Source organism: Zalophus californianus, chromosome 7 (genome assembly GCF_009762305.2).
Source record: "Zalophus californianus isolate mZalCal1 chromosome 7, mZalCal1.pri.v2, whole genome shotgun sequence".
Classification (NCBI taxonomy): Eukaryota; Metazoa; Chordata; class Mammalia; order Carnivora; family Otariidae; genus Zalophus; species Zalophus californianus.
In genome coordinates, this window is record NC_045601.1 from 51,449,800 (window position 1) to 52,026,515 (window position 576,716).

General features: G+C 40.7%; 10 protein-coding genes, 2 long non-coding RNA genes and 2 pseudogenes across 47 annotated transcripts; 8 read left to right on the top strand and 6 right to left on the bottom strand.

Moving 5' to 3' along the window:
* The first annotated feature begins 41,726 nt into the window (after window positions 1–41,726).
* Window positions 41,727–47,400, top strand: LOC113927882 (annotated as a pseudogene).
* Window positions 47,401–55,189: 7,789 nt separating this feature from the next.
* Window positions 55,190–184,978, bottom strand: FIG4 (FIG4 phosphoinositide 5-phosphatase). Of its 5 annotated transcripts, XM_027603008.2 has the most exons (24): window positions 184,695–184,978; window positions 169,567–169,665; window positions 167,982–168,105; window positions 160,451–160,607; window positions 156,647–156,697; window positions 151,655–151,803; window positions 148,114–148,242; window positions 145,699–145,799; window positions 144,315–144,477; window positions 143,802–143,899; window positions 139,947–140,080; window positions 138,337–138,453; window positions 136,528–136,573; window positions 135,704–135,852; window positions 134,309–134,475; window positions 120,709–120,847; window positions 112,870–112,928; window positions 111,333–111,480; window positions 108,234–108,317; window positions 105,886–106,081; window positions 103,262–103,344; window positions 97,417–97,503; window positions 91,321–91,360; window positions 55,540–55,658 (listed from the first exon to the last, which is right to left on the bottom strand). In XM_027603008.2, exons 1-23 carry the CDS (start codon window positions 184,758–184,760, stop codon window positions 91,342–91,344), a joined length of 2,565 nt encoding a protein of 854 aa, XP_027458809.2. In that variant the 5' UTR covers window positions 184,761–184,978; the 3' UTR covers window positions 55,540–55,658; window positions 91,321–91,341. The 5 variants fall into 5 exon arrangements, with proteins under 5 accessions (XP_027458808.2, XP_027458811.2, XP_027458810.2 ...); XM_027603007.2 differs by lacking the exon at window positions 91,321–91,360 and having other exon boundaries at window positions 55,190–55,658; XM_027603010.2 differs by lacking the exons at window positions 91,321–91,360; window positions 184,695–184,978 and adding an exon at window positions 180,022–180,206 and having other exon boundaries at window positions 55,190–55,658.
* Window positions 184,979–185,831: 853 nt separating this feature from the next.
* On the top strand, window positions 185,832–321,541 carry AK9 (adenylate kinase 9). 2 transcript variants are annotated; one of them, XM_027604179.2, is made up of 40 exons: window positions 185,832–185,900; window positions 194,317–194,444; window positions 196,380–196,443; window positions 198,032–198,084; window positions 198,182–198,278; window positions 204,698–204,810; window positions 207,275–207,463; window positions 211,934–212,062; window positions 214,709–214,783; window positions 217,324–217,422; window positions 226,032–226,171; window positions 226,252–226,432; window positions 237,251–237,395; window positions 239,741–239,854; window positions 239,941–240,036; window positions 241,766–241,914; window positions 248,763–248,919; window positions 249,752–249,866; window positions 251,613–251,683; window positions 254,624–254,782; window positions 265,990–266,061; window positions 266,541–266,741; window positions 267,286–267,407; window positions 272,148–272,360; window positions 274,060–274,320; window positions 275,232–275,356; window positions 278,522–278,741; window positions 282,440–282,505; window positions 293,597–293,803; window positions 294,153–294,371; window positions 297,625–297,838; window positions 308,625–308,826; window positions 310,800–310,946; window positions 311,051–311,271; window positions 315,231–315,427; window positions 316,493–316,662; window positions 316,884–316,982; window positions 319,040–319,142; window positions 320,314–320,428; window positions 320,843–321,541. In XM_027604179.2, exons 2-40 carry the CDS (start codon window positions 194,328–194,330, stop codon window positions 321,043–321,045), a joined length of 5,640 nt encoding a protein of 1,879 aa, XP_027459980.2. In that variant the 5' UTR covers window positions 185,832–185,900; window positions 194,317–194,327; the 3' UTR covers window positions 321,046–321,541. The 2 variants fall into 2 exon arrangements, with proteins under 2 accessions (XP_027459980.2, XP_027459981.2); XM_027604180.2 differs by having other exon boundaries at window positions 185,892–185,900; window positions 194,320–194,444.
* On the top strand, window positions 304,744–305,567 carry LOC113928075 (annotated as a pseudogene).
* Window positions 321,542–331,982: 10,441 nt separating the features above from the next.
* Window positions 331,983–344,989, top strand: ZBTB24 (zinc finger and BTB domain containing 24). 21 transcript variants are annotated; one of them, XM_027602479.2, is made up of 7 exons: window positions 331,983–332,137; window positions 332,807–333,789; window positions 335,907–336,074; window positions 336,536–336,619; window positions 337,283–337,366; window positions 340,977–341,058; window positions 342,061–344,983. In XM_027602479.2, the coding sequence occupies exons 2-7, from the start codon at window positions 332,835–332,837 to the stop codon at window positions 342,773–342,775; spliced, it is 2,088 nt and encodes a 695-aa protein (XP_027458280.2). In that variant the 5' UTR covers window positions 331,983–332,137; window positions 332,807–332,834; the 3' UTR covers window positions 342,776–344,983. The 21 variants fall into 21 exon arrangements, 11 of the variants coding, with proteins under 11 accessions (XP_027458280.2, XP_027458277.2, XP_027458279.2 ...); XM_027602476.2 differs by lacking the exon at window positions 331,983–332,137 and adding an exon at window positions 332,477–332,634 and having other exon boundaries at window positions 332,807–333,616; window positions 335,848–336,074; window positions 342,061–344,989; XM_027602474.2 differs by lacking the exon at window positions 331,983–332,137 and adding an exon at window positions 332,485–332,634.
* On the bottom strand, window positions 344,945–347,076 carry LOC113926997. Its single transcript, XR_003521478.1, has 3 exons — window positions 345,889–347,076; window positions 345,141–345,207; window positions 344,945–344,992 (listed from the first exon to the last, which is right to left on the bottom strand). It is a non-coding gene; the product is annotated as an uncharacterized LOC113926997 (long non-coding RNA).
* A 3,975-nt stretch (window positions 347,077–351,051) lies between these two features.
* MICAL1 (microtubule associated monooxygenase, calponin and LIM domain containing 1) lies at window positions 351,052–362,191 on the top strand. Of its 4 annotated transcripts, none has more exons than XM_027602895.2 (25): window positions 351,052–351,589; window positions 353,172–353,482; window positions 353,580–353,787; window positions 354,054–354,158; window positions 354,496–354,600; window positions 354,718–354,873; window positions 355,115–355,215; window positions 355,871–356,128; window positions 356,414–356,529; window positions 356,720–356,846; window positions 356,949–357,030; window positions 357,553–357,688; window positions 358,096–358,298; window positions 358,413–358,501; window positions 358,608–358,649; window positions 358,831–358,914; window positions 359,042–359,198; window positions 359,484–359,560; window positions 359,855–360,131; window positions 360,265–360,362; window positions 360,678–360,791; window positions 360,914–361,007; window positions 361,152–361,251; window positions 361,354–361,427; window positions 361,921–362,069. In XM_027602895.2, exons 2-25 carry the CDS (start codon window positions 353,225–353,227, stop codon window positions 362,067–362,069), a joined length of 3,210 nt encoding a protein of 1,069 aa, XP_027458696.1. In that variant the 5' UTR covers window positions 351,052–351,589; window positions 353,172–353,224. The 4 variants fall into 4 exon arrangements, with proteins under 4 accessions (XP_027458696.1, XP_027458698.1, XP_027458695.1 ...); XM_027602897.2 differs by having other exon boundaries at window positions 351,053–351,589; window positions 353,139–353,482; window positions 359,918–360,131; window positions 361,921–362,191; XM_027602894.2 differs by having other exon boundaries at window positions 351,054–351,589; window positions 353,139–353,482; window positions 361,921–362,191.
* Window positions 362,192–362,328: 137 nt separating this feature from the next.
* SMPD2 (sphingomyelin phosphodiesterase 2) lies at window positions 362,329–365,794 on the bottom strand. 3 transcript variants are annotated; one of them, XM_027602900.1, is made up of 12 exons: window positions 365,667–365,794; window positions 365,452–365,514; window positions 365,140–365,357; window positions 364,821–364,917; window positions 364,626–364,702; window positions 364,178–364,271; window positions 363,945–364,034; window positions 363,627–363,709; window positions 363,366–363,498; window positions 363,169–363,273; window positions 362,829–362,982; window positions 362,329–362,734 (listed from the first exon to the last, which is right to left on the bottom strand). In XM_027602900.1, exons 3-12 carry the CDS (start codon window positions 365,187–365,189, stop codon window positions 362,346–362,348), a joined length of 1,272 nt encoding a protein of 423 aa, XP_027458701.1. In that variant the 5' UTR covers window positions 365,190–365,357; window positions 365,452–365,514; window positions 365,667–365,794; the 3' UTR covers window positions 362,329–362,345. The 3 variants fall into 3 exon arrangements, with proteins under 3 accessions (XP_027458701.1, XP_027458700.1, XP_027458702.1); XM_027602899.1 differs by lacking the exons at window positions 365,452–365,514; window positions 365,667–365,794 and having other exon boundaries at window positions 365,140–365,424; XM_027602901.1 differs by lacking the exons at window positions 365,452–365,514; window positions 365,667–365,794 and having other exon boundaries at window positions 363,366–363,437; window positions 363,623–363,709.
* On the top strand, window positions 365,676–399,924 carry PPIL6 (peptidylprolyl isomerase like 6). Of its 5 annotated transcripts, XM_027602902.2 has the most exons (9): window positions 365,676–365,948; window positions 369,375–369,470; window positions 372,512–372,700; window positions 376,018–376,080; window positions 376,207–376,354; window positions 381,478–381,534; window positions 386,558–386,647; window positions 391,780–391,915; window positions 396,909–399,919. In XM_027602902.2, the coding sequence occupies exons 1-9, from the start codon at window positions 365,814–365,816 to the stop codon at window positions 397,018–397,020; spliced, it is 1,026 nt and encodes a 341-aa protein (XP_027458703.1). In that variant the 5' UTR covers window positions 365,676–365,813; the 3' UTR covers window positions 397,021–399,919. The 5 variants fall into 5 exon arrangements, with proteins under 5 accessions (XP_027458703.1, XP_027458705.1, XP_027458704.1 ...); XM_027602904.2 differs by lacking the exon at window positions 369,375–369,470 and having other exon boundaries at window positions 396,909–399,924; XM_027602903.2 differs by lacking the exon at window positions 386,558–386,647 and having other exon boundaries at window positions 396,909–399,916.
* Window positions 365,960–404,587, bottom strand: LOC113927208. Of its 2 annotated transcripts, XR_003521537.1 has the most exons (4): window positions 403,950–404,587; window positions 390,217–390,314; window positions 366,323–366,491; window positions 365,960–366,126 (listed from the first exon to the last, which is right to left on the bottom strand). It is a non-coding gene; the product is annotated as an uncharacterized LOC113927208 (long non-coding RNA). The 2 variants fall into 2 exon arrangements; XR_003521536.1 differs by having other exon boundaries at window positions 365,960–366,491.
* A 131-nt stretch (window positions 404,588–404,718) lies between these two features.
* On the top strand, window positions 404,719–419,086 carry CD164 (CD164 molecule). The gene is made up of 6 exons (XM_027602908.1): window positions 404,719–405,018; window positions 407,827–407,907; window positions 409,524–409,595; window positions 410,945–410,980; window positions 414,625–414,681; window positions 416,531–419,086. Exons 1-6 carry the CDS (start codon window positions 404,835–404,837, stop codon window positions 416,695–416,697), a joined length of 597 nt encoding a protein of 198 aa, XP_027458709.1. The 5' UTR covers window positions 404,719–404,834; the 3' UTR covers window positions 416,698–419,086.
* A 9,630-nt stretch (window positions 419,087–428,716) lies between these two features.
* LOC113926955 (coiled-coil domain-containing protein 162-like) lies at window positions 428,717–474,259 on the bottom strand. The gene is given in 17 exon segments (XM_027602404.2): window positions 428,717–428,827; window positions 430,553–430,680; window positions 432,795–432,915; window positions 436,344–436,553; window positions 437,991–438,143; window positions 438,777–438,917; window positions 438,919–438,978; window positions 439,162–439,314; window positions 441,180–441,347; window positions 442,017–442,070; window positions 442,933–443,042; window positions 443,045–443,081; window positions 451,177–451,286; window positions 460,669–460,789; window positions 462,030–462,168; window positions 463,108–463,337; window positions 474,104–474,259. Coding segments are annotated over 17 exon segments (2,202 nt in total).
* Window positions 446,525–447,044, top strand: LOC113926956 (ubiquitin-60S ribosomal protein L40-like). The gene has a single exon (XM_035728545.1). The coding sequence runs from the start codon at window positions 446,587–446,589 to the stop codon at window positions 446,884–446,886; it is 300 nt and encodes a 99-aa protein (XP_035584438.1). The 5' UTR covers window positions 446,525–446,586; the 3' UTR covers window positions 446,887–447,044.
* A 57,187-nt stretch (window positions 474,260–531,446) lies between the features above and the next one.
* On the bottom strand, window positions 531,447–563,368 carry LOC113927396 (putative uncharacterized protein C6orf183). The gene is made up of 12 exons (XM_027603208.1): window positions 563,338–563,368; window positions 563,061–563,210; window positions 560,154–560,226; window positions 556,332–556,526; window positions 555,076–555,229; window positions 553,894–554,051; window positions 550,689–550,841; window positions 548,847–548,948; window positions 545,232–545,393; window positions 535,564–535,676; window positions 535,046–535,181; window positions 531,447–531,628 (listed from the first exon to the last, which is right to left on the bottom strand). Exons 2-12 carry the CDS (start codon window positions 563,189–563,191, stop codon window positions 531,578–531,580), a joined length of 1,428 nt encoding a protein of 475 aa, XP_027459009.1. The 5' UTR covers window positions 563,192–563,210; window positions 563,338–563,368; the 3' UTR covers window positions 531,447–531,577.
* Window positions 563,369–576,716: the final 13,348 nt, after the last annotated feature.

Sequence of the window (576,716 nt, forward strand, 5' to 3'; positions counted from 1 at the left end):
GAGAGGGAACACAAGCAGGGGGAGTGGGCGAGGGAGAAGCAGGCTTCCCGCCGAGCAGGGAGCCCGATGCGGGGCTCGATCCCAGGGCCCTGGGATCATGACCTGAGCCTAAGGCAGACGCTTAATGACTGAGTCACCCAGGCGCCCCTGTTCCTTTTTTGTATCTCCCATTAATAAAGCCCCACGTGGCTTATTCTCTGCATGGAGTTACATATTATCTAGGAGCCAACAAGAAAAATAAAGGTATTCCAAGATTTAGTCTCATTTCCTGGAGAACACTCAAGAGATTCCAGTCCATGGTCCATTCCAGTCCTTGGCAAATCCCACTTCCTGTCCTCGCCAGTTCCTCTACTACACCAGCATCCCCAGAGCCTCTTCCAAGTGACCCACCACTCCAAATCGCTCCCACATCTGGCATGTAAGTCTTCCCTTCCCCTTCCCTCCCACCCCTGCCTCATTTACAACTTTTGCAACCTCTCCCATACAGTCTCTTTGGACCCAATTCTCCCTCCTGAAAGGTGTAGATCAGAGCTGGTTGGCAGCAGACTGGAGGTTTCCCCAATGAGTAAAAATAGTCACTGGACGTGTATGTCGTACTTTATCATATGCCTTCTAATTTAATTCTGAGTAGATAAAGGCAACATTCTCTTTAATATGCAGGAGGAGAAGACAGGAAAAGTCAGAAATGCCAACAGGTTAATAAATCTTGGCTCCAGGCAATATATGACATGACTGTGGCTTGGGGCCATCATTGATTTGTCTAGGCTTGGGTGTTGGACCTCAGCTGTCTGTCCATCAAGGGCTTTCGTGGGGACACTTGGATTGAAGACCAAGAATGTCTTCAGAAGTCAAAACTGTAGATTGTAAAACTTGGACTTTTTTTATTGAAATCATGCTTTTTCAAATTTATTGGAATCATGTTTGTTTGTTTGTTTGTTTTGTCAAGAAGATAAGCCAGTTTATAGCAAGACATAAGCATGAGGCAGGAGAGAGACAGCAGGTGGGAAGAGCCCTCTTGTCTTCTGGGTCTCCTCCATCCAGGGTTTCCTGAAGCCTTTGGTGATATTCCTGCCTCTTCTTTCCATCATTTCCTCCATCATTCCTCAACACCTTAAGTGGTGTTGAGCTGTGCTTCTGTCCCTTTTAACAGAAAAAGCTATTCCACCACACCCATGATCGAGATGTGGCCTTTAACAGACAGGGGCTGCGACATGCAGGCCTCCCTGTGGGCAAGGTAGAGCTGAAGTGAGGGACAAGAGTGTAGAATGAGGGAAGAAAAAAAAAAAAGGCCTCCAGCTCTCCTGAACATGAGAAGTGGTGGCCCGTAGCTTTATCTGTGGTGCTGGAAAAAGCCAAGTTCGTCTGCAGGCTGGGCAGAAGCCAACAGTGAGTTGTGCACGGGCATGGGGAGGGGCAGGCCTGGCAGGTCAGTGAGAGCACAGGGCCCTTCCGAGCTGAGGCTTGACCATCTCTCCTCCACCCGCCCCAGGCCTGCTTCTGTCTCCACATGATCCTTCTGTGCTCCCCTGCCTACCTCTGCCCAGCCCCTGCTCAGGGGCTGAGAACTCAGGGCAAGAGCTTCCCCTGCCTCAGGCCACTGCCGAAACCCCTTGCCTCCCTCCCCCTCTCAGGTCAAAACCCAACTCCAGGCTTTGCACCCTACCTTTCCCAGCCACTGGGTGATCCCTTGGCATTTGCAGGGGTGTGTAAGGCAGAGGGCCTCATTTTCACCCTAACAGAGCCACCACCGATGTTGTGTCCTACCCTGGCCTGTGTCCTCCTGAGCTTGTCCTCCCTCAGACCCTGGGGCTCTCTAAGAGAACCTGTGCACTCCCTCCTACAGCCATGAGGAGGGACCCTGGATGAAGGGACCCAGAAGACAAGAGGGCTCTTCCCACCTGCTGTCCTATTTGAAAGTGAGATCCAAGCTGTGGTGGGGAGCTCACTTTTAGGGTAGCTTCCAAACGTTGCTATCTCTAATTTGATCTGGGGCGTATTGTGAGTAATAGTCTTTATCCCTGTAGGTGTTACTATTAATTATAAAGTCTGAAGTATAGGGAACATTAGTTGACAATATGATTGTGGTTAAAGATTCAATCAAAATAAATCCGTAAAGATTCAGTCAAAAAATACCGGCCCCACTCTACAACTGAAGTCACCAGTCTGAGTAATAAAAAATTTTTAAATGCTACCAGGCACATGTTTAAACATTATAGTTTAGAGTTGATTTTTTTAGAGTAGTTTTAGGTTCACAGCAAAATTGAGCATAAAGTACAGAGAGTCCTCAACACCCACTAGTAGAGTAGTGGCTTTGTTACAAACAACGAGCCCACGTGCACACATCATAAGCATCCAAAGTACATTGTTTACGTTATGGCTTACTCTTGATGTACATTTATTTTATGGGTTTGAATGAAATGTTTAGTGAAATGTATCTACTATACAGAATAGTCACACTGCCCTGACCCCCTGTGCTCCATCTCTTCTCTGTCCATCTCTCCAAACCCCTGGCAAACACTGCTCTTTTTACCATCTCCATGGTTTTGCCTTTTCCAGAATGTCATATACTTGGAACTAGACAGAATGTAGCTTTTTCAAGTTAGCACTATTTAAGATGTCTCCATGTCTCTCTCTGGCTTGACGGCTCATTTCTTTTTATCACCAAATAGTAGTCTATTGTGTGGATGTACCACAATTTGTTTATCCATTCACCTACTAAAGGACACCTTGGTTGCTCCTGATTTTTGGCAATTATGAATAGAACTGCTATAAATATTTGTGTGCAAGTTTTTATATGGACATAAGGTTTCAGCTGCTTTGGGTAAATACCAAGGAGTGGAATTGGTGAATCAGGTGGTAAGACTATGCTTAGTTTAATAAGTGTTTTTAATACATATTATCTGGTTTTATCTTTAGGGGAAAGCTCTAGAGTCTCTCGGATGAATCTCATATTTCAGTTTAGCAAACTGAGACTCCAAGAAGTGAAGTGACTTCCCCGTGGTCACCAGACTGAACTGTGTACTTCCTGACGGCGAAGAGGAAAACTTCCTCACCACTGCTGAGAGTCACAGCCCCTGCCAGGTTCTGGCCCCTGTCAAAAGGCCCTGTCAGCTGGCACCTTTTCCAACACACCTCTCCCATGCAGTGAACCCCACTGCCCACCTCTGACTCAGGGCTTGCTTGTAGCGACCCTTGCCCCTTGCTCACCTCTTCCTCCCCAACCCACCCCTCACCCCTTTCACCCTTGCCTTTGTAGGAACAAGAGACCATCTTTCTCCTGAAAGCCTTGGGGAAATGCCTGGCACTCCACACATGGGGCAACATTTGTTCAGACCACAGTTATCATGGAGATGGAAAAGCCCTTGTTCAGCAGCACAGTGTCCCGTATGCTGCGCCATTCTGTGGATGCCAGGGTGTTCTCACCAGGTGAGAGCCTGTGTAATACAGGGACGGGGCCTGGGGAAGGCTGAACAGCAGAGAGAGAATAGTGGCTTATGGCCATTGTGCACACTGGTTGGCAATAGAGGGAAGTTTGAACCTTGTTTTCTCCGTGAAGGACAAGCGACCTCTGACAACAGGCAATCATGCATCTTGTGGGTTTCTTCCTTTTTTTTTTTTTTAAAGACTTCCAAGCTCTGTTCTTTTAGCAATTATTTATTTAAAATCGTTTCTTCAGAATTGCCTGTTTATACTCCCCTAAATGTACTACTTTGTGTTTCCTGTACAGTATGTCCTCTTCAGGGGACATAGAGAAACCATGCTAATAAGGACCATGCACATTTTGTTCTCTTAACAATTTGTGTTGTGTGTGTGTGTGTGTGTGTGTGTGTGTGTGTGTGTGTGTGTGTGTGTACAGATCACTCAAAATCTGGAAATTTTCTTTTTGTTAAGATAGATGGGAAATTGCTTGTGGCATGATCAGGATTCTCTTTTCACAACTGTGACTGAAATCAATTTCTCCAGACTGAGTAGCTATAGGAAAATAGGAGGGAGGAGCTGCAGGAAAACACAGCCGCTCATTCCTCCTTCACCTCTTGATTTCTTTTTATTCCATGCAATAAGGAGACAGATACAAAAAAAGGTGACAGAATGGCTTTAAAACACAGACTAAGCATCAGGCACATTCTAATCCACAAGGCAGAAGCTCCTATGCTGGGACCTTCTCACCCCCAGCCCAGACTTGGCCCTGTTCCATTTGGCTCTTGTCTCTTCCACTGGGCTGTTCCTGAGTTGTATCCTTTATAATAAAACTGTAAATGTTGCATGTGTGCATGTGAAATATATGTATTAAGAAAAAACATGAAGCATCAGAATATATTGATCACTAAGATGAGGGTGGTGAGTGTTTGTAATATTCCCTTTGAGGAGCCTTTGCAGGATTTGGAACTCTTAGAAAGCAGCTGGGTAAAACAGGAGGCAAGAACAGGGACAATGAGTGGCCATCCCTGACAATGCTTATCGATCCTCATGGCAAAGCATCCTTCCAGCACATAACCATGGCACTGGGCCTGCACTCAGCAGTAGTGAGCATTGTGTTTCCGGTAAGATGGATTCATTGGGACTGGTGATGTAGGTGTGGGACTTCTGTGTGTCTGTGCTAAGGAGAGCAGGAGAATTAGTGGCTGACTCTTTTCATCCAGGGATCCAGGTGCCCGTTGGACTCAGGGGGCAAAGGTAGGGCTTAGCAGGAGGAGCTGGGAGAGTAGGTCTGGGAGAGCTTCGTGGTGGAAGTGACTTTTCTTGTTAGATTTTAGTGGAGAGAGGTGGTGTGAAGAAGAAGGGAGGGCTTCCTGGCTTGTGCTTAGGCTGCGCGTGCATCACTGGAGGAGGGGAGGGGCAGGCAAAGTGGCTGCGCTGTAGTGTCATCCAAGCTGATGATAGGCTTGGGGAAACAAGTTGTCTTAAATGGAGTTGGATGGCGATGGGGGACAGTGAGAGCCCTGTCATTCATACTGGGTCAACCATGCTTTCCATCTGAGGCCCAGAACCTCCACCAATTGAAAATGATTTGCAAATGGTAAAGCGAAATAATACTAATGCTGTTGCCATTAGCTAAGGTTTTTTTTTTGTTTGTTTTGCTTTGCTTTTTTTGGGGGGGTGTTGTTGTTTTTTCAGAAACACGGAGGGATTTTCTGTCTTTTATTTGTTCCTCCCACTTAATAAGAAAGATGTGTTACATTCAACTGCGGCTAGAAATGGAACTTGCTGAACGGAGAATGCTTGCTCCCTACCTCTGGGAAATTTAAAAATGTTTTTAAGACCTTTAAATATATAAGAATGATTCTATCAGAGACATTTTCAGGATGCTCATATTAATGTGTATTTATTTCAAAAAATATTTATATGAGCTTATTATGCATGAGGTGTACTGCTAGGTGCTGGAAATTTGGTGCACCGAGGGATTCGAGTGGGAGTCAGGACATGCAGCTACCTGCAGCGGGACAGGACCCGACCATAGGGTGTAGACGCCAGACACAGGAGACCCTGACCATGGGGGGAGCCACCTCTGAGCCTCCCCCTCTGCCAATCCTTCTCTGCATCTATAAACACACTCTGGGCTCTCCCTGCAGGAAAGAAACTCCTCCTGGTCCCTCACACGAGACACCACTGGCTCTTTCTTCACCCCTCATCATCTGAAAAGGGAGATAATAATGCCCATCTCACAGAGTTGTGTGAATTGAATAACCGAATACAGGTAAAATAGAACGGTGCCTGGCACATAATAAGCACCCATAAATGTGCGCTATTATTAACTCAGTCTTAGGAAGGAGTGGGAGGCAAATGCATCTACTTAGTCCATCAGTCTGAACCAGAACCTATTCTGTGTCTATTGGCATAGAAATAGTACATATTAAAAAATTTTTAGAGCAGGTTACAAAATAGTTATTACATTATGATTTCCATTTGGGGAGAAAAGTATATTTTTACATAAAGATTAGTAGGCTGGATCGTGTACCCCACCAATTCATATGTTGAAGCCCTAACCCCTAGTACCTCAGAATGTAACTGTATATGGAAATAAGGTCTTTAAAGAAGTAATTAAATTAAAATGAGGTTATTTGGGTGCATCCTAGTCCAATACGACTAATGTTCTCATGAGAAGAGAAAATTCAGACACAGACATGAGCCTACACAGAAGTACGACCATGTGAGGCCCCAGGGAGAAGGCGGCCATCTGCAAGGCATGGAGAGAGGCTTCAGGAGAAACCAAACCTGCCGACACCTTGATCTTGGACTCCTAGCCTCCAGGATTGTGAGGAATAAATTTCTGCTTTCTAAGTCCCCCAGTCCATGGTTCTTTGTTATGGAAGTCCTAGCAAGGTTTGAAGGATACACTTCCAGTGGTTATTCTCAAAGTGAAAGGATTTTCAGCAGGTTTCAGTTTAACTTATTTTCTGATTTTAACACAACCCAGTATTTCTTATCCATGAATTTTCAGAGAGGATGACAAGACAAAGCCATACCTTCGGACTGAGTTCCCTGCGTGGTAAGATTTCAAATCCCTGTTTGCCACCATCCCGTCATTTCCCTTGGTTCTCTGCCACCTGTGGGCAGGGCTGGTTACAGGAGTGACGGGCCTGGGGCCAGCCTGCTGTGGTCCTTCCTCAAACACCATCAGGGGAATAATGAGCATCCAAACTGAAAGGATTTTACTGGGAATTGAGCAGGGCTTCAGAAAATGAGTCCGTTCAAAAGAAAGGAGAGTCTATTTTTACCTAATGAATATTTGAGTCTGGGTCACATACAACATGTTAGCTTTTCCTGCGGGAATTCTTCAATGCCCTTCCAGAGATCCTCCAGAGATGCCACACAGCCTGGTGTGCATCCCTGGGGTTGATTAAGTGCTTGTGCCCACATTGATAGTGGGTTTTCCAATTCCTAACCTGGTGAGGTCATTCCGAATGAAAAGATGTCAGTCTCTGAATACCCTCTGTCCACAAAGTTTCCACATGCTTTTGCCTTTTTCTTGCACAAAACAGCTCAGACCCTTCGCCAAGGCAGCTGGGCTGCAGACAAATGATAGTGGGGATGGGGCAGACAATGGAGGACTGTAGAAGCCTCCTTTCCCAATGTTTTCCTTGATCCCAAGAGAAAAGCCAAAGAGATGAAAGCAAATCTGTAAAGGAAGAGAGCAAGAATGCAGTTTCCCTCAAGGGCCTGGCCTCAGTCTATCACATTAACCCCTCCACAGGGCACACAGAGGAGGGGTGGGCTGACTCCCTCACACCCCCATTTGCCCCCTGCTCGAGCTGCTCCCCTAGCTTGTCAGCAGTGGGAGATGGGGGAGGAGATTCTTCCACCAGGTAGATCTGTGGAGTTTCTGGAAACTGTCAGTTCCTGAGCCATTTGTGAGGACAGGCACTCAGTTTGTAGCCGGTAAGGGGTGTTGGGAGTGCCTGACCCACTCTGCTGCCCTGGCAAGAATAACCCCCATGATGGGGGTTAAAGGAATGATTAGGAAGGCTGCCCCAAGTTGCCTTCTGCCTCAGTGACTGCCCTCTGAGCCAAAGAAAATCAACCATGTCTAGCATTCTCATGGCTGAAATTTGAGGGTTGGCACCCAGCATTCCATTCAAGTTCTGCCCAGAGCCCCGCAGTGAACGCTTCTGAGGGAGAGTGCAGAGTAGCCTCTACGGAGCATCACCTGGTATCAGAGCCCGAGCTGGGAGTTTCCCTCCCACCGTGTCCCATGACACCTGTGCTGGTGCTGCTATCCTGAACTCACAGGCTGTGGGACCGGGACACATGACTCAAGCTTTTGCGGCCATGGGTTCCTCATCTATAAAATGCAAATAAGAATGCACGTACCTCACCAGTTTGTCAGGAGGATGAGCATTCAATAAATGAGCCATGATTAAAAATCCCGAGTCAGAGTAGTATGTATCAATATGGAAATAGCTCTACAACATCTTGTTAAAAAAAAGAAGCGGGCAGGTGGCAGCAGAAAACCAATGCAGTGAGTTCCTGTTTGTGTAAAATAGAAGGTTGGGTAGGGTATGTGCACGCTGTGGGCTGAATGGTAATCTGAGGTTTTAACTTTTTCGTTAAGTTTGTCTTTTTTCTTGTATTTTCTTCCTTTGTCTTGGACCTGCCAGGTGGAAAGAGTCAAGAGGGTGGACTTGGCAAAGGCTCCCCACCAGGAGCTACCTGCCGGGCCCTGGAGCCTGGGGAGAGCCAACGATGACTCTGGAGGCAGCAGCCCCAGCACCCCTTGTTGGGGACCAAGACAGCCATTCCTCAGGCCAGCAACCCGGTGACAGGACTCCTACAACCCAGCTGGGTGCCTGCCCACAGCCCCAGGATGAACCCTGGCTGTACCCCCATAATTTGGTTCCATCTCTGACCAATCTAATGTAATATATATATATCTCCTCCACACCCCTGCAGTGTCCAAGCACAACCAGGGCTAGAGGGTGGGACCTGGATACCGGGGGAGGGACACCAGGACCCTCCTCCCCCAGCTGTGGAAAGACATGAGAGCCTCTCGATCACGGTTCTCTGGAGAAGGGCACTGGGGGAGCTGAGGTGGGTCAGAGACGCCCTATTCAGTCCTCCACTTCCCTTTCCTCTCCTTTGTGGCCCAATTCCTGGGTGTCACCCTCTGCCAGGAGCCTCCCTGGCTTTTGTTCCTTCTTCATGGCTCACATCTGCTCCATCCTGACATAGGTTGAGGGCCCGAGGGTCCCAGGTTTGACTCTCAGCTCTATCACGGTTGTGACCTTGAACAAATTATTTAATCTGTTTCCATTAGCTTCCACATCTATATAATGGCGAGTGTTATAGTACCTACTTTATAGTGGTACTATATTAAGATTAAATAAGATAATGTAAGTAACTGCATTACATGTGGCAGGCACGTAGCGGGCATTTGGTAAACAGTAACCAGATTCACTAAAGAGAAATCTTTAAACCAGTGGGATAATTTAATTATGAGAGCACTCAAAGACAGTGTACAGAGAGGAGAAGAAGACCCCACAGGACACAGGGTTGCTCTCTGGAAGCAAGCAGAGTTTTGTCCTGTCAGAGATTGGTCGAGAAGGAGCTGAGGTGACCTCGGCTCCTGGCTATGCTGAAGGGGAAGGCTGGGCCTAAAGTTTTATTGGATAGTATTGGGAAAATATAAAACAAAATCTCTCCCAACCCAGAAAACCCCTCCACAAGGGGAGTAGAGACCTATACCACAAAGGTAGTTGGATAAGTGTTAAATGAGAATGTGATAGGCATTGAAGGGGTTCAGAGTATGCCACCCCAAAATACGCCATTCTGGCATAATGATTATTTTCAGCTGGAGGCAATTGAGAAAAAGCAAACATAAGAAAAACTCTCAACCCTCCCCTTTCTACCAGGAAGGGCCGGACAATTCTTAATCACTGGAGACAATTTTAGATTCTTACAGCCCAGAGATGGCACCAAAGGATCCACATAACAAACCTTACTAAATAACTTACTTAGTTATTATAAGTATTTACATACATCTGAAAAGGACAGAGAAATAAACAAAACAGTGAGGGAGAGAGAAATCTCTTTCCTTATTTTCAACAGAGAGAATGAAGTCTCTTATTTTTAATTCATACGTACCTGCTCTTGAAATTTATGATAAAAACTACAACAACTATAAAAATTATTAAGAGCTTGCTAAATGACAAATGTTAATTTAATATTCACAGAATCCTATAAGATCCATAAAATTATGGATCTATGTTGCAGAGGAGGAAACTGAGGCACAAGGAGATTATTTTACTTGTCTAAGGTCACTCAGAGGTAGAGCCAAGATTAAATGCAAGCACTGTGGATGAGTGGATTGATGATGAGAGGGACAGATGGTTGGTTGGGACCTGGAAAGGGATGAGGAGTTTTTCAAACTGCAATTGGATTTGGAAGTTGCTGCAGAAGGCTTGTGGGAAGTCTACAAGATACTGCGCTTGTGTGAAGATAAATATTTTCTCTAAGTGCGGCAAGGCAATTCCTTCTTCCTGCCCTTTTCATTCTAGTTTCTGGATTCAGTACTCATCGTGTCCAAAATTCTTCCATCAGTAACCATTTTTGATATGTTTTAGTGGTAAAATTACAAAACCAGACTGATCGTTGATTTTAATCTTTGTACACGTGTCACGTCCTCAGTGATTTGTTTTCCCCAATCTGCAGTTTGGGAGGAAGAAGCTCAGTTGGGTCCCCAGCTGCCAACACACACATTATGAGGCTGCTCTTCACCAGGTTACCCTCTGTTTGCAGGAGAGAGAGGCTGAGGCTTTATTTTTAATGCCCCCTTATCCTTAATTTCCCTTCCCCACCATACAAAACCATGCCAGAGGATTCACTTGGGGGAGGAAATCTCTTCCTTTTCTTTTCTCAGAAATACAGTTCTGCATTTTGGAAATATTACTTTAAAAATGTCTTTAATGCTGGTTTTTTTTTTTCTTAATATTTATCCCAAAGAATGTAAGATTTGCTGAATGGCGTTCTGATATTATGCACTGTAGATTGTGAAATTTAAGATTGCGTCCCATCCTGCCTAGAGGCTGACATTTCCATTCTAACTTACCTGACCAGCGAAGTGTGTTTTAGGGAGATATGTACAAAATACACACGGTCACAACCGAAATGCATTCAGCAGGGCCCCCTGTACGTGAAATACAGCAATTGACTTGATACCGAAAGTTGCTCAGAGTGGTCTCTGCCCTGTCTACTCTCCAGGAGAACCGTGAGGCAGCAGACCGCCTGAGAGCACAAGAGGAAGGACACGAGGAAAAGAAGGGTGAAATGATGGGGCGCCCGGGTGGCTCAGTCCGTTAAGCATCTGCCTTCGGCTCAGGTCGTGATCCCAGGGTCCCGGGGATCGAGCCCCGCGTCTGGCTCCCCGCTCTGCGGGAAGCCTGCTTCTCCCTCTCCCTCTCCCTCTCCCACTCCTCCTGCTTGTGTTCCTTCTCTCGCTGTGTCTCTCTCTGCCAAATAAATAAAATCTTTAAAAAGAAAAAGGGCGAAACGACGAGCCTGTTGTGTTGCTGAGCCGGCCGCAGAGTGTCATCACACGGGGGTTGGCGTAGAAGTCAGCCCAGCCCAGGCGGAGGGATGCGCACTGGCAGGGGGACTGTCGTGAGTTCATTGTGTTCCTACCCCCCCGCTCCCCACCCCCGCCTCCAGAGAAAATATACGGAAGTCCTAACCCAGTACCCGTGAATGTGACCTATTAGGAAATAGGGTCTTTGCTGATACAATCAAGTTAAGATGAAGTGATTAGGCTGGGCTTTAATCCAATATGACTGGTGTCCTTCTAAGAAGAGGGAAATTGGACCCAAACACACAGGGAGCACACCATGTGGAGACACGGAGACATATAGACACAGAGGAAAGACTCCATGTGAGGATGGAGATGGAATGGGGTTTCACTGCCACAGGCCAAGGAACACCTAGGACCACCGGAAGCCAGACAAGGTGAGGAAGGATCCTCCTCTAGGGGCGACCCTGCCAACCCCTCGATTTTGGATGTACTCTGTCATGGCGGCCAAAGGAAACTAACACATGGATTCTGTAGGATAGAAACAAAAACCAACTCTATTTCCTTCCCTCTACTGTCTTTCCACAGCCACACGGTTAGACTATTCATGCCCACCCCTGCATGAAATCTCAGATCCCATAGCTTTTTCTGGTCAGTTTGAGATATGAAAAGTCCCCTTCTGCCTAAAATCAAAATTTCAGTCCTCAACCCATTTAAAAATTCTTCCCTTTCCGATTGTAGGTTTAACTCAAGCTTACAAACCTACAGTGGTAAAAGGCAACATAGTTGGTTTCTCCACTATTTCCCCGCCTGACTGGCTACCTCTTTTTGCCCTCATTCACCGGATTGTGCATGGTTGAAGCAAGGGGGCAGAGGAAGAATGGGGAACAAAAATGTCCTTATTTGATATGTGCATTTATTATCTGATGGTGTATTCTCTAGATAAGACGGACATCCATAGTCTCTTTCTTTTGTGGGGCACAGATTACAGTCTTTTCAAATAGTGGGTCCACCTTGCAGGCCTTATTAACTGGGGCCTTCCTACTTGAGGGGACCCCAGAATGAAAGATGCTCTCTGTGGCAGATCATTTATAACCCACCCCAGTGAAGCACCACTAGCCCCTTTCTGTTATGTTTGCCTCTCTCCTTAGAGGAAGCCACAAAAGACATAATCCTACTTACATGGTCTTACATGGGCAGTTCTCTAAAGAAATAGACCACTAGCTTAACAAGATAGAAAAGGTTGGAGCACCAGGGGGGTGCAGTCTGTTAAGTGTCCCCTCTTGGTTTCAGCTCAGGTCTGATTTCAAGGTTGTGAGATTGAGCCCCATGTAGGGCTCCCTACTCAGTGCAGAGTCTGCTTGAGATTTCCCTCTCCCCGCCCCCCCCCACACACACTCCCTCTCTAAAATAAATAAATAAACCTTTTAAAAAAATGTTTCTTCTTTGAGAAAACACCAAGTGGTGGATGACACCAGTGCTATGGGAGGGCCTGGAGGGCCCAGGGTCCCTGGATGCAAAAAGCCTGAAAAAAAGAAGAAGAAAATTAAAACAAGAAGCCATTTTTTTTCCTGTGTCAATTGACAGAGATTTTAAACTGTTAAACTATTCAGGGTTGGTAAGGATGCCGGTACCCTACATTCTTAGGGTAGGCACGTGAATCATAACAGTGTTTTGGGAAGATAGGTAGAAATACTTATCCGAGTGTTAACCATGCACACCAGGTGGCTGGGGAAAGCTTACATTCCGGAAAGCCTTGCATTCAGGCACAAGCCCTGAATAAGAGTTTTTCTGAAGGACAAAAAGGGGACAAATCTCTGCATCCTGAATGAGCCGCAAAGTCAGGAACATCCTGTGTTTATCAAAATGACCCAGCCATATCCTATCAGAATTGCTGATGCCACACAACTTGAAGTACAAAGTTTTCCCTCTTTGTTCTGGGAGCCAGTTGTTCTGAAAGCGGGACTGTCGGGCATTTGCTTAGTAAAAATTCCACTACGTACTCAAGAAATGATTGGGGTTTTCCTTTTCTTTTGTAAAATGTGTTAGTGTGTTAGTGAGGAAGAAAAGTGGTACTTCAAAATGACAGAAGGAAAAAAGGAGGGGGAGTGTTTCTTGATTAATAGTCAATGGGCAAAAATCTCACCAATAGACGCCTCACCAGAGAAGATATGCAGATGGTACATAAGCACATGATGAGAGGCTCATCTTCATATGTCATTAGGGAATTGTAAATTAGAAAAATCATGAGATACCATTACATACCTATCAGAATGGCTAATATCCCGAACACTGACAACAATGCTGGCAAAGCTGTGGAGCAGCAGTAATTCTCATTTACTGCTGTGGAAATGCAAAATGGCACAGCCACTTTGGAAGATAGTTTGGCGATTTCTTACAAAGCTGAACACACTCTCCTCATACAATCCTGCAATAACGTTCCTTGGTTTTTACACGAAGTTGTTAAAAACTGATGTCCACACAAAAACCTGCACAGACATGTTTATAGCAGCTTTATTCATAACTGCCAAAATTTGGAAGCAACCAAAATGTTCTTTGATAGGTGAATTGATAAATAAATTGTGGTATATCCAGAAAATGCAATATTATTCAGCAATAAAAAGGAATGGGCACGTGAGGGAACGAGCACCGGGTGTTATATAAGACTGATGAATCACTGACATCTGCCTCTGAAACCAATAATACATTATATGTTACTTAATTGAATTTAAATAATGAAAAAATAAATTTCTGTGATTTTATTTTTTATTTTTTTTAAAGATTTTATTTATTTATTTATTTGACAGAGAGAGATATAGCGAGAGAGGGAACACAAACAGGGGGAGTGTGAGAGGGAGAAGCAGGCTTCCCGCCGAGCTGGGAGCCCGAAGCGGGGCTCGAGCCCAGGACCCTGGGATCATGACCTGAGCCGAAGGCAGATGCTTAACCATCTGAGCCACCCCTAAGGCACCACTTAAATGCATATTGTTAAGTGAGAAAAAGTCTGGAAAGGCTCCATAGTGTATGATTCCAACAATATGACATTCTGGGAAAAGCAGAAGTATAGAAACAGTAAAATATCAATAGTTGCCTGGGGTTGGGGAGGGAGGGAGGGAAGAATTGGTAGAGCACAGGGGATGTTTATGGAAATGAAACTATTCTGTATGATACTGTAATGATGGGTACATTTGTCAAATGCATAGAATGTAAAATACAAAGAATTAATTTGAATGTAAACTTCTGTGTATAGAAAGGATATAAGTTTAATGTGGACCTTAATTAGATAATAAAAATTAAAAACAATAATATACAATAAACATAATATTTACATAAATGTAAAATAAACTATAAATTTGCAATATAAACAATGTTTCAATATTGGGCCCATCAACTGTAACAAATGTACCACACTAAAGCAACATGTTAATAATAGGCAAAAATGTGGGTGAGGAAATGAGGGATGGGGTATACGAGAACTCTATTTTCTGCCCAATTTCTCTGTAAACCTAAAAATGCTATAAAAAAATAAAGTCTACTAATTAAAAAAAAAAGTCAAGCCAATTGTTTCTCTGAGCTGGCATCTCAAAAAGTAGACCCAGTTTGACATGGTTTGGGAGTAATGACACTCTGTGGGACATTATTTGTTTTCTAAGACCTTTGACTAACATGATTCCATGTGTTAATTCTGTTGTGAGAATATCCATAAATTTGCTATGGTTCATTGGGAAATGTTCAGGACCTGAAATAGTGAAGAAGTGGTTTCTTTATGAAAGTTTGGTCCCCTTTGTCCCCAGGGCCAAGAGTCTCACCATTTCTGGCTCTTTCCCTGCATACCACCCCCACCCCGGTACAGCCTGCTCCTACTGATGGAAGGGCATTGGCTTTCCCGGTTTGTTCTGAAAACTTGGCTTCTTTGAGCTTTTTCCCCTTTCATATGCGAGAAAAAGAGTGGTACGGCGTTGCTCAGTTCCCATAACACAGTCTGCTCCCACTGTATTGAGCAGCCCAGGAGAACACCCAGGTGAGGGTAAATCAGAGCTCAAGAGTGAACATTTGTATTAATGGCTTCCCAAAAAGCTGTGAGACTGGACCTTGGAGAAGGGCTGGAGAGGGATGTGGCTGTACAACCTGTGTAGACGTATTGGTCCTGGGCTTCCCACCGCATATTCGGACACACCCCCGGCATTAAATATGGGTAGGTCAGCCTGCAGGGAGATCCAAATACCAGGCAGTCCTGACTATGGGAGGAGACAGCAGGAGATGTGTGGCACATTTCTGAAGGTTTCCTTTGAAGGGCACCAAGCCTTTTCCAACCTCTTGGGCTGCTCTCCAAAACTCCCTGGCCAGCCCTGGGTCTCCTACACCAACTCCCTTTAGTTAAGTAGAGCTAGGTAGAAATAAGTTGAACTCTTCTTTAGCTCCTTTGTCTTCTTTTCCTCTTGCCCTTCTATACCTCTTTTCTGTAGCTAATTTAGTAGCTGAAATTATAATCAGGAAAAGGATGTCTAAAAAACATATCTGTCTGAAATTGACGGGTAGACTAGGTCACAAGAGTGATCTCTTGGCAAGCATGTGTTCCCTCAACCAATATGGATCAAAGCCCTCCCACGTGTCAGAGACCGTTCTGGTGCTAAAGATAAAATGAGGCATAGGAAAATGCTGCTCTCCCCCACTTTCAGCTCTAGAAGCTCACAGTCCATGGGAGAGATAGACACTAAAGAGGTAATGACAGTGATAATTCTCCAGAGGCTCAGTTTCCCTTACATGAAATTCTAGCATCTATCTTAGGAATTCCAGTCCTAGTATTTATGCATTGAATCATTCCCATTTGAGGTCATTAGATTGGGGCTGGGGAAGAGGCTAGAGCTTGGGGCGAGAATGGAGAAAGGGGATATTGTGAGTGGCAAGGCTGAAATAGAGACGTTTTCATTGCAACCTTGGAGGAGAGAGCAAGGAAACTGGGAGTCTCCCTCAGGAGGGAAAGAAGTGGAGATGTTACCAGAAAGGCTAACAGAAGGGATGTCCATGAAGTTATCATGGTCAGAGCCAAGGCTGAATGACCTTGTGTAATAGGGGAAAGAGTTGATATACTTCTACGCAGCTAGGCTTACCAATTCTCCAACCTATTTTGAATAAGTGAGAGCTGGATGTCAGGAGCCAACAACTCCAAGATATAAAATCAGAAACACTTTGAACATTTGGGTGGCAAAGTAGGCAGAAAGGCAAACCCTTTTGTTGGGCATACTTATCTATAAATAAGTAAAATTTTTACTTTTAAGCATTCCACTGACACATCGAGGAAGGGAAAGCCTAAAGATTTTTCTCTTAACAAATGGATGTTAATTACACAGTGTACATTACTACTAACGTAGGATGTGTAAATGTTACTAATATTCTCTTTAGCTAGGATGCCATCTTTATTATTTTATTTTAGTGGATGTAATGAAGAGTTTAATAGAGTCACTTAGACCTCTATTTCCCAATGTGTATTTTCATATAAGGTGTTAAGCTCCTAACTATTGGATTCCCTAGGGATTTTCTGATGCCTTTGTTATACGGTTGGAGAGAAATCTTACCATAGATACTATTGGAGAACAAAGAAAAGCAACCCCCTGTTGACTTGGGGCATTCAAAGCTGTCTTCTCAGGGGGTGATTTTTTTTAGGCTGGGTCTTCAAAGATTGAGATGACATCAGCCGGGAGACTAAGAAGGAGACGCAGGTCCTTTTCACACTCACGTTCTTCTCATAGTCTACACAAGACCATTCTGACCTTACCTGGTTGTGTTCTCCATTTAAGAGAGAGCTGAGTGGAGCTCTTGGAGATTAGCAATAATATTAACAAACCACCCCTGCTTACGTAATCTCATGTGAACTTCACAAAAACCCTATGGATAAATGCAAAGAGTTCAATTTATAAATGAGGAAATTGAGGCTCAAAGGAGTTAAACAACTTGCTTAAAATCATGCAGGTGGTAAGTAACGGAGCCAGGATTTCTCCCAGGTCTTCCGATGCTTGGCCATGTATACTATCAATACTGGTTTACTATTACCCTATGCATGTCAGAAGGAATGCACCACATCAGCACGGATGTGTTCTATTGTGACCAGAAGGAGACTGGATAACATTTGGAACTATTTTAGAATGGAAAAATCCATTACTTGAAATCTTAAAAAAAAATACATTTTGACGTAAATGACTCCAATAAATGACAGTAAGCAAGACGAGTTGGGAACGAGGCAGGGCCAAAGCCAGCATTACATATTTAGAGTAATATTAGTCGAGCCAACTTTTACAAGCCAACAAAAAGGAAAAAGTCAAGAGAGCATCAGAAATCGATAACACAATTTTAGTGTTAGCTGCATTTAAGTGAGACAGCGCTGACTCATTCAACATGTGATGTCAGGCCAAGCAGGTTACAAGGGGCAAAAATATATTTTGGGGAAAAGTTGAAAAAGGAATGATAAATATGAATAGACCACATCTTGGTAACGTATCCCTGTGATGGAGAGAAAAGAAATCATGAAGGATCTTCTTGGAACCCTGAGGAATCTGTACTTTTTCTTAAGTCTTCAGGGCAGGACAGAGCTCTCATTGCTCTAGAGGAAGCCGAAGCCATATGCGAATCACTGACAAACAAGTGGAAGGTGAATACTGGGAAGCCAGAAAGGAAGAAAGTTCTAGGGACCAAAACAAGAAGAGTCCTTATAGTCCCAGTGCCTTTAATCTCTGCAGGCAAGGAGGGATCTACGGCAACTTAGAGAAAGAAGTATTTAACTGCCAGGAAAAAAATCTGGTGGGTTTTGGTGGTCCAACCCACAGTTTAAGAATAGTTGCCCTCAGAAGGGGCCTTCTGTCATATTAATTTAATCTCTTGTTTACAATTAATATACAGGTTAAGCACCTGCCTTGTCTGCGGAGTCCCTACTTTTTCTTTTCTCATCTTTTATCTTCTTGAGCAAACATCTATGGCCAGACTCCCTAGGTATTGCTGTTGGGAGACAGGATTGGCATATCACATAATTGATGTTGCTGTTCTACTTTGAGAGGCATAATTTGATTCAGAACTCTCTGGAGCCAGGCAACAGAAGATCAGTGTAGGTTTTGTTTTATTCTATTTGTATTTGTTACCATTTTTGCTGGGAAGGATGCTTCATCCAACAATATTCATGAATTCCTTCCCTAAATTATAAACATCTCCATTATGAATATGACTGCTGACTATCATTTCTCCCTGCAGAATTCCACAGAGCATAGAAAAGATGGTTAAGGTGGCTGGTGAGATTCCAGCAGGCCAGAGGAGATGAGCTCTAGGGCAAAGGATACGTGTGCACTGCTTGGTTTATAGCGAAATTTATAGCAAGTTCTGAGGCTGTGACTTCCAGGGACAGGGAGCCTTGAGCAGGAGGAACTCCAAGAATGGGCCCTTTGCTGCCTCTGAGCGAACCAAGCTTAAGTCATTGCTGGCCCGCAGAGTGCCCTCCAGCTGTAAATCTGCAAAAGGCCGCAGCAACTTAACTGTATCAACTGCCCAGGTTATTGTGCCCTTGAACTCCGCGTCCGGGCAATGCCCCCGGACTGGCAGGTCAGGCCGGCTAGCCACCTTAACTGCAGGCCGTACAACTCTTCACTCTCTGAGCTGCTCAGCTTTCCCATCTCCGACACCTTCGTCTTAGATAACTGGGACCTTTGGGTGTCATGAAATAACCAATGTTCTTTTGAAATTCATTCTTTCTTTTTACCTAGAAAGGGGCAAATCCACCCATGCTCCTGGTGTAGGCTCTCAGGAGCCTGGGAGTGATTCATCTCCACTGTAAAATGAAGTGTTTTACGGGATGTGAAATACTGTTGTTCAACAAGAAAACCCCTACGCTGTTTGTTCTCCTTCACTTTATTGAATTTTTTTTTAATACAAAAGTTGCCCATGCTTGTTATTACAAATCGGACAGGGAGCAAGCTGACATTTGACAGGGGCGCCCCCCCACCCCCCACCCTTCACCCTGCAGGCAAGTGTGTCCTAGCCTAATGTGCATCCTTTCACGCCCTTCTCAAAGACTGTCCACACACATTCCAGCGTTCCCATGCCGGTGCCGCAAAGCTTGAGTTCTGACCTCTTCTGTGGGCCTCTCCCACCTTCTCAGTTGGAAATCAGGCTTTTAACGCTTCCTTCTTCCTAAGTGACATTTCTATTGTGCTCAGCGTTTCTAGAGTAGACGTTACTCAATCTGCTGGGGAAATGGGATGAAGGATGGTGGAGGAGACACAGTCCCGGGGTTGGGCTCCCCGGGGCAGGGCTCTCTGCTTCCTGAAGGGCCAGTGGTCAAATAAATCGAGCCATTGAGTCTCTCTCTGGTCTGAGCTTGTTGAAGGCGTGAGGACTAACACAAATGAGATACTCGTATTGACCCCCATGCAAAAAGCAGACTCTGAAGACATCTAACCAAGCAGGAGAAGTGGGGAGAAGATGGTTGTTCTCCTTTGATAGATGGTTCTGGAATATTCTGCAACACTGAGTGGATTATTCAGGACTCTTACTTCTTCTCCTCAGCTTCCTGCTGAGGACAGTGTCAGGGCTCATTAGCACTTCCACTAGAGGCAAGCCCTTGCTGCGAGAAGAGGTGAGAGCAGTCAATTTTGCCACTCATTAGCAACTCTGGGCAGAGAGTGGTGGGAAGATTGACCCTATTGGCAAAATGAGAGTCTGCTTCTCTGGGGGCATGGTTATCCATCTAGTCCTTTTGCCATCTGCATGTCACCCAGAGTGGACTGTCTGCTGGTCTCACAGAACAATGAGCAACACGGAATTTTTTAAGGTATTAGTTACTTTCTATAATAACTCAGAGAGCCGCCAATGTTGTTACCCTCAGTGTAATGGCAGAAACGACAGGAGGAGGGCTCTCTCATGTAAAACAGACACCACAACCATCCTAGTATGTCATGACTCTAGCTTAAAAGGTAAGACAGTGTGAAACAGTTTGGGCTGTTTCCTGTTTATTCACGTGCCCCACCACAGCCCGGTCTGATCAGCCTGCCAGGATACTTGTATAATATTGTACATTTTGCCTGTCTTTCAATTCTTATAACAACTCTCTTAGGTCATGACTTTTATCTTCATCTCATTGACAACTGAAGCTCATAGCAGTTAACTGAGTTGCCCAAGGTCACAAGTCTGGGGCTCTTTCCCGGACCCCAAAGTACATATATGAGGATATACTGGGGCTTAATAAACAGCGAGAGGAAGGACCTCTCTAACCATTGTTTGATGAAGTGGGGAATGAAAGGGGCACAGAGGAAATTGAAGTGCACCCCCGCACTCTAAAGGTGAGTATCAAACCTCAGTAAGATTGGTCATTGAAGGGGCGCCTGTGTGGCTCAGTCGGTTAAGCATCTGACTTCAGCTCAGGTCATGATCTCGGGGTCCTGGGATCGAGTCCTGCATCAGGGAATCTGCTTGTCCCTCTGCCCCAGCCCGTGTTCATTCTCTCTCTCAAATAAACAAATAAAATCTTGGGAAAAAAAAAAAAGATTGGTCATTGAAGGTGCTGGTGGAGGGTTAGACCTGCTAAATTAGGTGGGAAGGATTTCTTTTTCTTGCCTCGTCATCTTTGGAACGTTGACTTGTTTTCATACAATGTAGCTCCTCACGACACAACATGGATGAGCCTTGAGGACATTTTGCTGAGTGGGATATGCCAGACACGAAAGGACGAGTATTGTCTGATTCCACTTACCTGAGGGATCTGGAGTAGACACATTCACAGAAAGTGAAACTGAGATGACCAGGGGCTGGGGAGGTGGGGGAGGGGAGGAGTTATGGTTTAATGTGTACAGAGTGTCAGTTTGAGGTGGTGACAAAGTCCTGGAAATGGATAACAGTGATGGTTGCACAACATTGTAAATGTAATTAAATGTCATTGAATTGTACATGTAAAAATGGTTACAACATGTTTTTTGTTATGTATATCTTTCCATGATTTTTTTTTAGAAGAACAGACTTTTTAAAAAATGTTCTAGTGCAAAAAGCTTGATCTGAAGGTTCTTCACACAACATATCTGTAGCAATCTGCCATGTTAATAAGTTGAACTACTTCCTTTTCTGGTTGGGCAAACACTTTGATTTTAAAATATTTTCCCTAAGGTTTTTGCCTATTAGCTATTTTGTTTGTTTTCTTCTGTTTCAATTTCTAAGCTCAGACAAAAAGGCTCTTTTGAGTTCATAGAATTATAGAATTTGGTAGTTCCTCTCAAGATAATTATTTCCTCTTTGTTAATTGATCATTTTTTATATTTAAAACAAAAGTTGCTGTTAGAAAATGAATTGAAATTTCCACATGATTAAGAACAAATGTCTCGTTAGGAACTTACTAAGTTTGGGAGACCCTTTAATAAATACCTGAGGACTGCATCACTATATTGTACACCTGACATCAATATAATCCTGCACATGAATTATCCTAGAGTTAAAGAAAAATTAAAAAAAAAAAAACCTGAGGGGAAACTGGAAGGACCACAACTTTTTTTTTCAATGTTAAAATCAAGTTTTATTTCAGTCTGTTAAATTGGAGGCATACAATGACGTAAACACATCCCTTTAAACTCCTTTCCTTAGAAAAAGCAAATGATGGTGTAAAAGGAGTACGTCTGAGGATTGAACAAAGTAACATAGAGCAGAACCTGTGGTAAGAGAACCACAGCCAGCATGGGCCAGAGCTGTGGTGGGGTTTTTTTGTTTGTTCAAAGATTTTATGTATTTATTTGAGAGAGAGAGTGAGAGAGAGCATGCGCATACAAGTGGGGCGGGGAGGGGCACAGGGCAGAGGGGGAAGGGGACTCCTCACTGAGCCCGGACCCGGGACTCAATCTCAGGCCCCTGGGATCATGACCTGAGTAGAAAGCAGATGCTTAACTGACTGAGCCACCCAGGAACCTCCCCCCACCCCGTTTCTTTTTCTTTTTTTATTGTGGTAAAAAATTGCCTTCTTAACAAATTTTTAAGTGTACAGTACACTCTTGTCAACTATATGCTCACTGTATAGCAAATCTACTTTTTCATCTTGCAAGACTGAAATGCAACTCCTCCCTCCAGCCCCTGAAACCACCATTCTGTTCTTGGCTTCTATGAATTCGATTTCTTCAGATACATGTAATTGTTATCATGCAGTATTTGTCCTTCTGTGACTGGCTTATTTACTTAGCAGACTGTCCTCAAGGTTCGTCTGTGTTTCACATGTGACAGGATTTCCTTCTTTTTTGAGGCCGAATAATATCCCATTGTGTGTAGTCATACCACATTTTCTTTACTGTTTCTCTGTTTATGCGCATTTAGGTTGTTTCCACTTCTCGGCTCCTGTGAATAACATTCTTTTTTGAACAGCAAGCTCTTCTTTGGTTGGGGATGCCTTCTGTCTCCAAAGCTATTAACTATAGGATTGGGGGCGGCGATAGTTTTCTTTTCTCCTTCTACTGAGTTTGCTTTTTGCTGTTTACTTATTTTTATTTCTATTTTTCATATGGAAAACTTTCCTCAAATGTCTGAGAATACTTGGGTCACTCACTGAACACTGAAAGGTTGAACTCTGTGGGCTGTGGGGAGGCACCTGTCCATGGATGTGTAGGGTTCAGGGCAAGGATCTACAAGGTGATTCGGGCAAGACTTGGGTTTCTTTCCCCCCTTTTTCCTTTTTTTTTTCCCCTCCAGAAGCCCCAACTCTCATTATCCTTATACCCTTTCTTTGGGACCATTCATTGTCTTCATAGAGAATGTACTAGTCTCCCGCTGGCGGGCTCTATGCCTGGTGTCAGTCTCCTGGGAGTGGGGAACGAAGTGCAAGGCTGAGAGCCTCCTGTTCAGATGTCAGCATTCACTCTCAGAACAGCATTTTGCCCCCCACCTCTCTGCTGTGACTTCAGCCCTCTTGGTTCGGCTCTCCAACAGGAAATCCCCTACTTGAGTGGGGAGGGGAGGCCCCTGCTTGCTGCTCCAGTTGGAGAGCAACCTGGGATCTAATTTCTCCTCAAACAGAATTTCAACCAAACCTCTTGTTTTTCACCTCTTACCCACCCCCGCCTCCCATAGTTCACAACTCCAGAGTGGCGGGCTTTTTTCAATGTTAAATCTGTGGGCACCCTCTGTGGGCACTTGATGGTCAGATTGCTCTGTTCCTCTTTCCTCTATTCTCCGTCCTACCAAATCTGAGGACGTTTCTCATTTGTTGTGGTCTATTTTCCAATTCTCTTTGCCCCTTTTGGTTTGCGCATAGATTTTTTGTCTGTTACTCTCATTTTACTGCATGGGAGCAGAGATACACATACATGTGGAATCCACCCTGTCTCATTGGAAGGTCATTCCATGCCACCTCTTTAGCACGTAGATGCTTCTGCATTACATTCGGGCTCTAATCCGTGGCTGCTTGTGTGCTTTCCCTGTGGACTGTGGTTTTTCTGAGGACAGCGGTCTCCTTGTCTCCCCAACCCCTCCCAGAGAGGACATGCCGTAATGATTTATTCAACCCAATGGAACTTAATTTACATAGTTGGTGTTGCCCATGGGAAAGCTGGAAAATAAAGTAAATGACCACTTAAGGCCTCGCCGTTCTCCCATCCTGTATTAAAGATGGTCCTGGTAAGGGACGTTTTTTAAGATTGAAGCAGAAATAGCAAAATGCTACTCCTGTAGTGCTTTGTTTACAGTATATACAGCTTTTTCTAACTTGTTCAGAGAAGTGCTTATTTTACTTAGAAGTAATTGCTTTTCAAAGACTGGCAGTTCTCATTAGTTACCAGGTGAGTGAATCTAATAAGAAGTCTTCTGACTGAGCTGGGAAAAGCAATGGAACAAAATGTATAGTGGGGATTTTTCCCACCTTGCTAACCAAATAGCTCCTGTGCTACACGTAATTGAAAGAAAATTGACATGTATTATCCAAGAGGCATTTTTCCCATGTGCATAGAGAGAACTGGACACGCAAGGGAGAGACCTTTGAGGTCCAGAAAAGGGCTGTGCTGAGGAGAGCATTTCCCTCTTACAGAGATGTGATGGGGTGTCGTTTCTCTGCTTCTGGGGGAGACCTCTGAAAGGGCTGGTATGCATTTTCTAGGACTGCGGGAACAAATTACCACAGGCTGGGGGGCTTAAAACAACAGGCTTATTCTCTCACAGTTCAGGCCAGAAGTCTGGAATCGGCAGGGTTGGCTCCTTCCAGAGGCTCTGAGGGAGAGTCCATGCCATGCCTCTTTCCTAGCTTCTGGAGGGGGCCGGCAATCCTCGGCGTAGCTTGGCCGGCAGCTGCATCACGCCCATCTCTGCCTCTGCGTGCGGCTCGTGGCCTTCTTCCCACTGTGTGAGTCTCCAACTCTCCCGTCCTTGCAAGAAGATGGGCTTCAGGGCCCCTCCTAATCCAGTATGAGCTCATCTTACCCTGGTTACATCTGCAAAACCCTAACAAGGTCGAATTCTAAGGTTCTAGGTTGACATGAATCTTTTTTTTTTTTAAGATTTTATTTATTTATTTGAGAGAGAGAGCATGAGAGAGAAAGCGAGCACAAGCAGGAGGGAGGAGTAGAGGAAGAAGCAGCGGGGCTCGATCCCAGGACCCTGAGATCGTGACCTGAGCTGAAGGCAGACGCTTAACCGACTGAGCCACCCAGATGCCCAGACTTAAATCTTTTGAGGATACTATTCAATCCGGAAAACACCCTAAAACCCTTATCTTCTTGCTTCCTACTTCTAATTATAATTTTGGAGACTGCATTTGTAATCAAATACTTTCAGACAGTTAATGTAGGAGAAAGACATAGGGGACTCCCAGAGAAGGTGAGGCTCCTGGCCTTGGGCAGGGGTTCTTTACCTGGGCTGCACACCGAACCCACTCTGCTTTTTACTGCTGCCGCCGTGGCATCGGTTGGTTTTAGAGCCTCCCCAGTGGCTCCAGCGTGCAGACCTCAGCTCCAGGCAGTGTCCTGGAAACAGCTGCAGGGAGGCTGCCTTACCAAGCTCCGAGCTCCACGGGTCCCCGTGGAGGCAGGTCCGGCGCATGAGTGCTCTTGCTGACTGCTGAGAAGTTAACACCAGCACGTGTGGGTTTTCTTTCTGTACCTGCATTTGCTTTGAAGGAGAACAGCTTCGTCCGTACTGAAAACTCAAAAGTTAATAAGGAAAGAGAACATTTGGAGGAGGGATGTGGACAAGAGGGGGGTGAACATGTAATTTTATTTTTTCAGAGATAATTTTTGTGCTTATCAAAGGAGCGTGTGCTCATAGAAAAGTGAAAATCCCTCAAAAAGCATAGAGAAGAAAAGAAAATCACCTATAATTCTATCCTGGGAAATTCCTGGGAAAACAATGGTGTGGTGAATGTTCTAATGACTTTTTTTCTATGCATAGATAAATTACATAATGTGTATTTTACAAATATGGAATTATGTGGCTTTGGAGTTCAAGTTCTTCGTTTAGCAATATACCATTAAATAAATGTCAATAAATACATATTGATAATTATTTCCCATTAATTAGCCTTCAGATTATGAATGCCTAATTTTATTCCTTTGTAGAGAACATACCATAATTATTTAACCAACTACTATAAGAGAATTTCAAATGGAATTTTTCCCATTGCCTGAATTTTTTTTTAAAGATTTTATTTATTTGAGAGAGAGAGAATGAAAGACAGAGAGCACAAGAGGAAAGAGGGTCAGGGGGAGAAGCAGACTCCCTGCTGAGCAGGGAGCCTGACATGGGACTCGATCCCGGGACTCCAGGATCATGACCTGAGCCGAAGGCAGTGGCTTAACCAACTGAGCCACCCAGGCACCCTCCCATTGCCTGATTAATGGGGTAAGCCCCAGAGCTGAGAAGCAGATGCCCTATCTCTCCATCCTAGGGAGAGGGAGGGCTCCCAGACCCATCGCCAGTGCTCCACTAACCTCCCTGCCACTCCAGCCTGGTTTCTATAAGCCCAAGGTGTGGAAATTGGAGGAGGCATCAGATAGGGAGTTCCTGACCTAGGGGAGAGTGCTCCCCTGGCCCCCCATCCAGATGGATCATAGCATTTGAGAGCATCTTCGAGGAGAGACAGGCCCCTCACCTCTGAACGTTTGTTTAGAGAGCAGTTGCTGATCTGCATCCTGTGCTGACTGAGCAGGAGAAAGGAACTGGTTAGCCATGGCACTGCAAAGAGGGGGAACAGCCCACCTTGCCCCACCCACCATCTGCAGTGATAAGGAGGCATGAGCTGCCTGTGGCCAAGTGCATGCTGTGGCAGGAAGCCAGGTTTGTGCTGTGTTGCTGGCACCCTGCCCAGAGACGACAACTGGCTGCAGGGAAATGGACCAACAGCAAAAGCCTGCGGGCTTTCCAGTGTGGGCTGGAATTGAGGGGAAAGGATGAGGTTTGAAGCAGGCACATCTCCCACGTGACGGGAAGCGTCCCAAAGACCTCCCAAAGGACTTATCACGTGCCCTACAGGACAGTGGGCACCTGGATGTGCAATAGGGGAAACGCCACCCAAGACAGAACCATACCAGGTACAAAGACTTTGTCCCTTTTCTATCTCTTCCACTCCTCCCCACGCTATGCTCCAGGGGACCTAGAAGCAGTGACTGTAGAGGAGGAAAAAGCAGGAAAGAACAGACCCAGCCCTCTCCCCAGGCAGCTCCCCAAGCCTGGGGGGAGGTAGGGCATTGAGTTGGGGATACGACTCAACGATCTGGTCATGTGGATCAAAAATAACAATAATCAGTAATAAAATATGCATGTCATTTAACCCAGCAGATCCATCTCTAGGAATTTATCTAAGAGAATAATCAAAGATGTGTGGAAAGATTTACGTCGTAAGAGACTTGCCATACACAAAAGGTATTTCCCCACATCCTGAAAAGCCATAATTTTGTATGTTAAAAAAAAACACCTGTTCTTTCAATAACTATCAGGTAACCAAATTCTGATGGCCTAATTTTTATATACACAGCCCTTTTAATAAACAGACTCACTCAGAATAAAGAAAAAGTGTTTTAGGAATCTGGCCATTACACAGTGGCACTGTGTTCCAGGTACTATTGCTGGGAGAATCTACCCCAAACACAGTGGCAGAAACAACAGCTTTTCACAGGGGAAAAAAAATCCTGGATTTTTTTTTTTTTTTAAGATTTTATTTATTTATTTGACAGAGAGAGTGAGAGAGCACAAGCAGGGGGAAGAGTAGAAGAAGAGGGAGAAGCAGGCTTCCCGCGGAGCAGGGAGCCCGATGCGGGGCTCGATCCCAGGAGCCTGGGATCCTGACCTGAGCTGAGGGCAGACGCTTAACCATCTGAGCCACCCAGGTGCCCTACGCTCCTGGATTTTGTGCGTCAGGAATCTGGATAAGATACAGCAGGAATAGCATGTGTCTTCTCCAGGATTCTGGAGTTCTAGCTGGGGAGTTGAGTGCCTGGGGCGCTAGAAATGTGTGGGGCCCTCTTCACTCACATGGCTGGCACTTGGCAGACACTTGACAGCTGGCCTCAGCTGGGACAGTCAACCAGGCACCTTCCTGTGGCTCTACTTGGCAGCTGTGGCTTCTCACGGCGTGGCAGCTGGGTTCCAAAAGGGAACATCCCCAAAGGGAGAATTCTAAGCTAGAACCAGAGGGAAGCTGCATGATCTTTTATGATCTGGCTCTGGAGGTAAATGGTGTCACTTCCACCATACTCTATTGGTTGAAGCAATTGCAAACCTGCCCCTATGCAAGGGAGGGGACATGTCCTCTATCTCTCAATAGAAGGGGTGTCCTGCAATTCAATTCAATTCTGACACTGAGTATCTGGAGTAGCACAGACAGAAGTTGAGGGCTCAGTTCCACAAGTCTGCCCCTCACTTCGGATCCCAGTTGCAACACCAGAGTCCCCAGGCTACCCCTACTCCACCCAACTAGGCTACAAATTTGGGGGTTCCCATACCCCCTTTCAGATTTGATAGTTGGCTAAAATGACTCAGAGACCTTGGAAAAGCACTTTGCTAATGATTTCTGACTTATTATAAAGAATACAATTCAGGAAAAGCCAAATGGAAGAGATGCATAGAGTGGGAGATACAGAGCTTCCATGCCCCCTCTCCATCGCCAGCACATCAACATGTTCACCAACACAAAATTTCCTCCTCCTTGTTTCAGTTTTGATCAAGACTTCATTACCTAGACTTGGCTGATGACATCCTTGACCATTGGTGATTGAACTCAATCTCCAGATTCTCTCCCCTCCATAGGTGTTGGGAGGTGGGGCTGAAAGTCCCAACTCCAATCACATGGTTGGTTTTCTCGCCACCAGCCCCCATCCTGAAGCTATCTAGGCCCCCCATTGAGTCAGGTCATTGGCAGGCAAGACATTCCTATCACTCAGGAAATTCCAAGGGTTTTAGGAACTGTATGCTAAGAACCAGAGACAAAGAACAAATATGTATATTTTTTTACTACAGCACAACATAATACTCGTTATCTATATGCCTAGCACAGGGCTGGGTGCTGGAAATCTAAAAAAAGGAAGAAGGTTCAGTGCTTGCTTTTGAGGACCTCAGGTTCTAATGGAGAGGACAGGAACAAAACAAATTTCAGCAAATGCTGTGAAATATGCTCCTCCTGGACTCAAAGCAAGAGTGACTAACTGCACCCTGGGAAGCAGGTGCTTTTAGAATTGTTTTCCACTAAAGAAGAAAGGATTTACTTGTTAATATTCCCCTGACTCTTCAGAACGCTGTCATAAGATCTTAACACCGACACATTGCTTGTAAAGTGACAGCTTTTCATACAACTGTGAGAGCACAATGATTTCCAAGTCAAATGGTAGACAATCAGTTAGGGAGGACTAGAACACTCAACAACTGGAAATGACCTCTATATACAACGTTCTTCATAATATCCAGTAAAAATGCAGAAAGGCTTTTGACATGAAGAGAGTTAGGTCATGTATTTGATACACGTGGTGCTGTGTGCCCCTGAGCATTGCACACTGAACCTCCACACAGAAGTACAAAGGAAGGCCTGTGCCCCCAAGTCTAATGTTTGAAAAGATATGTCAAGCTAACAGACTTCCCAGTATATGTTCTAGTGTCCTATTTTGACAAATATATCTTCATAATGACTTGGATAGACCAGGTTCAAGTTTAGGATCTCTTTTGTACTTAAGTACAAAAAGTAGAATAGAAATTAGTGGCCCTGCCCTCAGTTTCTCTTTTCTCACTTGCGAGGTGGCCTTCCGAGTAATTGTTCCATATCTTTGTCAGACAGCCTCGCATCTGGCCATTCAATTTGCTCTGAAGATCAGCCAGTGAGAGCCTAGAGACATGGGGAGCTAGGTTATATCCCCTTGGACCAGGAAAGAGGGGCCGACCCTGAGCTCTGAGCTTTAGAGGGCCCAGCTCTGGTCTTTTCCCCATGGGCCAGGCATCTACTGAGTCAAGGAGATGTGCCCCCCCGCCCCCCGAGAGCCTGGGCACCCTCTCCTTCTGGGCCAGGCTCCAGGAATCCAGTACCTGGTATTCCCTATCTGCTGTGGACGGAATGTTTGAGTCCCCCCACCCAGATTCATGTGTCGAAACCCTAGTCCCCAGTATGATAGTATTCAGAGGTAAGGCTTTTGGGAGGTAATTAATTGGTCGTAAGAGGGAGCCCTTATGATGAGCCCTTACATGATCAGTGCTCTTATAAGAGACACGAGGGAGGTGATCTCTGTCTCCACCACGTGAGGACACAGCAAGAATGTTGCCATCTGTAAACCAGGAAGAGACATGAATCAGCTAGCACCTTCTCTTAGAATTCCCAGCCTTCAGAAGTATGAGCAATAAATGTCTGTTGTTTAAGCCCTCCAGTCTATGGTATTCTGTTATAACACCTCAAACAGACTAACTGGGGACCGTCCCAGTGTCCTTGAGCCCCCTGTTGGGTCCCGAGTGGGTCTCTTCCTCAGGCCACCACCATCGCTGACTACTACACTGGGACTTGTATCCCTGGGCCTAAGGGGTAGCCAAGGGTGGCTGTTCACAGGTGTGTGGACATGTAGGCTGGGGTGTCCACTTGTGGGGGACTTGGAGCCAAGCAGGGGACGACCATGATGGCAGGAAGGGGTGGGTGCTGTAGGCCAGCCCTCGCTGTCCCACCACATTCAAAAATCACAAAACCATACTTCATGGCAACATAAAACTGTCCAACAGGGAAAGAAGGAAAAACACCTCTGTGACATAAATAAACCTGGCTCCCGCAGAGGGATCACAGCCCAGATCACTAGTTGAGACAGCGTATTTCCTAAGGGTGCAGACACATGCTTCAGAGTAACCGGACAGAGGGGGAGATCGAAATGCTACACTGACAGACCAATTTTTGGAAAAGAAGAACTTGAAGGGAGCACTGACATTGAAGAATAAACTCTATGAAATAAAGAAATGCAAAGACATTGAAGAATAAACTCTATGAAATAAAGAAATGCAAATTCAGCCAATCTCAGAGACCAACTATTATGAAAAGTTGTCCTGAAAGTGAGGAGTGAATTGCTAAACCAGAACTTTCTAGGAGGTAAGATCTTTTCAGGGGTTAAAAGATCATCCAGAGAAAGCCTGTGGATCAGTCTCTGCCACACGCACATGCTGGGAACAGGTGGGAGCACGGCCCAGGGCAAGTAGCTATAGACACCTGTTTCTCCAGCTGCACTTCTAGAACAACCAGCGGTCCTGCCCTCCCTCGGCCCACATTCCTTGAGGCCTGTTATACATCGGGTATGGGTTAGATACAAAGAAAGAAGGCAAAATCCCACCCTCATGTCTGTAGTCTGATGATCTGTGACAGCAGACCGAAGAACACAGGGCGATACACGAGAGAGCCTGACCTGGCGTTCACACACCCTAACCGTGTGATCTCGAAGTTATGCAGTGTCTCCAGGTCTCAGTGTGCCCATTTATACTTTGAGGGCTTGGGTGGAGAAGAAGCGAGGCTGCTTCCACTCCACTTTTTATATTCATGCCAAGCTTCTTTTCCTGTCACTGTTAGTGAAACTCAGTTTCCTATAAGCACCTGTGCCCTGGAACCTGAAATCCTAGACACAAACTCTATCTCCCTAGTTCTCACTAGGCTTGGGGGCAACACGAACAATTAGAAAGTGAACGTCTTGCTCTTCTCCACCTCCCCACTTGGGGCACCCCTGGATCTCTTCAGGGAAGCCCCTTTTGGGGTATCTCTTAGATTTTGAGGTGGGTCACACATGTGCTCTTGAACCCAGCCCCTGCGCTCACCCAGGCACAAACCCTGTCCTGCCAGAAGGTTTGTTGAGAGACACTACAGTTTGGGCATAGTGGTTAAGAGCTCAGGATCCAGGGCCGAAATGTCTGGTTTAAATCATGGTTCCTCTACTTAGAAGCAAATTACTTCTCTCTGGGCTTCAGTTCCTCTTGCATCAAATGGGATGATAACATTATTTATTTCAAAGGATCGTCATGACAATTAATTGAGATATCACACGTCAAACGTTCGGAACTGCATTGGGCACATAGTAAGTGCTCAATGTATACTTGCATCTGCACATTTACAGATGGCAGATGCTCAGGGACTGAGGAGCTCTCATAAAGGAGGCAGAGAGTGTAAGTCATGTGAGTGAGTCCACGTGTGTAAGTCTCACTCATCTCTGGGCTTTATGCGGCAATACAGACTGAAGAGTTGTCCACCTGCCCATCATTGGACAGTTGGAGTTTTCAGACCCTACTTGCATGTATGGCAAAATGTCACTGCCCTGTTCCCACCCAGGGACATGTCTGCCATCCGGGTGACAAGCTGTGGCTGGCTCCTGAGAATATCAGCACCGAGCCAGGCTCCACAAGAGCCCGCCCCTCTCCCTTTTCTCTCCTCCTCTTGGCTTTCTCTTCCACCGCCTACCAGCTATCACTGTACATCCTTCATTCCCCGTTTCCCTGCTGGGAGCTTGGGTACCAGACCACCCATCTGGAAATACTGCCCTGGATCTAGAAAACAGAGGTATGCTCCCGGGGAGAACCAACTGGCAAATCAGGTGCTTGGGAAGAGCGAGCAGCAATAATCATGTGTGAACGTCATTGTCCCCCATATTCCTTGGTTCCCCAACTGCATCATTCATTGAAAAACATTACAACTTATCATCTTCCCCCAAATGAAGCTACAGACTTTAATTACAAGAATCAGGAAAAGCAATGACATTTTAACTCTAAGAGCTTTTTCTTTTCTTTTCTTTTTTTTAAGATTTTATTTATTTGAGAGAGAGAGAGCGAGCACGAGTAGGGTGAGGGAGAAGCAGACTCCCCGCTGAGCAGGGAGCCCCACAAGGGGCTCAACCCCAGGACCCCGAGATCACGACCTGAGCCAGAGGCAGACAACCAACTGAGCCACCCAGGTGCCCCTCTAATAGTTTTTTCTAAAGGAGTCTTACCTCATTTGATCCAATGCCGTAAAGTAACATTCAAAATTTTCTTTCCCAGTGAAGCTGGAATTGGAAAGTCATTGCACAAAGTCTTAGATGCCCAGGGAGCAGTTTGATGCCACAACCAAACATCAACTTTTTGTGTCACCTTCTACTGTGGTTCTTTTGCTTTGCTTTCTCTTGCTAATGGCTTTTACCAAGTAAAACATTCCCCTCAGCTTTGTCCCAAATGGAACTAGACAATTTCACCAAGTTCATCTCAAAACTGATTCACCCACAATTCCTCTAATCAGGGGAAGATATAATATCACAAGCTGGCTCCCCAAAGACCACCAAAAGACTCTGCTGATTTTCAAATGAAAGATGTAGAGAACCAGACTTGAAGTCTGAGCTTGGTGTACTTTGGTGACATGGGGTAAGGGCTACAAATATTCCCAGTCTCTTTTTTACCTTCCTTTCCACAGAAGAGTCTGTCCAAAAGGCCATGGATACTTGCTTCTTGGTGCAACTTAGTCTGGTATGGGAAGGTCAGGTTTTGCATGATCTGCATTGGTAAAACAGCTATAGATTTTGCAGGAAGGCAGCCTTGCACTGAGGTTCCAGACTTTTCAGATGGTAGTTGTGATGTGGGAAAAACCAGTTGGTACAATGCAGTGCTAGTTGAAAGCAGGATAGATTTCCCTCAAAGGAGCTCTGGAGAAGAGCCAGCTTCATGGGTGTGGGACCTGTGCAAGCACCCAAGGCCTGGCACTTAGAAGGGTCCCATGCTAGGTTTAATGTGCTATTGTCCCTGTCTGGAAATCCTTCATTTTTGGACAAGGGGGTCTGCAGTTTTGTTTTGTACTGGGCAACTTATGGAGCGGAATCTGCTCTGGAATCAGAACTTGTGTGAACTCTGATCCACACTTATTATTATTACTACCACCGTTCTTACTATTTGCGCAACTATTACTACTGCTAGCTATTATTTCCTGGGCTCAGCGGTAGGCGCTGTGCTGGGGGCTTTCCGGCCATCACTGTCTTGAATCCTCACCGCAAGGCTACGCTAGTTACCATTGGTGCGTTCCTTTTACAGATGATAACACTGAGGCACAGAGAAGTTAAGTAACTTTCTAAACTTGTATATGATCCCAAGTAGTTTCACTTCAGAGCCCGTGCTTGTAACCACTGTACTATTAAGCTTTACTTGCTTTGTGACTTTGGGTAAGTTACTTAGCCTCTCTAAACCTAAGGTTTACTATCTGTAAAATGGGTATACTTTGTAGTGGTGAGAACAGAACGATCCACTCCCACACTCAGCCCACACACCCGGAACTGAAACCACCCTTACTGTCTAGTAACATGACTTTGCTGTCTTCATTGGCAATTCTTTAGCATGTCTTCATTAGCCTGACTTGACTTTTCTAGGACCAGGCAAAGTTTGATTGCCCATTGTAGGAACTTCCTATAAGATGCATCAGCTTTTCAGTGGAAAGCGTCAACAGGAAAGATCCTTTGAAGCTTTCCTCTCCAGATCCTCACCTTGCTGTTTCCACCAGTCCTGGGCTGTCATATCATTCTTACCCAGTCCAAATTGTAAGACCCACCTTGAGCCAAACTTCTAATTCTCAATTGATTGTGACCTTCCCCTCCCCAATCTGAGACACCACCAGGGTGGAGTTAGTGTTATCTCCTGCGTTAAAGAATAAATTCAATTTTGTTTTATCAACAGAGTCTGCTGGTGGTCTTTGGGGAGCCAGCTTGTGATAGTTGGTACAAATCTCGGACCACAAACTCAGGTGTGTCTGAAATAGATCTCTTCGCTTCTCTGTAACTCCATTTCTGTATTTGGTCCCCCATCCCCTTAAGTTGTCGGAGGCTGACTTTCTGACACTTTTGTGTTAAAGGGGAGGAAAGGCTTCCTCTACCCTCTTAGGTTCTGTGACTGGACCTAAGAATTAAACTGACAAAAACAGGTTAACAGGAGAAAAGAGCACAAGTTTTATTTCATGTGAATATTTTTATATGTACATGGAGGCCTTCAAGTACTAGAAATGAAGCCCTAAAGAAGTAAGTAGGCCTGAGAGCTTCTATCCCATTTTAACAAAAAACTATGCATTGTGCAGATGACAAGACAAATGAAAAGGGCAGTTGGGCTGGGTCAGGAGACAGGGGGAAAGTGACTTGGAAACATATGGGGGAAATTAATGGAAGATTTTTGTTTATGCAGATTCATCTCTGCTTTGACTCCCCATTTCCAGTAATAAGAATGTTCTCCTCTTCCTGACACCAGGAGGTCATCTTTCTCAGAAAATGTATGCCCTGCTTTTAGGTAGAAATGGGGAGGTCAGAGAGCCATTCCTGCATCCGATGTTCCTTGGTTGTCTTCAGGTCAAAATTATCAGTATGCCAAAGTGGCATATTTTCGGGTGGCATGTCCTGATCTCTTCCAGGGTCCTAGCCCATTCATATTTTCCAGAATTGTGTCCTTGCCCACACGTTACTGGGGAACATACTGGGCAATGTGCTGGGGAAGGTCCTACTAGGTTCTCAATCTACTTGAACATCTGTCAGCCATTAGTGGCCCAAGTCACTTGCTGAGACCCTCCCGTTCCTTTCGGCAAGCTATCCGTACCCATTGGCAGTTTACGGCTTCTAAGTCTCTCTTGACTTCGGACTTGCTAGAACAGAGTTTAGAGTTCAGGGATCTCACTGGGGAAGTTCAAGGCCAATCTGCCTCAGGAGGCCATGTGGCCATTTCCCCTTCCAGGGCTTCTATCAAGGAAACTCTCTGTGGAACCCATCAGCCTTTTCCTTCCAGGTTCTGGTAGCCTACTGCAGGGAAGGAAGTGAGTACCGCACTCCTGTAGATTCAGAATTCCCACCTTTGTTCCTTCTGGTGTCCCAGATAACTTCACTTGAGTGCACCTTAGCCTCCTTGGTATTACCTGTGGGCTCTTTATGGGTATGGCCCATCATGAGACTCTTGGTTTTCCCACAAGCAAAGCCAGAGAAGCATGCTTGCATTGCCTCCAGCTAGGAGCTACCATGTGAGACACATGCCTGCTGGACACTGAAATATGAGATGTTTCTCCCTTTTCTCAGCACACTGGTTCTCTCCTGGGACCAAGATTTTGTCCCTAGTCTATAATCCTGGGAATCCGGAAGGGCTCTGTGCTGTGCTAGCAGCACAGCCACAGATTCTTAGTTGTGTCTCAGTTCTGGGGGGCTCACATGTTGCCAAGCATTCGGTGGGGCTGCAGCAGAGAGTGGCATTTGGTCTTCAGTGCCATCCGGCCACATGGATGTTTTCTGAACTACCCTGTCTGACCCTGGTCACTGCCCTCACAGGTGACCACTTCTCTCCATCCCTTTCCATCTATGCCATGTTCAAGGATAGAGGAATTGTCCTGCTAACTCCAGAGCATGCTAAGTTCTAGAATCTGAGAGGCTGCCCAAAGCCCTGTCTACCACCATGTAGCCATATGTCTCTGAGATCTTACCCCAGAACTTCCAAGAAGCACAGATCCTGAGTTCTGGAATCCTTTAACCCACCAATAGGATCTAAGACTTTCCTCGGCCCTGGAAAAAGAATTCTGGGCCCTGTTCTGGTGACATCTGCATGACAAATTATCCCAAAACTTAGGGCCTTATAGCAACCGTTTTATTATGCTCATGGAATCTATAATATGGGGATACCTTACCTCTCTCTGTTTTGAGGCCTCAGATAGGTACAACTTGATAGCTGGGAGCTGGAATCATCTGGAGGCTTCTTCCTTCACGTGTGTGGTTGTGGATGGCAGTGGGGACCTCAGCTGGGGCTGCTGGCCAGGACACCTCTTTGTGGCCCCTCCATGTGACCTGGGCTCCCTCACAACATGGCTGCTCAGGGCTCCACAGGCGAGTGCCTCAGCTCCCAAGCAGAGCTGCACGGCCTTTTAAGACGACTCTCAGAACCCACATCCTGCTATTGCCACCAGTCCTCCAGCCTTCCTGGACTCAAGGAGAGGGGGCATAGACCCTCCTTTTGAGAAGCCTGCCACAGTCACATTGTAGGGAGAGCATGTGGGATGGGAGACATTGTTGTGACCATCTTTAGAAACTGTAACCAGCCACAGCCCCTCCAGGACTCTCCAAGGTTTATTCTGGTTTCTCCATCATCTTTTCCTAGCGTGGCTGGGTGGGGGGAGGGGTGCAAAAGAGGACTCCTCTTTTATTTTTTAATCCTTGGACATTTTGGTGATTCTTTTTTTTTTAAAGATTTTATTTATTTATTTGAGAGAGAGAGAATGAGAGATAGAGAGCACGAGAGGGAAGAGGGTCAGAGGGAGAAGCAGACTCCCTGCTGAGCAGGGAGCCCGATGCGGGACTCGATCCCGGGACTCCAGGATCATGACCCGAGCCGAAGGCAGTCGCTTAACCAACTGAGCCACCCAGGCGCCCCCATTTTGGTGATTCTAATAGTCCCCTCTTTCTTCCCCATCACTGGTTTGTGGAAACCAAGATAGAAATGCTCCTCTTGGGGCACCTGGGTGGCTCAGTCGGTTAAGTGTCCACCTTCAGCTCAGGTCATGATCCTGGGGTCCTGGGATTGAGTCCTGCATCAGGCTCCCTGCTCTGTGGGGAGTCTGCTTGTTTCTCCCTCTGCTTGTGCTCTCTCTGTCTCTGTCTCTGTGTCAAATAAATAAATAAAATCTATATGGTGTTTTTTTTTTTCAAATAAATAAAATCTAAAAAAAAAAAAAATGCTCCTCTTGTTTCCTTTGCAGTCAATGGCTGCTGTCCTTAAATGGCCTGGTGGGAACCATCAGGGGTATCTCTCCAGATACTCTCCCACCACAAGGAAAATAACAAGGATCCCAGAGACCTGTGAGAATTAAAGTGAGAACATACACAAAAACCCTCGCAACACACTTGAACTTGAACCTGTCTGCCCTTCCTCTGTAGAGACAACCTCATGCAGGGCATAGCCCTTCTGCGGAGTTGCTGTTGCTAAGCAGGGTTGACTTGAGGAGAGTGAATTAATACAAACTTGGACTTGATGGTAGAGATTCGTAAGTAGTCCTTTAAGAGCATCTGGAGAGGGAAATGCTGTTTCCTCAGGCCCTTTACAGCTCTAAACTGCCTCAGAACCATTCCACTCACTGGCCTTGCAGCACCCCAAGAGTCACTCTGGCAGCACCTCATTTCAGACCAGACCATCTGTGTGAACTGCCGAGGAAGCCCGCTCTGGGGGGCATTTGGCTGGGCTTAGGGGTGAGTGGTGCTTTTTCAAATTCAATGTCTGGGTCCCCCAGGAGTGGAGTCTTCAAGCGCTGCAGCCTGTGAAGTGACCACTAAATCCCGCAGCTGAGGACAGAAAGGGTAGGAACATATGTCACCCCTGCTGGCAAGGAGTCACCTGTCCCCTCCTCAGGCAGCCAACCTGCAGGACGTACACAGCCACTGGTGGTGTCCACGCAGGGCTCCTGCCTTGAACAATGTTTTGGATAATCTGTTGCCTGCAGTGACAGAGAATCTGCTACCATCTCCTCTGCCCTTTCTTCAGAAAATGGGAGGAAAGTCAAGTCTCATAATGAAAACAATTTTTCAAGAAAATGTGCGGAGAAATTGCTTTGTCATGTACGGCAAAGGGGAAAGTTTGCCTAAACCCTTTGACTGGTGGTGCGGTTACCCTCTCCGGGCCGGGAAGAGGCTTGCAGTGGGCTCAGACAGGGGAGTTTGTTGTTCATGCTGTTGGAAGCAGGAAAAGTGACACCTTTGCCTCTCTGTGGTTCCGGCTATAATGCGGCAATTCTCAGCCGATGCTTTTGTGATCACAACATTCTTTCTAACACCAAATTCTTTGGCGATCTATGTGAAGCCGTTGAAAGGCGACAATCCATGCAAAACCAGCCAACAGCCTTTGCCCCACAAACCTGACCACCACACAGCACAGTGATTGTCTGACGCTGCCGTCACTGTCTGGGCCGTTTGGGTGTTTGGACAGAGTGGTTGCCGCCTGGGCTGCCTCTCAGGTGCTCTGGGGCCACGTTCTCCCCCAGTCCCATAGGAGGAGTCCTCTCTGTGCAGGGGGCTCCACTGTGTTCCATGCCTCACCTCTTACCTCGGCCGCCATGGTACCCACTCCGCATCACCTGGGTCCGATCGGCCCAGCTCGCCTGCCGTCTGCCCGCATGGCCCTGCTGTGCCAACACTCAGTGGTCGTCAAATGAGTTATATGCACTGAGGACAACCCGTTAGCACGTTTGTGAAGGGATTCCCGCACAAATGGATAATGTGTCCACACGAAGCCTTGTTTGACGTATTAATCTCTACCTAACCAGCAAAATCCCACCGGCCTGGGTGCCCTCCCACATGCTTTCCCCTGATGCCCTGTACTCACCAGATACCACCATGTTTGCCATTATGCAGCCAAAGTACCCTTTCCTCGCCTGTCTTCCCTATCAGACCATAGACTCCCTGAGGAAAGGAATGTTTTGCTTGCCACTGTATTCCCAGTCTCTAGCAAACGGCCTTACACCTAGCAGGTATTCAGGTCTAATCCTGTAATTAATGGTTCTACTGAGCTGCATTTTTCTTTTGGTAACTGGCAGACACACTTGGGGAGACCTGATCCCTAATTCTATAGTCTCTCTATGCTTGTACCGAGTCTAGCACATAGCAGATGCACCAAAAAAAAAAAAAAAAAAGGTTTGGTGAATGAATTAAGCTGGAGGTGTGTTTAAGCCCAAGAGTAAAATGGATGCATTCATTTAGCTCAGCAGCCATCTGCTCATAGTCTTTGGGGATTTCAGTTGGAGGAGGGTGTGGGCCTCTTAAGACAGGAAGAGTCACATAGAAGGCTGGTGGCTATATAGTGGGGGATGGGAAGGGTCAATGCCCAGAAACGTTAGCCTCAGAAGCCCCCAGGAGTGCTCATCTCTGGAAATGTGTCTGGAAGTAGAGATTTGTGGCTCACTACAAAGGCTGAGGAGTTATTCAGGGCTCCAGGTTTGTCTAGTTGGGCTCCCTTCCAGGTACTAGGGCTCCCATCAGCCAGACCTGGGCACCATAGCCCCACCTTCCTGCAGTGTTATCTCCACCCCGTGAGGCCGGGTGGAACTCTCCATTCCATATGGGCCCCAGAGAACACTGTTTTCCAAAAGAGGAAGGAAGCTCTCCTGTAGATTTCTCCACAGCAAATGTCTGCCCCACGGCAAATTCCACATGCTATTTCTTAACATATTTCCCAAAGAAAGAAATAGTTGACATAGGTGGCTCCCGAAGTTGCAAGTAGAAAGCCTTCTCATGTTGAGGAACCACACCTATGTTTTTCAAATATGTAGGCATTTTTAAATTTGAAACTCACCTCAGTGCATTAGCACACACACAGTAACTGCCTCATAAACCAGTTTCATTCAAAACCCATGGCGTTGACATGTACTAAAGGGGAGAGTCAGAAAACCAGGGCAACCAAGAGCCACTCTCTTCAGAACCCCGAGTTGCATATCAGACAGACCAGGATGCTCTGGCTCCTTTAACAATGAGCACTTTCTAGTCAGTGCTGGGCCTCAAACTACGATGTGAGATCTGCCCATCAGCACACGCCCGGCACCCCCTAGGTACACAAAAAAATGTTCGTTGAACTGGAGGTAGATCTTCCCATTCAATCAGATTCCTGTTGCTAAAAAGGGAACCCGCGATATATAATTTTTATTTTTTTTTAAATTTAAATTCAATTAGCCAACATATGGGCCATCGTTAGTTTCAGAGGCAGAGTTCAGTGATTCGTCAGTTGCCTATAACACCCAGGGCTTATCACATCATTTTTAAATGAGCGAAGGATTTTCACATACAGGGTTTTTCATGGTGCCAGATGAGTTTATCCACAACCTTAACAGAATGACTTTTTTTTTTAAATTTTTTTTAAAGATTTTATTTATTTATTTGAGAGAGAGAATGAGAGAGAGCGAGAGAGAGAGAGAGAGAGAGAGAGAGCACATGAGAGAGGGGAGGGCCAGAGGGAGAAGCAGACTCCCCGCCAAGCAGGGAACCCGATGCGGGACTCGATCCTGGGACTCCAGGATCATGACCTGAGCCGAAGGCAGTCGCTTAACCAACTGAGCCACCCAGGCGCCCAACAGAATGACTTTTTAAAATGAAAATGAAATGGTCTCTTTGAAGTGTTAAGGAAAGCATCCCCCGGTGTGGCGTTCTGCTCCTGTCCCTGGCATATGCGACTCTAAGTTCAGCCTGCCATAGGAAGCAACTTGGTCCTGTTGGCCTCCTCCAGTTACTCAGTTCCTGGCTTGCCCTGCCTCACCCCCAATAATGAGAAGCCCCCCTTCTTTCCTAAGTATCTGTCGTCCCCAGGAGTTGGAATCCTGATGTTTGCTGAGGTTAAGGGCTTACCCTACTGTTCCCCTCTATAGAGCAGCTCTTGGTGGAGAGGGCCTGAGAGGTGGACTGCATCCCAAAGACCGGAAAACAGCCTGCCCCATCCTAATCTGCATGCTTTAAGCTGAGGGAAAGTCTTGGGGTCATTTGCTCTGAACTCGGGATCATTGCCCTGAATTCTTGTGGTTCTGGAAGGTGCTACGTGTCTGGTCAGAGAGGCAGTCTCAGCTGTGCTTCATAGCGCTGTGGCCAAGGGGGATGGTCCCAATTGTGCAGTGAGTCTACAGAGAGGCAGGGCTGCCGCCCACCCCCCATCCCCCCGCCCCCGCCCCCAGCACTGTGGAAACAGCAACTGTCCTCAGGTTCTAACCCAAGGCATCCGCCAGCCTTTGGGGCACATGTGTGTAACCCAGATACAACTTGGCGACCAGTCTCAAGGGGTTGTCACGTTTTTTTAAAAGAATTTATTTATTTATTTGTCAGAGAGAGAGAGCACAAGCAGGGGGAGCAGCAGAGGGAGAAGCAGGCTTCCCGCCGAGCAAGGAGCCCGATGTGGGGCTCAATCCCAGGACCCTGGGATCATGATCTGAGCCGAAGGCAGACGCTTACCCAACTGAGCCACCCAGGTGTCTCTCTGTGATGTCACATTACAAAAAGTAGTCCAGATATATATTTTGTAAAATATGTTTATATAAAAAAATACCTATACGAACACACAGCCTAGTGAAATTCCTTCTCAAACTCATTTCTTGACAATCCTTTTAAGACTTTTCTCGGCCTTCCTTCTCTGTACTACATCTCCCAGTGAAGACTTCTCTTGCCATTACGTGCTCCCCGTCTGCTTCCCCACCAGACCTCACTGCTCACGTACTCCGTGCCCCCAGCATGTGTATAATCTTCCTCTGATGACTTTCCTAGTGAGAATTTGCCACTCTGGAACTGGAGTGAGTAAACATGCTCCACTCCGCTATATGCAGATGGATAAAGCCAACCCACCGTGCCCTCCCTGCAAGGGTAGGTTGCCCGCCCATCCAGTTCAGGCTACTCTTCTAAGCCCATAATGTTTGTCCAAAAATCCCAGTCTTGGTGGTTCTGTACACTTCCTTTAGCAAATATTTTCTAATCCAAAAAGGAGCCTGGGACTCTTGCATGGATGAAAGAACCATTCTGGGCCCTGCTTTTCTTGGGTATATATCTCCTTGCTACACAAGAGCACAGCCAGTTGGCAGAAGTTTAGTGACGCCCAAGGGCTAGTGTCTGAGTCAGGACCCCTCCCCAGCACCTCGTGTGTGAATACCGTTGTCAGAAACTTTACTGAGATCAGCTGCTTCACCTCTCACCACCTCCCATTGTATTTCTCATCTTTAAATCAGAGTGGAACTAGGTTCTGAGCTATAGAGGATTGCCTCATCTTTGTAGACTTTTCAAACTTTCAGCAAAGTGTTCCCCAGCTGTAGAATCTCCATGGCCTTGAGTTTCCTAGTAATAATACTAGCGTTTAAAGTGCTTGTTACAGGCCAGGAATTCTTCTAAACTCTTTGAATGAAATGTCTCATGTAATCTTTACAGCAAACCCAATGAGGTTCATACTATTCTAAAAGTCATCCTATGCTATATAATAGAAACAGAAAACAAGGTCCACAGAGGTTGAACATTGCTCAAAGTCCTTGTTCACTAAGTGCAGGACCAGGGATTTGAACCCAGGATCTCTGACTCTAAATCCAATTCTAGGTACACAGTCTCAGAGCAGTAATCACACCTTTTAAAAGTCATCAGCAACCTAATGACTGAGCCTGGGCCAATTTTATACCCTGAAATTATAGCATGCCAGCACCCCTAACTTTCTACATTGTGTTAGAGTTATTTCCTCCTGGTTTTCTTCCCTGCTCAACTAAACCATAAGCTTCTGAGGACAGGGATGTTCCTAGGTCTTACTCCCTGCCTGGATACAGTCACGGGTACTTAATAAATGGTGTAGAACTCTGTTTAGTGGTGACTGTGGTAGCCATGTGGGTACACCTTTCACATCTACCTTCAAGAATCTGCCATCCAGCCGTGAGGAGTGCAGTTGGCTGACAATGCCGAGCTGCAGTTGCATGGTGTTGGAGCTGAGACTGTGCTCTTTGTGGAGAGCCCCCAGCCCATCACTGGGCAGGTGACGGTACTATGGTCTAGTCATCTCTTTTCAAGATGGCGTTCCTTTACCGGGCAATCTTCCCTTAGAGCTCCCTGTCAAGTTGGATGGGACTTTGTCGTACCTGCATCACACTGGGAGGTATCTGCCAAATTCTGCTTCCTTCCCTGTTTCCTCACATGGAGGTCAGACTAACGTTGCGATCTGAAGGCTTTCACTGCCCAGTCTTGCTTTGTCTCCTTCAATCTTTCACAGGCTTGCCCCCAATAAACCTCTTACATTCCTAACTTGGCCTCTGCTGCCTGAAGGACCTGAATCGACAGAGTGACCAATGTGATGCTCTTCAGATCTCCTGCCACGGGGAGCATAGTTGATTGACAGCCTCAGCCTCAGCCTCAGCCACCGTCCCTCTGGGCCCACCACTGCAATCGTGCTGAGGCCACATTCCTTCAGACTGCTCCGAGATATGCAGAGCAAGGTGGGGGAGTGATACAGAACCCCTCTGACGGGTGATTTTGGCTTGAGGACTCCCCGGCAGCCTGGCCAAACCTTCCACGAATGGTGCCAGAGTCTGGGACTCTTCCTCCCCTGTTCTCCTTCCATCCATTCTCCCTTTCACAAGTGTCAGAGACTTGCCTGGGTCCCTCTCCTTTACCCTTCATAGACACGTCCCCAATAAATCTGTCTGCTTCTTGGAGAACCTGAACTAATAGAAGTGGTACTAGGAGTATGGGTGTCAGGTTTAGCAAATAAAAATACAGGATTCCACCAGTCACACTTGAGTTTTAGACTAATAATAAATTTTTAAAGCCTAAGTATATCCCAAATATTGCATGGAATATAGTTATACTAAAAAAATTCATCATTAATCTGAAATTCAAATTTACCTGTTTTGTATTTTATCTGGCAAACTTAGACAGGAGTAATCCAAGAAAATAGGCATTAAGATATATTCATGCACCTCCTGGTGCGCAGAGAAGACACTGTGTTCCACATACCTGAGCAGGGCACAACTGCTAAAGATTTTCTTGGTGGTGAACTGGGAAAATGTCCTGGCAGGAGTGAAGTCTCATATAGGTGTGATGATGTAGGCCCTTGGAAGATGTGGATGGAAGAGTGCCTACAAGGACAGTGGGGATGGCTGGTTACTGCTGGGTTGCACTGACGCTCTGCAAGGGACAATGAGAAATTGAAGGCCAGTAACAACCCCTCTCAAGGGTTACTTGAAAGCCAGAGGACCTCTTGGGTAGCCAAAGAGTGGCCTTTTTTTCCTATAGTGGAAGAGCAAACACAGCCAAGCAGCATCCTGAGGACTAAAGTGTTGAGTCACAGAGCTCCAGAAATGCTTAAATGCTCAGTCCAGGCAGGTTGGTTATGCTGCTTGACTGAGAAAAGTTGGGACTCTGAAATATGGGATAGAAACATCTGGATGGATGCCTCTGGGAGGATACTGGCTCTGCAGACCCCCGGAACTCTCAGGGGTTGCAGAACTCTTGTTAGGAAGAGCTAGCACCTCTCTCATGCCAGAATGTGCTGCTGAGGCCTGTCCCCAACAAGACAACAGGGGACCTCTTCCGAGTTGCCCTTACAGCTTCTGTAATAGGTCACCACGCCTATAACCAGGGTTAAGTCCCAGTATAACCTGGGTGGGGGTGTGCGAGGCAGGTAAAGGAGAAGAGGGATTATACACAAAAGGAGCTATATTAGTCAGCACGGGTGGCAGGAGCCAGGACTAGGCAGTGCCCCAGAACTGGATTTTGATGCCTAAATCGTTGTATCTGCAAGGACACTCGCCTCTTCGCGGGGCTTGATCAAGAAGCCAGAATGAAAGCCTGGGTAAGCAAGAATACACTGACTTGGGGACACTTTCTCAGGAACAGGACTCTGTTTCCTAGCAGGGACCCTATAGGATGAGACAAAGTTGCTGCTGGCGTGGCTCTTAGAAGCCCAGGAAAAGTGATGCTCCATGCTGCGCAAAGTGGAAATGCTTGGATTGCCCTGGCAGGTGTTAGAGGAAGGAATAGAGAGGCTCAAGGAAGTGGGAACCCTGGGTTGGATTTCTTATGTGAGGCCAGAACACAGAGCTTTCAGCAAGGCTGTCAGGAATGGGCTGGTGAGAAGGGTGCTGACATCACCAGGAAGGGCTGCAGCGGCCTCCTCTGGCGGGCCAGGACTAGCGTAGGCAGGAGAAGTGGTCGCAGAGCTGAGCTTGCCCATAACCAGGGGTCGCGGGGGTCTGAAACCGTAGAGGTCAGGTGGTGGCACTTACCTGCCAGAGCCAGGAGGCCACGATTGCTGTTAATGACCAATAAAGTGGGACCAGCAGCTCAGGGGCTTGCCCCACAAGGTGAAAGTGAGAAAGCACGATGTCCCTGGCGGGGGGAGGGGGGTGGATAAATGGGCATCCAGCAAGCATGCTACTTAAAGCAGAGAGAGACTGAAGGAGCAGGAGGCTGAGGATACCCCAATAAAAAAGGCCACAATAAAAATAAAGAGCTACGATGCCTTGCTCAGTTCCCAGACCTGAGCAATTTCAGATGTAGTGCCCACTGACCGAGCAAGGGGCTGTGTTGACAAGTGTCCTCCATGGCCCTTCCTCCTGACTTTCCTCCATGTGACCTATGGCCATTGACCTGAGACCCTGGGGAGAAGAAATGACCCAGACCTTTCAAAGCGTCTTAGACAAGGAGCTGGCTTGACACTGATACCTGGAGAGGCAGAGTGTCATTGTGCTCCACCCCCCGCCCCAGTCAGAGTGAGTGGCCGCTCACAGAGGCCAGGTAATAAATGGAGACCAGGCTATAGTCCAGCTCACCATGGACCCACTGGGTCTGCAGTGGCCACCTCCCCCGGTGTCATTGGAACTGATGTACTTGGCAGTTGGAGTAATCTCCATGCTGGATCCTTGGACTGACTGCGGGTTAAGAATTCTCAGAGTAAGCATGGTTGAGTGGAAACCCTTGAGATGGCTCCCTCCCCATGGACTGAGGTCATGAATCCAAAATACCACACCCCAGGGCATGAAGTGGAGATTAGTGCCACTATTAAAGAATAGTTTCCCATAGTTCTGGATTGATCCTAGCTCCCTGGAGTACATGAAGTCCCTTGGGCAAGTGTGAGTGTGGGACGTTTCCACTGACAGCCAGGTCCAACCCAGATCCAGATGAGCCCTTGGCAGCCCCAGGCTGCCAAACCCTGTAAGTTTTACTTAAAAAAATAATAAACTTGGAGCGTGGCCCTCTCCTCTCCCCGCGATGGCCATGTGCTCATCCATTGATATCTGTGTACTCCGAAAAGGGGGAATCATCTGGCAAAAATGTTACTCTGCCTGCTGTGTTCAAGGCTCCCATTCGACCTGATATCGTGAACTTTGTTCACACCAACTTGCGCAAAACAGACAGCCATATGCTGTCAGTGAATTAGCAGGTCATCAAACCCGTGCTGAGTCTTGGGGTACTGGCAGAGCTGTGGCTCGAATTCCCAGAGTTCAAGGCAGAGGGACCCACCGTTCTGGCCAGGGTGCTTTTGGAAATATGTGTCATGGGGGCCGCGTATTTGCACCAACCAAAACCCGGCGCCGTTGGCATCGCAGAGTGAACACAACACAGAAGCAATATGCCATCTGCTCTGCCCAGGCTGCCTCAGCCTTACCAGCGCTGGTCATGTCTAAAGGTCATCATATTGAGGAAGCTCCTGAACTTCCTTTGGTGGTTGAAGATAAAGTTGAAGGCTATAAGAGGACCAAGGAGGCTGTTTTGCTTCTTAAGAAACTTAAAGCCTGGAATGATATCACAAAGGTCTATGCCTCTCAGCGAATGAGAGCCGGCAAGGGCAGAATGAGAAACTGTTGTCGTATCCAGCGCAGGGGGCCCTGCATCATCTACAGTGAAGACAGCGGTATCATCAAGGCCTTCAGAAACATCCCTGGAATTACCTGACTTAATGTAAGCAAACTGAACATTTTGAAACTTGCTCCTGGTGGGCATGTGGGACGTTTCTGCATTTGGACTGAAAGTGCTTTCTGCAAGTTAGACGATCTGTATGGCACTTGGCGTAAGGCTGCCTCCCTCAAGAGTAACTACAACGTTCCCATATATAAGATGCTTAATATAGACCTTAGCGGAATCTTGAAAAGTTCAGAGATCCAAAGAGTCCTCCGAGCACCACGGAAGAAGATTCATCACAGAGTCCTGAAGAAGAATCCACTGAAGAACCTGAGAATCATGTTGAAGCTAAACCCATATGCAAAGACCATGCGCCGGAATACCATTCTTTGCCAGGCCAAGAATCACAAACTCCAGATGGATAAGGTGGCAGCAGCCTTTGAAGCCAAATCAGATGAGAAGGGGGTTCCAGGCAAGAAGCCTGTGGTAGGGAAGAAAGGAAAGAAGGCTGTTGGTGTGAAGAAGCAGAAGAAACCTGTGGTGGGGAAAAAGGCTGCAGCTACCAAGAAACCAGCAGCTGACAAGCCTGCAGAAAAGAAACCCACTGCGGAGAAGCCTGCTGCCTAAAAACTTACGTTTATTCTAAAAGTCAAATCATTTTGGACAGCTAATTTTTAATAAAGATCTGATCAAAGCCAAAAAAAAAAAAAACTCATCTTCAGAAGCATGTAAAATGGAGATCCTTAATGCAGGTAGTAATTTGAGTTTCCTGAATAGGCCATTTTTTTTTAAATGCAGAGACATTTAATTCTATTATCCCAAAGATTTCATAAGGAAAAGATAAAACAGATTTTTTATACAACCTTCATTAACCTAAAATGATGATTAGAAAGGCCATATATTTCCATTTACTAAATGTTTTCTGTGAACAAGCTGACCTGCAAATTTCTGTCTCTGAAGATATAGACAAAATTAAATGTTTTATTGAACTGAATTAAAGATGACTTCATAATCAGGGAAGAGAGATTCATAAAAGCTTTTATCACACGTGATTTGCCAACATGTGGTATCTTTTCTCAAATTGATTTTTCAGAGGCATTAGACTTTATTGAGGCAATGCCAAACTTAACAGAATTTTTATCCATATCTTTTGGAAAAACCCAGACCTTTATGGTTCAACTGGAAGTGGAAAATTACACTATAATTCTCCATAGTTCAGTAAATAGTTAAAAAAAAAGAAAGCACATTAATACAACCTCTAGTATACCTTCCCCTGCTAAAAAGCCAACAAAAGTAAATACACAAGGTGAAAATATACATAGGTAAGAATTTTCAACTTTGTCAGTACAGTATTTAATGTTACAGTGACCTAATCCGACACAATTAGGATTTGGCACTGGCTGATTCTTTTGGATGTGATAAATAAAAGCAAAATCTATATTCAGATAAATCTCTTTTCTCCAGAAAGACAAGGTTTATAGTCTGTGCGTAGCACGCCCCTGGTGGTAGTAGATAGAGGCATGCAACAGGTTGGGGAGTAGGGGTTAAAGGAAGATGCACTCAAATCTCCCTTGGATGGCTTTGAAAGCGGGAATGAATGAACATTGTTTTAATGGGTTTGACACTCAAAGGCAAGAGGATGATTCAAGCCTCCTGCTGGTCCTGAGCCTCCACAGTGTCATATGGTTGCCAGAGTCGCCCTTGAGCATTCACTCCACAGTGGGTACTGAGGGCCGGCTAGAGGGGCTCTGGGCTGGGAGATGCAGAGGAGGGTGGCTTGGCTCTATGCTCCCAGTGCTCAGTCTTCTTGGGGAGATAGACACCTAACTCACTCCACCAAACAGTGTGGTACATGCTATAAGAAGCCAGGATGCTGTGAGTACCCAGAGGAGAATGTATCCTACTGAGGTACTCTCCTCAAGCCCGTCAGTGGGTCCCACCTGTCCCAAAGTTGATACTCAAAGCCTGTAATCCCTTAGTGTATTAGTCCTCAAAATATGGCTCATGGGTGTATGGGAGCTCCTCAGACTCGTTCAGGGAGTCAGCCAGGTCACGCTATTTTCATAACGACACTAAGATACTCTTTGCTGTTCTCACTGTGTTGACAATGGCACTGAGGGTACAAAAGCAATGGGGAGAAAATTGTTGGAGCCCGAGCACGAATCAAGGCAAGGATACACGGTAGTCTGCTGTGCCTTGCCGCCTTCCACGAACAGCCAGCTTCACTTAAGAATGTCCCTGAGAAAGCAGTAAAAATTTTTATTCAAGCTCCACCCTTGAATATAGTCTTTTGAAATATTGTGTGATGATAGGGGAAGGGCACCTAAGCGGCTGCATACCCAAGTACAGTGACTGCCTTTGAGGAATATTACAATTGTTGAGTTGTGAGCTGAATTAGCCACTCTTTCCAAGGAAGACCATTTTTACCTGAGAAAAGGACTGTCAGACAAATTATTGTTATCAGGCTTGGATATTTGGCAGCCTCTTTTCTTGAAAATGAATAAAATCAGCATGTCTGTCATTATATAGAAAACTGGCTGTATTTGTTGCCAATGATAACATTTGAGCTTTCAAGCAAACATTAGGATTTTGGAAATTCTATGTGCTCGGCAGCTTCTCAATTCTGAAAGTTGGCTATACACGAACGTGGCAACATATGGAAGATCCGCCTATTTCAGCGAACCAGTATTTTCCAAATGACCAATGCGTGATGTTATAAAATCAAGCTTGGGTAAAAGATCCATTCCAAGTATAAGATATACCAGTTTTAATGTCACAGACTATGAAAAGTTCATTGATAATAGTTTTGGATTTCACAATGAAACTAACCTTTAAGAAACTACCACTTACTGAGTTTTGGTATTGTAAAAAAAAAACAAAAAAAATCCACAATAATCCAAAAGAACTATTATTAAAATACGCTTCCATTTCTCAACTTTGTATCTTTGAAGATGGATTTTCTTCAAATGTTTTAACCAAAACAACATATTAAAACAGACTGAAGGAAGAAGATATGAGAACCCAGCTGTCTTCCATTAAGTCAAGCCAGATATTAAACAGATTTGAAAATGTGAAATAATGCCAATCTTCATTAAATTTTTTTTTCAGAAAAGTTACTTTTCATAAAAGATGCTATTTCTGTTGACATGCGATGGGTTTATTATTTTTTGTTTTGGAAAGGTTCTTTTTCATTAAAAATAGGCTGTTAAGGTGGGATGGTTTTATTATTGCTATTTTTAATGAATTAATAAATATGTAAGTGTTACCAGTTTCTGGGGTGCCTGGGTGGTGCAGTTGATTAAGCATCTGACTCTTGGTTTCAGCTCAGGCTGTGATCTTAGAGTGGTGAGATCGAGCCCTAGGTCGGGCTCCACATTCATTGCGAAGTCTGCTTGAGTTTCTCTCTCGCTCTCCCTCTGCCCCTCCTGCTCGTGCTCTCTCTCTCTAAAATAAGTAAATAAATCTTAAAAAAAAAAGAGTTATCAGTTTCCGAATGTGGTCAATACTGATAGATAAGACCCATATAAACAAAAGCTCTTTGGAGGTCTTCAATAATTTTTAAAATTGTAATGGGGTTCTGAGAGGAAAAAGTTTGAGAACCACTGCATTAGCCTATCAGGCCCTTCACAATCTTTCCAACTTTTTTCCTGACCGTTCCCTTTCCATCACCTTCCCCTCCTTCCGCCACCATCCCTCTGTCCAGCAATGCCAAATGCCTTTCTGGCCCCCCAAATAGGCTACACTCTTTTTTCTTACTGTTCTTTTGAATGCCCTCTCTGCTATCCCTCCTTCTCAGGCTTCTATTCATTCTCTTAAAATCAAGTTCAGTAAAAATTTCCCTCATTGTCCTACAGAGCTAGTTACACCCTCCTCGGGCTCCCGGGGGCTTTGTGCAGAGCAGGGATCTTGAGAAATCATTTTGTATGAGATTGTTTACACATCTGTCTTTCCCTCTATGCTGTAGGCTCCTCGGGGCAAGGAACAATCTTCTTCACCCTTAATTCATTAAACTCCAGCAGCTAGCCTGGCTCCAAGCACACTGCTGATGCTCAACAAATTCAAGAAGAAAAGTGGCAGAGGAGAGGAATTTCATCTCACTCTCCTGCCCTGACCTGAGGACTCTGGGGCAGAGACAGGGATCATAGCGGGAGGTGTGGCAGGGCATTCCCCAGAAGAGGGCCTGTGTTACACACACTTGAACCCTAGCTGCCCAGCACACACGCACACCTTCTTCCTTCCCCTAGGTACTTCCAGAAATGTCTTCTAACAGAAGCCAGAGACCCCCCCCACAGATTTAAGCATGCACTCCCGCCCCAGAGGAAATCATCGAGAATCCTATCCTATAGTCACCAGAGATGATGTCATGACACCACTCTTCCCTGACAGCCGGATCTTTGGGATGCACCCGCCTTAGATATTCTGCCACCTTGGGACGAGATGGTCAATTTTATCATCAGCCCAATCACCTCCAAAGTCCAATGATTGAGGGGTGAGGAGAGGGACAAGGGAAGAGAAGAAAACTCTGTATTTAAATTGGAATTCCCATTGCAAAAGGAAAAATGGTGATGATTTGAGGAGTGCTGGAATGAGTTACCTTTCAGCAGCAACGAAAATGCAGATGGTGGCACTTTCTTGTCTCTGTAACTAAGCTTGGGGTGACAGGATTTGTGATCCTCTTCCGGTCAGCCAAGCCATGTTTCTCTTTGGTCAGCATCTTGGCTACTGCCTGGTTTAGCAAATCCTATTTCCCAGTTCTTTTTTTCCTTTTTTCTATAAACTAATACCAGTGGTTTAGTTTTGTGATTTTCTTTATGAAAAGTCTTCTTCAATGATGGAGGCTCTAGTTTGTACTTACCGGTTGGATGGCAATTACACTGGGAGTCCACTCAGATGAATGTACTGAAGAAATGAACCCATAAAATATTGTGTGTGGGGGTAGCAAGAGTTAAATGGTAGCTTACTGTTCTTTATTGTAAATGGCCCTCCAGCTTCTGAAAATGAAAAGGGGACTCAAGAGTCCATTGAAGAAAGCTGCTCATGTGCACGCAGATAGAGAAACCTGACCTTTGCTAGGAGCACGTCAGAACACGTGCAGTTTCCAGAGTAATCTATCATCTCTTCCAAAGGGAGCGAATTAAGTTTCAATACAGAAATAAAATAGATCATTTTTCCTTCAGTAAAGGATTCACTTAGCCAAAATCATCATTAGTTAGCTCTATTGTTTGTCAGGTAGGAGAGATTCTGAGAGGTGGTACAAATCTCAGCAGAACAAATAAAAAACGCCAGGGGTACAAACCAGAAAAAGGGAATGCATCTTTAAACTGATTTTAAAAGAGCAAAACATGATTTGCTAGAAAAGCATGTTTGGGATAATAGCCAGCTTTACCTTCTCTGGCTACTTAAAGCGATTTATTCTGACCAGCCAGCCCCAGTGGCAGGTGTGAGGACAATGGTGAGGCACATCGTTTCCCAAAAGGAGAAAACACTTTTGGACTCAGCAGCTGGTAAATTCTGGGAAGGAGAAAACCCATGGAGTTGGGAAAATAAAGCTTTACTGTGAAACATATAATAAGATACAGGATGATTTTTGAACTCTCTACCTGCAGAAACCCAACAAAGTTGGAATCTCATCTTCAAGTGGCAATTAATTTATTCACATGTAAGAATAAAATCAATTTGAATTCTGACAGGAGTTGTTTCTCTATGGAGAAATGGAATTCACATAAAACAATTTCAATCTGGATCCACAATATCTAAAATTAAACTTTTCTGAGGACAGGTCACAGTCATAGGGATTTTGCCTCACGACCACAGAATGATTTTTCATGCCCGATCATTTGTGCCATAGATGCTTCCAGCCTTCTCAACAGCATGGCGTGTAAGCTGGAAAAGCTCAACCAGGACCAAAGCATCTCTTGGTTTCCCGAAATAAGACATACCTTCTTCTGTTGTAGTGCGTAGATTTATACAAAGTGGCTTTAAGAAAGCATGTCCCCCACCATCACACACACACACTCCTAAGAAGTTCGCACTGAACTGTGATATGAATGTTTTTACTTTGCTCTCAGGTATGATAACGTGGTCAACAGAATTTTATGTCATAGGATGTCATCATCGTTTGCTAATATTTCAATTTATGATCTACCGTGTTTCAAGGTTCTTTCATATTGCTTGATCTAAAGAATTAAAAATCGACAATGCCAAGCTGATGCAGGAAGGCTTCTCTGTTTTCAGTGACAATGGCACGGTGACAATGCAGACAGGGTCTTGCTCTGAGATGATGCTCGGCACCAGGTGAGCAAGTGGTGGTGACTACGTATTATTGGTGATCTTATTGAGCTAACATTTACTGAATATTTGCTACGTGATAGACACCATGCCCGATGCTTTATAGGTATTCTCTTATTTCTTTCAACCACCCTCTATACTAGATGAGAAAATTGGGCTTAGAGATTACTTGTAAGTGACAAGGGTCACAGCTCATGCTCTTAACCAGTATGTGTTTCTTCTCTTTGGCTCTAAAATCTAGAGGAGCCTCTATACTTTCTTTCACATATTAGCTTTTTAGTGTTTTCATATATACATTCACTTCATTTACATGCTCCTTGAGTTCAATAACCTCTTGCTAGAGATTAAATGTTGTATCTACTTTGGCATCAATTTGTAAGGCCTTCCTTGTACAGCTAAAGTGGTAGTTGTCTGAATTAATGGCAAAATTAATAGTTCAGATCCCATCTTTGTTATGTCACGATAATGTTAATTTGTTATGTTGAAAACCATGTTAATCATGTTTAAGCTGCTGCCTTATATTGAGAACACTGTCGGCACCGCCCCCATCACGAGCCATCATCACCACTGCACACGGCAACTATCCATTTTCTGAGCATCATTTTTTTTAATAATTTTTTTTGTTTAAAACAAATAAATGAAATCTTTTAAAAATGCTGTCAATATAGTATCACAATATAGTTCCCCACGCAGAATGTGCCCTCTTTAATACCCATCACCAGACTAACCCATCCCCCCACCCCCTTCTGAGCATCATTTATGTGCCAGGAATCGTGGCTACATGTTTCACACACATTCCCTCTAAACTTCACAACATACCAACAAAGGAGGCATTGTGAGCCTTACTTCACAGCTAAAGAATGTTAAGAAAGAAGACCTAGGTTCTAGATCTTCACAAAGACTTCATTCTCATCATAAAGAGATAGACCTCCCAAAAGGCATGTTAAAAATAAATTTTAAAAATGAAGATCAGTGTTTGATCTATAGCTTGACACTTTCCCAGCAATCTGAGATAGTTTTTTGACTTGGGAAGACTCGGGAGAGATCCCACATGCAGTAAGGCAAGTTACCGCGGTAGGTAACAAAACCACGCCAACACAAATTTTCTCTTGCCTGCTCTCATTCTCTAATCCTGGTTTTATGATGATATTAATAAAAAAAGGTCTGCTAATTAGGGGTTTTTTTACCTGCAGTGTAGAACCTTCCACAGAATTCAAGCTTCTCAGGGTTTAGAGACACCTTAAGGTCATTTAGGCAGTTAGTCAGTTTTCCTTCTCCCATTAGACAACTTGGGTTTCTTCTCTGTTCTATTTGTGAGGAGGGAGAACTGAAACAACTTATTAAAAAAAAAAGCATAGGCATAATGAGATCACATCATTTGTGTCAAACTGTCAGAAAATGCAGGACGTTGTCCATGTTACATATGACTCTACAGAGAGCAAGCCGTGTACATGACGAGTCAACCCTGACTGGATACCAAATGTCTAATCAGGTAACACAACTGCACACCACAGAAGTTATGCAGGGTAACACATTTTTAATGTTTTATTTTGATATAATTTCATATTTATAGAAAAACTGTAAGTATTGTCCAAAAAAACGCCCATTTACTCTTTCCCAGATCTACTGATTATTAGTATTTTGCTCCATTTGTTCTTTTTTCCTGAACCACTGGAGAGCACTCTGTAGACATCTTGTCCCTTTATCCATAAATATTTCAGCGTTTATTTCCCAAGAACAAGGGTTTTCAAAGTAATACATTTTTTTTAATCAAACCACAAAGTTAACATAAAATCAGAATACATTAAAAAAAATACACGAACTACAAAAAAAAATATTCTGACTTCATTTTGCACAAGAGAGGAGTTTCTTGGCCTGTTTTGCTTACTGTGATACTCCCAGACTCTACCATAGTGCTTGTGTACACAGCAGGAGCTTGACAAATACCTGTTAATTTCTTAATTATGGTGTGATACTATATTGACAGCATTTTTTAAAAGATTTCATTTATTTGTTTTAAAGAGACATAGAGAGAGATTGCAAGTGGGGGGGAGGGGCAGAGGGGGAAAGAGAGAGAGAATCTCAAGCAGACTCTGCACTGAGCATAGAGCCCAACATGGGGCTCCATCTCACAACCCTGAGATCATGACCTGAGCTGAAATCAAGAGTCTGACGCTCAAGCGACTGAGCCACCTAGGCGCCCCTATTGACTATATTTCTAAACAAAGTACTTCTAAAATAAAGCAAAGGCAATAACAGCAATATATTCAATCATGTCTTTATTTCCTATAATTTATAGTTCCCCAGTTACAAAAAGGAAAAACTTTTAGATGTTAAGGACTCCTAGGAAATGAACTTTTTAAGATGAGACAAAACAGATTACAGTGTAACCAAATTCATGGGTGGACCTGCTCTCTCTTCACAGGTAGCGGTTCCTGATGTATTCTCGGTACATGGAGGTGTCTTCTTTTCCAAGGGGCTGCATGATACCTTGACTGGCCTGAATGTGGGCTTGGAAGATCTCTGTAGATTTTCTGTCTACTCTTGGAGGCTGAACTTCATAGATGTTGTCTTGCGAGAAAGTGGAGATAGGTGTTCTATAAAAGGGAAGAGAAGACAAGGCTACATTAAAGAAAATAAAGTGAAGGACCCACAGGGAGCTATGGTCTCAAAGCATTTGAGAGCCGCTGACCTTGACCATGTGGACTTAATAGTAATAAGTGATGGTATTGACCTCCCCATCCTCTAAGCTGGCTTCGTCTCCTGCCCAGGGAGTCCTCCCTGAAGCACAGGCTAGGTGGGCACCCCTCCTCTGTTCCTGCAGCCCCAGGCACACCTATGCCTGTGCACCCATGCCTCCCTCACGTGACTGGACTAACTTCAGGTGGGGGCTGTACATTTTCCTCCTTGACACATCATAGGAACTCAATTTTTTTTGTTATAATAATTTTGTAGCCTATAACTTTATTGAATTTGTTTGTTAGTTCTAAGGGTTATCTATAGTTTTTAAAGGAAGATTTAGTAGGAATCCGTGAAGTAAGGGATATGAATTCCTTCCTCACATTGGTAAGAAGAGCAAATGAGTTTATATGTATAAAGTGCTCACTTAGCATAATGCCGGGCACACTGTAAGTGCTCAGTAAATGTGAACTATTATTAATAATTACAGGTGTATAATTCCTTATCTGCAATTCTGAAATCCTAAAAGCTCTAATAACCAAATGTTACTTTGATGGTAAAACCTGACCCATTTGAAATTCATTTGGTGGCATATCCTAACCTGAACCAACAACATTCATCCTACTTTGTGTGAATATTAATGTGTTTAATTAACAGACAAGTCCTCAGATCACACTGGGGATGGACCATCCTGTTATACTAACACCCCCAAAATTGTGAATTCTGAAACACATCTGGCCTCAGGCTTTTGCTGAGGGATTGTAATCTGCAAGAGGCAGCTTCCTTCCTTTCTGGAAGGTATTGAAAAGCACCCAAGAATCTCTTTACTCAAAAATATCCCTCCATTCCCAACCACCCAGCCTAACTTAATGCATGAAATTTCCTTCCACCCACTGGAGAAGGTGCTGTCTCCAGAAAGGCCTTGTCAAAATGCAGTTTGGTGTCTGACACAACCTTTACTCATTGAAGATTGAGCACCTACTAGTTATTCTATCCTTAGCTGAGAGCAGGCCTTTGAGGGATGAGTCGGTCAGCCAAGTCAGGTGTGATGCAGAGTGAGCATGAGTGTAGAGTGTGAATGGAAGGTCAAGAAGGGGCCACTGATGGGGAGGACAATCAATGAAAATGGTGTTGTGAGGGACTGGTGTACAATGACAACACATTCCACCACGTACCCCAGGGCTGGCCCTGGGAGGTAGGCACTTCTTACACCAGGGCACCAAGATAACACAGAGAGAGAAGATCCGAAGAATTTATTCTGCTGAGCTGGACCCTAGCTCTGCTCATCATACCAGAGGTGTCAGGAAGCCATCCTGGATGTGTGGCTATTGGGTTAGCTGGGACCCCTGCGGCTGGGGGAGACTCTCTGCTGTCAGGGGCAGAATTAGGCCTCAGCCCCAGCTAGGTCTGGCCTTGGGATGTCAACAGTTCAAAAGACATCAGGAAATGCAGACACACAGTGGAAGGCAGGAGTTGTACAGTAACTCCCCCATCCTCTTAGGACGCATTACCATCAAATGGGGGTCTTTCTTACCCAGAAAACAGTCAAGGTAGCTCACCGTGCTTTGTCTTTACCTGGAATGCTAACACATCCTGCTACGGCTGGAGATGTACTAAATTACGTTAAAATAAAATATAACTGGAGGTGGAGTATTCTTTCTGCAAGCCAGCCTCAACTGTTTTCACCTCAGGATAGTATATTTCAACTCAAACTTGGTATATAGTTTGTGAAATGCTCCCATTCTTTAAAGCACTTAAATAATTTCACACAGTCTTAGAATGTGACCTTATTTAAGTAAATAAAAACCAAAGGAAAATGATTTACTTAAAGTTAAAAAAAATGAAAGACAAAGGTGAAAGAGTCCTGAGATGTCTGAATCTCAAATCTGTCCTCCAGCCTGGCTGCAGTGCTTTCTTCAAAATACACGAGTTACAGTTATTCTGATGTCTGGGGAGAGCACATTATAATGGTGAACAATTAGGATGATTAATAATATGAACTCTTCTCCTCAATTTTCACAAAAACATAGTAACTCTCCAGTCATTTACATAATTCACATTGAAATGCTAGAATTCTTTAATGACAGATAATATTCAGGATCAAACCTTTTTAACCTGAACCTTTAAAATGAAGATTCCATTATGGTTTTTAGAGATTGTCATCAAAGTACCAGCCACACACAGCAACAAGCCCTGACACCACACCATCTACACCTGTCTAATGTCTTCAACTTCTCAAATCCCTTTTACATATATGATCTTACTTAATTTTCACATTCATCCTGGAGGCAGGAAGCATTGGGATTATACCCTCCATGCCACAGAGGAGATATTTAAAGTCAATTTAAAAATGGAACTAATGGTTTCTGTCCTGTCTTTGAAGCCAGACCTTTGCCCAGGACCCATTGTGCATTAAGGACGACCTCTTTGGCAGAAATCACACCAGACAGTCAACAGATATAGGAAGATACCATCTGGGTACTAAACCTTCCTGGGTTGAGAAAGGGGAAATGCCAAGTGACCAAGGCATTGTTTGATCCTTCAGAGGTCTCCGCTGACTACGCAGGTGGGCCGGCTGCGGAATGTCATAGCGCCTGGGCACAGTGACCGCCCATAGATGTGGGGCCAGGACAACCTTGAATGGGGCCGGAGACCAGTCACTTCCACCCAGGGCCTTTGCTTTCTGACCAGTCCTCACCCTACTTCTTGGTTAACTACCTCACTGCCGCGTGGAGTAATGGAAACCATTACAAACACTAAATATGAAATGCCAGACATCAGCCTGAAATGTCATCAGACTGAGTGGCAGGTGGGTTTAGGGCTCTAGTACCACCTCACTGGGGTTTCAAAACAACGCAGGGAGTCCGAAAATGCTTCAACTGTCCCCTTTGTCCTTTTTATTCTTCTAGATTCGAAGTCTATGTTAAACAACAAAGTTGTAATATCAAAATGGTTATTACTGGATTGGGGCCAGAAAGATGCTTAAGACATACCCAATCTTGTTGGCATAATCAGACAAATGAGGAGGAAGAAACCGATTCACAGATAAACTTTTGTTTCTTCATTTTACTCAGATGTCAAGAAGTCAGTGATGACGAGCTCCCCACGGTCTTAAGGCAGTAGTTCTCCAAGTGTGGTCCCCAGACCAGGAGCATTAGCATCACCCGGGAACTTGTTAGAAATATAAATTCTCAGGTCCTACTCCAGACCTACTGAATCAGAAACTCTGAGGGTGGGGCCCGGCAAAGATGTTTAGCAAGGCCTCCTGGTGATTCTGACACTTGCCAAAGCTTGAGACTCTTTGGTCTAACCAAAATATATCTAAAATGCTAAAGAACATCTTATTTGTGGTCAGTCAGCAGCACTGAACACTGGTAAGCAAGAAATCTCTTTTCAAATGATATGCTACCACTAGCCCTCCATCAAGAATCATAATTTGACATTTAATTGTAAATATACGAGCAGTAATATTAGATGCACCACACATTTCCTAATGAGGAGATACGTCTGATTTCCCCATTAGCTTACACATTTACAAGGTGGGAAAGAAATACAAAAACATCCAAGACCCTCATTAAGGGGCTGCTGGTCAGCACCTTGTCTCTGAGGGTATTGGAGGGAGATGGATAACCCTTCTTTGAAGATGGAACTAGGTTCTGTAGATAAAAATAAATGAGCCTGCACATTTGTAATTATAATATTTTATCTCCAGAATGCTAGAATTCTTTAATGACAGATAATATTCAGGATCAAACCTTTTTAACCTGGACCTTTAAAATGAAGATTGCTTTCAGTACTACACGGAACAGTCTTTTTACTAGCTTAGATGGCATCTGTTTCTAGATAAAAAGACCAGTATTTAAACACTAAATGATGTGGAAATTGTGAAACTGCTTTCTTTTATTCATTCTATTGGGGAAAGCTGGCTTATTACTACACTTTCATGGTGGAAAAAATGGCTCCACTTTTCTCTCCCGACCATAAACAGAGGGGGATTTTGTTTTCAACTTCTCCTCACAGCCCCCAAAGACCTCCTGCCCCTAATCCAAATGCCAGTAGTATTTCTGGAGATAAAATATTATAATTACAAATGTGCAGGCTCATTTCTTTTTATCTACAGAACCTAGTTCCATCTTCAAAGAAGAGTTTTGTATTTCCCCTCAAGGAATGTTACAGTCTTATTTAAAATAATATATTTGCCAATTCATTTATGGGCTGCTTAACTCATACTGCTCAGTGTGCTCAAACACCAAAGACCAATGACACTTGGCCTTCACTGCAGTTCCCATTCACAGAAGAGACACACTTCAGGCAGAAGTTCATAAGGTGCACCACATGTTTTTAAAGAACATACTTACTGATGCCCTTTTATGCTCTTTTTTAAACGTGGTCTTACTCATTTGGTTATAACATGACCATGTCTGATAATAACCTATCTTATCCTTGGATGCAGAACTAATGTTTGAGTCCCTTTTAAAGTTCAGTTCCTACTGAGGCTTATTTCCTAACACACACTGAATACTTAATAAACAGGTTGATCTGACAAGAAAATATTTAATTGGTCAGACTGAAATGTCTTCTGAATTTAGTTATGTCCAGGTAATTTGTGGCTGGTGAAAGAAAAACGGGACAATATTTATATAATTTCAATAATATTATACATGTGATACTTGCGCATCTGTTAAAATCTTCTATTTTTCCTATGATTATCATTTTGGCATACATCAAACCCCATTTGGCATTTCCAGAAAATTTAGTAATGCTTCTGATCACAGAATCTCTTTCCCTTCTGTTGCTATCAGTTTTGCTTCTTTCACAGCACCAAACGATTCTTTGTTGGTCATAACTGATCCTTAGGTCATTTCTTTCATTATTTCCTCTGCTTTCCAAGAGAAAACTATAACAAGGGCAGGTTCAAAATTGATCAGATGCTCTGGTCTCAGTGGAGTAAAACCTCAGCAAATGCCTTAAAAGCACCAGCCCTTGATTATTCGTCTATTTGTCTTTCTGCAGGTTTTATAATTTCTATTAGAAAACAATAGCCCTTATCACCTAACCAGCAGAGGGGTCTATGATACACATCACCATGAAATAAATTTCTCTCTTTCTAGCCTTTACTGCTGCTCAGAGCTTTCAGCCCTCGGTGTGTGGACGCCAATCTAACATTTTTTTTTTGATCATCCATTGCTTGTCTTTAGTTGCCTTATTAGGCTGCTTGTATTCTTCCAATAATGTACTCCTATAGTGAAGCCTAGTCATGAATCTATTTTACCAAGATGATGTGGTGAGAATGTGTTTGCTTTATCATGTTAAAATCTCAAGAGAATGTGGCATATTACTCACATTCTGTGCATAAAGACACCTAAATCCAAAATGTAGCTCTCAAACTGCACTTGTCCAATATGGTAGTCATTAGCCACATGTGGCTATTTAAATTTAATTAAAATTAAATAAAATTTAAAATTAGTTCCTCAGTAGCACTGGTCACATTTCAAGTGTCTGATAGCCACATGCAACTAATGGCCACTGTTGCACACAGTGTAGATATCGAATATTTCCATCATCACAGAAAGATCTATTGGATAGACTGTTTTCGAACCTCTTTCCTATTATTTTTTCCTCACAAATTCTGGGTAATTTTAGGTCTTTCTAAGCCCATTACCCTAATATATCTCTGTATGGCATTTATCACACTCTGATCTTTTATTTGTGTATTTATATGCTTACTAGGAATACGAACTCCATTTTGATCACCTCTTTATCTCCAATGCCCAGAAGAGCATCTGGCATACGGTAAGCGCTCAAAAGTTATTCATTGAATGAATGAATGACCTCTGGTTAAGGAATAAGATTTTATCTTGGGTTTCTAAATTCAGAACCTAAATTCAGTGTGATTTGGATTACTTGAGATGATAAGAAAGCTAGGGTTTCCCATCAGAAGCCTTGCTCTTCAGTTCCTTTCTTCAGATAATCCATAAGTGGACAAGGAAACTGAGTGCCTTCTAGTGGGGTAAAGCTATCAAAGTTGCTCAAAAAACAATGGTGAGGCAGAAGGGGTGGGTCCTTACCCTCTAGAGGTGAGAAAACAGTGACTCAGGCAGATTAACGAAGTTACTAAACGGGCTGAAATCAAGAGGAACGTGTCGATCTTCAAATCACCTCTAATACAACAAAAGACAAAATACACCCCTCTGTTCTGGGATCTGAGAAGGCAGGCACTGCCTCTATTCACTTTTACATACCTTTCATGCCCATTTCGACACCGGAAATATGGGTAAGCCCTCGTTATTTGCTGCCTTGCCCCTCTAGGATACTTTCACATGTCTTTGGGTATATACATGTGATACCATAGAGTAAAGGTGATGGGCTTGAGGGGCAAATGCTTACCCACGTATTGGGAAATTAAGCCATGTAAGTAGCTGCTGGTGACATTCTAAACATTATCAAGGTAAAGAAATTAATTTCCTTTTTATTCCTACTAAAAGACAGCAAGTCTATATTAACACACAAAATGCTATGAATCTAGGGGGCCCATGGGTGGCTCAGTCAGTTAAGCCTTTAAGTCTTGATTTAGGCTCAGATTGTGATCTCAGGCTCATGAGATGGAGCCCTGCATCGGGCTCCACGCTTAGCAGGGAGTCTACTTCTCTTCCTCTCCCTCTGCCCCTCCCCTTGCTTGTGCGCGCACACGCTCTCTCTCAAATAGATCTTTTTAAAAAATGCTACAAATCTAATATATGATCCCTAACAAAGTCCAATTATTTCAGCCTTATTATGCCGCTGAAAGCTAATGAGCATGTCACAGAATAATGAACAAATCTGATTTCTTTATACACAAACATTTTTTAATCCTTTTAATAGCTGCTATTATAACAAGATGATTGGGCTGTCCTCCAGCAGAGACACTGAAAGGGAGGTTGGAAATCTCATAGGCAGGTTAAAATTCATTAAGGAGAAGAGGACAATAATGCCAGTCTTTAAACAATCTACCACAGAAGAAGCAAAAAGTGGTGATGAGAAGGAAATGAAGAATATAATCTGTGATGGTGGAACATAAAATGTATAATCTCACACACTAGAGATGCAGGCTGCTCGGTCTGTATATGAGGCCCTTCAAAGGCTCAGCACTAAGGAACCTTGACTCCACACAGCAGACTAGGTCTTTAAAGATTTTGACAGGACAGGAGTAGGTGGCTTTTTGGTAATGGAGAGAGCACGAAGACAGCAAAACCCTTCTTGGGTGTGTTTCTCAAACACTCATCTGCCTTCAACCTGTCAGGAGCCATGTCAATGACAGGCCACCCAGAAAGCACGGCAGTCTCACAGAAAAGGAAGATTTTATGCCTAAACCTAAGCAACAACACAGAACAATTATTTATAGAACATGATGACCTTAACATGTCTCAAAAAATATATGCATATGTCACATCTAAGGCTGCTAAACTCTATCTTTTGAAGACTCATTTGTCATTTTTCATCAGATCTACTAGATGAAGAAATAGCATATGTTTACACACAAACATGCTACATATATAAAATATTTATATATAATATAGATTGATGCTCATATACACTAAAATACATATTTATGCTTATGTACATTATATATATATGTGTGTATACACACACACACACACACACACACGTATTCTTTCAACACAATGCTGTGGGAAGGGCAATCCATATATTTCATCCCTCCCCACAAAATGATATACTCCAAATGACCCCATGTGAACTCATTTTTACCATGTCCATTTTATGGACATTTACAATGTGCAGATACTGGAACAAAAAGTATAGCTGATGAGCTTCTGGGGTATTGGAGCCAGTAAATTTAGATAACATATTGTAATACTTACTATTTCTTAGATAGAGTTGGAACATCTTGCTCTTAAAATGTGACTTTTTATATTGTTATATATAAAAGAATCAATGTAATACACATAAGGGCCTTAAAGCCTGTTACAGGTGTGTCAGGGTACAGTTTTTGGTGATATTACATCACTGCCTTATATATACGTCAATTAAACATAAAAAATTAACAATGTTTACCCAATACTTACCATGGAAAAACTGTGCTTCAGAATTATCACTGCATTTCACATTGTTATTGCAAAATAAAACACAGATACAGGAAACCACACAAAACAGACACATAGAAATATTATAAGGTGAACACCACCAGGTCAAAAAACAGAAATTTTGGCAGCTAAGCCAAAATTCCATGTGCCCCATTCCCATCAAAACTATAGTAGCCATTATCCTGACTTGTATAGTAATCACTTCCTTGCACTTTTAAAACGACTTTTTCATTTAAATGTGCATCCCTAGATGTTAGTTTAATCTTGCCCATTTCAAAAGTGTGATATGCCTTTTAATCTACAGATTCTCTCTCCTTTCTTTTCCTTACAATTCATCGGTTGAAGAGTCCAGGTTGTAGAGTTTCTCTCAGCCTGGATTTTGCTGACTGCGTATTTATAATGCAGTTCAAAATGTTCCTGTGTCCTTTATATTTCTGCAAGTCAGCAATTGCCTCCAGAAGCTTGGTGAGAATTTGCTTCAATTGCTTTGGCAAGTCTATGGGTGGTGGTATGCTCTTTCATCAGGAGGGCCATACTGTCTAAGTTGTTTATCTCTTTTGATGTTAACAGCCAATAATGCTCAATGCCTACATCTGCTAACACTGGGGACTGCCAATGTTAATTATTTCTTTTTCATTAATTAGTTGAAACACTGTTATGTTTTCTTTTTAAAGATGCTTTCCCTCACCTCTTATTTGGTTATCCAGTGGTGTAATTCATACGATTCAAAGTGTCATATACTTGATTCTTTTTCCCTTTATTTTCCAGTTTTCTGGATAATGAAATGGTTCCCTATATCCTTCCAAAGTGATTAGGATTTTTTTTTTAAATTATAAACTCATGGATTTAAACATATTTGATGAGTTCCATTCCACTGCAACTATTATTACTATTGAAGTTCAAATCATCCTATCTTTGTCCAGGGGGAGCCTCTTCAAGTTCACTCCTGAGTCCTCTTGATATGACCCCAGCAATCTTTAATAACTTTCTTGCTATCTGGATTGACAAGATGTTCCAGGATCCTTTTGTCCATTTCCTGACACTGACCTGGAATCAGCTACTTCACCCAGAGCTCTGGTTCCTTTTAGTGGGGAATTGGTTATTTTAAGGCCACAATGTGGGTACTAGGGATTCTCCTTGTTCCTGGGCCACTGTATGTGTACATGCAGGCACCTACACATATACCTGTGTGTGTTTATGCCATGCTGGAGAGAATCCTGCTTCTCAGGGACAAAGAAGATGACAGAATTAGAACAGCCCGTAATTATTCATTTGATTTATCCCATACTGAACCTCCATCTAAACACTAGAGTAACAATACTGCCACCACCAATATGATTCCTGGAGACACTCTATCTGCCTATGCTCCCCGCAGTACCTCCCCATTTTTTCCACATACTATACTCTCCCCCTTTTAACCTGCATTTTGATTCTATGAGTTTATAATTCACAGTGGTCTTCATGTCACTGCCTCTCTAGTCATTTGGATTGTCTCAAGCTCCTTCTCCTCTACATCGCACAGGAAGGCCTCATGGGAACAATATGCCAAGTTCTTACTTGTAACAGTTTATCGCTGCTTTCATACTTAAAAGATTTGGAAATAATATCCTCAGCTCACATTTCTTTCCCTTGAGAATCCTAAATATATTACTCCATTTTTTTTATATAAAGAGTTACATGTAAAAAATCTGATGATCTAATTTTTTCCCTTAGAAGTCTTTCCTTTGGTTTGATATCTAAAGGATTTTTTTTTCCCTTTAAAGTCTAGTTTACTTACTATACTGTATCATTCTGGGTTACCACTCTCATGTATGTGGTGTGCTCTCTCAATATATAGTTTTAAGTAGTTATTTCAGAAGGGTTTTTTGGCATTACAGTTTTTAGTATTTTTTTGTTGTTGTTCTCTAAGATTTATTTATTTATTTTGAAGACAGAGAAAGTGGGGGGGGGGAGGTGCAGAGGGAGAGGGAGAGACAAGTAGACTCCTTGCTGAGAGCGGAGCCCAGCACAGGGCTCGATCCCATGACCCTGAGAGCATGACGTGAGCCGAAACCAAGAGTTGGACACTTAATGGACTGAACCACCCAGGCGCCCCTAGTATTTTTTTGTTGTTGTTCCTTTGCTTTATTTTTCTTCTTCAAGACTCCTATTATCCATAGTAAATCTTCTTTGCCTATTGCCAGTATCTGACACTTTCTCTTAAAATCTTTTTCTTCCTTTCTTTTTGCATTTTTAAGTTTTGCATTTTAAGCACATTTTGAAACAGCACACTTCAGTTTTGATCTCTTTTACTGATGTCTTCCTGGCATGCTTTCACGGTCTGCAGGGAAACATCCCTGCTCTGTCTTCTTCTGTTCTTCTCATCACTTTATATGATGTTGGATCTTGATACTTTTCTGATGCTCATTATGCAAAATGAGTTTTCCCGAACCTTTAGAAGGTGTGATTCAAGCAAATCTGAGTGACTTGACAGAACTCCCTCTTGGGTTGTTTTTGTGAAGTATTCAAAACCATGGCACACTGCTTTCTGAGATGTCCTGCACCTCTTCCCTTTCTTGGCTTTTCTCTTTCCTTCATATCTACTGTCATTGTCCTGCTCAATTTTGACTCCATGGGGAGTCAGATGGGTCCCCAGGCCTGGAAGGGAGCTTTGGTGGTTTGGTTTCAAACACTGATGTGGCCTAGACTGCCTCAGCTCCTTTCAGAACCCACCCGGAAGCCCCCGCACTCAGCTGGTACTGAATCAGGTAAAAGCCCTCCCCAGTCTCAGCTGCTGTGCTCAAATTGGCCTGTAGTGATCTCCTGCTAGCTATTCACATGTGTCGGATACCCTGTTGTTCCTTCCATGCTCCTTCCTCTTGTATAAACCCTGATAAAATGCAAGTCTGGTGGCTCTTGGTGGTTTACCACCACCGCCTGCTTATATTTAGGGATTTGTGGGGATACCTTATCACATAGTTTTGAGGTAAACGCCTATGGGTATTTGGTTTTGCTACCTGGTTGTTCAGTTTTATGTGAGGATTCAGAGTTTAAAACTATGTTGTTGCTGTCTTCTTCCCAGAACCAACTAGGCATAGCTATATTTTTAGAGGGGAGGGAGGGGCCGAGGGAGAGAGAATATTAAGCAGGCTCCATGCCCAGGGCAGTGGAGTCTGATGCTGGGCTGGATCTCAGGATCCTGAAATCATGACCTGAGCCAAAATCAAGAGTTGGATGCCTAACCAACCGAGCCACCCAGGCGCCCCTAGACATAGCTATTTTTAAAAGAATATTTTTCATCTATCTCTAAAGCTGATGTCTAAATTTGATACGTCACTGCCTGCATGGTTACACTGTCCTTGCTGCCAAGGCAGACACTGCCACGACACCTCTGCTCATCCAGGGCTGCTCTGGGGGCAAGTCTTCTCCAGCCTGATTGCCGCTTCTCCTCGGTCAGGACTTGCTCTCCTCCAAGACAGCAGTATACTCCAGATGTCCAGATGTGGCAGCTATTCAGTGATGCAGAGAGGGGGGAAGTAGGCAGAAGGTGGTGGAGCCCTTCATCTTCTGGTTCACCTGCATCTGGCTAACAAGGCAGCACCTCCCAAGCAGCAGCAGTCCAAGCAGAGTTAGGAAAATCAGTTGTTCTTTTATTGCAGTGGATGGGAGACGGCTAGTATACTGGTTAGATTTGGGTCACGGAGCTTAGTGGACAAGGCAGCCCTCCAGAGGGCTGCCCCAGGACCTCACTCCACTATCTGAGCAGGGTGCCTTCACCATTCTGGCCTGATGGGAGTGAAGGCTGCTAATGCAAATGGCGGCCGTTATGTTTCCTATCTTCTCCCTTTCTGAGAGTTTTTATTTTCCTTTGCAACCATTGTATATTGGGAGCAGACAGGGAGTCTTTTTGTATATAGGTCAGCAGATTACAAGAAGCCTCATCTGAACCTGATAAAGACAGCTGCACAGAACCTCGAGATCGTGGGCGTTGATGGGGGTGCAGTAATGTAGGGGGGAGGAAGTGGGTTGCACAACAGCACAGGAGTATGCATGGATACCTGGGTGGCTGGAGGGGCAGACTGTAACAGATAACAGCATTTACATTCCCTCATATCTACCTGAACTCCCCCCTTCTAGTGTGCAGGAGCTGAAAAGTGGAAAAAAAAAAAATCCCACACTCCCCTGCAATTCGGGTTCAAAATGTGGTTTAGGTTCTACTCACCACTTGTAGTCACAGGAGGCTTTGATTTAGAACTGAGTCATATGGAAAGAAGTGAGCTCTTGGGTATCAGTTCAACAGACTGCGGCAAAGGCAACACATTCTTAAGTTGGCCGCAGCGGTGGTGGCTTCCTGATGAGAGCTGAGGTGGCCGGTGTTGCATCTAGCAGCTACCTGGGATAGTTTCCTGATTAGGGCAAATGCAGAAGCCACTCTGAGGGTTTGCCATATGCTTTGGGGAGTTGTTCCTCAAAGCCTGGTCTAGAGTTTTTTCTTCAGCCCTCCAGTGATTCTGAAAGTCACTTAAAATCTTATAATAAATCACTTCCAGTTTATTCTACCTAGAATGGATTATGTTTTCTGCAACTGATCTCTGACCAACAGAGTCAGCCAATGAACAAAACGCATACAGCTCCGGCTCTCGCTTTCTTTACCAAGGGGCAGGCAGCCAACCTTCCCAGGTGAGCCCTGTTCCTAGATGGTCCTGGCAGGGAGGGGATACTTCCAGCACTTGGGCATGTGTATGCTTGCTGCCTGAGGAGACGGAAGGGACAGCCTACCACAAGCACACTGATGAGCAATGCTGGTACTTTCTATGTTTTGGCCATACCCACTGATATTTTTGTTCAGCCACGTATGGCAGAACGACATTGCACATTCTCTCTGAGAACTGTCAAATAAAAATGTCATTTGTGTTTTTAAAAGAACGTTTGGGTTCAATGAATCATGGAACACTATGTGAAAAACTAATGATGTAATGTATGGTGATTAACATAACATAATAAAATAAAATTTAAAAAAAAAGACCGTTGGGTTTAGAGAAATGAAGAGGGAAGATTTTCAGATCTAAAATATGTAAAAGGCTTCCTCCAATTTAGGATGGAATTTATAAACTGTATGGTTTCCCTCCCATTTGCAGCACACATTATCTTCGTATAAAAAGAAATGCAGGGGCGCCTGGGTGGCTCAGTTGGTTAAGCAACTGCCTTCGGCTCAGGTCATGATCCTGGAGTCCCGGGATCGAGTCCCGCATCGGGCTCCCTGCTCAGTAGGGAGTCTGCTTCTCCCTCTGACCCTCCTCCCTCTCATGCTCTCTCTCTCTCATTCTCTCTCTGTCAAATAAATAAATAAAATCTTAAAAAAAAAAAAAGAAATGCAGTTTTTCCTCTATTTCAGCTATATTTTATTACAAACACCAGAAGAGCAGCGAGCGATATTTGGCTGCATTGTTTTCAGGCTATAACCTGAACATTTCAGCTGGTGTATAATGTGAGCACACTTGGTTTTGAGCCACGGGCAACAGGGGCTGGTTATCCTGCACAGCACCGGGGCTGTCCTGCCAACAAAGGACAGGGTGCACATCAAGCACATAACAGCTGTTCTCAAAGGGCAAAGAACATAACCTCACCTCCCAGAGTCAGCTCTTCCCTGCCTGTATGCAGGCCCGGACTCTCTCTCGGGGCAACCGGTCATCCATCAGACACTACACAGTGACCTCTGGGAACAGTGTGTCCCATCTGTCCTCAAACTTCCCGGAACATCAGCAGCAGTGGCCTGTCACTCCTGAAAACTCAGGCCAATCGGTTACAGTATGGTCATGTGTCTTTTCTCCCTCACAGAGGTGATGACACCCAACTTACATTCTTCATGCCCACTCGGGTATTTTTACCTTGTCGATTTACCAAATGCTACCACTGAGTTTGCTATATCACATCACTGCATCTCTTGTATCCTGCGTCTTTTTTTCTAATAAACTTTTTATTTTAGAACCTCTTGAGACTTGTAGAATCATTGTGCAGAGTACAGAGAGTTCCCACATAGCCACACCCAGTTTCCCCGATTATTCACACCTATGAGTCTGGGACGTCTGTTGCCATTAATGAACTGATATTGACACATTATTATTAGCTAAAGTCCATATGTGTCCTTTTTCTGGTCCATGGTCCCTTCAAGGTCCATTACATTTCGTCATCATGTCACCTTAGTTTTTCTTGGCGGTGACAGTTGATTTTCCTTGTCTTCGATGGCCTTGATAGTTTTGAAGAGTACTTAGCTGGCATCTTTTCAAAATTGTCCTTCACTTTACTAACAAGGAGAATCAGAGAAAATGGTCTTTTGGAAGAAGGTATTAGATGGATCATGAGCCTTCAAAACAAAACCTAACAGTCCTGAGTTTTCAGAAAGACTCCTATGGCTTTATCTCTGTCCATGCTCAGCTGTGATGGAAAGTTGGGTGCGCTGCCCGGTGGATATGTGGACAGCTGCTGAGGGAATGCCTATGGAGCAGGGGCTCCCCAACCTGGCTGATCATTACATTCAAGTGAAGAACTTTATAAAGCACAGATTCCCAGCCCTGGCCCAGGGTACTGAATCAAAATCTCTACCAACAGGGTCTTAAATTCTGTATTTTGTATCTCTTTTAAAAAAATAATAATGTTAATTATGTTTTTGATATAGAAAATTATAAAGCATGGCCCATAGTCTGTTAGTATTATTAATATAAATAAAAGTATGTGTAGAAAATTTAAAGAGTAACCAAAAGTCCAAAATGAAAAGTGAATGCCTCCCTATAATCTATTTAACCATTTTCTAGGGATATTTTGGTTGTTCCATTTCTATTGTTGTCTTTTGTTTGCTCTGGGATTTGTACTCCAACAAGTTTCCCAAGATATTCTGGTGTCATCAGAAATTCGGAACTCAGCACTACAGAAGAAGTCACAATTCAGCTATGGAGGGACAGAATGGCCCTCTCAGAATGACATCCTTTATAAAATCATAAAGCTCTGCTCTTCCCCTGCCTCCCCTGAACAAGTTAGCTCTAAAGCCATTAGATGGGGAAGAGCAAGGAGAGGTGGCCTGTGACAGCCTGTGGGTGTCCAAGCCCAAGTGGGGTGAAGAGGGCATCCCCACCAGGAGGGAAGGCTCAAAGTGGAGAATCAGAGCCCAAGCAGGGGAAGGAGGGTGTCCCTACAGAGGGCAGGTTGAGGGGAGTTAAGGCCTTAGTGGGTGAGGAGAGTATCCACATGTAGGGGCAGCCTGAGGTGCTATGTCAGGGCCTGAGCAGGGAGAGGCAGGTATGGGTATCCATGGGGAGGGGTGGCCTAGGGTCCAAGGGGATGAGGAGGCCATTCAGGAGGGTGGGTACCTTTGCAATAGAAGTCAGAGCCCGAATGGAGGGTGTCCATATGCGGAAAGGGGTAGGTGTAATGGAGTTGGAAGACTGATTATATCAGAGGGGTTAATCAAATAAATAAACATAATAAGGGTAACAGGAGCCAAGTTTCTCACTGTTGACGAAAGGAGCCAGTAATATGGAAAGGGAGAAGGACAGAAACCCTGGATACCCTACAATTAGAGGTATCAATATGAACTTACAGATTTAAATATATGTAATTTAAATTTACTGTATTTATAAATATATACACTTGTATTATGTAATATATAAAAACATACATGTAGTATATACTTGTATATACATATATGTATATTTGTGTATGTGTCTGTATTTATACATATGTCTATGCATATTTACACAGATACATATGCAAATGTGTGTGTGTCTTTTGAGTGGGCTTGGGAGCAGCAACATCCCCCTTAATAGCAACAGACACACCTAGTGCCCAGACCTTGGCTTTTATACCATTTTCCACTAAAAAGAACCAGGGATCCTTGGAGAAATGACCGGGGCAGGCAAAGAACATGATGAGCTTAGAACATCTTGTGCCAGAAATCAAGGGAAGTGTTCAAAGAATGATGAGGACATGTCCAAAGAACATAGGAGCCAGGTTGAAGGGGCTGAGGTGAAACTTGGGACAATTTGAGCATCAAAATAAATCAGGACTGTAACAGATTACATCCCATTTAATAAAATAGAAAGCCAAGACCTCATACTGAGAGAAATAACTAAAAAAGTTGTAAGTTTGATAAAGAACAGGATATTTACATAGTTTCAAAGTATCTCCCACAAAATGTTCATCGATTAAAAGAAAAAAGATCACCTTCATAGGGGAAAAGCCCAGAAGATGCCGCTTTTAACCAAGGTATGGAAATAAAGATCATTAGCAATGGGACAAATTGAAATTGTGTGCCACCTGATAGGACGCAATGGAAAGAACCCACCATCATCACTTCTGTGATATTTCTGCATGTATTCATTTTGTACCCTCAGTCAACAAACATTTTCTGTGTCATAGTTTCTGGGGGTCAGGTGATTGTGGCTGAAGTCAAATAGTTGGCTAGGGTGACAGTCAACTGACAAGGTTTAACCAGGGCTGGAGAATCCACTTCCAAGCTCACTCAACGTTGTTGGCAGGCCTCAGTTTCTCACTGGCTGTTGGCTAGATGCTTCAGTGGCTATGTAGGCCTATGCACAGGGCTGCTCATGACACAGAAGCTTGCTTCACACAGAGCAAGTGATCCAAGAGATTACTTCACAACTTAATCACTTCTGCTACACGCTCTGGGTCACAAAGATCAACTCTGGTATCAGGTGGGAGGAGACTGCATAAAGGTGGGGATAACAGGAGGTGGGCCAATTTGAAGGTTGGCTATCACACTGCTCAAGATTCATAACCTGAAGATAATCATGACAAACCCAAATCCCTGGCTACTCCACAAAATAATTGGCCTGTATCCGTCAAAGTGTCAAGGTCATGCAAATCAAGAAAGAGCGGGGGGGAACTGTTCCAGAGTGAGAGAGACTAAAGCAACCTGACAACTAAATGCAATGTGAGATGCGAAACCAGATCCTTTTGGGATTAAGGATATTACTGGGACAGCTGGCAAAAACTTGGACGGGGTCAGGGGATTAGCTGGTAGCAACGTATTGATGTTCGTTTCCTAATTTTACTAGATTGTAAGTTGTGATTTTGTTGGAGAATGTTCTTATTTATAGGAAATGCCCACTCAACTGCTAGAGAGAGAGAGAGAGAGAGAGAGAGAGAACATCAGGTCTGAAACTTACTCTCAAATGGTTTGGGGAGGGAGATGTTCTTCTGTAATTGCAACTTTTAGGGAAGTTTGAACTTGTTTCCATATTAAAAATGTATATGAATTATAAAGACCTATGACAGAAATTTAAGTGTCTAAGGGAGAAAATCCTAATTCTACTATAGGTAGAATTACATGATAGTAATTTTTTGTAGGTCAAAAGTGTGTGAATATTGGTAATTCCATATGGTTCAACTTAATACAAGAATACCCCAATAAACTAATCAGTATCAAAGATAATGAAATTATGGATTTCAATAAAAAGACAAAACAATTTTGAGGAACTCTCTCCTGCCACCCCCCCACTCTTTGTCTAGCGTCCCTAGCATCCGCCTCTCTGTAGACCCCCTTCCATAAGCACACAGAGAAGCTGCTGGAATAACCTGATCTTAGAAACAATCCCCTGATTTCATAGTCCCGTCCAGGTACGTTCCTATTTCTTTGCACTCCTTCACAGCATTTTTTGAAAGAATGGTTTCTATTCCCCATGTCTTCTCACTCCCCATTTTGCCCTAAACTCACTCTAAATCGGTTTGCAAAGCTACCACCCATAAACGTTTGCGCATCAAGGCCATCAATAACTTTCCTGTTGATTTTTCTGTTCAACACTGCTGCCCACTCCCTCCTTCTTGAGACATTTTCTTTTCTTGGCTTCCGTGAAACCACATTTCTCTTGAGTTTCCTTTTTTCCTCTTTGTTTGTATCCTCGCCCCCTACAACTCACCCTCCAGAAAACATGCACAGTCATTTTGTACAGATGTGAACTGGAGCATGCCACTCTACAGAAAACCCTGCAGTGGCTTCCCACCGGACGGAGGAACACTGAGCTCTCATGGGAGCTCCTGTGAGATCTGGCCCCTGCCCGGGCCCACTCCATCCCATAGGCATCCCCCTGGCCTCTCACTCAGTCTTCTGCCTGCTTCTCAAACCTGCCAAGCTTGTTCCTACCCTGCTCTTCCATGCAGGTCCTCTCTGCTTGAAACATTCTTCCCCAGTCATCGCAGGGCAGATGCCTTGTCTGCATTCCAGTCTCAGCTCATGTGTTAATTCCTCAAAGAGACCTGCCCTCAAAACCTAACCTAAAACAGATCCCCACCCTTGCCTGCCCCAATCCTTCTCTCCCATCATGCTGGCTTGTGTTCTTCAGAGGATATATCCTAATAGGAAATGATCTTATTTATTCATTTATTTGTTCAGTGCTTGTCTGCCTACCCCGGAACACAAGCGCCCTGAGTGTCTTGCCAGTCTTGTTCTTTACTGTATCTCCAGTGTCTGGGACAGTGCCTAACACATAGTAGGTGCTTCATAAATATTTGGTAAGTAAATGAATCACTTGCTTTCTGTTTCAAACTGCTACTGATCTCAAGCCGTCAGAGGTCTCACAGCTATAACTACAGAATCTAAGAGATGACCTTCCTCCCAAGTCACCTTGTCCACACTCAGATCAAATGAAGAACCTCTTCACAACACGGCTGGCAGAAGGTTATCCAGCCTCTGCCTGAGCACTCTCAGTAATGGGAGAACTCACGACTTTTCATAATGGAATATTTCCATGTCATTGCTGAGAGCTCTATGTGTTGGAAAGATTTTCTCTTCAGTGACCCTAGATCTTCTTCCCTCTACATTCCACTTATATTAGTCCCTAAAGCAACTGAAAAAGCCCCACTTCACCTGACAGCGACTCAAATATCACTTGAGGGAGTGATCACATGACTCCGAATTCTCTTCTCCCAGATAAATACTCGCAGCTATCTCAACGCTTTGTGTGACATGAAAAATGAACCAACACAGCGTCTGAGAAAGGCCTGCAAAATTTTAGCAATTTGGTTTAAAACAGTAAAACCTTTCTGACGTCTTATCTGAAAAATAAAACGTAAGAGTGCCCTTCAGTATCCAGAGAACACAGCGTGCTTTCTCACGACTGTCCTGTTCTCTTCATGACTGCTCCCCTGCCTCACAGCCTTCCCGGTACTGAGGGAAGCACAGCAATCACGGGCCCAGGAGTGTCTTCTCTGAGACAAACACCCATCTCTGTCACAATATGATTGTGGCCCTGTGTTCTCAGTTCTGGATAAATTCCACATTTTAATAAGATGAGAGACAACTCTTGTGATGTCACTCTTTGCTAATGAGCTGTGTGGCACAGGCTCTTTGCCAAGGGCATTAAACAATTTATTCTCTGAGAAAAAAAAACCAGTTTGGATCCGACTCCCTTTGGGGCTTTCATTTTGTGTGTAGTGCGGGAGGAAGAACAGATGGTTGTGGTTAAACAGGCAACAGTCTGGTGCATATCTGTACCCAGTGACTTCCATAATAGAGTAAGCACTCTATAAATACTATTGAATGGAAGAGGGAGTGAGTGAATGAAGGAACCAGTGAACCAGAGGGTCTCGGAACTAGTGCTCTAGTCGGAGCTCTCCTTTGACAGATGAGGAAGTCAGGCTGTGACAGGGGACTCAGGGCCCAAAAGTGTCAGATGCGGGACCAGACCCCAGGGCTCCTGGTTCTCAGGCTTAGAACACTTTCCACAGATTCATGCTGCCTCTCTTACTGGGCTTCTGTGCAAATCAATTTCCAGTTAACTGAATAGGCACAAAGGACTTTTTGTTTTGTTTTGTTTTGTTTTGAACAACTAGGTCACTGTAGATGACTTCTTCATATCCGCCTCCCCAAAAATGATTATTTTAACCAACACAGTAAGCCCACAACCCTTGGCAGCGACACAGTTAAGGACTGGATGTGACCCAATCCTGGCCACTGAGGCATGAGGGAAAAATCTGCTAAGCAAATTCGGGAGCTCCCTGCTACTAAGGAGACACAGGGAAAACATCCCTCTTTTCCCTTTGGCACTACCATGTCTGACGGCGGCACGTGGACCTGCTATAGCCATCTTGCTACCACTCTGAGGATGAGGCTACACTGAGGAAGGGAGAGCAGAGAGATGGAAAGAAACTGGCGCTTCGTGATCCCATGAAGCTCCTCAACCAACCAGCTCTGGAGCCTGCCCTATCTGCAATCCTTCAGTGAAGTGAAATTATAAATCATCAGCTGAGTTAGGTGTTCTGTTATTTGGACCTGGAAGTATCCTGAGAGGTTCAAACCATTTTTTGATAGAAACCTTTAAAAAGAAAATATTTGCTTCCTTGAGTTCTTAAACAATAAAAAACCAGAAAATAAACACTTCTTCAACCAATCAGGGATTTCATTCTGCTGGCAAGGACTGAGCAAGGTTGCAATGTAGTAATGCTTTGTTTGCCTTGGCACTGCATGCTGACATACATGGTCAAGCATTCTATGCCATTAAGTTCTCAAACTTTTTAGTCTCAGGACCCCTTTACACTCTTAAAACCATTCCTGAGGACCCCAATAAGCCTTGGTTTATATGGGTTACATCTACTGATATTTATGAGAAATGAAAACTAAGAAATTAAAAAAATATTTATTCATTTAAAATAACAATAGAAAACCTGATAAATGTTAACATAATATGTTTTAATGAAAAATAGCTACATTTTCCAAGACAAAAGAAAATTAGTGACAAAGGAAGTAATGTCTGACATATGCATGATCTCTTTAATGTTTTAATTAAGACATTAAATTCTTAAATCTGCGTCTGAATTCTTAAATCTGCATCTGGCTGAATCTGTCATGATATGTTGTTTTGGTCGAAGTATATGAAGTATACGAAGAAACTCTGACCTCACAGAGATGTGTAGTTAGAAAATGAAGGAGTATTTTAATAATCGTTCCAGATAATTGTGAATACTTTTCTTCGATACTGCACTATAACTTGAAAAGTTTCTTTTTTTTAAGACTTTATTTATTTATTTCAGAGAGACAGTGCATGCGCGTGCGTGAGCACACAAATGGGGGAAAGGGGCAGAGGGAGAGGGAGAAGCAGACCCCCCACTGAGCATGGAACCTGACACGGGGCTCAATCCCTGGGCCCCGGGATTGTGACCTGAGCCCAAGTCAGACGCTTAACCGACTGAGCCACCCAGGTGCCCCTTGACAAGTTTCTTAAAGGCTAGTTGCAATGGAGATGTACAACACAATATCAACATTAACAAATTTTGGAAGAAGCTGATTCCAACCCTCAAGGATGACTCTGAGGGCCTCAGTGGGGGAAATAACTGCAGATGTGGTAGAAATAGCAAGATCCCTAGAATTAGAGGTGGTGACTGAAGATGGGACTGAATTGCTGCAATCTCAGGAGAAAACGTTAATCTCATGAGGAGCTCCATTCCTGAGATGGAATCTACTCCTGGTGAAGATGCTGTGAAGACTGCTGAAATGCCAACAAAGGATTCAGAATATGACATAAACTTAGTTGATAAAGCAGCATCAGGATTTGAGAAGACTGGCTCAAATTTTGAAAGAAGTTCTACTGTGGGTAAAATGCTATCAACAGCATCTCATGCTACAGAGAATCATTCATGAGAGGAAGAGTCCATCAATGTGTCAAAACTTCATTGTTGTCTTATTTTAAGAAATTGCCAGAGCCACCCTAGCCTTCAGCAACCATACCCTGATCAGTCAGCAGCCATCAACATCAAGACAACACCCTCCACCAGCAAAAAGATTATGACTTGTTAAAAGGTTAGCATTTTTTAGCAATAAAGTATTTTTAAGTTAAGGTCTGTACATTGTTTTTGTAGACATGATGCTATTGTACACTTAATAAACTACACTGTAGTGTAAACATAATTTTTATATGCACTAGGAAACAAAAAATTCATTTGAATTGCTTCCTTGCAATATTTACTATTGAAGTGGTCTGAAACCAAACGCATATCTGAGGTATGCTAGCAATTTTATTTAGAGTCCCCAAAAAGATACCTAAAATAACATTTTGCTCTTTTTCTATCTGTTAAACATTTACTGATTCTTCTGAGATTATCAGAATGTTTTTCCTAGCTCTATTCTATTAAAAATAAATGTATCAAGATGGCGGAGGAGTAGGAGACCTGGATTTCATCTGGTCTCAGGAATTCAGCTGAATAGGGATCAAACCATTCTGAACACCTACGAACTCAACAGGAGATAGAAGAGGAGAGTAGCAACAACTCTCTGAACAGAGAAGCGACCACTTACTGGAAGGTAGGAGGAGCGGAGAAGTGAATCCGAGGCGATATTCAAGAGGATAGACGGTGGGGGAGGGAGCCTCCGTCGGCCGCTTCTGGCAAGTGCTAGAGCCGCAGAGCACAAAATCAGACCTTTTAGAAGCCGGCTCCGCGGAGGGACGTCGCTCCAGTGGCTGAGCGGGAGGTGGAACCCTCGCGGGACAGTGTGGTCTCAGGACCCTCGGGGTCACAGAAAGACCGGGGGTGCCTGACTGCGGCAGAGCTCCCAGGTATCGGAGCGGGGAAGCCGGCTGCAGAGACGGAGCCGAGGCGCGGGCTCTCAGCTCGGGGTTGCCATAAACTGTGATCCGCGGCCCAGTCGGGCCACTGCTCCTCCAGCAGGGACCCAACAAGCGGCAGAGCCGGGGAGACTCCCCTTCCTCCCCGGGGAGGAGCGGCGCAGGAGCGCACCGCAGGGATCTGCTGGGTTTGGAGACTCCACACAGGGTCGGGGGCCAGAGATAGAAACGCTCGGTCACAGGCTGGGTGAGCACGGAGTGTGGCTGGAGACCGGGGACACGGGAGTGACTGGCTGCTTTTCTCTGGGGGCACACTGGAGTTCTTGCCTCCTCTGGGGCGGAGATTGGGAGGCCGCCATTTTCACTGTCGTCCTCCAAAGCCCTATGGAAAGCATGCAGGGAACGAAAGCTCCTGAGGGCAAACCCGAGCGGATTGCTTAGCTGGGACCAACAAGGGCGGGGCAATTCCGACTCCGGCAAAGACATTTGGGAACCACGGCAACAGGCCCCTCCCCCAGAAGATCAGCACGAACAGCCAGCAAGCCAAGACCAAGTTTACCGATCAAGGAGAACGGGAGAACTCCAGCACTAGGGGAATACTGCACATAGAATTCATGGCGTTTTTTACCATGATTCATTAGTTTTTCAAAGTTAATTTTTTAACTATTTTTTTAATTTCTCTTCTTCCCTTTTTCAACCAACATCTTATCAATCCCTTTTTTTTAAAAAACATTTATTTTTCATTTTTAGAGTCATATTTTATCCCTTCATAGTAATTACCCTTATTTTTGGCATATATATATAAGCTGTTCTCTCTTTAAAATTTTGAGATACAGTTTCTTCTAACAGATCAAAATATACCCTAAATCACTAGTGTATTTAACAAATACAAATACAAAGTGTATGGCTTTGTTCTAGTCTCCTGCCTGATCACATTCTCTCCCTTTTTTTTTTAAATCTTCTTTCTTTTTTCAAACAACTTCTTATCGTATCAATTCCTTTTATAAAATCTTTTATAATTTTCATCTTTACAGTCATCTTCCATCCCTTCATTGTATCAACCCTTATTTTGTACATATATAAGTCTTTCTTCCTTCAAACTTTTAGGAGGCCCTTTTTTCTAACAGACCAAAATACGCCCAAAATCAAGTGTGTGGCACTGATCTATGCACTAGCCTGATCATATTTGATCATATTCGGTTTATTTGGTATTGTTCTGTTTTTGTTTTTAATCTTTTTCTTTTTTTTTCTTTCTTTCTTTTCTCTTTCTTTTTTCTTTTTTTCCCTTTCTTTCCCCCTGGTTTCAGGTCTTTTCTGATCTGTATAGAGTATATTTGCTGGGGACGTTGTTAACCTGTTAGCATTTTGTTCTCTCATTCATCTATTCTCCTCTGGACAAAATGACAAGACGAAAAAAATCACCTCAGCAAAAAGAACAAGAGGTAGTACCGTCAGCCAGGGACCTACTCAATATGGACATTAGTACGATGTCGGACCTAGAGTTCAGAATCATGATTTTAAAGATACTAGCTGGGCTTGAAAAAAGCATGGAAGTTATTAGAGAAACCTTTCTGGAGAAATAAAAGAACTAAAATCTAACCAAGTTGAAATCAAAAAGGCTATTAATGAGGTGCAATAAAAAATGGGGGCACTAACTGCTAGGATAAATGAGGCAGAAGAGAGAATCAGCGATATAGAAGACCAAATGATGGAAAATAAAGAGGCTGAGAAAAAGAGAGAGAAACAACTACTGGATCACGAGGGCAGAATTCGAGAGAGAGGCGATACGATAAGACGAAACAACATTAGAATAATTGGGATCCCAGAAGAAGAAGAGAGAGTGGAGCAGAAGGTATATTGGAGCAAATAAAAGCAGAGAACTTCCCTAATGTGAGGAAGGAAACAGGCATGAAAATCCAGGAGGCACAGACAACCTCTCTCAAAATCAATAAAAATAGGTCAAAACCCCGACATCTAATAGTAAAACTTACGAGTCTCAGAGACAAAGAGAAAATCCTGAAAGCAGCTCGGGAGAAGAGATATATAACCTACAATGGTAGAAATATTAGATTGGCAACAGAACTATCCACAGAGACCTGGCAGGCCAGAAAGGACTGGCATGATATCTTCAGAGCACTAAACGAGAAAAATATGCAACCAAGAATACTATATCCAGCTAGGCTCTCATTGAAAATTGAAGGAGAGATAAAAAGCTTCCAGGACAAACAAAAACTAAAGGAATTTGCAAACACAAAACCAGCCCTCCAAGAAATATTGAAAGGGGTCCTCTAAGCAAAGAGAGAGACAAAAAGCAGCACAGATCAGAAAGGAACAGAGACAATATACAGTAACAGTCACCTTACAGGCAATACAATGGCACTAAATTCATACCTTTCAATAGTTACCCTGAATGTAAATGGGCTAAATGACCCGATCAAAAGACACAGGCTATTAGACAGGATTAAAAAACAAGACCCACCAATATGCTGTCCACAAGAGACTCATTTTAGACCCAAAGACACCCCCAGATTGAAAGTGAGGGGATGGAAAACCATTTACCATGCTAATGGACACCAAAAGAAAGCTGGGGTGGCAATCCTTATTTCGGAAAAATTAGATTTTAAACCAAAGACTGTAATAAGAGATGAGGAAGGACACTATATCCTACTTAAAGGGTCTATCCAACAAGAAGATCTAACAGTTGTAAATATCTATGCCCCTAACATAGGAGCAGCCAATTATATAAGGCAATTAATAACAAAAGCGAAGAAACACATTGATAGCAATACAATAATAGTGGGGGACTTTAACACCCTCCTGACTGAAATGGACAGATCATCTAAGCAAAAGATCAACAAGGAAATAAAGACTTTAAATGACACACTGGACCAAATGGACTTCACAGACATATTCAGAACATTCCATCCCAAAGCAACAGAATACACATTCTTCTCTAGTGCCCATGGAACATTCTCCAGAATTGATCACATCCTAGGTCACAAATCAGGTCTCAACCAGTACCAAAAGATTGGGATCATTCCCTGCATATTTTCAGACCACAATGCTTTGAAACTAGAACTCAATCACAAGAGGAAAGTTGGAAAGAACTCAAATACATGGAGACTAACGAGCATCCTACTAAGGAATGAATGGGTCAACCAGGAAATTAAAGAAGAATTAAAAAAATTCATGGAAACTAATGAAAATGAAAACACAACTGTTCAAAATCTTTGGGATACAGCAAAGGCAGTCCTGAGAGGAACGTATATAGCAATACAAGACTTTCTCAAGAAACAAGAAAGGTCTCAAATACACAACCTAACCCTACACCTAAAGGAGCTGGAGAAAGAACAGCAAATAAAGCCTAAACCCAGCAGGAGAAGAGAAATAATAAAGATCAGAGCAGAAATCAATGAACTAGAAGCCAAAAGAACAGTAGAACAGATCAACGAAACTAGGAGCTGGTTCTTTGAAAGAATAAACAAGATTGATAAACCCCTGGCCAGACTTATCAAAAAGAAAAATGACCCAAATCAACAAAATCATGAATGAAAGAGGAGAGATCACAACCAACACCAAAGAAATACAAACAATTATAAGAACATATTATGAGCAACTCTATGCCAGCAAATTAGATAACTTGGAAGAAATGGGTGCATTCCTAGAGATGTATCAACTACCAAAATTGAACCAGGAAGAAATAGAAAACCTGAACAGACCTATAACCACTAAGGAAAGCAGTCATCAAAAATCTCTGAACAAACAAAAGCCCAGGGCCAGATGGCTTCCCAGGGGAAGTCTATCAGACATTTAAAGAAGAATTAATACCTATTCTCCTGAAACTGTTCCAAAAAATAGAAATGGAAGGAAAACTTCCAAACTCATTTTATGAGGCCAGCATTACCTTGATCCCAAAACCAGACAAAGACCCCATCAAAAAGGAGAACTACAGACAAATATCCTTGATGAACATGGATGCAAAAATTCTCACCAAAATACTAGCCAACAGGGCCCAACAGTACATTAAAAGGATTATTCACCATGACCAAGTGGGATTTATCCCTGGGCTGCAAGGCTGGTTCAACATCTGCAAATCAATCAACGTGATATAATACATTAACAAAAGAAAGAACAAGAATCATATGATCCTCTCAATAGATGCAGAAAAAGCATTTGACAAAGTACAGCATCCTTTCTTGATCAAAACTCTACAGAGTATAGGGATAGAAGCTATATACCTCAATATCATAAAAGCCATCTATGAAAAACCTACAGCCAATATCATTCTCAATGGGGAAAAGCTGAGAGCTTTTCCCCTAAGGTCAGGAACATGGCAGGGATGTCCATTATCACCACTGCTATTCAACATAGTATTAGAAGTCCTAGTCACAGCAATCAGACAACAAAAAGAAATCAAAGGCATCCAAATCGGCAAAGAGGAAGTCAAACTCTCACTCTTTGCAGATGATATGATATTCTATGTGGAAAACCCAAAAGACTCCACCCCAAAACTGCTAGAACTAATACAGGAATTCAGTCAAGTGGCAGGATATAAAATCAATGCACAGAAATCAGTGACATTCCTATACACCAACAACAAGACAGAAGAGAGAGAAATTAAGGAGTCGATCCCATTTACAATTGCACCCAAAACCATAAGATACCTAGGAATAAATTTAACCAAAGAGGCAAAGGATGTGTACTCAGAAGACTATAAAATACTCATGAAAGAAAATGAAGAAGACACAAAGAAATGGAAAAACATTCCATGCTCATGGATTGGAAGAACAAACATTGTGAAGATGTCAATGCTACCTAGAGCAACCTACACATTCAATGCAATCCCCATCAAAATACCATCCACTTTTTTCAAAGAAATGGAACAAATAATGCTAAAATTTGTATGGAACCAGAAGAGACCCCGAATAGCCAGAGGAATATTGAAAAAGAAAAGCAAAGCTGGCGGCATCACAATTCCGGACTTCCAGCTCTATTATAAAGCTGTCATCATCAAGACAGTATGGTACTGGCACAAAAACAGACACATAGATCAATGGAACAGAATGGAGAGCCCAGAAATGGACCCTCAACTCTATGGTCAACTCCTCTTTGACAAAGCAGGAAAGAATGTCCAATGGAAAAAAAGACAGTCTCTTCAACAAATGGTGTTGGGAAAATTGGACAGCCACATGCAGAAGAATGAAACTGGACCATTTCCTTACACCACACACAAAAATAGACTCCAAACGGTTGAAAGACCTAAACGTGAGACAGGAGTCCATCAAAATCCTAAAGGAGAACACAGGTAGCAACCTCTTCGACCGCAGCTGCAGCAACTTCTTCCTAGAAACATCGCCAAAGGCAAAGGAAGCAAGGGCAAAAATGAACTATTGGGATTTCATCAAGATAAAAAGCTTTTGCACAGCAAAAGAAACAGTCCACAAAACCAAAAGACAACCGACAGAATGGGAGAAAATATTTGCAAATGACACATCCGATAAAGGGCTAGTATCCAAAATCTATAAAGAACTTATCAAACTCAACACCCAGAGAACAAATAATCCAATCAAGAAATGGGTAGAAGACATGAACAGACATTTTTGCAAAGAAGACATCCAAATGGCCAACAGACACACGAAAAAGTGCTCAACATCGCTCGGCATCAGGGAAATCCAAATCAAAACCTCAATGAGATACCACCTCACACCAGTCAGAATGGCTAAAATTAACAAGTCAGGAAACGACAGATGTTGGCGGGGATGTGGAGAAAGGGGAACCCTCCTACACTGTTGGTGGGAATGCAAGCTGGTGCAGCCACTCTGGAAAACAGGATGGAGGTTCCTCAAACAGTTGAAAATAGAGCTACCATACGATCCAGCAATTGCACTACTGGGTATTTACCACAAAGATACAAATGTAGGGATCCGAAGGGGTATGTTCACCCCAATGTTTATAGCAGCAATGTCCACAATAGCCAAACTGTGGAAAGAGCCAAGATGTCCATCGACAGATGAATGGATAAAGAAGAGGTGGTATATATATACAATGGAATATTATGCAGCCATCAAAAGGAATGAGATCTTGCCATTTGCAACGACGTGGAAGGAACTGGAGGGTGTTATGCTGAGTGAAATAAGTCAATCAGAGAACGACCTGTATCATATGACCTCACTGATATGAGGAATTCTTAATCTCAGGAAACAAACTGAGTGTTGCTGAGTGGTGGGGGGTGGGAGGGATGGGGTGGCTGGGTGATAGACATTGGGTAGGGTATGTGCTATGGTGAGCACTGTGAATTGTGCAAGACTGTTGAATCACAGATCTGTACTTCTGAAACAAATAATGCAAGATATGTTAAGAAAAAAGAAATAGAAGATAGCAGGAGGGGAAGAATGAAGGGGAGTAAGTCGGAGGGGGAGAGGAACCATGAGAGACGATGGACTCTTAAAAACAAACTGAGGGTTCTAGAGGGGAGGGGGGTCGGGGGATGGGTCAGCCTGGTGATGGGTATTAAGGAGGGCACGTTCTGCGTGGAGCACTGGGTGTTATGCACAAACAATGAATCATGGAACACTATTATCAAGAACTAATGATGTAATGTATGGTGATTAACGTAACAATAAAAAATTAAAAAAAAATAAAGCAGGGAAGAAGTGGGTGAGACTCAAAAAAAAATAAATGTATCTAACATATTAACTGTAGTCAATTTATTTTTCTGTTTTCTAACCAAATCATAACGGAACTATCAATTTAGCTATTCATCTTTTGAAATAAGCCTAAAAGTTTTATTTTCAAAGAAATATCACTTTGAGGTACAGTGCTGGTTGACTTTAACAGTAAGTAACAAATTCCTAACACAATTATACATAGTAAAACAAAATGGTTAAGAAAGTCAAGATAGTCTCAATCCCTTTTTACTTCTGGAGAAGGACAAGATACATTTTATTCAGATATTCTGGGGCTTAATTAGTGCTTTGGTGACATCACACATACAGAGTAGAAACCATGACCCTCTACTAATGGATATAAACCATCTTAGAGAGCTTTTTTTTTTTTTTACAAACTAATGGAAAGTGTGTTTGAGAGGAAAGATTTTTAAAAATGGAAAAATTTTCATTCTTTTCAACTGAGATCAAACTGCCATAATTTTTTTTAATCATAAGATTCTAAGGGTAAGGTAAATATAAAAACAAAGAAAACTTTTAGAGCTTCATGTATTTGAAAACAACAGGCAAATGGAAATCAGGAAGTCATGGTTCTATTCTAGACATGCTGATCATGGGATTCTAAGAGCTAGTTACATATGGGGAAGGAATTCTTTTGAAGAATTCTTTTGAAGAGCTTCAGCAACTTGGTAGCAGCAGGGAACTGAAAATCAGAAAGTATGGCTCAAGATGGTGACATAGATCATTCCCAACTTCAGTCCCCTTCCCAAGACCGACTGGCAAATATCCATAGACAAGACAGCAATGTGAAAATCTCAGAACCCAGGGATGAGGCTGAAGCACCCCCCTGGAAAACAAAGACTGAGAAGGATGACCTTAGAAAGACTAAGAGGAGTGGCTACACTCTGACTGCATTGCCCCTTCCCAGGCCAGCACAGTGCCATACCCAAGAGGGGCCCCCAGGGGTTTCTACAGTAGGAGGAAAAAAGAGCCCAAAGTAGACATCCAGTTCCCCCAGCACTGCAGGGTCCTTCCCAGGAGGCCCATTTGGATCTTGCCTCACCAGGGTCAAAGGAACTCTGCAGGCCTGGACTACTGAGAATCAGAAGCAGGGAAGGTAGGCAGGGTTTACAGTAACCAGTGCTTAATTTTGGCAGGCCACATTTCTCTTTGCAGCTGTGCCCCAGCAGAAATCCTAGGCAGTGGCTGTGCTTATCTGCATTGCCAAGCTGGTGGCCCTGTCTGGCAAGGGGGCTTGGTGGGCAGTGGAAATAAAAGGATACTAATTAACATCATGAAAACATATGAATGTGTAATACTGGTAATAATATATAATCAAAGTCAGATTCTCTAATACTGTATTGGTAGTGTGTAATTCATTTGCAACTCTAGTTTAAGGTTAAAAAATAAATGTGTCTAAAAAACATAACTACAATAACAGGTTATTGGATATATAATATTAAAAAGATGTAAACCATAACATCGGTAACCTAATAAAATGCAAAGGGGAAGAGATGTTAAAGTATAAAGTTTCTGTATGCTATTGAAGTTGTTGTTATTTAAAAATAGATAACAAAAGGAGTCAAACCATACTACTACAAAAGTCATCAAATCACAAAGGAAGACAGCAAGAGAGGAAGCAAGGAACAAAGAAAGTACAAAACAGAAAGCAATGAACAAAATGGTAACAGTAAGTCTTTACCTATCTTTAATTACTTTAAATAACTGGATTAAATTCTCCCATCAAAAGATATAGAGTGGCTAAATGGATAAAACACAAGATCCAACAATATGCTGTCTACAAGAAAGTCACTTTAGTTTTAAGGACACACACAGACTGAGAGTGAAGGGATGGAAAAAGATATTTCAAGCAACTGATAACCAAAAAGACAGCAGCAACTTTAAGTTAAAAATGGTCAAAAGAGACAAAGAAAGTAATTATATAAAGGTAAAGGGGATCAATCCACCACAAAGATAAAAGAATTGTAAATATTTATGCGCCCAACATTGAAGCACCTAACTATATAAAGCAAATACAGAACTAAAAGGAGAGATAAACAGCAACACAGTAATAGCTGGTTTATTGAGCATATTAAATAATAATAATAATAATAATAATAATAAACAATAAAATGCATAGGAATAAATCTAACCAAGGAAGTAAAAGATCTATACAATGAAAAGTATAAAACACTGGTAAAAGAGATTGATGACAAATAAGTGGGAAGATATCCCATGTTCACGGACTATAAGCTGTTAAAAAGTCCATACTACCCAAAGTAATCTCTAGATTTAATATAATCCCTATCAAAATTCCAATAGCATTTTTTTTTACAGAAATAGAAAAAACCAACCCTAAAAGTTACATGGAACCACAAAAGACCTGAATAGCCAAAGCAATCCTGAGAAAGAAAGGCAAAGCTGAAGGCATCACACTATGATTTCAAACTTTTTTTACAAAGCTACAGTAATCAAAACAGTATGGCATTGGCATAAGAACAGAGAGACCAACAGAATCGTATTGAAAGCCCAGAAATAAACTCATGCATATACAATCAACTAATATATGACAATAGAGCCAAGAATACTCTGGGAAGAAGACAATCTCTTCAATAAGCGTGCTGGGAAAACTGGATATTCACATGCAAAAGAATGAAATTGGACCCCTATCTTACACTGCACACAAAAATGAACTCAAAATGGATTAAAGACTTCAATGTAGACCTGAAACCATAAAACTTCTAGAAGAAAACACAGGAACAAATTTCCTTGACATTGGTCTTGGCAATGATTTTATGGATATGACACCAAAAGCATAAGCAACAAAAGCAAAAATAAACAAAAGCAAAAATAAATACATCAAACTAAAAAGCTTCTATACGGCAAAAGAAATGATCAACAAAATGAAAACGCAACTTACAGAATGGGAGAAAATATTTGCAAACCACACATCCACTAAGGGATTAACATCCAAAATGTACAAAAACTCATATAACACAGAAGTAAAAAACAAAAAAACCTAAACAACCCAATTTAAAAATGGGCAATCGACCTGAACAGACATATTTCCAAAGAAGACATACAAAATGGCCAACAGGAACACAAAAGGACCTTCGGCTCAGGTCATGATCCCAGGGTCCTGGGATCGAGCCCTACATCAGGCTCCCTGCTCAGCAGGAAGCCTGATTCTCCCTCTCCCACTCCCCCTGCTTGTGTTCCCTCTCTCACCGTCTCTCTCTGTCAAATAAATAAATAAAATCTTAAAAAAAAAAAAAAAAAGAAATTTGAGTTGCTACCTCTAAAACTGAAAATAAACTACAGGTGATCCTTGAACAACATGGGTTTGAATGGTACAGGTCCACTTGTAGGCAGTTTTTTTTTTTTTTTTATAAATATAGTATAGTACTATAAATATATTTTCTTTTCCCATGATTTTTTTTTTAAGATTTTATTTATTTGACAGAGAAAGACACAGCGAGAGAGGGAACACAAGCAGGGGGAGTGGGAAAGGGAGAAGCAGGCTTCTGCCAAGCAGGGAACCCGATGCGGGGCTCGATCCCAGGACCCTGGGATCATGACCTGAGCCGAAGGCAGACGCTTAACGACTGAGTCACCCAGGCGCCCCTTCCCATGATTTTCTTAACAATTTATTTTCTTCAGCTTACTTTATTGTAAGAATATAATATATAAAATATAAAACATACAAAATATGTGTTACTCGACTTTAAGTTCTCAGTAAGGCTTCCAGTCAACAGTAGACAATTAGTAGTTAAGCTTTGGGAAAGTCTGCAGATAAAACACAGATTTCAGGTTGTGCAGGACAGGGGGTGTTGAGGCACCCCTAACCCCCATTATGTTCAAGGTTATAGATTCTACCAAAACTTACAAATAGTTGTCATTTATCTTGCCATTTGCTTCATATTGGTTAACCCTGGTACTACTCCCTCAAACTTAATTGTGGCATGATATTCCTAAAAAAGGTAAAACTATTAAATATTGACTAGTACTCATTCATAATTTATTTAATGCTTACTGTGTACCAGGTATCCTCCTAGGGCCTGGGAATTCAAAAGTAGATAAGCACAGCCCTCAAGTAACTCATAGTCTTTTTATTTATTTATTTATTTATTTCTGAATTTTTTTTTTTAAAGATTTTATTTTTAAGCACTCTCTATACCCAACGTGGGCCTTGGACTCACAACCCCAACCCAAGAGTCGAATGCTCCACCAACTGAGCCAGCCAGTCATCCCTAGATTGGTTTTAGATTAAAAATACCACATATTAGGGGTACCTGGGTGGCGCAGTCAGTTAAGCATCCAACTCTTGGTTTCGGCTCAGGTCATGATCTCAGGGTTGTGAGATTGAGCCCTGTGTTGGGCTCCTTGCTCAGAGCAGAGTCTGCTTAGGACCCTCTCTCCCTCTCAAATAAATAAATCTCTTTAAAAAAGACCACATATTGGGTTCTATTTACCAAGGACTTTCTATTCTCATAAAATTGGGAGGGAATGGCTAAAGGATGTTTATAAAATATGAGCAGACTTCTAATTATGAAAACATAATGCAAGTGATTTCCATGGTAGTATTCCTCAGATTTCTTCATAAGACCACAAGGAAAATGAGTGATAATATAAAATGATAAATAAGGAAAATTATTTCTATAACATTAAAAGATGACTGACACCTGTTGGTGAATATTAAAACACGATCAGGACTTAATGGGATTTGCACTTCATTTTTTATATTATGTGTAAAAGCACCAATGGATTCTGAGTAACACATTGGGTAGTACAGCTATGTTTAAATAAGAAATCAGAAGCTTTTTCATCTTTCAACCAAAAATTTATCTCAACTGAAAAGACTTCTCATATATGATCAAAGGAGGCAGGGGCCACGAATGCATCATACCTGGGCACACATTCTCATTGTGCAAAAGGAATGGCTGTGGGGAAGCCACGGTGACACAGCACGAGGCTCAATCATCATCCCATCTGCCCAAAACCATCCCACTCAACTTCCATACAGAAAACTGATGATAACTAGGTAAACTAACAAAATAACAAAAGGTTAAACAGTTACAAAATGTGATTCCTGTATGTAGAGCGAAGAAAACCAATGAGTAATACCCCTCACATGGCCATATCAGATATCCAAATCTGCTCAGGATTAACCAGCTTGTTCGTATACAAAATAAGACAGTGTTTTAAGGGCTAAAAATACACTTAAAACTCTAATGAATTCTTCATCTCTATCAGCAATTGAAGGATTTTTTTGTCCTCTAATCTGAACATGGGTCTCCAGAAAAATGTAAAAGCATGTATAATAATCTATTTAACTTGGAACCCCTTTAGAGAAAGAAATTTAACTTGCTTGTTGTTTAAATCAAGAGCAAACAACAAAACCCGAAACTGAAATTTATCTAATCTCTATAATCTAAAACCTCCTGAGCCCCAGATAAATCATCTTGTAAGTGCTATTACTGTCATAAATGAAATATCTTAGCCCCCAAACTTAAGTCTGTCCTGTATCTCCAATCCCAGTAACCCACTGCCAAATCTAGTCAACCAAACTAGAAAACACCTGGCCTCTCCATGTTCCTCACACCCAATCCACTACACCGAGTCTTACCAAGTCCTACCAAGTCTTATAGATTCTACCTTTGCAAAATAAAGCCCCTTCTTTATTTCAACGGCCAAGAGCAGACTCCAATCCTTTTCTTGTCCTGATGTTTCCGACAGATACGTTGTTTATCTCCCAGCCTCCAATCCATTCTCCACGCTATTTCCAGAGTGACCTTTCTAAAATGCAAATATAAGCCTATCACTCCTCTGATTAAAACCCACTTGTAAGGATAAGGGTCATGCTCTCTCACTTGGCATCTCCGCTTGATCTTGTTCCTACCTACCTGACAATCCCCTTACATTACACATAGAATTATGTATGGATCTCCAAAAGCGGTGCATGGTCTGGAGCCTCTGCCCAGAGCCCTCTTTGTCTTCTTCAACCAAGTAACTCCATCTTTCCTTTAGAATCTAGCCTGAGAATAAAGCCTACCCAGGAATCTGTCTGATTTGGGTTCTTCTCTGCACCCCCAAAGCCTGCTCTGCTAACAGCTTCATAGCACCTCCCCACCACCTAGGAACACTGACCCCATGGGTCAATGCAAACCCTCAGAGGCAGGGACTGTATCCCTTTCAACTGTGCACTGCAAACACACAGTTGTGAGCATGCTTTGAAAATCCGCCATTTAATGCCTTTAATGTTTTATGAGTAAGGTAAGAGCTTACCTTACAGAAGTTAACCTCACGTTACACAAGAGCTATGTTCCTGAAAACAACACAACAACAAAACCCATGTTAAGGGGGTACTTAAGACCTCATGTTAACCTGTGAAAGCTCCCATAAATGGGAGTCACCAAAATAAAATAGGCAATATACATAATTTTAAAAAATATACAATAAAGTCATTTTGATACCTTAAATTAATAACATTAAGTACCTACAATTAAATTTATATTTACTATTCCTTATATGCTAGAAATCTTTCAGGATAGCCCTCCCTGAAAGTTTCACCAAATTCACCTTGTTCCATTAAGTTTATCTTAACATTGTAGGTAGATGCCATTGTAGATAACATTCAAATAAAGAGACATTCACTTTATCTATGTATCTAATGGCTCTTTCATTCTGACTTTCAGCTGCAGCTTCCTGCTACCTCTTCCCTTTTACAGGCCCATCCTAGCTCTTGATTCATTTTACATAATGAGAGTATATTTTTCAAGGCCTCCATTTACTTTACCCACTATGGACGTACCACAGAATAGTCTCTCATCCCTTCCTGACCCCTTTTCTTCCTGACCTCCCTTCTGTTTCTACTTATTCCCAAGAGAAATCACTCACTCTTTCTCTCTCTCACACACACTCTCTCTCTCTCTCTCTCACACACACACACACACACTCTCTCTCTCACACACACACACACCACATTTTCAATCAACAAACATTTATTAAATGCCTGCATGCCAAGAACTGAGCTAAGTTTTTTAATTCATATAGTGCCAGAGAAGGTGCATTCACGTAAATCCAACCTGTGACTATTACCTACAATAAGAAATGCGCTTTGCATAGCAAACCAATATACAGCTGTATTTATGCAGAGAAAGAAAATTCCACTCATCAAGACAACTATACTTTGTGCCATGCACTGGAATTCTCTTTTGGATTCAGTTCAGTTTTATTTTATTTCACCGTGTGGGAGGCCCACTCGAATAATTTCGTGGCCCACTTATGAGTAAGAATTAGTTTGAAAAGCACTGTTCTTTTTTTTTTTTTTTAAGAATTTATTTATGTGTGAGAGAGAGAGTGAGAAAGAACATGAGCGGGTGGGGAGAGGGGGAAGCAGGCTCCCTGCTGAACAAGGAGCTGAACTCGGGGCTTGACCCCAGAATCCTTTGGTCTGGGATCATGGCCTGAGCCAAAGGCAGATGCTTAACCGACTGAGCCACCCAGGCATCCCTGAAAAGCACTGTTGTAAAATACATGAAGGAAACTTGCATTTTGGAGAAGTTACTGTATTAAAAAGAAAAAAAATAGTTAAAACTACCCTGGAGGGATGGAGAGAGGACAGCGAGGGAGAGGAGTGGCCAGAGAGAGGAAGGTAAAAGTAAAAGAAATATAGAAAGGGAGGGAGTGGACAGAATGAGGGCGTTTAGGAACAGAAAAGATAAAAAGGAAAAGCTAAAGAGGGTAAAAAAGAAGAGAGAAAAGTAAAGCCCAGAAGGAAAAAGGGGCAGAGACTGTCGTGGTAACTTCTGGGATGAGGAAGAGGTCACAGACGGGCCTCCTTGTCACCTTTCATCTCCGAAGTGTGGAGGGAATTAGCTGATGAATCACTGACCACTGCCTCCCAACTGCTCTAAATCCTTAAACCTTTAAAGACTGTACTCAGGTGTTTAGGAAAGTGACAAGTGTTACCCATTAAGGTAGAAATACTGCGCCGGCAGCCCAGAGCCCAGAACATTGTCTGCAGGGCACTAGATGAGATCAGTGCAGGGGACCCTAGAGAGTGCCTCGCATATTGGGGATACATTACTGAAAACGACTCATGAAAAGAAAACAAACTTGAGTTCATCACGGCCACTGTGCCACGCTCATCTCATCAGTGTGAAAAGGTGCGCTAATTCTCACTGTGCGAAAGCACTCTGTGATTCATGAAGCGCATCCCCTAACAGAAACCCTTACCTGGGGGCATTCACTGTAAGGTCAGTATATGAAATGCTTCTTACTGTGAAATGGACTTAGGGAATAAATTAACCTGATGGTCCTGAAAGAGTAAACATCCTTATTTACCTTATATTACATTTCAGCTCACCCTGTGTTGGACGAACCCTAAGTTAGATAGTATTTATCCAAACCCTATATATTATATTTTGAACCATTTCTTAGAGGTAGTTTTTAAACGAGTGAGACCTATTCCTGGCTCAGAATAGTAGGCACTAATAATATGTGTGTTCATGTTCTTTTTAACCTACACTGATTGGCATTTGTTGCTCAGTTAAAAACTCGCAGAGAACTGGTAGGAGTGTAAAATGAGAACAGGTTGGTCTTGCATGAATACAGTGAATCACTGCCGGGCCGCACATCACCCTGCCTGCCCTGGCACAGCCAGTCCTTCCACTTGGGGCCTTCTCACTCTGCATTGGGTCACAGGTGCAAGTGGAAACAGGAGAGAGAAAAAAAAAAAGCTAAAAATTTGGTGTGCTTGCTTGCTTTTTTCTTCCATCAGAAGGGAACAAAGAAGTAGGGGAGGGCAGAGGGCTTATGAGCAGGAAACAGAATAAGGGGAAAAACTAAAGAATGTTCAAGGATAGGGGGAGAAAGGAGCCACTGGGAGGGTGGCTGAAAACCAGGGAGATGCTGGTGAGGTGAGCTTCTAGGTAGGGATGCTCAGGGCCTCATACAGACTCTGAGAGTAATGGGGCAGGGGGCGAGGAGACGAGATTCGGGACATTTCAACAAATATTTACTGAGCATTCAATTTAACATATTATTCTGGGGGCAACCCGTACAAAGATGGGCTGCCTTCTAGGAACTTATAACCTAGTGGGATAGCAACCATCATAAATAGCAGTAGCGCTATTCTGATAATGGCTAAATGGCCTCTATACCGAGCTTTACGTCAAGCAAACTACCCTTGCTCAAGAAGCATGTCTACATGGGGGACAATATGCTGGGTGTCTACATGGGGGACAATATGCTGGGTCCTGGGAAAAGAATAAAGGTATATTATATTTAAATATGAAAACAAAATTCAGTATTAACAGAGCAGAAACATTATGTCTGCATGCAGAGATGTCTACAAACCCAGATGAGGTCAGAGGATCAACGTGAGGGCTATTCACACTAATTACTCAGTATTTCTACCACTGTGGTTATAAAAGCAGCTGGTAACATGAGGCATGTATAGTAATGGGGAGCCAGCCCGTCTGGGTTTGAATCCTGGTTCTTCCACTTGCTAGCTGTTTGACTTTGAGCAAACTACACAATTTCTCTATGCTTCAGTTTCCCTATCTGTACAGTGAGGATGATAGGAAGATAATAGGGTTACTATGAGAATTGAGTTAATTCAGGTTAAGGTATTACGTGAGTGTTAGTGAATGTCAGCTGACGTCATTTCTCCCTAGTCGCCACCCATACACTCAAGGAGTGGTAAGAGTCAAAGGGAGAGGCACACTCAAATGAAATACAGCTTTGATATTTGGGCTAACAGTGTAGACACGGACCAGTTTGGATTCAACATCCACTTCTAAGAAATGTCCCCAGAATCTTGGATGAAAAGTGTCCAGCTAGCCCATCCAGGTTTCTGCACCTCCATACGTACTGAGGGCCCCTGCTACACTGGCTTGTCAGTTGTTTACCGCTGATATTTTTACATTTGGTGTTGTATTGACCTCACATTTAGAAAAGGAATATTGGTTTGCCTCAGGATTTTAAGAAAAATTGGTAAGACTGCAAATTATCTAGAGATGAGTAGGCACGTTACTGTTTTAAAATTAGAACCTAAAACATAACAAGATGAGGATTTCAATAATCTCATATAAATCTAATTGCTCTTGGTTTTGGCATAGCTTTCAAAATCTAAAAATGAATAGTTGACATTTTAAGATTCTAGTTAGAGAATTTCAGTTTAAAGCAGGCACCCATGCACATACACAAAGACATCCCCCCCAAAACAACCACAACAACACTCTTGGGCAGTTGCCATGACAACACAATGCTGAACCTACTGGGCTCTGTTACCCTATTGAAGATGCTGTGCAAAAAGACACTCATGTTAGATTCTTTACTAATTAAGTGCAAAGGTTAAAAAAATTCTAGATCCATAAGGTTTTCATAAGGTCTAGGACTCAGAAAAGTAAATACTAAACATTTTAAGAAAAGAATTTAAAAGTAACTACTGCAAGGCCAACTGTGGATCAAAGTAGATGCAATATGGAAGAAAACACAAAATACTTTTATTTTGTATGCTCTGGTCACTTCATCTTTTTCTCCCAAGTTGTGCCATACTATTTTAATGGAATAATCAATTTGTATAATATGATTTAGTTAACAGAGTCTATTTTGTTACTAACACATTTAAATACTTTCCTTTTCTAGCCAATCTATTTCAATTCATTTGGGAGCCCAAACTTCCATTTGCTAATTAGACTTAAAGAAAAAATGGTCTCTAAATTAATAGGAGTTTATATATTTAAAAAAAAGAAAAAAACAGTGACAGGGAGAGAAGGGAGGGATAAGCAGCCCTTCTGGGAGGCTGTGATTAAACACTGTCCCATTCCTTCCCCTTCTTGGATTAGCCATCTCTGCCTTCATTGGGAGTTTCTCTCTCTCTCAGCTGCTAGACTCAGATCCCCTCAAGACTCAGTTGAAGACCTTTTTTCACTCTATTTTCTTTTCTCAGGTGGTCTAATCCCTAGCCAGTGGCTTTAATTATCACCCATAGGCATGCACATCCCCAGAATGAAATGACTATCCCCATTTCTATCCCCAGAACTTCCAGATCAGTTGGCCCAACTGCCTCCTAAACACGGCCACCTGGATGCTACTGTAAATGCAAATTGCATCCTCCCGTAGCACTCCTTACCTCAGTAAATGAAAGCTTGGAATGGTCCTAACACAGATGTACTCAATACCTATCTGCTAAATGAATAAATGTATCAGTCAATCAATCAATCAATGAAACCTGTTACACAAACCAAAAAATCTAAGGGTCATTCTTGATAAGGACTTCTTTCTCTCCCTCCATGATGAATCAGTATCCAGGTCCCATTTCACCTCCTAAATATTCCCCAAATCTATTCCATTTCCTAACTCCTCCTAGCCAGTACTCTCCAAGGCTCCAGTCTTTGCCTGCATTATTATAACCGCCTCTTAACTATCAATCAGGAACATGCAGACGTAGTACACAGAGACGTTAGGCAATCAATATTGATCAAAAATGTATTAAACAATCTGATAAAGTTGCTCTAAGAAAAGGGAAGAGAATATTTGCTAAATGTCAACTATATGCAAGGCACTGATCTAGACACCTCACGTATACTACCTCATTTAATATCCACAGCGACCCATTTTCTAGAAGAAACTCAACTGGGCATATGGCATCAGGAGCCTTTCCTGGTCACAACCTTTGCTTTGTTTGGTCCCAAAAAGCAGAGAATAACGATGAAGATGATGATGATGGTGGTGGTGATTACAATTTACTGAGAACTTTTTCCAGATACTGTTTCTCAGCATTTTGAATGCATTATTGCTTTTAAGGCTACCACCCTCTTACAAAGTAGGTGCTATTACCATCCCATTTTGCAGATGAGGAAATAGCCACATAGACTTAAATTACTTAATCAAGGTTAAAAAAATAAGTAGTAGGGCTGTGATCTAGGATATGAACCCGATTCTGTTTAAAAATTTACTAAACACCTGTTTAACTTACAGCAAGTCATTAGAACCGTGGGGATATACAGCTAGAAGAGACAAATCCATCAGTGCCCTCAAGGGTCTTGTATTGAACCCAAGGATCCTGTCTCCAGGATCAGAGCTATTTCGTCAAACCCATCTCTACCCAGTGGAGAGCCAAGTTTATGGAGGGAAGCCTCCAGCAACTCCAATCCCACCTCCAAAGGGCACATTTCAAGTCAAAGCTGCTGATCTCTTTCCCATCCCCACAGCTACCCAGTTATTCTTGGATAAGACATCAGGAAGAGATGCTTTAGTGCTTATACTAATATGGTGACAAGACTGAATAATTTTCTTTAAAAAGTCTACAAAAAAAAGTACTGTGAATAGCATGAATACAAAGATTTTTGAAAGGTCTCATCCAGTACTTACAGCTTTATAACTCCATCTGGGCACCTGGAACAGAGTTGCTGGCTGCTCTTGTCTTGTTTATGTCGACGCTGACCCAGCTGAACAAATCTACAAATTACAATAGATAAAAACTAAGCTAAAGAAGGAACCACTTGCAATAAATTCAGCAGATTACACAAAATGGTATGAGCTTTCAAATGACAGCAGTCTGCTTATTTTAGAAAAGCGCACGAGAATGCCCTATGCAACCCAAGACTGTCCTTACAAGTGGGGGCCTGATTTTACAGTGGGTTCGTTACAAATGAAGGAGGAATTCTGTGTCTCAGTTTACTTCAATGTGACATAGAACTTGAACCAAAGTGTTTCTGAAGCCAGGAGGATGAACTTTCAGAGCCTCCCTTATCTAAGGGTAACTGCAGCAGGATGCTAGCAGAACACGAGCAGAGGCATTTGCGGTGGGACAAATGACAAAGAAAGAACAGGATCAGGCCGGGGATCCATCTCCCAAAGCAGGGACACTGCTGAAAACCCAGCATGTGGACTCTGTCTCCTTAGGGCCACAAGAATCCCCAAGTGTACTCCAGCCACTCACGTACTTTCAACTGTGGGGCGGGGCTGGGGGGGGGTTGGAGGAGACCACCTGCTGAGCCCCACAGCCACACCACCCCTCCTTAGAGAAGCCCGGAACAACACTCATCCAGCCCTAAAGCTAAGAGTCACAGGGACTCGCCCCCAGCCAGCTCCACAGGACAGGAGGATCCCTTGCAATGGGCCAATGGGCTGATAGGCCAAGCACCACCCACTATTTCTCAAGTGCATACTTATCCTAGTGTGGGCTGTGCTCCAGGCATCCATCTTCCCTTCAGGGGCATGGCTTGTAATTTTGTTCTAATGTGCCCTGGGAGGTTATGGGGCACGATTAAAGGGCTGACTCCTTTCCCAATTTTCTACTATTTAAAATATTTTCCTTTGATAATTATTGATACTTTTATAATTTATTTTTTCTTTTTTTAAAAATTTTAAAAATTTTAAAAATTTTTATTTATTTTTATTAACATATAGTGTATTATTTGTTTCAGGGGTACAGGTTTGTGATTCATCAGTCTTACACAATTCACAGCACTCACCATAGCACATAGCCTCCCCAATAATTTATTTTTTATTAGCTTTTTTTTAAAGGTCAAGAAAAGTGCTGCAGAAATTACCAATTACTAAGTTGTTAGGGTGCTACTGGAAAACTTTCAAATAACTTACTTTTATCCAATTTTTATCTTAGTAAGTAAACATTTTTGATCCATTTTTGGGGAACAATGTCACATAACACCTGTTACTTGTACAGAACTTTAAACTTCCCAAATCATGTGCACAATCATTGCCAGAATTTTTTTTTTTTTTTTAAAGATGATTTGGCACAGGGCTGAGGCTTTGGGGAGTAAGTAGAAAACTTCCAGGTCCGGTTGAGATAGCAAACCAAAGATATCAGAAAAGCCGAGGGCAAAGGAAGGTATAGAGAATAGGGCTAAGCGATTAGAACCAAACTACAAAACCAAGAGATCTTCAGGAATTCGAAGGTGGTTGAGGCCAAAAGTAGGAAAAACAAGCAGGAGAACAGGAAGCTAGAAGACAGGCTACGGATGCCAGTTCCAGTGCCTTCCTTCTCTCTCCACGTCGTCCTGTGATTGCCCAGTTGGGAGCTGCGACAGGCAAGCCAGGCCAGGGCACTGTATTTACACACACAATCTTTGGTGGATACTAGCCAATTGGGTGCAGAACTGCAGTGGGAGAAGGCAGAACTTCTGAGGTCAATTTAGGCCAGAACTACATGGGCTCTCGCCCTGCCCTTGAAGCTCTGCCCTCTGGATCCAAGGAGGCACTAAGAGAGCCCCAGAGCCCAGCTGGGGCAAGAAAGGGTACCAGTCAGTTCCTGAAATCCAAGGATTTGGCCACCCCCTGGCACAGCCACACCCCCAGTACTGATGGAGGGAGGCCTCCTCTGCCATCACAGTGTCCATGACAGGTGGGGAGGGGAGATGCCCCTGCCGCCAGGAGAAGCAGTCTGCCCACAGTAAAGAGCGCCTTGCAGAGAGGGGAAGAGATGACCAGACCTCTGTTTCACCCCTTCGCCCCAGGTCTGCATCATAAGCAGGGGCAGCTATTATCAAGAGAATAAAAACGATTGCATAGTCTAAAATCACAGGTACCCATGAAGCACAGGAAAGGTCTCCTAAGTAAGTCACTGAATGGCTCTTTCTGTGCTCTTGCCCCATATAAAGAGGGATAATAATATCTTTTCAGCCTACTACGCAGTTGTCCGAAGAAGAAATAAAACACTGTAAAGTGTTACACAAATCAAAGGAGGAGGTGTTGTTCTTCAGAATATCAAACACAGAATCTTATTCCAGGACATGGATTCCTTCCTCCCCTGCATACTCCCTTCCCTGTGGGCCTGCCCTTGTCCCCTTCTTAGACTGGTTCCCAGGGATATTGTGGCTGAACAGGGTTGCATCTCACTCCCTGAGAAGGGAGAACTAAAAGTGGGCCTCAGAGGCAGTCTGAGCTAAAAAGTCTCCAAGCAAAAGTCATGCCTGAAGCAAGAGACACTTTCTTTTGTCTTAATTAATGTGAGCCAAAATTTCAGTCCTTGACTGAAGTGCTCTTGCTCTCTGCAATAAGCAAAGTGCTATTATGCAGTCACTAACCCCAGACAATTCCTTCTTCCAGATCATGTTGCTTATAAAGGCTCACTTCAAATGCTGAAGAGTTTAGCCACACTATTGGGACAGCTGTGATGGAGAAGTGACTGTGCACCTGTGTGTTCAGACCTGAATTCTGGGTGACTAAACGGGCTTCTGTTAAGACAGTAATAGTAAGAGAGCCATACCAGTGCTTTTGCCATTAGGAGATGCTGTGCACTTTTATATTCTACATATTATAGCAGATCTTACTAATTTGAAGTAAAAAGCTGTCAATATCCAGTTTGATGGATTCAGCAAATGAAATACTCCCCTTAACATCAGTGCTCATTTATATTATAGAGTTGACATAGGCCAAACTTCTTTGAATGAAGTGGGATGGTATTCACATGCAATAATTAGGTCCTCTCAGTGCATGTATTAAGCTGAGGAAGTGTTTACAGTGGTTATCATAGGTTCTTGAGGATTTCTAGGTAAGGGATTCTTTTGAGAATCTGATACTATAATTTTGTGTTTCCCCTCAGAAACACACACACTCACACACACAAAATTATGTATATGATTTCAGGGAAAACCTTTCAGTGGATCCTCTTTCAGCTTAGTCTATTTAATAAGGTCTAGAACATTCTGACTTGATGCCCTTATATCACCATTTCCTTCTTCCTCCTCAACCATCACTCCCACCAGCACCCCAGAGCTAACGCAAATGCAAGGTCCTCAATCGTCAATATCCCAGGTTCATTTTGTAAGAAGGTATCTGCTCTTGGGACTTTGTTAATGCAAGAATACAGAAATGTATGTGTACTTCACCAGTCAGAATGGCTAAAATTAACAAGTCAGGAAACGACACACGTTGGCGGGGATGCGGAGAAAGGGGAACTCTCCTACACTGTTGGTGGGAATGCAAGTTGGTGCAACCACTCTGGAAAACGGTATGGAGTTTCCTCAGAAAGTTGAAAATAGAGCTACCCTACGATCCAGCCATTGTACTACTGGGTATTTACCCCAAAGATACAAATGTAGGGATCCGAAGGGGTATGTGCACCCCGATGTTTTATTTTTATTATGAACAAACTTACTTTGAAGTCTTAGTTGTTCTGCACTTATAAATAAGTTATTCAACTTATATATATTCAAATTACATTTAAGTAATAGTTTGTGGAATCAATATGTAATAAACTGCTTTAAGCAAATAGTTTATATAGGCCAATTCTCAATATTATATCGTAATGGAGAGTAGCATTGGGATAGATAATCCCACAAATAATATTGGCATGTAAAATGATATGTTGTTGATGTCTAGTGGTATGTTCTTAAGTGGTTAGGCATAGCCAGGCGTGTTGCAGGTCTGATTACTCAATAAGACTGAGAACCTGGGAGAATGAAAGTATAATAGTGTGAGAATTGCCTTTTATGCTGGTAGGTAGATCCTGGCATGCTGATGGGGCCCCTTCCTGAGCCAGTGGTGAAACATGCAGTGAGCACAGGGCAGTGGGCTTCTCTCTCCCTGACAGATTTTACCATTAGGGCTGCTGCATTGACCACCGAGCCTCATGCGTAACCTTGTCGGGAGCTGGGGTTGTATCCTGGTGCGTATCCTTTGTACTGCTTGATTGCTGCTTTGGTAGTAAACTAAAATGAGAGCAACTTTAAAATAAGTCCTAGTTGTCATTGTCACCAGTTTTTGAACCCAGCTTTTTATCTGACTTAGTTCATTTAAAAAGTCAAACCTATAAAAAGAAAAAAAAACAAAGTAAACTGGTGGCTTCCAGGGGATAAGGGGTAGGGGGAGGATAAGATGAATAGTATTTAAGGGTACAAATGTGTAACGTGTAATAAATAAGCCAAAGAGACCTAATGCACAGTGTCCTCAAACAGTTGAAAACAGAGCTACCCTACGATCCAGCAATTGCACTACTGGGTATTTACCACAAAGATACAAATGTAGGGATCCGAAGGGGTACGTGCACCCCAATGTTTATAGCAGCAATGTCCACAATAGCCAAACTGTGGAAAGAGCCAAGATGTCCATCGACAGATGAACGGATAAAGAAGATATGGTATATATACACAATGGAATGCAATGCAGCCATGAAAAGGAATGAGCTCTTGCCATTTGCAACGATGTGGATGGAACTGGAGGGTGTTATGCTGAGTGAAATAAGTCAATCAGAGAACGACCTGTATCATATGACCTCACTGATATGAGGAATTCTTAATCTCAGGAAACAAACTGAGGGTTGCTGGAGTGGTGGGGGGTGGGAGGGATGGGGTGGCTGGGTGATACACATTGGGGAGGGTATGTGCTATGGTGAGCACTGTGAATTGTGCAAGGCTGTTGAATCACAGATCTGTACTTCTGAAACAAATAATGCAATATATGTCAAGAAAAAAAAAAAAGAAGATAGGAGGGGAAGAATGAAGGGGAGTAAATTGGAGGGGGAGACGAACCATGAGAGACGATGGACTCTGAAAAACAAACTGAGGGTTCTAGAGGGGAGGGGGGTGGGGGGATGGGTTAGCCTGGTGATGGGTATTAAAGAGGGCACGTTCTGTGCGGAGCACTGGGTGTTATGCACAAACAATGAATCATGGAACACTTCATCAAAAACTAATGATGTAATGTATGGTGATTAACATAATAAAAAAATAAAAAAAGAAATGTATGTGTACTTCAGCTTGCAGCTTATACATAGCTGGTTGGGATACATGGACACATCATAAATTTTTATCTTTGAGGGGACTGAGAGTCTTAGGCAATAGGCCCTTTAACTCCAAATAGAAACCAATGTTTCAGAATTTGACCTTTTACTGTATTCCTTTTTTTTTTTTTTAAAGGATTTTATTTATTCATTTGAGACACAGAGATAGAGAGAGAGAGAAGAGAAAGCATGAGCAGGGAGAGAGGCAGAGGGAGAGGGAGAAGCAGGCTCCCTGCTGAGCCAGGAGCCTGATGTGGGGCTCGATCCCAGGACCCTGGGATCATGACCTGAGCTGAAGGCAGATGCCTAACCATCTGAGCCACCCAGGCGCCCCCTTTTACTGTATTCCAAGTGGAATTCATTTCCTTCTGTATTGTTGACCATTTTCATTTTTAGAAGTTATACTAGCTGTAAGGTATTGTAATAATACATTTGCATTTTTTTCTTAATTTCTACATATAAGTAGTTTACCTTGAATAAATGGAGAGATCCTCTTCTGAGAGACCATCTGAGAGGTTAATTCCATATACCTCTTTCATGGGCTGGACCACATTCTGGAATTAAAAACAAAAAGGAACCAGGAAGAATTTTTAGACATCTAGCATATTAATTATTTCCAAAGATGAAGAAAATGAACCTGGGAAATTTTCCACAAAAGCAATCACAATATTTCTTCAATATATTCATTAAACTTCTCAGTGAATGGTTTTTTAAAAATCTGATTTTGTTTCCACTAAAAATACTTTGTTTTAGGGTAAAAAGCTATTAAATAATTACTAGTTCCTTTTGTATAATGCAGGAATTAGAAAACTTTTTCTGCAAAGGGCCAGATAGTAAATATTTTAGGTTCCTTGGGTCATGTCATCTCTGCTGCAACTACTCAACTCTGCTGTTAGAGTGCAAAAGCACCCATACACAATATGTAAACAAGTAGGCATGGCTGAGTTCCAATAAAACTTTATTTATAAAAAAAGGCAGTGGACTGGATTTTGACAATTGGCTGTCATTTGCCAACTCCTGGAATTATGGATTCAGTTCTTATATTATCACATTTTACTTGCCATATCTACTTCTATGACTTTTGGCTACTTCCGGGAATTAAATTTACCTAAAGCTAGATTTGGTTCTTTTGTAGTTTATTTCCTTTTATGTTCCCTTATATTGGTAATGTCAAATTGAACAGGATGAATTTCCCACTGGGGCTATGCAAAGATTGTGAGATCCAGGTCCAAACCCTACATTCCAACAACGTGCTAAGCAAGGAAATAAATGGACCTCAAGTGGATGTGCCGCTCAAAAGCGGACAGGTTAAAAATTCTGAAGTGATAAGAAATTTATTGTTATACATGGGAACAAAAACATCAATTTTTTTTAATTTTTTTAAATTAACATATAATGTATTATTTGTTTCAGGGGTACAGGTCTGTGATTCATCAGTCTTAACACAATTCACAGTGCTCACCATAGCACATACCCTCCCCAATGTCCATCATCCAGCCACCCCATCCCTCCCACCCCCCTCCACTCCAGCAACCCTCAGTTTGTTTCCTGAGATTAAGAGTCTCTTATGGTTTGTCTCCCTCTCTGGTTTCATCCTGAAAAACACTGATTTTATTTCAAAATGAAACCATTTCAATAATGTCTATGCTAAATGTATTCATCTCTTAATGACCTAAATGTGAGACCTGAGAGCATAAAACTCCTAAAAGAAAACATAGACAATAATCTCTTGGACATTAGTCTTAGCAATATATTTAAGGATAGGTCTCCTCAGGCAAGAGAAACAAAAGCAAAAATAAACTATTGGGACTATACCAAAATAAAAAGCTTTTGGACAGCAAAGGAAACCATCAACAAAATCAAAAGGCAACCTCTTAAATGGGAGAAGATATCTGCAAATGATATATCCAATAAGGGATTAATATCCAAAATATATAAAGAACATCTACAACTCAAGACCTAAAAAACAAATGATCTGATTAAAAAGATGGGCAGAGGACATGAATAGACATTCTTTCAAAGAAGACATCTGGATGGCCAAGAGACACATGAAAAGATGCTCAACATCTCTCAACATCAGGGAAATGCATATAAAAACCACAATGAGCTATCGCTTCACACCAGTCAGAATGGCTAGTATCAAGAAGACAAGAAATAAACAGCAAGTGTTGGCAAGGATGTGGAGAAAAGGGAACCATCATGCCCTGTTAGTGGGAATGTAAATTGGTGCAACCACTGTGGAAAACAGAATGGAGTTCTTCAAAAAATTAAAAACAGACATGCCATATGATACAGTAATTCTACTACTGAATATTTACCTAAAAAACACAAAAACAATTCAAATTCAAAAGATAATAGAGGCACCCCTATGTTTATTGCAGCATTATTTACAATAGCCAAGATATGGAAGCAACCTACGTGTCCATAAATAGATAAATGGATATGCAAGATGTGGTATTTATACACATATACTACAAGCAATGGAATATTATTCAGCCATAAAAAATGAGATTCTTGACATTTTTGACAACATGGATAGACCTCAAGGGTATTATGCTAAGTGAAATAAGTCAGACAGAAAAAGACAAATACCACATGATTTCAGTTATATGTGGAATCTAAAAAACAGACAAACAGAAACAGACTCATAAATACAGAGAACAAACTGGTGGATGCCAGAGGGAAGGAAGTACGGGCATAGGAAAAAAAGGTGAAGGAAATTATGAGGTACAAACTTCCAGTTATAAAATAAATAAATCATAGAGATGAAAAGTACAGCATAGGGAATATAGTCAATAATGCTGTAATAACATTGTATGGTCATAGGTGACTACATTTATGATGAGCATTGAATAATGTATAGAATTGTGGGATCACTATGTTGTGATCTGAAACTAATATAATATTGTATGTCAAATTATACTTCAGCCAAAAAAAAAAAAAAGTATTCATCTCTGCAGTGCCTCAAACACCTCACATTAGAATGGTGTGCATGAGATAATGCGACCTTTTCTCTCAGCCTTTTAACAGAAAGTAGGATTTTAGAGATCATCGTCCAAAGCCTCATGCCAGACACAAGCTCCTCTCCCGCACACCTCGGTCACTTTGGCACTGTCCCCTGTGTCTGTCATCTTCACTGGGGTGGAGCGCTGAGACACAGAGCCTTCCTCTTCCCGGTCGGTCCCAGAGTCATCCTCAGAGCTGCTGGACACAGCCTCCTCGCTGGGAGGTGGCGGGGCGCTGGCTGCCGTTTTCCGCTGTAAGACAGCTTCTTCTCTATTGCTTTTGTTCCTTTAAAAAGATGAATATTGATATAAAGCATCTTTAAGCCAAATCCTTGACATTCACTATGTATGATTCTGTCCAAAACCTTAGTGCTAGTGAAGCACAAGAAAATGGCTGTGAGAAACTAGTTCCTGGGTTCAAGTTGTGATTAAGGGAAAACCTTAACGTTTTACCATGTACATGTACTGACCTTAAATGAATTTAAGCCCTATTATAAATTCAGAAAATAGGGGCACCTGGGTGGCTCAGTTGTTAAGCGTCTGCCTTCGGCTCAGGTCATGATCCCAGGGTCCTGGGATCGAGCCCCACATCGGGCTCCCTGCTCGGCAGGAAGCCTGCTTCTCCCTCTCCCACTCCCCCTGCTTATGTTCCCTCTCTTACTGTGTCAAATAAATAAATAAAATCTTTATAAATAAATAAATAAATTCAGAAAATAAACCAGTAAGTGCGTGTAAACCAATGCAGAAAAGTCTTCTCACCACTTGGTTACTGTGTCTTCCTTTGGTAAGTGAAATCATTATTTTCAAAATTTATGGTACAATAATAGTAAACTATGTGTTTAGGACATTAGTAATATTATCTTGCTACAACTTGTAAAACATTCAAGAAAAGGTCAATAGCCAAATCCATGTAAATTTCCTTTCCTTCTATGATTTTTATCAATCACAGCATCAGCTGATGATTTGTACCATAGTAATGAGCAACCGATGAACATAAACTAAATTTTAAAATTTGTGTTATTAGTAAATAACTATATCTGCTAGACATTCCTACTAATAGTAGGGAATAGATGGGTAAAAAAAAAACCCAAAACTCAGACTTATAAAAGTATTTACTTTTAGTTCCAAGTATGAGAGTAGTTAAGAATACTGTTTACTTTTAAACTCAGAAAATAGGGACGCCTGGGTGGCTCAGTCGGTTAAGCTTTTGGCTCAGGTCATGATCCCAGGGTCCTCGGGCTCCTTGCTCAGGGGGGAGCCTGTTTCTCCCTCTGCCTGCCACTCCCCCTGCTTGTGCTCTCTCCCTCTCTCTGACAAATGAATAAATAAAAAAATCTTTAAAAAAATAAAATATTTTATAGTAAAATTTTTGGCTTTTATGAAAAATGTTTAATATTTCACTCTTTAAAAACTACTCTCTATAAAAGAGTTAAAATGCCATAATATCCTGAACCGTTCTAGGAAAGGAAAATGAAGTACTATCTGACTATGGGTTAGATATTATAGAAAATAAGTTAGTTTCTGACTTTCTGTAAAGTAAAAATTAAAGTCAGTGGCATTTCTGTGCCATACAATAATGTAGCTGGTTATTTATGTATTTATTCCAGGAACTCCTTGAATTCTGAATTCCTGAGAACATCTCTTAAATTCCATAGTTTCCAGTCCAAGGCCTAACATGCAGCTATTTAAAGCCACAGAAATGGTATATCTGGAAATAGTAATGTACATCCCATTGCATAAACCACTCATGTAGCTGGAGTCCAACCAGGATCCCATACACACTCACAAATACAATTAGGACTCAATATCTACAGTCTAGCCAGGGATTCTGGCCAGAGTCTAAAAAAAAATCTCATCACTGGGATTATTCAGGTCAGTGGCAGTAACAGATTCTCATGCCAGAACATATCACATCTCACTCCAGTTTCTAAGCATGAAGATGGAGACATGATTTGACTTCTTCCTCAAATTATTGGATTTAACAGTCTTCCCCAAAACAATGTTACAGTAATATACAGAAAATCTATTAATTTCTCTACCTGAGCATATTTGTTTTAATGGTTCCTCAGGATGCCAACAAAAATAAATAAAATGACTATAAATTTTTACCTAAGTATTTTATGTTGTGGGAAACTGAGAACGCTGAGTTATTTATAGGATATAACACATAATATCTGCTACCTGTCCCTATGCCATCTGTGATATTTCTAATTTAAAATAATAAAATGCACCACGTTGCTGAAATTCCTATAAATTCTTTCAATGTTGAATTCTTTAGTGATCCCAGAACTATGAATAAATCACCTGCACAGATGCAATAAATGGAATGTGCTCCAAACTATGTGACTTGAAGTTATTCTTTTTGGTGAAAATTATATTGCAAGTGCCATATTATTTTACATGAATCTTTAAAATTTCATTCTATATGCAAATCTTACCCCAATACTGATTTTCCAGTTTCATCTGGTTTACGCACTGTAAATGGACTTGGATCAATGCCAACGGTCTTAGGCATAAAGTCACTGAAGAAAGAGGAAAGAAATTCCATATGAATCACTGTCCACCCACAGGATACTTTTGTTCAATTCACATTCTCATACTATTCCTTCTTAGCCCTCAGAGCTACATATATTCTGAGCCAAATGTTCAGGGGAGCTTAGGTGATCCAGGCCATAAACCCCCATGAACTAATGGCACCAGGTAACTTCAAGCTCTCGGTCTTCACTATGAATTTTCTTCGTGATTATGAGACCCAGTGGTTTTGAATTTAAGATTTTCTCTGTTGGAACAGAGTTATATCTAAATTGTTGCCACAATGTATACACTTTGTTTATACATCAGAATTACTTTTCAGGTAAAACTAAATTCATAAAACCAATGGCAAAGCACAATGTTTTTATTACACTATACTACTCAGGGAGGCTGACAAAATAATCAAAAACACAGGAGTGTTGGAACTGAAGTATCAGCATCTACCTCATTAGGCTGGGGTTAATTCATTAAAATACTAGAACACTTTAAATAGAAACTTTTAGTTTACCACATACGAAGATAAGCTGAAGCTACTTCTGCACTGTGCAAAACCTACCTCCTAATTATTGCTATAACCAGACCAAACTCCTCATAGATGCCAGAAAGACCAGAGTTGCATGGTTTATGCTGATGAGAATTATGGCTTTGGCAAGGATAACGCTCCAAGTGTGACCCACTACATTTTTTGAAGGAAAAGAAAGTAAAATTGAATCTGATCCAGAATGCCTCTTCAAGAGAAAATGTTGTTTTAAAAATGTAAGTGGTTTAATTTTTCTTTCTTTTTGAACATATACAGTCGATCCTCATTATTTGTGGACTCCTTATTTGAGAATTTGTTTGCTCATTAAAATTTACTTGTAACCCCAAAACCAACACTCAGAGCTTTCATGATCACTTGCAAACGTGTAGAACAGTGAAAAATTAGAGTAACCCAAAGCTCATGTTCTCAGCTGATGGAGAAGAAGGCGACACTCGGCCTTCTTGTTTCACCTCTCATGCTATAAGCAAGTGTCCTTTCCACGGTCTATTTACTGCCATGTTTTTCACCTTTTTGTGCTTTTTGTTGGTAACCTTGTTGTCTCAAATGACCCCAAGCATAGTGCTGAAGCTCTCTAGCGTTTCTAGGCACAAGAGAGCTGTGTGTTAGAAAGAAAACATGTGTTTTGGGGTGCCCATGTGGCTCAGTCGGTTAAGTGTCTGCCTTCAGCTCAGGTCATGATCCCAGGGTCCTGGGATCAAGGCCCACATTGGGCTCCCTGCTTGGCGGGTAGCCTGCTTCTCCCTCTCCCTCTGCTACTCTCCCTGCTTGTGCGTGCTCACTCTCTCTCTCTCTCTCTGTCAAATGAGTAAATAAAACCTCAAAAAAAAAAAAGGAAATACGTATGTTGGAGAAGCTTTGATCTCATATGAGTTATACTGTTGTTTGCTGTCAGTTCAATGTTAATAAAAAGTGTTCTCTGCTATGAGTTCAATGTTAATAAATCAACAATATATATTTAATAAGGCATCTTTAAACAGAAACAACATAACATGGTTATATATATATATATATTTTAAAGATTTTATTTATGTATTTGACAGAGAGAGACACAGCAAGAGAGGGAGCACAAGCAGGGGGAGTGGGAGAGGGAGAAGCAGGCTTCCCGCCAAGCAGGGAGCCCGATGTGGGGCTCAATCCCAGGACCCTGAGATCATGACCTGAGCCGGAGGCAGACACCCAATGACTGAGCCACCCAGGCGCCCCCATGGTTATGTTTTGACTGGCTGATAAAAATGTTGTGACCCGAGGCTTGCCAGGAACCTAGCCCTGTATTTCCCCAAAAAGCAATGGTTCAGTACTCTCTAATCCAGTTGTTTCAGGAACTTTACAGAACATAACCCCTGCAAATAAAAAATCAGCTGTATATATACATATGCATAAAATCATTCATCCTTTGCTGAGGTGAAATATTCTGGAAATGACAATAACCTTATGGTTAAAACTTCTAAACTTTTAATAAGTTTAACTGAAAGTCAACCAAGTAAAAATTCTAAACTTTCCATCTGAAACTAAAGCAAAATATAGAATGGCTTCTCGGAAACAAAACCATAGGATATGTTTCTACATGTACATTAAGTTTAGCATACCTATATCACATTGGAAGAAAATGTAAAATACAAAAATGCAAACTTTAATATAAAATATAATAACCAAGAAGTGATTTGCTTTGTCTAATTTTCTTACTCTTGTCCCAACACTTTTCTAAAAGATCCCACCAAATTCTGAAAAAATGTAATATATTCAAAAGTGACAGACCAAGATGATGAGTCTGGAAACAATGACACAGTAATTGTGAAAAGAAAGAATGAAGGATATTTACCTGAAAAAAATTAACACTGCTTCCTCAAATATCTGGAGGGCTATCATACAGAAAAAGAACCACACTTGTCCTATTCCTAATAAAAATAATAATATAATGAGAGCCACCATTTATTAGTCACCCACCTGTGTCAGGCACCCCATTAAGGCACTTGGCATGTATGTGTATATACGTGTATAATGCACACGCCCTTATCTACATAAAAGAAGAAACTGAGACTAATTTTCTAGGTAGATAAATTAGATAATTTTCTCAGGGTCACACAGGTGGGCAGCGGCTGATCTATGATTCACATTCCTACCTTTCTGGTACCAAAGACTACGCTTTTTTCCAACTAATTTATGCTGGCTCTCGATTTCTATGTTCAATTTTAAAAAGCGAGTTTATTCCAAATGACAAACTAGGACCAATGAGAGGCAGGTTTCAACTTACCAAAGGAAAGAAATTAACTCCATTTGTCTAACACTAGAATGGACTGCCTCCTGAAGCAGCGGGCTCCCCATCATAGGTGGTATTCAGAGGCTGTACAATCCCCACTAGCAGGCTTGCGGAATGGACTTGCGGCAAAGCAAGACATACCTATATAGACCAAGAAAACTAAAGTTCCCAAATCCTTACAACAGTCTCAGGGCACTCACAACGTACCGTGCTGAGCTTGTCATAGCCAAGCAAAAGGTATCATCAAAACTACTCAGTTCGTATGGTCGAAAGAATTCGTTGTGGATGTCAATCTCTTCTTCATATTTGTGGAACTTCTTCACTATCAGCTTCTTTAAGTTCGCAGCACAGATAACTAAGAGAGATAAGCCTGTTACTCCGTAAACTCTTTAGATGACATCTGGCAAACAATGTTTAGCTCCTGCCTCTAGCACTCATATACTTGGGAAAGAGATGAGATATGTGCACAGAATATACAGTGCAAAGCCAAATGTGACAAGCTCCAAGGAGGCAGGAGAGCCCCCGAAAGTCTGGGTGGGAGCAGGGAGTTGTTTTAGAAACCAAACTACTCAGCTCTGGGCGCCTGGGTGGCTCAGTTGTTAAGCATCTGCCTTGGGCTCAGGTCAAGATCCTGAAGTCCCTGGATCAAGTCCTGCATCAGGCTCCCAGCTCAGCGGAGAGTCTGCTTCTCCCTCTGACCCTCACCCCACTTGTACTCTCTCTCTCTCTCTCTCTCAAATAAATAAACATCTTAAAAAAAAAATACTCAGCTCTTTAAATTCCTTTTTGTTCTTAAATAAATACCCCCTGCCTTCTAGATAAAAATCATGTAGCTATTTCACTAAATTTTCCTTTATATTTCAAATCCTATTTATGGCCAACATTAGACTGTTAAAGTCCTTTCATTTCTCCTAGAACAACAAACCTTTGCAATATGAGTTATGATTTTCCCCAGAATTTCAAGGTTACAAATACTTTTTAAAAATTAATAATTTATTAAGAACTAAAAACCATTTGTAATCTTGGTTTATGGCCTTTACCACCCAAAGCTGGAATACCTAACCATGACTAGATGGGAGTCCTCAAGCAGAATGTTCCAGATTGGGAGTCGCTCTTACTTAGTGCCCTTTCACAACTGGGAAAACTGGCTTGTTCAAGGTCAGGGGAATCAGTAACAGCACTACACTCTATTTAAAATCGAGCAATTATTTCAACTGGAAACATCATTCGAATGTATTGTACATTTGAGTTCATTCATTTAACATAAAAATTTTCCTGCCTTTCAGACAAATTAATGAAATGAAATTTAAACTTCAGTGACTAAAATGTACTTTTATATACACATCTGTATCTTTTTCCACTGCTTAGACACAGGAAGTTTTTATTTCTCCTTGTGAGTGGGTCTTCACTTCCTTCCCATTACCCCCAAATATCTAGAAATATAATCAGTACTAATTTAAAATGGTAAACTAATATATCCATTAGACATTTCAGGGACATACCTAATAACTATAAAACACAGTACAAAGTACTGGCCTACTTGGATAAAAGAGGTATAACACAATCGCTGCCCTTAAAAAAGTTGTCTAAGATGTTACAATCCCCTATTATAGCAGCAACATAAAACTGAGTAGTCATTCCTTTTTAATGAAATATTACATGCCAAGAATTTAATGCTTCAAGCTCATTTAGGAATAATTCCAAAATCCGTTGGTATAAAAACTAAAAGAGAAACAGTACCTACCTTCATCATACGGCAGTGGTAAATGTTTTATTACCTCTGGTGTCCACCAGTAAGTATAACTATACAATTAAAAAAATAAATAAAAGGATAAGATGGACCAAATTTAAATGCTGGCTTTCTATAATTCACTGTGTTAGAGGGGTTTATGGTCTATTGTAAGATGCTGCCTCATACTTCAAAGTTAACTTTTTTTAATTTTTAAAAAATTTTATTATGTTATTATGTTAATCACCATATATTACATCATTAGTTTTTGATGTAATGTTCCATGATTCATTGTTTGCGTCTAACACCCAGTGCTCCATTCAGTACGTGCCCTCTTTAATACCCATCACCAGGCTAACCCATCCCCCCATGCCCTCCCCTCTAGAACCCTCAGTTTGTTTCTCAGAGTTCATAGTCTCTCATGGTTCATCTCCCCTTCCGATTCCCCCCCTTCATTTTTTCCTTCCTACTGTCTTTTTTTTTTTTTAACATATAATGTATTATTTGTTTCAGAGGTACAGGTCTGTGATTCATCAGTCTTACACAATTCACAGCGCTCACCATAGCACATACCCTCCTCAATGTCTATCACCCAGCCACCCCATTCCTCCCACCCCCCCACCACTCCAGCAACCCTCAGTTTGTTTCCTGAGATTAAGAATTCCTCATATCAGTGAGGTCATATGATACAGGTCGTTCTCTGATTGACTTATTTCGCTTAGCGTAATACCCTCTAGTTCCACCCACGTCATTGCAAATGGCAAGATTTCGGTTTTTTGATGGCTGCATAATATTCCATTGTATATATATACCACATCTTCTTTATCCATTCATCTGTTGATGGACATCTTGGCTCTTTCCATAGTTTGGCTATTGTGGACATTGCTGCTATAAACATCGGGGTGCACGTACCCCTTCGGATCCCTACATTTGTATCTTTGGGATAAATACCCAGTAGTATAATTGCTGGGTCATAGGGTAGCTCTATTTTCAACTTTTTGAGGAACCTCCATACTGATTTCCAGAGTGGCTGCACCAGCTTGCATTCCCACCAACAGTGTAGGAAGTTCCCCTTTCCCTGCATCCTAGCCAACAACTGTCGTTTCCTGACTTGTTAATTTTAGCCATTCTGACTGGTGTGAGGTGATATCTCATTGAGGTTTTGATTTGGATTTCCCTGATGCCGAGCGATGTTGAGCACTTTTTCATGTGTCTGTTGGCCATTTGGATGTCTTCTTTGGAAAAATGTCTGTTCATGTCTTCTGCCCATTTCTTGATTGGATTATTTGTTCTCTGGGTGCTGAGTTTGATAAGTTCTTTATAGATTTTGGATATTTGCCCTTTATCTGATATGTCATTTGCAAATATCTTCTCCTATTCTGTCGGTCGTCTTTTGGTTTTGCGGACTGTTTCCTTTGCTGTGCAAAAGCTTTTTATCTTGCTGAAGTCCCAACAGTTCATTTTTGCCCTTGCTTCCTTTGCCTTTGGCAATGTTCCTAGGAAGAAGTTGCTGCGGCTGAGGTCGAAGAGGTTGCTACCTGTATTCTCCTTTTTTATCTTTTTAAAACATGTTTGTGAAGTTTTGGCATAGGAGGTCTTCAACATGTTCATTTATTTCCCAACCCCTTTCTTGTTTCAACTGTGTCAAAGATCTACAAAAATGCCATGAACACACCTGAGAGTCAAGATGCTCTGATGTTATCGGCTTTTAGCTAAAAAATATTTGGGTATACTAAGCCAGACTCTAGGAGCTGCTCTTTACTTCTCCCCAGAGAATGTGCCTGCATTACTCTGCAAGCCAATGAGCAGCAGGACCTTGATCCAAGTTCTACCACCAACACTCTCTTGCACGTGGTTTTCTGAGAACTAGATTATTCCCCCCGCCACTCTGCTCTATGTATATGGGTCTGTGTGTATAGCTAATTACAACAGTTAAGCAAAATCATTAAGTGAATGGATAGTCCTAAAGAACAAGTTCCCTAAGAAAATAGTAGAGGCCCTGTTAATCTTTAACTGTAAATATTCACTCCTTGATTACAGAGGCCAGGCAGAGGAGAGTAGGGAATTTCAATCACCTGGATTTCCGCCAGAAGAGTCATCTGCTGTGAGCCGAGAATCTGAAACATTGGATTTAATACTAAATCAAATTCTGATAAACTGTATTTTTAGGGGGAAAATGCTATATCAAAGTTCATGAGCTCTAGGAAGGGGAATGATGTGAAATGGTATATCAAAGTGTATTAAAGACATAGTTTTTCAGAAGGTTCAGAAGAGAAAAAAAGAACCTATAACCAAAAATGCTAAAAAGATCATTTTAAATAAATGAAAGACTTTCTGAAAATAAAACGCTGACATTACAATCTTGAATAATCCCAATTATGAAGAATAGGGGGTATTTAAATGAAACAGGCAACAGAGAGAACTCTCCTAGAGATGGCAAGCAGAATACATAACCAAGGATGATGGAAAAAAGGAACATGACGCCTAATGAACTGTGAAGGGGGGGAAGTGAGATGATAATATGAAAGGCTCTTCAAGTTTTGCTTGAGACCGAAGTTATGCTTAGAACAGTCCTTCTCGAAATTCAGTGCACACACGAACACTTGGGAGATCCTGTAAAAGGACAGATTCTGATTCAGCAGGTGGGGCCTGAGATTCTGCATTGATGAGAAGCTCCTGGGTGAGGCCAGAGGGGCAGGTCCTCACGCTGCTTTCTGAATAGCAATGTTTATAGCATGAAAAGAACAGAAAAGGGTTGTGCCTGCTGCTTGTGGATAATTCATTCAGTCTTTCAACATTTATTGAGCACCTACTGTGTGTCTGACACATAGAACGGTGTTAGAAATGCCATGTTGAAAATAATGACAGAGAAAGGAGAGCTACTTAATTCCAGCTTTCTTTCTATCTTCAACAGTCATGAGAAATTTCATGCTGGAAAGATAAAAACAAAAGAGAAGCATGCACAGCCCAAGAGATGAAAGGGAACAGCAGAGCATCTCTAAAAGAATTCAAGTGTCCTGGTACCACTGGGATCAGTCATCTTTCCAAGAGTGAAGAATGGAACTTACACTAAAAATGGGCAAATGCAGTCTTGATGCTCAAAAGTGAGAGGGTAATAGATTCCAAAAACTACATATCAATGAGTGTGATGTCAATTCCGGCAAGATAACAGAATCAAGTATTACATAGAGATGTGTTGTGAGTAACCTAAAAAGATGACCAGTGACTTCCATGAATCCACATCCAAAATACACCAGTCTAATCTCAGTTGCTTTTATCATAGGAGAATCAGACTATCAGATCAGAAGAATGAAAAAGTGTGGACTAATTATTTAAGGTGTGTGTGTGTGTGTGTGTGCGTGTGCACATGCATGTGCACACATGTGTAAATTCTATTTTGTAATCACTTAATCTTGGCAGAGGAGGAAAATAAAGAAGGTATCAGCTAGTACATAAGGAATTTTCTAAAGAATGTTGCTCACTATTAGCTTACCTAAGATAAAGAAGTAAACATGAGAAAGAATGTGTTTAAGCTCAGAACGTACCATGTGGAGAAAAAGAATTAAGAGAGAATCTGTTAGTGACTTGAAACAGGCCATAGATTTTTTTTCTGAATGTTTCTAAACTTTATTTCCCTAAGCAAGATAAAGCAACGTAACAATACTTTTTAAAAAGTCCAACACCACTGGGTGGGTCTCAGAAGCACAGAAGCCCCTGAGAAATCCCCGCCCCAGGGAAGATGAGCTGAGACGGATAGAAGCTGAGAGCATCTGAGAGGACTCAGCCCACCCCTGAGTACGTTTACTCAGAGGAAGAGCACCGGAAGCAGGACAGAAACCTGCTTTGGGACCAGGGATCAGAGGACTGAGACTGCAAGTTGGTGCCACTTCTTCCTTCGTATACAATACCTAGTAAGTCAGCTGCTCTTCTCTTCGAGTCCCTAGTATGAAGAGTGCTCAATTCCACTGGCTCACTCACATAGGAAGATTAGGGAGGCTTAAAAAAAAAGACTCTTTCATTCTCCTAACAAACATGGGAGCCCTCTGAAATAACACATGGACTTTAGCAAAGCAATTAATATTTGTGAACAAGAGAGAGGAATGGGGGCAGGAGGGCAATATAGTTAAATGGTGACAGCAGAGTAAGTTACATCCATTTAAATAATTCCAAACCAAAAATTATGAAACAATGTTAAGGTGGAAGGAGTTGTCTGCTGGTGTCCCAGAGGGCTCTGCCATCTACCTTATTCTATTAAACATTTTTCATCGAGGATTTGTATTAGAATCAAGATGACTGAAGAAGCTGCAAATCTATAGTAATAGTTAATAAAAAGGATATACATTTAAACCCTCTCTTTTGGAAGCAGGCAAAGCATATATGAACATGACCGAGAATGCCTGAATGAGCATACAAGAAGGGTATAGATAAGGCATGGTAGCAGGCCATGTTAAAAACACTTGAGAGTTCTAATGGACAGGAAGCTCAGAGAGTCAACATTATGATGGCATTGCTAAGAAGAGCTTGTGCAATCTTATAGTTAATGATAAACACAGAGTAACCAGGACAAGAGGAGTAATGGCTCTAATGGTTCCATAACATTTGGCACAAATCAGATCAAACTGTGACCATTACTGAACCCAGGTCTGGGTACCACAGTTTAAAAAGAACATTGACATGCACTGGAATCCATAAGAGAGCATTCGGAACCCCAAAGAGACTTGAAATCACAGTCTGTGAGGAACAGCTGAAGAGAGTGGGGCTATTTAACCCGAAGAAGAGATTTTGAGAAGGTGTGAACTTGTCTTCAAATAATTAAAAGACTATAAAGTGGATAGGGAAATCGTGTTCTTAAGGTCTCAGCGGGTCAAACTGGGATTAGCAACAGAGCTCAGGGTAATGTGGGCAAGAACTGTGTAAGTGGACTGTCTGAGAAGAACTGCCTCAGCCAGACATGGCCCAGAGGACAAACCAGGACTAGTCATGCACAGGCCGGATGACCTTTCCCAGGGAGACACAGAGGGAACTCACACATCAGACAGTGAATAGAGCCAGGAAGCCGTCCAACTCTGAGTCAATGAAGTAATTAGTGCTTAATATCTAAAAACATCTTGGTGACATGATAAACACTGTATCAATAAATAGCATCTTAGATGATGTATGACATATTAACCTAATTCAGAACAAAGCTTCATCTAGCGGTTCTAGGCAGATCAGTAAATGTGGGATTTTGAGTAACAGAAGTAGTTACCTCAAGAGGACCTGGTTTGGATGAACTCTAGTCAGAGCTAGAATTATTCCCCTTTCCCTTACCATTCAATAAAAATATACCAGAATAAATCACTGGTAAACACAATATAAAATACAGGATGGTCACCCAGTTTGGAAACACAAGCAAATACATATAAAGTGCTTACTGATATTATATTATAATAAATGATAAAATAATATTACCTAAGTTTCCAGATTTTATGGTCATCCTGTATGATTTTTTCATAAATGTTACAACTAGGGAATACATTCTCCTTAGAGAATAATCACAGTACTGACATCTGTTGGATTTGCTACGTGCTAAGCATTTATATTATCCCATCTGATGTTCAGAAAATGTACAAGTTAGATGGTATTATTATCTCTATTTTACTGATAATGGCCACTGAGACTGAGACCAGTTATGTAACTTGCCCACAGTCACACGGGTTTTAACCGGAGGCCACCTCTCCAAAGCCTGGCAGCTTCAGGACTGTGTTGATTCTGTGTCAGACCCAGTACTAAGTAGTTCCCACACATTTTCTCACTTAATCCTCAAAATGACCCATGACGTGTGCATAGTCCTCTCCATTTTACAGATGAGGAAAAGGATTTCCAGAGTTTAATAGGTCAGAGGTCACACACTGACAGAAATTCTAACTCAGCCCCACCCAGCCCTGAAGTCCATGCTCTCACCCAGTTAACTGCCTCTGGCTAAACTATTCATTTTATCTGAGAATTATAATATTAACTGTCACCAAAATAACCAGGATAAGTGGGTGACACCCAAAAGTCCAAAATAAAAACACTGAAATTTATCTTACAGTATTTGTAAGTACTGTTTATGAGCAATATCTACTGTTGATAGTATAAACTGATTTTTGGAATTGTGATATTCTGGAGAAAAAAAAAACCCCACAAAAACAGGAGACCAAACCAACTAAGAGAGCCATATTATCTACTTTGATAAAACTTTATTTTCAGTGGCAGGCTTGTAGCTGATTCTTGCTGAATCATCTAATGAGCTGAATTATCTCAGTCAAGACACATTCTCTCTGCAACCTCAGTTTCCTTTTTTTTTCCCTAGAAAATGGGGCTATAACAGCAGCTTCTTTTGATGTCACAAATAAGCTCCAACACCGCCGCGCCTTCGTTATCAGTTATGTAACTCAAGGTACGCAAGTGGTTTAATGTACACTTGTAATACATGAGCTAATTTCTGCAGTAGAAAATTGAGTTTTGGTTCTTCCCAACCTTTGTGTTAATAGTTTTAATACTGGAAGGTAATATAAAATTTCGGAAAATCACCCACATTTACCCATAGTCAATTGCATCACCAGAGCTAAATATGGGTATTTACACTCATCTCTCACCCAATAAACATAATTAGTTCCACTTCTTTTATCAGCAAAAATTCAGGGGCAATCATTTAATGTGAAAACCAACAGTGCTTCATTAACAGGGAAAATAAACTCAGATAGTAAGTTGGTTAGTCCAACAATAGGCACTTAAAGGAACAAATCTGAGAAACAGAAACTCTGACCCATCCCTATATATTCTAAGCACTCCTGAAGTAACACAGAATTTGGTAACAGCTGTTTAACATCAGCACTTGCTAATTGTCCAGTTGCCCGTGGCCTATCCACACAATTAAGCCCAGACTGGCAGTGACCCCCCCTAGTATTTGGGAAGCACCGTTGCACAAAATAAGGGCCATATTAAACTGATGCTGTGAGAAAAAGCATTATGAGAGAACTTGACGTTGTAGGCTTCTGAGTGGAATACACCAGTCTCCAGCCTCCTGTGTGTGAAAATTTTGCTCATGTGGCAAAATTCACTATGTTAGTACGTGATGCCTCAGTTAAAAACACTCAAGAGTCTTCTCACTAAACCCTCACTGAACCCTCACAATGATTCTGTGAAGTGTGTCCCATCATTCACATTTGCAGGTAAGGAAAATGAGGTGGGGAGAGGTTAAATAATCCAAGGTCAGACAACTACAGAGAGTCAAACTGACCCTGAGACCATACTACAGGTAAGTACCTTATTTCTTTTGAGAATATTAATATCAATTCAACTGTCATGAACAGAACCTGAAACAGCTATTGACTCTAGAAAGGCCTGAGTAGAAGGAGATGTGGAAGTGGTATCTGCCACCAGAGTCACTGCTCTAGTTCCCTGTCTTCACCAGTGTCACCAAGAGCTGGTTGTGCTTCTGGAAAGAAAGAACATTAGAATTCCAAAGTGATGCTGCTTGGATGCCTCACTTGGAATACTAAAGACTGGATCCTTAAATGGGAGGGTTCTTTCAAGTTCCACATTTGTAGGAAGCACTCAGAAATAATGTTGATGGTTTGTCTTAGTGGAGCTACAACTTATGTTCAGTGATGAAGTTCTGGAACTTTCTATCTCACGAAAAATGCAAGCCACCAATTATTAATGACAATTTCCCGACCTAGTTATCAGGACACCAACAATACGGAATTCCTCACAGCAAACATGTAGTAAGACTATTTAGCCTATGCGATTATTGCTCAAAAATGAAAGCATCTCATACTCAAAGTAACATCAAATCTGAGTTTACATAGTAGACTAGAAGAAAAATACCTTCTTCTTGTTGGTAAAAGTCTCATGGTATTTTTATGATGCAAATAAAAATCTGTTGGGAGTTCCCAGAGATGAGGTTTCCCTTCACTGGGATGAAAAACTCCCAGGAAGAGATTAATGGAATCTTGTCTATCAGCATCTAAAAAGCAAAAATAGACATTTTAGGAAATCACTACTGAGGGATACAACTCAGGAGAATGTTTTCTCAGGAGGAGAAGAGTACAACTGTGATTTCATAAAACATACCTTTGAAAATAATAGTATTTATACGTCAGAAGTCATACACATACACAAAATCTAAAATAGTCACCAAGATTTTGAGCAGAATTAAAATCTTGCTTCCAAATGTTTCCTTTTTGCTCCATTCCTTTCATAATCTAGAGGACAGTGAACACACTGTCTTGAATTTTGAGACTCTTAAAAATCTTCAAGAACTGCCATAATACCATAGTGATTTTATTTTTAGGATAAGAGCACATTTTCACCATTCTTTAGTCTACCAGAAACAAATACATCTTCACTTTGTTACAATGACAAGCAGAGACTGTCAGAAACAAATAAACAAAACGATCCAACGCTATCCGTATTCTGTTGTACAACCTTGAACAAGTTGGTCTGCATAGTTTCCACTTCTAATCCTTGAAAAGATATTCTCCATTTCTTTATTTTCTTTTTAAAAAGATTTTATTTATTTGAGAGAGAGATTATTCTCCATTTCTCTAGCAGAAACAATGTTTACAACATTTTCTGTCCCCTCAGCTATGGGCCTGGCCCATTCCCTTCCGTGTTTGATAATGAAGGCAGAGTGGGCACATGGATAACAGCCTCATTCTAACTATTCAACCACTCCAAAATTACTAACGACATATGCACATATATTGTATTTCCTCCCTTTTCTAATTATATTTTGGTAAAAATGATGATAAGCACTAGAGGGTTTCATGAAGCACCCTTCCCATTCTGCACCATCTCCCCCCCCAGCATCCTTCATTGTTTCCCCTCATTTCCTGCCTTCCATTCTTGTCTCAGAGCCCTGTGTATTCAAGTTTGGGGCAGACATCCACAATTAAATAATACCCTCTTTCTGAAAATGAGCATAGAACTAAAAAGACAGCACAGTAGAAATGACTGCTTTCGAAACAAGATAACATTACCATAAAATCAATCTTCCAACAGCTATAGTGAACACAGATATCTCTAAAATTAGCAACATTGTTCTCATTGGACTATTTGGTCATCTCAGCAAAAGCAATAAATGAAATATGGCACATCAAACATGTATTAGTGTTATTACTTTTTGACAGGAAGTGTTCCATTAAAGCAGCATTTACCTTTCAGGCCAAAAGTAATATATAAAAGGGATGCGTTTATATGCTGAGCAAATTTGGGGCCTTTTTGCCACTTTTGAGAGAAAACAAGTATTAAATAATGCAGACATTACCGCCCCAATTTGCACCCTCTTTACACAACACAAAAGTAAACATACTGCTTTTTCCCTAAGATTTTATTTATTTATTTAGAGCAGGGGGAGGGGCAGAGGGAGAGGGAGAGAGAGAGTCTCAAGCCAACTCCACACCGAGCATGGGGTCCAATGCAGGGCTCGATCTCAGGACCCTGAGATCATGACCTGAGCTGAAAGCAAGAGTCAGATGATTAACCAACCAGGTACCCCCATAATGCTTTTATAGTAATTACATTCTTTATGCTTCCTGAATAGGCTTAATGGCACTTAATAATTCATACTATGCAGGACCTACCTCAAGATATCTTAATACTATCTAGAGAAGCTTTCCATTTTCAGCCATGTTTTCAAGGAGCCTTTCATCCTTTAAACCTCATAGTTGCTTCCTTTAACTTTTAACAAGTATGGTAAAATGTAAGATGTGAAAAACATAACCAAATAAAGGATATTCCTTCAAAGGATCGTAATGAAGACTTGCTGAATGTGCTGCTTCTATAAATATATATCTATGATGCATATGGTCCCTAACTAAGGACTCTAAGGCCAGTTTAATGAGCCTGAGGGTCTTTTCCTGGCTACTCTTGACTGCAAATAAGACAACTACCCTCAGGAAGACAGCAGAACTTTGGCTATGGACAAGAGCTTAACACAGGTGGGTTCTCTGTAGTTGTGGATAATAAGAGGGCAATGATTACCTATTTTTGTACTCAATCATGCTTTAAAGGAAAAAAGAGTAATGTAGCATTCACACTCACTCAAATAGCTAAACACTAACCAGTTTTATTATGTATATATTAAATAGATCAGGCTTGAATATAACAATTCTTTTTATTTTTAATTAGCAAAAAAATATTTTAGAACGAGAATATTCATTATTCTAATATTAAATTAAGTTTGTGGTGAAGTGGCCTCTGAAATCAATAATGGAAAAGAACACTATTCAATAAATAGTACTGTTTAATTACTGCAGGGGAGAGGACAATAAAGTTAGATCCCTACTTCATACTATATAATGAAATAAATACCAATTAAAAGTGAGAAAGACAAAGATCAACACTCTAATAGAAAAAGAGAAACATGCAATTTTTGAAAGTCAGGAATAGACAACAAACCTACCAAAATTCAACTTTACTAGTTATCAAACAAATGCAAATTAAAACAGAATACCATTTTTTACCTATTTAAGCTGGCAAATACTTATCAAAATGGGCACTTCCATACTCTGCTGAGGGAGCATTAACTGCTATACAGCATCCTTTCTCTAAGGCAATTTGGCAACACGGGTGTTCCCTGCTTTCTGAAAGTCTGCATTATGCCACTCTGCTTGGGAAAGACCTACATTAGTACTTGCTCACATTAATGGAAAGAAATCTGAAGTGGATTTTAACTTTCATGAAAATAGCTGTTACTATACTAATGCAGGTCTTTCCTAAAAGCAAAGTGGTGTAACTCAAACTTCTGGAAAGTGGGGGGATACTCCTCCCTTTATGCCATTTCAGCTTACCAAAGTTTTCATGGGGTATACACACACACGCACACACACACACACACATATATATGTGTGTGTAAATACATATGTACTTATGTATAGATATAGATATTTTCAGGGCTTTAAATATATATATAATAAAACATACATTTAAAGCCCTGAAAATAAAATATTTTATTATATAAATGTATTATATATATATGTTTAAAGCCCTGAAAATATCTATACTATCTGACCTAATAAATATGCTTCTGGAATTTCCATAAGATAACCTCAAAGATATGCAAAAAAATAAAGTATGTTTAAAGATGTTTAAAAGGAACCTAAATGCAAAATAATAACTAAATAACTAAATTACAATGTTTCTAAAGGATAGACTGCCATAAGGCTACTAAAAATCATGTTGCAGAAGAATATTTAAGATCATAAAGATTACTCACATTATCTAAAGGGCAAAAGCAAAATATAAATATTATGTGTAAGGAAGGCTCGTGTTCTAAATATGAACAAATGGCTGTCTCTGGAAGGTGAAGATTATCTGACTTCATTGTGAGTTATTCTGTACTTTCTATAATTAACATATATTACTTTCATCATTGAAAAGAAGAACTACCCTTCATTCACTCACCCAAGAACCTACTATGTTCTGCACTAGGGACACAGTAATAGACAAGACTGACTCTGGCTCTGGGTGGCGGCAAACAAACATATACACAAGTGAATAATGGACCAGGTACATTCAGGGGATGTAAGTTCTATGAAGACAATGACACAGAGTGACAGGAGAGCAAAGGGAGAGAACGGGACCCCTTGAGTTGCGTAGGGCAGGGTAGAGGCTGCAGGGTCTGAGGCAGTAACATCTGAAGTGTACAAATGAGGAAGAGGTGGTTACACAAAGCTCTGGGGGCTGTACCCACACAGAAGGACAAACACACACAAAGGCCTGAAGGAGGAACAGACTGGGCAGCTCCAGGAGCAGAAAGAAGGCCTGGGAGGCTGGCGGGCAGGGGACAGCCATATTAGAGACAGATGGGGCTAGGCCGCACAAGGCCTTTAGGTTACCTCAAAGAGTCATATTTTAAGTGTGATGGAAAGCCCTGGAAGGGCTTTTAAAGAGGCACGTGATGCTATCTGACTTCAGTTTTAAAAAGACCCCTCTGGCTGCTGTGAAGAACAGGGGCCCACGTGTGGAGGCAGAGAGCTGAAGCAGGAGCGACTGCAGTTATTCAGATACGAGCTGACGGTTTCCTGTACCAGCACGGCAGCAGCCAAGATGAAAAACAGAAGCGTTTAGGGTATATTTTGGAGGTTGAGACAATGAGATTTGCAGAGAGATGGGATTGGGACAGCAAGGATAAGTAAGGAAAAAAAAGGAATCAGGGACGATTCCAAGGTTTCTGAACTGAGCAACGGGTGCTGAGGTGGAAAAGGCAAGTGGAGAAATAGGTTTGAGTCAGAGTAAGGAGTTTCTGTCTCAGAAATGATTGGTTTGAGATTCTTGTTAGATATCCGTAGTTAGGAAATTTGGGCCCCAAGGGGCACCTGGGTGGCTCAGTCGGTTAAGTGTCTGCCTTCAGCTCAGGTCACGATTCCAGAATCCTGGGATCGAGTCCCGCATTGGGCTCCCTGCTCAGCGAGGAGTCTGCTTGTTCCTCTGCCTGCTGCTTCCCCTGTTTGTGCTCTCTCTCTCTCTCTGACAAATAAAGAAATAAAATGTTTAAAAAAAAAAAAAGAAATTGGGCCCCAAGACCTTTCCTCCCTAGTGTCATACCCATAAAGAGTTTATATCACATGGCAAAAGGGACTTTGCAGATGTAAGTGAGGCTACTAATCACTGACTTCAAGATAGGGCAATTCTCCTGTGTTACCTGGGTGGGCCCACTGTAATCACACGGATCCCGCAAAGGCAGAAGAGGAAAGTAGAAAGGAAGGCAGAGAGATTAGAAGCACAAGAAGGATTCAATGTACCACTGCTAGCTCTGAAGACGGAGTGGGCTGTAAGGCAAGGAAAGCAAGCAGCCGTTGGGAACAGAGAATGACCCCCAGACAACAGCCAGCAAGGCCATAGGGACTTCAGTCCTTTAACTGCATGGGATTCTGCCCTGAATGAGCCTGGAAGCCTCCAGATAAGAGCCCAGTTGTCTGACACCGACCTAATTTTGGCTTCTTTTTGACTTTACTTGACTTCACTGCCTTCATTTTTACCAGCCTTGTGAGACCCTAAGCAGAGAACACAGCTGGGTAATGCTGTGCCCAGACTTCTGACCCACAGAAACTGTGCTATTTTAAGGCACCAATACTGTGTTAATTTATTATAGAACCTATAGAAAACTAACACAATATTCAAGAAGAGATGCTAGCTAGGTGGGCTTTTGGAAAACATGAGTCTGGAGTTCAGTAGAGAAGTCAAGGTTAGAGACACAAAGATGAGTGTCAAATGCACAGTATTTACAAGCTGGATGAGATGCCCCTAAGGTAAAAGTGTAAAGAGAAAAGAGAAGAGGATTTATAAATGGGGCAGGAGATGTCACTAAGGAGACTGAGAGATCACAGAGGTAAGTTTTAAGAAACAGGGAGTGGTCACCCGTGATAAAAGCTGCTGCAAGGCTGAGCAAGATGAAGACAGAGAAGTGACCCTGGATTTGGCTAAATATGGAGATGGCTGGTGATTTTAACAAGCACACGTTCAGTGGTGGAGAGATGCCCGGTGAAGCAGGTGGAGAGAACGGGATAGGAGAGGAAACAGGCACGCAGATCACTCAACAGGTTTTGCTTAAGAACGTAAGGAAAAAGGACTGTAGCTGGAGGGGGACGTGGGACTGGGGAAAGGTCTGATGGAAAATACTAAGGAGCGCTTTCATGCTAATGGAAATGAGGCAGCAGAGAAGGGGAAACTGATGATGTACAGCAATGAGAGTCTACTTATAGGAAAGCACAAAGGGATGGGATTCAAAGCATGGCAGAGGGCTTGGCCTAAGATGGGACGGGGCTACTCCAACCACTGTAACACAATACAGAAACTAGGTGCAGATAAGGACAGGCTCTGTTTTGAGAGGAACGATGAAGGGGGAGTTCACCTCAATGACACATTCTCAGTGAAGTACAAGCAAGCTCCACGGCTGAGATTGGGGTGCTGTAGATTTTAGGAGAAGACATGAAATGGTATGAAATGGTCCTTTTGGACCATTTGGCAATTCCACTTTTAGGTATTTGTCCAAGAACCCCAAAAACACCAATTCAAAAAGATGCACCCCTATGTTCATTGTAGCATTATTTACAATAACCAAGATATGGACACAGCCTAAGTGTCCATTCAGAGATGAATGGATAAAAGTGGTCATTTCCATATGGTCACTCCTCTCAAACGAATATATTGGAGAAACGTAGTAGAACTGTTTTGAGTGTCCTTTGGAGAAATGCAATCAGTTTAAAACAGAGTGTAATTAGTTACAACTTTTTCTCTTGCATGTTTAACTGCCTTGGTTGCAGCACAGGTGAATAGTTATTAATGTTATTTAAAATGTTATTAAAACAAAACATTTTGCCAAGTATCTTCTTCCGCTAGAGCCAAACACGCTTGTCCACTCTAAACCTGCTGTTAGAATGATGACCTTAGAAGGTTGTCTCACTAGTCTTGATAAACTAAAATGTTCTCCTCCCTTGCACACCCCTGTTCCAGTGGTGAGCAGAAAGGGAGAAAAACTGTTCCACTACCTTACAGCATGATCATTAAGCTGAGTGATGCCACCTACACATGTTTCCCATGTGTGGTGAGTTTTATAGTCTTTACTTTGTGAACGTCTCTTCTTTAAAATATCTGAGAAGGATATGATTCCCCTCCATGCGTACGTACACACACACACACACACACACACACACACACACACACACACACTCACCACAATTTTAAATTGCACGTGTGTGTATGTATGTATGCATGTGTGCATGTACACAGCAGATCTATTACTAACTGTTGAAGATATCCTGTATCTTTTTTTCTTTCTTATAACAGGATTTAAATTCAATAAGCTTCAGCAAGAAAATTCAGCTTATCAAAATGTAAATGTAAAAAAAAAAGGTTAGAAGGAGCTTAACAAGGTCTTTCAGTTATAATTAGAAAACTCTTCCTAACATCTGAAGGGAGTACCTAGGTATCTCTTGTTGGCATTCTTCAACTGCCCATGTAACCAGCTATGTTAGAAACCAAAGGTACTTCTTAAAGACAAACCTCAAAGCATGCTAATATGTGAAGCCTAAAGAACAGTTTTTTAAATGAGCCTGAAAGAGAGTCAGGTGGGTTGCCTATAAAGCATCCATCTGTCTATACAAACCGATGATAAAATTCCTAACAACCTAGGGCAACAAAAGTAAAAAGAAACAAATGGGACGACATCAAACTAAAAAGCTTCTGCACAGGGAAGAAGACCCTCAACAAATGAAAGACAATCTATTGAATGGGAGAAGATATCTGTAAATGATATACCCAATAAGGGGGTAATACCAACAATATATTAAGAACTCACGCAACTCAATACCAAAAAAACAAACAACTGATTGAAAAGTGGGCAGAGGACCTGAAGAGACACTTCTCCAAGGAAGGCATCCAGATGGCCAACAGACATATGAAAAGATACTCAATCAACATCACTAATCATCAGGGAAATGCAAATCAAGACCACAATGAGATATCACCTCACATCTGTCAGAATGGCTAGTATCATAAGCCAAGAAATAACAAGTGCTGGTGAGGAATCAGAGAAAAGGGAACCCCTGTGCACTGTTGGTGGGAATGCAAAATGGTGCAGCCACTATGGAAAACAGCATGAATGTTCCTCAAAAAAGTAAAACTAGAACTACCATATGATCTGGCAATTCCACTTTTAGGTATTTGTCCAAAAAAACCCAAAAACACCAATTCCAAAAGATGTACCCCTATGTTCATTGTAGCATTATTTACAATAACCAAGATATGGACACAGCCTAAGTGTCCATCGATAGATGAATGGATAAAAAAGATGTCTCTCTCTCTCTCTCTCACACACACACACACACACACACACACACACACACACACAAAATGGAATATTACTCAGCTATAAAAAAGAATGAAATCTGGACAGACCTAGAGAGCATTATGCTAAGTAAAATAAGTCATAGAAAGACAAATATTGTATAATTTCACTTACATGTAAAATCTAAAAAACAATACAAATTAACAAAAAAACAAAACAGAAACAGACTCATAGATACAGAGGACAATCTGGTAGTTGCCAGAGGAGAGGGGGAACTGGGCAAATTAGGGGAAGGGGATTAAAAGGTACAAACTTCCAATTATAATATAAGACATGGAGGTTGCAATGTATAGCATAGAAAATATAGTTAATATTGTAACAACTTTGTATGGGTGACAGATAGTAGCTAGATTTACCATGATGATTACTTCGTAATATATATGAATGCTGAATCACTACGTTATATACCTGAAACTAATATAATATTGTACATCAACTACACTTCAATGACAAAAACACTCTATGAATGGTCCTGCTTCCCCCTAGGCCAACAAAGTAGCACCAACCTTTTTGATCTTTGCTGATGCATGAAGTGGTAGTACCCTACTATAATTTTATTTTTCTTATTATGAGTGAAGTTGAGCTCTTTCGTATGTTTAGAATCCAGTTGCATTGCTTTCCCAATGAACTGTACATGTCATTTGCCCGTTTTTTCTCTTGAACTATTGGTCTCTTTATATTGGCTTAGTCCATCTAAAGGAAACACTGGCTCTTTACATCTAAAGGAAATTAGCATTTTTTGGTAGGTTTCAAATTTCTCCTTAGCTTATCTTTTGACTTAATTTGCTCTTTGTCTGTCTGTATTACATTTTTTTGGTAATGAGAGGAAAAAAATTCTTAACAACCTAATGTCAAGTGTCTTCCTGCCCACCCCAGAGGAGTAACATGAGGAGATTAAATTCTGTAAAGTTATCTTGAGTGCTTTAAAGAAAATGGTTCTAGAAATAATATTAACATTATATGATATCCATTGTAGTTTTAAAGTAAGTTGTATGCCCCAAGGACAACACCATGCTTCTCAATATAAAGTCTGTTTTAGCCACATTATTCATAAAATAATTGCTTTCAAAGTAGCTCCTCTTTCAGTTGTACAGTTTTGCTTTACCTTTCCATTATGTGCATGTTACACTTTTTCATGACCATCTTCTATCTTTTAATAGTCCTCCTTGCTTTTTAAATCACATACAGCTCCACATTCATTCTCTCTATCCCCTAGTATTATTAAAAATCACTTCACTTGGTCCTCATCTGTCAATAATGATTCCCATTACAGGGACAACGATGATAGAGGGCAAAAGAGTGGATGTTTCCTTTCCATCGGGGCAGTTTTCCATCTTTCCCAGGGTAACCCACCCCCAGAGAGATATGTACTGTTGGCACACAACTTACACAAGTGTTACAGGCTGAGTTGTGTCCCCCCCTCCCCCAAAAGATACGTTGAAGCCTTAAGCCCTGGGACCTGTGAATGTGACCTTATTTGGAAGTTGAGTCTTTGCAGATATAATCCAGTTAAGATGTAGTGCCACTAGAGTAGGGCAGCCCATAATCCAGTATGACTCATGTCCTTACAAGAAGAGAGAGAGAGTTGAAGGGAAAATGTCATGTAGACACAGACACAAGGGGAAAATGTCAGGCAATGTCAGAGGTAGAAATCGAAGTGCTGCAGTTGCAAGCCATGAATCACCAGAAATCTTCAGAAGCTACACAGCAAGTAAGGGTCCTCCCCTGGAGCCTTCAGAGGGAGCATGGCCCTGCTCATACCCTGATTTTGGACTTCGAGCCTCCAGAACTGGGAGATAATAAACCGCTGCTACTTTGAGCCACTTAGCTTGCGGTATTTTGTTACAGAAGCCCTAGGAAGCTAGTGCAACAAAGCAGAGCCAGTGAGAATGCCTTCAGAGAGATAACCTGAATTTAATCAAGGTTCTAATTGGTAAAAACAAGTGAAACCAATTGTAACTTTGTGTTTTAGTGATTGATAATAACCAATTACTTCTAACTCGCATTGTAGCCAATTTGAATACATCAATACATATTAATGTCTTCACTGGTGACCAGAGCATTAGGTATAATAAAGGATGATGGAAATGCTTTAATGTTTTTACTTTAGAAATTTAAAATTTAAACTTATGCCACTGGCCAGAATCTCTAAATTCTATTTCCCTAACTCTCAATTTTTGCTTGGATTACTCTACTTTGATTTGTAAGTATTAAACCCAGTTCAAGGAGCAGGCATAAAGAGGAATATCTAAATACTCATAAGGTCCACAGTGGACTCTGTGGTTTATGTTATACATTGAGCTTACCCAGAATACTACAATGGGCTCAGCGAATTCAAAAGAAATAATCTGAGCCGCCTAAGAGCATCGCTGATAAACTACATGCTACTAGGCTGGCATACTTGGTCCTATCAATTTTGTAATTCAGGGAAAAGGGGGAATTGGGTAGAACATGGGTAATAAATGAACTCATGCATTTATTAATTCATCCCACAAATATGTAGTGTGCCATGAGCAAAGCACTGGGGACACTGCGGTGAACAAGCTGCACATGGGGCTCTCAGGTCTCATGGCAAGAACTAATTGCATCATGAATGATTTCACTGCAATTGTGCTAAGTGCTACAAGGAAAAGCACAAAATGCCATTAAAACAAACACTGGAGGACCTTCTTTGAGCAAGTGAAAGTAGAGTGAGCTCTAAAGGCTGGCTAGGAATTAGGAGAAGATTGCAGTCCTGTGTTCCAGTGGGTGGAACAACATACGATTAAGCCTGTGGCAGAAGCAGCCTGATTTATTCAGGGAACTGTGAGAGGGTCAGTGTGTTTGGAGAGTAGCAATGGAGGATAGGAATGGAGTAAATGACAGGACATTAGAGGTAGGCAGGGGAGACCACGTAAGACCTACAGATTGCCTTGTACTTCCCTCCCACATCCACCAGGCTACCAACGAGCTTCTGGCTCCTCCAAAGTGGGTGAATAGGGAAGGTCTCACTTGATGTGGTGAGCTCCAGAGTGGACCCTATGATCCCCACCTTTCCCTCTTGGTGTTCACCCCATAGTGTGATACTCTCTGCTTTGGGGTGAACTGTCTTCCCCAAAAGATAGATTGCAGGCCTAATCCCAATACCTGTGAATGTATAATCTTATTTGAACATAGGGTCTTTGCTGATGTAATCAAGTTAAAATTTCACACTAAATTAGGATGGGCCCTAATGCAATATGACTAGTGTCCTTGTGAGACCAGGGAAATCTGACACTGACATAGACACAAGAAGGAAGAAGGCCATGTAACCACAGAGGCAGAGACTGAGGTGCTACTGTTGCAAGCCAAAGAACATGAAGGATTGCTGGCAAACTATCAAAAGCTAGAAAAAAGCAAGTCAGGATTCTCACCTATCAGTTTCAGAAGGTGCCTGGCCCTACCAACAACTTGATTTTGGACTTCCAGTCTCCAGAATAGTGAGATAATAAATTTCTTCTGCTTTAAGTCACCCAGTTTGTGCTATTTTGTTACAGGAGCCCTAGCAAACTGATACCGATTTCCCTTGTGTGGGGGTGAGATCTATGACTTGCTTCTAAACAATGGGATATGGCAAAGGGATGGGCCATCACTCCCACAATTACAAGACTCTCTTGCTAGCAGACTCATTCTAGAGACTCACTTTCCCTTGCTGGCTGTAAAGAAGCAAGTTACTAAGAGTCCCAAAGTCACAAAAAACTACAAAGAATTGAATTCCACCAACAAACACGCAAGTAGGGAGCAAATCCTTCCCTAGTCAGACCTCGGATGAGACTGCAGCCTGACCCGATATCTTGCAGCTCTGTAAGACTCTATGCAGAAAATCCAGCTAAGCTGTGCCTGGACTTCCAACCCACAGACACACAGATGACCCACAGACACACAGACATCGTAGGATAGTAAACACATGTTGTCTTAGGCTGTTTTTAATAATTTGTTACACAGTATGAAAAACTGATACACTTATACTGTAGCATAGCAAACTGACTTTGCATTCTCTCTGGGAATGAAAAATGTTGAAAGCTGACTCTATGGGTGCTTTCATGCATGCTTCAGAAGTTCCCATCACTGGGGACTCTCTCACAGTTCCTTTGGTGTGGGCCAAGCATCTTTTCTTATCAGTTTCTTGCAACTCCTTCCTTAGGAATCCAGTGATCACCTCCTGGTTCTTGCTGCTAGGGTCCCTCTGGCCAGGACTGAGGTCAATCCCATGCTACTACCCTCCCTCATGAAGCCTACATCTGGTCACCAGTAAACACTCAAAGATCCTTTGGCCTGGGGTGCCCGGGTGGCTCAGTCGGTTAAGTGTTTGCCTTATGCTCAGGTCATGATCCCAGGGTCCTGGGATCCAGCCCCGTATCAGGCTCCCTGCTTGGCCAGGAGCCTGCTTCTCCCTCTCCCTCTGCCCCCCTCCCTTGTGATCTTTCTCTCTCTCTCGTGTCAAATAAATAAATAAAATTAAAAAAAAAAAAAGGATCTTTTGGCCCAACCATATCTAGGAGGGCAGGCCCTTCCCAACATAGCAGCCCTCTCCTCAGCCCATCCCTCTACTTCAACTTTGCTATATAGCAATCCAAAGTTAACAGCTCTATGCGGTCCCTCCAATAGCAGAATATGAGGATTTGATCTGTGATATCTATTGTGTTGGAAATTCCATCAGAATGGAGGCAGCAGAAGTACCATTTTAGCAACTTGTTACTTTGAGTATTCACAAGTCATAAAACAAAAAAAAGATATAATTTAGTGCTAATGCTACTATTAATTTCTAGCTGACATTTTAAAAATTAGCTTGTCAAGACTATGAACCCTATTTTGGGGCACCTGGGTGGCTCAGATGGTTAAGTGTCTGCCTTCGGCTCAGGTCATGATCCCAGGGTCCTGGGATCGAGTCCCGCATCGGGCTCCTTGCTCCTTGGGAGCCTGCTTCTCCCTCTGCTTCTCTCTCTCCCCCTCTCTATCCCTCTGTCTCTCATGAATAAATAAAAATCTTTAAAAAAAAAAAAGACTATGAACCCTATTTTAAAAATAATGATTAAATACCCTAAAACAAATTTATGTATTGCAAGGTGACAGAAGCCAAGGAATCAAAGTATTTTGCATTACTGGGTGCCTGGGTGGCTCAGTCAGTTGAGTGCCTTCAGCTCAGGTCATGATCTCAGGGTCCTGGGATCGAGTCCTGCATCGGGTTCCCCACTTGGCGGGAAGCCTGCTTCTCTCTCTCCCTCTGCCCCTCCCCCATCCCACTCGTGCTCTCTCTTGCTCCCTCTCTCTCAAATAAATAAATAAAATAGTTAAAAAATTTTTTAAAAAGTCTTCTGCATTATTTAAAACCTCCTCTTATGGGTGGCAAAATGCAAAACTAAACTATTTAAAACACAAAATTTATTCATTCATTTATTGAAATGTTTATTAAGCACCTTCTAAGTGAAATTCTATTTTAAACTTTTAAAATATTTAATTTTGATCTTACTTAGCCAGATTGCTTAAAAAAGGCAGATGTATAAGAAGAAAAATGGGTATCAGGTAAAATTTTAGAGATGCTTATTATTCCAAAATTACCTGAAAAAGCATTGCTGTAATATCTAGACAGAGTCTGCATGATGTCTTTCGAGTGCTGGGTCCATGGTGCTATCTTTCTGTAGGTTTTTACACGATGAACAAGTTGAGAACCACCATACTGAAGGGATAGGGTATCCCCATGATCTTCATAGAGTTCCTCAAATAACCTAAACCAAAGAAAACCAAACATTACAAAATTTTACCAGAAGTATTACACACGTTGTTCAGTTAGCCACATATGAACTCCTATGAGCCTTTCAAGTAGACTCTTGATGATAAATCCACATGCAAAATATATGTATAGTAATAGTCTAATAAGTAAAAAAAGTCATAGAAAACACTAAAATGGAAGTAGGAGCACCAAAAACCACTACCACCAAAGCCAGACCAAGGTGGTTCTAACCTTACCGAAAGACTCCTAACTTTCTTCAGGCTGCCAGATCAATTTACCTCCCACAACAGAATTTTCCACCTTTCTGAAAAAAGGACATGCTCTTGTCTCTGACAGATAAACCATATTCTTTCCTAAAAACATAAGTTTGAAACTTGTATTTCTTCAAGTGCCTGTTAAGATTTTCAGTGCTGTGATATCTGTGGATCTGGCCATTTGGAAGTTGTTCATTTTCCTCGACAGAGCCTTTATGACTACCTCAGATGACCAATAACAACCGTTATTGTATTTTCAAGAAATAGCACTTCATGCAATGCCATAGATCCAATGGACAGTGAAGAAACAGTAATCCTTAATGAAGAATCAATCTTTCATGTATCTTATATTTTTAGTTCAAAATGTATGAAGGCACGTGATTTTTTCTTTCTAATGCAGTCTGGATTTGGTTGGGTTTTTTTAAAGATTTTATTTATTTATTTATTTATTTATTTATTTATTTATTTGAGAGAGCACGCATGAGCAGGGCCGGTGGCGGCGGCGGGGGGGGGGGGGGAGGCAGAATACAAGGGGGAAGGAAAAGGAGGGGAAAAGAATCTCAAGCCAACTCCATGCTGAGCACGGAGCCCAACATGGGGCTTGATCTCATGACCCTGAGATCATGAACTGAGCCAAAGCCAAGAGTCAATGCTTAACCAACAGAGCCACCCAGGCACCCCTGGATTTGTTTTTGGAAAAACCCACGAGTTTGTATTTATCTAAAGCACTTTGGATTTATATAAAGAGCACAGCATTTATTCATAATCAACACAAAAAAATAAAAACCATGGCAACAACACACAGGTCTTTAATGGAAATATTTATTACAGAATTAATTTGAAAAATATCTTTTGGCAACATAATTTGTGAGAAGTTAAAAGAAGAAATAAGTTCATAGAAGTCCTTATTATTAATCAGTTTTGCTTTCTGTCATTACCAGCATTCAAAAGGTAGAAAATAAGATTTACCTAACTGCGTCTGTATCAAACTGCAGATTAGGCTTGTCGATCAGTCCCAAGGAGTACAGCTGGTAAGCCAGAGCACATTTTCCCACCATAAACTGTGCTGTGTTGGTGCGGTCTAAGCAGTCCACACAGTTGGTTCGAAGAACACCCATCTGAAGAGAAATACCGTAAGACTTTCAACCATTATTCAGTGGCCAAACCTGCTTCTATCCCACTTTAGATTTCTTTTCTTAAAAAATAGAAGAAAAACCGTAGGCAGGGTATTACTCCTGAACAAATAATGAAGAACGTTATAAAAAGGTTCTATTTGCTGCCCACTTAATATTGCTGCAATGGCATCCTTACACCTTCTAGTCTATATTTGAATTTTCTTCCTGAGCTTAAAATAAAATAGGTAGTGAATATTTTCCTCATGTACCAATAGGTAAAATATATGCTTTTTTCCCTGATACACCTCCTTTATTGTACAAACCAAATATTCAGTGGTTGAGGCTGTATCTTTCTTAAAGCATAATTAATATATATATATAGTGATTGTTTCTGGCTCATTTTCCAAAGTGATTCTAATTTATTCTTTTCCCATTTCTGTTAATGTTTTGATTTCCAATAATAAAATTTATTATGTATAGAAAAACTCCACAGGCATTATTTTAGCTGTATATCATTTGTAAGAGTTAAATACTAGCAATTAGGCTTTTAAACATTATCCCAAACAGTTAATAATTTTGCATTAAGTAAGAAGTATCTCTCTCTCACGGCTGCTTTCAGAAAACATCATACACCAGGAATACAGATTCTTTTTATTATTAATATAGTATCATCTATACCTGCAGGCGACCAGTGGCAATGACACATCCTCCTAGTTCATTCCACCTGTGTTTAAAAATAGATGTTTAAGAAAAAAGTTAATAGCATAATCTACATTCATTTTTGGTTCCAGCTCTTTATAAAGAACCAAAGTAATAGGGCCGAATGCGCCGGAATAATCAACTGATTCTGCTTACTTTCATACTTTCTGGTAAGTGAATATGCAAATAACTGAGATGGAATGCTATCCATGCTCTCTTTCCTCACAGGGAACCCAGAAAAGAAGCATCTTATCTTGCCCCAGTGTCCCACACTCAGGCATTTGTCACCCATGTTCAACCAAAATCTCTCTTGCTTTAATTTAAGCCCATTTCCTGTTTGGTTTCTACAGACATGAAGAGTAATTGCAGGGCATTAAGCCTTATCCTTCTCCCCTCAACATTAAGATTCTCCACCTCCTCCAGCATTTCTTCGTGGAGCTTTGTTGCATTCCTTTGGTTGTTTTTACAGATCTCCTTATTATTCTTCCTACTTATTTTCTCCATGTGCTAATGAATGCCTGGGAATATGTTCTAAGTACTATATAATGATATTGATATTTTATTTTAATGAGTTAAAGCATTTTAATGATTTAAAACCTTTTAATTTCTTAAAATATCTTCATTATTTCAAAGAAGGTGCAGTACAGAGAACAGTTAACACAACAGGCCTAACTGCTATCCTCAGAAAGGCCTGCTTATACGGTTGGCCCTTGCCTGGCATCTGGGAACTTGTGTTCCCACCATTCTCAGATGGACAAGAGTGGCTCACTGTGCCTCAACTGTCTGTTGAAACAATGTGTTTTGCTGAACATCCTCTTTCCTTATGGGAGTCAGGAATTTTGGTATGTGCCAAGCAGAAGCTGCCTAGAGGACCAGCCTCCAATGAAAAACCCTGGCACTGATTATCTAATCATCTCCTCTGGTTGGCAACATTTCACACATGCTGTGACAACAAGTTGCTGGGGAATTAAGCATGTTCTGTGTGACTCCATTAGGAGAGGACTCTCCGAAAGCTTCACCTATTTCCTCTGGACTTTGCCACATGTGCCTTTTCCCTGTGCTAATTTTGCTTTGTATCCTTTAATCTTAATAAATCACAGCCATGAGAACAACAATATGCTGAGTGCTTTGAGTCTTCCTAGTGCATCACTGAGCCTGGGAACGGTCTTGTGAACCACTGTCACAGGTACCCTAAAATTCAAACTATAACAAAAGGATCACTTCTGAAGACATACACACTATATATAGTTGGGTGTTTTTTCGCTCTTTGCTTTTTTTTTTTAAACCATTATCGTTAACTTTGTTAGCTGAAAATAAAATGCTGGGGATATACAATATTAGTTCCTTAAAAGATAAATAAAACCTGATCCTTGATCTGAAGAAGCTCACAGAGTAGTAATGAAGAAAGATTTGTGAGCAAATAATTATAATACAATGATAAACATTATTTTCATAAAAATGTTAGTATTTAGTCAATAGAAAAGAATTCCTGTTCCTATTTAATGCTGAAAAATAGAATTCACTGCAGAAAATTTTACTTTACAGAAAAATTTTATGTAATGTTTATTCCACAAAGTAAGAGATAAAGATTCTGTGGCTTCCATCTCAAGATATAAAACCAGAGGAAACCCTGTGCCCATAGTGAATGTTCATTCCACAATCACCTGAATATCTTGTCTGCCCCAATAAATTCATCCATCTTTCAAGAAGTACAAACTGCTCATATTTAGAATATTTTTATCCATAAGAGCAAAATGTTTGATTTCAGTTTTTAAACACCATACGTACTTTTCATCTGGCCGCAAAATGCTACAGTAAGAATCAGGGCGGTTAACAAAGAAACCTGTTTTCTTCACCACACTTTCTGCAATCACGTTCAGTCGATCAAGAACATTACACAGCTTGCTGATGAGGGGAGGAAGAATGAGAAATGTGAGAAGAGCCCATTTAATATATTTTTACCTTTACATCTGAAGCAAATGAAGTTCATAGTAATGATATTCAGCGATTTAATTTTTAAAATCTCTGGTTTGTATCCAACAGGAACATTGTAATAATTAGTTTCTGTAGTATGATGTCTACTCAATAACAAGATTTGGTGCAAAGAGACATGAAGGCCTGTATCAACTCTTGGCAAGCCTTAATCTTGGCACATTCCATCCCCTGGAGAGCTTTTCCCAAAGCCTTTCACTACTTAAGAGTCACATTAATCAAGTCCATATGCATTCATAAGATGACTGTGAGGACAGCGTGATGCACAGTGTGGGGGGCGGGGGGGAAAAACCCCGGAGAATAAATATAAATGGTGCCCACCTGTAATCAGGCTTAGACTCTAGGAAAATGTGTGCATATGTGTGTGTGAGTGTGTGCATGGGTATCTAACTACACAAAATGATTCAGAGAAAAGTACAATGAGTTAAAGTACAAAACAATACAATAATATTAAAAAAATTAACGAGACCGCAAAATAAACCTTGTGTGTATATGATGCCTAGGAAATGCGTAAAAGGAGACTGCAAAGTTAATGAAAGAAGGTCCCTTGGATGAGATGTTTTGAGTCAGATCTTGGCAGGAAAGGAGGGGTGGGAAAGCACCCCAGGAAGGTGGGGGTCGAACAGCAGGAACAAAGGCTCAGGAATGGGACCCTGGCTGCTATGCTGGGGGCTGAACATGCAGTTTCATTTTTCAGGAACAGAATGGCCCCATAATAAAGAAAAAGTTATTACGTTCTGGAACCAACCAGGCGATGGGGCTTTAACACTACACTGAGGAGTTTGGATTTACTATGAACACTCAGAAGTTACTGCAGGTTCATCCACAAGTGAGATCATCTGAAAGTGGTGTCTGAGAAAGTGATTAAACAGGGGACAGGATGAAACACGGAAAAGTGAAGCCAATATCTGTGAGGGAAAGTTGTGGAGGAGGGATGTCCTGAAATGACTAGCTACTTCAAAGAGAATGTGCAAATGGTCTAAGTCGTGGGCAAAAAAAAAAAAAAAAAAAAAAAGAGTCTGGTCAATTAATTTAAACACTCAAATTATACATCAGTAGCAAAAAAAGCCCTTCAGCAGGTTCTTGAAGGAAATTAAAAGATACCATTTATTTTTTTTAAGATTTTATTTATTTATTTGAGAGAGCAAGAGAGCAAGCGAGCGAGAGAGCACAAGCAGGAGGAAGGGGCAGAGGGAGAGGGAGAAGCAGGTTCCCCACTGAGCAGGGAGCCCGATGCAGGGCTCGATCCCAGGACCCTGAGATCATGACCTGAGCCGAAGGCAGACGCTTAACCGACTGAGTCACCCAGGCACCCACAGTTACTTTACCATAGAGGTCAGCTTCCTGCTATTTTATACCACAAGAAAAGGAAAATACCAGAACCAAACATATGAATATCTAGTCACCTTTTGGTGTACTTGGCCATATCCCAAGGGATATAAATAATCGTGTGTTCAGGAGGCAAAAACTGGTTGAGGTACGTCACAGCGGCCACAAGCTCTTCACTCAGAATTCTCTCATGCTTTCTTTTCTCTCGTTCCTTTATCAAAAATTTAACATTTTCAGGGTTCTAATTACTTTAAATCAGAGGAACAGACTTTTAACATTTTTACTTTTCAGCTAAGACAAGAAGCCTAAGTCTTAAATATACTGAAATAAAACCTAAAATAAAAATAATATAAATGCAAAGAAATAAACACTTCATTGAATTAAAATCAACAGATAATTAGCTTCAAAAATTCAAGGAGATGAGATTTCTTTTTAATAACTTCCTGTAGCCCTAAGAAGCCCTGTTCACCCTCCTGGGCCTGGTCTACACAGTCCACATCTCACTCTGGCAGAGAACTCCCCAAGTACCAGAAGAAGGAAACCCCCAATTCCAGCCAGGCAAGAACCACACAGAAATCAACTGGGTCTGGATGGATCATCCCTCAACTGGCTGAGAGTGCTTCTGCAGCCTACATGTGTTTTTAAATTTAACTCTCATAAAACACCCTGTGAGGTAGCCAAGGCAGGCCCTTTTCCCCCCTTTTACACTGTGGTTGAATGAGGTAGTAAGAGGAGTTCACGGGACCGAATCTTACCTTCTGCCTCTGCCTGCTGTACCCCCTTACATATGACATGCCTCTCATTCCAGAGCTCTGGGGCTGGAATGCTGGCTCTGTTACCTGCTAGCCACATAGTCTTGGGCAAGGTTCTCAACTTTCCTAGTCCTCTAATTCTTCATCTATAAAATGGGCACAATACAATACATGGATACAATAGTATTTTCCTTACAGCAATAATGTGAGGTTTACAAGAGATAAAACACGATACTCTCTTATCAGAGCACCTGGCACATGGGAACTATTCATCAAAATTAACTCTTCTTATTGTTATCCTGTTCAGGACTTCACTTAGAAACAAGGTAGTACCACTGACATGGTGTGGGGCACTATTGCTGGCATCAAAACGGGTCTCGGCTGTTTTCAGTCATGGTGATTAGTTATCAGTTGTCATGAATTTAATTAGATAACCACTGTGGAAACAAAAAGGGTAACTATTTTGCACAGCTGAGTAAATCAAATGGAGGAATTAGAAAAGAGCTGATTAAGAATGGTGTTAAATCAGTTTAGGACGAACATGTAGTTAGCTTTTTACATCTGAGAAAATTAAATTATATCTCCGGAATTTTTCTCAAAAGCACCTTAAATCAACTAGGTAAACAAAAGCCATTTGAAATTCTTTGATCAAATCTGACATTTCATGAGATGGAGAGAACAGGTTATCTAATCAACCTTTGGTCATCTGTGTGTAAAGAATCTGTTCTGTGCACTGTCTGACCATCGTGGATTAGCATTAGTGGGTTGTTTAGCCAACCTCCTTAGGGTCACAGACCCCTTTACAACCAAATGAAAACATCACATGTACAAGTGGTTTTGCCTGTCATCCCAAGGGTTCAGAGACTGCCTCAATGACCATCCATGGCCCTCGGACTAAAAACCTCCAAATGCAGTTACTGCTTGACTCCAGGCTGACTTCCTATTGATTCCCCAGTAACAGCACCAAAGGTGCGTGGATTGCTACCTAATGTCAAGCAGCGCCTCAAACTTCCACAACCAAGGAAGGAGGGGAGAGGGATGGTTCACAACACATGGTAAGAGAGAAAAGAAATCAAGGAAAGTATTCTACTTTAGTGACTTCATATGGAGGCAGAATAAAGAGTGAGGATCCCTCAGTATCATTCCACATACAAATGCATTCTTTGACTCTAATCACAAATTAATACTATCCCGACTGAACTGAATAAACATCTTCTTTTGTCCTATGAATAAAATAATGACAAAAACAACAAAAAAACCTTTTTTTCTATTCCACAAAACAGCAGCTTAATCTCTACACTCTTTTCTAGTTAATATCCAGTTATTACCAGGATTTTTATGGCAATGGAATGAGAAACAAGTACAATTTTGAAGTCCACCGACTAGCCTTTAAAGATTAAAAAATAAACGTACATTTGAGAAACCTGGGCAAGAACACTTCACAATCACATGTATCGGATATTATGTTTTGAATCTGTGTATTTAATGCAGAATTATTTCAAACATCATAGACTGAATCTCCATTTAGCCATAGCTTTTAATGGCAGTATAAGGACTCTGTAAAACATGGAGAAAAGTCACTGCTCCATTTCGGTGAATGGCATCACCATCCAGCCACCTGAGTAACCAGAAACCTCGGAGTCAAGCCAGACCTCTCCCTCTCCTTCAGCTCACAGCCAGCCCATCACTGAGTCTCCGGCCTCCACACGCTTCTCTCTAGCTCTACCACACCATCCTGGTTTAAGCCAGGGTCACCCCTTCCCTGGACAATTAGCATAGCCTTCTATGTAGTCTTCCAGCACTCTTTAACCTCCTGCCAATCCATATGTTCTCTTTGTTGAGGTCAGGATAGTCTTTTTAAAATAAAAATCTGATCACAATCTTCTCAGTCATGCGAAACCTTCAATGGCTTCCCATTATACTCTCAGGATAAAGACCGGACTCATCGACACACCCTACAAGGCTCTGCATGGTCTGGCCATAGCTATCTCTTCAGCCTCATCCCACAACAGTACGCTCACCATCTCTCTGGCCCTCATCGGCAGGACCCCTACCATATGGCCTTTCCTTCCTCAAACACACCATATCCCCTCCTGACCCAGGGCCTTGGAACCTGCTATTCTGAATTGAATACTATTCTCTCTCTTCTTGGCCTAGTTAACGCCTCTTCCTTCAGTCTGCACAGACTCATCACCGCCTCAGGGGAAACTTCTCTGCCGTTATAAGCTCTCATGGCACCGCTTAGCTGGTGTTGGTACCTCTGCATTACTTTACCCTGACACTGTTAGCTCTGTGAAGGCATGAATTATTTCTATGACCACCTTGGCACAAAGGAAACCTTCAAGAATACTTGTTAAATAATGAACTAAATGGACACAGGATTCCTTGTTTTTTTATTCAATTGAGTTACATTTATTAATCAACCTCTCAGAATAATCTCAGCTCTAAGTCGTTGGCCACTGCTACAACCATAACATAACAAAACCCTTGCTTTTCCTCCTTTCAGGGTTTTCTTGGCTGTGGACTGAAATTCTTTCAATGCACACAGTTGTGGCAGATACAGATACAATTTATTATCTGGTCCCCCTGCTCTCCATCCTAGGCTGTTGACCCGAAGGCCTACTCATATACACGAGCTATGTTGACCAGACAGTGTACTCTCACAAGGAAGCACAGAACCATAAGGCCAAGCCACAACTTTGTCCACCTGGTTCTTGAACCATGGCAACACCCCAATTTCTGAATCCAGCCTTCAGATCTTACTACTACATATTAACCTTCCTAAGAGATCTCTGGATTGTCAAGGAAATGGGTTGTATCAAGGTTAGGCTGTGGCTCTGTGATCTCCATGTTTCCTTCTCCAGGCTCTCCTGGAAACTAAGGCAGAATTTCACTCATCTCCAGTTCACCCAAGGAAATCAGAAGACTGACAGCAAAACTTTCTTCCCTTGGAAATATACTGCTGCTTCTCCCAGGTACCCAGGGAAGAGGCCACACTGAACCTAAGGCTTAGACGGTGGCTTAGACGGTCAGACACAGTGCTCTGTCACAACACAGAAAGTCTATAAACCTCTCCTCTGGGGAGAGGTAAAGCAGGCTACAAGAATAACCCCTTTGTGCTGAGGAAAAAATTTTCCAGTGTGACTGAATTTCATAACCAAACAGATGAGCACATCATACCTTCACTAAATTCAAGATGATGATGGGGGAGCCAAACCTTTGAAGCATCTGGTCGAAGTGAAGGGCAGCCACATGTGCAAATGGGTCTGCCTGATCCACTGAGGGAGATAAAAAGGATGAATAAATACCAGAATGAAGATCATAAAGCAAGAATAAAAGAAGTATAGGGTTTCATTTTCTTTTTTAATGTTTAAAGAAATGCAATTCAGCTAATCTAGTAGTTCCACTTCCCAAGTTCCTCCTGAGCTTATCAGATACTCATTCTTCATGCATTTACTGAATTTGACTGATTCTTACATTTCTGAAGTAAAATATAATTTACTAGCAGCCAAAACAAAAGAAAAATGATAAAGTTATTGAATAAAGTTAACAGAAGTCCTTCTTCTAAATTATCTACTTTCCAGTACTAAAACTTTGTTAGCATCTAAGAATTTATGGATTTCTGTGACAACAGTTCATCATCTCAAAGTGTGGGTAAAGAAGAGTCACAATTAAAAAGACTGCTGCACGCACATGTAATGGGTGGTTTCGGCATCATAGTTGAAATGTCCTGAGACCAGTATAAAGGGACAGATCCTCTAACTTGGACATAAGAAGAATAACTTCCTGCAGTAAAAGACATCACAGAAGCATCACAGAGTATTTGTTCAGTCTCCACTTCATTTGCAACATCACCCTGAAAAGAAAGGGGGCATTTAAAGATATTTTATGTTCTTAGAATTTTTTAGTGGAAAAAATTTCCAAGGATATAATGAAATTATAATTCCCATCCTTAGAGCATTTTAAAAGAGGTAAATGTTGATCAATATTCAATGTGCACATTAGGAAAGGAAAACCATTAAAATGCAACAAAGAAAGGCAATTAAAAATAGCCGAGAATAGACTAGGAAAAAATCAAATTAAATAGCTAATAATACAAGTAGCAGACAGAGAACAGCTTGAGTGATATAAATGGCAGAGAGGGAGAGAAAAGGAAAACAATTACATGAAATTATACAGGAGGTTAGGAAGACCAGCAGAATATAAAACCTCAATTCTGAAGACCAGGGAGGAATGAAAGGACAAAAGAGTGAGATTCAAGTAATTCCTGACGGACAGAAGGGGGAAAAAAGGTCTTGAGTTAGCTTGACTTATAAAAGTATAGAAGGATATGACAAAGAATAATTTGAGGCATTAATAACATGTCTGCTTGATTATCTGTGAAATATTAAAAAACAAGTAACATAGCAAAACTGTGAATTTTCTTAGGGCACCAGTTATAACTATTTTCATTGTTGATATAGTTTTAAGAACAATGTTGCTGTTTTAACCCAGGATTCCAACCCAATGTCTCACTCAGTCTGTCTACCCAATCACACATCTGCGTAAGACTCAAGCTGTCTACTGCAAATAGAGATGAAACATTTGGAGGAGATGACATGACTGGTGGCAGGATAGGACTTCTGTTGTGGTTATTTTCCAGGGCCGAGCAGAATAGGAGCCTCCCTGGAGCCAAACTAAAGCAGAGGCAAGGGGGGAAGGGGCTTCCATACCTCGCTCTACCTTGTCTTCTCATCAAGGATGCATTTCCAATGAGTGCTCCCCTCCACTTACTCCTCTGATGGAGGTGCTTTGCTATTTTAGTCACTACACTAAATATGCACTACATTTTTTCATATCTTACAGAAATGGCTCATTCTCCAAAACATGAGACAAGTCATAACTCCCCAAGGCAATGCATAACCGGCTCCAAGATAGTTGATTTTTCAGAACATCCGTATACTAGTCACATTCCTCACAAGTTTCAGATACTCCGGAGCATTAAATATTCTCTTGATCATGTCCCTTGGCTTCCTCTGTCAGCAAGGTTGATGTGAAAGGTTAAGATGGCAGCAGTGCCATTGCTTCTCCACCTTACCTCACAGTTTGCACCTCTCTTGAGAAAGCGGGTCCCAGCAAACTTACTGGATCTTCTAGCTATTAGAGTCACATAGACTGGTCGTCCGTAGATCAACAGCTCTTAGAAATCAAGTTAAAGCTGTTTGAGCATTCACACCGAACTGTTACACCACACCAAGAGAATCCTTAGACCTTAAATATGCATTTAAATATATCTTGTTTGGAAGGTTAAAGAACATCAAAAAGTTCTACCCAAGAATGGAACAGCATTGCGTCTAACTGTTCTTCCAAATGAGGCAGGTATTAAAGCAAAAACAGGCCTCCCTAAGGAGTGGTTTCCATGAATTTCAGAGGAAATGGTAAAAAGGTGTAGGGTTAGCGGCCAAGGGAAGATCTGGTCTCTCCTTATTGCCAACTAAACGATGTAAATGGGTACAACTAATCCTTCTTTAGTCTTCAGAGATCATACACCTCTCAAAGAGAGCATATGTCATTTAACAGGGGGTTAAATATGAAGGAATATATAATACTTAGGGAATGGAGTAAGTATAATACTGTAAAAGTTACCCAAATTTGTCACCTAATTGCGAAAACTAAACACTGTGAATTATTTAACTGATATGCAGGTTATCAATTATGTCACCTTATTTAGCTTTCTGAGCCTCAGTTTCATCTTCTGTAAAATGGTGTAAGTACTAGTAAAGTAACTAACTTTATGAGGTGGTTAGGAGGACTAGGTTAGGTAATGTGTGTAAACCAGTGCCTGTCCTATAGTGAGTGCTGAATATATAGCAATTTCTTTTATCACCATAAAGACTTCTGGAATTCATTAAATGCTTGACAACTAGGAAACTAGTTTCATCATCTAAACTAATGAGCTTTAAAATTATAATCCATGGTGCTATTCGCTATTTTAAAAACACCAACATTTACTGTGCTTAATATATGCCTGGCCCTGAGTTAGCTCTTGATGATACAAAATAGTTTAGAACTACCTCTTGGAAAACGCCATTAGAAACTGTAGCACATTCTTCTTGGTGTCCTTGGTGGTGAAGACCTTGTGTTCTTTCCAGGTTCATTTCACTTTTGGAAGCAGAAAAAGTAATTCAGGGCCAAATCTCATTATTCAGTGAACAAACCAAGCAGATAATACTACTCACTGCTTGGAAATGATTATAAAGTAATGAGCCTTACTTGCAAGTGTGGTGCATAAATCTCACTCATCCTCATTTTAAGCTTCCTTTGTGTCTTCATCTAGCCTCTCTTCTTCCTCATTTGCCAGAAAGAAAGCACCACCAGTCCTCTTTAGGACTAACCTCTCCGGCTATACCCCTTGATCCCACTCCTCCCAAATGTTCTAGTGCAAGAAAAAAATATCAGTAATCACGTTTACCCACTTAATGATCTCAAAACGACCACTCCTTTAAAGTTTTCACCATAGGCCTTAAACAACCTAAGACACAAGAAAGAATGTCAACTGGAAAACAAGCTAGGTGTACAAATGCCCTACATGATCTCAAAAAGGGACAGGAAACTACTCCTAGAAAGTATACACTGCCTCTCTAAGCCTCATAGCATAACAGCACTTTCTGGAAAAGTTTAAACCATAGCTAGAAATTAAATAAAAGGAAAAAAGTATTTGTAAAATTGAACTCAAAATCAGCTTAACCCAAGGTTCAACCTACATCTATTTAATCTCTTTTGTCCCTTTCCAATCTAGGGCTTTATCACATTATGCCTGAACCACAGCAATCTTTTCCTAACTCATGCCCCCTGTTCTAGTCACATTTTATTTAATCCAGCTTGAAAATAGCTGTCAACTCAACTTTTCTAAGTACTCCCCTCTACATTACCCTCTTGAAAAAAACTTTCAAATGTTCAGGCACCAAACCCAAAATGCTTACGCAGTCTGACCACCAAAGCAATCTGGTGAATTGCAATCTGACTCCCCACAACCCACTACATTGTACCTCCCAAGGATTTTATACCCAAGGCAAAACACTCCCATGAACTTTTCTACCCCTACACTCATGGTGCTTTCCCCACCTAGGAGCTTGCTCCCTGCTTCCTGCTAAGGTCTGACTTTTGTTTAGAGCCCAGGCCAAGCCTGCTTTTTCCTATGAGCCTGCCCCATCCTCCCCACCCATCAGTGATTCTGTGCCTCCTCTCAGGTATGAATGATACTTATTGCCTATATCACTTCCTGTGCACATAGATTTTCTTTCCTGATGTTTATCTTTCTGTGTACATAAGAGATCTGGTCAAATGATCTGCATTCCTCTTTGTATTTCTACTATCTGATATCATCAGTAAGTTTTCCTGCTGGGTGCACAGAACGGTAATTAACAATCTTATAATTCCTATACAGTCTTCTACAGATTGATACAGCATAAGTTTAATAATATATACCTTAGTTTTTTTTAAAAAAGGATACTTGACTGCCCACAGAACCCATGAATAATATACAACAGCCAGTCACGATGCACAGTATTTTTAATTATATCCAGAAGTTCACCGTTCCACACATACTTCATATAAGGCTCACTAGAGATCCCAAATACACCTGAAAAATAAAAGTTGGTACCAGAAATATAAGGAAATTGGTCTATATTCATCTTTAAGTTTTTGTTTTTAACTTCAAAATAAAATGCCTGATTAATAGAATTGCCATTTTCAGTGGATATAACCCATATTATCACCTAGAACACTGCGCTGATTCTGTACAAAGTAAGAGAATAAACACATTTTTCTGATTTGTGAGAGTTTTTTAACCTAAGAGGAAAGTAAACAAGAGGGAAATTAAGGACACATGGACAAATACATGACTAAGGCTGAGAGAGAGCATTGGGCAGTGGCTGGAAGCACTGCTCCTGGGTCCAAGTGCCTGGGTCCAAATACAGGCCCTGACTCTCGTCAGCAGGGTGACAGCTGTGACCGAGAGTGTTACTTACTGCCTCAGTGCCCATTTCCTCATCTGTACCTGTATCACGTGGTTGTTGTAAAGATGGTAATGTTGGTAATGCACACAAAGTGCTTCAAACAAGCCTGGTGCCTTACTGATACTTCTGTAAGTGGTAGTTATTACCATATCAGGCTTTTTCTATATGAAGAAATTAATTTCATCAAACATCATTTCAACATATCCAGATACGTTTATTAAACATTGATGACTTTTACAAAACTTATATAAAGGGCAAAATAAGAAATAAGTATATTTATGATTATGGCTTAAAAGACTGTAACAGTGGGACACCTGGGTGGTTCAGTTGGTTATGTGTCCAACTCTTGATTTCAGCTCAGGTCATGATCTCAGAGTCCTGAGATCGAGCCCTGGGCCAGGCTCTGAGCTCAGTGGGGAATCTGCTTGAGGATTTCTCTCCTTCTCCCTCTGCCCCTCCCCCTGTTCATGCCCATTCTCTCTCTCTCTCTCAAATAAATAAATAAATATTTTTTAAAAAAAAGACTGTAACAGTTCTGGATAGCAGGCTATTTTTCTGCTCAAAACATGGTATGTTAAGTGTTTATATACTGTGTCAAATACACTTGGTTTGATTCCTAAAAACTGAAACTTCTCTGCCCTTTCAATGCTTTACACAGAGCACAAATAGTACACACAAGAACTAGAGTCCTGTCTTTGCCATTTACTAGTCTCTGTAACCTCTGGCAAGTTATTTAACATCTCTGAACTTCAATTTTCTGAACTGTAAAACAATGATACTACTATTCACCTCAGAGATAGGTTCAGATTAAATAATACATGCAAAGTGCACTGCCTGACATAGTAGAGACTTTTTAAAAAATGTATTATTTTCCTTTTCTACCTACCCCTCTATCTTCTACCCTCACTCTGTTTCCTATCAGTTTCCCCCTGTGTGATAGAAGAATAGTGCCCCCCCAAAGATGTTATGTCCTAATCACTAAAACATGTGAATATGTTATGTTACATGGCAAGGAAGAATTAAATTTGCAGATGGAACTAAGACTGTTAATCAGATGACCTTGAGATTGGGAGAGTATTTTGAATTATCCAGGTGGGCCCAATGTAATCACAGGGTCATCATCTGTAAGTGAAAGAGGAAAACAGGAATGTTAAGTATCAGAGTGATGTAATGAAAGAAAAGCCTCGGCTGGCCATTATATTACTGACTTTGAACATGGAAGAGGCCCGAAGCCAGGGAATGTGGGCAGTCTCTAGAAGATGGAATGGCAAGAAAATGTCTGCACAGTCTCAAAAAAGGAACGCAGCCCTGCCAACACGCTAATTTTAGTCCACTGAGACCTATTTTGGACTTCTGACTTCTGTAACAGTTAATCTGTCTAGCTTTAAGTCACTAAGTTTGTTGTTAATTTGTTATAGCAGCTATAAAAACCTAATACACACTGTTATTCATATCCATCACGTAGAACAGCTCCAGAGATAGTAAAAAAATTAAGTAGCTTTTAGAGGCTTAATTCAGATTCCAGAACAAATATTCAAATTCAGATTTGGGATGACATCCAGTGCAAATTTAGTAATACCTTTAGCTTTCCTATTCCTAAGTGGGATATTTAGAAGAAACGATGCAAGCAAATATTTAGGCACAAATTATTTTGATCTCCACCTGTCTCTAGTAGTATAGGTTACAATTTGGGAGTCTAAACCAGGGCAAATTTAGGTTCTGAGGCAGGGAGGGTGCACTGAGTTTGGCCTTAGTGCAAGGGACAGTCAATCTAATAGATTAAGGGCAATGCCAGGGATAGCATCCAGTTTAAGTAACACTCTAAGTTTTCTTAGAGTGAACAAGAACCTTTGGCAGGGCGCCTGAGTGGCTCAGATGGTTAAGCATCTGCCTTCGGCTCAGGTCATGATCCCAGGGTCCTGGGATCGAGTCCCACATTGGACTCCCTGCTCCTTGGGAGCCTGCTTCTCCCTTTGCTTCTCTCTCTCTCTCTCTCTCTCCCCCACTTCTGTCTCTCATGAATAAATAAATAAAATCTTCTAAAAAAAAAAAAGAACCTTTGGCAAAATGCTAAGAGAGCACAAGCTTTTTGAGAGTACTGCAAGGACAAACCTTTTGGAACTTTATATTACATGCTAACTCTGCACCCACATTGTCATCACTATTATTCAGGTTGCACAGAGCAAGGTGCCCAAGACATTATTGACCTACCATGTTTCCAAAGTACATCCAAGTCAGCTAAACAGCTTTAAGTCTGAAATGATTCCTTCCCAACATTCATTTTAGCAATGCCTCAGGCTTTAAAGTTCTAGGCCAACCCAAAAATCTAGGGATAAAAGGTAACCATCCTGTTGTGTGACGGGTTCATTTAGGATCTCCAGGATGACCCCCACATGTGGTTCTGTAGTGATCCTACAGTGGTCCTAACAGAAGCAAGGCCTGTGAGGGACACCTGGGTCAAGCTGGGACCAATCAAAATAAGAACAACCTCTGACCCGTTGCATTGGTTCCTTGGCACATTGGCCATGTGATCTTAATCTCTACGCCTCAGTTTCCTACTTAGTCTTTATTTCTTTAAAAGTGGCATCATACCAACTGAGCAGAGTTTTTATAAGAATTAGAGATATTGTAGTAAATTTCTAGGATGCAAGAGATAATCCATGGTGAATCTTTGCCAAAACTCTCTATGAAGGAAAATAAGGTGGTGGTGTGTATTCTCCAATATTCAAAAAAACCAATTCTCCATTCAAACTTCACCAAAAGCCTAGACCTAAATGTATTCCATTAAAAATACATGAATATTTGCTAGGAAATGTCAGCATACAATTTTCTGGCTGGCCCACAAATGAAATCACATCATAATTAATGAGTTCTATAAAAATGAATTGGTCAAGTTTATATATCCAAAACAACCTCATATAAGGACACAGAGCAATAAGGGACAGAGAAATATGAAGGAAATGTGAGTTAATTTAATGAGATGCCATTTCACGGATGCTGTATTAACCTACATTAGATGTGCTGAAAACCACCTACCGCTTCCACCCTGTGTAATTAATCCTTCATCTTCAAAGATGTCGAAACTCTCCTGGCGAGGCTGGGTTGTTTCTGACTTTAACATCTCCAGGGGCATTCGCAAGACAGTGAGATTATACTGAAGTGAGTGGGACAAATCATAGCTGTAACTGAGAACATAACTGAAACTTAGTAAGAACTATAAAAGCAAAACATATTTCAGTCTTGGCTCCTATATGGAATTAAAAACTGAACCACATTAGCACCTGTTCAATTACTTGGAAGCAAAACTATTCAAATAAACACTATAAAACACAGTAAACCATGAATATAATTAGAAACTTAAAAATCACTACATCCTCAAAAAATTAAAAATAGAAATACTATACATCCAGTAATTCCAGTTCTGGGTATTTACCCATTGAAAACAAAAACACTAATTTGAAAAGATATATGCACCCCTATGTTTCCTGCAGCATTATCTACAATAATCAAGATATAGATATGGAAGCAACCTAAGTGTCCACTGATAGACGAATGGATAAAGAAGATGTGGTATATCTATACAATGGAATATTACTCAGCCATTAAAAAAATGAGCTCTTACCATTTGCAACAACATAGATGGACCTAGAGGGCATTAAGTCAGTGATATATAAGTCATATAAGTCAGACGGAGAAAGACAAATACTGCACCATTTCACTTATATGTGGAATCTAAAAACCAACACAAACAAACAAAAAAAACAGAAATAAACCCACAAATACAGAGAACTGGTGGTTGCCAGATGGGAGGGGATGGGGGATGGGCAAAACAGGTAAAGGATATCAAGTGGTACAAACTTCCAGTTATAAAATAAGTCACAGTGATGAAAAGAACAGCACAGGGAATATAGTCAACAATATCGTAATAATGTTGTATGATGACAGATGACTATATCATTGTGAACACTGAGAAATATAAAGAATTGTCAACTCACTATGTTGTACACCTGAAACTAACATAATATTATATGTCTACTATGCTTCAATTAAAAAAATTATTGCATGGCTTAGGCATTTGCACAATTAGAAATATACAATACAATGTGAATGATCAACATTCACTGACTTGCAATTTGCAGTTTTTGCTTCACAGTGAAATCACTCTAACTTCACAGCCTTGTGTAAAGGGGTCACACTCTCATACATATCTGAATGGAATTCCATAGATGTTACAATATCCACAATATCTAATAGTGCGCGGTCTGTACTCTAGTTTACATATGAACAAAAATAATTCTATTAATTATTAGTGGCAGTACCATAACTGACTTCATAATAAAACAGGAATAAGCAATCAATACAAGCCATTACGATAAAACATGTTGTAGGAGAGTAACAACCATCCAAAAAGTTATAAGTCTTTGCAAATAAAATTTGGCCTTGAGGCCAAAAGAAACCCATTTTACAATCCTGATTTCACATAATTAATAATTTTTAAAGTATCTCTAGCTATATATTTTAGCACAGAATTTCAGAAGGTATCTAGAATTCTTTAGATTTACACAAATTCATAAAGTACTTTAATAATATTTCAAGGTGGTTACAATTTTGCCTGGAGACTTACATATTATTTCAATTATTATTTCTTCTTTAATTTATTCATATAATTTGACTGAAATTAATTTGGTTCATCTGTGAAATTCAATTTTACCATATTTGCTAGATGGAGCCATTAATTTTACTAGCATCTAATCTCAGGGATAAATATTGTATTAAGACATTGACTTTTCAATCACATTTACAATAACATCAAAAAAAATAAAATACTTAGGAATAAATTTAACCAAGGAGGAGAAAGATTTTACACTGAAAATTTATAAGATACTGAGGAAATAAACTGAAGACACACAAAAAAATGGAAAGATACCTCATGTTCATAGAGCAAAAGAATTAATGTTGTTTAAATGTCCATACTACCCAAAGCCATCCATAGATCCCTATCAAAATTCCAATAACATTTTTCACAGAAATAGAAAAAACAATCCTAATAGCCAAAGCAATCTTAAGAAAGAACAAAGATGGAGGCATCACACTTTCAGATTTCCAACTCTTTTACAAAGCTACAGAATTCAAAGTAGCATGACATAAAAACAGACACATAGATCAGTGGAACAGAACTGAAAGCCCAGAATAAACCCATGCATAGAGAGTCAACTATTTAGCAAGGGAGCCAAGAAGACACATGGGGAAAGGATAATCTCTTCAATAAGTAGTGCTGGGAAAACTGGGTACCCATATGCAAAGAATGAATTGGACCCTTGTCTTAACAACATTCACAAAAATTAACTCAAGATGGATTAAATATTTGAATATAAGACAAAAACTATAAAACTACTAGATGAAGACAAAGGGGAAAAGCTCTTGACATTGCTATTAGCAAAGATTTTATGGATATGACACCAAAAACACAAGCAACAAAAGCAAAAATAAACAAGTGGGACAACAAGCAAACTAAAAAGTTTCTGCACAGGAAAAAAAAGTTAAAATAAAAAGGCAACCTATGTAAAGGGACAATATATTTACAAACCATCTATCTGATCAGGAGTTAATGTCCAAAATACATAAGGAACTCATAAAACTCAAGAGCAAAACAAAACAAACAACAAAAAACCCCCAAAATCCAATTAAAAAAGGGCAAAGGACCTGAATAGACATTTTTCCAAAGAAAATAGCCAACAGATACGTGAAAAAATGTTCATCATCACATCAGAGAAATGCAAATTAAAGCCACAATGAGATAGCAAATCATACCTCCTATAATGGTTATTATCAAAAAGATAAGAGACACGCGTTGGCTAAGCTGTGGAGAAAAAGGAACCCTTGTGCACTGTTGGTGGGAATGAAAATTGGTGCAGCCACTATAGAAAACAGTATGGAGGTTCTTAAAAATTTTAAAAATACAACTACCATATAATCCTGCAGTCCCACTTCTGAGTATATAGCCCAAAGAAATGAAATCACCCTCTTGAAGAGATATCTGCAGCCCCCTGTTGACTGTAAGCATTATTCACAATAGCCAAGCCATGGAAACATCCTAAGAGTCCAGCAATAGATGAATGGATATAGGATATTACTCAACCATAAAAAAAGAAAGAAATCCTGCTATTTGCAACAACATGGGATGGAATTTGAGCGCAGTATGCTAAGGGAAATAAGTCTAATTATTTCTATATGTTCTTCACTTCTATGCAGAACCTAAAAAAGCCAAACTCATAGAAATAGAAAGTAGAATGGTAGTTGCCAGGGGCTGGGGCACGGGAAAAGGGTAGGGTGGGACAAATTGGAAGATGTTGGTTACATGGTACAAACTCCCAGCTATAAGATAAATAGTATCTGGGGATCTCATGCATAGCATGGTAACTGTAATTAACATTAATGAATTATAACTTGAAGTCTCTTGAGAGTACATCTTGAATGTTTTTACCACACACACACACACACACACACACACACAATTATGTGAGGGGATGGAGGTGCTGACTAACCTTATTGTGGTAATATGTCACAATACATATGTGTATCTTATCATCACACTGTACACCTTAAACTTACACATGTTATATGTCAATAATATCGCAACAGGCGGCAGTGGGGGGAGGATGTTGATTTTTAACTTTTTTAAATATCAATTTTTCCTAGTTAGAATAATTGCTTTATTCCAGCCTAATCTTTAGAATGTAGTATATCCTTTTTTAAACTTACTTATGAGACACAAAAACCATAACTGACATACTTTTACTTCTGGGATGACTTGATCCCAGAGCTCAGTATGAGGATGCAAATGAAGTTGAAATCGTGGAGAAAACCATTTCTAACAGTACCACCAAGTTTCAGTAACAACTTGCAGATGCTATACACATAAAATGAAGCCATAAAGACAGAAAAGCAGATGACTGAGATAAACATAATGGAAATAAACATTCAACAAACATTTGTGAAAGCAAAAATTCTTTCTTTAGGAACCGTTCACTAGACCACTGTTAAAATAATGAACTTCCTTCAGCTTCACAACAATGAAGACATAACCCATTCTATATAGTAAACATGTTTTTCTTTATTTCACAGATAAATAAATGGTTAACTGTAGAAACAATTTAAAAATAAATTTAAAATAATGCAAGTACCCCATCAGTGCACAGCACCAATAGCTACTACACTCTAAGCCCTTGTTTGATCCTTGGGACTCAAGTCCTTTTTGGTACATGCTATTTTGTGTTCTCCGTTTTTAGCTTGGATATTACAGCTGATAGAATTTTCCATTTAGCACAATAACTGCATCTCCTAGGCCTACATATTGGTCACATCAGTGGTGGTATAATACTTAATGCGCTGTTAGAATTTACTTGCCCATCATTCAGTTACTGGTATTTGAGTTGTCCCTGAATTGGCTGGTTTGCTGGTTTGGGACTATCATAAATAGAGAAGCTATAAATGTCTCTTTATAAGTAGGAATTAATATTTTCTCTCCTAATTTATTTTCTTAGGATATGTTTTCATAAATACTTTATGCCACATTCCCCTTCAGGAAAACTATTAATTTACACGCTCATTAGCGGTATGTTGGTATTATAACAATTCTTTCTATTATGGATTTATTTTTACCTAATTTTACTAGATTGTTAACTAAAACAATCTGTGAAATTGTTAAAACTCTGTATTAGAAACTGAATGCAAATTTCATTTTTGTAATTAAAAATTACAATACAAGAATATTTCATTAAAATCCTACCTAAAACAAAGATGATTTTTATAGTGAGAATAATTCCCCTGTAATTTGTCCTTTCAATATTCAAACATCAGATTTTTAAAAGGAAGAAATACCTTTATCTTTATGTTTTTAGATGAAATCATTTGGCCGATAAAAAAAATAGAGGAAGTACCACTGTGTCCTCTGATTCTGTTTTTCCACCCTGGAAAATAATATAAATACATTTCTCCTGTCAGGAGAAAAACTAAGTTCAAACTTACCTAAAGTAAAAATTGCTAGATAGGTCCACATTTTGAAAGATTCGTAGATACCTAAAAAAAAAAAAAAAGCATATCACAGTCACATAATACTATTATTTTTTCATAGCTTGACATAGACATTTATACTTGTAAATGCTCTCATTAAAACTGAGGAATTCAGGGTCTCCTGGCTGGCTCAGTCGGTAGAGCATGCAACTGATGATCTTGAGGTTAAGTTCAAGCCCCATGTTGGGTACAGAGTTTACTTAAAAATAAAATATTAAAAAAAACCAAAAACTGAGAATTCAATCCAGAACTGCAGTAGGGATTTCATCTGAAGCAATTTCTAAGTCTGTTGATTGTCCCTTCAGAGTCCCTTAACTTTACAGTTTGACCATTTCCTCATCACTGATTATGCCACAGAGGGAAAGTCATGCACTTACATGTGTGGGTAACTTAGACTCGGGGCAAGAAGTAAACACTGTTCTTGTTACTATTATGTGCTTTGTAAATGCTGTGAGGTTGGAGAGGAGAGTAGCAAAAACAAGCAAAGATGTTTACAAAAACCATAATTTTAAATTGCAAAGTTTGCAACTGAAAAAAATGTACAGAATAAAATATCTGCCTATCTACCCCTCAGGATTAATAAATGTTAACATTTCTTTCATATTCCTTCAACTTTTTAAAGACTTTTGATCACAAATGGGTACTGAATTTGTCAAATATATTTTCTACAAATATTAAGATGATCATAATTTTTCCCAGCAATATTTTAATGTAGTGAACTGCTCTAGCAAAATTTTCCAGTGTTGATACAACCATGCGTGGCAGGAATAACCTCAACTTGTCATTATATATGAAATGTTTAGTAGTACTGTATTTTATTTCCTAATATTTTACCAAATCTTTATTTATTTATTTTTTTAGTAATCTCTACACCCAACATGCGGCTCAAACTCATGACCCTGAGATCAAGAGTCACACGTTCCTCCAACTGAGCAAGCCAGGCACCCCACCAAATCTTTTTACTTAAATGAATTATTATATTATATAGTTTTATAAATATGTTAAAAGTTTTACCTATCTAGTAATAGTACTTCAGTCTACCTATAACAAGCTATTAATATAATTTTATCCTATTCTGTATAATGTCCAGTGCTACACAGTATTAATCCTAAAATAATTTCACTCTCTAAAGAAAGTCAAATCACTACATAGAACAACATAATTTGTTTTACTACTCCTGGCTAAAGAATCATAAAGATGAGGTTTATAAATAATATAAACCTTTTCAACTTTTTCCCATCCCTTGGATTCATATGTGCTAGTCTGATTCACTGTTTTAAAAAAAATTATTACTGAAGTATAGTTGACAAAAAAATGTCATATTGGTTTCAGGTGTACAACATGGTGATTCGACAATTTTATACATTACTCAGTATTCACCATAATAAGTATACTTACCATCTGTTGCAATAAAACATTATTATAATATTATTGACTATATTCCCTATGCTGTACTTTTCATCCTCATGAAGTTGAAAGAAACTGAAAGTTTCTACTTCTTAATTCCCTTCACCTATTTTGCCCATCCTCCCACCCCTTCCCTCTGGCAACCACCAGTTTGTTCTCTGTATTCATGAGTCTGTTTCTGTTTTTTGGTTTGTTATTTGTATTGTTTTTCAGATTCCACATATAAATGAAATCATATGTTATTTGTCTTTCTCTGTCTGATTTATTTCACTTAGCATAATACCTTCTAAGTCCATCATGTTGTCATGAATTGCAAGAGCTCTTTCTCTTTATGACTAATATTCCATTGTGTGTATTTGTGTGTGTGTGTGTGTGTGTGTGTGTGTGTGTGTGTGTGTACCACATTTTCTTTATCCATTCATCTACTGATGGATACTTGGGCTGTTTCTACATCTTGGCTATTACAGATAATGCTGCAGTAAACACTGGGGTACATGTATCTTTTCAAATCAAAGTTTTTATTTTCTTTGGGGAGTACCTAATTCAATTTTAGTTAATATACCATGCCTGCCTGTAAACTATGTGAGATATAATTTTTTCAGTTAGTGTAAGACAAAGGACCATTTTATCTATTAAATTCTTATTTTCATCTATGAAACAGATTATTTTTTAACAACCCCACTTCCAAATATCATCAAAGACAGTATCACCAGAGTCCAAAATCTACAATCTAAGAGGGCCTTAAGCAAGAGAGCCACACCACCTTTAAATTTTGGTTTGTGTATCTAGAACAACACTATAAAAGTACAGAGTATAATTAAAATCTAAACTTAAAAACTAATAAGGGGTACCTGGATGGCTCAGTCAGTTAAGCATCCAACTCTTGATTTTGGCTCAGGTCATGATCTCAAGGTCATGAGATTGAGCCCCATGTTGGGCTCCATGCTGGGGGTTGAGCCTGCTTGAGATTTTCTCTCCCTCTCCCTTTGCCCCTCCCCCACTCTCTCTTCCTTAAAAAAAATTACTAAAAAAGGAAAAAAACTAATAAGCATGCCTAACTTTGTTCCGTTTTAACCCTTATGTTTATAATAAATATATTTCTGTATTAAAATAAATCAATTCTACTCTTTACCAACTTAATAGATTTTTCCCACATTCCCAAGGCTCCAATAATTTTCCTCCAAACAAATCTACAGAAAAATTGGAAGGAAAAACAGTACAATAAATTCCAGGATGTCCTTCATCTGAATTCACTATTAAATCTCTCTCACACACATATACATTCTCTCTCTTTAAATGCACAAGTTCCATTTTCTTTTCCTAAACCATTTTCAGTAAGTAGCAGACATGATGACACTTCACTCCTAAATATGAAAAAACAAAATCTCTTAAAGAAGATTATCATTTTTACACTTAAAATTTAATATTGATTCACTATCACCTGGTATATTATCCATACACAAAATGTCCCCATAAAGTTCTTTACACCTATGTGTGTGGGTGTGCATACATGCCTCAGTTATACATTTTAATCCAGGATCCAACAGATATTCAGGTGCTGCATTTGGTTGTCATGCCTGTTCTAAAATCTAGCAGTCCTTTGGCTTTTTCTGTCTTTGATGACATTGACATTTTTAAAGAGTCCAGGCCAGTTGTCTTACAGAATATCCCACAAGGATGGATTTGTCTGATTATTTCCCATGCTTAGATTTAGGTTAAATGTTTTTAGTGAAGTATTGTCAGAGGGGAGGATGGGTGAAGTAAGTGAAGGGGATTAAGAGGTACAAGCTCCCAATTATAAGTCACAGGCATGAAAAGTACAGCACAGGGAATATGGTTAATAATATTATAATAACGTTGTATGGTGACAGATGGTAACTGCACTCACTGTGGTAAGCACAGCATAATAAAACAAAAAAATATATATTTTTAGCAAGAAAACTACACAGGTAATCTGTGTCCTTCCTGCTGCTTCATATTGAGAGGCAAATAATGTCAGTTTTCTCTCATTATTGGTGATGCTAAGTTTGAACATTTGGGTAATTATGTTTGCCATTTTTTTCTTTGTAAATAAAGAGATTCGTGGAGTATATGTTGAGACTGAGTGAATATTCTGTTCCTCAATGATAACATCTCACCTAATGGCTTTAGCAGCTTTTGCTGATTTTCACTTAAATCGATGTTATAATGGAGCTTAATAATAGACCTTGAACAAAATTATAGAATTCTGAGCTAGTATTTTACATTTTTAACATAATATCTATAATCTTTTGAGTATATTTTGTCTTCTAATTGGTCTATCACATTAAAAGAAAAAAAAAAAACCAAACAGAAGCTACCACCACTACATACCGAGCTTCATCAGGATGAGTAATTCGTACAGAATCATTAGGTATATAGATCATATTTGTATCTTCAATCTTATATATTGCATGACCTCCGATATCTGCCATCTTCCTCCTTTTAGTTATTAACACAATGTAATAGCCTTCTAAAAACCTGACAAAACCTACACAAAAAGAGAGACAAATATAATGTTTCCTATACTTAGTAATGCTTTTAGATACATATTTGGAAGGTAGAAGATCTTTGACATATTTCCTACCTTATTTCTATGATTTAAAGCTATACAAATTTTCAGTCATATTATAATCTCTAGGAATATCTATACTGATATTTATCTCACTTAAAAAATATCATTCTAAACAATTTTATTTCATTCATTCTTTTATATTTAGTCTCATTCCAAATAGGATTGAGATGCTTTAAGCAAAAACATACACAAGATTAAGGGGAGTTGTTATTTAATAGGTATAGAGTTTCATTTCCCAAGATGAAAAAGTCCTAGAGATCTGTTGTACAAGGCACATATAGTTAACACTACTGTACTGTACACTTAAAAATGGCTAAGACTGTAATATACATGTAAAATAAATCAATATGTATACTAGTAAAAAGTCTATAAAAACAAACAGAAAACCAAATAGGTTCTCAGAAACTTACAGAACTGTGCTAACATGCACTGTGAACCTCAATGGGGGATAAAGATTAAGCACCTCTCTAGATTCATTTAATCATGGAACCTCATCCTATTTTTTAAAAAGAAATTAACCAATGAATAAATGTTCTGAGGAACATACTTTGGGATAACTCAAAAGTTAGAACAAACTACACAGACTCTTGATTACTAGTGGCAAAACCCAACTTGAGGCAGCTTTAAAAAAAAGAAATTTATATTAAGCATACTGAGGTGATCCATGACACCAAAAGGCAACAATATGGTTGGGCCTCAGAAAAACACCTAGTCAAGAAGCATCTCTGAACATGTGCTCTCTTCTTGTCTTTCTCCACAGACTAGCCTCCTCGATTTCTGGGTGATATGGTGGGAAACACAGCTCCTAATAGTTCTAGGCTTTATATCCAAAAGCTTCACTGGGAAGAAACAACTTTTTTTATCAAGTTCAATTCCAGAATTCCTAGGGAAGGACTTTGACTGGCCTAACTTGGGTTGGGTGCCCAGCCCTAGACCAATCAATAGTTGCCAAGCTATAGACTCACACTGCACTGGAAGCCATTTATACAATAACTAAGTGACTTAGGTGGAGCAAGGAGAGGTGGTGCCAGATCCCAGAAAAGTGGATGGTTTCAGCAAACAATATATCCAGTAAATTGCACATCCTTCATGCAATCTTCCACAAGTATCATTTGTGATAGTTAAGCTTTTTATGAATGTTGGAGAGTTATAAAGTTATATTTTATGTCAAATCATTGGAGTACACAAATGTACATTTAACACATGGTTAAAGAAAGACCATATGTATTATGTTCAGAAGCACTAAGTTCTCAGCAACACACCAATTACTCTATAGTCTTGGTTAAAAAATTTTTGGCTCCCATAACTTTCGTTTTGGGAGTGAAAACTAACTCCCTTTGGGGGTAGGGGTCATTTCCAAAATGGCAACATGAGGAGCCCAGCAGAACTTCTCTCCAGTAAAACAAACATAACTGGTGAAATTTATAAAAACAAAACAAAACTGAAGTTTCTGGGAACTGTCCTAATGGCATATAGCAAATGGAGAAATATTTATTGAAGAAAACCTACTAAACCTTGGTAAGAACAGCAAGTGTGTGGTGTCTGAGTCATAACCTGCTTCTCTCCCAGTCCAGTGTGACAGAATATCTACTCCCAGCAGAAGTAGCCAAGAAGATAGTGCTTTCCCTTCTCTCCCCACTTCTCAGTCTAAGGCCAGGGTTCCTGCTCAGAAGGTGCAGGCCACCAGAATGTCTCATCTGTCTCCAGCTCAGTGTTAACTGGAACTCTATTCCCAGGCAAGCCCCTCTGGGATCAGAGGCTTCCTTCTTCTCCCCAACTCCTACTCATAAAGTGGAGGCTCTACCCCAGCAGGACTGGTCAAGAATACTGAGTCTGCATTGCCCTCACCCTAGCTCACTCATATGATGAGTCAAATAAAATCATACAGCTGACTTTCCATCAGAAACATCAGAGGCCACAAGGCTGTGGGATAACATATTCAAAGCATTGAAAGAAAAAAACCTGTCAACCAAGAATCTTATATCTAGCATAACTATCTTTCAAAACTAACTTTCTCATGTGCGTGTGTGCATGTGCTCATGCACCCTTGCACTCTCTCTCTGTTTCTCTCAGAATGTTATATTCTATAAAGTCTGAGCCAGGATCCTGATGCTATGAATTTTTGCTCTAGAAGTGACAAATTCCCAATGTGTCTTGTTCTCAGCTGACAAAAAGAGGAAACTAGTAATTGACTATATTAACATAAATGAGCTAAAATATGTAAGAAAAAGATGCCTCAAGGATTTTACGAGCCAGATTACTGAGGAAAAGATGTCGTTAAAATAGTGAAAAATACTTGTATTTCAGAGACCCACAAAGCACAAACTGCTTTAAAAATGTTCATTTAGTCCTTTCTTTGCCTTAGAGACTAGCAAAAAATTCCCTGATTAAAGATAAAGGACATAGGAATAGGGAGGAAAAAAGCTGATGACAATCTCATTAAAAGCAAGTTAGAAAAAAGCTATCCTTTTAGAAGGATAAAACTTATAAAAATAAAGCCCTTGGAAGCAGCATAAAAACACTCAAGGGCTTAAATAATAAATATTTCCAAAATGAATGAGTTTTCCTTTTATTTTTGTTATACTTACTTTTTATACAAAAAAAAATCTCTGCAATAATTTCTCAACCTACATTCTAACTGAATTTTAATTTTATGTTTTTAGCTCAAGACTATTTATACCATTCTACCTTTCTCTTCATAATTTGAATAAAGGGAAGCAAATATATTGCACAAAGGAGACTCTTCTACCAGCACAAATGTCTTCAGCTTATTATAAATGAAATTATTTTCTTCTTCCTTTTTACTACCAATGGGAATTGTCGCTCTCTTTTTTAAAATGTTCCTATTAAAGATAGCCAACAATTAAAAGACTTTAGTATGGCATAGACATCTGCCAGGAGTTAGCCTATTCATCACTTTAACACACTAAAATGAGAACAAGTTTTTTCATCTTCATTCTGTGTACTTCTGACCCCAGACCAATTTCACTGAGTACTTCCAAGAAGCCAAGATGACAGTCATCATGAAAAAGTGATTTGTCTCTCTCCAAGTAGAGAAGGCTGTTTCATTTGAAATGGACACCAAGCAAAGTACATAAAAAAGGACAGTGTAAGAAGATGTAGTGAGCGTGCTGGTGGCTGGAGAGGACCCCACCAGTCCACCAACAGTGAAGAATGCAATATCCCTGCTTCAGGGGTCACCATGCCAGCTAGTCATTATCTTAAAAGCTTTCAGGGAGAATAGCACTCTGGCAGAGAAACATGAAAAACCTCCACAAGGTACATAGGACCTTTGCACAACAGAGCCCTCTAGAACCAAAGTGACTCTCTAACACCACATCTACTGCTTCCTCACTAGCCTGAGGCTCACACTTTGTTGTTGTTGTCTTCATTATTATCTTGGATCTGCAATCCATTTCTAAGGGTGTTGCTTTAAATAACAACTGAGTCCACCACTTAGTCGGCTACAAGGATACTTATTTTACCACTCCCCCTCAACATACTAGCAGCTTAAAAAGACTATCCTCTGACAGGTGACATTGGCAGAAAAAGGCCATAAACCTGAAGCTATGTACCAAAAGGGGCTGGGATGGTCACAGAGCTAAGTCTAGTGAAGACCACAGGTAACCAGGGGCACCTGGGTGGCTCAGTCAGTTGAGCATCCAACTCTTGATTTCAGCTCAGGTCATGATCTTAGGGTTGTGAGAATGAGCCCCACATTGGGCTCCATGCTGGATTCTCTCTCTCTCCCTCTCCCTCTGCCCCAACACCCCCTTCTCCCCTTCTCTTAAAAAAAAAAAAAGGGAAGAAAGAACGAGAGAAAGAAAGAAAGAAAGAAAGAAAAAAGAAAGTAAGAAAAGGAAGAAAGAAAGAAAGAAAGAAGAAAGAAAGAAAGAAAGAAAGAAAGAAAGAAAGAAAGAAAGAAAGAAAGAAAGAAAGAAAGAAAGAAAGAAAGAAAGAAAGAAAGAAAGAAAGAAGAAAGAAAGAAAGAAAGAAAGAAAGAAAGAAAGAAAGAAAGAAAGAAAGAAAGAAAGAAAGAAAGAAAGAAAGAAAGAAAGAAAGAAAGAAAGAAAGAAAGAAAGAAAGTAAAAGACTACAGGTAACCATCCACCAACTCCATCCATGTGCCCCAAGACCAGATAAAACAACTTTAGGAGGGAGGCTCATGATCCCATTCAGTGGTTTCCCAAACCTCCTACTGGCCATCAAATAACAATGGAGCAGGTCAAAAATGTACAAGGTAGACAAATGTCCCATGTCTAGGGACCAGCAATGATCTGTGAGCTTTTCATGGGTACTAAGCCCATGAAAAGACAAGTAAATAAAAAGTAAGAGTTTAGAAACTTTAGAGCAATTTGAGATTGCTACAACATCCAAGTGCATGACCAATGAACTTGCTTTGAATAGGGCATAGACTAGTTTGGGGATTACCGAACTTGTAACTGTAACATGTGATGTGTCACATGTGCTCCAAGCTGCAGACCAGTAGGATCATGTGTTGGTCTGTGACATATTGGTGGAAAAAATCTGGTCCATTACTACAGATAACTGAGACAAACTGCTCTAGGATTCTTACAGATGATGAAGTAAACTAAGCATGATAATTATCTAAACACATTCCAGCAAAATACTATTCAAAAATTAAGCATGCTGAAAAAGTTAACTGAAAAATATTTTGGCCACAGAATAGAAGGCAACCATTCTAGTCATTTCTCGTAACGCATTATTCTGACAATCAGACTATACATTTTTCAAAGACAGGCATTTTGTGTTTTGCTATTATGTATCCCTCATTGTTTCTAAGACAGTACTTACTAGACAAATCATAGACTTTCATTAACTCCCTATTTACTCTTCACTCATTCTAAGCTTTATTTACATGGTTGAACAAGAATACAAAAAAATACATTTCCATAAAAATAATAAATCCTTACATAGTACATTATTGTGTCACTTTACTGGTAGGTCAGTCTTTCAGTGACTTCATTACCCAAGGACAGTCTCAATCCTAAGAGGCCTCTAACCATAAGAGAAACAGCTACCACAACATCTAAGAATGTCACCTCTCAGAGAAACAAGAAACCCTCAGCTCTCACCCAAAGTTTACTAATACTTGTGTATACAATAAATAACTGGTTATAAACCTAGTTATCAATTGATAAAAATCAAGCTTCTGGTCTTACAAGTTTAGTTATCAATAGATTTAAAATGAGGCAAAGAATACTGCTAGAAGAACTATGCCAAGAACACTGAAGGATGACTAAAGAACCATAAAAACAAAACAATAGAGCGGTCTAGAGGCCATTTAATGTAAAGGCAAACTGCCCAATACAACTCCAGAATACCCAAGGGCAGCTATTTTTAAATGGTTCAATAACTGATCTTCACTTCGTTACTCTTAATCATTCAAGGAAGGTTCAGTTTTGGATAATAAACCCTGGCTAATGAGGCATTCAATATTACATACACCTTAGGAAATTTCCACTTGAAAAAGTTATAATAAAGTATCGGCATTTAAAGAAATAAGTTTAACCTAATAAGTAACTAATACTGAAATTAAACCTACTGTATTTAAGACACATTGTATTTCCAGGTTTTTTTTTAATTTAAAATATATGCAGGGGTGCCTGGGTGGCTCAGTCGGTTAAGCATCTGCCTTCGGCTCAGGTCATGATCCCAGTGTCCTGGGATCAAGCCCCGCATTGGACTCCCTGCTCCGCGGGAAGCCTGCTTCTCCCTCTCCCACTCCCCGTGCTTGTGTTCCCTCTCTCGCTGTCTCTCTCTCTCTGTCAAATAAATAAATAAACAATCTTTAAAAAAATAAAATAAAATATATGCAACACTTAAAGTGGAACTTAACACTTAAGAGGATTTATGGAATTTGAACACATGAACTCACCTGACATCCATCTACAAGCACTTATCTGTTGAATATATAACTTCAACATACTTGTCAAGACTGAGCTGAAAATGTAGAAAAGGGGCCAGTCCCAAGAAGAAACTAAACCTCCCTACCACTCTTGACCTTCCCTAACAGCCACCTGGACACAAAATAGACCTGAAGGGATTACCTATGAAGAGCTCTGAGAGCACACTGAGAAAAACTTCAAATATGGCAGAACGTAACCAAAGTTTTAACAAATACAGAGTCACAGAATAGAAAGTGCTAATCAGAAAAATGCAAGAATTTGAAACTATATAGCATAGTTAAGTCCATATTAATTTTGTTAACATCTATAGATACCAATCATTCAACATTGCATACAGTCCAGAGGTTTAAAAAATACAAAGATAACGTTGTTAAATGTTTAAAAAAAAATCAGACTCAAAATAAGGCTCTGCCAACAGAGAAGCAGAGATATAACTGCCCTCTGTTTGACTTCCAAGGCCCCATGCAATCTGGCCTCACCCAACTCCATGCCAACATTCCAGGACCCATGGGCGTCTTCACGCCTCTGCCTCTGCCGTCATCCCTACTGGGGTTCTCTCACCTCTTCCCCACATCCATCCAAATCTTGTTCCTCCTTCAGATCTAGCTGGAGTCTCATTTTTCCTAGGAAATCTTTCCTAGACGTCCCTGGTCCAAGTCATCTACCTCTTGTATAATCTCCACTCCCATTTTACTTTCACTACACAGCTTGGCTCTTAACCGCAATCTTGGCGTTACCTCGTGTATGTTAGTTTTTGTCCCTCATCCTGGTGTCGTCAGCCTAAGACTCCCAGGGACAGATCCACAGGACAGCAAAGACACGTGTATTGACTCACTGCAAAGAAAGATGGTATCCACACCAGAACTGTAGGGCATCTCACTGCTGTCCCAAAGCTAGACAACAGAATCTTTAAAAGCCAAAACCAAGTCTATATTTGTGAAAAAATGAAGTAAAGGAGTCATTATCGGATTTGAGGGAATGATGGAATTTAAGTAAACTTTAAATAGAGAGGTTCAAACCAAAGCAGAACTGTATGTAAAGTGATCAACATCAAGTCTGGGCTGTGAAGCAGATGTTTATAGTCCAAGCTAATTTTTTACTTTTTCATTCCTTATCAAGCTAGACAACAGACTTCATAAAGGCCAAAATCACTTTTATATTAATTCATATCCTATATGAAACTGAGCAGCACATACCAGATGCTATATAAAGGCTATTTGATATCTGACTGATGGATAATGAAATTTTAAACAACCAAAGCCATAGCTGACGGGTTATAATTATAAAACTACATAAAACAATCTTTTAGTAGTCTATATAGGAAAAAAAAGAGGTAGTAAGAAGGAGGTATATTTCTTACCTACAACACCAAAAGCTGAAACAGCTCGAAATAACCCGGAGGATCCTTTCTGTCCCATCTTTGTTCTATTTCCTAGATCCAAGCGGCCAAGAAGTTCTCTCACTTCTTGTTGAGTATATACGTGCTAAAAATAAGCAAATTTAATCCAAAAGGTTGTGCTTATTCTTTATTTATTGCCTGTAAGAAACATTAGCTATTTCATAGAGAAGTACATAATAGTGCATAACCAAGCTATAATTTTAAAAGCCAACAAATTCCCTAACATTAGCAATTATGGGTGGTTACTGGATCACAAGTCGCTATACCAAAAAACTTTGTCAAAACCTCATCTTCTGGGGCGCCTGGGTGGAGCAGTCCGTTAAGCATCTAATTCTTGGTTCTGGTTCAGGTCATGATCTCTCACAGGTGTCATGGGATCGAGCCCTGTGTCGGGCTCTGTGCTCAGTGCAGAATCTGCTTTAGATTCTTTCTCCCTCCCCCTTTACCCCTCCCTGCTCGCTCATGCTCTCTCTCGCAAAGAAATAAAATCCTTAAAAATAAAAAAAAAAACCCTTACCTTCTGAACCACACATTTAAAGGATTATAGATAGGCAAATTTCAAGAAATCTGTGAACTCCTTAGAATTGTGTGCAAACTTTTGATTATACATACATATGTGTATTTTTATGAGGCCCACAGCTTTTCTTAGATTCTTAAAGAAATCCCTGATCAACTGTTCCCATCCCCAAGTGAAACCAAGAATCAATACATTATACTAATAAAAATTCCCAGAATGGGGGGGAATGAAGAAAAACACCCATGAGTGCTAGAAATCACAACATACAATTTATCCAAAATTATTATAACATAGAAAATAGTTTTGCAAAGAACTTAGTGAAAATGGGTTGCAAACTGTAGCTACCAACATATTTGAGAAACCAGCAATCGACACGGATTCAAAATATTCAGACAGAACTTCAATACAAAGGGTAAGTTAGGTTCTCTCATTTGAAAGGGTTAAAATTAACTATTCAGTACCACCATGCTGTATTTCACTTTTGACTAACAGTCTCATGTTTTTGCGCTACCTGAATTAAGTCTGTATTCCTGCTTTGGATAATATAACATCTGGATAAGCTTCACATTTCTCTCATGCATAGCAAGTCACCAGAAGATCAACTAGAGGTGATTTTTAGCAGCATCATTAAAAGTCTGCAGCACAGAAGTCTGCCCTGACTTCAAGTGGCTTCATATTAAAGCACAGTAATAAATAATCTCTTCAATATATGCAATATTAAGAGTTAGATTAAATCCTTAAAATACCACTTCTTTAAAAAAATATATTCATTATCTTATCCAAAGAGTTTGCTTGGTAAAACAAATCAAAATGAAGTATAAAGTATAATTCCAGCATACTTTGTAACATCAGTAATTCCTAGAAGCCAGATTAGAGATTTAAATTCCAGCCAACCATGAAAAATAATTAAAATTTTCAGATGCCTGATGAAAAAAGGAAAAAATATATCAATAAAAGCTGTGAGGATAGTTCACACCCTTTAACAGGTACAAAAATTACTGTTTGCATTCAGGTTTCCAAGATACTTACCCTATCATCAATTATGACCAAATCTTTTGGTTCTGTTCTATCAATCTTTAAAACACGGTATTTTGTTTCTGCATGATTGCTCCCAACTAGAAAGTATCTCTATAAATGAAAAGAAATGTCATTAGTTTTTTAAGGCACTTTTCCTTATACACATTTTAAAACCACTTTGGTTTTTGAAATTAAATACTGTAATGAAGTTGGGTTACTTTTGAAAAGAAATACTTCTGTTAAATATAACTGGCAGAGTAAAGAAAGGCTGATTCTAAAAGGTCAATTTTAAAATTGAAATATTCTTAGTGAAGTCACGATAAATATCAGTCTGGTATTTGAAATGTACCCAGTAACCAGGTCAGATTAATTTAATTATATTATATAGAGATTAACCTAACTGATTGGAGACTGATGTTTAAACTTTGCCAGGAAGAAGCAGCTCTAGTAAGAATTAGAAAGCTCAACATGTAATTAGGAATGCTCAGACAATTATAGCTATGAAAATATTGAAATTTTATCAAATAAATCTTTATAAATTTTCTGCAAAACATTGAAAATGCCTTTAATATAGCAACTATAAGAACCCCAAGGTCCTATAAAAGATTTAAATAAGTGTAGTTTCTGACATGGCTTTTTACAGATAATCTACAGGAAATAATTAATATTCTTTCTTTTCTGAATACTTTCTTGGTGCATTATACCTGAGCACATTAGTCTTCTTAAATAAACACTAAGAATAAAATTAATAATTAAAATATAAAAAAATAATCTTAAATTTAAAGAAAATGTTTTTAAGAGAATTTAAACAAGGTAAGTAATTTTTAAGAAAATAAGTAAAACCCATTAGGAAAAATACATAAAGATATTTCGCTCTAAAAATGCCCTTAAAAGTGGCGCTTTTTCAACATAGCAAAAACTGAGAAAACATTGCTACAATCAACTGGCATCTTACCATCTCATTGGTCAGTTAAGATTTAGATCCACAAAACAAATAACAAATAAGATCCTCTAGATTAATGGCCAAACTTAAGTATGTAGACCATGGGCATTCAGAGCAGGAAAGATTAATGTGCAGTACTATAGGTATAGAAAATGTCAGAGGAGTCTGGACTTGAATTGAGCCTTAAAGGATGGGGAAGATTTTTAAAAGTAAGATTTTAGTGTACATCAAAAGATGAGCACTTAGTTATATTGTTTTAACACCAGATCTGCAGAAATAGGTGAATTTTTTATTAAGTATAAATCTGTTTACAAAGGTCTGTTCTAGACTTCCAGGCTATACAGAACAAAACTATATATTAAAAGATGATTGGTTCTGGGGGCATATGCCCCAGGCCCTGCACCACCCCTGCTAACGCGTGGATGGGAGGTTGGGGGGGGAGGCATGGTGCCTGTAATTATTAAACACAAATTCAATTAAAAGATGATTGATTAGCCCAATCTTAAGAGGAAAGCTAGCCAAAAAAAAAAAAAAAGGAATCCCTTATCTCCTAGGAAGGGGTACAGTCTGAAGGACACGACCAGTTATAATGAAGTATAAATACAGCAATTTTAATAAAAATTAGTAAACTAACTTGAGACATCCAGTAACCAGGACTTGATGCACGGAGGGGGGGGGGCGCGTGGGGAGCAACCAGAAGGGCGGGGACAATGAGAGGGAGGAGGTCAAAGATTCTTGGCCTGGCCTCAGCTAATTCCTGCCCCTGTGATCCGCCCCCACTGGGGGGGGGGTGGTAACCAACCTAATAAAATTAACTTCAGAAGGGGGTTTGTAAACTATACATGTTTGTTAGCAATAAAGGAAGCCACCTTCTTGAGGACTTGAGGAAAACAGTCCCCACTAGAGGAAACAGCAAATGCAAAGACCTAAAAGACAAGAAGCTTGGTGTGTTTGTTAGAGGAACAAGGTTAAGTGAGGAAATGCTCATAAAACAGCTAACACGGTGAATAGCATTTAACACAAAGAAGGCACTCAGTGGCTGTTAGTTCCTTTTCTCCGCTTTACTTTTTAAGATGTCAGTGAGTCTATGCCATTGCATTTAGAAAGTGATAGAAAAACAGAAGGAAAAAAGAGAGTACTTTAGAGAAAGAAAAACATGTACAGGACCAGAATGGAGCCAGAATAGGAGAATGCACAAATCTACTAGGAATCAGTCTTTGTCCTCAGAAAAGAACAACTGCAAATGAACAACCGTGAATAGCATGCTGTAATAGACAGATGAACTGGATGGTGACAACACAGGAAGGGCACTTAACTCATCTGGGGATGGTCAGAGCAAGCGATCCAGTGGCTAGTGTCCTGACGCTGAGTTTGGCCTTGAAGGACCTCTCAAAAGGACTCCATGTCTGGAGCCAAGGTAAGATGAGTGATACCTACCATCTCCGCCTGCAACAATCCTCTCTCATCACCTGCTCCCTCCCGAAGCACTTTCATTTATATCTATAGCACTTACTTCTGTAGGCCTTATCTAAATTCATTTAGGATGTCTGCCCCCTTCACTTAATTATATGCACTGGAGAGACGGGGGCTAACTCCCTAATCTCTGTGGTTGTTACCCCTGGTCTGGTAGCACAGTCTGGTTCCTCAGGCATTGAGTAAATATTAGGTAAAGAGCAGCACCTACCACAGATGAATCATTTAATTTGCTGGGTAACTTTCTACAAGGTTTGCGTGAACCCATCTTCTTTGTTACGGTAAGTCAGTCTCTCAGGAAGGAAGCACATCACAGCTTTAAGAGAGGTAAAATCCCTGAATGAAATTCCTAGAATTTTAATAGATCCTAGGAAATTTAGGGAGTAATTACAGTAGGACTATGATTTGGCAGCTTCTCGTAAAAAGACAGTTGTGATTCCTGAGTACTAGTGGGCCAATGATTTATGGGCTGTTAGAGCACCCACATGGGAGGGCAGACCTACACCTAACATATCCAGACTCTTCCAAAGACTCCATGAAGCAGAGGAACCAAGGGCTAAAATCCACAGAATTTACAAATAGATTTGAGTGGGGAAAAAGAAACAGGAAGCAGTTTAACTATCCACATTGTTTCTTCCAAAGTGGTCCAAGAAGCCTAAAAATGTTTTGTGCAGAGAAGAGCGACCTCTTGGGGAGCCAGTTATGTGGGAAAGAAAATCACAATTCTCATTTGGCCTGCTGCGGATAGAATCACTTGCCTGCACTGCCCTCTGGTGGGCAGTTGACCATCAACTTTTACACCAATTTTTTTTTAAGCGCCTAGTCAATCCAATTACTTTTGTTTGAGCCTGGTGGTGACACTTACTGATTTAGGGATGGACTGCAGGGAGGCAGATTTGAGGGGAAACCAAGAGTTCTGTTACAACATGCCCAAAGAGGTCAAGTGAGAACTTCTGAGTCTCTGAGAGGAGACTTCTGCAAGGAGAGATCTTAGAGTGTGTCAGCAGCACATACACGGCCTTTAAAGTCATGGGACTGGATTAAACCTAGTATGGAGAGTGAAGATAGAGAGAGAGCCCCAAAAAACTAGCCTGAAGCACTCTATATAAAATTATTCAGAGGATGGATATAGAGAAGGAACCAGGTTAGAAGACTGACAAAAATGGCCAGTGTTTTTGAGAAAACCCCAGGACAGCATGGAGTCATCAAAGCAAAGGGAGGAGACCATTTGGAAAAGGAGGGAGAAGTCACATCCACATCAAATGCTGCTGAGACGGGGTGCAACCGCTCCAGAAACCAGTAGGGAGGGTCCTCAAAGAGTTAAAAATAGAGCTACCCTGTGACGCAGCAATTGCACTACTAGGTATTTATACAAAGGGTACAAACATAGTGATTTGAAGGGGCACATGCACCCCAATGTTTATAGCAGCAATGTCCACAAAGAATAGCTAAGCTATGGAAAGAGCCCAGATGTCCATCGACAGATGAATGGATAAAGATGTGGTACACACACACACACACACACACACAATGGAATATGACTCAGCCATCAGAAAGAATGAAATCTTACCATTTGCAACAACATGGATGGAGCTAGAGAGTATTATGCTAAGTGAACAAAGTCAGTCAGAGAAAGACAAATACCATATGATTTCACTCATATGTGGAATGTAAGAAACAGAACAGATGAACACAGGGGAAGGGAAGTAAAAATAAAATAAGATTAAAAACAGAGAGGGAGACAAACCATAAGATAGACTCTTAACTCTGGGAAACAAACTGAGGGTTGCTGGGATGGGGAGGTGTGTGGGGGATGGGGTAACTGGGTGATGGGCATTAAGGAGGGCACTTGATGTAATGAGCACTGGGTGTTCTATGCAACTGATGAATCACTAAATTCTATTCCTGAAACTAATAATATACTATATGTTAACTATATTGAATTTAAATAAAAAAAATTTTTAAAAAGGAAATGAAACAGAGAAAAACAAAAACGAAAACAAAAAATGCTCCCGAGAGGTCAAGGAAGATGAAGACACAGAAATGCCCAGGGAATCTAACAACAGGATCTTTTGAGTGGCCATTCTGTAGGCAATCTCAGTGATACGGTGGGGACAAAATGCACAACGCAGGTGTTTGAAGGGCAAATGAATAGTCATCTGGATAAAGATGAAGAAGTGAACACCTCTGTTCCTCCCAAACCTTACTAAAACTATAGTAAAGTTTTTTATGTTCATTTTTTTAGACATAAGGCCCAAGGGCAAAGAGAAGAGTGGAGATAGCAATAAAAAAAAAATCATTTGAAACTGAAAAGCACGCCCAAGAAAGCTGAACTCTAAGCCGGCAGTGGAGAAGTCTAGAAACAATCCAATTTACACTACAGAACTTCCAAAAGGCGTGGAAATGTGTGGCATCTCTTATCTCTGGTGGTAGGAGTATAAAATTTCAGAAAATTGAAGATAAAAAGAAGATAGCTCAAGCTTCTAAAGAGGAAAAAACAAAGAACATGCTTCAAACCAAACATCAAGAACAGAATGATATTAGAAATTCTCAACGGCAACAATCAAATGTGAGGATGGGATAAGGACATTTTTAGAATGTACAGGCTCAAAAAAAGTTCTGCCCATGAACCGTTTCTCATGAAGCAATTGGAGGAGGTACACCACCAAAATGAGGGCATAAATCAGGAAAGAGGAAGATGTAGGATCTGGGAAATCATTCCAGCTGGACTGCCCGAGTGCACATGCACATGCAGGTACGTATGACCCAACACCCACTGGGGAAAACACTTGTGTGTGTGTTTGTATATATGCCGGGGGAGTGGGGGTTGGCAGGAATGGCGGTGGAGAAGTAAGATACCCCAAGAAAGCTGCATTAAATGCCCATTAAGATGGAAGATGATCTGAGCTGGCCCTCTTCTGAGAGTGAAGTATCACTGTTCAAGAAAAAGCTTAACATTTTAATATGTAGCTTTAACAGTGGTGACTTAGTATGAAGATGAAGGTGTTTCTAAAATATATACAGGAACTGCAAATGGAATATAATAGGTAATCCATTTAACAGGAAATTCAGTATCTACTAACATTATTATCTCCTTTTATAATGACAGGCTAATTAATCACTCACTTTTCATCTGAGGGAAGAAAATCAGCTTTCTTCAAAGAGAGGAAATTTTAGGTTGCCTGACAGCTTCAATTAATGTTAAACTTCACTTGAACTTTTGGAATAAAAGTATTATTTTTAAAGATCACCATGAAGTTCCTTCTCACAACCTAACAGTATTGCAGGCCCGCCTCTTCACCTATTCCAGCAATCCCACAAGCAGTAATGCAGCTCGAAAGAAATGAGCCTCTGAGAGTCAAAAAGTAAGGAAATGACGGAAAAAAAAAAAAAACCCTACTAGAACTAATAAGTCAAAAAGGATGTCTCCAGCTTCACTCTTTATAGCTTCAGGGTTTTACTGTTGGAGAAGCTTCAAATCCCCTGTAGAAATAAGTGGAAACTTGGTCACCTTCAACCTTACCTTCTAAATCAGCTAGAATCACTCTGCTTCTCTCTCCCGTTTTATATCCTTTGATTTCCTGCTCCAATCCCTTAGCCAACCACATCTTATATTGTTCTCTCCTGTTCCCTCACTACACAAACTGAGGCTGACATCTGGGCTAAGTAAGCTTGCATTCTTCATGATGTGGTTCTTACTTATTTTATTCTATTTTGTATGATAGGATGGAGAGGAGGGAGAAGCTTCCTTGAATCCTTTTGAACAAGGTAGGAATTAAATAAACACACACACATACATACATACTAACAATTTTGAACTAGTAAGAGTAAAGATCATCCTAACAACTTCATCCCTACACATACAGACACAAAAATCCACCTCAGTTCTGTTCAGCTACCAATTTTAAACTCAACCACTATATGTTAATTTGTTAGAAAATGGTCACTTATTGCAATGTAAGACCCCTAGGGCATTATATATTAAGTAAGGGCTATAAATTGGAAATGACCTAAGGTAAACTGCACTTTCATCCAGCACAACTTCAGGCTGCTAAATCCCCTGTGGACAACTCGTAGTTGCACTGGACTGTATGAGCAGTAGGGCTGGATCTGACCTTAGTTTACCTGAAAGCTTTGGTCACAGGACAGACAAGGGCCAGGGCATCAGCACGGAAGCCAAAGGGCAGCATGAGGGCTGGGCGCCAGAGAGAACAGGTAAGTTTTGGGAGGAAGCAGACCCCCAAGAAGGTGGCTTCCTTTATTGCTAACAAACATGTATAGTTTACAAACCCCCTTCTGAAGTTAATTTTATTAGGTTGGTTACCACCCCCCCCCCCCAGTGGGCCAGAAGTACAACTCCTGCATGCTATCTACCAACCCCTTTCCTCTCCAGCGTCCTCAAAATCCACCTCCAAACACAGGTAACAATGACCACCTGATTGTCACCTCAGGAGCAGTTCTGCCCAGTTATCCTTCTAAACGAAGGCTCAGGACAAGAGCAGCCCATTTTGTCCATTGTCTCGTCTGTTCTTTTGTTCCCCTAATTCTTTCATAACCAATTAATACACTCCCATCAACCAAAATAAGAATGCCCTTATTCTGACTCATACACTTGCCAACAATGACTTTTGTCAATCTTTCACATCTCTGCCATTCTGACAGGTGAAAATGGGAATCTATTTTCATTTTATTGCTTTAATTATTAGCAAGTTGAATTATCTTTTTATATTCATACTTCTTTTTTTCAGATTGCCTATTCATGTCCTTGTCCTTCTTTGGTGGGTGTTTTATTTTTCAGAATGGTTTACAAAACTTTCTGTATATAGGAATATACTGCTTTATTTGTTGTTCAGGCTACGAATACTTTCTTCATAGTCTTTTGACTCTTCTACATTTATAGTTTTAAATGCCTTCTATTAGAAAAGAAAAAATCTCAATGATCTAAATTTCTACCTTATAAATAAAGTTAGAAAAAGATCAACTCATTAATCTGAAATCCATAAGAGGAAAAAAATAATAAGCCTAAGAACAGAAACTGATTAAATAAAAAACAATAGAGAAAATTAACTGAGTCAAAAGTTGATTCTTTCAAAAGAGTAGTAAAATTGATAAATGCCTAGCAAAATGGATCAATAATAAATGAGAGAGAACACAAAATACCAATATCAGAACAAAAGTGGAAGTTTTACTACAAATCCTAGAGACATCAAAAGTTTAATAAGAGGGGCACCTGAGTGTCTCAGTCAGTTAAGCATCTGCCTTCGGCTCAGGTCATGATTTCAGGGTCCTGGGATTGAGCCCCATGTCTCCTTGCTCATTGGGAAGTCTGCTTCTCCCTCTCCCTCTGCCCCTACCCCCTGCTAGTGCTCACGTGCCCTCTCTCTCTGTCAAATAAATAAATAAAATCTTTAAAAAATTAGAATAAAATAAAAAAGTGTAATAGGAGAATATTATGAACAACTTGGCACCAATAAATTCAACAACTAAGATGAACTGGACAAATTTCTTGAAAAATACAATTTATCAAATGTGATTCAAGAGGCACCTGGGTGGCTCAGTCAGTTAAGAGTCTGACTCTTGATTTTGGCTCAGGTCATGATCTCAGGGTTGTGAGACTGTGCCCTGCCTCAGGCATAGAGTCTGCTTAAGATTCTCTCTCTTCCTCTCCCTCTGCCCCTCCCCCACTAAAAAAAATGTGATTCAAGACCCACTGGAAATCTTCACGGCCCTATAGCTGCTATAGAAATTGATGATCAAAATTTGTCCCACAAAGCAACTCCAAGCACTTTCAGTAGTAAATTCTAGCAAACATTTAAACAAAGAAATAATATCAATCTTACACAACCACTTTCAGAAAATAAAAGGAACACTTCTCAACTCATTTTATGAGACCCAAGTTACCCCAAAACCAAAATCAGACAAAAGATGTTAAAGAAAATGATAGACTAATATCCTGAACATAAAAATCCCTGCAAACTATCAGTAAATAGAATCTAGCAATATATGAAAACAATAATCGGGCATAATGGAGAAGAGTATATCCCCCAAATTCAAGGTTCTTGTAACCTTTGTGAATGAATTAATGTAATCCACCATACTAAGCAAATAAAGGAAATGCCATATGCAGATGCAGAAAAAAACATGCAACAAAATTCAGTATCTATTCATGTTTTAAAAAAACTCAGCAAACTAGGAACAGAAAAGAATCCTTCTCAATCTGATAAAGGGCATCTCTGAAAACCTACAGCTAATATCACATTTAATGGTGAGACTGTTTTCCCCATAAGATCAGGAACTAACAAGAAAATGTCTGTTCTTGCCACTTCTATTCAACTTTGTACTAGAGATCCTAGATAATGCCAGAAGGCAAAAAAAAAAGGTAACCAGATTGGGAAGGAAGAAGTGTTCCTCTCCCTAAATGATATGATTATTTATGTAGAAAAAGTAAGGAAATGACGGAAAAAAAAAAAAAACCCTACTAGAACTAATAAGTGAGTGTGATGAGAAAAACAACTATTTTGTGTCAAAGCCTAGGTATTTTACAGTATGATAACCCTGTTCACACCCAGAGTCTGAACGTTTGGATTAGGACCTGAGTTTAGGATTCCCACCATCCCACTTTGCTCTTACATGATACCTTTTAAAATAACTACTTAGAGTTAAGCCCACAAAAAGTTAGTGACCTCTGTTCCTGCCACCTTTTAAGTAATAGGTACTTGCTACCTTGCTCTCTATCTGCTGCTCACATGTGACCTGTGACCTAGGACAGAGGACTGCCCTTCTCCTAAATCATTCCCTCCCACCTCTGCCACTTCTAAATCCTGTGACTTCATGTCCTTTGTGTAGGTGTATTGAAACTGTACCTTCAATCAAAATGACCCCGTGGGTTTCACTTCCCAAAGTGAAAGTTCAGTGTTGAGGGAGCTATCTGCTGACCCCATGTGAGTGGCTTGTGCCCCCCAATTCGGCAGGTCATAATCCACATATTTTTAATTCAACACACCAGCTACAGTTTCTCAACATGGTGACTTTAGTAAAGTTTCAGGATATAAGGTCAATATATAAAAATCAACTCAATATCTGTATACTAGTAACAAGCAATTGTCAAATCAAATTTAAAATCCCATTTGCAATAGTATCAAAACTCATAAAATACTCAGGAGTAGTAAAATTTCTACGCTGAAAATTACAACATATTGCTAAGAGAAAGTAAACACCTAATAAATGGATAGATATACCATGGATTAAAAGATTCAATATTATACCATCCCAAAATGTATAATTTTAGATAGTCCCAATTACAAACATTTTAATCTGTAATGCAGAGTCCATGTGTTCTAAACTGACTGAAAGAAAATAGTCTCTATATACATGGTTTGAGTGTCCTTCTAGCATATTATCACCTAAAGGTAACTTTATTTTTCTTTTTCCTTTATCAATGTTTGCTATGCTCTGTTTTTCTTTCCCTGCTCCTATTTTCTTCACTATTACTCTTACAAGAGAGGTTTTTGGTTTCATCTTGTTAGTTTGCTTGCTTGCTTAAATTTCTATATGAAAAAAAGTGCCCTATGTATGAAGCAAAAATGAAAAGAAGAAAATCTTCTTGTAGTAGGTCATGGGCATAGAGTTTCATTTTATATAAACTTGAATTATACAGATTTGAAATATCTTAATAATTCAAATATTAATAAATCTTCATTTTAAATAATTTTAATTTATAGAAATATTTCAATTAAAATAATAATCTCATAATTTCAAAAAAGATTCAATGTTACTAAGATTCAGTTTTCCCCAAATGGATCTATAAATTCAATGAAACCCAAATCCCAATCCCAATAGGCTTATTAGAAATTGACAAGCTGATTGTAAAATTCATATGTAAATGCCTATGATCTAGAGTAGCAAAAACAACTTTGGAAAAGAAAGTTGGAAAACTTGTACTTCCTGATTTCAAGACTTATTATCAAGCTGTAATAATAAAGACAAGGTGGTAATGCCATGAAGAAAAGTAAACTGATCAAGAGAACAAAATAGCTTAAGAATCAACTCACATTTCTCCAACTAATTTTTCACAAGAGTACCAAAGGAATTCAATAAAGAAAGAGTGATCTTTTCAATAAATGAGGCTGGACAATTGATGTATGGAACCTCAAGCCCTGTGGCTGCCACCTCCAAGAATCCTTAATGATTCTCATCTCCTGGTATTCATGTCCTTACATAGTCCTCTCCCACTAAACAGAGCTGACCTGCATAACCAACAGAAATTGTGGAAATGATGGAGTGTGAATCCTGCGGCTAAGTCACAAAAGACATTGTAGCATCATCCTTCTTTCTTAGAACAGATCATCCTTCTTTCTTAGAACACCCTGTCTGGCCAAACAAATCCAGCTACCACATCATAAAGACACTACAGGAGTCCTGTGGAAATGTCCATGAGGTAAGAAACTGAAGCCTCATCAACAACCAGCTCAACCCGCCAAGCATGTGAAGTGAGCTATCTTGGAAGTAAATCCTCTAGCCCAGTCAAGCCTTCAGATGACTGTAGCCTGGATGACATCTTAACTGCAACTTCATGAGACCCTGAGCAAGAACCACTCAGCTAAGTCCTGAGTGGTTATACATATAATAACTCCCAGGCTCCTGACCTGCTGAAACTGTGAAATATTATTTATTGTTGTCTGAAGCCACTAAGTTTAGGACTAATTTGTTACACCACATTAGATAAGTAATACAACCACATACAAAATTATTTTAATATAAAACTCACCTCTAAATGTAAAAGTTAAAAGTATAAATCTTTCAGAGAAACCATTGGAAAATATCTTTGTGCTCTGGGAGTGGGTAAAGATTTCTTAGGACACAGAAAGCAATAAACACAAAAGAAAAACTTGATAAATTCAACTTCATTGAAATGAAAAACTTTAGCTCATCAAAAGATCACTTTAAATACCTTACAATTTTGTCAGTTACATCACAGTAATGCTGAAAAAAAATTAAGAAAATGGAGTAGGCAAGTCACTGACTGCAAGAAAATATTCACAAAACATATATCACATAGGACTTGATTCCAGAATATATAAAAAACCACAAATCAAAAATAAAAAGACAAACAGCCCAATTATTTTTAAGTGGGCAAAAGACTTTGACACTTCACAAAGGAAGATATAAAAATGGCCAATAAGCACATGAAAAGATGCTCAATATCATCAGTCATTAGGGGAATGCAAATCAAAACCATAATGAGATACCGCTATACAGGCACGAGAATAACTAAAGCTAAAAAGACTAACAACACCAAATCCTGGCAAGGATATGGAGCAATGAAGATTTTCATACCTTGCTGTTGTAAGCACCTAACATCACTTCTGTGAGTAGCAATTTCATTCTTAGGTATTTACGAAAAGAAATGAAAAGTTACGTCCACAAACATACTTGTTCAAGACTGTCCATAGCTGGCCTGACAACAGCCTAAATGTGGAAACAAGTCTAAATCAATAAGGAAAATGGATAAACCAACTGTGGAATATGTATACAATGGACTACTACTCAATAATAAAAAGGAACAAACTACTGATACAATATGGATGAACTTTAAAGACATGCTGAGCAAAAAAAGCTAGACTCAACAGAGTATGTACTGTATAAATCCACCCATATGAAATTTTTCAATAGGCCTATCTATTCTAAGGTTAAAAAGGAAAGAATATTAGTTGTCAGTAAGGAAAAGGGGGCAATTGACCAGATAGGGATGCAACGCAACTTTCTGGGGCAAGACAGGGGTATGGTTAACATATGTGTATACTTTCTGTCCAAATTTTACAGCTTAGATTTGTGCATTTCAATTTATCTAAATTTTAAAGAAAAAGAAACTTATAATAAAATAAGTGGTGGGTGGGGAGTGGAACGAGTTATAGCTAATAAAGGTAATTTTGAGGGCACCTGGGTGGCCCAGTTGGTTGAGTGTCTGACTCTTGGTTTCAGCTCAGGTGGTGGTCTCGGGGTCTTGAGATCAAGCCCGGCATCGGGTTCTGCACTCAGCATGGACTCTGCTTAGGACTCACCCCCTCCCTCTGCCCCTTTCCCCTGCAGTGCTCTGTCTCTCTGTCTCTGTCTCTCTCTCTCTCTCAAAAATAAATAAATCTTCTTAAAAAATAAAGGTAATTTTGGAGCTGGTGATAGATATGTGGGAGTTTATTATATTATTCTGTTTATTTTGTATTTGTTCAAAATTTCCATAATAAAAAAGCTAAAAACAAAAAACCCAAAGACACACAAACCACAAATTCAATGTTCTAAATTATTTGGTTCATCAGGAATACAATTACTCTGTCAAACAGCCATAAAAGTTTCTAACCACTGACTCTCAGTTTCTAAATATAATCTGTCCCAGTCCAGTTATAAACTATCTATGCCTGGCACCAGGTATCAGCCCATACTCTCAATAGCACAGTCCTCTCTGCCTCATTCTTTTCTTCGCTGAATAACAGTGAATAGTAATCATAGTAGTAGTACCAGGATTTACTTCTTCGAGGTTTTATGAGGATTAAATAATAAAATATATGTTGAGTTCTTTGACCAGTGGCTGGCATAGAAGTTCCATAGACACTAGCTATTCTTCTCATTAATAAAACCTGCTACAGTTTTTTTTTTAATTCCTAGGATCTATTTAGTTGCCAGTAATTTTATGCCTTTTTTCTGAATTATCTATGTCCCTTAAACTTTGAGCTTATTACTCAAATAAATCTTTCTGCTTAAATTTTTAAGTCAAAAATATAAAAAAGAAAAGTCACATACTTTTACTGATGAGGAAACTGCGGTTCAAAGATTAAATGCAGCAGACATTTCTCAGGGTGGTTGCCCTGGTTCCAACCATTCCTCGGAACAAAGTCAGTACTACCAGACTTTGGCAGATTCCCAATCATAGCTGAGTCAATCAGATTCCTTCTCCTAGTACCTATGGTATGCCCTTGGCAGCACTCTGAGTGGGTCCTCTTACCCTGCCTTTCCAGAAGCTAGGGAGTTAGGCTCTTCCAGTGATTCCATGCAATGGCTCCTCCAGCATCCTTCTGATAAACTCATTTTTTATCTCTAAGCTGGCTGGAGTTAGTTTCCATTCCTTAGATGACCAAGAGGGGTAACAACTAAGTTCTAGAACACAGATATCTTCATGTTAGACACTCTCAACCAGCATCTATTGGAAGCCTACTGTTTGCAAGGCCCTGTACCAGATCTGTGCTGTGAGGACCAGCAGGTTGTGACAGGAGAAGGAGGGGTGGGACTTTACAAAGAGAGAGCTGCAGAAAATACTCTGGGTAGGTATAAGGAACTGAAAGCAATATAGTTTTGCTGCAGAATAAGGCACATAAAGGCACAGAGTTAATCCTCAGTAAATATTTGTTGAATTAATATTAAATTAGATATAAGACCAGACAGGTTTTGGACAAATCACATACGGCTTTGAATGCCAAACTAATAGATTCAGAATCTACTCCCCTCAAATGGAGGCTACTGAAGGTTTCTGAGAAGAGCCCTATAATACAATTTGTGCTTTCAAAAAACACTAACATCTCAGCCAGTCCTAATGAATGCTCAGCTTATAAAGGAGCTGAAGTTTCTGTGTTTTAAGTATAGTATTTATGTTTCCTACAGGGACATTTACCAGCACTTTGTACAGAAAGCAGAAGGTTTTATTTAAATGTCAAAATACTTCTGTATGACTCTTCTCACAGAACTGAAGAATCTATGACTATTAGATAATTTCATCTTTTGGTCTGGATCCAATCAAATGAAGTTGCCAACAAAATTAACTTAGGGTCAACAATGTTTCTTCACTAATTGTGACCCGAGGCAGATGTGCTATTAGAACCATGTTATAACCAAGAAACTGTTAAGTACCTACTTTATCTAATGGAAGACAACCCAAGTTCCGTTGAATATGCCTTATAAAACACTCTACAGCACAATAGGAAGGTTTCTGGCATATGCAATTCTATTACCATGAAGTGCAATTTTAAACACAGATCCTAACATCACTGTTACCTCAACTCAGAAAAGTTATACTTTATTTTCCAACCACACAAATGACAAAGTATGTACTTCTATAAACACTATTCCATTAAATCTTAGGGACCTAGAATCTAAACACAAAAACTGATCTATTCTACTCCTGTTTACATGGCCACTCGAAGTAATAAAACAAACAAAAAGTGTTGTAAAAAAGTGAAAAGCAAAATAATGTTATCCAAACAAATGTCTTTAAACAAAGTAAGTTTTCCTTTCAAATAAACAGAACCAAGTATTTTAGCAACAAAAGTGCACATAATTAACATCAATTCATAGTGACTGGTATGCCATGGAATAGGAAAACACACAAATTACCCATTCAAAGATCAAAAATATTTTTTCATACCCTTGCCTGTACTCTAAGTATAGAACTGCAAAACACTAACAAGCTTTCTGAAAGTTTTTTTAAAAAATCCAGTAACTCGTTCAGAACTTCATAAACAGTTTCTGAGATACCACAAGCACCTGTTTCCAGTGCGTTCCAACCGTGACTTTTAAGTGGAAACATGTACAAGCAAAAGCAGCAGTGCCCTGGGTGCGATGACAAGGCGAAGCCTCCTCAGACATATGCCCAAGGCTGGGATTAGGGACCCAGGGAGGGGGATTCTACCACCGTGTTCCCGCGCGCGCCCCACTGTGCCCCGCGGCGCGGGGAACTTACAGCTCTGGTTTCATAGAGAACCAGCTTCTGGACGGAGCTGATGATGGGGGCGGCGGCCGCGGGCATGGTAGGAGGAAGTTGGGGCTCCCACGACAGGGCACCAGGCCGCAGCCCAGGGTGCGGCAAGCCTCCAGACAGTCCCAGGAGGCCCGGAGAGAAGACACTTCAGACCCCCGACACTAGATCCAGCCAGAAAACACCACTTGGACACTAAACATACAGAAGACCGGGTACAGCTCAGGTGCTTCCGGATCCCAGCTCCCCCACCTCCAGGCAAGCCCCGCCCCGGGCGCGTCGGGGTCGGGACTGGAGGATATACCGTAGAGAGGTCGTGTAGAGGCTCCCAGAACCTGCGTGCTGCCTAGGGAGGAAGCTAAGGGCGCCATTTTTGGTGCGGGCAAGAGAAAAAGTGGGCGGAGAAAAAGTCGCGTGGTTAGTTTCGGTTCTCGCTTCATCTGGTCTCCCTTTTTAGAAAAGGGAGACGATTTGCGACTGGATTGCTTCTTTTGAAGCGGTTCTCCGAGTTGTAGATAGATCCAATAGAAGTTGGTCTTTTTTTTCTCTACCTACTTCTGCCCTTATTTTCCTAGAAACATATCTGATAGCTCTTCCCTGAGTGTCGGTGTTTTTTTTTCCCCCTTGCATCTCATTGTTATCCATTTTAACCCTTGTGAGAGCCAACAAAAACCATATTGTTTTGAGGCTGTGGGGTTCAAGGAATTTTTTAAAAATCACCTTTTTTAAAAAAAATCACCTGAAGTTGGACATTTTGGACTTTGCCACGTATTTGTGGCGGAGACTGGCCATTTGTAAATTCTACAAATGGACTGCCTGCCAAGTGTAGTGCCCTGTGGTGCGGCACTGGCTTTGGAGACGGGCAATTGTGGGTTAAAATAAGGTCTCTTCCATTTGATGTAAGTGAACAGAAGTGGGTAGTGTACACACCGTCTCTAATCGTCACCTTCTATATCTGTGAAAAGGAATGTGTTATAAATACAAAGTTAAGTGCAAAAGTGAATACGTAAATTTTTTAAAAATGAATGAATTACAGCCCCGCCTCACGAGGCCGGGTTCCCCAAGAGGCTCTGCGCGAAGCCCCGCCACGGGTTCCCTAGGCAACCGGTCCACAGACAGAGAGGCACGGGAGGCGGTTGCTGCCGCCAGCGAGTGGGTCCTGTGGGCTTCTGACGACTCTGCTGTGGCGGAGTAAGTAGTCCCCCGCCCTGACGCCTTTTGTATCAATTGAATGGAACCTCACCTCCTGCGGGGACCCCAGACCAGTTCCTTTTCTTACAAAACTGAACTTTGGGGTCTCTCGGTAAAGTACTTTTAAAGCCATTTTCCCTTCCAACGACTAATGTCTTCATTCCACAAATATTTACTGAGCACCTATTAGGAGAGTATAAGGCGTCGCCACAGCAGAAGTTACTAGGTTTCCCAGGAGAGGGGCCTCCTGTAAACCACAGAACCCACTGCTGGAGGGTTTCCCAACAGCTAAAAATGTGAGGGAACTTTTAAAAATTCTATTGAATTATAGTATAAACGCATAACGTAATGTGATATTCGAGGTTATGTTACACAACAAGAAGATGCTAGAGATCATATTGTAAATTTAAAATTGAGAGATTACCAATTTTTTAAAAAATAAATGTTTATTTAGTATTTTAATTGTCTTTCATAGTTTAGTCCTACCTTTATTAAGAACTAGAAAGATCATCACGTTAGTTCTGGCATTTTAGGTTGACCTGGATCTTTCAACTGGGAAGAATATTTAGTTCTGTTTTGTTTCCTAATGGAAACCAATTCTTCTGAATATAAGCATTAAATACTTGCACTATGTTTTTGTTTAGGATAACAACTCTTATAATATCTATAGACTTCTGGTTTCCAATATTTAGCTTTCAATTATTATGTTATACTGTAATATAGCACTTCCATTTGAACTTTGTCTTTGTTGGTTTCCCCCAGAAGCAGATCCTGAGACAAAAATTCGACGGCAAGTGCTTTATATGGGAAGTAATCCCAGGAAACATCAGTGAGCAGAAGGAAGCTGATCAAGGGAATATTATAAGCAAATTTCTCTGTGGGCTGAATTCACTGGATAATCCTGAGATGTATGTCTCAGAGTAATTCTCTCTTAAGGGCAAAAGAGCTGGGGCATTTATTCACCAACTGCCATCAATTATTGTCTGAGGCCTGCTATGGCAGAACATTAATTCCCTGGAACTTCCAGTGTGCCCTGTGCTCAGGCCGACTAGGTATGGCAGCTGGAAAGAGCCCTTAGGCAAAGAGTCACACATGCTAGCCTTTGGAAGTCAGGCTGGTCATGCATGGAAAAGGTACATGTCAAGTGGTTATGGGTACTAATAGCATCTGGTACATTCCAACCTTTGCACTACTCATATCCACCCTGCCCCCACATTAAGTTCACACCATCCCCTCACCAATTCTTCACGGTGGTGGCTGATCCCAGTTTCTAAAAGAAAAGGACTTACTAAAAGATGATTAGTGGGACAAGCTACAGAATTCACTACTGCAATTAATCCTAGGTCTGTAACTGATAATTCATCACTTCTGTCCTCTACCACCCATTCTAGATTTTTCTTACCATTGGCCAGCACTTTTGCTGGTCTCTGTTGTTTTCCCAGTAGGGTAATCAGCCTTCATCCCTGAGGGGTGTAAGCCTGTTGTTACCGTGTCTTTGTCAGGTTGTGCTTGCTATAATTACAAGAGGTGTCTTAGAGAAATCCCTGAGTTCAAGACATACATCTCCCTCCTCCAAGTATGTAGCAGCAACTCTATCCTCAGCTGCCAGTGTAGTAACTCCTTATGGGCATGTGGAACCACAGATGACCAGGCAGCAGTTTTAGGTTTAGTGAAACCTAACTAAGGGGATCCTCTGATAGAAGCATCTCTCTCCCATCAATCAAAACCAGGACCTCCAGTCCGGCAGAGCCTGAAGTCATGAGGAAAGGTGATACAAATTCCTCATGTCAATCACAGAGTGATGGTAGGAGGGACCATTCCTAACCCTTGGTTCAAAGCATATTTCTCATCTTGAAGTAGTATCTCAATCCCACGTGATCCCAAACAGAGCTTTAATTGTACCTTTAAAAGGCCATTCCAACATTCTGTCAGACCAGCAACTTCTGGATAAAGTGGTATGTAGTAGAATCAGTGGAACCTTCTTATCATATCTCCTTTACTATAAAGAGGGTCCTTTGATCCAAGGCAATATTATATGGATCTCACTGTGATAAATGAGACACACTCCAAACCCTCAGATAGTGGTGCTGGCCAAGGCATTGTGGGTAGGGAAGGCACACCCATACTAGGGACACATGTCACCTGCTGCCCTCTCCCAGGTGAAGGGGTCCCATGTAATCAGTGTTTCACTGAATGGATATACCGTATTGAGGGCTCAGCCTCAGTCTCTGCTGCAGACAGGTGAGGTGTTCAGTGGTAGAAGTGGCTAAATCAGCCTGATGAGCCCATGAATGGCCTCCATTGCCTCCATCCCCACTATCATGCCTCCTCCATTCATGAGCCATTTTGGAAGCACTGAGGTGACAAGGATAAACAATGGCTGGCATTTACTGGATAATCATCCTGCTTTGTGAGACACAAAAATCCACATATTTTGTGTCCACCTGTATTTATTTTCTATGTGACATAACAAAATTACCACAAATTTAGCAGCTTAAAACATACATATATTATCTCAAGTTTCCATGTTCAGGAGTCCTGGCATAGCTGAGCTGGGTCCTCCACTCAGGGTCTCACAGCGCTGCAGTCAAGGTGTTGGCTGAGCTGCATTTTCATCTGGAAGCCTGACTAGGGAAGAACTTGCTTCCAAGCTCATTTAGATTGTTGGTAAAATTCATCTTTTTGTGGTTGTAGGACTGAGGTCCCACTTTTCTTCCTGGCTGTTGCCCAGGGGCTGCTCTCAGTGACTGGAGGCCACCCACTATTCCTTGCCATGCAGTCCTTTGACAACATGGCAGCTTAATTCAAAGCCAACCAGGAAGTCTCTCCAGTATACTAAATGGGATCTTATGTAATATAGTGTAATCATGAGAATAATATTTCTAACACTTTCACTAGACTTAGAAGCAAGTCACAGATTCCATCCGCACGTAAGAGAAGGGAATAATCACACAGGGTGTGACTTGTTAGGGGTTACCATAGAGTGTGTTTGTACACCCCTCTCATAGTTTCATTCACGTACCTCTTCCCCAGAACTCTTTCTCTTGTCTTTCAATCTTGCTCCTCTCAGGCCCTTGACCACACCATTCAATATTGTCCTCCAAACAGAGGACCTAGGAATACTGCTTATATCTCTGCCCACAGGGGTGCCTGGGTGGCTCAGTTGGTTAAGTGTCTGCCTTTGGCTCAGGTCATGATCTCAGGGTCTTGGGATGGAGCCCCACATTAGGCTCCGTGCTCAGTGGGGAGTCTGCTGCTCCCTCTCCCTCCCTCCACTTGTGCTCTCTCTCTCTCTCTCTCTCACTCCCTCTCTCAAATAAATAAATAAAATCTTTAAAAAAAAATCTTTGCCCACAAGGAGGATTTTCCCTAATCATCATCATTCACGGCTACCCCCGAGTGGGATTAAAGTTTGGAAGCATTCCATTTACAGCTTGCACCAATATATCATGATGCATCTATGATTTTTAAAAATTTTCTATCAGCTATTCTTAGGGAATTCCATATGAGGTGTGAGCTGAAAGAGAGACATTGGTGAGCAAGAGATAGGTGACATGGGTTCTGGGCTGCTTATTTATGAAACTTATTTGTACTCTCCAGACCTGCTTGGAACTGAACACTTGGAAATGTTCCATTTTTATCATTTGGTGGATTGCTGCTATGCCTGCCCAACTTGAGGACTTGATCTGACATACCCAGCTTATGATGGGCACGTCCAGTTCCATAGTCACCTGATGTCCTATGGCCAGGCATTCATTCTTTCCCGGAGCCCAGAGTATTACCAAGAGCTGCTTCTTGAAAGGGGAATGGTTCTCTGCCACAGACAGCAGTGATATACATGAGAGGTTTCTGTCGTGGCTTTGCTAAGACTCCAAAAGTATTCTTACGTACTCTCAGTACCTCCCTATTGCATCATGGGATCAGGCCAGGTATAAGGCCTAAGAAGCAGGCCTCTGGTATCATACACTAAAACTGCTGCAGAGCTCTCTCTTGCTCTGAGCTTCACTCAAAACTGATAGCTTTCCAAGTCACCCATTAAATGGATCAGAAAGTATCCCCAAGTGTGCTACGTGCTGTCTCCCAAAACTAGAGACTTATAAATACTGCCCCTCTTCTTTCAGAGGTAGAATGCGTAAGGTACAATAACTTGTCCTTTACCTTGGAGAGAATATCTCGGAATGACCCAGACCTCTGACCTTTTAAAACCTCACCAAAGTAATAGGCCTTTAAATCTTTGTAAATGTATCTTCCACTTTCTGCTGCTCATGTGTCTTATGAAGGCATCCAGAACACTTGCCACTTCCTGCTCACCCAATATTGTAGATCAACAAGACCCCTTTGTACTATATTTGCTACAGACACAGGAGAGTCCTGGTGTAAAACTGAATGTCCCTTGCTGACTGTTCAAGTGAATACAAACTGCTTCTAATCTTCTATTCTGACAGGGATTTAAAAAAACATAACACATTTGCCAGATGAATAACTACATACCAAGTACAAGAAGCTGTGTCCAACTAGTAAAGGTCTCATCTGCACAGCATTTACAAATGGGGCTATCCCTTGTTTAAGTTTTCAGTAGTCCACCATCATTTGTCATGATCTATCTTGTTTTTTCAAAAAGCCACACTGGAGAATTAAGCAGGGCTATGCATCTTTTAAATAGTTTTGGGTAGCACCTTTCCATTTCATTCATTCAGAATGATTTACTCTTATTTATCTGGCCTAGGGGCCAAGGAGCAGGTAAGCAATTTCATGACCTTCCACTTGGCTTTTCTACCACATTGGCTCTTACTCCACAGGCAGGGAACCACTGTGAAGGTTTTACCAGCTGCAATCCCCATTATGTACTCAGGGACCAGGAAAATAACCATGAGATGATTCTGCAGACCCTGTACTATAGGATAGACTTGAGCCAAGACTCCATTTATTACTGGTTCTCCATTTGCTTTCACTCCTACAGGGGGCCATGATGGCATTTTGAATCCACTGGTGTTGGTGTCAGCTCAGACCCTGTGTCCTATTGAGTTGGAAAGAGGAGGATAGTCCCATTTCCTCAGTGTGTATTTTCCCAGTTAATGGTTGTAGGTTCTCTTGGAGAAGGATTGGGGAATTCCTATTGTGCATACTTGTTAGGTGTTGTAGGGTCTCTTCTCGAGGGCTCCTTGCCTCGCCTTCAGTAAATGGGCTTTGGAACTAAGAGTTGGGCAAGGAATCATGATTTTCCACTGTGGCTGCTGACATCAGCCTTTGATTCACTTGCCCTTTGTCATTTTTAGAAATGTAAGTTCATCAGCATTTTTGCTTACTGCTCATCTGTTTCACCCCTAGAAATTCTGTGGCTTATCAGCTGTCACCACAGATCTCTGTGGGTTTTGCTTGTTGCCATTCTGGACTTGCTGCCCATTCTAGTAATTACACCTACTTTGCAGCCTTTCTCCTACCTCCAATCCTGGCCTACAAAGGATAGCCACCACTGAGTTTATTAATGATACTAGTGCCTCCTTACTAGTTCATTCCTTGTAGCCTTAAAGAAGGGAGTATCCTCTGGCCATCCCAAAGAGCGGAGTTGGCTGATGCATTCTCTCGCCTCATTTAACGTCCTCATTTAACAAATCCATCTAACATGTCACCTCTGTGAGCCTTTCACACCCTACTCCATATTCTGCTATTCTAGAGGCATAGGTTAAATAAGGACAAGAGGCTACTTTCTGCACAAGTGCAATAAGCACAACAAACTCAACTCTTCCCCTGCTGAGATGTTGTAACTGCAAACAGACTGCTAGATGGGTGGAGAGGATGGTCCCTGGGCAGTCCTCAGTTGGGGCTCTCTGTCAGGATGTCTAAGGTCCATCCTCCTATCACTCATGCCTAGTTTCCTGCCTAACACAGGTAATCATGGGGTTCAAAGTACTTAAATATCCACCTAAATGTTCCATCCCAGGCCTTAGGGCCCTGGTTTTAGTGTACTTAATATTCTTTAATAAATGTACCATCTCTCTAAAAGGTTTAGATGCATTGTCTCCTTTATAACTACATTTTATAGTAGCATTACTTATTTTTTGGTACTAAAAATAACTTGAAATTTTAGTTCTTTTGTCATGAAGTTTTCATCTCAATCTTTTTAACATACTAGTAATAATTCTTATAATGTCTTGTTTCATAATGACATCTTAAAGTAATATTGGTATATTAAGCCCATTTGAATATTCTTAAATTCCACAGAGAAATATAAGCATATCCCATTTACCAGGAAGCATATAGCCCCCATAATACATTTTCATTGTTCCATGAACAGTGTCCCAGACCACTGGGACATAGTTTTGTTCCATTTTTGAAGTCTGCTTATTAAAGTCATTTCATAAGATTTTGTGATTTTTCCCTAAAGGGTTTATATATCTTTTATAATATTTAATCCTGGTTGCTTTATTATTTTGCTGCAAAGATAAGTCTTTTTATCTTTAGTTACATTTTCTAGCAATTCATGCTGTATAGAAATGCAACTGAATTTTGTATAATTTTGAATCCAGCAAATTGGATTATCAGATTAATTCTCAAAATTTATCTGTGATATATTAGTTTCCTATGTAGACAATCATATCAACTGGGAATAATCACAGTTTTCTTTCTTTTGTCTTGTCATGACCTGAAAAGAACATTTTTAATATTTAATCATTAAATGTAATGTTTGTCTTTTGTTAATACCTTTTATCAGATTAAAGAAATTCCCTTCTATTCCTAGTTGCTAAGAGATTTATCCTTTATTAATCATTAAAAGGTGTAGATTGTCTCATACTTTTTCTACATCTATTAAGACAATCATACAGTTTTTCTCTTTTATTTTAATATGATAAATTAATTTTTCATATTAAGCCAGACTTGAATTCCTGGGGAAAGCCCAACTTGGTCATGATGTTATCTTGTTATATATTGCTGGATTCAATTAGCTAATTAGGATTTTGTAAATCTTGTTCATGAATGAAATTAGTACATCATTTTGCTTTTTCACACTATTCTCTGATTTAGGTAAAGGTTATATAAGATCAATAAACTGATGTAAGAAGTCTCCACTTTATTTTTTCTCTGAAAGAGTGTAAGATTCTAAGACTTGGAGCTCTTCAAAAAACCATTTGGTTTCTTTTGTGGGAAGATTTTTAGTTATTGACTCAGTTTCCTTATAGTTATAGAACCACTCAGATTTTCTCTTTTTTTTCCTGAGAAGCTGATTTTTCTAGGTATTTATCAATTTTGTTTAAATTTTCAAATTTATTTGGTATAACTTTGTTTATGATATCCTTGCCTTATCTATATTATATCTGTAGCATTGTTACTCTGTAGTCCTTCCTCCTTTCTGTGTCTAATATTGTTTGATCAAGTAGACAATAAATCAGTGGGCATTATGGAAGATTTAACCAATAAAATTCACAAACTTGATGTAAACCTCATTTAAAGAACACTACATCAAAAAAACATAAATCACATATCCTTTTCAAGGAATCAGGGAATCTTTTAAAAAACTACAGTGTACTAGGCCATAAAGCAAACCTCAACAAATTTCAAAAAATTAGTATACCATGGAGAACATTCTCTGATTCATGATAGAAATAAAAAACAACAAAATCTTAATTTTAAGATATAAGAAACCACACTTCTAAAATTGTTTAATTGTGCTTTCTATTTTCTTGATCAATCTTGACAGTTTTCTATTTATACGTTTTTTTCAAATACCACTATTTAGCTTTGGTGACTCTTTCTATATATGTTTGTTTTCTATTTCATTAACTTTTAAAATATATTTTTCTATTTTTCCTGGTTTTTTTCCCCAACATCTTAAAAGTGCTGAGCTTATCTCATGTACTTTTCAGAGTTTCTTTGGTTCTAATGTAAGTATTTAAGGTTTCTAAATATTACTTTAGCTACATCTTCTAAGTTTTGTTATATATGTTCATTTTTTTTCAGTTTACATATTTTCTAATTTCCATTCAGATTTCTGTTAGAGCCATTAGTAGTTCCTACACATGTGCACATACACACATATATATGTGTCTGTATAACATATATATGTATGTATATATATAGCATATTTAATTTGATCTTTAATTGAATATACACATCATAACATATATGTTTATGTATGTATATATGTATTTTTATCTTAATTAATCTTGCAGAAACACTTCGTTTTAGCTGTCTTTTGTACAACATATAGCTCATTTTGCTTTTTGTCTCAAACTAAGAGCCTATTATTTTTTTAATAGATAAGTTTAACTTATTTGTGAATATCGGCAAAATCTTTGTGTTTAGTGATGTGGAATGGCTTCTAGGCTAAGTAAATTCCCAGGATATTCTCATTCTCCTTCACCTGCCAGCTTCTTCCAACTAAATTAGTCACTAATAATTTTACCCTTTCTTATTGTAGTAGTTTACATTATGAATTCTCAAGAGAAGACAGAAGAGTATCCTTTTGCAGATATATTTAATGAAGATGAAGCTGAATATAACTTTTTGTTGTCTAAACCTGTTTGCTTTGTTATATTTGGGAAACCAGTAAGTTGTCTTTTCTAACTTACTATTTACTATAATTTTTATTTTTAAAGTCATAATATTATGTTACCATACAAGAATGAAAACCACATAATGTGCTAATTTTTTCGAGTGTTAGGCTTTCATTGTATGACTTAAAAACTGATATAATATTGGTTGTAAGTTCCTAACTTTATCTTGTCTTGTACACTATAATTGAAAAGGAACCTACATTGTACTTATCTTTGTTTTTATATTATGAAGAAATAGAACTCATCAAAACATTGCACCATGACAATTGTTAGTAGTCTATGATCCAAGGTTATTTCTAACATAATTTGCTTATAAAACTTTCTGTGAAATTTGTTATGAGGTTCTCTGGGTATGTGAAGAAGGGACACTACAGAGACAAACTGGGGCTCTCCCATTAATATCTGAAGCTACTGAGAGGCAATGTGCCTCACCTTTGCCCACAGTGTGTTTGCAGACCTATGTATTGTCTTTCTACAAAATAAAAAGAAACCAAAAATGGATGATATAAGATAGCCTGCTTTTCTAGGCATTTCTAGTAAGGACCTCTAAATGAGAGGTATTTTCAGCCATTGAACTAGTTGGTAGTTAGCATTAGAGAGCCTGAGCTGGTGAATTAAAGATCCTCTCCAGAACAGCAGAGACTAAGAGCTGCATCCCACCCTCAATTTAATTTTATGTAGACCCTGGGACAGGTACCAGGAAATGGTTCCAGTAACTTTCATTATGTTTCTTAACATATAATAGAGTTTTAAAAGTCAACAGTGAACATGGATGGAACTAGAGGGTATTATGCTAAGTGAAATAAGTCAATCAGAGAAAGACAATTATCATATGATCTCATTGATGGGTGGAATTTAAGGAACAAAACAGAGGATCATAGGGGAAGAGTGGAAAAAATAAAACAAGACGACCAGAGAGGGAGACAAACCATAAGAGACTCTTTTTTTTTTTTTTTAAAGATTTATTTATTTGAGAGAGCAAGAATGAGAGAGAGAGAGTACATGAGAGGGGGGAGGGTTAGCGGGAGAGGCAGGCTCCTCGCTGAGCAGGGAGCCCGATGCGGGACTCGATCCCAGGACTCCAGGATCATGACCTGAGCCGAAGGCAGTCGCTTAACCAACTGAGCCACCCAGGTGCCCCACCATAAGAGACTCTTAATCATAGGAAACAAACTGAGGGTTGCTGGAGGGGAGGGGGTGGACGGATGAGGTAACTGAGTGATGGACATTAAGGAGGGCATGTGAGATAATGAGGACTGTGTATTACATAAGACTGATGAATCACAGACCTGTACCCCTGAAACAAAAAAATACATTATATGTTAATTAATTGAATTTAAATGAAAAAATGTTCAACATAAAAGTCAACAGTGAGAACAATCAGATGCAAATATTACTACATTAAAGTGATCTTTTGTCTTGAAAATATGATACTTTTCAAAGATGTCCATTTAATAAGAATTTTTTGTTCTTGTAAGTTACTAAGTGGAAGTCTGTCAAAACATTCATGACTAAAAACTTTAGAAAAGAGATAAAGTGATGGATTTCAATATAATCACAACGATATGTATTCAAATTACAAAATTTGACAATCAAAAGAGGACAGTACCTGGAATGCCATAATGGTACAGCTGCCTGGTTTCAGGGCTATTTTCTTAATTTAAAAAATGTTATCTAAATCACTTCAAAAATGTGGCAAATGTAACAATGAGTAGAGAAAAATTAAGCTATAAATATCTAGAGTCTGCTGTTCATTTATTTTGTGGACAAAAAATTTACTTGATAATATTCATGTATTGTAACCATCAATAGAGTCTTTTAGTATATGTGCTGCTGAAGCGAGCACATCAATAGAGTCTTTGAAAATGAGAATATCTGTTTCATTGGCAAATGCCTGTGGGTTTTAAATAACATCTTTCTTTTTAAGGGGGTTGGGAAGACAACTTTAGCTCATCAAATAACACAGGCATGGAAATGTATTCGTGTAGAAGGTAAATTTTACTCTTTCCTCCCAATATTTTATTATAAAAACTTTATAAAATGTAAAGAATATATCATCTAGATTCTGTGATTAACATTTCGCTATAATTACTTTATCACACATCACTACCAACCTAGTGAATGTTATCTTCAAAATAGCATCAGGCATATTTTTGCCTTTCAGTTAGTCCTAGTTTTGTTCATAGAAGTTAGGAAGGTTTATGAAATGTCTTTGACTTCATTCTACTGCCTCCAATTCTCTAATTCCCTCATTTAGAACTACTGGGGACATGTGTGTTTTGGGTATCTCCCTATGAAAGATGAGAAGAGAAGAAACTCTCACAGCTGTTCTTCAGAACATTTTTTAAGACTTAATTATTCTTTTTAAGATTTTATTTATTTGAGAGAGAGAGAGAGCTCAAGGCAGGAGCAGGGAAGGGCAGAGGGAGAGGGAGAACCAGATTCCCCACTGAGCAGGGAGCTGGATGCAGGGCTCAATCCCGGGATCCTGTCATGACCTGAGCCGAAGGCAGATGCTTAACCTACTGAGCCACCCAGGCGCCCCAAGACTTGATTATTTTCAATGATAAATTTTATTTTTTATTATTTTGCTTTGCATTCTCTGCAGTATATAAGATGAGGACTACTAACTTTATATAAAGTATTCTTTTAATCAATAAAACTATTTTTGTTCTAATAGAAAAATAAACAAAAGAATGAATCGGCAATTCATAAAAGTAGAAATAAAAAATAGACAAATATAAGAAAAAAGTCATTATTCAAAGAAATTGTTATTCGAAGAAATGCTAATTAAAATAACACTGATCCATATTTACCTATCAAATGGACAAAGAATCTTCTATAATCATTTTTGGCAAGAATGTTATGAAATGAGGATTCTATGTGGTGTTAGTGAAATTGCAATCTGGTACAATTTTGAGGAGAACAATCATAGATTACTAGCAGTGAGGGACATAATTCAGTTCCTGAGTCCTCCCATAGGTCTTGCCCCTGTCATTTCTGTCCCAGGATGTCTTCCATAAGGGATGGAATATTTCCTCTTAAAAGGAAAGAAATCATTGGAATTCCAGCCTCAGGCCCCCTTTTTCTAATCAGCGTTTATCTATTTTTACATTTTTTGACGCATACTTTCCTTTTATATAATCAGAGTGCAAAATTAATGAGCTCTGGATATAACTCTGTGGTTATAAAAGTATCTGGACTAATAATACTTAGTGTATACTTTTGAGTGACACTTTACAATTTCCCAGTCACTGTCACGGACACAATGTCATTTCATCCTCACATTCTCTTGCATACTATACAGGGCATAAGCATGCAAGGCCCAGAGGTATTTAAGTAGTTAGCTTCCTCAAGATATTTTAGCTAGCGAGTGGCAGAGACAAGTTCTCTGTGGAATACATTCTGCTGCCTCATGCTTTGGTTAGGCTTACACAACATAATGTGTATAAATATGTTTTGTAAACTCTTAAAGTGATATGCAAATATTAATCTTTGTTACCATTATAAAACAAGTATGTTTCTTAATTTGGCAATTCTAATAGCAGTTTGTGCTAATAATTTGAATTCATATTTTAGTTTTACCAATTTTGGAAGAACAGATTGCCAGGGAAACTGAATCAGGAGTTATGGTAAATCTAAGTTTCAAAATTATTATGATTTAAAAAAAAAAAGCTCTGTGTCACAGATGTATATACACTAATATACACTATCTTTTTTGGTTCTTAGTTGCAATCAATACTGCTCAGTGGTCAAAGCATTCCAGATGAACTTGTCATAAAGCTAATGTTGGAGAAGCTCAACTCCCTGGAAGTTTCTCACTTTGGTATGTTTATTTTTATAAATCGGTGGCTATCGAAGTAGCCTTAAAACTTGTGCTTTAGCTGAGGCACACATAATTTCCGGAGTTGCTCTTTCTTTTTCTCTGTTGTGGGAATTCCAGAGCCTGAATTCAGTTAAGCAGCTTAGATATTTTTATTTGCTTGTTTACTTCCTTTTATTCTTCAGATTCTACATTTGTAAATAAATAAATACATTTAAATGGTTCCATCTTTTTTTTTTTTTTTTTGGTTCAATCTTCTTTGAGCACTCTGTTATCCAGCAAAAGCATCAACACTCTGCTGTGGTTCTTCTCACAGTGCTGACAATCTCTGCTGACTGCTTTCTCATTCACTCCGGGTTTTATTACTGAGTCCTGTCCGTGGCTAGTCTTCTCTGCATTAATCCACACTTATAATGCAGGAATTTCTTGAATGGTACCAGCTTACCCTCTGGCTCCAGATATTGGCAGGCTTCAGTCTGTTCACCCAGTCTACCCTCTCACTCTAGACCCAAGAAATCTCCCTGCACTCAAACAGATGCTGAGCAAGGGTTTGGGGCCTAATTTCTCAAGACAAACGCTACTGAAGCTCCAGAATGACTAAATAGAAAAGAGCAAACCCTATGATATTTACAAAAGAACGAAGAGGAAGAAAGATGTGCTGGGGAGAAAATCATCCACTTGAAATAGATTTATTGAATGAAAGAAGAAAAATTTAAGCTGCTTTGTATCCTTAGTAAGTTAAGAGAGGACATTGTGACTATTAAGAATATAGGGATAAAAATAAAATGCAGTAAAGTAAAAACCATGATTGCCAAAGCAAATCAATAATGGAAGTAGCAAAAGCAGATGTCACTGCAAACTATGTCTGTATCATTTATGTCTATAGATAGAGAGATTTCTCTACATACAGATGGTATATAGAACAAACTACATCTATCCATCCACATATAGATAAATATCATCTCTCTATTATATATGTTGTGTGTGTGTATATCTCTATATATATATGCTTTGTCTACACATCAGTCTATCTATTGATCAGTGATAAAGAAGATGAGCTTGGGAAAACATCCAGAATGTGGGAGGTTAAATGAGTAAAAAGGTAAAAAGGACAATGACAGAATTCCGACAGAGGTCAGTAAATGACCTCCAAAAGCGAAGTGATTGAAACTGAAGCATGGGGGCACCTGGGTGGTTCAGTCATTAAGCGTCTGCCTTCGGCTCAGGTCATGATCCCAGGGTCCTGGAATTGAGCCCCACATCGGGTTCCCTGCTCCGCAGGAAGCCTGCTTCTCCCTCTCCCACTCCCCCTGCTTGTGTTCCCTCTCTCGCTGTGTCTCTCTCTGTCAAATAAATAAAATCTTTTAAAAAAAGAAGAAGAAAGAAACTGAAGCATGTATGCAGAAAGGCAGGCACATATCTTCTTTATACTTTGTCTCCCCTTACCTCTTATAAAAATTAGAGTAATTTACTCACAAAAAGATGGTATAAATGATGAATATTGGCAAAAAGAGAAAAGATAATGAAAAAATAAACCTACTCAGCTATGCCATTCATGATGTTCAGAATCTTTCTAACTTCTTCTTGTGGAAGATTTCAAACAAAAGTAAAGAAAGTGATATAAAACTCACCCCATGTGTCCCTCACCCAGCTTCAATGACAACTCTTGTCTAATCTTGTTTTATGTGAACTCCTGCCCACATCCCTCCCCCAACCTACTTTATTTTGAAGCTAATTCATATCGTATCAGTTCATCTGTAAATGTTTTAGTATATATCTCAAAAAGATAAGGACTGTTTTTAAACCTAGTATCACGTTAAGTTAATAGTAAATCATCTACTGACCACTCTGTGGTCAGATTTCATTATTTGTCTTTTTTTTTTTTTTTCTAGCTGATCTTTGGGTTTTTTGTTTTTTTTTGGGGGGGTTGTTTTATTTGTGTGTGTGTTATTTGTTTGTTTTTGTTTTTGGGGGGTTTGTGGAAGGATCCAACCAGGTTTCAAATAGAGCAATTGACTGGTATGTCTCAAGTCCCTTTTAATCTATAAATTCCCTCTACCTCCTTCTATCATCTTGTGTTCTCTTTGTTGAAAAAACAAGTTATTTGTGTTTAAGAAATTTCCTGCATTTTGGATTTTGCTGACTCGCATCCCCTCGTATCATTTAATGTATTCCTCTTCCCCTAGACTTGCTGTACACTGGTGCTTGTTCTGGGAGCTGGCAGAGGAAAAGCAGTATAAATGATTTCTTGAGTCTGAGGGCCACACTATTAGCATGCAATTGCATGGCTGTGTTTTAGGCATGCACAACTGGGCTTATTTAAAGGCTATAGTGGGATGGGACCTAGAACCCCTTCTGCCCAAATTCCCTTCTCCTATTCTATAGCATCCTCAAAGGAATTTCTGTGGAACCTAGCACCCTGCTAAATGCAGTTTAAAAGTCTTTGCTTGGCAAGGAGTCTTTCTGATGTTTAGTCCTACCCACCAGCCTGGTGGATGATAGAAGCAAAATTGGAAGTGATGAGCTTTCAAAACAGGGATATTAACTTGGGTCAGGTCTGGGTGAGGCTGGGTAATTGATGACTCTAAAATCCCTAAAGACAGATGTGTGCTGCTGGGCACACTGCACAACAGAATGTTGCCAAATTCAATCTTAATTTTTTTTCTGTACCAGAGCCTTTTTACAGTTGGAACTTTTTATCACTATTTAGAAATAACTTATACAATCTGTAATTACAATCCTTTCATTCACAACCTGTCATGCTGTGTTGGCCTTTGGCCAAAATCAGCTTCCATGAACTGCATCCTTACCCAAGAGAAAAAGGTAGAGCCAATGCCTGGGCATCCTGAGAAGCCCCTTTCTGCTTCCTGTTTCTAGATTCCAAAAAAACTCACTTTCTCCAGTAATGATGGACAGCCCTAGTCTGGGCATTCCTTGCCCCCGGTGTATCACATTGTGGATAGTCTCGTAAGTCACTGGTCACCAGTGTGTCCTCTCAAATCAGGCTGGCATGAGGTCAGGTACATATTAGGGCTGGAGGGACATAAGCTACCTGATATTTCTGAATCTCTCATCACTTCAATCTGAAAGAAGTAGCATGCCATCTTCAGTTTTGTGGAAATAGGAATTCATTCCACTGTAGGGGGAAAGTGATGGCATGGGCCAAGTAGTTACCCCTGGGTAGTCATATGGACAGTATTTTAAGTTTTTCCCGGGTGGGGGTGATGCAGGCTGAATACTAGCCTGCAGCGTATCTACTCTGCCAATGATAGTACATACAGAGCTTCGCTGCAAGGAGTGGCAGGAGATCTACCATTCTTCCCTCTTCAGTATTGAGGGTAGGGGCTTGATAATGGTGTCAAGGAGATATGGGACAGAGAGGGGAAGTCCTCATCTCTGCTTCCATATTCACACATGTCTCTGGGGTTAGAGAGGTTGGCAGTGGGCTTGGCAGCTCTGATATGTCTACAAAGAAGTTTCCTTGTGAGTATCCAGAATTGGGTCTAGAGAACTAAGCTCTTCCGCTCTCCCACATCTCTTCCATAGATACTTTCCTAGGGTCTGGGTGTGATGATACTGGCCACCTCTCAATGAGTAAGGCCCTAAAACTCATCACTCAGAAAATTCAGGCAGCCCAAATACTGGCCTATCAGGTGAGAACCAGACCCCATGGAAACAATCCACTCTTCTGCTGCTTCCACTAGGAAAGAGACCAAGTTTTAAACTCATTCCAATATACATGTATGCCTGAGGTTTATGACACCTACAAACAGTTGCACTTGAAATGCCTGATAAGCTGTCCAGGCAGTAGCAGTGATTGCAGTAATCTACAGGGTGCTGGAGAGCACAGCACACAGCCAAACATCCTTCTCTCATCCCTTTGTAATACACAGATGGTGGGCAGTGCTGCCAGCACAGGGAATGAAGGGGAGGTATTGTATAATCCCCTGTTGCTTGGAAGGGGAAGGCATGAACTCTGGAGACAGATGGTCTCTGGAAATGTCAAGTCAGGAGGGCTGAGCTGGGCAAGGGTTGAGTTCAGTCTAGGGCTAGGGCCCCTCACCACAGTACTCACCCTTAAAATATGTCAGACCAGAGTTTAATGCCAGCCATCCTGTCCCAAAGTCTTGACAAGTTTCCAATAAGGTTGTTAATCAAATGGAGAATAATTTAACAACAGGCTCCAAACCAAACTAGGGAAGTAGAAAGCCAGGGAAACAAAAGGCAAGAGCAGCAGGAGGTGGCAAGTAGAGGAAGGCCTGGCCCAGTTCCTGAGACAGTGCCAATGCATGCAGTGGCTAAATTTTTCCCGGGGGGTGTTGGGTTCACTTAAGGAACCTTGAATAGAACGGATGCCTTAGGATATCATCACTACTTCAAAATTTTTGAGACACAACAGCAAAAGCAAATGAGTAAGCTGAGTTGGAAACTAAAGATTATAGTAAGACAGGAGAGAATCATGATTATAGCTCACATATCCAAAACCAAAGAAAATAGGTCTTCCTTTTTGCCTTTTGAAGTTAAACTACTTAGGATTGCTTCTCTGGATAGCATCCAACACATAGTTAGCAGAAAGTGAAGTGTTTGAAATATCTTAGGAGAAATGCCTAAGGATTTGATGAGATTCTGGATTACTCTGGTAGTTGTTGGTCTGCTATTGTAAACTAAAAAACTAATAATAATAATAAGCATGTGATAAGCATGTTCTCAAGAGAGGATTTTGAGATTGGTTTATTAGGCACATTCATTTATTCATCTATCAACAGATGCTTAATACCTTTTTTTAATCATACTATTCTAGGCATTGCATAGGATAGCAGTTCTCAAACTTTTTAGTCTCAAGACTCCTATATACTTATAAAAATTGTTGAGGCCCCCAAAAGAGCTTTTGCTTACTTGGGCTATATCTATCAGTATTTATCATATTAGAAATTAGAACTAAGAAATATTTAAGATATTTGTTTAAAAATCATAACAAAACCATCACATGTTCACATTAATAGCATATTTTATTAAAAAATATTTTTTTTGCAAATCTCTTTAATATCTGGCTTAAGAGAAGACCCAACTGGATTCTCACATCTCCTTCTGCTCAATCTGTTGCAATATATTGTTTTTACTGAAATATATGAGGAAAATCCAGCTTCACACAGTATGTAGTTAGAAAGGGGAAGTATATTTTAATAGCCTTTAGAATAATTGTGACTATTCTTGATCCTACATTAAAACTCACCAAGGGGAACTTTCTTAAAGGTTATTTAAGAAAGTTAGGCATTTAGGCATTATAGAATCCAAAAGTTTAGGCATTATAGAATCCAAAACTACACTGAGAACTTTTCAAACTCTGTTAATTAAAATCCATTTGTCTATCTTAAACTTAGACTGAGTCTTTTACCCACACATGATTTGCAGGCACCATGCAGTGGTTATTTTGGAAAATATTGACTAAGTTGTGCTAAGTTTTCCAAATGTTGACACTTTTCATTACGCACTGTCAAAAAATCACTTTTATTAATTTCACCACCAATATCATCAAGAAAAGTTTTAAAAATTGGGAAGTTGTTAAGCTTATGGCAGTAGATAAACATTTTCTAAAATTTGAATTTTTGCTTGAATTTTATCATTGGCAACAAATACTATCAGTGGTTGTCCTTGTGACCAGCTCACTCCACTCATTTTTTATAAAATGTCTGCCAAATATCCAAAACTGAATAACCATAATTTGTCTGTCAGTTCTTTCAAGAAAAAAAGTCCTATTAAAAATAGCAGAAAAATTGAAGTCCTTAATTCTGAGGGAATTGAGATTTTATTAATAAGAGAAAATTTTCTCAAGCAAGAGAGTGACATAATCAAAGAAATATATTAAAGAAAGTAATGTGATGATGGCAAATGGGATGAATTTCAATGATAAGATTTAGGTTTTTGGGTGGGGATGCAAGCCAATGTGCTAAGCCAAAATCATATTGATAATGTTCTGTTTTTTAAACTGTATGGGGAGAACATGGGTGTTTTATATATAAACATTATGTATGTACATATTCTATTATAAAATATTAGCTTTAGAAAGAAAATAATATACTATACACCCCCTATAATATACCTTTACGGCTTTCCTAACGTCCAAAGAATTATTAGCATGGAATTTCCTTCCCTAGACACCTCATGTGCTTAAAATAAATTGATTTGGAATTTTTAAAGATGTCTCCTCCTAGCTCAGTGATTTTATGATCAGAAAAACATTATTCACAGTTATACTTCATGTGGCAATAAACTTAACTATTAATTAAAAATATTTGACAGATTTTAAGATCTACATTAATATTCATCGATAAGCAAATGACATTTTATAAAGTAATAACAAATCAATGCTCTCATATATTGATAACATTATAAAACTTTAAAAATTATATTTTACTCAACAGGTTATATTATCACTGAACTACCATCACTTTCACAGGATGCCATGACTACTTTGCAGCAAATAGAATTAATTAAAAATTTAAATTTGAAACCTGATGTTATAATCAATATTAAGGTAAGAATATTAGTTCTTTTGTAACTATAGTTACCATTCTTTTTGATAGTAGTGGAATTCAAGGAACATCTTCAAGAATATTAATGAGGTGCCTGGGTGGCTCAGTTGGTTAAGCGTCTGCCTTCAGCTCAGGTCATGATTTCATGGTCTTGGGATCAAGCCCCGAGTTGGGCTCTGCACTGAGTGGGGAGTCTGCTTCTCTCTCTCTCTCTCAAATAAATAAATAAAATCTTAAAAATATATATTAGGTAGTTAAGGAAATAATAACTTATATATCAACCATAGGGACTACTGAGTTACACTTTCTGATACCTCTGTATTTCTGAACCTGCAGTTCCATCCACAGGAAGTATCTCTCTGTCTCTTCAACAGTCTTCAACATAGTCATCCTTTGAAAGTCAGTTCAGACATGACCTGTTTCCCTGATGACCACCCCTTCCACACCAACACTACATATTAACTAACTCATTCTCTCTCTCTCACTTTCTCCTTTTCTCTCTCCCTCTTCCTTCTCCTCTTCTCTTCCTCCTTGTCCCCTATACCTTACTTACCACAGGAGAGTTAAATACTTCTCTGATGACCATTCATGTTGCTGTCTTCTATTGTATTATCTTATATATTGTACTTGTCCATTTTCCTTCTGGACCCTGCCTTATTTGAAGGCAAGAACCATGTCTTACTCATATAAACATCAACTAACACAATATATGGTACCTAATAGACACCTGATAAGTTTGCCAGTTAAATAAAATGAAAGAAGGAGCAAATGAGTTGGACATATGAATGTTAAAAAACATTACTAGATTGATTAAGAATCAAGCTTGGGTTCTGTTCCCAATCTCTCCTTTATCAACAGCATGTGGTAGATGACATTTAGGAGACTCGATTTCCTCTTTACAAAAATAATAACTGCCTCATGGGGGTATGATAAGAATTCAGGGAGGCCAGGTCTGCTGGTTGATGTGAAAATTAATAAGCTTTTATATTCATACCTGCCTGATTCCCCATATGGTTTGACAGCTCAAAGTAAAGGAGATGATTCTCAGCTCAGGTGCTGGTGCCCGGGAATGTGTTAGGGTTAGCTGTGAGAGAGAGGAGGTGTTATGGTGCTGAGCATGGTGTAATCTGCAGCCCACCACAGGCCATGGTTGGAGGCCAATCAAAATCCCTGCACGGACCTTGAGAATTTCACACATGTGAACATGTGTATAAGGGAGAGAAGAAAAGTTCTCAAACAATTAACTAAAGCCAAATATAAAGTCCGAGCCATGGAAAACATAGATTGTATAGGAAATTAACACCTGGTGGAACAAGAATACAGATATACAGGCCACTAGCTTCCAAATGCTTCCTACATTTGAAGCATAAATTTGGTTCTGAGTTTGATGAGCCAAAGTAGAAAGGGAAATGTAACCAGTTATATAAAATTCACACTGTGAAAAGATAAGACATTCCTCAGGAAAAACAAAATGAGAGAAATTAGAATTAAAATTTTAAACGAGAGAAACATCTTACATGGGTCTTAATATAAAAGATCATCAAGGTAGAGAATGAAGGCCTTAACCTCATTTATATTATAAATGTGATAGCGAGTACCCAGTTTCTACACATTGACTCAAGTATAATCAGAGGGCCTAATGTGAGACAGAACTCAATACAACACACATTTCTCTGGTGGTTTGGCCTTATTTGGGGATAAACCTTGGAATTTCTAGAGCAGACATTCTTAGCCTGAAATCCAGGAATCATTAAATATCCATGAACCTTCTGAAATTATTTTATTATGTGTATCTGTTTTTTCTGAAGCAAAAGCCAATAGCTTTCCTCATATTCTAATGGGGTCTGTACTACCAAAAAAAAAAAAAAAAGATTAAGGGCCAGTGATCTACTACAGCAGTGGTTCTCAGAGTACAGTCCCAGAGCCAAATGCATCAGCGGCACTCAGAAGCTTGTTAGGAATACATATTCTTAAGCCCTACCCCAGAACTATGACTCAGAAACTCTGGGGGAGGGGGGAGGGGGCGTTAAGCTATCCATGTTGAAAAGCCCTTCACATGACTCTGATGCCCGCTGAAGGGTGAGGACCACTGCTCTGAGGCATGTCCTTCAGACTCACCCTCGTATTAGTCACTTCCTGCAAGCGAACATAGGAGACAGCTGAAGGCAGTAGTCTTTGTCAAGGACCCACAGTGTGGGTGTTCTGGGTCACTGAATAAGGAAGGGCAAACACGCATTATAAAAATGACCCAAGAGGGCTAAAATCTTTCTTGTGAAAAATTAGGAAACCTAAATGAATTTCTTGCCTCAGTAAATACCCATCCCATCTCCACATAGAGGTGGTCTGAAGAAATCTGAAAATGAGCAAGGAAGCTCCTAAAGTTTTGTTTCTCAAAGTGTGGTGCATGAACTGTCGGTGTCAGAATCACTGAGGATGCTTGTTAAAGTTACTGATGTTGTTTCTTAGTGCCCTGACTACGACCTATGCCAAAGAGTTTCTGGGCAAAGGCAGCACAGTAGTACAGGGTACATATACAGAAGAGATCAGTGGGACCCTGAAGTCATTGAGAATCGTAGGAAAAAGAGGAAGGAAGCCCAAAAAGAAGGAAAAGGAGAAGAGGAAGGTGAAGAGGAGGAAGAGCAAGAAGAAGAAGAGGTAATATCCCAATACCACATATTACACTTTTAAAATTTGCTAGAATTAAACTAAATAATAGCATGGATAAACAAAATAGTAGATACTAGAGAAAATTACATTTTAAATGTTTATTTAATCTGGGGGAAATAGAACAAATATTTCATGTTTTCAAGAACTATCAGATCATAATCTAGAGGCCATCAAGTTTAACCTTCTTGTCAGTATGGAAGTCCTTCCACATCCTGACAGCTACTCTGCTTCATTTCATAGCAACAAAAAGTTATTGGTCACCTACTGTGTGTCAAGCCCTGTGCAAGCTAGAATAAGGAGACCAAGCAATAAAAAACAGGGTAATGTGGAGAGCAAGTAGCCCAGGCAGAGTCCAATTTATGATGTTAACATAATCCCAATTCCAGTATCTAGCAAAGGGATTTTTAGAAAAAAAATCTAAAGCCCAATTTCACATATACATGTTATAATAATCCTAAAGTCAGTGCTTGTAAGCATAATTGCAATAGAACACCAAAAGAATTTCCTACCATGACTTAATGAGGAAAATTTGATGTGAAGAAATCTATTAACAGGTGATGGGCTGGATTTGGCCCAGTGGGCAGGTGGGCCATAGTTTGCCAGTCCCTGCTTTACAGAAATATACCTGTGATTTCTATTATAAATTAATTTATTTATATTTTTAAGGAATTTTATGTATTTTTGTAATTGCTACAATTTATAATTTATTATAAATGTATAAATACTATTTTTATTAGACCTACACTCTGCAAAATCAGATGTTAACTTAAAATGGATGCATTGCAAATCATTTGTCCGGTAGAAAAGATAACCCTCAAAGGTTACAATTCTATTGCCCTGTAGGATATTAAACAGCCTGTATCCAACTTTGCAATCTGATTTCAGTGATTATATATACTTCAGCTTTCTCATCCTGTTGGTTTTCTCACTAACAGGCTAAATGAATCTTTGACATTTGTTCTTTAATAATAGCTAGATCTTAAAAGTTCTCATCACAAGAAAAAGAATTAACTGTGTATGGTGAAGAATGTTAACCAGACTTATCGTGGTGGTCATTTCCCAATATATACAAATATCAAATCATTATGTTGTACACCTGAAACTAATCTAATATTATGTGTCAATTATATCTCAATTTATAAAACCTATTAATATAAGAGAACTCATTTAAAAACATTAAATAATCTTCCCTGTGCAAATAAGGCATTAGATAATAACCAGCATCTGTTTCTATTTTCTTTTTAAAAAGGAAGAAAACCTCACGGTGCCTGGGTGGCCAGTTGGTTAAGTGTCTGACTTCTGGTTTCAGCTCAGGTCATGATCTCAGGGTCACGTGATCGAGCCCCGCGTGGGGCTCCATGCTCAGTGGGGAGTCTGCTTGAGATTCTCTCTCCCCCTCCCTCTGTCCCTCCCGCTTGTGTGTACATGCTTTCTCTCGCTCTAAGATAAATACATCTTTTTTTTTTAAAAGGAAAAACCTCATAGCAAATGGGAATAAAAGTGTGTCGTTTTAGCATGAATAAAGTATTCTGTCTTAAATCAAAAATGGTAAGATAGAGGAGTCACAGCTCACTTAGTTACAGGGACCATGGTCAGGTCAGTTTGTGATGTCAGCCAGGAACATACTCGGGAAGGGTGAGAACGAGTAGGCAAGGACTGCACTGTCCAAGATAGTAGCCACTGTCCTATGTGACTATTTAAATTAATTAAAATTATATAAAATTTAAAATTTAGTTCCTCAGTAGTACTAGCCACATTTCAAGTGCTCATGACCAAATATGGCTGTGTCTTCCAAACTGGACAACACAGATACACAACATTTCCATCACCGCTGAAAGTTCCACTGGACAGCTAGTGGGTGCCTGCCCTTCTTCAGAAGACAGCTGCCTCTCAGCTCCAGCCCAGCCAACTCTTGCCATGTGGGAATGCTAGCCTATTTTTACCAGGTAGTCTGATTTTTCCAAAGAAGCCAAAATCAGCATTTTAAAATATAAGTAGTTGGCAACTAATCCAAAATTTTAAAAAACACAGTGTAGGCCAATGCTATGGGATAGAATCAAATTAATGTCTTCAGACTGAATTCAGCCCCATGGGGCTCTGGTGTCTACCTAGTAGCACAGCCGTGTTCAGAAGCCAGACCTGTGAACATGTCACCCACATGGGTTGATGGCCAATAATTTCATGAAACTGTTCACCCTTATATACACACAAATGTTAATCTCCCTGAACTGCTGTAATACCTTTGTATATGTTCTCTTGGCTTCCACTTTCCTCTCCATCCCCATTCCATCTTTACAAAAGCCAGAGCCATGTTTTAAAAATATGACCGTTAGTGACTTTCTATTACGTGTAGATGAAAGTTCAAACACCCTCGCATGGTTTACAAGGCCATGGACCTGGTCTCACTATCTCATCCCTGGCTGTCTCGCCTTTCTTGCTCACTGTATTCCAGCTACTCCACTGGCCTTCCAACTAGTCCTCAACTATGCTGGACGCAATCTACCTCCAGGCTTTGCACTTACTATTTCCTCTCCCCTCTGCTTACCACACTTTCCCCCAGATCTTCATGTGCCTACATCCTTCTTCTTGCCTATGTCCCACCCCAGGGATGACATCCTCGAGGCCCAAGCGACTCTGTAACCCAGCACTGTGGTAGAAATATACTCCTGCCATGTGTAATTTTAAATGTGTTAATAGCTACTTTTTTAAACAGCAAAAAGAAACAGGTGAAAATAATTTTAATAATATATTTTATTTAATACAATATATCCAAAATATTATGTCAGCATATAATCAACATACAAATTCTGAGATACATCTTTTTTTCATGCTAAGCTTTTGAAATTTGGTGTGTACTTTCCACTTACAGTACGTTCCAATTCACACTTGCCACATTTCAAGTGCTCAGTAGGTCTGTGTGGGTAGCAACTATTGTGCTGGACAGCAAAGGTCCAACCCCTTTACCCTGCTTTATTTTCCTCATAGCACTTACCACTTTCTGAAATTATGCTATTTGTTTACTTGCTTATTATCTGTCTACCCCCTGAATATAAGCTCTGTGAAGCAAGTACCTTATCCCCTGTGCCTGTAACAGTGCTTGGCATACAGTAGGTGCCTCATAAGCAGCTGTGTCTTGACTGAACACATGAGGATATGCCAGTGAAGCCCTCTGCTGGAGAGAGAAGAATGATAGCATCTTTTGAAAAAGATAGTATATATTAAGCCATTTTGAAATGTGTAATCTTTGGTCCAGTAATTCTACTTTTAGGAACTATTCTAAGGGAGAATATTAGCAGTGTAAAGATTTATCTACAAAGCTATTCAGTGAAACATTATTTATAATTGTGAAATATTTGAAACAGTCTTCGTCAACTATAGAATAATGATTAAATAGTAATGTTTTTAGGGCGCCTGGGTGGCTCAGTTGGTTAAGCGACTGCCTTCGGCTCAGGTCGTGATCCCAGAGTCCTGAGATCGAGTCCCACATCAGGCTCCCGGCTCAGTGGGGAGCCTGCTTCTCTGACCCTCTCCCCTCTCATGCTGTTTCTCTCTGCCTCTCTCATAAATAAATAAATAAAATCTTAAAAAAATAGTAATGTTTTTAGGGCTATTAATATATTTTTGACCATTAAAATAGTATTTAAAACATTTCAAAAAATTTATAAAGTGGCTTACTTAATAGATAATATGATTCAAATAGTATAAAATGTGGATTTATGTGCATTGATAAAGACTAGAATTAATAATTAGATAATAAATTATAATAATAATAGGATAAATATGATCTTGAACACCAACCAACTCACCAACTCAGCCTTGGGCTGAGAACCTTTACATGTAGTATTCCCTCTGCCTTCCAACGTCACTTCCTCAGAGAACCCTTTCATGACCACCTGATATAAAATAGCACTCTTAGCCATCACTCCTCATCTCCTCTACTCTGCATTTTTTTCCTAGTACTTACCACCACCCAACATGTTATATATTTACTTGTCTAGTTGTTTCTGCTCTGTCTTCCTCAACTGGAATGTGTGCTCCATGAGGCCCAGGGTCTTAGTTGATTTTGTTCACTAGTTTATCTCAAACTCCTACAACAGTGCCTGGCACTCACCAATCTTGAATGAATGAATTAATGAATGAATGAATTACAAGCTCAGGTATTCAGAGTAAATCTAATTTCTTGATTCTGTCTCTAAAAATCAGATATTCTTCCCCTACTCTTCCCTACTTATTGAGGAGGAAAAAAAATTAAGAAGTATCCAAGTTAACTTAAAGTTTTATTCCATCTGATAAAGGCCCCTTAGGGTGTTCAGTGTCTCTAAAATAAATATCCTCAGTCTCCGTTCTACCTGCTTCTTATTCCAAAAAGGCATGTAGTTATAAGGAGGGAGAGATGTGGCTTGTTAATTAAGTAATCATTAACATAAAGATTCTGAAAATCTCTTCTTTTCCATTTAGGCATTTATTGCAGAAATGCAGATGGTGGCTGAAATTCTTCAACATGTAGTTCAGAGACCTGAGGATTATTTGGAAAATATTGACAACATTGTTAAACTTTATAAGGAAATAATTCTTCATCCTTTAGAAGTAAGAACAAGATATAGTGATAAAAATAGAAATATTGATATTTGTGTTCTCTCACTGGTTAAATAGCTTTCACATTTTTTCATCCCTCTGTATTATCTGATTCTCCACCACTTAAGTTTGATAGAATGCTGTTAGAATAAGGCTTCCATTCCAAAGGCTGTTTCACAGAACAATATCAATTGACTCTTAAAAAAGCAGCAATATTGTTGAAAAGTGATAAATGAACTGCATTTTTCAAAAGTCACTAGGGGAATTTATTTATGGTTGGAGGTTGAAAAACCCATGTTAAGAGACTATTTTGTAAAAACATTTTCAATCCATAATTTATGGGTTTATCAAAATAAATGTGCATTTAAGATGCATCTTTCATTCTAAAAGGGATTGTAATTTATTTAAATTGCAATTATCCCCAGATTGGTTTCTGTGGTTATCCCATTCAAAGTTGATTATATGTAAACATGATTAAGTCCATTACATATTGAAATAGGAAGGTTTTAATTAAAATAATTAGCATTTACAATATGATTACTAAAATTACAATTATGTGAAAAGCATATTTTATACGGTCAAAAGTCCAGGGCAGACTCTGCCAAATTTGTGTTGGAGATTTATTCAACAAACATTTATCAGACTTGGGTATTTGTCCACTACACCATGCTGAACAATGGAACTACAAAGACAAAAAACAGTCCTCAACTTGCCTCTTCCCATCTGATAGAGAAACTAAAAGGATTTGTTTCATGCTCTCTTATAAGGCTTATATATTTTTATAGACAAATGAGTGGATCATTTTCATTCTCATTGTCCACCCACAAAAGGGGACCAAATTTAATTTCTTTCTTATGTATGACTTTTATTCCTCCCTACCTCCTCTTCTATTCCTGGCCTTTAAACATAGCTTCTTAAGAGTACTTTGCATGTCTATCTATAATGTTCTTTCTTCCTTCAAACAGAAATATCCTGCAAACTCCTTAAATGGCTGGCACTGAGGTTGAAATAAAGCATGATTAAAATAAGGTTCAGAAAATTAGGAAACTATATTCACAGGCATGAGATAGTCTAAGGATAAGGACCAGGTCTCGCATCCTGGAAGCCAAAAACCTACATGACACTTGCTGAATAGTAAGATAATTGCCTTTTATGGTAATTCCAGGGTACTGGTGTGTGTAGAGGAAGGGGGAGAAAAGCCATAAAAGGTAGGAGCCTGCAATTCTAGTCTCCTCTGACCTGGCTGAGATGTCAATTCACTTAGGAGGCCAAATCACCAACATTCAGTGCTCCTCAAAAAGACATGAGAAAAGCAAATAGAAGCATCATTTTCTGGTTTATAGTCTGTTTCAGGAGTAATCCAAGGCCAAGTTCTCATTCCTATCTGTCTTGGAATCCCAACTTGACTTGTCGTCTGATTTGGTGTATATATTTTTAGTCTTAGGAATGTTTATACCCTTTGACTTAATAAGTCCACTCTTAAGATTCTAACTTAAGAAAAGAATCTGAATATAGAAAAGCAGTATGTACTTTCTTGTTCAGAATGTGGCTATTTATGTTTAAATAAATAATACTGGCATAATGTACCATCTAAAAGAAAAAGAAGCACTTAGAATCCAACCTCACATAATATTGTGAAAAACAAAATGCCCTGGACAGTTAAGGAGATGATTTTGTTCAAACTATTGTAATAGGGAGAACATTAGCTAATAGGGAGAACATTAACATTAACTAATTTCGTTTCTCAAGGAAAAGGAGTGGGACCTAGGGGTTTTATGGAGGCAGGTAAACAAGGGAGATATCCTCAAGTCTTAGGGAATGATGGAGAAGGATGAAGACAGATCTTATCCGAAACCTTGAGGAAAAGTAGAGATGTGTCTTATCTCTCAATCTTCCCTACTTTCTGGGAATACAGGGCTCAAATAGAGTTCAACATTGCCAATGTACAAACACGAAATCGGGTGGATTTTAGATTTTAATATTAAAAACAATAGTGGAAGAAAATTTAGAACAACATTAATATAATCTTGAGATAGAGAAAATCTAATTTAAGCAAGAAAGGCAATCCAGAAACAATGAAAGCATATAATTTATTATAAAAATGTTTTCTATTGTGGAAGATTCCATAAACAAAGTCAAAAAGATAAATCCTTTTTATCGTTAATGATAAAATACTGGTAATTGATATGGGTTAAAGACTTTCCATGAATGTTAGGGCAAAGAAACAAACTGATAAAAAAAACTGCACAGATGTTATGGTTAAACGGTGTACAGAGATAGATATCTAAATATTGAACTTCACCCATAGCTAGGGGAATAAAATGTAAAACAAACCAATTTCATTTTCAATTATCAGATTGGTAGAAATTATTCTATGAATATATGCAGAGAGATAGATGCCCCCAGACATTTTCTATTTGGAAGGACTCTAAAACATCAATGTAAAGAAAAACTGAAAAGAAAAAAATCAGAAAGAGAATAAAATTCACGATAAGACTAATTTAGTCTTTTGCAAAAGAGCACTTAAAATAATATACCTTATATCATGTATAAAGCAAACAACTTAGCTTTAAAGATTTCTTCATAGTATGTTAAGATTCTGATCTTGTGTTCAGTTTTGCCAGTGATCCTGGATTATAAGGTTTCTATTTTCTGCAGGAAGTAATGGCTGAACACAATTCCCAGTATCTCATTGAGCTAGATGGAAATAAACCCCCAGAGGAGCTCTTCATGGTAAGTGCAATGTTCATAAGAATATCCCAAGGTTTGGAAAATCAAAAAGTTACTGACTGGATTGTACTTATTTTAATAAACATCAAAAATATATTTACATTTTAACACCACTTACTTTTGGAAAATTCCTCTTGACCCTTAAATATATGATGTTATCCCTGTTCCTCTGTCCATGTTTAAATCAAAACTACATTTGAATTTAAAATCTCTGTGTAACAAAAAGTGCCTCAAAGAAAAGTAAAAGCAAACAATGGCCAATAAGCACATGATAAGATGCCTACCATGAGTCATTAGGGAAATGCAAACAAAAACCATAATGAGTTACCACTTCACACCCACTAAGATGGCTAAAAATCAAAAACAAACAAACAAAAACCACACAATAGCAAGTGTTTGTGAGGATGTGGAAAAATTGGAGCTCTCATATGTTGCTGGTGGGATTGTAAAATGGTGTGGCTGCTTTGGAAAATAGTTTGGTAGATCCTCATAAGTTAAACATGGAATTACCACACAACTCAGCAATCAACTTCTTAGTATATATACCCAAAATAATTGAAAACAGGTGTTCAAATGAAAACATACATGAAGATTCATGGCAGCACTATTTACAATAGCCAAAAGGTAGAAATAAGCCAAATGTCCATATACTGATGAATGGAAAAGTAAAATGTGGTGTATCTATACATTGGAACATCATTCAGCAATAAAACAGAATGAAGCTTTGATACATGCTACAACATAGATGAATCTTGAACACACACTAAGTAAAAGAAAAGTTACCAAAGGTCCCATATCATTTGATTCCATTTATATAAAATATCCAAAATAGGCAGACCTATCAAAATGGAAAATAGACTAGTGGTTGCCTGGGGTGAGGGTTACCACAATGGGAGATCTCAGAATTAACTTGGAGTGACTACTAATGGGTAAAGGGTTTCTTTTTGGGGCAATGAAAGTGTTCTAAGATTCATTGTGGTGATAGTTGTGCAAATCTATACTAAAAACCACTGAACTATATACTTTAAATGGGTGAATTATATGTGAATTGTTTCTCAGTGAAGCTGATTTTTTAATAAAGAATGTACTCCATGCTACTGTAGTCCATTCTACCTCACCGGACACTCTACATCTCTCATCTCTAGAGTTGGAGAATCTCACGGCTCACTCCTTGTGCTCTCTTCTCTCTCTGCCCTACTAAATGCTGGTAACTCTTAAATTCATGTTACTATCCCATACCTTTCCCCTGAATTCCACGCCTATATAATCAACTGCTACTCAGTGTATACAATTGGATGACTAGTAATTATCTCAGATTTAAGTGTGCAAGAAAAACCCTCTGATCCACTGTCACCACCACCCGCCCCAGATATGCTCTTCCCACAGTTTTCCCCTCTTGCTAAGTGTCGAATCCCCTCTTCAAGCTGCTCTTCTCTTTTTCTCACATCCCACATCCAAGCAGGCTTTTCCTTCAAAATATATCCAGAATTTGGATTTTACAATACAAGACACACTTCTCTCAAGGTAGAGGGCAGAAGCTCCGATAGGCCTGGCTGAAACTTGCCAAGCCTTGCCAGGCCTCATTTGCCAGTGGCACCCTGGCCTTTCTGCCCATTCCATTGGCCAAAACAAGTTACATGGAGAAGTTCAATACCAGTGAGATAGGGAAGTGTATTCTACCCACAGTGAGCTAGGGAATTAACAAGTGAAGAGAGGGAAGGATAAATTATGAACAAATAATACAATCTACCACAGATGACCATTCTCCATCAGAACTTTGTCGATCCACCATCTCTCACCTCAGAGTCAATGTTTCATATCCTTCTGCAAGGTGTCCCTGTTAGTTTCTAATTCTGACATAGTAAAGTACCACAAATTAGGTGGTTTAAAATGATAGAAACTTATTTTCTTATAGTTCTGGAGGCTAAATATAAAAAATCTAGGTGTTGGTAGGGCCCTGCTCCCTCCAAAGCCTCTAGAGGATGATCCAACATTTCCTCTTCCAGCTTCTGGTGGTCCCAAGCATCTCTTGGATCATGGCAGCATAACTCTGATCTCTGCCTCCATCTTGACATGGCTGTATTCCCTCTGCCAGAACAGGTCCCACTGAGCTAGACCTCTAAGGTCATGAATATTTGGGGACCAGAGGGCAGACTTTATGGGTTGAATTGTGTTCCCCCAGAAGATATGTTGCGGTCCTAACTCCCAATACCTATGAATGTGACCTTATTTGGAAATAGGATCTTTTCAGATATAAACAAGTTAAGGTGAGTTCATACTGCATTAGTCTGGGCCCTAACCTAATATGGCAGGTATCCTTATAAGAGAAGAGACTCAGACACATAGGGAGAAGATGCCTATGTGACAACAAAGGCAGAGATTGGAGTGATACATCTACAAGCCAGGGAACACCAAAGATTGCCAGCAAACCACCGGGAGGTAGAGGCAAGGAAGTATTCTACACATAAGCTCATCACTGTTTTAGAATATTTGAGATGTTCAAATGTCAACGTATTTAAATATTTGTTCTTTAACAAATTTAGACAGTTATGGACCGACTTAAATATCTGAACCTAAAAAGAGCAGCTGTTTTGACTAAACTTCAGAGTGCAGAGGAAGAAATTACAGACATAATGGAAAATGTAAGTTATTTTTAACTGTTGGAAAGTCTATCTTTTCACTACATGTTGTGACCTTAATTTAATATATCCTTTCAAAGTATAAAAAGAGCTTCAGGTTACCTTTCATAAAAATGGATTTGATGAGAAGCTATAATATCAGCACAATATTTTTGTGAACACTAAAGAAAAGTTTTGAAACAAAGACAATAAAATCAGAACAATTTACCACAAGAATAATAAGAAAGAAACCCAAGTTCATTTTTAGAATTTTGTAACACCAAAGGAAGCAAAGACATAAAAGCCCTCAACTCTAGAAGCACTTGTTAATTCCTTCAATCATTCAACCCTTTTTTTTATAACTACTATGTTCCTGACACTGATGTATTATGGATATGACAGTGATCAAATTATAATTGCTAAGTGCTAAATAAGCTCTCAGGCCTTTTTTTTTAAAATAAGATGTTATTTATTTTAGAGAGAGAGAGTGAGAGAATGAGCATGAGTGGGGGCGGGGCAGGGGAGGAGAATCTTCAAGCAGACTCCCTGCTGAGTGCAGAGCCCAGCACAGGACTCCATCCCACGACCCATGAGATCCTGCCCTGAGCTGAAACCAAGAGTCAGATGCCTACCTGACTGATCCACTCAGGCCCCCCATTCTCAGGCCTTTAATTGGAGGATTTGATCCACTCTGAGAAGTTTAGTTTCATCTATATGAATAGAAATTGAAAATCAAATACTAGAATCATAAATAGATATCATAATTCAGGTAAAATAATCTTTGAAGGAAGAAGTTATTTTGTGATCCTGTACCATGTCATCACTAGATCTTAAGCACAGCTGCAATATGTACTGGGACTTTAGTTACCTAGTGCTAAAGAGGAAGAAAGGTGAGCCTGATCAGAGAGTCTGTGTGCTGAGCCTCCTCTTCCAGGTCATCATCGAAGGAAAAATTTAAAGTATCCATAAAACCTGGGGGAATTTCCCAGATAGAAATTTTGTCCTTAGAAATTATTGGATGTGGGGTGCCTGGTGACTCAGTCAGTAGAGCATGTGACTCTTGATCTCAGGGTTGTGAGTTTAAGCCCCACACAGGGCATGGAGCCTACTTAAAAAAAAATTGTTGTATGCGTAGGCCTAAGGTTATAGTTCATAAGATATATGACTGAAGATGCCTCCCCTGTTTTTCATGAAAGGGCAGAAGTTATGACTGCGTATACTGGGGTCATTATTCATATCCCTTAAGCAGTATTTCTCCCTGACAGCTCAATTCATCTCCAAAAGAATCACCTAGGAAGCTTCCTACAAATATCGATTCCTTAGACTCAGATTCCAGATCAATTGAACTAGAATGTCTGGAGGTGGGGGGCGCCTGGGTGGCTCAGATGGTTAAGCATCTGCCTTCAGCTCAGGTCATGGTCCTGGGGTCCTGGGATCGAGCCCTGCATCGGGCTCCCTGCTCAGTGGGAAGCCTGCTTCTCCCTCTCCCACTCTCCCTGCTTGTGTTCCCTCTCTCACTGTGTATCTCTCTGTCAAATAAATAAATAAAATCTTTAAAAAAAATAGAATGTCTGGAGGTGGGACCTAGAAATGTATTTTTACAAGATCCATAGAGGATTCCTATACCCACTTAAGTTTAAGAACCCCTACTTTAAGTTTGGGACACTGAGGGTTGCCTGGGTGGCTCAGTCGGTTAAGCCTCTGCCTTCTGCTCGAGTCATGATTTCCAGGTTCTGCGATCAAGCCCCACATTGGTCTTCCTGCTCAGTGGGAAGCCTGCTTCTCCCTCTCCCTCTGCCCTTGCCCCACACCCCACCACACACACACTTGTGCTTTCTCTCTCTCTCTCTCTCATAAATAAATAAAATCTTTAAAAATAAATAAATAAATTTTGGGACACTGAGGGAGCCTGACTGATCAAGGTTGATTAAACTTGAAGCTCCTATATTTCAGAGAACTTTAAAAGGATACCCTTCAGCTAAAGGTAGGTGATTTTTAGAAAACCAGTGTAATGGGAATATATAAAGGAATGACTCCTAGCCCTGACAGCCCAGTGGTATCATCTAGGAAGCTCTTTAAATATATTAATGCCCAGACCAATTAAAACAGAATCTGGGATAAGACTCTGGCATTAATTAAAACAGGGTATCAAGTCATACCAAAGGTACAGGCAAAAAAAAAAAAATAGATAAATTGGACTTCACCAAAATAAAAAATATTTGTTCATCAAAGGACACTATCAATGGAGTGAAAAGATAGCCCACAGAATGGGAGCAGATATTTGTGAATCATATTATCTGATGAGGGATTAATATCCAGAACATATAAAGAACTCCTACAACTCAACAATAATAAAACAACCCAATTCAAAAATGCACAAAGACCTAAATAGACATTTCTCCAAAGATTTACAAATGGCTAATAAACATATGGAAAGATATTTAACATAACTAGTTATTAGGAAAATGCAAATCTAAACTATAATGAAATACTACTTTATAACCATTAGGATGGCTGTTATCCAAAAAACAGAAAATAAGTGTTGTCAAGATGGAGAAAAATTAGAATGTTTGTGCATTGTTGATGGGGATGTAAAATGATGTAACACTATGTGAAACAGTTTGGTGGGTCCTCAAAATGTTAAATACAGACTTACCATACAACCTAGCAATTCCACTCCTAGGTATATACCCAAACAAACTGAAAGCAGGGACTCAAACAGATACTTGTACACCGATGTTCATAGCCACTTTATTCACAATAGTCAGAAGGTAAAATTAACCCAAATGTCCATCAAAGGATGAATGGATAACAGTGATATATATATAGATATATATACACCTACACACGCGTGAGCACACGCACACACACTGAAATGTTATTCAGCCTTAAAAAGGAATGAAATTCTGACACATGCTAAAGTATGGATGAAACTTGGAAACATGCCAAGTGATGCAAGCCAGACACAAAAGACAAATATGATTCTACTTATATGAGAAAGAGTGGAATGGGGAGTTATTGTTTAATGGGTACAGAGCTTCTGTTTGGGTTAATGAAAAAGTTCTGGAAATGGATAATGGTGATGGTCACAACGTTGTCAGTGTACTTCATGCCACTGAATTGTACACTTAAAGATATTTAAAATGGTAAAGTTCATGTTATATATATTGTACCATAATTAAAAAAATATAACCCCAAAACCTCCTTGCAGATTCTACTGTGCAACCAGGGATGGGGACCACTGGTTTAAAGGGATGAAGAGACACAAAGGTGTCATTTGTGAGCTCAAACTCCCTGGTGAAGAGTGTGAGACCTGTAACATCTGATGAGCTGTTGGAGAGGAGGGGGATGTGTGGGAGGGGAGGTGGGCGGGGATGGGGGGGTTGTGGTGGGAGGAAGGACAGTGTCAGGCTGGCACCCAGCACAGTAGATGGTAACAGCATTGATTTTTGAATCAGACAGATCTAGATTTGAATTCCAGATCTAAAGCTTACCAGATCTGTGACTTTTCTTAACCCTACCCTTTATTCAGTCATTAAAAAAGGGATGATAGGGGTGCCTGCATGGCTCAGTTGGCTGAGCATTTGCCTTCGGCTCAGGTCATGATTCTGGGGTCCTGGGATGAAGCCCCGCTTCAGGCTCCTTGCTCGCCCAGAAGCCTGCTTCTCCCTCTGCCTGCCTCTCTCCCTCCTTGTGCTCTCTCTCTCTGACAAATAAAATCTTTTTAAAAATATTTTTTTTAAAAAAGGGATGATAACCCCTACCATACAGTGTTATTATAAGGATTATATGAGATGATGCTTGCGAAGTTCCCAGAACCAATGGTAATATTCAGAATATCAGAGAGCTGTATTGCAGGGCAAGGCTGGCTTCATGCGCTAGCAACCCATGCAGCCACGCAGGACCCCATCCTTAGCAGAGCCCCACGGTTTGCTTAATGAAATTCTTTATAACTTTAGAACAAGGGTCCTGCATTGCCATTTTGTGCTGGGCCTGGTGACTTAGCTGACGGAGAGCAGGGACTCCCACCCAACCGCAACAGCGCTGGCAGTGGAGCTGAGAATCTCTGCTGTGCTGGGCATTAACTCTCTAGTTACTGGATCATGGAAGGGTCCAGAAGTTCTTCAGCAAGAGGCTCAAGTGGAAAGAGAGCTTGAGTGTACTGGCTGTAGCTGCCAGCTCTGACCTGCCTGGCTGTGTCCGAGGGCCCTCTCACAAGATCCTCGGGGTCAGTCTCTCAGTCTGTCTGGAAGGGGAGCCTCCAGTCTTCTGATGAAAGAAGTGGTGGCAAGATTGAGGGAAAGTTGGCTGACTGAGTGAAATGGGGAGTAGCTCTGGCCCCTAGCACGTCCTTTTCAAGGTTTTCAACCAATGCCCCTGTCTTTTGCTCTCTGTCACCCCCTCCAGAGGTACCTGATGTCAACAGGTCCTGAATCCCTCTAGGATTTTGCAGAGTGAATCAACTTGTTTCGTGTCCCCAGCCCATCTCACACCCATCCCTGCCACCACAGACACTGAGCCCTCACTTTTCTCCAACTTAAGTCCGTTTCCACCATCCATCTGCTTTCTAGCTTATGAAAATGTGTAGCCGTGCTGATCAGCTGTCAACTCGTCTGGTGTTCCCTCCCATCCTGTGTTCTTGCGAGTTCATTCCTTTTTGCATTCTCTACTATCAATTCTGTGAAGTTTTAGGAAAGCAGCAAATACAAATACATATGTTCAGTCGGCCTTGTTTAACCAGAGGCAGTCCTGAGCATTTTTAGACTAATATCAAACTCATTGGAAAGCTCATTTTTTTCATTGCCCCTCAGCACCTACTAGACATGCGGCCTCAGGGCTTGAGGTTGAAAGAGGAGTATGGTTTGCTATTTAAACACGTTTCCTTTGAGAGAATACCCACTGTCTGCTAGTCAAACACTTTTCCCGAGTTTGGACAAGAAATAAGTTTAAGGAAACAGTGACTGCCTTCTGTCTTAACTAGATACATTTCAGTCCCTAGTTCATTTTAGACTCCATGGAGAAGGGTGGTAGCCCAAGGTGGCCCACTGATGAGCTCCTCTGTCTCATGCACCTCCTGTAAGCATCGACAGTTTCCCTAACATTTAGCTACTTCTTTCAGCCTTCAATTCGGACATTCATGCAGCATCCCTGCAGCGTGCATGCCTCTTTGCTCTCTGATGCAACAGTGGTTCAGGCAAGACCATAGCTCCCATTTTCATCTTTCCTCCACAGTCAGCCCTGGAACCAGCAGGTACACATGATATCTATGTCTGAAGGTTGGAGAGAGCTAACCTGGACCCTTTTCCCCCAGCAGTAGCCCACCATGCCCCCTCTCCCTAATTCTCTCGTCCCCTGCAACCTGCAGTCTCGAGAAGTGGCTCTTAACTTCTCTGGAGGTCACCAACAGAAGATTGCTGAGGGAGACTTTATATTTTAAGAACAACAGAAGGGCTAAGTAAATGCAAAAAAAAAAAAAAGCCATCTGTATATCATCATACTATTTAAAAATTTAGTTAAATTGGCTAAGAATCTGGTACATTTTCAAACCTTTTCTTTTTTTCTTTTAGAGAGAGCATGCATGAGCATGCAAGTGGGGGTGGAGGCAGAGGAAGGAGAAGGAGAATCTTAAGCAGGCTCCATGCTGGGCATGGAGCCGGATGCAGGGCTCCATCTCACGACCCTAAGATCATGACCTGAGCTGAAATCAAGAGTCGGACACTTAACCGACCGAGCCACCCAGGTACCCCAAACCTTTCCAATAAGAATTTTTCCAAATCAGATAATAAAAAACACTCTATCTACCTTATGTTCATTCTACCTTATAATGGAAAATGCTTGATAAAATTTAAAACAAGGTCTTGGGGAACCTGGGTGGCTCAGTCATTAAGCGTCTGCCTTTGGCTCAGGTCATGATCTCAGGGTCCTGGGATCAAGCCCTGCATTGGGCTCCCTGCTGAGCAGGGAGTCTGCTTCTCCTTCTCTCCCTCTCCCCCTCTCTCTCATGAGAACTCTCTCTCAAATAAATAAATAAATTTTTAAAAAATAGTCTATTCCAAAAAAAGAAAGAAAGCAAGCAACTAAGCAAAGGCCTCATAAACCCAAATCAGGAGCATGGTTACCGCATCTTCTCCTTCTCCACTCCCCCTGCTTGTGCTCCTGCTCTTGCTATCTGTCTCTCTCTCTCTGTCAAATAAATAAAATCTTTAAAAATAAATAAATAAATAATTTATTTTTTTTAATTTGTTATTAACATATGATATGTTATTTGTTTCAGGGGTACAGGTCAGTGATTCATCAGTCTTACACAATTCACAGTGCTCGCCATAGTACCTATGCTCCCCATTGTCCATCACCCAGCCACCCCATCCCTCCCACCCCCCACAACTCCAGCAACCCTCAGTTTGTTTCCTGAGATTAAGAGTCTCTTATGGTTTGTCTCCCTCTTCAATTTCATCTTGTTTCATTTTTCCCTCCCTTCCCCTATGATCCTCTGTCTTGTTTCTCAAATTCCTCATATCAGTGAGATGATATGATACATGTCTTTCTGATTGACTTATTTCACTTAACATAATACCCTGTAGTTCCATCCATGTCGGTGTAAATGGAAAGATTTCAGTTTTTTGGATGGCTGCATAATATTCCATTGTATATATATACCACATCTTCTTTATCCATTCATCTGTTGATGGACATCTTGGCTCTTTCCATAGTTTGGCTATTGTGGACATTGCTGCTATAAACATTGGGGTGCACGTACCCCTTCGGATCACTACATTTGTATCTTTGGGGTAAATACCCAGTAGTGCAATTGCTGGGTCGTGGGGTAGCTCTATTTTCAACTGTTTGAGGAACCTCCATACTGTTTTCCAGAGTGGCTACACCAGCTTGCATTCCCACCAACAGTGTAGGAGGGTTCCCCTTTCTCCACAACCTCACCAACATCTGTCGTTTCCTGACTTGTTAATTTTAGCCATTCTGACTGGTGTGAGGTGGTATCTCATTGAGGTTTTGATTTGGATTTCCCTGGTGCCGAGCGATGTTGAGCACTTTTTCATGTGTCTGTTGGCCATTTGGATGTCTTCTTTGCAAAAATGTCTGTTCATGTCTTCTGCCCATTTCTTGATTGGATTATTTGTTCTTTGGGTGCTGAGTTTGATAAGTTCTTTATAGATTTTGGATACTAGCCCTTTATCTGATATGTCATTTGCAAGTATCTTCTCCCATTCTGTCGGTTGTCTTTTGGTTTTGTGGACTGTTTCTTTTGCTGTGCAAAAGCTTTTTATCTTGATGAAGTCCCAATAGTTCATTTTTGCCCTTGCTTCCCTTGCCTTTGGCGATGTTTCTAGGAAGAAGTTGCTGCAGCTGAGGTCGAAGAGGTTGCTGTCTCAAGGATCTTGATGGATTCCTGTCTCACATTTAGGTCTTTCATCCATTTTGAGTCTATTTTTGTGTGTGGTGTAAGGAAATGGTCCAGTTTCATTCTTCTGCATGTGGCTGTCCAATTTTCCCAACACCATTTGTTGAAAAGACTGTCTTTTTTTCCATTGGACACTCTTTCCTGCTTTGTCGAAGATGAGTTGACCATAGAGTTGAGGGTCCATTTCTGGGCTCTCTATTCTGTTCCATTGATCTGTGTGTCTGTTTTTGTGCCAGTACCATACCGTCTTGATGATGACAGCTTTGTAATAGAGCTTGAAGTGCGGAATTGTGATGCTACCAGGTTTGCTTTTCTTTTTCAACATTCCTCTGGCTATTCGGGGTCTTTTCTGGTTCCATACAAATTTTAGGATTATTTGTTCCATTTCTTTGAAAAAAGTGGATGGTATTTTGATAGGGATTGCACTGAATGTGTAGATTGCTCTAGGTAGCATAGACATTTTCACAACATTTCTTCTTCCAATCCATGAGCATGTAACGTTTTCCATTTCTTTGTGTCTTCCTCAATTTATTTCATGAGTATTCTATAGTTTTCTGAGTATAGATCCTTTGCCTCTTTGGTTAGATTTATTCCTAGGTATCTTATGGTTTTGAGTGCAGTTGTAAATGGGATCGACTCCTTAATTTCTCTTTCTTCTGTCTTGTTGTTGGTGTATAGAAATGCCACTGATTTCTGTGCATTGATTTTATATCCTGCCACTTTACTGAATTCCTGTATGAGTTCTAGCAGTTTTGGGGTGGAGTCTTTTAGGTTTTCCACATAAAGTATCGTATCATCTGCAAAAAGTGAGAGTTTAATAAATAAAATTTAAAACAAGGTCTTAACTATTTGTCTTACTAAATTTTGGACAAGTACAGAATGGTTGCAATTTTTTTAAAGATTTTATTTATTTATTTGACAGAGAGAGAGCCAAGCAGGGGGAGCAGCAGGCAGAGGGAGAAACAGGCTCCCCACTGAGCAGGGAGCCCGATGAGGGACTCAATCCCAGGATCCTGGGATCATGACCTGAGCCGACAGCAGACACTTAATCCACTGAGCCACCCAGAATGGTTGCAATTAAGAAAAAAGCCAAAATTTGCTTTCCAAATTATCTCGTAAACAGTAAGGCACTATTAAATAAGAAAGGAAATACTTACTACTGGTAATTTTAGCAAAACTATGCCCACATTTTTAGTGTCGTATTTGTTATTAATAGGATGAGCTGTTCCGTACTCTGGCATCTTATAAACTTATCGCACCAAGATATAGATGGCAGAGAAGCCGATGGGGACGAACATGTCCTGTGACTCTCAAAGAAGGTAACATTTTTCCAGGATTACCAGATTTTTCTGTGAGGTAAGTAAGATTTTCAAAACTTAATTCGAAAACCTGCCCACACCTCTTTTCAGTTGTTTATGATTATGGCATATTTTAAGTTTTCTAGGTAAAATATACTGTCTTTCAACAGAAGAAGCATTAAAAACATTTTTATTGAACCCACGTCCCTATCTTCTTCCACCTATGCCGGCACCACCATTTAAAGTGTTCATATTTGGGCCTCAATCTTCAGGGAAAACAACACTTTGCAATTTGCTTGCGGAAAATTACAAAGGAAAGGTAACTACTTACCCAGCTAGCTAGCTACCTGTCTATACTTGATTATAATTTGTAGGACTTTGGGATTCACAGGATTTCTCCGTTTTCTTAATTTTGCACTGTCAGTTGGGTAATTGTCCCACAGGGCTCAGAGTAGGGAAGGCCTCCTTCTGGCTGCTTGCTGTGGCTGCTGAAACCACAACGTCTCCCTGCTTCCCAACAGCCCCCAGACTTCACTGGTACGTCATGCAGGCTGTGCCACCAATGACCTGCTTTGGTTTCACTCGTCTCCTATTTCCTGGTCCCAGTTCTCCCAACTCTCTGTCCCTCTCCCCACACAGTCACTCCTGCCATCATTCTTAGTATCTGCAAAGATCCCCCTCTTTGGTGACACAAACCCTGGCTTGTCAATTCCTTGGCCTCTCTCCTCATGGATCTTGTTCTCCACCCTGAGTAAAGGGAAGAGAAATTATTTTTAGTTTAGACCAGAATGATAGCAGTAGAGGTGGTGAGAAGCAGGCAGATTGGGGATATGATTGGAAGACAGATCCCAAGTATTTCATGAGGGATTGGAATGGAGAGTATTTCTGTGAAGGCCAGAGTGCTGGAGCAGAGAGCAAAAAGGGGAAGGCCTAAGATGACGGGGCAGAAGGTCTAATCAGAGCGATGCAGCCCCGGGAAGGGCTGTGAACTGATTCCAAGTGCTATTCCTTTGAATGCAGGGATAACATTTTCTATTTGCTCTTAACTTTTTATTGTAAAATATTACAAACAGAAAAGTAAAGCTCAGTAAATTATCACAAAACAAACCCCCATATAACCACCACCCAGGTCAAATAAGGGCCACCACCCTGGAAGCCCCGTCATGTCTATTCCCAATATCAGTTCTCTTACTCCTTCCGCAAGGGTAACTGCTGCCCTGAACTTTTTATGGCATTCACTCCTGTTCTTTTCTCTTGTGGTTTTACCATGTGAGTGCACATCTAAATGTCATAGTTAGTTTTGCATATTTTCTTAACTTTCTAGACTTAAACAATGTATGTTCCTTGTGCCTGGCTTTTTTCACTTCACATTATGATTGTGATATTTATGCATGTTATTTCTACGTGTTACTGCATATAGCTACAGTTCATGCATTTTTTTAGTATATTCTCTTGATTGAATTATACTATAATTTATTTATCCATTTGAGTATTAATAAAACTTGGGTTGATTCCAGTTTGGGTATCACAAATAATATTGCTATAAACATTCTCGTACATGTTTCATGGGGCACACATGATATCTTTATATATTCTGGAGGTATATCTAGCAGTAAAATTCCTGGGACATAGATTATGCATACATTCAACTTGTGTAAATAATGCCAAACTGTTTTCCAAACTAATTCTATCAGTTTACAACTCTATCAGCAGTGTGTGAGAGTTCTGTTATTCCACATTCCTGCCAACTTTCATTATGGTCAGTCTTTTTAATTTAAGCCATTCTAGTCGATGTATCTCAGTGGTTTTAATTTGCATTTACCTGAAAATAATGAGGTTAAACATTTTTTTCTTTTGTTTATTGGTCATTCAGATATTTTCTTTTTAAAGTATTTGTTCAAGTCTGTTACCCTTTTGAAATTTTTTTTGCATGTTATTGGTAGGAATTCCTTATATTGTCTATATAGAAGTTCTTTTTTGATAATAAGCATTATGAATATTTTCTACCACTCTGTGGTTTACCATTTCATATTATATTACAGTATGTGTCAGACAAAGTAATTATAATTTTAAAATATAAAGGGCGCTTACGAATCAATATGCAGATGAAGCCCCAATGGAAAAAAAATAGCGAATACGCAATTCACAAAATAATAGAGTAGAATAGCCACTAATCATGAGAAAAGGATTATCACCTCCCTGATAACCAGAGAGGTGCCAAAAAACCAGAGAGATACCATGTTGGAGTTGAAAGAACACTATTAACACCCAATATTGATCTCCCCATCTTAGGATGGGGAGAAGTACATTTTCATATACTGCTGGTGAGACTATAACCATTAGGGATGATAATTAGAAATATGTAAGAGCCTAAAGTCCATACGTATCCTTTGAACTGTCAATTCTATTTTACAAATTTTTAAGAAACTATAAAAGATATATACATAACTGTGTTCATCATAGCCTAGTTTATAATAGCAAAAACATGTATAAGTAAGTATATATTATCAGCATTTGCGTTAAAAAGGTGTAATATGTTCATCCTGATACAATACTGTGCATCCACTAAAAAATGATGGTGTAGATGTATATTTTTTGGCATGAAATAAAGTAATACAGACATATTGAAGGAAAAGCAAAATGGAATCTAGAAGTATGGAAATATTATTTGGTTTATTGGTCATTCAGATATTCTCTTTTTAAAGTATTTGTTCAAGTCTGTTACCCATTTGAAATTTTTTTTGCATGTTATTGGTAGGAATTCCTTATATTGTCTATATAGAAGTTCTTTTTTGATAATAAGCATTATGAAGACTTTCTACCACTCTGTGGTTTACCATTTCATAAAAGGCATATAGAAATCTACTTCTAAGATCTTAATATCCAGTATGAAGTTTATTATCTACCTTACACTGGACTTATATTCAGAATATATATAGAATTTTTAAATTTTTTTTATGTTATATTAATCACCATACATTACATCATTAGTTTTTGATGTAGGGTTCCATGATTCATTGTTTGCATATAACACCCAGTGCTCTATTCAGTATGTGCCCTCTTTAATACCCATCACCAGCCTAACACATCCCCCCACCCCCTCCCCTCTAGAACCCTCAGTTTGTTTCTCAGAGTCCATAGTTTCTCATGGTTCTTCTCCCCCTCCAATTTCCCCCCCTTCATTTTCCCCTTCCTGCTATCTTCTTCTTTTTTATTTTTTTTTAACATATAATGTATTACTTGTTTCAGAGGTACAGGTCTGTGATTCAACAGTCTTACACAATTCACAGCACTCACCATAGCACATACCCTCCCCCATATCTATCACCCAGCCACCCCATCCCTCGCACCCCCCCACCACTCCAGCAACCCTCAGTTTGTTTCCTGAGATTAAGAATTCCTCATATCAGTGAGGTCATATGATAAGTGTCTTTCTCTGATTGACTTATTTCACTCAGCATAATACCCTCCAGTTCCATCCACGTCATTGCAAATGGCAAGATTTCATTCCTTTTGATGGCTGCATAATATTCCATTGTGTGTGTGTTTGTGTGTGTGTGTGTGTGTGTGTGTGTGTGTGTGTGTGTGTGTGTGTATACACCACATCTTCTTTATCCATTCATCTGTTGATGGACATCTTGGCTCTTTCCATAGTTTGACTATTGTGGACATTGCTGCTATAAACATTGGGGTGCACGTACCCCTTCGGATCACTACATTTGTATCTTTGGGGTAAATACCCAGTAGTGCAATTGCTGGGTCGTGGGGTAGCTCTATTTTCAACTGTTTGAGGAACCTCCATACTGTTTTCCAGAGTGGCTACACCAGCTTGCATTCCCACCAACAGTGTAGGAGGGTTCCCCTTTCTCCACAACCTCACCAACATCTGTCGTTTCCTGACTTGTTAATTTTAGCCATTCTGACTGGTGTGAGGTGGTATCTCATTGAGGTTTTGATTTGGATTTCCCTGGTGCCGAGCGATGTTGAGCACTTTTTCATGTGTCTGTTGGCCATTTGGATGTCTTCTTTGCAAAAATGTCTGTTCATGTCTTCTGCCCATTTCTTGATTGGATTATTTGTTCTTTGGGTGCTGAGTTTGATAAGTTCTTTATAGATTTTGGATACTAGCCCTTTATCTGATATGTCATTTGCAAGTATCTTCTCCCATCCTGTCGGTTGTCTTTTGGTTTTGTGGACTGTTTCTTTTGCTGTGCAAAAGCTTTTTATCTTGATGAAGTCCCAATAGTTCATTTTTGCCCTTGCTTCCCTTGCCTTTGGCGATGTTTCTAGGAAGAAGTTGCTGCAGCTGAGGTCGAAGAGGTTGCTGTCTCAAGGATCTTGATGGATTCCTGTCTCACATTTAGGTCTTTCATCCATTTTGAGTCTATTTTTGTGTGTGGTGTAAGGAAATGGTCCAGTTTCATTCTTCTGCATGTGGCTGTCCAATTTTCCCAACACCATTTGTTGAAAAGACTGTCTTTTTTTCCATTGGACACTCTTTCCTGCTTTGTCGAAGATGAGTTGACCATAGAGTTGAGGGTCCATTTCTGGGCTCTCTATTCTGTTCCATTGATCTGTGTGTCTGTTTTTGTGCCAGTACCATACTGTCTTGATGATGACAGCTTTGTAATAGAGCTTGAAGTGCGGAATTGTGATGCTACCAGGTTTGCTTTTCTTTTTCAACATTCCTCTGGCTATTCGGGGTCTTTTCTGGTTCCATACAAATTTTAGGATTATTTGTTCCATTTCTTTGAAAAAAGTGGATGGTATTTTGATAGGGATTGCACTGAATGTGTAGATTGCTCTAGGTAGCATAGACATTTTCACAACATTTCTTCTTCCAATCCATGAGCATGTAACGTTTTCCATTTCTTTGTGTCTTCCTCAATTTCTTCCATGAGTATTTTATAGTTTTCTGAGTAAAGATTCTTTGCCTCTTTGGTTAGATTTATTCCTAGGTATCTTATGGTTTTGAGTGCAGTTGTAAATGGGATCGACTCCTTAATTTCTCTTTCTTCTGTCTTGTTGTTGGTGTATAGAAATGCCACTGATTTCTGTGCATTGATTTTATATCCTGCTACTTTACTGAATTCCTGTATGAGTTCTAGCAGTTTTGGGGTGGAGTCCTTTAGGTTTTCCACATAAAGTATCATATCATCTGCAAAGAGTGAGAATTTGACTTCTTCTTTGCTGATTCGGATGCCTTTTATTTCTTTTTGTTGTCTAATTGCTGTGGCTAGGACTTCTAATACTATGTTGAATAGCAGTGGTGATAGTGGACATCCCTGCTGTGTTCCTGACCTTAGGGGGAAAGATCTCAGTTTTTCCCCATTGAGAATGATATTCACTGTGGGTTTTTCATAGATGGCTTTTATGATATTGAGGTATGTACCTTCTATCCCTATACTCTGAGGAGTTTTGATCAAGAAAGGATGCTGTACTTTGTCAAATGCTTTTCCTGCATCTATTGAGAGGATCATATGGTTCTTGTTCTTTCTTTTATTAATGTATTGTATCACATTGATTGATTTGCGGATATTGAACCAATCTTGCAGCCCAGGGATAAATCCCACTTGGTCGTGGTGAATAATCCTTTTAATGTACTGTTGGATCCTACTGGCTAGTATTTTGGTGAGAATTTTTGCATCCATGTTCATCAAGGATATTGGTCTGTAATTCTCCTTTTTGATAGGGTCTTTGTCTGGTTTGGGGATCAAGGTAATGGTGGCCTCATAAAACAAGTTTGGAATTTTCTTCCATTTCTATTTTTTGGAACAGTTTCAGAAGAATAGGTATTAATTCTTCTTTAAATGTTTGGTAGATTTCCCCTGGGAAGCCATCTGGCCCTGGGCTTTTTTTGGCAGACTTTTGATTACTGTTTCAATTTCCTTAGTGGTTATAGGTCTGTTCAGGTTTTCTATTTTTTCCTGGTTCAGTTTTGGTAGTTGATACAGCTCTAGGAATGCATCCATTTCTTCCAGGTTATCTAATTTGCTGGCATATAGTTGCTCATAATATGTTCTTATAATTGTTTGTATTTCTTTGGTGTTGGTTGTAATCTCTTCTCTTTCATTCATGTTTTTATTTGAGTCATTCCTTTTTTCTTTTTGATAAGTCTGGCCAGGGGTTTATCAATCTTGTTAATTCTTTCAAAGAACCAGCTCCTAGTTTCGTTGATCTGTTCTACTGTTCTTTTGGTTTCTATTTCATTGATTTCTGCTCTGATCTTTATTATTTCTCTTCTCCTGCTGGGTTTAGGCTTTATTTGCTGTTCTTTCTCCAGCTCCTTTAGGTGTAGGGTTAGGTTGTATATTTGAGACCTTTCTTGTTTCTTGAGAAAGGCTTGTATTGCTATATACTTTCCTCTCAGGACTGCCTTTGCTGCATCCCAAAGATTTTGAACAGTTGTGTTTTCATTTTCATTTGTTTCCATGAATTTTTTTAATTCTTCTTTAATTTCCTGGTTGACCCATTCATTCTTTAGTAGGATGCTCTTTAGCCTCCATGTAATTAAGTTCTTTCCAACTTTCCTCTTGTGATTGAGTTCTAGTTTCAAAGCATTGTGGTCTGAAAATATGCAGGGAATAATCCCAATCTTTTGGTATTGGTTGAGACCTGATTTGTATCCTAGGATGTGATCTATTCTGGAGAATGTTCCATGGGCACTAGAGAAGAATGTGTATTCCGTTGCTTTGGGATGGAATGTTCTGAATATATCTGTGAAGTCCATTTGGTCCAGTGTGTCATTTAAAGTCTTTATTTCCTTGTTGATCTTTTGCTTAGATGATCTGTCCATTTCAGTGAGGGGGGTATTAAAGTCCCCCACTATTATTGTATTGTTGTCGATGGGTTTCTTTGTTTTTGTTATTAATTGGCTTATATAATTGGCTGCTCCCATGGTAGGGGCATAGATATTTACAATTGTTAGATCTTCTTGTTGGATAGCCCTTTAAGTAGGATATAGTGTCCTTCCTCATCTCTTATTACAGTCTTTGCTTTAAAATCTAATTTGTCTGATATAAGGATTGCCACCCCAGCTTTCTTTTGGTGTCCATAAGCATGGTAAATGGTTTTCCACCCCCTCACTTTCACTCTGGAGGTGTCTTTGGGTCTAAAATGAGTCTCTTGCAGGCAGCATATCGATAGGTCTTGTTTTTTTTTTTTTTATCCAATCTGATAACCTGTGTCTTTTGATTGGGGCATTTAGCCCATTTACATTCAGGGTAACTATTAAGAGATAGGAATTTAGTGCCATTGTATTGCCTGTAAGGTGACTGTTACTGTATATTGTCTGTGTTCCTTTCTGGTCCATGTTACTTTTAGGCTCTCTCTTTGCTTAGAGGACCCCTTTCAATATTTCTTGTAGGGCTGGTTTCCTGTTTGCAAATTCCTTTAGTTTTTGTTTATCCTGGAAGATTTTTATCTCTCCTTCTATTTTCAATAACAGCCTACTGGATATAGCATTCTTGGCTGCATATTTTTCTCATTTAGTGCTCTGGATATATCATGCCAGTCCTTTCTGGCCTGCCAGGTCTCTGTGGATAGGTCTGTTGACAATCTAATGTTTCTACCATTGTAGGTTACATATCTCTTCTCCCAAGCTGCTTTCAAGATTTTCTCTTTGTCACTGAGACTCGTAAGTTTTACTATTAGATGTCTGGGTGTTGACCTATTTTTATTGATTTTGAGGGGGGTTCTCTGTCCCTCCTGGATTTTGATGCTTGTTTCCTTCCCCAAATTAGGGAAGTTCTCTGCTATAATTTGCTCCAATATACCTTCTGCCCCTCTTTCTTCTTCTTCTGGGATCCCAATTATTCTAATATTGTTTCGTCTTATGGTATCACTTATCTCTCGAATTCTGCCCTCGTGATCCAGTAGTTGTTTATCTCTCTTTTTCTCAGCTTCTTTATTTTCCATCATTTGGTCATCTCTATCACTACTTCTCTCTTCTGCCTCCTTTATCCTAGCAGTTAGAGCCTCCATTTTTTATTGCACCTCATTAATAGCCTTTAATTTCGACTTGGTTAGATTTTAGTTCTTTTATTTCTCCAGAAAGCGTTTCTCTAATATCTTCCATGCTTTCTTCAAGCCCAGCTAGTATCTTTAAAATCGTCATTCTGATCTCTAGTTCCAACATCTTACTAATGTCTGTACCAGTTAGGTCCCTGGCAGTCAGTACTGCCTCTTGTTCTTTTTTTGAGGTGATTTTTTTCTGTCTTGTCATTTTGTCCAGAGGACAATAGATGAATGAGAGAACACAATGCAACAGGGTAACAACGACCCCAGAAAAATATACACTAAACAAATCAGAAGAGACCTGAAACTGGGGGAAAAGAAAGGGAAAGAAAGAAAAATGAGAAAAAAAAAAGGAAAAAGAAAAAGATTAAAAAAAAAAAAAACCAGAATATGATCAAATATGATTAGGCTGGTGCATAGATGAGTGCCACACTCTAGATTTTGGGCATATTTTGGTCTGTTAGAAGAAAGTGCCTCCCAAAATTTTAAAGAAAGAAAAACTTATATATGTACAAAAATAAGGGTAAATACAATGAAGGGATGGAATATGATTGTAAAGATGAAAATTATAAAAGATTTTATAAAAGAAATTGGTAAGACAAGAAGTTGGTTGAAAAAAGAAAGAAGAGGATTTAAAAAAAAAAAGGAAAGAATGTGATCAGGCAGGAGACTAGAACAAAGCCATACATTAGAAATTTAGGGTATATTTTGGTCTGCTAAAAGAAACTGTATCCCAAAATTTTAAAGAGAGAACAACTTTTATACACACACACACACACACACACACACACACACACCAAAAATAAGGTTAACTACTATGAAGGGATAGAATATGACTCTAAAAATGAAAAATAAAAAAGATTTTTAAAAAAGGGATTGATAAGATGTTGGTTGAAAAAGGGAAAAAGAAAAATTCAAAAAAAAGAAAAGAAAAAGAAAGTTAAAAAAGAAAAAATTAACTTTGAAAGACTAAAGAATCATGGGATAAAAGCCATGAATTCTATGTGCAGTGTATTCCCCTAGCAGTTCTGCCGTTCTCATTGATCATTAAACTTGGTCTTGGCTGGCTGTTCTTGCTGATCTTCTGGGGGAGGGGCCTGTTGCCGTGGTTCCCAAATGTCTTTGCTGGAGGCAGAATTGCCCCGCCCTTGCCGGGTCTGGGCTAAGTAATCTGCTGGGGTTGGCTCTCAGGACCTTTTGTTCCCTGCAGTCTTTTCGTACAGCTTTGCAGGACGAGAGTGAAAATGGTGGCCTCCCAATCTCCGCCCCAGAGGAGCTGAGAGCTCAGGGCCCCACTCCTCAGTGTGCCCCCAGAGAAAAGCAGTCAATCACTCCCGTCTCCCCAGCCTCCGGCTGCACTCCTTTCTCACCTGGCCTGTGACCTAGCATTTCTATCTCTGGCACCCGACCCCATGTGGAGTCTCCAAGCCCAGCAGATCCCTGCGGTGCGCTCCCGCACCATTCCTCCCAGGGGAGGAAAGGGAGTCTCCCCGGATCTGCCGCTTGTTGGGTCCCTGCTGGAGGAGCAGTGGCCCGACTGGGCCGCGGATCACAGTTTATGGCAACCCCGAGCGGAGAGCCCGCTCCTCGGCTCTGTCTCTGCAGCCGGCTTCCCCACTCCGAAATCTGGGAGCTCTGCTGCACTCAGGCACCCCCGGTCTTTCTGTGACCCCGAGGGCCCTGAGACCACAGTGTCCCAGCAAGGGTTCCAGCCCCGCTTAGCCACTGGAGCAACGTCCGTCAGCGGAGCCAACTTCTAAAAGTTCCGATTTTGTGCTCCGTGGCTCTATCACTTGCCGTAGCAGCTGACGGAGGGCCCCTCCCCCGCTGTCTATCCTCCTGAATATCGCCTCGGATTCACTTCTCCACACGTCCTACCTTCCAGAAAGTGGTCGCTTTTCTGTTCAGAGAGTTGCTGCTATTCTTTTCTTCGATCTCCTGTTGAGTTCATAGGTGTTCAGAATGGTTTGATCCCTATCCAGCTGAATTCCTGGGACCAGACGAAATTTAGGTCTCCTACTCCTCCACCATCTTGCTCCTATATGTAGAATTCTAATCCAGTTTTTTTAAATGGACAAAAGTTGAACATATGATTAAAACAGAAGATAAGTGAATGACCAATAGCACATAAAAGAAGCTCAAACTTATTTGTGATTAGGGGACTGTAAATTTAAACTACAATGAAATACTTCTTCACACCCACTAGAATGGCTAAAATTTAAAAGATTCACAAAACCAAGTGTTGGTGAAGATGTGGAGTTAACTGCAATTTCCATAATTGCTGGTAGTAATGTAAAATAGTTTAATGGCTTATTATAAAATCAAATACACACTTACCATATGACCCATTAATTACACTTCTAGGTATTTGTCCAAGAGAAATAAAAACATATGTCCACAAAAAGACTTACTCAGAAATGTGCATTACTAGTCTATTTATAACAGCTCCAAATTGGAAAAGCCCAAATGCCCAACAAAGATGAATGGATTAAAAACAACAACAACTGTGGCATAGTCACACAGTGATACTACTCAATAATAAAAAGGAACAGATTACTGATACATACAATTACACTGGTGAATCTCAAAAACATTGTGCTAAGGGCGGGAAAGCTTGGAAAAGATTACATACTGTATGATTCCATTTATATGAAATTCTAGAAAAGGCAAAACTAATTTAGAGTGGACAAAAACAAAGTGGTAGCCAGGGGCCAGGAACTGACTATAAGGAAGCATGAGAGAACTTTTTGGGGTAATATAAATGTTCTATATCTTGATTATAGTTGTTATTATGTGTATGTATTTGTCAAAACTCATCAAATTGTATACGTAAAATGGATGCCTTTTTTTGTAAGTTATACATGCAAAATTGATTTTTTTAAAAAATTTGTGTCACTTGAATATATATTACATGATACATATCTAAGTATATCATACTACATGAAAAGTATGACTGAATTTCTATGAAAGCATGTACTCAATAATCATTGAATTCTGAAAATAACATATCTCATGTGGCATTAAGATGTTTGAGGTAGATAAGTATAGATGTAGTTGAACAATGTGTTTAATATTCACAGTGATTTGTGCTTCCGTTGGTTTTCTCAAATATTCTTTGCAGGTAATTGACTATGCCAAGCTTGTTCAACCGCGTTTTGATAAAGCCCTTGAAATGTTAGTGAGAGATACGATAGCGGAGGCCACTGAAGCAGCAATCAAAGCTGTGAGAGCGCAGCTCTTCATAAAACTACAAGCTAAAAGACAAGGTGAACCATCTCTGTCACATGTGTGTTCTAAGCAGAGGTCAACAATTCAACTTGGCTGCCCGAGGGCTGGGACTTGCTTTGCTCGCCCTGGTATCCCTGGCACCTTGTACAGTGCAGCCTCTTAATAATTGATTGAAGACATGAATATACATAAACCTGACTCAAATAGAGAAAAGATTTCAGTCCTAGACCTCTAAGAAAAGGAATCAGAAAGAGCTTCCAAATTTGGATTTACTTTTGTGGATTTGCTTGCTGGGCAGAGACTGAATAGAATTTATACCTTTATTGACTCCACCTGATTCTTGCGGAGTTTACATTGTTGCTGCTGCTGCTGCGGCTGTTTTACTATGTAAACGTGGGTTGGCCCCAATTGTAATTAGTTTTTTCTATTTGGAGAATATTAATTTCAAGTTCAAAACAGTCATAAGGCAATGAAACTGGAAGAAGCCTTAATGATCAATTAACACAATTCTTTAACTTTACAGATAAGGAAAACTTTTTATATAAATTGGGAAGCTTCTATCATTTTCTGTGCTTGAAACTGTTTAAATAGCAAAGAAATTATCTCTTCCTACATGGGAATGTTGAGCTTTTGCTAGGAAAGAACAGGTTATTTGCCTAATAAATCTGTCTCTTCTTTCTCAGCAGCCTATAAACAAGTGAAAGAGTCTAACACGGTGCCCAAGGGATTACAAAAACAGCAAAAAGACCAGCATTAAAATTACATGCCATCCTTGGGGTGCCTGGGTGGCTCAGTTGGTTAAGTGTCTGCCTTTGACTAAGTCATGATCCTGAGCTCCTGGGATTGAGCCCTGCCTCCCAGCTCCCTGCTCAGGGGGCAGTTTGCCTCTCCCACTCCCTCTGCTCCTCCCCCCACTCCTACACACTCTTGCTCTCTCTCAAATAAATAAAATCTTTTTTAAAAAAATTAGGAATAGCATGGAGGACCACAGGGGAAAGGAGGGAAAACTAAATGGGAAGAAACCAGAGAGGGAGACAAACCATGAGAGACTCTGGACTCTGGGAAACAAACTGAAGGTTACAGAAGGGAGGGGGTGGAGGGATGGCGTACCCAGGTGATGGGTATTAAGGACAGCACGTGTTGTGATAACCACTGGGTATTATACATAACTAATGAATCATACGTAACTAATGAATCATTGAATACTACATCAAAAATTAATGATGTACTATATGTTGGCTAATTGAACATAATAAAATAAAAAATTACATGCCATCCAAACGATCATCCAGATGATCCAGATGAATTTGTTTTTAGTATATTATCTTCAAAATGAAATCCAAAAGTTTATTAAATACTCATGGACAATTCACAAACTAAAGCTTGAGAAATATTGGCAAAGACTATTAAGATGGCTTTTTATTCAACTTACTTAAGGCTGGACAAAATGAACTCATTAATTCATTCAACCTTGTACTCTGTGTTAGACATGATTCTAGGTACTGGGCTACAGAGGTGAGCAAGACACATGGAACTCCTGTCTTTGTGGTTGTTACATTTTAATGGAGGATGGGGGTCAGGGAACAAGTGAACAGATAGAAAAAATGTAACACTATACTGGGTCAGGCAGTGACTGGAGCAGGGGTGCTGGAGTGTTAGGATGAGCAGGGAAAACCTCTCTGAAAAGAGGACATTTAACTGAAACCTGGATCAAGAAGAAACTAGCTAGGCTCCAGGAGGAAGAACAGTGATTAATGATGTTTCTTGGACTCTGTAGTGATTCCTTTCACATCAAATTATGGCATGAAATCATAGATTTTAGATCTTTCCACATATTGCTTTCTCCCACCAGAATATAGAAATAGATGCCATCTCTCATACACCGCAAACTTAAAAGTCTCTTTTTCTTTTTCAAATTCCATACTTTAGAATTCGGATTTAGAATAAATCTGACAGTAGGGTTTTTAAAACTTTTCTAGTTGGAATTTTCATGCTGGTTCCACTAATTTGCTAGTTTTGCTAATTTCACTCCCAGTATACTTTTAAGAAAAATTTGTCAGTGGAGATTATTGAGGTTTTTTAACATAGAAAATTCTATAATACAGAGGAAGGCAGCTAACATGCATTAGGCTTCCTGTGTGCCAAGCATTTTCTCAGGCTTGAGTCTATTATCTCATTTAATCCTTAGAACAATGCTTTTGGCTTGATCATCCTCATTTTGCCCAGTAGAAATTGAAACAGAGAGATCAAATGATTTGCCAAAGCCACACTGCCTGAGTCAGAACTCACACTCTTCTGTCTTTAAAGCAGAAGATTTAATCACTCTTCCTGTCTGCTTACCCCCAACTATATTTTGCTAACACAGCCCATTACTGTCTTTTAGCACAGTCAACTTCAAGAATACTTGAAAGAGAATTTGAAAGGAAAGAATATGACAAGTTCCCATCTGATGCATATAAGAGTTTAGAAGAGTCACGATCTTCATTTGATGAAGATGGTAAAAAAATATATTCTGATGTTCTTGGCCAAATCTTTCCTAATCTAAACAGATTAGCTGATAAAGCGTATTATTCTTTCATGCAGTGTTCACTCATGAATCTCAAAAAGATCGTTTTTTAGAAGACAATGAAGACAAAAAGATTTCAGAAAATGTCTTCGATGATCAGTCCTCTAAAACTGGTAAAGATGGTAACAAAATGGCTCAGTGCACCTCGTGGCTCAGTCGGTTAAGTGTCTGCCTTTGGCTCAGGTCATGATCCCAGGGTCTTGGGCTCGAGCCCCGCATCAGGCTCCCTGCTCAGCAGGAAGCCTGCTTCTCCCTCTCACACTCCCCCTGCTTGTGTTCCCTCTCTCGCTGTCTCTCTCTCTCTCTGTCAGATAAGTAAATAAATTCTTAAAAAACAAAACAAAAAAAACCAAAATGAATGGCTCATGCCATGCTTATGGATCTTATTTCCATTTATTTCATACTTTATCATGTTTAACATTGAAACTTAAAATTATCCCAAAAATTGGACACTTAGGTTGAAAAATAGTTAGCTTTTCTCTTACAGATTTAAACTGAACAGCTATAGAACAGAGATTTATTAGAATGAAGAAAAAAACTAATAAGATAATAAATTCTTAAAATCTGTCTAATGTACTGGAATCAGAACATCACAAACCTAGAGTTTGAGCTGTGAAATGTTACTATTTAGTGCTATGTACCCTTATAAAATTTTTCCATTCACATATTAACATAATTGAGAGCATACGATGTAAACTATTTTTACCTTTTTTGATTCATAATACATTTAATTATATTACTTCATTAGGAAATATTTTAATCCTCATTTTAAATTACTGCACTATTTCCCTGTTCATAGGTAATAGTTTTAAGTAGTTCTTTATGTTGTAAACTTATTTTTCAGATTTGTTTTTGCTACTACAAATAATGCTTTAATGAATTTTTTCATTGCATGTTGACATAGGTATAATCACTAGTTTAATGAGTATGAAGTTATAGACAGAGTCAAATTGCTTTGCATAAAAGTTATTCCAAATTATGTTCCCCTCAGTAATATACAAAATATGTGTTATTGTTTACTTGGTATATTCTCTATAATTTTAATTTTTATTTGATGATTTCTGAAATTTAATATTTTAATATTTGTTAATAACCATTTATATTTCTTCTTTTCTGAGGTGACCATTTTTGTCTTTTGCTCATTTTTCTAAATTGTCCTATCAGTTATATGTTTCTGTAAAAACTTTCTGTATTAGTCACTTATTTTTCATATTTTTTTCTACATTGGGTCATTTGTCTTTTAAATCACTTTGATGTTTTTGAAGTAGAGGGGCTGCCAGTCTTCTGTCTAATTAGAGGAGTAGTTGAATACTTATATCCTGATGCAGCCTATGAGCCAACGTAACTGTGTAGAGTCATTCAGCATGCAGTGAGGGCAAGCATGAAGTATAACACTTGAAAAACCAGCGTGTGCCACCTTCTCTTCCATCCCTGCCAACTTGCCTACCTCTTTTCCTCTTGCTGTTTCACGTGGTCCCATGCTTGTAATTGGAAGTATTCCTCTTGTTTTCTGATTCATTACCTTGATGCTCATGATTTAGCTTGACCCTGGAATCCTTTGGTCCCTACCTCTTCTACCTGGCTTCCTGGGTTTTGACTCCTGCTGGACATGACTTCTTACCTCATTCACTTTCATTTTGATGCACTGGCTCTAAGCCACTGCTCTGATGTTTTATGTTTCCTGACTTAACATTTCCTCCTCAATCTATTTCCCCCTTCTTGGAGCATGTACTGCAGTAACACAAAGATAGTACTTTTTGGACCAAGCATTAATAATCATGTTCTATTGCAAGTAGCATTGTCCACTAAAATTATTAACGGCATTAGGTTATTTTACTTTAGATGCATTAGAAGACTCAATAGAAGAGGTAACTGCAGAGCATCCAGAGGTTCTTTCTATGATAGAGGAGACTGTGAAAATGACAAAGGATATGAACTTTGAGCAGCCATATGAAAAACATGCTGAAATCTTAGGGGAAATCATCAAAGAGGTAAGAAGTCCAGATCCAAATGCTTATGTTCTTTGGTAGTTTTTAATGTATCAACAATTATGCAATATAATTTCATAGCTTTGAAATTAATCCTTCTTTAACTTTTATTTTCTTTGAGTTCAGTTCATTAAAATATGTTGCCTATGAAGCCAGTACCAAAGTTAGATATTTCTTCTAATTAGTTGTAAACTGAGACAAATTTCACTCCATAGCTAACTTATTTCATCCAACCACCTTAAACATGCATTCCTAGGGGAAATGGATGAACACACAAGTACTTGTCCAACCTAAGGGGAAATTAAAGCCTCAGATGCTGTGTCCTACCACTGGCAAATCAGAAGGTTTATCTTTGGCTTATAAAGAACAAGATATCCACATGGGTCTATTTTGTACAGAGATCTTGAGTAAGCATTCACGGCAAAGACAACAAATCTGTTTTTGGGCTTTCAATGAACTTCTTTGGATTTTCTCTGTAATTTGAGAATTATGTAATTTAAAATTATATGAGAAGAAAATAATATTCTATGAGAGTATAGAACCACTCTATAACACATTGGGCGGGCTCCTTGAGCCCCAGGCTGTACCCAAGGTAAGTTGCTGTCCCCCTCTGAGCTTCCCATAGAGATCTTTCAACTTCTTCTGCATCTCTTCAGGTTGTTCTGTCATCAGTTGGTTCCTTCAGAAGCATTCTGAGAACCTACTCTTTGCCCCCTTAATGTGCTAAATTCTAGGGATATGAAGATGAATTAAACATAGCTTTTTAAGGAGCCATCAGTCAGGTGCAGAAGGCTGATGTATAATCCAATATTTGAGTTATCATGTACTATGTGGTAAGTAGATATATACAAGGTGTAGGACTCACCTACTGTCAGGACTGTCATCTCTGCATGTAAAGTGAGACAAAGTATCCCAGAGGAGAGATAGGCAAGTGAGGGACGTCTTTAGCACTGTGGAAGTCCCATCCTTGCCCTTCACTGAGGATTTCCTCCATTTCTTCAGAGTTTATTCTGGAGGATACAAATCTACAAGGAGTACTAAAACACCTCTGATATAGGAATGTATATGGTATCATTAGATGATAAACTGCCACTCTGAGATGGTGGAGGAGTCTAAATCACATGAGGTTGTAACATCAAATCTCATATCAGATTGTCTTTCTCAAGAGAACAGAGACCTGTGCAGGAGACTTTGACTTGTCATCAGTTTTGATGGTCTCTGTGAGTAGTAAGACTATTCTTAAAAAGTAGCTAGACTGGTGGGAGGGATGGGGTGGCTGGGTGATAGATACTGGGGAGGGTATGTGCTATGGTGAGTGCTAAGTGTAAGACTGTTGAATCACAGACCTGTACCTCTGAAACAAATAATACATTATATGTTTAAAAAAATAAAAAAGAAGAAGATAGCAGGAAGGGAAAAATGAAGGGGGGGAAATCAGAGGGCGAGACAAACCATGAGAGACTATGGACTCTGAGAAACAAACTGAGGGTCCTAGAGGGGAGGGGGGTGGGGGGATGGGTTAGCCTGGTGATGGGTATTAAAGAGGGCACGTACTGAATGGAGCACTGGGTGTTATACGCAAACAATGAATCATGGAACACTACATCAAAAATTAATGATGTAATGCATGGTGATTAACATAACATCATAAAAAAAAAGTAGCTAGACTGAACCTAAAACTGCTCTAAAAAAAGAAAATAAAGTCCTTAAAAAAAGGTAGTGAGATAAAGTGATATGCTCCTTTATGTCATTTGCTCATTTTTAATAGTGTATCTTTGTTTTCATTTGCAGTTCTTTATGTGTTCTGCATACGAGTCCTTTGTTAGATGTATTGCAACTATCTTTACAAATATCTTCTATTCTGAATAATAGAAGTTAATTTGAATGAAGTCCAATTGATTAACTTTTTCTTTCATAGTTAGTGCTTCTTATGGCCTGTTTCAGAAATCTTTGGCTGTCCAAGGTCAGGAAGATATATATTCTCCTAGGTTTTCTTCTGTAAATTTTGCTTAGCCTTTCACATTTAGAGCTAAAATCGGTTTTGAATTAATTTTGTGTATACAAAAAATATGTCCAAATGGCCAATAAGCATATGAAAATGTACTCAACATCATTAATTATCAGAAAACTACAAATTAAAACCACATGAGGAAGGGGATGAGGTACAAACTTACAGTTATGAAATAAGTCAAGGGGATAAAAAATACAGCATAGAGAACGTAGTCAGTAATATTATAGTGACTTTGTATGGTGACAGAACAGATGGTAACTACATTTATCATGGTGAGCATTTTGTAATGTATTTAATTGTAGAAGCACTATGTTGTACACCTGAAACTAATATAATATTGTATATCAATGATACTTTGATAACAAATAATTATAATACATACATACATATATACTCTTACAGTTGTGTTCCAGCACCATTTATTGAAAAGACCAACCTTTCCCCACTATCATTTAGTGGCTATATCTGTGCGGTCTATTTCTGTATACTCCATTCTGTTCCATGGACTTATTTGTCTATCTGCACTCCACTACCACACATATTAACTACTGTAGCTTTTTAATAAATCTTGAAATCTGGAAGGCGGAATACTTCAACAGCTTGTTTCTCCTGTCACTGCATCCTTCTTTGTGTCATAAGTTGTTTCATTCTGCTTGCTTTTTCAAGAGTATCTTGGCTATTATAGGTCCTTTTTACTTCCACATAAATTTTAGAATCATCAACTTTCACACACATGCAAACACACACACACGCACACACACACACACACACCTGCTGGAATTTTGATTGTGTTGTATTGTATCTATAAATAAATTTGATGGAAACTACCATCTTCACAATATTGGGTCTTCTAATCCATGAGCATAGAATAGCCTTACTTTATCTTGGTCTTTAATTTCTCCCAGTGTTGTTTTGTAGTTTTCAGTGGAGAGGTCTTCAATGTCTCTCATTAGATTTATTTTTAGGTATTTGATGTATTTTGATCCTATTTTAGATATTGTTGTGGTCCTATTTTGGTTTCCAATTGTTGTTTCTGTAATTGTTTTTTTATCCTGTTTTCCTATTGTGCCTCCCACTAAATTTCATTTTCTGATCTAAAGCTCATAGCCCATATGCAGAACAGCTATGAATGATGCACTTGGGTCCAATGTATGATCCTGTCCAGGAAAAGTGAATAGGTTTTATTTCATTTGCAAACTGGAGAGTTAGGCATGGCTCCCTGGAGTCATGGGTTAAGGAAGATTCTGAAACACATCTGTATCTCAGCTCCTTTTAGAATCTTTTAGAATTACAGTTTAACAATATTTTGCAGCCTTAAAAATACAGAAATAATGATAGGTGTCATTTCTACCAAAGAGAAAGAAGAGTCACTGCCTTGCAATGGAGAATGCACACATTTTTTTCCCACACTAAATCATTTGCACTTTTACCTGGTTTCCGCCTTAATGAGCAACAGAGCACACAATAGAAGCAGAGGCTGGGGGACACTGGGAACTTCTTCCTGCTCCTGTTTGCTTGTGTTAACTGAAACTGTTACCTAGACTTATGCCAGAGTTATTTGCCCCATACCTCATGGAGAAATGTCACGGGGACAACATCAAGGACACTGAGGTTTGTGTCTAACCTGCCACTGTACGTTTTCTAGCCCATGACCTATCCAGCCACGCATCATTACCACGGCCTATTTCTCTAGTCACTGCAGCCTTCCCCGTGTGATACATCATTTTTGCTCTGCTTCCCTCATCTCGTGGTTTTTTTCTCAAAAAATCTCCATTTCTGCCTTTGTATCTGTGTTCTTCACATGGTTATTATGTTTTCCTGTGCCCCCCCCCATGTCTCTCTGTGTTAAGTACTTTCCCTAATTCTCCCAGTCTCTTCTCTCAATCACTCTTTCCCTAGGTATGTTTTTTCACAGTGATAAGTATTTGGATATACAAGTGATGAACACATGTATGTGTGTATATCTATAATCACATATATATGTATATACATATATATTCACAAGTAGTAAAATTAAAAGTAAACATGAAATAGCATAGAATAAGGGAATGCATAAATAGCATGTTTAAATGCAGGGGAAAATTTTTTATTAAGTTAAAAATCACAAAGGGATAGAAGGATGAATAGTGCATGCAAATGTTACACCATTTTTCTAAATATTGCTTTCTCCCACTCACCCCTCCCCTGAGGATGTCCAAAGAGAATGCCACTTTATTTTCAGCTGGTCAGACATCTAAGAGCCCACTTTCATGGCTCTGGTGCCAGCCAGGCCAGACACAAACCTTGCACAAATGCTTCCCTGGGGCCCCTTCCCTACCACTTGCCCCACAAGGCTCAGAGTCCTGCCACGCCTCCTGCTGGGCCATACACTCTGGCATTCTTTCGGATATGAAATCTTAAGGAAGATTCCCTCTTCTCTCCACAATGATCTCAACTGGGGAATCTCCCTTAATAGATTCCTACACCGAAGCTGTTTCCTGATATGTCTCAAACCTGTATCCTCAGGCACTCAAGTCCTCACCCCCGAAACTTTCCTCCCCTCAGCATTGAAATGTCCAGGCCTGAGTGCCTTGTGCCCTTGCCCCCTACCTGGTGTCAGTGACCTCTTTCCCTGAGGCAATGGATGGCATGCTTCACTTCTCCCTTCCGTCTGAGTCACTTGAGATAAAGTCGGAAAGACAACTTCCACATTTGGACCTGCACTAACACAGTGGAAAAACTCTTAAAGCAAAAGCTCAATAGAGAGGCTACTTAATAATGATTCTCATAATTTTAGGACAAAGGTCAAAAAATATATATAACAATCATAATTTTAGGACAAAGATCAAAAAATATATATAACAATATATGATCTATTAATTCCTTAATACAAAGATTTCTTACAAATCAGGGAAAATGGAATACCCTAATATAAAAGCAGGCAAAAGATACAGATTGTTTCATCAAAGAAGAAATGCAAATGGTTAATTGAAAATTTTAATGTTCAAATTTCGAGAAAAATATAAAACTTAAAACAGTGAGATATAAATTCTTACCTATCAAATTGCCAAAGATTTTAAAAATGTATAGCAATCCATACCAGTGAGGCTATAATGAGATGGTCACATAGGAGAAGTGAAAATTGATACAGATGTTTTGGAAACAATGTGGCAGTGTGTGTGAAAGACCTTTAAAATGTTCATTCCTTTATGAACCTAAAAACACATCTTCTAGGAATCTGACCTAAAAAAATATATAACATTTGGGCATAGATTTGCATATACAGATGTTCATCACAGTGTTATATTAAAATTATAAATTATGTAAATGTTTACCAGTGAGAGAACGATTAAACAAATTAAGATCTATTCATTTGATAAAATGCTATGAAGGCATTAATTTTTTCAAAAAAATTTGAATGAGATGGAGAAATTATAAATTATATCTCAATGTTGCTTTCATTTTCATATCTTTGAAACTGGACAGTAAGATTTTCGTTAACCATTTGTATTTTTTTCAGTTTTATTGAGTTGTATTTGACATATAACATTGTATTAGTTTAAGGTGTATAACATAATGATATGATATATGTATATATTGTGAAATGTTTACCACAATAAATTTCGTTAACACCCATAGCACTTCACACATTTAGTTTTGTGTATGTGTGATCGGAATTTCTAAGATCTACTCTCTTAGCAACTTCCACATATACAATATAATATTGTTAACTGTAGTCAAACCATGCTGAATATTACACCCCCGGGACCTATTTATAACTATAAATTTGTACCTTTTGACCACCTTCACCCGTTCTCCCCACCCCCATCCCTGCCTCTGGCAACCACCAATCTGTTCTCTGTTTCTAGGAGTTCAGTTTTTTTAGGTTCTACATATAAGTGAGATTATACAGTATTTGTCTTTCTCCGACTTATTTCATTTATATTTCTTTTTTACAGTTTTCTCTTTTCCCTTAATTCTATTCAGCATTTAAAAGTGCTTAAAAATTTTTTTAGAAGACTCTTCAATCTGAAACTAATGATACACTATATGTTAACTAATTGAATTTAAATAAAATAGTTAAAAGTTAAAAAGAATTTTTAAAAAAGGACTCTTCATTCAGATGGAAATTCATAAAGTAGGTAATCTTAAATTCTGCAGAGGCCAGTGAATTATACCCTTTCTTGTGACATCTCTTCCCCTTTGACTTCAAATATCCTGTGATTACCTGATGACACAGAAACTTGAACCGCTCAGAGTTGGTGTATTCACACATCCACATTACTAATTTCCATACTTGCACTGAAGCTGTAGCTACTGCTCTGCCCGAGGCGGGGTTGGGGGCAGAGTTTAGCAGAACTCCCTAAGCACCTGCAAGGTTGGTCTTGACCCGATTCCTTCCTACTGCTTTTAGTAACCGTATCAGTACCTTCTCGGCTCTCACACTGAGGAATGAAAACTGAAAGGGAAGTGAAGAGTGTTGTCACGAAAACAGGCAAGCTGGACTTGGCCCTTGCTACTCAAAGAGTGGTCCATGGACCACTGTCACCTAGGAGCATGTTCGAAATGCACACTCCTGGGCCCAAGACCTCCTAAATTGGGATCTAAATTCTGTAATACAGAATAACAGATAGCAAAAATGTACTGTTTTATTTATTTAATAAAGGCTTTTGCTTCCCATTCTTAATTTTAAACACTTAGATAGCTTTTTTGCTTTAAAATTAAGTGTCTCTTTTTTTTTTTTCTTTCACGTCAGAAGAATTCAAAAGATAATTGGCTAGGGTCTGCAAAAACGATATATCAAAGTAGTATCCTTGACTTCTCAGGCTGTGATGGTAATATCAGTTGTCCTTTTTCACAGGTAGTTGAAGAAAACACAAATAGGTTTTCTGGTGCCCCAAAGTATGGAGGATGGATACTGGACAACTGCCCTGTTGTGAAAGAACTGTGGATAGTCTTAGTCGAGAAAGGAATTATACCTGATTTAGTAATCTGTTTATCAGATACAGAAAACAACGGTTAGTAAATATTTATCATGTAAATCTGAAAGTGAAATTTTTATTGCTGATAATATGTTTAGTTAAAATACAAAATGGAAAACTCTTCCCTCTCCTTCGTTACAAATATCACCCCAGCAATCCCTTTACAACTTAGAGGTACACAGAATGAGGCATCCACTCTTCAAGTAGATGGGCAGGAATGGTGTGCTGGATCATTGGATGTTCCATCAGGCCCTTACAATTATTCTTTGGAGCTGAGAATTTAACACCCCATTCTCAATCAGCACTCTAACTTCTAAATGAAAAATATATAAGGCTGAGAGTAAAGACTGTATATTAGTCATTAACACCTCAAATGGGGAATATTAAATACATAAAGATAGCAGAACTAAATTTTAATTATTCTGTCACTTTGAAAAAAGCTATAATAATCAAAACAGTATGGTACTGGCATAAAAACCGACACCTAGGCCAATGGAACAGATTAGAGAGCCCAGAAATATACCCATACATATATGGTCAAATAATCTTTGACATAGGAGCCAAGAATATTCTGTCATCTTGCCTTGTAAGGAAGTATATTTGAAAAGAGAGTTTCCAGGGGGAAAATATGATACACCACCTCTTTTCATGTTTTAGTTATTTCTACCCAGCCGATATATTCCTCTTAGAAAGGATTTCAGACAGTCTCGATATTTTAAAGAACCTGGACTCTATTTAGATAAATGCTTAAAGGGAAATATATTTGGATATAGGCAGGAACAACTTTTTGTCGTTAATTTCCAAACTGTTTCTCACTATATTTTATAGAGCTTCAAAATTAATGTTATTCTCTTTATCTGTATTTCAGGGAAATATTTACTTAATAGACTGTATTTAGAGAATAAGACTGAAGTTGACTCTAAGATTTTAGAAAGATTATTAGATGAACTGCAAAAGAAGAGAAAGGAGGAAGAAGCAGCAAGGTAAAATATGTTTGGCATAATAAAACAAGTTAATGAATCTTTTATAGCTATTACATATCTATTTATAAGTTACATTTATGAAATGTCTTTAATATCAAAACAGTGGTCTACTAAGTAGATCCAATTCTAACTAAATTCTAAGAAAAACAGTAGGCTTACAAATATTTTTGGAGTGTCTAAAGTACTGAGTTGTGGATGTTTTCATGGCCCGAAATCAAACTTATTCTGGAACAAGTGTCTACTCTCAAAAAGACACTGAAAAAAATGAGCACAGGTAAGATTATTTTTTTACCATATTTATCTGTGACTTAATTTTACTGACCAGTACCCACAAATTGAAAAAATAATACGATAAAAAGTAAATGAAAGGGGCGCCTGGGTGGCTCAGTCGGTTAAGCTTCCGACTATTGGGTTTCAGCTCAGGTCATGATCTCAGGTCATGAGAGCCCCCCTTCCCCCCACCCCACCCCGTGTCATGGAGCCCCGCCTTGGGCTCTGCACTCAGCATGGAGTCTGTTTGAAATTCTCTCACATACTTTCCCTCTGCCCCTCCCCCCGCTCACACGTGCTCTCTCTCTCTCTAAAATAAATAAAATCTTAAAAAAAATGGTTTTAATTATTGTTTTCCTGACATATCTCCTATAAGTGTAGTAATGTCTTTTGAAGAAAATAGAAGTAACTAGATTTTCACAGGTTGGGGAAAGGATGCAAAGAACACTGAATATGGAGAATGACAGACCTGTAAAATAGTCAGGAGAACTGCCCCAGAGTGGGCAGCTGATATGAATGAGCTCTACTTAACTCATCCCCTGTTGGTGAATACTTGATAGAGTTTTTTGATATTATTTTTAAAAGATGCAATCAACATTGTTATACATGTTACTTTGTGCAGTAGTATGCCGATTCCTTCCTGAAAGCTAAATTCCTAGATATAGAATTTCTATGTCAGAGGTATACACATTTTAATTTTTAATAAATATTGCCTTTCTCCATCACTTTACTAGTTTTCCTTGTATCTTTCTTCATCATTAAGACAGGCTTAGTGTTTCAATCCTAATGAAAAATAGATTCTCTCCAGACATTTAAGTTTCCATATTTTAAGTCTCTTCAAATTTCATTATTACAATGTTGAAAAGAAAAGAAGTCAGGAAATATGTTTTTCTGATTAAAAGATAATTATCTATTTATTCAATATAGAAATTTTTTATACAAAAAATAATAAGTAAAAGTAAAAACTCTTATGATGCCAGCATCCAGAGATAATTCCTATTAACAGTTTTGATTAGCATCCTTCTAGGCTTTTGATCATCACTTATATAAACTTTACGTACCAAATTAAAATTGTATTATACATAGTCTTATGTTACACTTTTTTGTCACTTAACATATTTTGTGAATATTTCTGACTTATTCAGAAGGAAAAATAGTATTTTTCCCATTTACCTTTTCAGCTTAGAGTTGGACAATCTTTTATTAATTTTGACAGATTTCCTAATTAATAGCCAAAATTTTTTAAAGTGTAATATTGCAACTTTTCTTAACCAAAAAAAAGGAAAAAAAGAACAAACGCTGAAATTAAGTGGCTTCAATATGAGCAAATTAAACATTTACATTGTAATGTTTAAGAGTATAATGAACATAATACACAATTTACCCAATTTTTTACCACTATAGCCTCAAATCCTAGAATATTGTAAGATGTCTGAATTTCCAAAGATGATTAAATTTTGGACCTTTTCATTTCAGAAAAGCTGCTGAAGAAGCATTGAGAATAGAAGACCAAAGGCTATTGGAAGCTATGAGCGAGAAAGCAAAAGGCAAACACAGATTTATATCACTAATAATGTGTCATTTAATTTTGTTTTGTTACTGCAGGCAACTGCAGTATTTCAAGTGAATTACAGACAGCATGACCGTATTTCCCAGTTTGCCCATGAGAGTCTCGGTTTATGCTATGCCTATGGTACTGAAATATTTATTTGACCCACTTTCATTCTCAGTGTTCCAATTTGGATAATAAATTGTGTGGTCACTAGAGTAATGGAGTAATAGGAAAAGACCTCCAACACAGATACCTACGCATGCTCCCTCTGTGGGTCCACAGCAGGCAGCTCATGCAGCATGTCTTAAAATGCTGACCTTGTCATGTAGGACACATGGATGTTGGAATTACTTCTAGTAGAAGGATCCTGCAGAAGTTGAGAAAACAGCCAATCTCCTGCAATACCCATTGTCTTTGAACTTAAATTTTCATCTCCATTATACAAGAACTTACTCCAACAGTTTCTTTTAAGACTGAAGTTCTTAACCTGAAGTTCATGGATAAAATTCAGAGGTCTGTGAACTTGAATGGGAAAATAATTACAACTTTATTTTCACTAAACTTTACCTGAAATTTAGTATTTCCTTCACTTAGTAATTAATATAGGCAACAAGCCATAATAGTATCAGCAGTATCTTGACTTTGTTACCAATAGAAACCAAGATATTTTCATGTCACATTATAGTTTTATATATCCTGTTTATGCTAAATCACGATTCCAAAATGATGGTAGTTATTAGACCGGCTGCTAGTTCTTGTTATTTAATGCATTAGTAAAGATGCATGAATTTCCTACAGCACAAAATTTATTTTGATATCTTCATAACTATTTCAATATAATTGGTTTCCTACATATTTTATTTTATGGGTTTGAAAGCATTATTCTAAGGAGGGTGCATAAGTTTTACCAGACTGCCAAAAGGGTCCATGAAACAAAAGACTGAAAAGTATCTATTTCAGTTTTCTTTTTTTGGCAGCAAGCCACCCCAAAACTGTAAAACGACTACCATTTTTATTCTGTACACTTTTCTGTCGGTCAGGACTTACACAGGGCTATCCCTGCTCCCTGAGGAGCTCAGTTCAGGCTTTGAGTGGCCACCTCGGAAGTCAATCCTCCAACCCCAGGCAAGCCTTCAGAGACTGCAACCCTGAAGGACATCTTCATTGACTTCATGAGAGAACAAGAGCCAGAACCACCAATTAAGCTACTCCCAAACTCCTGACCCCAGAAACTGCAAGGATGATATGTGATTATTGTTGCTTTAATCACTAAATTTTGGAGTAATTTATTATGAAGCAATAGATAACTAATACAACACATACTTAGTAAAAATCACAGATAGTATAAGGATCTTAGAACACTTTTCAGTCCATTCATGGCTTTTCTGGTACACAGATTATCTATTAGAATTCTAGAAAAAGTATTAGAACTTTTTACACTTCTCTGCATCATTATATAAACTCTTTTCCCTAATATGGATAAGAATTCAAAATAAATAATTTACATGGATGCATACTGGAAGTATTTTTTTTTTTACTATGAGAGATACATTGTGAGTTTTTGCTGTACAGCATATAACTTCATCCCAAACCCTAGTAGGATTCAGCAAATGCTGCTTCTTCCTTGTGTGTATCACCATAAATTCCTCTATATGACACAAAAGAGCCATATACTTAGAAACCACATGCACTGTAGTCCTGATACAGACCCAGACCTATAAGAACACTTTTCTTTTTTTTTAGGTATGTTTTGCTTTTCTTTTTTTTCCAAGATTTTATTATTATTTATTTATTTGAGAGAGAGACAGAGAGCACAAGGGGGGAGGGGCAGAAGGAGAGGAGGAAGCAGGCTCCCCACTGAGCAGGGAGCCTGACATAGGGCTCCATCCCAGGACCCTGGGATCATGACCTGAGGCGCTTAACAGACTGAGCCACTCAGGTGCCCCAAGAACACTTTAAGTTGCTTTGCTCTGGGTGCTTAATCATCCAGATTCAGATAAAAATTCGGATGCCAAAGGTATCTCATACCAGATAGTCTCGGAAGGTACTCACTGGGGGGAGAAATTTCCACAGGAGTCCAGAAAACAGGCTCATTTATTTATTTTTTTTCATATCATCTGCACAGAAATATCTTTTTTTTCAATTTAATGACTATATTAAAAGGAATTGGGAGATAGGTTTTCTAACACCATTTACCCCATCTTCTTCCTGAAAGACTTCCATGCAACTACATAAAGCTTGGAATTGTACTTTTAAAATTTACATTTGACATACTGATTCCATTATTTGTAATCAGGTATAAGAAAATCCATCATTATACATTAAATCTAGCCTCGTGCTACCCAGTGGAAATATAACGCAAGCCACCTACGGAACTGTAAATTTTCTAGTAGCTACATAAAAAGTAAAAAGAAACAGGTGAAATTAATTATATTTATTTAATATACTATGTCCAAAATATTATTTTAACAATCAGTGCAAGAATTACTGAATATATCTCACATTCAGTTTTTCAAACTAAGTCTCTGAAATCCATTGTGTATTTTATACTTACAGCACATCTCGATTTGGATTAGCCACATTTCAAGTGTTCCAATAGCCACACGTGGCTAATGGCTCCATATCAGACAGTGTAGTTCTATCCCTATCCTTACTGAATGGACTTTGGGCTGTTTCCAGTTTTTTACTGTTAAAACCCTTAGGCTGCTGCTCCGATAGCATTCTGAGTACATGCACTACACACTGCCACTACATTTGAATAGATCAAATATGTAGACAAAGTATCTGTCTCCATCATCAAACCCCGTGCTCCAGGAGGGCAGGGCCATTCCTTATTCTTTGCTTTGGCCTCAGCACCAATCAGACTATCTGGCACCCAATTAAATATTTGTTGACCTAAACTGAATAATAATTTATTTCTCCTCATTTTTTCTAGAAGTAGAAGAGGCTGAACCGGAGGCTGAAGAGGAGACTGAAGGTGAGGAGCCTGAAGTTCAGGAAGAGTCTGAGGCCCTGGAGGTAGCCGAGGACACCAAGGGATCCTTACCTGAGGAGTCTGAAGCACCTGAGGTCCCTGAAACAGAACCTGAATCAGGTTAGACCCTACTGAGAGCCATGCCTTCATTCTACTCCTGTCTATTGGGTGTGTCTGTGTGTGCACATGCATGGGTTTGTGTCTTTTCTACATTAATAAAATGGAAGCAGGCGAGGAATGGTGACATGAGCTCCCAGGGAGCAGCCATTTAGTCCAAATCACATGGTTTGTAGTGTGGTAGGAAAGCCAAATCTCTGCCCTGGCACCGGCAGTCAGGAGCAGGGTCAGTCATGTAATCTATGAGTCCATGGTCCAAAAAGCAGGGAAAAGTGCTTTTAAACATACTAAAGTATAAAGCTTTTTCTTTTCTTCCATGGCCTCTCTCTCAGCTTTTCATGGTGCTTTTTGTTTGCTAATTAATCTAATTCTAAGTAGACAAAAATTTTTTTCTTTTTTTTTTTAATTTTTTATTGTTATGTTAATCACCATATATTACATAATTTGTTTTGGTGTAGTGTTCCATGATTCATTGTTTGTTCATAACACCCAGTGCTCCATGCAGAATGTGCCCTCTTTAATACCCATCACCAGGCTAACCCATCCCCCTACCCTCCTCCCCTCTAGAAACCTCAGTTTGTTTTTCAGAGTCCATCATCTCTCCTGGTTCATCTCCCCCTCCGACTTACTCCCCTTCATTCTTCCTCTCCTGCTATCTTCTTCTTTTTCTTTTTTCTTAAAATATGTTGCATTATTTGTTTCAGATCTGTCATTCAACAGTCTTACACAATTCACAGCGCTCACCGTAGCACATATCTTCCCCAATGTCTATCACCCAGCCACCCCCTCCCTCCCACCCCCGACCACTCCAGCAACCCTCAGTTTGTTCCTGAGATTAAGAATTCCTCATATCAGTGAGGTCATATGATACATGTCTTTCTCTGATTGTAAGTAGACAAAAATTTTAAATTTTATTCATTGGCATGAATTTTACTGTTTATCTTTATGTTGTACAAAGCTATTTTTTTAAATGCAAATATAAGAGCATTTAACTCATATCACCAAAATTACACAATTTGTATTTTGCAGCTTGGACATAAATTGCATTTTTTTTTTTTTTTTTGAGAGAGAGAGGGAGCACAGGAGTGGGGGAGGGAGGGGCAGAGGGTGAAGGAGAGAGAATCTTAAGCAGGCTCCACGCTTAGCTCTTAAGCAGAGCCTGACACAGGGCTCCATCTCGCAACCCTGAGATCATGACCTGAATCAAAACCAAGAGTTGGCCGCTTAAGCAACTGAGCTACCCAGGCTCCCATTATATGCATTTCATCCTTAACAGAATACCAAGCCAGTTTCATGCACAAAACTAACGGAGCTTTTTATTTCACTTCTTAATATGCACATATGTTCTATCAACACTCTCTAGCTTACTAATGATTAAGGAAAGACTGAAAGAAAGGGAACTCTGGGTTGCCCTATCTTTTCCTTTCCTTCTATGTCATCGTTTTCAGCCTGTGTTTAGCTAATACAGGAAAGTAACATGAGTAAGAAAGTTATTGGTTATTCATGTCTCTGAATGTTATCACCTTTTTCAGCATCTGAAGCAAGTTCTAGTTTAAAGGAAAAGTGTGGTCTCTCAGGGCTGCTCCCTTCCCTCCACCAGTTGGTCACACTTACATCTCTCATATGTGGTCCCCTGGAATTCTATGGTAATGACAGTGCATCAGGAATGTTCATGAGAACGTGAGGGCAAGGGATGGCAAACACATACTGTGCATATCTCTGCTCACATGCCCTCTCTTTTGTCCCTTTGGAGCCCCTTTGGATTTTGCTTACAAAACAGTTCAAAGGTAAAATTACTAAAAATTTCAAAATGACAGCCAGAGAGCATTAATCTGAGTGTGAGACCATTCTAAGCATAAGACCTTGTGCAAGTGCAAAGGTCCCACACTCATTAAGCCAGCTCTACTTCAGAGGTCCAGTTTGGTGGACTAGTGCAGGGCATGAAGGAGTCTATGTGCAATGAAAGTCATTCTTAGGACCAAAGGGGATCTTAAGGCAGCAAGATAGGGGACCCCACTGTGGTGGCAATGAGGCACATAAATACTTTTAAGCTTGGTTAGTATTAGATTAGAAACTAATCCTACAAACTAATGGTCTTCAGATACCTGCAGCTAGATGCCAGTCTGGAGCAATTAAGGGCTGGGAACCTGCTGTTAGCTGGTAAAAGGACCAGGACTAAGACGAATTTTTACAACGAGAAATCTCAAGTTCAACAAAGATCATTTTTACTACAAGGTTGACATTAGCTTTATGGGACAATAAGTATAAAATCACCTTGCGCCAGACAGAGGAGTTAGCAGGATGAAACCCACAATTTCCTTTTAGGAGTCCCACACCTCTATTGACTTGAGCTTCTACCAAGAAACTTCATTGTTTTTTATTGTTTGTTTTTGTTTTTTATTTAAAATCAATTAATTAACATATAGTGTATTATTAGTTTCAGAGGTAGAGTTTAGTGATTCATCAATTGCATATCACACCCAGTGCTCATTACATCATGTGTCCTCCTTAATGTCCATCACCCAGTTACCCCATCCCCCCACCCCCTCCCCTCCAGCAACCCCGTTTGTTTCCTATAGTTAAGAGTTTCTTATGGTTTCTCTCCCTCTCTGATTTCGTCTTGTTTTATTTTTCCCTCCCTTCCCCTATGTTCATCTGTTTTGTTTCTTAAATTCCACATATAAGTAAGATCGTATGATATTTGTCTTTCTTTGATTGACTTATTTTCTTAGAATAATACCCTCTAGCTCGATCTACATTGTTATAAATGGTAGTATTTCATTTTTTTTGATGGCTGAGTCATATTCCATTGTATATACACATACCACATCCTCTTTACCCATTCATCTGTGATGGACATCTGGGCTCCTTCCATAGTTTGGCTATTGTGGACATTGCTGCTATAAAGGGGTGGGGGTGCCCCTTCAAATCACTATGTTTGTATCCTTTGCATACATATTTTTAACTTTTTGAGGAACCTCCATACTGTTCTCCAGAGTGGCCGCACCAGCTGGCATTCCCACCAACAGTGTAGGAGGGTTCCCCTTTCTCTGCATCCTCGCCAACATCTGTCGTTTCCTGACTTATTTTTAGCCAATCTGACTGGTGTGACCAGAAACTTCATTGTTTTTTTCAATACCTAATCAATTTGACTGATAACAATTCTTCCACCCACCTACATTTTGTAAGAGAGGCCATAAAATACCAAAAAAAAAAAAGAAAAGAAAATGACATCCATTAAATATGACATGTCAAACATATCCCCATAATTCCAATATCCGCAATATCTCACAATTAGTATTTACAAATGTAACAGGTCTAGGGGACAATTTAGTTTGTTGCTTTTAATCTGATTATTTCCCCCAGGGAACCTACTTTGGATGTTTTAAAGCCAGCGTCCTACTCTAGTTAGGGTCAATTCTAGCCCAATGCTAGACACTGTAGACATGACTGGGCTTCTCCAGGGCAGGTTTGCTTCTGTAAAATGGGTCTGTTTTGGCCATATTGAACCATATTCTGTTTCACAGAAGGGCTTGCATCTGGTTTATCCAGTGATTACTTCTTCTATTCAAGGGTCTCTTTTTCCACAAAATCTTCTCTTCTAAATTACTTAAGGGGGCAGTTTTGTTTTTTTTTATTAAAACTGCCCTGTCTAAAAGACAAATACCATATGATTCCACTTATATGAAGTACTTAGAGTAGTCAAAATCATAAAGTTAGAAAGTAGAATAGTGGTTGCCAGGGGCTTGAGGGGTGGGGAGAATGGGGAGTTATTATTTAATGAGTATAGAATTTCTCTTTTACCAGGTGAAAAGAGTTATGGGCTGAAAGGTTGTGACGGTTGCACCACAATGTGGATGTATTAGATACCACTGAACTGTATATCTAAAATGGTTAAGAGGGTAAATTTTACTGTATATGAATTTGCCACAATGAAAAAAAAGAAAGGAAAAAACTATTCTAACATAAATCCATTACTTTTGGAATTTTTAAACTTTATCCAGAGTAATGATGGCTGCCAAACATATGTCCACATCCTAATTTCTAGAACCTGCAGATGTTACCTCTTTTGGAAGAAAAGTCTTTGTAGATGTGACTAAATATCTTGAGATGGGGAGATCATCCAGGATTATCCAGGTGGGCCCAAAATGCCATCACAACTGTCTGTATACAAGGGAAGTAGAGGGGCTTAGACTCGCACTCAGAGCAGAAAGCCCTGTGAAGATGGAGGCAGACGTTGCCATGATGCAGCCTCAAGCTAAGGAATGACAGCACCCAGAGAAGCTTCAACAGGCAAGAAGTGATTCTCATCTAGCACGGCAGAGGTGGCACAGCCCTGCCAACACCTTAATTTCTGACTTCTGGCCTTCATAATTGTGAGAGAATACATTTCTATTGGTTCATTTTATTTACCAAGTTTGTGGCAATATTTTGGCAGTCCCAGGAAACTAATACATAGCCAGAACAGGATTTTTATGCCTCGTGCTAGAGAACACATCTTTTCCTCTGTCATGGGCCACAAGGTAATCATGACCTCTGTCAATACTCGGGAAGATTGAAGCTTCATCTCAAACCTGTTGTCACTCTAGCCTTCTTAGAATGGAATGACATAGGTATTGCTTAGAATCAGTGCTTTAAAAGTCATTACATTCAGATGCATTCAGAGGCTAGTTAATCACCTTGATCATTCCCAAATTGTTCTTTATGTACTAGTTAGGTATAGGCAAATTACATGGAACTTGCAAGAAGCTGAGCTTAGAGTAACCATTAGCTCTCATCACAATGCTTTACTCCAAGTACTTCACGGTCCTGTAATAAAGCTGGCTATTAAACATCAGGAAATACATCCTTTTAACAAATATTTATTGAATTCCTTCTAAGTGCCAGGCAAAACAACAGGCGCTGCCCTAGGTACAAGAAACTCAGCAATGATCAAGATAGTCAAGGTCCCTATCTTCAAAGAGTTGTCATTCGATGGTGAAGAATAAGAATAAACAAGTAAATAACTAAAATAATTTATGATAGTGGTAAGTGCTATGGATAAAATATATGAAGACACTAAAGCGAGCCTGGGATCTAGTACGTGCTCAATAAATGTTTCTTGAATGAATAAGCAAGGTGGAGACCAGTGGGGTGGTTTGGAAGAGGCAAGACTAAACATTATGGCCAAGGAAGAGTGTTGTCTGAGAAGATGATACTTGAGGCAAGGCAGAAAGACTGAAAAGGATCTGTGCAAAGATCTTTCCACTGCAAAGGCTCAGAGGTGGGCACAATTCAATGGGCAAGGAAGAAATGGAGTGTGACCAGAGCACAGTGAGCAAGAGGGAAGGGGAAGATGAGATTGGACAGCGAGGCAAAGGCCAGAGGCTTAGGGAGTTTGAAGCTTTCTCTAAGGGCAGGTAATCGATATGATCTCATTAACATTTCTTAAATTTCACTTTGGCTGCTATATGACAACTTATGTCATTGTTTTGCACCTCAGGTTCTTCATTAAACAGGGTTAGGAATAGTTACCAAACATTGTTTTTATAGGGATAGAAACATTTTATTTAAAGCACCTAGCATGTTATTTAAAGCACCTAGCACGCTGTCTGGCAAGTAGTTGATGCTTCAGCAGCATTATCACCAGGCCAGCAGTCAGCCTTATGTAACTTCTAAAAAGTCCAGAGCTCAGGATTCCTACCCCCAAATAAGGCTAAAACTCAATCTTAACTTTCTCAAAATCAATAGTTACATTCCCTCCCCTGATATGAGAAGGAAAGGAACCAACATTTTGGGCATATACCAGTCAGGATAAATTCCTGGAGCTGGAGATGGGGTCAACCTCCTCAGCCATGCAGGGAAGGGTAAACACTAGAACAAAAGCATAGCTCTGCCAGGAAGAAGACTGAGTTACCAACAGTGTCTGCTATAGGATGTATGATATAAAGTCCCCTTCATTGCTCCCTTACTAAATTTTCACTAAATTCCACATTGCTCTCCAATGCTTGTTTTCAATTAGACTGTTGGGGAATGTGTTAGTTTCCTAGGGTTGCCATTAACAAATTACCATAAACTTAGTGGCTTCAAACAGCAGAAATTTATTCTCTCACAGTTCTGAAGGCTGAAAGTCCAAAATCAAAATATGAATGTGGTCTCTCTCTCTCCAAATATCTTATTGTACTGTACTCACCCTTCTTGTGATGCTGTAAGATGATAAAATGCCAACATGATGAGATGAAGTGACGTGAGTGATGTATGTATTGTGACATAACCGTTAGGCTACTGTTGACCTTCTGACATCTTGTCATCTGCTTCTGGACTGTGGCTGACTATGGTTAACTGAAACCACAGAAAGCAGAATTGTGGGTGAGGGGACTACTGTATATACAGTAAATGATCTGCATCAAAATCACCTAAGTTTCTGATGGCCAACAGATACATGAAAAGATGCTCAACATCACTCATCATCAGGAACATACAAATCAAAACCACAATGAGATACCACCTCACATCTGTCAGAATGACTAAAATCAAACAACACAAGAAATAACAAACATTGGCAAGGATGTGGAGAAAAAGAAACCCTCATACACTGTTGGTAGGAATGCAAACTGGTGCAGCCAATGTGGAAAACAGTGTGGAGGTTCCTAAAAAAGTTAGCAAGAGAACTACCTTATGATCCAGTAATCACACTATTCAGTATTTACCAAAAAATACAAAAACACTAATTTGAAAGAATACATGCACTCCTATGTTTATTGCAGCATTATTTACAATAATCAGTTTATGGAAGCAGCTTATAGATGAATGGATAAAGAAGATGTGATACACACACACACACACACACACACACACACACACACTGGAATATTATTCAGCCACTAAAAAAAAAGAATGAAATTTTGCCATTTGGATCTAGAGGGTATAATGCTAAACAGAATAAGCCAGTCAAAGACAAATACCATATGATCTCACTTGTATGTGGAATTTAAAAAACAAAACAAATGAACAAAGGAGGGAAAAAAAGAAAGGACAGGCTCTTCACTATAGAGAATAACTGATGGTTACCAGAGGACAGGTGGGCAGGGGGATGGGGCAAATAGGTGAAGGGGATAAAGAGCACCATTATCTTGATGAGCACTTAGTAACGTATGGAATTGTGGAATCACCATATTGTTCACCTGAAATTAATATAACAATGTGTTAACTACACTGGAATTTAAATACATATAAATTTTTAAAAAAGAATCACTAAGGGGCGCTTGGGTGGCTCAGTCCGTTAAGCAGCTGACTTCAGGTCAGGATCCAGAGGTCCCAGGATCAAGCCCCATGTTGGGCTCCTCGATCAGCAGGGAGTCTGCTTGTCCCTCTCCCTCTGCCCCTCCACCTGCTTGTGTGCTCCCCCTCTCCCTCTCTCTCTCTCAAATAAATAAAACCTTTAAAAAAATCACCTAAGGTTCTTATTTGGAAGGCTCCTAAGCCACCCAAGTTCTGGTTCAGTAAGTCTAGGATGGAGTTTGGGAATCTACATCTTAATGAACACATCAGGTGATTCTTATACTTTCTGACAGTTGAGAACTGTCATAGGAAAAAAAATTTAGGCTGAAAAAAAGTTTTATAAATGGTCACCTTAAGTCATAGAAAAAGCTCGGTACTGTACTCACAAAAAATCTGACCCTGAGGTACCTGTGGATACCAATAAATTGATAGAAAATAGATGAATAGAATAAAGAAATAGACGAATAGAAAATAGAAAAGAGACAACTTGAAATTTGGAAAATGTCCATCAGACAGTGATCTTTTTTCTGATATAATTGATGTTGAATTGTGTGTTTAAAAATCATTCAGGGCAGCTCAGTCTGTTAAGCATCCTACCTTTGATTTTTGTTCTGGTCATGATCTCAGTGTGGTGGGATGGAGCCACACGTTGTGCTCTGTGCCCAGCATGGAGTCTGCTTGAGATTCTCTCTCCCCTTCCCTCTCCTCTGCCCCTCCACCCCTGCTCAGACTCACACGCACTCTCTCTTTCCCTAAAATAAATACATAAAATCTTTTCAAAAAATAAATAAATAAAAATCATTCAGATATCCAGTCAAGTTTGATATACTATGTTAATTATAGGAAATGCAGAATTCATACAAATAGAAAGATGGGAGAAAATGAACATAGTTCTGCCAGCAAAGGGCAATAAATATTTAATATTCTGACATATTTCCTTTCAGTTTTTCTAAGCATGGTATTTTGTTTTGTTTTGACTTGACTGGATTCAAGCCTAAGAGAGTTTTTCTCTGGGACACTTCTTAAGTCTTACCACAGATTTATTCTTATAGATTATGACTATTCATATTGAAATTGTTGATAAGGGGCGCCTGGGTGGCTCAGTTGTTAAGCGTCTGCCTTCGGCTTAGGTCATGATCCCGAGGTCCTGGGATCAAGCCCCGTGTTGGGCTCCCTGCTCCGCGGGAAGCCTGCTTCTCCCTCTCCCACTCCCCTGCTTGTGTTCCCTCTCTCACTGTGTCTCCCTCTCTCTCTGACAAATAAATAAATAAAATTAAAAAAAAAAGAAATTGTTGATAAACTTCCTCCAGATAGTTTTATAAGAGACACAACTCCTCCACACTGTTGAATGCCCACTAGTGGAGACATCCACTAGGAAAGGCCTGTCCTTTCCAGTCCACTAGAACTGGGCATGAATTTCTGCAGCTATTTGGGATTAGGATTGTTGATAACTCCATTGGGATGTTTCCCAGATTCCACAGTCTCTCCATTCCTGAGATTTTAGTTTTGATTCTTAGTTCTCTTAATCATCTGACCTATATCTTTGAATAATTTTTTAAGTATCCAGGGTGGTATATTGTGTGCATTCTTGTAAATCTGTTGCTTTCACACATGAAAAACAATTTAGATGCTACTAAATTACTGTCATATCCTTCTCTTCTCAAAATTCTGCATGTTGAGATTGTACTATTGTCTTCACAAGGAAAAATCTGATATTGCTTCATTTGTGTTCTTTTTTCTTTTCTTCAGGGATGCTGAAAAGATAGTCTTCAATACCATTATTGTTTTTTTTTTTTAACTTTACTAGTATGTGAGAGATTTTTCCTGGAATTCAGTGAGCTCTTTTTATCTTCCTACTAGTCTTTGTCTAGCTCAAAATGGTTTTCTTCAATTGCATCTTCATTTATTGCTTGATTCCTTTTTCAGGATCACTTTTTATTATTTTTGGTTAGATAGTTTTTGTTTCTCAACCACATTAATCTCCTTTTCCCTGATAGTTCTTATCTCTTTGTTCTTTTTCTCTGTATTCTTTGGAGAACTGTTATCCTCCATATGAGATTTATTTTCTGCTTCTTATTGCCTCTCTTCTGATACATATTTGAATTCTGCTATTGCATTTTAGATTTCCTTCCATTGTTTTCTAATTGCAACTAACTTTCTTGTATTTCTACCTTTATCTTAAGTTGGTCTCTCTTTCTGCTTCATGATTTCTATTTCATAGGCTATGTCGTCCTCCTGTGCTTTTTGAGTACACCCAGCATGTATTTTCTAAAATTTACTCTGCTTTATATAAGAATTCTTTTTCAAAATCAATTCTTCATCTAAATCTTTGGATCGTTACTCTCTTTCCCTTCATTATAACATCTTTTCATAGGCCTTGTTGTTTTGTTGTTGTTGACAATGGAAGAGACTGTATCCAGCTCTAGCAGGTAGAGTAGGACAACAGGAAGGGTAGGTAGAGTACTTATAAGAACCACACCCACCCACCCACCCCACACACACACATACATATCCATATATGCCTTTCACTTTAATGTTTTGCCTGGTACTTTCCAACATAGACCTGAAGGTCAAGTTCATGTGCATTGACCTAGTTCAAGTGCTGATATTTAAGTATTCATCTTGTCTGTCTCTTCTATACTGTGGCTGAATCTTCATCATTTCTGACTTGCATTCCGTAATTAGTCAGAGAAACTAAGACAGTTTAGAATTCCCGATGTATATTCTTGATGTTCTTGTCTTTGCCATCATTTATAATGTTTTTCTTTAAATAATTGAGCATCTTACAATTACACGTCACCACCAGACCAGCCCAAGGCTTGTCCTCTTCTACATCCTCTCTCTTGAGTATTAATTATAGAATTCTGTAGAAAGAGGACCCAACTATTACTTTAGCTTGGAAGACAGTTTCCAGTGTTACAGTGTTATATATATGTGTGTAAATATAATCACATGTAATTATATTGTTAGTATATTAGAATATTATTCTAGATATGTAAATATTAAATATAATATAATTTTATTATATTATATTTAATTATATATTATTCTCTGTATGTAAATCTAATTAAATATAATTATATTATTAGAATATTGGAATATTCTATTTATTAGAATATTCCAATATTCTATTATTCTATTAATTAGAATTAATTCTATTTATTAGAATTAATTAGAATTATTAATTAGAATCTATTCTAATGTTATTTAGAATATTATATTAGAATATTCTAATAGAATATTATTCTAATTATAATTGATATAATTATATATTCTATAGATATAGATATATATAATATATATTATTTTTCATATAATATTATATAAATATAAATTTGGTCTACACAAAATTTGTGTCTCAGAACTAGGAAAGACTATGGGGTGAGAAGATAGATAATTAGTTCTTCCTTCCCTGAACCATCTATGCTGAATCCACATGTGAGGCATGTCTTACATCATCCAGGAAAACAGTGTTTGTTCTGTATCTTCTATAATGATATTGTTGAGATTCTCCTGAGTTTTGCCACACCTACACCCACAGCTGGGACTTTGATATATCATTGTCTTTCCTTGCCGCTTTATGATCTTTTGGAGTTTTCCATGGGTATCTTAAGAAATTAAAAGAAATAATCAGGAACTGCTAGTCTGATGCCATGTGAACAGAAGTTTGAATGATATTTAACAATAGTTATCCATCAGACTTATATGTGCCATGTGTCAATTATTATTTTGGTCCATGTCTTTTTATATATTGTTAAATATTCTTCATTTTCTGCCCTATATTATTAAATATTTAATGCCATACTTTACCTAACAGGAACTGTATTTTCACTTAGATGTAGTATATACAAATAAACTGTGTTTTGAAATTTTCTTTGTGCCAAAAATTTCATAAGGAATAAAGGAATAATGTTTTAAAATTCAAACACTAACTATTAGATTTCTTTTAGATACTACAGTTGGAACAGAGATTTCAAAAGGATCCAAAGAGGGCCTAGAAACTAAAGAGTTATCTGAAACAGGTTAGATTATAAAAGTAGTTAGTGTGTGAAAATACTTTTCATATTCTTTTAGAAAGGGTCCAGTCCCTCATTTTAGGCATAGTACCAACTTCCTACCTATTTCTTTCTATGTTGTATGCCAGCTCATATGTATTAATTTAGCTTATTACATTAAAAATGTATGTAGCCAGCATATAGTACTGTTTTTCATCAAATTTTATTTTATACATTCTATTAACAGTTAAAGTTGCCATACAAAATTCTTATTAATTATCCATGATTTTGATTTTATTAGTAAATAATAATTTGTCTAAGCCAATACAAGGAACAAAGCACAAATTAAAATATGAAATTATGAATTTATATTATTACCTAGAAAACAAGTGTATTTATTTCAAATGTTTTTAAAATACTATAAAGTATAAATTATTTTGGCAATATGGCTAGAGATATAATATTTTAAGACTCTTTTTTCTTTCCTCTAACCTTTACCTCAAAAGTTGTACTCCCTGAGTTTCCAGAAGATGCTTATCCTGATGTCCCTGAAATGGAGCCAATTAAAGAGAAGATTAAACATTTCAACTACATGTGGAAACATCTGGAAGCAACAATCAATGAGTCTTTCGTTCAAATTTTAAACTTGGAGGTTGCTGACAAAACTCCAGAGGAACTACTTCAAAAAGTAGTTGAGACTATGGAAAGTAAGAGCTGTAATCTTAACATTTATTGTCAAGAACAGGTAATATTATTAAAAGCACTGTGAAAGTTTAAAGCCCTTCTTGATGGTTTATGAAGTAAAGCATCCAGTATATTCAGGGTTGATATTTCAAATATTTAAATCTGCTAATCAGGGGACACCGGGGTGGCTCAGTCATTAAGCGTCTGCCTTTGGTTCAGTCATGATACCTGGATCCTGGGATCGAGCCCCGCATCGGGCTGCCTGCTCAGTGGAGAGCCTGCTTCTCCCTCTCCCACTCCCCCTGCTTGTGTTCCCTCTCTCGCTGTCTCTCTCTCTGGCAAAAAAGAAATAAAATCTTAAAAAAAAATCTGCTAATCAGAACAGCACAGGGCACAAAGAGCACTGGCCAACCCAGCCAGTTGTCACTTAAAGAATTTGTGAAGACCTGTTTGCATACACATTTAAACTAAGAGATCGGTCATTATAATCACTCTTCCTAATCTTTGACTACGGTAATATGCTAATATCCTTTTATCCTAACAATTACTTCTTTTTTTTTCTCACAGAACCCTTCCAGTATGTTGCATGGGAGTTGACTATGGAAGATTATGATGAAGAAACAGAAGACTATCAGGCAGAAGCTGAAGTTGATGAGGAGCTAGAAGAGGAAGAGGAGGAAGAGGAAGAGGTATGACTTCCTTATTATTGCTCATTCACATTGGTCACATCACTGAAAGTGCATATATCCAGATGCACAAAGATGGTAACTAGCACTTTTGGACCCCAAGAAAACAAGCAGGCATCCTCGATTTTATAAATTTTTCAACACACTTGGCCTCCACCCAGCTTCACTTGACCCCTGAAATGCCAGGGCTCCTTAGGCAGTATATTACACCCATGAAAAAAGAAAAGGGAAATCTTTTAAATTTTTTTCCACAGGAACATCTATAGGTATTAGAGACAGAAATATTTAAGGGACGTAAGATACAGATAGCAATGGCCTCTTTGGGAGGCTGCTTGCATGATAATAAGGAACAGTATTAGCAAAAGGAACAGGTCATTTTCAGGCACTACTCTACTCCCTTAGCACCAGAATTTTGATAACCATTCTCATTTGATAACCACCCACTTCAGGTATCTATCAGTAATAAAATAGGAAGTGATTCTTTTAATTTGGGGCCTTATTAATTCTTTCAAGTTTCCTGGACTTTATTCCAACATGGGAGGAGGTTCTCCCAAACACAACACCAAGCAGTTCCAGAAGATGACACCAGCAAGAAGTCTGAGAATTCAACTCAATTCTGACGCCATCTACCTGGAGATAGCCTCAGATTCCACAGGTTAAGGGTTCAGTACTAAAGGACGGCTCCCCCACTCCCTACCTCAGCCCCAGGTTGTTTCCTGTGCTTCTGACTGATTGGCTACAGATTAGGGATTCCAATAACCTCCTCCATTGGTTCAATTAATTTGCTAAAAGAGCACACAGAATTCAGGAAAACATTTACCTACATTTACCAGTTTATTAAAGGGTATGATAAAGAATGCTAATCAACAGCCAGATAAAGCCATACATAGGACAAGGTCCTGAACAAAGAAACTTCTGTCTTTGTGGAGCTTTAGGCCCTGCTTGGTGGCACATGGAAGCTCTTCTAAAAGAAAGGACCAAAAAGCTGTCCTCTTAGGTTTTTATGGAGGCTTCATTACACAGTCATGATTGACTAAGTCATTGGCCGTTGGCTGATTCAACTTCCAGCCCCTTTCCCAGACCACACCTCAGAAGGTCGAGGGTGGAACTAAAATTTCCAGCCTTCTAATCAGCATGCAATAACTTGGATGAATCTCAAGATAATTATGCTAAGAGAAAGAAGCCAGGCAAAAAAGAATATATCCTGTACGATTCCATTTATATAAAAATTTAGAAAATGTAAACTAGTTATAGGGCTAGAAAACAGAATGGTGTTTGCCTGGGGATGGGGCAAATAGGAGCAGGAAGGAGAGATTTTACAAAGAAGTGTGAGCAAAATGTTGGTATTCATGAATATGTTCATTATCTTGGTTGTGGTGAATTCACGAATGAATACTTGTGTCAAAACTTATCAAATTTTATACTGTAAATATGTACACTGTTTTAATGTCAGTCATACCTCAGTCAAGCTATTTAAAGTGTTAGTGGTGGTTATCTCTGAGTGATGGACTTAAAAGTAATTTTTATTTTTTAAGTGCTTATCTATATTATCTGATTTTTTTAACATTAGAAATGTATCATTTTTACAATAGGAAAAATCAACAACAAAGATATTTCCTTTTTGCCAAACAGAAAGTACAAAAAGAAACAACAGTTCTAATGCCACTCCAGAATTCAGGAATCATACCAAGATATGCCCAATTGTTGGTCTTTCTCATCAATCTTGCCTATACTTGGGTTGCCCTTAAATCTGTATGTTATGTCTTTCTGTATCTGTGGGAAAATAATTCTGGTCTCTTCTCCATCTCTTCTTTTTTCCTTCTACAATACTCAATACTAATTAGGTCTCTTGGATCTATCCTCCAAATACCTTTATCTTTTCCCTCAAATTCTCCATCTCTTTACTCTTTTGTTCATGTATTTGTAGACGTGTCTTCCATTCAATCTTTTCACTTAAGACATTCATTGGGGTCCTATTGCTATTGTAACAGATTACCACAAAGTTAGTGGCTTAAAACAATCAAATTATCATATAGTTCTCAAGATCAGTTCTCTGAAATGAATCTTAAGGGCTAAAATCAGTTCCTTCTGCTAGAGGAGAAGACTTTTCCTGTTTTTTCCAGCCTCTGGTGGCCACCTGCATTCTTTGGTTTATTGCCTTTTCTTCCATCTTAAAAGCACATTACTTCAACGTTTGTTCTCCATCATCTCATCTCTTCTTTTGCCTTTGACTTTCTTGCCTCCCTCTTAAGGACCATTTAATTACATTGGGCCCAGCTGGATGAGCTTTCCATCTCAACATCCTTAATCACACACATAAGGTTACCCACTCACAGGTTCTGGGGAATCTTTGGGGGGGCCATTATTCTACCATAAGTGGTCACCCTCTTCTTAGGCCTATTTACATATTTTGTTGGTGCCTGCGAACTCTTTCTAGTGTTTACTTGAATTTCTATTAATGCCTTCATTATTTTCCTACTCTGAGATTGGGTTCTGTCCATCTCTTCTGCAAAGTTTTATGATCTATTTGATCTGACTGATCTTTCAATTGGCTAGGATCCCTTGCATGGGTGGTGGTTTTCTTTTTTCTTTTTTTTTTTCTCAGTAGGGTTCAGGACAATTGCTGGAGTGCTTTAGGTGACAGCATTCTCAAAAATTATAAAAGGCAAAGTGGTGTCTCTCCCCATAGATCAGGAGTATAGAGGTAGATAAGGCTGAAGGCCTAAGACAAGCCTGGTTAGGATTTCTCATACTTGCCTAGATGCAGGGTTGGGGAGGACTCTTCCCACCCATACACCTCCTTGTTGGTCTTTTGTGGGCCAGAGAGACCACAAGCACTTCCCTGGTAGTTGCTGATGCTGACATTCCCCAGGAAATCCAGAGATCCCTGCAAAAAATTCCTCCTAGGACTTGACATCTTAATACTCTGGTCCCTCTGATGTTTGTCTCCAGGCACTCATCTAGCCCATAGTGGTAAATAATGCCATACAGTTTCCTCCTTGCCGATGTTGTGGATTCCTGCTGCCTACCCCAGCAGTTGTTTAAGACTGAGAAGGTGGGAAAGAGGGGAAGGGTGGGGGTGGGGGGTGGGGGAAATAACTGAAGGAGATTAAGGGTGCACTTACCTTGATGAGCACTGAGAAATCTCAAAGATTTGAGAATTCAACACAATTTTAAATGTCACATGACCTTATTTCAACTTTATCAAAGTCCTTAATTTTGATAGATTATACATTTCAGCTTCAAAATAAAAAAATATATATATTATTTTCTAACCCTTCAAGAAAAATCACATATAAATGCTTTATAGTATGGCAGAAGTGAAATTATAGTTGCCAGATTAAAAAAAAAAATGATACCCAGTTATATTTGAATTTCAGATAAAAGAATAATTTCTATGTGTGGTACAAAAATTATTTGTTATCTGAAATTCAAATATAACTGGAAGCCACATTCTTACTTTTTAAGTCTGGCAACCCTACCTGAAGTGAGCTTATTAGCAGGAAAAATTAATTACGCATTCAACTCTAGAATCTGGGAAAAAAGCACAAAAAAACCCAAAAGAATGTAGAAAGGAGAATAAAGGCAAAAATTAACAAAATAGGAAAAGAATACAAAATAAAAACAGTAAACCTAATTTCAAAAAATGAAAAGTTGGTCCACTGGCAAGTGTAATAAAATAGGCCAACTTCTAACAAGTCTAACTAGGTAAAAAGAAGAAGCAAATAACATTTGAAACAAAAATGGGTATATAATCAAATTTTAAAAACAGGGTTGTTTTAAATTATAGGAACTTTATGCTAATAAATTTTAAAGTCAAGATAAAAAGGATTTTCAAAATACGAATTACTAAAATTTGTTTAGGAAGAACTATAAAAGCTGAACAAACAAAAAAGATAGAGGGGAATTACAAATCATTTCTAATATACCTTTGTTGATTAGATAATTCCTGTGTTGCTTAAAATCTTCCACATAGGGGCACCTGAGTGGCTCAGTTGGTTAAGCATCAGATTCTTGATTTCAGCTCAGGTCATGATCTCAGGGTCATGAGATCAAGTCCCGCATCACATGATACTCAAAGCAGAGTCTGCTTGGGATTCTCTTTCTCCCTCTCCTGCCGCCCCTCCCCCCACTTACACTCTCTAAATAAATAAATAAATAAAATCTTTAAAAAAAAGTCTTCCACATCATAAAAAAATAGCAATACTTCCCTGCTCATTTTTGGAATTTCCGTAACTCTCATATAAAAATTGAACAAGAGTGGTGCAAGAAAAGTATAGATTTGTCTCATGTTTGCACCTTTACAGAAAGTTGTTCGTTATATCTTGTTTGGGGGGAATAAAAGAGGCTTGTTGTAGAATAATCTTGTAGAGTATTATCCCATTGGTATTTTTTAAAAATACTGTGTCTATCCCTAAATATGTGTCTATTTTTATATGTATATTGGTAGGATATACTTTGGAAAAGGGTCTGGAAGTGTACACATAAAATTGTTGAGTGTTTTAAAGACATACTGTTATGGAGTAGACATTATTCAAGATGTGAACTCAGAGGGATTTGAGAAACTGATGTTTTAATAATTAAATTAGTACAAGAACTGGACTTTTGTGGATTGTTTTAAAGATATCTTGTTATGGCTTCAATATTACTCAAGATGCATTATTTTAATTTACTTTTACTTAATTTTTAGTCTTACATCAAAATACTTTTAATACTGTTCTCCAAACTGAATAATATTTGTAGAATGAAGATAGAATTAAGGAGAAGAGAAGGCACTTGGGAGATACAAAGCACTTTTGTCCAGTGTTTCTCAAAGAAAACTTCATCCTACAACCAGGCAGCATAGATGAAGCAACTAAATATCGAGAAAAAATCTACTACTTTTCAAGTCCTGAAGCTAAAGAGAAGTTTCTGGAGCATCCCGAGGAGTACGTGGCTCATAAAGAACCATTAAAGGTGAAAACAATATTCCTAGCCAATCCTAATGATTCCTCCTGAGTGCTTTTTCAAGGACTTACTGCCAACATTCATCGTTTTACTTAATAGTGAAGTCCCCAATCTGATATAACAATATGGTGAAAATATCTAAGTTCCAAGAGCAACTTTTTGGAATATAAAGTAAAATAATTATCTTTTTTGATTTCTGCAATAATGACTTGTTTCAAACCAACACATACTATCTGTCTTTTTAGCTGAAGTAAAAAGACACAGCTACATTTATTGCTTGCTACATTAAGAGCCAGATGTGTAAGTGGGCAATTTCACAGGAACAGAAAATAGAATAATGGTTGCAAGGAGCTTGGGGGTAGGCAGGGAAGAGAATGGAGTTATTGTTTAATGGGTACAAGATTTCAGTGTGGGATGATGAAAAAGTTCTGGAAATGGATAGTGGTGATGGTTGCACAACATTGTGAATGTACTTATTGCCATTGATTTATACGCTTAAAAATGGTTAAAATGCATATACTCAAAACTACTGAATTGTATACATTAAAAGGGTGGATTTTATGGTATTTAAATATACCATCTCAATAAATAAATACTTGAACTTAAACTGAAAAAATGGTTAAAATGGTAAATTTTATGTGATGTATATTTTACTACCATAATAAAAGAACACATGGTGGCAGTATTTTATCCATTTCAAAAATAAAGCACACACATAAATGCACCAGCTTTAGACAAGAACCTTCATTTTTTTTTATTTCACTTTCACCCTCTTCCACATAGATATATATTCTTTCCAGTGTATATAATATTTTATAATCTACTTTTTCACTTAACATTATATCAATGAAAGCTTATATATTTCTACATAGACCTCATGATGCTTCATCATTTTGATGTACCATTTTAACATCTAATTGTTAGACATTTTTCACAGTATTTTCATAGTGTGATTTGTCATTGTGGATATGAAATAGTACTTAGGAAATCTTTGGGCACGTTATGCTTTGTTTCTCTTGAATTATTTTATTAGTATAATTCCCTAGCATGGGATTACAAGATCAAAATATACAAATCACAATACATTGTCACTTATACTTTCAAGAACACCAATGCCTTTTTTTTTTTTTGCCTGATGATGTAGGCTCCACACCCAACCTGGGGCTTGAACTCACAACCCTGAGGTCAACGGTTGCATGTTCTACTGACTGAGCCAGCCAGTGCCCCTAATTCCAATGCTTTCTTAAACAGAACATATAGAACACAATTTAAATGCTTCTGAATAATTTGGGCTGTTTTCATGAACTTCAATTTTTATATGGTGCCCAGGAGGACTACTAAAATATGTGTACGGTTGTGCCTTCTGACACTGTTGGTGTTGTGAAGTGATAATTCAGTTTTAGGGAGAGCAATTAATAAGACTTCTGTTTTCTAAAGATTTTATTTATTTATTTAATTGACAGAGACAGCGAGAAAGGGAACACAAGCAGGGGGAGTGGGAGAGGGAGAAGCAGGCTTCCCGCCGAGCAGGCAGCCCGATGCAGGGCTCTATCCCAGGACCCTGGGATCATGACCTGAGATGAAGGCAGTCGCTTAACCGACTGAGCCACCCAGGTGCCCCATGCCTTATGTTTTCTAAATTACTCAAAACTTCCTTGTCTTCACTCTCCTCCTACCCTACCTCTCCCCAACCCACCCCCTGTGGCAGGCTCCTCCAGTAAGAATATGCCTTATTGGCCCCCATGGTTCTGGCAAAACCACCTGTGGAAGACAATTAGCGGAAAAATGGGGCATTTTTCATATTCAGTTTGAAGAATTTCTTCAAGAGAAACTAATGCTCAAAACCGAAAAGAAAATTGGAACTGAATTTGAAGAAGATTCTGATGAAGAACAGTTTACAAAACAAGAACTTGAAGAACTTGCAATTCAGGCCAAAGTCAAGATTGAAGAAGAAAATACAAGGAAGCCGGTAGTAATATTAATACTCTCTTTGCAGATAATTATGCTTACTGGTATTAATTTTGGGAAATAGAATATAAGCAGTATAAACCTAAAGTTTCTAAGAAGAAGAAAAAAAAATTACCCCCCATATGTCATCCTCCCCATTTGTTAAATACATATCTTACTGCTCATCTAGAATACAAAATGCTAAGTTTTGCATGACTCCAATAAAAATCTAAAAAGCTTTCCCTGACAAGACTGTTGCTTAACATTTATTAGGGACTCTGTTATTTGATATGTCTGACCTACACTATAAGGTTTTCCTTTACTGTGTTCTCTGTTTTCTATCAAATATAAAAATCTGCCCCAGCACCAGCAGAGATCTCAAAATATTAAATTCTGATGATGCATTGTAAGACATTTTATATATTTCTTAGATGATTTCTTTCTGGGATTGTAAAGAGGAAGTTCTTAATTCTACATTTTTAACCATTTCTGATATAGTTAGACCCTTTTCTTCTCAAATGCTCCCTTGTAAATGAACCCAGGTATAGATTATATTCCAGAAGACTGCCTGGCTGGCCCATCCTTTAATTAGGATCTAGGTTGAAGAATTATAAGATAAATGACAGAAATTAGTTAAGCCTTATGGGTGTGTAATGTAGATTGAATAATTTCTTAGCAAAAAGTGATAACAGATATCCTGAGGCCATGTTTGAAAATCAGCCATGCTAATCACTAGTAACTCCTCTTAGCTATAATACATAATTTAATATTTTAAGTCATACTAAATATTGATTTAAAGAAAAAAGTTCAAGTTTTAAAGTGTTAACAAGCAGCAGTATTAAAAATGACCTAAGAAGAAAAGGTCTTATCCTAATCAACTATGTAATAGAGTATTATTTATTAATACAGAGTTAAAATTTTTTTTGTTTTCAGCCTCCAGATGTGCAATTTACAGAAGAAGAAGAAGCAATCAGATTAAATCTAATGGAAAATCAGCCATTGCCTCCCGAAATTCTTGAAACAATTCTTTCTGAGTGGTGGCTTAAGGAACCAATACGGTATCTTATTTTATATAGAATTATACAATTATTGACTTTTGTTTGCTTTATTCTTAAAAGTTAAAAATGTAATCCAGCATAAATTTAAGATTTTTCTTTTACTCATAAACTAGTGATTCTACACATTAAAAACAGCTGAGGAATCAATTTAAAAATACTGATGCCAGGACACCTGGGTGGCTCAGACGGTTAAGTATCCAACTCTTGTTTTCGGCTCAGGCCATGATCCCAGGGTCCTGGGATCGAGTCCCGCATCGGGCTCCCTGCTCAGCAGGGAGTCTGCTTCTTCCTCTTCTTCCTACTTGTGTTCTGTCTCACTATCTCTCTCTCTCTCAAATAAATAAATAAAATATTTAAAAAAAATACTGATGCCAGGGGCCCCCCTCCCCAAAACAACTGAATCAAAATTTTTAGAAGTGTGAGGTTGAGACCCAAGCATTTGTATTTTTGAGAGTTCCCCAGGTGATTCTACTGTGTAGTTGTGGTTGAGTATCCATATTCTAAATCCATGTACACTAATGATGGGCTGGACTCTTTTTCTTGGAGCCTTTCAATAATTACAGTTAAGACCACTTAATAACTGTCCACAGTGTTATCTTTCTTAAAAGCCAAGAACAAGCCTGACCTCAGACAGGACTGAGAAATTTCAGACTCTCCATGCCATCAGAGTTTAAAACTTCGCCACAATTTCCTAATCAGAATTGTATTTTTGAGAGCTCCCCAGGTGATTCTACTGTGTAGTCGGGGTTGAGTATCCATATTCTAAATCCATGTACACTAATGATGGGATTAACTTACTTAATCCTTACAAGTATCCAATGGAATAGAAACTTTTATTATCTCACTTTGGAGATAAAGAAACTATATTATAGAGAATTCAAATAACTGGCCAGTCCCAGTGCTCCTCTGGGCACTCTTTTTCACCTAGTCCATGGCCTAAATGAGTGAGTGAGGTTATTGGTCATCAACTTTAACTTTAATTTCCTGTTGCCTAAATTGGCTCAATAGTTGTGGTAAACTTAAGCAGGTTGACTGCAAAAATGTAGTCATGGGAGCCATCTGGGTGGCTCCGTCAGTTAAGCACAACTCTTGATTTTGGCTCAGGTCATGATCTTAGTGTCATGGGATCGAGCCCTGCATCAGGCTCTGTGCTTAGGATGGGGTCTGCTTGTCCTCTCCCTCTGCCCTTTCCCCTGCTCATGCTCTCTCTCTCTCTCAAATAAATAAATCTTAAAAAAAAAAAAACAGCAACAAAAAACCAATGTAGTCATGGGTTGTTCTTCATTAATTTAGCTCCTGACCTCACACCATACATTAAATTAAAAAAAAAAAAGCATATGAATTGAAGAATTAAAAGTAAAAAAGTGAGGGGCGCCTGGATGGCTCAGTCGGTTGGGTGTCTGCCTTCAGTTCGGGTCATGGTCTCAGGGTCCTGGGATTGAGCCCAGCGTTGGGCTCCCTGCTCAGCGGGGAGTCTGTTTCTCCCTCTTCCCCTGCTTGTGCTCTCTCTCTCCAAAGAAAAAAAAAAGAGTAAAAAGTGAAATTGTAAAAAGCCTAAATAAAATAGCTAAGTATTATGCAACCATTAAAATGAAGAATTTGTAATAGCGTGAGCAATGTTATTATATAACATTAAGTTTAAAAAGATACAAAGTTATTTATAATATAATAGCAAGATGACACATAAGGAACAAGCTGGAAAGAAACAAAACAAAATGTCAGTAATCTCTAGGATATGAGATTATAGATAATCTTGCCCTTTTTCATGTTTTTCTCTATTTTCCAATTTTTCTAAAGTAAGATTTGATGCTTTTATAATCAGGGAAAAAAATCAACACATTTTTAAAGGGCTATTGCATGAGTCCTGGAGAGATATAATACAATATCTATATCTATATAGATGTAGATAATATAAGATATAATAAGGTGAACTAAGGTATAATGGTAGAAATGGAAATGTGGGTACAGAAGAGGACATGCCAGGGTTTAGCTCTTATATGTGAGAAGCAAGAGGGGGTTGGGGGGGCAGTCCAAGTGTCTCTGAAGTTTGGCACCTGAATACCAGTGAGTCAGAAGCAAGAGCAGTGTGGAAGGGTAACAATGAGTCTGATTTTTGACAGTATGATGCATATAAAATTCCTGAAGGGCACATCAATGAAGAAACTAAGCAGCTTTATGAAAATTCTGAATTGAAACCCAAAAGAGAAGTTGGGTATAGAGGTAGAGATTTAGAAGTCATTGACAAAAAAGGGACAGCTGGAACAGTAGGGATGAAATCGTTCCTCACAGAAAAGACTATGCTGAAGGCATCTCTAAAGAAAAAGGCATACATTTTACAGCCAAAATATAAAAATTTGCCCACTTAATATGATTGGAAATATTTTAAAATGTCAAATAAGACCTCAAACTGTCAAATCTTCATAAAAGTCCTATGAGGAAGAAAACATATGTTTAAATATAAATACCTAAAACAAGCCAAATTTTAGATAAACAGGATAAATTCTCATTCAAAAGGGAACCAATATTGAGTCTTTCAAATAAATAAAACCAAGTTCATAAAGCCTGTTAATAATAAAAATGTAGTCACATTCCAGTTATTTTTCTGATCCTTATAGTCTCATCATACCTGGGCAAGTTTTATAATTCTATTTGAACATAATCATCTTACACATATGAGCCAGTATGCATACATTAGTAATTGTCATTGATCATAAGGGAATCCAGGGAAGAGGGTACAAACTGTTTCCTGAAAGGAAGTATCACTAGAAGAAAAACTATGCAAAGGTAGATTCCCACAAGTGGTGGGCTGGCCAAACCCACCTTTACATAATGGTGACACAGTCATAAGGCTGGGCATTCCTCCCAAGAAGAGAACTTATTTTCTCTTAATTTTTCATCAAATACTAAGACTAAATTTAAGAGAATTTATCTATAATATAAATGTAAGTATAAAATATTATCATTTTAATCTAATTCAATATATTTGGGAGAAGACACACCATGTTTACACAAGTAGAAATATTACAAGAAATAAAAGATACCACAGTAAACTTTTAAAACTATTCATTGCACATCTTATATAAAGTTGTGATTTATTAATATTTTTTCATTTTAAATCAATATTTATAATATTTTAAGCAAATAAATTATGAAATTTCTACCAAGTTCCACAGGTTTTATATTAGATGGTTTCCCACGATATCCTGAGGAGGCTCTGTTTCTGAGGGAATGCGGATTTTTCCCAGATGCTGCTGTTTTTATACAAGTTGATGATCAAGATATTTCTGATCGACTCCTTCCTTCCCAAATTGAAAAGTGGAAACAGAAACAAAAGAAAAAATTAGAAAGGAAAAAACTCATCAAAGAATTGAAGGCAAAAATCAAGGTATGTATCCAGTAAAAAAATATGGGAATAAATTTGTTCAGCATCTATTCAAATTATAATGGTCTTTACAAAAATGTAGTTTTCTGATTTTAATAATAAGTCAATATGAAAACACTTTTAATCAAATATTAATATTATTTATAATTAAATATTTAAAAATTATTTGAGGCCTATGTGATTTGCAATACATTAATGCTTTTCTCTCCAAGGCAAATAAAATTAAAGATAGTGGTAGCACTAACGTATCCCTATACCAGACATAGGAGCAAAGTGGGAGAGGCAACATAAAGAATTAAACTTTTCAGTGGCTTTTTCACTAGTTCCTGGAATGATGACACCATCAAGATCCAGGTATTAGTTTAGGACATCTTTTCTAAAACTGAAATCTGAGGAGTATTACATAAAATGTTCAAAAGTGTCATACATAGGGAATCCAGCAATTCCACTTCTAGGAACCTATCTAACAGAAATGAAAGCAGATCCACATAAAGATTTATATATGAATGTTCATAACAGCATTATTCATAACAGCCAAAAAGTGAAAACCACACAATATCCATCAACTGATGAATGGATAAATGAAATGTGGTAGATAGGGTACCCTGGGATCCCACCCAAGATGGTGATATAAGAACCTCCTGAATTCATCTCCTCCCACACACACAGCTACACATGAAGCAATTCCCTCTGAAAGAAATCCAGAAACTAGCTGAGCAACCCGTACACATTGGACAAACGAGAAAATACCTGTATCACCCACATCAAAACAGTTGCTGCCTGAGAGTCCAGCTTCCAATCTGTCTATGCAGTGGGTGATCCTCCCCTTTGGGACACTGACAGGTTGTGGCACATGCTTAACGACTGGGAGCCAATGAGAACAAAGAAAATAGCTTGGGCAATCACAAAGGTTTGAGAGACAGCCAAAAACTCAGTCCAGGCTGATTGATAAGGTTCATCTCCTACACAAGACTACTCTGAAGACTAGGAGTTGTGGCTTCTTTACCTAATGTGCAGAAACCAACACAAAGTCAAAGAAAATGAAGAAAGAGATGAGGAATATGTTTCAAACAAAAACTCCAGAAATAGACCTTGCTGAAACAAAGATAAGTGATTTATCTGATAAAGAGTTCAAAATAATGTTCATAAGATGCTCACAGTGTCAGGAGAACAATGCATAAACAAAGTAAGAATTTCAAGAAAGAGATAGAAAATATAAGAAAGTACCAAAGAGAAATCACAGAGCTGAAGAATACAATAACTGAACTGAAAAAATTCAATAGAGAGGTTCAATAGCAGACTAAACACATAGATGAATGGAACAGAACAGAGAGCACAGAAATAACCTCATGCCTATATTGTCAATTAATTTACAAGAAAGAAGCCAAAGATACATGATGGAGGACGGATAGTCTCTTCAGTAAGTGCTGGGAAAATTGGACTGCTACATGCAAAAGAATGAAACTGGGCCCTCTATCCTATACTATCCATAAAAATCAACTCAAAATGGATTAAAAACTTGAACATAAGACCTGAAACCATAAAACTTCTAAAAGAAAACTTAGGGGTAACCTCCTTGACATTGGTCTTGGCAATTATTTTTTTAGATTTGACACCAAAAGCAAAAGTCACCAAATGGGGACTACATCAGACTAAAAGGCTTTTGCACAACAAAGGAAGCCATCAAGGAAATGAAAAGTTATTCTACTGGGTGAGAGAAAATATTTGCAAATCATATCTGATTTGCATCTGATTAGGGGTTAAAATCCACAAAATATGAAGAACTTATACAACTCAATAGCAAAAAAAAAAATCTGATTAAAAAATACATTAAAAATCTGAAAAAAATTCAGAGGTTCTGAATAGATATTTTTCCAAAGAAAACATACAAATCGTTAGTAGGTACATGAAAAAGTGCGGTATCGCTAATCATCAGGGAAATGCAAATCAAAACCACAATGAGATATCGCTTTACACTTGTTAGAATGTCTGTCATCGAAAGACAAGAGGTAACAAATGTTGGCTGGACTGTGGAGAAAAGGAAATCCTTTGCACTTTTGGTGGGAATGTAAACTGGTGCAACCACTGAGGAAAATAGTATGGAAGTTTCTCAAAAATTTTAAAATACAACTACCATATGATCCAGCAATCCTACTTCTGGGTATATATCCAAAGGAAATGAGAACAGGATATGGAAGAGACATCTGCACACTCGTGTTCATTGCAGCAGCATTTACAATAGCCAAAATATGGAAGCAACATGTCAATGGATGAATGGATAAAAAAGATGTTGTGCTTATGTGTACAGTGGGACATTATTCAGCCATGAGAAAGAAGAAAATCCTGCCTTTTGCAACATGGGTGGACCCTGAGGATATTAAGCTCAGTGAAATTAACCAGGCAGGGAAAGACAAATAGTACATGGCATCATTTGTATGTGGAATCTAAAGAAAATTCAAACTCATAGAAACAGAGAATAGAAAAGTGGTTGCTAGGGACTGAGGGGTGGGGAAAGTAGGGAGAAGGTGGTAAAAGGGACAAACTTTCAGCTAAAACGAATAAGATCTGAGGATCTAATGTATAACATGGTGACTATATTTGATAACATCATACTGTATAATCAAAATTTGTTAAGAGAATAGAACTTAAATGTTGTCACCAAAAAAAAAAAAAGATAAATATTGAGGTGTTGGGTGTGTTCATTAATTAAATGGAAGGAGTCCTTTCACAGTGTATATCTATATCAAATCGTCACAAGATACACTTTAAATAACTTACAATTTTATAAAACTGGATGAATGAATAAATGTGTGCTATATCCATAAAATGGATACCATTCAGTATTTAAAAAGAACAAACTATTGATAACACTCTACGACATGGATGAAAATCATTATGCTTAATGGAAGAAGCCAGGTTAAAAAAAAATAGTACATACTATATGTTTCATTCCATTTATAAGACATGTCCTGAAAGGGCAAATCTATAGATCTAGACTAAGGCACAAAGATTGAGACTTTCAAATCTGGATCTAGGAAGACAAAGATGGGACATGAGAGCAGTGTTAAATAATGTGAAGCGCTTTCATGCTGAAGAGAGCTTGTAGGTGTTCCAAATGGCCACAGGGAAGGAACTATTATTGGTAGGAGGAAGGTACAGGGAGATGTATTTTGTTATTAGTAAGAGTTTCCAAAAACAAAACAAAACAAAAAAACAAAACCAAGATTGGAAGCATTGAGCTATTTGTCAATAAAAAAGCTAATCAATTAACTCCAACTCTGAGAGATACTATGACTTAAATTATTTAATACGTTATCAGGCTGTATTTTATTAGTATGATAAAAGATTATCAAACATTTTCAACAAATTGCTTCCAAGTATTTCCCTATTTCTCCATGTATATAATCTACCTCTTTACCAAAGCAACCAAATAAATAATAAATTCGAAAAGGTGTTCTAACGTTTGTACAAAGAATGGCTGCCCCCACGTGCTCTTTATCCCTCTGGAGGGAAATAGCTAATGAGAAGTTCCAGAGGTACAGGATGAAGTAGCATAATTACCACCATCATGAGCTTTTCTGGAAAGTTTACCATCCTTTCCTCCAAATGCCAATCCCACTTTGGGAAAAAATATATATACTAATACATAAAAAGTAATTTTATTATCCATCAAAATGTTTAAATGTCTCTTTCTATAACAGGATGATATGATTTCTAAAAGAAGGGCTGAACTTCTAGCAGAGAAAGAAAAAAGACATAAAGGGGAGGTAAGTAAATAAAATGGTTGCTTTTTTTAAAAAAGGCAGAATATCCATAATATAATATTTATATATTCTATATATTTTTACATATCAACAGTATAAAATAAAAAGATGCCTAGAATGCCTTGAAGGAAGTACACAGAGTTTATGTTTGAGTAGTAAGATTATATATCACTTTTTTCTTTATATTTTTTGATATTCCATAATTGTTTACAGTGACCCTTCATTATTTTTATAATCAGGAGAATGAACATTTTTAAAAGAAGGAAAACCACTAAAGAAGTTTAAATAATCAAATTCAAAATATAATACTACATTAAACTACACTTCTTTTGGATTTTCATTTTTGCCTTTCACACTTGCTGCTCGTGCCCCAGGGAGATAGTCTGGGAGTCTGGGATTGAGGTCTAGATAGGGAATCTGTGAAGCTGTGCTGGACCTAAAATAAAGATTATGTCGAGATAAAGAATGGAACGAGGCAGAGCCTCTGAACTCTCAGACTTATATGTTGTGCAGGACACTCAGTACAAGCTCCTTTTCTCTATCTGCTGATTTTTCAAAAAGATAAACCTTGAAGATCATGGATTTTGTTTTGTTTGGAGAGGAGCTGTTCCCGAAATGACCTAGCTGACACCAGTGCTATAGCCAAGCTCACTCAAGGGTGCAGAATTTAAAGAGGAGGTGTGACGAGACGAGAACTAGGTGTGCTAGTTCTAAGAGGTTACCTGAGGCTCATATTTATACAGTCAGCTTACAAGTAAATCCCTGTAACCAAGGCAAACAATAAGATGGTTCCTGCCTTCTGCCATTTCCTTCTGGCCTAAAGCACCCTGTACCATCTTTTCAAAACTGACTCTCCTGTGATCTGATTTCCAACCATATAAAAACATTCAACCCAACAAGGGGAAGGAGAGACGAGGAATCCAGGAAATAGGACTTGCTGTGTGTGGAACCATGTCTCCCCCTGGTATGGATGTGCTGGACCTAAGTACAGAGGACTGCTGACACGGAGCAACCATAACTGGGGGTCAAAACATTGCAGAATAGGGGCCAGAACAATTGTTTCTTTGTCCAAACAAAGTATCTACAACCAAAAGTAGATCTAAAACCATTAGACTGAGAACATTCTGGCACCATCTAAGGAACAAGAACCCTCCATTATTTGCCTTAATCTTCACTTATCCATTCAGCCCGTCAGCCGGTCTGTCAGCAAACCTTAACTGAGCACTCACTGCATGCCTGACACTATTCAGACACTGGGGGTTCAGCCATGAACAAAATTGAAAGAAGTTTCTGGCCTCATTCTACTGTTCATTCCCTGAACAAGCAACGTTCTGAAATTCTACTCTGTTCAAGGAGTCATGCTGATGTTTAGGATTAAAAACAAAAACAAAAACAAAAACAATCCAGACATCCTAACCTGGGCTCAACCATAGTTACTACCTTTAGCCCTTGGGAATCCCAAGTGGTCCCCTTAAGAATCACCTCATAGGGGTGCCTGGGTGGCTCAGTCGTTAAGCATCTGCCTTCGGCTCAAGTCATGATCTCAGGGTCCTGGGATCAAGTCCCTCATCGGGCTCCCTGCTTAGCTGGGAGCCTCCTTCTCCCTCTCCCTCTGCTGCTCCCCCTGCTTGCATGTTCTCTCTCTCTCTCTGTCAAATAAATAAATGAAATCTTAAAATCACCCCACATGTCTCAGCAGGATACTACCAAAAAAGTCCAGACTTTGGGGTTGAGCTGACCTAAACTGGTATCCTTTCTCAGTACTTGCTGACTTTGTTCACTCCTGGCTCCCTGGTGCCTCACATAGTAGGCACTCAACAGTTGTTTTGTTGCTGTTGTATAACTTTGAGCAAGTTTCTTAATCTCTCTAAACCTAGATTTTTTTTGTAAAATGGAAAAAAATTAATAATATCTAGTTTCCTGAATTAATAATACTTTAATTTCTCCCTCTTTGCCATTTTTTAGTTAAACCTCCTTTTTCTCAAGAGAATCAGTTTTCAGGATAAATTTTAAATGTTCTTAATTTATAATTTTAATATTTGTTAGCATTAGAATGGTGGGATTTCTTACTATTTTTTGTTTAAAAATTCAATATTCTATCTTATAAATTAAGTAGGTTTTTGTAAGTTAGCTCTCCTAAGACTTAGTCTTTTACAAAATTGGCTATGTATCCCCACACAATAAATTTATACAAACTGGGAAGATAATTCCTGAAATTTTTGATGAATCAAAGATGAAAACTATGTATTGATTTTTTTTAACTCCTTTGATGAGAATTTTATGTTATGTCCTGCTACTGCCTCAGACAAAGAAAGACTAAACAAAATGTAGCATCTCAAGGATCACGTAGTGTGATTGCTATAGTCAGTTAATGTGACACCCTGACTCAAATCCATTCTGACTCTACATAGACCCTGGAGCTTGCTTTCATGAACAGAACCAGTGGCCTTTTCATCATTTGCCTTTTGTATAGAATGTGCAGCTCCATGACTCACCTTTTCACAACTAATTGGGGAACCGTATGCAAATAAAGCCCCTCCCAGGTTTGTCTTCTCCTCCTTAACAAAAATCATTGCCCTCACTGTCCAAATTTTTTGCAGCAGGTAACACATTTTTAACATTAGAAATTACTTCAGTCTCAAGGGGACTGCTTGCATTAATTTTGTAGGAAAATGTCGCCATCTTGTGGAATTTTAGTCTCCAAGTGTGCCTAAAGAATAATCTATAAATCAACCACCTTGTATAGAGATTTAGTTTGCATACTTTCCAACTCCTCAGAGGCCTTGCTTCTACTCCTGGTCCTCGCTCCAGAATCTTGGCTCTCTTCCTGTTCACTGGCTCCTTCTCTGGTGCTTCAGTCTCTTCTATCAAACTGTGGGTAGCCACAGACAAGAGAAAGCCAGAAAGAGCCAGGACAGGGAGCCAGACCACAAATCAGCAGAATTGTGAGGGACTACATCCAGGTGAATAGTTAATAGAGGTAAATACCATGAGTACAATGGGAAGCCAAAGTCAGGGTCCAAATGAGGGTTGAAACAAGGTTCAGGACCAAGCAGCTGGACAAGACCATCCCTGAGGCCTTCTAGGAAGAAGGCAGAGTGTATAAGCCCAAAGGTCTATGTGCAGAGAGCTCTGTGGGATGGAACAGAAAACAAAGGTGTGTATGGGGTGTACAGGTTGGGGATTGAGTTTTTTAAGTTTTTATTTAAGTTCCAGTTAGTTAACATACAGTGTAATATCAGTTTTAAATGTACAATGTAGTGATTGAACACTTCCATACAACACCCGGTGCTCATCACAACAAGTGCACTCCTTAATCCCTCCCCATCACCTGTTTCACCCATCTCCCCCATCACCTCCCTTGGATTGAGTGTTCAGGCTTGAAAAACAAATAGTTTGGAATAGTGTCTCAAAAAGTCCATATTTGGAAAACAACCAGGTGTAGTAAGGAAATCTAGGGTCTGCTTAACATGCGTCTGTATTGGGAAGCCTCAGAACTCTGACAAGTCTTGCACCTCTCCTCTTTCCATTTCTTCTCTAGTTGTAAGCATTCCGAGTATAATCTCCGTCACCCTCCTGACATAAACTTCTACTCAGCTGTAGCCCTGCTCCTCCCTTCCCCTACTGACAGAAAGTTATGAGAGAGCTTACCCCAAATCTAGTCCTATTTCTCAGAGACCGTGAATTTTGTTTTCTGTTTGTTGTCTTTATTTTCTCTTTTCCCTTTCCAGCCATCTCTGGGATTGTTTGATGTATTTTAGAAATCCATTTTATTTATCTATTGGCTTTTTAGTTATACCTCTATGTATCTTTTTTTAGTGGTTGCTCTCGATTACACATACATCCTTAACTTTTCCCACTCTACTTAGAATCCATATCATTCCATGTAATATCCTAGAAACCTATGACTGTAGAAGTCAATTTACACCCGCCCACACTCCACCAACACCCTTTATGCTCTAGTTATTTGTTTTACAACCAAATATATTACAAACTCCATAAGAAAAAAATTATAGTTTTTGTTTTAAACCGTCATATGTATTTTAAAAATTTTAAGAGGAAAAGTCTTTTACATTTATCCAGATATTTACCATTTCTGTTGCTCTTCATTCATTCCTGTGGTGTGATGGAAACCAGAGGGATGAGAAGAATGTGGTCATTTGATTGTTTTCCTGTATGATTTTTCTTGATTGTTTTCATGATCTTGACTTTTCAATAGTTTGATTATGATATGCCTACATGTCATTTTCTTCATATTTATCTAGTTTGGGGTTCACTAAGCTTTCTTAATCTATAAATTTGTCTTTTGCTAAATTGGGAGAACTTTGGACATTATTTCTTCAAATACTTTTTCTGCTCTATTTGCTCTCTGTATCCTTCTGAAAGTCAGTCTCACATAGGTTAGATCATTCACTATTGTTCCACATGATCTTGGGTCTGTTCATTTTTTCAGTCTTTTTTCTCAAGTTTGAGCATTTCTTTTGATCTATCTTCAAATTCACTGATTCTTCCCTCTGTCATTTCCAGTCTACTAAACCCATCTGATATCTTTTATAATTTCAAATACTGTATTTTTTAGTTCTAAAATTTCCATTTGATTTGTTTTTATATTTTTATTTCCCTCCTGGGATTTCCTATCTTTTCATGTATTTTCCTTTTCCTCATTGGTCATAGGGATAACAACTGCTTTAAAGTTCTTGTTTGGTAACTCTAATACCCAGAGTTGGGTATTCAATATCTTTTCTTATGAGAATGGGTCATGTCTCATGATCCTTTATATTCTGAATAATTTTGGATTATATCCTAGAATTATGAATGCTATGTTCTGGAAATTCTGAACTCTGTTATATACCTCCAGAGAAGGCTGGTGTTTTTGTTTTAGCAGGCAATTTATTTGGTAAGACTAAACCTCCCAACTCTGTCCTACTGGCAATGGGTGGCAGTTCAATTGATACTGTTCTCAAATAGCCCATATGTGCATGATTCAGAGACATGGACACTCTTTACAAACTAAATTTGTTGTTCCCTTCTCCAGTTCTCTCAACTCTGAAGTTTACCCTCACTCTCCAGTGCCCTGGTTGTGTCTCCTTCCCCTGGTTGCCCCAGATGGAAAGACACCAAGCTTCCTATCAGAGTTTTAGTCACCCTGTGCCACCACCACTGTAATGGAGGCTGCCCTCTGAGCAAATGCACAAAATCAGAGAACTCATCCTAACCCAGCTGCTTCATTCAAATTTTTGCTGTTTTCCAAAATCTGCCTTTGTTTACTCTCGGCCCCTTAAATGAGTGAGATAAAATGTGTTTGGGGGGAGAGAAGGTGTACTCTTCATGGTTTATGGTTATTATCAGCTAGAAACTAAATTAACTTATTCCTTTATACTGGAGGCAGATCTCTGAGACCATGAATTTTAGAACATGTATCTACTAACCTAAGGCCTAAAAAGTGTAATATATCAGCACTGTTTCAAAAGATCAAATTGCCATTTATGGAAAAATAAAAGCTTTTTTCTTACGAAGAATTAACCTGTGGAGATTTTTAAGATATTAACCTTTAAAAAATTCAACATTGTACTTAAGGAACTAGCAAAAGCAACATAATAAGAAAAAAAATAGCATACATGTTGAAAAGTTCTGTAAGGACAGAACTCATTATGTGCCTATAATTCAATTATCTAGAAAGTCCAGGAAAGTTAATTGCACAAAAATTATTTAAGGTTGCCACCACAGCTCCTTATTAACAATGACATTTGCCCCCATGAAGAAAAAAAAGGCAAATAATTTCTGAAGTAATTAAATAGTCCATCTTGAAGATGATAGGTGCCACGGAATGTTGGTTGGTGCCCTCCATCATTTGGAGCAAGATCCATCCTGCCTGCCTCTTCTCATTCTCATATCTCATTCAAATGGAAGCACAATACAACCTGCCCTGCTCACATACCCAGAGCTTGCAGTTGCTCTGAATTAATCAACTTGGTCCTCCATTCACAAAAATGAATGAACAACCAACGATTACCATATACTTGAGAAAAATTTTCAATACAAAGGAGCAGCAAGATGAGCAAACAGAACAATTGACCCTAAAATGAATAGGCAATTCAGAAAACCTTACTAAACATTAAAAAAAATTCCAATCTCCCTCAGAAAATTCAAGAACTTTTATCCAGAAAACAAAAACAGGACGTTATGAAAAATCAGAGCAAAAAAGAGTTCATGGAAGCTATATAATGTAAATTAGTTAAAAGTTGAATAAAAAGATTAGAAGGAAAAGTCAAAAAAGTTTCTCAAATATAGAACAAAAACACAAGAGATAGAAAATATGAAAGAAAAAAATGGAGATATGTGGGGTCAATCCAGGAGGGTCAACATCCAATAGGCATTCAAAAAAAAAAAAAAGAGAGAAAGAGAAAATATAGGAGGAAATAATCTTAAAAATATTGAAAGAAACGTTCCCAGTATTGAAGAAAGCAGAGGATCTTCAAATTCAAAGGGCTCAATGAATACTGAGCAGAACAAATTAAAAGAGATGTACATTAGATACATCCTCATGAAATTTGAGAGTGCTCATTATAGAGAGATTTTAAGTGTTTCTAAAATGAAGAAAAGATACCTACAAAGAAATGTGGATAAGATTTGTATCAGACTTCTCACCAACAGTACTAGATGTTGGAAGACAAAGACAATGCCTTCAAGATTCTGAGTGAAAATGATTTTTGACTATTTATAATGTATGAGGATAAAATGGAAACACTTTTAGATATTTAAGATCTTTGAAAATTAGCTTTTTATATTTTCTTCCTGAAAAAAGTAGCCACTTGATTTTGTGAATAATTCTTCTTCCATCTAAAAAACAAAACCAAACCAGAAATATGGGGTAGGGGAGAGATAAAAAAAAAAAGCATTATCCACATATGGGGCAAATTAAAATGCATGATTTTACGTAATAAGAAAATATAATGTTTGACCTTGATACTTCAGAATGGTGCACATTTGTTGATACAGGGTTGTATCCCCACTGTCACTATCTGTAGCTGTAGTGAATAAGGGTTATGTAATTAAAATATGGCTGGTGCTGTTTATTGGGTTTCAATTTTTAGAGTCAATCAAAAGTTTGCTTCCAATTCTTAGAATCAATTTCTACATGAAGCACTAAATACTTAAATACAGTTACAGACAAATGTAAATGTAGAAATATTGGAGACAAAAATTTGGAAACCCAAGTGAAAAGAGTAAGGACATTCTCTTGAATTGTGGGGAATCAAAACACACATCTAAAAATGATAACTCAGGGGTGCCTGGTGGCTCAGTCGGTTAAGCGTCTGCCTTCTGCTCAGGTCATGATCCCAGGGTCCTGGGATTGAGCCCCACGTTGAGCCCAGGAGCCCATGTCCAGCCCTTTGGTCAGTGGGGAGCCTCCTTCTCCCTCTCCCTCTGCCTGCAGCTCCCCCTGCTTGTGCTATCTCTCTCTGTCAAATAAATAAAATCTAGAAAAAATTAAAAATAGAATAATAAAGTTGTAGGCACTCAGTTGTAGAATTAAAGAACTAAAAATATGACTAACACTGGGGAATAGGCAGAAGAGAAAGAAAGAGAAATATAAGTTAGCTAAATTCCTCATCATCACTAGTATGAGAGAGAAAACAAATATCACAAGGGTCAGAGAGTCTACCTTTCACTGTTTAATTTGTTATTTCCTAAACCGATTTCCATAGAATGACCAAAAAACCCATAAAAGGGCTCCTGGGTGGCGCAGTCAGTTGAGCCTCTGACTCATGGTATCAGCTCAGGTCATAATCTTGGGCCCTTGAGATCAAGCCCCACATCGGGCTCCACGTGCTCAGCGCAGACTCTGCTTAGAGTTTCTCTCTCGGTCTCCCTCTTCCCCCCCCACCCCCCGCCCCGTGCACTTGCTTTCTCTCCCTCTCAAATAAATAAATAAATCTTAAAAAAAACAAAAAGCAAAAAAAAATTTTTTTAAATGCAAAAATGGCTAAATAAGAATAATGAAATGTATGTTTTTATATGGAAGGAAATTTAAAAGCACTGCTTAATTATATTTTTAAAAAGCAAGTTGTACAATATAGAATGATCCCATTTATGTGTAAAATATAATTTTCTGTGTGTGGGGGTGTGTGGGGTGTAAACATCTAAAAGGATCTTAACCAAATTGTTAACCAAAATTATTTCTTGGTAGGAAAGTGGAAATAGAGATGGGAAATAGGGAAATTTTTTTACCCTATATAATGCTTTATAATTTTATCCTGTAGCAAAAATGAATCTGTTTTTATTTTTTTCATCTTTTAAAAAGATTTTATTTATTTATTTTAGAGAGAGAGGGCAGGGAGAGAGAGAGAGAGAGGATCTTCAGCAGATTCCAAGCTGAGTGCAGAGCCTGACTTGGGGCTCAATCCCATGACCCTGAGGTCATGACCTGAGTTGAAATCAAGAGTCAGGCGCTCAACTAGCTGAGTCACCCAGGCACCACAAAATGAATCTATTTTTAAACTGATATAGTTTTTTAAATTAACAAACAAGTTGGAAGAGCTATTAAGTAGAGCCAAGAGAGGTGAGTACAAGTTCATTTAGAACTGAGCTGTCCCTAGTTTGCAGTGTGGACTCATCCCAACATACTTCCAATGATCCTTAGAAAATCAAATCTCAGGATTTTTTTTTTTTTTGTCAAAGTGTAAGGAAAAAAGTAGTAAGAGAACCAAATGGTTTCAAAATTCAAATAAAAAAGAACCAGAACTGAAAAACACTGCCCCACAGGCAAACTCCTTTTGGGGAGAGAGGAGCCTGGGCACAGAGCAAGAAGGGACCTTATCCTCTCATCTTACTCCTTGCACATGCAAGATCAACTCCCAGCTCTAGGTGCTCTTGAAAGGAACCAGGGTCTAATCAGTAGGAAGATTAGGAAACAGGGAGCTAAGCAGGAGATTGCAGGCAAGAGATAATGAAAGGGCGACCGTGGGGCGGTACTGGAAAGGAGATAGTCTAGGGCATTGTTTAGGATTACGGTCCGTGGAAACTCGACGAGCAATTATGGAGAACAAGGAGTTAGGAAAATTTCCAGGTTTCCAACTGGAAGGCAGTGATCGAATTGATAGAAGGAATACTTCAGGGAGAAGAGTGTGGAGGCAGTGCGGGAGGGATACATATTAAAGCCTGTACAGCACCACTTAGTGCCAATATCCTGCCATGGTCTTTAATAATCGTTTATGTATTATTCTTCTTTCTTCAGATGGGCTATAAACTCCTAAAGGGCATATACTGTTCTATTAGCATGCTTTATACAAAGTAACAAATAATAGCTAAAATGGCACAATAATAACAATAATAGCTATCATTTCATGCTTACCATGTGACCAATACTTTTCTAAGTAAGGTTTTGCATGTATTAAGTAATTTAATGCTCCCACCATCCCTGTGGGATAGGTACTTTTATTATTCCTGTTTTACAGATGAGGAAACTGATCTTGTCCAAGCTAACACAGCTAGTGAATGATTTATTCTCTTTGAGTTAAATATTGTTAATGAAGAGGGAGCTAGAGGGTATTATGCTAAGTGAAATAAGTCAGTCAGAGAAAGACAAATACTATATGATTTCACTCATATGTGAAATTCAAGAAACAAAACAAATGAGCAAGGAAAAAAAAAGAGACAAATAAAGAAACAGACTCTTGCTCTTTCCGACTTCCATGGCGGTAGTGAGAGGCTCCCTGTCCACCCACCTGCAATGGATGGTCCTGTGGAACTTGCCCTGGCTTCCTGATCAAGAGGAACAGGCAGACACACAGTGCCCAGTCCAATTACCTGAAGGCTCATAACTCCTTCACACCCACGGGCTGTGAGTGTGAAGCCACCGGCCCACCACAAAGCTGTAGTGGTGGTTAGGAAGCAGAGATCTGGCCAGTGAAAACCCACCACCTCCTACATGTGGACCATCATCAACAAAAATGTGTGGGCCCCCATCCCCAGCATCAGGCACATGATCCACAAGAACCAAGTACCGCCTGGATCTGCACATGGCTGCCATTTGCAGAGCCAGTGCCATCCTGAGCACCAGAAGCCTGTGATAGTGAAGAGGAAGCTGGCGCCCCACCAAGAACTCCTGAGCCCCCCACCTCGAAAGCAATGAAGGTATCAACCACCTGGGGAGGTGGGGGAAGAAGAAGAAGAAACAGACTTTTTTTTTTATGTTATGTTAATCACCATACATTACATCATTCGTTTTTGATGTAGTGTTCCATGATTCATTGTTTGCGTATAACACTCAGTGCTCCATTCAATAGGTGCCCTTTTTAATACCCATCACCAGGCTAACCCCTCCCCCCCGTCCCCCCAGAACCCTCATTTTGTTTCTCAGAGTCCATAGTCTCTCATGGTTCGTCTCCCCCTCCAATTTCCCCCCCTTCATTTTTCCCCTTAATCATAGAGAACAAACTGAGGGTTACCAGCGTGGAGATGGGTGGCAGAATGGGTTAATTAGATGATAAGGATTAGGAGCGCACTTGTTGTGATGAGCACCAGGTGATGTATGAATAGTGATTTCTTTTTTAAAGATTTTATTTATTTGTCAGAGAGAGAGAGAGCACAATCGGGGGAGTGGCAGGCAGAGCAGGCAGAGGGAAAAGCAGGCTTTCGGAAGAGTAAGGAGCCTGATGTGGGGCTCAATCCCAGAACCCTGGAATCATGACGTGAGCTGAAGGCAGACGCTTAACTCAGCCACCCAGGCGTCCCAATAGTGATTTTTGATTCACTATATTGTACACCTGAAACTAACATAACCTATATTAATTAACTGGAATTAAAATTAAAACTCTAAATAAACAAATGTAAATTTCTCACAACCATAAGAATAAATAGCATTTAATATCTTGTTTATGTATTCATTATGGGATCAGTATGGTGTCAGAGACTTGAAGGAATTAAATTTCTGAGTGCCAGATATCTAAAATTTTACTATGTCACTAAATGAATGTTGCAATGCCATACCAACCAATATCCAGTTACATAAAATATTCCAAATGATTAGTTAGCAGAGTCATTTGTTGCATATTTTAGATGTGTAGTAAAAGAGAGTATTTTCTTCCTTAGATTGGTAAAAAAGGTGAAGACTTCAGTGAAGAAGAGCCTGAAGAAGATGAAGATGATATTGACAACATCCTTGAAGATGAATTTCCAAAAGATGAGGAAGTGATGAGTGAGGAAGATGAAGAACAGGAAATTGATGCACTTGAGCGCCTGAGAGGTGAACTGGGAGAAAAATTTGAAGCAGATATGAGTAATTTACAAGTAATACAGGTTATTACTTTTCCTTCATTTTTCATAATTCAAAATGTAACATTTGAGAACGGAACAAATGCAATTTGGTTTATGTCTTAGTTTCTTTTTAACATTTCAAAAGAAATGCATACTTTAGGGCTGTCTTCCCTTTAGCCAGCACCACTTGCAATTATGAAAACAAATTAATAAATCAAGGGCAACATGGAAGCCACATAGAGTCAAAAGTTTTAGCTGCCAATATGCAGCCACTCAGAAGCTGAAAAATATTTGTTCTCATGACTGAAGCAGTCACTCACCAGCAATGCCTATGCTGTGACCAGACTTCATCCCATTAAAAATATTTGGTTTTATGATTTTTTTTCATCAGGATGAATTTGAGAAGCTTTTGATCCCAGTGATTCTCATTAATGGAGCTCAAAAAATCCACATTGTACAATATAATATGAATATGAAACTGAAACCATTGGTGGAGAATCGTGAGAGCATTTTTGAAAAATGTTATCCCATAGCATCACACCTTGCCCAGAAAATGCTTAGCTATACCTATAAGTATGTAAGCGCATTTGGCTACTGGGACCCTGTAAAGGTAATATCAGCAAATGCGTCTAAAAGCTGTGTTCTTTCTTTTATTTTTTTTAAGTATGTCTAAGAAGAAGACAGAGGATAATTTCAAAAATTGTAAGCATTATACAGTACTCTTAACTAGCTATAAAAATATGTGATTGTTTTATTTTTCTGAAGTACGAATGGTAATCAAAGGGTTTAATCTCTTTCATCTATTTCTGTAGAGATAACACAATTCCAACTTGGCTTTAACTTTGTAGCTGAAGATGGGTAGTGGAAATATTTTCAAACCACACATCTAAAGGCCTGAGCTCCAGGACTAATTTGCCACCTAATTTTAGGCAAGTCATTTAACCTCTTTGATTCTTTAATGGACCCAGTGTCTCAGACCCTGTACTAAGACCTTGCCTGGTTCCTTACCTTTAAGATGAAAGAATAATGCCCCCAGGCCACTGTGATCAAATACAAGAGTATAAAGTCCTCTGGAAAGTGTGAGACACAATACAAAATGTGACAATGATATTCATAACAAGCATTTGTAAGGACCATATTTTTATGCAGTGTGGACAAACAGATTTAATCCAGTTAGAATTCAGTAACCCCAAATGTGGGATGATTTTCAACAAATCTCAACCAAGAATATGCCAGCCACTATTCTAGTCCCTGGGAATAGAATAGTGAACAAAACAGACAAGGTTTCTTTTGTCTTCTAGCTTATATTCTAGTTGGATTGGGGAGGGAGGCTAGGCAATAAATAAGCAAACAAACGAATATGTTCTTGAGAGATAATATTAAGGGTTATAAAGACAATTAAAAAATGTCATGTAATAGTGACCTGCTCACTTGGCCCATGTACCTTTTTATTTCCATCGATGATATAGCACAGTGGAGAAGATCATGGCCTCTGTATCCAGACTGCCTCAGTTCAAAACCACTACTTATTAGATGACCGATCTTGGACAAATTACTTAACCTCTTTGAGTCATTTCCATTTGCATAATGGGAATAAGAATAGTCCCTACCTTATATTATTGTTACAATGATTAAATGAGTTAATTGCTGTAAAGTGCTTACAAGAGTGTTTGGCTTTTTGTAGTGCTCGATGAAAGTTATTGTTGTTATTAATATGTATTACTATTATTGGTCACTGATAAAAAGTATTTCAGAAGATGGGATCCAGAATGGAGCCATGTGCATTTACCTGAAATTTCCTTCTTGGTTGATATTGACACAATCAATTTCAGTTCTACTTAATTGTGCCATCTTCTTTATCTTAGCGGTAGGATGTCAAGAGAAACCTTTTCAAATATCATGCTGGAATATAGAGACATATGACAGTGCCCTCCATAGAGAATTGGATAGAGTTAAGCATGTATTAGAATCACCTAGAAAGTTTTTGAAAGATAGCCATGCCCTTCTCTCTGAGATGAGAAAGAAAGGGGAAGAAGCAGACAAAGTCAGAACCCTATTTAGGGAGAAAAAGCTCATGTCCAAACATAATTAGTACCATATAATAACGTCTTGTGGAGAAAGGAGTGCATGGTCATAGGAAGGGTTTAAGCATTTAAATAAGCATTTTTCAGGGCTATTTGGGAATCTTTCTGGGTGCATGACAGTTTTTTTTTTAAAGATTTTATTTATCTGAGAGAGAGAGAGAGCGCGCGCATGAGCAGTGGGGAGGGTAGAGAGAGGGAGAAGCAGACCCCCCCCGCCAGGGGGGAACCCGATGTGGGGCTCGATCCCAGGACCCTGAGATCATGACCTGAGCTGAAAGCAGCCCCTTAACTAACTGAGCCACCCAGGTGCCCCTGGGTACATGACAGTTTGATATTTCTGATTTAATGACACTATGCATAGTCTGACCTACAGAGGAGAAAGGATACATGCTAAGTATTTTGAGCAATAGCAGAAACTACTGTAAGGACTCTCAATTTGGGAATTTGAAATGGAATCATTAGACTTTCAGCTTTTTTTTTATTACCAAATATAAGACATACAGCAAACATTCCCACGCCACCCCTGAGGTTCTTCTTATACCTAGCATTTACTCCAGCCCAAAAATGTTGATGTTGACAATACCATTGACCTGTGCCAACTGTCTAGGTGTAGCTCTGGTAAAGGAGCAAATTGAACCATACTGCTTCACACCTACTTTGTCAAGTATGGACTGATACTTGGCCATCTGATGCTCTAAAAAAAGATACCCAAACCTAACATCAATTAATTACCCAGTTCTCATCTTGACCTAATGCAAATATGTGGGACCATTCCTCCCACTCCATTCCACACCTATACCTTAAGCAGGCTTTTAGGTATTTTTCCCTTTTGCGACTGCTCTTGATGTCTATGTGAGTGGGATTTTGCCTATATAAAATGTGGATGAGACGCCTGTGGGATTTGTCCTACCAGTATGCCCCTAAAGATAACCCAGGACCCCACCTGTATTAGTTTACTCAGGCTGCCATAACAAAGTACCACAGATGTGGTGGCTCAAACAACAGAAATTTATTTTCTCACAGTTCTAAGGCTGGAAATCCAAGATCTAGGTGCCAGCAGGGATAGTTTTCTGGTGAGACCTCTCTTCCTGGCTTGCAGATGATCACCTTTTCACTGTGTCCCCACATGACCCTTCCTCTGTGCTTATGCACTTCTGGTGTCTCTTCCTCTTCATATAAGGACACCAGTCTTATCAGATAGGGCTCCACTCTTACGATCTCAACCTTAATTACCTCCTTAAAGGCCCTATCTCCAAATACAGTCACTTTGGGGGTTAGGGCTTCAACTTATGAATTGGGGGGAACACATTTCCATCCATAACACCATCTTAGGAATGGACCTGTTTGTGAGGATAAATTGACCCATTTATGCAATATGCAATGCATATGAATATATGCAATATATATGCATATATATTGCATATAACTAATATGAATATATTGCAAATATATGCAATAATATATGCAAATATATTTATATGCAAATATGAATATATGCAAATAACTTTACACTCCTTGGGAAAAACATACACTAAATACATTATAAATGAAGTAGGAGAACTATAATTGTCATAAACTGAAGGCTAGTTAAGATTTCATCAATTGCATGTGGGTATAAAATAGTTCTTTTTACATAGTCTTTAATAATAATATTTGGCTATAATTAGTTTTCTTATATATTATAAGAAAGATTTTCTTATTTTACAAATTTGTTCAAATGTATTTGGAGGAAATGCTGAATAACTTAAACCTATGAATTCAATTGTGTATATATTGCAGCTAAGTGAAGGAGAGACAATCAAACCAATTGAAACTTCAGAGAATCCAGTCCATGCTGTAATCCATCGTCAGTATATTTATTTTTTATCTAGTAAGGAAACTAAAGAAAAATTTATGAAGAACCCAATCAAATATATCCGCCAACCCAAACCCAAGCCTACTGTGCCTATTAGGATTATAATTCTGGGACCTCCAAAATCTGGGAAAACTACAGGTAAGGGTGTGTGTTTGCTTTTGTTGTTCTTTTTTTTTTTTTAATCCCAATGTAGTTATCATACAGTATTATATTCATTTCAGGTGTATGATGTAGTGATTCAACTATTCCATGTATTACTCAGTGCTCATCAAGATAAGTATACTCTTAGGCCCCTTCACCTATTTCATCCGTCCCCCACCCACCTTTCCTCTGGAAATCATCTGTTCTCTATAGTTAAGAGTATGTTTTTTGGTTTGTTTCTTTTTTTCTTTTTCTTTTGTTTGTTTTGTTTCTTTTTTTTTAAGATATTTATTTATTTGACAGAGAGAGAGAGATAGCGAGAGAGGAATCACAAGCAGGGGCAGTGGGAGAGGGAGAAGCAGGCTTCCCACTGAGCAGGGAGCCCGATGTGGGGCTTGATCCCAGGACCCTGGGATCATGACCTGAGCCAAAGGCAGAGGCTTAACAACTGAGCCACCCACACGCCCCTGTTTGTTTTGTTTCTTAAATTCCACATATGAGTGAAATCATATAGTATTTGTCTTTTTCCAACTGGCTTATTTTGCTTAGCATTATACCCTGTAGATCCATCCTTGTTGTTGCAAATGACAAGATGTTGTCCCTTTTTATGACTGAGTAATATTCCATTATACACACACACACACACACACACACACACACACACACATACATATATGTATACATACCACCTCTTCATCTATCAATCGCTTCTCAGCCTTTTGGCTAAGATCAAGCATATCCATTCATCTATCAATAAATACTTAGGCTGCTTCCATAACCTGGCTATTGTAAATAATGCTGCAATAAACATAGGAGTGCATGTATCCCTTTCAATTAGAGTTTTTATATTTTGGGGGTAAAGACCCAGGAGTGCAATTCCTGGATCATGGGTAGTTCTATTTTTAATTTTTTAAGAAACCTCCATACTGTCTTCCACAGTGGCTGCACCAGTTTGCATTCCCACCAACAGTGCACAAGTGTTCCTTTATTTCCACATCCTTGCCAATACTGGTTGTTTCTTGTGTTTATTTTAACCATTCATTTGTATGTCAAAGAAGACATTTGTATGTCTTCTTTGGAGAAATGTCTGTTCATGTTTCCTGCCCATTTCTTAATTGGATTATTTGTTTTTTGAGTGTTGAATCGTATAATTTCTTTATATAATTTGTATTCTAATCCTTTATTGGATATGTCATTTGTAAGTATCTTCTCCCATTCAGTAGGTTGTCTTTTATTTTTGTTGGTTGCTTTGTTTGCTATGCAGAAGGTTTTTATTTTGATACAGTCCCAATAGTTTATTTTTCCTTTTATTTCCTTTGCCTCTGGATGCATATCTAGAAAATGTTCCTAGGGCCAACGTCAGAGAAATTACTGCCTATGCTCTCTTCCAAGATTTTTGTGGTTTTAGGTCTCACATTTAGGTCCTTAATCCATTTTGAGTTTATTTTTGTGTATGGTGTAAGAAAGGAAATTCTTTTGCATGTAGCTGTCCAGTTTTCCCAACATCATTTGTTGAAGAGATTGTCTTTTTCCCATTGCATATTATTTCCTGCTTTGTCAAAGATTGACTATATAATGTGAGTTTATTTCTGGGTTTCCTATTCTCTTTCATTGATGTTTGTTGTTTTTGTGCTAGTACCATACTGCTTTGATTACCACAGCTTTGTAATATAACTTGGAGTCTGGAATTGTGATGCTTCCAGTTTTGTTTTTCTTTTTCAAGATTACTTTGGCTAATTTGCAATGACGTGGATGGAACTGGAGGGTGTTATGCTGAGTGAAATAAGTCAATCAGAGAAAGACATATATCATATGACCTCACTGATATGAGGAATTCTTAATCTCAGGAAACAAACTGAGGGTTGCTGGAGTGGTGGGGGGTGGGAGGGATGGGGTGGCTGGGTGATAGACGTTGGGGAGGGTATGTGCTATGGTGAGTGCTGTGAATTGTGCAAGACTGTTGAATCATAGATCTGTACTTCTGAAACAAATAATGCAATATATGTTAAGAAAAAAAAAAAAGAAGAAGAAGATAGCAGGAGGGGAAGAATGAAGGGGAGTAAGTCGGAGGGGGAGATGAACCATGAGAGACAATGGACTCTGAAAAACAAACTGAGGGTTCTAGAGGGGAGAGGGGTGGGGGGATGGGTTAGCCTGGTGATGGGTATTAAAGAGGGCACGTTGTGCATGGAGCACAGGGTGTTATGCACAAACAATGAATCATGGAACACTACATCAAAAACTAATGATGTAATGTATGTAATTAACATAACAATAAAAAATTTAAAAAAAAGATTACTTGGCTATTGGGGATCTTTCGTGGTTCCATACAAATTTTAGGATTGCTTGTTCTAGTTCTGTGAAAAGTGCTGTTGGTATTTTGATAGAGATTGCATTAATTCTGTTTTGGCTACTAGGGACATTTTAACAATACTTTTTCTTCCAATCCATGAACATGAAATATCTTTCCATTTGGTTGTGTCATCTTTAATTTCTTTCATAAATGTTTTATAGTTTTCAGAGTACAGGTCTTTCACCTCTTTGATTAAGTTTATTTTCTAGGTATGTTATTATTTTTGGTGTAATTGTAAATGGGATTGTTTTCTTAATTTCCCTTTCTGCTCCTTCATTATTAGTATATAGAAATAAAACATTTCTATACATTGATTTTGTATCCTGTGACCTTACTGAATTCATTTATCAGTTCTAATAGTTCTTTGGTGGAGTATTTATGGTTTTCTATATATAATAAGTATCATGTAATCTGCAAAGAGTGATGTTTTACTTCTTCTTTACCAATTTGGATGCCATTTATTCCTTTCTGTTGACTGATTGCTATGGCTAGGACTTCCAGTACTATGTTGAATAAAAGTCGTGAATAAAAGTGGGAGCACCTGGGTGACTCAGTCAGTTAAGGGTCTGCCTTCTGCTCAGGTCATGATCCTGGGGTCCTGGGATTGAACCCCAAGTTGTGCACCCTGCTCAGCTGGGAGTCTGCTTCTCTCTCTCCCTCTGAACTTTCCCCTTGCTCGTGCTCTTGCTTGCTGTCTCTCAAATGAATAAATAAAAAACCTTTTTTTAAAAAGCGGTGAGGGGCGCCTGGGTGGCTCAGTCGTTAAGCATCTGCCTTCAGCTCAGGTCATGATCCCAGCGTCCTGGGATTGAGCCCCACATCAGGCTCCCTGCTCCACGGGAAGCCTGCTTCTCCATCTCCCACTCCCCCTGCTTGTGTCCCCTCTCTCGCTGTGTCTCTCTCTGTCAAATAAATGAATAAAATCTTTAAAAAAAAAAAGTGGTGAGAGTGGACATCCTTGGCTTATTCCTGACTTCAGGGGAAAAGCTCTCCCTGAATGGTTTTTCCCCAATGAGTATGATGTGGGTTTTTCATATAGACTTTATTATGTTGAGGTATGTTCCCCCTAAATCTACTTTGTTGAGGGTTTTTATCATAAATGGATGTTGTACTTTGTTAAATGCTTTTTCTGCATCTATTGAAATGATCATAGGTTTTTATCCTTTCTCTTATTGATGTGGCCTTTTTTATTCTTAAGTATAAAAGAATCCCCTAAAAGCTACTGCCACTTCCCCAGGAAACCAACTATCAAAATTGACTCAAAAGGAGATAGAAAACCTAAATAGGATAATAACTATTGAAGAGAAGTCATTCAAAATATAACCCCATTCCAAAACAGTCCATGATCAGTCAATGGTTTTAGAGAAAATTATATCAAAACTTTCATAGAATTAAAAACCTCAGGAGATAATTCCTGTGTTTTTGTAAGCTTTTTCAGAGCAGAGGAAAAAAAGACAGTAAGTTTCCTAATTTATTTCCAGTGTTTTTTAAATTAAGGAGTATAGTCCTTAATAAATATAATCAAATATTTATATGGGCTAAATTATAGTCCATATATCCAAAAAGTTATAAAGAATACAAATTCATTTTTAAATTAGCATAACTCTGATATCAAAACCTAACAAAAATAATACAAGAAAAGAAATTACAAATTAATATCATTTATAAATATAGCCAAATAATAGTATATTAATATTATATTAGCATAAAATTATATTAAAAGATTCTAATAAGATTTTTAAAAATTGAAATATAATCTACTGTTTTAATAGTTTAAAGAGTGAAAATCCATTATCTTAATCATTGTTGAAAAAGGCACTTGATAAACTATATCCCCATAATGTTTGAATTTTGTATAACTTCGGACTGATTTTTTTTTAAGACAAATAGTCCAACAAAAGGTTGGTTGTAGTATTTCAAGATGACATGATAACAACATGAGCAATAGTTGGTCACAATGAGAATAAAATGGAAAGGACAGATACAGGAGATATTTTAAAGGAAAATAAAGGACTTAATGAGTAGAGAATGAAGGGGATATAGAGATGAGGGGGAGAGAATAGAGAATGAAGGGGAGAGATGAGGTCAAAGATAAATTTGTCACCAGGAATAATAAAGGGGAGTTTTGTGTTCTAGCTCTTCAGATGAAAGTTTGTTTTGCCCATTTAAACCCCTTAACATGATGAAAGAGTCTTTAATAGTCATATTCTAAACGTTCACAAACAGGGGTTCCTGGGTGGCTCATTTGGTTAAGCATCCAACTCTTGATTTTGGCTCAAGTCGTGAGCTCAGGGTCATGAGACTGAGCCCTGCAGCTGACTCTGTGCTGGGTGTGGAAACTGTTTTGAGATTCTCTCCCTCCTTCTCCTTTTGCTCTCTCCCCCACCCCTGCCACTTGCGCTTGGGCTCACTCTGTCTCTCTAAAAAAAGATTTTTTTAAATGTTCACAAACAATATTTCCCCCCAAAATCAAATCATTGACCTTTAAATAAGATCTCTCAACCAGAGCAAAAGATGAAATGTAGATAAAGCAATTTGATTTCTCATTTACCTTTTTGTGTGCCCCTTAATCCCCTTAACCTATTTCACTCAACCCCCTACCTCCTCCCTCTGGCAACCACTAGTTTGTTCTCTGTATTTATGAGTCTACTTCTGTTTTTTGTTTGTTTGTTCATTTGTTTTTTTAGATTCCACATATAAGTGAAATCATAATAGTATTTGTCTTTGTCTGACTTATTTCACTTAGCATAATACCCTCTTGGTCCAACCATGTCGTCGAAAATAGCAGGATCTTATTCTTCTTTATGGCTGAGTAGTATTCCATATTTGTGTGTGTGTGTGCACACACGCATACGCACGCACATGCACAATACATCTTCTTTTCCTATTCATCTATCAGTGGACACTTATTTGATTCCATATCTTGGCTATTGTAAATAATGCTGCGGTAAACATAGGGGTGCATATATCTTTTCAAATTAGTTTTTGTTTTCTTTGGGTAAATACCCAGCAGAATTACTGGATCATATGGTATTTCTATTTTTAACTTCTTGAGGAACCTCCATACTGTTTTCCACAGTGGCTGCACCAATTTACATTCCTGCTAACAGAGTTCTAGGGTTCCCTTTTCTCTCATCCTCACCAACATTTGTTTCTTGTCTTATGATACTAGCCATTCTGACTGGTATGAAGTGGTATCTCATTGCAGTTTTGATTTGCATTTCCCTGATGATTAGAGATGTTGAGCATCTTTTCATGTGTCTGTTGGCCATCTGTATCTCTTCTTTGGAAAAACGTCTGTTCAGGTCTTCTGCCCATTTTTTAAGTGAATTATTTGGGGGTTTTTTAGTATTATTAGTTGAGTTGTAGTATTATTAGTTGAGTTCTTTACATATTTTGGAAATTAGCCCCTTAATGGATATATCCAATTTAGTAGGTTGCCTTTTTGTTTTGTTAATGGTTTCCTTCACTTTGCAAAAGCTTTTTAGTTTGATGTGGTCCAAAAAGTTTCCCTTTGCTTTCGTTTCTTACCCAAGGAAACATGTCCAGAAACATATTTCTATGGCCAGAGTCCAAGAGATAGCTGCCTATATTTTCTTTTAAGAGTTTTATGGTCTCAGGTCTTGCATTTAGGTCTCTAATCCATTTTGAGTTTAGTTTTCTGTATGGTGTAAATGATACAGTTTTATTCTTTTGCATGTAGTTGTCCAGGTTTCACAACACCATTTATTGAAGAGACTGTGTTATCCCCATTGTGTATTCTTGCCTCCTTTGTCATAAATTAATTGACCATATACATGCAGATTTATTTCTGGGCTCTCGATTCTGTTCTATTGATCTATGTGTCTGTTTTTGTGTTAATACCATATTGTTTTGATTTCTCATTTCTTTGTTGAGATAGAAGTGAATTTTTAATAAGATATCAAATTATAAAAGCTTTATTATTATTAGAACTTTAAAAAAAATAGGTCCTATTCCAGCATTTGTGGCAAAGCTGAGATTAAGGACTCTGTGGCTCTCACAGGGGCTTCCCTTTGGGGTGGCCCTAACTGTGGTCAGTTAATCTGCATTCCATATAAGATAGGATGGGCTCTCTGAGTGTTCTTTCCACTCTTCTGTCTCCAGACATAATAAGGCAGGGTATATAGACCACTATAGAGCATGCCTACATTTAACAGTTACTGGAAGCCATTGCCTATGGTCTCATTTAGGAGAAGCAGAGGTCAAGGTGAGTCCTCTTTCAACCAATAGCAACATCTGTGTAACCTTGGACAAATTATTCCATGTTAGTGGGCATCAATCCTCTCATCTAAAAATTAGAATTTCAGTATCCAGGGACACCTGGGTGGCTCAGTCTGTTAAGCGTCTGCCTTTGGCTCAGGTCATGATCCCAGGGTCCTGGGATCGAGTCCCTCATTGGGCTCCCTGCTCGGTGGGAAGCCTGCTTCTCCCTCTACCTGCTACTCCCCCTGCTTGTGCTCTCTCTCTCTCTCTCAAATAAATAAATAAATAAATAATCTTAAAAAAGGGGGGGGGGCTGCTTCCTCTGCTCCACCGTGTCAAAGATCCTTGCTGTCACGTTTCTGGATATTCTGTTGAACCTTCTTAAGAATTCAGAGAAACTGCTGGCTGACCACTGAAAGAAAGATATAATCTTCAGGCTTACGCATAGTCCATCCGCTCCATCAGAATAATGTCCTACGTTTTTGTAAATGATTCATCTCAGACTAATGTGCCCTTGCTATAAGCCTGTATTGATGGAGACTTTAACTATTCCAAGAGGCTTTTGGAAAGCAGCTTTGACCCAAATATTTGTGACAGCAGGGGCAGAACGGACCTTCACCTCGCAGCAGCCAGAGGGAACGTTGACATCTGCCCACTGTTGCATAAATTTGGTGCTGAACTTTGGCCACAGATTATCAAGGAAACACAGCCCTGCATCTGTGTGGCCATGTGGATACTATTCAATTCTTAGTTTCCAATGGACTCAAAATTGATAATTGTAATCATCAAGGTGCCACACCCTTGGTTCTGGCATAGTGCAGAGGAGTGAATAAAGATGTCATCCGATTGCTGGAATCTTTGGAAGAACAAGAGGTAAAAGGGTTTAACAGAGGAACTCACTCAAAATTGGAGACCATGCAGACAGCTGAGAGTGCCATGGAAAGCCATTCTCTCCTCAATCCCAACCTGCAGCAAGGGGAAGGAGTCCTGTCCAGTTTCCGAACCACATGGCAGGAGTTTGTCGAGGACCTGGGCTTCTGGAGGGTGTTGCTCTTGATCTTTGTCATTGCTTTGCTGTCCCTTGGCATTGCACACTACGTAAGCAGGGTGCTCCCCTTCGTGGAGAACCAGCCTGAACTGGGGCATTAAAGGAGCCCATGGGGATGGGGCCAGTGCCTCTTTCCTGGCTTCCACTGTTTGCTCTGAGTTTCTCAAACATTTTCTCTTAGTGCAAGGCAGTGAGGGCTGTACATTTTTTCTTTGTGCATTTTTATGTATTGTTACCCTTTTCAAACAACGTGTTCATTTGAACTAACCACATACCATAGTCAAGTATACTTCATCCTAAAGCTACCTCTGACTCAGCCCGACTTGTTAGGAAAGCCTTCACATAGCCTTGTTTGATAAAAACATGGAGGTGACTGAAGAATGAAAGATAAAGGAAGAGCCTAGGGAGTGTTGCTACAGAAACCTTACCCTAATATGGGACCAACTAAAGTGAAGTGCTCAAAAAGAGAAAGGTTTTCTTATGTGATTACTTTTTGTTAGTTGATTGGTTTAGGTTTTGTTTATTTTTGCAAGAGCCCCTTTTTTTCTTTTTCTTTTCTGGGAATAGGGGAGAGAATGAAACATTAAGCTTAAAACTTGAAGTGCTTTTTTCACAACCTGTATAGCAAACCAGTATGTGGGACTCTGTTTGGTTTATTTTAATATTTTCAAGTCTAGTTACAAATCGAACAGAACTTTTGAAAATGAGCTACATTTTCTTCAAAAATGATTGATTTGACATTTATTTGTTTATAGGATAATTTTGGTGGGGTTTTTTTTGTAAACTGCTTTGCTTGTTGTTAATATCTGTGAAAAAAGAACTTGAGTTCATTTTGTTCACTTTCCAGTTTCCCCTAGTGTTTATATCAAAGATCTCCTGTTCATCAAAAATATAGTCAGAAAACTCTTTTTCGACTCAGTAGTTAGCAGAGAAAGATAATTCTGACATCTGTCACTGTAATTCTGTAGTGCTATTATTGTGAAAAATTCAGTGCTACAGGCTAGCTGTGTTGTTACAACTATATCATAGTTGATAATTATTTCATTTTACATGCAATCCTGTTTAGAGGCCCTGTTAGAATTGTCTTAACAGTCTCATTTGTATCAGTAATTCTCTGATGCAAGAGTGGATGGAGCATTTCTGAGGTAACAGTGCTGAGCACTACTGTACTGGGTGCCATCCAGTCTTTACGGATGGTAATATTATGTAAAGTGAAGTCTGGTCCCCAGACTGTATTGCAGCTTTCAGCCTCTTTTGTTAATGAGTCTGTTATGTATAAATCATATTCTTGAGTTTTTAAAAAGTATATAAAGAGTCAATAATTATTCACTGAGTATAGTCAGAAAATTGTAGTGAAAGAACTAATGGTTTTATTTTTTAGAACAAAGGCATCTAATTGAATTGTTGCTACAGGTAGAAACTATACTTTAGAGTAGGATTGACATTTCTGTGATTCTTGCTGCTTCTTGCTATTTTCTCTTGTATTTATATATGTAGGTTTGAGCTGTTTTCTTTCATGTGGCTTTATGCTCTCTTAAAGAGCTGTTTAAAAATTCCTGATTTAACTGACTGCTTCAGGATCAGCTCACAGAGTCTTGTTTTTAGGGTAGAAATAAAATAAATCATACTTGGTAAAATACAGCAAAATAAAAGCCGACTTTAGACTGGAGAACACTAGAACTCAAAATCAGAGTATATTCAGAATGAAAGCTTTGGAATTCGCCTTATGTTTGTAAATCTAGATAAGCAGAATTGGTTAACATATATGTAAAGATACTGCATTTTTTAAAGATTTTAAGTGCTGATTTCTTTGTATTTTAATCTCTGCATTCAGCATTCAGTAATACTACCAATAAATGCATTTAGAGTATCTTTAAAAAAAAAAGGAATTTCAGTATCCATTCTACCCATCTGATGGAATAGTTGAAAATACCAAATAAAGTCACAGAAGAAAAATTGCCTCATGAACTGTAAATTACTATTAAAATGTCAGGTATGGGGCACCTGGGTGACTCAGTCAGTTAAAGGTCCAACTCTTGCTTTTGGCTCAGGTAATGAGATTGAGCCCCGCTTTGGGCTCTGTGCTCAGTGAGGAGTCTGCTGGAGAGAGATTCTCTCTTTCCCTTTCCCTCCCCTCTGCCTCTCCCCTTGCTTGTGCATATTCTCTCTCTCATTCAAATAAATAAATAAATAAAACATTTTTTAAAGATTAAAAAATAAAATGTCAGGTACACCCATTATAATTTTTAAAAATTATTTCATATAGGGGGCACCTGGGTGGCTCGGTCGTTAAGCATCTGCCTTTGGCTCAGGTCATGATCCCAGGGTCCTGGGATCGAGCCCCACACTGGGCTCCCTGCTCCGCGGGGAGCCTGCTTCTCCCTCTGCCTGCTCTGCTGCCGCTCCCCCTGCTGTGCTCTCTCTCTCTCTCTGACAAATAAATAAAAATCTATTTTAAAAATCTTTTAAAAAATTATTTCATATAGGATTAGCTGAGATCTAACTGTTTAGGGGTATGCTATTCTGACTGCAGCATGGAGTCCATAAATGGATAGACTAGGAAACAGTCCAGTCCAGTGACACAGGAGCATTAGATTATTATTTTGGACATAATACCAAATATTAATAGTACACATAGGATGCCATGTAAAGTTCTCAAAATTTTTACCTCACGCAGAAGGAAGAAGACACTTAAATATTAGTTTGGTTATGAGAAGAACCCACAGAGTTGGCTCATTAACCAGATCCATCAGCCACATACTTGAAGTATTAAAAATTCTTGACCTTTGACAGTAGTAATTTAATAAAATGTAACAATTTTAATTTTCAAAATTTCTTTGGGGAATGTGAAGATTAGCTCACTGTGGATGTCAATTAGCCAGAAATTAGAAATAAGTTTAGGGCGCCTGGGTGGCTCAGTTGGTTAAGCGACTGCCTTCGGCTCAGGTCATGATCCTGGAGTCACGGGATCGAGTCCACACAGACTCCCTGCTCAGCGGGGAGTCTGCTTCTCCCTCTGACCCTCCCCCCTCTCATGCTCTCTCTCTCTCTCTCATTCTCTCTCTCAAATAAATAAAATCTTTAAAAAAAAAAAAAGAAAGAAGGTTAACTAATGAATTTGTGAAATGGAATAAGTTTAAAATTTTAATGTTTTTCAGTTGCCCAAAAAATTTCAAGTGAATATGGCTTAAAGCGTTTGTCAATAGGAGAAGCTTTGCATTACGTATTAAACAGCCAACCAGACACAGAGCTGGCACTCATGTTAAATTGGCATCTTCATAAAGGAATGACAGCCCCTGATGAACTGGCTATTCAAGCCTTAGAAATCTGTCTGATGGAAAGCATATGTAATACTGCAGGGTAAGTGAGTGTGGGGCTGGGGAGGGAGTTAAAGAATTCTTTTAAGAATTACCAACAGAATTTAAAACACTTATATTAAACAAGGTTTAAAGCTCTTGTAGAGGGTGTGATCTACTTCTCAAACCTTAGGCACATTCATAGTTATATATTTTAATTTTCTGTCAGGCTAAAACTTGGCTTGAACACTTATATGGCAGAATAGCAAGCGACCACTTCACTTGCTGCAGCAACCCCTGGGTTGTCCAAAAGTCTCTGGGCTTACACTGTCAGCAAAGGAGGCCAGTGTGACTTCCAACGTCTAGTAGACCTTCTCACTGCTCCATGGAATGATGAAGGAGTGGCCCTCCCCTCTTCCCTAGAAGGTATTGTCTAATGGAGATAGTCTCTCACTGGCCCAGCTCCCTGCACAGGTAGCAGTGCCCCTCCCTTAATGCTACATTTGGACCTAAGGGCCCCATGCTTGAGCTTTCCCTTCAGTTTACAATCCTCTGCCCTACCATTACTCACCCAATGCAGCCACTGGTCGCATCCAGTTGTAAAAGCCAGTGCAACCTAATGCCCTGCTCTTGAGCCCAGGTCACTGACCTAGAATCCCACTGATCTATTCAAGGTTGTATTACATTAAGAGGTTTTTAGCCCTTCCCTGCTACTGGTCCTTAAATCTTTGGACAGTTCTCCTAATTTCAGTTATGAAGAGCAGATTCTGGGGTGTCAGATTTTTCCCCCAGAGAAGGCCCTGGGACTTACACAAATTGAGTTACCTCCTCCCTGGCATTCAGCTTTGCACACAAGGGATCTTTGTGAAGACAACCTTGAGTCGAAAGGGGTTTATTTCACCTTAATACCAGAACAGTGACTGGCCAATCACCCTGAATTTTTCTAAACTTGAGGGCCACTCAAGCGACCCTTCACAAGCAAAGAAATTGAGCTACTTTTTATTTTGAAAACCCCAAAACACAACCATAGCACTCCCATAATGTTGTCTATTAGGTTTGCCTGGCTGCATTAATTTACAATCCTCTCTGTCATGGAACTTAGAACTAGTGCCTAGAGACTTGGCTGGAGAGCACTGAGTAAGGGGATCCTGTGACTTCCTCTAAACCAGCCCTTCCTGATGACCATCAGCCAGCAGGCCTGGCTTGCTCCCTCCTCAGAGGGAGTTTCCTGACTTTGGGGGCCACTCCTCTCGGAATGTGTGGATACCCTTTATTCCTCCTCTCAGTTTGATAGTTATACTCTCATTATCACAGACTGGGACTAACGTAAATTCTCTGTCACTTCTGCTCAGAAGCATGATGGGTCCTGATGGAATGATTCTCTCTCAGATATCACAGGGCTCCTCTCACCAACTCCCCATCTCTCCCCTCACCGCCACCCCCCAGCCTTCCCATAGAACTTTACTATAAAAGCAAGCTTAGAGCACAATTGTTTTCCCATATTGGTTTAATCCCTTACTAAGATACTATTCATTGTGCCAGGACCTATTCTAGTTGCTTTACATACCGGATCTATAAGTCTTTAAGACAACTCTCAGGGTTAAGTATCATTTCCCCTATTTTACTGAAAACTGAGACTCAGAGAGGTCAAGCTAGGTCGCAAATCTGTGTCTGTCTGCCTCTGAAGCCTGTATTCTTTCCACTGTTTCATGCTTAGAATAAAAGCACCAATTGAATAACACAATGTTCAAGGTATAATGCGTGTTACCTCTTGAGTTCTGCCAAAGCCTAGCTCTGTGATGCTAAGTGTTATGAATTCAGAGCTGTGTCTGTCTGTATGCTGCCCTACATCTGGTTCTTGGGCTGAATGAGGTTAAAAATATAGAGATAAAGAGGGCAAAGTGCAAAGAAGGTAAGTCAAGTTACAAAAGAAAGAGCAAGAGGCTATTCCTAAAGAGATAGACTGGTTCTAGAAGATAGGAAGGAAGATATGAGAGAAAAGAAATCTGGAATTATTTTCATCTTTCTCCTTGCTAGTGTTGTCATCGATGGCTACCCTGTAACTAAATATCAAGTGAGTCTCTTGGAAGCTAGGTCAATCATCCCCATGGTCATCTTTGAGTTGGATGTGCCTTCCAAGGAGATTTTCAAAAGATTGTTCCTGGAAAAAAAAAAGGAACAAAGGTAATGTATGTGATGAAAGCAACGACAAAGGAATGAACTTTAATCATCCAGGAAAAAAAGTACATTTTTAACAGCTTTTTCCATTCATTCTGTTTCTCTATTAGTTTGCCTTATCCACTGCACAATAGCACACAGATTACAGCTGTCAAAAACTCAAAATACCGTAAAAATATTGATGAGATTAGGAAATATTATCAAGAACAGCATCAGAACTGGTATGTGATTGATGGATTTCACAGCAAATGGTGGGTGTGGAATAAAGTCATTAAGGAAGTTCAAATGGTGAATAAACATATGCAGATATACCTGGAAAGAATAAAAGCAGGTAAGAAAACATTAAATTGTTAAAATAGAATAAAATGTTAATTGAAAGTCTACATATGCCTGATTCATTTTACCATGATTCATTCAATTTGAACATTTGTTCCCACAATCTTAATCAGTCTTTTAAGTATATGGTACTATCCAATTATTGTGGGCAAGTATATTGTTCTCATAAGTGACTGCCATTACTCAAGCTATCATTTATTGAATTCCTATGTGAACCTAGCACATAAAAATAATGCATAGCCTCTCACTAGAAGAGTTTATAATGTTTGGAATGACATGTAAGAAGCTAAATTTCAAGAATGCTAGTTATATGAGAGTAGTGTTCTATGAGATGACACTTGGCAAAATTTTGTTTATGAATCTAGAATTAAAGTTATTTTTGGTATTTATATTCATTATGGTATTACATAAGTGCTGAATCTATAAAAAATTAAACTTGAGCATAAAATGTCTTTTAATATATATATTTGGAAACCGTGAAAGAAAATGTTTGATTATATATTCCTATAAGTTTCTTGACTTTTATCTAAAAATACATAAAATAGAAGGAAAGTGATCTATATCTGATATCTCTAAAAAGAGTGATGACTCTAAAGAATTGAGCTATAGGGGTCTCACAGACATCGGGTTAGTGACTTTGTTTAACTATGGGACGACAGAGAAAATATAATGAGGTTTGAGAACAATGTGACTAATAGAATCCTACACAAGGCAGTGAGGATTCTGCATCATTAAATCTTGATTTGCTTCATTATTTGGGCATAACCAGTATCTCTGGTTCCCATTTGTCTGCAGACTGGGAATTTGTTTTCACCTGAGGATTACAAGGCATGATGAGTACAAGGGAAGAAAGAATTGGGCTTTTAGAAACCTACTCGCAATAAGTTTTGGAAAGCATCGCACTTGTAAAAGACTCCACGGCAGACTTTGAAAGCAAAACTTGTCTCTTTCATCTTTCTGTTACCCTATTTCACCCTCCCTACACCTTAGATTCAGTTCCCTGGAAACAGACTCAAGTTTAAACAAGATTAAAAGTTGTCTGCCGAAGCTTTATCAGAAAGTATTCTCAGGATTTGAGTTGCCAGATTTAGCAACCAAAAATATAGGATGCCCAGTTAAATTTGAATTTCAGATAAATAACAAATAAGTTTTTAGTGTAAGTATGTCCCAAACATTGCATGAGATATACTTATACTAAAAACTCTTCATTGTTAATCTGAAATTTAAACGCACTGGGCTTCCTGTATGTTAATCAGGAGATACAGCTGTGGGGAGTGAGGACAATAGAATTGGACAGAGGGAGAAACTGACCTGCCATGTGGTGGAAACAAAAGCCTCAGCAGATCCAGATAGGGAAGCCCTGGAGCTAGGATGGACCTTCAGAATTTCCCAACTGAGGGGTGGAGCCAGGCTCTATATCACTCCATTGGCCTGCCATTGACCACAGGTCACTCTGGGAGGGCGTTAACTTGTGACAGATGGGCAATTCCCAGTGCACCTGTGACCCATCAGCACTGATGCTCCCAGCATCTGAGGGATGGCTACATCAGCCCTGAAGAGGAATCTGGATGAGGTGCCACGGTATCCATTTCATTATTCCATATATACTTGCCTCTGCCTTGAATAGTTTGATCTTATTGAAGTCGACCTTATTGATCTTCTGCTTCAACTTCCACCTAATAATCTAACCTGTCCCTGATTGTTTAAATTTAGTTTTGACTTTTGTTTTGTTTTGTTTTCATTCCACATTTCCTTGTATGCTATCCAGTGATCCTCTCCTATCAGGGGGCCAAAGTTTACTCTGACTGACGAGATGGAGCAAGGTCAGGGCTAGAAGATTAAAGAGATTCCTCCTCATTCTGCCACATTCCAGATTAAGATATATGGGCATTGCCAGATGTCATCAAGAATACAGAAGAAGAGATATTTGAGTATCTTTTAGGACTTGAAGTCATGTGATTCTAAATTACCCTGTCACTAAACGTGTCAGGATTTGTGAGGTTCAGCATATCTGAGCTAAAGAGCAGCTAGGATTGTAATACTGTAGTACCATATAGTATAATATTATAGCACTATATAATACTATATACTCTAATAGTGAAACATATTATTATAGCATAGTACTGTACATTATAACACTTTAGAATAATATTATGGCACTATAGTATTATAGTGTAATGTTCTTTGTAGGGAAGGAATATTAGGGCTTCTTAGCTTTTTCATCTGTGTCATAAACAACAGATGGAATAGCATATTAGTTTATGCTGCATAACAAATTATTTCGAAACTTAGCAGCGTAAATAACCCCCCCACACACACACACACACAAACACAAAATTTCTGTGGGTCAGGAATCCAGTCAAAGTTTAACTGGATTCTCTGCTTTAGGAACTCTCACAATCCTAATCAAGATATTGTCTAGGATTATTGTCTCATCTGAAGGCCCAACTAGGAAAGAATCTACTACCACACTCATTCATGAATTGCTGACAAGATTTCGTTCCTTCAGGGTTGTTGGATTGAGGGCCTCAGTTTCTTGCTAGCTGTTGGCCACAGACCACTTTGAGTTCCTTCCCATATAGTCCTTTCCAACATGGTACCTTTGTTTTATCAAGTGAACAAGCTGAGAAGGCAAGAAAGGGTGCCAAAAAGAAGTCACAGTCTTCCATAATTGTTTTAGTTTCCTAAGCCTGCTGTGAGAAAGTACCACAAACTGGGTGGCTTAAACAACAGAAATTTATTCTCTCACAGTTCTGGAGTGTAGAAACGCAAAATCAAGGTGTTACCAAAGCCATATTCTCTCCGAAGGCTCTAGGGGAGACTCTGTTCGATGTCTTTCTCTTAGCTTCCGGTGTTGCCATCAATCCTCTCCATTCTTTGGCTTGTAGACCATTGCCCCAATCCTAAGGATCAATTTTATATGTTTACTTTGTCACATAACAAGCTATGATTTATGATTCATAGATTTTATAGTTAATTTAAGACGTTCCTAGGCATAATGATAGTTTTTAAAAGGCAAAACTTCTCACTAATGAAAGGGACCATTAACAAAATATATTAAGGGTCAAAATTTACTCATTGTAACTAAGATGTATGAAAAAAATTTTTCATTTTCTATAATATGTTTTATTTCTTTGCAATCCCCATTCCAGTGCAGTATTGGGGAGAAAACTCTCAAACCTGTTCACTGAAGGACCTTGGGCTCTTCCTTTTTAAAATAGACTCCTTGGGGTAAACCTAGTCACTTTTGGAAAAACATTTCTTCCCTTCTCTTGTGTGCCATCTGGGTACAGTAACATCACGTCAACAAACTATTTGCACTTTTTGAAATCTACCCCATAGAAAAATTTAGAATATGTAGCAAATTTATATATGTGTGTCTAAGTAGCTATGCAGACATGCATACACACACACACACACACACGCACACACACACACACACACGCACATATGGTTTATAACAGATATAATTTATAATAGATAAGGATTAAAAACAACCAAAACATTCATGAACAGATAAATGGCTAAGTAAAGTATATGCATATTTATGCAATGGAATACTATGCATCAGTTAAAAAGAACTAGGTAAATCATATAAACTGATATGGAAAGATGTCAAAGACCATAAATAACTGATAAAAGTAAGTTGCAGAATAATGTTTACAGCATAGTGGCATAAGCATGCTATGTGCAAAAAATAAATGTGTATATGCAAGTGTATAGAAAAAAGTCTGAAAAAGATACAAATCAACAGTGATTACTCTCAGGAGGGATGTTGAATTGAGAGGATGAAGGTGTGAAGAGAAACTTACTTTTTACTCTGTTGTTTGGAATTTTACAATGTATGTGCATTTGTATCATGTGTGTGTAATTGAAATCATTTTAATTTCTAAAATCACTGTGTTTTCTCTGAAAAGGAATATATAATAATAATAGTTAATCTGTTACTAATAGGAAAAGCTGCCTGCATAGACAAGTTATGTATCACACCTCAAGAACTGATTTCTCGCCTGGGCGAATTTGGACAGTTCTGCCCTATCAGCCTGGCAGAATCACATGAACTAGTTGATTGCTCTATAACTGATTCATTGGAATTTGCAGCAGAGTTCAGAGGGCACTATTACAAAATGAGTTCTCAGGAAAATCTGAACGTAAGTTTGTTCCTAACTTCATGTATTTACTAGGGAAAGAAAATGCCTGTCTCAGAATTCATCAAATAGGAAGGCGTGAGTACAGCTGGGAACAAACACCCAGGAACTGGAGACCAGGAGCCCCATTATTGGAACCTATGACAGTAGAACCAATGAGGCAACTTGGAGGGCAGTCCTGAGACTGCACCCCAAGATATATTTTGGCATACAGTGGAAGTTCAGGGTCAGTGATGGGCCCTCAGCTTAACAGGTAGGGAAACCCAGCAGTGCTTCCTACCAGTGGAGGGGATGCTGAGCATCAGGACTCAGCCCACAGCTGGGCATCCAGGGGGTTAAGCTCCCACAGTGCAGAAGGGAAGTCACAGTCAGTAGAAATGAAGAAAGATCTCACCTATGTCTCTCCTGTGCTTTAAAATGTTTTCATCACTGGGGTTCCCTGTATATCTGTACACTATATTTCTGTTTAAGGCAACAGAATACAAATCTGTTCTAATATTATATCTATAATTTGTGAAGATAAAGGCTCATAGTTGAAGACCATCAGATGCCTCTGAACATTTTACTTTCCTCTAAAGAGGTAGAATTTTTTTTATCACTTTATTAAGGAGACATTTAATTCTTCCTGCATATATAAATGGCAGTCACAGAATTTTAAAACTAGAAGTGACATTAGAGATCATGCATCTGGTCTGCCCTCTCCATTTTACAGTGTTAACTAAAGCTAGAGAGTTACCTCCCCTGCCAAACAGCACCCAACTAGTTCATTATACTGCAGAGCCGGAAGACAGATCAGCAAGTGATGTGCACTCCCCTGTGTCTGGCGCATAGCACGAGCTCAATAAATATGTTCTGTGTGAATTAGTGAGGGAGTGAGTGAACCGTGCGAGAGATCAGGAGAGAGACCTTGGATGTCATCACTTGGGGAAAGAGCCCCTGCAGAGCAGAGAGTAGCTCTCAGCTGGGTTGCTGCTGAAAATGCAGAAAAGCAGGAGAGCCCCCGTGGGTTTTTGACTGGCAAAGTACTCCTGTTTTAAATGGTCTTATTGCTGTAATCATTTCCTGTAGAAATTTTTGGAGAACCCAGAATTGTATGTGCCTCCATTAGCACCTCATCCATTACCACCTGCCGACATGATCCCCAAAAGGCTGACACTGTCAGAGCTGAAGAGCCGATTCCCCAAGTGCGCGGAGCTGCAGGGCTACTGTCCAGTGACCTATCAGGATGGAAACCACAGGCAGGTCCTCACCCTCAGGGGAGGTTAGGGTGATATCTCTACTCAGAATAGGCAGTTCCTATAACAATCTTAACATTTGGGTTAAAAGATCACTATTATTTAACTGGAAAATGTTTTATCTCTTCCTTGAGTTGCATAGGTAGAAAATGAAACATTTTTGACATTTTATTTGTACAGTGCTGCGTGTTAATTATACAATCTTTTTTTTTCTTGTCTTTCAGATATGAGGCCCTTGTACCTGGTAACATTAAATTTGCTTTAGAATATCGTGATCGTATATATATTTGTGAGACTAGAGAAAAACTCGAGAAATTTTTGAGGTGAGACCTTTCACTAAGTTACCAATATTGAATATCTTCTATGTTCAGTGCACCATGCTGGGGTGTGTGTGTGTGTACATGCATAAATATATTTGTGTGTATAGACATACTTATGCATACATACATGCATATACACACATATACATACATGTATGATGATGACTAAGAACTGGTTCATGCTGTCCCAAGGCCTGAGGCTCTGAGGTACATTAGACTCTACATACCTGTTAACAGCAGAATGTGATGGCACTTAGGGTGGGGAAATGCCAGGAGTTCTGGTAATGTGTAGCCCAAAAGTCTGGCTGAGTTGTCTGTTGGGGTAAGGCCTGAATGAGGAGTGGGAGTTGGGTAGATGAAGGGAAAGAGGGACGGGTTCCAAGCAGAGAGACCTACAAACAAACCTGGCCCAGGGGAATAACAGAACTGCAAGAAAGTCAGCGTGGCTGGACATGATGAAGAGAAAAGGAAAGGATTGAGAGGTGAGGCTGGAGATGGTGAGCAGGGCCAGTGGGTGAAGATCAGATAAAATCACCCTAAATTATTTGAACTTGACCCAAAAGGCAGTATGAATATATTAACTGGTTTTGCGTATTATATTCAAATTCGCTTCGGAGAGAGACCATCACTGGAGTGTTGATAATGGATTGGAGGCAGGAATACCAGTGCTAAGGCTGGTAGAATGATCTTGTCCAAAAACATACAGCATGTTTGAGGTCACCCATGAAGACTAGTGTGGGGAAAGCAGTGGGCTTAGGACCACACCCTGAGAAACGCCAACACACAAATGTGAGGAGAAGAGCTTGCAAGGAGAATGATAAAGAAGAACCTACAGAGAAGTGAAGGAGAGCCAGGTCGAGGAGGCTGTGGGGAGGAGGGGAGCTGGGTGGGGGTGGGGGGTTGGCCAACAAGTCTAAATGCAGTTTAGAGGTCAAGCAAGAGAAGACCTAAAAAGTGTGTCAGATTTCGGTTATAACGGGTCATCGGTGATCCTGGCAAAAATGGTTTCAGTAGAGTGAGGGGCGTGGAAGGTAACTACAGCGTGCCACACTCTCGATGCGAGGTGAGGAAATGAGGACACCAGAGGTGACACACACACAGGTTACCTACAGCAGCCGAGGGCGTGAAGCACCTGCGGGAAGCAGCCTGGGTGTGAGAGTGCAGGGCACGGTGGGGTCTTCTGCGGACCGGCCAACGGGCAGGCCCCAGGTAAGGAGAGCTGATGCTACTTATCTACTGCCAGACGTTTCTGTTTCACAAGTTGGAAACCAGATTCCTTTTTCTTTTTAAACCAAATTATTCTGTTTTTGTTTTTGTTCTTTAATGTTCATGACTGATTTACATTTCTAAAAATACTATGTTGATCAGATCGGATGGAATTTGTGCGGTAGTTTGTGATCTCTACTGAAGCTCACAGTTTCAAGAAGTTTAAAAAGAGAAGACACCAGTTGCTATAAATGATTTAGGATGGAAGGAGCGAAGGTTGTTTTCCTTTTTCCTTTTTTTTTCAATGAGGAAGCTAGGAGCACATTTAAATGCAGATGAATGGGGAGGATCCAATAAAGAAGGAAATGCCAAAGTGGAGAGAGAGAAATCACTCTAGAGAGGCTGGTGGGAGCGGGGGATCCAAAGTCTGAGGAGAGGCGGAGAGGGCAGAGGCAGCTCTGACGGGGAGGTAAGCTCCCCACGGAAAGAGGAAGTGTGTGCAGCTCCGCTTGTGGTGACTGGTTGAGGAAGTGCCCTTGGAACGGCTTCTGTCTATGTAACACGGCATCTGTGTCGAGGGTTCCCTGGGAGTCAGGAGGATGAGAACAAAGTTGGCTATTGTTGCTGTGAAAAACAAGAAAAGTGAGGCAAAGTGCGCAGCACTGAGGGCCAGGCAAAGTTGCAGGGCACAGATCTCCAGCAGTCCCCATCTTCTCACTTGTCACATTCTCTCCAGTGGAGAAAATCAGCCTGGTGAACTTTATCTCTTAGTTGTCTCTTACACATCCACTTTTCCTGTGTATTCACAGCGAGTGTATTTGTGAGCAGCTATCCGATGATCTTTATGTTCTCAGGTTGCCAGAGAAATACTGGAGCCAGAAGCTTCCGCACAAACTGCCCCCGTTGAAGGAGCCCATCCATCTCACGAGTCTTCCTTTGCCTGGATATCTGGAACAGGTTCAGTCACATGACTGTCTGTGTACATACATTAGTAGAGTACAATGATCTCTTTTTTAACAATAATTTTTATTTTGGTAACACTGAAATTCAAGGCAGAGTTTTCTGATTTTAAGCTGCAAATCCACTCTGAACCTATTCTGGTTTTGGATGGCTGGGAAAATAAGAAGTGAGAAGAACCCCTGCTTCTCTAATTTCCAAATATCTGCAATAAAGTGAAGAGAAAGCAGACTGTTGTGAAATTGTTTACATTTGACTTGTGGTTAGATTTCTTATTTTGAATGTCAGGGTCTGTAAAACTTTTTAAATTTGAAAGGTGCAGATTCAGTCTCCGAGAGGTTTATTCACTGCTCAAAAGTGTCGAGTGGCAATACCACCACAACTGAACCGGCAAAGTCATATTTTGCCCCAAATCTAGGGGCAAATGCCCCCAAATACTACTCAAGTCGCATCTTATCATCTAAATATAACTCTTTTTAAACAAAATAAAACTTACCAGTAATCAACCACTATTTTAAAAGCTCTTTTAAATTTTTCTATAAAATTAATGCCTAGGGCACAGTTTCATACCTTTCTCAGAAATTCTTAACCACTTCATTTTTTTCAACTTGCCTAGATGGTGAGCCTTTGGTCTGGTTTAATATCAAAAGGCAAGATGAGGCTCACCCAGAGAGGTGAGCAGCCTCATAAAAGGCCACGTTTCATCAGGAGGGCCTCACCTCTTCTTTGCCCACACAGGGTTCCAGAATCTTTGCTGCGGTGACTGACAACTGTGGTCTCTGGAATTCCTTGCCAGGTGGTCAAGGGTCCTGACAGCAGAGGCAGTCTGGCCAGTTCTGGCAATGGAAGTAGAAAACGGGCCAAGACAACTCAAAGCCCAGGGACCCCTTCTTTTGTCTTTAATATTTTATGGAAAATGTCAAACATAAAAATAGAAAGGATTGTGTAATGAGGCCCATGTATCTTTAGCCACCTGACATTCAGCCAATTTGTAATTTTCAATCTTCCTAATCAAAAGTACTTTGTGTTCCTTTCCATGTTGGTTAAGTGGTCATTTAACCACCTTATAGGCCCCATCCCCAACACCAAAGAATAGCCTCTTTAACTATTTGCCACTAAGAAAAAAAGCCAAATTCAAATATACATGTGCTCTACATTGTCCCCCCTGCAGGGCATCGCAACTTCACTAATTAAAGCAATGAATGCAGCAGGATGCTTAAAGCCCAAATTCCCGTTTTTAAGTATAAAGAGATCTGCACTGCTATATATAGCATTTCACCTAAAAGGTATGTCTTCTTTAATGATATGCTACTCAGAACTAATTTAACATTATTTGTAGTATACATGAGAAATGTATAGGATTGTTGAGCTGAGTCGGCTGCTTGCATTGGTAGCACTACAAATATTTTAATGAAATATCATTGTTAATAGCAAATATTTTAATGAAAATAACAAATTTGAGTTTCTAGTAAAGCAAGGACTATGAGTAATATGACCGGCTCTCAGTGATCCACACCACGGAGAAGGTGAGTAGAGGCAGTTACGGTCTAAGATGGAGCAACCCCCAGATCTCACCTGTGGTTTCGGTATCTTCTCAGCTACAGCTGTGCAACCCTTTCACACGCATAGTTCTCTTTCTTTTTAATTGAATGAGTCACTAACCTACCAGAAAACATTCAGTTCTGTGACATTTTCTACAGCCTTCAATCCCAAAAGTTCTGAATATACAAGAAGGAAGTATAAGAAGAAGTTGGAGCAGTTTATGGAGAGATGTGAACTCATCACATACCTGGGTGCCAAGATGACCAGAAAATACAAGGAACCTCAGTTTAGAGCCCTTGACTTTGATCATAAATTACAGACCTTTCTCTCTCTTAGAAATATAGACCCAGTTAATGGCTAGTTTGCTTGGGCAACTGCAACCAGGACGTCAAGAGTTTTCCGAAAGGGTTAGAAGGAAACAGGTTGAAAATCTAGCCCTGTCTGCTGTACTTTTTCCCTTCTGAGCGATACACTTCGGCTGCCGGCCGTCAAATGGACTCAAAGCTCTACCGGCCCAGAAAGGGTGCACTTCTGGAAGCATACATCTTGACATAATTTAAAAATGTATCTCTCTTTGCACTCATGATTTGCATTCATACATTCATGCTTTAACGACATAGTTATTCCATTTAGAATATTTAGGTAACTTATTTTACTTAATCTATTGTTCAATTTCCTTTTTAACATTTTCAGCCTCTGTTAAAGAAAATTAGTAAATCTTAGAAAGCTTCCAGAAACAAAATTAACATTGATATAGATAAAATAGAAACTTTGGTTACACTTACAACGTAAGGAGTTGCTTGTAAACTTCATGAACCTGAGACACTTTATCATTTTCCCAACAAAATAAATGCATTGAGATAACTAAATGGCTGCCTCTTTTCTTTTTCTTAAATATTCAAGAAGCAAGCTTTATACATTATTTTGTAATTAGAAATCACCTGGAGTTTTGAAAAGGATGAAATCTGGAGTCTTGTCATATGACATTATCCAGAGGTATATATGTTAGAGGAAAACTCACTAAATTGCATTTGAATGAGATTTTTAAAATATTATCAATTTTTCAACAGCAGTATAAGAAATACAGAATATGAAATAGCAAGATTGGCTCTTCAAAAAATAAAAAATACAACTACTAACTGTGTGATCTTGGGTAAATCTCAGTTTCTCTGAATGTTTGTTGTTTAATCTCCAAAATGAGTGATTTAGGGGTTTTTTTCCAGCTTAATGAGGTATAACTGACAAAATTACATATATTTAAAGTGTACAACATGGTGATTTTGATACAGGTATGCATTGTGAAATATGTCCCACAATCAAATTAACTAACCCATCCATCACCTCACATAGTTAGTGTGTGTCTCTATGTGTGTGTAGTGAGAACCCTTGAGAGCCACTCTGTTAGCAAAATTTAAGTATACAATACAGTATTATCAACTATAGCCACCATATTGTACATTAGGTCCTCAGAATTTATTCATATTATAATTGAAAGTTTGTACCTTTTGGCCAATATCTCCCATTTCTCCTACCGCTCAGCCCTTGGCAACCACCATTCTACTTACTCTCTGCTTCTAATGAGCTTGACCTTTTTGGTTTTTTAGATTCCACACATATATGATACCATGCAGTATTTGTCTTTCTCTGTCTGGCTGGCTTATTTCACTTAGCATAATGTCCTTCAGGTTCATCCATGTTGTCTTTGACCCTATAATTTCAACAATGTTAATTAAAAACTAGAAGGCTGTCCTATATATTTTTGTATAATATATTTTCATAACAAAATATGTTTAAACAAAACAAAAAATAAGAATTGAGATTCTAACCAGAGGGTGAAAGACATTCCAGGAGTTAACGAACATGTATATTTACCAAATGTGAGCCAGGCATGGTGAAGACTGCTCAGTTTATACAAGCATGTATATACTTACAAGGACCTCTCTCAGTCTAGGGTAAGAAATAAAAATGTAAACAGATACACAACACCTCTACAAAATACAGGAGATATAGGGCCTAGAAACTGGAGCACTACTGAATTAGTCTTGTAAAATCTCTATAAAGTGGGGGTATTGTCCCTATAAAGGTGCCCTATTGGCACAGAACAATGTCAATTACTCTTCTATTCCCCTCAGATACATTTAAGTCATGAGCTTTGGACTATAGTTTCTGCCTGCTACAGTTATCAGTCAACCATCATAGCCTGCAAGGATGTTTTTGATTCCCTTCATAATGTCAAAGGACTTCTACCAACCTCTAGTTGCTAGATGATTGTGACCCTCTCTTTTCTTCAAACTCCTGCTGGGTTCTCCATTGACCCAATTCACCCAGAAGCCAGTAGGTACTGGGCTTTGTTGAAGACTTTGCAGCTTCCAGGGCCAAAAGATGGGGAAGAAGAGTGGAGATTGAATTTGGAGGGGAAAGAGAAAAAAATCTGGATAGCCTCTTCTGTTTCAATATTCACCTGTAAGTGATCCTATAAGAATTTATAATCTATACTCTGATAACTCCAATATTAATATCCCAAATTCTGTTCTCATCTCTGAACTTCAGACTCTTGTCTACATGTGCTTACTGTATATCTTTACTTGGTTATCTAGTTGACATCTCAAATTTAATATTCCCACCCCATACTTGTTATTCACCCAGTTTCTCTTTCTCCAGTTTTCTCCCAGATTAGTTCATGGTAATGCTGTACACTCAGCTGATTTGGTCCCAAACCTAGGGATGAACCTGGATTGCGTTCTTTCCTTCACTCCCCACATCTCGTCTCTCAGCAAGTCCTGTCAAAGATTACCTCCAAAATATACCATGAGTCTGGGCTCTCCTCACGTCTTGTACTCCTCTCACCTACTTCCCATGCTTCTGTCCATGTTCCTCTAGGATCAACTTTCCATCTAGCACCTGGAGCAGTCTTTAAATATATAAATCAGATTTCATCATTCTCTTTTTAAAATCTTCCAATGGCTTCCTTCTTCAGTTAAAATAAGATCCAAACACTTTACTCTTGTCAGATGTGTGATTAATTTTATATGTCAACTTGAAGGGTATTTTGGGATGAGATTCAAATGTAAATCAGTGGACTGAGACTAAAATTGACCTCCATAATGTGGGTGGGCTTTATCTAATTAGTCGAAGGCCTGAATAGAACAAAAAGTGCAACCTCCTTGAGTAAAGGCAATTTTCCTGCAGACTGCCTTCAGACTTCATTTGCACTATCAACTCTTCTGGGTCTGAAGCCTGAAGATTTTAGACTTCCCAACCTCCATAATCATCAAGCCAATTCCTTGGAATAAATGTAAATCTCTGTGTGTGTGTGTGTATATATATATATATATATATATATATATATATATATATATATATATCCCATTCGTTCTGTTTATCTTGAGAACTCTGGCTAATATAGCATAAAACACCTTGCATGATCTAGTCCTGCCTCACTTTTCAACATCTTCTCCATTCTCTTTTATCTGTTCCCTCTTTCTTTTGGATTGACTAGGACTTTTTAATTTCATTTCTCCTCTGAAGTTTTCAAAGTTATGCACTCTATTTCTACCCACTGAGTAGCTATCACTACTCTTAACGTGAATGCTTAGTCTGAAGATAATCAATACCTCTATCCTTAAAACACTTAATACTATTCACCAGCTTGCCATCTTAAATGCTATTTTACTCAATATTTCAGACCTAGTTTATTTATTATCCAAAATAGACATTTTCTTTTCATAATCAGTGTTTATTTAGATTTTCCCCATGTTTGCTGTTTTTCTCTCTGTCACCAGTCCTCCTTACATCTCAGACTTTCCTTGTAGGGTTATTTTCCTTCCTATAGTAGGGGTTTGTTGGGGGTTAATGCTTTCAATTTTTGTTTGTCCAAAACTGTTTTGATTTTGTCCTTGTTTGTTATGATAGTTTTATGATATAAAAAATTAGAAATAGACAATCTCAATAAGCCTATATCTATTTAAAAAATTGAATCAATAAATAATAACCTTCAAAAATGGGAAGTGTCAGGTCCAGATGGTTCACTGGTAAATTCTATCAAACATTTAAGGAAGAAATTATACCATTTCTCTACAAAATCTCTATTTTTCTATCAATCTCTTTCAGAAGATAGAAGCAGAGGGAATACTTTCTAATTCATTCTATGGGGATACAACTACCCTAATACCCTAATACCAAAACTAGACCAAGACATTACAAGAAAAGAAAACTATAGACCAATATCTCTCATGAACATGGATGTAAAAACCCTAAGCAAAATATTAGCAAATCCAATAAGTATAGAAAGACTTATACACCACAACCAAGTGAAATTTATCCCAGGTATGCAAGGCTGGTTCAACATTCAAAAATCAGTTAATGTAATCCACCACATTCACAGATTAAAGAAAAATTACATGGTCATATCAATAGATGCAGAAAAAGCATTTGACAAATCCCAACACTCATTCATTATAGAAACTCTCACTGAACTAGGAATAGAAGAGAGCTTCAACTTGATAGATCATTTACAAAAACTTGAAGCTTATACCATACTTAATGGTGAGAAACTAGAAGCTTCCCCACTAGGGTCAAAAATAAAGATGTTCTGTCTCACCACTCTTTTTCAACGTCATACTGGAAGTCCTAACTAATGCAGTAGTACAAGAAAAGGAAGCAAAATTATACTAATTGAGAAGGAAGAAATAAAAATGCCTTTGTTCACAGACAACATGATAATCTATGTAGAAAATACAAAGAATCAACCAAAAAACCCTGGAATTAACAAGTGATTACAGCAAGGTTACAGTAAACAATGTTACTATATAAAAGTCAATCACTTTCATATATGCCAGCAATGAACAAATGGAATTTGAAATTGAAAACACAATACCATTTATATTAGCACCCGAACAAAATACTTAGGTATAAATCTAACAAAATACATATGTATATGAGGAAAACTTCAAAATTGTTGAATGAAATCAAAGAACTAACTAAAAGGAGAGATATTCCATGTCCACAGATACGAAGACTATATTGTCAAGCTCTCAGTCCTCCCAACTTGATCTGCATATTCAACACAATCCCAATCAAAATCCCGGTAAGTTATGTTGTGAATACCAACAAACTAATTCTGAAGTTTGTATGGAGAGGCAAAAGACCCAGAATAGCCAGCATAATATTGAATAGCCAGCATAAAACAAAAGAACAAAGTCAGAGGACTTACACCACCCAACTTCAACATTTATTATAAGGCTACAATAATCAAGACAGTGTCATTTTGGCAAAAGAATAGACAGATTAGTGGAACAGAAAAGAGAGGCCACATAATTAGATACAGTCAACTGATCTTTGACAAAGGAGCAAAGATGGTCCTTCCAACAAATGGTGCTGGACATCCACATGGAAAAAAAATGAATCTAGACACAGATTTTATACCCTTCATAAAATCACCTCAAAATGGATCACAGATCAAAATGTAAAATGCAAAACTATAAAATCCCTAGAAGACATCATGGGAGAACCTAGATGACCTTGAGTATGGCAATGACTTTTTAGATACAACACCAAAGGCATGATCCATGAAAGAAATGATTGATAAAATTCATTAAACTTCATTAAAATTAAAAACTTCTGCTCTGCAAGACCCTGTCAAAATAGTAAGAGGACAAACCTCAGCCTGGGAGAAAATACTTGCAAAAATATATATCTGATTAAAGACAGTTATTCAAAATACACAGAGAACTCTTAAAACTCAATAATAAGAAAATGAATAACCCAGTCTAAAAATGAGTAACAGACCTGCACAGACAATTCACCAAAGAAGAGATGCAGATGGAAATATGCACGTGAAAAGGTGCTCGATATAATGTCATTAGGGAAATGCAAATTAAAACAAGGTACCATACACACCTATTAGAATGGCCAAAATCCAGAACACTGACAATACCAAATGCTAGTAAGGATGTGGAATAACAGGAACTCTGATCATTGCTGGTGGGAATGCAAAATGCTACAGTCACTTTGGAAGACAACTTGGCAGTTGATTACAAAACTAAACAACTAAACATACTCTTACCATATGAACCAGCAATAGCACTCCTTGGTATTTACCCAAAAGAGGTGAAAACTTATGCCCACACAAAAACCTGCGCAAAGATGCTTATAGGAGCAATTGCCAAAACTTGGAAGCAACCAAGACGTTCTTCATTAGGTGAATGTATAAATAAACTGTGGTACATCCAGACAATGAAATATTATTCACCACTAAAAAGAAATGAACTATCAAGCTATTGAAAGACATGGAGGAAACTTAAATGCATATTGCTAAGTGAAAGAAGCCAATCTGAAAAGGTCATATACTATGTGATTCCAACTATATGATATTCCAGAAAAGGCACATGGAGACAGTAAAAAGACCAATTGATTCCAGAAGTTAGCAGTGAAAGAAGGATGAATAGTCAGAGCACAGAAGATTTTTAGGGCAGTGAAACAATTCTATAGGATACTATAATGGTGGATTCATGTCATTATACATTTGTCCAAACACATTAACTGTACAACATGGAGAGTGAACCCTAGTGTAAACTATGGACTTTGGGTGATAATGATGTGTCTGTGTAGGTTCATCAACTGTACTAAATGTACCACTCTGATGCTGGAGGTTACAGTAGGAGAGGCCGTGCATGTTGGGGACAGGGGGTGTGTGGAAACTCTCTGTACTTTCTGCTCAATCTTGCTGTGAACCTAAAACTATTCTAAAAAATAAAGTCTATTTAAAAGGGGAAGAAATAGGTAAATTTTGAAAATATCACTCCACCGAAGACTTCTTGCTTCTGCTATTGCTGTCGAAAAGTCAGCTGTCAGTTAACTGGGTTTCTTTGATAGGTAATTAGTATTTTCTTTCTACATCCTTTTAAGATCTCTTTATCTTTGATGTTCTGCACTTTGACTACAAGATACCTAGTTGTGAATTTTTGTTTGTTTAGCCTTCTTGGAATTTGTTTTCCAAGTCTGTAGATTTGTGTTTTGCACCAATTTGGGAAAATTCTCATCAGCATCTTTAAATATTGTTTCTCTCTCATTCTCACTAATCTTTCTATCTGGAATCCCAATTAGATTACATGACAAATCATTCTTATTCTGTTCTCTGTGTCCCTTGACCTCTCTTCCATACTTTCTATCTCCTTTTTTCAGACTAGCTTTATGGGCAATATTTTTAGATGTACCTTTTAGGTAGATCAACTTTAACTATTTAATCTGTCCATGGAGTTTTGTGTGTGGTTATGTATAAGCGTTATTGAACTATTATCCATTGATTTTTAAATTTCATTGATTACATTTTAACTTCTGGAAGGACTTTCCTAGTAGTGGTTCTTTTTAAAATTATGAATCGTTACAAATTTTTGGAGTTGACTTTTCCTCCTCACCTGAAGCCAAGGCCAAGAGAGAGATGTTATCTTGCTCTCTCCCTTTGCCAGGAGGCAGATTTTTTTTTTTCTAGCCCACCCTTTCATGGAGATTGTAGCCCTTTTGAGGGGCCTGGTTTCTGCAGCAGGGCTTCTGTTCCTACTCCCTACCTCATACACATCAAAGGCGTTGTCTTCTGGTCCCAGTTTACCCATTAAAACCTAAGCCTCTAGCTTCTGGTTTCACTAAACACCATGGCTTAGGATTTCCATGGCTCCAAGCCTAGTTTACTACTCTGATTTCAATTCCCTCTATTTTTTGGCCCCTTGCTTTCCTTTAAGTTCTGTTATGCACTTTGTGCTGTCATTTCTAGCTATCCTGTAGCGGAAATATTTTTCATAATTTTCATAAAAGACTTTCATAATTTAACTTCCTATATTGTCAGAATTAGACATCCTTTCCAATGAAGATTGTCAGATAAAACACAGGATGCTCAATTAAATCTGAATTTCAGATGATCACATACGTTTTTTTAGTACAAGAATGCTCTATGCTATATTATTCATCGTTTATCTGAAATTCAAGTTTTGCTGGATGTCCTATGTTTTTATTTGCAAAATCTGGCAAACTTACTTCCAATCTCCTCCCCCCTCATTGACTGTGCTCCCAGCCACAGGCCTTTCTGTCCCTCAAAAGTAGCAAACTCACTTCCAGTCTCAGAGCCTTTATGCTTGCTTTTCGCTTACCTGGAACATTCTTATTCCAAATCTTCACAAAGCTGGCTCCACATCATTTAGATGTCAGCTCAATGTCACCCTACTCACTTCACTTTCCCTGCCAATCTTCATCATCATTATAAAGCTTAACACTTTCTGAAATTACGTGATCTGTTTACTTGTGTTTTTGTCCTTTCTCCTCTTAGTAGAGTGTAAGGCTCACGGGGGCGAGGGCCTTGTTAGCTGCTGTATCCCCAGCACCTGACACAGAGCCTGGCACTTAGTAGGCACTGAATAAATCTTTGTTGAATAATTGGCACCCCAAAACCTGTTCTGCAAGATTCAAAGTTATGAAGATCAGCTGAAGGTAAAACAGCTGGCCATAACCAAAGAGAACAACAACAACAATAAATATTTCGAGAAAAGCCAACACGGATCCTAAACAAAATTGCCTTGAAGAAAGGACTGTCTCTGCGGTGAGCGGCAGATGCAGAAAGATCCCCCAGACCCACCTCTGGTCACAGAGCTTGGGCTGTAGTGAGTAGTGACTGAAACAGGGTGTGGGAGTGCCTGGCTTAACTGGGCCCTGAGTTATTTTCTGCTGTTGGATTGAGGACCTGTGTAGGAGCAATGTTCTTCCTGCAGTTCTGTGACAGTGAGAAATAATGGGGTAGCTGACCCCTCAGACTGACTTCTCTTCCTGCTGATGTAGAAGTCAGGCAGGGCACCCCATCTCACTTGGACCCCCACAATTCCTAGGGTTTAGAGGCAATTCAAGACAAAGGGAAGACCTCAGAGAAGGGGCTAATTTAATACAAACTAGTAAAATTTTAAAAGAGCCAGGCTGGTAATTACATCTTCAATTTCAAAATCTTGGAGGCTGGGGCTCCTGGGTGGCTCAGCCGGTTAGGCTTCTGCTTTCGGCTCAGGTCATGATCTCAGGGTCCTGGGATCGAGCCCCACATTGGGCTCCCTGCTTAGTGGGGAGTCTGCTTCTGCCTCTGCCCCTCCCCTCTGCTCATGTTCTCTCTCTGGCTCTCTCTCAAATAAATAAAAATCTTAAAAATAAATAAATGAAAAATCTTGGAGGCTAATAAATGGCATGCTGGAGATCTGGAAGTGTGTCTTGGGAGGAATAAATTACAGATGGTCCCTGACTTACGTCAGTTTGACTAAGAATTTTTCGATTTTACAATGATGCCAAAAGCAATACACATTCAGCAGAAACTGTACTTTAAATTTTGAATTTTGATCATTTGTCAGGCTAGTAGTGATATGCATGCAGCAGGATGCCCTCTTGTGATGCTGGTCAGTGGGAGCAAGCTGCAGCTCCCAGTCAGCCACAGGATCATGATGAGGGTAAACAACCCATACACTTACAACCACTCTGTACTCAGACAGCCATTCCGTTTTTCACTTTCAGTACAGTATTCAATAAATTACAGGAGATAATCAACATTCACAACATTCACAAAATAGGCTTTGTGTTAGATGGTTTTGCTCAACTGCAGGCCAATGTCCGTGTTCTGAGCATGTTTAAGGTAGGCTAGGCTAAACTATTACGTTCAGTAGGTGTTAGTGTATTAAATGATTTACAATATTTTTAATTTATGATATTTTCAAATTATTATGGTTTTATCACGACACACCGCCATTGTAAGTGGAGGAAGATCTGTATAAGCAATTAGGTATTGGTGAATCACAAATTGAGAGAGTGAAAATGCTGAAATAGTTGGAGAGAGAAGTAGGAGGGGACTGAATTTGGCTGGGGCTTGTACACTAGATCAAGAAGCTTGGCCTTTATTAGGAGGGTACATGGAAGCCACGTTGGATTTTTTTTTAATTTTTTATTGTTATGTTAATCACCATATATTACATCATTAGTTTTTGGTGCAGTGTTCCATGATTCATTGTTTGTTCATAACACCCAGTGCTCCATGCAGAACGTGCCCTCCTCAATACCCATCACCAGGCTAACCCATCCCCCTACCCCCCTCCCCTCTAGAACCCTCAGTTTGTTTTTCAGAGTCCATCATCTCTCATGGTTCGTCTCTCCCTCTGACATACTCCCCTTTTCTTCCTCTCCTGTTATCTTCTTCTTTTTCTTTTTTCTTAAAATATGTTGCATTATTTGTTTCAGAAGTACAGATCTGTGATTCAGCAGTCTTGCACAATTCACAGCGCTCACCGTAGCACATACCCTCCCCAATGTCTATCACCCAGCCACCCCATCCCTCCCACCCCCAACCACTCCAGTAACACTCAGTTTGTTTCCTGAGATTAAGAATTCCTCATATCAGTGAGGTCATGTGATACATGTCTTTCTCTGATTGACTTATTTCACTCAGCATAACACCCTCCAGTTCCATCCACGTCGTTGCAAATGGCAAGATCTCATTCCTTTTGATGGCTGCATAATATTCCATTGTGTATATATACCTTTAATTGGGGGAATGACTCCAGTCTCTGGGAGTGATCTGTACTTGGAGAGATCTCCCTACTCCTGTGTATTGGAGAGAACAGCACCGCAACTAAGACTCGTCGGAAAGACGATGAAAACCTGAATAACCATAATGATAATTTTAATCACAGTAGATATGAATTAAACCAGACACTAAATCCATTACCTACATAATCTCGTTTACCCCCCAGTTACCCAACCCAGCTGACACTAGTGTTAACATCTCCATTTTACAGGTAAGGTAAACAAGGTTGAGAGGATAAGGAACCTGCTCAAGATTACTCAGTACCCAGATCTGTCCGACTAGACAGAGCGCCTCTCTTCACTCCCTTGGACTAGGCATTGGAAGTGGGAAGGAAAAGGAGAAGACAGATGTGCAAAATAATTAGGAGGCAAATAATTATTATATTAGCGTTAGATGACAGTGACGATGATGGTAAAGAAGGTAAAGACGATTTCATTCCTTGGTTACACATTCGAGACCTTAACGCGAGCTTCCGCATCTGGGAAGAGACCAAGTTGATTAAGGTGCCGCTGAGATATAGTCCCTCTAACACGACAGAAAACGTACACAGCTGCAGAGAGACAACGCCACGCCCCATCCGCCGCCCCCAGTTCACCGCAGTCGCCAGAGCCGCCCAGGCTCTCCGGGCCGCGCCGCCCCGCCCCGGGCGCCTTCGCGCCCACGTGGTCCGGCGTCTGCGCGCAGGCTCGCGGCGCCGGCGCTTCCGGGTTGGCGGCGGCGGCGGTCGCGGGGGCGCAGGGGCCCCAGCCGGGGCGGCGCAGGAACCCCGCCGGCGGGTTGTGCGGATCCCGGCGCCAGGGCGGGCCCGGCGCCAGTGCGCCCGCCAGGCCGCGGCGTGGGCCGGGCGCCCCGAGAGGTAGGTCCGCTCCGGGCCCGCCAACGGTGGGCGCGGGACCTGCGGCCGCGTCGAGCGCTGCCCAGCCATACGCTCCCCTGTCCCGCTCGAGGGGGCCCGGACCGGGAGTGGGGGCCCAGCCATGCGGGCCCCGGTCTCCGGTGGAATCGTCCGCCCGCCATGTCGTGCGCTGCCTGGCGGCCAGCCTGGGCGATCGTGCCACCCCTTCCAAAGCGAGGCCCGATGCGCCATCGGTTATTACTCAGTTGCAGCTACCCCCAGATTCATTTCGCTCGTGTACATTTTCTTTGCCCCCTTTTTTACGTTTTCACAGACCAAATGGTTAATGCGTGAAATCGAGACGCTGTAGGTCCCATTCTGGTCTGCGTGCAACTGTGGAAAGTTAGTGCCGGGGAAGGACTTTCCAGATGCTTGATTCCCATTCCTTCGTTTTACAGAGGAGAAGGCAGACCCCGAGAAGTAACATGGATGTTGGAAATTCACCCAGCTAGGCCATGGTATATAATAAGGGTGAGAGAATGGCAAACTAAGTTTTTAAGTTGACTTCTCTGAAAGTGGTCAATGGTCAACTTCAGTTAACAGTATGAAGCGAGTAGTAGGTTCACTTGGGCTAGATTTAACCTGTTAGATGATGCTTCCTCCTTTTTAATCATTATTTTCTAATTTCAGGCTTCATGCTTCTTGGCCTCTAAAGAAAATGGCAGAAACGTCATCGGAGCCTTCTAGGCAGCTCGTTGTACACTCAGACACTCACAGTGACACTGTTCTGGCCAGTTTTGAGGCTCAGCGGAAGAAGGGCTTCCTCTGTGACATTACATTAATCGTAGAGAATGTGCATTTCCGGGCTCACAAAGCCTTACTCGCTGCCAGTAGTGAATACTTCTCAATGATGTTTGCTGAAGAGGGGGAGATCGGCCAGTCCATTTATATGCTGGAAGGCATGGTTGCCGACACATTTGGAATCCTGCTGGAGTTTATCTACACCGGTTGTCTCCAGGCCAGCGAGAAAAGCGCAGAACAAATCCTGGCCACCGCTCAGTTCTTAAAGGTCTATGACCTGGTAAAGGCTTACACGGATTTTCAAAATAATCATAGCTCCCGAAAGCCAACAACTCTGAACACTGCTGGCGCTCCAGTGGTGGTGATTTCTAATAAGAAAAATGGTCCTCCGAAACGGAAGAGGGGAAGACCGAGAAAAGTGAACAGTGTGCAGGAGGGGAAATCACAGCTGGCTGCAGAGGAAGAAATACAGCTGAGAGTAAACAATTCAGTTCAAAATAGACATAACTTTGTAGTGAAAGGGGGAGACAATGGCATACTGAATGAACAGATTCCAGCGAAAGAAATGGAAGAGGCTGAGCCTGCCTGTGAGCCACGTAGAGGGGAGGAAACGCCAGCTGAAAAAGATGAGAACTGTGATCCCAAGACCCAGGATGCGCAGGACAGCCAGAGTCGGTACAGCAAGCGGAGGATTCGGAGGTCCGTCAAACTTAAAGATTACAAACTTGTCGGGGATGAAGACGAGCAGAGTTCAGCCAAAAGGGTCTGTGGAAAGAGAAAGCGCCCGGGGGGCCCTGAGGCCTGTTGTAAGGACTGTGGCAAAGTGTTTAAGTACAATCACTTTTTGGCAATCCACCAGAGGAGCCACACGGGTAATTATACTTTCGCAGCTTAGTGAAGCTTGTTTTGGCGGGATGATGATGATAGCTTTCATTGATTGTGCAACTTCCATGTGATGGGCATTATAATAGGGCCTTTATGTACATATTACTGCAGTTAGTTCTTACAACAGGCCTGTGAGATGGAGAATGTTATCCCCATTGGACAGATGAAAAGACCAAGTCCTAGAAATAATTTGCCCAGGTCATCCATTTAGTGACAGAGCTGGGATTTGAACCCAGGTAGCCTGATTGCAGAACCCTGTTCTTATTTGTGAGTCGTTGGTTCCAGGCTTGAATGCCCGGGTGTCAAACTCCAGCCAGATTTACTCTGCTTTCTGATTTGTGAACATGTGGTGTGACTGAGGAACTGAATTTTTTATTTTAATTAATTTAACTGGCACCATATTGGATAGTGCGGCCCTAGCCAGAAATCCCTTCCTCCTTTGAGCCCTCCCTTACTTAACTCACTCTGCTTTGGGTCGGGTTGTAGTTACCAGTTAAATACCCCTCAACCTAATTGTCAACTTAAGTATAGGGACTAGTAGTTAAGGCTCCTCTCATCCAGCAGAGCTAGCCCTGTGGTTCTCAACCTGACCACCCAGTAGAATCACGTAGCTTCTAAAACCACCAGTGACTGGGCACCAGCCCCAGAGCTCCTGATTTAATTGGGGCCTTGGTGTTTTTGAAAGATGGGTTCAGAACCTTGAATTCTGGTTCTTTAAACAAAGTAGACACTTGGGAAATATTTGTTGAACCGTAATAGAGGATAGTTGAGAGAGTTAAATAGTTCTCTAACATTTGTTAAGAAAACAGCATGTAGGATGTTCCCTTTTGTCCCCAGGATTCTGAAATTTTGCAGTGACTCATTTTAGCTTGGGTCTGTTTTTGTCCCATTTCAGTGGCTACCCGTAGATCCATACAGTTTGGAAACTCCCATCTTTCAGTTCCTTCATGGATGGTATCTCCCATCAGTTTTCTGTGCTCTCTCTTTCTAGAACTCCCTGGAAATTGGATGTTGAACCTCTGGACCCACCCTCTAAAGTCCTTACCTCTTAATTACCATCATTTTTGGCTCTGCATTCTGGGAGATTTCCCCTTTATCTTTCTACTCTGTTTTACTTCTAGGAGCCCTTTTTTATTCTCTAAATTTTTTGGTTTTTTTTTTAATTCTTGTGAATCCTCTTTTTGGTTCACAGTGTAGTATCTTCCCTCTGTGAGCACGTTAATAACAGCAGTCGCCTGTTTGTCAGTTTTTAACGTTTTCTTCCCCCTGGGCAGCCTCTGTTTTCCGCGAGTTGCTTTTTTTCCTGATCTGTTTTGGTATCTGTTTCAGCAACTAAAAGACCTTCCTTGAATGGTGGTTTTTAAAAAATCACATTTAATCCTATGCTGGAATGATTGACTGCTAGCTACTGGCCACCACGTGGGCGTGGAGCGGGCCTGTAGACGGCGGCCTCACTGGGGGTGGTGTGGCTGGACCCCACTCCCTCCCCGACACCTGGCATCCCAGCTGCAGCCCCCTTACCCTGGCCCACCACGTTCCCGAAGAAGATGGTCTGCCCTCCCACCCGAGGCTCTGGGCCTGCCTGCCAGTGTCTGAAGCAGGAGCCGGGGAGAGGGCTGGGCAGTCTCATCAGACCCAGTATAAACTCGGACTTGCCGTCCCTGGGGCAGGCCTACTCCACTGTGCCTGGAGACCCTCAGTCCAGAGACTGTTTGTTTTGCCCTCTTCAGAGAACGGCCCCCATCCTTTGTTGGGGAGTGGGCCTGTCTTCTGGCTCCTTGGGCCTTGTGGGGGGGCCTTAAGTGTCTTTGACCCAGATGGTCATTTGTCCCCCTAACCCCCACTTTCAGAGATAACAGGTGCCACCGATGGCTGAGCATTGTGGAGGCTCTGTCTTAGGTTGTAGCTCAGCACTCCTCGCTGCTGGCGTCGGATTCATGTGTCCTGGCTTGCCAGATTTTATTGCTGATGTTTTCTCTCTTGTGCTGGGCCTTTGGGATATTGTGCCTATTAAGAGAAATCCCTTGATTGTCGTTTTAATTTAGGAGGAAACCAAGATGTGCATGTTCTTGCTCACACCACGCTTCTGGGGCTCTCATTCCAGGGGAGCGACCTTTCAAATGTAATGAGTGCGGGAAAGGCTTTGCCCAGAAGCACTCCCTGCAGGTCCACGCCCGGATGCACACAGGCGAGCGGCCCTACACCTGCACCGTGTGCAGCAAGGCTCTCACCACCAAGCACTCGCTGCTGGAGCACATGAGCCTGCATTCAGGTAGCTGGACTTGCGCCTGAAGGCCACCTGCCACCGGGTTCCTGGGCTGGGCGTTCCCGTGGTCAGAATGGTCTTTTCTCAGCCTGGTGTCATCTCCCACGTGGTGTCTGCCTCTGCCAGACCATAGTGTGGAGTCGTGCACAGCGTTCTGTTTTAAACTAGGGCTTATGAACCAGCTACCGGGAGCCCAGCGTACACACGGTTTGTTTAACTCCCAGAGCTTAGAATTATTTTACTTTGGTGACTTTGGGGGAAACTTGAATTCTCCAGTTCTGCTCCAGTCCCCACCACTCCCTACTGCCTTACATACCTTTGCACATTTATGGTACTGTGCTTTGACTGAGGGCATTTGGGTATGGAGGTGAGTCACTTGTATCATTCATGGAAAATGGGGACCTGGGCCCACCGTTTTATTGTTCTTTGTTTTTGCATGTTTTAGTGTCTTGTTTTTTATTTGGCAGGACAGAAGTCTTTCACCTGTGATCAGTGTGGAAAATATTTCAGCCAGAAAAGACAACTAAAGAGCCATTACCGAGTTCATACAGGTACAATAAAGAGAGAAAATTTGGATTGGTGGGGGAGAAACTTAAATACAAATTACTTCTGAAACAGTAGGGTCATACTGTGTAAGATAATTAGTATTTAGGGAAAGAATCTTAAAAAGGGATCTAAATTAGATGTCCTTGTGTTATTCTCTACTACCTTGTGATTTATATTTAATTTTATATTACAGTTTTGGCGCCATACACAGAAACCCTACAGAACTGATATCTTTCAGAAGTGCCACTTGACTAAGAAGGTGCCTGATTGGTTATTAATGGTGCCTAGACCGAAATATCCCCACCCCATAGCTGTCAGTCCAGGCTTTCTCCCACCTAGCTTTTTCTCTCCTGCCAACTGATAAATAATTGAGGAGTTGGGAGTGACACTTGATGTCAGCTGGCCACAGTCACACCAATGCTTCCAGGGAAGAAGAAAATTACTTTTAGGGAGACTGGAAGGGTCCCGGCTCTCCTGGGGAAGCAGTGAGTTGAGATGCATAGGAAAATATTAACTGTTACCAAATTAATAAAAAAAATTGTTGTTTTAATTAAAGTACCATATTTAAAGTGATTATTTTTCAGGGAAGTGCTTTAACACAAATCACTGAAGAAATGCAGGGAGAGAGCGCATATAGGCACTGACACTTTTTTTATTGTTGCGACAAGGCCACGCATTACCGGAATGCAACCACTGCCGTCGCAAATTCATGGATGTGTCTCAGCTAAAGAAGCATCTACGAACACACACAGGTACAGCTCCCATCCTGCCCTTCCTTTCTGGTACACTTCACGTTCTCAGAAGAGCGAGAATGAGTCCCCTCATCAGGCTCCATTTGTTATAAATCGGGTGGGAATTTTAGAAGATCATTTAAAAGTCCAAGGCAGAAGGCTGTCGACACCATTCTGTGGGGAGATCCCGTCTCTATTTCTTAGCGACACAGAGATGGCTTACTGAGCACTATTCCCGGGTGAAAATTCATTTGAGGGGCACCTGGCTGGCTCAGTTGGTTGAGTGACTGTTATTTTCAGCTCAGGTCTTGATCTCAGGGTTGTGAGTTCAAGCCCCGCGTTGGGCCCCATGCTGGCTGTGGAGCCTACTTAAAAAAAAAAAAACAGAAAAAAGAAGAAAATTCATTTAATACCACAAAACAGTACAAGTCTGAGTCTGGTTCTATGTTTCACTCCTAGTGTACCTCAGTGCTGAAGATTACTGAGATACTTTTTTTTAAAAAGAAAGTAAAATGAAATAAACACACAGGTAGCATAAGCACTGAGGGTTTCCCACTTCCTCCCCTAGAACCAGTACTTACAACTTAAGCATTGCTACCTCCAGAAAAATCAGCTTCAGGGATAAAAAGGAGGCAGGATCGATCAGGGCAGGTCAACTTCTTTAATTTAAAAACAGCAAAGTAAAAGTGTGGGTCTTTTAGACCTTTTCGTAAGGAGCACTTCTTTAAAAATGAACTTGTTAGATTTTTCTAAGAAAAGCTTCCTCCTGCAGTTTGGTTCTTTAATGATTCTGTTAAATTGTCTACTAAAATTATATATCAGACTGGTTTATGCTGCTTTGGACATATTTTTTTAAACACAAATTTTTCTTCTTAAACGTAATTTGTTTTCTTAAAATAAGTGTCTCATAGGACAGGAGTTCTCTGAAGAGGAATCTCTGTACAGTCTTTCTACAGACATTACCATGAATAGGTTCTGTGACATTTAATTCATCCGTTTAACACGTATTTACAGAACAGCTCCTGGGTCCCAGACACCGCTCTCCCTAGGTGCTGAGGCTGCAGCAGTGAATGAGGTGGCCAGAGCCCCTGCTGTGGACCAGGGAAGACAAGGAAAAATGACTCCATAGCATGTTAGGTGGGAGTCAGTGCTCTGAAGAACTAAACGCAGGGTAAGGGGGCAGGATGTGGGAAGGGGAGCTGCCCTTTTCCGTGGGGACTTGTCTGAGAAGGCCTCACGGATGGGGGGACACCTTAGAGATCTGAATGCTCTGGGGAGCGAGAACAGCCATTGTGGCTGCTCAGAGGAAGAGCATCCCATGCAGAGGGAACAGCAGGTGCAAAGCCCTGAGACACAGAGTTTCCACCTTGCCAGAGAAATGCCAGGAGGCAGTTGTGACCGAGCCTGAGCCAGGGTGGTGGGCATCAGAAGAGCAGAGGCAACTGGATGGAATCTGTGTAACATAGGCCTCTCAGCCGAGCTGCCGAGGCTCGGGCCTCAATCACCTGAGAAGCTTTAAAAAAGAAAATGCCTGGTCCCAACCCCAGAGATTCTGATTGAATTAGCCTGGGGTAGAGCCTCGGAACTGCTCTGTGTAAAAATTTCCTCAGTGATCCTGGTGTGCACTCAGGCTTCAGAACGTTGGAGGCCACGGGGCAGACTGGATTTTTGTTCTGAGCGAGAAGACTTTAACGAGAGCAGTGAGATGATAGGACTTAGAATTTTAATAGGATCATCCCAGCGTCATGTGGGGTGGGGGGAGCCACAGGTGGAGAGACCCATTAGGAGGCTGTTGCAGTAATCGGGGGCTCGTACAGTGTGGTGGCCGTGGAAGTGGTCACCAGTGGCCCTGTCCAGATAGATTCTGAAGGAGTCTGTGTTCTTGGAAAGAATGTCCATGATTTCAAACATTTCGCTAACAGAAAGACTTTCTGAGATTGTCAACCCAGATGGCATTGAATGGTAGGGCGAACATCGTTAGTATGTTTCTGAAACGGAACTCGACACGACAAGCAGGGCCTCAGTCTTTGGATCTGGAGGGGCAGCAAACACACTGAGGTCAGCGCGGGCCCCAGCTCTGGTTTGGGAGGCTGTGGAAGGAGAGCGCCAGTGGCCTGGTTTTCACCTCTGGAGTGGTAAGAGCTGCTGATGCAGAGACTCCCAACTCACCCAAGCTGCCACCAGCATCCTCCGCCTAGATGGAACGTGGAAAGATGTCTAGGGTGACTTTTCCAGGAGAGGCTATGAAAGGGAGGCCGCACTTCAAACTGCACCCGTCCCCAGCTGTTACCTAGTTAAGCGGGATTTCGTTCTCTCTTTTCTTTAAATTCATAGCTCCCTTGCCTGCGTGAGGACCACTTAACTTTTGTTTCCAGAGGACATGACAGTCTATCGGTTGTATGTGCAGCGTACAGACTAATGCTGAATAAACGGTTCTTGAAGCTTCATGAATTCCTAGTGGAGTCTGGAACAGTCATGTTTTGTGTGGGCCTTAGTTTCCACCCTGTGAAATTCATTCAGTCATCAGGGATTTCTGGAACAGTGTGCCAGGCCTGATTCCAGACACAGGGGTACTAGGATTAGACGAGCCCACAAAGTCTCCTAAGAATGGGGGAGATGAACAGTAAACAACACTTATAGTCTGTGAGGTGGGGCTAGCACTGTGGGGGGAAACGGACCCAGAGAAGGGGACTAAAGAGTGTTGGGGGGCGGGGGACATGCTTTTGGTGGTGATCAGGCCTCCTTGCTGGGAAAGTGACATTTGAGCAGAGGCTTGAAGGCAGCACAGAGGGTGAACCGCCCTGGGAATCCCCCAGGCAAGACGTGCTGGGGGAGGGATGTTGGGTGCAGGAGCCCTGGCCAGGGCTTGCTCGGGGTAGGGTGTCCAGTGACTCTCCACAGGGCCCGTGAGCTGAGCAGTGAGCAAAGGGAGAGTGCCTGGTGAGGTTAGAAAAGTTTAGGGCAAGGACCCGGGGTGGGGGCGGGCAGACAGATGTGTGATGCCTCTAAGCCTAGGGCTTTGGTTTTTATCTCCGGATGAGAACCGGGAGCCTTTGGAGTGTTTGCAGTGGAAGTGTGAAATGATCAGGCAGCCTACAGGGTCACTGTGGTTGCTGCTTTTATTGTGGACGACAGGGAAGCTGGAACAGAAATGGGGAGACCCGTTCGGCTGCTGCAGGGACAGTGGCGGCCTGGATTGGGGGGTGGCAGCGAAGGTGGTGAGATGTGGTCGGGTTCTGGATACACTGCAAGGCAGACATAAATGTGAATAATATGCAGGTCACCCTAGTGCACCGGTGTCCCCAGGAAGGTCAGGTACGAGAGTTATCTCAGGGTGGACCGTACGGGAGTAAATGTGGTGTTCTTTTGTTTACTGTGTATAATCATCTACCTCCTTGTTTCAGTTTTTAAGGGAAGGAACCATATCTTACACTTTCTCTGTATCCTCTTGGCACTCAGCATACAGTGCTTAGGTACATAGTAGGTGTTTGGTAAGGGCTTCATTCATTCATGCTCATTAAGGAGTCAAGTGGTATTGCCTTTTTTTTTCTTAATACTGTGAAAATGTGGGGTGATTTTTGCTTTTCACTTTGTGTTGGATATATATTTCTAAACAGTGTCCCCTTTTTAGGTGAGAAGCCATTTACTTGTGAAATCTGTGGCAAATCTTTCACAGCAAAGAGTTCTCTTCAGACCCACATCAGAATCCATAGGTAAAGTTTTACAGATATTTTTCTTATTTGGGAGTCATTCAACCCTGGTGTTCAGTTGGGTGACATATGTTACTTATACAGGCCTTTTCCCCAAATTATTACACGGGTAATAATTTGTAGTGTAGTTTACTGTATTTTATCTTTACAATAAAGCAATTCCTAACTTGGGCAAAATCAGGAAATCTGGTTCTGGCCAGCAAAAGTTTGCATGACTGATTTCATTTCTTGAATTTTTATTTTGGGCTGGGGGCTGATCCAAAGTTTAAATCTTCAGTCAAAAATAAATATTAAATTCAATGTTTTCTGAATAAACGTTTTTGTTCACACATCCAGATTTGATTCAGTAGTTCTTCTAAGACAAAGAACTAAGGGTTACTCAAGTTGGTTTTTTTTTTTTTTTTTGAGGGAGTGGGAGAGAGAGAGAGGGAGGGAGCTGGGGGTGGGGGGACCAGAGGGAGAGAGAACCTTAAGCAGGCTCCACACTCAGCATGGAGCCCCACACAGGGCTTGATCTCACAACTCTGAGATACACGACCTGAGCCAAAATCAAGAGTCAGAAGCTTAACTGACTGAGCCACCCAGGCGCCCCTACTCACGTTTTGAATCTTGAAGTCAATCACATATACTTAAATTTGGCCACAAGAATCTAAAAGTTGGCAGTGAAATTGAAAACAAAACAAAAAGGAACTTTATGTGTGTAATAGAGAAATATTTGCTCTCTTATCTAAAATAGACTGTAGAATCATAAAATGTTATTACGTGTAGCCCAGGCCCATGTACCACCCTTTCTCAGACAGCACCCCCGCCTCGTCTTTTTTCCTTTAGGATCAGAAATGGAAACCCCCGAAAGTCGTGACTTGCTCTGACTCCTTAAGCTAGCAGAAGAGCCCATGGCTTATGACTCCCAGTCGAGTTAATTGTCCTCTACTCTTGACTTCTCCCTAACTAATCAGGAAGTAATAAGCAGAGCCGTTTGTAAAGTCAAATGTGTATTTTTTGTAGAGGAGAGAAGCCCTACTCCTGTGGCATATGTGGCAAATCCTTCTCAGACTCCAGTGCCAAGAGGAGACACTGCATTCTGCACACGGGCAAAAAGCCCTTCTCCTGCCCCGAGTGCAACTTACAGTTCGCTCGCTTGGACAACCTGAAGGCCCACTTGAAAATCCACAGCAAAGAGAAGCCCGCGTCGGACGCCAGCGGCGTCTCCGGCAGCCCTGACACCCAGGAGGTCAGGAGTATTCTTCAGCTGCAGCCGTACCAGCTCTCTGCCTCTGGAGAGCAGGAAATTCAGCTTCTCGTCACCAATTCTGTACATAACATCAACTTCATGCCCGGCCCCAGCCAAGGAATCAGCATCGTCACTGCGGCGAGTTCTCAGAACATGGCGGCCGAGCAGGCTGCCGACCTCGCCCTGCTCACGCAGCAGCCCCAGCAGCTGCAGAACTTCATCCTTTCCGCCCCTCAGGGGCAGACGGAGCACATTCAGGGCCTCGACATGATTGAAAGCCAGATGGAGCCCGCACAGACCGAGCCGGTGCACGTCATCACGCTCTCCAAGGAAACCCTGGAACACCTTCACGCCCAGCAGGAGCAAACCGGGGAGCTCCAGTTAGCAGGTGCTTCAGATCCGGCTCGACACCTGCAGCTGCCGCCCGCGCCCGCCCCGCCCGCCCCCCACGGGCCCCCGCCCGCCCCGCTGAGCCCCGGGCAGAGCTGACGTGGACGCACCTTGCGTCCTTGATCTCCTCCCCACGAGCCAGCTGTGCGCTGCGAGGCGGGCCTGCTGAGAGGCTCGGCTCGCCTACAGAGCCTTCTGGAGATGTGAGAGCGAGCGGACAGGCCTCGCGCTTTGCATCCGGGCTCCAGGATGTGCGCGTCCTGTCTTGGATGCAGTCCGGATCGGGATTTAGCATTCAGTACTGATGAACCGTTTTCATTTTCCTCTACGACATCTCCGAAAGTCTTGGGTAATTTTGCTTTGGGGGCATTGAATTAGACTTACTCTCAGTCTTGACTGTCCACGGCCACAGGTTTTGCTGACCTTTCCAAAGTAAGAACTTTGTAGAACAAAGGAAGCCCTATATTGGTTGAGTGGGGTAGAATGGTTTGTTCCACTTTATTTTTCGTAGGCAACACAGTTGCTTCTACAAGATAAGTCACAGCTGAATGTGATAGAGGACAACCTTGGAGAATCTGTCCTTTTAATATCTTCTGAGCCCCGACAACCGAGTCACTGTCAACATTTAATCTCTGTGTGGTACAGTGGGCTCTTTGTATCCTATTTAAGGTAGATTCAAAAACATATAAACTAAAAGTCTATTTTAACTCGAATATAATAAAGTCCAAAAAGTACAGGATTATTTTAAAAATTCTGAACTCAGCTTTTCTGAGAAACATGGATTTACATATTTTTTTGGATTTACATATTTTTTTAAAAGCAGGTTACTGAAAATTTAAAAGTCTAATTAAAGTGTGAAATCGGATCAAGACATTCAGCCCATAAATTCTCAATTTTTGTCAGCATTGATACTTGTTTGATGAAGTTAAGACTATCTCAGTTATCCTGAAATATAAAATTTTATTAGGTGTAATTTAAGTGTCAAAGATACTGAATTCTAATTGATCCTGAAAATGGTCTGTGTATTGTGTCTGATAACTTCCTGGAGATGGGACCTTATTATACTATAGATTATAGTAGGTTAAATCTCATAAAATAGACACCTCATTTTAAAAAGTAAATATCTTCACCTAATCTTAAAAATAACTTGAACTGCAGAGCCATAGTAACCTGTCTATAATAACGGTATGATTTTAAATAATTGTCAAAAGTTGAAATTATGTGTGGGTTAGGTTTTCAAGCCCGGTGTACTTTATTGAATACTTTGATTGCTTTCTCTTTAATGAACTGAAAAAAGAGCACGGGCACTAGTAGTACATCTAAGTTAACAATGCGGGTGGAGAATAGGGCTAATCTACCCTAAAATTAACAGGGTCCTGACATCAGTTACTTTCTTGCTTTAGACACCTTAATTTCTACCTGAATCAAGGTTTTTTTGGAGGTTAAAGTAATAGAATTCTTCAGGTTTGAGAGAAGATGAAAGCATTTTTTTCACATATTTGCCAAATTATGTTTTATAATTCACAAAATTTCTAAAATGTGTATCTTAATATGTATCAACAAAAGTAATGTTTAAATCAGGCCTGACTAGAGCCAAGATACAATTTTTATAAATACCGTTATGACCCAAATATTATTTCAGGTTCTTAGTCATTTAAACTATTTACTTTAACTTTATTAAAATGCAAAGTTTTTACCAGCTTTGCAAAGCTTACTGTCCTACGGTTTCTCCAGAAGATACACAGTATTAACGTAAATGAATTTTTAACTACTCACTCTGGACAGCTGGAGAATTATTCAGGAAATATGGTCACATAAGTCAAGTTTAACTAGCTTTATGACAGTTTACCTAACTGCACTAGGAGAAATAGAATGTGGGCCACATGTAATTTTAAATTTTCTAGTAGCCACATTAAAAACAAAAAGGTGAAATTAATTTGAATAAAATTTAATCCAACATTTGCCAAATACCATTTCAACATGTAAACAATATAAAAACATATTAATAAGATTTTATATTCTTCGTATTAAGTCTTCAAAATCTGGTGTGTATTTTCCACTTAGTGCACATTCAATTTGGATGCTAATGTTCTTCGGACATACTTGATCTGTATTCAGAGTTCATACAGTTTACAGTTGAAAGCCTAGATTCACATACAGTTGCAGACATAATTTTTTTTCAATAACTGAAACAATTATTGGTTTAACTTTACATTAAAATTAAAACCTGGGGCACCTGGCCAGCTCAGTTCGAAGAGCATGTGACTGTTGATCTCTGGGTCATGAGTTCAAGCTCCACGTTGGGCATAGAGATTGCTAAAAAAAAAAAAAAAAATTATATATATATATATATATATATATATACTGAAAAACCCACCACCAGTTCCTCAGTCACACCAACCACATTGCGAGTTCTTGATAAGCCACATGTGTGGCTAGTGGCTTCTGTTGTGAACAGGCTCACCTGTTTCTAACTTGAGAGCCTGTCTCAGCCATAAAAGTATCTTCTGGAAGAGTTCTGGTTTGATCCGCTGTGAAAGGGAAAGGAAATGAGAGCTTTATAAATCTAGCCTCTCTTTGTCCCAAATACACATTCTGCCCTCTGAAATCCCAAATTCTAAAGTTCAGTGCCTCTGTATCCAAAGGAAATGTCATGTACATAAAAATGTTTCTATTGTGTGAGAAATTGCCGGCTCAGTGTTTCACAACGTATTTTGTACTAAACTTGTACAGTTTTTTAAATTGTTTTGACAAATGCAGAAATACAAAGTGTACTTCATAGGAAATAGAATATTATGCTTACTGAAGTTACTGAAATGCACCTTATCACTTTCAAAAATGAATCTTTGGTTTTCTCTCAGTAGAGGGCTAGCCTTGGGAAAACTCGAGCTCCTGCCATCAAAATAAGTTATTTATTCATATGCTTGCATCTGCTGCTTTTTTTTTTCCTTCAAGTACTTAGGCACCATACCCAACATGGGACTTAAACTCATGACCCTGAGGTTGAGAGTCACATGCTCTACCAACTAAGCCAGGGAGGCACCCCTGCATCTGCTTCTTGAAACTCTTTCTACCTCTACTCTATTTTCTGCAGTTGGTTCCTGGGTTCTAAGTGTTGTGAGCAACCGGTTAAATAATGCTAAAGAATATAATGATATTCTCATGCTTACATTTGGTTTTCATAAAATTGGATGATAACGTCTGCCACTTACTGAGTCTTTACTGTAGGCCAGGAGTGAAGCCAAGTGTGTTAGGTCTGTATCTTGGTGCTTCTCACCTTCCTTTTTTGTTGTGGCGCACGAAGTAGGACTTCCACGGCAACCTTCGATTAGGGGACTCCAGTCACCTCCGGCCATGACTGGGATATTGGCTTGCACGGGCTGCCGTGACAGATGCTATGGACTGGGTGGTTTAAGCAACAGAAATATAGTTTCTTGGTTCTGGAGGCGAAAAGTCCAAAATCAAGTTGTTGGCAGGGTTGGTTTCTTCTGAGGCCTCCTGATCTCTTTCCTTCCTGTGTCTTCACATGGTCTTCCCTCTGTGTGTTTTGTCCTAATCTTAGAAGGACACCAGTCAGTACTGGATTAGGGCCCACCCTAATCCTAATGACCACATTTTCACTTAGTTACCTCTTTAGAGGCCCTATCTTCAAACACAGTCACATCCTGAGGTACTGGGGGTTAGGACATCAACATGAATTTGGTGGGGGACACAATTGAGCCCATAATAACCGGCAGTCTGGAACGAGGAGGAAAGCAGTGTCTGGGAGGCACCTACAACCTGTCTGAGGCACGGTCTTATTTTACTTAATCTTCGTGACATTTCTATGGGGTCGGTAATGTGCCTCTTTTGTAGATGAGAACACTGAGGCCCAAACAGATGAAGTCTCTTGCCCAAGGTCACACAGTAATTGGCAAAGCCAGACTGATGCACAGGGCTGGCTGATCCCACTATGCTGCTTCCACTAGATGGGCTTTCCATCACCAGTCTTTTGATACTTTAAGCTGGATTTCTATTTACATATGATCTGCTTGATGTAATCGAAAATTTTTGATTAAAATGGAGGGCCTGAGGCTCCTGGCTGGTTCAGTCAGTAGAGCATACAACTCCTGATCTTGGGGTTCATGGATTCAAGCCCCATGTTGGGCATAGAGCTTACTTAAAAATTGATCTGTGTCTGACATTTAGCACACAGACTTTTTACATAAAACAAAAGGCACATAGTCCTACAGAAATGATAACTACCATATTAGTATTCATATTGTAATTTTACTACTATTGATTTAAAGCTTAACAGAAATTTACCTATTCGACAAAAGTTACTGCTAACATGAAAATGTCTTAACATGAGCTTCTGTGAGCCTTTTTTTCAAACTCCTGCCTCAGGATATTTTACGTTTAGGGCAGACTTTTTTTTTTTTTTTTTTTGAGAGAAGGGGCGAGAGTGCGCAAGCAGGGGAGGTGGGGGAAGGCAGAGGGAGAGAGAGAATCTTAAGCAGGTTCCATGCCCGGCTTGGAGCCTGATGCGGGACTCGATCCCACAACCCTGAGATCATGACCTGAGCTAAAACCAAGAGTTGGACACTTAACCGACTGAGCCACCCAGGCACCCCTTGTTTGATTTTTGCTACCCTTATTTGTTAAGCATTGAGGTGAATTATTATCCTCACTTTCAGACTAAAATAAGCCTAAATTCTTAAGAATTGAAAGAAAACTCTTGGTCTTACTTTTGTAAACAGCAAGCTTAGAGGAATGACCCCGAAAAAAATCCCCCTTGCCTTTTGTAACCAGCAGATGTCAAGGAATGACCTCTAAAAGAAGCAGGAATGTCACTGTGATAGTTTATCTAGCTTTCAAATTCTTTGCACATAATTAAGCAACAAACACTTGTTGGCTGTAATATATATAATATATATATTGTATATATGTAACATATACACACTATCTAAAATCTTTGTCACTTAAAATGCACAGTAGGAGAGCTTTTATTTTTATTTTTTTTAAAGATTTTTTATTTTAATTTGAGAGAACACGTGAGAGCACATGAGCAGTGGGGAGGGGCAGAGGGAGAGAAAGAAGCGGGCTCCACACTGAGCAAGGAGCCCGATGAGGGACTCGATCCTGGGACCCTGGGATCATGACCTGGGCTGAAGGCAGATGCTTGACTGAGCCACCCAGGTGCCCCAGAGCTTTTAAATTAAAGTTCATTAAATCATATTTTCAACACAAAATGTAGGAACTTGAACATGTTTAGGTGACATTAGCAAGACCGTGTAGCCTTTTTCTTTTTTTTTTTTTTGTTACATGAGTCTGAAAAGTAAGGGAAAGGAGGGAAAAGGAGGGAACAATTTGAGCAGGGGTCAAGTCAGGGAACTAATAACTTCCTTGGTCTTAGAGTATGGGTTTATCATTTATTTTGAATTTTAGTATCCATAGATTAGTATCTTAATATCCAGTAGATCATTTAAAATACGGATTTGAAGATTCTCCAAAAGAATAGTTTGGCTTTTGGTTTTAGTTCATAGTATTTTTATCCTTGTTGAATGAAAAGTTAAACTGAAGCTGCTTTAGGCTAAATTGGAGTTAAAAACAAAACTCCACATTTTAAAATTCTCCCTCTCATAGATAATCCTAGTATGATTAAATGGCTTCTGGACAAATTTTACCTATAATCTTAGTGTTTGAAGTATAAAAGCACTCATTAACAAAAACACAGGGAAGTATTTAAATTGATCCTGATCCTATGTGTATTTTTAATCTTTGTCCCCTGTGTTACCTTGGAGTCTATGAAATCAGCATATTTTCACTTCTGGAGGCAGTACTGGAGTAGAAAGCAGCATATAGAGGAATAGGTTTGCAGGGATGAGTAGAAAAGAATGAGGGACCCAAATTTTTGGTTCACTCCGTCTTGTCCGCTGAGAGAGAAAGCTAGAAGCCATTCTTGATAGGGCCCTCCCCCCTGCCAGGCCCCATCCATCCCCACCTGCTGTCAGTTTCACCTCAAACTATTTTGAATCCATCCACCTCTCCCATCTCCACTACTACATCATCATATTCTCTTGCCTGGGCCCCTGCCAAGGCCTGACCCACCCTTTCTACCCCTTCTCCCCACCCCTTTCACCACTGGAAGTGGTGATCAATTTAGGCTCATCACTGTGCCTTTAGTGGCAAGCAGAGAGCCTTGCTAAATGAATGGATATTGTGTTATTAAGGTATGATCATGTCTCTGTTTAAAATCCTTCTCAGATTTCCACTGTACTCAGAATAAAATCCAAAACGCTGCTTCCTCTTGGGCCCCTTCCCCATTCTCACTTCCATCCACACTGGCTTCCTTGCTGTTCCCCAAGCACACTCAGCAATACCCTGCCTGAAGGCTGGAGGCAGGTGGTTTCTCGGGCTTGGAAGGTTTCAGCCCCTACTCTGTCGGACCAATGTCTGCTCATCTGTCAGATTTCAGTGTGTCACTTCCTCGGGGAGACCTTCCCTGACCATCTAATTGCAATCAAGCCATGCTGTCCTATCTGCTCACAGCACTCTACACTTTGGACTCAGCTCATAATTATATCTACATCAGGGACTGTGTCCACTTGGTCACACTGCAGCCGTAGCTCCCGGCCCAGGACTGTGGGTGTGCTCTTTGACCTCACAGACCTATTGGTGGAAGGCCATATTGCAGGGTGGCTGAGACACGTCACCTGCAGTGCAAGGGATGGCATTGTTGGGACACAGAACACAGTGTAGGTTAGAGGAAAGGGATCCTGTCTTAATGCCTTGGGGTTTGGGCCTTTGAGTCTACATTTCTTAGAGTCACCAACATTGAATGATAGGATTTTAGAATTGAAATGGGCTGAGGAGGTTGAGTTATTAAACTGCCTCCATTTAGAAATAAGGCTCAAGCATGGTGGTTGGTGACTTTTTCCAAGGTCACACTAAGCTAGTGAAGCAAAGCTGGAATCTGACCACACCTTCTGGATTATAGACCAGTAGACTCTTCATTGCTTTATGCTTCAGTGTGTATCTTTAATAGGCAGAGAGTGAAACTCGGAGTTAGCAGATTTTCAGCATTGAAGTCATTATTGTTCTGTGATCTTTTTTAAAGACAAATTTTTACCATTTATCACTCAGAGGGCCACATAATCCTGTTTGGCTGCAACGGCAAAGTCACTGAGTCAAGGGCCAGATCCTGTCGGGCCTTTGCAAATACACTAAGTTGTACCAGCCAGTTGTTTACATCTGCTCATGAAAGGGAAATGCATGAGGTGATTCTAAAAGCCTGGTAGCCCATTTCTCCTGGACTTTAGGATACTTTTTACACTGTGTATTTAAATATGGGTGTGGCTGATTTGGGGCACATTCATTTCAAGCCAAATGACGAGTCACACTCAAGAGCTAGGAAGGGCCCTGGCTGGGAGGCTGCCCTAGTTTCCTGAGTGTGACCTGGCTGAATTCCCTGCCTGTCAGGGAACAGGCACTTGCCCTCGCCTGCCTTCCCCCGCCTGCTTCTCAGCTCCAGCTGGGAGCAGTGAGTGTTCAGGTCTTATGGGTCTCTAAGGGTTTCCAGGGGAAAGCAAACAGAATAAAGAGGAAGTGTGAACCACAGGGCACCCAGCTCTTTCTGGTCCCTGCATCTCAAGGAGAGGGACCCTCCCCTTTATTCCTGTTTTGTTAATGTTTCTCATGTAACCGTGTCACTTCCTCTAAAGAGAAACCGCTTCAAATGCCAGCCTTTCATTTGTCACACTGGGCCACACTGGTGGGGTGGAGTGCACACAGACCTGGGCCCCACACTAGCTAGCGCTGCCACTTGCTGTGTATCATGCTGCAAGTTACAGAACCTCTGTGACCCTCAGTTTCTCTTCCAGTAAAAACGGGACTGTTGTGATCATTGAAATTAAGGTTATACTCATAGTAGCTGCTCAGTAAATGAGAATTGATGTATTTAGTTGAATGACCTTGGGTACCTTCACATTCAGCCCTGTTTCCTTATCAAGAATTTGAGGAAGTTGATCCCAAAGGTCCCTCAAAGCCCTTTTCAGTATTGACAGTTCTGTGGGTCCTCTCTCCAAAGCCCACTTTAACACCGGAGATCTAGCCTCTCTCCCACACACCCCTCCTGTTTCCCCTTCGTAGAGGTCGAACCCCACCCTCAGCCCCACCCCACCAACACCGTCTTGTCCTCTCACTCCTCATCCCCCTGTGGAAGCTGCCGACTGCCAAGTTCCCAGGACTTTAATCCGTGCCCATCGCCCTCAGCCCGGGTCTAGGGGCAGACTTGTCGCAGGGCAGGCGGACCCCGAGCCTGGATCCATCGTGGGAGCCCTGGCCGGGCCGTTGATCTCCTGGTAGGAGGAGTGAAGAGAGCACCTACGGACCCGCCAGCTTCTGCAAACTTCCTGCCCAGCCCGAGCGCCCTACCCGCCGGGCGCTCGGAAGCGGCTCGCAGAGTTGGTACCGCGCGAGAGCGGGTGGCCTCGCCTGCCGGGGATGGGCTAGCTCCGCCCACGCGGACACCGGGATGGAGCCGGGAGCCCCCGGACCCTGGGCTCTTCGGTCCCTGCCAGCCCCGCCCGGGTATCCGACCCTCAATTGGAACAAGGCGTCCGCAGAGCCACGCCCTCAGGCACCACCCAGCAGACGTGGGCGGCCCTGGGGCTGCCCTGAGCCCGGGATCGAGGGATATAATGAGATGCTAATGAGGCGCGAATAAAGCCTCGCGGGCCCCGAGCCCGGCGCCGAGGTCCACACCCCGCCGAACTCCCCGGCCGGGCGCTGCCGGTGCGCCACCCCGGCTCCGCCGCTTTCCCTCTGCGTCTCCTTCACCAACCCCTTCGTCCGCCCCCGCCCTCCCCTACCCGCCCAGTCGGAGACGCCCGCCGGGCAGGAAGCGGCCCCTCCCCGCTCGCCGGAGGCCGGGTAAGTCATCCAGCGGCGTCAGCTGCGCGCCCCCTGCCCGCCCGGGCCGGGGGTGCGGGCGGGGGCTCGCTTCCGGGGAAACACCGTCCCGGGCCCTCGGGAACTCCTCCTAGCGGGTCCGGTCCGTCTCCCCTCGCCCCCGCCCAGCTCAGCCCCTCTCCAGACTTTCCCGTCCAGAGCGGGGATGTCCACCCCCCGCCCCACTCACCCCGGTGCCAGTGGTCCAGCTCCCTCTCCATCTTTCCACACTGCTCTCCGCCCCCCACCCACCCCGCACATTCTTTGTCCTGGCCTTTCCAGGCTGAGTCGCCCCTCTACCCCTTCTCTGAGATCTTCTTCCTTCCATTCCCCCGAACCCTCAAGAGAGACCTTTGCCCTTCCTGATGTTCCGGCTGCCCGCATCCAGGTGACCCGCAGCGGGTAACTTTAGTCTCCTCCTCGCTCGGCCTGGCCCGCTGGGCTCCAGCCGGGACCGGTGGTGGGGTGGCCGAGTGCGCGCGGGGGTCAGGTCCAAGGACCTGTCCCCATCGATGCCACCTAATTACCACCCCCGTGGGCAACCCCGACCTCCGCACCCTCTTATTTCTCCCAGGCCCAACGTGAGAAGGCCCCCCCTTGACACCCCTCAAGTTGCGTGGGGGCTCGAGCGAGGGAGAGGGGCACAAAGGGAGGCCTTGTCTCGGGAGATTCCTGGGAGAGCGCGACCCGGCGCCCGGGGGCTGGGGCGGGGCGTCGCTGCGAGTGGGAGGAAGCCGGGGGGGGGGGGGGGGGCGGGGAGTGAACCCCGGCTGTCGTCCCCCCGACCGCTCTCGAGGCCCACCGGAGCAGCCGCCAGTCACAGGGGAAGTGTTCTGACCACAGTGAGTCAGAAATAGACCCAGTCCTCCGTCACCTCAGGCAGTCGCAACATCCTCGGGTTGTTTGTTGAGGCGGTTTGGGTGGTGGGAACCGGAACCTAGGGAGTTAGTGACGGTCTCCTCCTCCTCAGGAGGCAATCACGGGTGCTGGGGAGGACAGCTTTGCTCCTGGCATGAGACACACACCACGCTCAGCGTGGCACTGATGTCCTCGAGGGGTGCCCGCTCGGGGAGGTGTGGAGGGAGAGCGGACAGCAGCTGCGACTGCGGGTATATTAGGTCTGTCTCAGTCTGCCCTGCAAGGAAAACTCTCCTCCCGGCTGCCTGCCCTCTCCACGTCTGAGATATTCTGCCATGCCCAGCTTCCGGGGTCCCATCAAGGCAGGGTCGGAATTCCTGCGCCCAGTGCCCCAGAGATGGAGGGGAGCTTGGAGCTCCCTGGACAGGAAAGCTGAGCTGGAGACTCCCTGTCTTCCCTCCTGCCCGCTGTGCCCAAGACTGCTGGTTTTTCACTTCCAAATTTGGCAAATTTCACTTGGAGTGGAAGGAAGAGTAGTTGTCTCTGGAGCAGACTGGGAGTGGGCTGGGGGAGAGCAGAGAGCAGAGCCGATCAGGGGTGGACCCAGAGCCCCCCGGGGACACCAGCCTGCTTTCTTCTCCTCCCCATCCTTTTCCTTTCTTCCTTTCTCCAGCCTCCTCCCCTTCTCTTCCCTCCTCCTCTGCAGCAGCTGCAGGCCTCTGCTGGGGTGCTCCCTCCCTGGGAGCCTCAGCCGCCTCCATGGCTTCACCCACCTCCACCAACCCAGCGCATGCCCACTTTGAGAGCTTCCTGCAGGCCCAGCTGTGCCAGGATGTGCTGAGCAGCTTCCAGGGGCTATGCGAGGCCCTGGGGCTAGAGCCCGGTGGGGGGCTACCCCAGTACCACAAGATCAAGGCCCAGCTCAACTACTGGAGTGCCAAGTCGCTGTGGGCCAAGCTGGACAAGCGAGCAGGCCAGCCCGTCTACCAGCAGGGCCGGGCCTGCACCAACACCAAGGTGGACACACACTGCCTGGGAAGGGGCTTGGACGGCTGGGGGGGAGTCAGAGGAGGGAGACGGGATGCCATGCCCATACTGCCTTGTGTGTTCGCAGTGCCTGGTGGTGGGTGCGGGACCTTGTGGGCTGCGGGCTGCTGTGGAGCTGGCCCTGCTGGGGGCCCGTGTGGTGCTGGTGGAGAAGCGCACCAAGTTCTCTCGCCACAACGTGCTGCACCTCTGGCCCTTCACCATCCACGACCTTAGGGCACTCGGCGCCAAGAAGTTCTATGGGCGCTTCTGCACAGGCACCCTGGACCACATCAGTGAGCACCACGTGGTGGCCTAGAGGGGCGGGTGAGCCTGGGCCTACAGACAGGCCAGTGGGGGGCTGCTGGGACCACCAAGAGGCAGAGTAGACAAGATTCACTTCAGCCAGGTGACCTGCAGGACTCAGGTTCCTCATCTGTAAAATGGGCAGTGGAACCGAATGATCTCTAAGACCTCTTCCAGCTCTGACCGGGAGCCCACTGGTGCTTGGGGGCCCTGTGTGGCCCTGGGGCCCCTGTTCCTAATCTCCTCTCCCTTCCAGGCATCCGGCAGCTTCAGCTGCTTTTGTTGAAAGTGGCATTACTGCTCGGGGTGGAAATTCACTGGGGTGTCACTTTCACCGGCCTCCAGCCCCCTCCCAAAAAGGGTAAGTACCTCTCTGCTCCCCAGACTCCCATCCGCCAAGGATATCTTGGCCTGTGGAAGAAAAAGGGTGGGATTGGGAGTCAACTGAGTCACCCTTTGCCATAGTGTGGCCTTGTGCAAACCACACTGAGCCTCATTTTGAGCATCTGTAAAATATGTCCTTCCTTTCCTACTTTCCACAGCTGTTGTGAAGGCGTAAGTTGATAGACAATGTGTCATTGCTTGCTAAACTGTCAACTGCAAAGGGCTTTACGCATTTGTTTCCCTGGGTTGTCCTGGGAATGTAGGGGCCTCTTTAGACATCCACACCTTTGTGCCTCTCACAACTTCTGCCCCAGGTAGTGGCTGGCGTGCCCAGCTCCAGCCCAGCCCCCCAGCCCAACTGGCCAACTATGAATTTGATGTTCTCATCTCTGCTGCAGGAGGTAAATTCGTCCCTGAAGGTGAGTGATCCCTTCCTTCAAAGAAGCCAGCATCTTAGGCTCCTGCGCCTTTCTAGGCTGTTATGCCCCTCATTCTCTTGCCGATACCTACCTACCCTCACTTGCCCACACTTTTAGGCTTCACAGTGCGAGAAATGCGTGGCAAACTGGCCATTGGCATCACGGTCAACTTTGTGAATGGACGCACAGTGGAAGAGACACAGGTGCCCGAGATCAGCGGCGTGGCCAGGATCTACAACCAGAGCTTCTTCCAGAGTCTGCTCAAAGCCACAGGTCGGGACACCCTCTCACAGGGTCTCCCCTCCCTCCAGCTGACTGTGGGCTGGTCCCTCCCTCTCCCTCCTGGGCCCGGGACAGAGGGCCCATTGTGCCACTCCTGGGCCCCTGTGTAGGGGGCACCCACCACAGTCTAAGCTGTGACCCCGGCTCTCAGAGGTCAGGCACGGCTGGGTGTTTGGTGAGGTGACACAGAATGAGGAGGAGACACATCTCTCCCCCGGTGTTGTCCCCGCAGGCATTGATCTGGAGAATATCGTGTACTATAAGGATGACACCCACTACTTTGTGATGACAGCCAAGAAGCAGTGCCTGCTGCGGCTGGGGGTGCTGCGTCAGGTGGGGCCCGGGCCCGGGCAGGGAGGGGCTGGGCAGTGGGCCCTGCGAGGTGGAGGCCAGCCCTGGACACAGTGTCTCCCTCTGGTGTGGAGGGGAGCCTGTCCTCTTCTGCCGTTGCCCTGACATTTTCTCCACCTCAGCAAGCCCTTCTCCCCTGGGGTTTACAGGACAACCTGAATCATATTCTGGGCTAAACACCTGATACCAGCCACAGAGTTACATATGTAAACTCCATGAGGGCAGGGGTTTTGTCTCTTTGCCCTTTTTGCTTGCTGAAGATTCCCTGGGCCTAGAATGGTACCTGGTGTGTAGTCAGCACCCGGTAAATATTTGCTGAATGAACTAGTTGAAAACCTACTACGTGCTAGGTATTGTGATGAAAACTTTATGTGCATTTTCTCACCTAAATTCTCATGAATACGAGGAGTTAGGTATGTCATCTCTAAATGATGGGGAAACTGAGGCTGAGAAGTTCAGGTCTGGTCCAAAACAAGTGCACAGTAACAGTAATGGAACTGGGCCCGGGGGGCGGGGGGGGGCGGGGAGCCCCAGCAGCAGGGGGAGTGCTGAGGAAGCGGCTGGAGGATGGGAGGCAGGATGTTCAGATTCTAGTCCAGCCCACTTACCCTGCTGGTTCTGCTCTGTTGGCTTGTAGGACTGGCCAGAGATTGACCGGCTGTTGGGCAGTGCCAATGTGGTGCCCGAGGCTCTGCAGCGCTTCGTCCGGGCAGCTGCTGACTTCGCCACCCATGGCAAGCTTGGGAAGCTGGAGTTTGCCCGGGATGCCCACGGGCGGCCTGACATCTCTGCCTTTGACTTCACAAGCATGATGCGGGCAGAGAGTTCCGCTCGAGTGCAGGAGAAGCACGGCGCCCGCCTGCTGCTGGGGCTGGTGGGGGACTGCCTGGTGGAGGTGAGGGGACCAGGGCTCCCTGATTGGGAGGGGGAAGAGGTTGAGCTTCCTGGGGCTTCCAGAAACGGGAACTCCTTGTAAAGAGGTGCAGGGGTTCCATGGTTGGGGGGAGGAAGGTTGCCTCCTGGGAAGGAGGGGGTGAAAAGGTTTGCTGGTTGTGGGGAGGAGCTGAGGGCTGCTCGGTGTGGTGTGGGGCCCCCCTCAGCTATGATTTTGGGGGCATCAGGTCTTGGGCACTCCTGTTGGACTCTCACTGAACTGTTTCCTATCTTTTTGAGCCTGCAGCCCTTCTGGCCCCTGGGCACTGGAGTGGCTCGGGGCTTCTTGGCAGCCTTTGATGCCGCCTGGATGGTGAAGCGGTGGGCAGAGGGTGCTGGGCCCCTAGAAGTGTTGGCAGAGCGGTGAGGCCTGAGTTGGGGGGTGGGGAGGGCAGGGCTGGAAATAGAACAAGGATCAGCAAGAGGGTGGGGGGTTCTGGGTGAATAGATGGGGGGCACGGGCGAGAGAATATAGAAAGGCCTGGCAGTTCTCGGGTGGGTGCTGATGGGTGCCCTCCCACACGAGCCTCTGCCCTCGCACTTATTCCTTCAGGGAGAGCTTGTACCAGCTCCTCTCACAGACATCCCCGGAAAACATGCACCGCAACGTGGCGCAGTACGGGCTGGACCCAGCCACCCGCTACCCCACCCTCAACCTCCGGGCGGTGACTCCCACTCAGGTCAGACCCCCTGGCACCCACCAGACTCCCCAGGGCAGGCCTCTACCCCTGGGCTGAGGCAGGTGGTCAGCCTGTCTGGAGACCTGAAAGGGGCTGCCTTAGGTACGAGACCTGTATGACGTGGCAGCCAAGGAGCCTGTGAGGAGGAACAGCGACAAGATAGACGCAGGAACTCCAGCCATGGGTGAGCAAGCCTTCCTCGGCGGGGGGTGGGGGAGTTGTCCAAAATATTCGCCACCCAGTGTGGTGCCAGCACCAGCCACCAGCACGGCGGCAGCCCCCGGCTGGAGGGTGGATCGTGGGCAAGTCCAGGGCCTCCAGGAGGTGCAGGGGCAGCAGAGCGCTGAGCAGGGCCCATCTGTGCGCCAGATGTGTGTCGCCACACCCCCTCCAGAGCCCTCCCAGCCTTGCAGACCCCAGACCCGCCCTCCCTTTGGGCCTCCGAGCATCCCTCGTCCCTTGGTTCACAGCCTCCTGCCCTCTCTGTGGCTAGCAGTGATACCACTTGACTCGTTCGCCCACTTTATTCCAGAAAGAGACAATTGGGATGAAGGCAGTGCTGCTCAGTGAGCACTGAGTTGGTGCCCCTGTAGGGATGGGCCCTGCCTACCCCCCCCCGCCCCTCCCAGACTGAGCCCCGGGCACCAGGCATGCTTGGAGCCAGGGCCCTGGGGTGCAGCACAGCCTCCTCTCTCGGGGCCGGCAGGCAGCCAGGAGTTGTTGCGCTGGTGCCAGGAGCAGACCGCTGGGTACCCGGGCGTCCACGTCACCGACCTGTCCTCCTCCTGGGCTGACGGGCGGGCTCTGTGCGCCCTGCTGCAGCGGCTGCGGCCCGGCCTGCTGTGAGTTCAGATTAGGCTGAGCGGTCCCTGGCAGACCTCACCTCTCTCATGCCTCAGCCCCCTCCCCCCACCTCAGACAGCGGGGACTGGGGCTGGGGTGGGGGGGCAGTGTAGGGGTCACCCCGTCGAGCCATCACTTGCTGGTAGTCTTTGTGCCCAAGTCACTGCCCCTCCCTGAGTCTTGTGGGAGTCAGATGCATTCAGTAGGGAGCCCCCCAAGGCCAGAAAGTTGTCAGTGGGCGGGTGGGGAGCTGGGAGGGGGGTTGTATAGCAAAGAATAAACTCCTCATGCCCTGTCTTCCCTTGGGCCCCACCAGCCCCTGCCCGCTGCTCACTCCCCCTCCTCTCCCCCTGCAGTGGGGTCAGGTGCTGGTCTTGCATTGGCTTTTCTCCCTGACATCCCACAGGGAACCCTCAGAGCTGCAAGGACTGGGGGCCCTGGAAGCCACTGCTTGGGCGCTAAAGATGGCGGAGCATGAGCTGGGCATCACGCCCATGCTGTCCGCAAAGGCAGTGGTGGCAGGGAGCGACCCACTGGGCCTCATCGCATACCTCAGCCACTTCCACAGCACCTTCAAGAACATGCCCCACAACCCAGGTGGCCTAGAGGGTAGGTGCGGGGGAGGGACAGCTGGGAGTATCACCCTGGGCTGGGCCGTGGCTGCCTGTTCAGGACGTACAGCACTGATTCGCCACCCACCTGGACAACCCCCCCCTTCCACAGGCCCTGCCAGCCAAGGCTTTCCCGGGACCCCCAGTGCTGTGCTATTCCTTGGCAAACTGCAGAGGACCCTGCAACGGACCCGGGCCCAGGTGGCGAGTCTGGGCAGTGGGGGTCCCTGGGGTGATGGGGAGGACATTCCTAATGGGGGTAGTGCTGTAGCTCAAAGCCCCATGCTGACTGTAGGACTTGTTGCAGGAAAATGGGGAGGATACTGGTGGCAAGAAGCTGCGCCTGGAGGTAAATGCATGTAGGGCTGCAGAGTCCCCTGCTCTTTCCTGCATCCTGTAACCGCCCCCCGCCCACCCATCCAGGTTCCCTTCCTGGCTCACTTCTTTCAGATCTTTCTGTTCTCCACACATAGCCACTCTCTGGCCCCTCCTGCTCCTCCACCTCCCTCCCTGAACACTTACCTCCATAGGTAGAGGCTAAGACCCCAAGTACTGAGGAGCCACCTGTCCCAGAGTCTGGTGTACCCCCGACACCCCCATCCCAACACCAGGAGGTGAGAAAGGGGGCCCTGTCTGCAGACAGAGGCTTGGGGAGGGCAAGAAGGGGTGTTTCAAGGATAAGGAAGATCTTTGCCACTGGCCTTGACTCCAGCTGACCCTGTGGTCTGGGGGTCGGTTCAGGCTGGTGCCGGGGACCTGTGTGCACTCTGTGGGGAACACCTCTATATCCTGGAACGCTTCTGTGCCGATGGCCGTTTCTTTCACCGGAGCTGCTTCCGCTGCCACACCTGTGAGGCCATGCTGCGGCCGGGTGGCTATGGGCAGCACCCAGGAGACGGTAAGCGGGCCTTGCCCTGTCTGGGGACAAGGAACTTGAAACTGGAGGGAAACGGGTCCTGGGCACAAGGCGGCAACAGGCTCAAGATGGCACTTCCTTGCCCTGAGTTCAAGGTCTTCTCTGTCCCCTCCAAATCCCCAAATGTGGGGTTCTAAGGAACCCGGAGGCCAACAGAAATTCACCTGCCAATCAAGTCCTGTCACCTCTGCCCTCGCTGATAAACGGAGTATATGGGCATTGGGCTGCCTACAGCTCATGTCTTCTCCCCTCCTCCACCCTTCCCAGGACATTTCTACTGCCTCCAGCACCTGCCCCAGACAGGTCCCAAAGAGGATGGCACTGACCCCTGCCCTGAGAGTCAGGTAAAAACTATGAAACTGTGTGTTGGGGTGTGGGAAAGAGTAAAGGGGTCTCTCCAAGCCCAGCAGACTTTGCTGGGGGGTAACAATGCTCTCCTTTAGAAGGAAAGCTCCATGAAGGCAGAGATTTTTCTTACTGATGTATCTCAAGTGTCTCGAACACTGCCTAACACTGTTCAGTAAACAGCATCAGTGAATGAATACATGGGTGAATACAGGGTCCACATTTGTCTAAAGGGGCAGCCTCGGCCCCACAATGGGCAGGTGACTGACCAGACTACATGGTGGCTTTTCTAGGACGTCCCCACACTGGATGAAAATAGCATGCCATTGGGGCCCTCAACTTCTGTCATCCCCCAGGAGGGGACCAGTCCTGTCCCAAACCCCAGCCAGCCTACCCGCCGGTTGATCCGCCTCTCCAGCCCAGAACGCCAGCGGCTGTCCTCCCTTAATCTGACCCCTGACCCAGAACTGGAGCCTCCACCCAAGCCTCCCCGCAGCTGCTCGGCCTTGGCCCTCCAGGCCCTGGAGGGCAGCTTTGTAGGTTGGGGAATGCCAGTCCAGAGCTCTCAAGGTACCTGCTTTGCCCAGATGTGCTCACCCAGGGTGGGGATGCAGCGGGTGGTACTGGGATTCCTGAAAAGGGGAATGCTGGGGAATGGAAAGGGAGGCCGTGGGACCCAGACCATGCCTACTCCTCTGTTCAGTTGTGGCCATGGAGGAGGAGCAGGAACAGAGTTCCTCCTCCAGTGAGGAGGAAAAGGAAGCAGAGGAAACCGTGACTTTGAACTCAGACACGGAGGAGGTGAGAAGGAACCTGGCCACCTATCCCGCTGAAGCCAGCACACATGCTCTAAATATGCTTCACTGCCCATCACAGGAAGAACCTATAGAATGCTCCCTCCTTTGAGCCAGTCTCTCAGAATGTCTTCTCACCCAATCTGACTCAGGTCTCTAAGTCTCTGTCTCTTCTACCAGAACTTACCCTATCTCCAGCCCAGGAAGCTTTGACCCCCTCCAAACAGAGCTTCCCCAGTCCCTATCCAACCGCGGGGGCGGGAGGGGGAGCGGGCAAGAAGCAGGGCAGGGCCTACCTCTGACTGGCCCGGCCCTGCCGTAGGGACTGCTGACCTTGGCCAAGAACTCAGGCACCATGAGCAAGTACCCAACATGGCGTCGGACTCTGCTGCGCCACGCTAGGGAGGAGGAGATGAAGCGGTTCTGCAAGGCCCAGGTTAGGTCTACAGGTTCGCGGTTCTGGTGGGGTCAGAGTTCTGACGCGAGACTGGAGTTTCTCCGGAGCTCTGTACTTGAGCAGTCCGGAGACACCTGGGCCTTCTGTCTTGTGTCCCTCAGGCTGTCCAGCGGCGACTAAATGAAATTGAGACTGCTCTAGGGGAGCTGGAGGCTGAGGGCATGAAGGTGGAGCTGGCCTTGAGAAGCCAGAGCAGTGAGTAACGACAGGAGGGACAAGCTAGGACATCCCTCTGCCTCCCAGCACTCCCTCAAACCACCAGACTCTGTCCCCAGCAGGCTCCACTCTTCATGCTCCTGACACCTCTGACCCCCCTCCCCCATTCCTCCTTCCCGTCAGGACCCCCAGAACAGCACAAGGCCCTGGGGCTGGAACAGCTGCTCCAGCTGGTTCAGAAGAAAAACAGCCTACTGGCGGAGGAGGCTGAGCTCATGCTCACGTAAGGGGCAGGGGGTGGTGACGGTTGGCACCGGAGCCAGACCCCAGCTGGGTCCTTGGGCACCCTGGACAGCTGTGCCTCTTCAATCCCTGCCCTCCACAGGGTGAAAGAGCTGAACCTGCAGGAGGAACAGTGGCAGCTGGACCAGGAGCTACGAAGCTACATGAACCAGGAAGGTAGGTGGCACATACACACAGCCTCACGACCTCAGGTACTGACCAAGAAGCATGGTCCTCTAGTCCGAGTGCCTCTGAGGCATTTCAGGAGGAAGCCAGAGAATGGAGCTCCAAGCCCCTCCTCTGCCTTCAGTTCAGTCAGAGCTGCACAGCTGGGCTTTTACGTTAAGATTACTTAAAAAATGGTCCTGCTGCTGGGGCGCCTGGCTGGCTCAGCTGGAAGTGTGTGTGACTCTTGATCTCAAGGTCATGAGTTCAAGCCCCATGTTGGGCATAGAAATTACACATATATCGTATGTATTATCAATCTAGACTTAAAATAAAAATGGTGCCGCTGAACAGTGCTAGCAAACCACTGGTGTGGACAGACCCAATTTTACAGATGAGGAAACAAGGCCCAAATTGTGGAAGTCACAGAGGCTGGGATTAAGCTGTGCCTTTCCTGCCTCCCTGCCCAAGTCCCTGTTCTCTAAGCTTTTGTTGTCTTCTTCAGGAGCCCTAAAGACCCCTGCTGATCGGCAGGCTGAGGACCAGCTCCTGAAGAAGCTGATAGATGTGGTGAACCAGCGAGATGAACTTATCCGCTTCCAGGAGGAACGCAGGCTCAGTGAGCTGGCCTTGGAGCCGGGAGCCCAGGGCTAAAAGAGGACAGGCTGCCTGCCCTCTAAGATCCCTACACGGAAAACCACCTCACCCCAGGACTGTGCTCCCCTGCTCATCTGGGAGGAGGCCTCACTGTTTACAATAAAAATGTTTCTGCCACAGACAGGGCTTAGGCTGCCTGCAGGTGGGAGGCAGGGTGTGCAGGGAGGGTAGACATGTAGGAGCTTAACCATCTATATTATGACAGTCACAATGACCCTTGGCCCCAATCACTGCCTCTACAAGGAAAAGGCAGAGCCACAAAAGTGTCAAGTTTTATTGTTCCTCAGTTCCATCCCCCTCCTGCTGCCCCAGGAGCAGGGCTGGCTGAGACTCTGGGCCCAGATCCTGGGCCTCCCTTGCCCTTCCCAGCACATGCTGGAGCTCAGCCCGAGCCCCAGATAAGCCCTTGGCCTCCTGCATGTGGAAGATGTAGACTGCCCCCGCTCCCAGCAGCAGTCCTACACTGGGAGTCCAGAGTAGTATGGCAACCTCCCTCACCCCTCCTCCAGCTGCCAAGGCGCACAGCAAGGCCAGGAGAAGCAGCCCTAGACCAATCACGTAGCCGGCGAAAGTGGTCCACCAGCGAGCTTGAGCCACGCCCAGGTCCAGCTCTATCCAGGCCTCCTTTAATATACTGACCAACCGTGACCTTTCTGCTAGTCCTAGAATAAAGCAGGGCAGTGGGGCAGGAGAGAGTGGGTCAGAGTGGAGGGGCTGACTTGTGGTGGGGAGGGACCCCGGGAAAGGGTGACTTACCATGAGTAGGGCTAGGGGTGTGCTGGGGGGGGATGTGTCTCACACACAGAGTAGCCATCAGGGCCTCATGATCAGAGAGGGGGGTGCCACTGTGAGGGTCGCGGCCTGTAGTGGTTCTAAGAGTCTTACAGGAGATGTAAAAGCCAGAAACCGCCTAGGAAAAGTCAGGGCCAGAGAGAAACATCTTTGAGGGCCTCTTCCCATTCTCCAGCCATCAGTGACTAGACTAGACTAGCTGGACTAGACTAGCTGGACTAGACTAGCTGGATGAAAGATGAGCACAAGCTGGTGAAAGACAGAGACATGGTGGGTGAAGACACACTGAGGGAACAAGCCTGACCTTATACAGCACATAGTCAATGCGGATGCCAAATGGAAATGGCTCTAGCTCCCGCTGGTTGACGTAGCAGTTCTCAGGTAGCATGGTACAGCCTTCTTCCGAGCCCTAAGTGAATAGATGGTTCATGCTAGGATGTAGGGGAGAGAAAGGAGAGAAGCTGAAGGTGTAAGAATGGAAATAATCAGGCGGGTTCTCACCTTGAAATCCTGGGTCTCAAGGTAGGCATCATGCAGCCCTGTCCACTCCTTCAGCAGGCGGCAGCCCAGGTCCTTCGGGTGCAAGTTGAGGTCCCCACACAACAGAACCACATCAGCCTTCTTGGATGTGTGGCTGGGGGAACCAGGTTGGTGAGGCAGGAGTTCTTCCCTGACCAGCTCTGCCCTCCTTTAAGTGGCGCCCTGACCACCCCTCAACCCCTGGCCCATCCCACTTCCCTTGCCAAGCCCAGGCTCACACACTGGATGAACTGGGCCAGTTCCCAAGCTTGGGCCACACGATGTGTTAGGTAGATGTCCTTTTGTCGATTGTACTCGGCATGGAGCTGAGCAAGACAAGTGAGGTTACAGCAGATGAGACTGAGGGTTCCTACCTGAGGGTCTAAATCATGCTTGTGTCTGTCACTTGGCATGATACTTGGTTAAAAAATGGGCAAACCTTGCCGAGTAACCTTAGGAGATCCTGGCCCCAAGTTCACCCTCAGGCAGCCCAACTAGAGGAGCCCCATCTCTCCCTCCCAGAACCAGGCTGCCTATCCCAGCCCTGCCAGCTTCACTCACGTGGGTCACATAGACATTGAGCACCAGTCCACTTAGATGGAGCACCAGCAGCCCCACAGCCTTCCCACAGAACCAGTCTCCATGATGGATCTGCAGGCAGGAGGGAGCAGGAACTCAGGGCGTGGCTACCCTCTTTCTGCCCACCCCCTGCAGCCCAGGGAAGGCTGCCTCCTTTACCATGTGTTACTGGGGGGTGGGAAGGGGAGGCAGAAGAAATCTGACATAAGGCTTACCATGTAGGGGTACCCATTGAGGGTATAGACGTGCTGGGTGAATTCCTGGATAGGATGTTTGGAGAAGACGCAGAGACCACTGCCAATGACACCACTGCAAACCAAGTCCTGATTAATAGTCAGAAAAGTAGGAAGAGAAATACCCAGCCTTCCCCTCACTCCTCTCCCAGCTGTATCAGCTACTTTTTATCTCAGTTTGTTGCTGAGATCAGCACCAGAGCAAAGCTCAAAGCAACAGTCTTTGTGGGACGACAGAGTGACTTGATAAGGCTGGGATGGGCTGAAGAGCGAGAATCTTCCCGGTTCCACCTACTCTTGCACCCACACCCAGAGGAGAGGGCTCTGGGAGAGAGGAAGGAGGATGCAGGCAGGACAGGGAAGGGCTGGTAGGACCGAAAGCTTCCTGATCTGAGAACAGGCTTCCAGACGGGTTAGGTAGGCTTCTCACCTACTGAAATAGTGTGCAGCTGGGTAGGTGGGCAACAGCTTCTGTCTCAGGTACTGGAAGTCCTGCTCACTCCACACCTGAAGGAAGAGGTGAGGATGCTTGCCTGCCCGCCCCCGGGAAACGTCCCCTCCTGAGCCACCAGCCGCCGCCCACCCCGTCCCAGTCACGGTTCCACACCAGTTCCACACTGCCCACCTCCTCCAGCAGAGCTAGGTCGAAGCTCTCCATGTTCAGAAAGTCTCCTAGGCGCTTCATGCGGTCGCCCCGGTGCTTGCTCAGGTAGGGAATGGCCCTGAGGACGAGAAGGGCCAGGCAAAGTGGTGGCTGGAGGCGCTGCGCTCTCCATGCACCGCAGGAGCTGGGGCCGGTGTGGGCCTGGAGGTGCGGGTGCCCCCCGCCCCCGGGGACTGGAGGACAGGGTAGAGCCGTGGCCCGGATGTGAGGGAGGCTTCCCTCTCCTGGCTGTGGTGCGAAGGGAGCTGTGGCCCCGGACCCACCCCGCGGGCGCTCTCACCAGCAGTTGAGGTTAAAGATCCTCAGTCGCAGAGAGAAGGTGGGCTTCATGGCGAGCGCGCTCCGCAGGCGTGGGACAACACTACCTCCCCGGCGACTGCTGCTGCTGGAAGCGTGCGGACCGGCGGCGCCTCCTCCCGGGGCCGTGCGCACAGGTGGTCGGCCCCGCCCTCGTGCTCCCCGGAAGGCCCCGGCCTCCCAGTCCGCTCGGCTCAGGCCCTGGGCGGGGTCAGACTCCGCGTTGCCCGGGCAACCAGCCCACTGCCCCCCTCCTCCTCGCACCCCCCCCCCCCGCAACTGGCTGCCCGCCAACCCGGAAAGGCGATCTACTGCGAAATCTGGTGCTGCCGGGAGGCGAGGGCCGCGCGCGCCGTTCCTGTAGGGGGGATACCAGAGGGGGTTCGGGTGGGCTGCCAGCCGGGCCGAGGCACGCAGGGCTTCGGCGGAGCTCCCCGTTCTTTTTCGCAGAAGCTCCGTCCCCCGGCCACGGCCGCCCGCGCGCCCTCTCCCGCCTCTCGCCGGGCTCACCAGCAACAGGCGCAAAGTTGAGAGCAGACCCGGCCGTCGCCGCCGGCCAACTCACGTCCTTCCTCCCAGCTGGAGACGGGGGCGGAGCCGCGCGGTTGCCCCGGCGACGTGCAGTGTTTGTGCTCCGAGCAGTCCCCCAGCGCCGCCATGGCGAGCCCGAAGCCGTGTCGGCCAAGGTCGGCCGGGGGCCGCTCGCAGTCGCCGCCCGAGCAGCCGCTGCAGGTGAAGGTGGTGGGGCTCTTCAAAAGCTCCAGCTTTCAGATTGCGAAGAGCGCTGCTGAGGTAACCGCGAGAAAACGACACGTGCGGGTGGCCCTTCAGGTTTCCCGGTCTCGCGCCTCCTGTTGACAGGGGTCGATGTTCCGGGAGGTGGGGATATGTCCCGTCCAGGCAGGCTCAGTCTGTACCTCCCAGGGGGCAGGGTCGGGTCGGCTGGACGTTCCACTTCGAGAAGGGCGACCTTTAAAGGGGGATCGGAGCAAAGGAAAAGTTCAGAACCTTGCTGGGTGAGGGAGGGTAATTCCCCCCTCTAGATATCCACATATTTTATTTCCACAATTTTTACTTGCGTTATGGATTTTAAAAATTCATGAAAAAATATTTAGGAAGAAGTGATACCGTGTAACTACTGATTTTTGTTTCTTTTTACGAATTACCTCAAGTGATTTTTGGAAACTTCATTCGGGAAGTTTTTTGGGTTCTCCTCCTTTAAATTTTCTCTAGCATTTACTGCATTCCAGTCGAATTAGGTGCTTAAGGGATTCTCAAAAATGACCCACAAGTGCTTTGGAGAATCCAGATATTTCTTTGTAAACACACGGAACGCTATAAAAGGAAAAACACTTTAAGCAACTGGAAGAACTTGGCCAGGTCCGCCGCGGTACAGCACACATACTACCCAAATGCAGGAGAAATGTAGAATTCAGCACATCTTTGGCGTTTGCTCCGGGAATGCTACTGTTAAGATTATGCCAAAATTCTCTCCTTCAAAACCCCACCTGGGACTCTGGGACCATGCCCTGTCCATGTTTGTGTACCCCAAAGTACCCAGCTGGATACCTGACACAAAATGTTCTCAAATAGAAGAAATCTTAAGCAATTCCTGCCGGCTCGAAGTCCGCAGAGTTAAAGTATGTAATTATATCAAGTGAAGAAATAAACTGTCGACCTTAAAAGTAAAACAGTTATTTTACCAGCAAAATGCGTTTATTTGATACTAGCACAGGAATAGCAATTTGGGACACAGAAGCTATGGCAAACCAAAGGCAATCTGGGAGATCACAAAGGACAGGTACATTGTAGAGAAAAGGAGGAAGCTGGGAGGGGCTGCTCTGAAGAAAACTCCACTGATAGAAATGAGAGAGTTCAGGGTGGTGAAAGTCTCACCGGCTGATTATCGTATTGGCTGTGCTTGTTGCTTAGCAAGGAGACATTCTCCTTTCCTTCTGCTGGAGGAGTAAAATAGACTTATTCCTGTTGGGAATACAAGGTTTGTCTCTTCCTAGACCTGCTGGGGTCTGCAATTGAGGAGTGGTGGGGTAAAGCATGAGAGCTCCCCCTTCTGGCCTCCCGACTCCATTTTAAGTGAGGTTTCCTTTGCTCAGTTTCACAGTAACTAATTTGTGAAACAGGTGAAGTTTACATCAAGAGGAAGAGAACAAGCAATAAGTCTTTGAAAACGATACATGGATCCCATCAAAATAAGTAGAAATTATGGGCTGTTAGCTGGGCTGATGGGATCTATAAAGTTTATGGCTCAAGTTGTATTTAATGAATTTAAGGAATTTTTTTACCTTGTTTTTCTTTAGCTCCTTTTCTGAGGGCACATGTTTTTGGTGCCTGCTCCACACTGTAGAGAAGGTGTTGGCAATTTTTTTCTGTAAAGCCTAGATGTTAAGTTATTAGGCCTACAGGGCCATAGGCTCTCAGTCACAACTACTAGACTGTGTCCTTGTACAAAAGCGGTCACAGACAATATGTAAATGAATGGAGGTTTAACAATAAAACTTAATTATGAATACTGAAATTTAACTTGCATATAATTTCACATGACACGAAAGATGATTTTTTTTTTTTCAACTGCTTAAAGTCTAAAAATTCTTCTTAGCTTTCAAGTCTTAGGAAAACAGGCAGATTTGGCCTGCTGGCCACAGTTTGCCATCCCCTGCTGTAGAGGATGCTAAGCAATGTCTTTGTTATATTAGTAATGTTAATTTTCCCTTTCTTGAGCTTTTGCCTACTGTAGCTTTATTTGAATATGAAAACCTATCAGTGTAAATTGAGTTAGTTCGACCTTAATAAAGGATATGGCTTGGAATAATTTCTCAACATGATCCTTTGGTAAGCAATCCTGAATACCTAATTTACTGTCAGAGATTTAGATTTGTGAAGAGTAAGTATTACATAGATTCTAATTTGGAGGTAGTCCATCCTGGATACTAACTTATGAAGAAAGTATGATGAAGTATGCTTAATTTGAAAACTGTTGGGCTTATTAGTTGTTCTAGATGGTCCCCCAGTTAGAAACCAATTGCCTCAAACTAAGCACGGACCCTGGAACTGTGACAAAGGACAACATCATCATCTGTTGGTTGGGCAGGAGTCTAAGAAGGAAATGACCCAACTGCTATTGCTCTCTTTCGCTCCCCCTGGTCCCAAGGGCTTTCTCCTCCTTGGAATATCCACCCCTGATGAAACATGCCAGGCCAGTGTCCTCTTTTAGGCCATAGTCGGGCCGCTAAGCAGTGTCCTTAATGGAGAAGGTACCCACTGCAGCAGCCTGCTGTCACTGTTCCTTGTTGGACAGATCCCCTCCTTAGCCCCGCTCAGAAATGTGGGGCCTATTAGTGCCTCCTCTGCCTTCTCTCGCTTGACCAGGAGACAAAATGCCAACATACCAGAAACCAAAACTTTTTTTTCTTTTTGACAGGAATTGTTAACCAGTAAGAATTTTCTCTGATGTGTATAGACAAAATAATGTATGTTACACCAAAACATGCTCAGTATCTAAACCTAAACATATTTAGTATTTATTTCACTTTTTCCCAAGGGGTTGTAATCACACCAGTATCCTTTTGGTCATTCTCCACATATCGATAAATTAAAATAATAACATTTATTTTAAAGTTGTCTGTAGAGGGAGGGGGATGGGTTAAACAAGGGTTGGGGATTAAGGAGGTCACTTGTCCTGATGAGCACCAGGTGATGTATGGAAGTGTTGAATCACTATATTGTACAGCTGAAACTGATAAAACACTCGTTAAAATAAAGTAACATCTTCTTTTCATTAAAAAAAGTATCTGTAGATCCCCTAAAGTTTAGTTTAGGGAAAAACTGGTCCTAAAAGAACATGGCAAATCAAAATTTATTTGTTCATTTGCTCATTCATTTGCTATGTGTGGATGGTCCACTGTGTGCCAGATGTTGAGGCCAGTGGGAGTACAGGAAAACCAGGATGTAGTCCTGGCCCTCAAGGAGCTTATGCTCTAGAAATGAGAGACCAAATAAGCCAGAGCCCCAGGATGAGCTGTGGAGTGAATTAACGGAGGTAAGCACAGGGGCCCCTAGGAGCAAGAAGGGGGCATCTAAGCCAGATTGTGTGGCCTGGGTAGTATAAAACCTCCTGAAGCTCCCATAAAAATTGGGGGAAATGATTTCTACCTTAAAAGAGAACTTACTCTAAAATAATTATTCTATTTTGAAACCTAGACGCTGAAGAGTAATTATCCATCCAAATTTGAAGATCCTATAGTAGTTCCTCTTCAAGAATTTGCATGGGATCAATATCTACAGGAGAAAAAAAGGGTAAAGGATATCTGGGGTATGGGAAATGAACAAAGTTTTGCCTCAATTATTCATCTATGCATTGTTTTGGAAAAACCGGAGCAGTGATTTTAGAGCAACTTGATTTGATTTCTCTAAATTATATACTTTTCCTAAATCATTTCAATCATTCTACCAGGCTGATTTTAAGAAAAAGTAAAATATTTACAGGATTTTCTTTTGGAAGACATGTGACAAAGGTAAGTTTTAGACTCTCAATGCTGCTATTGACCCCAGCTGATGGTTAGCCCGCTCTCCCTGCACACCGCTTACTCACACTTCCTGTGACACCTTGGCACTCGCGGTCCTTACTTTGGAAGGTCTTGGTGGTCTACAGCACAGACACAGTGTGGGGCTTGTGTGGGGCAGGGGAGGGGGGAGCTTGTGGCCCATGGAGCTCTGATGACAGGCACCAAGTTCCCACAGGGCAGCCCTGTCCTAATTAAAGCTTCCTCTCTGCCTTCTCCCCACTAACAGCACCCTTGGAGAACCCCAGGCCCCAGGGCTAGCAGAGCCTGCCTAAGGAGGGCAGATAGGTTTCCTCTCGGGTGCCACCCCTGATCATCTGGTAATTCTGCCTAGAACATGTGATACAAAGAGTTCTAAGGTGGCATCCTGGCCCAGCCACACGTCACGTTGGGGTCAGGCAGGAATGGGGTACACTTCCTGCTTGCCACCCCTGGCCCAGAACCGTAAAGTCCCTGCCCTGGTTTCCCTGCCCCAGCCTGTCTCCCCAGTGGCTGGTGAAGTCCCACGTCCCCTGACCAGAGCAGTGGCTGCGCGAGGACGTCCTGTGACCCTGTGGTTTATCCTACAGTGTTGCTGTACGGTACGATGGCACCGTGCAGTCACGCGAGTGCTGCAGGACGGAGGCCACACTACATTTGTTCAGTCTCACACCATTTTCAGAGCCATGATACAGTCTCATTGGAATTCAGAGAGAACAGCAGCAAACATCTACACACAGTGCTTATTCTATGCCAGATGCTATTCTCTTGACTTATGTATGTATTAACTCCAATCCTTACAACAACTGGGGTGACCAGTGGTCCTGCTTTGCCTGGTTCGGAGGGCTTTCCTGGGAGCAGGAATTTCAATGCTAAAGCTGGGACAGTCCTAGACAAACTGGGTCAGGACAGTTGGGTACCTTACCAAAAATAGGTTTTTAATTTTTTTTTTTTTTTATCACCAAACTACTTACACTGCCTACCAGTCTCATACTGTCCACCTACAGAAGAGCCATGATCTTGTGCTTTGTAGTCTGCACCCATTCCTTTTACAGATTCCCACTGGATTCTTAAAGACTGCTGTAGATTCCATTCTGCAGTTTCCAGCCACTTCAGCCTGTGTTTACTGACCTTGGGATGTTCTGTGTTTTCTTCCTTCTGCTTTTCTCATGGGGCCTGAATGAGGCCTTCTAGGTAATCACTGCTGCTTCTTTCCACCTACTCTTTATTCCCTATCCTTCCTTTCTTCCTTTTCTCACCCTCATCTCTTGGACACTTGCCACTTTATCCTTTTCTTGTTTCAGGCCAGTTTTTGTCCTTCCTCAATGTAAGCATTGTGCCTTGTGTCATATGTAGTGCTCTTAGCACATCTGAGGTTAGGTCTGCGCTGGCCTTACGTTTCAGCAGAATGTCATGCCTCCCCTGAGTGGTGGCTTCTGGGCCTTTGGAAAAGCTTTTCTCCTCCCTCCAAAGAAGGCAGCATCTTATGTCTCAGCGCTGGAAAGTCCCAGAAACCACTGGGTCCAGGACACTATCTTAAGCATGTGAGGGGGCCTCCTCATGCACAGAGGACACACAAAGATGAGGCATCTACATCATCAGCCTCCGAGTAAAGTGTACCTCCTACTGCATTTCTCCCACCAGGCTAAATAAATATCCACATTAGCCATACCCAGGCTAAATAAATATCCCTTTTTAAAGTTTTGCATTCTATAAAATGTGATAACACTAATAAATCTAAACAGTTTAGGGACTATTGACCCACAGGCTTTATCAGTGATTTATAGTTCAGCCTGAAGAAGTTTATTCTTTTCTTCAAACTAGGTTTTAATATGGGTGTTGGAATGGGATATGAAATCTGGCAGAAGAGCAGGGAGTGCAGCAAATTGGCAAGCTGAAGGCAAACTGTTCCCCAAACCAGCATTTCCCCAAGTGTGGTCTCCAGACCAGCAACGTCAGCATCTCCTGGGATGTTGTTAGACATGCAAATTCTCAAGCCCCATTCCAGAATCAGAATCAGAAACTCGGGTGGGGCTCAGGAATCTGTAATTCTGCTTGCCTGCTAAAATTTGAGAACAGCTGTCCCAAATTATTCATACTTTTGCCAGGACTGGCACTGGGTCATAATAAACCAGATCTATCTTCCGAGGGGGCATTACTCATGGTCACACACTGGGATTCAGGAGGTTGACTGTTAGTGTCTGGATAAACACACAAATGCACTTCATTTTAAGGGGCTTAGACTTGGAAGTGTTGACAAAGGTGAGTTCTCTCCCTCTTTACACCTGGGGTCCACCAGAAGTCCCTGCTGGCCCCCAGGAGGCATTTCCTTTCCCTGACCCAACTCCCTCAAAAAAGCATTCTTTCCATCCTTGGCACTGAAAACCATGTATTATTCAGAATCCTTAGCCTTTCCAAGTGTACACACAGTAAAATGTATTTCAGAAATGAAGCCAGAGACTGCATTTTGTTTTCAAGTTAACATAACACGTATGCTATGCATACAGATTTTTATTACCAGATCACTGTCTACTTTCAATGACTGTACCATTTTTAGTATTTACTTTTAGGTCATTCTTTGCTTTCAGTGATATCAGATTCTTAAAAATGTTCTTAAATTCTATTTGAGAGCAAAATTCAAAAAGATGGCAAAAAAAATCCATTTTGTTTTAAAGATTCAGTTAGAGTCTATCCCAGTTGGGCTCTGGCTTGTGGGTTTATAGCAAGGTTGGTTCCCCCCCACCCCCACCACAATTCAGTGTTTTTTTTTTTTTTTTTTATCCTTTTCCTTTATAGGAACTCAAGAATGAAATCTGGGAATATTCTTCCTATGTGATGTGTTTTGTTAACGATCAGCTCCTGGGTGATGCATTTGATCTTCAGAAATGGGCTCACAAGATGTGGGATGTAGTTGATTTTAAGCCCCCTGAACTTTATGAGGCACTTACTGTGGATTATTCTGCTAAATTCTTAACAGACACCAAGGCAAGTTACACTAATTTTTGAAGAAAAATAGTGGAATCTTTGATCATTTATATTGATTCAGCATAAATAACTGATATCCTAACAAAGGAATATAAACGTTTAAGAGTAGGTTTTAAATTCTCAGTGGCCTATAATCCAGTTGCCAGTTGCAAAGGATTATATATAATGTTACAGGATTTGGCTGAACAGTTTGCAAAGCAAGCATACCTCACAGCAGGCAGACTGCACAGGGGGAGAGCATCCCTGTTCAAACATTTCTACTCCCCATTAGAGATTTATATGCATTAATTATCCATTTTAAAACATAAAGAGCCCTCCCCCTGCTTCAGAGAAGTTCGAGCCTATCATCCATTCACCCTTAGTATGAAAAATTTTAATTAGTGCTGTCTAACACCTAAGTGAGAGGTACTACACTAAGAGAATGGAAAATTTGAGAATAAAAGTGACATTTTAAAGATTTTATTTGAGAGAGAGAAAGAGCACAAGTCGGGGGTGAGGAGGGGCAGAGGGAGAGGGAGAAGCAGACTCCCCACTGAGCAGGGAGCCCGGTGCTTGATCCTAGGACCCCGGGATCATGACCTGAGCCAAAGGCAGACGCTTAACTGACTGAGCCACCCAGGCGCCCTGAAAGGTGACATTTTAATGCATGACACATAGCTGGCAAGAGCAGGACCAGACAAGCTAAGGCCCTGGGGAGGTTTCCAATGGACAGTCATGAAGCTTGAGGTCCAGGAGAGAGAGACAGACATCAGGGTGGAATGGCAATTTTGTAATTTTGTTCAGAAACTTGTTATAGCCACAAGAACCACATGCTGAAAATCATTTCCTGCTTATGGTGGCCTGTGCCCACAGAAAGACCCAGTGCTAGGATTTGAGCTGTAAAAAGGCAAAGACCTTTGTTTCCTTCATCCTCATTTAACTGTTAACTGCCTTGAACACAATCTGAAACATAGTATGAACTCAGTGAATGTCTGGTTGAATAAACAATGCACTTGGAAAATACTAGAAACTCTGGGGTATGGGGAGGAATGTAATGTTCACAGCAGTTAATTCGCAAAAGGACAAGAGTCTAAAAGTGCATGATGTATTCAAGGAAGGGCAGGGGACAGCAAGGAGGCCAGAATTAATAGGAAATGAGGCTGGGAAATAGGAAATACCAAGCTACTTAAGGACAAAAGGGATGCATTGAAAGGATATTGGTAACCTCACAATTGACAGGAAAGCTGGAGAACCAGGTTTTGGAAAGCAGGTGGGAACCAAGGGAGGCCTGGCAGCAGGAAAACGTGGCTAGAGTCACGTCCCAGAAATGTGCAGCTAGGATGCTGCCATGGGTGCCCACTGGCCCTGGGTTCACACTGCCACCTTCATTGAGAATTACTTCTCAACTGGTGTCTTTGCATCATTCCCTGGACATCCAAGGCCCCAGGCAGGAGCACCTGACCAACCCAGCCCAAGTCATATCCCCACACCCTCACTGTCACTGAGTGGGGGGAGGAGAATCTGGCCCCTTTAGTGTCTTTAGAGGGTGGTGGGTCCCGTAGAGAATGCTCCAAAGGGAAACATCCCCAGATGTTAAAGAGGGGGAGAAAAAAAAATCCACTAAAGAAAGGTTGAACTTAGTCCATTCTGAACTCCATTCTGAACTAAGGAGTTAGCTTTTTTCCTAGAAGGAAGCTGAGCCAACAGAATTTTTCATAAAGAGTATGACATAATCTTTGCTTTTTTGGAAAAAGTTTTAGGGCTGTGCAAAAACAGGGTGGAGTAGGGAGACCTTGCTGGCAGGGTGACCACTTGGAACACTGCTATAGTAGTGTGGCCTAGAGATGATGATAGCCTGAATTCATGGCAGTGAGGAGGGAGGACCTGGATTCCAGAGAAAATCCTTAAATTTTTTTGTGCAGAGGCTAGATTTTTCTTGCTGCAGGGACTTGTTTACTTCTGGGTTGCAATGATATACCAGATAATTATGTTTGCATGTTTGGCTGCTAGGTGACTTTACCTTGTGTTGTGCTTATTTGCTCTTTCATTAGAATTGTCAGAATTATCTACTCTTGACAACTGCATAGAGATAATATATTGACACAGAGGGAAGTGTAATGCTGCCCGAACGGACTTACCCGTTTCATAAATGAATCGTGATTTCCAGTCTGTCCCCTTTTTCCACCCGAGGCTGTTCAGTTTACTACATCACGCCTCTTACAATAAAGTTATACTATTCTTTTATAATTCAGAACTTCAGAAATAATTCAGAACTTATAATTCAGAAGCTCAGAGGCACAAAAAAGTTAATCATAATTACTATGGACATAATACTTCCTGGATGCCAGATAACACAATCATTACAGTCTCTTAATTTAAAAAAAAATAAAAAGGCTCAAGTGACATAAAGTAGTGACAGTGATACCGTAAAAGTGATTTCATTTATGTTTCCTAGATTCTTAAGAAATAGGGCAGGGCAAGTTATGTGGCTTGTTAAATCAGGTGGCATCTTTATGTATAAGAATGGTGCCCAAGATTTGAAATGTATCCCATTAGATGCGCTCTGCTCCCTAAATGAATGCTACTGTGATGGAGACTGCGTTTTCACTTTGGATGCCTCTTTGTAGAGCTAGCTAAGATCACACAAATGTTAGCTGTCTCTATCAGGAAGGATGCCAAATGAGCATGACTGAAATAACACGAAAGCACAGCATGTTCTCTTCCCTCCCCCTGGCCCCACACCTCCTGTGGGTACGGTGCCCTTGTTCCCTCAGAAAGGACGTGACTGGCTCCGGGCGGCTAATGCGTGCTCTCTCTCAAAATTGAGAACATATGGTAACCAAATCCATGGCGCTCATGTTGGATGTTTCCCAAAATTACTCAGGACAGAAAATTCTGTCGTTTCTTTTCCCAAAGGGACCAACTAGTGTTCCTTTCCACACCTAGCTTGCAATGTAGGGGGTATCTAGGCCATGTGTTCTCTGTCTGGTGTGTAGGTTAAGATTATTCAAAGCTTCGCTACTACAGGGTTTTATTTTTTTTAGATTTTATTTATTTATTTGTCAGAGAGAGAAAGAGAGCCTGCACAAGCAGGGACAGCAGAAGGAGAGGGAGAAGCAGGCTTCCCGCTGAGCAGGGAGCCCGACATGGGGCTCGATCCCAGGACCCTGGGATCATGACCTGAGCCAAAGGTAGATGCTTAACCGACTGAGCCACCCAGGTGCCCTTGCTTTTGAAATCTTATCACTAAAAACATTATTCTGTGGTATTTTTGGTCATTTCTAAAACTTTCTTCCAGACACTGACCTGCATTATCTTTTTCTCCCTAATTTTAATAGCATGCTTTTGTGTTCTTGGACATTTCTATTGATTGTTATCCAATTGGAAGACTGGTTTTTGAGGTAAAAGGCTTTTTGTTGTTCTTATTTATTTTTGTTATTTTTAATAAGTGGGAGGTAGAGGTAGGTATCTGTAACTGTCAAAATATTAAATATTTAATCTTTGAAACCTTTTATTTTTATTTGTAGCTATACTGTGATGCATGTCCCAAAACATGTAGAAACTTTCAGATCTTGTGCACAGGAAAAGCGGGGTATTCTCAAAGTGGCATCAGGCTACATTACGTAGGTTCGATTTTTCATCGAGTAGTGCCAAATGGTTGGATCCAAGGAGGAGGTAAGTTTAAAATCTTAAATGCAACTTAATTGTAACGTCAAATCAGAATGTCCAGAATTTTATCTATATGCATTTGTGAAATGATATAGAATTAGATATATTTATATTAGATATTATATATATATTGAAAGGATATTTTATATGGCCAAATGATTAAGATATTCATCCTCTTTTTAAAAATGTCATAAATTTTGAAGTAAACAAATCTAAAGTTTTATTACCCAGAATATTACAAATTAAAAAGTGATATAGGAAGATACCATTTTTTATATCAAAATATAATTTTAAATGTTCATCTAAATAGGGGATGCCTGGATGGCTCAGTTGGTTGAGCATCCAACTCTTGATTTCGGTTCAGGTTATGATCTCAGGGTTGTGAGATGGAGCCCCTGAGTCACTGAGCCCCTCATTAGGCTCCATGCCCAGAGTGGAGCCTGCTGAAGATTCTCTCTCTCTTCCCCACCTCTCTAAAAAAAAAAAAAAATGCTCATCTAAATAAATAGCACCTAGAAAATAGTGCTTTTAAGAGACATTCTAAAGCTAGGAATTTAAAAACAACTTATTTGTCACCAAAGATGTTAGACTGTTACAGTGTAAAAGTAAGAGCTAAAGCATTTTGTTCTCCATTTTCACTATCTTTTCAGGTCAGTCCTTTGACTTCACACAGAGTAGGTCTCTGACTAACAGCACAAAATTAAATTTTGAAGGCCTTTTGGGAGGTATCCCATAGGGAACAATCAGGCAGCAATTTAAAAATAATTGGCTTAGAGTGTAAGGAGATTTGCTTGAACTTGATGAAATATGCAGAGGCTTAAACTAATAATGCTTAATTATTTTTCTACAATCTGGAACATTCTGAAGCTGATGAGAAAAATGTAGTTTAATCCAGGCATTTGTATGAAAATCAACTATTTTTCCCTCAGTTTCTCCAAAAATGAGATCATATCACCCATAGTGTTACCTAACCTCATTATTTTTCCATTCCATATACATATATGGTATGTCTTGGTATGTCAATAAACATAAACATGTACAATTTTTAGGGTCTGCCTAGTTTTTCATATATTGCTATACCAATTTACAGTTGGCCCTTGAACAATAAGGAGTTTGAACGTGGGGGTCCACTGATTTTTTACAATACAGTACTATAAATGTATTTTCTCTTCCTTACGATTTTCTTTTCCTTTTATTTATTTATTTATTTATTTATTTTTATTTATTTGAGAGAGATAGAGAGCTTGAGCAGGGGAAAGGTAGAGAGAGAAGCAGGCTCTCCACTGAGCAGCAAGTGCAATGTGGGACTCGATCCCAAAACCATGAGATCGTGACCCGAGCCGAAGGCACTTAACCGACTGAGCCACCCAGGAGCCCCTTTCTCTTTTAAAGACTTATTTATTTATTTGAGAGAGAGCGTGCATGTGCACATACAGGGTAGGGGCAGAGGGAGAGGGAGAGAGAGTCTTAAGCAGACTGTGCTGAGCGCAGAGCCCCATGTGGGTCTCAATCTCATGACCCCGAGATCATGACCTGAACCAAAACCAAAAGTTGGACACCTAACTGTGCCACCCAGGTGCCCCTTCCTTGATTTTCTTAATAACATTTTCTTTTCTCCAGCTTCCTTTATTGTAAGAATACAGCATATAATACATGTAACATACAAAATATGCGTTAACTGTTTATGTTACTAGTAAGGCTTCTGGTCAACTGTAGACTATTAATAGTTAAATTTGGGGGGAGTTAAAAGTTATACAGGGCTTTTCAACTGTGCAGGGGTTGGCACACCTAACCCCTGCATTGTTCAAAGGTCAACATAATTAATTCCCCATTGGTGAATATTTAGATTGTTTTCAAGTATTTGTTGATATAAAACCATCCTCAAGGGGACTAGTATCAGGGTCTCCTGAAACTTAGTTCAGTGTTGACTATTATGTGCTGGGCTCTCAGATGCTATGTTCTTTTTTGTTTTATTTTTGGTTTTTGGTTAGAGGTACACCTCCCCTTCCAGAGCCCCAGAGCAAGATTTGGGAAAAGTATGTCATATTACCTGTTTGTTTACTTATTTGTAATAAAATTTCCAAATACTAAGATGCACAGATCTTGGGTCATGAGTTCAAATAATGAAGCAGCAATGTTAAGGACAGTTTGGGAAAAAATGCTGATTACTAGATTCAAACCCAGCCGATATATACCAGTTGTACCACTTAGTACATAGGCACTTAGCATCTCTCAATCAGTTTCTTAATCCTTACATGGGGAAAATTATAATATCACAGGATGTGGCAAGGATTCAGGATTCAGTGACATGGTATATTGGAAGTACCAAGCTCTACAAACGTTCTCCCTTCAGATGCCAGATTTGCACAGGGCTGTGGGGAGATTTTTGGAATATGGCTAATGTGGTTTTATGCTGTGCCTTGGGATGCCTCCCAACACTACTGGTTGCCTGATGGGACCAGCACGGCCTGTATGGTCTACACTACCCCTAGCCTCGCCTCATCCTCTTGACATGTCCACTTGCTCTGCTCCACACAGTGGCCTCCTTGCTGTTTCCTAAGCACATAAAGCATACATTTGCTTGAGGTCTTTTGTTGATTCCTCTGCCTGGGGCACAGCCTACCCAGCTATGCCTCAGATATCCCCTTGCTTCAGCCTCTAATCTGTTTTGGATTTTTGCCCGGAGTTCATCTCAGCAAGACTTACCTGACCATCCTATTTAAAACTGCCACTTTCCCATCCACACAGGTCTCCTCACCCCTTTCCCTGCTGTTCTCCTATCCCCTAATCTTTATTTTTAAAATAAAATATTTTACTTTTGGTTCACAGCACTTGTCATCACTGGACATACTATTACATATTTCCTAGAGAATTTGTTTAGTGTCTGTTTCTCTTCATTAGACTATAAATAAGTTCCATGAAGGTAGAGGATTTTATCTATTTTGTTCACTGTTGTATCCCCAGGTTCCAGAGCAGTGCCTGGTATATAGTAAGGGCTTAAAAAATATTGTTGAAAGGATGAATGAATAAATGAACAGATAAACAGGAAACATACATTCTACACATTTCTAAAGTACAAAATGAAAGAAGCTATCAAGTCGTGAAGCCACTTTGGTGGGATTCTCTGTCTGTGGCTCCCACAAGGCCTACTGCCTTCTGAAGGACCTCTTGAGAAAGAGTTTAATACATTTTGTCATCATCATCATCATCATCATCATCAGTATAATGATGGTGAAGATGGTGGTAATGAGAAGATGCATTCCCTAAGCATGCAATGCTGCGTGACTATGGCCACCCGTGAACGAGTGTGGCGCTCTGCCCTGAGCTGCACCAAGTGCTGTCGGTAGAACATGATTTTGTTTAATCCTCAGAATTACCTGGGAGGCACTAAGCATTACTCCTGTCTATACAGATGAGGAAACAGGCTTGGAAAAGGTAACTAACATCAAGATTGAAATCAAAATTTGAACCATTATTCTGCATTGTAGAATTTGTCGTCAGAAGTACAGAAATAACAGATATATAAGGCTGAATTCAAGTACTGATTGAAATGGTGTCAATATAAAATATTTCCCTGGGAGAAAAATGAAGGAGGGGAATCGGAGGGGGAGACAAACCATGACAGACGATGGACTCTGAGAAACAAACTGAGGGTTCTAGAGGGGAGGGGGGTGGGGGGATGGGTTAGCCTGGTGATGGGTATTAAGGAGGGCATGTACTGATTGGAGCGCTGGGTGTTAGACTCAAACAATGAATCATGGAACACTTCATCAAAAACTAATGATGTAATGTATGGTGATTAACATAACAATAAAAAATTAAAAAAAATAATTTCCCTGGAGGATGTGAAGCAAAGGGCAAGAGGAATGGTGGGTGTTGGAGAGACAGGGCAAAGGAGTATCACCAATGCTGAAGTGAGTCAGTAAGGGTGGTGAACCACAGGCCGATGTGTCTGAGCAAAGCGAACTCTGGGATCAGAAGGAATCGGTGCTGGAGGACGTGTGACTTCCCCATTTCTGGAGTAGCCTTCCGCCACTACAGTGTGCTTCTGGGAGATGCCGAGGGCTCTGGAGTGAGTCACGCGGGGAGTATCAGGCAGAGTAGGGTTGAAGACTTCAGGATTAATGATGAACTTCTGAACCAGTTTGTGAATGGAATTTAAATGCTACATGCCTGTCTTGAATAAATTCTCTCCACATGCTTGCTGTTGCATCTGATTTCTTTACAGTGCACTTTTATTACAGGTAACTCATTCACACTGAGTTAAAATGGCACAGTCTTTCAACAGAGCTGTATTGTACGCTGTACTCAAGGAGGGTGAATGAGAGAGGAAAGGAAGTAAAGAGGTGCTGATGGGGAGGCCGGGGCACAGAGCCAAGAGACCCTTATTTCCACCAGCGTCCACTATTTCCAGTAGTCACCTTTGTTTCCCTTTCACCTGTGGATACAGAAAAAGTCGCTTGTGCATGGAGGATGTTTGCTGTAGGAGCACTGCCGGAGCAAAAGTATGCGTATTGATGCATGTAATGCAAAATGGGACATGACAAATACTTTTTTTTTTCCTTAATCCACCTCATCACATTATAAGGGATCTTCCTTTCCAAAATACTGGCTAAATGAATGAATTATCAGTCTGGGGTTCCAAGGAATGAAAATTTGAACACTGATTCTTTTTAGAGCATTTATTTTTATCCCTCCTCTAAAAAGACCTCACTGTTCCTATTTCATTCTCTCAGTCTGGTCTTTCCATTTCCCTAAAAAGCAAGATGGACTATGGAATAACTTGTGAGGCAAGCAGAATCTATATGAACACACTTCCTTTAAATTGTGACCACAATTATAATTTAATGCTTCATCATTTCAAAGGTTCTGCATTATAATTTAGCCTACTTCAAAGAGTTATTATCAGGGGGAAAAATGGGATCATGAATGTTAGAGTGCTTACAAAATACAAGTAAAATCATTATAGTAATATTTTCATGGTTTAGATATTGAACAATTATGTATCTTATAACTTACTCTAGTCATTGGTATTAAGTGGAATCATAATTTAAAGCATTTTCCCCCAGCCATTACCATGCTCTTTTTCAGTCTCAAAATTCTAATGTTTGTTTATTGTTATTTCTCAGATATAGTAGAAGGAAAAGGAGATGATGGAGAGTCGATTTATGGACCAACATTTGAAGGTATGTATCTTTAAATTCTGTCAGTCTATATCAGCTGATAATTCAAATCTAACAAGACTGGACAATTCACAACTCCAAATAAGATGGTGTTTGGGATAACACACTGAAAAGTGGGAGTTACAAATGGGGTAGGGGGAAACACACCCCAGTCCAGTCCAGAACAGCTTTGTATACATATTTTTTCACTTGCCTAATTATATTATTCCTTTAGGCTAAATTTCTAGAATTAGTATTGTAGGGTCAAAGGGAATTTATATATATATATATATGTGTGTATATATATATATATATATATATTTAAAGATTTTATTTATTTGACAGAGAGAGACACAGCAATAGAGGGAACACAAGCAGGGGGAGTGGGAGAGGGAGCAGCAGGCTTCCCGCGGAGCAGGGAGCCCGATGCGGGGCTCGATCCCAGGACCCTGGGATCATGACCTAAGCCGAAGGCAGACGCTTAACTGACTGAGCCACCCCGGCGCCCCAGGAATTTATAGTTTTAAGGCTTGTGATTTGCCATGCTTGTACCCAGAGTTTGGTACTTTGATAATCATCCCATTAAAACTGCTGTTGGGGACCCTGGGGAGATGAGGTCGTGGTGACGGCATAGTTTTTGAATCTTTTGAAATTCCAACATAAAAACAGACTGTATAAGTAGAGAGAAAAACTAAAAACCCATGGATGACATTTACAACAAAGCTAGGTCACAAGGTATCTAAATGAATTCTCAATACAAACAGATGAGGACAAACTTCCTATAGCTATGAAATCTGCAAGGTGTCAGCATCTGTGTGGGAAAAAGCAGCACATCTGGTGGACTTGAGACTAGCAGAACCCCAAAACAGCCAACAGTGGGTGAGTGCAAGGGGGTCCCTGGTAAGGTCTGAGGCTGGAACAGCCTAACCTCTCTGAACTCTTGAAACTAATCTGAAAGGGCGCTCTTCCAAGACAGGCCCACAGAAGGAGGTGTTGCTGTGAATGGAGTCAAAGTTATGCAGGATAGAAGGGCAGTGGCGACAAAGAGGGAATGGGGTCAGAGCCAGAAAGTCTCAGAAAGCAAGTTGCCATACTGTCGAACACTACATGAAAACAGCACAAGAGGGAGCTTTGTGAAGTCAGAAAAGCGACCTTTCTTCTAAAGCCACACTTCCTTCTAAACACCTAGGAAACCTAATTTTACATAAAAACAGGCAACAAAAATTTTCGTGGTTACTAGAAGAAGTAAAAGAGAATAAGGAGCAGAGTAATATCACTACAGATCATGAAAGTACACTAGGAAAGACATGCTTACAAAACAGATCAAAACTGTACAAATTTCAGAGTGAGCCAGAAGACATTGAGAACATGATACAAGACAGGAAAGAACTCATAAGTCAGAATTAGAAAAACTTAGAGGTTACAGAACTAGGGAAGAATCAGCAATAAAAGAACATTTCAGAAATAAACTAGAAGGAACATGGGTCAAATAAACACAACAGATATGTATGTCTTAAAAGAAGTAAAAGGTGGAAGGAGGGAATTTTTTAAAACCAAAAAGAAATGAAGAAAGATAAAAGGATTTACGAGAAAGTGACAAATAGCTAGAAAGAGAAGATCCAACATACGGATGGTAAGTTGTCCCTAAAGGATTAAATGAATGCTAGGGAATGGAGCAAATACTAAGAACTAATATTGAAAAAACCTCCTGAGTTTAAAAAGGATTTGATGTTCTATTTTTGTTTTCGTGGTGGTTACACAGCTACACTCAACTGTCAAAATGCATCAAACTGAGCATCTAAGATAAATGCATTTTATTGTATGTTTATACCTCAAGTAAAAATATTGTATAAAAACTTGACATTACTTCTTTTTTTTAAAAGATTTTATTTATTTATTTGAGAGAGAGAGAATGAGAGATAGAGAGCACTAGAGGGAAGAGGGTCAGAGGGAGAAGCAGACTCCCTGCTGAGCAGGGAGTCCGATGCGGGACTCGATCCTGGGACTCCAGGATCATGACCTGAGCCAAAGGCAGTCGCTTAACCAACTGAGCCACCCAGGCGCCCGACATTTCTTCTTGAAAGAGAACAATGCCACCTGATAATATTAAACCAGAACAACCAACACTAAGACATATTTTAGTAACATTTTGGACAGTTAAGAAAAAGTAAAAATTCTTTGGGCAGGTAGGCAAAAAGAGCAAGTGATTTATAAGGGAAAGAAAAGGAAGTTATCATCACATTCTTTGACATTATATTATTATGTCACAAGAAAATGGAGTAATACATTTAAGATGCTCAAGGAAAGGAATCATGAGCTAAGGATTTTATATTCAGCCAAACTGAATCTGAATTATAAAGGGCATACAGACTTTTCAGTATGTAAAACTTTAGGGAATAATGTTGCCACAAGCCCTTCTTGATCCTGAGGAATCGACTGCAGAATGAGTTTCACACAAATTATGAGACCATGACATAAGGATTGGTGATGAGCAGTAATCATATAGTGACTTGTGAAACTAAACTTTAATGAGGAATAAAGGGTGAGAGTATGATATGTAATGACTGTATCTTTAGCTTACCTTTTTAAAACTGGAAAAAATGGGGAGAATGTATGCAAAAACTTTTAACTACTTTCAGTAGTTATACTAGTGATGGTATTAATACTGTTATTTTGAGACTGTTGTATATGTAATGTGGAAAAAGTAAGTAATTATAGGATATCCTAAATTCATCGTTTCGTGTGTCCTTGAAAGAATCATGATTTTCAATGTGCAAGAAAGGAGATAAATATGCAATATGATAGAGGCTAATAAGTAAAATATTCTGGGTATTGGAAATATCAGTTTAAACTTACAAAGTGTATCTACCTATATAGCTCTATCCACTGAATTGGTCTATAAGGACCAACCTAGTAGCTTTACACACTCCTAGCATTTAGACTGGTGTTCTGAAGTGTCACTTCTCACTTAAAGAAACCAGAACTCCTGGGAGAAATGGCAGGTTTCAGTTCCAGGACAGGAATTTACAAAATGAGCCTTAAACCTTCTGTTTAATCATGCTATATTCAGATAGCAAGGAAGCTATTAAAGATTTACTAGGGTCATGTCAAAGGCCTTGGGAGACACTTAAAGAGGCTCTCACTGGCCAAAGATTTGAACTTCAAAAAGAATAGTAATCGCAAATAACTGAAACCCAACAGGTATTTTAAATCCATGAGTTCATAATGACATCATATTATAAAATAAAGCCTAATAGCTTATCTTTGGGGGAATGATGAGAAACAAATTCATTATCTTAAAAATTGATAAATATAAGGAAAGAATCAAGCATTTATCTTGCCTTTCCTATATAAAATGTACTAAATTGTAGATAAAATTGCTACTTATAAAAGCATTCCGATAGATAGATGACAAGGAAATAAAAGAATTAGAATAGCACCATTTTGCTGCCCCAGTGAAATAATGGATCTATGCCTTTGCTGCATTGGTATCTGCCAACTTCACAAAAACAGGGACAACCAGACATTATGAGCCTTCCGTGGAGAGAACACACCACCAAAGGGATAGAACATGAGTCTGATTAAGCCTCTGGACCCAGCTGCCAATCTGCAGGAAATACAACCAGTTGTGATGTCATATGGTCTTAAAGATCTCTGCACTATGCAAAATCATGCATGAAAAACTACAGGACTCAGGGCAAAAGTGAGGTACAAAAAAACCCTTTCTCAGTGACACATTAAAATATAGAGTAACCTGATAAAAACAGTAACGGTTTAACATATATTTTATGGTCAAGAAACAGAAATACTATAATAAATTTGGCACTCTACCTTGAAAGCTCCCTGATGTTTGAGGAGGTGGCATGGGAAGAGTTGCAGCTTGTGAGTGATGGTGAGGTGGTGGAAGGAAGGCTCTCTGAAATCGGAGGCAGGTTGTAACATCAGATGTGGCTGGATGTGGTGGATGTGGTGACCTGCGGCGGACGTCTGAGGTGTGTGTGTTCCTATGCAGCTCCGTTCGGCTGGGAGCCATTTTCTACATTTACTTGGTGTTTCTCCTAGACATTGCACATAAACACGGGCGAGCTTCATTATGCTCAGATGCTCCCAATGTATCAATCAAGTTGAAACTAATATGCCTTCTCAACACAAGTATTCTAGGCCAAAGGACAGGACAGAGAACACAGAAACATACTGAAATGCCCCACGCAGGTGCAATCAGCAAATTTTGGACTGGGAAAAATCCTAGAGGTTAAACAGCTCCGGTTTATTAACAGATAAGAGTAAGTAAAGGGATAGAGGCAGACCTTGAAGATTAAAAGAGACTTAAAAGTCATAACAAGTCTTTTAAAATGGTAAAGACTGGGGTTCCTGGGTGGCTCAGTCGGTTAAGCATCTGCCTTCGGCTTGGGTCATGATCCCATGGGATCGAGCCCGCGTCGGGCTCCTTGCTGAGCAGGGAATTTGCTTCTCCCTCTCTCTCTCTCCCCCTCTGTCCCTCCGCCCTGCTCTCTCTCTCTCTCCCTCTCAAATACAATCTTCTAAAAAAGGGAAAAAAATAAAATGGTAAAGACTAAACCATACTACGCAGTAACTACTAATAGCTATGGACTAACTACTAACACTATTGACCTGAAGCCTTATCAAAAACATGAACAGTTGATTAACACATATTTTGTATGTTGTATGTATTATATACCATCTTCTTACAATGAAATAAGCTAAAGAAAATGTTAAGAAAATCATAAGGAAGAGAAAATACATTTACAGTTCTGTACCGCCTTGAAAAACATCCACATATGAGTGGACCCCTGCAGATCAGAACTAGTGCTGTTCAAGGGCCAACTGTATGAGGAAACATTAAGCATGAGAGCATTTAAAAGTCGGGAGTGGTTACTTTTGAACCAGACAAGGCACTTAAGCTGGACTGAGTGGGGATGAAAAGGGTGTTTCCCTTATAATTAATAAATATAACTATACATTAGTTTTCTATGGCTTTTGTGTCTAAATTTTAATACAATGAAAAGGTGTTTTTTTTTTTAAAAAGTAATACTGAACCAATACCAAAGTGAAGGGAAAAGGAAAAGCCAATTTCCTTCTAAGTGCATGTGGAGCCAGCTTTATCAAATGAAACCGGGTGAGTGACCCCATTTATTTATTTATTCATTAATAAAACACTCAACTCTTAGTTAGGTGCCTACATGGTGCTAGGACCTTAGGAAACAAAGATGATATGACCAAGCTTCCAGCCTCAAAGATTTTAGGTTTGGTGCAGACAGATACTTAAACAGATTAGCTTACAGGCACAGTGCCAATGGCAGTTACAGAGGAAGCACTGAGCACTGTGGGAAAAGAACCAACAGCTGCCTGGGAGAGTTGGGGGCGGTGGCCCGGAGTAGCTTTTGAATTGGGTCTTAAAATAAAAGATTGCAGATGGGGAAGGGATGTTCCTGGATGCTTTCCTGACAGGCTTAATCCCTGATGAGAATCCACCCTATGGGTCCACCCCACGGCTGCTGTCAGATCACCCGGATTCCTGTTTGGAGGCACAGTCTCAGACAACTTGGGCCTTCTGTCCAGCAGGAGATACATCTCTTAGCTCCTCTCCTTGCCTGCCCCCTGCACAACCCTGTGCCTCTGCTGATGGTCCCTCACTCCTATCCTTACACTGTTAGGGAGATTTAGTCTCCAGATGGAGGCGGCTGTCCTCTGGTGTCAGGAGGAGGCCCAGTGTGTTTAGGGAAGCTTCCATTACTCGGGATGTCTGCAGGTGCAGAATTAGAAACTCAGTAACCCATCAAATGAAAAGGAGAGATGCCCCCAAGGAGAGATGAGTAACTGCTCAGAACAACCATGGGTTTCCCTCCCTCTTTCAGGCCCTGGGGGATATGCACACAGCAGCCAGCCGGTCCCTCTTCCTCCACATCTCTCTCATTGAACCCTGTTACCATGAGCTGCAGGATTGAAACCCGGGGCTTGCTAAAAACGACTACAACCACAAAACTCACTTTTATTAAGCTGAGCACAGTGAATTTAAAAGAACGTAATAAATTATTCAATTAGATGATTATTTTATAAATTGGTTAATCATTTTTTTAACTTGAAGAAAGTCTATTTTGCTTTGTTTTGAATCACAACTTTTTAAACAGTCTTCCCAAATTCCATTCTGAATGTTAGAAATTATTAACCCTTTTTTCCCCCTTATATAATATCCCTAATCCTTCTCACTGGCCAAGGATTGGCAATTAGGTGGTTTGGGCTGACTAGAGAAAATGTCATTTATACAAAAAGCAAAAGAAAAATATTTTAAAATACTGTATTATCCTTGTTACGTTAAGTAGACCAGTTTGTTAATATTAGCTTGTGCCCTAATTCACAGATACAGCACTTAACATCCATTTGTCTAATTCTTAGATCTCCTTGCCTTTAAATGAAAGTGTTCGGGGTGCCTGGGTGGCTCAGTCGGTTAAGCATGTGTCTTCGGCTCAGGTCATGATCCCGGGGTCCTGGGATCGAGCCCCACATCGGGCTCCCTGCTCAGCGGGGAGTCTGCTTCTCCCTCTCCCTCTGCCCCTCCTCCCTCTGCCCCTCCCCCTGCTCCCTCTGCTCACTCTCTCTCTAATACATAAATAAAATCTTTAAAAAAATAAATAAATGAAAGTGTTCATTAATAAAAGACAAAGAGCCTGATGTACTGTCAGTACTGAATAACTGAAAATAGTATGGTCTGGGTAGCCATTTAAGGGCTATTTTTTAAAAAATTGTGAGACTTATATATGGAAAGTGCATATGCACAAAACATAATTATAAAGCAAATCCCCGTATTACCAACCTTGTCAAGAAAGAAAAATTGCCAGCATGCCAGAAACACCCTATTTATCCATCAGCAATACTCCACCTCCCTCAGAGGTAACCACCAGCCTGCCTTTTTTCCTTGCTTTCCTTGATAGTTTAACCACCCATGTGTGTATCCCTAAACAATAGTTAAATTTTGCCCGTTTTTGAATTTTATGTAAATGGAATTACACTGTAGGCATTCTTTGTGTGTCTTGCTTCTTTTGTTCATGCACTGCCTATGAAATTCATTCATGTTCTGTATAGCTGGAGTCCTCTCATCACCAGTGTTCAATGTTATAAATACACCCTAAGTGTTTATCCCCGCAAGTGTTCATGAATACTGGCTATTCCTTCCTAATGTCACACACACAATCAACATGTTTACTTACAAATGCTTCGTTAAAGCAACAATTAAAACATGCTAAGTAGCACACTTTCATATACTTTTATATGATAATAAATAGTGAATAGCTGTTATCAAATATGATGGTAAAAATAGAACAGTTGGTTTACAAAATTGATACTGCAGGATTCAGGTCAGATTTTTACTTGATATGATTGCCTTCAGCAAATTACATGGAAATGTCCTAAACTGTCTGATTATACTTTTTTTTAAAAAATATTTTATTTATTTGAGAGAGAGAGAAAGAGAGAGCGCATGAGAGGGGGGAGGGTCAGAGGGAGAAGCAGACTCCCCGCTGAGCAGGGAACACCAATGGGGACTCGATCCTGGGACTCCAGGATCATGACCTGAGCTGAAGGCAGTTGCTTAACCAACTGAGCCACTCAGGCACCCTTGTCTAATTATACTTTTACCAGAGAGAATGCATGGCAGTCTTCCCAGACTTGTGGTAGTTGCTTCCTTTGTAAGCATCAATGAGCTTTATTTTAAACAGATTCAGAAACCGATTTTCTTCAGCACATAAAGTCTGATTTCTATTTCAAATAGTTACATGTTACCCTTCATGTTGTATGTTACAAATGATGCCAGTTTTGACCACAGAGCAGTAACTCCACTGTGTATCTTATGGTAAGTGGTAGAGGTGGGAATTCCTGAGTCACAGACAATGTAATGAGAGGGTCCTGAGATCCTACCATAGCTTTTAAACTTCCTTCCATGCCTCAATTAACATGACCTAAAAATAAAATTATTACTAATTTTGCAGGTTTAGCCAGCACTCAAATTTTAAATTTTTCTATTTTTGCCCGGCAATAAAAAAGACGTTTTTTGTTCTTCCTATCTCAAAACATTTTTTTGTAGGTTGCTGAGATTTTTCCTTTCCATTCAGAGCTGCTAATAGAGTGAAAATAATCTAGAATAGTTAATTATCCCATTCAGACAAAGTGGGGGGGGGGACGGTTGTTTGACTTATGGATCCGTTTTTTTCCCTGTCCTCAAAAAATTATGTGAGCACATTAAATTTACATTTTTTATATAACTGAAAAGTCTTAAGCTCTGCACTTAACCCTCAGAACACACTAGGCATTGTAAAAATATTTGTCAAATAAACAAATGTTGAATTAAACCTGGGATTTTCACTCTCCACCTTGTTACTTGTGAAAAAATATTTCTCTAAGGACAGAATTTTATTTTGAACTCCATCATGCTACTGGCTCTGATCTTTAAGTGGATAATATGCTCCCGCGAGGCTGGGGGGTCCACTCCATTCCCCAAGTGAGCTGTGGACGAGGCACCAATGGCCCAGTCCTAGCTGCAGCTCATGCTGAGTTCATATGGGAAGGTCACCACAACTTGTTTCATAGCAAAGGCCCCCACCAGTAACTGTGTAGAGAACAGGAAGGGCGGGGGTTGGATCCCCTCCCCTCAGTGGGATGCTTTCCAGGAATAATTCTACCCAAGGGCCTTACCTGGTGTGGCAGAGTCACCGAGTGACTCCCCTCTGCCCTGCCATTACTGCCAATCTTGAAGCGACAAGCCTCAGGTCCTTAAGTTCCACAGCAACATTCTGTTAAAACAATCGTTAACATAGTTACTTTTCACCCATTTTTTGAGGTAAACACACTTTAAATTTTTAAGTCAAGGGCTGCCTATACCTATATATTAACTTTAAAAGTTAAACTTTTTTTTAAATTAACATATAATGTATTATTTGTTTCAGGGGTACAGATCTGTGATTCATCAGTCTTACACAATTCACAGTGCTCACCACAGCACATACCCTCCCCAATGTCCAGTTAATTACACCTTAAAATTTCTCCCACAATCATAGAACTTTGCGTAAAAAAAGGTTACAACCCTATAAATTTTCTTTCTTATTGCTTACAGAATTTAAGAAAAAATTTATCATATGTCTAAGAACAATGACAAACACTGTTTTGTTAAAACTCTGAATCTTTACCTTGGGCAGATTTCTGTGCCATGTAATTTTCTGTAAAATTAATGGATTATTTCTTAATTCCCTTGAAATGAATATGGAGCATCAATGTGATTATATAGACTCATTTGTACAAAAGTGCTTTACTTGCATTTCACAAGATTTCAGAGGTTTTTACTCAGTTGCAATTTAACAAGCGAAAAGTAACTACTACGGATATGGCTTCATTGCTTAGTTGGTTTAGCTTTGAAACTTTGAATACTTAGCAACTGCAGCTTCAGGAAATCTTGACAGTTAATGCTCATACCTCTCAAATATTCCCAGGATTTTATAAGGTTACTGAATGAAAACTTTTAGTGAATTCTTCTTCCACCACTTCCTCTGTGTTTGAGTTTGGAGGTAAATCTTACTTTATGCTAGAAATGGCACTTCCTGAAAAGAGTGGCCTAATTAACCACCATACAATTCTCTTTACTTGCTAACCTTACACTAAAACAAAAAATTTGAAAAAAAAAATCACTTTCCACAAAATCTTGGTCAATCTATATAAGGTTTGAGATCAAAATTTATTTAAAGACTACTAAAAATAAGCATGACTTCCTTTCTTTTCATCCCCAGCATTTAAGGCCACATATCTGCCAGTTAATGTGCTAGGAGGCCTTAGGAGCAAAGTTATATTGAGACCTCCTGCACACAGTAAAGAAGAAAAGCCATGTCATCAATGGCATAGGTCACAAAGACTATCACAGAGGCCTGTATAAGACGCCATGAGGGCAAGGGTCAGATCCAAAAGCCTTCTCGAAGAGGGTATTTTTAATGATCACAGTGGTAGTTTGAATGAAATACTACTGCCGAACAGCACAAGACAATGTGCTGATCTTTATTCCTCAGCGATGTCCTTCCTTTTACATTACTAATTTTCTTAGCATACTTGTTTTTAGCTACAGTAATGATAAACTGAAGGTGGAGAAATGTTCAAAATAGTTCTAATGAAGACTTTCTAGCTTATCTTTTTTAACAGCCCAGTTGAGTGAAATATGAAACAGAATACAATTTGGAAATATTTTAATGACCTACTATGTATTGTCTTTCCTAGATGAAAACTTTTCAATTCCTCATAATAAAAGGGGAGTTCTTGGAATGGCCAACAAAGGCCGTCACAGCAACGGGTCACAATTCTACATCACACTACAACCAGCGCCCTATCTAGATAGAAAATATGTGGCTTTTGGGTATGTACATTATAAGCTTGTCTATATATATATATGGTTTGGGGCACCTGGGTGGCTCAGTTGGTTAAGCGCCTGACTCTTGATTTTGGCTCAGGTCATGATCTCAGGGTTGTGGGATTGAGCCCCAAGTCAGGCTCCGCACTCACCATGGAGTCGGCTTGTCCCTCCCTCCCTGCTCCTCCCCCTGCTCACGCCCTCTCTTTCTCTCCAAAATAAATAAATAAAATCTTTTTTTTCAAAAATGTGGTCCAGGGGTGCCTGGGTGGCTAGTCGTTAAGCGTCTGCCTTTGGCTCAGGTCATGATCCCGAGGTCCTGGGATCGAGCCCCGCATCGGGCTCCCTGCTCCGTGGGAAGCCTGCTTCTCCCTCTCCTACTCCCCCTGCTTGTGTTCCTTCTCTCACTGTGTCTCTCTGTCAAATAAATAAAATCTTTAAAAAAAATAAAAATAAAAAAAATGTGGTCCACATAGTTTATGGGTAACTGAAGATGTAATTTAAAAGCAAAAATAATACAAATACAAACATTTAGAATAAATATTTCCTAGGAAGCTTGCTATCTATAAAAAACACAGACACCATTAAGGTACAGCCATTATAATGTTCTGACTATCCATCCATCCATCCTTCTATCTTCAGCCTCAAGGATATCGTCATTCTTATTTACTATGAATAATACCATAGTGCTTAATCACACAGATATATTTAGATGCAGAAGTGAGCTGAAGCCATTTAAGTGCCTGTCCATGAACACTGTGAAGAGATATATGAAAACTATCCAAATTACAAGTAACTTTTTTAACTGAACAATTTAAAATATGGAAACACCTCAGGTAATAATGACTAGACTATTATTAGCAAGTTGCTTATAGGCATGTGGACCTGAAATGGATGATGGACATACTCTTTACCACTCCAGTGTTTATGTCTCTATTTGATTAGTGGAGTGAACATAAGTTGAAGCTTACTTGGTCTTCCCTGAAATGATGCAGAGTGTTAGAGTTTTTCTGAATAAGGATTAGATTATTCCAGCTATTCCACAGGGATAATTACTGACTCTTCATCCCATGAAAAAATTTCATAGCAGTTTTAATTTAAACTACAATTATCCCTTCAGTGTAATGCAAGTGATATTTCTAGACTGAAAAAGCAGAAAGTGTATTTTCATCCAAAAGACGATTTTATATTGATAGATGCATAACCTAAAATGATGTTATCTTCTATTCTCCCTGGTCCTAATAAACTGTATTCTGATTTTGAAAACGCATTCTTCAATTATTTTAAAATCCAAATAAAACTCACAATTTCTTGGATCATTTAAGTATCTTCCTGTCATCTTAACCACATGATTAGGTGATCCTTCCTATCTTTCCAAAAGGTTCCTTCTCAAACACACACATGACTACTTTAAAATGTTTTATGTCTCCTTTTTCACCACGTCCACCCCCAGATGCATATAGCCTAAAGTCTAGAGTGGCATTCGGGGCCTTTACTGCTGACCCCACATCTATTTCAGCTTTCACTTCTGTTAGCCTCCTCATTCATTCAACCAGCATTTTATTAGGCACCTACTATATGCCAGTCATGGTGCTCAGTCCTGGGGAAAGAGTGAAGAGGCACAGTTTCTGCCCTTTAGGGAGTCTATAGTGTATTAGAAAACCAACAACTGTAAGTGAGACACAGGCAATGACAGTTCTGTAAGAGTGCACTGGGGGTACAGGAGAAAGGGAACACAGCACCCTCCAACTCCTCTAGTAAAAGCAAGCACAGATCCTTACATGGCAGGGGCGAGGAGGATGTGGTCTCCTTTTGACGATTGTTATTTTCCATGTGATTCACTTCCTCCAAGGGAATCTTGCTGAATTTCTTTGTCACCACCACACTAGTTTTGGGGCGGGGCACTGCACCTCTCTTATTGTTCTAGCCCAAGTATGATCTCAATCAATCCCTTAAATCTCCAAATCAGAGCTGAGTCTGTGCTGAGATATTTAAACAAGACCTTAAAGAACACTAGGGAGAAGCACCATAATAGGCAAGTAGATGCTCTGACAAAGTGTAACTCCTTCAGGGGTATCATCCTCCACTGTAGGGCTGCCTCTGGTGTTAATGCTTTTTCTTCCGATCGTCTCAGAGCGTCCCCAGGTTTATCTGAGCTTCTGGAATCCCAGACATGGTTAGCAAGGTCCAGAGACAGACCCTCCTTTTGAGCCCTAGTTTCTGGTACATGAACTTGTCCCTTCAGCTGGATGACACTAGGAATGCCCTTCAGGGGAGACTGTCTCGCCCAATGGTTTCATAGGGAAAGAATGTCAAAACACAAGCCTGTAAGATCCCCATTCACACACGCACAGGTAGAAGGAGTACATGTTGGGATAGTGTGGGGGGGGATTGATTTCATTATAAGGGACTCCCAAATGGGGGGTGGTCACAAAAAGCTTCATGAGAAGGTGAGATGAGTATTGAAATTCAAGTAGAAGTTAGCCAGAGGAGGCTGAAATCAAAATGAGTAAAATCAAATTTTAGGAAGAGTGAAAAGCCTTTGCAGGGGGGCCCTAAGGAATAAGGAGAGCCCCTTATCTATAGTTCATTTGGTCTGGCTAGAGCTTAGCACCCTAGGGGTGAACGGAGGGAGAGAGGAGGAGACGGTGAGGCCCAGGGCCCAAAGGGCTATGAGTGCCATGCTGCCAAGCAGGTCCCCCACCTGAAGGGGATGGGAAGCCATGGAGGAATTAATTGGGAGCAACACGAACAGGTTCTTGTTTTGAAGAAATTCTTTTCAGCAGAAGTGGGGAATTAATTGGCAAAGGATGAAAATGAGATTGGCAAGTCCAGTTAAGAAGCGATGATAATAGTACCATAACTGAAGTTCCGGTCCAAGGCACTGGCAGTACAGAGAAGTGAGGGATAAACAGAAAGACTCAAGAGATACTCAGAGGTTAGATTCAACAAGACTCTATTGACTATTTCGATGGTGGTGGTGAGGTCATGAGCAGTGGTATGTAACAGAATCTTCTGCAGTGATGCAAATGTACTACAATCTGTGCTGTCCCGTGTGACAGTTGCTAGCCACTGAGCACTCAAAATATGACTGGTACAACTGAGGAACTAAATTTACTAAGTTTTAAATTTAAATACCCACCTGTGGCCAGTGGCTACCATACTGGGTAGTGATGGTCTAGAGAAACTCCTAGGATCTTAAAACTGGTTGGATGGTTGATGCTGTTCACCAAGATAGAAAATATGAGGATATGGGAGGTAAGATCATGGATTTAGGATGGGCAGGTTATGTTTCAGATTAGGATACCTACACGTGAGACAGAAGGCAACTCTGGGATACCATAAGCAGGTATTCAAGGGGGCGCAAAGGCTGGAAATGGAGATTTGGAAACTCACCATGGCAACTGAGCTGCAGCCAGACCAGAGTACCAACACTCCCGGGACAGCCTCTGGGCCTTTGCTCATCTTGTTCCTTTCGGCCAAAATCCCGTTCAAGGCTTAAGTCAGAAACCTCCTGATTACCAGAATCAAACTGCTTCTTTGTCCTCCTTGGCGCTCTGTAAAAACTTGCATCTTCTATTCTAACACCCGTCACAGCGGAGAGATGCACACAGTAGGTGCTCCTTCAGTATTTGTGAAACTGGTCTGGAGACCAGGCTCTACATCCTCTTTGGTCAGAGGTGAATCTGTCCATTTATCCCTTGCTCCTCATCCTCAGAATGTACCTTGTGTCGGGCACTGTGTCATGGTTTCTGACTGGGACAGCCAGGGAGGCGGACAAAGAGATGACTACAGCATGTTCAGTGTCAGCACTGCTGTGTCCATATACAAGTTCATGAAATGGACATTGTACCTTCCCCTCAGCCACTGCCTCAACTCAAACACTGGCAAAGGGAACCAGTCCTACGTGTAGGGCTGTCTTTCTAGCCCATGTTACTCTCTTGCAGTTGAGAGAACCATCTTTTTTTTTTTTTTTTAAAGATTTTATTTATTTGAGAGAGAATGAGAGACAGAGGGCACGAGAGGGAAGAGGGTCAGAGGGAGAAGCAGACTCCCCACTGAGCAGGGAGCCCGATGCGGGACTCGATCCCGGGACTCCAGGATCATGACCTGAGCCGAAGGCAGTCGCTTAACCAACTGAGCCACCCAGGCACCCCAAGAGAACCATCTTAAGTCCAGCTCCTCTCAGGGAGTTCCAGCTCATGGCCAGTGAATATCTACAGAGATCCAAACTGGCATGGCTTTGAGCTTTTATTCACATATTCAGCGATGTTGATTCGGTGCCTCCTATGTGCCAGGCACTGTGTTAGGCACTGGGTACTAAGTAAAAGCATGAACTATGTCCTCATTGGAGAATCAGAAATTAATCAAAGAAGCATACAAATAAACGTCAAATTATCCCCAATAACTCCTCTAAAGACAACTGGGAGCTTGACATAAGCAAGGAGTGATGAGGAGTGACGACTGAGCTGAGATCTGAAGGAAGACCAGGAGGTAGGGAGGTGAAGGGGAAGTGGGGGGCAGGAGCACAACAGACAGACGTGGCAGGAGAGCAACATGGGATACTGAGGTACTGAAGTCAGTCCAGCTGAGGCAGAGAGCCAGCGGAGCAACGCCCCAGGACAGCACCCGGGGGCAGCGGGGAGGCAGCCCATGGCAGGCCATGGTGGGAGATTTTTGGTCTTTATCATAAGGATAATGGGAAATTACTCAAGTATTTTAAGTGGGGAGGTGAGAGCAGACTTGCAATTTTTTTTTTTTTTAGGTTTGCATTTTTAAGAGATCGCTCTGACAGCAGTGAGGATGACAGATTGAAAGGGTCCCAGAACAGAGGTGGACGAACCATGGCAAAGTGGACACATCTAGGGCTATTTATATTTATGACCGATAATCTGATTTATAGGAAATAGCCATAGCTAAACAGGATAAGAATGGATTTAGGAATGGAAGCTAATGTGAAAATTTGTGACTAAATTTTCCATTTTTTCCTTCTATACAGGCAATTGACTGAAGGAATCGAAGTTCTTCAAAAACTAGAATTGGTTCCAACAGAGAATGAAAGACCAAAACAACGGTGTATAATTGTTGACAGTGGAGATCTTTATGCCTGATTTTCATATCAATATTTTCTGACAACTTATTATTATGCATCTGATCAGCTGTTTCCATATTTAATTAAACAGTACTTGATAAAATTTAATTTGAAAGCTGTACAGATGCTCTAGGTTGGCCCTCCCAACACCCAATCCCTCCCCATTTTCCTTTCGTGCCTCTGCTGCAGAGACTATAAAAAGCAAAACACTTAATTTCCCAGCCTCCTTTGCAACCAGTAGTGGCCATGGGATACCATCTGGCCCATGAGACAAGAGTAGAATGCCAGTGGGCCTGTCCCTTCCCCTCAACCAGTGTTGAATGCAGACAGGTCAGAGCCGTGAAGGAAAGGCCAAGAGATCTGGAGATGTCAGCCCCAACTCTTGAGCTGCAGAACTAATACCAGCAAGCACCTATCTCTGGACTTTTTACTGTGAGACAAATAGGCTCCTGCTTGTTGACATTACTACTGGTTGATTATTTTGCAACCCGTAGCCAAAACCACTCTTAATTTAGCAGCAGTACCTACCGGCCTTCCAATCCTAAAGCATTTGGAACAGAACTGTGTTGTTTGTAAACTACATTTCTGCCCTAAGAAACATGGTAAATAACCAAATAGAAAAGAGGCAATAGAAAAATTCATCATAATATTTCAGTTTATACACAGCATTCAGAAAAAGGCATATACCTTGGATATTGTTATCTGACATGAAGAGAAGGCTTAGCTCTGAGCTACACCAACCATAGGAAAACCAAGGGCTTGGGTTAATCATCCCAACCCAAATAAACCCTGTAGTGGTTGACTCCTGAGATGTTACTGGGGATCCTGCTTTATCAGCTGCTCCTTAATCTGAGATTCTCAAACCCATCACCTGGGGAGCTTTTAAAACACAGACTGCTGTACCCTGGCCTTGATCTACTGAGTCAGAGTCTCTAAGTGTGGGAAAGGGACTCTGTGCATTCATTTAGCTCAACCCAGAGGTTTTTGTTTAGCCAGCTGGGCACTAGTCATTTGGGAATCACTTTAAGACATAAGTAACTGGTTTCAGCCCTCTCTTTGTAGTTACTGAAGTGCATGACTCTGTTGGTGGTGACCTTGCTCAGCTGCCTCCACCGCCACTGCCACCGCATTCACGCTCTGCTCAAGGCCATTACATTTTGAGTTTTTCTTGCCCTTTGCGGAAGGTCTTGTCTTCCAAGAATGATCTCTCTTTGAGCCAATCTTAAGGAGACAGATCTCTAATTGACTTGAAGGTTGCCAAAAGGAGGCATATGTTTTTTTTACTTTTCATTATGAAATGATTATAAATTTACAGGAAGTTGCAAAAATAGTACAGAGCAAGCAGTCCTGTGTACTTATCACCCAGGTTCTTCGATGGAGATACGTTACACAACTAGTGTACAATATATCAAGCAGGCAACTGACATCAGTACCGTGTGTGTTATCATTTTATCATGTGTAGATTCATGTGACTGATACCACAGTCAAGTCATGGAACTTTTCAAAAAGACCTCCCCTGGGCTACCCCTTTATGGTTACACTACTCCCCTTCTCCCCACCATCCATCCCTAACTCCTGACAACTGAAATTTGATTTTTTTTTTTTTTAAATAACAGCTTTACTGCTATGTGGTATACGGTTTTATACTAAGATTGGAGGTGGTTGGGGAGAAAGCATACTGCCTATGTCACATTCTCAGGTGACCCAGAGGCAGCAGAGTGTTAAGAATGTGTGTTCTGGAGCCAGACAGCCTGGGTTTGAAACCTAGCTCTGCCATTCCCTAGATGCATGGACTCAGGCAAGAGCTTCCCTGTGCCTCTATTTCTTCATGTCAAAGCAGAGTACCTACCATATAGAGTTGTTGTGAGGGTCCAAGGAATCAATAATTTGTAGGCAGGATCTAGAATAGGACCTTTTTATGCTGTATGTGCTCATTAAATGTACGCTCAACAAATTACTGGTGTATAACCTTCAGGGGTTGGCCTAGGAAGTTGTATTTTTTAAAAGCTCCTCAATGACTCTGATTAATAACGAGATTTGAGAAACACTAAAGAGGAGACAGTTCCTCTTCCTGTCTTCTGAAGAGGTCTGGCCAACCTGAGAGGTTAAGCTGTTTGCATGAAGTCTCCAGATCCATTCTCTGGACCTTTGGATGGGTTCCTCTGGTCATACTGGTGACATTCCAAAGGGGAGCTAGGCCTGCCACGGGGCCTCTCACCTACTAGTGAAACATGTGATGAACGAAACTGATGCTCTGCAGAGATCCTAGTTAAAACAAATTAACAAGCATTAGTCATGTAATAACAAGCAGCAGAGCAATTCTTACTTGCTCTTACTTACTTGCATGAAGCCGTATACTAGGGAATTAAACATTTTATCTGATATTGTGAAAGAACTGAGATATTTGCATGGGTGTAAGAAACTGATTCCAGCTCTCTTTTTTTTTTCAACTTACCTGCAATGCAAAGGTAGAACTCTGCCAACCTTCTAAAGGATGGCAAGTCCCCGGTCCCTTCGTCCGCTCCCACTTCCTACTCTCTGGCTGTAGAAACTTTAATCACAGATCTGTATATGCAGTGGTTCTTATTACCACCATTTAAAGGTACACACAGTGATACATCTGTATCAGAATGTATTCTGTATCGGAATATGTATGTTTAACCATGTCATTTGAAGAAATGGATTCAAGGATTCAAAAGCTTATCCCAATTAACTCCAAATATAAGACTTTGATTTAATCAAATTGAAAGACTCTGATTTGATTAAACAGAAGGAATTCTAGACTTTTCCGTGTCTACAAATATGAAAGTAAAGGCAGTCTGATGATTTATACAAAATGTTATGTGATCTTGCCCTAACTGCTGATATGGCAAAGTCAAACTGATATCCTGTAACTTACACTAAGTCATGTTAATAAGGGGAGTGTGGTATCTGGACATTTTTCTCATTTGGGAGATTTGAGATAAACATTTAAAATTCTATCTAAAGAATTTGTTTGCCCCAACTGCAAACCATGCCCATTATTTGTTCATGAATGAACCAGTCTGGCAACCTCAGGATTCCGTATTTTGAGTTTCTGCACTTTATACATATCTTAAATTAGGAGTGTCTTAGTCCCGGTTACCTAGAAATGTAGCAATCACATAACTTAGTCTTTCACCTTCCTCATTTGTAGAAAGAAGAGTTGGAAGAAGCTGTTAGCTCTGACTCTAAAACTTTAGAGATTCTCTGAGTAAATTTATGAAATCAATAACAGTACTACTTACTTTGGGTTTCAATTTCATTAGTAAAATGGAGATACATCTTTCTCACAGTGGTCGGAGGGCTGAGATAATACGTGAAGACACTCCTGATGATGCTTGACATGTAGCAACTATCCAATAAAAATTAGCTTCCCTTCTGGAATGTTAACCCACAAAAACCAGTCAAGCTGCCACTGACTGAAAGAATATCATCATCATCACTTCAAGAAACACCAAGTCCCTCTTATGGTCAGTCTTAGCTATTGTCCTTAACATCACATTAATTTTCAATTGACTGAATTCATTCAAAAGTATATCCTCAAAATTAAAATGGATTTCCATCACACTTAATGATATGCTCTCATTTTTTAAAATTACTAGGTTGATTATATTATCCACCACCCTTCCTAAAATGGAATAACTTAAATTGGCCAATCTAGCCAGTCCGTATCTCAAATAAATTTTATAGATCATACAAAATTTCTGTAACAAACTCAAGAGTAACATATACAACTTAAAGTACAAAGTTTGGTATTTGATTAGAGGGCTTTGAAAATGTGATAAATCATAGGTTCTTTTACTTCGGTGTGCATGAGAAATGCTTGAGCCTATCGACAAAAAACAGGTTCCTAAGCCTCATCCCAATTTCTGATTCAGTGGGTCTGGAGTGGGCCAATCTGCATTTTTAACAAGTTCCAAGTGGTGCTGATGCTGCTGGTCCGGACACCCCACATTAAGAACCACCGGCATGTATTAAAGACATAGATAGGGGGCCTGGGTGGCTCAGTTGGTTAAGCACCCAACTCATGATTTCAGCTCAGGTCACAATTTCAGGGTTGTGAGATCCAGCCCTGTGTTGGGCCCTGCGTGGGGGGGGTGGTGCTGTTTGGGATTCTCTCTCCCTCTCCCACTGCCCCTCCCCTTGCTTACACACGGTGTGAGCACATGTGCTCTCTCAATCAAATCTTTTTTTCTTTTAAGATTTTTTTATTTATTTGACAGAGAGACAGCGAGAGAGGGAACCCAAGCACGGGGAGTGGGAGAGGGAGAAGCAGGCTTCCCGCAGAGCAGGGAGCCCAATGCAGGACTCAATCCCAGGACCCTGGGATCATGACCTGAGCTGAAGGCAGACGCTTAATGACTGAGCCACCCAGGTGCCCCTCAAATAAATAAAATTAAAAAAAAAGACATATTCGAGACTTGTGGCATGCAGGTATGTGCAAGAAAAGGTTATAAAATGCAAGATGTGACAACAGAATAGAATGAGAAAAAATGATGAGACAAAAAACTTTGATTTCATCAAGGCAGCATAGACATGCAAACATTGACCCATCAGAAAGGAGAGCAACTAGAGGCCGGCTTCAGGGTCCTGGAGCTCCTGCTGGACTAAAGGTGAGCCCTCCAACTGCAGGAGAGGCAACAAGGCAGAGGGGTCTTAGGTAAGGGGGACTGGACTCTTAGCACTCAGGACAAAATCCCCTGAATATTTTAAAAAACCAGAATGTCCACCTGGGAGTGTTCTGGCTGAAAATCAGCTCTCCAAGACAGGATGAGGAGGAACCCAATAATACCTGGGCACAGGAGGAAGTTGTAGTAATGCATGGCATAAGAAAGCTGCCTGGGGCGGGGGGTGGGGGGGTGGGGGGGCGCGCCTGGGTGGCTGAGTCGTTAAGCATCTGCCTTCAGCTCAGGTCATGATCCCAGGCTCCTGGGATGGAGCCTCACATCGGGCTCCCTGCTCAGTGGGAAGCCTGCTTCTCCCTCTTCCACTCCCCCCTGCTTGTGTTCCCTCTCTCGCTGTTTCTCTCTGTCAAATAAATAAAAATCTTTAAAAAAAAAAAAAAAAAAAGAGAAAAGAAAGCTGCCCGGGGTGTAGTTTAGCTTGTACTTGGGTTGTTCCAAAGGGATATGTTAGAAAAACAGATTCCTTCTGTTTTCTAAAGGACTAAGAAATATAACGGAAAAAATTCTAGCAGACCCGGGGTTTGAAGCAGAGTAGAAATAAAAATAAATACATCTCAGGTGCCTGCCTAGACAGAATCTACATCCAAGAGTTTTGCATTTGTACCCTGCCCTTATATTTGTAAAACAAAACAGAAACTTTACAAAATGTTTTGCTTGATGTCATCTTGTAGATGAGGCACTATTAAGAACTGCAGCAATTTAGGAGGATAATTCTCCACAGGTTATAATGTAAAGCAGTCTTCTCAAACTTTAAAACATATGTACATATGGACCTCAAAAAAAAAAATGCAGATTACCATTTGGGAGGTCTGAGGTGAGGCCCGAGATTTTGCGTCTCTAACAAACTTTTGGGTGGTATGAGTGTACCAGTTCGTGAACCACACTTTGAACAGAGTAAAGCTGTGGTTTTCAACTTAAATTGCAGATTAAAAACACCAGGAGAGCTTTTAAAAATCCTCATGCCCAGGCATTTTTCCAGAGTAATTAAATTGGTACCCTGGCATCAGGATTTTTCAAAACTTCCCAGGTGATTCCTATGTTCAGCCAAGGTTGAGAACAACTGCTCTCAAGCATAATGCTCCCTTCTGAAACCCCAGAACAGTTATGGAAGAAATATCCATAGTCAAAGTAAAGAGCTTCCTTATGATAGTATCTCCAGTATTTTATCATCAATCTTAATCACAGTGTTAATAGTTAAGAATGTGAATCTACAATTTCAGCTATTAATCTTCGATTTATTACAATCCTTTGTTGAAACTTAAATATTACAATGTTTAATATATGTTGTTAAAACTGTGTTATAGACGCCAGTCCTTGCTGTGGAACAGTGAAGTGACTTTGGAAGTCTTCCCTGAGCTAGCTCAACAGATGTCACGAAAATAAGCCAATGCTTTCCTAGTCTTAAGAGAGTGAAATGTCCTCTTATAAAGACTATAAAAATCTGAAGACTAGAGTTGAACACCCAGATGACAAATTGTAAAACAATGTCCTCCACAATGGGGCGGATTGATCCTAGGGTGTAAACAAGGTGATCCATGGCGGTATGGGAAGAAAACAGAACTTCTAATTATGTTTGTAACCTTCCAAAAACAAAAACAAAGTTGACTAGTGCCTTTCTTTGGGCGTCAGATGGTACTGTGCATACTGTGGAAGCCATACCCTGAGAAGAGGAGAGGGTTCACTGAAAGCGGATAATGGGATCTCATTTAAATACTTGGCTGCACTTTCAATTCTTCTGGCCATAAGTTGGATCAAACATCCTGTCTCATGTTTACATCAAGCGAATCGCCAGCTGGTGTAATCAATAGAACAAATGCTCATAGCCATGAGGGTACAAAAGAGGCCGACTGATTAGATTCTAGAAAGTTTTAAAGCCCTCAAATTGAAACGAAAAAAGGTTAAAACGTTTATAGAGTCAACTTTTTCGGTGTTTTCATAGCAAAGCAGATCTCATAAAAGCAATTAATGCTCGTGTTTTATTTTATTAGGGTAAATGTGCATAATTAAACTTCCGCAATAAATACAAATAACTGAAAAAAACCGGCATTAAAAACAGCTTTTTAATCCAATTTTTACTCGTCAAAAAAAGCACGATGAGTATTGAGACTGGACATCAGATGGCGCTCACCTTTCCTAAAACCCTAAGCAGTGGCAGAACATTAACGAGCATTTCAAAATTCAGTCCTGATGTCAAGCATCGTGTTTCGGTCAAGTCACTCTTCCTGAGTCTCGGTTTCCTCACCTGTAAAGTGGGGGTGGGAGCGGACCAGACGCATTTCCAACCCAGCTCGTCTTTGATTCTCTGTAGTGGTGGCGTTGACTGCTGCTATCGCTGATTGAAATAGCAAGAAATTCGGAAAAGACAGGTTGGGAAAGTGGGACAGAGGTAGACGGAGTACAGCTCTGGCTGCAAAGCGGGAGGCCGCTTTCGGTGTTTTGGCCGCTCACACTAGGTGGGTGGCGGAGCAGAAACTCAACCACGTGGCTTCTTCGTTTCCCCGGGGGAACCCAAAGCAGGGTTACTTCCAGAAAAATTCAAGGGAGAGAAGCGCGGGTCCTACTAACGACCTCTGCAAGCACCTTCGGAACGCGGGAGCACACCACAAACTTAATTCACGGGCTAGTTCCAAACGCACCCCACCATAACCATCACCCGTCGGACTCGGGCCCGGGAAGCGAAACCCCGAAAGTCACGTGGGACCGCGGATTTACGGCCTCCCTCGGGTGTACGCCGAGCGCCACCTCATGTAGGTTATTCCATCCAAGCCAGGGTGGGATCTTTCCCTGTCGCAGGAACTAGAACAGCCCAGCTGTATCTTGGGTGGTAATCTGAGGGAAAAGGAAATATGTTACTGCGTCTGGCGAGCTTCTTCGCTACATTTCAGTCGCTGTGAGGGACAGCCACCCTCGCTTTCCTCTCGATGTCCCTGTTCCCCCTCCCGTAGGAGTGCAGTTGGTATCGTCCGCGGCCCGCCCCCGCACGCCGTGGCCGGGAGGGGGCCCTCACGTGACCCCGGCGCGCTCTCGCAGGGGGCCAGACTCTCCGAGGCGGTGCCGCAGGAGACAGAGGGACTGCTGGAGCGGAGTGCGCCGTAGCTTTCGCCCGAACGCCAGCGCGGAGGACGTGATGTTGGGGCTCTCTCGCCAGCTGCCTTGGGCCGCCGCCTGCCTGGCCACGCTCTGTGTGCTGACCGCGGCTCAGAGCCCCTCCCCGGCCCCGAACGTGACTGTGATCACGACTTTAGCGACCACCACCAAGACAGTTCCGACGACGGTGACGACTCTTGCGCCGGTCACCATTCCAGCACAAGGTGGGCGCCGGCCCAACGGGCTTCCTGTACTCGCCCGCCCGCGGTGCCGAGCCTCCCGCCCTGTTCGCTCTGCGCGCGGGGCCGGGGCCGTGCTCCCGCAACATGGCGGCCCGTCCGAGTCCCGCCGGGGCCGGGATCGGAGTGACGGGGGTGAGGGAGCGACCCGGGGAGCAGGGGCGGCCGAGCCTCGGTGGCCGTTGGGTTCTTGGCCACCCCGAAGTGTCCCACGCCGGGGTGCTTTTGAAAAAGTGCCTCGTAATCCCCAGTCTCACTTCAGTTGGGGAAGAGGGGACGTGGCTTCCTCCCGCGGTGGTGGCAGTGGGGTTGATCGTGGGCGAGGCGACTCGCCTCCAAAGTTGGCGATCAGGTCGAACTCCCTCTCTTTGGTGTTAGTCATTTGCCCACCCAGGTCCTGTCTCCGAAAGAGGGCTTCTCAGGGACTTGGCAAAAGAGGGAAAGAAAGTGAAGACGTTAATGCTCGCCTTGGGTGTCTCAGACTTGGGTCTGAGAAAATAAGTTGCCTGCAATCTAACTATTTTGATTTTGCGGATAGGTGTGGGGTATATTTGAGGTTTGGGCATTTGGTTAATTAAAACTTTAAACTTTGTGCCAAGGAAGAAAAGTACCCCATTCGTGTACGCGATGCTTCATATATTCTTTTTGGTATTTTAGGCTAAATTGGAAGATAGGTGGTGAAATCTAGGAGGAAGATGGAGATAAAGTAACTCTGCCGGGAGTGTAGGTTTAGTTGATTGTGAAGCTGGGATTGGAACCCAGGTCTGTCGATTTTTTAAAACCCGATCAGGAACACACCCTTTGTTAAGCTCTGCAGTCGTTTTGGGTACTGGTTGAGTCGTACACTGAATCTTAAAGCAGAAATTGGCGATGCCGTGACAGCACAAGAGAGAGGGGAAGATAAATTTGAGGTGAAAAAGAACCCTAGGTATTTAAAATCTGAAATCTAGTGTGATTGGTTATTACCAATAGTTAATATCGAGTAAGGAGCAACTGGCATCTTGACCGAAGAATTGCTAAAGTGTCAGAATTTTTACCTTGCCCCCCACCCCGGCTGATCATACTGTTTTGAGTGTCTTCCTTTGGTTTTTGTGTTTTATAGAAGTTTAATAAAATGTATAATTAATATTCAGAAAGATGTAGTAGTGAAATACAAAAGTTGTTAAATGAGGAAAGTACATTGCAGTACAGTACTGGACATTCTAACTGCACTGTTTTTAAGATGATAGAGCACAATATGTTTTGTCTTCTGCTTATTTGGCAGTTTCTTCCCAGAATTGTAGTTTTGGAGTGTGTGTTTTTCCAAAGTGAAGCTTGGCATACCCAAGTTAATTGCCTTTTTGTAATTGAAAGTCATACAAAGGAGATGATTTGTTTTCTGTAAGTAGCAGTTGTATAAAGCTGCAGCCTAAAATGAAAGGTAACAAGTTTAGTTCATTGTAAATAACATTGATTGTGCTATTCAGACATTAGTCGTCAGGCACAAAAGATTTTTAGACAACTAGCATTTTATATCAGTACACAAACCTCTGCAGAACTTATTTTCTATTTTGTGAACCCCTTACTCAAGGGTATTTTATGTGTCCCAGTCCCTGATAAATTCTGGTGATAAAATATTGAAATGCATGCCCTCTGTGCAGAACGGGTTTTTTTGTTGTTTTTGGCATAAGGAAAGCAAATGTGAATGTTTTTTGGAGACATCTAGCTTCCAGGAAAATGGATAGAGCCCTAGTCTAGACTTTTGTAGCCATTTGGCCTAAATTATTGACAAAAGACCCTGCTAATTTGTTAAATTGTATGTGCATGAAGGTAGCCCCTTCCAGATCTTACTGTCTTTTATCCTCCAGTCACAGGCACAGAGGACCCTGGACAGAGTGGATCATTAATGAATTACAAATCTCGGGTTTTCAGAATGGGCATCATCCGAATTTGGGTTCAACCTGTAACAAATCTTAATTACTATTAAAAATTTCAATGTCTTAGCTGATGTTTTGGGGCAGTGATTTCCCTTTGTGTAGTGTTGGCCTTATAACACAGCCTTTTTTCCAATATTTTTATTTTTTAAGGATGCTTTAAAATGGCTCAAGAAACCCTGAGTGTCTGTGAAATAGTTGTCCTGTAGAAAAGGGTTGTTTAGATAGGCACTGAGCATTCCCAATAGTTTGTGCGGTTTTTTCCTTCCCTTTCTCTTTTTATTTCAGCTTCAGCAGTCATTTATAATGATTGGAATTTCTTATTAAGCCAATTTATGAAGTGTTTTTGTGTTTGTGGTTAAAAACACAACATGAGATCTACCATCCTAACAAATTTTTAGGTGTACTGTACATTATTAATTGAAAACACAGTGTTATGCAGAAGATCTCCAGAACTTTTCATCCTACTTGAAACTATACCCTGCTTGAGGAGCAAATCTCCCATTTCCCCTCCCTCTAAGCAGCTATCATTCTACCTTCTGCTTCTGAATTTGACAATTTTAGATACTTAATATAGGTGGAATCATGCAGTATTTGTCCTTCTTTGAATGTCTGACTTGGCATAATGTCCTTAAGGCTCATCCATGTTGTAGTGTACAGCAGGATTTCCTTTTCTTATGGTTGAATACTATTCTATTGCAAAATGTAGAACACATTTTTTAAATCATTCATCTGTTGATGGACTATAACATTTTACCATTTTTCTGAATCAGTAAGTCTGGTACTGTACTTAATACTCACTTTTGTCTAAAAAAGGTTAAGTTGTACAAACTCAAAGTGAGGTATCAATTGATTGGTTTTATATGCCCCTTCCCACCAGAAATCTGTGAAAACCGCAACAGCTGTGTTTCCTGTTTCAATGTTAGCCTTGATACTCCTTGCTTTTGGATAGAATGTAAAGGTAAGAACCTTTGGGATTGCTTTAATTTTGAGAATGGAAACTGTTTTGTTATAACATTTTAAGATATTCTACAGGGTATTCCTGAACACTTAAAAATTATGTAGAAAATTAGGTATATTATGTACTATTTATTTTGAAAAACAAATACTTTTTAAAAGATTTTATTTTTTTATTAGAGAATGAAAGAGAGCACGAGAGGGAAGAGGGTCAGAGGGAGAAGCAGACTCCCTGCTGAGCAGGGAGCCCGATGTGGGACTTGATCCCAGCCAGGTTCATAACCTGAGCCGAACGCAGTCGCTTAACCAACTGAGCCACCCAGGCGCCCAACAAATACTTTAAAGTTCCTATTGCTTAACACTCCCCCTAAAATCTCTGGTCTCTCATTCTGTCCCCACCCCTTTAATTTCTTAGACTTGATAATTAAGGTTCAGTAGCTTTTAAAGGAAGAGAGATTTTAAAGCTTTGGAAGATTAAATGGGCAAGTACACTGAAATCAGCTGTGAAAGAAAGTTGTGAAATTTTCCCCTGAAAACAGTTTCCCGGAAAAAGGAGGCATTTATCTTCTGCATGTGTCCTGCTAGATGAACTATAGAGACCTTATAAAACTTAGTTGGATACTTAGATATGGGAGAAGAATGAGATGGAAGGAGAGTTGGTGTTTTTGTTCAATCTTAAAATTAACCTTTAATTTGAGGGATAAAGAGCTAGTTGGAGATAGTTTGAAATGCTAGTAAGGTTTTTCTTAGAACCGTGGGATTACAGCATATTCTGTTTTCTTAATGTAAGCTAGTTACTTTTTTTTTCTTATCAGTAAAACAGTTTATCTGGTGTGTGTGTGTATGTATGTGTATGTATATATAGACAGACACACACACACACACACACGTAAAAAGCCAAAGCTATATGTTAAGCTTTTTTATTCGTTAAAAAAATCTAAGTTCTGGGCATTATATCACTTCATAACAAAGCTTAAAAACTTCTTTTAAAATTAAGGTATTAGCTTAATTTGGGATTAAAATTTTTATTGTGTAAGAGTCACCTTTTTTTATGTCATAAAATGGAATTTAAGAGTGTATCCTTCCCCCCCTTGTGTATGGCAGAGTTGGCATGTTTTGGGGCTTGAATTCCCTACTGTAGGATATGTTGGGGAAGGGTCTCCTTTACTCTTGCTACAAGTTTGACCATCAGGAGAGCAGTTTTAGAAAAGTATAGAAAGCAGAGATCTGAAACAGAGGTCCGACCACTGCTAATGGGGTACCTCCTGTGGTTACTAAGCCTTTATTAGATCCTGACTGCTCCCTATGATTCAGCCGTCTTGTGGATTCTAGCAGCCTTTGCTATATAGTAGTCCTGCCACAATTCTCTGATCTAAGTGTTCCTGATTTATCTGTTCAATGTATTCATGTGGAGTTTAGAAGAATATTTGGAGGGATCCTGTGTAATATTTCTTATTCAATGAGGGAAAGAGAATAACAGAGTATTTTCTTGGTCTGTGGACTTCTAAAGTGTTTATGCCTGAGTTTGATTTTTGGAAGCAATTCTGGAGCTTAGTAACAAAGTCAAAAGATAATATAAACAAATGATTGGTGCTCTGTGTCTTTTCCCCCCCATAACAGAGAAAAGCTACTGTTCACATAATGCAACAGTTAGTGATTGCCAGGTGGTGAATGGCACACAGTTCTGTTCTGGTAAGTATTCACATTGGCTGCTGGGGAAAGTGGCCAAGAGGTGAGGAAGATCTTTGCCTCAGGAAGTCTTCTTTTAATATTTGGTTTGCCATTTCCATAATTCTCATCTTGTTAGAAATTTGGATATAAACGCATATTCGTACTGATCTAGAAGGACAGTGTTTTGAAGCTTAGTTTAGTGATTTGGGTACACTGTGGAATGCTGTAGGTATAGATGACTCCTCCTTTACTTTTTTTTAACTCTTCTGGAAACTTACTGTAGTTCAGATCCTCTCTTTATTTGCATTTTACTGGACTGGACAATCTTGTTCTGGCCCTTCTCCTGATAATGGTGCTGGTGATTGTCACAGTCTCTAGCATAGTTTGTGTTTGGGTTGAATCTTTTCTGTATTCATCTGTTTTCTCATTTTTGTACTTTAATTTGAAGAAATTGGTAACTCTTTAACCTTAACTCTTTGCTCAGGAAATAGTTAAAATTCCTAGATGAAACAGCTGGTTTTTCTAACAAGATTACAAATGGACAGGGAAGTCAAACTTCCAATTTGATGCATAGATAATAAATAGAGCAAAAGAATTTTCTGGAGTGTGTCAGTAACCTTGAAAGACTACCTGTAACAATTTACTTTTAGTAAATTAGTCCAAACTTGAACTTCATGACTGAGAATTTCATTACTGTGACGTCAGTCATCCTCTTTGTAGAGTTCATATAATTTGGTTTAGGTGGTAAAAGAACATTTTTAGTATCTATTTTAATGTGTGTGTCAGAAAAGAATAATTATATCAAACCTGTGGTTTCAAGAAAATAATTGCTTAGAAATAAGGTTAAGTAAAACCTTTTAAAAGATACTAATTTAGAGAAAAATTGAGTAAGTAATTCTACTTAATTTGATGATGTATCAGAATTAGTTTGTACTGTGTAGCACTCTACATCCAATAAGGACCCAGGCTGTTTACTGTCATTGCTCAAAAATATCTTTGACCTTATTCTCCGAGGTGAGTGCTCATGTTCCAGCCATCAAATTGGTTTTCCTGCCAACAGGAAGAGGAAAGAGGCCTGTATCTACCTACAGATGCTTTCTAGAAGTTATACTGGGCTACCTACCTGCAGGGGAGGCTAAGAAATGTTTGTCTTTCCCCAGGGGAGGGAAATTCAACTATAGATCAGTGCTTCTATTTCTGAAGAAGGGGAGAGCAATATTGGTTAGAGCAACTGTCCGTCTCCTCCACAAGGTGGTACTTAAATGTAAACATCGGAAAAGGGGTATTCAAATGACTGCAATTTGAAAAATAGTGTAATAGATTGTGATATTTTAGATTGCTTTGACTTAATGTTTGTTTGTTTTAAATAGCACCCGAGCCCACTCTGATGCCAACGAATTCTACAGGTAATAACAAGATAATTGACTCTTCCCCCCTTTCACGATTTGTAAGGTCTCTTGATGGACTTTTTAGTAATTAAATACCTAAAAGTTGTTAGTATAATTTAAAAACTTAGTAGATGTATTTGGTCTTGGACCATAGTGATCACATTAGTATGAACTGCTCGTGCCACTGGCACAGAACTCTAGCAATTCACATTTATTGAATAGGGGAGGATTTGCCATATCTTTGGACATTGAGTCCACAAACTGCTTTTTGTGGATTTTTTTGAAGATCTTGGGAAATACAGAAGCCTAAAGGAAATTAAACTTTCCTATAATTCCCATCATCCAGAGGTACCCCAGAGTGTCTTCAGTAATAAGGTTCTCCCAGTCTTCTCTGTGTGTATCTCTCAAGAGATGTACTTATGAACTTGGATAATATACCCATGCACATTTGGATTGTTTTTTCTCTTACATTGTTGTATACACTTCACTGTCCTGCACTTGGTTAGATAGTTAGGTTGTCTTTCATTCTCCATGTAGCAGATGTCCTACAGGGAAATATTTGCTCTTATCCTTGATAGGTTTGATTCAAACAGCATTCTTACATCAGAGGATAGGATTATTTTAAGACTGAATATTGATTGCTTTCCAGAAAGATACGCTTTTCATTTCCAACAACAACTGGAAAGTTTTCACTACCCCTTCAACAGGATTAGATAATTTCTCCTTTCAAAAATCTTTACCAAAGTGATACGAGGAATAAATCATTAAAAAACAACTACTCCAGGACAGGTAGTAGGTAGGCTGGATGATAGGGATTGGAAACAGAAGACGGCATTTTGTCTATCATAGGAACTGTGAAAAGGGTAAGTAAGCGCAGACATTTGTAGGAAGGTGTGTATATGGAGTAATATGGCAAATATGGTGACAGCTTCCTGGAGATGCTGACTGAATCTTGAAATGACCCTGGTAAAACCTGAGGACAGCTTCCCCAGTGGAGCAAGGCGGTCAGTATATGTGAAGGAGATGTGAAAGAGTATAGTGAGGCCAGGGAATTTCATTTGGAAGTGCACGGTGAGGAATGGTTGAGCTGGACAGTCAACAGGTCAAGAGCCAGATTGGGAGGACAGATTGGAACAGGAGACAAGAGTGAACGCAGGCAGATTAGAATAGATAACCCGTGCTGGGATCTGGAGAACTAATAGGGGAAGAGTTGCAGGTGTATGCAAATAGACTTGGGAAGTAGGAGGGATAGGACTTGGAGGTGATGGCAGACTCTTAGCTGAGAGTGCGGTGAGCTGATCAGTGTTAAGGCAGGACTGTCCACTGGCGCAGCTTGTAGAGAGACCAAACTCCAGGCGACGGTAATGTCTAAGGGTTGAGAAGACCAGAGAGGAAGCTGAGTAGGGAGGGGCAGACAGGTGTGTCCAGGAAACTGTGTGTGTGTGTGTGTTTTAGGTATAGTTTTTCAGAGGAAAAAGTGGTCAGATGCTGTAGCAAGGACCAGAACTCATTTTGAAAGACTTGGGCAGTGGTGAGCTAGCTCATAGCAGGTTTTGGTAGCCAGCCAGTGATACTGTGTTGGTAGCTTGAATTACGGTGGAAATATTCGTGCCATAGAAATCTGCAAATGCTTCAGAACTTTTGAGAGTACACAGGGGTAGCACGCATCAGAAGTCACTGACTAGGAGGATGTTAAAGACTGATGAAAGCAGAGAAGTTGAGAGAAAATTAATTTCCAGAAGGTGGGATGTGAACCGAAAGGCGGAAAGGGGGGAAACAGTTTCTTCAAAACCACTGTGGGTTCATTTTTAATTTCTTCTCCATGAACCTTGATGTAGTTTTCATGCTTGATCCACACTGGGTTCTCCAGTGAAGTACCATGGAGTCTCTTGTTTTCTCTCTCTGGTTCTGTAAGTGAAAGGAAACCAGGGCTTGCTTATAGAAAATGCATCTGTTGAGTGGCAATTAGTGGTTGAAAAACAAACCTTTATATGGTCTCTTTCCATGGCTACTGCTAAAAGAGAGCAAGTGAGAAATTAAGGGATTATTAAAGAAAGGATGCAAAGAGAATCTGTTTTATGTAGAAAGGTGCTTATTGGGGTTAATTAGAATAGTCTTCTGTTAGTACTGATAAATAGTATAAATAAAAATACTGGTAAATAACCTCTTACAATAGAATGACTAGATTATGTCAGAAATATAGTGGGAAATATTCATAATATATTAAGTGGGAGACAAACCACTAAGTTCTACTTTTTAAATTTTTCTGTTACATAAATGCCTAGAGAAATGGCCGGCAGGAAGTAACATGTTACTTTGAGTGATGGGATTACTAAATTTACTGTATTTTTAAAATTGTCCATCACCAATAGCAGCTTTTGTAACTGCTGAATTATTTTTTTATGAAAGGAACATACTGTAGGTCAATAGAAATATATTCCCTAAATATTGTGTAATCTTGAAAATTTTGCCAAAGTAATACTTCAGTCAAAAGTAAAAGTGTGTAAATGTTTTGCCTATTTACAAAAAATAGAATTAGTGTGTGCGGTGTTCATAGGGTTGGTAGTAAGAATCAAAAGGCAAATTTGCAAACTTGTTTCCCTACCATTGTCAGACAAAATTTAAAAAGTATTTTAAGATTGAAAAGAATATATGCTTGTTTGGTTTGTAAAGTGTTATTTTTTGCAGCAACTTTTTAAGGGATTAAAAATCTGAAAATAATCAGACCCTTTAATCTAGGAATTATGTTTAAGAATCAACCCTATGAGAGATGAGATCAGCTATTTCCCTGCCAGGTGTTTATAGTATGGAGAAATGAGAGATGACCTAATTGTCCATCCAAGAGCAGGGTAGGGAAAATGTGTGCGGCAGTGCTCATAGTGAGAGAAAAGGATACAAACGTGTAACCCGTCAGTATTGTTAACATGTCATTGACTAGAATCTGTTAGTAGTTATCAGTACTAACAGAAGTCTGTTACTACAGTGCTTTGGTTCCTGAAATGTGTTTACATTCAAATTAATTCTTCTCACAGGAGTTCATTTTCTTTACAGGCATCATCAGATAATTTAAATTGGGGGACGTGTTCTTAAAATTTTATTGGAATGGAACGATGCCTATTTATTTGCACGTTGTCCTTGGCTGCTTTTGCACTACGCACTGCACAAAGCCTAAAAATATTTACTCTCTGCCCCTTTAAGAAAGTCCGCCAGCCCCTTCAAGTGAAGAATATAAGCCAACCTTGATACTTACTTGAGAGATCCTGAACCACACTTGTTTCTTACCATGACTTTTTAAGTTAATAGTTTTTGTCATAGAAGCATAAAAAAACCTATAGTTCCCTCACCTAAACACTGATTCTTGCCCTCCTGTGTGTCTTTTTGCAAAACTTTATCTAGATGTATACGTAGATTTCCTACTTAGATATATAGATTGATGTTAACATAGATAGAACTTCATAATTGCTTTGTGTTTTCAAAAGTGTAATTTAAAGGCTAGTAGTCTGGCTATGTAGGTGTGTTAGTGAACCACTACCTGAAATGTGGCCTTTATTTAAAAAATGGAAAGCATGTTGAAGTTGGCAGCATTATTTTAAAAAGACAAATGGCTAGGTACTAGGAGGTTTGGAAATGTAAGTTTGTAGTAAGTTTTGTTTCTATCGCAGCCAGAACCACCACCCTGCCTGCCTCTACGACAGCCACCACCACGGCTACTACGTCAGGTAATGGGGGTCACACTAACGGTGGGGTAGGACGGGCTGCAGCCCTGCCTTATACTGTTTTTGCCACCATTTTCCAGTTGCTTTCACGAATGGCTGTGAACCAAACATTTGGAGGACCAAGATTGTAGGCTTTTAATGCAGTAATGGTAGGTTGGCTGCGAGTCCTCAGTTTTTAATGTGTAGCCACGTTTGGCATGACACATGAGAGTTAAGAGAGAGTGTTTTTCTAAAATCCTTTTACTACGACTTGTAGGTGAGATCTCATTTCTTATAACTTATAAATTAAATACTGATGACTGTTAGGGATTAGTTGTATGCTGTGCTAGATCGTGGCAATTGCAGTGAAGATAGTAGAGCCGTCCTTTTTGCTGAGAAAGGCCTAAAAAGCCAAGATCACTGCAGATGTGCACCTCAGCCATATTCCTCACTGTTTCTTTACATTCCTTTATAACTCTTAAAAGTGCATGTGAAAAGTAACTGTTTACTAATTAATGAGTTGATGTATTATAAACTAAATCATATTTAGGTGATGCCATAGGACGTTGCAGATAACACAGGTTACGAATCCTCTCTATCCCTATTTAAAATACTGGTGTTTGTTTTTGTTTTTAAAGATTTTATTTATTTATTTGACAGAGAGAGACACAGCGAGAGAGGGAACACGAGCAGGGGGAGTGGCAGAGGGAGAAGCAGGCTTCCCGCAGAGCAGGGAGCCCAATGCAGGACTCAATCCCAGGACCCTGGGATCATGACCTGAGCCGAAGGCAGACGCTTAATGACTGAGCCACCCAGGCGCCCCTTGTTTTTGTTTTTGTAAATTCTTTTGGCTTATTCTTGTGCTACCTCTCTTAGATTCAGGGAAACCATTTTGTCTTTGCAAGAATTACAGAACGGTTGTAATTAATTTTAAAGCTTGGGGTGCCTGGGTGGCTCAAGTCAGTTAAGCATCTGCCTTTGGCTTAGATCCTGGGATTGAGCCCCACATCGGTCTCCTTGCTCAGCGGGGAACCTGCTTCTGCCTCTGCCCACCTGCCACTCCCCCTGCTTGTGCTCTCTCTCTCGATTGCTGTCTCTCTCTGACAAATAAATAAATAGATAATCTTAAAAAATTTAAAGCTGTCCAGCTTACTAAACAGCCACCAGAACCAGTGTTTATTTGAAACTCCACAAAAAAATTTATTTTAAATCTGAAATTGCTTTTTATTAAAATGGTGCTCAACTTGAAACCTTCTACTCCCTAAAAAGAAATTTATGTTCTGTTTCCTCTTAAAGCATTTTATTCCCTGAAAAGGGAATTCAAACTTTTGTGCTTTTATTCCATATGGTTTGGTAGTGCTCATAATACAAAATTTTAGAGTAAGATTTACAATACCTTTAATAACAAGTTCTTTTATTTGTTGAAATTATAAATTGCAGATACTTAAGATAATTTTTGTACTTTGAAACATTGCAACTGAATTTTTGCTTACCTTGTATATTTAGTAAAATTCAAAAGTTATATGAATTCCCAACACAAATATTAATATTTACTCTAACAACAACATGTTATCTGAAGAAATTGCAAATTTTTAAAGTGCTTGACACGTTCTCAGGGTATAATTTATGTACCAGGAGAATCTTTTTCTGTCATTTCCATATTTGAATTTCTATGGCAGCTTTGACCACTTGTTATCACTGGATGGAGTAAATGGGATCAATTCTAGTTGTAAAGACTTGACTCAAGAGCAAATACTTTATAGAATTTAACTCATGGCAAAGTCAAAGTAGAAGCTCAGGTGGGTCTTGAAATTATGGGGAGAGGATCATGGGACTTCCTGAGTCTTGTTATTTTTTCCTTCTTCTTTACCAGGTACAACTAATACCACTTTAACTCCAACTTCGCACCCCGGCCGGAAGTCTACCTTCGATGCAGCCAGTTTCATTGGGGGGATTGTCCTCGTCTTGGGTGTGCAGGCTGTAATCTTCTTTCTCTATAAATTCTGCAAATCGAAAGAACGAAACTACCACACTCTGTAAACAGACCCATTAAATTAACAAGGACTGGTGTGCAACTCACTGAAACCAAAATATTCTCTTTCAAGATGTCCCACAGGGAAGACGCTATTCCGGGATCTTTACATGTTCAAAGGATGCATATAGGATACTTGGGAGCATCGTCCTCAAAGAAAAGTCACTTAGGTCATTTTGCTCAACAGGAATATTTCAAATACTCTGCATGAATCCTTGTGGCTGTCTTCTTTTATTTTAAATGGCTGCTGCTGTGGGATTATGTTATCTCTTCTTGACGTACCAAATGTAATTCTGTAAGTGAGGGGAAGCATCGTCCTGCACAGACAACCTCATGACTCTTTTGGCAGTTTAAATTTAGTCATTTTAAAGCCTGAAAGCTGCATTATTGTCATCCTATCTCAGGATGTAGTTTAGTGACCAGAATTGAGAAGAATGTGCCAAATGAGCATCAATCGGGTGGACTTTTGGCTGTCCTTTCAAAAGTGGAATAAATCTATAAATTTAGTATCCTTAGAGTAACATTTTGTGCTTGATGACAGTTATTTTTTCTACATTAGAAATAAGATGCCACACAGGGAATTACATTCCAGATTTAAAGAAACAAATAGGATACAAACCGTTAACAAATAGCAGGTTATCGCTCATATTTGTAAAGCACCTTAAATCACTGAGAAAATAAAGAACAGTGCCTTAAAAGACAGACTGAAAGGTAGACTGTAACTTCAGATGTTTGTGATTTGTTCTTTCCACATCAGGGAAGGTAAAAGTTGGTCTGATGATGTAACTTGAGCTGTAGCAAACCTGCTTTTAGTAGATACCATACTGTTAGTATTTAATTGAAAACTTACTATTTTATTTCAGACCTGAGCAAGTTAAGCTAAAGGATGTTCTACAAAGTTGAAAGCCTTCATATATTGTACTTCTCAACATTTTTCTTAGGCTGTTAAAAAGTATAAAGTTGATGTACTTACATTTTCCTTTGTGTTTCACGAAGTATCCTGACACTGTTACACCTTGAAAGGATTTTCACCAAGTTTCCTTGAAAACTTTTTTAATGAGGCAAGAAGGAAATCAGTTGTTTTAGGGTCATTTACTAACTCTTGAATGAGACAAACATTTTAAGTTTTGAGACCAGAAATGTGACCAGTGTAATTTCAGAAAATCTAAGGATTTTCACTTGATTGGATTAATGTAGATTTTTGATGATGATTGCGCGGATAGACAGGTGGTGCTCTCTCTCCCCTTTCTCCTCTCTCCCATCCTTTCTTCTGAGTTTCAATTCCTGTAGTGTAATAAGCATGCAGACTACAGTTTTTTGTTTTAGTTTTCTTAGGAAGCACTAGTTTTTTTAGTTTTAGAGGGATACTTCTCCCCTGCCTTTGACATATTGGATTAGTTCAGAGGTTTTCATTAGTTTTAAAAGAAACTTTTGCTTTTGTAGGTCATTAAAGTTTTTTTTTAGTTTCTTTAGCCTATAGAGGCTGAGTTTAGCACTTGGTTTTCAAATATTTTGTAGTAGGAACTGATGAGTTGCTTTGGTCCATTTCATAAGCCAAAATTCCTTGCATTTAGATATGATTATATTCAAGGTTCTTAAAATGAAGATTTTACTGTTTCTTTGTTACTGCCGGTACAGCTAAAGTTTGTTTTACTTGCACATTTGTACGTACACTTAATGTTTTCAAGTGCCTTAATTGTTTAAAATCTCTGGCTTCAAAGGTTTTTGGGAAAAGGTAGGATTTACCTCACATTTTTGTGTTTTCATTAGTAATATTCTGATATCAGTTCTAGGAACCTCACAAAAATTTTTATTATGGTGCCATGGCTGTTTTTAGTGAGTGCTGTAAGATCCAAGAATCATTTGAAAATATACAGAATATCCATTTCTCCCAAAGTGGCAAAATTTAACTACAGTGGTATATAATTATTATTTACCTAGATGGGAATACCTTGTCACACATAAATGTCAATACATACAGCAATTTTTGTGAAAATGTAGCTGATGAAGCTTCTCCTCTTCTCCTCTTCTGTAATTCTGAATACTGCTCTGACAACAAAACCGTAATATGAAACCAGTTAGATTTTGCAAGAAGAGCTCTTAACAACAGAACTCATGGCCTTCCACCCCTCCCCCTTCCTTTAGTATCTTGAGCCATTTGGGTTGGTTTGTTTTTTTTTAATCCAGAAGGTATATAGAAACCTTTTCAGATTTTTCTCTTGATTTGTTCATGTGGATGTAGTTCTATCAAAACACCTGATTTTACCTTACAGATATTTGTTGCACAGGCAGACGCTGCTGTATTTAGAAATTCCTACTTCGGTTCATTAAAAACTGCAAAACCAATCTGTATCATGTACCAAACTGATTTAAAATAAATCTACATGTTTATTGAATTAATCTGTTCCTTTTTATTAACTGAAGTGTTTTTGCATTTTGATTATGAAATTTAATGTTAGTTGAATTTACCTTACCAGTCTGTTTGGGGATGGGTTGTCTACTCTCTTTTTATTGCTCTCCAAGACCAGCAGATCGTAAGCTACGCATTCATCAGTGCAGGACAGAGCTTTAGAAACTTGCAGTGCTTCAGTGCTTTCAGCACTTCAATGATGTCGCTCCGGTGTCTTCTCACTCGCATTGTTGTTCTCGGGAATTCTCTCTCGCATTGTTCTCGGGGAAATCTCACTCGCATTGTTCTCGGGGAAATCTCACTCGCATTATTGTACTCGGGGAATTCTCACTCGCATTGTTCTCAGGGAAATCTCACTCGCATTGTTCTCCTCAGGGAATTCTCACTCGCATTGTTCTCGGGGAATTCTCACTCGCATTGTTCTCAGGGAATTCTCACTCGCATTGTTCTCGGGGAAATCTCACTCGCATTGTTCTCAGGGAATTCTCACTCGCATTGTTCTCCTTGGGGAATTCTCACTTGCATTGTTCTCGGGGAAATCTCACTCGCATTGTTCTCAGGGAATTCTCACTCGCATTGTTCTCCTCGGGGAAATCTCACTCGCATTGTTCTCCTTGGGGAATTCTCACTCGCATTGTTCTCCTCGGGGAAATCTCACTCGCATTGTTCTCGGGGAATTCTCGCATTGTTGTTCTCGGGGAATTCTCACTCGCATTGTTGTTCTCGGGGAAACCTGTCCTCTTCATCTTCTGTTCCTCTGCACATGTCTTTGTTTTCCTTTGTTGCTTTTTGAGATTTTTCTCTATCACTGGTTTGAGCAATTTGATGATGATGTGCTGTGCCATCATTTCTTGTGCTTGGGGTTTGTTGGGTTTCTTGGATATATGCTTTTCATCAGCTTTGGACATTCTCCGCTGTTAATTCTTCAGATATTTTTTTTCTATCCTTCCCCTTCTCTGGTGGGGATTTGCTCATCCATGCACTGTTTAGTTTTTTAATCTTTTTCTGTTTCATTTCAAATTACTGTGTTCAAGTTCACTAATGGCTTGAGTTTATCTGTTAATCTTACCCAGCGTGTTTTTCATTTCAGATGTCTTCATTTCTAGTTCATTTTGGATGTTTTTATATCTTTCACGTCTACATATCCATTCTTTAGTTTTTGAACATACAGTGGGTTTCGTTGGTTTTTTTTTTTTTTTAATGCCTATGTCTGCTAATTTTAATACTGGGTCACTTTGATTTTTTTGCTCATCATGGGGTCATACTTTTCCTGTTTCTTTGCATGCAAGATGTAAATTATAACCCGTCGGGTGCTGGTTATTTTTGTTCTGGGACAGAGAAAACAGTTTGATCCTTTTTAGGTCTTGAGTTTGAACTTTGGTTAGGTGAGAGAAGAGCAGCATTCATTGGAGGGCTAATAGTTGCCCAGTTCTGAGGCGAGACCGTTCTGAGTAGTCAGTGTCCCTGGATTATGAGGCTTTCTAGTCTGGGCTCTGGGGACAGACTCTGTTCCTAGCCTTGTGTGGGCTTCCCGGTGCTGTTTCCTGGGAACCTTTGCCCAGGCGTGGGTAGTTAATCTCATGCGTATGCTGATCAATATGTTGCTGAGACTGCACTCTGCAGATCTCCGGAGTTCTCTTTCTGGGGCCTTCCACCCTGGTGCTCTGCTCTGGAACTCCAGCTGCCTTCAGCTGCCTTGACTTTCAACTCAGGAAGCTCACTGGGCTCTGTCTGCGTGTCCTCTGCCACATCATGGCTTAGAAATTCAAGGCAGGCTGGGTCGATAGTTTCCTGTCTTTCAAGGATTGCTGTCCTTTGCCCAAAGTCCAGTGTGTTGAAAACTACTGTTTCGTGTGTGCTGTCCAGTTTTTCAGTTTGAGAGTAAATGCGGTCTCTTACTTCATTTTGCCCAGAAGAAAAAATTCAAGATGGGGATTTTAAAGTTTTAATTTTTAATTCAAGGAACATACAAATACATACTCAAGTTTTTTTTTTCTTAAACTATACAAGATAAGTGTGTCTGCTTTGACCGTCCCTCAATCCCTTCCCCTTGCTTGTTCCTCCACTTTGCAGAGGTAATTACTGGAACTGGTCTGATGTTAAACTCCCCCTCTGCCAGCATTGTTTATATACTCTCTGTATCCTTAGAAAATACATAATGTGGATTTTTGTTTTAACATCAGCCTGCAACAACTTCTCACTACTTCTTGGAGATCTTTCCAAGTTAGTGTATGTAGCTATACCAAATTCTTAAATTCTCTTAAGGTCATATGTAATGTGAGTATCATAAGTATCTACCTATTGAAGGATAGTAGGTTTGCAGTTTTTAGTTTTTAGTAACACTTTTGCAGAGCGTATCTTTGCACCTGCCCCCTTGTTTATGTGTGAATTTCTCTCTAGAGTAAACATGGAGAAGTGGAGATCTGCATCATAGGGTTTGCACTTTGAACTTTTTATATTTAACTCATTTTTTAATTTAAATTAATATATAGTGTATTAGTTTCACAGGTGGAGTTCAGTGCTTCATCAGTCTTACGTAATACCCAGTGCTCATTACATCATGTGCCCTCCTTAATGTGCATCACCCAATTACCCCATCCCCCACCCCCTCCCCTCCAGCAACCCTCAGTTTGTTTCCTATGACTAAGAGTCTCTTATGGTTTGTCTCCCTCTCTGATTTCATCTTGTTTTATTTTTCCCTCCCTTACCCTATGCTCCTCTGTTTTGTTTCTTAAATTTCACATGTGAGTGAGATCATATGATAATTGTCTTTCTCTGATTGTCTTATTTTGCTTAGCATAATACCTTCTAGTTCCATCCACACTTTCTACATTTTAACAGACTGAGATTGCCTTTCAATTTCCACCAGCCAGGATACCTGAGAGTTCTATATCCTTTCCATCTGATGTTGGCAAAGTTAAATTTTAATACTCTGGTGAGTGAAATGATTTACTTGGTTACTGTCCTTAATTTGTACTTCCTCTGTGAATTGTCTTTTTTTATTGTTTTTTCTTAATTGTAGGATTTTTTTTTTAAGTTTTTATTTATTTGAGAGAGAGAGAGATCACAGAGGCCGTGGGAGAGGGAGAAGCAGGCTCCCTCCTGAGCAAGGAGCTGGATGCTGGGCTTGATCCCGGGACCCTGAGATCATGACCTGAGCCAAAGGCAGACGCTTAACTGACTAAGCTACCCAGGTGCCCCTTAATTGTAGGGTTTTTTATCTTAAAATGTGCTGGGTTCTCATCTATGGTCAACGGATTTTCTTTAATATTTTCTTCAAGTCTTTGTCTTTGATTATCGTGTCTGTATCACTGGATTACAATCAGGAGATAGAAGCCACATAATACAAACAGAGGAAGTTTGACCTAAGAGTGGATTGGAGTAATAGGACATATTATCTGTAATATTTTAAGAAATACAAACAAAGCAGTAAAGCATTCTAAAGAATACTGGCATGGAAATAGAAGTGGCCACTATCTGTTCTCCCTCAAGCCAGAAATAATTAGGAAATAGCCGTGACTCTCTGGATGAAGTTTGTGGTAGCTGCAAATCCACTACCAGGCAGCTATGGGGAAATGATATACCAGTGGTAACCTGTGAAGTTATCCAAGGGATGCAAGGTAAGCCATGCACAGGAGGTACCACACCAGGGACACCCCACTGCTAAGCTGTGTGCACTGCAAGAGTTTTGCCCAGAACCAGGAAAAGAAATTCCTCCAGTACTGTCTACTGACAAAACATCATGCCACCTAGCAAAGAAGTATTCACTCATATGGTTCAACTCCATTGTCATAATGGTGGAGTGGGCAACAGGTGGATTCAAAGCTTAAAGCCCTTCTTTCTGTTGATTTATGACCTCCCACTATTTAATATTTATTTTGCCCTTGCTGAGAATCTCAAGTAGTCAGTTCTTTTCCTGGTGGTGACCCAAATATTACTACCAAAGGGTCTGAGTCTTCCATTGTTCTACCTGTTTTGGTTGCATAGTTTTTCATTAATCTTTACTATTGGGTATGGAACTACTCAAGCACCCAGAGAACCCTCTTGTTCCAGATACAGTCCTTGCCTCCATTGTGTACCAGCAATACAACCTCCCCTTGGTAATCAGGATTGACCATTCCAGCCAGTAGGGGTAACACCTTTTGCGGCCTATTGGTTTAGTGGCTTATGAATCCCAAGATGGTCAAGTGGCAGTCTCATTTTAGGTCTTATATCAATAGAACCATTGTTGTGTCCCTGGTTGAAACAAATCTTGGGAACTAAGACCTCCAAACCAGCTCAGCTTAAGGTTCCTGAGATGAGAAGTATAATCCTGAGGAGTCTTGCCCACTTCTACCCCTGATTCCTGGGTTCATATGCTACCTCCTGTGAGACAAGTCCATCCTTTCAAGGTGGTATCTCCCAACAATTCCAACTGAGTTTTCAATGAATTATTCCACCTTTCAATCAGACCAGCCCCTTCTGGGTGTTGGGGGATGTTAATTTCACAGGCATGAGTTCACCTCAACATTTCCTTTACTGTGAAATTGATTCCTTAATTAGAAGCCGTGCTATAGGCAATGCCATGACAGTGGATAAGGCATTCTGTGAGTATGTGTATCAGATAGTAGTGCTGGCAGAAGCCTTATAGACCATACCCAGAATGTGTGTGTATTCTACTCAAGATGAATCTCTGTCCTCTATGATGGAAAAGGCCCAATGTAACCAAATTGCTATCACATGGATGGCTGTTACCCATGAGATTAATACCATATTGCAGCCTCAGTATTGGCCTCGGCTCTTGACAGATTAGGCAGTAGTGGGTAGTGCATGTCAGCCTTGGTAAGGGGAGATCCATGTTGTTGAGCTCATGCATAGCCTCTAGCTCTGCCACCATAGTCACGTTGTTCATGGGTCCACTGAGCAAGTCCTGGGGTAGCTGGGGAATGAGACTGACTGACACCCGTAGAGTGCATTATTTTATCCACCTGATTAATAAGAGGCTTCTTTGCTGTAGATGCCCTTCAGTGACATGGGCTACGAATATCTTCACAGTGTGTTCCCATTCCGAGATCCAACCACATACCTCTTTCCACATTTACTTGTCACCAACCTTTACTATTTCCTCCAAGTCTCTGACTCTCCAACCAAACCATTAGCAACTACCCAAAAATGAGTGTGAATTTGTACTTCTGGCCATGTCTCAGATCAGACACAGTGGACAGTCAAATGTACTACTTGCATTTTGCACAGGGAAGATTTTCTTGCACTCCTTTTATTTAGGCTTGCTCTTGAGTGGAGGATGGGGATACAGCTGTCCACCTTTGGGTGGATCCAATATATCCTACAGACCTATCTATAAACCAGGTTTGATGTTTTTTTTTCTTGGCTAGCTAGTTGTTAGAAACACCCCAGACCAGAGGTATTGACTGAGGAAGAGGAGGCAACAGGAGTTGGTGTTGAAAGAGTCTGAGCCACATGTTCATGGAAGCTATTTGTACCTTTCAGAAGTGTTCCAGCAAGTTAACAATTGTAAACTATTTCCATTGATGATAGATTGCTGCTGTGCATGCTCAAGTTTATGACTAGGTAGATTCTCCAACACCCAACTCATGATGTGAAGGTCAGGCTACCTGCTCACCTACCATCCCATGGCTGGGTAATCAGTCTCTATAAGGCATAAAAGGAGAACAGTTATCTTCAAAAGAGGGCATAGATTTGCTCCAAAATCCTAGGGTTAAGCCCTGTGTTTCTGCTTGACAAAGGCTCTATACATGCCGGGACACTTTTAGAATCACCTGCTCTGCTGGATCATAGGACCTATATGGCAGAACAGCTTATACTGTAACTCAAATTCATGACAGAACCTTCTCTTGCTCTGCTCACCACTCAAAATTGGTAATCTTATAGGTAACTCTAGAGGTGGGTTGAAATTGCAAACTCAAATATGGTACATGTTGCCTTCAAATCCAGAAAGGCCTACTGAGCATCATGCCTTTTTTTCATGGTATATAGTGTGAGCTGAAGCAAACTGTCTTTCTCCTTAGAGGGAGATATTTAACGTGCTCGAAACCACTGAACCCACCCAGAAACTACACGGGTTAATAGCCCTAAATTTCTGTGGAATTGTTTCTTTTACCTTCTAGTTCTTGCATGTTTTACTAAGGCGCCAAAATATTTACTGCCTCCTACTCGTCATATCCAATCAGCATAATGTTACCAACATAGTGGACCAATGTGATTTTTGTAGAATATCATGATGATCAAGGCCTCTACAGACTCTATCATGGCAGAGAGTAGAATTGACAAAGTCTTAAGGCCAGACTTCAACAGTATACTGCTGCCGTACCAGGTAAAAAGCTAACTGCTCCTCATGGTCCTTACAACTTGTTACGGAACAAAAGGTGTAAGAAATTGGGTCAACAACCCCATAACAAATGCCAGGAGGATACTCATTTGCTCCAGTAAAGATACTACATCTGAGATAGCAGCTGCAATTGGAATCACCACCTCATTAAGATGTGAACCTGATAGTCCGTAGTCATTTTCCAAGATCCACCTGTTTTCTGCACAGGCCAAAGTGGTGATTTAAGTGGCAGTGTGATAGGTATCATCACCCTTGTTTCCTTTAAGTTGTGATGGTGGCATTAATCTCTGCAGTTTCCCCACGGATATAATATTGCTTCTAGTTGACTTTCCTGAGAGGGGAAGTTCCAGCGGCTTCTAATGATCTCTTCCTACAATAATGAGCCTTCAACTCATGGGTTAAAAACCAATATAGGAGTGTTTTCAGTTGTTAATTATGTCTATTCCAATTATCCATTCAGGAACTGTGGAAATAACCACATGGTGGGTCCACGGATTGACTGGGTCCACTGTAATTTGAACCTGAGACTCCTTCTGTTACCTCACTGTAAGCCTTCATTTTGACTGGTGAGCCACAGCGTGTTTTGGGTTCCCAGGAATTACAATTTTATTTTTTAGGAAGGTTCCATACAAAATGTGGGGCTTGAATTCATGACCCTGAGATCAAGAGTCACACACTCTACCAACTGCGCCAGCCAGGCATCCCTTGTGTTCCCAGGAATTAGAATTAATTTGGAGGTAGTGCCTATTCTTCACCAAATAGTCTAGATATTTCTTTTTCTCTGATGAACAGTAGCTCTAGGAAATGATTACAGATCCCTTAGAAAAAGGTTTTGAAGAAGATTTATGATGTGTACCTACAGCAGTGGTATAGGGTCCTTTCTCAAGGGGATCCAGCCTCCCAAGAGGTCAAGGTCTGTAAATTGACTTAGGTATGGAATCTGAGAGACTATGACTCTCCTCTGTGCTAACTCAAGCCAGGTGTTTGGCTACCAGAGTCTTTCCTGTTGTATAGATCAAGCAATATTTTAATTGGCTGCCCATATGATTTCATTCAGGGGGACACGCTAACCACCAAAGATACCTAAGTGCCAGGTCTATAATCTGAATACTGATATGTCCCTGATGCCCTTTATAATAGACATACCCACCTTGTCCTTGGCAGTTGCCTTCTGCTATTCTGGGATTGCACCATGACCATTGAAATGAGAGCCCATCTCAATAGCAATGAGAAATGACAGGGTTGTGATTTCAACTGTCATTATCATTTAGCATTCTGCACAATTAAAATCTGTGCTTGATTTTTTAGCAGTATTACCCCTATGACTACAAGAAATAAGAGATTTTTTTTTTAAAGGGTGCCGTGGAAGCTCTCTGGTTTTCAGACCATGATCTGAGCTGAGAATTAAAGGACCAGAGCTTGTCATTTTCTTCTGTAAGTGCTAAAGTGTTATACGCAACAAACGAATCATTGAACACTACATCAAAAATTAATGATGTAATATACAGTGGCTAATGGAACATAATAAAATAAATAAATAAAATAAAGTGCATCCAAGAAAGTCCATCCCACACCCCAGTATTTATGGTCATCATTATTGCCATGAGAGTCAGTATAGTAGCAAATTAGGCTCCCAAGGCATATGCTTCAGTAGGCTTCATCACAATCAACCACGGGTAATAACTTGGTAAATTGTCATGCCACTGCATGCAAAGGATTACTAGTATTCCATTTCTTATTGTCAAGGAGCTCAGCACTGTGTTCAAGCCCAAGGGTGCAATGAAACAAATCCCCAAACCCCATTTTTGTGAGTCTGTCCCCTAAGACCACTCCACTACTGGTATCAGTTCTGTATTACTCATGGGCCAATTAAGAGATAGAAACCACCCAGTAATCAAATTGTGAGAATGTTTAATATAAAGGATTATTAACTATAACAAGGGGTTGAAGTAATGGGAGGATTGGCTGGGAAGCAATAAAGAGAACTCTGAAGAATATAGGGATAGCAGAAATAGTGAGCAGCCACTACCCTCCAGAGCTGACATCCATTGGAGAGGGTGTGACCAAGGCTCACTGGATGGCAGAGAAGGTCATTGAGGCTGGGAAGCAGCCCTCACAGAAGGGGAGCAGGAGGAGAAAGCCCTTCACAGAAGGCACCATGCCAGTGGCCCTCCACCAGGAAGCTGCATGCTCTTCTGAGCATTCCTGCACTGAAGCCTGGTGCTACAGAAGCCATGGACATGGCAGGAGCCTGCCAAGAGGAGCACCCCAGAACCTCCTTCTCCAAGGTCCCTTCAGTACTCTCCCCTAACAAAGCTTAAAATCTTGCAGTGGGCAAAGAAGAAATATTTACAGGGTCCATATTAATCATATCACAGCAGACAAGAATGAATTTAGAGCTGAGAGGCATAAATTAATAACTGGTACCATACCTAGTCATGCTGAATTTTTAGCTTTGACATCAAAGTCATCAATCTTCCTCTTAGCTTTTGTTTTTCATGTTCTATTTCAGAAATAAGTTTGTGTGTGTGTCTTTGTGCATATGTGTTTGTGTGTGTGTGTGTGCACGCATATAGATCTTGAATCCATTCGGGATTCATTTTGTATAGTGTAAGTGATAATTTATTCTACTTCAAATAGACTCAACCTTATCCTTAATTTGAAAAACTATATATATCATATTTAAGTTTATATATGTAGATGTTTCTCTGGTCTGTTCTGTTCCAGTCATCTACCTATTTATTCCCTTACCCAGGATACATTTTCTTGTCTGAACAATAAGACTTGGATCAGGACTTTACAAAAGTCTGAAGAGGGTTTCAGTATTTGTAGGAAGGATAAAAAACTGTTAAGAGAGGATGATGTTTTTAAGTGAAACAAATAGAAATAAGTGCTCTGAAGTTTATTTAGATTAATCCGTTCTGGTTTTTCATTTGCTAATAAATACTGCTTAGCAGCAATGCCCTCTCTCCTGGTTCCCACAACCTCATCAGCAATCTAGAACCCATAATGAGAGGCTGTTGCTTGACCAAAGGCAAGGCCTAGGTTGTAGAAATGTGGATCAACTCTAAGTTCTCAAAACCTAAGGCCAAACCCTACCTCACTCGGGACATTCGGATATAATCATCTCAGTCCTTCCACACTTAGTACTCTTCAGAGTACTTTAATAAAAATTAGGTAAAGTTTTAATGGAGGTTAGAATCATTTTTATTCATTCAAATGCTCAAGGAAACAAAATGTGGAAAAGCATATATGATTACCAGTCAGGTCCTTATGGGATTATAGATGGAGCTGTGCGAACTTGAAAAGCTGAATGTTGAACATTTTCTGCCACATTGAGTAGAAAGACGTTGTCAGACCTTTTTTTGTGTTTAATAGGTACCTGTAATATAAAGATTAAATAGATATTGGAGATATCATTAAAAGTCACTGTTACTCATAAGACCAAGATCATTGGGTCAGTCTGGGTTAGGCCATTTAGGGTGCCTTCTTGTATTTGCCACTTGTCATAAAGGGAACTGGTCATGAATTAAATCTATCAACAGAAAGCCATTTTCATCTAAGGAAAAAAGATATCCCATATGTGGAGTAATCTAAAAGTTCCTTAATAGTTTATCATTTGTCTTAGTGCAGTGTTTTGTTTTTTAGAAAATCATTGGCGGTCTTACATTCCAGCTATGTATAAATTCCTCTTCAGTCTGTATTTATCTGATTTGTCTCATAGGCCTTTCTTAAGAAGCCAGAGCTTAGATTCAAAGAGCCTCCAATTCTTTTGTGCCTTTCCTGGACCTTAGGCTTTTTGCTTGGGGTTTTTATTACATGAGTTAATGGGCCACAAAACACTCTACTTATTAGGGTTTGTTTAGAGCATCACCCTTTTGAATCTTTCGAATACAGTGGATCTCCTCAAATGCATTTAGTGACTTAAGCAGCCTTCTTAGCCATGAGTTATAATCCTCAACTACCTCCATGAGAGCAACATTTGCTTTTGGGAGTGAAATGGGGATGGAGTGACTCTTAAAAGCCCTTGTGGTCCCATACACACCAACTGAATATTGCTTCCTTTTGAAAAGGCTTTTTCAGAAACAAACAGCCATATACTAGAATTTCACCTTTTGGTGAAAGATGACTGCACAGAGATTGGTAAGTCAAGCAAATGGCGGGCATTAATAATGTGGTCCTACTTGTTCAAGGACCTCAAATGGATATTCCCGACCTGTTTCTTCCCTTTCTGTGTATGACTCCTTAACTACATGTTCAGAAATACTGCAACAAATGTTTGGTCCAATAACTAGACCCTCAGCTGCAGAATTACACCCTCAAAAAAGACCTTAGAATTGGCATATTTTCTCTGACAATAAGATTAAATCTTTTTCTTTTACTTTTCCTCAAAGCAAGAGGCAGGAATTCTTAAATGTGTTGACATGTAAACTTCTGGAGGGGATTCTAAGAAACAATGGAGCAAAGAGTGTAATACTTATCAAAGTAGTACGGAGAAGGCAGTGGAAGAGGGTGTAAATGTTTTACATAAACTAAAAGCTGAAATGTTAAAAAAAATCTTCATATACGTACTATACCTTGACCTAATCTGTGTTCCAAGAATTTCTTTGGAGGGTAGATTTCTCACATGTTTTTAAAATGACTTCTGAAACTTTCTGCTCTGCCAGGGAACTCAGATAACTGATCTCATGCTGCTAGTTAATTATTGTAGATGATGGAAGAAAAAGAAGAAATTCAGAGAAGAAATTCAGAGACAGAACACAGCAAGGTGTTGATACTGACTTCCACATCCATTTGTTTAATTGCAATTGAGTAAGTGCTTTTGGGCTGAATTGTTTTGACATCAGAATTCTATTACTGAGGAATAGCATCAGCAAGATGGCAGAGTGGGAAACCCTGGATCATCCTTCTTCCCACAAATGCATTGATTCAGAAACAATTCATGAACAAATTCCCCTGTGAGAAATCCAGAATTTTATTATCTAGACCCAGGTATCTAGATAAGAGCCTGATATTTTTAATGTAAGTTTGAAGTGAACCTAAAACCATAATTTCATATTTACATTTTCATTGTTTCACATATGTAACCAAATTTATCATTACTTACAGTGTCTGGCCTTTGAATCCTTCTTGTTATTTTACTGCTCATAAGATTAGTCTTTAAAAGGTGTTGCTGTGAGTGTCTGGATGATGTGGGCGCAGAACGGAGGGAATACTGAGCCCGAGGTATAAGGCCTATAATGTTAAAAAATATTAAATTATATCTCTGGTTGCAGTGTATAGGCCTAGATTTGATCCATAAAATTTTAGAGCTTAAAATGAACATCTAATCCAGCTTCGTCAATTCTGAGTGAAGATGTCAAAACTTGGATGGAATCTTTTGCCTGAGGGTCACATGACCAAGTGAAAGAGAAGGATATGATAGGTGACTTGGACTGTGGTGGGTAGAAGTGGACAGACTTAGGGATATTCAAATTAATCAGACTCAGTAATTAACTGGATTTGCAGGGTGACAAAGAATAGCTCCTAGATTTCTGGCTCAAGCAACTGGATAGATGTTAATTTTATTTTATGGTGGATTTTATGATCCCAGCACATATATACTCAATAGGTCACAAGATTAGAAGGGTAGATGGGTGGGAAATATGAGTATGTAGAGAGAAAGCAGATAAAAATTAGTTCAAGGCCCCTGAAAAAGAAGGACCAAATGGGATCCCATGCATTGGGATTGGCCCCAGGAAGGGGCACCTTTTCCATTTTATCAGGAAGGATGGAGAAGCAGCTGAGTATCTAATGTAGGTGGGCTGGGTTCAAGATATAGTGGGGGGTTCCCACTGGATGGCTTTTAACTGCTCTGTGAAACTGAGGTACGGTGTTGGCTGGAGAGGAGGACAGTGTTTGAAGGTCTGAAGAGGCCAGGAAGATTTAAAATAGTTACTGGGAAGAGGAGAGAGTGAGCTGACCCCATCCTCGGCTCCAGGGGAGGGACATGTGAGCTGATCCTAAGCGCACTGAGCATCTTAGTCTCTGGCTTTAGTGATTTGTTCAAACCCGGGCACGTGACTCGAGTCTGCCCAGTCTGAGGCTGATTCTTTTCAACTGTCCCATCTCCGCACTGACTCCGGCCCCAAGAGCTGAACAGAGCAGAGGAGCTACAGCGGTGGCAGCCATCTTGCTTCCCAAGGCCCTCCACTTCCTCTCTGCTCCCAGCATTCTCAGAGCCCAGAGGCGGTGAGAGAGAAATCAGTGCTCGTGAAAAACGTCAAACCGGGATCAAGCGAACTGAAGCCAGTCTACCTCTCAACATTTCACAGTTTTGTCAGCCAAATGATTTCATTTGTTTTTCCCTTAAGTATTTTAAGAATAACTGCACTAGAACATGTTATAGTTTCCCAGGAGTTGTGAGATCCTAAGGGGAATCCATGCTAATGCCAAGTAAAGAGAGCTCGCCCCTTAACTCTGTCCTTGCCTCTGATGCTTCTGATGTTGGGAGCATCATAATCAACATTTGCACAGTTATTTAGTGTTTTTAAACAACTAAAACAAGTGTTTTAGTGTTTCTAAACAATGTGGCAGACGTGCATTATTTCATTTAATCCTCAGAATACCCTTTTGAGGTGGAGAGTCCCAGTTTACAGAGAGGCTAAATAGCCTGTCTAAGGTCACATAGCTAGCAGTGACAGAGCCAGGATTTGAACCAAAGCTCACACCCTCAACCACCAGGCTACACCGGAACAGAAAAGCAGAGGCTTGACTGATCTTAATAATAAGTCAGTTGTGTATACTGATATTTGATGATACTTTTGATAGTCAGATCTAGAAAAGAACTTAGAATGTATTTCATCCTCAACTTATAGGGGAGGAAGCTAGTTTAGAGACTTCCGGGGTTTGACCCCTGCTCCATGCTGCTTGCTAGCTACATTGCCCAGAGGGCTGTTTTGATTGCCATTTCTATAGGACTCCTCTGGTCCCCAGCTCCCACGAATCATAATATACTTTATAAATAACATCTGAGAAATGTGGTCATTGATGTCCCAAGGCATTAAGACAAAATATAGTGAAGTACCCAATGTTCTGTAAGTGGTATATTACACACTTCTGAGACCAGTTTTTATGACTAAAACCTTTTAGTATAGGATGTCAGTACTCTAAGGTGAACTAAAGTAGAAAGTTATGACTACAAATCAGAATGAAGTTTTTTTATTCATGTATCATTCATTCATTCAACAGCCATCATGGAGCACCCACTCAATAACCACTGCGTTGTTATGGCTAGACCCTGAGATCCTCCTCATTGCAGACCCCAGACCCTGGGAGTTTGTGCTAGCCAGAGTAGGGGACCTGCTCACCACCTGGTGAGCTCATCTGGACAGACAATCGCTCGGCATCATTAAGCTGACTTTGTAGCTCTTGTACGCGCTGGAAAGCATCCAGCTTCACACTGCACTCCTGGGCAAGCCGGCTTCTCATCTGAGGGGAAAAGTGCTTAGGAAGCAGAGATGCTTTTTGGTGCATACTTTAGTTCCTGGGGTTCCTCGGAGAGTGTGGGTCCAGGCTGCCCCAGGAATACAAGTCCTCATACAGTCCTGGTCAGGCTGAACTCAGCCTTCTAATGAGAGCTCCAAGAAGGCCAAGAACTTAACCAAAGAGGAACAGAGGCAGCCCTTGGATCCCCTTATTACCTTATCATAGCCAGGAGTTCTCTCACAACATTTTTATCTTTTATGTTTATATCACCACAGGGGAGAGGAGGGGAGGGGAGGAAATGGAGAAGGGCCCAGTTCACAGAGGACCTTGTGGGTCAAAGCCACGAAACTACCCCAGGGATGGGAGGGAGCCCCTGGGCAGTTTCAAGCAGAGGAAAGACCCGATCTCTCTCCCAGATCTCTGTTTGGTTCAGCTCATCATCTGCAGGGACGCCCTGAGCACCGTCTCCCAGGCCTTATGTGAGGCCCCTACCAAGAGGTGACCTTTGTATTTACTCATGTGGCTCTCTGCTAGCACAGCTGGCCCTTAGACCCCCAGCCAGAGTGTGGCTGGGTCCAAAGTGCACCTCATCCACAGAGAGCACAGGTAGTTTTTTCTTTTGAAACATTTTTATTTATATAAATATAAATTTATATAGGTTATACCAAGTAATTTAATTATAAAAATTACTAAAAGTATAAAAAGTAATGTAATTATAATTATAAAATTAAAAAGTATAAAAAAGCAATAATAGTATAGTGGATTGAATAGTGCCCCCCCCAAAAAAAATTCACGTCTACCTAGAACCTCAAAAGGTAACCCTACTTGGAAACAGTCTTTGCAGATGTAATTAAATTATGATGAAGTCATATTGGGTTAAGAGTGGGCCTTACATACAATGACTGATGCCTTTATAAGAAGAGGAAAGGGTTCAGACACAGAGTGACACCTAGGGAGAGGGCCATCGGAGGGGGAAGGCAGAGATCGGAGTGATGTCCGTACAAGCTAAGGAATGTCAAGGGCTATAGGCTGCCACCACAAGCTAGGAGAGAGGCAGAGAACAGCCTCTTCCTCAGAGCCCCCAGGAGGAGCCAACATCTTGATTTCAGCCTTCTGGCCTCCTGAACTGTGAGAGCATACATTTGTGTTGTGTTAAGCCATCCAGTTTGCGGTGATTTGTTACAACAAACTAATCCACATGCTAATATAAAAAATTCAGCCACATGTGTTTTAAATCCTACTCCTGTCTGCATGGACCCAGTGAGAAGGCCTGTGAACTCCTGAAGCTGTGACCACAGGCTCATCTTACAAATGTTAAGGGGCAGTTTCTTGTGTGTACAGATGCTCTCAAGTGTGGTTTAACTTTCAGTAGGAGATCAGATCCCCAGAGTTAGGAAAACGTCCTAATACAAATTAGGCCCAAGGTCCCTGTATGTACTCTAAGTATTGGTGTAGGCTCCCCAGTCCCCATGGGCAGGAACCAGGAAAAACATGTCAAGACTCCCTGAGCCGGGCTGGGGCTAAACCAATTTGAAGAATATTAGCAAAGGAGAAAAACATGCTTAGGAAGGACCTTGTGTTGTGTTAGGACCTTAAAAAGGATCCCAGCCCACTTCACAGAGGTAGGTGCAGTGATTTGCCCAAGATCCCACAACCAGTTAGTGGCAGAGCCAGGATCTGAAACCAGGTCAATCTGTTTCCAAAATTGTCCACTTTCATTCATATTCCCAGCAAAAAGACATATAGCCAATATTTATCAAGAGCTGTGTATCAGTTTCAGTTCTAAGTGCTTCATTGGAATTACCTGAGTTAATCCTTCTAAAAAATCCCACGAAATGAGTATATTGTTCTCCATTGTACTGATGAGAAGACTGAAGCACAGAGAGACCATGATCTAGCCTAAAGTCATGCAGTGGAAGGCCCCGGGGTGTGAATCAGGAAGTCTGACTCTAGGGCCTCTGCTCTAAATGGTGTCCCCAGGAGCAGGAGGTAGGCAAGGACAGTCATGCTCTCCAAGGTCAGATGGTCAAAATCTGCCCTTGGAATTGGAGGTTGGAGATGGATTAAAGAAGTCACTGTGGGTCGTAGGGGCTCTTGCTGGCTGAGGGTGGATTGCTAGTTGGTGGGGAATGGGACAGTAAGCCCAGGGGCACAGGGGCTGCCAGCAGAGATAGAGGGGTGGTTTAGGTTGTTACATACATATACTAAAAACATGTATTTGTTGAGAGAAGCCTCAAAACATTTGTTTTGACTACTTTTAGATTCTTTACCATTAGGCAAAAATTAGTTAACTAGAGAGGACTTTGAGAAACTAACACTTTATGTATGTATGTATGTATGTATGTATGTATGTATGTATGTATTTATTATTTATTTATTTTTAAGTAGGCTCCATACCCAGTGTGGAGCCCAATGCAGGGCTCAAACTCATGACCCTGAGATCAAGACCTGAGCTGAGATCCAGCAGGACACTCAAACGATTGAGTCACCCAGGTGCCCGCTAACACCTTATTTTTGTGGTGGTTTTTAGAAAAGCATAACTTGAAAGATAAATATGTGACACCAAAATTTTCTTAAGGATTCAAGTCATATTTTAGTTTAGTTTTCATAAAATAAATGTGAAATTCTAATTTTCTTTTAGTCTAAAGCTACTCGTTTTTTTCTCCATTTCTCCACAAATATTTTCTCTAGCATTGCCTCAATTCAATTTTTGCCCTTTTTTATTTTTGTAGACTTCTCATTGATCTCCTCTTTAAGCACCTGAAACACTTGGCCAATAATTTAATTTAACTGTCCAACTTCTGTTTCCTAACATCTCTGGTGAATTAATTAAGTGATTTATTCCTTTGGTGAATGCATGAGAAGTGCCTGCTCTGGAAGGTGCTACTTCTTTTGCCTTTTGTATTGGATTACATTCTGTGGTCTCCTTTGTTGGAGCTTGCATTAATCCACATCTACATGTATTGTTTCTTCCTTTTTTTGCTGTAGGGGTATATTTAACAAAAGTATATTGTGTCTGGAAGTCACTTTTGCCTTTCCTTTTTGTCTCTGAAGTTCCAGAAATACCTTGAATAAAATCCTCTTATAATAGCTTCCATAATACTTTCTGCTCTTCCAGATTAACTGTTGGAATTTTCTAAAGGATCCCTAGTTCAAAAATTATAGCCAAGTGGAAACATGTTTTTCATGTGGGTTATAAAGGTGCCAAGATTCTGGGCCTTGAGGCAGTGAAGCCATCATCCTCCTCTCTCATCATAAACAGCCCGAGCATCACCGCAGCGTGGGCAGAAGTATTTCCATTATCCTGGTGGGCCTAGAAATGACAAAGGTGAGGGACACCAGAGGCATGGAAAATTCCAGAAGAAGGCCCCAGCTCTGTCTGGTGCATCCTGATTGGCTTCCGAGCGTCAGCTTCCTCTCTCTGGAGTTACCTGTTGGAGTTCCCTCTGACTTCTCTTCTGCTGCAGCTGGCCCAGTCTGGAAGCCCTCTGAGCCACTTCCGTCAGGAGCTGCAGGTGCTGTTCCTTTTGCTCCACATCTTCCAAGAGCGCCCCCATGCTGGGGGTTTTCAGTAGATCCATCTGTTGCTGGTGGCGAGCCTCCTGGGTTGCTCGGTGTTGCAACTCTCTCAGCAGTTGAGCCTGTGGCAGGAAAAGGCCAGAGGAAACGAAGAAGGCACAGAGTCTTTCCTCTCAGCAAAAGGCAGGGAACGAGAAGTTGCCCAACGGGATAACCATCCCCTCCAGTAGGGCCCAGGGGCCCGACTCTGTGGCGTACTCCTGGGCTCAGCGTCCTAGAGCCCGGCCGTTCGGGTCCGGGCTAGCAGGCAGCAAGACTACCAGGACCCAGGCCGGCTTGGCATTTACTGTAAGCCCCGAGGCAACAGTCGGGGAGGGAACAAAAGGAACAAACAGGAAAAGCCAGGCAAGTGGTAATGCCACCTTCAATACCAGGTCAAACAGTTCGGACTTCCGGTGCCCAAACGTGATGATATGTATGTTACTCAGCTTATTAACCACATAGTTCTATCTACCTCATAGTACATGTGCAGTGTCACTGAGCATTAATCACAAGATAGCAGGGAAGGGTTGGCCCGTGGAGAAGGGGTGATGTAATACACGCAATGAGTGGACAAAGGAGGTTCTAATCTTGCCGCTGTTTTGACTTCCAGAATAGCTCTGGGGAAGCCAGGTTCCAGATGGCTAAAGAAGGAAAAGAGTAGTAACAATTTGGTCCTGTTCTGAAATTTTTCTAAGCAGTAGCACCATAAGCACCAGAGGGTCCATCCTCAGTTGTAATACTAACACTGTTTGTATGGTGACGTTACAGTTTGCATAATTATACACCATTGTTCACCTGATGCACAATAATGGAGGATGTAGGGTCTAGAAGGAACAAATTATATGTTAGGTTTTAAATATGCCCAGCTTTCCCAGGCTCTTATTACACTCGGCTCTTCTCTCTCTACACCTAGGGTCTTTCTGCTTCCTTCATGCTCAGAGAGTTGGCACAGTTATCAAGGGCTTAAACTTGGAAACACCTTTCTTTTGGTGCCGGCCCCTACTGAGCAGCAGTAACTTCTGAAATGAAGACTTAGTATGGATCATCCGGAAAGGACGCAAGACTCAGTTTGGGGAATAATGCTGATGGCTGGGCCACACTCCACATGCACAAGGTTGCTGTCAATGGAAAGTGTGCTTGGAGATGGAAGGACTGTGTAAAGGGCAGAGACCGCCACCCCAAGATGCCCTCTGGGTAATAAGATCCTCAGAGAAACACACACGTACACACTACACTGAAGAATGGTCTTCTGTATGGGTAGTACTTGCCCATCTTAGCCAAATACAAACAAAACCAAAAGCCTTTTGGCCACTCTCCTTGGTTGCTGGGCTAGAGAGGAGGGAGAAGGGAAGCTGAGGTCTGGGCAGTGGTTCTCTGGCCGTGCTCTGTGCTCGGCCTCACACTGTGGAGCCCCGATGACTGCTCTGGGCAGCTATGGTGCTGCTTCCACTACCACACGCAGCTTTGCAGAGCGAGGTTAGAGAGAGGGAGGCAGAGGGCTCCTGGGGCTCAGATACCTGGTTATCCTGCCGCTCGTGCATCCTGGTGTTGTCGGCCTGAGCCCTGGCCAGGGCCTGCCTTAGAGCCAGTAACTGTTGACGAAATAAAACCACTTCTTGTTCTGCCATAAGCTGGATGCTCAAGCACTCTTTTTTACTTTGCAGAGCTTCCTGTGAACATCCCAAACACAGTGAGATAGAGAATAAGTTTCCTTTCCATAGTTTTAGTTTATAAGAGTCTCTAGACCACTTCAGTTACCATTGTTTTTTAAAGCTTCCGGTAGCAAGGAGCTCCCACCGGTCACTTCTTCTCTGTCTTTGTTTAAGTACAGTGTGACAGATCAGAGTAAACAAAGACTTTCAGAAACACTAAGTGAAAGTGTCCAAACCACTAGTATTTTGTGTTTTGGTTTCAATTCGCCTTCAGGGAGATTTTCGATTTGTTACTTCATTTTCCTCAGATAATCATGTTTGAAACTCAAAGATTTGCAGTATATTTTGATGAAGCTGCCTCAAGCCCTTGGTAAAGTCTCCCCCTCCATCTTTCCCCTTCCCTCGTGCTAAATTCTCTGATCTGTTCTCCCATTTGCTTCTTTGCCATTTACTTCTGGCTCTTTCCTGTTTCTCTGGAGGCTCTGACACATTGCCACTTCCCAGGAAAACTCCCCAACGGTCAGATCCTTTAAGCGTGTTGGTCTTGCCACGGGCCACCAGGCCACTGGGGCAGGGAGGCCGCCAAGGAAGCCAGGCGCCACCCACCTCACGGCTCCCTGCTGGGTAGGGCCTCCCTCCCCTGGCGCTCACCTTCTTTGCCCTGTTCAGCTGGCCCTGGAAACGAGCCTGCTGCACAGCCAGCCTCTAGTGGCCCAGGCTCCTCACTTTGCACACAAGTGCGGCCAGGCTGCTGCTGTCCTGCTCCAAGGCCTGCAGCTGCTCCTGCTGAGAGAGGCTCACTATCAGGAAAGCCTGCCCCCAACACTTTTCCCCGGAGGGAACGGCACAAATCCTAACATCAGAACCATGCCTTCCAGAGGATGACACAATTGTGCAGTGAGCCCCAGTGCCCCTTTTAAATGCCTGATGCAATGCTTTCTCGGGGAAACCACAGACTGGAACTCATACAGAGTGAGCTAGGGGTCAGATGCTGGGAAGAAATGCTGGTATCTCATTGCTAAATGAAATCACGTACTTTGGCTGGGTTTTCTTTTGTTCCTTCATCAGGTCTGGCAGAACCGCATTTTGTCTTTAGGCCCTTCAAATTGTCAATCCCTTCTGTTCTTACTTCGCCGATGAGCTCACACACTTTCTGGATCAAATTAATCTGATGCTCATCCAGCTTTTCCTGCAAATTGCAGACTCAAGTTCAAGAAGGGCAGGGAAGGAAGAGTCACTTTGCCTTCTAAAACCCAACTTTCAGAAATGATTTCATGTGAAAAAACCATCCACCCAATTATTCCCTCAGGTATTATCTGGGAGTCTCACTAGCAGCCCCTTTAGCGTTGTCTTCAATCCCCAGGGCTTCATTATGTGGACCCCTACACATCTTAAAGCTCAGGCTGTCAGCTGCCAAGGTAAGTTGAGTGGATAGAAAAGTGGAAGGTCACAGGTAGAAAACTGAACCACTCCTCTTCTCCCAAAAGGTTGCTTGAGAATTTGAACCTAGGGATTTTTGCTATCAGGTTGACTCAGCAGAATCCGACCAGATAGAACACTATAGATGAGCCACAAATGAGGAACTACATTAAAAATAGATAAAGTAGAGGAAGGAATCAGGCTGGCTACCTTCCCGTTTAGGTTCCAGCAGAAATCTCATTATGAAACAGCCTGTTCTGAATGGCTTGTGGATAATGGCTTGTGGTTGGAAGGGCTTGATCATCGCTAAGTATAACTACAGACCCTGCATCCTTGGGTGAGGGGGGAGAGTTGGGTGTCCTTTCATCTCTGAACCACTTCCCTGGAGAGGAAAGCAGGAGGGTATTGCCCAGTCTGGCAGCCATGGCAGGATGTCTGGCTGCCGGCCACATGGCCAAAGCTTCACCATCCACCTGGGACCCTGGGGTAGAACAGGGATTCTCCACTTGTGGGGGCCTGTGGAACTGGTTTAGCCTGGGAGAAGTAGAGAATCCACTTTCTGTCTAGGAATCAGGCATAAGTTAAAAAAAAAAAAAAACTTAAGAAAATTTTCAATAATTTCATACCCAAAAGATGACTGAGCAAATCCCAGACTTCACTGGCTGTTCATCCCTCTCCTGCAGTACAAGGCCCAGTGCATTTTGGTTTTGACCCTACAATATTTGTAAGCATTTGTATTTTGTGGATCCTTCATAAGTAGGAAGGAATCTCCAATCCTCTCTGACATCCACCAAGGCAGAGCACTGGTGGAAGCTCCTCTCAATGGAACAGCTTCAGGGACTGGCTGGAATGCCCCAGGAGAGACAATGAAGTACAGACTCATTGAGGGGGCTGGCTCTGGGAGCCATCCAATAGCAGGAGAGGGGGCAGGTTTGTCCTGAAGTTCACATCTGTGGGGCAGCTGGACCAGGCTCTGTGATGGCCCATTTTAGGGCCTCCGTCTTACAGCTGCTCAGACATCATAAGAAAGCGACAGGCTTTCCAACCCCCACCCCCCTGTGTGGGCATATGGGCACCCCATCTCTCCTCTTCCGGATGGACGACCTTCCCTGACAGGCCAGCGGCTCCCAGACACTGGATGGAAGAAATAGGCTGACAGGCATTTGACGGGTTGAAAACCTCTCTGAAAGCGAATTCAAATTCTGAATTTGCCCAGTGAGTTTTCAGAAGGTGCCTGTTGCTACCGACACTGGAGTCTGGCCTGGCTCAGGGCACTGCACTCTCCTGTTTGGACGGTGGCACTCAATAGACAAAACCGTGATATCAGCTATTGGGATTTCAGAGGAGACACCCCCCACCCTGCCTTAACAGCAATCAGATGGCAGCAACGGCAACCAGCAGCAGAGTGAGGAAAACAGCAACCATCTAAATTGTCTAAAACTCATGGCAAAATAATGACAACCCATTGCTGACCCCTCCCTGCCACGAACACGGAGTGCTGGAGAATTCACGGGCCCCGTAGGCTCTTGTTACCACACACACTCTGTCGTTGATCGCTGTGTGTGCAGCGGCTGTGGAGGTCACTGAGCCTCGGCTCCCACGGGATTGCCCAGACGTCCGAGACAGGTCACTTACTTTTATATGCACACATGTCACAAACAAAGCTCGGATTAAGGCTTCATATTCTTCCTGGACTTCTTTTCTAATCTGCTTGTTGAGATTCAGATTCTCCTGTTCCAAATCTGTGAGTCGAGCTCTTAGAGCAGTGATTTCCATGATCATAGTAGGACTGAGCTCTGCAACCTAATGGCAGAAATATTGTTTTAATGGAAGATAACTCAAGCAATCCAAACTGCCACTATAGAACAGTTCTTTGTATACCAGTGTCAGATTTGCTCTTCTACCTTAAATCTAATGAAAGAGGTGAACATCCTGTTGTACAAATATGGGTGAAAGAATCTAAGGCTGGCTTAAGGGTCTCGGAACAGAGACAGACACATAGTAGGTGTCCAATGAATGGTTGCGGAATGAATGACCCCAGAAGAGACACACTTAAGCACTTTTTAATTGGATAAAATACTTCAGCTGTCTTCGTCTCCATTTCCAAATGGGCCTTCTTTGACACCTCAACCTAAATACCTTTACTTTGGAATTCACTTAAGCTGGCCTCAAAAGAAGACAAACGAAGCCCCCAACCCCAAACCCAAAACTAACAATAAAAAAGAAAAATCAAAGCAATAAAAAATAACAAAAACCACCAAAAAACTAAGAATAAAAAAGCCCTATTGCTTAAAAAGTGAAAGCACACTCCTTAGGTGTTTCTGCAGTAGATCTTCATTGATGAGAATTCTATAGGCCACTCTTGACGGGGGGCACAAGAAAATGACGCTAGGAAGTCCCCTGTCTGGCTACTGCTGAGAATGTGGATTTGTGAGTTGGAAAAGAGAAGCTTTTTGGTAAGAATGGACCTACCTGACCAGCGTTGTCTTCAAGTGGATCTGAACTTCTTCGGATAATATCTAATTCCTGAACAGGAGAAAACAATGCACAACCAAACTCAAACATTTATTCTTCCAACCATGGCTCAGTTCAGCACAACATGCTCCATACACCTCGTATTTGTGTTAATGGAGCTTCATTTTCAGATCCTTGGGCTCCATCTGGAGCTTGACTGCGTTTGTTGCCCCATTGGACTTTAGGACGCCTAACATGAGATCAGAAGATAGCATTAACTTCCGGGTATCCACACTAATGCCAAAGACTTGGCTACAGGGATAAGCCAAACTGGGGGTGAAGCTGAGACTCATTTGATATTTGAATGCTTCATTTGATTTTTTTCTCAGACTTGTGCACTTTTCTTAGGTAAAAAGTAATATAACATTGAACCTCTAATGCAATCCATTTAAAACAGTGTGCAATCTAGGACAGGAGAAGTGACTCTTGGATCCCACCAGGGGGACCTCATTTTAAGGAAGTCTCATCAGTGAGACCCATGATGTACATCCTGAAGACAGAGTTTACTCAAGGATCCTGGCTTCTCTGCTAGACCAGGAACAGCATAAGGTGCTTTGTGTTTGCTGAGGTGAGAAGGTCAGCTATGTATCTTCCCTGAGGGGCAGCTCCTTTGCCACTAATGTTTTATATTCCCCACTAGACACTTCCAAAGCACACAACCCAGTGTTGCTGGGCCATCACCCTTGCAGCTGAGAATACCAGAGCCCAAGAAAATGAACCAGTAGGAGGAGACGTTTGGGGAGTAGCTTTTACCCTCTGTTCTTGCATGAGAACATCTCCCCCACCCTCTGTTCTAGTCTCCTCTTTGGAGTGAGTCCTGGGCCTCCCTACCCATACCTTCCCCATCACACTTCTTGTCTCTCTGGGAACATACCTGCTCTTTCTGACAGAGCTTCTGCCTAGCATGCTCCAACACATGCTCATAACACATGGAGTAGCTCTCGAAGTTGCTGTGTTCTCTCGCCATCACATCACAACCCAAGAAAGGAGGCAGGCCTCAAGGTGGTCTTTTCTGAACGTGATCTGAAAAGGAAGGGGCATTATTCACAGCAGCTCCAGTAGGATGGACTCACGTGCCAGGGCACATGTTGCCTTAGCTCCCAGACCCTTGTCCCTTTCTCTGCCACAGAGAAACATGGGCTCTGGCCTTGCGAGTCTCTCTTTCGGGTCCACTCTTAGTATTCACAGGGCAGGGACAAGAGTACAAATAGAGGCCTACATGCCACATACCTAAGTATGCTAGATATTTAAGGGCTATAAGTCAAACTAATAAACTATTAATTCTCCTACTTTGAAAAAAGATCTTCAAAATAACACTGAAGGGCAGGTTTGACTTTATCATTCTTGGACTACTCTGGGTTCTATGCTGAAATGGGGTGACTTGGAGAGAACTGGCTCGCCAACTTATAGTTTACAGTATGACCCCCTTCTCTTCCCACCTCTGGCCCCACCTCACACTGTGGAGGGCTCTCATATGCATACAGACACTCTGGCCATCTACACCCCTACACAGCTGCTCCGGACCACCCCTCAGGCTGGGGTATGCACACTGTCAGTAAGGCCCGCTCTCCCTTTGGGGAGCAGGATCGGGAGAATTTCCAGGGAGAATTCCAGGATGCCAAGCTCCTGAAGTGTGGTCTAGAAGGAAGGCCAGAGATCTGAAGGGGCATGTCCCCTTGGCTGTGGGTATTTCTCACCCTGTGAGGAAGAGTGGGGCTGGAGATGAGCCAGAGGAGCCCTCTGAAGAATGAGCATCTGGCCGGGGCCCCTCTTGCTCTGGTTGAAGGGACATACTGCTACTCTTTCGGCTTCTCACGCCTTCCCTTTCTCTAAGAGATCGGGCTCCCTTTTGAAGAGGTAGCCATTAAGGAACAGAGGAAAAGTCCATCTCTCCAAGGCAAGCTAAGATTTTGGCTCTGGAGAGAAATGGGAGCCAACGTATAGAAGATAGGACAGATATATCTGCTTAGGGCCTGCAAGTCCAGGTGAGTGCTCGTGTGTGTCTCTATGTGTCCATATCAGTGAGTGCATCTGCGGCATTTGTGGATGTTTGTGTGTCTGTATCCATTAGTGTAAATGTATATATATGTCTATGTCTCCGTGGATGTCTCTGTGACTGTCTGTATATGTCTCTGTGTCTATGTGTGTCCCTGTGTGTATATCAGTAAGTGTGTCTGTGTGTGCACCTGGGTGTCTTAGGGGGCCTACTCTAAGACCCAGCCCGCATGCATACATGAGCTTTATCTGTGATACTTCCAGAGTCAGGAGGGCTCCAGGCTCACTGGCAGTGTGCTACAGAAGTTTCTGGCCTGGGGTGGGTCCTGTGTCTCTGACTTGCTTGTCCCCGTGAGGCCCAGTACACCTCCGTGCCCCCACTGACCTCCAGAGAAAGCCCAGCCAGGCTTTACCAAGGTGAGTTACTGAGACAAACTGGCAGAGACGGCAAACAGTGATAGAACTCAGTACTGATGGAGTGAGGGAAGTGGCTCACTCACCACTGTTGATGGCAAGGGAAATCAGGGTGATGTTTTGGAGGGCAGACTAGCTGTATCTGTGAAAAGATTTTAAAATGTTTGTGCCCTTTGGCCCAGTCATTCCTCTGCCAGAACTTCATCTTTAGGGGATAATAAAAGTGATACACAAAAATATGCACAAGCAGATGTTCTTTATAGTAGCCTTTCCAACAAAAAGAGAAATGGAAACGATCAAAAGTTCCTAATAAAGGGAAACAGGTTGACTCTTTCTCACCTCTCTGTACACACGAAATACTAGACAGCCACCAAAAATTCTGCTGTGGACATAAATGTTTATTGACAAGGAAACATGTTGATAATATGTACTCAAGTGAAAACAAGTGCACTATAATAAAAGGGCATACAAAATGATCTAATTTGGTTTTAAAAAGTTAACGAATAAAAAAATGACAAAGTTTGGAAGGAAATATGCCAACATAATAATAGTAGTTGTCAATGAGGGTAAGCTGATGAGTGTATTTTCTAATACATCATATTTCTATTTTCTAATATAATCACAATATGCATACACAATTAAGATAATTATATATGAAAATGTATATGTAATAAAATGTATACCCTAATGAAAAGATAGGAAAGCTTTTGTAAAGATCATCAGCCACAGCAGCTTGGGTGCATTGAAGAGATGCAGAATGGAGACCGTAGATGAAGCCCTCTGCTCATGGGGGATTTCATGAATAGGAGCCAGGCAGTCAGGGCAGGGTACTCAGCCGACCTCCCTCATCTGGGGCCTCCTCAAGGGGCCCCTTCAGGGGGGTGGGAGTGAGGGCAATCCACCCTGCTCTGGAAAGTAAACAGTAGGACAGCCAGATTGAGCTTCTGACATCAAGGCAAGGGGAACCAAGATTCCATTCCCTGGCCCTTGACTTCTTAATGGTGACAGGGTCGAGGCTACGCAAATTTAGTAATGACAAAGGAAACACTTCCCAGACTGAATATGATGAAAGCCTGAAACATTGAGGAGTTGTGAGACCATATTCAAGGCCATCCAGGTATGGCTGGTGACCCCGTCCAGGCGGGCTGGGCCCAGTGCTTGGAATCAGCCACAGTGACTCACTCCTCACTGTCCTGGACGGCAGTCTCTGGACCTGAGCGTGCCAGTAAGGCCTCCAGCAACTTTTTGGCAGGGCCAACACTTCTCAAACTAATATTACCATAGCCATCATAGCAGATATAGGATCCCAAACAAACAGAAATGCAGATTCGGACCTCAATGGCCTTCTACCATCCCCTCTTAGCCAGTGTAAGGCACCTCTGTGTGAGTCTGTGTTACACCAGAGGTGTAGGAATGGCCAGGACCCCCTTGAGCATCTCCAGAGGCCAGAGAAATTGTATTTTGTTATTGTGTTTCTTAAAAGCTCTTCTGCAACCTACCCTTGCCTTCCTAGGTCACTAAATGTCAGCTCTGTCTCAAAATGCAGCATGAAGTAGGTTCATCTTCCAACCTCCCCTTCAGGGCAGATCCTTGGGTTCCATAAAACCACAGACTGAAGACCATGCCCTCCCATGGGCTGATTTCTTCACCAACAGTTAAACCTGAACTGTGATGAATGGCACTGGCTGGAAAATCACCAGATTCTTCTGGAGAGCCAGCCTGGGGTGAAGCCTGGCAGGTGCTAGGCCTTGTTTTGGCAAAAGTCTGGCTTTGCAGGGAGCAAATTGCACTTCTGTGGTTTGTTTCATCTTGGAGCCCCTCATAATTGGTCTAATATCAGGCATGCACAAGGTGTTTTGATGATGTTTCTAAAACCCACCTCTGCTGACAAAATGCTTCAGTGACTTCCCACTGACTCTGGGATGAAATCCAGACTCCTAAGGATTGCCTACAAGGCCATTCAGCAACTGGCCCTGTCCACCTTTTCAATGTCCTCCTCTGAACTCTGCTATACTCCCTTCTTAAATTTCTCTACCTTCCTGGCCCTCTTTCTCTTCAACGAGGTGGTCGAGTGGTTTGGTGGCGGCGGCCTTGCGGATTCGCGCCAGCAGACGTAGAGATGCAGATCTTTGTGAAGACCCTGATGGGCAAGACCATCACCCTCGAGGTCGAGCCCAGTGACACTATTGAGAATGTCAAAGCCAAAATCCAAGACAAGGAGGGCATCCCGCCTGACCAGCAGCGTCTGATTTTTGCGGGCAAACAGCTGGAAGATGGCCATACTCTGTCAGACTATAATATCCAGAAAGAGTCCACCCTGCACTTGGTGCTTCGCCTCCGGGGTGGCATCATTGAGCCTTCCCTCCGCCAACTGGCCCAGAAATACAACTGTGACAAGATGATCTGCCGCAAGTGTTAGGCTCGCCTGCACCCCCGTGCTGTCAACTGCCGCAAGAAGAAGTGCGGCCACGCCAACAACCTGCGCCCCAAAAAGAAGGTCAAATAAGGCCCCTCCACCGGCTCTTCCTTTGCCCACAGGGCAGCTTCCTGCCCGAGCCCCAAGGGCCTGGGGCCTCAATAAAGTTTCCCTTTCATTGAAAAAAAAAATTTCTCTACCTTCCTTCCCCAGCCCCTCTTCATCTGAATAACTCCTATTTGTGCTTTAAGACTTGGCCCAGACAACACCTCCTCCTGGAAGTCTTCCCTGACTATTTCTTCCCTACCCCCTAGGTGGGTTGTATCTCCTGTGTATGCCTCTCTCAAAGCATTTAATGTAAAGTATCTTTTCCTGACACTTCTGGGTCACCTGATTCCATAAACTCTTTGAGGGCAAGAACTGTACCTTTTGCCTTTAATCTAATACAGTGCCTAGAAAAAAAAGGAGATCTATAAACACTGGCTAAATGAATGAATGACTTTTGGCATACGAATGGAAATGGTTCTGGAATCCACACAATAGACTATTATAGTTCTGATTTGCAATAAAAGTCAGTCTCTAAGTTTAGGTCAGTGTGTTTGGTATAAAATTTGGGCAAGATGTTAGAACTGATTGTGAAAGGCTGTTTTTTTTAGAATTTGGAGAAGGAAGAAAAGATCACTAGAGGCCAATATGGATTCAAGAAAAATCAGGTCAGATGAACCTTTTCAGGAAATAGAGCGCATGCGATGTACCTGGATTTCAGCAGGGTATCTGGAAAGGTTCCTCATGATGTCCTTGTGGACCAGTGGAGAACATAGACTGGGCGACAGTATAACGGATGGGCTGCATGGATGGGGTGCTGGCCACAGAAAGACTGTCCCCAGAGAGTGGGGTCAGCCTGAAGGGGACCCCAAGGGGGTAGCACAGGGCTTGGGGCCTGTCCTGGCATACACTGTCAGTAATAACTTGAATGAGGAGACCGAGGGCAGGCTGACATGAACCCGGGAGGGAGTGAGAGTGTGCTGGATGATAAAAATCCAAATTTTTAAGGATTTCAAGAAGTTCAGAGTGGACTAAATTGAGTAAGAACAAGGCTAATAATATGGCAGCTGCAGGATGCCTGAAGGCAACGTGTGGGCTTCAGGTGACTGTTAGCCTCATGTGTCATCCGTGAAGCAGCTGCCAATACCCAGCACACTCATGGGCATTAATCAAAGCAGATCACACAGGACAAGTACACTTTCCACTGGTCAGACGATCTTGCATTTAGAGGGGACTGACCAGGATGGGAGGGCTGCTCATATAAAGTGATTGAAGGACATGAAAGAGGTTTAGTCTGAAGAAGAGAAGGCTGGGCTCAGGTCCTCTGCACAGAGGCGCCCAGGTGAGGGAGGAGTCCCGTGCCTGCTCCCTTTTCCAGTTTATGTGCCCTGGCTTGGGCCGCACCCATCTGGAGGAAGGTGTAACAATTTGTAACCCACCACCCAGAGGGGCACCCATTTGGGTTTGTGCTATCAGAGCAGGCCCTTTGTTGTAATTTTATCGAGGCTTCACCCATGCTAGCAATGGTGCTAATTGAGTTTCTCGGACTGACCTGCCTTTGGATACCTAAAGGCTTGTTGTGAGGGGTCAGAACCATGACCTATGATGTCCCAGGGACAGAACTAGGATCTCTGATGGAGATTGTGGGGAGGCCAAAGCCAACTCACTAAAAACTGCTTAAAACAAGAGCTACCAGGAATGGCTGGGGAGGGCGGGTGGGCTTGCAAGAGAGTGAGTTCCCGGTCATTGCAGATGATCCAGAAGAGGCTAGAAGTCCATCAGGCATAGAGTTTGGAGGGCTCTAACGTCCTGGTGTCCTCTGATTCCAAGACACTGGCAGGCAGTCACCAACCTCTTCAGGGTACCTTGGGTTTCAGTTATACCCGATATGGGTTTGCCCTAATATCCACATTTCTTTCCTAGACAATCCCATCTTCAATGTTGGAGTAAAGCATATACATACGGGTTGAGCAGATCTTGAGCCACAGACTTTTTGTTTTTTTTTATTGTGGTAAAATATACATCACATAACATTTGCCATTGAAACAATTTTTTTTTTTAAAGTAATCTCCACACTCAAGGTGGGGCTCGAATTCTTGACTCCGAAATTAAGAGTCACATGCTCTACCAACTCAGTCAGCCAGGTGCCACCATTTAGACAATTTTTAAGTGTAAAGTTCAGTGGCATTAAGTACATTCACACTGTTGTACAATCTCTAGAACTCTTTGCATCTTGCACAACTGAGACACTTGTTCCTACTAAACACCAACTCCCCATCCCCCTCCCCCAGCTCCTAACAACCACCATTCTACTTTCTGTCTCTATGAATTTGACTACTGTGGGTACTTCACAGAAGCAGAATCATGTAGCATTTATGCTTTTGTGACTGGCTTTTTTCACTGAGCATAAGGTCTTTAAGCTTCATCCATGATGAAGCACATGTCAGAATTTCTTTCCTTTTTTTAAGGAGAGCCACCAAATTTTTTGCTTCAAACATATTTCTAAGCATGCCCTACCCTAATCACTCTGGTTGAGAACGTCTGAGCTGCAGGGACCAAAAGGAACCACTTCACCTCCTCATCAGAATACACAGGACCACATTTGGGTGTAATTGAAAGCTTAAATGAAATATGTGTAAATCATCAAGCTCTGAGGAAAAAGTGTCCCTGACCAAGCTAGTGAATTCTCTACCTCGTAATTAGAAACTGAAGTGTTTATTACAAAATTATGGGGAATATTTGAAGAGCTTAGAAAAATATAAGTTTGATGGAAATATTGTTTTAAAAAATTAAGCATATTTTACTAAATCAGGTTTTTAAAAAATGGTTGAATTTCAAAGGCAACTGGATTCATATCTACCTAATGTACTTAATGCTTCATTTGTTAATGATCCTGAAAGCTTTGCTATGACCATAGAGCCACATACACTCTCTCTCTCTTTTTTTAAAGATTTTATTTATTTATTTGACAGATAGAGACATAGCAAGAGAGGGAACACAAGCAGGGGGATGGGAGAAGGAGAAGCAGGCTTCCCGCAGAGCAGGGAGCCCGATGTGGGGCTCAATCCCAGGACCCTGGGACCATGAGCTGAGCCAAAGGCAGACGCTTAACGACTGAGCCACCCAGGCGCCGCGCCACATACGCTCTCTTATTCTGCCTTTTCAGCACTGTGTAGAAATAGTCAACAGTTGAAAACTCCAAGGACTGTGTATATGTGTATTGTATGTATTAAATACATATTATTGTTATTAAATATATATTATATACAGTTATTATGGATTCAAATATATATACAAACACAAAATAGTGTTGATACTGGTTTCCTTTGTGGGGAGAGAACTGGGGATGGTACAGTGAAGGAGGGGTGGAAATGTTACCTTTCTGATTTTTTTTTTTTTGTATTATACATTTAAAAAATGTTTTCTAGGTAGTGGAATTATAGGCTATTTTAGTTTCTCTCTTCTAAATTTTCTATATTAAAAAACTAACACAGGGGGTGCCTGGGAGGCATAGTCAGTTAAGCCTCCAACTCTTGATTTCTGCTCAGGTCATGATCTCAGGGTCGTGAAATAGAGCCCCATGTTGGGCTCTGCGCTGGGCATGGAGTCTGCTTGGGATTCTCTCTCTCCCTCTCCACTTGCTCTTCCCCCCCTCACTGGCATGCGTGCATACGTACACGTGCACTCTCTCTTTCTCCCTCAAAAATTTTTTTAAAAAAATCATAAAATAGGGGGCGCCTGGGTGGCTCAGTCAGTTAGCAGTCTGCCTTCAGCTCAGGTCGTAATCCCAAGGTCCTGGGATCAAGCCCCGTGTCGGGGTCCCTGCTCAGTGGAGAGCCTGTTTCTCCCTCTCCCTCTGCCTCTTGCTCTGCCTACTTGTGCTCTCTCTCTCTCTGTCTGATAAATAAATAAAACTCTTTAAAAAAATAAAAAAATCAACACAGGAAATGTTGCTAAAAACAACTTACTCATCAACAAACTCCAAGGTTACTTTAAAAAACTGGCCAAATCTGAAATTAGCCAGAATGCATATTCTAATTTCTCTCCCATAATTTATTAGAAATCAATCTTTTTCCAAAATTAAAATGATAACAAGTGATTACTACTTTGAGTTAAGCCTCAGAATTCATATCTTTATTCTAAGGGAGTAAGGGAAGCATTAGGAAAGGTGCTAAAGGGAAAGTCTTCCTTGTTTGGGTTTCTGTTACAAAAAAACACACTCTAAAATGACTAACTTTCGATACATACCTCTAGTCCACCATCCTGGTAATTTTCCATTAATTTCTGTTTAAATTTTTCAACTATCTGTGGTCTGCTAACGGAAAAATTTTCTTTCATGACATGGTGCTTCCAAAGGTCTAGGGGGAGAAACACACCAACACTGGTATCATGAAACATTAAACAACAATTAATGGCTACTCTCTGAGACATAACACTGGACACAAGAAACTGTTATTTCCAAATACATTAAAACTAATGGGTGAGGCGGGGGAGGGGAGGAGGTGGCTGAGGTCACAGAATCCTCCAGAACACAGGAATAAGGAAGATCTCTAACAAGATTCCTAATGAAAAGATTTGGAAAAGTACCTCTGAAGCCCAGTGAACAATATTCTGTTATCGTAACTAAAAATCCTGAATCAAATGTTATTGTTGATCCAACATGATATCTATTTTCATTAAGTCCCTACATATATCTGAACAATTATTTTGGCCTAACACAACTAACAGAAATAAATGAAGAGCAGGGCACCTGGGTGGCTTAGTCATTAAGCGTCTGCCTTCGGCTCAGGTCATGATCCCAGGGTCCTGGGATTGAGCCCCTCATCAGGCCCCCTGCTCAGTGGGAAGCCTGCTTCTCCATCTCCCACTCCCCCTGCTTGTGTTCCCTTTCTAACTGTCTCTCTCTGTCAAATAAATAAATAAAATCTTAAAAAAGAAAGAAAGAAATGAAGAGCTATTATATTTATAGTCATAGACTAGAAGTGTTGAGAGCTGACAGACTATGGATTGAAGCAGCAACAGGCTGACATATGAGATGAGGCATATACACAGTTATTCAGAGTAACATTGTTTAGGACAGCAGTAGCTTGGAAGCAACACATAAACTGTGGTATATCCTTCCAATGGAATAGTATGCAGCTATAAAAAAGAACCTTCTCCATGTATTGATATGGAAAGAACCATAGTTTATTATGTGAAAAACGCCAGGTGAGGAACAGTGAATATAAAAATATTCTCATCTTTCATAAGAAAGATGTGATAAATATAATAAAGGAGGGGCTATCGCCTCAAGCGTATTCAAGATTATCACTCCAGAAATACAGCATTCTCCAGTATCACTTCTCCCCTCTTTCCTGGGTCTTTCACAATATCACATATTATTTCTCCCACTTCATAAAAATCCGTCTCTTCACCCCACTTCCCCCGTCAGCTATTGCTTCATTTCTTTGCTCCCCCTTTTTTTTTTTTGGAAAACTCTCAGAAAGAACGGCCTATCTTTACTGTCTGTGACCTCTCAAAATCCTTCTTAAGCCTACTGACCTGCTTTTGCCCCCACAGCTTCCCTGAAACTGATTTTGTATTAAGTACCAGTGACCTCAACATGATTAAAAACATTCATTTTACTCGATTACCAGAAGCATGTCACATAATTTGTCACATTCCTCCTGTTTGAGAAACTTTCATCACTAGACATTGGGATACCACTCTTAGTTTTCTTCTTGCTGTTTTTTCCCTCTAGGTCCCTTTTGCTGGTTCTCCTTTTCCCTCCCCACCTCCAGGTCTTAACATTAGAGTGTCCTCAGACTCAGCCCTTGGTTCACCTCCTTTTTTCTATCTGCATTCACTCCCTTGGCTATCTCATTTAGTCTCATGGCTAAACATCATCCATATGCTCACAACCTTCAAATTTAGATCCAATGGTCACCTGGTATCTCTTCTTGGATGTCTAAAAGGCATTTTAAATATCATTTGGGCATAAATAAATTCTTGATCTTCCCTCCCTAACTTGGCATCTCAGCTGATGGCAATTCTATTTTCCCAGTTTCTCAGGTCAAAAATCTTGGAGTTATCGTGGACTCTTCTCTTTGTCCCACACCCAATACACAATCCATTAGTGGTTACTTCAATAACATGCCCTGAATCTGACCACTTAATACTGCCGCTGCTCCCATCCTTGTTTGAGCCACCATCTCCCCATGTTCAGATTATTGCAATAGCCTCCAAAGCAGCCTCTCCCTTCTTCCACCCTTTTTCCTTTACAGTCCATTCTCAAACAACAGCCAGAGAGATTCTATTAAAATATGTCAGATCAGGAGCACCTGGGTGGCTCAATCAGTTAAGCATCTGACTCTTAATTTTGGCTCAGGTCATGATCTCAGGGTTGTGAGGTCTAGCCCTGAGCTGGGCTCCACAGTCAGCAGGGAGTCTGCTTGAGATTCCCTCTCCCCCCTTCTCTCTGCCCCTCTCCCCCTCAAATGAATAAATACATCTTTTAGAATTAAAATAAAATAAAATAAAATAAAATAAAATAAAATAAAATAAAATAAAAAAATAAAATATGTCAGATCATGTCACTCAAAATCTGGGACAGGTTCCCCATTACGTTCAGAGTAAACGTTAAGAGTAGGCCCTATGTGATCTGTCCTCTTTTCACTCTTCCGCTCTGGTTTCATTTCCTACTACTCTCCCTCACTCTCTCCACTCCAGCCACACTTGGGTCTTTCTGTTCCATAAACATGGTAGGTACTTAGGTCCTCTGTGTGGGCTGTTCTTTTGTCTGTTTATCTGTCTGCCCAGATACCCACATAGTAATTAACTCCCTCATCACCTTCAAACTTTGCTCAATGTGTCACTTTCTCCATGAAGTCTATTCTGACCACCCTATTTAAAATTGCAATGTGCCTGCTTCCAACTTCCACACCACCATCTTCCTTACTCCATTGTTTTCTTATTTCTTCTGTTTATTGCTTATTATCTGCCTATCCCCTTCTAGATGATAAAGTCCACAAGAGTAAGGAGTTTTGCTCCACGAAAGTAGGGATGTATCCCCCAAACAGTGCCTAAAATATAGTAGTATGGCACATACTAGGTGCCCAGTAAATAGATATTGGATGAAAGAATGAATTAGTATATGCATAAAGAAGCACTGATAGTATATATTAAAAAAACTAACAAAAATGGTTACATGGGGTGACAAAAGGGGGTCAGTAGTGGCAACGAGATCTCTAAACATATATGTTTTATATTGTTTTGAGTTTTGAGTCAGGTGAATGTATTAGCTGTTAAAAAAATCAAAACTTAATATGACAGTGCTGGAGCTGTATAAATATATCAACACTCTTTAACTTCCATATGGGAGAGCAAGAGCACATGTGTATGTTTAATTATGTTGGGTAGGGTCTACTTCCTTGTGCATGACCCCAAGGGAGTCTGGAAACAAAAAGAAACCTATGGAGTCAGAGATAGAAGCCAAGCCCTGCCCCCCTCCCTTTTCTGTTGTGGGGGTGCTGGCCGCAGCAAGAATACACACAGGGCCACTCCCTGTCTCCAGCTGTTTCTAATTTCAGATGTGATTTCCTACTCATACTTTCATTTTTTCTGACAGTAGATGTGGTGCACACAGGGGAAACATCCAGCACAGTCCTCTCAGAAATGTGGTTTCACAGAGCAGGAGCCCCTTGCAATTATCTTATTTATTGGGTGGTCCTGATTTTGAAAATTCTGGGGTTTCAGAATTCCACAGTTGGCTATTTTCCATAAACAAGAAATCTGACTTTGTTTTTCCTTTAGGATAATAAAGGTGAGTAGACATAATACCATTGTCCTGGCATAGTTGACGTGGAAAATCCAATAGAGGTAATGTGCCTAGAAGTTCACACTTCTTAAGATGTTTAAGACTTTTTGTTAAGTCTAAGCTTTGACAAAACAGAGCTCATGTATATTTCAGAAAATTTTCAGACAAGAAATTGGATACTTTTTCCAGGGTACATTAGCGGTAGGTCTCTGGCTCACAGAAAAGCCTGGCAAGGGACCACATCTGCCACACACTCTGGTTTGGGGGCCATCACCTGGCAAATGCCCACAGAGGTGGTTTTAGGGGTTAGCTCTGGGCTAAGCTGAAGGGGACGTATTTTTTTTTTTCAGCTGAAGGGGAAGTATTAAGTATTTTACCAAAGTGCTGGGAAATCTTCCTGCCATACTTCTTCCTCATGAGTTCAAGTTCAAACATGCAAGTACTTCTGTAGGCAGGAGTCAGGGGAAGCCAGGGAGAGTCGAATTCATCCAAGAGAAGTAATTCCTGGCCAAGTAGAGTTTGTGGTCTCCAAATGGGTCTCATTTTCAGTGTGAGTGTGTGTGTGTGTGTGTGTGTGTGTGTGTGTGTGGTCATGGCTTCTTTAAGATGAAGCAGTTTTAGATGGCAGCATGGAGGTGGGAAGGAGACAGCACACTGGGGGTTAAATTAGCGTTTTGTTCTTTCCTCTCCCTCTGTTCCCAGGTGCTTTGACTGGAGGAAACTTTGACTTCCTGGTGGCCAAACCACTTCCCATCTCTCCCTCTATGAACACTCTCCCTACCCTCTAGTCAGCCTCCTCCCTCTAGGAAAGGCATCTTGGTTTGGTAGCATTTCACTTCTCTAACACAACCACTAGCATCTGCCTAAGTGGCTCCTGGGTCCTGAGCTCAGCAGAACTGAAACTTGAAGGCATCCAACTGCCAAACGACATTCTCCTGACCAGCCGGGGTTCCCCAGAAGGTGGATACATTGAAACCTTATTGCTTTAAGCATATGTACGTATGTATGTATTTCTACTCCTGTGTTTCTCAAACTGCTCCCCAGAACACTAGTCCCTTGAGTTGATGATAGATACTCATGAGGGGAGAAAAGTTTTCTGTGGTTAAATAAATTTAAAGAACATTACAGTGGGTGGGGGGATAGGGTAATTGGGTGATGGGCATTAAGGAGGACACTTGATGTAATGAGCCCTGGGTGTTATATGCAACTGATGAATCACTAAACTCTACCCTGAACCTAATAATACACTATATGTTAACTAACTTGAATTTAAATAAAAAATTTTTAAAAAATAAAGAATATTTCATATGCTCTCTTTTGGAGCTTTACAGTGCACACTATGATAGTAAAGGCTCTGAGAAGGCCTGGAGGAAAGAAACCTTTTTAACATTACTTACCACAAGTTTCCCAAACTTGTTTTGGCAAAAAACAAATAAATAAAATCTTCCCCCTCCCCCCAACCCTTGCAAAACACAGAAGTCCTTTCCTTGCAATCAAGACTAAGAGTTGGTTTGTTAATCAAAAGAAGTCTGTTAAACCAGAGAATGCTTTAAAAAAATGACTTGCGGTATCTTAAACATTTTATTTAACTTAAAAATATACAAACATTTGCCAATTTTCTAACATAGAACTTAGGCCTTTTCTTTGTATGCACCCACTCATTGGAGTTCTGTACTATCTTTCTTCTAGAAACCATAACACATTGTGTGGTTTTCTAGTGTGTGGTTTTATTGGTTTGCTTGTTTCTTTCTTTTTATGGAAAGAAAACTAAAAGACAATGGAACAATCCAAATGTATCATTTTTTTAGGGCAGTTTTAAGTTCATAGAAAAATTGAGCAGATAGTACAGAGAGTTCCCACATATTCCCTGCCCTCTCTACCCCCAACACACAGCCTCCCCAACTATCAACATCTTACACCAGTGTGGTGTGTCTGTTAAAACTGATGAGCATACACTGACATGTCATTATCACCCAAAGTCCATAGTTTACATTACGGTTCACTCTTGGTGAAACTATGGGTTTGACAAATGTGTAACTGGCATCTCTCCACTATTATACTATCATACAGAATAGTTTCACTACCTTAAAAATCCTCTGTATTCTGCCTTTTCATCCTTCTCTCACCTCTAAACCCTTGGCAACCACTGATCTTTTTACTGTCCCCATTGTTCTGCCTTTTCTTGAAAGTCATATATTTGGAATCATACAATATGTAGTCTTTTCAGGTTGGTTTCTTTTGCTTCGGTAATAGACATTTTTATCCATGTCTTTTCATGGTTGGATAGCTCATTTCTTTTTAGCATTAAATATTATTCCATTGACTGGATGTACCACAGTTTATCCATTTCGACTTGGTTTTTATAGAACAGATCTCTTTTTGTACTCCTATGTCATTGGTTTAAATAATACTTAAATTACTCAAACACAATGACAAGCAAAACTGGCACGAACAGGTTTGGAGCAAACAATGATCAATGATACTAGGTAAACATAGGGAACCCAAAGACTGTGATCAGTGAGTATTTTGCCAGTTTGTGTTACCAAGGGAATGGAAAGCGTCAGGTAGCCTGTGAGTCTGTTAGTACAGGGTGATAGAGAGAACCACTGCACTAACATGTTAAGAAACTGGTGTTCTAGGGCACACTGCTGGGAATGCTGGCCTTGACCATGCTCTCCTAAGTGTTTGGATTATGCTTCCCTCAAGCAAAACATTTTTGTCCACTCACTGTTAACATGTGTATATTTATGTATTTCTAACTACCTACAATACTATCACTGGCTAATATTGTATAGCATGATATGCTTAGGGTGAAGCTCATCAACAATGAGAATGGATCTCAATCTACATTCCTAAGAGTTTTCTTGACCTTTTAAATTTTTTTGTCTGACTTCTTTTCAGATGTAGTTATCTTTTAAACCTTATAACGCGGCTGACAATAAGCATATACCAGGATTAGAAGTGTCTCCACTAATTCTTAGTGCTTGCTTGTGGATTGCCTTAGAGTGGTCATTTCGGGACACCTCAGTGTAGAGTGTGACATGTGACTTCTTATATATGGATTTAATCTATTTAGAAGCTCTAATATTTTCTTCCCACACCCCTGAGATATAGGCACTCCACTCTGGAGATTGCTGACCTTATAAATGCTCAGAGAAATTGAGAAAGTCAATTAAGAATTACTTCAATGCCAAAATGTCAAATATGGGGAATAGCAGAGCCTTTTTGAATCCATGGAGCCCAACTCTCTGCTAAGCCAAGCCCTGAGACTTAACAAGGATGTCTGGAGCAACTTTTTAAAGTTCTCAGGGGAGCACCAGTTCAGCTCTGACAAACTAGCACTGGACCAGGTGTGACTGCCACATTTTCAGATGCTCACTGATAAACTGGAAACCCCTTCAGAAGTTATACAAGAAGATAAAGCTCCAAGACAAGGTGGGAAGGAGGGAGGAGACAGAGAAGTATTGGAGGGTTTCTTTCTGGCTGGTAATAAATGTAGACACCAGAGTTGGCCAACAGGGACAGAGAAGTCCCTGAGGGAAGGACAAGAGCTTGGGATGTCCCCTGGGTCTCAATACTCTCCATTCCCAACTCCCTCTTTAGAAACTCCTAGTGCCAAGCTAACCTTGGCCACAAAAGGCGGTCTCTGCAATGAAGAAGCGGCCCCTGTTGGAAGCCCCATCCACTATGGTGGCTTCTTGCTGCTGAGATGCACAGTAGGTGAGTGGAGATTCCAAGGTTTTATTGCCTTCTTTGAAGGTTCTCGGTCCACAGGTCTCAAGAAGACTACACTGAAGAAATGTCTATAAAAGCACCCCTGGCACACAGCGGGGACTCCATCACTTGCCCTGGGGAAACTCACTACAGGAGGACACCCACATTGAGTCATGCTTAACAGGCCAAAAACAAAACCAACAATAACAAAACACCTTCACTATTGGCATTTGTTTTAAAAGTCGTGAGTATAGAATCTGAACAAGAGCTTAGAATTGGCCAGTATACTCTAGCCAAAGTAAGTTTTGGTAATATCAACCTTATCACCATTAACAATAACTCTACCCCTCCCCTCTGCCTGACTCCCACCAGCCTCTTACTGAAGGCTCTTTCCAAGCACGGCTGACAAGCACCCTGTACCAGGGGGCACACAGCAGAACCTCAAAGCAAAAATGCTTCCTCCTTTCCCCCACTATCCTGGTGTCTCATTAAACCACAGCCTGAAACATGCACATGGTTGCACCTGCTGCATGCCTGTGGATTTTCTCCCAAGACTCGAAGGGAGCCGCCTGGATGCAGCAAACACAGCACAGACAACAAGTGCTTTGTGTCTTGTTAAATGCTCTGTAATTGAAGTTCAACCTCACTTAGCTCTCTGGTGACATTTAGCTCTCTGGTGACATCCCCAGCTGAGAAGTGGCTTGCCCTCTCACTGCATAGCCTTTTCCCAAAGCCCTGTTGACAGAATTCAGTTACTCGAAGCACTGAGAAAAATGACAATGTCTTAGGTGAGGATGTAGATTCTTAATGCACATTACAGTATCTGTGGACTTTGTCTCAAAAGAAAAATCTAATTTGGTTTCCTAGTTAAACAACTTCTCTGTCATTTAAAGGTTATGGATTTTTCCTACAGAATTAGTAGGAGTCAGGAGTAGACATTGAAGTTTAGACAGGACCAGCTACATAATCTATGACACCGTGGGCAAAATAAAAATGCAGGGCTTCTTATTCAAAAAGTAGAGGAAAAAAGCACCACTATAGGTACTAAAATATGGTGTTTCCTTTCTTCTGCAGTCTCTTTCTTCACCTGGCATGGTGTTTTTATTCATTTTTAATGTTGTACTCCTTGGGCACAGGAATGCTTGTAAGGCAAGTGTGACCCTCTAGGCACCCAGGGGCTCCAGCCTGTGACCGGAAGCATGAGTGTATATGCAGCTGCGGGACGGCGGCCCCATGTCCTGGCCAGGGGCAGAGAAGTTGAGCCAGGCAGCTTTCCTTCCTTCCCACGGGCCCACTGTGGACAGGCCAGCCAAAGGGTATTGTAACCTCCATCCCGGGATATTGTACAAATCTAAGGATAGGCAATAGGCTTGCTCCCACTGAGTCACCCATCAGATGTACCATGATGTTGCCAGACTAGGGTCCTTGAGATACTACTAGGTACACATATCCTGATCTTCCTCTTGCTCAGGCCCCCGGTGGAGAGAAGGGTGGCAGCAATTGCTGGGTGGGGATGCTGAGGGGGAGATTGGGGGTGCCTAGAGTGCCAGAGAGCAGATGAGTAGGCAGCTGAGAACCCCTCCTGGCAAGGTGGGGAGGCAGTAAGAAGTGGAACTGTGTGTAAGGCAAAGGCTCCAAGTCCTTGGTGCATGCTCCAGGGACTCACTGAATTCCAGTTACAAAACACAAATTCTAAGTTAAAATCAAGAGTTTCAAGATGGTACCCATAGAGCATTAAACCCCAAGTACTCCTGGGTCCTATGTAAGTGCACTGATCACATGTCCGTGAAGTGAGCCTGACTTTAGACTTCAGATGAAAGGAAAGAATTTTGATTGCCTTCCCACCCCAAATACATGTTATTTGTGAGATTTTAACATATATGTCATATATATGTGTATATATATATATATATATATATATATTTAAATATATTACAAATAAGAAAAGCTTATGTGTTTTACCCATTTTAACTTTATTTCAGTTATGAGTTAACTAGCAGAGTTGAGACTGAACTTAACGAATATTTTCTATTTTAAAGACTTTAAGTAGAAGGAAATATATCAAAGTGATAATAGTTCTCTCTGGGCCAAGGTGTTAAAAAGTAATTTTTCTATCATTTTCTGGGCATTGTGATACTTTTTTTATGATGAAAATGATACATGGATTGCTTTTATAATTAGGAAAAAAAATAAATGCTATTTTGTGAAGTAATAAAATAAACATACTTTACCTGTAGGGAGAGTACACTGCTCCTTGGATTTTTCTGATACCACTAGTGCTATCTCTCTGTTAACTTTTCTTAATACTTCTTGGATCTTATGAATTTCAAGATTTTCCAGAAGTTTCTGAAGCTAGAGTAAGAAGTTTGAGAGTCACTTTCTACATTCAGCTTATACTCTGAGCTCCTAAGTCAAATTCCTGCTGATGGGTCTGGGGCTAGGTCCTGTCCTTCAGCTACTCTCTCTCAGGGAAGAAGGAAGGGTTCCTTTCTTGGGTTTCCAAGTGCTTCTGCAGGGGTAGATATACCTCTCTGGAGACCAACATCTTTTCTTCCTGGCCCACATCCCAGTTGATAAAATACAACCCTTTTTTACCAAGTCGTGATAAATTGCAAAGTGCTCAATGTCTGAGGTGACCTCATGTGTTTTGGGGGTCTCTTAAATGTGGTCAGGAATTTCATGAGATGTCATTACAAGAGAAACCCCTGGGCCTGAAACTCAATTTAGATATCAAGGAGGATTTCATGAGAAGTTTTAAAATTCCAAACATGACCAGGAGAAAACTCTCCCAATAACCATGGGCCCTTACTTTACCCATTATGCTTGTAGAGCCGATGTTTCTCCCTGTCACAGGACCCTAGGTACAAGAGAGAACCAGGGCTCAGAAGGGTAAGCAATGGGCTTGGGACTGGGGTGTGTGTGTGTGTGTGTGTGTTGTGGGGCGGGGGGCAGATTGCCACTGAATTTTTGATCTTCAGGGGATGAGAATCTCCATTGACACTCAAACAGCTAGAAGTTTTGCTTGCCTGTTACAGTAACAAGGAGAACACAGCCTTGCCTGTTACAGACACAAGGGAACACAGGCATGTGGAGACTGTGTCCCAGGGCCAAGGTGAACAAACACTTGGGAAAACAACCTCTCACATCTAGCACACCAAATGGACTAGTGTGTAAATCATGTTGTCTTATTCTCAGAAAAACAATCACAGGAGCTATTTTGAATATTCCATTTTCATGGGTGTGTGTGTGTTGGAGGGAGTGGATAATTGTGTGCTAGATTTTAAGTTTAAGATGTTAGTATGTTCTCTATCATAGTCTCTTTTTTTTGTGGTAGTCTACCTTAACTAGAGGAAAATCAAAATATGAAGATCTAGACTTACAAAATGGAGGTATTAGCGATAGTTATTTGCATAATCAAAGCTCCACATGCTTTTAAATACTTAGTTCCCTCTGAGCCTGTTCAATGATTTACATGCCTTCAATCTCCACTTAATGTCTTAGAAAAAAATGCCACTTGGGTGTACCTGTAGTTTTACATGCTTATGCCATAAAGCAAAATTTCAAAGTCACATTCAAAAGAGTTCCTGCATACCTGCTGGGTTTTTATTTCAATTTCTGAAGCTCCGTTGGGGGGAAGAATAGACTGACTACTTATTATAATACCTACGAATTCATCTTCTTTCCCCATCCACCTAGCTATAGCTTTCATGCTGGGGTAGAGAATGTCAGTTCTATTGAAGAAGAGAGACAGAAATTAGCAAACAAACATATGTTTTTCCTATTCAGATTCTCTGACAATCATTTCCATTCACATTCTGTTTTCTGTCATCACGTATAAACCTCCCAACCCATTACAGTCACTCACATTGACATCTAATTTTACCACAGTTGCCACTCCTTTAGTCAATATTAAATCCTGAGGCCTTTTCCCATTGGGTACATATAACTTCAGTCTTCATTCTTCAAAATATTGACAAGTTCTCTCATTCCCTAGTTACCAGGGAAGTTGACCATAATAACTTGTAAGATAGACCACTGGGACTATGCCACCAAAGAGAACCTTCTTGTGCCCAAGAAGTAAGGTCGGATGGTGAGTGGATGCTTAGTGAATGCTTGTTTGATAACAGACACATGGCAAAAGCAACATGTCTTTCCTGCCAGCTAAGTCATCCTAGCTAGAGCCTGAAGCTGTGAAAACACCCCACCATCCCACATACCTAAAACCTCATGTTACACCATATTATACCTCTGGCGGCAATTCATGAAACTCTCAGAGACTCAACACTTGGGTCTGATGGGGCGGAAAATGGGGACTAGTTTATGGCAGCATCATCCCCCTACCCAGGGCTCACTGGGATCCTATGAACTAAAATAGCTGAGGAGTCAGCACCATGGGCACATTTGACAAGCTCAAGTTCCCAGAGACAGAACTCTAGGTAAATGATACACAGTGTTCCTTAGTGGAACCAGGCACTGTCCCTGCAGTCAACAGAACCCAGCTTTTCCTGTAAAGCGCTGGTTATAGGACACATTGCCCAGCTTCCTCTGCGCTCAGTGGGGCTGGGTGTACCAGGATTATGGACCAAATCTCACCCTCAGAGTAAGGGGAGGAATTTATCAGACCCCAGATTCCACTCATTCACAAAAATTTCTACCTCAGCAACACTCACTCGTAGAGTTCTGAGAACTGTTTGTGGAAGGAGACAGAATCGCTCTCCTGGACTTGCAGTTTGAGTCCGCCCCAGTGCTCCTTTAGCAATTCCAGCTGCTTCCACAGCACCAGAAATGATCTCAAGAAAGCAAGGGACATCACTGCATTGCATGGGTCCCTCAGCAGCCTGGAGGCTTTTGGGCTGCTTTGGAACGGACTTCTGAATACTGGCACTCTGGACAAATCTGCCTGAAAGCATTACAGAAATTCTTCCTTATTAATCATAGATCAATATGGGATAACTTTTACATATAGCCCATGCAGAACGAACATTTTGGAAAAGGCCTATTTTCCCCAGAAGGAATGATTCATGGGTTTACAGCACAGTTAGAGCTTAGAAAGGGTAAAAGCATCCTTTCTAAATAGATAGGACACCGGAAAGAGGGAAATGTCTCCATTTCAGCTTTCTGCTGAGTCTTGAATCACTCATTTTAAAAACTCTTACTTGGGTACTAACATTTTACCTGCCTTGGAAAAATTGAGCCTTTCATGTTTAGCCTCTGCATTCTGGAAAGTGCCCTTCAACACACTTAAGATTTAATTCCCCATCACGGTAGGGCTGTAATATAACCTCAGATTAGGGATTTTACTTGTTTTATGGATAAGGAAATGGAAACGTGAGTTTATCTTATTTCCTATTCCTTCTCCCATCCTTTAAAAGTTTACATGTCTCTTAATTTGAATTTATTATTCAACAGGCAATTTTCCTTTAGAATTATGATTTGTTTATTCATTCATTGGTACTTTCCCTAAATCAGTGTTTGTTGAGGGGTTGCTCTGAGCCCTGGAGGAGTGGAGGGAATGAGGTTTTCAGGTTCCCCTCTCCTGCAGCCAGAGTGTAAAGAGGGCCAGAGTCACCCAGAGAGTGACAGACAAAACGGGGACCTGCATCCAGGCCCTCACCCTGATGACAGGGTCTCAGTCACAGGAAAAGGAGCGTTGCTTTGCAGACGAAGATGGCAAACCTGGATCATGCTGTTATGGCAAGAAGGGCCTCAGAGAACATTCAGGTAACAGCACCTCAGATACTCAAGTTTCCTGGCTCAGAACAGGAAGAACACCCATGTAGTGTAACTGGATCAGTGCTATTAACATATCTACATAAAGGCACAGCTGCCAGAAAGAAGGTTGGTCAGAGGTGGAGTTGGCAAGCCAGACCCAGGGGAGAGCCCATAGCCCTGCGCACAGCTGACAGCCCCTCAAGTAGCCTACCTCCTCACTAAGCAGCTAACCCAAGATTTCCAGATTTGTTTTATCCTCAGGAAACTTTTCATCAAATAAAACCTTACAGAGTGATGGAAAATATTCAACAGACCAAGGCTGAGCATGGTGACAAGGAGGGGACAGCCTACGGGCCATGTAGCCCCCTCTGCTCAAAAAGCCCCAAGATGCCCCTTTTAAAGGGTTTGTGTGCAGTTTCACCTGAAGACCCAGCAAAAAAAATAACAGTTTGAAAAGCACCTACACTATACGTGTAGGAGATTTATTGGCTAATCTAAAAGCAAATGGAGGGGAGGGGCAGATGAACTCTCCCCAGAGATGGGAGATGTCACTGGCAGATGCCAATATTTCACCCTCCACTTACCCTGCTAGCACCGGTGAGTGAACTCAGAGGCAAAACCCTCCTACCACCACCTTGCTAAGACAAGCAGGGGCAATTGGCTGCCTTGCTGGAGCCAGAGCGGGAGCCAGTTGCAACACTTCCCTGCTCCCTAGCTGGGGTAGGCAAGAGCAAGCAGCAGCAGCAGCATTTTCCCACACCTTAGCTAAAGCTGGTGAGCACAGGGGGTTGCAAGACTCCTGCACTCTGGATAGGGCTGACAACTGTGAGCAGTCCCAGCATTTTCCTGCTCTCAGCCTAAAGCCAGAATATGCACACAGACAGGATATTCCTTCCTCCTGTTGCCGTCCCAAAGCCCCCAGGCACAGGGAGTTAAGACATTTTCCTGCTGCCTTTCTGAAGCTGGAGTGTCCCACCCCCTACATTCTCCAGCTGCCTAGTTAAAGCCAGTGGATATATGCAATCCACACAGGGGATGCTCCTTGACTGCCTGGACCTGGGGGCCAAGGGGGCTGACATTCCTGAGCTCCAAGGCAATGTAACAGTCAGAAAGGCAGCACCTGGCAGGCCACCCCTTCAGGGCATGGCAGACAGCAGACTGAAGCACAACCCTGTCTTCCTGTGAAAAAAGCCTATTTACGTAGCCTGCAGCTTCAGCCTGAGGAGCAGGCTTCAGGTTTTCCCTACATCTAGAGGCTACAGAGATGCTCCCAGAGAACATAAGCAGGAAGACACCATCCTTGTGCACCTCCCATGCCTCGATACAGCTCAATAAGTCCTCCCAGAAAGAGCTTATACACTCATGTAGAGTCCCAAGTTTTGCAACTGTCACCCAGAGGATATCTTCAGATCTTTTGGTCTGGAGGCCAGCAGGGATTATGATTGTGGCTGCACAAGACTATATTTGCATATATTTTTTAAGAGATTTTATTTATTTATTTGTGAGAGAGAGAGCACAAGTAGGGTGAGGGGGGAGGAGAAGAGGGAGAGGGATAAGCAGACTCCCCGCTGAACAGGGAGCCTGACATGGGGCTCAATCACGACCTGAGCCCAAGGCAGATGCTTGACCTACTGAGGCACCCAGGCACCCCAATATATTTGCATATTTTAAAAGCTGCTGCCTGAGGGTCTAGCTTCAGGTTAGCCTGAAACTTGGTGCTAAATGAAATTTCTCCCCTTGGAACACTGACAGGCCTTGGTACATCCTCAATAACAAGGACATATCAATAATAAATTAGGCTGATTAGACGATCACAAAGTTTCAAGAAACAACCAAGAGCTGGGGCAAGGTTGAACGAGAAGTTTCATCAGCTACACAAGGGCACTCCAAGACTGAGAGACTCAGAAAAAGACCATAATGCTATGGAGCTAAGTAATCTACCTGATAAAGAATTCAGGGTAAATGTCATAAAGATGCTTACCAAACTTGGGAGAGGAATGGATTAACACAGTAAGGTTTCAACAATGAGATAGAAAATATAATAAAGTACCAAACACGAGTCCACAGAGCTGAAGAATATAATAACTGAACTGAAAAATACAGTAGAGCATTTAAACATCAGATGTTTATCTATTTATCTATATAGCAGATGAATGGGTCAGCAAGCTAGATGCAAAGCAATGGAATTCACCCAGACAGAGCCACAAAAGGAAAAAGGAATTTTAAAAAATGAAGATAACTTATGGGACCTCTGAGATAACATCAAATAGAATAACATTTGCACTATAGGGGTTCCAGAAAGAGAAATGGGCAGAAAATTATTTGAAGAAATAATGACTGAAAACTTCCTTAACCTAGGGAAGGAAACAGGTATCTAGGTCCAGGAAGCCCAGAGAGTTCCAAATAAGATGAACTCAAAGAGATCCACACCAAGACACATTATAATTAAAGTGTCAAAACTTACAGAGAGAATCTTAGAAGTAGTAAGAGAAAAACCAGTTGTTACATACAAGGGAAACACCATAGTCAGCAGATTTCTCAGCAGAAACTTTGCAGGCCAGAAGAGAGTGACATGATATATTCAAGGTACTGAAAGGAAAAAACCTCCAGCCAAAAATACTCTACCTGAAGGTTATCATTCAGAATTGAAGAAGAGAGAGTTTTCCAGACAAAAGCTAAAGGAATCCGTCACTCCTAAACTGGCTTTATAAGAAATGTTAAAGGGACTTCTTTAACAGAAAAGAAATGGCACTACTTGTTAACAACAACAACAACAACAACAACAAAGCGTACAAAAGTAAAAATCTCACTGGAAAAGGTAAATAAATAGTAAAGGTAATGGGTTAATATATAAAGCTACTATGAAAGTTAAAAGACCAAAGTAAAATTAACTAAAACTACAATAATTAGTTAAGAGATAAATAAAGGAAAAAGATGTAAAATGTAACATCAAAAACAAACATGAAGGGGTGTGGTAGTTAAAATGTAGGGTTTGGAAAATGTTCAAATGTAAATTGCTATCAACTTAAAAGAGACAGTTATATACATAGGATGATATATGTGAACCTTACAGTAACTACATAGCAAAAATTTATATTAAATACACAAAAGAAAATGAGAAAAGAATCTAAACATAACACTAAAAAAAGTCATCAACCAGAAGGGAAGAAAGAAAGAGAAGAAGGAAGGAATAGAAAGGAACTATAAAAACAGTCACTAAACAAGTAAAAAAATGGCAATAAGTACCTACCTATCAATAATTAAAATAAATGCAAATAAATTCTCTAATAAAAAAAATCACAGAGTGACTGAATGGATAGAAAAGGAAGGCACTTTTATATACTGCCTATAAGAGACTCACTTCATAAGTAAGGACACACACTGACTGAAAGTGAAAGGATGGAAAAAAGATATTCCCTGCAAATGGAAATGAAAAGAAAGCTGGTGTAGCTATGCTCATATTAGACAAAACAGACTTTAAAACAAAGACTATAATAAAAGACAAAGAAGGGCCCCACATAATGATAAAGGAATCAATCTCAAGAAGGTAAAACATTTCTAAATATATATGCACCCAATGTAGGAGCACCAAAGAACATAAAACAAATATTAAGAGACCTAAAGTGAGAGAATGACAGCAATACAATAATAGTAGGAGACTTTGACATCCACTTGTATCAGTTAATAGATAGTCCAGACAGAAAAATCAAATAAGGAAACATTGGCTTTAAATGACACAAAGCCCAAGTTAGTAAAAGGAAGGAAATAATAAATATCAGAGCAGAAATAAATAAAACAGAGACTAAAAAGATAATTTTAAAAAATCAATGAAGTGCTGGTTCTTTGAAACAATAAACAAAATTGACAAACCTATAGCTAGACTCACCAAGAAAAAAAGTGAGAGTTTAAAGAAATAAAAGAAATAAAAGAAATAAAAAAAAAAGAAATGAAAGAGAAGTTACAACTGATACCACAGAAATACAGAGGATTGTAAGAGACAATTACTAACAATTACATACAAATAAATTGGACAATCTAGAAAGATAGATAAATGCTTAGGAACTTACAAATCTTCAAAGACTGAATCATAAAAAAACCAAAAAATCTGAATTGACCAATTATTAGCAAGGAGATTGATTCAGTAATCAAAAACCTCCCTCCCAAAAAACAAAAGTCCAAGACCAGACAGCTTCACTGATAAATTCTACCAAACATTCAAAGAAGATTTAACATCTCTCCTTCTCAAACTCTTCCAAAAAATTAAAGAGGAGGGAATGTTTCCAAACACATTTTATGAGGCCAGCATTACCCAGATATCAAAAACAGACAAGGACACCACAAAAAAGAAAATTACAGGCCAATATCCCCAATTAACACAGATATAAAAATCCCCAACAAAATATTAGCAAACAAAATTGAGCAATACATTAAAAGGATCATATGCCATGACAAAGTGGGATTTATTTAAGGAATGCAAGGATGGTTCAACATTCACAAATCAATCAACATGATACGCCATATTAATAAAATGAAAGATAAAAATCATGATCATCTCAATAGATGCAGAAAAAAATATTTGAAAAAACTCAACATCCATTTATGATAAAAATTCTCAACAAAGTAAGTAGAGAGGAAATGTATCTCAACAAATAAAAGCCATATATGACAAACTCACAGCTAATATACTCAGTGGTGAGAAGCTGAAAGTTTTTCCTTTAATATTGGGAACAAGACAAGGATGTCCACTCTCCTCACTTTTATTCAACATAGTATTGGAAATCCTAGCTAGAGCAATTAGGCAAGAAAAAGAAGTAAAAAACATATGAATTGGAAAAGAAGTAAAATTGTCACTGTTTGCAGATCACATATTATATATAGAAAACTCTAAAGAGTCCACAAAAAAAAAAAAAACCCAACTATTGGAACTAATAAATGAATGCAGCAAAATTGCAGGATACAAAATTAATATACAAAAATCTGTTGTGTTTTTATACATTAATAACAAACTATAAGAATGAGAAACGGAGAAAACAATCCCATATACAATCATATCAAAAAGAATACCAAGCAATAGATTTAAACAAGGAGGTGAAAGACCTGTACACTGAAAACTATAACTTGTAGATAAAAGAAATTGAAGAAGACACTAATAAATGGGAAGGTATTCCATGCTCATGGAATTAGAAGAATTAAAATTAATATTAAAATATTCATACTAGACAAAACAATCTACAGATTCATGCAGTCTCTATGAAAATTCCAATGGCATTTTTCACAGAACTAGAATAAATAATTCTAAAATTTATATGGAACCACAAAAGACCCCCAAATGACCAAAACAATCTTGTGAAAGAAAAAGAAATCCAGCAGTATCATGCTCCCTGATTTCAAACTATACTACAAAGCTATAATAATCAAACAGCATGGTATTAGCATAAATATAAATACATAGGTCAATGGAACAGAATAGAGAGCCCAGAAATAAATTCATGCATATATGATCAATTAATTTATGACAAAGTAGGTAAGAATATAGAATGGGGAGAGGATCGTTTCTTCAATAACTGGTACTGGGAAAACTGGACAGCTACCTGCAAAAATTAAAAGAGACCACTATCTTACACCAAATACAAAAATAAACACAAAATGGATGAAAGACTTGAATGTAAGACCTGAAACTTAAAACTCCTGGAAGGAAATACAGGCAGTAAGATCTTTGACATTGTTCTTAGTGATATTTCTCTGGATCTGACTCCAAAGGCAAGGGAAACAGCAAGGAAAACAAAAGCAAAGCAAACAAGTGGGACTACATCAAATTAAAAAGCTACTGTACAGTGAAAGAAACTACCAACAAAATAAAAAGTAATTTACTGAATGGAAGAAGATATTTGCAAATCATATACCTAATAGGGGTTAAAATCCAGAATACATAAAGAACTCATACAAGTCAATAACAAAAAAACAAAAAATTTAAAAATAGAGGGTCTGAATAGACATTAAAAAAAAAAACATACAGATGGCCAATAAGTATATGAAAAAATGCTTAACATTACTAATCACCAGAGAAATGTAAATCAAAACCAGAATGAGATATCACCGCACACCTGTCAGAATAACTATCATAAAAAAGACAAAAAATAACAAGTACTGGCAAGGATAGGGTAAAAAGGGAACTGTTGTGCAGTTGGTGGGAATGTAAATTGGTGTACCACTATGAAAAACAGTATGGAGATTCCTCTTAAAAATAGAACTACCATATGATCCAGTAATTCCACTACTGGGCATCTACCTGAAGAAAATGAAAATACAATTTGAAAAGATATATGCATATTATGTTCATTGAAGCATTATTTGCAACAGCCAAGATATTGGAAAACCCTAAGTGTTCATTGATGGATGACCAGATAAAGATGTGGTTACACACACACACACACACACACACACACACACACACACACACACACACACGAATACTACTCAGCCATAAAAAAGGATAAAAGCCTGCCATTTGTGACAATATGGATGGATCTTGTAGGTATTACGCTAAGTGATATAAGTCAGTCAGAGACAAATACTGCATGCTTTCACTCACATGTGGAATCTAAAAAACAAAACAAAACAAAATTAAATCAAGACATAGATATAGAGAACAGATTGGGGGTTGCCAGAGGAGAGGAGGTTTGGGGGACTAAATGAGTAAAGGGGATCAAGAAGTACAAACTTCCAGTTATAAAATAAAAAATCATGGGGATGTAATGTACTGTTTGGAGAATACAGTCAATAATATTGTATTAACTTTGTATAGTGATGAACGGTAACTAGACTTACTGTGATGATCATTTTGCAAGGCATATAAACATGGAATCACTGTGTATTATTTTTTTTCATTTTTAAAGATTTTATTTATTCCTTTGACAGCAATAGGGACAGTGAGAGAGGGAACACAAGCAGGGTAAGTGGGAGAGGGAGAAACAGGCTTCCCGTTGAGTGGGGAGCCCAATGCGGGGCTAGATCCCAGTGCTTCCTATTGTCTATGAATATTTAAAAACAAATCATGAAATAAAACTAATTAAAATAAATAACTTTAAAGCAAACTATTTTGTTAATATATTCATAATAAGAGAAGTCTTCTCTTCCTAAGTATTTTAAAGGATGAAAGAAGGAACAGGAGACAGGATAAAGCATGAAGGTGGGGGACAGTGGGGAAGTCAGGGAAGGATGACAATTCATCAAAAACAGGACCAAGAAATAGCAAATAGAGGGCCCAAAGGGCCCAGCATGCTGCTTGATCTTGGTACTACTTGGTGGCAATCCTGCTTTGCAAATGCTCCCTCTGAGTGAAACATCTAATTCTGTTGTGGAATTTAGATGGCACATCTAAACATACTTCCTTTTCCCCTAATTTGCCTGAAGTAGACCTGTGACTCAATTTTAGCCAGTAGGACACAAGTAAAATCTATTAGAAGGCTCTGGGAAGGATTTTCTTCCTTGGTAGAAAGTTAAAGTCCCTTAAGGAGAAAACTTTTTTGCCCCTGTTTTCATCTTACAAGGATGAAAGAGACATTTTTCAGACACACCCATGATGGCAGAGCTGGGGCCTACACCAACCTGGGTGACTGTACCAACCTGAACCACCTCCTCTTAGACTTGTTTTGAAAGATTAGTGCCCTTTCTAATTTAAGTCATGGCTAGTAGGACAACTGTCGCTTCTAACAAGTGCACCCTCATTGGCACAGAGGGGCATCAGCTCAAAGGTAGAAAATCTGAAAAAGCTTCTGGAAGACTGGTGTGGAAGCTGAAACCTGAAGGAGAAATAGGAGTTGATGAGATGGTGACGTAGAGAAGGAGGAGGACGAGGAAGGACGTTTTCCAGCAGAGGCGCTGGCTCGCACAAAGTTACTGGGGAGAGAGAGCACGGTTCATTTGATAAAATGAAAGAAGTTGAGGGTAGAGATGTCAGCAGGGGATAGGTGGTGAAGGTCTGGTTACAGCATTTGGATTCCATTCTTGGGGCATTTGGAAGTCATTGAAGGGTTATAAGGGAAGTGACGTAATCAGGTTTACATTTAAAAATATTACCCTGGTGAATGTACAGGAAGAAGGCAAGAGTGAATATATGGAGTCCAATTGGAGGTTATGCTCATAGCTTAACATTAGGAGATGATGCTGATTGAGGGTTGGTGTTGGAAGATGAGGAACAGTAGACAAACTTGAGAGAGATTAAAGTAATAGGATAGTAAAACTTAGCATCTGATTGTGGGGTATGACAGAGAAAAATCAAAGATGGGTGTCCAGATTTTTTGGCTTGGGCGACTGGGCAGATGGTGCTTCACTGACAGGGAATATGGAAAGAAGAGCAAGTTTTGGGCAGTGAAATAAGCTCAGTTTGGGAGACACGGACTCTGGGATGGAACAAGGAAGTGAATGCATGAATCTGACAGGATTGAAACTTGGACATGACATGGAGATGGTCATTGCATGAGTCATCACATGTAAAGTCGTCAAAGTTACAAAAGCAGATGAGTTTGCCTAGAGAGAGGCTGAGAAGTGGAACAACGTAGTGGGTAAGAGTAGAAGGGAGCTCCAGGGCCAGACTGTTCAGCTGGAATCTGGGTTTCTCTCCTCACTAGGTATGTGACTTTGGGCACATCACTTAAACTTTCTGAGCTTCAGTATTACCTGTAAAAGGAGAATAATGAAAATACCTACTTCATGGAACTATTGTGATGTTAAAGAAACTAATAATTACCAAAGCATTCTGAAAAGATCTCCATCGTAGCCAATAGTAGTATTAATAGTGTTCAGGAGACGCTTATCGACCAGACACAGAAGGCACAGTGCCCAGGGCCCACAGGGTGTTTTAATTTATTTTAAAATCACAAAATAAAGGATATTGGGGCTGAATAAAATGTTTTAATATAGGATATTTTTTTTTATATTAACACAGTTGTAAACTATCACTTTTAATGCTTTTTTATAGAGGAAGGGGCCTACAAAGACAAAAGTGGCTAACATCATGGAAGTCAAAATGCAGACCTGGGAGTGTAGCAGCGGGACAGAACCCAAAAAATAATACTTTGGGGATTGCGAGAGGAAGAGGGGAGGCAGGAGGCAGAGGGGAGTCTATGGGGAAGTCTGAGAAGGCCTGGCTACCAAGGCTGGAGGAAAACTAGGAGGGAGCTGTGCTTTGGAAGCCAGGCACAGGGAGACTGCAAGAAGGACACGCTGTGTCAAACGCTGCCAAGGGGTCAGCTTGGAAGGGGACTAAAAAGTATCCAGGGGATTTAATGACAAGGACCATGGTGCTCTCGATGAGAGCAGTCTCAGTGGTGATGAAGTGCAGTTTCTGAGGCGCGGACTGAAGGTAAGGAATTGGAGGGGGCTGCTGCAGACCTCTCTCGGAAAGGTTGGCTCGGAAGGGGAGGCTCTTCAGATGGGGGCACCAGCTAGCTTCCCCTGTGTCCAGACAAGTCTCTGTCTGGTTCCCAGATATGGGCAGAATTGTTTCCAGTCATGATAAGGTGGGCTAGAGGCTCTTGGTACCTCAGAGCTTCAGAGGGTCAAGTTCAGAGAAGGCAGCACCTAGGCATCCACAGGCTAGCTGAGTGATGAAGACGAGAGCCCAGGCTGGAGGGGTTCAACCGGAGCCTCTGTCATACCCCTCTAGTCCTTCCGACTCCAGTTCTAAATGTGTCTTCCGACTCTAAATGTGTGTGACTCCTAAAGAAATCCAGCCAGTTGGATTATTTGTTCCATTTGGTTTCAATGGGCCGCCCACAACCTTTGTTCTATTTTTCAAGTGAAAAGAAATGAATATACATACCATGGACCACAGGTGACCCCTGCACAGTCCTGGGACCCATTGGGAGACACTGTTGGACAGAGGTGGCTCTCTGGCCCATCTCCCAGAGAGGAAATTCCTTTAGTACAATACAGCACTGGCCAATTATGTACCTGAGAGTGTTTATCCAGTGTGGCTTGCTGTCTGGAGGGATCCTCTATGATCATGTGATCACTGCTCAGAAGTACATCTTCCAAAAGCAGCTGCATGCCCACCAGCTCTCCATGAGCCGCCTTAAGGTCACGGTTGCTCAGCCTACAGAAGCACATCTAAAAACAGAAAAAGAACAAAACAAAACACCCGTTTTGAAGATCTCTAGGTATCCTTTAATGATTTTGGGGAGAAAACTAGGAATAATTATGAGTATAAGTCCCGCCCTCTTGACTATTAGAAAAATCCATAAAAATCAGAGTAACATTTCTAGCTCAAAGTCCTTCTTGAACATATCAGACTTTTGGCTTTGTGTGGAAGTCCAAGTTTCCCAGCACTTTACAGTGGTATCTGTACGTGGTGAATGTATTGTATGGTATCAGTTTTCCTTTAAAAGTACAGATATAAACACATGTATGCATAAGGAAAATACTGGAAAAAAATAAACTGAAATGTGAAGTGGGGCACTATAACTGATTTTCTTAACCATTCTTACTACTTTACTTTAAAAAATCCAAACAACTTTAATTTTGAACAGAAACAAAAGCAAACAGTATCGTTCCCATCACCCAGCCCTAAGAACTAACAACCTATGGCCAGTCTTGCCCCTATCCCCGTCACTCCCCACTTCCATATTATTTTGAAGCAAATTTACAATTGATTTTCATGTTTTTCTTAATATTTTTTATACTTTCTATTTTTAAAAATGAGAACACAATGATATTTGCTTAGGCAATAAGGGGGAAACACATAATTGAAAGAAATTCTCCTTATGGATCCTGCTTAAAGAGTTCTTTTCCTGCCACTGTTCACAGGCAGGCCAGGATCCTGGTCCCACAGCCTTGAACTTCCAGCCTAGGTGTTTCTCTAAGAGGCCCAGAGAGTGATTGGAGATGGATGGCCACTCTCCCAGATCATTACTGGCCGTGGGAATTGCAGCTGAGTCTACAACAGAGGCCCATAGCACTGAGAACATGATTCTCTTCTGTCAGAAGAAAACATGACTCACCTTGTATCATTGGGTTTATGGATTCATAATCCCATAAACACCCCTGCTTATCTCATAAATTATTCACCACTGACCTATGGACCCAATGACACCTGCCTTGCAATCTGCATTCAGTTCTCTCTGTGACAAATGGGAAGACCTATCCTACCTGCATATTATATTCTAGGGTATCTGGGCTGCTACTCATGACTGGAAATAGTCCTCCATCTTCCAGAAATGCCCTCCAAGGGAATAGCACAGATGCCTAAAAGAACCAAATAAGAAACACGATAATGCTGTACTGTGTCCATAAATAATAAACATCTTATATGAACAGGGTTTCTGTGTCTGTACTCCAAAACACCGTGGGATGGTTGGCTTACTATGTAGAAATAGTTTGTAATAGAAAGTCCCTGATAATGTAGAGGAGAGAGTAATAATATTTGTTTTTTTCTTTTCCTCCAGAATCTGGCCAAACTTAGAAGGGTACTTAAGACTTCAGTATAACTAGTCAGCACCAGTGTTTGGAAGTTCCAGAATACTATAATAACAATGGGACACATTTACATCAATAAATGTAAATTTACTCAAATGTTCTCAGTATTAGGAACCTGAAAATGTTTTCCTTCATTACCGTTGTGTTCCAGTTCTCAAAGCCAATGTTACAACATTGACATGTGGGCCTCTGTCCAACAGCCAAGGCATCCCCCAGTACTTGTGGCACCACATGCAGCACTGGACATAGTGACCTGTCCATCTGACCCTATTCTATACTTGCAGACTTGGTACTGGCTTCAGACAATTCAGAGTTGTTTCAGGTAGCAGGAAGCCAGGACACTTGCATCTACCTAATCCCAGGCAAAATCCAAAGGCAGTAGGAACAGGCCCAATGGTCATGGTCAATCCTGTCTTCTGGGACTAAATGAGAGTCAAGGCTTGGGCTAAGAGTAATTGTCTTGTTGCTAGGGAATGTAAAAGTGTGGGACTTACATGGGGATGATGTTGGCATTACTTGGCTTAACTCTGTAACATATAAACATTAAGTTGGAACTTTTGGAGTCAGAAGACCTAGGTTTGTGAGGTGGTTTTAAATATATGTCCACAACTTCTTTGATACTCTTCCCAGGAAGAGGTGGAGTTTAAGTCTTCTCCCCTTGAGTGTGGGCTAAAATTAGTAACTCACTTCTAGTGAATAAAATATGGCAAAAATGATGGGAAGTCACTTCTGAAATGAGGTAATACAAAGACTATGACTTCCACCTTGGGTTCTGTCTCTTGTTCTCTCTTGAATTGTTTGCTCTGGAGGAATCCATCTGTTTTGTTGTGACGAAGGCCTGTAGAGAAGCCCACATGAATGAGCTTGGAAATGGCTCTTCTGAGGCCTACCAACAGCCCTGTGAGTGGGCTTGGAAGCACATTCTCCCCCAGCAGACCGGACTACAGCCTGGGCCCATACCTTGATCGGTCAGAGATCTACACAACTAGCCAGAACTACACAATAAACTGTTCCCAGATTCCTGAGCCTCAGAAACGATATAAGATGATGAATATTTATTGTTTTAATCTGCTGAATTTTGGGGTAATTTGTTAGCAATACAGTTTGTGACCTAGTACAACCATGACTGCCCAGCAGTCTGATCTCCGGCCTGCCAGAACCTTAACCTTTTAGTTGTAGAAAGTGGGTAAGATTGTTGGTGCTTCGGAGCAACAGAAGTTGCCAGGATTACATTTGATAACACCTGTTGTAACCTGGGCTCTTCAAAACTCAGCTGCTGACCTAATTTATGTGTTGTGATTGCTGTCATTATTATTTATTAAATAGAAAAGATCAACTGATGGTTTTGCTACCAGCTGTGAGCAGATAAGCTATCGCCCCAGTCTGCCTGTTGAGCAGTTTGGAGGCAAAGACTCTGACTGCGAATAACAGCGGGCCCAGGCGGCTCTACCGCGTCAATGAAGGGGAGCCAAGCAAGGCTAAAGAGCTCTAGAGCAGGGAGAGACCCTGTGAAACTTAAACTACACGGAAACAAAGTGCCAAAATCCCCCATGTATAACACACTGTTTATAGGTATAAAAATACCTCTCAACGTACCTGTAGGCTCCGTGGATCCAGTGGCTGGGGCGGGCTGGGCTGTGAAGCAAAAATGCTTTTCACAAGAGAGTTGCTCAGGGGTGGCAATCCATGATACATGCCGTCTGTGACAGACTGGTAGGCAGGAGCATTTCCAGCTGCCAAAAATGTTCTTCTACCCAAGCACGGAGGGCATCTCATTAAAAGCAGTTATTAAAGCTTCTCAAGCTCAAAACTTCCTTCAAAGTTACTGCAGCAGGATGACATTCTGAGACGTACACGGGTTTCTTCCTCAACGACCTCAACCCTCACCCCTCTTTCTTTACACACTGCCCTTCACTCACAATTCACCAACTCTCAAGGGAAAGGTGGATATAGTCTAGACTAGCATTGTCCAAAAGAACTTTATGAAATGTTCTAAATTTGACTGACTGTCCAGTATGGTAACCACTAGATACACGTGGCTGCTGAGCACTTGAAATGTGACTACTATGACTGAGGAACTGGATTTTAAATTTTATGTCACCTAAATCAATATTAATTTAAACTTTCAAATTAAATAGCCACATGTGACTACTGTTTTGGACAGTTCAGCTGTAGCTCTAGAACAAAGACATGGATTGTTTGTTGAATTGACTATTTTAAGACCAATAGCAGAGATAATTCTTGATATGTAAAACCAAATTTTAAATTACATAATAAAATCTTGGGGTTTGAGAGAGGAAGCTTTTTGTTTTGCTTTGAACAAAACATGGCTTTGCTTATCAAGAACGAAAAATCCTGAAGACTAGTGCATGAAATTTATACCATAAGTCGTAGAGAAGGAAGTATGCATGATAAATTACAATGATTTTTTTTGGACAAAAGGAAATAAGAGTTTAGTAAGCAAGGAAAGACTATTTCTAGAACTTAGGTCTAGTGAATACCTAAAAAAAGATGCTGACACAGGATACACTGAGGAGACGGTATCCTGAAACAGAGGGGACCTTTTGCCTGGATCTTCCATGGGCTTGGCCCAAGTCTTACATAAAGCAGAAATCAGAAATAAGGTGATTAACCATGACTGATGGAGGTACTAGCACTGAGGGAAATGAGGCAGTCTCCCAGAGATGAGCAGACAATCAGAGTGTTGGGGAAAGACCTGGGGAGTGCCTGAGCCCTCACAAGAGAGTGTCTATGTGTGGTGCTGAGCATCAGGCCAATCAGAAGAGATCTGGGGTTGGACTAGATAACCCACGATAGGTAGGTGAAGTAGCCTCTCCTCCTCAACTGCTATGATGATTTATAAGCACCCCCAGGCACTTACATCACCCGTCTGAGAGCAATGAAGGAGGAGAAAAGTGTGGCGTAAGGCCTAAAATTAAGGTCCACTATTATGTGCTGCCTTCGCACCTGGTAAAATCAGAGGGCCTTGAATGGCTTAATTATAAGTTCCCCTCTCCACTCTGCTCCCACAGATAAGGTCTCCTAGTCCAATAACCTTCCTTCTCTAAGGGACCCAAGTGCACTTCCTGCTTATCCCTGAGGAGTGGTTTCAGTTCCCTGCCAGATCACAAAAGTATTCAAATGAACCCATCACATTCTCCTGCAGAAATGAGGGGACATCACACCCTCCTGATACTACAAAGCCTGTCTCCCGCAGTTGTGGTTGTTCCTGGTTGTTCAGTGTGTTCCCAAGTGCAACTCCTCTGTGGCTCTGCATTGCGTGCAGTGTCCTCTTCCCTGGGCTGTGAGTATATATAACTAGTAAACTGCTCTTGATCTCACCTGTCCAGTGTTCAGTGTCATGTGTTTGGCCATCTCTGTAACCCCCAGGGCAGAACCCCTCCCTTACCAACAGGGTGAATAGGAGGCAATTAAAACAAAGGGAAACGGGGATTAATTAACCTTGAATTAATTAATTTTAAATCTCAAACTGACCACTTTTAAGCTCTACATGTGGCTGAATGACATGGAATTAGAAAGTTTAATCTTTTAGCCATCAGCAAAAGGGGCTTGTGAACTTTACTTCAAAGACAGATAAAGGGATTTTTACATCAAACCATTGTACTAGTACAAAAATCATACCACCTTTTCACATTTTAATGAGAATTTAAAAAAAGATAGTTGAATATTATTTTATACTGAGAGACTCAAAAAAATAATTGATTTATCCGGATATTTCAAGCATGAGCCTGGAGTTGCTCAATGAGAACATTTTCTCCTGTTCTTCATATCTTTCACATGTTTTCTAATGATTCACCTACTATGTACAAAGCAAAGTGCAAGAACTATCCAAGATACAAAAATGGGTTTGACATTCTAGCCTACTTGGAGCCCGGTGAGGCAGAGTTCATTATCCAGCTGCTTCTCAGCCTCCTCTAAACTCCCATGGTACTTTCTACAACCATACCTTTGTATAGATTGTATGGATCTCCTCAAAACAATGGTACCAAAAAGCAGAATATTCTAATAGAAACATTTATTTTCAGCCCAAATCAAGAGCACAGAAGCCCATACAACCTCTGCCTGGTTGGCTCCTTTCATATCATTCCTGCTCTCCTCTCCCACCAAATCATAGAATGATTTCTCTTTCTCTTTCTTGGCCTCTGGGTCCAGCTTTGTTCACATCTTACCTGTTCAATCCTTGAATGTAGTGCTTACATTTTTAAATTTGTTTTCTGTTTATTATGGATGTTTTAACAGCTTTAAAGACCTTTCTGGCTAAGAAAGAGACTGCCCCTCCTTGGGCTAGCCAGTTCTTAGAGATGGCAAAGGACTCAGCAGGGAGCATGGCTTTGATACGCAAACCAACCAATCCAAAGCCATACCATTTCTATCTGACCCTTGCATGTAGGGAGGCAATGGTCCTCTGCTTTATTCATCCCAGGGCTAGTCAACAGACAACTAGAGACCACCTCTGCCACCCAGAGCCCACTGGAATTATTCAACCCAGCAGATCTTAAACTGTTCACCCTGCCCTGCCTTGCCTTTCCAGGCCATGGCCTCAGCACTCTCCTTCTGGCTTTCCCGTGTGGCTGTGTGTGTCATGGCATACATCCTGTTTCTAGCACCTATGAATATAATAAACTTTGTTTTTCCTGCGTCTTTTCTGTTCTCTTCTTGTGGCCATACCCGACTGACAATCACATAAAAGAACACAGAACACTGACATGCTCTCTTATCCTGGCAAGTTTGTGCAGAACTTTGTAACTACCAAGTGCCACAAACGAACACAATGTCTGACAGTTTTAGAGCCCCAGACACAGCTTGGTGTACATCCTAGGTCTATTAATTTATGGATGCTTGGAGACTATTCAAAAATATAATACATTCAGATGTGAATATGGCTGCTAGCCCAAGCTACAGAATCATAGACTATGATATACTCTCTAGAGAGACCAGAGTCAAACTACAGGCAGCACTACTGACCAAATCACTGGCTATTCTTTTCCCCACTTTTGTCCTTCCTCAGTCTGGATCACTGTCCTTTGTAGGACCCATCGCACTCCTATCAATAGAATGTTTCTTTCTTTTTTTTTTTTTAAAGATTTTATTTATTTATTTGAGAGAGAGAATGAGAGATAGAGAGCACGAGAGGGAAGAGGGTCAGAGGGAGAAGCAGACTCCCTGCTGAGCAGGGAGCCCGATGTGGGACTCGATCCCGGGACTCCAGGATCATGACCTGAGCCGAAGGCAGTCGCTTAACCAACTGAGCCACCCAGGCGCCCTCAATAGAATGTTTCTAATGCTATGTGAATAAAGGGGTCTCAAGATGATACCCAATATATTTTAGCATAGATCTTCTTTTATTTCCCCCCTCCATGGACCCCATATTTTGAAAGATTTTTCTACCAAACAGCCATTAAGCATTTTCCCAACTTTAACTCAACACCACATCAGCCTCCAGCCCCAGCTCTGAGCTGCAGGAAGAAATGAAGAAACATGATATAAAGGAAGGAATAGGGCTCTGGAGTCGGACAAACTGCACGCTGGAAGCTCTGCTACAACAGGCTGTGTGACCGGTCCAAGTTATGCAACTTTTCTAGTCTTTATTTCCTCATCTGTAAAAATGGGGAAAACGATTTCTATCCCACAGAGTTGGCACATGGTGGGAACTCAACCAAAACAAATGTCTTCTCTCCCTTATCGCAGTTCTAGAATTCCCGTTAAAAAAAAAGAGAGAAACTTGACATTTTGTTTACCTGCAGAGCTTTTGGGCAAATGTGTCTTTTTCACCATGCCTTTTGAAATACTGAACACAGGTTATGGGGTCCTGTTGCAACTCACTGAGACCCTCATTTGGTAAGCCTAGGCCTGTGTCTTCTGAGAGGGTATGTCTGATCAGCACAGCTTGCTGGCAGCACTCAAGAAACAAGGAAGCCCACCGAAATGAAAGGCCGGCTTGTTGCTTGGGTCAGGTTGCACCTGCCAACCTAATAAAATCCCAGAATAGATACACAGAATTCTCCAAACTGTTCTGCCACCCTCCAGCTGCCTTATTGTCAATAAGCAAAGGTTTCCTAACACACCAGGCATCCTGTGTGTAAGAGATCTACCTGTGGCATGATCCCAGGCAAGCTGGTTCAAATCACAGGGAGCAGGAAATTCATAAGGCACATGCTAGAGTTTTTCCTGGATGTAAGGATATAAAAAAGAAAGAAAAAGACAAAACAACAACAAAAGCACCTGCAAAGTAGCCCAGAGGAGGCCAGGCAGAGGATGTGGCTCTTCATTTCTCAGACACTGGGGACCACGACCATGGTCATAAGCCAGGCCTGGCTCACAGGAGGCTTTCTCTGTATCTCAGAAATCTCCAGATACCCTGAAGCACACTTTAATATCTCTGTGTTTAGAGACACTTAAGCTAGATGAGCATAAAAATAAATTTAAAAATGAAGGGAAAACCCACAAAACTTTAAGGACTGAGAAGGTGGTGTGGCTTTCTTTAGAGATCCCTTTCTGTACTCCCAATTCCGGCTTGCTGCAAAAGTTACTGGTACCTTCAGGGTATCGCCTTAAGTTTCTCCTTTTTTGCCCTAATCACTCCAAACATGAGCAATACATTCAGATTAATGGCACCTCCCATGCCATATGTTTTATTCTGTTCTACAGAGTTCCTATAAAGGGACTTTTTGTTTTGTTTGCTTTGTTTTGTCTCCCTCCATTAATGAATTACAAAGGAATCCAATCCTTTAAATCTGGGGTTGGCAAACTTTTTCTTAAAGGGTCAGATAGTAAATATTTTCATCTTTGTGGATCATATGGTCTCTGTTGCAACTACTCAACTGTGTGTGAAAGCAGTCCAAGATAATCTATAAATGAATGGGCATGACTGTGTTCCAAAAAACTTCATTTATGGACACTGAGATTTGAATTCCATATAACTTTCATATGCCACAAAATAGTACTCTTTTCTTGAAATTTTTTTCCCAATGATTTAAAGCTGTAAAAGCTATCCTTAGGCCAGAGGCCATACAAAAATCAGGCAGGGGCCTACGATAGAAGTTTGCCAAACAGATAAGATCGATTAGACCTGCTGTACCACCCAAGCATTTTCTTTCAACACAATGATTACTTCACCTAAAATTAAAGATAAGCTCACTTCTCAGGCATTTCTTGCATCAGCTAGTAAATAACTCCTGCAGGTTGGTGGACATGCCCAGAAGTGACAGGCCCTGGGCAATGTGGTTCCAATGGTTTTGGAGGACAATACCACTTTCCACCAGGAGCTTGGTAGAGCGCAGGTTGACAGGGACAGAGTGAAACTTTTGTGCTTAGAAACGTGCATCTAACAAAGGTAGTGATCTGAAGGGGCACCTGCACCCCAATGTTTATAGCAGCAATGTCCACAGTAGTCAAACTATGGAAAGAGCTCAGATGTCCATCCACAGATGAACGGATAAAGAAGATGTGGCATATATATGTACAATGGAATATTATGTAGCCATCAAAACAATGAAATCTTGCCATTTGCAACAACGTGGATGGAACTAGAGGGTATTATGCTAAGTGAAATAACTCAATCAGAGAAAGACAGTTATCATACGATCTCACTCATATGTGGAATTTAAGAAACAAGGCATAGGATCATAGAGGAAGAGAGAAAAAAATGAAATAAGATGAAACCAGAGAGGAAGACAAACCATAAGAGACTATTAATCTCAGGAAACAAACTGAGGGTTGCCGGAGGGAAGTGGGTGGGGGGAATGGAGTAACTGGGTGATCGGCATTAAGGAGGACACATGATTTAATGAGCACTGGGTATTATATAAGACTGATGAATCACAGACCTGTACTGCTGAAACAAATAATACATTATATGTTAATTAATTGAATTTAAATTAAATAAATAATAAATAAATAAAATAAATAAGAAACGTGCATCTGTCCTGCTACCAGATCTGATCTATGCCACATATTAGCAGGAGCCAGATATTAGGTGATCACAGGGCCACTATCTTGATGTCCTTGAGCTACCTCCTTCCTCACTTCCCCACAGTAAATAGAAGCATGCTACTCTCATTCCAGGTGAAAGTTCAGTTCTTCCTTTTCAAATTCTGGAGAAGCCTTCAGTTAACATAAGCAAAAAGTTCCCTGGGGTCAACAGTCAGATTTTCTCAGAGTTGCTAAACTTTGGGGAAGGGTGAGGGAACTCCGCCATGAGCTCCTGTCTCTTGATTATCTGAGGACTTTTCCTTGTTTGCAGGTTTAGCAATAGAATCAGCAACTAGAATCATCAAGTGGGATGACATTTATCTTTTCATTTCTCTTTTTCTCCTGTTTCCTGCCTTCTCTCCAGAGTCTATTTTTCTCTCCACACTGCTGTCTGGCATCCATCCTAGTTCTCAGGCTTGGGAGTCAAATGCATGCAGGTTCTAGTTCTAGTCTGTCACTTACTAACTGTGTGATTCCAAACATATACACACTCTGAAGAGCCCCAAATGAAAAGGCTAGAGGAAATGCGATAAATGAGGGACTCATGGAGATCTACCGTCCTGAGCGGTTCCCTCTAAAGTCTTTTGAAAGATATACTGAATCTACTGAAACCAGACATAGGACACAGTGCCCTCCATTCCTGCAGACTGAGTGTGCCGGGACAAAGAAAGCCCCTCAAAGCAATTCCTAGAGGAAGCAGACTAGTTCCCCTGGGAGAACAGTAGCAAGTTGAACCCTGCATAGCTGGGATCCGAAAAGAACTTCCAGGGTATAGTTCTATTTCTTCATCCTATGTAAATTTTCCACAAATTCTGGCTTGGGCTTTCAAAGTCAGGGGGCTAATGAATGGCCTTCCTGACAACTAGGGTCTTACATCCTACCCGCTTGACTAAAACTACAGCTCAGAAAGCTGTCGATAAAAAGAAATTGAATTAGTCTAATTTTTGTTGTTGTTGTTGTTGTTCTGCTGAATTAATTTGAATCCGGAGACCCCGGATACTCAGAGTAAAGAAATGCAGAATAGAAAGAGAAAATAGAGTTCAGTTCAATCCCTACATTTCCATTCTCTATGGATGCCCATGCTAATAATGGTGGAATGCAATTGCAATCCACAGGTAAGAGCGTAGCCTCCTGAGGTCCCCCTGATTGGCTAAATGCTTACACTGGGAATTAATCACAGGAAGTTAATTGATTTTGACAACTTAAGAATAAGCAGAGATGCTCAGGCCTGACCTCTTCCCTTCCCATACAAAACTTATTATTTATCCTAGAAACAGTATGACTCTCAATCCAAACTAATTTTCTCATCAGTCATGACTAATTAACTAAAGAGACTTTGTTTTTTGTATGCAGAGTACTTAATAGCTACAATTTATTTATTTGAATTTATAAATTTAACTCAGGTAGGTAGCCAATTCCAGGGGCTTCACAAGTGCAGTGAAAATTCTGTTCTTTTGAAAGGTAATTAAGGGCTAAAAAGAATAAACAAAACTCTTAAAATCATCTTCAGAAGTATAAAAAATATTATTCCCAATTAAACAACCTGAACAGTAAAAGCAGCAATTGCTTTTATAGCAATTAACTATGTTTATTTATTTTTTTTAAAGATTTTATTTATTTATTTATTTATTTATTTATTTATTTGAGAGAGCGACAATGAGAGACAGATAGAGAGCACATGAGAGGGGGGAGGGTCAGAGGGAGAAGCAGACTCCCTGCCAAGCAGGGAGCCCGATGTGGGACTCGATCTCGGGACTCCAGGATCCCGGCATCATGACCTGAGCCGAAGGCAGTCGCTTAACCGACTGAGCCACCCAGGCACCCCAACAATTAACTATATTTAAATCACATTTAATAAAATCAAGACTATCATAATCTGAAAAGAACACATTCTACATGGACAGGCTTTGCAGCAAGACACATTTGGTAGTCACAGTGTTCTGGATCAGGTTGTGCCTGTGACTATTTTAAGCTCCTTATTCAATCTTGCCAAGAGTGACCTCCCCTGATGGTGGAAGCACATGCCCTACACAATTAACTGGACAGGATTCACGCTCCAGCCCTTACCGGATGAGGTGCCTCACTGCAGCATCAAACTGCAAAAATATAACCTCCCTTCGAAGGAGGAGTGCCTGGGACACCTGGATAGGGTCTTGGGGGTTCTGGAGGCTGTCAATCATTTTCTGCAGCTCTTGAAGCTCAGACCCTGGAAGACGGATGACATTTCAGTCAGATAGTGTGACATACAGGCCATGACAGCTAACCTTATGAGCCATCATTTCACCTCTGAAGCTAACTTTTTACCTAAATGTACTTCTTTTTGTTTGTGAGCATACTAATTATATATTTTGCAAGACCAGCAAAGTCTTACGTTCTAGAGCCCAAGGTCTGATTTATCTTTCCTTCCTTCCTTCCTCCCTCAATAAGATAAAAATTTGCTTTGCTTTTCAGCAGAATAAGAACATACAGTTGAATGAAAGTTCTAAATTTTACAAGGTTACAGCCTCTAGATTAAAAAAAAAAAGAATCACAAGGAATGGGAAAGGTCTCAGTAGATCTGTTAGGGGCTTAAAGTTATTAGAGATTATAAACCAGCATTCATTTCTCATAGCCATGCCATACAAATCAACCCCTCTGTCACTGGCTCATCCTGTCACTGGCTCATGGATTAAAGAAGACTCAAGACCATCCAAGGCAGGGCGCCTGGGTGGTTCAGTCATTAAATGTCTGCCTTCGGCTCAGGTCATGATCCCAGGGTCCTGGAATCAAGCCCCGCATCGGGCTCCCTGCTCAGCGGGAAGCCTGCTTCTCCCTCTCCCACTCCCCCTGCTTGTGTTCCCTCTCTCGCTGTGTCTCTATCTGTCAAATAAATAAATAAAATCTTTAAAAAAAAAAAAAGACCATCCAAGGCAAGCAAGGAATATGCACTCACTCCTGCATGCGTGCACACACACACAACCTCTTCTAGGAGCTTCTCATCATTTTAGGAGTAGGTGTGAGAGATCCTAAACTGACTTATTTCTTGGACCCTTACTGCAAAAGTCGGCTGGATATAAACAGACTTATATGTGTTTGGAAAGGAAATTTAATTTAGGGGCCTTTTATGGCACTCAATGCCGGGTTGAGGAAACTGACCTAGGTCTAGATGGCTGGAGTAGCATCTCTATTATTGGCCCAGGAGAGGAGCTAGTCAGAATGGGAGAGCACAGCAAGAAAATGATGAGTTCTTAGGGAGAGTGGGGAAGTGGGTGGGCCCACACTTCCAGGGCTATTAGAATGATCTGAAATGTTCCTCAACTCCCAGTGAGGACAGTGATGGCTTCCTACGTGACAGAACATCCCTGCTATGGGAAGAAGATTGTGGAAACTGGTCACTGTGGTCACTGTGCCTGATATATAGCCTGAGGCAGAAGAGAGACAGGATAACTATGAGGCATTTCCAGAGTTACTCTTTCCATAGCTTGTCCAGACTTGAGCAGCCTTCTACCTTATCTGGTCTGGTATTGGATATCTTCCCACAACCATGGGAGGCAGAGGAATTGAGGGAATGGGGAAGCTGTCCATGAGAGCCTGACTAGAGCAGAACCAGGACTGAGAAGAGTTGTTAATACTTGCAACATACGCTTTTGGCTTTAGGATGAGATGAGCAGTCTAGGTTTCCTATCCATCTGATGCTTTACGTACAAGAGAAAAATGTTTTTTAGGTACTCGTCCAGCCCCTGAAAAATTGGATCCAATCATTAAAATTTTTATGACTTCTCTATAAATCTGATGGTCATGTTGGACTGAAAAGAAACTTCCACCAGACAAGCAGTCATGTTAGAGTGAATTATACAAGAGTTTTAGTGGTGGATGGGAGGGGTATTGTCAGTGAGCCTTATTTGTTCAAGGCCTAGCATGATGGTCTGTAAGTAAGACATTCTGTCAGGCTAAGTAGCAACTGGGGGAAGGTTTAGAGTCCTCTGCAATGACAATGAAAAAAGAATATAAAGGTGCACACACCCTATGATGAAAGCTCTGTTAAATGTAAAGTGTGTTTGATGTAATGATGTAATGTATGGTGATTAACATAACAATAAAAATTGTAAAAAATGTAAAGTGTGTTTGGACAAGGGCTAGAAGGTAGTAAAGACAAACAAGAATCTCTCTCTTGTTACAGTCGTTGGTTACAGGTACTTTTTCTCTTTTCATTTACGTGCAGGCTATATGTGCATCTTTATACCATCACTGCCCAGCAAAATTGTTCTGTGCTGATAGGTAGCAGCAGCTTTATCACCAAAACACAGATGTGGAGGTGGGCACTCCACTTTCTTTGTGGTTTACAGATTTTAGGATCCTCATTTAGGCTTCCCTTTCTTAGTGGGATCAAGCTGCTGCTGGGTGGGAGCGAAGGTGGCAGGCAGGGCAGGGCAGTCAGCTTTTCCGTGAGGATGGGGCAGATGGTTGCCGTGTAGTTGTGGTGGGGGTACGGGGGGTTGGAGTAGACCCTCGGCCAGAAAAACATCAGGAAACAAATGAGCCTTTCCCCAAGAGGGTCCCATTTGGGAAATTAGAGAGAGAGAGAGGAATCACAATGGCCTGTCTCCACATGAATACTAAAGAGTCGGTACACTTTGTGCTTAGTTTGTCTCAAGAGTTCCTGAAACCCTAAGTTTAGTGGATAGTATTTGGGCTTTAATTGGCCTCCTAAACCTTTACAAGGAAATCACAGTGTAAACTCCCACATGCTGATTACATCCTCTGCTGATCCAAAGGGAGTTGCTGGCTTTCAAGGAAGGAGAGGATTTGGCAGGGTCCACAGAGCTCATGCTCAGTGTCAAAGAGCTGCTTCCTCAGTCAGGTGGGAGGACCAAAGCTGAAATGTGGAGTGTCCCCTTAAAAAATATTTTAAAGCCTATAAGCCCACAAAAGTCATTTTCTCTAACTCCAAATAGCTTGGCAATAGCTGAGAAGAGTTGGGAGAAGATATGAACAGACTCATCTCCTCTGTTCACCTGACTTCTCCTTGCCTCCTTCTGGGAAGTAGGCCAGGAACTGAGCAACTGAGGCTTTTTAAAAAAGATGATTATCTTAGAGTGGGATTTTTCTTTCTTTCTTTTTTTTTTTTTTTAGTTCAGTTTGCTCTTTATCTATTTTCAGCAGAGCAGAGTATGCAAAACTTTGCACATTCTCCCTGGAGCACAAATGTTTTCGCTGGCAACATGACACGGTGCATGCCTCTAATTGCACACCTTGGAAAGCCTGGGCCCCACATATTTCAATGGTTTCTGGTTCAGAAGCATATAAATAGTAAGAAACCGATTTCCTTCATCCTGAATTCTAGGTCCTCAACAATTTGGCCTCATATCCTACTGTTGCTCAGTGTCACACTGGTAGGTTCACCCGTCTCTGGACTGGCCATGTGCAGTCTGGCCTGTTGCCTTTGCCAGTGTCCTTTTCCTGTCTTGCCAAGACCATCCCTCTAGTTTTCTCCATTGATTCAAGGGAGGACAAGTACCCCCAGATCACCTTCCCTGCAGGCTCTGCCCTCCCAGATGCTGGAGGAGTTCCTATGCAGGGTCTTCCTTGGGAAAGATGGCTCTGGCTCTATCTCGGCTTCTGTCTCCCTGTCTCAAGGGCAGGGAGGGCATTCTTCCCATGCCACCCTTTCTCCTGTCCCTCATATAAAGCCCAGCCCCCGCACCCTCCCCAAATCCAGCAGCTCCCGTAAGAGTATCTTAGCTTATTTTCTGAGTAAACCCCTTTTGTAACAGTCCCGGAATTAGTAAAAGGCCCTGAGTATGCTTTGGAACTTCTCTACTCTCTTGATTCTTACATTGAAGACATGCTAGTAGTTTTGAAATGTCATTAGTTTGTTGACAATTCTGTGTTTTCTGCTGAGCCAGCCCCAGTCTATCCTTTCTTCATGCTGCCTTTCCTCAGAGACAGGCATCAACCCTCCTCCAGGATCACCACTCATACCCTTCCTTAGGTCTCCCATTTGAACGTTTACAGATTCCTTCAGTGCTCAGTAGCACCCTGCAAATCTACCAGCAAACAAGTCAGGGTCTCCCACAAACACCTTTTCTTTATGCGCTTTATACATTTGTTTGAAGACTGCTAGTTTTAAATAGGCATATTATTATCTCATTCCATTGGCTCTTCTCATCCTTTAAAATCCTTGGCTACTCTGTTATAATATATTGCGGTTAATTAATATTTACATAACTAGTGACATAATTTGGCTGCGAGTTAAGTTATTAAAATAACAAGATCAGTTTCCCTACTTTTGATCAACCCAGCTTACTAAGCATTTCAGTCTTTAATTTACCTTGTGCATTTATCTTAGAACTCAGTGCTTATTTAGGGTTTATGGATTAGGATAAAACTAAAGTCTCAATCATTCTTACTTCAGGACTATCAGGCTACTGTTAGCTAACAGAAGACTGTCTGCAAAAAATTCTTGACAATAAATGCTTGGCTCTGACCTTGACATATTAGCTCACAAAGGCCAGAAAGGGGATGAAAGAAAACTAGCGTGTAGAAGGGCATGTACATTCTTGTAGAAATTTTACATAGATTTTAATCCACAGAACATCTCCATGAAACAGGTGTTATCACCCCCATTTTATAGATGGAGAGAGAGACCCAGAGAGTAAAGTGTCCAGCTTCCAGGAACCAAGTGGCAGATACAGGGTAAAAATCCAGGCTGGCCCATTCCTGGCTTGCTTTACTTTGTGGTTTAACCTGTAAATATGGAATTAATTAGTTTGGAGACAGTATATCATGAGGTTTTGCCCTTTGCCCTTCTTCTCACTGTCATTTATGAAAAAAAATATTTTAGTTCTATCTTTCCAAGTATTAAGAGCTTCATATTAATTAACTAGATGGGGGGAATCTTTTCATGATGTATGTGTATATCAAACCATCACTTTGTACTCTTTAAATAGCTTACAATTTTATTTGCCAATTATACTTCAGTGAAGTTGGGGAAAGAAAAGAGCTTCATAGAATTTGAAGTGAATCCTGAAGGTGATCTGAATCACCTCTAATCACTTACCAATGCCCTCAGTTCCTCCCCAGTCACCTTTCAGGGGGTTAGCACTTAGAGGAAATTCAAAGCATGTTGGACAATTTCCAAGTTTAGCAAAACTGAAAAGGTAGGCCACAATGTCATGGAGAGGGGCTAACAGCTGTAGAGTTAGCTGTAAGCCTTGAAAAGCTGCCTGTGGGTAAAATCAACAGAAAAAATACATTTTAAGACGTTTCTAAGAGACACATAAAAATATATGAGCATTGATTAGGGATAATATCTTTAAACAAGAATATTAAACATTTTCACAATACAATACAGGATAATATCTAAAAAACAGAACAACAAACCCATTCATCAACCAGGTTATATGCCTTTGGACAAGGTAACTCCTGGAGTGAGGGATTTAAAGCAATGTGTTTCTCTTTGCTTAAAGACATTGGTGACCAGAAACACAGCAAAATGTGTTTGTATGACCACTGATAGATTACAAGGGTCACAGATAAACTCCTAGCAGGAACCCATATTCAGACACCATTGCTGTGAGGGAATACCTGTAAGCAAAACATAGGTATTTATCAATGTAGTTTAAACACACAACGAAAAAAAATCAAACCCTGGATCTTAACTATTAACGTTCAAGTGAAGGAAAAGTGGAAAATTACAATCCAACTTAAAGAAGGTAGTATTTATATATATAATATATAATTATCTTTATAATTAATAATTATAAAATATATAATACATATTTTAAAACTCCTAAAATTCTTCAGTGAGAGAAAGTTCTATTTTTAGTTATTTGAGGAAACTCCATACTGTTTTCCATAATGGCTGCACCAACTTACATTCCCATCCACAGTGCACAAAGGTTCCCTTTTCTTCACATCCTTGCCAACACCGGCTGTCTCTTGTTGTTTTGACAATAGCCATCCTAACAGGCATGGGGTGCTCTCTCGTTGTGGTTTTGAATTTGCCTCTCTCTGAGGATTAGTGATGTTGAGGATCTTTTCATGTACCTGTTGGCCATCTGGTTGTCTTCTTTGGAAAAATGTCTATTCATGACCCTTGCCCATTTTAAAATCAGATTTTATTGTTGTTGTTGAGTTGCAGGAGTTCCTTACATATTTTAGGTATTACCCCCTTATCAGATATGTGGTTTGCAAATATTTCTCCCATTCTCTAAGTTGCCTTTTCATTTTGTTGATTGTTTCCTTTGTTGAGCAGAAGCTTTTTAGTTTGATGTTGTCCCATTTATTTATTTTTGCTTTTGTTGCCTATACTTTTCATATTATATACAAAAAATCATCACCAAGACCAATGTCAAGGAGATTTTCCCATTTTCCTCCAAGAGTTTTGCAGTTTCCAGTGTTACATTTAGTCTCTAATCCACTTCAACTTAATTTTTATGAGAGGTGAAAGATAGGGGTACAGCTTCATTCTTTTGCATGTAGAACTACCATTTAATCCATTCCTGGGTACATATCCAAAATCAGTATCTCAAAGAGATTACCTACACTCTCACGTCTATTGCAGCATTACTCATAATAGCCAAGCTATGGAAACAATCAAAGTGTCCAGTGGATGGATAAATTGATAAAAAAAATTGAAACACACACACAGAGGAATACTATTCAGACATTAAAAAAAGAAAATCCTGCCATTCGCAACAACATGGATGAACCTGGAGAATATTATACTAAGTAAAATAGCCGGATAGGAAAAGACACATACTGTACAATCTCATTCATATGTGGAATCTAAAAAAACAAAATGTTGAACTCATAGAAAGGTGGTTACCAAGGGGTGGGAAATGGATAAACATTGGTCAAAGGGTACACATTTTCAGTTCTCAGATGAATAAATTCTGAGCATCTAATGTACAGCATGGTGCCTATAGTTAATAATGTATTGCATACTTGGAATTTGCTAGGAGAGTCGATAAGTGTTCTCACCACAAGCAAAAGAAGGTAAGTAGGTGAGGGGATAGATATGTTAATTAACTTAATTGGGGTAATCATTTCACAATGTACACATATGTTAGATCATGTTGTACACTTCAAGTACATACAATTTCCTTATTAGTTACATCTCAAAACTGGGCAGAGGAAAAAAAGGGTAAGAAACCTAGGTTGTTAAACTTAAGGAAAAGTCAGAATGTTCCCAAATGGCCATTTTTCAGCACTGCACTTTACTTAAAAAATACTTGAGTACTCTGTGTATTTCTAGATCTACTTCTTTTTTTCATGTTTATCAATATCATCCTCTAACAGTAAGTTAGGTACACAGAGCAACCCCTCAAAAAACAGGCCGATTACTAGGATTGTGATCTCGACCTGTCATTAGCTTCGGGGCAACAGAGTGGGATTTTCGTGAAGGCTGTGGGAGGAAATTGAGGATTAATAAGGAATGCGGGAAGCTCAAATTAGCGTTCATTAGTGACTAGGGAGAAACAGAACTCAGGGAAATAATGAGGCCCAAGAGAAAGGATTATAAAGCAGGCAAAAACACTGGGAGCTGTGTGAAGATTTCAGGTACTAGATATCCCTGGAAAAAAACAAGAGATGTTCTCTGTGATTGATATGCTTAACCGTGAGACATAAAAAAGTCCCAGCCAGTTTTCATTCTGGCACACATAGAGAAATACAAACCTTTTCTGGCAGAGGTTTGAACATACCCAGCACTTCAGAAGGATGCGGTAGGAACCATAAATTGAGGAAGACTTTCCCATCAGCAGACAGCAAACACCGAGGCCGCGGCTGAAAACTCCTGCGGCATTATAAGAAAGTTTGGGTCGGCACAGCATTTCTCTTGGAAAAAGGAGGCGGCCCCGATGTGCACTATTTATAGCACCACCCTGCGGCCACAGCGCCAGAGCCCAGGCTGTGGTGACACAGGAGCCCGAGGCTGGCGTCCAAGCCTTGGCCCGCACGTCTCCTTCTCAGGCCGCTCATAGGGGGCCCGGGTTATAAATAACTGCGGAGAGGAGCAGGGAGGCTGCTTTTAGCCTCAGCTGTGTTGGAGGAAGGAGTGGGCTTGGAGGGCAGGAAAGGTGTGGTAAAAAAGCAAAGAGAAGACATGAGTGAGGTGGCTGGCACCATTCTGGGGTTACGTATTTTCTCACTGAATTCCTAAGTCCTTAGAATGTGCTTGTTCTGTTGTTTTACAGATGAGGAAATTGAGGCCCTATGAGAGCTTGCCTGCCCAGCTCCTAAGAGATGAAACTGAGATTTATTTATTTTTATTTATTTATTTTTATTTTTTAGAGAGCACACAAACAGCGAGGAGAGGGAGAAGCAGATTGCCTGCGAGAAGGGAGCCCGATGTGGGTGGGACTTGATCCCAGACCTGACCTGAGCAGAAGGCAGATGCTTAACCGACTGAGCCACCCGGGTGCCCCTCACCGGCTCCTTGGAAGCCTGATGTGCACCTCCCTGGTGGCCCTCGGAGAAACCACCATCCTGAATTTTACATTCATCACTGTTAAGTTTTTCTTTGTGGTTTTACCACAAATGGATAAACCATTAAAAGATTATTTTGTTGGGTTTTGCGAGTTTTTAACCTTCACACCAATGGAAGCCCATGATCTTTCTTGTATACCCGCTGGGGGAAGGTGGCATCTTGACCTGGTTTCTATATCATCTCAGGAATGAGGTGGCCACTCTAACAGAGGGTTGGTGAGGGGACTGTTTTCCATTTGAATGGTTTGATGCCTTTAAGTCTAATTGTGTTCATCTGGTGTGAAAATGGTGCTATGTGCAGTTAACAGGTGTGGATTCTGGCATCAGAGGACCCCATTTTGAGACCAACTTCCATCACCCACAGCTGTGTGGCCTTAGATGCACTACCATCTGAGTCTTTTCATACATAAAATGGGGATAATGATTCCTAACTCACAGAATTGATGTAAGGAATAATTTTTAAAATGAGTACCAAGCATGTGAAAAGTATTTAATCAACTATGAGGTGCTATACAAAGTTTGTTATTAGAATGCTAAGGTGAGGGTATCTAGCAAAGTGGCCAAAGGTGGGTGGGGGGCAAGGGACACCTGTGGCCCAGTAGAGAGGCATGGTAGGAACCCTTGGGATTATTTGTTAACAACTGGGAACCTGAACACACTAATGAGAGGATGTCCTAGAATTGAGGGTTCTAGGGCAAGGCCAGAGACAAGTACCACCTCAGACCCATCTCGGTTATGCTAGACAAGGCAAGCCTCACAGACAGACAGACAGACAGTGGAAGGAGGTGTGCAATGGGTGTGGAGCACCCCCCCATCAACCCCTGTCCAGGGAAACTGGGGTCCACCTCAGCCCTCTGCTCTGCTCTTCCCACTCTGCCCCTAGTCCTGGACAGTTGTGTCCACTTTTCTGGCTGCAAATGCCATCCATTCACCGGTGACACCTGCATCCACCTGTGCATGCCTGGTCCCCTCCACAGCTCCACACTTCCAACTTGCTTCCTCTTGGCTGACAGGGTTTCAGAGCATCTCAGCCAAACAAGGCAGAACTGAACTCCTTACCCTCTTCTACCCCAATCCTGTGCCTCCTCCTGTGTTAAAGGAGCCACAACCCCCAGGCCCCAAACCAGAAATCAGGGAGTCACTTTTAGAGCCTCTCTTCTCCTTTACTCTTCAGGTCCTACCCATCCCACTATTCTCCCATACGTGTACCTGGTTTTCACGCCCACTTCCGTTGTCCCCAGCAAGGACTCTCGGTGGGAGGTTCTCACCTTCTGGCAGGCACTTTGGAAATCACAGGGCTGTTTTTTGACTTTTGTTATTGTTTCTGGGTCTCTGGGAGAGATTCAGATGACCCTTCCACTTATTAAAGTAAAATGTAATTCATTTTAACTGAGGGCTGTATGTTTTCAATATCACTCAGAGTATGAGACTTTTTGAATCATTAAAAATCTACGTGAAGTGAATCACTGGCCTTAAAGCTACCTTTTAAGTCTCAGGGTTTTAATCAGGTAATTTGAAGCTTGGGAACAAAGGATGGTGTTAGTTTGGAGAATTTCTTTATTTCAGCAATCACAAAGTCAGACGATCCTGTCCTGGAGCAGATCAAAGCCAGTGTAATCCAGTCTTATCTCTATTGTTCAGTTCACAATGTCCAAAGGTGCCCCAAAGAAACATCAGATATCAACAATAAAAAGTCACCAGGTCTGCAGCCGAGCACACGAGGTTGAGGGCCAAGGGGCTGGCAGCAGCAGGGTGACTGAACCAGTCCTTGGCCTCGGAGAAGCACAAACATCCCCGGAGCCGCAGGGCCCTCTACCAAGTGTTATCCTCTATTTCTCTTCCATTCTTTCCTTCCATTTCCACCCTTGCCTGCAGCGAGCAGCCATCTGCTGAGGAAGGACAGAGAGAGTAGCAGCAAGCTCTGGGTGCAGAGTACAAGAGTATAACCTGGTTCTCAGTCCCGCAAGGAGGATTCCTCCCTCCTCCTTGTGGATGGCCCATCAACTCTCTAGCCTGTCAGTTCCTTGACCTGGTCAGTATCATTCCCCCTTCATCTTCATTCCCCTTCAGCCACCCACTCTGGGGCCACATTCCAGATCTTATCATTACCTGGGATCATGTCACCTCCAAAGACTTAAACTCAACATCCCACTTTCCCATCTTTTCCTATCCCAACATTTTATTCCAGTTTTCTTACTTATTCACTCCCAGTAAACCTCCATTATCCCCACAAAATATGCTCCTTGACATCGTCCAGCCCTCTAGTCTCCCCTTCCATCTGTCAGTTCCATTCTGACCTCCCTCCTTTCCCTGCCCAGACTGGGTCTAGCAGTCAAGCAAAGGAACTACTCTCTCACCAGAACTTTCCAGTCTCTGATTTCTTGTATTCACTACTCACCTACCTAGCAAAACCCCAACTCTGGATCCCTCCAGCTATTATGCTTTCTGCTTCTAGTTGCATGTTGCTGAGCACAGCTGGAGGAAATCACACCACTAATTGTATTGATGCAAGAACGAGTAAATGGTTTCCAGCCTGAGCTGTGTCACCCTGGGACAACCCTTATTCTTTCCTTTGATAGCTCTCATGCCCATTTCCTTTTCTAATAATTCCAAGACTTCTTTCAGCCTCATACCAAATTCCTGCCAGTAGATGATGACACGGTCTGTTATTTCAAAATTGAATTAAAGGCCATTGGCTGGAACTCCCCCTACTTCCTGTGGGCCCTTTCCCCCACCCCCGTCCTCCCCTTCAATCAAGGTCAAAGGCAGAGGTACACACCTGGGATATGAAATGAAGATGGCCACTGCCCTCAAGGCTCTTACATTTCTGAGGCAGCTAGATGTGTAAGCATGATTTATGATAGAAGCATGGTGTAAGAAGTACAGTTGGCCGTTGAACAACACAGGGGTTCAGAGGGTGCTGACCCACCTCAAAATTGAAAATCTGTGTATAACTATTGACTGCTCAAAAACTTCACTACCAATAGCCTATTGTGGGCCAGATACATCAATAGTCGATAAACACCTATTTTGTATATTGTATATATTATACACTGTATTCTTATAATAAAAGAAGCTAGGGAAAAGAAAATGTTATTAAGAAAATCATAAGGAAAAGAAAACACATTTACAGTTACTCTACCATACCTATAAAAGACATATCCATGTATAAGTGGACCTGCACATTCAAAGCTGTGTTGTTCAAGGGTCAACCATATCTGAAAGTGCAGCAAACATCTAGAATAGGGAGAATCCGGGACCTGATGGGAGGTTATTGGAAGAAATTCACCGCTGAGGCTTCTGAGCTGGGATTCATTATCTCCCTCTCTACATTTCTTCCTCTTTATGGCACTGCCATTTTTCCCCATTTAAAGAAATTGTGGTAAATATATGTAACAATATTTATCATTGGAACCATTTTTTTTAGATTTTATTTATTTATTTGACAGAGAGAGACACAGCGAGAGAGGGAACACAAGCAGGGGGAGTGAGAGGGGGAGAAGCAGGCTTCCTGCCGAGCAGGGAGCCCGATGAGGGGCTCCATTCCAGGACCCTGGGATCATGACCTAAGCTGAAGGCAGACGTTTAACCATCTGAGCCACCCAGGTGCCCCTCATTGGAACCGTTTTTAAGGGTACATTTCAGTGGCATTAAGTACTTTCACATTGTTGTGCAACTGTCATCACCATCATCTCCAGAACTTTTTTCCATCTTCCAAAATGGAAACTCTATACCAATTAAACAATAATTGCACTGCCATCTTTTTATCTACCCAAGCCAGAGACTCTGGGTGAAACCCTAGATTCCTCCTTTTTCTTTAGCCTCCCATTAAATCCAGCACCTGGCCAACTGATTTCACCTCCTAAATATCTCCTATCTGTACAGTTTCAGTAGCTTCCTAAATGAGATCCCAAACAATCATCTTACTCCCCCTTTTCCTGCTGTTGAAGGGCAAATGCCAGACTTCTGGATCTTGCCCATCATTCTGTATGTTCCACTTTCCATTGCTCATCCTCACATACCCTGGGTAGGAGCCACTCAGGAGTTCACGTGCTATCTCACATCTCTGTGTCATTGTAACTGTGAGTCTCCCAGCTTGAACTGAAGTTCTTTTCCTGGTCTACCTGAAACACTAACCATCCTTTAAGTCCCAGGTTAAGCATTCCCTTTCCCCTGCAGCCTGCCTTGCTCCCCATCCCCACCTCCCCAATCCTTTAGATAATACTTAACATTTCCTGGTGGGTGCTTTTATTATACTCTTATTATATTTTACTCTTTATCACAATGTACTGTAATTACCTATTTTCCCAGGGCGCCTGGGTGGCTCAGTTGGTTAAGCATCTGCCTTCAGCTCAGGTCATGATCTCAGGGTCCTGAGATGGAGCCCCACGTCAGGATCCCTGGTCAGCAGAGAATCTGCTTCTCTCTCTGCCCCTCCCCTCACACACTCTCTCGTTCTCTCACTCTCTCTCTCAAATAAATAAATAAAATCTTTTTTAAAAAATTACCTTTTTCCCCTTGCATGAAGGTCAAGGACCATGTCTATCCATTGCTGTACAGCACTTGGCACCAAAGTTACCATGTACTGCTGTTCAGGTTGTGCCCTAAGGCAGCCAGCAGTGGCTGAGATCCAGCCTATGTTTTACTTGCCAAGCTCTGCACCCTGGCACGGGGCTACACCTACCCAGAGGAAAGAGTGCCTTCTTTTAATGTGCGTAAAGCACCAGATGGGATCATGGTGGCTCTACCTGTCACATTGTAAGGGTTTGATTAATGTGAATATCCTCTCTCTCCTTTCTTCACTCCTCAATCAGCTGACACCACTGCTCTTGGAATGTGGCCAAGCATCAACCCAGTCTCCAGATTCTAGTCTCCTCTGGAGCCATGAAAAGCAAGAAGGCCTAAGGGGCATCCTTCTTGGGAGAACTCCCCTTGGCTCCTCTTCTATAGAGACTTTGGTTTGAGGATAACGTGGTCTCTGTTAAAACTAAACACAGTACATTACAGCCTTTAGAGGATTAAATAGCATCTTAGGATTTTAAACTTACAGAATTCATGGGGCTCTTCTGGTCAAGGGATGGCAAACACAAACAGGGAGGCCACCTTGCCCCTGTCCTTGGCCATGACAGACATTGTCAATCAATTACAACACTCTCATAAGCTTGGAATGGCTCAGAATCCTCAGCAGGGCATTAATTGTTAGAACTGACATTTAAAGGAAACTTATTTTTTATCTTCAACCTAACCCAACTCCATATTTTAAGAATGAGGTGAGTGAGGACTTCTCTCCTCCATGACCCTCATCATTCCCCCACTCTGTCCCTTCATCTCTAGTTAAACTTGTCCTGGGGGTGATTCTCATATATCATTTCATGAAAACTCTTAAATGGCCCCTTTCCAGGAAGTCTTTCCTCAGCAGTTCCATTCCTTGGAATCAAACTCTAGATATCCTAGCACTAAAAATCTTAGTATGTTTAACTTCAGAGAGCTGCTTCAATTTCCTCACTCATCAGATGAAGAGTTGAGGTTCAGAGACTGAAGAGAAGTGATTAGCCTGAAACCTCAGAGCAAGTTATAATTGAGCTGGGTAAAGTCCAAATATTCTAACACCAAGGCCATGACTCGTTCCACTCTACCTCCTTGTGGCTGATGTTCATTTTTATTAATACTTAGTACATGGAATCACAGACTTTGGAGTTAAAAATAATCTTATACAATACTTTTTTAAACTTCCACGTAAGACAGAAGTTCATTTCTCTATTGTTCCATTCTCTGTAGTGTATTAAAAGGGACATGTTGAAATCTAGAGAGTTTCGGAAGTAGGAGACAGGTATAGTCGAAAAGTACTGAATCTTTATCAGTCACTGCTCATCCACTGTCTAACTCTATGACTTGGGCTCTGGGTGAGCACTTACTTTACTCACACTTTTATTGACCAAAGTCCTGCCGTGAAATCATCACACAATAACTGACCGGATGATTTAGGTCTCTAGGCTCATCCCCCTTCAAACCAAAATGATGGTTTCTTTTGATCTTTAGGAAACACACAGTCATCTACAATAAACAATACAGGAATAGAGCAAGACCTGTAAGTTAGAGACATTCTTTTTCTTTTTCTTTCTACTTCCTGACCTCCTTATTTGGGTGCTTCAAATAAAAACAGATCAGAAATAAAAACAGACTTCCTGAATACATTTTATCCTAAACACAAATGTAGTGACATGTGGTTAGACTTCTGGAAACTATTTTAAAAATTTGATCCCAAATATAGATAGGGTTTATAAATGGTTGACTTGGCTAGTGGGTAGATGAGATAATGAAAGAAGTCTTAGAGGATTATCCTGTGATGTTTCATAGGAGAGAAAGATACACTTCAGCCTCATTGGGCAACAGGTGTACAGTCAAACCCTTCAGCAAAATAGTCTACTGAGGTGTATTTGTCCTGCCCTTCCTTCAAATGCATTCTTCCATTGGAAGTCTCCCCAAGTGAATGTACTGGCTGAGCTCATGAGACAGACACTGGTATCCACAAACTGGGTACCTATAAAAGTATCAAGGTAGGACTGGTCATTATTTTGGTAGTCAGCTATCAGTTAGTCAAAGGCTTACAAACCCAAGTGTTTTTCATTCTCCAGATTTCTCTAGCCTGTTCTATCATCCCCATTTTTTTTTGGTGAGCTCCAACTTACCTGTCACCTCCTCTTTGAATTTCTCCCTTAGGCCATAGGCTACAGTTAAACACTCCCTCTTTTGTGTCCTCACAGAACATTTCACATAACTCTAGCAGGTTATCTTTAAAATCTTTGAAGTTACTTTTTTGTTTACAGAGCTTTCCCCCACTGGACTGAATTTACTGCCAGAGTCAGTGGCTTATTTACCTTTGTAACTCCAGCACATAGCAAAGTGCCTGATATTAAGTAAGCACTAAATAAATGCTGGTTGAATAATGCATGAATGAATAAGTGAGTGAATGAGTGGTCTGATACATATGGTCTTTCAATTCACTTTCATCTATCTGTTCTATGATCATATTTCTTGAGTATTACTATTACTCAACACTAAGCTCTGTACCTTAGGAGGAAAGTAAGCTCACCCTGCAGGATGTTTTTGCTCCCCCTTGGAGACTGCAGAACTGTGTAACATCCCTTCTTTCTTTCTTTCTTTTTTTTTTTTTAAAGGAAACGTGGTCGCTGACTGCACAGGTATACTAACTCCTCCAACTAGGTGAGTGAACTCCAGGCAGGTTGAGTTAAGAACATTGGGAAACTAGATAAGGCATGATAAGGAAATATGGAAGCAGCTCTGCTCTTATCACTTAATATCACTCTACATGTATTTTTTTTCCTCCGCCAGAGAAATACAGAAGGACAGATTTATCTAAGGCACTGGTATATCAATGTGTGTGTGTGTGTGTGTGTGTGTGTGTGTGTGTGTGTGTGTGTGTGTGTGTTTCTTATTTCTTCTGCTCCATTGAGTAAAATATTTGAAGTCAGGACAGCTCAAGATCAAGTTTACTTATTTGTTTGCTTATTTTACACACCTTATGTAAAAGGGTGTGACTGATGGAAATCTCTGGACTCTCCAGGAGAAAACAAAACTGCATAGATTAAAAAAGCAGTGAAACAGCCCACAAAGAACCTCTTCTGGGTTCAAATACAAAGATAGTGTTATTCTTAGAGTGTTAGCTCTTTCTTTTGCCCTTCTGAACCAGAAGATCAAGGTCAAATGCAGTAAAGAAAGCAAGATTTCCAGGGTACCTGGGTGGCTCAGTTGGTTAAGCGTCTGCCTCCAGCTCAGGTCATGATCCCAGGGTCCTGGGATCGAGTCCTGCATCGGGCTCCCTGCTCGGTGGGAAGCCTGCTTCTCCCTCTGCTTCTCTCTCTCTCTCTCTCTCTGTCTTTCATGAATAAATAAATAAAATCTTAAAAAAAAAGAAAGAAAGAAAGAAAGATTCCCATACCAAATTTAACATGCCTCCTCCCTCTTCCCTGGGAGGAGTAGGGTATGGAGGGGGAGTAAAAAGCTCTAAAGGAAATTACACACCTGGGGTCAGCCTTGAGGCTCTCCTTGGAGTCTCTCAACACTTTCTTTTCTTTTGGTTGCCCCACCATGAAAAAGGTGTCCCTGATGGTAGGGAAATCTTCCAGCAGGGCTCTCAGGCTATTGCAGTATGCCATAATCTGACCACAAAGAGCATAGTGAGATATGGCTGTTGAACCTGAAAAGTCAGAAGAGATGGTGTCCACAAAGTGAATCAAAGTTATTCCATCCCATTCCTTCTCAGAAGGATCTACTTCCCTAAAAGATCTTTCAAAGATAATAGAGGATCTCATCAAGAAGGAAGTTCTATCTGGGTCAGGTTGCCATTGCCTGAAGGCAGAGGCATGAACCTCTTCAAAGCACCTCCCATCCTTCACTTCCAAGTGTCAGAGAATAATTTGGTTTGGTTTTATCCAAGAGAATTGTGTTTATTTAAAAACAAACCACCTAGTGATCCGAAGGGGCACTGCACCCCAATGTTTACAGCAGCAATGTCCACAATAGCAAAACTATGGGAAGAGCCCGATGTCCATCAACAAATGAATGGATAAAGAAGATGTGGTATATATATACAATGGACTATGACTCAGCCATCAAAAAAAAAAAAAAGAAATCTTACCATTTGCAATGACATGGATGGAACTAGAGGGTATTATGCTAAGTGAAATAAGTCAATCAGAGAAAGATAATTATCATATGATCTCACTGATATGTGGAATTTAAGAAAAAAAACAGAGGATCATAGGGGAAGGGAGGAAAAATTAAAACAAGATAAAATCAGAGAAGGAGACAAACCATAAGAGACTCTTCTTTTTAAAAAGATTTTATTTATTTATTTGAGAGAGAGAGATGAGGGAGTGCACAGAGGGAGAAGCAGGCTCCCCATTGAGCAGGGAGCCCGATGCGGGGTTCTATCCCAGGACTCTGGGATAATGACCTGAGCCAAAGGCAGATGCTTAATTGACTGAGCCACCCAGGCGCCCCCCATAAGAGACTCTTAATCGTAGGGAACAAACTGAGGGTTGCTGGAGGGGAGAGGGGTGGGGGATGGAGTAACTGGGTGATAGACATTAAGGAGGGCATGTGATGTAATGAGCACTGGGTATTATATAAGACTGATGAATCACTGAACTCTACCTCTGAAACTAGTAATACACCATATGTTAGTCAATTTAATTTAAATTAAAATATGTAAATAAATAAATGTTTGGTAGAAAACAATAAATAAATAATTAAGAAAACCACCTGACTCATTGTCTGGATTTCTACATAACACTGCAGTTTATTGAATTCAGAGGCAGAGAAATTAGCATATGCTGTTCACATATACCATACTTACTTCTGACAATATTCAACTATAACGTCTCTCTTGACTTTACCAATTTCATCCTGTAATAAAAGAGAATGATAGTTCTTCTATTAGATGGTTGGCTATAAAAACTCTCCATCCTAGTACATGTATACAAACTTATCAAACTTAAAGTAGGAAAAGGCCGCAGAGTTGACATATTCTTTCTGAAGGCCAACTTGCTGAGAAATACTCCTCCATGGTTCTCTCCCATTCCTGCACACCTTGCTGAGTATGCCAAGAATGCAAAGCCCTGACCACTCTTTACTTGGGCCATTTCTCAGGGTTCTGTGTGCAAAGAGCAACCTTGAGGGATGGGTAATGTCTCCTTCCAGGAAAAATAGCAAGCTTGCCACAAAAAGAGGTAGATTCCTTAAGCTCAGTGTCATTTGACTGGGACAAAAACCCACTGCATACATCTAGGCTCCTCTATGTTGCCCCCTTGGGACTTGGGAGGCAAAGAAAACTGATACAAACATAAAAGTCATGTCACTTGCTCTGCTGTGAGTCATAAAGTTCTTTGTCTATGACCTAGGAGTCCTGTGTCTTCTAATCTGATAGGCACTGGATAATCCTGAAGTGCAGTCAATGAGCTATAAAATTTTTCATTTGGTCGATATTTTTTTAATATAGTAGTAAAAAAGGTAATTGAATATTTCAATTACTTATTAAAAGGAGTCCTTTGCCTCCATTATTGCTCAACAGTAGTCTAGAAGTTTGGCCTCCCTCACATCCCATTTGTAGAACTGGATTAAGGGAAATTTAAGTCTTTCCTTTTCAGTCACAGATAGGGAAGAAGCCTAGAGATTGTAAACCTATGATTTCTCTCCCAAAGAAATATACATTAGTCTAGTGACTTCCTCCTCAAAAAATTAATGAATAATGAAACCTTATTCACAAAATTAAGCAATACTTCAAACTGCTTAAAGGCTTGAATTTTGTATTTTCCAACAGATTAGGTCAGTATGAAATCCTTAAATAGAAACACGTCATTAATATCTGGATAATCAGATAACACATGAATTAGGTAGTAAGAGCCCTTGCTCACCTTGTCTGAATCCCCTGAACATCTGTGGGTCACTCAAGAGTGGGCTAATGTTCCAGAGCAGGTGCTAAAACTAGTTCCGTTTAGAAAGTGACAAAATAAAATGTGGTCTTGGAAAAAATGTGCATATTTTAAAACTAGACTGCAATTAGCTTGAATTACTTCCTTTCTATTTCTTATTGAATTCCCTTTTACGTTCTTTATATTTTCAATAGTCCTATCCAAATAGGCTGAAAGCAACAGATTACAAGTTAAGAATTTTTATTTGCTCAAATGTAAAAGATAATGAGAGCTTTAGGGAGCCCTTCTCACTAAACTCACAAGGCTCTTCATTCTGTCGGCCATGGTTTGTTTCCTGAGGAGGAAGGTGTTCAGCATCGTGTCCCGCAGCCCCACCTTTTCTAGTTGAATAGACACAAAAGCCTCCGGAGCCCTGACAAGTGAAGAGAGACATCTGAGCCCAAGGCAGGAAGTAAGTGTACATATAATAAGAAGACAACACAAGAGCTCCCTGGAGGACAGGAAACCTGGGGCTGAGTACTAGGCATCGCAAAAGGAGAGCAGGTGGCTCTGTCTCCATGGTTCTCATCTTCTTCAGATGTTTCTGATTATATTCACTAGGGATGCTGATGTGTCACCACCCTTCTTGTGGCCCCCATGTGCCTAGAGCACGTATCAGCAGTCCCTCCTCTGTCCCGAACTCCAGAGCCTGGCTCAGTGTTTATACTACCCAGGTCCCTACCCTGGCCTCTACTGCAGGGGTTCCTGGACTGAAGTAGCCATGCAAGGGTCCTCTTGACTAGACATATTGGCCTTAAATCTTCCATCCACATGTTGGGAATGTGAACTTAGGGTATTTGAACTCTGGCCATATGTCAGACTGATGACATCTTGGATAGTAGAGTAGTTTTGCTTGTTTGTTTTTTTTTCCATTTTAAATTTGCCAGAATTAAATTAAACTATCATTGGAAATACTCAGAATATTTATTATAGAATACAAATATCTCCCTTTCTCTGTCATGGTAGAGAGATCAGAACATTATAGGACATTCCTGATTTATAGCCATCTCTCTGTAGAGGCTCTAGCTCTCTGATAATGTAGCACCTTATTATTCTAAGCATTGGTAAAACCCTTGTTAGAGTAGTGAGGGGCAGTTCCATGCTTTTCAGTCTAAGATAAACATGGAAAATTTGGAGAGGCCCATATTCTTCTTCCTTGTGTTCTGTCTGTCTTCATACAAGGTCTTAAAAATTAAACACATGCTGGTCACTTTGGGAATTTAGACATCCTTCAATCCCACAGTCTATGTTATTAATTGACTTAAAAGCAGACACCTTTGTTATTTTAAACAAACCCCTAGGGTAGTACCTTTTAGTAGGCTGGAGTCTTTCTGAAGGATGAGTAAGGGTGTCTGGCACTTTTGGAGTTGGGGCTAACAGTAAGTTCTCTATGCCATTCCCAATTCTGGAATTTCTTCTTCTGGCTGGACCTATTCCATCATGATTTCTCAGATCTGAAGTTATTTCCTAAAATGTTTTAAACCAAAGTGAATTAAATTTGTTGGATTTGTAAGTCCTGTAGTACTGGCCGCAAAATGATCTCACAGTCGCAACTGACCGCAAATACACGTAAAATGCCCGAGTATGTGGGGTCCAGATGGGTTGGAGTGGAAGAGAGAGAGGAGAAGGGTAACAGAGGGGAGGAGAGGACAGAGTACAAGAGGGAAGGGAAGAGAGATTTTGCACAATATGGGGGTGAGGCAGTAAGTGTAACTATTTCTAGAATAAAGTGCAGTTGCCTAAATTGCCCTGAAAAAAAATTCTCCATTCTACAAGATAGCTAGTTGGTGTGCTCTGAATAGAGTGGCCTCTCAAGAAACACTGCTGAGGGACTTCATGGCTGCAAGGTCTGAGAAACTGAGGCAGGGTACCCACTGTGGTTCAGCCTAACCAATGGAGGTAGGCTATATATGCTGCCATGAACAGGTAATGATAAAGGGCGGAGGAGTGAGAGAATGTGGAAGCAAAACTTCCTATGGTATTATGTTGTGGCAGCCTAGATGGACTGATACAGGAACAATAAATGCACACTGCTTCTATCCTTCTATCACCCTCTCACTCCTTCACTCTGACAGCCCTGCTTTCAAGCAAGTGTTGCTTTCAACCCCATTAGAACTGCTGCCTCAGTCAGCAATGAGCTTTTGAGAATGTCAAATGGCCTCATTCTAATCCCTGCTCTTCTGGTTCTTCCCTCTACATTTAACTCTATCAGCTTTCAACTTCTTATTCCTCTTTCCTCTTCTTTTAAAAACAATAGCTTTACTGAGATATAACTGACATTTAATAAACAACACATATTTAAAGTGTACAATTAGATAAGTTTCGGCATATGTATACAACTATGAAATCATCACTGCAATCAGAATGACCATCCCATCCATCCAGCCCCCTTTCTCAAGCAACCCACTGTTCTCTGCTTTCTCTGACTATAGATTAGAATGCATTTCCTAGAATTTTATATAAATGGAGTCATGCAGTATGTACTCTTTTTTGTATGGCTTCATCCATATTGTTGTGTATCTCAATAATTCATTTGTTTGTATTGCTGAGTAGTATTCCATTATATGGATATATCACAATTTGTTTATCTGTTCCCTTGGTGAGGGACATTTGGGTTCTTTCCAGGTCTTGGCTATTTTAAATAAAGCTGCTATAAACATCTGTGTATGTTTCTGTATGAACATGTGTTTTCATTTCTCTTGGATAAATACCTAGGAGCAGAATCCTGGTAAGTGTATGTTTAACTTTTTAAGAAACTGTCAAAATGTCTTCCAGAGTGATTGACCATTTTGCATTCCCTTCAGCAGTATATGAGAGTTCCAGATCTTCCACATCCCTGCCAACACTCAAAATGGTCAGTCTTTTAAATTTTAACCAGTCCTTTAAATTTTAATGGGTATGCAGTAGTTTCTCACTGGGGTTTTAATTTGCATTCCCTAACAACTCTAATAACTATAAAGGTGTTAAACACCTTTTTATGTGCTTATTTACCATCTGTACATCTTCTTTGGTGACTCGTTTCTTCCTGAAACATTCCTCTCTTTTGGTTTGATAGCAGTGCACAATTTTGTTCTCTCCCTGTCTCTCATCTCTTTCCGTCCCTCCTCCCTTCCCTCATTTCCTCTTGTTCCCTTTCATTGTCTCTATCATTTATTCCTCCTTATTATACCATCAGTCCTTATCTTGTCCCACCCTTGTAGGAGAGCATATAAACACACACACATTCACACATTATTTCTATATATTCACACACATTACTAGATATTCATATATTACTATATATTTACATATTCATTCATATACATGTAAATATATGTACATAATACATATATATTACATATATGTAAATATATGTAACCCTAATGTCTTCCTATTCCTGCCCTGTGCTCCAATCCAGCGACTTTCAACATTTGCTTTTTGAATGGATCTTAGGGACTCAATCCTCTCACTCTCCATTTTAACAAGAATAGCCCCACTTATATCTGTTTTATATATTAGTATTCTTTATAAGATTAAAGTACTTGAATAAAGAATTCCTTATGTCAACTATGTATGAAAATCACCAGTGGTGGTCAAGCTGGACTCCTCATTTTTATCTAGTACCCATCTGCCCTTTCTTGTTCCCAAGCCTGAGTTATCTGAAAGCTCTTCTTTCTTCCTGTCAAAAAGCTCATCCTTCAGGTTTTCCCAAATGCCCCCTCTCTGTGCTGCCCTTCCTAGTTTCCCAGATGTGACCTTTCTTTTCTTTAAATTCCTTCTATAGCTTGTTAAACTTCTTTTATGCCTTGTGCTTAAACCACTTGTGAGCCTGTCCCCCTTATATACCCTGGTCTGTAAGTTCCTCAGGAGCATGAATTGTGCCTCAGTATTATCTGATGAGCCTAACTTATAGGAGGTAATTAAGGTTTGGGGGGTTTGGGGGGTTGAGATTTAAAAAAATTAAGGTTTGGGGGGTTGAGATTTTAAAAAATCAATATAACTCACTCTATCCTTATTTTCTACTTCAGTATTTAATTTCTATGGGAATTACTATTTGGCAGTAGAAGCGAGGAATGAGTATTCTTGCCATACTCATAAATTTGGATTCTCCTATTAACATGAAGAGTAGAAATAGATAAATAGAGGTTGAGAAATGTGATAAGGGGTACATATGGAGAGCTGTATAGAATCTATAAGACTTAGTGTTAAAAGGCCACCTGGAAAGTTGATTTCCTAAAACCATGTTTAATTTTACTGGTGAACATACATACACATGAGAACTATACTGTTGTTTAAAAAAAGTGGGGGGAAAATCTCTATGAACTGATGTGGAGTGATTTTCAGGATATACTGTTAAGTGAAAAAACAAAGTCCAAAAGAGTATATGTAAATAAAATCCAAACCCCTTTCATGATAAAATCATTCAACAAACTAGGAATAGAGAGAAATGTCCTCAACCTATAAAAGGCATCTATGAAAAACCCATAATTAACATCATAATTAGTGGTAAAAGATTGAAAGCTTTCTCCCTAAGATCAGGAATAAGATAATAATACCCACTCTTGCCATTTCTATTCAGCCTTGTACTGGAAGGTCTAGTTAGGGCAATTAGGCAAGAAAATGAAAGAAAAGGCATCTAGCTTAGAAAGGAAGAAGTGAAAGTATTTCTATTTGCAGATGACATGATCTTGTGTATAAAAAGTCCTAAGGAGGAATGCCTGGGTGGCTCAGTTGGTTAAGCATCTGCCTTCAGCTCAGGTCATGATCTCAGGGTCCTGGGACTGAGCCCTGTGTCAGTCTCCCTGCTTAGTGGGGAGTCTGCTTCTACCTCTCCCTCTGTCCCTCCCCCCACTGACTGTGCTCTCTTTCTCAAATAAATAAAATCTTAAAAAAAAAAAATCCCAAGGAATACATACATACAAGCAAACTATTAAAACTAATAAACTAGTAAGGTGGCAGGATACAAGATAAATATATAAAAATCAATTGTATTTCTATACATTAGCAATAAACATTTTGAAAATGAAATTAAGAAAACAATTCCATTTATAATAACATAATAAAAAGAATAAAATATTTTGGAATTAATTTAACAAAAGAAGTACAGAACTTGTGCACTGAAGACTACAAAATACTGTTTGTTAAAAGAAATTAAAGACATAAATAGAAAGACATCCATGTTCATGGATCAGAAGAATTAAGATGGCAATAGTATCCAAACTGATCTATAGATTCAATGCAATCCCTGTCAAAATCTCAAATGTTGTTTTGTGTGTGTGTGTGTGTGTGTACAGAAATTGACAAGCTGATCCTAAAATTCATACGAAAATGCAAGGGACTCAAAATAGCTAAAGCAATCTTGAAAAAGAAGAACAAAGTTGGAGAACTCGTACTTCTTAATTTCAAAACTTAACACAAGTCTACAGTAATCAAAACAGCAGGGGTATTAACATAAAAATAATAGACATATAGAACAATGGAATAGAATTCAGGGTCAGGAAATACACTCTTACATTCATGGTCAATTGATTTTTGACAAACGTGTCAAGACAATTCAATGGGGATAGATGGATTTTTTTCAACAAATGGTGCTGGGACAGCACACCACATGCCAAAGAATGGGGTTAGACCCTTTCTTCATACTACACACAAAAATTAACCATAAATGGACATAGACCTAAATGCAAGTGCTAAAACAAAACTCTCAGAAGAAAACAGAGGAGTAGATCTTTGTGACTTTGGATTCAGCAATGATTTCTTAAATATGACACCAAAAGAATTAATGACAAAAGAAAGACTAGATGAATTGGCCTCAACAAAATGAAAACCTTCTGGCCAAAGGATACCTTTAAGAAAGTGAGAAGATGACCCTCAGAATGGGAGAAAATATTTGCAAATCACATACTTGATAATTATACATATACTGATACTTGTATTCAGAATACATAAATAACTCATAATTAAATAATGAAATGACAAATTTTATTTTATATAAAGGGCAAAGAATTTGAATAGAAATTTCTCTAATGAAGACATATAAATGGCCAATAAGCACATGAAAAGATGTTCAATGTCATTAATAATTAGAGGATGCAAATCAAAACCACAATAAGATACCGTTTTACTCCTAATAGGAGGGCTAAAATAAAAAAGAGACATTAACAAGGGTTAGCAAAACTCAAAACATAGGTCCTTGGGCGCCTGGGTGGCTCAGTCGTCAAGCATCTGCCTTCGGCTCAGGTCATGATCCCATGGTCCTGGGATTGAGCCCCGCACTGGGCTCCCTGCTCGGCAGGGAGCCTGCTTCTCCCTCTCCCACTCCCCCTGCTTGTGTTCCCTCTCTCGCTCTCTCTCTGTCAAAAAATAAAATCTTTAAAAAAAACAAACAAACATATGTCCTTGCAAAAACCTGCACATGAATGTTCATAGCAGCATTATTCATAATAGCCAAAACGTAAAACAACCCAGTAACTGTCAGCTGATGAATGGATAAACAAAATGTGGTCTATCTATATAATGAAATATTACTCACCAATAAAAAGGAATGAAGTACTGATACATGTTACAACATGGACGAAACTTGAAAACATGCTAAGTGAAAAAATCCAGATACAAAAGGCCATTTGTTGAATGATCCCATTTATGTGAAATGTCCAGAATAGGCAAATCTATAGAGCCAGAAAGTAGATTACTGTTTGTTAGGGGCTGAGGGAAGGGGGTGGAATGGGGAGTGACCACTAATGGGTATAAGATTTCCTTTGAAAGTGATGAAAATGATCTGGAATTAGATAGTGGTGATGGTTACAAGATCTTGTGAATTATATACTTTAAAGGGGTAAATTTTATGTTATGTGAATTATATCTCAATAACAACCAAAGAAATCTGAGGGGGAAAGTGTTATACGTTATGTGTAAACTTTTGCAGAAAAAAGAAGGGACAGATGTCTCCGTTTACTTTTGCAAAAAGAAATGGAGGAAGAATAAAACAGAAAACAATAAAATTATTTATCTACAAAGGGTAGAGGTGGAAGAACATGATATTTTCTGCTGGCTGATTCTAGCTAGCCAATATTATAGAGTTACATACAAAGAAAAAATTGTTAACAAATCACTAAAAATTAAGAGACCCAGTAAGGATTTAGTCATGTGTTGACTTCACATTAGGAAAGGAGGGAAGGAGGGGAGATAAAATGATAGAAGAGAAGGGAAAGAAGGAAGAAAGAGAAGGAAGGAAGGGGAGAAGGGGAGGAAGGAAAGAAGGGAGGAGAGAGGGGGCAGGCTAAAGGGAAGAAGGGGCGGTATGGGTAGCCTGGCATCAGCTGTCCTAGTGGTAACATGGCTCAGGTTTCTCTATCTTATAGGCTGACCTTCACATCAGCAGGACAGCCCCACCAGGGCGTGTGATAGAAGGATGCCTGTTGGACAGTCACCATCAAGGCATTTTTCTGAGCCGCTTGGCATGCAAGGGTCACTTGCATATTTTCCACTCCTGAATGGAATAAGAGCTAAAGGAAGAAAATGTGAAAGATATTAGGAATTTCTGCCATAAATTAAGAGATGAAGTTGAGGATTTCAGATCACCACTTATTTAACATGTAAACATATGAATCAAACTGCAGGATGAGCTGAGATCCTTGCTCCTCAGCCATAGGACTGAATCTGGTCTCTAAGCACCATTTCATCCCGGAAGGCACCCTCCAGGCCTGATTTGCTCTGTAGCTGGACACCAACAGGTTTCTGGTCAGAAAAGGATGAGCTGGCTCTGATGAACTAGCAAATGTGCTCAGTGGCAGCCTTTTAAAACTGCCAAGATTAGATTAATGTTTAAAAAAATAAACACACAGGAGCGCCTTGGTGACTCAGTCATTTAAGCGCCGGACTTCAGCTCAGGTCATGATCTCAGGGTCCTGGGATTGAGTCCTGAAGTGGGCTCCACACTCAGCAGGGAGTCTGCTTGTCCCCCTCCCTCTGTCCCTCCCCCTGCTCATGCTTTCTCTGACTCTCTCTCAAGTAAATAAAATCTTTAAAAAAATTAATTAATTAAAAAATAAAAAATACACAAATACAAACCTATACATACACACACAGAAGCAAAGAGATTCATCTGAGTGGAAAGGGAAAATAACAGTACCAAGTTTAAGAAGATCAGATAAAAGCTCCAATAATAGGTGCATGTTTTAAAAACTTGGTACAAAGATGGTTCACTACAAGTGCTTCCTTTTAAAACCTAACAGAAGTTATTGCAAGGGTGTTGCAGTCTCTATGTTTCAAACCAGACCAATATGCACAACAAATAAGACAAGCCTATCATCATTATTTATGAAGTTGGAAGCTTTTTTTCTACATGGGAGCCAAATGTATGAATTAAATATGATGATTTGTAAAGAAATACATGAGCAAATTGCTTAATTTTACTTTAGTTTTTTTAAAAAAATAACTTACCTTAAGGATGGCTTCTTTTGTATAAAAGCTAAACTTGCCAACCTGGTTATCATCCACCTCAGAGATGGCTAAGACAAGAGTAGTAGGAGAATATCTGCAAGAAGAAACATGACATTGTTCTGTTGTACCATGCCGTTAGTCAAGAGATGCCCATTCTCATGGGACCAAACCATATGTGATCAGCTCTGAGACATCAGCAATAATACCAAGTGCAGATGTTACACAAGACTTGATATTTCTGCCCAAAGACTGAAGGGCTCTGGGGTCTTTTCAATCCTTATTGGACTTGATCTCCTTGCAGTTTCCTTGTGGTGACCACTGACTCCAAATTCTTTTCTCTTGATCACCATTCCACTGTTTTATCCTGTTTCTCTTTGTACCTTTGACCTCGTGTCCTCAGGCTCTTCACTGACTCAAACCCTTTTATCCACTCCCTAAAAGCTGTCCAGTTCTTTCTCTCTTCCATTGCCCCAATAATTATTTAAATGTTCTTTGCAACCATGTTTATGCCTTGGGATATAGTCCTTTGTCCATACTTATGAGACTCTGTCAAGTAATTTAATATCTATGGATCTTGGTTTCTTCATCTGTAAATGGGAGATATCACCTATGTCATAGGGTTAAGGCAAATATTAAATGGGATAATATGCATGAATGTGCTTTTTAAAATGTAAGCCACTATGCTCAGGTTTGATATATGTTGTTGTTATAACAGCACTCCAAAGTGGCAATTTTAAGGAATTAACATACGTAAAATAAATGCAAACTCAAGAGACAAGATCCTTGGATGCATAAACCTTCCCCTGGTAATTCAGAAGGCTCCCCAGATCTTACAGGATTGTTGGATCATTGTTGGGAGAATCAATCACAGCTTGACCAGGTCACAGATCATTTGGGCACTTTGTGCTGATTGGTTGATTCCAGTTGAACAAAAATATGCCCTATTTTACATCAGTGCAGAATGCCAGCTCCAGCAGGAGGCCTTGAAGAGCCAGAGCATAGCTTGGCTCCAGGTTGGAGACCTAACTAGCCTCATCTGAGGCCCAATCATATTTCCTGCCTTCAGTTTCTGTGAGACATCTCTATATCCTTATGCTAAATTCTCTTTTTGGTTTAGTTAGTGTGACAGGACAGAGCAGGAAATATTTTGCCTCTGGGGGACATTTGGCAATGTCTGGAGACATTTGTGATTGTTATAATCGGGGAGGAGAAGGCCTATTACTGGCATCTGGGAGGTAGTGGTCGGGGATGCTGATAACCAACCTCTGCTGCACAGGACAGCCCCCTAGAAGAAAGGGTTATCCAGCCCCAAATTTCAATAATGCCAAGGTTGAGAAATTCTGGGATACCATATTCTATCATCCTAACTTTCTCCATTTTAGCCCATGGTCTCTTTGGAGAAGAGAGGAGTCCTTTAACATTTTAACACATCAGAGTTACATTTTGAGCACTGATCCACACTAGCAAAACAAAGGGGATTTTTCCTCCTTGGAGTCATCTTTGCTTTCCTTGGGCTGGGGCCAGTACCAGGAATCTCCAAGGACAGAGCTCTGACCCTCAGGGGAAGGGCAGACTAGAAGAGAAGGAAAGAAGAGGGAGACAGAAGTTTCTCCTCAGCACACATCAAAGGCTGACTCTGCACAAAGGAAAAAGATTCCTTTCCCCGACTAAGCAGACTCATGATCTGTTACTAGTAAGAGTGTTTTCTTTCCAGCAATGGGCTGAACCTATGGGGCATGAAGAAATTTCACTGCTTTGAGTCAGCTTCTGCTGCAGGCCAACAAAAGAGTCTGACTGAGATACTGCCATACACGTTAGATTTGTACATTATATTAGAGTTTCAAGGAAACAGCTGCTCAAAAAATTTGACTGACTTCTTCCTGGTCTCAGGGGAAGTGGGAGAAGTGATCTGAACTTCTGATCCATGGTTCTTGCCCCATGAGACAAACCCTCATACCCCTTTCTACCCAGAAACAACACGGTCAACCTGGGTAGTGGCTGAGCCTGTGATCCTATCTCACTTGAGCTCTCTGATCCAATTGTTCCATTAATCAGTGTTTTTAAATTCAATTATCACCCTTCATTGAGATTTCTCCCCCTGCTCTGATGGACTCTGAAAAACAAACTGAGGGTTCTAGAGGGGAGGGGGGTGGGGGGATGGGTTAGCCTGGTGATGGGTATTAAAGAGGGCACGTTCTGCGTGGAGCACTGGGTGTTATGCAAAAACAATGAATCATGGAACACTACATCCAAAACTAATGATGTAATGTATGGTGATTAACATAACAATAAAAAATTTAAAGAGATCTCTGCCCCCCTCTTAGTAAAGAAAAAAAGAAAGAAAAAGAAAAAGAAAAAAAGAAATGGCATCATGGCAGTTAGAATAAAAGAGAGGGAATTTAGATATAAAATTGTATTTGTGTGTCCAGTGGTGATAGAAATTATTTTTCACTCGCTGTTCGTTCTACCACTACATTATTTTTACTTTGAACGTTTCAAGGCTCACCTGTCCACTTGATCACTGTCCTTCAGCAGAGAGGTAATAAAGACAGGAGGTGGATGGTCCACTTTTTCTTTGAGTGGTGCAAATTCAAAGTGAACAGGTCTCAGATACAAATGGAACTCTTCAAAACCCATCTCCCATGCCAATTCCTTATAGAGACTAGAAGGGGGGGGGGGTGGATAAAGAACCAAGAGCATTTACTATTATTTTCCACTAAAAGAAAAGTAAGTGGTAAGAAAACCCAAAAAATCTGAATAAGCACAAAAGCAAAAGTCAAAACAAGAGTAAGCCAAGTCCAGTATAGAGCGAATGAGTTACAAAGATCTGGCATCCACTCTACACTATGACAGACAGTTAAATATAGAAGTTAAAGTCGGAGATGTGCTTGGGCACTTCCACCACTCTCATTTCCTGCAAGTTGGCTTTTGTCCTCAGAGTGCTCATGGGGTCACCAATACTGCTTTCAATACAAGGCTATTTTCTCTTAGAGCTCTTTGCAGCTGGCCTTGTCCTCTCTTTGAGGAACATCTTTGTTCTCTTGGATCCAGGATCTCCATGTTCCTGCCTCATGACCACTATCTCTCAGTCTTCATTGGCTCCTCTTCCTCTTTATTTTTCAAATCCTAGTATTTCCTGGGGTTCCAAACCTGGTCCTCTTCTTATCTTCTCTGTCCCCTCCTTGGGGTGTTTATCTTCCAACCCCAAGCCCTAATGATCACCCCCTATTGTAAGAACCTGTGGCCCTACCTCTGTCTTGTCCCAAATCTGAGCTCTGCTCCCACATTAACATGGCTTGTAACAAGGCTCCGTTCAGATGCCCCTCTGGCACTTCAGCCTTAAAAGTCTAGAATGTCTTCCCCGGCCCCACACCCACATTCTCTAACACATTTCTCTATTTTGAGAAGTTGGTACATTAAGGCTGAATTCAAATGGCACCTCTATTAGTTTGCTAGGCTCCTGTAACAAAGTACCATAAACAGAAATTTGTCTCACAGTTCTGGAGCCTAGAAGTCTGGGATCAGGGTGTTGGTAGGGTTGGTTCCTTCTGAGGACCATGAGGGAAGGATCTGTTCCAGGCCTCTCTCCTGGGCTTATAGATGGCCGTCTTCTGCCTGTGTCTTCCCATCATCTTTCTTCTGGTGTATCTGTGTCCAAGTTTCCTCCTCTTATAAGAACACCAGTCATATTGGATGAGGGCCCACCCTAATCATTTCATTCTCCTGTAAAGACCCTACCTTCAAATGGGGTCACATTCTGAGGCACTGGGGATTAGGACTTGAATATATAAAGCTGCCAGGGGACACAGGTCATCCCTCAACAGTGCCTCTTTTATGAAGCTTCCCTGATCCACTTACAGAGAATGAAATGCTCCATTTTCTGAGTTCCCATAGTATTTTGGTTGTATGACTAAAATATCATATTAAACTGTAGTACAACTAACTTTTAATGAGCTCCCTGAGAACAAGGATCAAAAATTATGGGGAGGTAGTATCACAGAAGTTAATAAATATCTTAACTCAGTTTGAATTCTGCTTCTACTACTTTCTAGTTATGTGATTTTAGGCAAATTACTTAACCTTCTGAGCCTCTACTTCTTTGCTGGTAAAATATTAGTAAGGATCCTCTTAAGGATATTCTGGAAATTAAATGAATGAATACACATCAAGTCCCCAGGACAGACCCTGGCTATAGCAGGCTCTCGGTAATGGTTGGTGGTAGATGATTGGGCCCTTTAGGTCTATAGGGCCTCTCATGAGGACTAGAACATAACAGAACTCAGAACTCATACATGTTTGCAACTGACCCTTTAATTCCACATCTTTCCTGCTTCTAGAACTTGTCCACTTGGATGTCTTCCCATCACCTCACACTCATACCTAAAACCTAACTGTTCAATCTCTCTGTCTCTCCCTACCTGTTGAGCCTTCCAAACCTCTGTCAGGCCTGAGGCTGACTGTCACTGACTCCTCCCTCTCCTCTCTCTAGTCCTCTAGTGCTTCTGTTCTGCTATTCAACTTCATCGTAGTTAAGAGCAAATCCAGTAAATATTCAGAGTGACCGTGTAGGTCAGGCCTCATACCAGGTGATGGGACACCATGGGAAACAACATGGACAGTGTTTTTGCAATCAGGGAGCTGACACCAGCAGGAAAACTGATAAACCAGTATTAAGCATTTAACTGAAAGGTAATGTACTGAATGGAGAGGAAGCCCCGGTGCCAAGAGGAGCGCCTAGCCTCGCTGAGTGGTCAGAGAGGCATGTAGGGAGGCTTGTGTGGAGAAGGAACAAGGGAGCAAGGTGGTCATTTCAGCCAGTTAGAAAGCTCACTCTGGCAGCCCTGGGGCACAGAGGGAATAAGACCTGTAGACAGGGAAACCTGTGGTCTGTTCTCCCCCATCTGGATTCTCAGTCCCCCTACTGACCGAGCTAAGTGTACACTCTCCAGACTCATTTCTATCAGCCGGTGGCGGAGGGTCACAAGTTCTAGAAGTTTAGAAAATGTCTCCAGGAGCAGCACAGGAGAATCTTCTTGGCTTTGGTTCTGTCCTTTGTCTGCTGCAGACTTGAGTGCGAGCAGACCAATCTCTTCCAGGAGAAAGGGATCTCCCATTACTTTAGCTGAAAACAGCTGAAAGAAAACAAAACACTTTTTAAAATCTAAAAAAAAGAAAGTTCACATATTAAGAAAAACACTCTCGGTGGCACAGCCTCTGGATCCAGATTTCCTGGGTTCAGGTCCTAGCTCTGCCGCTTATAAACTGTGAAATTTTGCTATCTCTCAGTTTCCTCAGCTGTAAAGGGGGGATAAGAATAGTCACAGTAGCTGAGAGGAACAAGTGGATAAAAATTACCTAATAGGATTGTTGAGAGAGTTAAGTGAGTTAATACACACAAAAGTGCCTGGTACATAGTATTTGCTGTTATCATTATTATAAATATTTTAAGCCAAAATAAAGAATAGAAGTAGACGTCCCTGATATTTTCCAAGTATTTTAGAGGCCAATAATAATAATAATTTCCTATAAACTCTTCTAACTGCAGTTTCAAATTTTCAAAGTGTTTTCACATATATTACCTCATTTCTATCTTCACAAGATAGGGACCATCAAGCTCACTTCCACCCCCCTCCCCTCAAATACACAAACATAATGTTAGAAAATAGGAAAGGGAAGCTCAGAGAGGCTAAGAGACTTGTTAGAGTCACACAGGAAATTAATGGCAGGGCTGAACTTGAGTCCAGGTCCCTGACTCCTCACTTAGCCCTCTCTCTCCTCTACCAGATCTCAGCTCAGGACAAAAAGAGGGAATTTCAGGAAGAGTCTCAGTGGAAATAAAATATATAACTTTTAATTAAAAATGTACATCGTTAAAATATATATATATTATATATATATATATTTATATGTAAAATAAGCCAAAAAAACATTTCCCACATATGTACATCTCCCTTCTAAGTGTAGCAATATCCTGATAAAGAGGAAACTTTAACCAAAAGTGAAAAAAGAATTACATAAAAATGTTGGCAAGGCCTAGACTATGATCTGTCTCTGGCCAAACAGGGGAGGAACAGAGCCAAACAGAAAAACAAAGCTAAGTAGTAACATCTGGGTGGAAACGTTCTCTTTGCCAAGGAACGCCCCCTCCCCGACCCTCTTCAGAGAACCTACATCTCTCTGGAGCTGAGTGCTGTACCAGGACTGGGGCCTGGCTGGTGTGAGCCACATATCCAAAGCCAGGTGCAGCACACGTCTCTCCAGCAAGGTGAGGCTGCTGACGGATGTGGGTCTGCAGGTGTGGCGGGCCTCCCGGAGGACGTACTCAAGGGATTGGGGGATGAGTGATGCGAGACCCAGGGAAGGGTGGAACTCCAGCAGATAAATGTTTTCCAAGGCTGGGCTTAAAAAGAGGATTAATCAATGACAATTTTACACAATGAAGAACTTAATCTATTTCAAAAGATATTTGAATTTTTCATTTTTTAAGACCAATAAAACAGTTGCTATAATCCAAGGCATTATAAAAAACTGGGAGTTCAAAGGGGCCAAAGAGGCCATCCAGACTCCACCAGATTATATAACATGCTCTTTGCTTTAACATGAACCCCTTTAAAATTGGAAGCTGTAAGAGTTTATTCCTAAAAGTCCAATCTGATTCTTAAACTGTATATGGCAAACCTGTAAGCATTCCAATAATCGGCATTTAGTCAAATATTTGAAAACAAAATAACTTAAAATTGAAAATATAACTAAAAATAAAAATATTAAACAAATAATTTCCATGACTGGTTTCTATTTTTTCCCTGAGTCTTTATCCTTTTCCCCAAAAATAGTAATAAACAGAGACAAATTTTAAACTCTGTACACAACTGCTAGAATCATTCATGTTGCCATAAGAATGTTCTATTTTACAAATTGATGAGACCAGAAACGAGAAAATGCTAGTCTGTCGGTATTCCTTTGAAAAGAGAGGATACAGCACAAGTCAAGGGACTTTTTCTACCTACATCGAACTAAAGAGCATAAATACTTCTTAAACCTAGGCAAATGGGGATTCTTCTTTGTTCTAAATCTTAAAAAATACAACTCTAAGGTTAGAAAGGAATCTCATCAAGCAAATAACATTTGCTTTTGAGACTATTCTGACAGGTCTTGGTGTCCATATAATCCTAGCATGTTCTTTCAAAAAACCATTTCCTGAACAGTAGAGTCTTGCCATACATAGCCAGCCACACACACACACACACACAGCTGATGTCTCAAGCTTATTACAGTGAAGAAATCAGTCCTGAAAAAGGTCTGGGGAGAACATGCTGTCTTGTGCCTGAACTCCCAGAGCTCTTTCTCAAGGGATAAGGTTAGAATGTAAGCTAGGAAATCCCACGGCATCCTGCTGGTACCCAAGAGGATTTCATCGCCAGTGTGGCAATGTCCTACTGAAAGTGTGCACTTGACGGGAGTGCAGGGCCATGCCTCTGTTGTTCACAACTGTGTCCTCACCTCCTAGCACAGTGCCTGGGACCTGTAGGTGCTCAACAGATACTTGTTACATGTTGAAACGAGCTGGACAATTTCTCTACGCATTTGAAGACAAGCCCGGGGCTTGTCACCCACTTGCCCATTCCCTCACTACCCTTAAAGGCTGGGAAGGAATGGGGGTTCAAACTACATGTCAAAGGGGTGACTTAAAGTATGTACCTTCTCTGAGTGATCTCAGGAAATTTAATTTGCTCCTTAAAGGGGTAGGGGTCACAAGGTGAGTCTGCAGAAACCTCTTTGGTGACACTTACTAGAATATATAGATTCCTTCTTAAGAAACTTTTAAGCCCATCCAAGTGTCATATACATTGGCTTATGTGGCACCTCTGATTAAACCCTCTGATGGCATTTTAAGAGTAAATGCTTTTTTTTTTATAGAACTTCTCAAGAGAATACAGATTGTACACCTGGTGGTATAACTTTAATTCTAGCCTCCTATTCTTTATTACTTACAAAGCAAATGGATATTGAGTATGCAAGAAAATCCCTCTTCTGGGGCTTTTATATCTACTTCACTCACCTTCCCAAATACTTGAGAGGTACTTTATAGAAGAGTATTTAAACTTAACACCATACCCTTAACTTATCTAAAAGATTAAATGTAAAATGTCTGAAGACAATGCCACCATACCAGCTATTGTTGATGGAAACAAGTTGTTTGCAAATTATGTTAAGGGGAAGTCCAAAGTTACTGCTATCATCCGGAGGCCTTCCTGCCAAAGCCTCTGGACATACTCCCGCTGACACTCTATCTAAAAATGTAGCATAAAAGTTAAAATTAGAAAAGTTAAACTTGCCCATGGATGTGAATTATGAGCCCTAGTATGAGAAGAACAGCAGTCCTTTGCACCCCTTCATTATTTGACTAATTTTCACCCAGACACGGTTTTGAGGATCCACTTACACGAAGACACACTGGTCTCTCAGTCTGAGCCAAGGGTCAGCCAATAAAAGCAAAGGCGAGCAAATTCAGACAACCTTAAGAGGCCCAGGAAAACTTCTTTCTGTCAAATAATGGACTACAAGGAAAAACTTCTAACCAGGTCTAAGGTAAATGCACTGCAACAGTCTATCTCCTGCTTACTTCCTGCCCCTGGCTTTTCCCCCAGAGGACATACACTTAATTTTTTCCTTTAGTGTCCTAAAAATAGCCACAAAAAAATAATAAACATAACTTTTTACATTAATGGCTTGTAAAGGGGTATGTTTCATCCTCCTTTCAATACCAATAAACTCGATCATCTAGTGAAAATAAGTTTTCTATTTTTTGTGGACCATTAAATGTAATTAGGGTTGGAAACTTCATTTAAAGACCATAGTTATGCTTGGAATTCAACGATGCAAATGAGCTTACAAATAAATATGCTGTACATGCTGCCCTAGAAAACCTGGATTCTGAGTGTGCAACGAAAGGAAAACACTTTTCAGTTCTGGCCTGGGTTTTCCATCGTCTTCTCGCATGTAATATTTTAAAATCCAAATGTACTTACGTGCTGATTGAGGATGCCCCTCACGAGCTGCAAGTGAAGCCTGAGGCAGGTGCATGCATCTCGGTAGGCCTTAATGAAGTAAGGGTGGCTGAAATCAAACCTTGGGCGCCTGTGCATGATGTCAGTGATCACTTGTGCTAAGGCAAACCTCTCCTCAGGGTCCAGAATGTGCTGGTAGGCTTCAAAGTAACAGTCAAGAAGCTGCAGATAAGGTTTATAGTCAGGGAACAGCAGAGGCAGCCCTAGGCTCCAGCAAAGAGAGGTGAGCCTCCCATCCCCCATGCTTTGGAAAGCCTTGGAGCATCAGCAGGAGAGAGATGGCTCAGACCCTCTGGATACCAGCCTGGTGTGGGCAGCTACAGCACGGGGCAACCCAAGGGTCATTAGTAAACCCACAGAGGTAGGGAGGGCAAAGGAAGGAACACTAGTTTTGCCTGTGTCCCCTCTTCCTCTGCTCTCCACAAATAAAAGGGGGGTTATATAATGAATAATATAACATCTAATAGTTATAAGCTCCAATGAGACAGTGCATGCAATGCCACTTCATCAAATATATTTCTCTGCAACACCGTTCTCCAAAGACTCATTCTCCCGCTCCCATTTTACTCCATCACCAAACGTAGGCAGGTGGCTACTTACCCTCTTTTTTTTTTTTAATATTTTTATTTATTTGGGAGAGAGAGTGAGCAAGAGAAAGGGTAGGCAGGTGGCTTCCTTCCCTCTTTTTAAAAAGGTATTTTTATTGGGGCACCTGGGTGGCTCAGTCATTAAGTGTCTGCCTTCGGCTCAGATCATGATCCCAGGGTCCTGGGATCGAGCCCCATGTTGGGCTCCCTGCTCCGAGGGAAGCCTGCTTCTCCCTCTCCCACTCCTTGCTTGTGTTCCCTCCCTCGCTGTGTCTCTCTCTGTCAAATAAATAAAATCTTAAAAAATATATATTTTTATTTATTTGAGAGAGAGTGAGTGAGCGAGAGAGAGAGCACACAAGCTGGGAGCAGGGGAGAGGCAGAGGAGAGGGATAAGTGGGCTCCCTGCTCAGTGGGTGCGGGACTCGATCCCAGGACCCCAGGATCATGACCTGAACCAAAGGCAGACACTTAACCGACTGAGCCACCCAGGCGACCCTCCTCCCCTCTTCTTATCCTCAGCTCCATTTCTGACCCCTTTTCTTTAATAGTCTGCCCAAATTTCACCTAGAAATGATAGGGAGTGGTAGAATGGAAGGCTGAGGTGAAAGTCCCCTAACTACAAAGGCATTTATCCCAGACAGGACTCTATTAGGAAGGGCTTCATGTACCGAACTCTCCAAGGCATCGAGGGAGTTTCTCTTCTAGTGGAGATCACAAACCTTTTCTAAAAGCCAAAGAAAGCTCCCAGACACTAACCCAGTAACCATTGAAGAGGGTTCTCAGTGCGGGAATTCAGAGAGAGAGATACTCTTTATTTTGCTTTTACATTTGTTTGTGACCTTAAGAATTTATGTTCTATGTATAAATTCTGTTTGTGTGTAATTAGTCATGGTGCTAATCGGAAAAATGCTCTTCAGAGATCACTGGGCTGGAATCCCAAACAGGGACCTAAGGGCAAGACAAGCAGTTCTGAACAGTGTAACTACTGTTCAGGCCTGTCCCACATTATATCAAATACATTAAGACATGCTCACATCCCAATCAAATTCTTTCCTGTAAAAATGTTAAATGATATTCATAATTTTGCTTTTCAAGTTATTTGGCTATGAGCGACACATTGAATTAGTGATTGGCTCTAATTTCTGGGCAGTATATACTCAGAGGTTCTTATGAAGTGAGGAGATCTGAGCTATAAATTTTCAAATGCAATGAGATGTTTATAAGTGCTCAGTTACAATGTTTTTACATTTTACTGACATGTAATTAAGTATTTATTGATAACAATTTTGTATTTTCTTTTCATATTTCAGAGTAATGCATGTGTTTTTCCTCAAATTGCAAACATTTTCAGTGGTACCTGCAAAGCTCTTAGATCCTAAACACTGAGTCCACATTGCCTGACAGATAAATTGGCTCCGACTGGAAGCTACTGAGGCTTTATTCCATTCATTTCACAGCAGAACAAATTCCTTTCCTCTGCTGATCTAATCCAACACATCCTCCCTCCAGGGTCTAGCTCAAGAAGTCCCTCCCCAGTCTTCTTTCACTAGCTCCTCTTATGGAGGCTTCACTCTTCTAGAAGGTGTCAGCTCCCATTGTAACCTTATCACCAAAGTCACATAGCCTTGCCCAGTGTGTGCATTTAATTGGCAGCAAGGAGTGAATTGTTAAGGTTGCAATTTCTACCAACCTGACAGTCTAGCACACTTTGACTTGCATCAGAGAAAGAGTGTGTCTTGTTTCCTTGGGTGTTGGTCTTTCCAGTGGCTTGAGGCCAGGAAGTCAGCCCTCGTCTTAACAAACTAAGAAATTTCCTAAAAGGAGATAAAAAGCCCCTCTCTTTGTGTGGAGTCCAGAGCTAAGAATGGAAAACCAGAAAGAACTGAGAAGGTGCAAGCACCACTTGAATACACATGGCAACAGTGCAGGAGGCAAAGGGGAATAAAGGACCCATGTGGGAGGAAAAGCCAGGAGTGTCTCCAATCTTGCCATTCATGGCTTCCAAGGCCCCCAAAAGAGGTAAACACTCGAGAATCAATAGCAGACCAGGAATCAAATGCTGCCTTATTAACAGATGTCCAGTATCTGGCCTTCAATGCTAAAGCACAAGGAGACTGGGGCACTTTATTTAGCATCGGGTTTTGCAGGATACCTTTTGGGAAACATTGGTCTAAGGGACCTTAAGTCAACCTTAGCACAAAAAGGAAAACACTAAATGAGGCTAAAAGCTCAGAACATACAACTCGCTCCGCAGGTTAGAAACTCACATATCTCAGAATGTGAAATGAAGGAAGGTGGAGATTGCCAGGCCTTTAAGTGAGTCCCAGGGAAAATGAAGCAGGCAGGGTGGTCTAAATTACCTGTTCCCTCCGCTGAGCTCTACTCTAGAATAGCATTCAGTTATTAAATAGTAGAAGACAAAGCAGAAATGAAGGGTGATGGGTAAGACAGGTGTCACTCAATAGTGTGTGTGGGGGGGGGTGTTTAGGAAAGTAACCGTCACCTCCCTACATCATTCTGGACTAACTTGAACATTTTTGACTGGGCCAAGGCAATCCCAGGAGCCGGTGTATAGTATTTGTATGCCTTGACCTGTTTTTTTTTGTACAAAGAGTCCTATTGTTTGGCTATTTGGCAGAAGTTCATGGGGGAGGGTTCTTGCCAGTGATTTCAATCTGCTGATACCAGGTTGCAGAGGTTGGCACTAAAATGCCAAGCTCACTTGTGTTGTTCATAGGATTGCCCAATTTAACAAAAAACATACAGGTCATCTAGTTACATTTGAATTTCTGATAAACAACAAACAACTTGTTTAGTATAATTATGTCCCAGATATTGTCATATTTTACTTGGCAGCCCTAGCTTTTGAAAAGGTAAAAAGTGGCTCTCTTTTTACATTGAGAAGGCTTTCTCAAGCATTGGCCTCAACCTCGAGATGCTCTCAGATGGGCCCTTGCATAATTTTATTATTAATTCTTTCCCAACAGGGGTAAGACCATGATCGAAAGATCATGCCTTACAGGTTCTATTTACAATCTGTTTGCCAACCGGCCCATTTCCATTTAAACTCTGGGCTGGTATTTGTCTAAGAAATCTCCCTAGCCTGTCAAATGTCACCTGTGTGTGTCAAGGGCCAACTCTCAGGCAAAATAATACGTGGTACCCACTGACGGGAGGTCTCAAATATTGGAGAAAATAGAAAAAAAAAAGCTAAAATGAATAATCTCAAACCTGACTGTGTTTGTATTATTTTTACCTCAAACTTTTTATATTTCTGAAACTGAAGAAACTTAAAAAAATAGCATTTTAGGTCAAATGAAAGTGCAAAACAGAAAATCAATGCTAGGCACAATTTGTCATAGATTTTTTTTTTTTTTTTTTTTTTTTAGTGCTCCAAACACTAATCCAAACTACCCCAAAAATGTGTCCTCTGGTGGCTGTAGACAGAATTAGCATTTGGGGCACGTGTCACTTAGCGGCCTGTACAGCTGATGCCTGGCTTCTCTAAGAGTTCCTTAATCCACCTAAATTCACATCAGCTCTAGTTTTATGAACATTTATACATAATATGGTTACTTTAAGGATTTAAGACAACCCAGTGTGTTTGAGCAATTCTTAACTCTAGTGATTCCAATATATTTAACAATCAAAAACAGCTGACCAAACTTGGCAGTAGAATCAGTACTGGGAGAAATCAATTGTACTCTAGATAAAAATATGGTTTATCCATTAAAAATAGGCTCTTTTGACAGAATTTCTGATTTAGAAGGCCACATTTTACAGTTTTGGCACAGATAGCTCAGTTTCTATAGTGAACTTATTGTCAGGGTGAGAAAGGAGGGAGACATTTTCAATGATTTTTTTTTTTTTAAGATTTTATTTATTTATTTGACAGAGAGAGACACAGCGAGAGCGGGAACACAAGCAGGGGGAGTGGGAGAGGGAGAAGCAGGCTTCCCGCGGAGCAGGGAGCCCGATGCAGGACTCGATCCCAGGACCCTGGGATCATGACCTGAGCCGAAGGCAGCCACTCGACCGACTGAGCCACCCAGGCGCCCGCCAATTTATCTTTTTAACTTTTTAATTTTATTTATTTGTCATTTTTTTTTAAAGATTTTATTTATTTATTTCACAGAGAGAGATAGCGAGAGCAGGAACACAAGCAGGGGGAGTGGGAGAGGGAGAAGCAGGCTTCCCGCTGAGCAGGGAGCCCGATGTGGGGCTCGATCCCAGGACCCTGGGGTCATGACCCGAGCCAAAGGCAGACGCTTAATGACTGAGCCACCCAGGCGCCCCACTGATTTTTTTCTTTTTAAGTTAAAATAATTTCATTTGCTGTAGAAGAAACTAGTGGACAGCCCTGGTAGCTTAGCACAGAATGAAGCGTGGGCCAAAGGGTAGAGAAATCGATTTGTTTTTCAGTCCTCTTCGCCCTTCTAGTCTTCTATTGCCATTGAGTCCTGTCCGGGGCCTCCACAGGAGGCCTAGGAGCCCTGAAAGGGAAGGCGCGGAGAGAGAGTCCAGAAAAGGGGGGCGGTTTAAAACTCATGTCTGGACCAATAAACTTGTTGAGTTTAGGGATTCTGTCTTATTTACCTTTAATGTAGCCTTTTCAACTATTACACTCAGAGTCTAGATCTCTCATTTAGTTGATCAAAGTAAGTTTCTAATTGGCAGATCAAGGTTGCAGATGCAAACTCTGTAAAGGCCAGTTCCCCTTGAAAAGAGGAACCGTATTCAAAGCCCAAGGCTCCCACCCTTTAAGCCCAGCCAGGTGTTTTCAAAAATTGGGTGACCTACATCTCTATGAGTGATAGACCAGAAAGTCGATGAAATGGTAAACCATCTAATCTACTAGAAAAACAGTTCAAAGAAAACATTTCCACTTCCCCATCTTCTGACCACATCATAGTGCACTGTAAGCTGGCTTCCACCCCCATACCTCTTCTGAGAGTCCTACAAAGCTGGCAATGACCCTGGTGACTGACCCCACTGCCTGGTGTTTAGGCGTCATCTTTCTTGATGTTTCACTGCACTCCACACTAGTAACTATCCTCTCCTAATTAAAATGTTTTTTTCCCCCCTAGTGGCTTTCATCACACTATTCTTTCCTTTTTTCTCCAGTTTCTTTGGCTTCCTCTTACTCCTCTCGTGGATTCTTGTTCTATGACCTTCCCCTACAATTTAAGTGTTACCCAGGGCTGCATCTCAGACATCTCTGGCTTTTCCTAGTCATTTGATTCATTACTGTTGTTCAATGTTCACTCTCATACCTCAGCTCATACCTGCTCCTGACCTTCAAACCTCCAGCTCCCACAAAACATTCACACCTGTTTTAGCAAGCTCTCCTCACATGCCTGTTGCCACAGACTCAGCACTATCTTCCCCTCTAAAGTGCCCCTCCTCCTGCATTCCATTTCAGTTAGTAGCCTCCTCCCTGACCCTGAGAAAGTCATTTTTAATTCCTTACTCTCTCACCCCACCATTCAGTCTTCAAATCCTGCCATGTCCACTCTGCAAAGACTTCTCGAGTCTGCCCCTCCCTCCTATTCTCACTCTTCCGTCCTTGGTGTAGGTCCCCTCCTACCTCTGCAGGTCACTGTTGCAATAAGGGCACTTGTTCTCTGCAGGAGCCCTATCCAATCCATTCTCCACACTAATACCCGAGCAGCTGTTGAAAACAGAGCCATGATGGTATTTCTCCCTTCCTGAAACTCACCAGTGGCTCTTCTTTGCTTATAAAATATACTGTAAATGTAGCATGTAGCAAGGTCTTTCACAGCTGCACTCAAATACATAGTCAGCTCGTTTCTCCTCACGCCTTTAGCGCCTAGTCATACTAGCCTTCTTCTTCCCCAAACTCACCATCCCCATTTTATACCTCCCTGACATCGCTCATGCAGTTTCCTCCACTTAAGAACTTTTTCCTTCTCTGACCGACAACATCTTCCTCATCTCTTAGGAACAGGATTAAATATCTACTCCTCTGAGGAGATTTGCCAACATTGCCTTTACTCCGATGGCCCCCCACAGGGCAAATCCCTCCCTCCACTGCGGTCTCCAGGGATCTGGCATGTGCCTCAGCTGTAAGCTGTTAGTTACTGGGTTGTAATTTTCACCTAAGAGATTGGATCAACGTCTATAGACTAGAAATTCCTTGAAGACAGATTATCTTCTATTTATCCATAGGTTCCTAATGTCTGGAATAGTACCTGGTGCAGAGTAAATACTTAATGTTTGATGAATAAACTACTAACATTTGGTGATCATCAGAGGGGCTCATAATCCATGCCGAGGACACAAGTGAAGAGCAGCGTTTCATTTATTACTAGGATATAAGCCATTGATGATATGATGGTGAATTTAGCAAACTTCTGTTTCATTGCTTTAAACTTACCCTCAGAACTTGCTGCACTGAGCACACACCTTGCCCAACTGCTTGCCCCACGTGTGATGTATTTCTAAAGACTCTAATAAGGTCAGTTTGTGTTCCACAGAGTGAGGTTTGTCCCTGACAGGACAATGAATGTGAATGGAACCATCACCCACTCTCACTAAACACATACATAAAAACCGAAATTATACAGCCCTCTAACAAATTATGCCTGTAAGATAAAGAGGTATCCTTCCCATTTTATTTTTTATTAAAAGGAACCACAGTAAAGAAAATAAAATGTATTATTCACATCCTTACAACTAGCTGAGACAATTTAAATAAAATAATTATTTACTTTATTAGGAGCCTAATAGACCCCTAAAAGACCCACTGAGTTTTTTCATTTTTGTTTTTTCGATACTGGGTTTTGTAAGAATGTTTAGCAGATGTTTTGTTTTCTAGGGAAAAATACCTGGCACTTGTTTTCTAGAAGGGCTGCTTCCCAAGTCCACATGTCATACAGCACAGCAAATCTGTCCACACTTGCATGGACCCATCCCCAGTCCTGGCCAGTATTTGACTCGTTGCCCTCTTTGTGACCTGGGAGAGAAGGGGATGAGAATGAGCAGAGACAGGCCTTTCCACGAAGCTATTCTTATTAGAAAAGCGGCCCTTCAACTGTCAGCTCCATCTCAAGAATGAAAACACTGATTCAGTCACAGGGATTCCTAAGAATCAGCTGGAGAGCCATTGGCAAAGACTGGGACGTACTTGTTGACTTCGAAGTCACTAGTGGTTTTTGTTTTTACTCTTTAATTTTAGTTTTAAAGACCAATTTTAGAAATGTAACCAAAACTCAGTTAATACGAAATCTTCACTAAAATGTCCTCAGACCTATAATTTAAAGGCAAAACATACATTTCTCCTTCTCTAAAAACAGGTCCTCGGTGGTTTACCAACAAACCCAGTTTAACCTGCTATTTCAAGTGATGCTAGCCAAGTAAAATCTCTTTAGAGAAGTTTCTAAGAGATTCCTTAATTATGTTAATTATTAACTTAAATCAACAAAGGTAATCATTGTTATTATCCTGCTAAAATATTTTCCCACTACATTAATGTTAACTTTCAGTATCAGCATGATTATTGCTTTTAATTTTCAGAACAAAATATCAAAAAAGTAGGAAATTTTCAGGGGCTGAACTTTGAGTTCAGGAATTATCACATATATGATGGTACTGAACAAGAGAAAGACTTTGATCAGGAATTTCGCTAGCAGCCGTTGGGAAATCATTTCACAATGGATGACTACATACTTCCTAGCTCAGTTGAAGGAAGCCATGTGGCTAATGACTACTGACTGTTTCAATCAAATTAAATTCTTAGCAGCTTGAAATGGTTGCGTGGGATTACAAATGAATATCAATAGAAACGATGCATTAGTATGTAGAATAACGAGTAAAGATAAAAACCAAAAGTTGAAATTAAATGCTGTAGAATGTTGGATGCCATCACCGCATCCCATGATTCAGACACCCAGTGGCCTGTGGCAAAAAGAAGTTCAAGCCAATGTTAAGTTAATTCTGCCTGGCTCAGAAAGGTTAATTGTCAAACACTCTTTGAGCAGCATTTTATATCAATATGAAAATGAATGACTCTTCATTACCATCTACATAATTACAAAATAGCACAAACCCTTGCTAAATTTCCTTTTAGGTGTTGTAATATCTCTAGAAACTTTAAGCTCTTTCCAAATATAATGCTGGTGTTGTCACATTATTCCAAAAGGATTACTCTTTCCTCACCTATTTCTAAAATTGGATACATTTGAGTGGTGCCAAAAGGAAGTAGAGAATACATATTATAGGTTATTTGATTACCCTGAGTAATGATTTCTCCCTTTGGTGCTTATCTGGCATTTTTCTACCCAGAACTTCTTGCATCCTGGTGGTTTTTTGTCAGGACTCCAGGGATGTGTCTGCTTCTAATTGCTGTTTGCCCAAGGTCAATCACTTTTTTTTTGTCACTTAGGGGAAAAAAATCATTACCTTCACTTGCTTACTTTGCTTCCCTCAGGGCCCAGAATGACACCGCTTGCACCCAGCGAGTAGTGCAGAAATGCCACTGAGGAACGAGTAGAGTCTAAGCAACAGTAAGAATTATAATCAAGCTTTGAAAGAATAGTTACAGTCTCCAACAAGAAGAGGGATTTGAGGGCCTTGAGCTGGAAACAGAACCGTATCTTTTCTAAAGAAGGTGTATATTGGGGAGGTGTATGTGCTTACTGAATTTTCACATACTCTTGGATATGCATTCTTATTTTGAGGTGGAAGGTGTTAAATGGAGCCCTTAGTGTTTATTGTTTGTTTGGCTCGCTGAGTTTTAAAAAATCTGACTTCTGACCTTTTTCTTTCTCAATGTAATGGCTGGCCACAAGCAGCAGTTCTGCCTCTAGCTCCTTCAGATCACTCAAGGCTTCATCATATATGATATGTACTCCATGCTGGTCCTGCGTGTAGATGGAAGCAGCACCCATGCTGTAGTAGTCATCCTGGTTTCTCCACTTCCGAGAACTCCATGAATTGGACACTGCGGACCTAGGGAAAAGAAAGCCAAACCCAGAAGTTACCAGAAAAGGGAGAGATATATTTTGCTAGCCCGAATGGACCACATAGCAGGCTTCTGCTCTCATGCAGTGGGCTGTCAGCATGGAGCTGTACCTACCAAATGTATAAAGCGCTGCATGTAAGGAAGGAGATATTAGCAGAGTGTTGGCAGGGAAGGGTAGGGAGATAGCTGATTAAGTTTTTTCTGATGAATTCAGGGTTACCTGGAAAAAGGCAGGCAATAGAGCTGAATGTTATAGGTGGTCTCTGAAGTCAGAGTGCCTGTGTCTCAGGCCAGTCACTCAGCTACTCTCAGCCTCTGTTTCCTCATCCATAACATGGGGACAGGGGAGATACCACAAAGGTTGTTACAGGGAGTACGTGACACTGTGCTGATGAAGCACTTGAGATCTATAAACATTAACTGTTAAAGATTTTTTATTTTAATTATACAAATACTTTAAAAATGCATTAATACAGTCTCATGTCTTAGTAATATACTGAATTGAATAGCATCGCCCCAAAATTCATGTCCACCTGAAACCTGTGACTATGACCAGATATGGAAATGAAGTCTTTGCAGATATATATAGGTTAAGATGAGGTCATACTTTATTAGGGAGGCCCTAATCCAATGACTGATATTCTTATAGAAAGAGGAAAATGTGGAGGTAGATACATGGGGGAGAAGGCCATGTGAGGACGGAGACGGAGATGGGAGTGATGCATCTACAAGCCAAGGAATGCCATGTAACACCCAGGATTATTAGCAAGGGCCAGATGCTAGGAGAGACAAGGAAGGAACTTCTCCTGGAGACTTCAGAGGGAGCATGGCCCTGCTGACACCTTGATTTTGGGCTTGTGACATCTAGAACTATGACAAAATAATGTTCTCTGCCATTGTTATGAGGCTCTCACTTTGTGGTGTTTTGATATGACAGCTCTAGAAAACTAACGTAAGTAATCTGGGTATTCCAATCACACTTTTTCTTAAATGACTGAGGAATTGTTGCATCCTGAGAACCATTATTCTAATAATAATTCTCATAATTCCAAACTTCACCCTTGCCAAGACTCTGAATTCACCCCATCCCACGCCTAGCCTTCACTCTGTCTCAGCAGAAGCACCCCCTGCCACTTGTCCACCCCCGTCCACATAAAGCCACTGCACCCATGCCTCTCTCCTCTTGCTTCCTCCTGTACTATAGGGAACAACTCTGCTCCCCTTCTCTGTGGCCATTCCATCCCCTCTGAAGCATCCCTTCTCTTTCTTGGATACCCAATTCCTCTCAACCAGCTATTTCTCAACTGACACTGAAACATGCTCACATCCCTCTTGCCCCTCCCCAGGTCCCATCTTTGGTCTCTCCTCCTCCTTATGATCCAACCTCCCAAGATGGGATCTGCATTTACTGTCCCCATTTCCTCACCTCCTACTGCTCACTCATTCCCATCCAGCTCCTATCTCCATCAAAGCAAACCACTTTCACTAAGAAAAACAGTGATCTTTTCTCCACATCCAGCAGACTTTCCTTAGTCATCTTATGTAATGTCTCAGGAGCATGTGACACAGTTTTGCACTCTCTGCTTCTTGATTCACTCACTTCCCCGGCCTGCTGGGACTCCACATTCTCCTGGCTCTCACCAGCTTTCCAGCCATCCCTGAGGTGTATTTTTCTCTGTCAGGTCATTAAATAGTAGTCACACTTAAGCCCCAGTCTTAGGACCACATCTTTTCCTCTTATACTTCTTCCTTAGGAGGTAGTACACTTTCACAGCTGAGATTAGGGATCATTTACTCCCTAACTGATATCTGTAATCCAGACCTCCTAGAGCTCTAGACCCACACATCCAATGACCTATTTGCCATCTGTTCCTGGGCATCTCAAAGACCCCTCAAATTTAACATGATCAAATCATGTGGTCTTCTCCCACAAACCTAGGCCATCTCCAACTTCCCCATTTTAGTAAATACCACCACCACCAAGCCACTTCCTCTGCATGAATCATTCCTGACACCTACTGTCCAGTCTATCACTAACTCCTGTTGATTTGACTTCCTACCCCTCAAATCCATCACTTCTCTGCATCTCCACCACCCACCATCCTAGTCCAAGCTCTTATTAGCTTTCACTAGGACAAATCTAGGAGTTTCTAGGTGTAGTTTTCAAGGCTGAGCACAATCTGGCCCCTGCCAACCTCTTGGACCTCATTTCCTTCCACTGTCTCCATACTTCCATCCTGATGGACCTGGGTCTGGCCCTCTTCTGAATGGGCAGAGCTATTCATGCCTCTGGGCCTCATACATATGGGCCCTTCCATCCCTCGCCTCCTCTTTTCTTGGTAAGTACCTATCCTATCCAAGAGTCCATTCTAATAACACCTCTCTGGAAGCCTTCCTTATATCTCCATGCAGAGCTGAGTGCTTCTCCCCATGACTTGTCTAACTCCATTATAGCACTCAGCTCATGGCCATACTAGACTGTTGGCTCATCTACTCCCACAGGCTATGAACCTGTCATTCATTCATCTCTTCATTCACTCATTCATTCCACAAATGTTCTGATCAGTGAATTTACTAGCACTGTTGTAGGCACTAAGGATACAGCAGTAAACAAAATTGGCACAAACCCCCGCCATCATGGAACTCTTTAGTGGAAAGAGACAGATATTAAATGTCAGAAGGTTTGGCACTTCCTAGTGCCTTGCTGTTGGGTGGGGCCTAGCTGAAATGCCTTCTTTCCTATTGCGGCCTCCAGGGTTGCTGTTAGAGTCCTCTCTGCCTGTGTCCTACTCTCAAGTGGACACTGAACTTTTCTAAAAAACCATATCCCTAAGAAACCCCCACCTGTTACTCTAGCATGTTAACTGATTCCAGGTGCTAAGAAGGTGTCTTGGGAGACAGGATAACCAATGCAGAAAAAACTCTCAGCAGAACCTTAACCTCACCTTGTGCTCGGCGGCTATTCCATGGACATAGTGGTGAGCTCCTACGCCTTGCAAGGTGCCCAAGCCTCCTTTGGCCCTGTTGACCCAGGAGCTATCTTCTATGGTGGGACCAGACTCCCTGCAACCAAGGTAAGGCCTGAAGTGTTGATTGTCAGTGTTCGCTCAACGGATCTGAAGTAGTTCAGAATTCCTAGACAGGTGCGCTGAAACCAGGTCAGGACCCTGCCCTTTGCTCGCCCCACACAACAGAGTAAAACCGAATGGGGCCCTGGAAGTTGGCAAGTCAACTCCACTGCTGAGAGAGAAACACCACCCCCAGAAAGGCCTGATTTTGTGGAAAAATCAGAACAAAGAACAAAGTGTAAAAATGTGTTGCTACTGGAATAGCAGGAAAGCCACCTTGCTAGACAACGAAACGTTCCAGATGCCTGAAGCCAGCATGCCATGCCATCCACATACCTGCAGCTCCCTGATTCGCAGGTGGCGCAGATACGGAAAGGACAAGTAGGTCCCTCTCATCAGGACAGGACCCCTATTACTGGGCCCACTCCCACCATCCAAACGCAGCAGTTGTAGGGCCATTGCATAGCTGTACCTTTAGCAGACAGGAAAAATAGAATGAATGCTTTTCACCTCAAAGTGGTTCGGAAAATTCATATACACCAAACTGAAGTCATTTTATTTAACTTAAGGGAGTTTCACAGTAGTTACTTTTTAAAAATGCATTAGATGAAAAATAATTACTCCATATGTATAAATATAAAAAGAAATTTCTCTTAGCAATTGCTCTTGTGAAAAAAACAGTCCTAGGGTGAAACATTAATTTAGTTGTCTGACCTGCTTTAACAGTCTTGCTTTTATTTCAGCTTCAAATATTTTTGAGTTAACATGTAACCCACCTATTAATCAGTCACTCAATTTTCCCCACCGGGTTTAATTCATTTCCTTGAGTATGCAATAACATGATTTAATTTTACCCTTTCTCTTTTTTCTGCTTGACAGGCTCGTCAGCATGTTGGCAGCGACTAATTTGTGCTAGGTCATTTTCATTTTGTTCCATTGAAAGGTCATCTTCCCTCATATTTTCATTCTATCAAAAAAGTAGCATTAGTTGAATTACATAAACATTTGCAATATCATTAACAAAGTCACAGGTGGGTCACCACAAAATTAAATCCCATAATCCAAAGGATCTTTAGATGAACAAACAGAAGAGCATCTGGATCCATTGCAACGTGTCATAGGAAAATCTGGATTTCTAAAATAAATTAGAGGCTACTGTTTTTATTATTATTTAGTCTTTGTTTTACACAACTATTCATAGCTTTTATTTTTTATTTTTTTTAAGATTTTGTTTATTTGAGAGAGACAGAGAGAGAGAATGAGTGGTAGGGAGGGGCAGAGGGAGAGAGAGAGAGAGAGAGAGAGAAGCAGACATCAGGAAGCCTGATGCGGGGCTCGATCCCAGGACCTGGAGATCATGACCCGAGCTGAAGGCAGATGCTTAACTGATTGAGGCACCCAGACAGCCTGATTCACAGCTTTTAAATGCCAACCCCCCCAAAACACACACACCTTTTACCTGATTCACTTATGAAAAGTTGATACACACATTTGTAGATGTTTGAAACCTTGACTGTCTCTAACCTAGCCTGGTTCCAGGCTGAGAGAGATCAGTGTATTAAATGCCTCTTTCTACTTTTTAGCTATATGATCTAATTATTTAAAGTCTTGATCCTGTTTTCATACTTATAAAATGGCATAATAATAGAAAATAAATTGCTGTGAGAATTAGCACGTAGTGATTGGCACCTCATGGGTGCCCAAAACATGCTAGTTCCCCGCCTGCCCATGGACCGCAGGAGTCAGTCAGCCCTGCAGGCTCTATCACAGAATTTGTGGTTTATGTTTATTTCTACAGGCATTTTTCCTGTTGTCGAGCAGGATGAGGTCACATACACAGAGTCCTAGGAAAACTTGAAGAAGGTGATATTGATGAATGAGCCTGCCCTTGGTCCTCTGGCAGCCCCCTTCTTAGCTGTCCTCTTTGCCTGTCCCTGGGCATACACCCCATTCTCATAAGAAATGCTCTTTCATAGTGGTGCCGATACCCACAAAAACACCGAGTGGCAATGAGTTAGCTTGGAACCCCCCTCTTTGGGTTACTTATATTCTAATAGTTCTTGGAATTCCCATAAGTCCTTCTGGCAAAAACTGCTGGTTGTTCCCCAAGATCCATTTTCCTCTCTTCCTATAGTAATTAAATATTTATCATGGCACATGGCCACCCAGATGGAGATGACATTTCCAAGTCTCTTTTGCAGCTAGGTGTAGATATGTGACTACATATCTGGTCAGTGGAATGAAAGTGAAAATGCCATGTGGCAGCTTCTGGGAATTTTTCCCTGAAGTGGCAGCTTCTCACCCCCATTGTCCATCCTGCTGCTTAGGACAAGAATGTAACCGCTGGAGCACCATCTCAGACCAGGTGTTGATCTCAGGTATGGAGGCTGCATCCGTTGGAACTCCAGCATAGAAGGAGAATGGGTCCCTGAGGACTCCATAGAACAGAGTTATCACGCTAGCGCTGTACTCCCTCTCCCTGGATCTTAATATGAAGAAGAGAGAAAGAAATTCCCATCTCCTTTAATCCTCTTCTACGTTGTGTTTAATTATGACCAACAGCCAAATATAATTTTAACACTACCAAAGACTCCAAAGATACACTATTGGTCTTTATGACAAGCAGTAGAAAGGAAAATTTGGGGCAGGGATATTAGAAAGAGTGGGTGAGAGAGAAAGTTGTCTAATCGAGTATCGTGAAATGGCTTCCCATTCTGCCTGCGGGTAGAGTTAGTTCCTGTCTGTTCTGGGTAAGTGGGAACATCAGTGTATTTCCCTGTAAACATCACACAACCCTAGGACTGGGAAAGACCCTAGGAGGTAACATGAGGCACTCCTGTTCTTTCATACAGAAACGTAAGATCATCATCCCCAAATTAAGAGAATCTCACTTATAGAAAATCTGTAGGAAAGCATATACTCTATGAGGGAAGTTGAATGTTGGCAGTTTCTATATGGCCCAGAATTTTGGGTGAGAGGGGCTCTCCTGAAGACTTCTGCCTCCCAGGTCTCTGGTGCCCTTACATTGCAGTTCAGCCTTGCCTGGTGTGGCTCCAGAGGGCAGGCTCAGAACCACCGCCTTTCTCTGATGGGATCGTGACTTTTCCAGTTGCTTCTAAAATTACCCAGAATTACATAGGGAGGAACAGAAAGTGACATCAAGTTACGGTGAAAGACACTATGAATAGGTATGACTGAGCAAGCCACAGAAGTAGCGCTGGACCCTTAGGCAGCCAGGAAGAAAGGAGGGGGGCACAACCAGGTTGGGTGAGTAGAGGGAGAGAGCCCAGCACCCTCTGGAAAAAGAGAACCAGCTACAGCCCACAAACGTCAGCTGCTTAGGAAACACCCGAAGTGCACGAGGGTCTTCCCCTAAGAGGACTGGACATGGTGCAGGTAAGCGGTGGGGCCTACCAGAAGCCAGAATGTCAACACCACCTGCGTTTGTTCCTTCTTCCTGGGTAGGTAAATCCTTTGACATTTACTCTACCTGGTAGCTGGGTCTTTGCCAGCATGGTCTTGGTCAGTATTGTGACAGTTTCGAGATCTCCACTGATTGCAAATCTCATTTTCTTCTGGGAAACTGGCAGGGGCAGTGGAGTGGGAGGTGGAGTTGGGGGGAGGGCAGGAATCAGAGGGAAACTAAGTCTATGATGCATTTCCCACCTCCTAAATGTCCCCACAGTATATTTGTGTATATCCACAGAGTAAAAAGTCTAGAAGGATAGAAACCATATGTTAACAATATTATTGTTATATTTGGGTGGTAAAATTACGGCTGATTTTTATTTTCTTCCTTGAGCTTTTCTACATTTCCCAAATTTTATATGATAAATGCATGTCATTATTGTCAACAGAAAATGTTTGTGTTTTAAATGCTCTATTAAATTTGATGAGGGAAACCAGAAAAGACGTGTTTTCTGTTCCCCTGAACTTCTTGCACGTTGGAACTACTGTATACAACAGCACTTTTGTGAGGGCACACCATGTCCTCATTCTGTTTCTGGAAATGGAGGGGAGTAGTTAATGCTGATCGGGGAAAAAAAACGGCTGTCCCCTTCTCCTCTCCTCCGTGTGGCCAGTGAGAAGAAGCAAAAGAAGAGGCAAAGGATATAGTGTTTTCTGCCACTGCAACACTCCATAAAGTTAAAGAACAGTGACCAATTTAAACCGCATCTTCAGAAATATGATGGTCAATAGTAGCACTTAATGTCTGTACATAAACAGCTATTTTAATAAACAGATGTTTTCTTGGGGAATGGCATTGGATACGAGTAACTTGATATAATACAAGTTTGGGAGGTTTGGGAGGATCCACACAGGGCTGGCTGGTCTATTCCTTCTGATTAGGACTATAGTTAAATTATTTTTAAGTTTTTCCAAAAGGATATCCGAAAGAAAAAAAAATGCAGTCTTTTTGGACCAGAATTCTCTCTTTCTAGTTATAAATTATCTTCAATTAACAATGATAAGAAAAATCTGATATTTTTTCTTTATCCCCTAAATCCAGATCTTTAAGTGAATCTGGAAAAAGAATTATGTATAAAGAAAAGATTGCCAGCCTTACATGCCAATGGTAAATAAAGGGCCAATTCAAACTGTGATAGAAACATTACAAACATTATCGATGTTCAGACAAACATATTCAAAGTTAAAATGTGGGGAAGCAGGTTCTCTCGTAAGTTTCTGGTTAGGGGAAAAAATGGTATACTACTTCAGCAGGATCTATGGAAAATTTTGAATGTGCATGTCAGTGACCCAGAAAATCTATTTCTAAATATCTACTCTAAAGAAACACACGTGTGCACAAGGAGGCATGTACAAGAAAGTTCAGTAGGAATGCTTTCTTTTCTTTTTTTTTTACTATTTTTTATTGTTATGTTAATCACCATACATTACATCATTAGTTTTTGATGTAGTGTTCCATGATTCATTGTTTGTGCATAACACCCAGTGCTCCACGCAGAATGTGCCCTCTTTGATACCCATACCCATCACCAGGCTAACCCATCCCCCCACCCTCCTCCCCTCTAGAACCCTCAGTTTGTTTTTCAGAGTCCATTGTCTAGGAATGCTTTCTAATGGGGTAAAAAAAATGGCAACAAGTATCCACAGGGAGGTGTCTGTGTGATCTGTAGTATATAATAAAATATAATGCAGGCATTAAAAAGAACAATAGAGACAGATCTCTAAGACATATTGTTGGGTGAAAAAAGCAAGTTAACAAAGATATCCATAGAGTATGACAGATAATTTATATAGAAAACTAAAACACAAAATTTTATACCATATATACATATATATATATTTATGAGGACATATGTTTGAACGTAAATGTATTGAAAAGGCTGAAGCAGTAACAGTGTTTACCTCTGAGGAAGTGAAATGGGGACCAGTATTAGAATTCCCATTAGTTAAAGCGTTAACTTTTCAGTGATGTTTCAATTTTTCACAAGGAGAAGATGTTTATGTATTATTTCTGTCATTTAAAAATTGATTTCTAACAACTTCTTAAGGAGAAAATGGTAACTTCACAGTGCAAAAACCTAGCAAACACCACTAGCTTAACCACATATTAAGCTTAACATTCCCAGTAATACATCAGGTTGATAGCACCTGGCCCAGATATGACGTAATAAGAAGGGCACTTCGCCTCTGGTGTGTCCTTCCTCTAAACCTATAACCCCAGTATAACCATGAGAAAAACATCAGACAAATTCAAGTTAGGGAATGTTCTACAGGTTGCCTGGCCAGTACTCCCAAAGACCGTCAAGTAAAGCCTGAGAAGCTGGCACAGACCTGAGGCGCCTGGGAAACATGACAATCAAAGGTACTGTGGTATCCTGGAGCACAAAGAAGACATTAATAGAAAAACCAGTGAATTCCAAATATAGTCCAGTTTAGATACCAGTAATGTACCGATGCTGGTTCCTTGGTTGTGACAAAGTAATATAAGATGTTAATAAGAGGAGAAACCTGACAGGGGATTCCTGGGAATTCTTTGTACTATCTTTGTAACTTTTCTGTAAATCTAAAACTATTCTGAAATAAAACATTTATGTTCAAAAAAAACAAACTCCCTAAAGAAAGGCTACTGGTGAATAGTATTCACTGAAAACTGATCAGAAACTGTCCCGAAGTTGTGCTATATTCCTTCCAAGCTGTCAAAACAGGCAATCCTATGAGGTTTGCTTTCCTTCATGCAGAAGGCCCTTAAGAAAGTTATTTTTCATGGGGTATGGATTGTCCCTTGCCAACTTCAGAATCAGAATGCTGACCAGCATATAGATGCTGAAATTCATACTTGACTGCTACATGCTTGCAAAATAGTCACAGAGCTTTAAAATTCATACCCACATCCTGTGACTCCTCCCATCTGCCACCTTTAACTTCATCCTAATCTCCTCTGACTGGTATTCAACTTTCAGAATGGCATTCAGATACTGTATAAAGTGCCTCTTTGACCAGAGCAGAAATACGTAAGGAGGTCACAAAGTAACACCCACAGGAAAATGTGAGGGAAAGTAGAAAACCATCGATGGTTGCCTCACGATTTCCTTTCTCAAATGCCGTGCTATTTTCTGTTCCCCACTTGGAAAGCTCTTCTCTAGCATGGCTGACTCCTTCTCATACATCAAATGTCAGCTCAGATGTCCCCAACTCTGAAAGAGCTTGGTCCATCTATCAGAGGGTGCTTCTCTTGACCCCACTGCCCCCTCTTCCTGTGGTTTTCCTCATGGCACCCACAAGTTAGAGATGTAGATTAACTCTTTTGTCCACCTGTTTATTGCATGTTTTGTTCCCTGAGCAGCACAGTTCCTGGTACAAAGGCAGCATCCATGTAATAATCACTGAATGAATGAACGAATGAACAGGAAACTTGCATGACACTAATATGTAGGGTAGGTGGTGTGTGCTATATGTCTCCCCTCAGGCTCCACCTCTGAAATCCATAGGTATTCTCAGTCTCCTTAGGGTCTATTTACCATAAATCAACTTGAAAATAGGTGCTCACATTTTTCTCCTTTTGGCCATTTCCAAGAACAACATTTACAAGTCAGTAAATAGCCAGAGGAAGTGGTTTTCTTTCTTTTCTTTTCTTTTTTCCCCCCTCCAATTTAACACTGGGCACCTGCATTCAAAACAGACTCTGGTGAAAGCAGAGACTGCATTTCATCATACCCTGACTTTCCACCTCACGTGCAAATGGAGGGAAGCAGTAACAGAGAATGGCAGGAAATGTTCGTTCTCTCCACCGTGTAGCTGGGCTCCTTCTTCACATTGTGGCTCTTAGTGTTTTCTGCCTTTCAACAGAAAACTGAGCCATAATCTCCTGCTCTTGCCCTGCACTTTCTGCTTTTCCCTGGTAGCCTCCTTTGTCCCCTGAGTCCCCATGGGCACTGCTACAATTCTGGCCTGCTGGTCCAGCCAGACCCTAGACCATCCCTTCTCCATGACCTCAAACATGAAGCACTTCACCTCTGACACCTTCTTCCGTTGCCTCCTACCTCTCCTTTACTCGTATTCACCTCTTTTCACCCTCATCTGCCCCCCCCCCGAGGAATTTAATTGCCCTTATTCTCTCAGTCAAGGAGGAAAACAGACTTGTGGTGGCCCTCAAATGTTAAAACCAGAATCTCAGGTAAAGGAGGGTTATATCAGGATCAAGAGCCAGACTGTCCAGGATCTTAGGAGCAGAGGTCTTATTTAGGGATAAGGGCGGACTCTGTCTTTGACCTCCCTTCTTTCCTACTCCTTACCTCTTTCCCCTGAAGGTTGGTTCAAGAAGCAAAAGAACTGGATGTTTTTAAATGTCCCCTTGTGAAATACAAATCAAAACCACAATAAGATACCACCTCACACCAGTCAGAATGGCTAAAATTAACGAGTCAGGAAACGACAGATGTTGGCGAGGTTGTGGAGAAAGGAGAACCCTCTTACACTGTTGGCGGGAACGCAAGCTGGTGCAGCCACTCTGGAAAACAGTGTGGAGGTTCCTCAAAATGTTGAAGATAGAACTACCCTCTGACCAAGCAATCACACTACTGGGTATTTACCCCAAAGATACAAATGTAGTGATCCGAAGAAGCACCTGCACCCCAATGTTTATAACAGCAATGTCCACAATAGCCAAACTATGGAAAGAACCCAGATGTCTATCAACAGCTGAATGGATAAAGAAGATGTGATATATGTATACGATGGAATAGTACACAGCCATTAAAAAATGAAATCTTGCCATTTGCAATGACATGGTTGGAACTAGAGGGTATTATGCTAAGTGAAATAAGTCAGTCAGAGTAAGATAATTATCATACGATCTCACTGATATGCGGAATTTAAGAAACAAAACAGAGGATCATAGGGGAAGAGAGGAAAAAACATTTCCTTTTATAGTTTTACTTTATTCTTTGAAGATGGTTTCCTTTATTAATTCATGAACTTGTTAAACAACAAAATCATTTGGTGCCAAGTCTAGTGAAGATAAATGTTTGAGAGGGAGACAAACCATAAGAGACTCTTAATCACAGGAAACAAACTGAGGGTTGCTGGGGGGAAGAGGGTGGAGGGATGGGGTAACTGGGTGATGGGCATTAAGGAGGACATGTGATGTAATGAGCACTGAGTATTATATAAGACTGATGAATCACTGACCTGTACCTCTGAAACCAATAATATATTATATATTAATTAATTGAATTTAAGTAAAAAAATTAGTATAAGGTCTTCCTTGTGACATATACCTCATTGTGAAATGGCAATGGATAGGGAAAATGTGGCCATTTTCTCAACTCTGGCAGGATGCTAGCTGAGGAGTGTCACTGGTAGTTGCATGCCTGTCAGGGAATTCAGAGGCCAGGGAGATCCATGTCATGATATGCTGTCTCTGTTCCTGATCTGTTTGGCCAACTCATTTTTTATTAGATTCTCCAGATCCTTATCTAAACAGGTTGAAAAGTTATAGAAGTTTTGGGGTATGTGTGTGTGTGTGTGTGTGTGTGTGTGTGTGTGTGTGTATGTGTACGTGCATGTACTTATGTGTTTGCTTCCAGCCAATCTGTAACTCATTTAGGGCTCACTTTCTCCCATACCCAGCCTGGGATGATGGACCATGACAGTGCTTCCTCTCTAGCATTCTACTAAACTTCTCCGTACCTTCGACTTTATGTATAATTTCTACAATTATCTTTAGGGGTGAAAATAATAGGATTATTATGCAGATTGGGCTCACTAAAAGTCATGCCCTCTTACTTCAACTGGGCCGTCTAGCTCCACGGTCATCCTTATATTCTTTTCTCATTGGTGGCCCTGTGGCATTCCCCACAGTGACCCACCTCCTCACATGTCACTTTCATCTTGCATCTCACTAATGCAGGCATCTTCTCCCTCTCCTCTGTCTCTCTCTGAGACAGCCAGGGCCATGTACAAGTGAGCACATCTTATCCTTTTGTACCTGACAATTCTTATTCACCTCAAGGGAAGTGATGCCATTCTCCCTTTCTCAAAATTACTCCTTCAACTGGTTTCTTCATCCCATCCCCTCCTCTTTGGCCAGAGTCATCTGTTTCTCAAATTTACCCTTTCATATCTTCCATCTCTTCTTCTCCACTGCTCATTCCTCCCAGACCATAAACATATTGAGTCTTCCCATCTTAAATAAGCAAAGGAAATAAAATTCTTCCCTTAGAGCAACAAACAATAGCAGCATTATTCAAAAATGTGGTAGTACCATTGTAAAGACAAATATCCAATAGGTTTGTGTAGAAATTGCCTTTCATTGCCAAACTTCAGGCCTACCTTATGTAGCAGCTATCTGGCTGGCTTCCCTGCCTCCAATCTTTCCCTCTTTCAATCCAACTAACACCTTGCTGCCATATCAATCTTCCTAAAAAATACAACTTTGTATATATCACTTCCCTTATAGGATAAAGCACAAATTCCTTTGTCTAAAATTTATGGACATTCATAACTTTCTCTCTCCTCCCCCTTAAAAAAACTTCTCTTCCCCATATTTCCACATGAATCTTTTGCTCCACCAAACTGGCCTTGAACAGTCCACATACAATGTCTCCTCTGCATTGTTGTTCATGCTTCCCTCCTACATAATGTGCTTCCGTCTCCACCACCACTTCCCTGAGCCCCACAATTCCTTCAAACCCAGTTCAATTTCCTCTTCCTTCAAAAGGCTTTTCCCAAAAGAACCAACCCTGGGGGGACCACTTTGCCTCTAAACACTCACAATATCTAACAATTGTCCAGCTTACTGGTGTTTAGCACTAGAGTGTGCAGCTTTGCATTGGTATGTAGTGGTTAAGTATATGTCCCAGCAGCAATCTTATACCTTTTTATATCCCTATTTTTCATTAGCATTTAATCTTTTTTATAACAAAAACAAACCTGGCTGGGTAACGAAGCTTTTATGGGGAGGGTCTCTGAAAAACTACCAAAGTAAATGTCTAAGGTCTACACACAGATAGTGAGTTGAACAGAAAGGCATGTTGGTTATTTCTTCCTGTTATACCTGGTAGAGGTTGATGTTGCTATAAATATTCTCCCAGATGTGGTCATAGTTGCACTGATGCAAACCCTGGGAAGCCACAAAAGTTGGATGAGATGGAGCCAGCATGACTGTCTTTGCAGCATGGTCTTGGGGCACTTGCATTACTCGCTCAGGCCTGGAAATCTCAAGTAGAACAAGAGGAAAAGGAATGGTTCAGTAAAAGGTTATTCCCTTCTTCTCAGCAAGAATTTGGTCATATACACACAAATAAGACATAAGCGCCAGGTGGGGCTTTATTCAGTTAAAAAATAAAATCAGACTCAAACATCACAATTCCCTTTGGTATGTCCATCCATTCAACAATGTAAGTATTAAATACACATAGCAGCTCATTTAAAATTCTGTGACAACCCTCTAAACACAATAGCAGATTGTACCCCCACAAGTGCTATGGCACCAATAAAAAGATAAACACCCATCATTTTGGGTACAAACTCTGTTTGCTATTAGGAAGCTGCCAGCAGATGGAGGAAGAGGAAACTGGGTATGTATGTATGTATGTATGTAGTATGAGGAAAGCACAGGATTTGTAAGGGCATGGGCCTTGGCTCGTATCTCTGCTGGAATCCTGACTTCACCACACAGAGCAGGACAAGTCAATCTAATAAGAACACTAATGATGTCTCTCCCAGGATTGCTGCAAGAATGCCTGGCATGTAATAGGTACTGAATAAATGTTCCTTCTCTTCTGGAGGTAAAGGATCAAATAATAGTCCCAGAGTTGAATTTCAACAGCAGCGATACATGTATTATGGTATTTCAGTCATTTTAATATCACAAGGAACTTCAAATATCATTTAGTCCAATCCCTACCAAATCCCAATGGCATTTTTTCACAGAAGTAGAAAAATTCATCCTAAAATTCATATGAAATCTCAAAGGACACCAAATAACCAATGTAATTTTGAAAAAGAAGAACAAAATTGGAGAACTCACACTTTCTGCTTTCAAACCATATTACAAAGCTACAGTAATCAAAATGGTGTGGTACTGGAATAAATTGGGCATATAGACCAACAGAATAGAATAGAGAGCCTAGAAATAAATGCTCGAGTATATGGTCAAATGATCTTAGACAAGAATATTAATACGATTCAACAGAGAAGGGACAGTCTTTTCAACAAATGATTCTAGGAAAACAGGATATCCACGTGCAAAATAATGAAGTTAAATCTTTATCATCCACCATATACAATAAATTAACTCATAATGGATTAAAGATCTAAACATAAGACCTAAAACTACAAAACTCTTAGATAAAAACAGGGGAAAATCTTCATAACATTGAATTTGGCAATGATTTCTTGGTTATGACACCAAAAGCACAGGCAAAAAAAAAAAGCAAAAATAGACAAATGTGACTATATAAAACTTTAAAACTTCTGTACATCAAAGTATACAATTAACAGAGTGAAAAGGCAGTCTATAGAAGGAGGGAATATATTTGCAAATTATATATCTGATAAGGGGTTAATACCCAGAATATATAAAGAACTCCTACAGCTCAACAACAACAATAAAAATCAAATAACCCAATTAAAAAATGATCAAAGGACTTCTATAGACATTTTCCCAAATATGATATACAAATGGCTGATAACCATATGAAAAGATTCTCAAAATCACTAATCATCAGAGAAATGCAAAGCAAAACCAAAATGAGATTATCTCCTCATCCATTAGGATGGCTAATAACAAGAAGAAGGAGGAGGAGGGGGAGGAGGTGGAAGGAAGGAAGGAAGGAAGGAAGTATCAAGTGCTGGTGAGAATGCAGGGAAATTGGAACCCTTGCTCACTGTTGGTAGTATTGCCAAATGCTGCAACTGCTATGGAAAATAGTATGGAGATTCCTCAAAAAATTAAAAACAGAATTACCTTATGATCTAGCAATTCTACTTCTGGGTTTATATCCAAAAGATTTGTAAGCAGGATTTCAAAAAAGTATTTACATATCCATGTTCATAGCAGCATTACTCACAACAGCCATGAAGTGGAAGAAACCCAAATGTCCATCAACAAATAAATAGATTTTTTTAAAAAGTGGTGGATATACACAAGGGAATATTATTCAGCCTTAAAAAGGAAGGAAATTCTGATATATCCTACAACACGGGTGAACCTGGGTGGGTAAAATAAGCCAGTCATAAAATGACAAATACTGTCTGATTTCACTAATAGGTGGTACCTAGAGTAGTCAAACTCATAGAGACAGAAATTAGAATGGTGGTTGCCAGGGACTAGGGGGAGGGAAGAATGAGGAGTTATTGTTTAATGGGTAAACAGTTTCAGTTTGCTGGATAAAGATTCTGGAGATGGATGGTGGTGATGATTATCCAACAATATGGATGTACTTAATGTCACTGAACTATACACTTAAAAATAGTTAAGATAGTATATTTGATGTTATGTGTATTTTACCACCATTTAAGAAAAGAGGGGAAAAATAATATAAAGAAGTCCCATGTACTCTTCACTCCATTTCCCCCAATGTTAACATCTTGCAAAACCATAATACAGTATCACAACCTGGATATTGACTTTGATACAGTCAACTTACAGAAAAGATCCATCACCACAAGGATCCCTTATGTTGTTCTTTTATAGCCATACTCCTTTCCCTTTCTCACCAGTCTCCCCTTAACCCTTACAATTCACGAATCTGTCCTCATTTCTCTACTTAGTCATTTCAAGAGCATTGTATAAATGAACTCCTACAGTCTTTATGGGACTGACTTTTTTTCACTCATAGAGTTCTCTGGATATTCATTCAGGCTCTTGGGTATATCACTAGTTTGTTCTTTTTTTACAGCTGACTGGTATTCCATGGTACAGGATGTACCACGATTAGTTTACTTGCCTCCTGAAATACATCTGTGTTGTTTCCATTTTTGGCTATTATGAATAAAGCTGGTAAAATGTTCATGAAGAAAAATGGGGAGAGGAAATATGGTCACATGCTACCACATGGATGGATCTTGAGGACATTGTCCTAAGTGAAATAAGCCAGTCACAAAAAGACTAATACTGTATGAGTCCACTTATATGAGGTATGTAAAGGTAGTCAAATTCAGAAACAGAAAGTAGAATGGTGGTTTCTAGGGGCTGTGGGGAGGAGGAAGTAGGGAATTGTTGTTTAAGAGGTACAGAGTTTCAGTTTGGCAAGAGGAAAAAGTTCCAGTAGATCAGTTTCACAACAGTGCAAATATACTGAACACCTCTAAACTGTGCACTTAAAATGATTAAGGTGAGAAATTTTATCCCATGTGCTTTTTACCACAGTAAAAATAAGATAATTTCATCCAGTATTTTTATTTCACAGATGAGGAAACAAACTCAAGGAGGTTGTGCAATTAGATCAATATCACACAGAGACTTAGTGCCAAAGCTGGAAAAATTGTTACTTTCTATTGGAAATTAACAGTATTATAAAATTTTGGCAATTAGATTAGAAAGTTCCAAAAAAGTCTTCACAGAGAATCCATGGCTAACATTTCTTAAAAAGGAAAGAAAATTCAATTTTCTGAGAATGATTTTAGCAAGAATTTTATCTACAAGGCAAGATGGCTATTTTCTTACCTTCAAAAACTTTGCTTGGAGTTGCATTAATACATCTATTCTTCTCCATTCTTTTAGTTTGGTCAAAATCTTCTTTTGCCAAGGATCACATTTTGGCTTAATCTAGTGGACAAACATGTTCACACAAAGTTACAACATAAGAGAATAGTTCTCAATAAAAGTTGCAAGCAAAGAGATTCAAGGACCTTCTGAAATGGGATCTAGCCTTAGTGCTAGAAAGTTTGTTAGAGCATGTGAAGTCTTGGAAAGGGTGTTCGTGGGTTCATGGATCCATGGAGGGAGATGGCAGGGCAGTTCCTGTTGGTGCCTGGCCTATGAGATGCATTAGCTTCATCTGCAACGACACAGCACCATCCATGAGCAGGAGGGAACTTAAATCCATCAGCGTAGGACACCACACTTGACTTATAGGGCAAGAGAAGTTCTCCTTCAAAGACTCCACGTGTAAAATTTTACCTTACCCGTTAACAGGGCATATTTCAAAATTTAGTTCTATAGCTCTGAATACATCAATATACTTATAACTTTCAAACTTATATCTAGCTCTAAGCTCTAGTATGTGATATCCAACTATCTCCTTGATATATATAGGTGTAAGGCAAATGTAAAAATCTAGAACAGAAAGTCTGGCTTTCCCTACACCAATCACCTATTTGCTCAAGCCCCGTTACTTAGGAGTAATCTTTGATTTCTCTCCTTTCCTTCCATTCATCTTTATCACGTAAGACTTTTCTTTCCTACACAATATAGCTGATCCTCATTATTCATGGATTTTGTATTTGCAAATTTTTCTCACTAAAATTTATTTGTAACCCCAAAATCAATCCTGGCAGATCTATTCTGGTTATTCATGGGTATGCAAAGAATGGTGAAAAATTTGAATCACCCAACTCCACATTCCCAGCTGAGATCATACAAGGCAACATTCAACCTTCTTGTTTCAGCTCTCATTCTATAAACAAGTGTCCTTTTTGTGGTCTAGTTAGTGATATATTTCTATATTTTTGTGGGTGTTTTTGGCAATTTCAATGTTTAAAGTGGCCCCTAAGTGTAGTGCTCAAGTGTTGCCTAGTGTTCCTAAGTACAGGAAGACTGTGATATGTCTTATGGAAGAAATATTTATGTTTGATAAGCTTTGGGCATGAGTTATAGTGGTTGGCCATGAGATCAATGTTAATGAATCAAAAACATATATTAAAGTATCTTTAAACAGAAATACACATAAAGCAAGGTTACGTATCGATCAGTTGATGAACCTAACCTTGTATTTCCCCTAGGAGAGATGGTTCAGTATTTGTTAATTCAATGTTTGTGGCAACTTTATAGAAGAACTGCCCCAAACAATGAAAATCAACTATACTTACCACTACCCAAAATCACCTTGTTTAATCTGCTTACCTGTGTATTGTTTGTGAATTGCATATCTCCAGAACCAAGGGTCATTCCTGACACATAGTATATACTCAGTGAATAGTTTTTGACTCAGAAGCTGGATTTATACAACTCAATTATACCCTTGAGTGTTATTCTTGGTTCTAGCCAAGTAGCCAAGATCACGAACAAGAAGAATGGAGTTCTGACCCAACAGAGAGTACAGGAGTATGGGGACTTTCCAGAGAAGGCAGGTCAACATGGCTAACTTCAACGTAGACCCAAGGCAGGAAGGAGCTTCGGGAACCTGGTGTACAAGGCCAGGCACCTACCCTTGGTCCCAGGGGACAGTTTGCTTAGGGCATTGAGGAGAGGGGACAATAGGAATGTGACAGACCTGGTGCTGCCAGGTTGCCTGGCCTGCTTGGAGGATACTTTGTGACAGGTGACTGTCACCATAGGTCTCCTTACCTTTATAAAGGAAGTCCAGTTAGCTCTCTTTTTCAAGGCCATACCAGGTCCTGCCAAACCCAAATTCTCCACTTTAGCTATCTCTGCATCATAATCTGGAAATGTTTGCATTCTCTGTTGCTCCATGAAGATGCTTTGAAATTTTAGGGAAACCTAAATAGGATTAAGAAGAGAGTATGGAACCCAGAAAAAGTCTCAGATTGTAGGCCATTTCAAAAACCCCAATTGATTGCCTTTGAGACAGTCTTGAAGTTAAACTAATTCATAAAACATAACTCTGACAGTAACAGGCATTGAATGTATATAGCTGTGAGGTACGGGTATGCAGTCAGCTCATTACCATAGTTGTGTGTGTATGTGTTACTTGTTCTGAATATCTGCTCCAAAGATTGGAAATTATGTAATATATTTGTATGTATTTTGAGATGGACCCTAAATGGGAAGCAAATTTGTCCACCATTAGAAATACATTCACTTTTTCTGGCCACCTGGTAAACTTGAAAATCTAAAGGTTAGATAAATCCTTGCTCCAGAATTCTAACCAGGATGTTGCTAGAGAGAAGGTTCCAAATGCTGGGACCTGTTAAAACTCTTTAAGGTACCTCAGCCAATTCCTTCACCTCTCATTTTCTGACTGAGGCTAATAGTGCTTTCTGTGACATAAATTTTCTCCTGCCAAAATGTAGAACACTTCTTCCTTCCTTCTCTAGAGCGGGCCCAGGCTTACTGAGCCTGTGATAGTACCTTCCTCATTGCACTGGCCACACTACATCATGATTTCCTCACTACCTGGTGAACTTCTGGAGGGCACAGACTATGAATCTCAAGAACCAACCACATAGTGATGGTTGCACAACAATGTGTTTGTAATTAATTCCACTAAACTGTGCATTTATGAATGGTTAAAATGGTCAGTCTTATATATATTTTATTACACATACACACACATGCACAGAGATCCTACCACAGTGCTGGCACATACTAGGGCCTTAACAAAGGTTTCTGAATGAAAGAGCAAGTTTAATGAGTCACAGAGCTAAAGATTCTTCCAGTTAATGCTGGTACCTTGGGGGCTGTGCTATCCAATGCTGTTGCCCCTAGCCACATGTGGCTGTTTAACATTTAAATGTGAATCATTAAAATTAAATAAAATTTAAAATTTAGTTCTTCAGTTACACTGCCCACATTTCAAATGCTCAATAGCTGCATGGTTAACATATTGAACTGTGCAGATTCAGATCATGTCCATCAGTGCAGGAAGATCAATCAGACAGTGCTAGCCTAGGGCTAGGGTGGTCAAGTTTTTCTTAAAGGGCCAGATAGTAAATATTTTAGCCTTTGCAGACCATATACATAGGTCTCTGTTGCAACTACTCAACTCTGCAGTTGTGGTATGAAAGCAGTCAAAGATAATATGTAAATGAATGGGTATGGGTGAATTCCAATAAAACTTTATTTTAAAAAACAAAACAGGTGGTGGACTGCAGGTTATACTTTGCTTATCCTGCTCTAAGGAATTAGAGAACCAGGATAAATAGTACCCAAGTATAAGAACTCTTCCTACACATTAAAAAAAAAAAAAAACCACAAAAAAACTGTGCACAAGCATTGCACATAATACTATTATAAGAAAGTCAGAAGTGGAAACTATCACTATATAAGGAAACAAGCTATTCTTTGGGGAGAAATTTGCTCAACAGCCTCATGTATGTTTTTTTGTTATCATTGACGATAGTCTACTGTGTTATAATTTATTTGTATTATTTTGACTCTTTTAAAACACCATCATATTCCAATTCCAGTTTTCATCTATCATAACACTTGCTGATAATGAGGGTAAGGATACTCGCATAGAAGCGCTGTGTGTAGGCGTGCCTGGGTGGCTAGTTCCTGGAGCATCTGACTCTTGGTTTCAGCTCAGGTCATGATCTCATGGTCATGAGACTGAGCCTCTGTTGGGCTCTGTACACATCTCAGAGTCTGTTTCAGATTCTCTCTCCCTCTTCCTCCTGTTCACACTTGTTCGCTCTCTCAAAAAACAAATAAAATCTTTAAAAAGAAAAAGAAGCGCTCTTCTGTAGATAGTGCTGCTGGAGATAATGAAAAGAAAGGCAAGAGCTAAAACATCATCACATTCAAAGAAACTGGAGGACAAGTGATACCACTGGTTTCAGGGAGTGTAAAGAGCCTGTGTTACATACAGAAATAATCCTAGTAAAATCATGTGGAATACGCACACATGGAAGTGAAACCTGAATGTCAAGGCAAGTGGTGATAGAGAAGACAGTGACTCCTTCTTACACAAAGAGCATTCAGAAACATTCAGATTTGATTTTTGCCTGTTTGGCTAAATCAGTTTACTACTTTTACCTAGCAAATATATATACTTGCAAATATTATATACCCAGAGCTAGAGAAATATCTTTATTGTGGATGCTTTGGCTGAAAACTTTATATTATGAACTTGAAACTGTCTATACATAATCCTATTTTTCCCTTTGAAATAAGTTTTAACATGGCTTTTTTTTTTTTAAAGATTTTACTTATTCATTTGAGACAGAGAGAGAGAGAGAGAGAGAGCATGAGCAGGGGGAGAGGCAGAAGGAGAGGGAGAAGCAGGCTCCCCGCTGAGGCAGGAGCCCGACGTGGGGCTTGATCCCAGGACCCTGGGATCATGACCTGAGCCGAAGGCAGACGCTTAACCATCTGAGCCACCCAGGCGCCCCTTAACATGGCTTTTGTTAATATGAGGCTTTTTTAAAGGAAGTGCAACACTGTGTTATAGCACAGACTGCATGACTTGAAAAATCACTATGCAATATAAACTCTATTGAATATATAAAGCATTTTGCCAATAGGAGAGCTATTACAACACATTGTGAGAATCAAAGGGCTCGAGACTCTAGACAACTCCATTATGCAACTCTGCCAAAACTTGGCTACATTTACATCATCTACTATGGACTCTAACCTACTTTTTTCTTTAAATTCTGCAGAAAAATCAATCCTGCAATCCCTCTGCATTGTATATTCAAGGGTTCCAATTCTCTTAACAGAGAGGAGGTTCAACTGCCAATCTAAATCTCACCTATATTTTATCACTCTAGAAACAATTATGGCAGGAGAGATATCCAACTTTGTGGCAAATAATAGTGTTTTCTTTCATGAACACCTATCTTTGTATAAGAAAGAGTCCATCAAGTACCAAGTTAAAAAGTTCCATTTCCTGAGCAGCATCTCTCAGCTCTTCCACGTCATAGGGGATATTGAAATGGCAGAGCAGGAGCCCCAGCTGAGGTGTCAGTTCTTCTCTTTCAGTCGTGTGTTGGGGCAGGAAAAAAACAGCTTCTGTTCTTGTCAGCCCTAAAACAATCCAAAATCAAGAGCATGAAGACCAATAAACACTAGTCAGGGAGAGAAAATGGAGTGTCCTTTGAGATGAAATTGAGGCAGGATCTTCTCTGCTGACAGAGCCATTCTGCTTTGTCCAAACATCTCTGCTATAATTTACAGATTGCACCACGCTGAGCCACACCTATCTGACAAACACTTGATGCTGGCTTTTTGGGGGAGGGAGCAAAACCACTCACCTTCACAGGGCCTATAGGAGAAACCCAACAGACCCTTTGAAGAATGACTTAGTGGGAGGAGAACTACCCATAGTCCTTTGTGGTAAACTAAGAGCATGATTTATAAATTAAACAACAAATTAGAAGAAGGTGAGAGCCTTTATCTCCTTTTGCCTGGCTCACTTCTGTTCATTTTTAAAGACGCAGTTTGGACTCCCTTCCTTTGAGATGCCTTCCCTGATTCCCCACAACTAGGTTGGCTGTCTCTTCAGGTGCTCCTGTGTCACTCTGTACATATCCTAAGCAAATATGTCACTCAGAGTAGAAATCTAATTAGGTTTCTTAGTCATCTATAACACAAGATAAGGACAGGAAGACCATTAAATTGACTCAGATAAGGAAATTATTTTTCAAATATGTAATACTCAAACTGAAAGAGATCTTAGATATCACTTAATCTGCAAGGTTTATTTTGGAGATGAATAAATTGAAGCCCAACGAGATGAAATGACCTAAACATGCAGGCCCACAGTGAAGCCCTGACAGAAACACATCTAGAACCCAGTACTCCCAACTTCAAGTTCATTGCTTCTTTTCCTCTCTCTTTATTTGCCAGTTATAAAGATGGAGATAATAATGGCTAAGAAAAGTGCATATTTTTTTCATCAGAAAATATTAAATATTTGTTTATTAAGAAGATATAACTTCTTGGTATATAGAAAAATTTCAAGCAAGATCAAGTGACAAAATAACACATGTGCAAAGCCACAGTCTTCTTTCTCCACATTACCTTAGGGGAAAGAAGACTAATTTCTTACCTGAAATGCTGGTATCCACCGAGCCTGGAGATGCAGAACCCTGGTTGTTAGGGTTGATGTCATTGACACAGACCTTTTCATTCTCCTGACCAGTCTCAGGGACTTCATCAACAGCTACACTCAGCACTTTGGAGATGGGCAAGTACTGGAGGGACTACAGAAAAGCACCACCAAGAGTCCAAATGTCAACTCAACACTCACAAAAGCTTCTAGACTTAGGTTCAGGGGCAGCCCTTTGCTTTGATAAAGGAACCTGATAGTTGGGCCTGATAGTAAACTGCTCAAACATGGGATGCTAAATCTAGATCTGAGAGACCTGTTGCAGTCACCACTGTTAAGCAAACTTAATCTCCAAGTGGGTCTACATGATCAAGCATCCCTAATGGACAAGACACCATGTGAGGTGCTAGGGATACCAAGAAGAATTAAGCCATGGACCAACCTCAGAAAGTTTACAGTTTAGTGGGGAACGGAGACTTATGAGCAGAGTGTTATTATACCACATGACTGGGGAGAGAGGATTCAGAGGTAGACACCATAGTGACTGACTGGGGAAGGGGTGAAGTTAGGATGATGGCCAGGTTTCTGGTTTGGGTAACTTGGTGGGTGGTAGTATCACTGAGATAAGCCATAGAGGAGTAGGAAAAGATTTAGGTAGCAAAATAATAATCTTTCTAAAATGAAAATAGGATCACATCACTCATTTCTGATGCCTCTGGCCTGGGTTAGGGCTTCTCTTCTGTGACTCTCTTTACTCTGTGCTTATACTTATTCTATTCTTTCTCACCACATTGTACTTCCATTAACTATTTGCTTGCCCATTTTCCCACCAACCTGGGACCCAGTTACTTTTCAGCAAAGACCGTAGTTTTGCTTCATGGCCCTGGACATTTACCCAGCATATATTAGACCCTCATTAGATATTGCTGAGTAAAAAAGTAGATCTAAATTGAACTTCATAAATTCTCACCAAGATGATGAAAACAAGAACTTGCAGAGTGAATATGAAATAATACAACAGAGACATCTTTGAGAAAACGAAATTAATGGAGTGCTTTCATTAGAGCAAGATTTTAAAAGAAAAAGGTTTCAAAGGTTTCAAAGAAAAAAGCTAGTGGCTCATTATTTTCCTGTCATTTGTAGGGTAAGTAGAATACAGAAAGAGTGATAATCCAAAAGTAGGTGACAGGTATGAAAAAACAATGCTGACCATCATGGGAGGGTACCACACCATCACATAATTATGTTTCACACACCTGTAAGTAGTGGTGAATAGTCCTAAGTGAGTGTAGGTGACACACAAACCACTTTGTGTAAATAGTCAGGTCTTCCTGTGTCACTAAGTTAGAAGGATTGTTTTTTCCCATAAGGAAGTGTTCCCTTGCAACAGGCAATCTTTCAGCTCTCTGAACGGCATCATTATACTCCTGCATAATGTAGGCAACTTGTTTCTGTTTAAGAGCAATGCAGAGACAGAACATGGTTATTTGCAAGTCTTACTCTCTTGTGTCATTTGCTTCCAAGCGTAGGGTAATGCTGTTTGGGGGCCAAATAAGAGGCTCTTGGAATATCAAAGTACTTTCACATTCTGAATTTGACTGACAATAGCAGCAGTTACATTCTTAGGAGAAAGAGACTTCAGCGAAGAGTCAGTGCATACAGATGTTTGGTAAGTGAAGGTGGCTTCTTAGCTCTTTATCTATAGCAGAGGAAGCCAAATCCATGAAGAAAAACACATTTTCTATCATACAAAGTTTCCTTCAAATCTCATCCTTAAAAATAGGTGCCATTATCTTCTGCCACAGGCAAAAGAGGCAAATAGGTGCATCCATTAGTTCCTTTCCCATCTTTAGCCATGACTTAAAAAAACGGACAAGATGCGTTGTTGGTAATAATGTAAACTGGTACAGCCATTATGGGAAACAGTATGGAGATTCTTCAAAAAATTAAAAATAGGAATACCATATAATCTAGCAATCCCACTTCTTGGTACATATCTGAAGAAAACAAAATCAGTATATCAAAGAGGTCTCTGTATTCCCATGTCCACTGCAACATTATCCCCAGTAGCCAAGATATGGAAACAACCTAAGAGTCTGTTTATGGATGAATGGATTAAGAACATGTGCATATTATATATATGTATATATACATATATATAATATGTGAATATGAATATTATTTAGTTATGAGGAATAAAGAAAGAAGGAAAGAAGGAAATCCTAACACTTGTGACATTAAGAATGGACCTGGAGGACATTATGCTAAGTGAAATAAGTGAGACAGAGGAAGATAAATAGTGTATGATTACAAGACAAATTTAAAAAAATGTTAAATTCATAGACACAGAGAGTAAAACAGTGGTTACCAGGGCCTAGAGGGTGGAGAAATATTGGTCAAAAGGATACAAATTTGTAGTTATGTAGGATGAATAAGTCTAGAGATCTAATGTACAGGTATGATGACTGTACTTAATAATATGTATTGATAGGCTTATTGACCATTTTGTTTCTTAATAAAAAAGGAGCCCAAAGGTTCTGTTCCTAGGCTTCCTACCTTGTAAAGAGGATAAAGTTGCTCCATAATCTTACTGTGCTGGCAAAACCCCTTCCATCTAAGCATGTGTGAATATTTACTCTGGGCCAGCTGGGTAATTCTCTCTGTATAATACTTTAACAGAAACAACAATAAAAATTAACACTTAGAATACAATTATAGTAGAAAGACTGAATTAAGTCGTAAGAACACTAACAATAGGAAAATCAGTCTCTGGTTGTTTCAGAAAGATAGATTTTTCTACATGAAGATCATAAAATTAAGAAACCTGGCTCAAGATGCCATTAAATTTTAAATAAAGCAAGTATGTATTTCTAAATCTATATGATCTGTTGCCAGTCTAACAGATTATAGTTTCATTTATCAATTAGTGAACAATTAACAGTGATATAAAAGCCTATACAATTGTCTCAGGCTAAGCTCAAAATTCCTTAAAAACTGAAGTTATGAGACTAAAAAATACAAAGCACATTACAGGTAAGATTATAGCTTTTAATCTTAGGCCAGAAATTTCATTTAGATTTAAAAATCGTTAAATAAACCAACCATTTTAGATGTTTTATTTCCAATAATAAATATAATAACGGCTATGATGGAATAAAGTAGGACCAGACTCATCCTTCCATCATAAACCACTAGAAAACAGGACAAAATAAACAAGACAACTATTCTCTGACCAAGACAACACACAGTGCAGGACTGTGGTCCTTGAGAGAAAAGGAAACAAATGAAATGAGCCCTACAATCACCTTGGTTTTCTGCCTGAAATAGGCAGTTTCTGAACCAGGGAGTAAGAAAGGGAATCCCAAGCAGAGCACAATGGTCTCTCCGAGTTAAGGAGAAAGAAATTGATGCTCAGGAGGCTGAGTCAGCTGGAGTTTGCAGGGCACAGGACTGGAAAGGGAGATAGTATGCAGAGAAAGGGCTACAGAAATCTGCACAGAGATCTCAAACTCAGCACTACTGACATCCGGGACTGGACAATTCTTCGTGGTGGGGGCTGTCCTGTGCATAGTTGGATGTTTAGGAGCATCCCTGGCCCCTTCCCACTATATGCCAGTAGCAATCCACTCCCAAATTGTGACAACCCAAAATGTCTCCAGACTTTGCCAAATGTCCACCATCTCATCTCCCCTTCTCTCCCCTGAGAATCACTGATATACACAAAAGAACGAAGAGTGCCAGAAGGATAGGGAAAGAGAATCTTGGATGAAGATAATGACAAAACTTTAACTTGCAAATAGAATCTCAATGTCTTTTATTTCTTTGTGATTCATTTATTCATTCATTGCTAACTAGTTGCTAATGAACTAATTTGTATGCATAATGAGGATATAACTTCTAACAAAAGAACAAAGAATTTTAAAAATCAAAACAATACATGCCTATTATAAGAAATTCAGAAAATATATAAAAGTATAAAGAGGAAATTCGTTGTTCCGCCATCCAAAGACAGTGATTGCTAACATTTTGATCAATGTCCATCAAGTGGTTTTTCTATATATTATGTGACCATTATTATGACACACACAGACATGTTAGTTTTTGTTCACTAACACTACCTAAAAACATAATAATTTCTTACGCTAAAAAATGTTTATTGGCAGAACAATATTCTATCAAGTCTCATACTGTTTTTCCTAACTCTTTCCCCTAGTGTTAGATATGTAGGCACTTCTGATTTTTTCACTTTTATTATAATGCTGCGATAATAATCCTTATGGAAAACATTTTCTACCACATTTTGAATTATTTTATTAAAAGATATTTCCATAAATATCTTCCCTAGCTAAGCCAACAGCTTTTTGAGGACTGAGACTTAGTATTGTATTGCCTCATAATACCAGCACAGGGAGTAATTGATAGAAAATCAATTGTTTAGTGACTATAACTAAACCAAACTGAACTATGACATGGGTCTCTGACAAAGAACAGAATTTACACTAATCAAGTTCTGCAAACTACACAGGTAGAGAAAATCCTACCCTAGCCAGAGGATACACCAGAAAGCCAACTTTGTTCATACATTTCTATTAATTTCCAGATCTGTTTTTCAGGTTGCAACATGACTTAACCTGCAACAGAAGCAAAGGTAAATTTTCAGGAGTGTACTCTCTTCTTAGGCAGCCCTCTAGCTCCCTCTGCATGACATCTGCTTGAACAACAAGGGACTTTGACTCAGGCACCTGAACCCAGGGCAACCGGGCAGGCAAACAAAAAGAAGGAAGTAAAATTATCATTGTTTATGACAGCAAATGACGTACAATTTCTGATAGTTTTTGTACAACACATTATACTGTTATACCTCAGTTACAATATAACAAATTTTAATATCACAAATCAAGAAACTGTAAAATTTTAAAACATCACAAAAAGTAGGTATCTCCAAAGAAGTAGTGGCCTGCTCTGATCTAGTAGTGAGTATTGGGCTGTTTTGTTCTCATAACCAAAAAGTTAGCAAAATCCAACATATTGTTGTATTACAATACAGTTGTGTATTACAATTACACACTCCTACTCACCTGTAAAGTTTTCTTTAGAGCCAGTTCCCTTTCTCTTCTAAAGTAAGAAATGTCCTTTGGTATTCGAACAGAGCTGTAGAAAGATTTATGTAATAGACGCTGTAATCATAGAAACTGTCATAAACGAAATTACAGACAGGCCCTGATTAATCTGTAACTCTTCACAACTGCTAATTTCTAAATAACTATGTCATATTAGGGTGGATTATTGAGAGCATGTAAAGACCACATGCTTCTGTCTTAGTCTGAATCTCTCTTGTGTATACTTCATGTTTGCTAACCTTTTCCCTGGGCCAATTTTCTTCTTCACCCCAAACAGGGTCTTTCCTACTACCCTTGATTTACCTCTCTGGTTTCAATCCCAGAATACAGGAAGAGGCAAAGTGGTGGAGATTTTTCTTTCCGCCACCTGTATTTCCTCCAGTACCCTCAGCTCTAACAAGTGCTCATCAGACATCTCTCACCCTACATAAAACTAGACTCTAATAATTTAAACAGAAAGTTTTTATTTCTGTTTTCTTGCTGATTTATCAAACATGAAATACTTTGGAAATTCCTTTTAACCAAATTCTATCATCCGAGCCTAGTCACAAAGGAGTTGTTTGCACGATGGACTCTGACGTGAGAAGGCACAAGCAGCACTGCTGTGAGGCCCAGGAATGGCGTGGGATCCTGTGGCAAGAAGAAGGGAGCTCTTCCCATTTGGGGTAAGACATACGCCAAGGCTTGGCAGGTTTGGGAACATCAGGGGACAGCACCCCTGATGTAGACATCACTTCCTTAAGATGAAACCTTGCAAAGACTGGCAAGGAAACCACAGCAGGTAGCTGTGAAACACATATAAGAAACCACCTAGATACTTGAGAAGGATGGTAGGCAGCGGAGTTTAGGTTAATATTGTTCATATGACCCTATTAGTCCACGTGGGTAGGTTTTAAGGAAAGATGAAAATAGACTGTTAGTTTGTACACTTGTCAGCGTCTTCCCCTCTCTGGGGACAGTGGTCCTGTGAAAAGACCAGTCAGGAGGTCCCTCAGCCACATGAACCGAAGCAACTCATTGACCCATTTGTGTTGAATTCCCAACTGAAGTTGGAGATAATGCCTCCCTTATCTCCTCACATCTTCACTTTGGTTAAAAAAAAAAAAATGAGGCAAGCTCTGAAAGGGCCTTAAGAGTAAAAGCATTATTAAAGCAAAGCTATAATTTCTGTGATTCCTGCATACCTGAATCCTGGCTGCAGCCCCATGGAGGTCAAGAACCAGTAACCAGCTAGGAAAGGGAACAGGTGGTCAGGGAAACAGAGGAAGCCCATCCCTTTCTCGCCCTCTTGTCTTTGAATTTCTTCGGCATGCTGGAAGATTGGGCAGAGTCCTGGGCTTAGCTGCTGAACCTTCCCTTACTCAAATCATGTTTTTCATCTCAGTTAATCTCAAAGTGTCTATGAATGAGATTGGTGGTGAGTACATCAACCCACAAAAAAGAGATTCACCTATTTGTTCATCAAGTATTGCTTATTCAACATACATTCATTCATTTATTCATTCAGCAAGCATTTATGAGATACTTAACCACTATAAAGACTTAAGCTAATGGGGATAAATTGATGAAAGAATGTGAAAAGAAAAAAAAAAAAAGAAAAATGACCAAGGCACCATTATCCTACAGTTCTCAATAAATTTTTTCAATCTGGTGGGGAATGAGAATGCTAAAGTGATTATTAGAAGTGGACATTTTACATTTTCCTTGGACTCCAGAACCTAGTACAGCACCTGGCAAACAGAAGTTGCTTGGTATTTGTCAGATTAATAGGTAGATTCTTCCAGGTGCAGTGTTTAGTGGTTTGGGGGAGTAGAGAAATACAAGGATCCAGAGATTCCCCATCACTCTATTGTAAAAGATAAAAGAGACTTCAGGACAATGTACCAAGAGGAGTCACCTGTTTGACACTCAGACATTTAAGATGTAACAAGATCAATTGTAACTTGATCTTTGTATGGTGTCTTCTAGTTTTCAAAGTGCTTTAATGTGCATTATCTTACTTGATCCTTATAAGATAGGCAAGGCACATATCTGTAACCTCATTTTTCACAAAAAGAAACCAAAGTTGGGAGAAATTATGGCTTGCATGGTTCCATTACCTTCTCACTTCATCATACAATCTTTGATCTGCTTCCTACACCCAATGGCTTTAAATACCATATTATAAAACACACTAATACTGGTTCTTCAGAATCATCTTTGGAGTGAGGTAGTAATGCCCCTACTTACTGCTTTTTCAACTGACCTTCCCTTTCCCACCCTCACCATCCACATTGTAGTTACTCGGCTACTCAACCTAACAGAGACCTCATATTGTTCCTCTTGATCAATTGTGGCAGTAATAGAAATAGAGGGATTTCAAGGTCCTGAGCCCATGAGACTTACAACTTAGGGGCTTATCTGGTTACCCTATTTCTCTAGAAGAGATTGATATTATTGCCAACATTTACCTTATAAGAGCTCCTTAATAAAATACTATTTTGCAGAACTCATTACCAAATACCTAGCATTATTTCAGTTTTTATATTTCTCATCAAAATCAAGGTCAAATTCAATGAAAATATTTTTGGGTAAAATGAGACCTTGCTTTTCAATGAGTATGATTTGTATAATAGCTTCTGGAACTTTAAGACAATGGTATTTGTGAAATGTAAAAGCACTTTTCTGTTTTCTTTGGTAGGACATTGCCTCTAAATGTCTTGGCAATTCTAGAAATATAGGGAACACTTACAGACAGCCATAAAATCTGAGCTTGAGATAATGCCAGTTGTCTATATAAAAAGAAGATGGAGCTGATGGAGATTATGGGGCAAAAGTGGGGGCTAAAGCCCCTGAAGACCATGCCTTCTCACTACTACTATTCACCTGTAAGCTCCATGAGTCTCCTGTTCTTCTATTGCAGACTTCAGTTCAGTCAGTTGCACAGACAGTTCTTTTTCTAACTGCTGGATCCTTTCCGTGGAAGCGATCTTATAAATTTCATCCATGATTTGCATTTACCACTTTACTCTATCCCTGAAAAACAAGAGTACAAAGCTTGTCTATCTTTCTTCAAGAAATCATGTCAACTTTGTGAAAATGTGTGCTTTTGCAATTTGAGGAAACAGGTTGACTAGACTGTTGTCATCTATGATTTAATTACCATTTAGTTAACAGTAGAGAATGGGGTGTCTGGGTGGCTCAGTTGGTTAAGCGACTGCCTTCGGCTCAGGTCATGATCCTGGAGTCCCGGGGATCGAGTCCCACATCAGGCTCCCTGGTCAGCGGGGGGTCTGCTTCTCCCTCTGACCCTCTTCCCTCTCATGCTCTCTGTCTCTCATTCTCTCTCTCTCTCTCAAATAAATAAATAAAATCTTTAAAAAAAAACAGTAGAGAAAAAAGAAATTAGAACCCCCATTGACCATTCCTTTGTTCAGCCCAGTTCACCTTCAGAAACAACTCCACTCCAGCTTTGATGATGGTGGTTTATTAAAATAAGAAGGCATCCCTCTGGTTCAACCCCTGTAGTCTTCATAAAGGTTTGTGGGAATTGCACACTAAATGCTATTAATGTTGGTTAAGGCTTTCTTCTAGTATCACTTCAAGTGGAACAAACAATAGGTGTGTACAGGATCCCTTTAATGCCTAGAGCCCTTTTCCATAAGCCTTTTTGAAGGCATGAACTTCTGACTAGGGAGAATATATTGAGTATGGAAAGCAACCGAACATGATCATGATCTACGCACTTTGCAGTTTGGAAGAAAATCATACTTAAGCATTTAAATGTGTTTTCTTAATTTTGAATGTTCATATTTGGCACACTGCTTTTTCCACTAAATAAAATAGTTGATAATCCCACAGCCCTACCCCACCCAGTTCACAGCCTGTCAAATGCAACACAGTTGTTTACTAAGTACTTTGTGTCAGTATTCTAATTAACAGCATAGATTAACTGCATGACCCAGAATGAGACCCATGAAATGCAGGGGATGCAGAAGATGGTGTGTTTCCTGTGCTACTGCTGTCCTCATCTGTCCTGGACAGGTGGGGTAAAATAACCCTTGGGTCACATTAGAGAGGCTTAAAATATTTAACCCTTTCCCTTTTTCCTTTGACATTTCTAGGTTTTCATTTTTCCTTTCAGAGATATTTCATTTTCACAAGTTAATCTGCTATCACTCCAACAAATAATTAAGCTGTAGAGATGTTTTGTGTAGAGGCTTCCTTTGGGGCCTATTTATTCTTTTTATAAATATCAAAAATGGAAATGAGCATTCATGCTCAGTCTAGGTTGTGACCCTGCTGAGTCAAAAATCTGTCATGTCTGGCACACTGCTGGAACTCAATAAAATGCATTGTTGTTCTTAGAAAAGTAAAATGTTGTTATGAAAAGTATTTGGCACTTGGCAGTATCCTTTCAAGTTGGGCAAACGGCTAAACAGCTGCCTTAACAGCTACATTCCAATCAGCAGCCAAGAGTGGCGGCCACATAGACTGGCTGATTCTTCTCCCAAAGGATGGACATTCTGCCTTCATTTCCTGATCAGTTTCAACACTTCACAGCTCAGAAATGAGAATATTTAATCCTGCACCGTTTAGCATACTGCACAATCAAGTACAGTACTCACAAAATTAACATAAGGTGAGGTCAGTCTTTGACAACTGTCCATGAAATGGATCCAACCCTGGAATCTATGCCTGCTGAGTGCTCACATCTAGTGCTAAAGAGACAACTACGTGTGCTGGAAGGCGGGGTAGGGTGGATTCCATTTACTGAGCACCTACTCTGTGTCAGGCAGGCACTGGGCCCTCTTTTAAAGTCTCAGAAAAGAGATTCTCAAAAATTAGTTTAGTGGCCTTTAAAAAAAAAGTACATTTAGTTAACTCTTGATTGCAAATAAATTTAAAAAACCTGTTTAAAAGTGGTAAAATCTTAACTCTTAAGACAAAGATAGTAAGATTAGCTTGAGCAGCATTTGTGGGTGCTCAATGGCTGGTTAAAGTGGGCTTTGATGGGCTTAAAGCAGGCATGTTTAGAAGAGAAATACTGAGTAACTTTAGACTCTGCTAGGAAAATACTATGTTAAAAACTTCAAGGTGACTACTGAAAGAATAGAAATGCAAACTAGACCCTCTCAAACAAGTGGAGGTGAGGGATAGGAATGGGTCTTGTAAATCCAACAGAAGTCAGAAAAAGAGAGAAAAAGATAAAAAGAAGTCTGGTAGAAATAAGTTCAAATATATCAGTAATTATAATAAATGTAAATGGATTACACCCTTCAATCAAAGTAATTTTGGTATTATTCCTTCCTTAAGTGTTCGGAATAATTTACCTATGAAACATTTCAGCCTGAAATTTTCTTTATGTGAGGATTTTAAATTACAGATTAAACATCTTTAACAGATTATGAGTATTCATATTTTCTATTTCTTTTTGTGTTTAACAAATTTTTAAAAGAACTATCTAAGTAGATAATTTTTTTTTGGTGTAAGGTTGTTCATAATATCCTTTCATATGTTGAACAGCTTTTGAAAGATATAGTTAACACACCATACAATTAACCCAATTAGAATACACAATTCAATGATTTTTAGTGTATTCACTGTGTTGTACAACCATCACCGGAATCCATTTAGAACATTTTCATCTCCCAAAGAAATCCCATATCCATTAGCAGTTTCTCCCCATTTTTCTGAGTCTCCCTACCTCCAGCAATAGGCAACCACTAATCTATTTTCTATCTTCTATAGATTTGTCCAGTCTGGAAATTTTATATACATGGAATCATATAATATGTGGTCTTTTGTGACTGGCTTCTTTTATTTCACATAATGGGTTTTTTTCTTTTTCTTTTTAACATTTGTGTATTTATTTTAGAGAGAAAAAGAGAGAGAGAGTGCATGTGCTTGAGTTGGGGGAGGAGCAGAGGCAGAGAATCCCCAAGCAGACTCCCCCACGTGTGGAGCTGCACCATCTTACATTCTCACCAGCAACATATGAGGGTTCCAATTTTTCCTCATCTTTGTCAACATTTGTTATCTATCTTTTTTATTTTAATCATTCTAGTGGATGCAAAGTGGTATCTCCTTGTGGCTTTGATTTGCATTTTCCTAAAGCTAATGATACTGAGCATTTTTTCCTGTGCTTGTTGGTCATCTGTATATCTTCTTTGGAGAAATGACTATTCAGATTCTTTGCCCATCTTCTAATTGAGCTTTATGGTTTTTTTACTGATGAGTTATAAGAGTTCTTTATATATTCTAGATACATGTCTTCTATCAGATACATGATTTGCAAATATTTTCTCCCATTCTGTGGAAAATCTTTTCACCTTCTTGATGTCCTTTGAAGCCATTTATCCTTTTAATGTCTGTAGGATGTGTAATGCTGTCTCCTTTTACATTCCTAATACTGATAATTTCTTTACTTGCTATTTTATCTTGAACAGTTTTATTAGAAATTTAATAATTTCACTAATCTTTTTAAGTGAGTGATATTTAGTTTTATTGTGTTTATTCTAGTTTATGTCTGCTTTATCTTTCATGGCTTTCTGCTCATTTATTATGATTCACATATTGTTTATTTCTATTCATTTATTATATCAGTTAACTCATTGATATAATAAATTCAATGTACCAATTACATTGAATTATTATTCATTTATTATTTATTATTTACATGTTATTACTAATCATTTATTATACCATTCTTTTTACTATCTTGGATTTAATTTGCTCTTCTTTTCCCAGCTCTTGAGATTTGAAGTTTTAGACAAATTTCCTTCTAAGCATTGCTTTAGCTACATCACCATTTTGGATGTTGTGCTTTCATTATTTATTATTTAAATATTTTCTAATTTCCATTATCCATGATCATTTAGAAGTGGTTCTTTTTTTTTTTTCGTCAGTTTTCAGAAATCACATGATTTCCTCATGGCCTAAGAACATACTCTGCATGAATTCAATTTTTAAAAATATCTTAAGCTTGTTTTATGACCTAACATATGGTCTATTTTGGTAAATGTTCCATGTACACTTGAACATATATTCTGTTGTTGGGACTAGTGATCTACATAGGTCAGTTGATCGAGTTGTTTCACAATGTTCAAATATTTTATATTGTTACTGATTTTTGGTCTGATTTTTAATGAGATATTGAGATATGTACATTAAAATCTTTGGCAATGACTGTGAATTTGTGTATTTCTCCATTTAGTTCTGATATTTTGGTTTTATATATTTGAAGTGTTGTTATTGGCTGCCTACTAATAGGATTATAAGGATTTTTTTATTGAAACTTTTGTCATTGACATCTTCATCTTTAGTAATATTTCTTAAAGTCAAATTCATGTATTAGTAATACAATCACACAAGCATTTGGGGGGGTCGTGTTTACATGGTGTATCTTCTTAATCCTTTTAAATTATCTGTACCTTTTTGTTTCTTGACTCCAATCTGAAAATCTTGTCTTTTAATTCGAGCATTTCATTTACATTTAATGTGATAACTGTTGGGTTGACATTCACAATCTTACTATGTATTTTATTCATTTTGTTTATTTTTCTATTTGTCCTCTCTATGCTTTCTTCCTATATTCCTCCTTTCTTTCATTACTTTGGGTTAATCAAGTGTTTTTATTACTCTGTTTTACCTCTTCTTTTAGGTTCTTAATTATACCTATTTATTTTCTTTTGATAATTACCCAGAGCAGTGGTTCTCAGATGTTAGTGTGCATCAGAATCACCTAGAGGACTGTTCCAACATAGATTTCTAGGCCTATTTCTAAAGTTTATAATTTAATAGGTCTAGGGAGGACTGAGAATTTTTACTTCTAAAAAATTCCCAAATGATATTTATACTGCTATTTTGATAATACTTATGCTTTGATAATCATTCCTCTAGATTTCAATATGCATCCTTGGCTTATTACAGCCTACATTAAGCTAGCCTTTTTTAAAAACAGATTTATTTACTTGAGAGTGAGAGAGAGAGAGCACACACACAAGTGGGGGGAGGGAGAGAGGAAGAGAATCTCAAGCAGACTCCCCACTAAGAGCAGAATTGGATATGGGGCTTGGTCTCATGCCCCATGAGATCATGACCTGAACCGAAACCAAGAGCTGGATGCTCAACTGACTGAGCAACCCAGGTGCCTCTCTAGCATTTTTTTTTTTTTTACGCCACTGAACAAAGAATAAAAGCCTTACAATGGTTTATGCCCATTTATCTCCTCCCTACAATTCATGCAGCTGTTTTTTTTTTTACTTCTGCATATAAACTCCACAACACGTTTTATTTTTGATTTGAAATACAATTTAAAAAATGTAATTATATATTTATTTTTTCTGCCCTTTTTTCCTGAAGACCTATGTTGCCATTTGAGTTAATTTTCCTTTAGTCTAAAGAACTACCTTAAATATTTTTTATAGTGTGGGTCTGCTGATGATGAATTCTCCCAACTTTTGTCTGAATAAACCTTTATTTTACCATGATTTCTAAAGGATATTTTAACTAGGTATAAATTTTTTTCTTTTAGCACTTTAAATGTCTTTTTATTCTTTTTGGCTTCCATAATTTCAGTAAAAAAATCAGTCATCTGTCTTACTGTTCCTTTTGTAGAAAGTAAATGTGTTTTGTTTTCTCTTGCTGCTTTTAAGATTTTATCTTTGTCTTTCAGAGTTTCAACTGTAATGTATTTAATTGTGGCTTCCTTTGTATATATCCTTGCTGTGTATTGGGGTTCGCTGACCTTTAATGTTGGGCCGATGTGACTCATCAATTTTGGAAATTTCCTGACTATTATCTCTTCAAATATTGCTTCTGCCCCATTCTCTTTCATTCTTATCCTTCTGGGACTCTAATTAAACATACATTTGATTATTTAGCTATATTCCACATGTCTCTTTTACTCAGTTTTATTCATCCCGTTTTTTTGTCTCTGTGCCTCATTTTTTGATATTTTCTATTTATCTGTCCTCAAGTTCATTAACTGTATTTTTTGCTCAATCTAAGCTATTTAAAAAACAAACTATCCAGTGAATTCTCAATTTTAGCTGTTGTATTTTTAAATTCTATAATGCATATTATTTTTATAGATTCCAAATCTGCCAAAATTATCCATCATTTTATCCAATTTGTCCATCTTTTCCTCTTTTTCCTTGTGCACCTATGTGTGTGTGTGTGTGTGTAATTTTAAAGTCCTTATCTGCCAATTCTAATACCTGGATCATCTATGAGTCTGCTTTTACTATCTGCTTTTCTCTCATCACTCATATTTTCCTACATCTTCTCAAGTCTTATAATTTATTATATGCTATATTTGGTGTATAAAAGAACCAATGGGGGGCATCTGGGTGGTGTAGTCGGTTAAGCAACCAACTCTTGATTTCGGCTCAGGTAGTGATCTCAGGGTCGTGAGATCAAGCCCTGCATCAGGCTCCATGCTCAGCAAGGAGTCTGCTTGAGATTCTCTCTCTTCCCCTCCACCCCATGCTCTATCTAAAGTAAATAAATCTTAAAAAAATAAAAATAAAAGAGTCAATGGGACTGATAGTGATGTTATTTACCCCCATAAAGTTTATCCCTTTCTTCTTTCAGATGCATAATTTAAAGGACTGATCATCTTCATCCCATCAGGAATTGAATTAGATTGGGGGCTGGATTCTGGTTTTAGTTAGAGTCAGTTTACCTCTTCTTTGTCTTTTTTCTTCAGGTGTGACTCACCTGGACTTTTGACTGATAGCTTGGCAGGTCTCTCTCCTTCAGCCCTTAAACACTGTGGGAGAATCAGTTCTGCCCTTTAGAGACTTTAGCTTAGCTTATTAGTCTCCTACCTCATGCAACTTCAAAATCTGGCAAATGTCATGAGAGGGAAAATGGGCAAGTGTTTCATGCTGGCTTTCTGTCTCTGGAGGGACTCCATCTCCTAAGCATTGTGGAGAGACTTTACCCTTCCAATCCAGTTTCCTTCTTGAGCATGGCCTTCTGAAGCTTTTGACTGATAGGTTGGCTTTTCTCTTTGTCCTCATCCCTGAAACTCTATCTTTTGAGCTTAGTCTCCCACAACATCAAGTTCAATATCTGGCAAAAACTTGAGGGAGATACCTGTTGTATGTTTGGTGCAGTCCTCTCTCTAAAAGGAATTTATCTTCCAAGCATCATAAAAGTGAAGATTTTATTCTGCCTTTCTGGACCAGCTCACCAGGGTCTTTTATACTCCAACATTCAGCAAAAATCCATGGTATATTTCAGACTTCTTTAGATTCAAATCTGGCATGTCTGCACCTATGGTCTTCAAAAACTCATCTGGCTTCTCTTTGTCCCATTAGAATCCCTATGCCAAAAACAGTCAATATGACCAGAATTGGTAAATGATCTAAGGAATAAAACACCCAGAGATTGTCAACTCACCCAGGACAGCTTTTCCTTCTCTAGAAATTTAGTTCTTCTAGGCTTTGTTGCGCCCACCATTTTCCAACAATTTAAAACCTACGACTTTGTTATTTATTTGTTTCAGTGGAAGCCTGGTCTTTCTACTAAATCCTACCTAAAGTAGAAGTCTCAATACTTACTTGAGGAGTACTACAGATAATGTATTTTCTACTCTATTTCATTAAAAACAAACTTCTGGTCAGAGCTCACTATTGTCAGGATCCACTAATGAATCACAGCTCCCATTTTGAGAAAAGCTGGTCCAACAGGTCTCTGGGAAAAAGCAACCTGTCAGTTTGGAAGAGGAGGCTCATCAACGGGATATGGGTTAAATGAACCTCAATCCACTTAGTATTATAAAAATTTGTGAAGTATGGAATTCTGCCTGTATTTTTCCTTGAGTCCAACAAAGTCAGCTTTTGAATCGAATTAACTTCTCACTGAAAGGCTAGGCAAATTTAACTTTGTTCTACCCCTTCTCTCTAGTCTTTTTTCTCAGTCAAAATCAAATTTTTATGATTTGTGTTAGTCATTAGTATTATAATCCCATTAATCCAAAGTTTTTATTAGTTTGTCCACAAAGATATGACAATTTCTTTTAAAAAAAAAATCCATTCTCCAAAGTACCTCCCTTAAACTTGGCCTTTTCCCCCTGTATTATTAGGTCTTTTCCCTTAAGTTATAATAACTACCTCAGTATTTGTTTGTGAAAGGGTTTTCAACTACCAAGGACCAAAAGACGCATGTGTGGAAGCAAAACTGACACACTGCTCTGCTGTATCAGTGTATATACATTATAATCAGAAAATAAAACAACTTGCACAGTGAGAGCAAAAAGCAAACAAAAACAGAGTCACTGTGTCTGGTTCACTTTCCCAAAATAAAAGAATCCCTTAAGTTTTGTTTATAAGTACTGACTCCCTCATAAAAGCAATTTCATCATCAACTTTTGCAATGTTGATAGCTGAAAACTTGTGATAACCTTTGTAGCTATGACAAACATGTGAGAAAATTGCTATCTTTTCTACCATGAGCTGCCTTACCATTGGTGAAACTCTCTACGTTGTTTTCCATGTTGTGTGCCACTCTGATTCAAATCAAGATAAAAATATTTTTGTGTCCACTGCAGTGGAGAGCAGCTAATGGAGATCTGGAGATGGAACCACCAGCCAATGAGTTTTTTGTACTTTGACTTTGATGACATTTGATCCATCTGTGGCTAATGTTATAAAACCAAAGTTGTTGGTTCTTTTAGTGTATTTTTAAAAGCCTTTCCTCCTCAAAAAAGAAAGGCATAGCTTTCTACAATAGTCTATTTATTTACAATTATAAACTTTCTCTGAAGCCAACTTTCTCTGTCCCTTGGGACACTATTAGAGATTAATGGGCCATAAAAGCTGTCACTTGAACACACTATATAGGGATATCCAATTCCAACAGACAAATTTACCATAAAAAAGAACAAAATATACATAATGAATAAAATTTGAAATGGTTTTTACCTGGTTTTAGGGCAAAGGGTAGAGACTTTAGAGAAGGTTTTGCTTGAATGGTACAACCATTCTACAAATAAGCCTGAATTTGTGATGGAATGAGAATAATTGCTTCTTGACTCACCTTGGGTTTCACAGTCTCTGCAAGAAATCTAAAAAGTTTGGTTGTATAACTTTTATTCTCTTTTCTCTCAAAAGAAAATAGGAAAGCATAAATAAATGAATGAACCAGGTAAAGATGTGAGAAAGAGCTTGGTGTCCAAAAATAAGGTATTAATAAATCTAAAGTTGTGCTTCCAGCTCAACCTACAATCTGACTGGAAAATTACCACAAAAGTAGCCTTGCTTACAAGTTGACAAGATAAGTAATGAAATGCAAATTGATAGCAGAGAGAAAAATAGAAAGAAAACTTTAGTACTTTTTAAACAAAACTTGAAGAGTTCCTAAATATTTAGTACAAAAAATAGAAAAGTTTAAGTAATCATATTCCTAATCAAAAGGAATCCTTGCACAAATTACACTGGTCTAATAATGCTGTTTTAAAACAGCTATATGTCTTCTTCCTGATTTAATGACAGTGAATTAAAATGTTAGTATACTGTTCTAACTTACACCAGACTTGGGTTTGTTTTCTCATAGAAAGCTTAAGTGATTTAACCTTATAGATACATTTCTAATTCCTAAACTAATATTAAATTGAGTTACTCATTTAATTAATAATCTTTGGATATAAGTTATATCTAAGCAACTCATTTGTAGAGCACAAAATAAATACTGGGTCAACAAACAGTTTTAAGATACCCCTGCCTTTTGTTTTTATACACTGTAAATGACCATTACTTAATAGGTTGAAAAGATATATATGAAAAGCTGAGATATGTTGGTATACATGTTCTTTTTTGAAAGAAATGGAAAATAATCTTTGTGAATCTGTCAAGAGGTATAAATGCAAAGTAATAAATTTTTATTTGTCTATCATGGGAAGAGACTGATTTTATCTTAAAGTCAGATTGTCTGGTTGTGCCAGAATGTGACAGAAAATATTAAAAGTCAAATTTGAGGGTATACAACAGGTTTTAGAAGGGATGAAGGAACATGGACTTTGTCTTGGTTTTTAATATTTGCAAATAATGAATTTGAAAGAAACATAAAAATGTATTAACTTACTTTATAAAGTTAGCTAGATAAAAATGAATTTATTCATAAGATGGAGAAAAAGAGTTGTGAATCCTATTCTATAAAACATGGATGGCATCCCCAAAGAGTAAAACTAGAATTTGGATTTTCTTTCGGTTAAATTGACAAATTAAATCCATGAGTATGTTTACTCTGAACAAAAAGCAGTTAAAAGATATTTAGTGCCCAAGTAGCAGAGTTTTCTTACATTACCAAAATATTCTTGAGAACCTAACATTTTGTGCTTTGTCGTACCCTTGAACTATTTTTTAAACAAAAGTCCTTTGCCTCTGAAAAAGTTTCTTTAAGATTTTATTTATCTGAGAGAGAGCGAGAGAGCGAGAGAGAGCGCACAAGCAGGGGAGAGGGGTAGAGGGAGAAGCAGACTCCCCACTGAGCAGGGAGCCCCAAAGTGGGGCTTGATCCCCGGACTGTGGGATCATGACGTGAGCTGAAGGTAGCCGCTTAACCAACTGAGCCGCCCAGGCGCCCTGAAAAATTTCTAGTAAGTATCATTACTTGATGCTGACTTTATTTTAAACATTGCCTGTAACCTTTTTTCTGTTGTCACTTACTCATATATTTTCTCCTCTTGATAACATTTTTTGATATGGCATTTCCCAAATTCAGAATTATAAACCATTACTATGTCTTTTACATAAAAATTTTCTTCGGGGTTTCCCAAAGAGTTGCTAGACAGCCCCACAGTTTTGCTAATTTATCCTATAAAAGGAGGAATACTAAAAATAATTAGGTATGTTTGGTTGGTCTCCTGCAGATTTTCTATTAGCTCAGAACTACTGTAAAAGTCATCCTGCCTTACCCCCTCCTATATACGAAAAAACTTACACAACAGTAAGAGGAACTCAACCTAAATCAATTACATTTAAGTAAAATGTTATACTATAAATTTAAAGATATTTTTAGCAATTTAACTTTCAGGTGGGACAAAAGCATACCCCTGTCCATATACAAAGATTGGCATTGTAACTATTTTTAAAAAATTGATTTTTTTAAAAGAACATTTTGTTTGCAGGTGACAATCCTAAAATATTTTATGAGACAAATGAAATTTAATGCCCACTCTGTCTATAAATGTATTTTTCCTCTCAGGATAATCATTTACTAAAACCTTACAAAATGATTATGTGTTACTTCAGAAAAAAATGATTCCACTCCCCACTATTCTAGTATTGTGGCCTTTACAAATTAACCTAAGCCATTGCGTCTTGTCATCCACAGTTTATGCTTTTTCCTTACATTTGCCTGAAGTCCCCGTGATAAGCTACAGGCCAAAAACCGAGTCTTCTGGAAGAAACATGAAAAGAATGAAAGCCTCAATAAAGACTTTTACCACACTCATAATTATTGACTCTATAGGGGTAGACTCATGGAAACAGATTTTTCAGTATAAACTGATACCAGCATGACAAAAAGATACCGGGTCAGACTACCAAAAGATAGCATCAGGATTTCTCTACGACTTTTTAAAATCCAGAAGCAAATGACTTTGTGAAATTGAGTGCTCCACCCAAAATCAGAAAAACAAGAATCACCTAGGATGAAATGAGCTAATTATGATTAATGCTTTATTTCTGATGGACATACAGGAAAAATTCCTCTCTTCTTTATTTCGAACTATTGGCTACACTTACATACACTGGTAGAAACATTCTTTAAATGGTATTATGTTCCAACTAACCCTTTGGAATTCCAGGAAAAAAATTCTTTGAAAATTCTTAATATAATTTGTAAGTAATATGTTGTCAGGAAAACATATAAATAATGATTCTGGAGAAAATGACATATAGGGAGCGCCTGGGTGGCTCAAATGGTTGAGCGTCTGCCTTCTGCTCAGGTCGTGGTCCTGGGGTCCTGGGATCGAGTCCCACATCAGGCTCCTGACTCAGCAGGGAGCCTGCTTCTCCCTCTCCCTCTGCCTCTCCCCCTGCTCATGTACTCTCTCTCTCTGTCTCAAATGAATAAATAAAGTCTTAAAAAAAAAATAAAATGACATATAAATATGTACCACAAAATGGTAAAAATGGTTAAATATTAACACAAAACGCTTTTACTAAGGTTTCTCACTTTTGATAGCCATGTAGCTATTTTGCATAAGTTCAATAAAAATCTGTTCTCCTTCCTATCAAACAGTAACTTAAAAATTGCTTTTGTGTCTGTGTCTGTGCCTTAAATCTAATTAAATTAGATATGGCAAGCCCATTACTAAACAACAAGGTCCAAGCAACTTGACTGGGGTGAATTGAATGGTTCTTGGTTCCCAATCTTGGTATATGAGCCAGTAAGAGCAATACCTTCCACATAAAGCAATGACAACCTTAAAGACTTTACAAAGCCTCCAAAGTTAACCCCTAAATTTTAGTATCACGTGTCTCTAATTTCACTATTCAGATTATAAGGAGGTCTCTGTGCATTAAGCAGCACCTTTTATCACATTCATATAATAAAACTGGCCAAATAAAATAAGCCATCAAAGTAATAATACTGCATCATAAAATCACTAGGCATATTTATGTGGTCAAAGCCAGGCTTAAAAGGAAATTTGAAGGCAAAATTTATACCTTAACCAGATGTGTAAGCAATGCACATCACATTCCACAGTCAGAAAACAAAATGAAACAACACTGTACAGTAGAGGGTCAACACAGCATGCCTAAGTTGTGCAAACCTTTTACATTCCAAAGAAAGGTTTGGTCTTTACTCAGCTCCTAAGAGATGACCTCTAAACCCTTGGAATATCCCGTCTGATAATGTTTTTGTTTACCTAGGGGCCTGAGGCCCTACCAGATAGTCTATGCTAACAATGTGACTTATGATCCACCATGGCCTTGGGCCATACAGTATCAGCCTGACCAGTAGAGGGGCTGGAGACTGAAGGTCAGCCATATGGGCAGTAAGCCATGCTTGTGTGATCAGGACACAGGGAAGAACCTGGACACTGAAGCTCGGAGGAGCTTCCCTGCTTGACAATGCGGCAAGCGTATCATCACACACAATTGCCAGGAGAATTAAGTGCTGTCTGCATGACTTCACTGGAAGAGAACAACTGGAAGCTCATGCCTGGTGTTTCCTGGACTTGGCCTTAGTCCCCTTTTCAGTTGCTTATTTAAGTCTGTATCCTTTTGCTATAATAAACCATAACTGTGAGTATTACAGCTTTTCTAAGTTCTGTGTGTCATTTTAGTGAATCACTGAACACAAAGGTGATCTTGGGGAATCCCTGCAAACACACTTTAAAACCCTAAGATAAAGTAACATCAGGGAACAATTACCCTGTCTGGTTCTTGCTCCTAAAGTAAATGAAATTTTGAGTCTTTCCTGTAAGTTACTCTCTAATTAAAACAACTATATCTCTGATTTTGGAAATATTGATGTCTGAAGATATGCGATGACCTTTTTGGATATGGCAATTATATGAAA

Excerpts from the sequence above, each read along its gene's own strand:
- FIG4 (XM_027603007.2), bottom strand. The coding sequence starts at position 184,760 with ATGCCCGCGGCCGCCGCCCCCATCATCAGCTCCGTCCAGAAGCTGGTT. Across the intron at positions 160,608-167,981 it reads TTCAGCTTTTGGTGTTGTAG|GTTTTGTCAGGTTTTTAGAA; the intron begins GTAAGAAATATA and ends CTTTTTGTGTAG. Across the intron at positions 97,504-103,261 it reads GATCTCTCCATTTATTCAAG|ATTTGTTCAGCTGGGTCAGC; the intron begins GTAAACTACTTA and ends TGTAATTTGTAG.
- AK9 (XM_027604179.2), top strand. The coding sequence starts at position 194,328 with ATGAATTCTCAAGAGAAGACAGAAGAGTATCCTTTTGCAGATATATTT. Across the intron at positions 204,811-207,274 it reads ATGTTATAATCAATATTAAG|TGCCCTGACTACGACCTATG; the intron begins GTAAGAATATTA and ends GTTGTTTCTTAG. Across the intron at positions 254,783-265,989 it reads TGAAACAGAACCTGAATCAG|ATACTACAGTTGGAACAGAG; the intron begins GTTAGACCCTAC and ends GATTTCTTTTAG.
- ZBTB24 (XM_027602474.2), top strand. The coding sequence starts at position 332,606 with ATGTTGGAAATTCACCCAGCTAGGCCATG. Across the intron at positions 333,790-335,906 it reads CCACCAGAGGAGCCACACGG|GGGAGCGACCTTTCAAATGT; the intron begins GTAATTATACTT and ends CTCTCATTCCAG. Across the intron at positions 337,367-340,976 it reads GCATCTACGAACACACACAG|GTGAGAAGCCATTTACTTGT; the intron begins GTACAGCTCCCA and ends TCCCCTTTTTAG.
- MICAL1 (XM_027602895.2), top strand. The coding sequence starts at position 353,225 with ATGGCTTCACCCACCTCCACCAACCCAGCGCATGCCCACTTTGAGAGC. Across the intron at positions 357,689-358,095 it reads CGGCTGCGGCCCGGCCTGCT|GGAACCCTCAGAGCTGCAAG; the intron begins GTGAGTTCAGAT and ends GACATCCCACAG. Across the intron at positions 360,363-360,677 it reads TGAACTCAGACACGGAGGAG|GGACTGCTGACCTTGGCCAA; the intron begins GTGAGAAGGAAC and ends GCCCTGCCGTAG.
- SMPD2 (XM_027602900.1), bottom strand. The coding sequence starts at position 365,189 with ATGAAGCCCACCTTCTCTCTGCGACTGAGGATCTTTAACCTCAACTGC. Across the intron at positions 364,918-365,139 it reads ATCTTTAACCTCAACTGCTG|GGCCATTCCCTACCTGAGCA; the intron begins GTGAGAGCGCCC and ends TCTCGTCCTCAG. Across the intron at positions 363,710-363,944 it reads TCAATGTCTATGTGACCCAC|CTCCATGCCGAGTACAATCG; the intron begins GTGAGTGAAGCT and ends TGTCTTGCTCAG.
- PPIL6 (XM_027602902.2), top strand. The coding sequence starts at position 365,814 with ATGGCGAGCCCGAAGCCGTGTCGGCCAAGGTCGGCCGGGGGCCGCTCG. Across the intron at positions 365,949-369,374 it reads TTGCGAAGAGCGCTGCTGAG|ACGCTGAAGAGTAATTATCC; the intron begins GTAACCGCGAGA and ends TTTGAAACCTAG. Across the intron at positions 386,648-391,779 it reads GCTTTATCAAATGAAACCGG|ATGAAAACTTTTCAATTCCT; the intron begins GTGAGTGACCCC and ends TGTCTTTCCTAG.
- CD164 (XM_027602908.1), top strand. The coding sequence starts at position 404,835 with ATGTTGGGGCTCTCTCGCCAGCTGCCTTGGGCCGCCGCCTGCCTGGCC. Across the intron at positions 407,908-409,523 it reads CTTTTGGATAGAATGTAAAG|AGAAAAGCTACTGTTCACAT; the intron begins GTAAGAACCTTT and ends CCCCCATAACAG. Across the intron at positions 414,682-416,530 it reads CACCACGGCTACTACGTCAG|GTACAACTAATACCACTTTA; the intron begins GTAATGGGGGTC and ends CTTCTTTACCAG.
- LOC113926956 (XM_035728545.1), top strand. The coding sequence starts at position 446,587 with ATGCAGATCTTTGTGAAGACCCTGATGGGCAAGACCATCACCCTCGAG.
- LOC113927396 (XM_027603208.1), bottom strand. The coding sequence starts at position 563,191 with ATGCAAATCATGGATGAAATTTATAAGATCGCTTCCACGGAAAGGATC. Across the intron at positions 560,227-563,060 it reads GAGACTCATGGAGCTTACAG|CTCTGTTCGAATACCAAAGG; the intron begins GTGAATAGTAGT and ends ATCTTTCTACAG. Across the intron at positions 535,677-545,231 it reads GCAACATCAACCTCTACCAG|AATGAAAATATGAGGGAAGA; the intron begins GTATAACAGGAA and ends CTTTTTTGATAG.